This window comes from Peromyscus leucopus, chromosome 22 (assembly GCF_004664715.2).
Source record: "Peromyscus leucopus breed LL Stock chromosome 22, UCI_PerLeu_2.1, whole genome shotgun sequence".
Classification (NCBI taxonomy): domain Eukaryota; kingdom Metazoa; phylum Chordata; class Mammalia; order Rodentia; family Cricetidae; genus Peromyscus; species Peromyscus leucopus.
Genome location: NC_051081.1, coordinates 25,174,962 through 25,751,677, shown reverse-complemented (window position 1 = coordinate 25,751,677; position 576,716 = coordinate 25,174,962). Strand labels below are relative to the sequence as shown.

General features: G+C 44.4%; 9 protein-coding genes and 2 pseudogenes across 20 annotated transcripts; 5 read left to right on the top strand and 6 right to left on the bottom strand.

Annotated features, from left to right (window-relative positions):
* Positions 1–117,944: 117,944 nt before the first annotated feature.
* Positions 117,945–152,280, bottom strand: Hnrnpll (heterogeneous nuclear ribonucleoprotein L like). The gene is made up of 13 exons (XM_028855204.2): positions 151,458–152,280; positions 143,200–143,318; positions 139,419–139,656; positions 138,448–138,533; positions 137,331–137,427; positions 137,169–137,241; positions 132,205–132,276; positions 127,679–127,896; positions 124,291–124,412; positions 123,125–123,326; positions 121,967–122,024; positions 121,782–121,880; positions 117,945–118,977 (listed from the first exon to the last, which is right to left on the bottom strand). The coding sequence occupies exons 1-13, from the start codon at positions 151,848–151,850 to the stop codon at positions 118,922–118,924; spliced, it is 1,833 nt and encodes a 610-aa protein (XP_028711037.1). The 5' UTR covers positions 151,851–152,280; the 3' UTR covers positions 117,945–118,921.
* Positions 152,281–208,855: 56,575 nt separating this feature from the next.
* On the top strand, positions 208,856–266,619 carry Galm (galactose mutarotase). Its single transcript, XM_028855221.2, has 7 exons — positions 208,856–209,301; positions 217,944–218,098; positions 225,430–225,636; positions 230,851–230,932; positions 262,634–262,775; positions 264,517–264,691; positions 265,389–266,619. Exons 1-7 carry the CDS (start codon positions 209,112–209,114, stop codon positions 265,464–265,466), a joined length of 1,029 nt encoding a protein of 342 aa, XP_028711054.1. The 5' UTR covers positions 208,856–209,111; the 3' UTR covers positions 265,467–266,619.
* An 8,789-nt stretch (positions 266,620–275,408) lies between these two features.
* Srsf7 (serine and arginine rich splicing factor 7) lies at positions 275,409–283,192 on the bottom strand. Of its 6 annotated transcripts, none has more exons than XM_028855210.2 (8): positions 283,014–283,192; positions 281,554–281,734; positions 280,893–281,069; positions 279,940–280,014; positions 279,587–279,697; positions 278,361–278,414; positions 277,820–277,855; positions 275,409–276,916 (listed from the first exon to the last, which is right to left on the bottom strand). In XM_028855210.2, exons 1-8 carry the CDS (start codon positions 283,039–283,041, stop codon positions 276,862–276,864), a joined length of 717 nt encoding a protein of 238 aa, XP_028711043.1. In that variant the 5' UTR covers positions 283,042–283,192; the 3' UTR covers positions 275,409–276,861. The 6 variants fall into 6 exon arrangements, with proteins under 6 accessions (XP_028711043.1, XP_028711044.1, XP_037053915.1 ...); XM_028855211.2 differs by having other exon boundaries at positions 279,596–279,697; XM_037198020.1 differs by lacking the exon at positions 283,014–283,192 and adding an exon at positions 282,463–282,916.
* Positions 283,193–283,354: 162 nt separating this feature from the next.
* Gemin6 (gem nuclear organelle associated protein 6) lies at positions 283,355–302,061 on the top strand. 3 transcript variants are annotated; one of them, XM_037198022.1, is made up of 3 exons: positions 283,355–283,676; positions 298,467–298,613; positions 301,344–302,061. In XM_037198022.1, the coding sequence occupies exons 2-3, from the start codon at positions 298,486–298,488 to the stop codon at positions 301,717–301,719; spliced, it is 504 nt and encodes a 167-aa protein (XP_037053917.1). In that variant the 5' UTR covers positions 283,355–283,676; positions 298,467–298,485; the 3' UTR covers positions 301,720–302,061. The 3 variants fall into 3 exon arrangements, with proteins under 3 accessions (XP_037053917.1, XP_028711031.1, XP_028711033.2); XM_028855198.2 differs by lacking the exon at positions 283,355–283,676 and adding an exon at positions 297,504–297,664; XM_028855200.2 differs by lacking the exon at positions 283,355–283,676 and adding an exon at positions 297,507–297,545.
* LOC114681627 (tetratricopeptide repeat protein 39B-like) lies at positions 289,405–291,552 on the top strand. The gene is given in 2 exon segments (XM_028855225.1): positions 289,405–289,718; positions 289,721–291,552. Coding segments are annotated over 2 exon segments (1,815 nt in total). The 5' UTR covers positions 289,405–289,513; the 3' UTR covers positions 291,331–291,552.
* A 13,315-nt stretch (positions 302,062–315,376) lies between the features above and the next one.
* Positions 315,377–316,113, bottom strand: LOC114681611 (annotated as a pseudogene).
* A 315-nt stretch (positions 316,114–316,428) lies between these two features.
* Positions 316,429–374,409, bottom strand: Dhx57 (DExH-box helicase 57). Of its 3 annotated transcripts, none has more exons than XM_028855196.2 (26): positions 374,391–374,409; positions 372,644–372,697; positions 369,160–369,449; positions 363,535–363,746; positions 358,078–358,236; positions 356,174–356,362; positions 354,874–355,712; positions 352,927–353,105; positions 350,463–350,584; positions 348,988–349,183; positions 347,706–347,830; positions 345,596–345,729; positions 344,260–344,314; positions 341,123–341,331; positions 339,049–339,165; positions 334,737–334,833; positions 333,884–334,057; positions 332,995–333,195; positions 330,427–330,703; positions 328,810–328,905; positions 328,642–328,725; positions 327,011–327,145; positions 326,045–326,119; positions 323,849–323,983; positions 319,377–319,577; positions 316,429–317,097 (listed from the first exon to the last, which is right to left on the bottom strand). In XM_028855196.2, the coding sequence occupies exons 4-26, from the start codon at positions 363,738–363,740 to the stop codon at positions 316,954–316,956; spliced, it is 4,149 nt and encodes a 1,382-aa protein (XP_028711029.1). In that variant the 5' UTR covers positions 363,741–363,746; positions 369,160–369,449; positions 372,644–372,697; positions 374,391–374,409; the 3' UTR covers positions 316,429–316,953. The 3 variants fall into 3 exon arrangements, with proteins under 3 accessions (XP_028711029.1, XP_037053913.1, XP_028711030.1); XM_037198018.1 differs by lacking the exon at positions 374,391–374,409 and adding an exon at positions 373,063–373,086; XM_028855197.2 differs by lacking the exons at positions 369,160–369,449; positions 372,644–372,697; positions 374,391–374,409 and having other exon boundaries at positions 358,097–358,236; positions 363,535–363,623.
* Morn2 (MORN repeat containing 2) lies at positions 369,327–376,671 on the top strand. Of its 3 annotated transcripts, none has more exons than XM_028855203.1 (5): positions 369,327–369,449; positions 372,644–372,697; positions 373,063–373,169; positions 374,391–374,527; positions 376,449–376,671. In XM_028855203.1, exons 4-5 carry the CDS (start codon positions 374,391–374,393, stop codon positions 376,549–376,551), a joined length of 240 nt encoding a protein of 79 aa, XP_028711036.1. In that variant the 5' UTR covers positions 369,327–369,449; positions 372,644–372,697; positions 373,063–373,169; the 3' UTR covers positions 376,552–376,671. The 3 variants fall into 3 exon arrangements, with proteins under 3 accessions (XP_028711036.1, XP_028711034.1, XP_037053914.1); XM_037198019.1 differs by lacking the exon at positions 373,063–373,169 and adding an exon at positions 370,197–370,292 and having other exon boundaries at positions 369,360–369,449; XM_028855201.1 differs by lacking the exon at positions 373,063–373,169 and having other exon boundaries at positions 369,348–369,449.
* A 6,117-nt stretch (positions 376,672–382,788) lies between these two features.
* Arhgef33 (Rho guanine nucleotide exchange factor 33) lies at positions 382,789–467,569 on the top strand. Its single transcript, XM_037198017.1, has 18 exons — positions 382,789–382,924; positions 388,873–388,944; positions 418,959–419,068; positions 420,999–421,048; positions 429,794–429,958; positions 430,644–430,765; positions 431,910–432,064; positions 437,537–437,596; positions 439,260–439,484; positions 443,554–443,683; positions 445,497–445,629; positions 447,910–447,993; positions 449,004–449,087; positions 451,051–451,199; positions 452,015–452,179; positions 453,707–454,550; positions 460,267–460,403; positions 467,146–467,569. The coding sequence occupies exons 3-18, from the start codon at positions 419,044–419,046 to the stop codon at positions 467,273–467,275; spliced, it is 2,658 nt and encodes an 885-aa protein (XP_037053912.1). The 5' UTR covers positions 382,789–382,924; positions 388,873–388,944; positions 418,959–419,043; the 3' UTR covers positions 467,276–467,569.
* On the bottom strand, positions 415,812–416,970 carry LOC114681615 (annotated as a pseudogene).
* A 6,897-nt stretch (positions 467,570–474,466) lies between the features above and the next one.
* Sos1 (SOS Ras/Rac guanine nucleotide exchange factor 1) lies at positions 474,467–567,100 on the bottom strand. Its single transcript, XM_028855215.2, has 22 exons — positions 566,960–567,100; positions 539,713–539,838; positions 534,082–534,213; positions 532,330–532,494; positions 530,668–530,877; positions 527,800–527,943; positions 524,284–524,394; positions 524,105–524,203; positions 514,585–514,712; positions 513,178–513,833; positions 504,084–504,165; positions 503,087–503,209; positions 502,741–502,844; positions 501,096–501,318; positions 499,618–499,737; positions 495,372–495,534; positions 493,899–494,016; positions 488,751–488,923; positions 488,422–488,538; positions 486,782–487,049; positions 480,135–480,253; positions 474,467–479,128 (listed from the first exon to the last, which is right to left on the bottom strand). The coding sequence occupies exons 1-22, from the start codon at positions 567,044–567,046 to the stop codon at positions 478,637–478,639; spliced, it is 3,960 nt and encodes a 1,319-aa protein (XP_028711048.1). The 5' UTR covers positions 567,047–567,100; the 3' UTR covers positions 474,467–478,636.
* Positions 567,101–576,716: the final 9,616 nt, after the last annotated feature.

Genomic DNA, 576,716 nt, shown 5'->3' with positions numbered 1-576,716 from the left:
TCCAAGCCTTCTAACTCACACCCAGTATTGTTTGGTTGTTTTGAAAAAAAAGGAGAAAAATCTATTTTTCCCTCTGTTCTTCTCGGTAATGTTAACAGTGTCACACGCCAGAAGCAAAAGTGTAAACAACACACGTGCTATAATCTCGGGATTCCTTGCAAGCAGCTTTGGGGTTAGGCTTTAAGGGTCTTAGCTGGACGCTTTGCCAAGGCCAATGTCTAAATGTTTGTCAACCACAGGCCTTGAACTAGAATTCTACAAAGTGGAGGAACAAGAGGAGGAGGGTTAGAAAGGAAAAGACAGGAAGGTTGAGAAAGTCTCAAAGAGCTGGTTCCCTCTTTAATTCACATCTTGGCCTCCAAGGGGAGGGGGGAACATTTTTTGTGTTAAAGGATTGATCTTAAATGTAAAACATGGGCAATAAATGATATTCTAAATCAATAAAATCCCCCAGATCCCCTGATCTTGAACCCCTCACCCTCTCCAACTTCTATACTTCTTAACATTAGCCCATGTGTAAACCTGCTTCTCCAGTCATCCCCATGCTTTATGGCCCTGAAAGCTTTCTCCACAGCAGAGCAGAAATCAGTTCTGTAAACAAACTGGTAAGCGATAGGGATGCCTATATGTGGTACAGCTCTGAAGGGAAAGGTATCCTGGTCTTCGGGAGCCAAGGAATACACAAAGTCACACCACACAACAAACCTCACACGAGAGATTTACTGGAACGAAAAATCCCAAGAGGGTGGTCACCTCTGCTCAGGCAAGAAGCGGCAGAGAACTGAGCAGAAGACCGGGGTTTGTATAGGGTTTCATGGGGGTGCAGGGGCAGAGATTTCCAGGGTGGGCATTGGCGGGATTTCAAGACCCGAGCTTGAGGTGAGTTTAGGGATTAGTGGGATTTCAAGCTCAGGGATTGGTGGGTTTTCAAGTCCTGAGTCTGGACTGTTTACTCTGTAGGGTGGAGTTTGGCAGCCTGTGTCTGCAGAGACTGGGTTTTGGCCATTAGACTGTTTTGTGGGCAGAGCCTGGTGGTTGGAGGTCCTCAGGGGTGGGGCCTGCTTACAATACCCACACAGCCTAAGCCCTCAGGAGTTGAAAGATCCTTGAAGAAATGATCTTTACTGTGTGAAGAGTGAGGGCTAGCGTATTATGAAGAAACAACATGTCGATTATAATTTCTACGCACGCAAAGTGATAAAACCAGCGAGTGGTATACGTAGGACAAGAGAATTCCCAAGCCACCATACTCTTTCCCTCCATTACCCTTATAGGCTGAGGGATCTGAACACGGCGTGCCCTCTGATATCAAGCAGATCAACCAGGAGCTAGCTTCTCTCAGCTGACTGAACTCAACTGCCTTGGAGTCCAGAACTTTTCAAGCCAAAACTGTCTCGCTGCCATCTGAACCTTGGAGACATCCCTTCTAGTCAACATGCTGGAAAGCAACAGTCAGGGTGCCAATTTGAGGTCCCTCTGGAAGCACTTAGCAGCGCTCTCTGAGCATAGACTTGAGCCTAAGTGTTCACATATAAAGGGCGAGGAGGAAAGCAGTTCCAGGAAACACGCCTCGACATTTTCTAATTGTGGACCATTTCTGCTCTTCCAAGAGCTCTGATGTTGGTCCGAGCTGTGTGCTGTGCCTTGCCTTCCAGGCTTCTAGAATTATATTAGATGGTTTGATGAATGATTCCGTAACTCATAGGAACAGCAAAAGCTACAGAATGTGTAGTAGCTTGTATTTTATCACTGTTTCATGAATTAACCCAGGCTTGCCTTATCTAGACCGATTATATTATAATGAATCCTAGGAAGTCTCAAAGAATATTATCATATTGTCTCAAGTGATCTTATAATTGATATATATATATATATATATATTATATATATATATATATATATATATATATTAATTTCTATGTAGCAGGTTTTCTTTTGGGCCACTAACCAGCTCTCAAATCAAGACACAGAGACTTATTATTAGTTATGAATGCTCGGCCTTACCTTATGCTTGTCCCACTAGCTCTTATAATTTAATTTAACCTGTTTCTGTTCATCTACATTTTGCCTCAGGGCTTTTTACCTTTCTTTCATTCTGTATGTCCTACTCTGTGTCTAGCTGGCTGGCATCTCTCTCTTTCCCCCTCATTCTCTCTCTCTCTCTCTCTCTCTCTCTCTCTCTCTCTCTCTCTCTTTCTCTTTCTCTCTCTCTCTCCTAGATTTCTCCTCCTATTTATTCTCTCTCCCCACCAGCTCCACCTATCCCTCTCCTGCCTAGCTATTGGCTGTTCAGCTTTTTATTAGACCAATCAGGTACCTTAGGCAGGCAAAGCAACACATCTTTACATCGTTAAACAAATGAAGCATAAACGAATGTAACAAATCTTCACTAGTTAAAGTACTATTCCACAACATTTCTAGTCATTTCTGTTTTATGAATATGAGTGTTTCGTCTTCATACACTTCTGTGTACCACATGCATGCCTGATGCTCACGGAAGCCAGAGGAGGGCATGGAATCCACTTGGAATGAAGTTATGGATAGTTGTGAGCTGCCATGGAGGTGCTGGGAATCAAACCCAGGTCCTCTGGAAGAGTAGCCATCTCTCTAGTCCCTTAAACATTGATTTGTGAACACAGAATACATTTTGATTATTTTTCATATCCAAAGCCCTGAGAGACACTATATTCAGCAAATTTATCATGTTGTCTAACTGTGAGTCTGGCATCTATCTAAATGACTCCCCATATCACCCCAATCAGCTACCATGAAGAATAATCATAGTTGGCACGTATCCTCTACTATGTATGGAGAGGAAACATGTCAGGAACTTTACCCCTCTTGTTTCATTTCGTATTCATAAAAACTTTTGGGGTTGGGGATTTAGCTCAGTGGTAGAGCATTTGCCTAGCAAGCTAAAGGCCCTGGGTTCAGTCCTCAGCTCTGGAAAAAAGAAAAAAGAAAAACTTTTATAACTACACCCAGTTAAAAGATACCAAATCAGGTGCTGGAGCGATGGCTCAGCAGTTAAGATCACTTTCTGTTCTTCCAGAGGACCTGAGTTCGGTTCCTGGTACCCATGCCAGGTGGTTCACAACCATCTATAACCCTAGCTCCAGGGAACCTGACAGCTCTGGCCTCCACAGTTCCACACTCACATGTGCACACCCACATTCAGATGTGCACACACACACACACACACACACACACACACACACACACACACACACACCTACACATAATTAAAAATAATAAAAAGAAATTTTTTGAAAAAGAGATGCTGAATCAAAAATGCAGAAAAGATAAGTAATTTCCCTAAGAGTATGACTGCAAGTAGTGGAGTCCCAGGGTGAATCCAAGTATATCTGACTCCAATCCAGTGTGGTGGCATACTCCTTTGCCCAAGGAGGGACAGGTAAGGGAATAAAACTCGTGGCACCTCACTTTTTCCATGAAAATACTAAGAATGTGTTTCATTCATTCACTCCCTCCCTCATCCAGCAAACACTTCTCTCACATCAATTATGCATGATGCACTGAGCTAAGTGTTGGAGAAGTAGGTCAGATGTGCTTGTTCGATGTAGCAACGTAGCCAGAGGAAGGTGAAACACAAATCTTTGCAACTGCAATGCTCTGCTCGGTAGAGAAGAGACTCAAGAAGTCATCGAGTCTTTGTAGGGAGAGATTATCAGTGGGTGGGAGTGATGGGGAGGCTGGGTGCAGATCATAGAGCAGAGAGAAAAAGCTGTCCTGAGCTCGAGACAGTGGGGTAGGTGTTGGAAAGTAGGTCCTTGTTGCTGAAGTCTGACAGGAGGCTTGCTGGTGACCCGCCAGACACATTCTCCATGAGATCCCCACCTAGCTTGAGCGCACTCTCTACTAGTCCCAGCTTCTGACATCCCAAAGTCTCAGACCTTACCCTCAACAGAGTGAACAAAGCTTTCTGAAAGAAGGGCTTTTGTTTCGTTTTGGTTTTGTTTGTTTGCTTTTCTGAGATAGGTTTTCTCTGTGTAGCCCGGCTGGCCTTGAACTCAGAGCTCCACCTGCCTCAGCTTCCCGAGTGATGGGATTAAAAGTGTACAGCATCGCAGGCCGGCTAAGAACGGCTTTTCCAACAAAGCTATTCGCCTCTTTCAATAGGTAACTGGCCCACAGTTCTACAGAGATGTTCAGTCTGCAACGAGGAAGGCAAAGAGGTCAATAAAATCCTAACTAACAACCCATTTCAAGGAATGCTTCCAATGCATGGCTGACGAGTGTAGATAAGGAAACCGAGTTGGGAACCACCTGCAGCATCCAGGGCTGCAGCCTCAACTGGCAACAGTCTTTAAACATAGACGTTCCAGAAACCAGCTCTGTCATTGCTCTGCACCATAAAACCAGGAGACACGCCCCCCCTTCCTTTCCTTATCTCCTCAGCCTGGCCTCTGAAGAACTGCTTAGTGTACATCACGGATACACTCTGGTGGAGTGATAATGCACAGACTCTTTGTTCAGTGATAACCAGCCCCCTCCATTCTCTGTTCTCATGCTCAAGCAAATAGCCACCAACCTGGGAGGTTTCTCAACTTATTCCTCGTGCCAGTTTTGGGAAACTTGCAAGTTTGAGTCAAATCAGAAGGACTGGGGAATTTTAAAAAGCACTGTACAAGCCTGAGTGGAAAAAACCCAGGAGAGGAAAAAAATATATTTATGTATGTATGTATACATATGTGTGTGAGAATATATATATATAATATATATATATATATATATATATATATATATATTCTTTTTGACCAACTCAACTAAGTTACCAACAGACATTTCACCTCATGATCAATTGCCCATTTAATAACAATGCCTTACAGACACGGTGCATCTTCATTATCTACTGACCCTCTCCATGCACTAGAGTGTATGCGTCCAGCATGATCAAAGAGCAGGCATTAAGCTATAAGCCAGAAGCAGACTGATGTAGCTCCAGCCACTTCCTTCATGGACGTCCTTGGGCCATTTCACTTAAACTCTACAGACGATTTTCTCTTCTCCATGAGGTTGCTGAGGTGCCAGAGACGGGAGAAGGTAACAAAGCTTAAGCTTCCAGATCTACTAAGTACACAAGCATGTGCACTGAGTTTGAATTCAGATTTGATGTCCTGTGTCTTAAAGCGGAAGCCCCCAGATTTAATAAGCTTCAAGGCCCAGAAAAAATGGCTCTCACTCCTACTAATGCCAGTTCTACTTCATTCTGGGAAACCAGCCTCTGATGACATCAACTTTGCTCTGTAGCCCATGTTGATCCCATATAGTAGCTGAACCTTATTGGTGTCCCACTTGGGTGACTGTAAAGGGCTCACATTTGGTTTCTTCTCTAGAGAATTGACCTTGACTGTTGTTAGTTTTTGCTCTTTTAGGGGGCCCACCACCCAGCTCCCAAATAAACCTCACATAGAGGCTTATTCTTAATTATAAATGCCCAGCCTTAGCTTGGCTTGTTTCTTGCCAGCTTTTCTTAACTTAAATTATCCCATCTACCATTTGCCTCTGGGCTTTTCCCATTCTCTTACTTCTGTAAATCTCACTCTTACTTCATGGCTTACTATGTAGTTGGGTGGCTGACCCCTGGCTACTTCCTTCCTCCCAAATTTCTTCTATATATTCTCTCAGCCTGCCAGCCCCGCCTATCCTTTCTCCTGCCTCTCTATTGGCCATTCAACTCTTTATTAGACCATCAGGTATTTTAGACAGGCAAAGTAACATGGCTTCACAGAGCTAAACAAATGCAACATAAACAAAAGTAACACACCTTAAAATAATATTCTACAACACTTGACTGCACAAGAGCCCCTCATCTTGATGTTCACCCCCATCCAAGACAACTATCCAGTACCTGGTTGGTGGGAAGTAGCCCCTTGTAAAAAATGCTGCAGGAGAGACCGACTCAGTGGTCCTCTTCATACTCCTTCAGGATTAGACCCGAGTAGAGTTACTTGACCTCCTTTCCTCATCTGTACTAGTTTCCCCCTACTCGGTTTTTCTACACTGCCACCAGATTTGTGATGGCCGATCAGAACATGATGGTGTCGATCAGAAAGTATCAACAGTAAATGTAAGACAGCAGTAGCTCGTGGAGTCACGGCCATGGGCAGGAAAGCTCTTCAGAATGGGAAGAGAACATCCCCAAGCCCTGATGGCTTGTTCTGCCCAGTCCTCGAGGCAGTGAAAGGCCAAACTAGGGTTGTACAGGGAGCCTCCCCTAGAGCTGAGAGGTAACTGAAGAGTTCGTGCCCAGGGTCAGGTGTTCCTGGTGAAAATGAATCTGCCTATAGAGAGACCCTACCTATCTTAAAGAATACAATAAAAAAAATATTATTGATGCTGCTGAGAAAGTGTTTTAAGAAAAGTTTAACATTTAATTGGTGGGCAGAGTAAAGCAGAAGCCCTGGCTGCTCCTCCATCCAATCAGATGAAAGACCGAAGAGAAGGTGAACCTTCCTGGAGTATAAGGGAGAGAGAATTCCTCCTGTCCAGGGGCCTTCCAATGAAGACATTAAATGTTTTTTTTTTCTATATTTTATATCTCATTCTCTCAAATGAAGCTTTTAATTAACTCTTGTTTGCACAAATTTGCTATGCAATGGTAAGTGGTACTTATCATGATGAGCCCGAGGCATTTGCTCAAATGCCTTTTGAATCGTCAAAGGAAGCCATGGTTTTTTCCTTGTAACCTCCCCCAAAATGGGTTTTGTTGGGTCTCAAACCCACAGAGCTTCAGGCTGGAACTACAGCCTCAGTAGACGCAGTTCTCAGAACCTCGAATTTGAACTGAAACTACACCCTCAATTCTCCTGGTTGCCATCTGGCTGAAACACCTTGCAGATCTCGGCATTCACCACCTCTATAATCATATGAGCTGATTCCTTTCATGTTTTTGCACACACACACACACACACACACACACCCTGATGGTTCGGTTCATCCAAAGAACCTAACTAATCTACTACATTATCCTCAAATAAGCACAAAGCAGGTATTAAGCCAAACAATTGTTCTGTTACTCATTTAACAGCTTGCAAACACCTGCTTCCCTTCGTGGTCAGGCAGAAGAAGACTGAGTGAGTGATAGCTGAGTTCCCCTTAGCCTGTGAGTCATGACCCCTTTGGGTCAAATGACCTCTTCACAGGGGTTACCTAGGACCACCGGAAAACACAGATATTTACATTACGATTCATCACAGTAGCAAAATTACCCTTATGAAGCAGCAATGAAAATAATTTTATGATTGCGAGGGGTCACCACAACACGAGGAACTGTATTGAGGGATCGCAGCATTAGAAAGGTTGAGATCCACTGTGTTAAAGTCATCAACACATAGTCATCAATACCTCAAATTTGAGGTTTCAAATCACACTATCTATAGGGTGGGACCATGTGTAGACCTTGACCACAGGGGCTCCAAGGGGCTTTGCTGAAGCTGGCTGATCAGTAACCTAAAGAGCAAAAAGATGTCTTTTCAGAGAACAAGGATAGCCAGCGCGAGAAGAGGGTCCACCAAAGGCTGGAACTGCCGAGTACTATGCTCTCAGTTACTCTCCTACTTAAAATTCTTCTTGGGCTTCACTTTCTTAATGGGCAAGCACCGATGGCCACTGCTCATTGTCATGGTAACTGGGCTTGATTTGACCCTGTCTCTTAACACGACCTCTGCACGATCAGCCTGTTGGACCCCTTCTCAGAGTCCTTTGCTCTGAAATGATCCCTCCTCTTCATACGCCTGGGAAATCACCTTTTTATCCTGGACTTTCAACTACAGACTGTAAAGTTTTCTCGTTTAAAATTGTAGGTGAATTGGAACGTAACCCAGCAATGTGAGGCATAGTAGGCATAGAAAACCCAACTTCCCGAGAATAAAGTTGAAATATATTTAACACGAAAGAGTACAAGGAAAAACCATGGCTTCCTTTGACGATTCAAAAGGCATTTGAGCAAATGCCTCGGGCTCATCATGATAAGTACCACTTACCATTGCATAGCAAATTTGTGCAAACAAGAGTTAATTAAAAGCTTCATTTGAGAGAATGAGATATAAGCTAGTTGTTTTTTTTTTTTTTAATTAGTGTTTTATCTTTTTCTTTCCTAGTGCTGGAGAACCAAGCCCGGGTTCCTGCACATGTTAGGCCACTACTCTACTACTGATTTGTATCAATTTTGAGTGGAATAACTTAATGATGTCATTGTCAACCAATTTAAGCACTCATGAGTCAAGTGAGCTCCAAGAGCTGGGAAAGTCCACTGTAACTCCCTTGACTTAATCACTATTTACGGATCCTCAATGAGTTTGGGGGATGGTGCTAGGCATTCCAGTGTGTGGTCAGTGATTCACACCCAAATCACTGTTTTTAGGCCAGCGAAGTAAACATTTGGATGTGTGTGAATCTGGAAGATCCTCAGTTGCAGCTGCTGGACAGCCTTAAGAACTGGTCTCATCCAGAAAGAACTTCACAAGCTTTCCGAGACTGCTGGTCTGAAAATGCCCATTTAGCACGGCACCACAGACGCTGTACTGGAGGAAGAAGGCCAGGGGTCCTGCAGACTGTCTGGAGGCATTACTTGTGGGTGACAATACCCCATAGAGCGAAGTGCTGGACGGAAGTGTTTGTAAAGCCAGCGTACCTGAAAGCGTCCACCTCTGGGGGAATCCCATTTGTGGTTTTGCTCCTGGATAGAAAGAACCAGAAGAAAAGCTGGAGGTCTGTTTCTCCTGTAGAGGCTGCCTTGTAGTTTGGGGAGAGAGAGGAGGTGAGAACTGATTGAAGACGTGACGGAAGCTAAGGAAAGGCTGGAATTCATGAGATGAAGACGCCATAAAACCAGGGCTGTAGAGGTGGCTCAACAGTAAAGAGCACTTGTCGCTCTTGGAGAGGACCCAGCTTTGGTTCCTAGCACCCACAGGTTGGCTCACAGTCATCTGTCGCTCCAGGAGATCTGACACCCTTTTATAACCTCCATGGGCATCAGACATACACTCAGGCGAGACATTTACGCACATAAAGTAAATAAGTCTAAAATAAAATAATGTTTAAAGAAATAAAAAAAATCACGATAAAAGGGGAGGAGAAAGCGCTGGGAGGGGCAGGAGAGGAAAGACGGGCTCTACACAACGCTGTGAGAGGCGCCGGGAAGCTGTCTTCATTTCACGCACAAAGCAGAAACCGTCTTTAATCCAAGAGGGAATGGGAGAGGACGGAGCATGGAATGTGCCTTTGCACTATTGCTACAAAGCTGCGGCCCAGGGTAGGGCCCTGCTTCTCACACGAGGTCCCAGAGCAGCACCATATCTGAACCAAGACTTCTTGGAAATGCAGAACCTCAGATCCTCCCTAGAGCTACCGAAGCCAAACTCCTGTTTTAACCTGCCCCTTGGGACTGGGTTTCGGGGCCCTCGTGACTTCTCTTTCCATTTGCTCTCCTCTCCTCTTTCACTTTTACCATCCTCCTCCTCAAGTTTGCCAAAGGGGACATGTGTGAAAACCAGTAGTGTGTGTGTGTGTGTGTGTGTGTGTGTGTGTGTGTGTGTGTGTGTGTGTGTGTGTGTTTCATGTATTTTAAAGCCCAAACCAGCCTCACTTGTTAAACATCAGAGCAAAACTGTTACTGGGCCCCAGAAAAGCAGCAACCAAGAGCCCTCCCCCACAACATCTATATTTATAGTATTTATTTATGCAGAGCCTTGAGTATACACAGTGGAGAGGTAGGAACATGCCAAAGAAATGCATGCAATTCCTGGTCCACAATTTTTTTTTTCCTTTTTCTTATAACCCAAGGGAAAAGCCAGGGTGGGGATGGAATTATGAAATCTTTAGACCAAAACAAACGAAATGAATAGAAGGAAGCTGTAGGCATTTGTTCGTCTCCAGGCCTTTTCTAAGAAAACAAGTGAGACTTTCCCAAACAGTATGTGTGGGTGGGTTTTTGCTTTGCATGAAATAAAGTCCTCAGTTATCTGAAGAACACACACACACACACACACACACACATACACTCATGCACACATGCATGCACTCACGCACTACAGGAAGCAAATTTTGAAAGCATTTGGTCAAAGGCATGTTTATTAAATTTCCAAAGAAAAACATTTCATGATACAAAGAAACAGTAACATAAAGTATAGAATAAGCATATGGTAAAATGCCATGTAACCATTCGAATCAGGACTTCACATTATTTAATGCAAAACTCACAGTAAGTGCTAACACTGGACACAAAACTTCATATTCACCATCACCCCATTTCCAGGTAAATAAACTATTCCAAGATTTAGTAATCTACCTTATCTCAAAAACTGACATGAGTGATTTAAAAATGGTCCTTCCTCCTTCTCTATATTTTCAAAATGTTTACAACTAACACATGTTTGTCAACTGGTTTTGGTGTCAACTTTCCTTTTTTCTTTTTTTGGCAGGTCTCAGTATCAGAGGCTGGCCTCTGCCTGTTGGACTATGTATCAAAGATGATCCTGAACCTCTGACTCTCCTGCCTTAGCCTGTCCAGTGCTGGGTTACGAGCACGGGACACCATGACCAGGCTGTACACATTCCTTTCTGATGTCCCTTTCTCTCCTTTCTCTCTTCAGCTCTCTCTCTGCATAATTACCTCTCCCGATGCAGAAGAGATGGCTCCACAGCCTGGCGATTCTGGTCATTTGACAATTCATGGGTGGAAAGTGGTCAAGCATTTCCTTTGCAAGCATGAGGACCTGAGTTTGATCCCCAATACCCACATAAAAATGTGGGGTGTGGCAGCCCACAGTTGACTCACACTTACAATCTCAATGTGGGGACTAGGGTAGAAGACAAGTGGATTCCTGGGACTCAGTAGGCAGTCAAGCCTAATGGTTGAGAGCTGTGTCATTGAGAGGCATTGTCTCAAGAAGACGGACAGACTTCCTGAGTCTGACTGTGAATATTGTCCTCCAGCCTTTACACACGCAGGTGTCCAGACACATACATGAACACACCATACACACACACACATACACACACACACACACACACACACACACACACACACACACACACACACAAACACATTTAAAAAATTTTATGTGACCCCATACTATATTTAACTTGGATCAGTTCTCGATTTAGGTCTTCAACTAAGATGGAGCCCAACACCCTTCCCTTTTCATGCCTCGGAGCCAGTGAGGCAGGTGAGGAACCGGAACATAGCATCTAAGGATGAGGCCCTCCTGAACCTTACCACTTAGGTCTTTTGCGTACTCTAATCCTGGCCTAGTGTTCTTCCTCATCCACCGCCCTGCCCCATCTCACCACAGTGACCTAGGGTAGGAGCCAAGAAAACACCCAAACGTCACCTTCCTCGCCGTCACACTTGCTACAGGGCCCGATCCCAACTTCTAGTTTCAAAACAGGGCTGAATAAGTACTGTCCTCCTGGCCAACCCTGGTGAAGCTGGCTGCTAAGGAGGACCAAAAATGGAACCCCAGGCACAGCCACTTGCCAGATGGCTCAGAACGGGACATCCTCTTCTCTAGATCATATATGGGATGAGTAAAAATAGGACTTGGGGGAATCAGAGAAAAATCTAGACCCTCTGGAGCGTTTTTCCTTCAGAGTGTAAAAAATAGAATCAGAAGGTAAGACAATGGATAAGTGGTCGGGAGAGTTCTTCTGGAATGAAAAATGCCCAGACATTTCTGGCCAGGCTTTAATGTTCTGGCTCCTCAGACATCCTGGACATCAAAGCAAAGTTAATAGCTCAGAATTACTCCCAAGCACCTCAGTCCCAACTGTACCACATAAAAGTGAAGGAATGTTAACTAACGAATGGTTTGCAACCTTGGCTACACATTAGCTCATGAGGGGACAGGGCCCGAGTCTTGCCTCTGGAAATGGGATGGAAATGAGTCCACCTAGGCACTGGTTCGTTTTAAAAACTCGGCAAGTGGTTCTAATAGCTGGCTGGGCCTGAGGAGCTATCTGATCCATGATGCCTGTGTCTCTCCACGTTCAATCATGAAACTGCTGAAGAATAACAAGAAATTGCTTTTTCGTCTCCATTTCTTTTGGCAGAACTGGATCCAAGCAGTCCCATTAAAATGACCAAAAACCTAAGGTTAAGAATTTTTAAAGTAATCTCTGGCCTCCTACCAGAGGTCGTTGGAGAAAGCTAGCCCATAAGGACAGGGCTAATGTGTAAATTTTCAAGTAGACATTGCTACATTCTTACAGCCACGGCAGCCATGGAAAAGTCAAAGTTGAATTACTCTCTGTCCTCAGAAGGCAGTGGGCCCAGCCCCAGGGCATGGTTGCCTTGCCCTCGTCATGATGCGATTATCCAGCTGACCTCTGAAGTGAGCGCAGGTCTGTGGACAATCAGCTCACAATCGCAGCTTGGCCTCCTGGGAAGATACCAATGCCAATTAACTAGAGATCACCTGAGTTTTGACAAGGGTAGAGGCTAATCTGGGCCCGGTAGAGTACCAAGTCCGAAGTAGACTGCTATGAACTTGCTGGTTGTGAGTTGGAACACAGTAACCAACAGGCCCGGGGCAGATTAGGCAACCACTGATTACAAGACCGAAGTCCCAAGGCAGAGAGGTACATCTGATACTCCCTGGAGGTATTTCCAATACAGTGACTGCCCAGGCCAGGCCAGCAGACCAAGTTCTTATCTAAAACATGAAAATTTGTGTTGACTACCTTCTTGCTTTTTATTACTCTCCTGAGGACTTTGCATGTCTATTGTGGATTCTAAGAGCTGTAAATAGCAAGTGATGTTGTTGGAAAGTCTATTACTTCTGAGATATGGAGGTGTTTGTGCCCTGGGATGAAAGTTAGCCTTTGCTCAGCTACACACAAGTCCACTTGGTCTGGAGTGAGGTATAGACATTAGCATGCTTCTACGACTTCTAAAGTGATTCTAATGGTCAGCCCAGGGTGCCTAAGCCGTTCCTGACCTTCAGAAGGAGGAATTAGGATGGACTAGGGAGCACCATGGCATGGATTCTTAGGGGAACCAATGAAGAGTTGAAAAGAGAGACAAGACACAGAGATCTGGCACACTTTCAAAAATATCTCTCTCTCTCTCTCTCTCTCTCTCTCTCTCTCTCTCTCTCTCTCCTCTCTCTCTTCTCTCTCTCTCTCCTCTCTCTCTCTCTCTCTCTCTCTCTCTCCCCCCCCCTCTTTAAGACAAGGTTTCACAAATGCTGAAATTATAGGTGTATGCCATGTCATCCACCTATTGATGATGCCTTTCGGAACTAATGCTATTTCTGAGTCTCACTCATCCACGCACTCACTCACTAATTATTAATACTGCTGTGCTTTAGAGATACAAGAATGAATTAAGACCCAGCTTCTGCCCTAAGGGAGCACATACTATAGGTAAGGCAGGCTCAGAGATAATGGTGTAATAGAAGATGAGATCATAAGAGTGTCCCCAACCATGACTGAATTGGGGGCTCCATAGAAAGAGAAAAGAAGACCCATGTGATGCCCTATGATACCTCAGAATCCCATAGAGAGTCCCCAACAGTAAGAAGTGGTGCCTCGACCTTGGACATTCTAAGACATTAAAATTGTGAGCCGAATGAACCTTTATTCTTTATAAATGATCCAGTCTGTAGTATTAAGTTATAGCAACAGAAATAAACTAAAACAAGTATGAAGGCCCTCGATAAGTGGAATGGGACAAGGAACAACATGTATACAGGTTGCTGAGCAAGAGCCCTCGGCAGACAGGACCTGAGTTTGAGGCCGGAGGGGAAGAAGGCATGATATTAAAGAAAGCTGAAAACAAAGCTTGTATGTGTAAACCTTGTAGCAGATGAGGAGCCCTAAAGAATAGTAAAAAGGGTGCTGAGGGGAGGGGTGGGAAGATCTGCATATCGGCTGTGTGGCACTGTTGTCAGGTAGGGTTGTGACCTTCAGAAGACTGAGTCATTCCTGGCCACTTGGGTCACAGTCTGCTTTTAGACAAAAGGAGAAGAGAGGTGGATCAAAGGTCTCAGATGCAGGTTCAAGAAGGACCCCGGGGACTGGGAGTTGGGAGGAAAGGGTGTATTAGAAGAGTTATTGACACCATGGACAGACTCTTGAGGAGCGCTCAGGGCTCCCGCACCAGAGACAGCCGATAAGGGAAAGACTCTGAAGAAAAGAATCATGGCCCACTTGGCAGAAGTTCAGAGGCGGGGAGGGGGGAACTCCTTTTCATTTAGCACTCTGGGGAGGGGTGGTTTCACAGCATGAGGCTGCAGCCAAGCTCTCTGGTTCCCAGGCAGGGGACAGGAAGGGAGTCTGGAACGAGATGTGTGGCTACCAATATCTGCTTTGATGCCAGCTCATCCCTAAATCCCAGACCCTGGAAGTCAGCTCACTGAGATCCACAGACAGGGCTCTCAGCTGGGGAATGGTCCATATCTGTGAGAGCGGAAGGGCCAGTGCAGGTACTGTAGCCTGAGCAGCTGTTAGCAACCCATCCTCCTTAGAGTGAGTCTCTGCTACCTCCAGCCTGGCGGTATTTCTCCGGAGCTGAGGAGAAAAGCCGGCCATTGTCTCTACTACATTCTCCACTGCTCACACCCACAAAAACAAAACATCATCTCACAATTTCCAGGCAATGCAAAAACCTGGCCTTGCAGAAAGGGTCCAGTCTTCTCTCTGATTCAACTTACACACAGCCAGGAGCAAAACAAAAAGGAGCTGGGATGTGAACCACAAGCGTCTGCTCTCCAGGGGAAGCAGGTGCTCTCTGGGCAAGCTCTTCCTCTCTGCTGGCCCACTCTGACCTTCTTTTGATGGTCACTTCTCCCAGAGGCCAGCATGGTTCCCCCATGTTTGAATTCAACCTCCGGTTTTCGTCTTCCCACCTCAGTACTCTACAGAAGAGAACCCAGAGCCCCCGGGTTTGTTGATTCAACATCTATTTCCAGAGGGCTGGGGCTGTCACTCAGCGGGAGAACACTTGTGCTTAGCATGTGGAGGCCCTCGGTTTAATCTCCCCAGTGCCAGAAAGGAAAAAAGAATTCTATACTTAGATGAGGAACTTTTTTTTTTTTTTTTTGAATCTATGAGGAAGTCAGACATTCAGATACTATGCTTGTTAGTGAGTGCCAGAGAGAAGGCCTATTTATTCAACCAGCATCGTTAGTGAGTTCCAGACAGCGAGTAGAATGCAAACCATGCTTTGGGGCAACCATGTCTATTTTTGTCATGGTGAGCCTCCACGGAGAGCCCAGATAAATACTTGTTATCTTTATCCACACTCGCCAAATGTTTGGATAAATGAAGATGATGTATGAAATCCTCTATCTGTCACCTCAACAGAAATGGACATGGAATAGAACAGTAGTGGGTCACGTTCCATTCCAGGGCAGTGTGGCTTCCACAGACAAGACAAGAAGGAGGGGAGTTCCTGGAACTAGAGATTTGTGTAAGAATCTACCTGATCTAACATGGCGTCCTCCTCATTGGTTCAGTGTGTGTGAAGATCAGGTCTATGCTCGAGTCCGTGGTTCATCAGAGGCCAGGAAAGCAAATCACTGAGTAGAGGCCGAAGTTGCAAGGTTGATCTCAAATGAGTTCCATACAGGCCCAGGTCAGAGACAAATACGAGCGAATGTTGTGTATGCCAATCCCACACGGAGCCACTGGCTTACAATGTCCGGCCTTTGGTTTCCCTGGCTCTGACTTTACACCATTTGAGTGTTTGGTCTACTTGAAATCCTCTGGGCTTTGTGTCTTATTCTTAGACCCCGGGAGAATACTGTTCAGTTCTGTTTCTTTACTTTTGGCAGTCAACACACTGGGCTTGTGCTGGGCCTAGAACTCCCTTGAGGACATGCCTCAACATAAGGATGCCAGTCTATCAGTCCATCTCTCTCTCTCTCTCTCTCTCTCTCTCTCTCTCTCTCTCTCTCTCTCTCTCTCTCACACACACACACACACACACACACACACACACACACACACACAAAAAAAAAAAAAAAAACATGTTCTAGTTTCCACCTAGAGAGCTGGACAAGTATGGTAGATAATTCAATGGAGCTTTCTGAGTAAATTAAAGAGTAGCTTTCTGAGCTTTTGGCTAATGACGAATTAATTCCACTTCCCTTCAAATGCCCACTTACAGTGCGGGGAACCAGGAATGTCCAATCCATTGTGCCAATCAGGCTGCAAAGACCGCTGGGTGAGGTAGACACGCCTTTTGAAGAATAGCTTCCCACAGACCATGCACAAACATCTGCTCCTGGTGACAGAGTTCCCTTTCAGCCTGAGCCTGAGCCTCTGAGATTTCAGCCCATGTAGAGGTGGATTTAACACCTAGTGGGCACCTCTTACCTCTCACAGGTCGCTCTTCTTTTGAAACTAGGATCCAATTCCTCTTCAAAGGACTTGTGATGGAGCTGATGAATCAGGACCCAACGAAAGCAAGCTTCAGCAGAGATGATGTCATATGGACGTCAGAGGCACAGACAAAGTCGGAGGAAGATGAAGACTCCAATCTTGAGGAAGGCTGAATACAGCTGTCCTTCAAACACAACTGAACCAGGAGCCTTGTCTCTGCCAGCCCCTGCTTCTCCCCACGAGGGTCGAGTTCCTGCTCTCTGAAGTCTTAACCTTCTCCTATGGTGGGAGCTTGGTCGCCAACAACTCCTACCTCCTTTAGAGAAAGGACCCCCACATCACTGTCTGCTTGTCTGTGATGCTCAGTCCTCAGAAGGGATCTCTCATGATGGCCTTCTCCTACATCCCTTTGATGGAGGTGGAGATGTAGCCTCTGACGTCCATAGGGCATGTCAGCCCCGCCAAAGGGAACTGCTATATAATTGATGAGAACAAGCGAGGGTCCGTGTCTTGTTCCTGAGTTCTAGCTATCAGCCCCATCTAGGAAAATGAGAATTCCTCTGTCGGGTCTCAGGATGTCAAAAGATGGAGGCTGCTGTCTGTTTTTAGATGAGTCACTTATGGAATCTTTTCCAACTACTGACTTAAAATAAGGATCCCTTTTCTATCAGTATGTAAGTGATGAAAATGAAGAGTTGAGCCCCCAGATCCTCTCTGTATTCTGGATGAGGTCACTCCTTAAGGAAAGGCAATAAATGTGACAAAGCTCATAGGCTCTGGAGTTAGTACAGGGCTGAGTCCCAATCCTGATTGTGGTGATATTTTGCTTGTGATCTGATAAATAAAGCTTGCCTGAAGATCAGAGTGTGGAGCTAAGCCACTAGTTAGCACAGAGACCAAGCAGTAGTATCACACACCTTTAATCCCAGCACTTTAATCCCGGATCTCTGTGAGTTCAAGGCCACCTTGGGCTACACAAGATTGATCCAGTCTAAAGGAGAAACAGAGCCAGGCAGTGGTGGCACACACCTTTGATCCCAGCACTTGGGAGAAGGAAACAGGAAGTGATATGGCTGGGGGGAGAAAGGAAGTGATAAGGCTTGCAGTCTGAGGATTCCTAGAGGTAAGAAATCTAATGGCTAGCTGCTCTGCTTCTCTGGTCGTTCAGCTTTTACCCCAATATCTAGCTCCAGGTTTGTGTTATTAAGACCTATTAGAATTCATACAACACCTTACTCTAACATATAGCTATGCGGCATGAACTTAATTTGCCCATCTGTAGATAAGGATAGTATCTGCTTCCTGGTATTGGTGTGAGGAGGATCTGAAGAGGCACGTGAAGGACACTTATCTTAGTACCCAGCACTTCGAAGACTTCACCAGACCCTGGACAGACTCAGTCTTTACTGACGTTCTTTGTCTCCTGAGGTCTCCACCGTTACCCTGCTCGGCGCCTCCGTGGTGTCCAGGATGTAGCCACCAGGCTTGCTTTCCACCTGTTCCTCTTCCTTATGCATTGCCAATTTACGAGAAAGCTTGGTTCTGCCCAGTGCCACAAGGGACTGAGCGAGACAAGGAGACCTATCTACATGCAGGCCTGGGGCAGTCCACCCGGGCTCCGAGGAGAAAGCATTGCTAATTTGAAAACCTCCATTGCTCGTTAAAACCACCAAGACAAAGTTGAACTCTCTAGTGTGAGGGCCCACAGTCACTCTGCCTACCTCTCGCCTCTCAGTGATTCCTTTCAGATCTCATCACTCTGGGGCACATGCTCATTCACGCCAATGCAGAGCCACACATGATATCCCTTCTCCCCTAGCTACCCTCCCACAAGCCAAGCTAACTAGCTTTCAAGATCTGGGTGACCGAGAGATTTCTGGGAATTCTGCTGACCCCGATCCCCGTTCCGAGTTAGAGATGGCTCCGTTAGTGACCGTGTGTGCCTCTGTCCAAGTCCTGCCGCACTGTTTTTATGTTTGTTTGGCAATTGTATTCTGAGTTTGTTGACACCAATACTGTATTCTTACCACCAGGTACAGAGCCTGGCATAAAGGAGATGCTCAATTAGGCACACCTGACTAAATCACCAATGACATCCATTTGTGAAATTGCATATTTAACAATATATAGGGATGGATACAAAACATGAAATCCTTTTCTCCCTACATGAACCAACTGTGCATACAAACCATGACCTTGGCCATTACAATCTAACAAGCACTTCTGCCTGCTCCACAGGTAATAGAATCCAGTGTTGGAAATGAAATGCTAGATCTTATGTCTGGGCGGCTACATACAAATCATCATCTCTATCGAAATGCTCAGTCTCGTTTTCTTTGCCTATGAACAGGGTTTTTAATAGTGCCCATAAAACACAGAAAGTGCCATCGAAATTCAGTCTGCGTGGCATTGTCATGGTTACTGCTGAGAAATGATAAGCACCTCAGTCTCTAAGCCATGGTAAGTCTTTGCTCCTGAACAGCCAATCATTGTCTGCTACAGCCTAAGTCTGGTCACAGCTTCTGTTTTTTCTCATGTCTGGAAATTGTATCTTAGACCGGGACCTGGCTAGGTCTCTTATATGTATTCCCCTCCTCTCTCCTCATGACCTTGTGCATTGACTAGAACTCACTTGTAGCTCTGTACTGCCCTCAGAGGCCACGCTGTGGGACCAGGTCACAGAAAAATTTCTCTAATGAGTTCCTCAGGCACAGGTAGAAAAGAAAACCCTTGGGTAAGATAACCTAGCCTTCTACAAGTCACCTGGTAGGGAGAAAAGTCAGAAAGAAAAGTCAAAACTAACTGTGAGAATAAGGGTCACATTCTTGTCTGTAAGGATCAGTTCTTTGATCTGAAGGATGCATAATGGTGCATATATTAAAATGCTTCCTCCTGTTTGTAGTTATTCATAAGTTGCCAAGGGATTCATGGTAATTATCATCTGGGGATACTACTCGGAGGGCACAACTAATTGCTAGGGTCAGGAGATATTGTCCAGAAATGTCAAAGTGAGCAGCATATAAAATAACCAGAGGATCACGATCCACAGGCTATGAACACACCCAAGAGGCCTTGTGGCATGGCACAGAGAGAAAGAACCACGCCTTAATGGGGCTCACATATTTCTAAAGTCTCTCCTGTTACTAATGGCGCTGTTTGCAGCTGGTATCACCTGGGGTAACCAGCATTTAGAAGCCAGGATGTAAACCTGAGACCAAGTGGATGTCAGAGATCCTTTGTTTGTTGCACAGACATTTAGGAAGCACCCACATCCGGCCCAGCCACAGGTCTATTAAGATAAGTCCTTGACCCCAGGGGAGGAGGGATGGGCAAGCCAATAATGTGATGAGGGCAGCTTCCCAGGAGTGCACAGAGTACCAGGAAGGCCCAGAGAAAGGCGTGGCTAATTCTTCCTGGGGACACTGGAAAGCATCTCTTTGACAGCCTGGCTTTTAAGCTGTGTCTTGAGAACCTCTCTTGGCTGAGCAGTACAAAAGGGCATGCTAGGTGAAAAGAGAAACCAAGAGCTGTGGAATCCCTGCTCACTAGGGAGCAGAGGGGGCTCCTCCAAGACCTGTGCCAGACTAGCCGAGCATGGATCTTAAGTCCAAGCAAAATACTGAGTAAAGAGGATCAGAGAAGAGCCAGCTAGTCCTTTACAGAGCTGGGGGGGGGGGTGTCAATGGGGACAAAGTCCAGGTCCGATGGCAACGGTCAACAGGTCATAAGCTAACAGAATGGCCACAAAGCTTCTTGTTTACTAGCGGCAGCCACTTGTAATCAGACCAGTCAAGTTTCAAAGCATGACTGCCTGAGTTCAACCCACATCATAGAAAGAAAGAACCGACTCCAGCATATGGCACTTGGTACCCCAATAACGTTGATACCACTACTGCATCCATTAGCATATCTTGCCATTTGGGCAATACTATAGCTCAGTGGGTCCACAGGTGGGTAAAATTATTAATGAATTTTTCCCTCAACACCCTGCACAACACCCCCTTCCAAGACTGTGAAAACTAGCCAACAGGAAGGATGCTTCTTGGTCAGTACCAACGTGATTTCTCCTCGTCCTGTGACCAAAGCAATAAGCAGTAAGATCTGACCATCAAGTTCTGGTGGTCAGCCAAGGGCAATGTCAATAGCTTGTATTGGTTTGTGGGTCTCTTAACCAAAAACTTAAGGCAAGGTATCCCATGCCTGGCACTGAGCTTTGTATTTGGTGACCTATGACTTCCGGGAGATGCATTCGCCCCTGTGCAGGGTAACTCAAATTAAACTCATTTATGTATTTATAGCTGCAGAAAAAAAAAAAAAAAACCTTATACACATATGTTTGTAGGAAGCCTATGGACTAGGTTTTCATACAGATTTTTCAAACATCCTTAGTGCTAATTATCCCTCCCCAGCCCCCTCTCTCACCCTATCCTCCCATTTCTCTCCCACACTTAAACCTCCCTTCCATGGCTTCCCCTTAGTATCAACCTGTGAAGTACAGTCTTCAAACACACATAACTGATGTGTCTACAGCCTCACATAAAATGTCAAGTTTTACTATTTAAAAAGAGAACTTGAGCCGGGCGTTGGTGGCGCACGCCTTTAATCCCAGCACTCGGGAAGCAGAGCCAGGCGGATCTCTGTGAGTTCGAGGCCAGCCTGGGCTACCAAGTGAGCTCCAGGAAAGGCGCAAAGCTACACAGAGAAACCCTGTCTCGAAAAACCAAAAAAAAAAAAAAGAGAACTTGAAGGAATGGAGTATTTTCACCCTCAAGATGAGCCCCCCCACCCCACCCCACCCCAACCTGCCTGCCCTCCTCTCCACCCTGAAGACCTTCTGTGCTGAAATCCCACAGCAGTCCTTCCTCACATCTCAGGACAGCCTGTGATCACACATCAGCACTTCGGGGAGATGGGTGAGCCACCTCCAATCTAGCAAGAACAATGTTGTGGTTCAGAGAGAGAGAGAGAGAGAGAGAGAGAGAGAGAGACCTGCTCTCCCTGACTGAACTACATCAACCGTGTCTAATTTGACTCTCCCTGGAAAATTCTCTTGAGTCCTAAAATTGGCCAGCCTTCAAGAGTCATCCAGGATCTCCTTTTATAGCTTTCTTCCTCAGGCAAAGCAAAGCTGTAAAATTACCTGTTGGTCCCTTGGTCCAGAGACTGTCAACGCTGGCATGCTTCCCGGTCAAGGGCTTTCTTTTCCCTCTATAAGGTCCTAAGATCTCTTTTAGTTCAAAACATGGTCATGCTGTACATATTGCTTTATGATCTGATTCTTTTCTACTTACAGTGTTTTGTGAACGCTTCTCCACATCTATTTAAAAACCAACTGCACTGTATTTTTAAATCATGCGTAGTGTTCTAAGAGACGCTTGTGTTAGCATTTTATTAGTTTCCAGCCTTTCCACGGGAAACGCAATGTTCTGGTGGTTGTATTTTAAAAACGGCGGGAAGGAGTCACACCATACAACAGGGCCCATGTAGGAGGTTTATTGAGGGGAGGAGAGAGAGAAGGGGCAGAGGAGGGGGCAGGGACCTGTCCCTGGGGACAAGGAAGAGAATGAGAAAGGAGACGGGGAGGTGGGCCAGGCCTGCCATTCATAAGGTAACAGTAGCGCATGCACACAGGAGGTGCTCTGCTCTTAGTGACTGCAGCTGAGGTATAGCCTGTCAGGACCCTAAGGGCAGGCCAGTCCGGACGCCTAAATGCTAACACTGGTGGCATCCTCCGTGTGCACACTGTTGTCTTCAGGATAAATTCCCATAGTGGAGTTTCTGGAGCACAGTCATGGCTCTCCATCACCATGACAAATGCCTGAGGCAGCCAACTTAGGAAGGAAAAGACTCATTTTGGATCACAGTGTTGGGGGTTCTGGTCCACAGGGAGATGGACCTACTGAGGAGAGGCCTTGAGGAGAGGCAGCACATTACAGAAGGGCTTTGTAATAGAGCAAACCTATCACCTCGTGGCCAGGAAGGGAAGGAGATAAACGGGTCGGGCTCCCAATTTCGAGGTCAAGGATGAGTCCCAGTGATGTGAAGAGCTCGCCCACGGGGCCCACCTCTCTCCACCATCCCCCCCAAAGTGCCAAGGAGGGACTGAGCTTTGAACACATGTGCCTTTTGGGGAAATTTTAAGATACAAACTGTACTAACTATTAAAGCAATTTCACCAAACAGCTATGGGGAGGGGGGGTAATTTGATTGAAGCAGGATATTGCTGTTGTTTAGGAATTTGGTTGTTTTTTGAGAACAAAATCCAATACTAGTTTTAAATAACTAATTAAACTAAATCTGTGTGTGGTAATAAATGACTATGTAATATATACATACATATATACACACACACACACACACACATATATATATATATATACATATATATATATATATACGTATATATACATATACATATATATAATCCCAGCACTTGGGAGGTTGAAGCAGGAAGAATAAGAGTGCAAGGCTGCCGGGTGGTGGTGATGCACACCTTTAAATCCCAGCACTCGGGAGGCAGAGACAGGAGGATCTCTTGAGTTCAAGGCCAGCCTGGTCTACAGAGCTAATTCTAGGACGCCAGGGCTACACAGAGAAACCCTGTCTCAAAAAACCACACACACACAAACACACACACACACACACACACACACACACACACACACACACACACGAGCTCAGGGCTATGCTGAGTTCCATAGTGACGGTCTATCACAAAACCAAAAAGGATACTATCATTTCTAGATGAAAAAGATTTGGACATGTGCAATCTTGGCACCATATAACGTGACCCACAACAGTGCGATAAATGCGGGGTTTGAAAAACCAGACTTACTGAGGGAAAATCGAGTCTCTGCGGATGATTTTCATCAAATAAGGACAGAGTAAGCTGCACAGGGCTTCGCCCGCTGGCTCACGGTCCTGACAACACAGTAGGATCACCCAGGGAGCTTGGCAAGGTTCTCAAAGCTTGTGCCCACTCTAGACCAACTCAATGGGAGTCTCGGAAGGAGGAGCCATTCCTGGCATCCCCAGGGCTCTACCATGCAACAGGAGGAGGAAGTAAGAAAAAAAATCTCCCGACACGGCGGATAACCGAGGGAGAAAAGAGGACCATGCTGGCTTCCCCTGATTGCCATGCAGCATCCAACACAGTGGGAAATAGAAACCTCAGCAACTGGGGACCCATAAGGATTTAGGTCTGGATTTCACGGCGTTTAAACCGAGAGAGCCAATTTAATGCCTCTCAAAGCAGGGTGCTCTCGTCTGTGCCCGAAGCGCCAGGCTTTCAGGAAAACCGCAGCATTTCGCCATCCCTATATGGAAACCAGGACAACAGATGGCAGGATAATGGATTGTATCTGCCCAAGTCGGAGCTGCTTTCATCTGCAAGGCACCAAATTCATACCGAGTGCCGAGACAGGCCGGTATGATTATTTCACATGGAAATGGAGATGTTGTGTGCCCCGTCTACACCCTTTCCCATAGGACAGGGGCTCACCTGTGACTGAACCGTATTACATGGCCTTCGACAAAAACTGCTTTCAGGGTCTGCAAGAGGCTCACATCTTCGATGAGTCAGCACTAAGGAATCTCCCCACACCCAACAGGGAAGCCTGAAATCACAGCAGTAAAGGTTCCCACGAGCATCCCACTCCAGCAGATCAGCCAACAAATTACATGAGAAGCACTATCTGTTTACATTTGGGTTTTTTGTTTTTTAACGAGTTTTAACACTTCAATGATATAGCCCTACATGTGCTCTCAAATGGGCAACATGATATTTGGAAAAGTAAATGCAATATGGACAAGCCATTCATTCCTGGATGAAATCATCTCCAGGACCTGAAACAGGTCCAACCCCAGGCACTGGACACAATATCGCCAGCTCTGCAGTATGAAGTTGTGAGTCCCTCATCTCAGAGGCTGCTGGCTACTAGCTCTGCCTCTGGCAAGGTTGGCTTGCAGAAAGTCCCCAGCCTTTGGAAAAGGAAGGAAGGGAGGAGAAAGAGCCCCAGGGAAGAGACAAGAGCCTGAGCAACCCGCACTCCATTTCCCCCACCTGCGAAGAGGTAGCCTGGTATAACTCCCCTTATCCAAAGATGGAATGCACAGTGGCATTCTTGGAGGAGAGTCAACCATCTGAAATGGACCTCAGACGTCTTCTAGTTCAGAACTGACAATACACAGATGGGAAGAATGAGGCCAGAGGAAGAAGAGGTTTACTAAACACAGGGAAATGAAACAGGGAACCCATTAGCATTGCAAGTCCAACCCGATGCTTCTCTGGGAACTCTCAGAAGAAACCACGCCCCACGCCACCCTCAGAGAGGCTAGGCAAACTTGTCTGGGGAGTTTTGCACCCTGCCAAACTTGACTCTATTTCAACCCATGATCCTTCCCGCCCTATGCTGGGGAGCTGGAGCTGTGAAAATGAATCAGCGTGATTCTCACTCTGAAGCTGTTGGTATCTGTCCGAGGAGCATACTTCCAAGAGCTGGCGACAACAGGCAGAGTGTCAGAGGAACAAAATAAACATGAATGCGTAAGAGCGGTGGATGGCTCTGAATGGGAAGGCAGAAGGAGGCATACTAGAGCCCGCATTTAAAGGATGAAAGGGGATTTGCTGAAAAGACAGGGTGCTGTAGGATTGGGAAGGAAATGAAACAGAGTGTGCAAAGGCCTAAGGACATGAAGCCACGTGACATGCTCATGGTGTGGTTTCTCTAAAGCAGAGTGCAAGGATACTCAAGTGTTAGACAAGGCCGGGCCACAAAAAGCCGATTCTAAATGCCTTTCAAAGGGTGGAGGGGTACCTGGAAATGATGGTTGTTTCTTACTTCTGACCCCAATACCTGAATGAAACAACGTGAAGGAGCCACGAGTTATTTGCGCTCACAGTTTCTGAGTCTCAGTCCATCGTGGTGGGGACACACAGCAGAGGTGGGGGCAGGACGATGCAACAACGGCTGTTAGCCTGCAGGCATCTGCACTGGCCTGCTCAGGGTCCTCAGCTGCAGCCACTGAGAGCAACCCCTGTGCGCATGCTCTACACCCCTTTAAAAATGCAAGCTCCGCCCTCTCCCTTTTCTCCCCGCCCCCTTTTCTTCTATGCCCTTCCTCTTCCCTTCCCCCAATAAACCTTCCACGTGAGTTGTGGTATGCTGTGTCTCTCTACCTTCTCCCTCTGCCTTTAACTACAATGGCTGCTCATATCAAGAAATAGAGAGTGTCAGGAACCAGGGGCCGGATACCACCTTCAAGACCCCAACCCTAGGGCCAGTTAAAACCCACCTCCTAAGGGCTCCACTGCCTCCCAGAATAGTGCCACTAGCTGAGGGCCAAGCACTCAAAACATGACCTTTCAGATTCAAACCATCCACTACTGAGGAACGCTATGAGGAAAATGCCTAAGCAAAGCCCGTAGTTTAGGAAAATAGCCCTAATGGTGTATGAATAATGAACAGGAAGGGAAGAGGCTGCGGGGAGGGAAAGTACTTGATGAGGGGAAGTAAAAAGATGAGACGCTGGGCCAGAGGGAGCCCAGTGAGAGAGGACTCACAGATGATGAGCAGAGGCCTTGGCCAAATTCTCATCTTTCCCATGACGTCATTGCATTTGGCAGGTGGATTGAATAGGACCGTGTGGTTGATTGGCCAAGGGGTGGGAAAGTCTGATATCAACCTCGCTTCTCTCTAGTCCCTTTCATATATTCAGGACTGAACAACGCCCACTTCTTTCCAAACTCAGGCTGCATGTGCGACACACACACACACACACACACACACACACACAAACACACGCACATATAAGTGAGTGTATGCAGAGGCCCAAAGGACATTGATGTCCTCCTCTGTCACTCTCCATTTTTTTTTTTTCCTTGGAGACAGGGTCTCTCATAAACCTGAAGCCAAGCTGGCAATCAGCCAGCTTCAACAACCTTCCTGTCTCAGCTTCCCTCAGTGATGGAGTTACACACACACACACACACACACACACACACACACACACACACACACGATGCCCAGTTTTTTACAGGGGTGCTGGGATCCAAACTCTGGTCCATATGCCTGAGCACAAGCACTCTTACCCGCTCGGCCACCTCCGCTGCCTACAACTCAGGTTTTTTAATGAAGGATGGAGCGACGTACAGCATGTTTAGCCCTTTGTGTTCTCATCTCACCCCCCTGAGAATGATAACCTTCCTTCTCCTCTTCAGGGACAGCAATATCCCCTCACAAACCTCTTCTGAAAGTCAGCTGGCCTGGGAAGATGACCCGAGTCACCTGGAGGCCCGGGTTGTCCCGCCACAGCTCTTCTGTATTCCTCTGTCGATATTTGGGGAAGTGTTCTATGTGATCAGTATTTCTTCCTTTACACATGTGATCCCACCCCGCCCAAGGAAGTTCTGCCAAAATTTCCATCCATCTTCCAGGCTGACCTTGAACTCCCAGATTTCAAAAGGCAGAGGCATTGCCTTTGTCTGTGTCCCATGTTAACAATGCCCAGGAGAACTATTTAAGAAGAGTTGTTCCGTGAATTGGGGCTGATGCCTGAACTCATGAATGCCTGAACTCAGAAATGTTTGCTGTATGATGACAATGTTTACGGATGCTGCAGCCCTGCCCCTACAACGGGGCCGTCAGAATCAACCAACCAGCATCACCTGGAGCGCTGAGGAACCACGTCCAAGCCATTTGAACCCATCTGTGGGACCACGTGGAAGACCTGCTGAGACCACCACAAGGCTGGACCCTCTTTAAGAATTGTACATGAAGCATTCTCGCAGAGCAGCTTTCAACACCTGGGGGTGGAAAGTAGAAATGAGCTTGCCCTGTCAAGGATACAGGAGGCTTATCGTGCTGTCTGGACTGTTCTCCCCAGGACTGGGCTCTCTCCTTGGCCTGCCTCTCAAGTGACAAATACCTTCCAACACCCTCTCTTCCTGTGAGAACATTGGATGGCATCTGGGTGTTAGGAAGAAGGCTCTGATCAGTTCCTAAGCTTTAAGTTAGAGCTGGTAGTTACCATCTTAATTGTCCCAGGAGACCACCTTCCTTGTGAGTGTGTGCATACATGTGTGTGTCTGATACAAATGTGTGTATGCAGGCATGCGCACCTGCACATGAAAATGTGCAGACCAGAGAAGGATGCCAGGTGATGTCCTACTCCATCATGTTCCACCCTACTCCCTTAAGTCAGGGTCTTCCATTGAGTCTGGATCCAGGCTGGTAGCCAGTAAGTTCAGGCATGGCCGAACATGGCTTTTGACATGGGTGCTGGGGATTTGAACTCAGGTCTGCGGGCTTGTACAACAGTATTCTGACACAGTGAACATCTCTCCACTCCTGGGATTTCCATTTTTTTTATTATATATATATATATTTTTTTAGAAAAGTGCTGCAGGATTAATGGGAATTTCAGAAGGGCAAAACCTCAGACCTCAGCAATGCCCACTGGCTCCCTTGCCATGAAAGAGATGGATTTGGGCATCCTTCTTGCTCCCTGTGAGCCATGCAAGAGAGGATAAACCTTGAGAGTGAAATTCAACTCAAAGCAGAGAGATGGCCCTGCAGTCAGAGCCTGCTTGAGGGCAACGTTGCTAAGGCCAGAAGGAGAAACAATATCTAGAGCAATCTGTCTACAAATTCTTCCTCCCCTGGGGCAAGCAAGATGTCCCTGCTAAGGTTATGAATAGCTGAGACGCGGGAGGCAGGTGAAGAGAAGAGGAAGTGATGCGGGCGGGAAGAGCCCTTGAACACGGGTTCTCTGCTCCACGGAGAAAAGGCAGTGATGTTTTCCAAACAGGCTGCCTTCATCCCCTGAACCCAAAGAGCACACCCTTGGAACGAGATTTCTCCTGAGACTTTGGCCAGGCTCCAGAGGCATCTGCCGGAGGAAAAGGAACACAGAGCGGGACATGGAAGTGCATGCAGTGGTGACCCAGCCCTTCTCCCCCAAGCAAGTCCAGACACTTCAGGACCATCCTGCTTCTTGGCAATGGGGTCTGGTGGGACTCTCCAGGCAGGAAAGTGCTTCCTATGAGACCCACACACACACACACAGCCCTCGGAGCTTTAAATTACCTAGAGGGATTCTGGGGTAGATGGACAGGTTGCTCCTTTACAGTAGCTGCAAATACGAAAAGCAAGCAATTTTTAAGAAGAGTTTAAAGAAGTCAGTCCAATGGAAACACAGCTCCTGCCTGCCTCCTCTGCATCTCTAAGCTCAGATGGGTAGACATGTCTGTTGTTGGTTGTTTTTATTCTTTGGAGAGGCCCACCACCCAGCTCCCAAATAAGCCACACACAGAGGCGTATTATTACTTATAAATTCCAGGTCTTAGCTTGGCTTGTTTCTTGCCAGCTTTTCTTAACGTTAAATTATCCATGTCTACCTTTTGCCTCTGGATGTTTCCCTTTTCTTACTCCTGTAACCTTACTTTGACTCTTACTCCATGGCTGGCTCTGTAGCTCGGTGGCTGGCCCTTGAAATCCTCCTCCTTCCTCTCTCATTCCTTCTACCTTATCTGGCTACTTCTTTGTACCTCTTCTCCCAATTTCTCCTTCTATTAACTCTCTCTGCTTGCAAGCCCTGCCTATCCTTTCTCCTGCCTCGCTATTGGCCATTCAGCTCTTTATTAGACCATCAGGTGTTTTACACAGGCACAGTAACACAGCTTCACAGAGTTAAACAAATGCAACATAAACAAAAGTAACACACCTTAAAATAATATCCCCCCAACACATGTCCTCTTCAAGATGATACTGAGAAGCCTCCAAATCATTTTCTCCATCCAGCTGCCCAATCTCAGTCTCTTCTTAGAATCCATATTCTTTTACCTGAGACCTTGCATTTGGTGGCATTGCTAGACAGGGGCTTCAATACCATTTGAGTTTTCAGTGAAAAACAATGCTGGTCTCCAGACTGCATTTCCTCTTCTTGGATTTGAGAAAAAGGGTTCTTACCTCTGTCTCTCCAGCTGTAGACTTTTCCTACATCAGCACAAAGACCTTAGAGACTCCGGCCCTGGACCATTCCATGTCCACTGTAAGCCCTCCCCGGAACTCATCCAGAGCAGCCTTTGCTCTCTGTTCTAGGCACCACCCACGTTGTGCTCTGAAGCTGAGATGCCCCCACATAGGCTCATGTATTCAATACTTGGTCCCCAACTGATGGTACTGTTTTTGGGGGGGTAGAAACTTTAAGGGGTATGGCTTAGCTGGAGAAAGTGAGTCACTGGGTGCTTGCCTTTTGAGGTTCTACCTGGTCCCAGCCCCCACCCCCTTCCTCTCCACCATGGATGGGTAGCCTCTGCCACATGCTTCCACCACAAGGATGTTCTATCTCGTATAGGTCCAGAATCTATGAAACCAAGGACTACGGACCGAAGCCTCTGAAACTGTGATCTAAAACATGTCTGCCAGCTTCCATCAGGTTTTTCGTCGTCAAGGATGACCAACTACAACATCTAACTCGATCCATCAAACATCAAACAAAAGGCCATTTTCCAAATGGACTTGAAGTCTCTCGAGTATCTTTTTTTTTTCCTCCTGGATGGACTTGGCAAACATTAACCAAGCCTCATCACTTTGTTTGGCACTAGAAACACAAAAGAAGTAAGACTAAAAGAGAAGAAATAGCAAGCCCCAGGTCCCTTACTCTTTTTGGGAATACAGGCCTGACCATATAGTGTGGCACTGTTCCTTAGAGATAGCGTTAACGAAAAGCTCACAGATTCTTTGCATCCTCATCCTCAGATTTTCCTGGGCCTCACTCCCCACTCCCACTGCAGCTGGCCTTCTGGGTGTTGCCCCAAGACAGCAGAGGTGGATTCTTTCACAGCTGTCCTGGCACAAATACACATCACCGAGCTGGGGGAGGAGCCTACGTACAGGAAGACCCAGACAGCCACCTCACCCCATACATTCTGTTCGCAATTTGCCAAGTGCCACCATCTGTTGGCTCGCTCCCGTGTCCAGAGCCTGCACCTGCAGTCTCCGTGACCCGCCCCCTCCCCGCAGAACCGGGTCAGAAATAACAACCGTGCTAATGACGAGCCTGACAATCTTGACCCACATTTCAAGGTCTCTAAGCCGATGCAGCTGAAGCTCGCCCGCAGCTGTGCCTTGAAATGAACAACTCGGGCAGCTGAGCTCATCTTCAGAGGAGCACAAGGCAGGGAAGCGGTGGTCCCTGGGAGACTTGGAGGAGTTATTACAAAACAGCGCACTTTCTCTCTGTACCTGGGAGCCCAGGAAGGCTGGAGCAAATACTGACATCTCAAAGAGTCATTCCACTGAGAGCAGGAATGCTAACTGGGCATGGCCATTCCCTTACTTTAGAGCTGATACCAATGATCAGGTCCTCTGACCCTGGGTCCCTGGTGTGGGGCACTGCTCTGGGCAGTTCCAGAGATCAACAAGAAATAGCCAGTGGGCAGTACTGTCTGAACCAGTTTGCTCTCCTCTACAGCTGGGTTTGCCGTAGTGGTGAATTAGGCCACCAACTATTAATCCTAAGAGTATGGCCTTGGATTTGGTTATAAATCTCACTTCTGGGGCCGAGGAGCTGGCTGGCTTAGTCAGGGAAGTGCTTGTCATGCAAACATAAGAGCATGAGTTCAGGTCCCCAGTTCAGGTGGCAGGAACCTGTCGTCCCCACCAGGGAGGCAGAGACAAGGGAACTCCCCGGGGTGGGCTGATCATTCAGCCAGTCCAGCTTAGTCGGTTCCAGATTCAGTGAGAGACAACATCTCCATATAAATATGGTAACTGGAGAGGTGGCTCAGTGGTTAAGAGCACTCATTGCTCTTACAGAGGACCTGAGTTTGGTTTCCAGTACCCACACTATGGTTCACAATGAACCATTGGTTCACCAGAGTTCCAGGGGATTCATGCTGCTTGTAAGCTCTGAGGGCACCAGGCACGTATGTGCTGCTCATATAAACCTGGAGGCAAAACACTCGTAGAGTTAAAATAAATAAATCTAAAAATATTTTTATTTTTAAGCCAGGTGGTGGTGGTGCACGCCTTTAATCTTAGCATTCCAGAGGCAGAGGCAAGCAAATCTCTGTGAGTTCGGGGCCAGCCTGGTCTACAGAGTGAGTTCCAGGAGAGCCAGGACTACACAGAGAAACCCTGTCTTGAAAAACCAAAAAGAAGGAAAGAATCTGACACTTATCTCTGGCCTCCACATGCTGCACGCACACACACACACACACACACACACACACACACATGCACATACACAGACACACACACACACACACATACACACACACAGAGAGACACAGATATAGAAACACACAGAGATACACACACACAGGCACACACACATACACACACACAAAGACACACACATATATACACACACAGAGAGAGACACAGATACAGAAACATACACAGAGATACACACACACAGGCACACACACACATACACACACACATACACACACACACATACACACACACACATATACACACACACATACACACACACATACACACACACACACACACAGACCCAGAGACATACACACACACATACACACACACACACACACACACACATACACACACAGACACACACACAGGCACATACACACACACACACACACACACACACATAAACACATACTCCTCACTTCTGTACTTACTAGCAACGTGATTCTGGTGAAGTAACTTGGTTTTTCTGAATCACAGCTAATAATATGTTCTTACACAATTTATGTGGTGATTAAATTATAGATCAAATGCAGTGGGTAGCACAATGTATGGACCACAGTCCTTTGACAGACACTGTCTTTGGCCACGGAGGCCTGGAAGGCAGCCATTTTCCCGGTTGCAATCCCCCATCTAGCCCGGAGCCAGGCCACCCTGACTGGACACACCCAGCCTCTTCTGGTACCCTCTACCTCTTCGCCCTGTACTTGGCACTTTATTCTTTCTCAATTGTCACCCTGCTGTTCCCACCAAAGTGTAAAGCTCATTGAGGCCATGAGTCATGATACAGAGGTCAGCAGATGCCGTCTATACAACGAATAATCAATAAATATCTGTGCAACCGATTGCGCAACCGATCCCTCCCCGACACCACCCCTCCTCTCTCTATGACTCTGTCTTGGTCTCACTATGTAGCCCAGGCTTGTCTCAACATTGTAATTCCTCGGCCTCTGTCTTCCGAGGGCTGGGATTACAAACGCACACCACCATTCTGGTGCCTGAACATTTTTGCTACTGACTATTTGGAAATGAGTTCTGATATCAGAGTCGTGATATGAGTTATGAGTATCAGAAGGCAGGAAATATATAGTCCACGGCTGGGGAGGCATACGTTTAATATTTACTAACATTTTCCCCATAACCTGCCATCAGGTTCTCTGGGGGGGTATTAAACGCAAAATCTGAGCTCATGCTATATTATCTGACTCGGTTGGATGGCATCTAAAAAATCCGAAAGACATTAGGGAAAAAAAATACATCACACCAACTTGCTTCTCCCATGCTCCCATTTCTGTTCCTCTCAAAAGGCTTTCAAGTCACAAAGGCCCCAGCAATTACCAAGCTCAAGGCAAAGAAATGAAGAACTTCAGCTGGGAAGATATGAAATGAGTCTCTGGGATGTAGTAAAAGACAGATCCAATCAGGAGTACCTCCCTCTCCTGGATTTCTTCCTGACTTCCTGCCAAGGAAGGCCACGTTGGACCAGCCCTGATAGGAGACGTTCCTCGAGGATAATGAGATAGTGATACGTTAAAAGCTGGTTACCAGTCACTGCTGGGTACCTTAAATGTAAGATGCAGGGGTTCAGACCATGTCCCCAGGTGTAGAGCAGCACTAGGTAGAGAGGTATCCCTCCTGAAAACATCAAAGGCTTATAATATAAAGCTTCTGAGACATAAAGTCCATCGCTAATAAAATCTGCAAATAACCCAGGGGTTATCTGTACAGCCTTTAATGGGTGCTCTAGGGGACATCCCTTCTCCTGCCTGAACTCTTACATCATAGTATAAGGATAGCATGGAGGAGGAGGAGGAATAGGTGATTATAATCAGGGTGGTTTTATGAGCCTGGCTCATGGTGACTCTAAGGGAATCCAGACCCTCCCAGACAGAATACAGACTGGGAATTTGTCTGTTTAACGGAGCAGAGAGTGCAGAGGCTTTTCCCAATGTCACCAGCAGACTTGCTGCTGGGCAAAATCTCTACCGCAGCGAGGGTTAGACTTTCCTGCCCCCAGCAAAGTCCCCGAGACTGAAAACACGGCTTCGCCCGCCCAGCGAGCATGCTGGCTGGTTGGCCCTGCCATCTTAGAAAGTCAGTTTCTCCAGGAAGCCCTGCCCAGCTGATCCTAGCCAGCTAGGAGGTCCGCGTCACCTTAGGAACATCTTAACTCCCAATCATCAGAACAGGAAGCTTCGCACGCCCCAGATCTTCCCTCCAAATATTTTACCCATAGTCCCCACAGTTAGGCTTGTGTCTGACCAGACAGTCATGTAAGGATGGTTACAATCCCTTTTACCTAGACCGTAACCTGCTCCTTCTCACCCTCTTAGTGTGGCCTTCTGGAGAAACACATCCTATCCCCAAAGCCCTCTGCCCAGGACTCCCTATCTCTTTCTCCACAGAAGTCACCTCTGACGTAATGTATTTTAGACTTCAGTGTTTACCGTCTCTTCTTTCTAACGGACTGGAGGATTTTCAAAGGCAGGAATCTGGGGGGTTCTAGAGGATAGCTCAGTCAGTTAGGTGTTTGCCCAGGCACCTAAATTCAGTCCCGAAAACCCACATAGAAAAGCCAGGCATGATGGCACTTGTAACCCCAGGCATGGTGGGGGAGGCAGAGAGAGGTAGATCCCTGGAGCCAGCCAGTTTAACCTGGAATTGGCAAGTTCTAGGCCAAGTTAGAAAACTCGTCTTAAAAAAAAAAAAGTCTTCCCCAGGGAAGAACACATTGACACACTGATTGGTTACCTAATACCAAACGGTCAGCCCTGAAAACATACATACAAATAACATTATTCAGACTCACCAGGTTGTATTTATGTATTTAGAAATACATACGGATAGACATAGATATGTGTGAAACCACAACTAATAAAAATGATAATAAAAGAGGTCATGAATTTGAAAGAGAACAGTGAGGAGTATGTAGCAGGGTTTAGGGGGAGGAATGGGAAGGAGAAATAATTATAATCTCCAAAAATAAATAATTTAAAAAGCAGCACCAGGGGAATGGCGTGGGGGGAGGGAGAGGAGGAGAAGGGAGGGGAGGGGAGGGAGAGAGGAGAGAAGAGATAAAAAGAGGTCGGTGAGATGATTCAGCAAGCAAAGGCTCTTGTCACCAAGCCTGAAAAAAAAAATGAGTTGAGTCCTTGGGACCCACTTGGTAGACAGAGACAACTGACTCCTGCAAGTTGTGCTTTGACGTCCACATGTGCACACATATGCACACACACACACATGCACACACACATCATCATCATCATCATCATCAGTCAAGGGCACGGATTCTCGTCTGTCTCAGCCTCGCACCTGAAACAGGGGTGTACTCAGGACCATGTTTTTGAAAGTGGAGGCTCAACTCTGAGGGAGCTCAGTGTCCTCCACAGGGAGAGGGGGGCGCTACTCCTACATTAGGAAGAGCTGTGGTCTCTCAGGGCAGGCTAAAGTCATGCTGTCTGCTGGAAGACTCGGACTTCGTGCTGTGTTTTCTTTCCTTCTGTGGCTTCCACAAATCCAGGTTTATCGCTCTCCCAGGGAGGAGCGGCTCAAGGTGGAAAGACCCATTAAATGAGCCGTGACACTTCAAGAGAAATCCAATCTGCTTCCTTTAAGTACGGGAGACGGTTATCGAAGACTGCTGAACAGTTCACAAAATCCCTGGGCGAGCCCCAGGAACAGGCCTCCAGCCGAGGCAATTAGAGTAATGGCCCAAACCACATCACGGAAGAGGGGTCCTGGAGGGCCAGCGCTTTCACCGCTCCCGAGTTCAGACACCACGGCTCACCCCAGCTACACTCTTGGAACCTCCCTCCTCCAGGCTGTCGGAGAAAGTGGCTGTCCCGCTGCCACGCCCTCCTGCATGGATCCACACACTGCCTTTTTCTCCTATAGCCAACTGTGTTGTCTGGAAGCTGTGTCCGACTGAGTCTGGCTCTGCTAGCGGCTTCCTGGCAGCAAGGGAGTCTGGGAAAGAAGGTATCCACCTTCTCTCCGGAGAAATGAGTCCTCGGAGTTTGAATGGGGCGTTCCCCAAATGCTGAGCCATGGTAAGGCATGGCAATGTCGCCCTCACAGATAGATTTAGGTGTCCGGGACAAATAACCTCTGTGTAGCCCTTTGACTCAAATTTCTCTACATCCTTCCCTTTTTTTTTCCTTCCTTCCTATTTCTTTTTTTTTCTAAAAGCTTTACTATACATATACCATACAATTTATTTATTTAAAATGTATAATTCAGTGATTTTTTTTCACTATATTCATACTTGCACAATCACACCATGATCAAGTTTAGGATTTTTTTTTTAAACCACTGCAAAAAGAAATACCAGACCCTTCTCTCGCCGCACTAATCACTAATCTATTTTCTGGCTCTATAGATTGGTCTGTTCTGGACAGTCTTCATATATGGGATCAAACACTGTGTGTCCCTATGCGTTTGAACTCTTAGTATTGTGTTCACAGGGGTTGCAGTGTATAACGTAGCTGTTCCGTTTCTTTTTACTACCAATGTGTTCTGTAGTGTAGACACACTACACTTCGTTTACCCATTCGCCCACTGACGGACATTTGGGTTGTTTCCACTTTGGGAACGTTAGAAAAGCTGCTTTGAGCATTTGTGGACGAGTTTTTGTGCAGACGTATGTTTTCATTTCTCTCGGGTAGATTCCTGGGGGTGGAATTCTTGGATTATACATTAACTCTACATCGCTGGAATTTATGTATATACCTATTATATTTTAACTCTGTGTGATAGAACTGCTGGGATGTTTACTCCACCAACTGTAAAAAGGGAAATTCCTTTTGGGGGGTTGGTTTTGTTGTTTTTGTTTTTGTTTTTGTTTTTTTTTTTTTTTGAGACAGGGTTTCTCTGTGTAGCCCTGGCTGTCCTGGAACTCACTCTGTCGACCAGGCTGGCCTCGAACTCACAGAGATCCGCCTGCCTCTGCCTCCTTAGTGCTGGGATTAGAGGCATGCGCCACCACCGCCCAGCTAAAAGGAAAGTCTAACAGTTTCCATTTCACAGGAGACAGACTTAGAGATTAACAAACTTGGCCAAGGTCACACAGCTAAGGGCACTTCAAAGAGGTGTCCACATATCCAGCCCACACTTACTCGACTTCTCTTCTTTGCCTGTTCCTGCTCTGTGTCGTCTATATCCTTGAGTGTACACCCTTGCTGGTGGCATCCCCTTGTTAGACCGTTAACTCCTGAAAGTGCTGTGTGGTCCCCTTACTCTGATTTCTCCATGTTCTTCCTTCTGTCGCTCCTCCACCCACCAAGTCAAGCAAAGGGGTGGGGGGGGGGGGCGCCAGCATTCTGTGACAGACACTGGCAGTGTCCCAAACACCACACAGCCATCCACCTCTTCCACCTCGCTTGCTAACAGAACCAGTTTTGCTTATGTGACAAAAAATGGCTCTTGGGATTGGGTGGTGACTGGTCTGAACCAGTCGTGACAATTCCACTCTCCTCTGAGTCGCTGGTGTGGCAGTAGACATATAACCCAACTTCTGATGGTGAGACTCAAGAAAGACTTTCTCCAGTTAAGAAAGAGGTCTGGCACTGGGGAAACGGCTTAGCAGGTGAGAGTGCTCTGTGCAAGCGTGAGGACCTGAGTTCAAATCCCCAGAACGCAAGTAAGAAAGCTGGGAAATAGCTGTGCCCACCTGTAACCCCAGAACAACATTTATATATATATCAACGTTTTAAAATATTAAAAGAGCAAAGAGTGGACATGAGGTAAACATCTCCTTTCCCGCCAGCTAGGGACCCGGAAGTAGGACCTGTCATCTGGGTCCCGAGGACTGCGGACACTCAGAGAATCTGGCCCTCCTCCCCCACCTGCCCACGAGTTCCAGCCGCTGTACTTCTCCACTTCACTTCCCCTCACTCTCTGATACGGATACGGATACGGATAGCACCTCCTGCTGCCTCACATCCACCCTGACACCCTCACTATCTCATGCCCACTTTTAACATCCCCCCCCAGCCTCATACCCTCATGCCCACCCTAACTCTTCTCCTGTCTCATGCCCACCCTGACCCTGACACCCCCAACTGTCTCATGACCACCCTGACTGATCCCCCCCCCACCGCCTCACACTCATCTGAGTGTCTCCTGTATCTCACACACTCCCTGTCTCCTCCCACCCTCTCTTCCCCCAGCCTCACACTTCGTCACGACCTTCCTTCTTCTCAAGGAACCTTGTCTCCAGGTAGGCAGAATCTGCATCTCTGAGCTACCTAATGTATAATTAAGGAGGGAATAAACAAAGACTTATTTATATTTATGAAGAGCAAATCACATGAGAAACGTAAGTAGCTAAAAGAACACACAGAAGGAAGCATTGAGCCTCCTGAGCTTTCAAATATGTTTTAACCAATCAAATTCAAAGTCATTAGATATCTAATAATATGCTGACAAGGGTCCTGGGGAGCAGGGACTTTTTGCCCTATTGATAGAAACAAAATTGGATCATCTTTAGAAGGCAATCTGACCTTTAAAAATGTGCAAAGCCTTTGACCTAATTAATTCCATCTCTAAAACTGTGTCCTGAAGAGGCAGCAAGATGTGCATTTGACAAGGATGCTCATCTCAGCGGGGACCCAGAAACAAGCCTGATGTCCAGCACTCGGTGCTTATTAAGTAGACTGTATCCACGACCGTCAAATCTAGGATAGCCATTTTAAAAAAGCCACATTACAAAAGTGTCTTTATGATGTGAACATGTGTGCATGGCATACTATGTAAAATCAAAACAGATGACGGAATAAGACTGACATACGATGGGCTGTATTTTCAGAAAACCATGGGTCTAAAGTGGCTTCAGGATGCTTTCTGAAATGTTTGCTGGTGTTTAGCTTCTGGACGGAATGACCACGGGAGATTTTCACTTTCACTGTGCTCACTGATTGTTTTAAACTTTCCACTCTGTGTATGATATTTTTTTTAAAGTCAATAGAGCAATGTGTTGATAATGAATTGTGCTTCCTGGATCAGAATAATCAAGACCCATTGACTAATAGGCCTTCTGAAGAATTCCCTCAAGGAGCCTTGTCAACTGCCCACCCCACCGCATTCCACACTCCTTGGGCTGGGCAAGCGGGAAGTGTGGGGGTGAAAGCTGCCCCTTGCATTCCTGCGGCTGTATTGCTGCTGCTTGTCGGGACAGCACCCAAAGGCCGAAGGGGAAACTCAAGCAGTGCTGGCCCAGCGCCAAGGCCTCAGCTGGAGCCTCAAGAAAACCTTTGGCATGCAATTTGACACATGCTCAGGACTTCTGAGCAACCCATAGGCTGATCCCCGGAGGAAGAGCCCACGTTCACTCGCTGGTATGTGGGGTGGTTTGTGGTTAACCACGGAGCCTGAAGAACAGGGCAAGCCGGAGGCCAGGTGAGAACAGAGTGTGGGAATGAGTCACAAGAGGTGGGGAAGGTACAGCGATCAGCACAGAGCCTTGAGCTGATACCAAGGGCAGGTGTTGGCGGAGGTGGAGTTAAGATACACCAACACTGGCTGTTTGTGAAGGAGAACCAGGATTTTTTATTTATCTATTGTTGTTTTAAAAGAAATGGTCTTAGGTGTCAGGTTCCATGGAGCATCTTTTGTGGAACTAATTTGGATTGCAAGAAAATACCCATGGTGGTACTTACCTGGGACGCCTAGTATTTGGGAGCTTAAGGCAAAAGGATCATGAGTTTAATCTGTCCATATAAAACCAGACCAAAAGAAAAGAAAAGAAAGCATCCAATCTGAAGAATATCCACATGATTCATCCCTCTGGGGGATTTTAATATCCAAAAATCCCCTAACTCTGTTCTTCACATATTACCAAGGCAGACGGGGCATGTCACGGTCCCCGTTTGGCAAATTAAGAAAATACCTGAGGAATTAAAGTGATATCTCTACAGCTTAGTCATGTTGACAGATCACCATACAAAATCTACCCCCTTAGTTTACAGCTCAAGTGAAGTCCCCGCTTCCAAAATCTGTGAGCTTCCCTATGGCAGCAGGGGACGATATCTGGGGATGCTGAAGCCTCGATTTGATAAAAGAAGCATGGAAAACCCACAGCTACCCAGCTCTCCAGTGGCCCCAAAGCCACATCAGTGAGTTCTCAGTCCTCACCTGAGAGAACCAGCTCACTGCATTGTGGCTTTGAAGAAAGTGAATTCCATTCCTCCAGCTAACATGGATTGAGTCCCTTCCTAGTAAACATGTCAGGTGTGTTATATGCACTAGGGATACAGTGGGGCACCATGCCCATTCTCCGGGAATTATGGTCCACAGACCACTTTTGCACCCTGCAAGTTTAAAAATGTTCCTTTAGAGACTGGAGAAGTGTCAGGAGATAAGCACGCACACTGCTCTTCCAGAGGACCAGGTTGAATTCCTAGTACCCAGCTAGGCAGCTCTCAACTTCTGTAACTCCAGCTCAAGAGACCTGACCCCTCTTCTGGCCTCCACAGACACCACACACGCATGCACAGTACACACACACACACACACACACACACACACACAATTTTTAAAATATTTTAAATGTTCATTTTCTAGTTCATGAAAAAAAAATCAAAAAGAAGAAAACCTTTATAACCTGTGAAAAACTACGTAGAGTTCTGATTTTGATGTCCACATCGAATCCAGTCACATTCGTTAATTTCAAGCTTGCCTGTGGCTGCTTCTGCATTGTGATGGCCAGGTTGTACAGTTCTATCAGAGACCTGTATGGCCCCCAAAGCCAAAAATATTTAACGTCTGGCTCTGTAACCGATCTAAAGGAAGGAGCTGGTTACAGACCGAGACCATTTCTGTGAAACTAAAGGCGTGGAGGTGAATTTATCAAGGCCATTACAAAGCTGACCTGAGCAGCTAAGTCTGCCATGACCTGAAGGAGCCTCCTGCAAGGTTCTGATCCTTGAAGATCACACTTGGTTAACTCCCATGACTGAAGTGTCTCTAGTTCTCACTGGGCTGTAGGTACTAGTTAGGGGAAATAACAGCATCCCTGGCTCCTGCCGACCAGTCCCCACCAATCAAGCTCCCCGGGTGTTCCAGGCCTGGGACGGACTCTCAAGTCTCCCTGGAGGCCCTCTGAGAAAGGACCTGTGTGCTTGCCGAGGGTGGAGGGTTCAGCGTGTAGTCATGGCCCTGTTGCGTTCACACTCTGAGAGAGACGCTTCACTGGGTGTCAAGCTCTCCTCTGACCCCTGTCCCTGCAAGTTAATTCGGAACCAAAGCAAACCACTGTGGTCTGGCCCCCTGTCGCCCTGTAAAAATAGCTCTCTCTCTCTCTCACTCCCTGTCACCACCTCCCACTGCACAGGGGGACAGGATCAGAGACTGCCTCCTCTCTGTGCAAAACTCTCAACTCTCTTCCGGTCTCCCCCAACTCCTTTCCCTGGGCTAAGGGCTCCTCGGACAAAGTGTGCCTGTATGGAACCAGAGTGGAGTGACGTATTTTGCTGTATAATCTGTGATACAGTCTTCTTTGGTTTTGGGTGTGTGTGAGATAGGGTCTTAAGACTGACCTCAGACTTAAGGTAATCCCCCTGCCTCTGCCTCCAAGCTGAGAGTACAGGCATGCATCACCAAGGCATGCATCACCATATCTGACCTGCAATTTTCTCACCTACTTGCCGGTTGTTACAACTCCATCCCACATAAATACACAGTCAAGTATTCCAGCCCCCCTTCAGCCCTCCTAGACCCTAGACAAGACCCAGGCAGGTCTGCATAGGGCATCAGCCCCATCTCAGTCTCTGACACTTAGTATACCAGAGAGAGTATACTAAGTATGGTGCTTCATGATCAGGTTCTTTTTCTGGCTGGCTGTGGGTCACAAAAGCAAACCCTGAGCATTAGGTTGCGGCCCTAATGTCCTGTCTAGATCCAGACTGTCCCAGATCCCCTTGCATTGACTCCGACCAGGGCACGTTGCTGTCACCGGGCTCTGCCCCCATGCCAGATCCCATCATAGCTATTATTAAGCCTGGCCTGAGCGTCACACGCCCATCGGACTTCACACACTTTCATTATCCCGCTTCTCCGGGGCTTTATCTTGACTGTCGATTTTCTGGTGTTGAGAATCTATTTAAGAGACACGTCTCTGGGCTTGTCTGTAGAAGAATTGCCAAAGAGATGCAGCTGAGGTGGAAGGACCCACCCTGAATGTGGGTACACCATTCCTGGTAGAGTCTGACTCGGGAAAATAAAGGTAATGCCTTCCCTCAAACTAGGAGACAACCTAGTTTGAAGTAAAGAAGTAAACCTCGTTCATTAAGTTGTGTTCATTGGTGTTTAGTCACAGCTACAAGGAAACTAATACATCCTCGCTGCCCTAATCTCAGAAAAAAATCTTTCACTCTCTTTCCCTACACAAAAATCTGCCCCCATCCTACACAAGAGAGAGACTAGGCATGGAACAGCCTGGACGCACCAATGAGCTTTCCCATCGGCCATTGCCCTCCCCTTGAATAATACTTGCCACCAAGATGTTTAGTTTGGCTCAAATCCTAACCCACTGAACTACCACAGTACCTGGGGTTCTATGGTTGGCCTCCAGGCCCTGAGCCCAGGCTCTCTACCCCATCCACTTCTACATCCACCCATGTGGGTGGATCCAGTTCCTCTGCTGTCTCTCTGCCCCTCCTAAGCCAGGAAACGATTATATTCAAATGGCTTTGAGTGTGTGAGGCCTTCTGTTCTCCAGAACGAGTTTGGCAAGAGTCTCTGGTCACTTTTAATCCCATCGGTGGATGCAAAGCTAAGTTACTCACACTGGTTTCTAATTCTCCAAGACAAAGTGAAAATTTATGCAAAATAGATGAGGAAATTGTAAAGTACAGTACGCGTTATCCCTCCAGCAATTCCCTTTTAAAAAGGGAATTCTCAGAGGTTAGGGGACCAGGCACGCTTCCTCACCTAATCTTTCATTGCGATGGGAAGTCAGATGCATGACTTAACAGGCAAGAAAAACCACCTAACACAAGGGATAGAAAAAAGCCTTGACAGTGTGTTGACCCAAAGCAAAGCGAGCCCAAGCATTTCCAGCCACAGCTGTCAAAGAAGAATGTGTTTGCAAACCAGTTGAAATTTAAAGTAAACCTCAGCAGGCCAATGAGAGGCCTTGCCTAAAATGGTAATCGGACTCCAGGGCGACCACGCTTTGGAAGCTCCATTAGAAATCTATGCTGTCCAAAATGCTTTCATATTTTTAACTCCCAATGGGCAGGTGCACATGGAGGGAGTCAGAAACGTGGAAAGTTAGGGTGATTCGACCCTACACTGAATGCCAGAAAATATGGGAAAGCTTGAAGAAACGTTGGCAACTCAGAAAAACTAGTCATTGGCATGGTTGTGCACAGTATAAAAGAGGCCTAGAGTGGACACGCTCTGGTTCCAGCAGGTCCCCACACAGCAGTCCAGTTGCTGGTGCCCGGGAGAGGGAGAGGATGTTCAGGAGAGTAACGGTCTCTTCTCCTGCACTACACACACACACCATTCAAGACTTAGGAAGGCACCTTGTTTGCCAAAGTCGAAGTCTCCAGGCACCACACTAGACTCTCCCTTCTGTTGGGGTCTCAGCAAGCACTAGCTTTTGCTGAGATTATTTTGAACACTTCTCAGTGTGAAAGAAATCATACAAAGGACTGTAACACTGCATAGACACACATGTTAAAGAAAAATCAAAACTGAGCCTGCAAAGCCCAGCATGGTGGCACACGCCTGTTACCCTTGCATTTGAGAGGCAGAGGCAAGGCGGACCTCTGTGAGTTTGAGGCCAGCCTGGTCCACATAGTGAGTTCCAGGAGAGCCAGGGCTGTTACCCAGAGAGAACCTTTTTCAACAATTCCAAAAAGGAAAAGAAGAGAGAGAGAGAGAGAGAGAGAAAGAGAGAGAGAGACAGAGAGAGAGAGAGAGAGAGAGAGAGAGAGAGAGAGAGAGAGAGAGAGAGAGAGAAGAAAAACTGAACATAGACCACCTAGCTTAGCTGAGACTGGACACGGCCTGTGCATTGGGACCTCAATTGTCCCATCTCCCTTCCCAACAGGACAGGCCACTGACCTGACCTGGGGTCACTCACACCTTGGCCTTCCTTTACAGTTTTAATCCATTTGTTAGGGACCCCTGTCTGGCGGTACCTGCTTTTGAACAGCACGTGATGAGCCCATAAGCACTGTGGTCTCTTCAATTTACTCTCTTCACTCAGTGATTTGTTTGTTATGCTTTCTCAAGACTCTCGCTGTGTAGCCCAGGCTGCCCTCAAACTTAGGACCCTCTTGGCCTCAACTCGGGGCTGCTCAATGGCATTTTGAAATGTGTTCGTGTGGATGTGTGTAGCTATCTATGATTTACGTACTTTCTCCACTTCGTAGGGTCCCACCCTATGAGTACACCACCGTCGGTTACATGCTGTTATTTATGGACTTTTTCAGTTACTATAAACAAACTAAAAATAACACTTTTACACTTGTCTCTTGCACAGAGCAGGGCAAAATTTCTCCAAGTATGCTCTATGTACCCAAGCCATGACCACTTTAGGACAAGATAAGGGAGTTGAGCCAGACTACGAAGCAATCGCGTCTTTAGCTAGCTGCTAGTTCAGCTGGTATTTTCCCCAGCAGGCTTCCTTCCCTTTGGAGGGAGCAGTTGGTTTCACTTTCTGGCACTGGCTCCTCAACCCTTCACACCCAGATGCTTTGCTGAGCACTTCTTGCTCAGTCTTTCACTTTGACCCAGCAACCTCTGGGTCATCTCTCCCCGGGTCAGTAAAGGCTTTGGCTCTTTTGTCTAGTTGGTTTGGGTTGATAGAGGGCACTCCCCTATTTTCCTCCAAGATAGGGTCTTGTATGTAGCTCAAACTGGCTTCAAACTCACAATTCTCCTGCTTCCACCTCTTCTCTAGGATTTCAGTCATGCCCTACTATGCCTGGTGCAAAGCTAGTTCCTAATGGCTCTTGGAAGAATGAGTGTCCATTCTTCACATTTGCGTTGGGCAATTCCACTTTCCCCCAGAACAAGAGTTGCTGAAAGTAACAGCAATTTCAGCCCTGTGTGTCAGGTCCCCTGGCAAGAAATTGAGGATGGGAAGTAACCAGCTCTGGTCCCTTGGCTCTCGCCCGTTGAATTTTGACTCAGTACTGAGGACTCTCAAAATTAAATGGCATCGTGGAACTGAGGAAAAACCAGAATGCATAAGTAAGTTTGACATCATTGTTCTCTCCAATGTCTCTCTACATGAAGTCTATGCCCGAAAGTGGAGCCAGGGTGCGAATTGTGAAGCATCCAGTTCTGACCCCAAAAGCAGGCAAAACACAAGTCCTAATGCTCACAGAGAGTAGGGCACGCCTTCCATTTTTCCTCTTCTTCCTTTTCCTCTCCTGCATTTCCTCATATCCTAATCCCTTACCAATCCCGTGGCTACCTTGGTGTGTGTGATGGGTGCCAGTCATTCATTTCATCAATGACTATTTCCTGAGGACCAGGCTCAGGACCTCATCTTAGATGGCTGACGAGAAAGCCGGAGGAAGGCATTTGGAAGAGAAAGTTGGATTTTTATTTTATTTTATTTTTTGAGAGTTTTAATTCCCAACTCCCACTTGACCATATTATAGTCCTACCGTCTCCTCCCTCCCTTTCCCCTCCCCCTTCTTTCACCACGTGAGTTCTGGGGACTCAAACTCAGGTCATCAGGCTTGGCGGCAAGCACCTTTCTCCTCTGAGCCATCCCACTGGCCCTGGGCTTCCATTCCCTTCCTTTCTTCCTTTCTTTCTTTCTTTTTCTTTTCTTCCTTTCTTCTTCCTTCCTTCCTTCCTTCCTTCCTTCCTTCCTTCTTTCTTTCTTTTTTTTTTTTTCGAGGCAGGGTTTCTTTCTGTAACTTTGGAGCCTGTCCTGGATCTTGCTCTGCAGACCAGGCTGTCCTTGAACTCACAGAGATCCTCCTGCCTCTGCCTCCTGAATGCTGGGACTAAAGGCGTGTGCCACCACCGCCCAGCTTGGGCTTCCATTTTCTACTCTCAAAAATGGAAGGTCAGAGAAACTCAAGCTCAGCGTCTATTTCTAGTATTTTTTAGCTCCTATCAGTTATTACTGTATCAAGACCTAAAGGATAAAAAACAATGCCACGTCCCATAATATCTACCCCTGTCACATGCCAGGTATTTTCACAGAGGTCAATGTATGAACCTACAAGAAGGTATCGCTACCCCTTATTTAACAAACAACTGGAGTGTTCACCTTCCAAATTTCGTGGAGTATGAAATACCTGTTCACAGTTATTCAGTTGAGAGACATAACTGTACTTCTTACTAATTTATATATTTATTTTGGTTTTGGTTTTATATTTCTTTGTTAATTAAGTCATTTGACATTGACAATAACTTTAAAATTTATCAGGTACAATTTTTTTTTTTAATTTTAATAGGTATGTTCTGTGGAGTGGTTTTTTTTTTTTTTTTTTTTTTTTTTTTTTTTTTTTTTTCTGGATTTTTGAGACAAGGTTTCTCTGTGTAGCTCTGTCTGTCCTGGATCTCCCTCCATAACCAGGCTGGCCTCAAACTCAGAGATCCACCTGCCTCTGCCTCCAAAGTGCTAATATTAAAGGCACACACCTCTATGCCCCACTGGTTCAATTTAATTTAATTAGCATGTGAATTACCTTCACATACTTTTGTGTGAATGGCGTACTTAAAATCTACTAGCAGTTTCAACAGTATCCTACAAAGCCAGACCTGGTTGACTCTGAAATCCTAGCTCAGATGTGGAACCAACAAAAGCGTTGGTCTGAAACAGTGCTCATGGAAAGCTGTCAATCAAAACCCACAGCTGAGTTCAAGTAACACACGAACAGATAGGCAAATTCCAAGTCCAGATTTCTGGGAGTCTGAAGTGGGAGGGTCCCAAGTCAGAAGCAAATTTTGACCATTCGTCAAGACTAAGTCTAAAGATAAATCAATAACAATTGATTTTGATTTGCCAAATTCACAATTTAACGATTGTTATTGATTTATCTTCAGAGCAACTGCTATTACCTTCAGGATATTATCTACAGAACTTAGTCTGAAGATAAATCAATCGTTATTAACTACAGTCATCAGGTTGTACAATCCAGCCTTGAACTTCTTCCTCCCATCTAATGGAAATTTTGATCGATGTCTCCCTAACAACCCCCCACCTCAGCCCCTGGTCACCCATCTATTCTCTATGAGATCAACTTCTTTAGATTCCATTATGAGAGTAATTGAGGTATTTGTCATTGTGTGTCTGATTTACTTAATGCAATAGCTTTCCAATTCACCCCTGCTGCTACAAATGACAAGATTTCCTTTTTACATTTATTTATTTATTTATTTATTTATTTATTCATTTATTTATTTATTTAGTGTGTGTGTGTGTGTGTGTGTGTGTGTGTGTGTGTGTGTGTAGGACAAGCTTGGGTGTCATCCTCAGGAATACCATCTACCTTATTTTTGAGACAGGGTCTCTCCTTGACCTGGAGTTTGTGCACTGGGTCAGGCTGGATGGCCAGTGAATCCTAGGGATCTTCAGATCTTTATCTCTCTAGCACTGAGATTACAGATGTGTGGTACCATGCCCATACCATAATTTTTATCATAGCTTTTTGTTTGTTTGTTTTGGGGTTTTGTTGTTGTTGTTTGAGACAGGGTTTCTCTGTGAAGTTTTGGTGCCTGTCCTGGATCTCAATCTGTAGACCAGGCTGGCCTCGAACTCACAGAGATCTGCCTGGCTCTGCTTCCCAAGTGCTGGGATTAAAGGCGTGCGCCACCACCGTCCAGTTTACCATAGTTTTTTTTACCATAATTCTCCATGCTCTTAGCCTTGCTCTTGCTCTTGCAAAGCAAGCACTCCCTACCTGAGCCCTCTCTCCAGCCCACAAAAGTTTACTTTTGAAAACTCTGAGTCACTGTTTAAAATATTTTGGAAACTCTGCTTAAGTAAGTCCTTCTAGCTAAACAAAGCTGTTACAGTGACATGCTTTTACTTTCTTTTGCAGTTATAAATAAATAAATAAATAAATAAATAAATAAATAAATAAACAAACAAACACATAAACACCAAAAAAAGAAAGAAAAAAGTTTTTATTTTTCAATGTAGTTTAAAAAAAAAAAAAAAAAAAACCTGGAGGCCATTTGAGCAAAGATCTAATTATCCAGGACACTCAAGGCATCTAATGTCCTGTTTAATTGAATCTGATTGTTAATCAGGACAAATTGAAAGTCTCTGTCAAAATACATAGTCACTGAACATTGTGAGTGGAAAGACTTAGGAGATCAACCTCAACGGCTCCCTCCCTGCCCTGCCAGTCAGAGCCAGGCCCAGAGGGGAGAAGTGCCTCGATCCCGCCCTGGGTCTAGCTGGGAGTCCCACTGGAGACCCAGGCCCCCAGGCGCAGGCGGGACTCTCTTGGGAGCCTGGGCTGAAGCTCTGTGAACTGGTGCGGAACCCTTAGGGTTGTTCCTTAAAATGCAACTCTAGCTTGCAGCCCGCCTGCTCCCACCTCCCTTCCCTTCCATGCAGTTGGTTTGAAAGAATTCAGCGCATTGAAGATCTGCTGGCAGCAGCAAAAGACTATAGTGGGGTGGGGGGTGGGGAGAGATGATTTATTCGATTTCATTCTTCTTCGTTATCTGCTTTCGTATTGCAGGCGCAGCGTGGAAATCTTTATGAAAATACATTTTTTTTTCCACACTGCTGGAGGCTGAGAAGGGCTGTGTTCATGCTAGGGAACTCTCTAAACGACCCTTGCTTTTAATATTTTCATTCAATTTCTCTCTCTCTCTCTCTCTCTCTCTCTCTCTCTCTCTCTCTCCCTCTCCTCTCTCTCTCTCTCTCTCTCTCTCTCTGTGTGTGTGTGTGTGTAAGTCTGTGCACTTGAATGTTCCACGGTGTACATGTGGGGGGTCAGAGGTCAACCTGGAGGCATCACCTCTCTCCTTGTGATTTCTGGGGTAACAAACTCAAACTCAAATCAGGCTCGGTGTAAAGGGCCTTGACCCACTGAGCGACCACCTCACCAGCTCTTTAAAACACCCTTCTTGACCCTGGGAGCTGTGCTCCCCGACTGCATGCTTTTTTTTTTTTTTTTTTTTTTTGAAACAGAGTACCATACAGCCTAGGATGACCTCAAACTTGCTGCCTAGCCTAGGACAAGAGAGAGAGAGAGAGACTGTGACTATCTGGGAGCAGAGATGAAAAGCAACAAGTGAACATCTCTGTGTCAGGATGCAAATGCCGCCCGTGGACTTCCAGTGACTCCAAGTCGCTAAGTCTCCTTGAAACAGTGCAGTCATAGTATTTATTACGTGCTGGTTAAGGGACAAGGCAAGTTGCATCGGTTCATGACATCAGCATCATCTCCGTTAAGTACCAAGGATTGAATGAGTAACAAAAGGAGAATCCAAGCCGGGCGGTGGTGGCACATGCCTTTAATCCCAGCACTCGGGAGGCAGAGGCAGGCGGATCTCTGTGAGTTCGAGGCCAGCCTGGTCTCCAAGTGAGTTCCAGGAAAGGTGCAAAGCTACACAGAGAAACCGTGTCTCGAAAAACCAAAAAAAAAAAAAAAAAAAGAGAATCCCATACTGCCATTTTCCTAAGCCAGTATAATTTCTAACTGTATTCTAAATACTTACTCTTATACCAACAGATAAGTCTAGCTTTCCTCATCAAAGAAGTTTGTTTGTTTGTTTGTTTGTTTTGGGGTGTTTTGTTTTGTTTTACAGCAGATGGAGACAATGAACAGAGATCCACCACTGGTCGGAATGCAGAGAATCAATGGCCATGGGTACCCAACCCCAATTGGTACATCTACAAAGCAACCCCTTCATCTAAGGCGAAGGGAACTTGCAAGAGAGAGCTCAGAAGGACAACAAGAAGCAGAGTACCAGGACACCAGCTGTGGGATACATTCTCCTCCACGTCACTGGGACGCTGCAGCCACCAGACCTCAGTAATACAGCTGCCTAAACAAGACCTGCGAAACAGCACCAGTTGACATGGCACCATGGATGGGGGGAATTTCACAAGGCCTCACCCTGAATGAAGTGCTGTAGAGAATAGGTTCTCCAGGTGGGACACCTCTCCCACCCCTTAGGTTATCCAGTCCCAAGAAGTCAGCCCTAAACACATATACATACTAAATGGACTCAGTAGGTGGTGTGTGTGTGTGTGTGTGTGTGTGTGTGTGTGTGTGTGTGTGTGTGTGTGTAAAGAATACTGTAAAGGAGGGAGTGATGGCCCCACAGTAAGAGAAGAGATTCAAAGGACAGGATAGAGCAGTTTTACAGATAATGGTGAGGAGGAAGATGTGTTCACGATCCTCAGGCTCTTGGTCAGATTTGCAGATGAGTTTTGAAAAACAGAGTCAGAATTAGGTGAAACTGCAGGGGTTACCACTAAAATTTTTCCTTTGGATGCAGCGCCCCCACGCCCAACCAAAAAAAAAAAAAACGATGAGTGAGGTGAGGGGCAATGTTGGGAGAGGTCCTGCAGAGGCAGAGGGGAGCACAGCATGAAGTCGCAGATGTTTGATATCTACGGTGGAGGAACGCTATGATTGGACTCGGCTTCCGTAAGCCGGTGGGCTCTGGTTTTCCACAGCTACAACGCTGTGTCTGCCTTCCTTGGCTCATCCAGGTGAATCATTGAGGAAGCATGAGTGGCATTGCTTACTCTGGCTGAGGTTTGGTTTTCAGAGCTCCAGGACCAACCTCATACAGCTGGAATTCCACAAAAGCCTCTTCGCCTCCCTCACCCCCCATTATTTTCTCTGGCTAGTCTGCCAACGTCTCTAAATGGTCATCGAATCCTTTCTCCCTTCCTTGTGAGTCAAACCTGCCGTTTTCCCAGAATCCCATTTGAAAATAGCACCTTCTGTTTTTGTAGGGCAATGTGGGTAGTGTGCCAGAAAGGAGAGCCTGGGTGCCCAAGGGCCAAGGCTACAATGGAGTAAAGAAAGTACTGGAAAGGGAGACAGTGTGCCACCAAAGGCCTAAGTTACAGCTTCTTCTCCATTTTCTCATTCATTTATTCACTAAAAAAAAAAAGCATTTACAGGAACTGGTAGGATGGCTCAGTGGTTAAGATTGCATACTGCTCTTGCAGAAGATCTTAGCTCAATGCCCAGCACCCATATCAGGTGGCTCACAACCAGCTCTAACTCCAGCTCCATAATTTTATTTTATTTATTTTTTTTAACTTTTAAAGCATTTGTGGAACACCAGTATACCCATCTTGATCTTACTTTGGGAGTAGCATACAGCATAGATAGATGTAGGTATATCGTCCAGAAAGGTGGACAGAGTTGAACAGCAAGCTAAAATTCTAACAAATTCACCTGCAAGGGAGTTGGCCTGTGGCCAGAAACTGGTCACACAAAAACTCCCAAGGCACTGCATCACACACATCTACCTGAAGGTGTGTGTCCACATCACACCTTCAGCAGAAGCCTGGAAGGAAATGAAACAGAATATTGACAAATGGAACCTCCGGGGAAGCATTTAAAAAAAAAAAAAAAAAAAAAAAAAAAAAAAAGAACTCAAAGCAGGTGGGGACAATATTAAAAATAGTCATCTAAATAGTTCATCTAAAAATAGTCTAATTCCACCCAGGGGCCAAACCCTATTAGATTTCACGGTCATTTGGGTTCACAGTGTGTTTGTGGACTCCTTCGACTCAGTGGGGGGAAAGGGGGGAAAGGAGGGCTCCCCCAGCACGCACACACGCACGCACGCACAGCTCCTACCATGCCCTGGCCCTTTATCTGAGGTTTTCCAGAATCAGTAAGAAAATGCAGCCCTGGGGAGCTGAAAATAGTCTGGGCATGATTTAGCGGCTACTGGTTATGGTTTGAATCAGAAATGTCCCCAGCGGCTCCTGTTTGGAATGCTTGTTCCCTAGACGGTGGTGTTATTGGGGGAGGCTGTAGAACCTTTGAGGGGGGGAAGCTGGCTAGGGGAAATAGTTCACTGGGGGATGGGCTCCAGAAAGTTCTTCTTCTGGGCCCCTGATTCCTGTCACTCTCTCTCTGCTTCCTAGTCAGCTATGATGTGAACAGCCCCCAGCACACGATTCCACCGCCAGGAACCCGACAGCTCTGCCATGCATTCTCTGCCTTGGTCGACTAAAATTACAAGCCGGAACATCTTTTCTCACTCACTTTGTTTCTGTCAGGTATGGTGTTCACAGTGACACCGAAGTCACTAATACGGACTGGACATTGTTAAGTCTTTTAAATCCCACTTTGGATGTCTCTTTCTTTAAAATAATAATGCGTTAGATTCATAGTGGGTCATGCATAAAACTCCCTACATTTACATAGCCTCTCTTGTGTGCCAGGTTCTCATACAGCCCAGCCTCTAATTTGTTTCCCGTTGCTATGATGAATACCATGGCCAAAAGCAAAGTGAGTTTATCCGGCTTACGCTTTCTGGGTAAGGGCAGCAACTCAAGCAGAGAAGGAACTTGAAGCAGAAACCATGGAGAAAGATTGCTGGTTTGCTCTCCACTTTGCGCTCGGCCTGCCTCTCTTGTGCAGCCTGCCTGCCTAGGGATGGTTCCGCCCAAAGTAGGCTGGCCCCTCCACATCAATCATCAATCAGGGCCACCTGATCTGAGCAGTTCTTCAGTCACAGTCCCTCCTCGGGTGACTCTTGATGGTGTCAAGCTGACAATAAAAATTAACCGAGAGACTGGAGAGATGATTCAGCGGTTAAGAGCACTGGTTGTTCTTCCAGGGGACCGGGGTTCAATTCCCAGCAACCACACAGCAGCTTACAACTGTCTGTAACTCCAGTTCCAGGGGATACAACACCTTCACACAGACATAGATACAGGAAAAATACAGTGCACGTAAAATAAAAATAAATAAATTATTAAAAACTAACCAGGACAACTGATGTTGAGGAGAAGAAACTAAGGTGTGGCAAAGTTCCCATCACACTCAGCTAACCCAGGGCACCGGTCGTGAGGAGTGAATCCACCCTTAAAGCTCATCCCCGTGGGTGATAGATGGAGAACCTCTGGGCAGAGGGAGTTGGAATTAGATCACAGGCAGGGGGCTGCCTCTTCCCTTTCCACAAGAACTGGCCCCAGTAGATGGAGGAATGGGTCAAACATCCTGGGGTTTGGTCTATCTGATATCCTACTATCTCATTCTCATCCTGTTCCCACCATGGAGGAGCGGGGTCTAGCCCCACCTAAGCCAGTGGCCCAGGCCCTAAGGCCCTATGTATGAAGGGACTGGGTCACACACCGCTCTCCCACAGCAAGGGGAACCGTTGGTAAAACCACGCATTCAGTGGGATATTGCAGCCACATGGTATCTCCTGCCGCCCATGGCTTCTCTGCTCCCTCTGTTGACTGTCCTTTTCCTGGTGATTTGATAGAAGCTAACCAAAGGCAAAAGGAAGCATGTGCTGGGCGGTGGTGGTGCTCACCTTTAATCCCAGCACTTGGGAGGCAGAGCCAGGCAGATCTCTGTGAGTTCGAGGCCAGCCTGGTCTACAGAGCAAGATCCAGGACGGCTCCAGAGCTGCAGAGAGAAACTTTGTCTTGAAAAAAAAAAAAAAAAAAGGAAGCATGTAGAGGAAGTATTGCCTGCAGGATAGGAAGCATGGACTGTAACTACAGCCAGGGAGGAGCCTGAAAGGTCTCAGGGACTCCAGAGCCCCCAGGCCTCTTCCTTTGTGAGGCTAGGTCCCATGCAAGCTCCTGTCTTCCGTGTGAGACGTCCCAAAAGGCTGCACAGGGAGCATTTCCAGACTTTACCAAAAGCCTCCTCACTTGATTTACTTCGGGGTTTCTCTTCTACCAACCAGTGAGCCCAAGGGCGGCTTCCTCCAGAGGCCCCTTCATCTACTGAACACAGAAGGTGACAGACATCCACGAGGTCTCCCTGGGAGGGACTCAAGGGCAGGTGTTTTTGCACCCTTTGATCCTCTCAGCGTGAGCAGAGTGAACCCCTAACTCTGGGTTTTGTTTTGTTTTTTTTTTAACAGATCAGTTGGCCGGCATTTCCAGTCAGCAAAGTAGCACGGAAGAAATTAAACTGGAGCAGGGTCACACAACCCGAACCTCCTTAATTAGCTGTGAGATTTGCCAAGTAATTTAAGCCCACGTCCTAGTTTTCCTCATCAAAAATACAGAGTGAACGGTCTTCGCTCCGCTGGCCTTAAAGATGGCAGGCGGAAGATTATGTGGGAAAATTGACAGGAGGAATCTCGAAAGTTCATGTGTAAAAGCCACAGAGTTCCGTCAAGTGGGAAAACTCGATGCCCTCAACACGACAGGACTCGGGTCTGAATCTCCCCCAAACACCTGCGGATGCCTGACTGCGGTAAAGTTGCTGAGTTCTGCAAACGACATTAAGCAGAATTGCAACCTATGTTTCACCTTTTTCTCCTCCATCCCCGTCTTCTGCAGCTGATTCAGGCAACAGGACACAAGCAGAGAGCCACGCAAACCCACCGGAAGTACCTGAGACAAAGAGAACTCAAGGGCAAGCTCCAGATGCAAAAACTTGCTAAGTCAGTGTGCCGAGAGCCTCAGAGCTTCCCACGCCCTTCTGCCTTGGTTCTTGGGGGCCCCCCACAACAATCAACATACCTCACTCTACTGGCCACAGCCACCAACTCAGGCACGTGACTGAGGACCGTTCAAGCTTATCAGACCTCCAGAGATCCATGCTTAAGCTTCTAGAAAAGAGCTTTGCTCTCTCCATCTGATCAGGAACCTGAAAAATCTGGAGCTGCCACATCTACCGACAGAGAAGAGCAAGCCTGAGAATAAATAGAGCCGAGATGAGCCAGGCCAAGAGACAGACTTGGGATCTGGTGACGACCCGAGGTCCCTGCATTCAGCCATTCCCAAAGCCTGCCTTGGATTCTTGGGTTCACAGACTAACATCTTTTCTCTCTGTGTAAGCCCATTGGAATTGGCACCTGCAAGAAAAATGGATACAGGAATATAATCAAAGGCTCGCCTTGATCATTTCTCTGGACATACAGGAGGCTGGTCCTGGACCATTGATCAGCACCTCCAGTTCCTTAAGTGTCCATTAGTAATCATGCTGTGATGAAATCCCAAGACTGTGGAGAGACTTGAACAGCTGGTGTGAGGACTATGGTTCTGACGTCTTCATTGGTGGAAGGCTCAACACTGTCTTTGGATTGCTGTGGATGTGTTCAGCCTGCACTAGAGTGTCTTTCCTTTATCATCCCTTTGAAAAAGAACATCCCAGTGAATTATTTTTCAGATGTATCTTTCTATGTATATTTATACTTTCATCTGGGGGATAAATAAACATATTCTTCTGGTGTTCTCTAGAGTGAACCTAGGGTCTTATATGTGCTAGATGATGCTCTACCATCGAGCTGTATAATCCCAATCCAAATGTATTCTTCTATTTTATTTTATTTTATTTTACTTTACTTTATATATGTGGGTGTTTTGCCTGCATGTATGTTCAGTACACTGCATATGTGCCGAGTGCCCACAGAAACCAGAAAAGGGCGTCAGATCCCCTGAAACTGGAGTTACAGACAGTTGTGAGCTATCTGTGGATACTGGGGATTGAACTTGGGTCCTCTGAAAGAGCAGCCAGAGCTCTTAATTGCTGAGCCATCTCTCCAGGCCTAAATCTAGTGTTTTGAATCAATGAAGTAAAGTAACTCATGAGAACAGATATATTTGTTTTGTCTAGTGGAAGATGTTACGAATACTAACTCGTCAACAGTTGGAGCTGGTTTTTCTTAAGCCACGCCTGGGTGAAGGGGACAGGAGGCTGTAGATGTCTGACCATTGTCAGCCTTGAAGGGGTCCCTGCCTAGCCTGTGCTCAGAGGGTCCTAGGATGTGTTGCCGTTGAGGACTCGGAAGCTGACTGCCCCAGATGCTTGTGGGAGGTGGGGATGTCAGGCTGAGAAGATTATTGCGATGGCAGAAGAACCCACTCACTCCTTCCAGGTCAGCCTGTAGCCAAGGACTGAGCAAGGCATGGAGAAAGGTCAGGCTCCATCATGCTCACAGGGATGAGGGGAAGTACCCACACAGTTCCAAAATCGCCGTTGGATGCCCCTGGCCTTTGTGGGTCATAAAGCACAGGAATCACCAGACTTAAGGCTTACACAGGTTTAACAGAAAAGGATTCCAAACCAGCTCACAAGGGCTCACGATGCCTGCCCACCATCCCTCTCCTTCTCAAACCTTCTCAAAGAAATAAAATTAACCTTTATGGCCTAGTCCCATAGCCCTTTGACCACAAAAACTCTCCTCAACCCCCAAAAGTGTAGCTTATCTCCCTACCCTGAATGCCCACAGCACCTCATGTGCCCCCTTTTCAGGATGTAGCACCTGCTGGCATTTGCTAATATTTGCATGTTCAGCTCCAGCTGCAGAGTCCTGGAGTCAGTGAGGTACCCATTCAGGGCCAGCTCCCCAACGCGACAGGGAATGATGATATTCCTGACCACCAAAGAAACAGGTGCAGCACCTGGCCCCCCAAGCCAAGCTCAAACACTGTTTCCTCTCTCCTGGCTCCCCAAGAACCCCTCCCCCCAGGAGCAAGGGTGTTTGCCTTTCTCTGCCCTTCCCAGGAGGAGTCCCTGAAGACATCCCATCTTCCTACACTGCCCTCTGGGGCCTGGCTATGTGCAAGCTAAGAGACAGCCGTATCTAGAGCTTTGAAAAAGTGAAGGACTCATGGGCACTCAAAGAGGGCCAGCTGTGGTGACCTTGCCCTAGAATATCCTCACCGCTGCCTATGTTCAGGACCAGAGTTTGTTTTCTGGCTCCATATGAGCAGCCAGGGCGGGGGAGATAGTTAAAAACAGATGGCATTTCACTCTGACTGTAAACCCAAGAGACCTGAGAACAGGGCCAACAGAGACGCTTTCGTACCCCAGTCCATTGCCCACCACGCACCCACAGTCAAAAGGCAGAGGCCACTCAGGTGTCACCAGCAGGTGAATGGGTAACCAGGAGTTAGCGTGTATGTGCCACAGATGCAGCCTTGAAAGGAAACAAAGTAGGAATTTTTTTTTTTTTGGCTTCTTTGGTTGGTTTCATGTGGTGTGTGTGTGTGTGTGTGTGTGACGATCTGTGTTTGGGTATGTGGTGCATGCACTACAGTTTAGGTGTAGGTGTGTGATGTATGCCATGTATGTGCCTGTGTGTTTCTGAGTAGGGGTCAAAGGAAGACTTGAGGCCTTTTGCTCTGTCGCTCTCTGCTTTATGCCTTTGAGACAGGACCCCTCACTGGACCTGGAGCAAGGCTAGTGTCCAACATCACTCCGTCTCTGCCTCCCACATTGCGGGGGTTGGGGGCATGCACACCTGTGGTGGTATTGTGTTCCCCAAAATATTGTGTACCTTAATAAACTTATCTGGGGTCAGAGAACAGAAGAGCCACTAGTTAGGCAGTGATAGCACAACGCCTTTAATCCTATCATTCCAAAGGCAGAAATCCATCTGGGATCTCTGTGAGTTCAAGGCCACATTGGAAACAGCCAGGCTTGGTGACTCATGCCTTTAATCCCAGGAAGCAAGCCTTTAATCCTAGGGAGTAATGGTAGAAAGCAGAAAGGTATATAAGGCGTGAGGATCAGAAACTAGAAGCTTTTGACTGGTTAAGCATGTGGCTGGTTAAGCTTTCAGGCTTTGAAGCAGCACAGTTCAGCTGGGATTCATTCTGGATGAGGACTCAGAGGCTTCCAGTCTGAGGAAACAGGACCAGCTGAGGAACTGGTGAGGTGAGATAGCTGTGGCTTGTTCTGTCTCTCTGATCTTCCAGCATTTCACCCCAATAACCGGTCTCGGGTTTGATTTTATCAATAAGAACTTTGAAGATTCCTTCTACACACACACCCCCAACCATATCCTACTTTTCATGTCGGTGCAAGGGGTCCAAATCCGGATCCTTCTGCTTCTGTAGCAAGTGCCGGATCAACTGAGCCATCTTCCCAGACTAAGAAATGGACTTTTGATACGCCAGACACAGTGGACAAACCTTGTGTGATTCTAGGTTGTCAACTGGACTACATCTAATGCAGATCTTTGAGGTAGGTGGACACACCTTTAATCCAGATCTACCCTGGGCCATGCCTTCTGCTGGAAGCCTATATAAAATTGGAAGAAGGGAGCTTTGTTCTTTGCCTGCTTGCTCTCCCCTAACTAATGAGTCCATTCCTTCACTGCCATGAGAGACTACTTCTTCAGGATTCCAGTGTATACTGAAGACCAGGTGAGACATCCAACCTTGTGAACTGAGTGACTAATGGATTCTTGAACTTTCTGTTCCCAGCCAGCCATCGCTAGATTGATTAGCTGTAAGTCATTCTAATATATCCCCCTTTCTATACAGAGAGAAATTCTTTTTTTCTCCAGTTTTTCTAGACAGTCTAGAGATTCTAGAGATTCTCTGTGTATCCACCTTGGCTGCTCTGGAACTCACTCTGTAGCCCAGGCTGGCCTCAAACTCACAGAGATCCACCTACCTCTGCCTCCTGAGTGCTGGGATTAAAGGAGTGTGCCACTATACCCAGCTAATATTCTGTAAATTTTGTTACTCTAGAGCAGTGGTTCCCAACCTGCAGGTCATGACCCCTTTAGGGGTTGAACGACCCATTCACGGGGGTCACCTAAGACTATTGGAAATATCAAATATTTACATTATGATTTATAAGAGTAACAAAACTACAGTTATGAAGTAGCAATGAAAATAATGTTATGGTTGGGAGTCACCACAACATGAAGGGGGTTGGGGATTTAGCTCAGTGGTAGAGCACTTGCCTAGCAAATACAAGGCCCTGGGTTGGGTCCTCAGCTCAAAAAACAAAAAACAAAAAACAAAAAACAAAAACAAACAAACAAAAAAAAAACATAACATGAGGAACTTTATTAAGGGTCACAGTATCACTGCTTTAGAGAACCCTGACTAAAACATAGTTTGCTACCAGAAGTGGGGTGTGGACTCCTGGCTTGCACCATGCTGTTTTGGGGAGGATTATGGAAGGACTTTGGAACTTCATGCAAGAAAAGTCATTGAGAGTTCAATGCTTGGTGGGCCTTTCTAGAGGATAAGAATGGAGGATAAGAATGTTAAGGACGAGGCAGATGATGGAAGTCAGGCTTGTGAAGTTTCAGAGGGAAGTTTAAAAACTCTATCAGAGACATTTATTATTTGAATTAAGATTCTGTGGTTCGCGGGGTGGTGGTGTTACCTGCCTTTTATCCCAGCACTTGGGTGTAGCTAGAGTTTTCCTGCCTTGCCCACAGTCAGGACAAATCTTTGTCACCCGCCAGTTCTACAGCTGCTCAGACCCAACCAAGTAAACACAGAGACTTATATTGCTTACAAACTGTATGGCCATGGCAGGCTTCTTACTAACTGTACTTATATCTTAAATTAATCCATTTCCATACATCTATACCTTGCCACGTGGCTGGTGGCTTACCGGCATCTTCACATGCTGCTGGTCATGGCGGCCGCTGGCAGTGTCTCTCTGCCTCAGCCTTCTGCCTCTCCGAATTCTCCTCTCTCCTTGTCCCACCTACTTCCTGCCTGGCCACTGGCCAATCAGTGTTTTATTTTTTATTTTATTATTATTTTTTTTTTTTTTTTGGTTTTTTGAGACAGGGTTTCTCTGCGTAGCTTTGCGCCTTTCCTGGAACTCACTTGGTAGCCCAGGCTGGCCTCGAACTCACAGAGATCCGCCTGGCTCTGCCTCCCGAGTGCTGGGATTAAAGGCGTGCGCCACCACCGCCCGGCCAGTGTTTTATTTATTGACCAATAAATATTTGGAATGCCAGCATGAGGTACAACTTTGGCCACTTCTGGCACACAGAAGTGGTAGAGCACTTGCCTAGCAAACGCAAGGCCCTGGGTTGGGTCCTCAGCTCATTTATTTATTTATTGACCAATCAGAGCAATTTGACATACAGACCATCCCACAGCACTCGGGAGGCAGAGGCAGGTGGATTTCTGTGAGTTCAAGGCCAGCCTGATCTACTAAGTGAGTTCCAGAACAGAGCCCACCCCCAAAAAAAATTAAATAAATAAGCTACAAAGAGAAACCCTGTCTCAAAAAAACAAACTTTAAAAAAAAAAAAAGCATTCTGTGGTTCTGATTAGCTAGAGCTAAAGAATCAGCTGTAGTTAACAAGATACCAGAACCACTGAAGTGAAACCTTCGCTTCAAAGGGATACTAGGTTGCAATTGTCTGGAGCTGAGAAATTAGCACTGATTAAGAAAAGACCAGCAACACTGAGGTGAAATCTTCTAGGAAGTGTTTCCTGAGAGTCAGCACACAGAAGCTGTGTGCCAGAGGTAGCCAAGGTTGTACCTCATGCTAGCATCCCAACTTAGTAGCGTACGGTCACCCAAGTACCAGGTTTTGAAGGTCTAAATGTGCCATGGAAAGCTGAGGAGCCAGAGCCAGCTGACCCATGACCCATGAAGCCGTCACCCCGACAACATCTCAGATCCATCAAAACAAGTCTAACCAACAACAGGACCTGAAGAGTGTCTCCCTCATGGCACCAGCCAGGGGGACACACACATTCTCAGAAGCCAGGCTCAAAGGTTTCTGGAGAGGGGAAAGGTCAGATTTGTGGCCAAATGGGATAACAAGACACTGTCTAGGATTGGGCAGTCCTAGGAAAGGTGTGAGATAAGAATACATCTCCGGGGCTGAGGAGGTGGCTCAGTGACCTGAGTTCGATTCTCCAGAACCCATGTGAAAAAGCCGGGTGTACTACACACCCGTGTACATGCTTGTGTGGCACACACCTATAATGCCAGCACTGGGGAGGTGGAGACAGGAGGATCTCCAGGGCTTGCTGGCCAGCCAGATTAGCTGAATTGGCAAGCTCAGGTTCAGTGAGAGACTGTCTCCAACAAAGGTGGGGAATGATTGGGGAGGATACTTGATGTCAATCATGTTGACATGTTGGTCCCCCACATGTATGTGCATGCCCCATCCCCCACAACAACAACACCACTAAAGACAGATTTAACTCCATCTCATGATGTGTATGTATTTTTGAGATTCCCCTATACTAAATTGTCCAATTCTTTCAAAATGCACTAATTATAGGGCACACAAGTTACAGTCATTGGAGGGTGTACATTGCTCTGCGATCTGTCTGCCTTGTACTTAAGGTCTACAGTGGATGAACTTCTTTAACTTCAGTGTGTTGGTCCAATAACCAAACTGCAAAGAATCCTGGGAAAGGTTAGGTAGGACATCATTTATCTTCCTCACCAGGCTCTCCATCCTGAATGGCACACAGTGATCCTCTCTCCACTCTCATCCAGATGTTCTGTTATCCGTGCAGCAGGTGTTTCCGCTTGAAGGTGGGTGCTGGTCACAGGCCCAACTCAGTCTTGTTTTCCTCTTGAACTATTCTCTCTTGAAGTTATCTTGGATTCCAGGAATAGCAGGGCTGGCCAATAAATAACCTTTGTGACCGGGGCTTAAATGACCTCCCTTGGCAAGATGATCCCCACAAAGGAGGGTAATCACCTGCGATGCAGGGGCCGAACCCTGGGGCAGAAGCAATCCTCTCATGGGAACTGGAACATTCCTTTGAAGTGATGACAGGGCCAGACAACTTCTTGGGACCGTCTTGCAGAACCAGAACTAAGATAGTGATCAACCAGCTTACCCCTGACAAGGAGAGCTTAACTAAGCCTGTTTCTCACACTGCTTTGCTCCATTCTTTCTCTGTTTCAACCTCAAGATGAGCCTGGGGTCACTGCATTCTTTTGTTTCTTCTTTTCACCACCGTGTATTAATCAGATCTCCCTTTTCTGCGGTCCACCATTACTCGTCACTGTATCTCAGTGGCCGACTTACCCACTCTTGGAGCCTGAGCTTTTGACCTAAAACTCTCGAAAAGGCAGATAAAATGATCAAGTACCTGGACCAACTTTAATAGTATAGAGTTGCTTCTAGGGTTTGCCGCCAGTGTTAGAGACAAGAAGTCAAAATGACTCTGCCACCTAGAATTCATCGGTGACAAGACCGCACAGGGCCGACTTGACGGGTCTCGAGGTTTCTCATGATGGGCAGCCATTCTCCAGTTCACCCTGGACCCCTGAAAACCATTCCTGGTGGGCAGTGTGAAGGTGGGCTGGCGTGTGGTGAGGGGCAGTTGTCAACAAGTGAAGGAGAGGCAGGCCCAGATGGGGCCATGGAAGTAAAAAATGGAAGAAAGCTGGACCGAAAGGACCCTGTGACCGCTGCGTGCCAGGAGAGCGGCATCGGAGCCAGCAGGGGGACGGAAAAGCTAAAGCCGATGATGTTCGACAGACCTTAGGTCTTCCCTCTTCTTCCCTCTCGGCAACGGGGCTCCTGTGGCCCAGAGAGGTCTCCGCGGGAAATGACTGACCAGCCACTTTAAAGAAGACAGGCTGTGGGTCTTGCTTTCTGGATGCTAGCTTTCCGTGAGCCCCTCTAGCTTGGGTACCCATCCCCACACATCTGCCCACATCTGCCCCTCTAGTGCCCCACCTGTATTTCGCTCACCTCGTCGAGACACAAAGAACGCCAGCATCCATTATTATTTTGTAATCCTAACATTTACTTAAAAGGACATGTTCTCAAGAAGATAGGCGTGTACTGTTGAACACGGAGCCAAGATTTGGCTTGTGCTTCGAGTACAGCTCTCATCAAGATCATCCCCACCCCCCAAGCTGGAGCTACTTAGTGTGTGTTCAGCATAGTGATGTGCAGGGCAGGAAGGACCAGGCCTGGCATTTTCTGGGAGGAGACGTGATGGTTTACACTCTTGCAGAAACATCTCTAACTTGCAAGGCTACTTATGCTATTAAGTATTGGAGTTCTCATTTCACAGTCCAGAAAATGATCACTGAGGTTAAACAGGTGACCATCTTTTTTTTTATTTTTTTTTTTATTTATTTATTTTTTTTCCTAAACAGGGTTTCTCTATGTAGCCCTAGCTGTCCTGGAACTCACTCTGTAGACCAGGCTGGCCTAGAACTCACAGAGATCCACCTGCCTCTGCCTCCCGAGTGCTGGGATTAAAGACGTGCACCACCATGTCCGGCTCACAAGTGACCATTCTGGAGGCCTTCGCCTGACACCAGGATGCATTCCTGGGATGGACAGAGGGTGAGTAGTCCTGGGTGTGATTCCCGGGGGACCCACGCTCTACGGTGAGTAATTAGATGCTGCTTTCGGGAAGATGTGCTCTTGAACACAAATCAGTGTTTTGGGAACCCTTATTGAAGTCACTGTTAGGGTAGTTAATATGAGGTCGCAACCAGATGGTTAAAAGGGCCTGTCAAGTCAGTATAAATGGCTGTGTAATTTCTATCTAGCAGTAGTAATTCACACAGGTATACTATGATTGTGTTTTCACAGTTGTAACAACCCAGCCAGTCGCGGGCAGTGTCCAGTCTAGGGCATGTGTTGTATTGTTAGGCCTGGAAGGTGGCTTCAATAGTCTTTTTTTTTTCTTTAAGAAACAGTTGAGATCGTCGCAACAATGAACTAAGTATTTAGAGATTTTTACCTAAGCAAGCTCCTGCCGGCATCTCTGATAACGGGAAGCCATATTTCCTTACGTCAGCAGCCAACCGCTAAGCTGTCCCTGGCTAGCTAATGCTTCCATCCAGGTTTCCCACTGGCTCCTGACAGCCGTTTGTGATCCTGACTCCTTCATGGCGCAATCTGGGTTTCTAATGAAGGGCTCGTGCTGAACTGAGCTCACGCTATGGGCTTTTGTGTCCTGGGAGAAGTGCTCAGTGTAGGACCGGCCCCAAGGCAACAGGGGCAGTAATAAAGAGGGCTATGGCTTAAAAAATGAGGACTGGCGATGGTCATGAAGAACACACAGGCCCTTGCACCGGTGTGTGCTGCAGCCATCCAGGAGGTTCAGGATCCCATGGGGACAGAGCACTTCATGGCTCCCTGAGGCCTCTGCTCCCATCTGCTAGATCCCCAGAACCAGCCTTTCTGAGAATCAGTCTTTCATGTTCCAAAGACACCCATGCAAGGCTCATCTCATCTGGGAGTCTGCTACATGAAATGGCTACTGTTGTGCCTACGTCATAAGACCCCCAAGCAAGACTGCCACAGAGCTGATATCCGATGCAAAACACATAGGGGTTTACCAACAACAAGCAAGCTTTGGCTTGGTCTGCGTCCAACACTCCACACAGCGGGTGGAGGAGGATGACCCTGAGCTCTCGGGGTGAGGGGTTTTTAAAGGTAAAAACCGCAAACAGGGTGGCACAAGCCTTGGCTTCATATGATTGGGTGAGGGTGTGTAACCTTTGAATTTACTGGTTGGGGGTTACAGTTATCATTTTTTGGGCAGGCCTGGACAAGTCCCAGGCTTTGTCCTTGAGCTGCCATGGGGACTGGCTGGCCTCACATGTTCACATTGACCCATGCACGTAGCTCTAAGTTGGTGAGGGGTCCCAGACAGTAAACAACTGGCTGAACCTTGAGCAGTCAGAGTATGTGCAGAAAGGGAGCTACTGCAAGGACTAAGTCATAGCCCTCCCAGAAACTGCTTGCTTAAGTCTCAGGAAACTGACCTCGAGATCTGATCTCTGAGAGAAGACTGAGTAGCCTGTTACGGTATCTGCTTGGTCCTTTCACTACAACTTGGGAGACTCCAACCAACCAGGGCTTTCCCTGGAAACCGAGCAATGAACTTTTCAGCCCCGACAACTGATCAGGAAGTCCTAGAGTAGAAAATCTGGAAGGAATCATGGCCTTCCTTCCAGATGCTATATAATTATATGTGTGTTTTTGAGTATGTTTTCAAATGTAGACAGCATTTTGAATTTGACCCAGCACAAGTAATTATAGTAACATCTATTTTTTCTTCCTTTTTGAGGGGGCAGGGGAAGAATTGTTTTTGTTTTTTGACACAGGGTTTCTCTGTGTAGCCCAGGCTGTCCTAGATCTCACTCTGTAGACCACGCTAGCCTTGAACTCACAGAGATTCACCTGCCTCTGCTTCCTGAGTGCTGGGATTAAAGGTGTGCATCACCACTGCTGGGCATAATGTCTAATTTTCCAAAAGAGCTTTGTGGCCTGGTGAGAAAGCTCAGTGGTAAAGGCACTTTCCTCCAAGCTGACAACCTGAGTTCAATCCCTGGGACCCACATGGTGGAAGAAGATGATGAACTCCCGAAAGTGTCCTCTGATTTGTTCTCCACACAAACTACACACACACACACACACACACACACACACACACACACACACACAACGAAATGCAATGAAACATTTAAAGAGAGCTTTGTGAAACGTTAATTCATCTATCATAGAATTCGCTCACACAATCACATATAAAAAAGTAGAGTTTAATAGTTTTTGATCTACAATATTAATTTTAAGCAGAGTAAAATATATGTAACATAAAATTTGCCATGGTAGTCATTTTAAGAGCATGTTTAAAATGTCACTAACTATATTTACATTATGACTGTCTCAAACCCCCACTCTCCATTACCCCCAAAGAAACTTTGTAACCTGTAGTAACTTCTCCCTCTCCTCCAGCCCCTGGCAGCATCCAGCCCTCTTCTCTCCATGAACTTGACAGATACTGTAGGTGAGTGAAATCATACCACATTAACATTTGAGTCTGACTTATTTCATTTCTCACAACCCTTTCAAGGTGTCTGAGGGTTTCTATTGCTGTGATGACACACCATGACGGTAAAACCAAGTTGGGGAAGAAAGGGTTCATTTGGCTTACACTTCCACATCACAGTTCGTCATTCAAGGAAGTCAAGACAGGAACTCAAGCAGGGCAGGAACCTAGAGGCAGGAGCTGATGCAGAGGCCATGGAGGGGTGCTGCTTACAGGCTTGCTCCCCACGGCTTGCACAACCTGCTTTCTTTTTTCTTTTTCTTTTTCTTTTTTTTTGATTGATTGATTTATTTATGTATGTATGTATTTTATGTGTATGTGCTTTACTTGCATGTATGCCTCTGCATGACAGAAGAGGGCACATCAGAACTCACTATAGATGGTTGTGAGCCACCATGTGGTTGCTGGGAATTGAACTCAGGACCTCTGGAAGAGCAGCCAGTACTCTTAACCACTGAGTCATCTCTCCAGCCTCAGACTGCTTTCTTATAAATCCCAGGACTACCAGCCCAGGGATGACACCTCCCATAATGGACTGGGCCCTCATCCATCAATCACTAATAAGAAATTGTCTTACAGGCTTGCATACAATCTGATCTCATGGAGGCATTTTTTTAACTGAGGTTCCCTCCTTTCAGATAACGTTACCTTGTATCAAATAACATAAAACTATCTAGCACTACTGACCCCTTGTCAGTTTGATACAGAAACACATCACTGTTAAGCCATAACCTTTCCTTTCTCATTCATCCCCAAGAGCTCACATTAAAAATATAAATAACTAAAAATCCCACAGTCTTTACAAATAACTCACTAAAAGTTCGGTCTCTTTAGAACAGCCAGTCTCTTTTGAAATCCAGTCTTTTAAAATTCAAAGTCCCTTAACTGTGGGCTCCTGTAAAATAAAAAATAAATTAAATACTTTCCTACTTCAAGAGGGAGAACCAGGGTACAGACACAATCAAATCAAAGCAAAACCAAACTCTAACTGTATAAATAACTCAGTGTCTAATTATCTGGGATTCACTATCTTCTGGGCTCCTCTAAGGGGCTTAGGTCGCTTCTCCAGCTCTGCCCTCTGCAGCACACACAGCTCGTGTTTTAGGCTCAGCTGGCTCCACTCCACTGCTGCTGCTGTTCTTGGTGGTCATGCTATGGTACTGGCATCTCCAAAACTCTGGGGTCTTCTGCTGCAACTGGGCTGCACTTTCACCAATAGCCTCCCATAGGCTCTCTTCATGGTGCCAAGTCTCAACTTCTCTGCATGACCTCTTCAGTCCTGGACCTTTAACTGCCACTGAGGCTGCACCTTCACCAATGGCCTCTCCTGGACTTTCATAGTCCAAGTCTCAGCTGCTTTCCATGGCCCATTTAGACCTTCAAAACCTGGTACTTGGGTGACTTCGAACACTACCAAGCTGGAATGAGGTACAACCTTGGCCACCTCTGGCACACAGCTTCTGTGTGCTGACTCTCAGGAAATACTTCCTAAAAGATTTCATCTCAGTGGTGCTGGTCTTTTCTTAATCAGTGCTAATTTCTTAGCTCCAGACAATTGCAATCTAGTATCCCTTCAAAGCGAAAGTTTCACTTTAGTGGTTCTGGTATCTTGTTAACCACAGCTGATTCTTCAGCTCCAGCTAACCAGAACCACAGACTCTTGTTTTGGGGGGAGCCTGTCCTGGAACTCACTTTGTAGACCAGCCTGGCCTCAAACTCACAGAAATCCACCTGCCTCTGCTTCCCGAGTGCTGGGATTAAAGACAGGCAACACCACTACCTAGGGAACCACAGAATCTTAATTCAAAATAATAAATGTCTCTGATAGAGTTTTTAAACTTCCCTCTGAAACTTCACAAACCTGGCTTCCATCATCTGCCTCGTCCTTAACATTCTTATCCTCCAGTCTTATCCTCTAGAAAGGACCACCAAGCATTGAATTCTCAATGACTTTTCTTGCATGAAGTTCCAAAGTCCTTCCATAATCCTCCCCAAAACAACATGGTGCAGGCCAGGAGTCCACACCCAACTCCTGGTAGCAAACTATTGTATTAGTCAGGGTTCTCTAAAGCAGTGATACTGTGACCCTTAATACAGTTTCTCATGTTGTGGTGACTCCCAACCATAACATTATTTTCATTGCTACTTCATAACTGTAGTTTTGCTACTCTTATGAATCATAATGTAAATATTTGATATTTCCAATAGTCTTAGGTGACCATGAAAGGGTCATTCAACCCCTAAAGGGGTCATGACCTGCAGGTTGAGAACCACTGCTCTAGAATTTACAGAATATTAGCTGGGTATAGTGGCACACATCTTTAATCCCAGCACTCAGGAGGCAGAGGTAGGTAGATCTCTGTGAGTTTTAGGCTAGCCTGGGCTACAGAGTGAGTTCCAGAGCAGCCAAGGTGGTTACACAGAGAATCTCTGTCTAGAAAAACTGGAGAAAAAAAGAATCTCTCTCCATATAGAAAGGGGATATATTAGAATGACTTACAGCTAATCAATCTAGCGATGGCTGGCTAGGAACAAAAAGTTCAAGAATCCATTAGTCAGTTCACAAGGTTGGATGTCTCACCTGGTCTTCAGTATACACTGGAATCCTGAAGAAGTAGTCTCTCATGGCAGTGAAGGAATGGACTCATTAGCAAGGGGAGAGCAAGCAGGCAAAGAACAAAGCTCCCTTCTTCCAATTTCATATAGGCTTCCAGCAGAAGGCATGGCCCAGGGTAGATCTGGATTAAAGGTGTGCCCACCTACCTCAAAGATCTGCATTAGATGTAGTCCAGTTGACAACCTAGAATCACACAAGGTTTGTCCACAGTGTCTGGAGTATTAAAAGTCCATTTCTTTGGCTGGGAAGATGGCTCAGTTGATCGGGTACTTGCTACAGAAGCAGAAGGATCCAGATTTGGACCCCTTGCACCGACGTGAAGAGTAGGATATGGTTGGGGGCATGCATGCCCCCAACCCCCGCACTGTGGGAGGTATAGACAGGAGTGATGCTGGGCACTAGCCTTGCTCCAGGTCCAGTGAGAGGTCCTGTCTCAAAGGCATAAAGCAGAGAGCGACAGAGCAAAAGGCCTCAAGTCTTCCTTTGACCCCTACTCAGAAACACACAGGCACACACATGGTATACATCACACACCTACACCTAAACTGTAGTGCATACACCTCATACCCAAACACACAACATCACACACACACACACACACACACACACACACACACACACACACACATGAAACCAACCAAACAATCCAAAAAAAAAAAAAATCCCTACTTTGTTCCTTTCAAGACTGCATCTGTGGCACATACACGCTAACTCCTGGTTATCCATTCACCTGCTGGTGGCACCTGAGTGGCCTCTGCCTTTTGACTGTGGGTGCGTGGTGGGCAATGGACAGGGGTACGAAAACATCTCTGTCGGTCCTGTTCTCAGGTCTCTCGGGTTTACAGTCAGAGTGAAATGCCATCTGTTTTTATGTATCTCCCCTACCCTGGCTGCTCATACTGAGCCAGAAAACAAACTCTGGTCCTGAACATAGGCAGAGGTGCGGCCGGCCCTCTTGTCCTTGAGTCCTTCACTTTTTCAAAGCTCTATCTCAGTATACACTGGAATCCTGAAGAAGTAGTCTCTCATGGCAGTGAAGGAATGGACTCTCTCTTAGCTTGCACATAGCCAGGCCCCAGAGGGCAGTGTAGGAAGATGGGATGTCTTCAGGGACTCCTCCTGGGAAGGGCAGAGAAAGGCAACCACCCTTGCTCCTGGGGGAAGGGGTTCTCTGGGAGCCAGGAGAGAGGAAACAGTGTTTGAGCTTGGCTTGGGGGCCAGGTGCTGCACCTGTTTCTTTGGTGGTCAGGAATATCATCATTCCCTGTCGTGTTGGGGAGCTGGCCCTGAATGGGTACCTCACTGACTTATCAGGGGTAGCTGGTTGATCACTATCTTAGTTCTGGTTCTGCAAGATGGTCCCAAGAAGTTGTCTGGCCCTGTCATCACTTCAAAGGAATGTTCCAGTTCCCATGAGAGGGTTGCTTCTGCCCCAGGGTTCGGCCTCTGCATCGCAGATGATTACCCTCCTTTGTGGGGATCATCTTGCCAAGGGAGGTCGTTTAAGCCCCGGTCACAAAGGTATTTATTGGCCAGCCCTGCTATTCCTGGAATCCAAGATAACTTCAAGAGAGAATAGTTCAAGAGGAAACCAAGACAGAGTTGGGCCTGTGACCAGCACCCCCCTTCAAGTGGAAACACCTGCCTCACAGATAACAGAACATCTGGATGAAGGTGGAGAGAGGATCACTGTGTGCCATTCAGGATGGAGAGCCTGGTGAGGAAGATAAATGGTGTCCTACCTAACCTTCCCAGGATTCTTTGCAGTTTGGTTATTGGACCAACACAGTGAAGTCAAAGAAGTTCATCCACTGTAGACCTCAAGTACAAGGCAGACAGATCACAGAGCAATGTACACCCTCCAATGACTGTAACTTGTGTGCCCTATAATTAGTGCATTTTGAAAGAATTGGATAATTTAATATAGGGGAATCTCAAAAATACATACACATCATGAGATGGAGTTAAATCTGTCTTTTGTGGTGTTATTCAGGACATTTCAAGATGTGCCTACCTACCTGCCTGCCTGCCTGCCTGTGGGGGGTGGGGCATGCACATACATGTGGGGGACCAATGATTGACATCAAGTGTCCTCCTCAATCATTCCCCACCTTTGTTGGAGACAGTCTCTCACTGAACCTGAGCTTACCAATTCAGCTAATCTGGCTGGCCAGCAAGCCCTGGAGATCCTCCTGTCTCCACCTCCCCAGTGCTGGCATTACAGGCATGTGCCACACAGGCATGTACACGGGTGTGTACTACACCCGGCTTTTTCACATGGGTTCTGGAGAATCGAACTCAGGTCACTGAGCCACCTCCTCAGCCCCAGAGATGTATTCTTATCTCACACCTTTCCTTCTGCCCAGTCCTAGACAGTGTCTTATTATCCCATTTGGCCACAAATCTGACCTTTCCCCTCTCCAGAAACCTTTGAGCCTGGCTTCTGAGAATGTGTGTCCCCCTGGCTGGTGCCATGAGGGAGACACTCTCCAGGTCCTGTTGTTGGTTAGACTTGTTTTGATGGATCTGAGATGTTGTCGGGGTGACGGCTTCATGGCTGGCTCTGGCTCCCTTGTACAGCCGGGGTGATGGGGAGTTCCTAAGGTAAATACAGCAAACGCCCTGACAGACACTTGGAGACAAGAATCGGCGAGGTGTGGATGATATTCCAAATAGTACAGGAGCATTTGGAGACCCAGCCTGGGAGGCTTTAGAGGAACTCAAGATTGTCACCAGCCCATGGCCGGAGAAAGGCGGGTGGCTTAGGAATAAAGTCTAGGCATTTCACTGCCCCACCCAGTATACTGTTCCCCCAAGAAGGACCCAATAATGGCCAATGGCTCTCAACTTTTCTTTCCTTAAGGATGGGTGGAAGATACTCAAAATGTGTCTAAAGACAATTCTTTCTCTATGGCTCTTGACTGACTCATTTTGTAAGTTCGGGAGCAGGGCCCAGCTTGCTGCCTGGAACGGCGGCGCTAGGATTCCTTTCTCTAATCACCCTTATTTTTAGTTGTGGGGACAAGAGAGTTGAATTACTATGCTATCATTCCCTGGGCTGAAATCCATCCACTCCTAAGAATCTTAATGGAAAAGTTAGGCCTGTTTTTACTTTCCAGAGCTTCTGTTCTTGGGGAAATAGGTTTGCTCCAGAAATCTACCATCTTTTAATAGTCTTGTTATTCCCCCCCCTCCCTTTGGCTTCATCTTCTCCGTCGTCATCATCACTCCCAGATCAGTTCAGTCCCCCCCCCACCTGCACACCTACTACCTAGGGAATGCTGCTTTTAAAAGTCATCTTTCCTTTAATAGCTTAAGTGTATAGCAGAACAGTGAGGAGGCGCCGGGGGAGGTGGTGGGGTATGACGCCCGTCATGGAATTTGGAGAGCGAGCTGGCATTCTGGAATTCAGAAGTCAGCAAAGGTGTCGGTCCTCTGTTTTCGGAGACCTGTCAGTCCTCCACTGACTGTCCGAGGACACCCCTGATCTGCCGGCCGCCTTACGGTCTTCCCGTGGCAGTTCTGACCTTTCCAGCGGGGCGTGTTACCGTGGCAAGCTTCCCATTGGCTCAAGGAGCCTCGTGTGGCATCAGATGAGTAACTGCGTCTTTCCTGCCTTCCCACGGCATTCTGATTAGCCTACTTGCCTAACCGGGGCCAGCAGGAACTACCTTAGACTCTCCACATCCCTTGCTATCCGCTCGAAGAAGCTCATTGGACTGCCCAGTGATGTTAATTGTTGGAGCAGTTCTCGGGGTGTTTGTGGTCTTAGAATTCCTCCTCGCCCACCCCATCTTGCTTTTTCCTTGTCAGCGTGTGTGATAATCATTCCTTGATTTTATTTTTGAGACACAATCTCATGTTGGCCTCAAACTTACTATGTAGCTGAGGATGACCTTGAACCTCTGCTCCTCCCGCCTCCAGCTCATGGGCGGTGGGATGCACACTGCCTGTCTACGCAATGCTGGGGCTGGGGATGGGATTCGTGGCTCTGTGCATGCTGGGTAAGCATCCACCGACTGAGACGCATCTCCAGCCCTCATACCTTGAGTTTGAATCATCCCCATCATCTGAATGGCCGGTGCCGCACTTTTGAACTCATCTTAAAGAGGACGTTAGGGCTAGGTGGTAGGTAGGATGAGGCTGGAAGGGAGCAAGCTGTAGCGCTGTCCTGAGAGCCATGTACATGCGAACCTTCCCAAGGCAAAGTGAGCTCCACACATAGTGTGGCTCTGACCCCTTTCCCATGAGAGAACAGAAGACAGAGCCCTAGAGAAGCTTCAGGATGGTAGAATAAAGGAGGCCTGGCTCTTGGGATGAGCCACCTTAACGAAGTGTTCCTGCAGAAGCTGGCAAGCCTGCTCACTCCCACTCTGTGTCTCCTCTTTAGATCAGCACTTCCCAAAAAAAAAGTTTTAATCACAGAATCTTCCCTTGAAGGCAAAGGTAGGCAGAATTCCACAGTTTAGAGCTGAGTAGTTGGAGACGAGGGCCTACGGAGGTATGGAGAATGGTTTTTCTCCTCCATCTCCTCTTTCCTCATTCCATGTCCCTGCAGGCTCCCCGTCAATATCCCTATAACAACTGCCCCCTGGACTGGACCACTTCCTTTGATCGGAAGGACCCTGTCCTTCCCTACCCCCCATCCCCTTTCCCAGCCACAGAGTAGGACAGATGTTCCCAAGCAGAGAGCTGAAATTTGATCGGAGACATTCCACCGGCTGTTTACTTGGTGTCTCATGCATGCCTCACAGGTTCCAGGGTGCCCTCTGGCTGAATCCTGCCTCTGTCAGGCCAGCAGGCAGTACCAGGAAGCAGGGTTTTGGCATTGGGTGGGAGCAGACACATGGGCTCTGAATCCTGCTTGATGATTCCCAAGTGGCTCCCTCTTGCAGACAGATTCCTGGCTCTGTGGCTTGGGGTTTCCTCATGCTTCTCACACTTTCTGCACTAAGAATGCATTGGAGAAGCATCTCTGAGTTCATAATGGGGATTTGGGGCGATGAAGGGAGATATGGAAATATTAATGGCCAAAAAAAAAGAAAAAAGAAAAATTCTGTCCAAGTCCTGGGCAGCACTTAGCAAGCATACAGTAGAGTTGCTAATGGTGCTGTGTTGCTGGATATTTGTACACTGTATGAAGATGTATTTACTGTGTTTAATGTAATAAAAAGCTGAACAGCCAATAGCTAGGCAGGAGGTATAGGCAGAACTTCCAGAGACAGAGAGGACTCTGGGAAAAAGAAAGGAGGAGATGCCAGGAGACACCAAGAGGATACAGGAGGTGCAAGATGAAGAAGAGGTAATACCATCGTGACAGAACGTAGATTAATATAGATGGGTTACTTGAAGTTATAAGAACTAGTTGAGACAAGCATAAGCTAAAGGCCAAGCCTTCATAATTAATAAGAAGTTTCCGTGTCTTATTTGAGAGCTGGCTGGTAGGAAAGAAAAAGATTTGTTACATATGCCATCTAATGTGGAGTCTCAAATATCCACATAGGAGTCTCTTGGGTAGGCTCAGCATACAGGCTTTTTGTTTGTTTGTTTACTTGCTTGCTTGCTTGCTTGCTTGCTTTTTGAGACCAGGGTTTCTCTGTGTAACAGCCTTGGCTGTCTTGGAATTCGCTCTGTAGACCAGGCTGGCCTTGAACTCACAGAGATGAGGTACAGCTCTTTTCAGAGGCCCTGATGTAGAGCAAAGCATTTGAGCAGCGGGCATGCTAGGTAAAAATGCCTGCTGCATCGCGGACACGGTAGCCTCCCAGAGCTGCTGTGGTAAATGCACCAGCTACAGGCTAGGCTCTCCGGGAACCGAGCGGGGCAGAGCCATGCAGCGGCTGTTGTGGTCAGAAAAGGCTGTAGGCATGCAGTAACGTGATCCAGACAGAAAAACACCTTTAGACAGATACAGTAAAAGTGGATATAAACAGTCATAGAAAAAAATAAGTAGTTTAAAATAATGAAGTCTTTAAAGAGAGAGTGAAGTAATATAAAAAAAAAAGTCATGTGAAGATGGGATATACACAGGATGTCAGAATCCAGTATGGTGCTTTGTTGACTTTGAATTTTTTAAACGCTAATGTAAAAAAAAAGAAAAGAAAAGAAGAGAAACAAACAAAAAAAAAAAACAAAAATCGCTGCTGAATTAAACCAGCCTATATGCTTCAGAAATGTCTTGGCAGGCCGGGCAGTGGTGGCGCACCCCTTTAATCCCAGCATTCAGGAGGCAGAGGCAGGTGGATCTCTGTGAGTTTGAGGTCAGCCTGGTCTACAGAGCTAGTCCAGGACAGGCTCCAAAGCTACAGAGAAACCCTGTCTCGAAAAAAACAAAAAAAAAGAAAAAAGAAAATAAAAAGGAATGTCTTGGCTTCAAAATGGAAGTCAGGAACTGCCTTGTGTTGTTTCCACGATAAACAAAAAGTTATGATTCTCTTCAAAATTCATAAAGATCAGACTTGGTCAAGGGAGACCTCCTGAGGAATCTGGCTGCAGACATGAGAGAAAAGCCACGAAAGACTGCAGGATGGGTGATGTACATGCTGATCCTTCAACATGGGAACATCTCTGAGACTGGATGAGACATGATAAATCTTGTTGGCTACAAAGTCCTCGTGACTTATGATTACACGCCATCCTTTCATATAACATGAATGGAGATTTATGTTATGGTTTGGTTATATAGTTCAAATGGACTTATGAAGTTGACAGGTGCCTTTTACCTGCTCAAGCATGGAACAAAAAAATCATCTTTACCTGACTTGTGCACACCACAGCACATTCCACATTTGTGTCAATGTATATATATATATATAATATATATATATATAATATATAAAGAGAGAAGAGAGAGAGAGAGAGAGATAAATATATAGATATATATGTTACCTTTAAAAGTTTGTGTGTTTTCAGAAAAAAAAAAAAAAAGAACCAAACATCAATGAAGACAAGTAGCTCAGGCGATTCATCCTCTCAGAATGCCTCTGTTGCAGTTTCCTCAAAATTCTGCATCCAAAACAACTTCAAAGCTGCTGGCTGAGATGACCCAGCCTCCGAGACTATTCCAGCCAGGATTCTAAATAAGCTCTGTACTTTCCCATCACACAGAGACTGGACAACAAGTGGTAAAGTTAGCTCTCCCAAGACTTGATCCAATTTTCTCAGGGTCTCCTAAAGATGCCAGTGTCCCCCCACCCCACCCCCACCCCCCCCCCCGACAACAGGAAGCAGTTTAAAGAACAAGATGCCCACATTCCCAAAAGGTAGGGTGGGTAGTTTTGGTCATTCAGTAGGTTATAAATGTTTGTCATCATTTAGGGAGGTTGGTTGCAAGTTGTTACTGGTCATGATCAGAGAAAAAAACAAACAAATCAGGTTGTATTCAAGGATCTCTTTCTGAAAAGAAAAAAATATAGAAATGATAGGATAAAAGGGTAGATTGTTGAATCTGCCTTTAAACTAAAAAGCAACTATTAATCTCAAGTATTTTACATTGGTATGGATTTTTGCATATTGATACAAAATTAAGGTTATTTTTGTTATAACATACTGTATATACGTTTCTATTCTTGTTTAAGGTATTGTACCAATATAGCTCATTTAAAAATGCAATGTATAATTAAGAAATGCAGGCTAGTAGTTAGTCATCTATAATAATAAAATTTGTAGTCATGTTAGGTATCTTTTCAAGGTCATACAGAGACATATATATATATTTTAGCTAGATAGATGGTCTTCAAGAATTTCAGAAACATACAAAAAAAAAAAAAAAAAAAAAAAAAAAAAAAAAAAAAAAAAAAAAAAAAAAAATTCAGATACCTACAGAATGTGGCATTTAAGATGTTTCAATAACCTAAGACTTTTCATGACAGTGAGACATGTCAGAATGTAGATTAATATAAATCGGTTAAGTTATAAGATCTAATTAAGACAAGCCTAAGCTAATGGCCTAGTGATAATTAATAAGTCTCCATGTTGTTATTTGGGAGCTGGCTGGTGGGACAGAAAAAGTCTCCTTACAATGCTGCAATCTTTTCTCTTAACCTAAGAAGCATGTTTGAAGCCGGGCTGGTGGTGGCTCATGCCTTTAATCCCAGCACTCGGGAGGCAGAGCCAGGCGGATCTCTGTGAGTTTGAGGCCAGCCTGGGCTACAGAGTGAGATCCAGGAAAGGCTCCAAAGTTACACAGAGAAACCCTGTCTCAAAACAACAACAACAACAAACAACAACAAAAAAAATGTTTGACTATGGAGATGGTACCATGGCATCTGGATGGACATCTTGGCATCTCCTGGGACAGTGGGCGTATCCCAGTGCTACAGTCTGGAGCCAGACTCTGAGCTCTTCCAGAGTGATGTCGCAGGCCGAGCAGTGTCTTTGCACTCTAAACGTGGCCAGCATTTTCAACAGAATAAAAAAGTAGTCTCTGTGGCAGTGGTTCCCAACCTTCCCAATGCCGCAACCCTTTAATACAGCTCCTCATGTTGAGGTGACTCCCCCACCAACCATGAAATTATTTCCGTTGCTACTTCATAACTGTAATTTTGCTTCTTTTATAAATCATAGCGCAAATGTGTCTTCCGATGGTCTTAGGTGACCCCTGCAAAAAGGCCTTTTGCCCCCCAAAAGGGTCGCAACCCACAGGTTGAGAACTGGTGCTCTATGGTCTCCTCTAGCTCTCCTGTAATAAAAGGGCTATGGAGAATTATTACCTGGAAGACCCTTGGCCTCTCTCTGAGCCAAGGGACCATGATGGTTAATAGTCAATGACAAGTTAACTGGATTTGAAATCACTTGGAAGACACACCTCTGGGAATATCTGTGAAGCTGCTTCTAGAGACTTTCAAGCGAGGAGAAAGGTCCTTCTTGAATATTAGACAGTACCATCCACGCATTCAGTTCCCATACTCAGTAAAAAGGGGGAAATGAGCTGAGTACCAGCATTCATCGTTCTCTCCTTCCCGACCCCAGAAGTAATGTGACCAAGCCCCCTCATGTTCCCACTGCCGTACCTTCTCCACCGTGATGGACTATGTTCCCTCAACACCCCCTCCTTCTCCAATTGCTTTTATCAGATATTTTCTCACAGCAATGAGAAAAGTAACCGGCAGACTGGGAGACTCTGAGCCAAGTCGCATTGGCTAATGTCCTCTTTTTGAATGCCCATGACCCTGCCCAGGACCTTCCAAAGTGGAAAAGACCCCTGGTACCCAACACTCCATATGCCAGACCAAGGGAAGCTAGCCACCAGGAAGAAAGGATACACCTGCTATCTATAGAGGGTTCCCCTTATTGATGGCTTCTAGGCTTTGACATCCTTTTGTTCGTGAAAGAAAGATAGAAGGTTCTTATAAAAAGCACACCAGAGCAACCCAGGAAGATGGAGCGTCCTCAGGAAGGACTACCACTGTCCCATTTCTTCAGGGCACTCCCACAGGCCAACTTTAGGAGCACTGGGATCAAGCACTGGGTGACTCTTGCCCTTCTTCGCCCATGTGCCCTTATAGTTAATACCTCTCAGGTGTGGAGACCCAGGTCTGTTTTGTCCTTGCAACCCCAAAGCGCCAAGACGTGATTGCTCCATTGTGTTTTGTAAGCAGTTCACAATGAGTTAATCCTGGCTCTTGAGTCTCCTGGACTGCAATTTGAGGGTTGCGTATCACTACTCGTTCATACTCCAACGCACAGGATTGAATCCACGTGGCTCAATGAAATGAACATTTATTCCACATCAGGAATAATATATCCTGAATATATATATATATATATATGAATATAATATATATATATATATATATGAATATAACATATATCAGGAACCCTGAGTACTTTATTACTAACTAGCCATGTGGCCTTGAAAAAGATCTGTCCTGGAGTCAGTGATATACAATTTACCTAACTTCCTAGGACCATTTTAGAAAGAAATCCTATGAACTCTGTATGTGGATGTAAGAGTATACAGTGTACTAGGTAAACGGTTGACCTTAGAACCCAGACACACTGTGAAGAGTCTGAAGGCAAGAGAATGCAAAAACTAACAGTCCTGCCTCTAGAACTGATTCAGATCCTGCCAGGGTGACTTTGTACAAACTCCTTAGCCTGGCTAGGCCTCTGTTTTCTCAGCTGTAAAATGGGGATATTAATACCACCCACTTTAGGATGACTAAGTTAATATCTACCCAGTGTTAGAACAGTTCCTAGCATATGGTATGCTATATGCTATAACTCACGAGCTATAAATGCTCAATAGATGCCAGTATTATAGAGAGCACACCACTCTGGCCACGTCATATTTCATGGCCTCCCAGAGCCCTCCCTTGCACTTGAATATGAAGCACATGCTGTGATGTGCTTAGCATTCTTGAAAGGAAGTTTGGTGGGTCCAAAATATCCTTTTCCAACAGGAGTGCTAGACCTCCCGTTCAGCCACAGTTGACTGAGAACTCAAGCATGCCCGCCCTTTCCACAAGCCTCAGATCTCTCCTCTACCCTCACTGCTGAAAAGGACCATCCCAGTATTCTGTCCCACAATCATCTGGTTGTCATATCCCAGAAGCACCGCCTACTCCCAATACACCTCACCCACTTGGAAGCATGAGCACTCAACACACAGAACAGGGAGGAAAAGTCCAGAGAGCAGCATTGGGCCTAACAGCTCCCGTTGGAAACCCTGAAGGATTAGCATTTGCTCTAAACATCTTCAAAGGCTTTGCCTTCAATTTTCCTGGTTGGAAACATAGAAATATATTCTCTGGAATGAAGTGGGTACTTTTAAATCTATATATGTATATTTTTATACACATGTATTTTATTTTATTTTATTTTATTTATTTTTTGGTTCTTCGAGACAAGGTTTCTCTGTGTAGCTTTGTGCCTTTCCTGGAACTTGCTCTATAGACCAGGATGGCCTCAAACTCACAGAGATCCGCCTGGCTCTGCCTCCTGAGTGCTGGGATTAAAGGCGTGCGCCACCACCAGCCGGCTACATGTATGTTTTTAATTGAATTAGATTTGCATCACTTTCCAACCTCCCTTCTTCCCTCCAACCCTCCCATCTCCCCTCCCATGTACCCCCATTCTCAAGTTGATAGCCTCTTTTTCTTTATTATGGTTATGTACATATATAGGAGAATGTGTGTATCCACACAAATATATACAAATACAACCTTCCGAGTCCATTTTTGTTGATGGTGTCAATATGGTTTTGAGGCTGACCACTCTACCTTGGACAACCATTAAGGAGGCTCATGTCCTAGCAGTCATCAGTTGCCTGTAGTCTAGGGGTACTCAAAAAAAAACCCTTTTCCCCTTTCTACATTAATATGTCTCTTGACGTTGCTGTTATTTCTGTCTTGATTATGCCCCATTTCTAGGAGAGACTGTTTCTCTGCAGACTTTCTGGTGTCCTGTCAGTCTTCTGGCTCCTCTTCTGTGATATTCCTGGAGCCATAGATACAGGAGCTGTGATGTAGCTGTATCCACTGGGGTGGGCTCCCAGGATCTGTTGGTCTCTGCATGTGTCCAGTTGTGGTTTTATGTGATGGGCTCTATTTGCTGTAAGGCAGGTGAAGTGAGTACTTTTAAAAAGAGTCTTATGGCCGGGTGGTGGTGGCACACACCTTTAATCCCAGCACTCTGGGAGGCAGAGGCAGGTAGGTCTCTGAATTCAAGGCCAGCCTGGTCTACATCATGAGTAGTCCAGGACAGCCAGGGCTACACAGAGAAACCCTGTCTTGAAAACCAAAACAAAATAGAGTTTTATGTCCACACTATGAGTCTACTCTTGTTTACTGGGATAGTTGCTATTAAACTCACTGGTGGGCCCTGGAGAGACGGGCACTGTCCCCAAGCTCGCCTTCAGTGGCCTCTCTCTGCCATTGGAGAAGAGCCATGTGAACAAGTGAGCTCCAGCCCCAAAGGACCCAGCCTGCTCTGCCCAGCCTGCTCGGCAAAACACTGGGCCAAGAAGCTGCTCGCTGCCCTCTCCCTGCTCAGTTGCTCCTGCCATGTCTTTAATTCACCCTGACCTGAGATGACCCCGCAGCTGGCCCCTTGGAGGGTCCCCTCTAGGACGAGAGATTTGGATTGGGTGTCCACCCGTCCTTTGCTGTCTCTCCCCTGGGCTGTCAGCTGCTGGCTGGAGTTCCATACTTTCACACAACATCTTGTCAATGACATCTTCGTGTCCAGCCAGGATGCCATCCTTGGCTTGGAGTGCAGATTTCTTAACACCAGATGTGAACTGTGAATGTCACGCAACTGGCTCCCAGTATTTGCTCAGATGGCACAGAGGCCTTTGTCCTTGAATCGGTTTCCAAGCCAAACCTTGGGCTCTGTTCCCCACACCGGACTCTACAGTTGCTCCATGAGTAAGTCTTAGGTAAGAATTGACATCGTCCATCCTGAGTCTAACCCAGATGCCAGCAGACAGCCCCAGAAAGCCTCTGAGTCAGAAAAAGGCTGACAGAGCATCTGCACCACACAAAGTTACCTGGGTTCCATAGGCCCCATCTCGTGGCTTGACTCATACTATTCTCTTTATACACACTTTGGTGGAATAGGCATTGTAGTTTTTCTCTATAGTGGTCAAAACTATTTTTGCAGGCTTTATCTTGTCTAACCTCAGAATTATAAGTTTGGTGGTGGTGATGGTAGTGGTGGTGATGATGGTGTTTTGTTTTGTTTTGGTTTTTTTTTTTGTTTTGTTTTGTTTTTTTTAAGACAGGATCTCCTATAGCCCAGGATGGCCTCAAACTCCTGACCTCCCTGCTTCTACCTCCCAAGTGTGGGTGGCCATTACAGGTATAGGCCACTCTGCCCAACATCAGAAACTCTTTTTTTTTTTTTTTATTTTTAATTTAAGATGTTCTGTGAAATAAGATACTGGTATTGTGAACCCCATCATGCAGTTCATTCAAGGTCCTTGACATCACAGGAACTGAACTCGCTCTGTTCTTCAGCCAATATTTAAACAGTATCAAAACTAACAAAGCTGGCTAAGCAATGGACAAGATTCTGTCACGGAAACAGCCGTTCTTGATCTTTGGCTGTTATATTGTTTGTAACTAATATAAGAAAAACTATATACGAAAGTACAATATATACCATATATACAAGTAATAAATAACTAAACACTGTCTAGTCCATTTGTATTTGACAAATTCAGAGAAAATAATTACATTATCTATCCTATTTTGGTAAGTCCAAAATGTACCTAATTCACTTTCTATCCTAACTAATCTTCAACTATAACTAACTAATCTTCAACTATAACTAACTAATCTTCAATTCCATCAGAGACCCAAGAAGGAAATAATATTACCTAACAAAAATAAAAACATTATAGTACAATTAAGACCTTCAAAGACAAACTGGAGTGGAGGCTCACATGTATAATGCCAGGACTCAAGAGCCAGAGGCAGGAGGATTGCTGTGAGTTCAAGATCAGCTTGGGCTACAGCTCGAGACCTTGTCTCAAAAAAATAAACAACAACAACAAAAATCAGAATAAAACAAAAGAATAAACCATCAGCAGGCGTAGTGGCGCACGACTTCGATCCTAACACTCGGGAGGCTGAGGCAGGTGGATCTCTGAGTTCCAAGACAAGCCAGGTCTACAGAGTGAGTTTCAGGACAGCCAAAGCTGCATAATGAGAACCTGTTTTAAACACACACACACACACACACACACACACACACACACACATACACACACACATTGAAGTCCATGAATACTATAGACCTTCACCCCAGATTGCAAAACAAAACAAAACACGCCAGGCGGTGGTGGTGGCGGCGGCGGCGGCGGCGGCGGCGGCGGCGGCGGCGGCGCACGCCTTTAAACCCAGCACTCGGGAGGCAGAAGGCAGGCGGATCTTTGTGAGTTTGAGGCCAGCCTGGTCTACTGGTCAAAAATCCTAGGGACCAGTGGGGACAGGCAGGCTGTGAATCCCTGGACAGTTCCTTTGGAAAGGCCATTTCTCCAGAACCCTGGATGGTTCTGGAGGAAGGTGACCTAAGGTCTTAAATAGCTGACACTCTTCTGCTGTTTAATGGCCTATTTGTGGCTTCTAGATGCAACATCCTTTGCAGAAATAGAGCTTTTATGTCATCTAGCTCAGTGCTTCCGGGGTTTGTCGCGCACATTATCAAATCAACTACTTTAACCTTGGAGGGAGGAAAGGCACAGCCGGGCCAGCGTGTAATTTGATCAACTAAATCTGTCTTCTCTGTCTAAACTGAGGAAGAGCAAAGGAAAAAAGTCGTGTTTGTTGTGTTATTGTTGTTTAATAATGACATGTCCTCGCAGAGTCCCAGTTACACTGGGCTCCCTCTGAGCCAGCTAAATTAGCCGGCACCTGAGAAATGTTCCCTAGACCTGTGGCAGCTGGGTCTTGCCTTGGGAAGAGCTGGGAAGGAAGCACGTGACAGGTAAACCGTCACTAAGACCACTCACGTGATCCCCGGTCTTCTGATTCCATTATCCCAGCATTTCTCAGAACTACGTCTTTTCTCAACCTGTAAGGAGTTCAAGGACGGGACTTCACAGCGCTTTACCAGTCAGCCAGTCTGATCCTCTGTCCCGAAGTTAACTGGCTCTCCCTGCCTGGATCCAGACCTGCTAAGACATTCCAGGACAGAGGCAATTCCTTCCTGCTCCAGTTGTTAAACAAGAGAGATGAGGCCAGGGGCAGATGTCTGTTAGGGAGGCCAGGAAATGTGTGACGCCCGCGGATTCACCCTGAGCGGATGGTTGGGAGATGGCGGGAGAAGGTTGGGTTCCATAACCCGAGAGCACGTGGGTTTGCTCACTGCTATTCACCTGTTACCAATGAATGCGCTGCCTGTCACGACCCCAACGGGGAAACAGTTTTCCTGCTGAGGCAAGCTCACCTCACTGAAGGGGTAAAGACATGTTGGCACAATCATCAGCCCAACAATAACATACACTGGACCAATGACTGTGTTAGGAAAGCCAGGCATGGAGGCGCACACCTTTAATCCCAGCACTCGGGAGGCAGAGGCAGGTGGATCTCGGTGAGTTCGAGGCCAGCCTGGTCTACAGAGCGAGTCCCAGGACAGTCAGGGCTACATGAGAAACCTTATCTTGGGGTGGGAGGGGTGGGGGGACAGATCTGCAGGGCTTTGAGTGTTGAGTCAGACAGACCCAGTGGTTCCTTCCAGAAGGGCATCCTTCCAGACAGCTAGAACAGTGTGTGCAGTGGGACGGAGCCAGGGTTCTCCAGTCCCGACCTGGTAAAACTAAGCTCAGATTCCAATGGCAAAAGCAGAGCCTTCCCGCCCATGGGGCCAGCCACAAAGCTTGAAATCCGAGGAGGGAGGAAGAGGTCAGGCCAGTGGACAGGGCAAGAAGGGGAGAGAGAGAGAGAGAGAGAGAGAGAGAGAGAGAGAGAGAGAGAGAGAGAGAGAGAGAGAGAGAGAGAGAGAGAGAGAGAGGGAGAGAGGGAGAATGTGAGTGTGAACTCGAGGCCACAGACACTGGAAAGCCCCTGTAGATGGCCTTCTGGAGGAAATGAGAACTCTGAGAGAGAAGCCGGGGTCCTGGAGTGGAGAACTGAGCTCGTCTGGGCACAAGAGGGAACACAGAATGTTTGCAAGGGCAGCAAGGGTTACAGAGCAGGCGTCCTTTCTGCGTCTGAACCACCCGAGTGACAGCCCCCCAAATATCAGACTCCACTCAGCACCGGTCTTCCCGGCTCCGTCGCTCAGAACGTCGTCTTCTCCCGGAAGCCCCACGAACACCTCAAACGTAGCGCATCCTAAACGGAGCATCTCATCATCCCTCTTCCGGGCCCTCTCCAAGGCACAGGGGAGGAGTCCGCGCCTCACCCCGGTACTTGACCCAGAATTCCAGGGAGAGTTTTTCACCCACCTCCGTCCTCTAATACGGCGCTTCTCAAGCTGCCTAACGCTGTGGCCCTTGAACACAGTTCCCCACATCGTGGTGAACCCCCCCAATGATAAAATTATTTTCATTGCTACTTCATAACTGTAATTTGCTACTACTGTGGTGAATCATAACGTAAATATCTGATACTTCCTACGGTCTTAGGCGACTCCTGTGAAAGGAGCGTTCGACTCCCCAGAGGGTCGCGACCCACGGGTTGAGAACCACTGCGCTACTAAGTCACCTCCTGGGTCACTCTGAAATCTACTGTCCTGGTGTTCAGTGACTATTCTTGTTTTAACAAGTTGCTACACACGAAGTTGATTGAAATGCAACCCCAACTTATTGCTTCATACATAGTTCTGAAGGTCAGAAGTCCTAAAATCCAAGGTGTCCACAGAGCTGCGTGCTTTTTTGGGGGGGGGGGGACGGACAACGACTCCTAAAAGGAGAATCTTTTTCCTGTCGTCTGGAGCTTCTCCAAGCCACCTCTGAGTTCTCCAGGCGGTGGCCTCTTCCTCCGTCTTCAAAGCCAGCAGCAGCATGGCAACTTCAAATCTCCCTTTGAACCTGACTGTCTTCCTGAGCTCACCGACAGAAGGAAAGACGACTTCCCCATCTCTAATCCCTGCCTTTGCCAAACGAGAGTCTCTTCTGCTTTGCAAGGGGACTGATTCCTGGGTTCCAGGGCTTAGAAATGGTCCCCTACAGGGGTCCGTTGTCTTGCCCACCAAATACCTCACTCCAGCCTCATTGCCACCCCCCACCCCACCCCTGTATCCCACCCAGAGTCACGGGCGCATTCCCAGTTGCACAGGAAATATTCGATGGGGGTTATAAAGACAGAGGGGGGATGCTCTTCCTGTAGGCTTCCTGAGGAACAGGATGCCGTTCTTTCTGTCTCCTACCCAGTTGGTCCCCTCTCCAAAGCATTCTTAGCCTTTCTATTTGCTGATTCCTCCGAAATATTATCTACTTTTTTTTTTTTCTTGGAAGGAAGGTGGAGTTAAGTTGGTCTCATTCTAAAGACCAGGATGACCGGAAGTTCACTATGTAGCCCAACCTTGCCTTGAACTCATGGTGGTCCTCCTGCCTCAGCCTGCCAGGTGCTGAGGTGATAAGTAAACACCACCATACCCAGCCGGTTACCTCCTCTCCTCCATGACCCCCTCCCCCAGCACTTTTAACTTCACATCTCAGTGAAGGCGACACCTCCCCCAGGAAGCCTTCCAGGTTAGAGTTTTTTGTTTTTTTTTTTCCAGGTCTTTAGTGTCCCGGTGGGCTTCCATCATGAGCTGCTCTCATCCGAGCCTTTACCTCCTGTTTGTCTAATTGCCTGTTCACTGTTCCCTGCTCTGAGCTGTAAGGACCTTCCAGCAAAGTCAGGTCATGTCCTTGTTCTCTAAGTACCTAGTGTCCGAGGGTAATTCCTCAGCTCACTCTCTTCCTGCCTCAATCAAGCTGGTGCTGGGTTCACCGGGGTAATCCCGCCACACCTGACAACGGAACCTGTTTTGGTTGAAAAAAAACGTTAACGTCAAACCTGCTCGGGCTGGCTTTTTACAGTCTTGGCCCAGGGTTCTACCTTCCCGTATTTGCTTCTTACTTTATGACTGGCTTGATTGGAGGGAGGTGCCAAGTCAGTGGCCATTTTTCTTGGGGAAGGGAGGGGACAAACACAGTACTTGTCACCTGGCCTCAGTTCTGGAAGGCGGCTGAGGACAAGGCCCTGGCAGAGAGAGAGCTGGGAGGCTGTCCAAAGCGGAGATCTAGAGAGAGGTTTCCCTGCCTGGGTCCCACGGGCCAGGCTGCACCTGCCATGTCCTCACTGGCCAGAGCCAGACTCCAGAGATGTCATAAGAATTCCAAGACAGACACACGAGGTAGCAGCTGGCCATCCGTCATCCTAATGTGTGAGGAGGCGAGGCCAGTGTGCCGGGTTCTAGCAGGCATGCCTAACTGGGGGCCACATTCCTTCCCACCCACCCCCAGTCTCCTGTTCCCTCCCTCTACCCTCCCCTTTGTCCTTCCAAATGCCAGATCCACTCAAGGCAGGCAGTGCCACCAAACATCTAGCCCCAAAGAAGAGCAAAAGTTCAAGGCTAGTTGGGCCAGCAAATGCCCCAGGGGATAAATGAACTTGCTGTCAATACTAAAGATCTGAATTCGATCCCCAGGGCCCACGGAGTGGAAGAAAAAAAACCCAACTCCTACAAATTGTCCTCTGGCCTTCATGTGGGAGCTATGGCCTACACACACACACATACACACACACTATAAATAAATAATATAAAACAATGATCAAGGCTGGTCTGGGCAACTTAGTGAGATCCTGTTTCAGAATGAAAACGAGCTGAGGATGTTGCTCAGTAACAGAGCACATACCTAGATGTCTGAGGTCCTAGGTTCAGTCACAGATACTGGGGGGATGGGTGGATTAAGGGGTATCTAGTTTTTGTTGTTGAGTCGATGTGGGTTCACAAGGGTCCATGGAAAGAAGACACAGCACACTTTTAAGGACGTCTTAGCCTTTCCAGCTGCAGGGGGACCCAGCCTCTCACAGGACTGAGATGCCTTCCCTTAGCCAAGGGCATTTTCATTGTTCTCCAGTTTACACTTTCAGCAAGTTGATTTCCATATCCCCAAAACATCGTGAGGAAGCTTCCAAGGGACTAATGCCAAATGCAAATTATTAAGGAATATCACCGTGTGCCGGATTTTTCCCAACCATGTTTTGCATAGGCTTTGTACCCTTGGGAAAGTCTCAGGCAAGATTCACATAGAGGACCTAAGAGAAACAAAGGTAACCGAGAAACGAAAGTTAAGGCTGGGTGCTCGCACTCTGGAGTCAGACCAGGTGTAGCTCGGCGGGAATGCCCATCAAGTTTTAATGATGGAGTTACAAAATAATAATCCATCACCAGGAGTTGACATGACCCAAACCAGTTGTTAAGTATTGGGTCCCGGGTTGCTGGGTTCCTCCGCCGCCGCTGATGCAATAAAAACCAAATCAACCCAACTTAATAAATCCAGACTTAATAAGAAGGGCAATGCAAAAGCAGAGCAGTCCCTGGTGGCCCTCAGGAAGGCAGGGGACAGAACCCGAGGGTACACGCGGCAGAGCTCTGGGCCAGGTCCGGCAGGCGTGGTCCTGGGCATCTGCAAGGGAGGAGCAGCAGACGGCTGGCTGTCTGGAATGGGGCAGGGTCTCGGGAGAAAGAGGTGGAGGAGGGGATTGAGATGGAGTTTCCACCAAAACACACGTCTTTTTTTTTTTTTTTTTTTTTTTTTTTTTTTTTTTTTTTTTTTTTTCGAGACAGGGTTTCTCTGTGTAGTTTTGCGCCTTTCCTGGAACTCACTCTGTAAACCAGGCTGGCATCGAACTCACAGAGCTCCACCTGCCTCTGCCTCCCGAGTGCTGGGATTAAAGGCGTGCACCACCACCGCCCGGCTGAGCCACCAAGGCCCGGCCACATGTCATATTAAAAATACCAACTCGGGCCGGGCGGTGGTGGTAGCACATGCCTTTAATCCCAGCACTCGGGAGACAGAAGCAGGCGGATCTCTGTGAGTTCGAGGCCAGCCTGGGCTACAGAGCGAGTTCCAGGAAAGGTGCAAAGCAACACAGAGAAACCTTGTCTCGAAGAAAAAAAAAAAAAAAAAAAAACAACTCGGGGCTGGAGAGATGGCTCAGAGGTTAAGAGCACTGCTTGCCCTTCCAAAGGTCCTGAGTTCAATTCCCAGCAATCATATGGTGGCTCACAACCACCTGTAATGAGATCTGGTGCTCTCTTCTGGCCTGCAGGGATACGTGCACTCTATACATAATAAATTAAAAAAAAATACCAATTCAATTTTTGTAGACTAATAGTTAAGTAAGTGTCTCTTTCTCTTTCTTATTCTTTGAAACTTAGAGTGAGAGGCTAGAGAAACGGCTCAGTAGTTTAAAAACACTGGCTGTTCTTCCAGAGGACCTGGGTTCAAGTCCCAGCACTCCCATGGACATTCACAACTGTCTGTCTGGTTCTTCAAGATCTGATGCCTTCTTCTTGCCTCCCTGGACACTGAGTGCGCATATACATATATGCAGTCAAAACACTCTAAAATAAAAATAAATCTTTATTAAGTGACTATTAATGGACCTCTTACAGGCTTTTTTTGTGAGGGAGGGTTTGCTTTTTCCCCCAACTTAATGATATCCTGCTGTTTAGCTGATTTCTTTTTCTTGGTGGCCATCTAGGTTGTCTTAGGGTTTGTTTGATTTTTGCTTTTGTTTTTGCTTTCTTTCAAACACCTCTACAGTACAGTCCTCTCACTAGCCTTGTGAGTCTCTAAGAGAGACTCTTATAGACCAGGCTGGCCTCAAACTCACAGAGATCGGCCTGCCTCTGCCTCTGCTGGCATTAGAGGCATTGCGCCACCACACCCAGGGTAAGAGAGTCCCTTAAGCGGAATTCACATCTTGGGGAGCAAGTGCATTATTATCCATTATTATTAATAAGCAACCCATTATCCACAAACACCTTGTGTTTCCACCCCCTCCATATCGTCCCCAATTCTTTTGGCAAATCTTTTGGTTTTCATTCTTCAGGGTTTATAATGAAATCTCACTTTTTTTTTTTCCATTTAACTTCCCTGATCACGGTAAGATCACACTTTTATGTACTTAAAAGTCTTCTAGACTGGTGTTATAATTGTCCACATCTTCTGCCTGATTTTCTTTGTTGTATTTTTTTTCTTGTTAATCTTTAGTGTCTCTTAACATGTTTCGTTCATTTTGTTGTTGTTGTTTTGGTTTGTTGTTGGGTTTTTTTTTGGTTTTGGCACATTAAAGGTTTTATTTCCCTTATGAATCTTAGCTGTAAGCTTTTTTGTTTGTTTGTTTCTAACTATGGTTAGTAAACAAAAGTACAAATTATTTTTGAATAATTATCTAATAGCCTCACTGCATTCACCAATTCATTTTATGGAGCTCTTCACAACAACAACTCTAGAAACTTTTTACACTTCTTTACAAAAAAAAAAAAATCCATCAGCAAAGGCTTACTCGTGGTTTAATAAGATGATGGCATTTTCTAGGTAATGGGACATGCTTGTTTTGAAACCTGGGACTATCCAAACCTCCGTCAAATCCAAACAGATAGGTCAGCAACGCCCCCTCCTGGAGGGCTGCCAGCAAAACAGAGCTCTCCGGAGATCAAAGAGCCAGGCTTCCCGGCCCGGCTTGAGGTCAACCTGGCTGCTACAAAACAAAATGATACCCATGCAGAGGACTCGGCCACCTGGATTAAACCAAATGACCTGATTAGAAGACGGCCTTTCTCCATTGGCCAAATCCACTGTACACTTCCCCTCCCAGAGTCCCGGGAACATCAACAAACAAACAGGCCTCAGGGAGGAAAACGCTCTACACAGAGAGAGCTGAACCACAGGCCCCGCCCTGCTCCCAAGCTGTATCCCAACTAGACTTCCATCTGAAGTGGCTTCCTGGACTGACAGCCTTGAAGAAGTTGGGCAGCAAGACTAGAAAAATGTATTCGGTGAGCTGTGAACTCGGGCCATCCTAAGTGACGTTGGAGGATGAAGAGTAGATGCCCATATATTGGACACTGGCCACTCTCAGACCCCAGGCACCTCCACAGAAGGGTACTTAGGTAATTTTCCCAGAGACCTCCATTACTTCTCTCATTTCTCCAGGGCATATAGGGATCTGACGGCCCAATGTGTAACACCTGGCTTTATTTCTACCATCAAAGCTAAACAATGCCATACCATGAAAACTGAACATGCCCTGAAAGTCAGACAGATTCAAGTTCAAATCTCCATGTGAACTCAAGCATGACTTAGTCAACTCATCCAAGCTGTTGGTTTCTTCCTCTGTCTAAAGAAGAAGAAAAAATAACTTCCTTGTGAGACTGCGGAAAGGATTGGGTTAGGTTTAAATAAAGGATATCACACCAGAGCGGCTGCTTGAAAACATGTTTGGGGTCCTTGGGAGGACGTGTGGTGTTTGGAGTCCTTGAAAGATTGCACAAGGAAATCAATGATTCCGTTCTCCAGTTTAATCGGGTGTTGGACACTTGCCAATCTTGCTTTTTTTCCCCCAGTAAACCAAGAAATGAGCTCCCCTGGAAGGAGGAACGGCCCCTAAGCACTATATGTGTTCAGGATAGAATTTATTTAGAAACATTAACTCATTTTATGTTTAGGACAGCCCTGTGAGCTGGATAAAACAGGTACAGAGCTGTGCTCCAGGTGAAGAAAAAGAAGTTCCAAGAAGCCCCTTGACTTCCTAAAGTCACATGTTGGGTACAAAAGAGCATTGGCAGGAAGCTGGGTGTGTCCTTCCCAGGATCCTGAGTGACTTGGGTCCTGGCTAATTATCTTTCTCCTGTCCTGACAATGAGTCTCAGGCCTGCGATTATTGCACAGCATTCAACCTGGTTCCTAGACAGACCCGACCCTTTTTTTAGAGGATGAATTGATCATTTCATTCCCATCAGCAACAGCTGCCTGACCCACGTGACCCTTGCAGTCTCCAGGGTTTTCCTGCTAACGAGAATTGACTGGAGAGCTTTTGTTTTTTATTGTTCTTGTGTTTCACAGGAACGGCGGTTCTGTGCACGGTCCTGGGCTGGAACGTGCGATCAGATAATGGTAGAGAGGAAGCTAAACAAAGGTTAACAGATAGACGAGAGGGCCAAAGAAGCGTTTTTTTAGAGGGATCAGCAAACCGTCATTTAAATGTACAGTGCTAGCTCTTCTCTGCCGTGGTCACGATAGTGACCTTACATTCGTACACTAGTGGTCTTTGTGACCAAGCCTGGGTCTGTTCCATCCTCCACACACCTGGCCTGGCCTCTGGCATAGAAACAACTGGCCCATCCTCTCAGAAACGCCTCCTACCTGACACGTCTTCAGTCATGTTTGGCATGTCAGTCTCCACCTCTCGAAGCTGTCACTTTGAATGAGGTTTACCAAGTCCGACTCCTTGTCCCAGAGAAATACAGTACCCCACAGGAAGAGCCTTTGAAGAAGAGAATCAAGGATAAAGCTGGCGCATAGGACATGATCCGTCCTGTGAGGGTCCTAAAAGGGAATATACTCCTGGGACTTGAAACATGGTCTTTCCTGTGCAAAGGAAGAAAAATCAGTATCTCTAGGATTGTAAAGTGTGCACAGTAACGTTCTGACTACTTATTTTGTTTGTTTGTTGAGACAGGGTCTCACTGTGTAGCCCTGGTCATCCTGGAACTCGCTCTGTAGACCAGGCTGGCCTCAAACTCAGAAATCTGCCTGCCTCTGCCTCCTGAGTGCTGGGATTAGAGGAAAGGCATGTGCCACCACCACTGCTGCCGGGCTGTCAAACTACTTTAATTCATGCCTGGTCTGAGAAGCAGAGCGACACACACACGGCATTCACTCACACAGGCACACATACCCATAAGCAAAAACTGTTAGGTCTCAAACCGGCGGGTGACAAGCGGCTTAGGTGCTTATTACCGAATCAAAGCTAACAGTGGCCACCAGGTTCTTCCAGCATCCCTCAGTCCCAACCTGTCACAGGGTCCTTCTGCCTGGCATTCCCTCCCCAAACCCTGAACTCTCCAGTCCAGTTATTGGGCTGGGCTTCTTTCCCCACGCTCCTCTGGCCCCTGTACGTAACTCAGCCATTTTGGCTACTCCAGTCTCTTGGCCAGTCTTTTGGTCAATGCTTCTCCCTTGCTCTCTCTCACTCTCTCCTCTCATGGCCCGGCTCAGTCTGGCCATGTTCACTTTAGACTCTCCCAGGTGTCTCTGTCTCTCTGACTGTATATTCCCTTTTATCTACAATAAACTTTCTCCCCCATCATACCTAGGAAGAGTCATGTCCTGGTTTTTTTTAAATTAATTCATTTATTTATTTATTTTGGTTTTTTGAGACAGGGTTTCTCTGTGTAGCTTTGGTGCCTGTCCTGGATCTTGCTCTGTAGACCAGGCTGGCCTCGAACTCACAGACATCCACCTGCCTCTGCCTCCCGAGTACTGGGATTAAAGGCGTGTGCCACCACCACCTGGCTCATTTTTTTTTTTTTTTTTTTTTTTTTTCCGAGACAGGGTTTCTCTGTGTAGCTTTGCGCCTTTCCTGGAACTCACTCTGTAGACCAGGCTGGCCTCGAACTCACAGAGCTCCACCTGCCTCTGCCTCCCGAGTGCTGGGATTAAAGGCGTGCGCCACCACCGCCCAGCTCATTTTATTTTTTTTTAACTCAAAAATAATAAATATCAATCTTTATAAAATAATAATAGCAATGGTAGGAACTTGGAGCAGTTTTTTCTTTTATACAGTCCACATGTCTGCTGTGCCAAATGGAAGGCCTGTACAGAAGACTACTAGTCTCTTCTTCAAGGGGATTAGTGGCTTGTATGGAAGACCCACTCCCACTTTTTCCCCTCAGGGTACTCTTGAGGGTGAAGTGAGAAATATTTAGATAGAAGGATAGAGGGGAGCGGGGCAGTGGTGGCGCACGCCTCTAGTCCCAGCACTCGGGAGGCAGAGGCAGGCAGATTTCTGTGAGTTCGAGGCCAGCCTGGTCTACAGAGTGAGTTCCAGGAAAGGCGCAAAGCTACACAGAGAAACCCTGTCTCGAAAAAAAAAAAAAAAAAGAAGAAGAAGAAGAAGAAGGATAGAGGGGAGAGAAACAGATAGAAACACAGGATAGCCTCGGGAAAAGGCCTGGATCAATATCCACCAGCCCCTTCTGTCTCTTCTAAAGGTCTATTTATAGGAATGCCAAGGGATGGAGCAAAAGACCTCCCCCTAGCTCAGCCACGTGTAGACTCTCCCAACCACCTAGTAACCATGCACATGGTCAAGCAATCTTCTAATGCAGCCTTGCTGGGTAAAGCAAGCTCAGATCTCACTAGGAAACCTTTGTGGGCCTCCACAGGCTTGGGGTTTTTGTTTTTGATTTCCCCCAAGTAAAAACTGACAAGCAGGCTAGTTGGGAAGCTGTTGTACCTTTTCTCCAGTATCAGATGGGATTTTGAAAGGCTCCCCTCTTCTCTTCTCAGGGAAGGCTCCTCCGCAGGTGGCCTGGGGTTTTGCTTGTTTGTTTGTTTGCATTTGGCCGAATTTGGTATTCTGTGACTCTTACGCCTTTTTCTCCCCACTTGCCACAAGCTTCTGTTACCATCTGAAGAATAGAACCAGAACTAGAATTTAAGAATGAAGCCGGACCCCCCCCCCGGGGGGGGGGGGGGACACGGGCAGAGGTCAGGGTAGAAATCCCTGACCTTCTAGTTGCCAGTGACATTTGAGACCATCCAGGCCAGTCTCTGCATTTAGCAGATAAAGAAATGGAGGCCTGATCATAGGCTCCATGTCACCTCTCACCTTAGTGACAACCCTGACCACAGCCCTGGTCTTCCGGAAAGGCTGTCACGCTAGGCAAATGAGATCCGTCTTCGGAGAAAGGGAGTGACCTCCCTGTGGTTGTCTACAAACACAGTTAGTGTCTGAACTGTAAACATAAACCTAGGCCCTGAGTTTCCCAGCACCTCCTTCTAACAGGAAGCAGAACACTTACTAGACTTTGCAAAATGCCAGCAGTCATGAAGGAAGTTGATGCTTTGCCAGGCATTAGTGTTATGCACCATGGAGCTTCAAGTGAAGAAAGGAAGGCTAAGAGCCAACCTGATCTCCTGATCTTGGCTAAGAGCCACCCTCTAATACAACAGAATGATCTAGCGTAATAGGTCTTAAGCTATGCATCAACTCATCTGAGGTCAGGGGCGGCGGGAGCACATACCTGTAGTCCCAGCTGAGGCTGAGGCGGGAGGACCGTAAATTGGAGGCTAGCCTGTACTACAGAGCAAGTTCGGGGCCATAATGAATTGCAGAGAGACTCCTCTGTCTTTAAAAGCAAAAGAAAATCCTAGAAACAAAACATGTTATCCCTCAATGGCTAATGTAATGGGGGCTAAAATGAAAAAAATCACCGGGCGGCGGTGGCGCACGCCTTTAATCCCAGCACTCGGGAGGCAGAGCCAAGCGGAGCTCTGTGAGTTCGAGGCCAGCCTGGGCTACAGAGTGAGATCCAGGAAAGGCGCAAAGCTACGCAGAGAAACCCTGTCTCAAAAAACCAAAAAAAGAAAGAAAGAAAGAGAGAGAGAGAGAGAGAGAGAAGGAAGAAAGAAAGGAAAGAAGGAAGGAAGGAAGGAAGGAAGGAAGGAAGGAAGAAAGAAAGAAAGAAAGAAAGAAAGAAAGAAAGAAAGAAAGAAAGAAAGAAAGAAAGAAGAAGAAGTCACTAAACAGGCCTTGGGTATCCATGACGTCATCCTTGAGCATAGCACTGGTCCCAGTTACTGCTGTACGGTATTAAGCTTATGCTTGTGAGCATGATAGCATCGAATTCTGTTTTTAATTGATGGAGAACTTTGGTCCAGGGTAATACAAGGTACTTCATGACTCATTATCCCCCAACCATCTCCCTTTTTATGAGAAGTCTCCAATATCGGAATCCACAGTTAGGGTGGACATCCAGAGAACTCAACGGGGAATAGGGAGTATCTCCTTGAGCTCAGAAATGACCAATGAGTCCATTTACCACACTGGGTAGGGAGATGTACAGAAGACGCGCTGGAAGTAGAAGCCTAACTGAAATCAGCTCGAGGGGGATAAGAGAGAGAGAGAGAGAGAGAGAGAGAGAGAGAGAGAGAGAGAGAGAGAGAGAGAGAGAGAGAGAGAGAGACGCAACGTGCCGCATCAAGTTTGTGGGTGGCTGCCCCGGACAAAGGGAGGCAGAGAGATCCCATAAAAAGATCATGGGAGGTGTCAGGATACCCGGTTATCCTGCGTGGCGCCATCTTGACTATCAAAGAAACCGCAAGATGCACAGGGAAGACTAGGGGTGAGGGGGAAAAAAAAAGAGTTCTAAAGGGAACTCAGCAGAGACACTAGGCACTTGGCTCCTGACCAGCCATGCGCCCTGTTCAGTTCACAGGAGTGTCACCTTCCCGGTGCATCCCCAGGAAACCGTGTTTTCCATGTAGGTCATTCCATCACGAGGCTGAGTCACTTATTTGTGGTAGGATGTGGTACAGGTCCTTGGAGAGAGAAGATAGCTCGACCTCAGACAGAAATATGTCCTCTGAAATTTGAGTCGCCTTCTGCTAATTCCCCCTGGAGACGGGTGTGGGGTAACCGAGGACAAGATCATAAACACAGTCCCTTCCGTCGTCCCATCCACCGCGCGCGCGGCAGTGTCTGAGTGATCTCTCTCCTGGGGCCGTGATGTCAAACCTTTGTATGGGAGCCCTTGATGGAAAGGAATATTTCCACTGTGTGGTCCCCAAAGCGGCTCCTGCACCCCGGGTGGGCTTAGTGCTTCAGTGGACAAGGACACATTCACAGACGGGACCAATCAACAGAATGGGTATGGCGAGGGGGCTCAGACCACAGGAGGAGGAAGCCAGCACCCACAGAGGCCCTCACCGATCCGGGAGTTCTGCCCACAAAGCCAGCCCTTAACCTGTGTTGACTCGTCCTCACCACAGCTAGGTGAAGATGTGGAAGCAGGCTCAGAACTAAACCAAATACTCCAGTAACATGACTGTAGTAGCAGATCCAGCTGAATCAGGAGCCACACTCTCTCTGTCCATCCCCCGACATGTGTAGTGCACTAAGGGCGGCAGGAAGATCTGTAAGACAGGCAGACAGGGGTGGGAAACCGGGTGTGGCCGTAGGTTCTCACGGTCCGTGGAATCAACAGACAGAGGCACCGCGAGGATGACTCCTCAGCCTTTCCCAGCTGCTGCAGGGGGATTCGTCCCTACGACTGGTTCCGTTGTAGCTTAGTAAAGGTCCTTTTATTGCTCTCCACTTTACACCTTTTAGCAAGTTAATCTTTGTCCCCAAACACCTCTCATCTAAGCTTCCCGAAGGGACAATGCCAAACGCAAATTCTCAGTTATGGAATATCACAGTTTACGGGATTGTTCCTCAACCAAGTCTTAGAAACTCTCAGGCAAGATTCACACAGAGGAAGAAAAGGTGGGTTAAGGCTAGATGCTAGCGCTCCGGAGCCAGGCCGGGTGTAGCTCTGTGGGAATTGTTCGCACAGAAAGGTGTTCTCCATTCCTGCAGCAAAAATTAGATGCCCACAGGCATTGCTAAAAATGCAAATGATTGTGTAAAAGAAAGTTGAGGAAATCCCTGTGCGGGGACAATCCACAGACTCCCCCAGTCCTGAGGTGGGAGACCTTGAAGGGAAAGGGATTCATTAAAATCCAAGAGCAGTCAAAAAGGACAGGCATGGATATTAGGTTCACAGTGGCTCTAGACAGTCACAGAAGAGGGAGACTTACCAGGCTGCCAATCCCCACAACACACACACCACACACACACACACACAAACATGTGCACCCACGCGTGCGCACGTATGCACAATTAACTGAGAGCTGGGGTTGTAGGGGTAAAGCGGTTACCTAGCGTGCATGCGTGTGTGTGTGTGTGTGTGTGTGTGTGTGTGTGTGTGTGTGTGTGTGTGTCCAGACCTTGAACCCCAAGCTTTGTGTACGCCAGGCATTCTGCCACCAAGCTACATCCCCAACCCCCAATACCACACGAAATAAAAATTTAAAAATAACCGCAAGTTGAAGGCTTTTTTGTTTTGATCTGCTTTTTCACTCTCCACACGGGTGTACAAGTGTGCTAGGCTCCCGTGTGCAGCAGAATCCAGTAGCTGTTAGGGAAGGCTAGAGTTGCCCATCCCTTCCCTAGGACACGCCTTCGTAGCCGATATCAACGCCATGACTTCTTCCATCCGGGAGCCCGGAGATTGAGAACAGGAAGCGGAAGTTGTCAGGGAGTTTATGGCAAGCGCCTCCACAGTAGCAGTGGGACTTCGTGTCCTTGGCCAGAGGAATGCCAAAGGACTCTGGTTTCTGCCTTAAACGTCAGAAGAATTGGTGGGAGGTGGGGGGCTGTAGTTTCTGGTCAGGTTTCTTGTTATCTTTCTTCTTTTACACAGCTACCCAGACGCTGTTCACAAAGATGTGACCAAAACTCCAGCCCAGGCACCATCCCTTTAATCAACAGCTTTGGGGTGGATCTTGGGGCTTTCGTGGTGCAAATGGGTTATATCTATTATAATCTTAGTAGGGAGACAATTCATCTCTGGGCCTGTGCAGTCAACGGCTGTCTTAACTTTGTCTCCTCTCATTTACAGTTGATCTGCGCTCAGATGGCCACCTATAATCTAACGCCTCCTAGCTGGTTCCCCTTATGCTCCAAGGCCGAAAGTCAAAAAGGATAAATACCCTAAACCCCAAACTTCAGCCCACACCCTAAATGGTTTTGGGATCTCAGCTCTTGGTAGGGGTGTTGAGTTTTAGGTTTCTAGACTGGGATTAGTAATAGTCTTGGAGGCCATTGTGACTCGACCTCTACTCCATGGTTGGCTTTGGACTCCACCTCCCATTCCCCTGGTAACCCTGGGACTATGGCAGCTGTCCTTCCTCAGGGTTTAAAACATCACAGGAAGGGAAAGCTGCTTCTTCCTGGTCAAAAGAGTGGAATTTGCGGCTGGAGAGATGGCTCAGAGGTTCAGAGCACTGGCTGCTCTTCCAGAGGTCCTAAATTCAATTCCCAGCAACCACATGGTGGCTCACAACCAGCTATGAGATCTGGTGCCCTCTTCAGGTGTGCAGGTATCCATGCAGGCATGTATACATAATAAATAAATCTTCTTTTTAAAAAAAAGTGGAATTTGAGTAGAGACACTGCATTCTAATCTGTTCCAAAGATTAGAGCATTGTATGCTGTTGTGAAGTTCGGCCTGTCAATCACCTGGTCAAGAGATCAGCCCAAGGTGGTGGTGGTAGCGCACGCCTTTAGTCCCAGCACTTGGGAGGACAGAGGCAGGCGGATCTCTGTGAGTTCGAGGCCAGCCTGGGCTACCAAGTGAGTTCCAGGAAAGGCTCCAAAGCTATAGAGAAACTCTGTCTCAAATAAATAAATAAATAAATAAATAAATAAATAAATAAATAAATATAAGGGGCTGGAGAGATGGCTCAGGAGTTAAGAGCACTGGCTGCTCTTCCAGCAGACAGGGGTTCAATTCCCAGCACCCACATGGCAGCTCACAACTGTCTATAAATCCAGTTCCAGGGGACCTGGCACCCTCACATAGACATACGTGAAGACAAAATACCAATGCACATAAAATTTAAAAATTAATTAATTAAAAAATTAAAACATAAAAACCAAAGCGGGCAGGAGAGGGAGACTTGGTTCAGTGGCTAAGAGCCCTGGGTGTTCTTCCAGAAGAACAAGGTTTGATTCCCAGCACCCACATGGCAGCTCACAACTACCTGTAACCAGACCCAAGGATCCGGTGCCCTCTTCTGGGTCCTCAGGCACCAGGCATGTACATAGTGCACAGATATACATGCAGGCAAAACATCCATCCACATAAAGTGAAATAAAATAAAAATAATTCTTTCAGAATTAGTTTTTGAAAATGAAGAAAATAGCCCGGCAGTGGTGGCGCACGCCTTTAGTCCCTGCACTCGGGAGGCAAAAGCAGGTGGATCTCTGTGAGTTCGAGGCCAGACTGGGCTACAGAGTGAGATCCAGGAAAGGTGCAAAGCTACACAGAGAAACCCTGTCTCGAAAAGCAAAAAAAGAGAGAAGAGAGAGAGAGAGAAGAAAATATTCATAAAATGCTTCATAATGTAAGGGAAGCCAACTCACTCTTAATTATACCTCATAAAACTCATAACTAATAAAAGGTAATAAAATATTAGCAAACATACCTCCTTAGCAAATATAAAAACCTCCTAAGTGAAAGAAATGGTAGATAAAAGCAGGGTGAAGTCATCTCAAACTGCATCAAATACAAAGAAGCTATGCTAAAAGAATTTCTAGGGGGGAAAAAATCCCAGTAATCTCAAAAGCTGAGGGGGGGGGCAATTCATGTAAAAAGAAAAGCAAATAAAAATACACTCACCATTGCTCATAAGAGAATTGCACATTTAAAGTCTGCTGAGAAACCATCTATGTTTCTGAAAGGCAGAAATCCAAATGTTTGATAACTCTAGAGCTGAGGCTGGGGAGGGGACTGCTCTTAAAGAAAAAAAAAAAAAAAAGACAGGGGCTATGATTGACACACTGTGAGAAAAAGACCTTTGCAGCCATCAGAGAGCCCTGAGCTCTAGTGTTTTTCAGTACGATTTTATTGAATCATATGGTTTGCTGCAATTCATCTTATATCGTGGCTGTCTTCTGTTATTACAGTATATTCTATTGAGTGTTATAGTTTTTATTTGTTTGCATATTTTCTTGCTTAGAGGCGGGTTTCTCCCACTAGGGCCATTGTACTTTTATTGACTGATTTTATGTTTTATCTTGCTGGGGTGTTTTTGTTTGTTTGGGTCTTTTGAGACAGGGTCTCACTATGTAGCTCTGGCTGTCCTGGAACTCATTATGTAGAGCTCTGCCTACCTCTTCCTCCCAAGTGCTGGGATTAAAGGCAGGAGCTACCACAACTGGTTTATCTTGCATCTGCATGCACAAGTGAGAGCCAGGACAGGCAAGGCACCAAAGCAAAACCCTGTCTTGAAAAAAAAAAGGATTTTTTTATGTATATACTTATATATATGGGTGCTTTGATTACATGAATGTCTGCACACCAATAAGGAGCACTGGATCCCGTGGAACTCCAGTTATCTGGAAGAGAAGTTGGTGTTTTCGTGTGTTTGTTTGTTTGTTTTTGTTTTTCCAGACAGGGTTTCTCTGTATAGTCCTGACTGTCCTGAAACTCGCTCTGAAGCCCAGGCTGGCCTCGAACTCACAGAGATCCGCCTGGCTCTGCCTCTTTCCGCCTGGCTCTGCCTCCCGAGTGCTGGGATTAAAGGCAGGCGCCACCACCACCACCTGTTGCAGCTAGTGCTCTTAACACTAAGCCATCTCTCCAGCGCCCTCTTCCCACCCTCTAACCCCGCTCAGCTCAGCGTCTCTGAGCAGGTCAACAAGTTCAGGGACCAAGCAAACAAGCAGCTCGGTGCCTCTTCTCGCAAACACCTCTGACTTTTTTCTCCTGAAAACCGATCATTTGTCAATCTTCGGTATACTGGCTGATGGAGTGGGAGGTTTCTGGACTGGTGGTCCAATTCTGGTTCCTTCCATCAGGAAAAGTGGGCTTGGCTGACTCCAACTCCTAGGGGTTCTGGATCTTGGAGGAGCGAGCAACATTTGATCTGATCCTCCAAGGATAGGTCGGCTTTGGTAAAAATAGAGATTAGTGCTCAGGTGAGAGGGACAGGGACGTAGAGGTCAGATGGGAAGTTGCCAAAGCTGTAGAGGTGCCTTTTAGCCACATCAGACACGCAGGAAGGAGCACCGCATGAACCAGATCGGAACACGCCCATAAACCCCCAGGGGTCGGCTTCACGTTGCATCTGGCTCAGTCTGCGGCTCAGTCCACTCCAGCTACTTTGAGTAGCGTGAAGACAGCTAGCTGAACAGCCGTTCTCAGGGCCGGTGTTTTGGGTTGGCACGGGCAGGCTGGGCTTGAGCTCTGCAGTTCACTGGTGCCAGGGAGGAGCTGTTTAGGAGAGCCGTCAATCCAGAAAGAGGCGTTCCTCTGTGGCCTGTGTTAGCAAATTAGCGAAAAAACAGACCCTGTGTTTCCCATGGGCTGCATGCAGATGTGCCAGCGGCTTCTCCGAGCCCGCGGATCACTCTGCAAAGCTCATGCCTGTCTGAGGCACAATGCCTCACTCAGATGCACTGGGTATCTCTGGAGCCATCTGTCCTGGGATTCTCTTGATCCCACAGCCTAGTCGCGGCTCCGGGAAGAACCAGGACTCAGCAGCTTATCTCTGCCCGTCCGATTGCAGTGTGACTTAGGACAAGAGGAAGTCTATCAGAAAAGCCAGGGTGAATACTTTCTGTCTCACATAGATAATTACGGGGAGATGATGTGTCTCCCAGAACACTCCTGCAAGTTGTAGGTCTGTAGGCATCACCTGTCTTCCTCTCCACACCCAAAGAGCACGTGTGTGTACACAAGGAAGTAGAGAGCATTTATGCAGTCCAAGGAAGGCGACAGAGCGGGCAGGGTGGGATAAACAGTCCTGTCGGCTTAAAGCAAACATCATTGTCGCCAAAACCCTGTTGCCAGCCTGCAGACGTTTTGGACGTGCCCTTTCTCTGTCCTACCTTCCGGCTCTTTATTTCTAAGGCACTTATCACCATGGTACCTAAGGATTCAGATCAGCTCATTAAGTTCAAAAGCAAACGGTCAGTGGGAAGACTGTTCCTCCCCTGAAGCCAGATCCAGGGTCCCCGAAGCTGAGCTTGGAGGAGGAGCCACAAAAGGAAACACTCCAGAAGAGGGGTCAGCACCGATTATCCATCAAATGCCCACAGGGTGAAAAATCTTATTAGCTGCCTGGAATTTTAGAGTCATGAGTCCTTACTGCCCTCAAGGACTTAGAGCCTCTAAGGCAACCAAAGGCTCTCCACTGTATCAGTAACGTTTGGACAGCCCATTATTCCAGGGCTAGTCCTTGCCAAAGGGATTACTCATCTCAAAAACACCAGCTCAGCCCAGGAACAAATGGACTCTCCTCTCGCTGTCCTCAGGGCAAACCACTTGGGTTAAGTCAGCGCTACAGAGACCGTTGAGGGGAAGGATTCATGGGAGAGCCAGAACTAAACCAAGAGATGGGTTTAGGGTCTCATAGTGAAAAGCTGACTCCACGAAAGGCAAGATTCACAAACTCTTTTTTTTTTTCTCGCCACACTGCATGACCTCTTTATTGGCTTTAAGTAATAGAACCAACTCTAAACAAAAAGAGGAACTTGTGCAAAGAATCTTTTTTTTTTTTTCTATTATCAGCTTGGTACAGTACAAATTCTTATCCTAATAGTGAAATGTTTCACTGAGGCTTGCCCAGTGATTGAGTAAAACCAAAACTTATTCTAAGCCACAGTCATCCTAGGGTCCCCTCTGCTATGTAGCCTCCCTGGTTCTATGGGTTGTGGTCTGATTGTTCTTTGCTTTATATCTAGAATCCACCTATGAGTGAGTACATACCACGCTTGTCCTTCTGAGTCTGGGTTACCTCACTCAGGATGATATTTTCTAGTTCCATCCATTTGCCCACAAACCTCATGATGTCATTGTTTTTCTCTGCTGAGTAGTACTCCATTGTGTATATGTACCACATTTTCTCAATCCATTCTTCAGTTGACGGGCATCTAGGTTGTTTCCAGGTTCTGGCTATTACAAATAATGCTGCTATGAACATAGTTGAGCATGTATCTTTGAAGATTCACAAACTCTTATTCAAATGATATCCAGAGAGGTCAGATCCTTGGTTCTAGCGCCCATTTTCCCACCACCTCCACAAATACTCTAAAAATACACCTTAATCTTGGCGCTTGGAGAGATGGCTCAGCAGTCAAGAGCTGCTCTTACAAAGGACCAGAATTTAGATCCCAGCACCTACATTGAGTGGATCAAGGAGAATCAACACCCTCTTCTGGCCTTCAAGGGTGAGCGTGAGAAAACACACACACACACAGCAGGAGGATGTCTTTTTTTTTTTTTTTTTTTTTTTTTTTTTTTTTTGAGACAAGGTTCACTACTTAGCTCTGATTATTGTGGAACTCACTGTGTAGACCAGACTGGTCTTGAACTCAGAGAGATCTGCCTGCCTCTGCCTTCTGAGTGCTGGGATTAAAGGTTTGTACTACAATGCCCACTTATAAGTCTTTTTTTTTTTTTTAAAATAAATCGTTAATCTTTTTTTCATCTGATAAATGAGGATCTAATGTTATCTATGTAAGTCACAAATGAGAATATGATTTGACAAACTATTCTGTTGCTGTTTCTGAAAGCAACAGACCTTTAATGGGGTGTTCGGCAAGTGTGAGCACATTGGAGTCTATGCAGCTTGTAACTCTTTAGACCCCATCACTGATGGAGTACAGAACCTGGGACTCTCCCAGAAGGCCTTGGTGAAGGGATTGCAGAACCCAGAAGCCTTCTACCCAGAATTCTCCCTCCATGCCATTCCCACATGATCAACAATACTTTATCTCCAGGGATCCAGTTTTAATCTCCAAATGCTTTCCAGGAACTCATTCCCTTGTCTCAGTTCTGACTCTAAATCTCACACAGAATATCATCCCTTCCACAAAAATCCAGTGTTTTTAAAAAGGAAGTTGTCCTTGAACATTTTATTTCCTCTAAAGAAAACACCCCATTTCCCTCTGCTGTCCTGGGCTTCTGGCCCTGTGGTTCAGGACGCCCTTTTCCCAGCTGTGCGGTCGCATCTGCCCTTCTTCCTAGAGAGGACTTGATCAGAGTCATGGCACACTTCAGCCACTAGGGGACGCTCGAGGTTCCCTTAATCGCTCTAGATAAGCAGCTGGCACAGTCTAGAACACAAGAGTTGAGCCAATGTGGTGTAGAAACTTTTCTTATCGGATTATCTTTGGATCACCAGTCACCAAATAATGACACGGAGACTTATTATTAATTAGGAAAGTTTGGTCTTAGCATAGGCTTTTCCCCCAACTAGCTCTTATAACTTAAATTAACCTGTTTCTATTCATCTGCATTCTGCCTCGTGGCTTGGTTACCTCTCCTCCACACCGTATATCTGACTTCTTTTTTTTTTTTTTTTTTTTTTTTTTTTTTTTTTATATCTGACTTCTTTAGTGTCTGACTTCTTTAGTGTCTGGTTGGAGTCTCTGCCTCTCTTCTTCCCAGTCCTCTCTTTTCTCGAACTATTCTCTCCTGCCTAGCTATTGGCCATTCAGCTCTTTATTAAGCCAATCAGAAGGCGCCTTAGGCAGAGACACATCTTTACAGTGTATACAAAATTTTCTGAAACAATGTGGTTTCCACTCTCCTAGTCTCTCTACTGGAAGTTCCTGCCTCTGGTCTTGTCAGAAAGATGGAATGGGGATAGGGCAGCAGTGGTGGTGCACGCCTCTAATCCCAACACTCAGGAGGCAGAGGCAGGCGGACCTCTGAGTTGGAGGCCAGCCTGGTCAGGTTAAAAGCGTGGACTACCACACCCAGCTGCATTATCTTCCTGATCAGGCTTTGTTTTTTTCTTTTGGTTCACATTGAAACTATGGATTACAATGAAAAGCTACTCCCTACAAAAAACCTAAATCTAGATTCCGCATGGCTTACTGTCATGTGATGGTCAGTCTCCGTGGTCATCATGACCGGCTGGGATCTAGACAAACCTCTGGGCATTTCTGGGAGGTGTTTCCACAGAGGTGTGACTGGGGTCGGGGGAGCCGGAACAGAGCATCCGCATTCACGGCTCTCTACTTCCTTTCTGTGAGTGCAAAGTGGCCAGCCACCTCACTCTGCACCTACCCCAGATCCAAATAAACCTTTCCTTCCCGGAAGTTGTTCTTGGGTAGTTTCTCACAGCAATGAGGGAAGTAACTAACACATATCAGAAGGAGAGGTCAGAAGGGACGGACGGGATTTCTTGGACCTCCCCCCCCACTGTGATCCCTACCTAGACTTTGGGTCCCTGCCAATGCAGTTCCTTCACCAGACCCCAGAGGCTAGAGCCATTACCCTGCTGTAGCCCTATAATTTAGCGTTAATCCCAGCACTCGGGAGGCAAAGCCAGGTGGATCTCTGCGAGTTTGAGGCCAGCCTGGTACAGAGTGAGATCCAGAACAGGCACCAAAACTACCCAGAGAAACCCTGTCTTGAAAAACCAAAAACCAAAAACAAAACAAAACAAAACAAAACAAAACAAAACAAAAAACCTTAGCCTGTTCATGTTTAGATGACTAAGATACCATACCTTGAGTAGCTCACCACTCACTTTATGGCTGCACAAATATTCCTGCTCAGACGCAAATTTGCCAACAGTTTTTCCTTAATAGACTGACACCAGGATTTTACCCCTCAGACAGAACCTGGATTTTTTTCATAGTGAGGTGTGTCCATTTGCTCAGTGACCCGGGGTTTATTCACAAAGTAAGCCCATCTAGCCCTTGGTTAGAAAAGCCTCCAGGGACTAGGGCTTTATCTGGTTTTCTCCAGACAGATCTCAGTGAAGGATCTTGTCTTGCCCTGGATGGGGCTACCCTTCCTCTAGGGCGTCCGTCCATACCTGCCAGGGGGTACTGTGCAGCATGTACCTCTGGCCTGCGTGCTGAAGAGTTCCCAGCAAAGCGCTTCCTTCCGAATCTGCTTAGCCCTGAAGCAAGACAGAACATAGGCGCGGGATATATCTCGCACAGAGCGGCCTTTGCTTCAGGGAGCCACTGAAGTTCTGTGGGCTCACCCCAGCATAGCAGAAATGTCTCCCGACCTTGCCAATCTCCTTGGCATGTTGTGGGAAAGGGAGTGAATCCCTAGCCTCGGGTGGGGCTGCCTCTCCTAGAGCACCATGGACGCAACACCCCTGCCGCCGCCCCAGATAGTCTCTGTCTCTACATTTAGGCCAGGGAGCAGGGTTTATCTGCCAGCTTCAGAGTGTCTCAGGCTAGTGACAGGGTGCGAAAGACCCTGATTTAAAAAAACGCCTTCTCACAGATTCTGATCTGCTAACGTGGCCGGACTAAGATCTGAGGCTATCAACCTGTAAAGGGGGAGGGGCGTATGAAGTGATTCCAATTTTAAAAGCCTTTCTGGTAAGAAAGGAGGTTACAAAGGAATACACAGAGGCCCACACATTGATTTCAAGTACTTGGAGATGTTAAGGAGCTCCGGGAAGGCAAAAGGCAAGCACGCCCTTCTCAACTGAGTTTGCCCTGGTGAGCTAGACGGCTTGGCTCAGGGGGTGCCTCCATCTGCGTCCTGCACCCCACTGCATCCTGCTCCCACTGCGCCCTGCTCCCACTGCGCCCAGCACCCCACTGTGCCCTGCAGCCCTGCCCGGCGCCCTGAAGCCAGCTCCGGAAAGCCCTTCCCCAGAACCTGAACTCGGGCTTGTAACTGACAGCTTCATCCCCAAAGGACTTCAGACAGAAGACCTGAGCGTCATCTCAGGGGCCAGCAGCAGCGCCCGGGATCCAGCCAAAGGCACGGACCTGTCACCGTCCTAAACAGCCATTGACGACTGCGCACACTCTAGTGCCGTGCTCGCTGCCACCAGGTGGCGCCACACGGCCACCAGCAGAGCGCCAAGACGCGCTCTCCTGAGTCCATCCTCCACCCTCCCTTCCCACTCGACACTCCCAGATCGATTAAAAAATTAAAAAGAGGGAACTGGAGAGATGGCTCAGAGAGTAAGAGCACTTGCTGCTCTTGCAGAGAGCTCAGGTTCGATTCCCAGCACTCATACATGGTGGCTCGCAACCGTCTGTAATTCCTGTCCCCGAGGATGGCACTTTCTGATGTCCGCGGGCACCGGGCACACAGCATGTGCTCAGACACACATGCAGGCAAAACATTCGGACACATAAAATGACGTATTTTCTTATCCTCTTTTTTTTTTTTTTAATAAAAATTTAAAAGCAACTGACAGGGGAAGTTGTCGGCATCGACGGCACTGAACATACAGGGTAGCAACAGAGATTGCTGTTTAAGAAGACAGAATGGACGTCCTGACACACACTTGCAGCCTGTGATCCCAGGCCGAGGTTTAGGCAGAACACCCACGCTCCAAATTCCAGAGCAGCGGCAGCCTGGGATACAAAGGAGACCCTGTCTCAAACAGTGCGAGGATGCAACAGGGCCCTAGCCCTTAGGATGCCCAGAGACCTTAGCACAACTGACTCCCTCGAGGAAGTACCATTCAGGCTGTAAAACTTGGCACACAGACAGCACCACCTGTCAAAAGTAAAACAAACGCCCAGTCCATCGAAGTCCATAGTTCCCGAGGTGATGGCGCAGGCCTTTAATCCCAGCATTCAGGAGGCACAGGCAGGCAGATCTGAGTTCAAGGCCAGCCTGGTCTGCAGAGTGAGTTCCAGGACAGCCTCTACAGAAAAACCCTGTCTCGAAAAACCAAAATAACAACAACAACAATAATAATAATAATGAATAAAGTCCATAGTTCTGGGAAAGTCTCTAAAAGTCCTAACCTTGCTTTTTGGCTTCTGTAGTTCTGCTTCTGGCTAACTGTTCTTGTTAACTGAAGTCTGTCAATCCAGGACATGGCTTTTGTGCTTCAAAGCTCACCCTGAGGAAGGCTTGGGGCTCCGCTGGGATCCTGGACACCCAGTGTGGTCGATGGCCAGCTAATAAAGACTTTCTATTGGCTTAAGCCTATGTCCCAGCCATCTTCTCTGTGGATACCTCACAACAGAGAGGGGAGAAGGAAGTGTGTGTGTGTGTGTGTGTGTGTGTGTGTGTGTGTGTGTGTGTGTTTTAAACACACATTTAATATATGTATATCTTATATGTATGCGTGTGTTATATTATACTAAATTTAAGTATACAACTAAATAAATGTTCTAGTACATAGTAAGTAGCAATTAGATGTATGGTAGAGATGGATGGATAGATAGATGGAAGGATGGAAAGATGGATGGTTCTTTTTTGAAGCAGGATCTCATGTAGCCCAGGCTGACCCAAAATCCTAGGTTGGGATTATTATTCCTATGATGAAACACCATGACCACAAGCAAGTTGGGGAGGAAAGGGTTTATTTGGCTTACGCTTCCACATCATAGTCCATCATTGAAGGAAGTCAGGGCAGGAACTCAAACAGGGCAGGCACCTGGAGGCCAGTAAGCCAGTAAGCAGCCCTCTTCTATGGCCTTTGTATCTGCTCCTGCCTCCACCTCTCAGTGCTGAGGGATTGCATGTGCACCATGTCTGGCATGTATTTTATATTTAATGTATATGCAATTTCTGTGAATTTTTACATTTTAAATTATTTTTTAGATTTTCATATTTTATTTAATGTGTGTGAGTATTTTGCCTGCATGTACGTATGTGTACCACCACAGGTGTGCTAAGTACCCTGAGAAATCAGAAGAGGGTGTCAGATGCCCTGGAACTGGAGTTCCAACTGATGGCTGCGCCCTCATGTGGGCCCTGGGAACCGAACTCAGGTCCTCTGCAAGAGCAACAAGTGCTCTTGGCTGCTGAGCCATCTCTCCAGGTCCAACCATGAATTATCAGATTTTAAGAACATATGGAAAGGGACTGGGGAGATTGCTCAGTGGTCAAGAGCAATCTGTTCCAGGGAACCTGAGCTGGGATCCCAGCCCCTCACCAGGTCCCTCCAGCTCCAGAGACTCTTACACCCTCTTCCGGCCTCCCTGAGTCCACAAGGGGTGTAGGTAGGGCCAGGGGTGAAAGGGGATCACTTAGAAAGAATATATTATAGCCAGGCGTGGTGGAGCACGCCTGTAATCCCAGCACCCGGGAGGCAGAGGCAGGCGGATCTCTGAGTTGCAGGACAGCCAGGGCTACATAGAGAAACCCTGTGTCAAAAAACAGAAAAGAAAGAAAGAAAGAAAGAAAGAAAGAAAGAAAGAAAGAAAGAAAGAAAGAAAGAAAGAAAGAAAGAAAGAAAGAAAGAAAGAAAGAAAGAAAGAAAAGAACATATTTCACTCCTACACAAGAAAGTCAGTCTGTTGGGATTCGGAGGGTTAATTTTTATGTGGAAATTTGAGACATTTACAAAAGTTGAGGAAATTGTATAGTGAGTCCCCTGCTCCTTCACTCAGAGTTACTAAATATCAACACCTGGCCAGCTCCATCCCAGCTGTACCCCAGACTCCCCTCCACCCATCAGCTGGATTACTTTAAAGTAAATCCCGAGCTTGCAGAGTTACACTCAGGAATACTTTCTTAATTTACGGTATTTTTAAGCTCGGTGTGTATTTCATAGGGCCTAAGTGCACAATCCGTCCATTCTGGAGGTTTCCCATGACATTGAAAATCCTCCCCACAGCGGCATTTGACTCCCCAGATTGTACCTGAACACTGAACCAGCTTTGGGAACTTGGAGCAACAATTTCTGTAGCTGGAAAAGTATTTCCTCATCTTGAGGGCTGTGTTCTAAGGAAAGTGTGATGTGATGTTCGGTGGCTGGTTTCCTCCCAGTGAGAATCGAGGGACATTCTTTTATCCATAGTGACAGCCTAGGCTGAATTACCGAATGCAGGGGAGGGAATGTCTATTAGTTAAATTCCTTTGCTCAGGGCAGGATGTGATCTATTCATCTAGACACAGGAAGGTTTTAGGATATGCATATTAAGTATTGCAGGGATAACCCATTGTCTGCCTAAAGCGTTCATACTCAGGTGCAATGTTATTTTCACATGGAATTATTTTTCTTCAAGGAAATTCTGGAACACACGCACGTGCCTAATAGTAAGAGTCCTTTGAAAAAGAGAAAAATGGACAATAGACAAATAAGGTTTATTCTCCATTCAACCCTGTTTTTAAAACCGGCACACCTGCCGTGCGTGACTTGCTTCCCGATGGATGGACAGTACCAACAGGATGGGAGGGGGGCCAGAGTCCTGATATTGGCAAGGTGCCTCTTTGCTAGTATTATAATAGTACCAAATACTTACATTTCTGTAAGTAGTACATGTTCACAAAAATGACGTTCTATGCTTAATCCTCCTAACTCTAGGAATTTACATTTTACCCAGTTTACAAAAGAGAACAAAAAAACGAAAATGCAGGGGATCCAGAAATACACCCAACCACATTTCACTCTTTTAGATTACTAGAAGGTGGATTCTCTCACTGGTATAGAAATCTAGGTGTCCTTGGCTCTCTTATTATACTTACAGACGCCTGTCTTCCACTTCCTTTCCAAACAGGAAACAGTGTGATCATGTGACTTCAGAGAGTCTGGACCTGCCACGGGAATCTCTGTTTCCTCCATTCCCTCTCAGCAACATGAGTTCTCTTGCTCAGGTGTCCTCTTCTCTCTAGTGGCCCTGTTTTCTGATCATTCTTCCCAGGGCATGAGTGAGGATTGGTGCCTGCTTCTACTGAGCCATGAGCAAACAGACAAGACGCGAAGGTCCAGGACAAAGTCCAGGACCCTCAAAGACTTCCAGGAGAGGGCCAAGGATGTGACCATTATGTCCGTGGTCACCGGCCAGTGAGCTGAGATTCAGATCAACGACTCCTCAAAATCCATTTTTTCTTTGGAAACCTTGGTCCTTCCAGGAAGGTGTAAGTGTCCCTTGTTCACGTTGCCAAGAGGATTTGGGCACATTTCAATTGTCCTTGCAATGGAACTGCTGATGCTCCCAACAGCCTCCTACTTGAAGACAGAGGTCGGTCAGCTGATCTTCAAGTCCCTCAGTGCTCAGCCTCAGAAAGGGTAGGTTCCCCCATATACATTAATTTAAAGCTAGTGCAGTGGCACACACCTATAATGCCAGTGCTCAGTAGGTAGAGCCAGGAAGATCCGTGTTGGAGATCTCCATCCCAGGGCCCCCATTCCAAACCATAATGTTTTTTTTTTTCTTTTAATTTTTTTGAGGCAGGATTTTTTTTTTTCTTTTTTCGAGACAGGGTTTCTCTGTGTAGCTTTGGAGCCTGTCCTGGATCTCACTTTGTAGACCAGGCTGGACTCACAAATATTCCCCTGGCTCTGCCTCCCAAGTGCTAGGATTAAAGGCGCCACCACCACCCGGCTAATTGAGGCAGGATTTCTGTTTAGTCCTGGCTGTCCTGGAACTCACTCTGTAGACCAGGCTGGCCTCGAACTCAGAAATCCTCCTACCTCTGCTTCCTGAGTGCTGGGATTAAAAGGCATAAGCCACCACCACCCAACCAGAATTTATCTTTAATATAAATTTCCTTCCTAGAACCCAGCACTTTACTGCCTACTCATACCACATATTTGACACATGAATATTCTTCTAACTTCGGGAGTGTTTATACTGCTTTCTCATTTGCTAAAAGGGAGATAGTTCTTGGGATGAGAGGCTCGTATTGGACACATTCACTGAGCAGGAGATAATTTCTTAAATTTCCTTAATCCCATATGGCCCAGTTCTTTGTCATATGTTGATCTTCCTCCCAACAATGGATCTTCTTCCCCCAGAATATCCTTGTATCACTACCAAAGTCATTTAAATTCTACCTCTGTGCCATTTAATTATTTCAGTTTCAAAGCAAGGCTGACTAACCCAATATTCTTGCTTAAAATTTTCATTACGTTTATTCATTTTGTCTGGGGCAGGAGCACATGCAGAGTGCTTGTGGAAGTGAAAAGATGGCACATGGGAGTTGATACTCTTCCACCGTGGGGACCCCTGCATCCTGGGGACCAAACTCAGGTTGGCAGGCGTGACTTTGAACTGCTGAGTCATCTCACCACCTCCAACCATTTCATTCTAAAGATGACCCGAGCGAGCGAGGTTTGGAAGTCAGTAATGTGGCCAAAGTACATGGCTATGGGGCAGAGTAGCTGGAGCTGGGACCAGGCCAGGGTGCGCTCCTCTGCAAGACACAGCTCTTGGGACATTGGAAGAGGTTGGGGCACAGAATGTAAGCAAGATCAAGTCTTCTCCAAGACACTGAACTGAGTAACCGGTTGTTGCTACTTGCTTCTCAGCTCCCTGAGAGAGAACTTTCGGTTGTGCTGGGTTATGGCTCGTTTTCCTCCAAGCTCTGCTCTTGCCCCAGCTTGCAGTTTTTTCTCCATCCAGCTGCTGTGCAGAGCTCCTCTTTCCTTGTGTTCCTACACAGTTCTTGGCACTGGTGTTTGCCTTGGCATGGAATCCAGGCTGCTGACTAACGGTTATATAAGGTGAAGAAATCTATCAGGCATGGCCTCGCTGCAGGTTTGCAGGACCTAAAGGCCATAAAAACCTGGAGATACGGAACAGAAAAGCCTGCTTTTGCCATTTATGTGAAATTGTCTAAATGCATTGCCCTTGCTAGGTCTTAAGAAGAGCTAGGTCTAAGAAGAGCTTGGCTCTGACAAGCGAGGGGCCCAGAAGTCTAATTTCTCCCACTTCCAAGTTAAATTGCAAGAAGTTGAGCTTGCTCAACAGAGCTGCTTGAGCCCCCGTGTGTCAGTGAAGTCCTCGAGTTTTCAGGACAGTCTTTCTTTGGATCATGTATGAAATGATACATCTTGATTGCTCATCAAAAGACTGAAAGTAAAAGGGAAGAGAGGAAGAGAGAGAGGGAGGGAGGGAGGGAGGGAGGGAGGGAGGGAGGGAGGGAGGGAGGGAGGGGAGGGATTAAATCAACCTTGCTGTTCTTACAAAGGACCCAAATTCGATTCTCAGTACCCACATCAAGCAGACCGAGACTGTCTGTATCTCCTGCTCCAGGGCATCCAAACCCTCTTCCAGCCTCTGCAAACACACATGTGCACATGCACACGCACTTTAAAGACAGTTCTGAAACTAGGGATGGAAGTACCAGTTGTCTTGCTCTCTCAGAATAAGAGTAACAGCATCCAACAGCTTCAAAGCATGGAGGGAAGCGGAAGGGATCTTGAGAAGGAAAATATTTTCCCTTACTGGGTAGCAATAATTATGCTGCCAAGCAATTCTCACAGTCTAGGGCTTAACATTGGACAGGAAAGAACATTTGACAATTCTTCAGATTTTGAAATGTGGTATTTTGACAGAAACTTCAGTTCAAGGACTAGCAGGAGCCTGTAACGGATGTTTGAAATGCCATATGCAAAAACCCATCAGCATGGTTGACTGAATCAGTCACTGGCCCATCTGGCAATGGGATGCTCTATAACAACGGACAATCGTAGTGAAGAAACAGTAACTTCCCTTGTGTTTGTGCTTTCTGCCATGCTAGGGATTGAACTCAGAACCCTGCACATGCTAAGTGCTCTACCACTGGGACACCTGCTCCCACCCCCGCCTCGGTCCTTCTTTTATAATAACTTAATTGTAATAATTGTCTGTGACCCCAGGATTTTGTCCCACTGATGACAAGGAATGAAGCCCTCTAGAGGCAGAGGGTTCGACCAGCATATTTTTAGAAAAAAAAAAATACACCCAAAGGGAGAAGGTTCCAATAAAGGTACCATCCAAGCAGCAAGGGCTGTATGCTTTTATATGGCTGGAGAACAAGGAAAACATTAGTTCTTCAGGTACACAGATGGATGACTTTTTCTCCTGGGGCCAGACCTCTGCCATCAACCGATATAGTATCTAAAGGTCATCAAGCAGGACCGGCTTTGTCTGTGAAGCATCAGCAATCCAGACAACCAGGTCACTCACTAGACACGCGGGGCCTTGCTGGGGCCAATCCCTAACTGCTTGGATTCCCTGTCTCCTGCCTTAAGACAGTTTGCTACATTTCTCAGGATTACTCTGAACTTACACTGAATTTTCCAGTCTCCTACCTCAGCCTTCCAAACAGCTGGGAGTAAGAGGCCCAGCTTGTTTACAGCTTTCTGTTTTGACTGCACTGTCTGGCCTTCTGTTTCTGCTTTATGTTCATCTTTATTTATTGGGAGGGCCTCATATGTACGCTAGGCAGTGTTCTACCTGAGCCAAACCCACTTGCCAACTTCACCATTTGGAGTAAACATGTCTTACTTTTATAATGGGGAAAATCCAATAAACCATTTTCACATTATTCATTTAAAAGCATTTAGAGAGGTAATTGAGAGCATAACTTGAGAAACCAAACTGCCAGGTTCAAGTCCCAATAACATCCATTTGTCCTACCTTCAGCTACATGCTTGAGGTTTCTATCCATTGAAAGTATGTAGCTGATGTGGTGATGCACACCTTTAATCCTAGCACCCGGGAGGTAGAGGCAGGCAGATCTTTGTGAGTTCGAGGCCAGCCTGGGCTACAAAATCAAGTTCCAGGACAGCCAAGGCTGTTACACAGAGAAACCTCATCTCAAACCACCACCACACCCTATAAAAGGAAAAATGCACTCTCCTATAAAAGGTGTCCTGTCACCTGTCTGCTAACACAAAAGGAATGTTCTTCCAAGAAACTTTGGAGTTTGGCAAAACATACACACGTACAGTCGAATTTTTGGTTTAGATTGCTGTGTTATTCTATTCCAGATTACTTCAACACTTTAGTACCATCTCTCTTATGTAACCAAGTCAATGTTCTCATTTTTTTTATATTGAGTTTGATGTTTTAATGTTCCCTCTTGCTCTGGACCAACCCCACTTACCACTTATGGCCAATGTCTGTGAGATTTCATTGGGGCCACCAATCTTCAGCTTAGACTTTTCTCAAAGCACATGACTTGAGGATCAAGTGCATCCCAATACATTCCTGTGATTCCCGCCACCAGCCCAAGTTAGACCCTGGTAGACCTCTAGCTTCTAAGTGGGGGTGCTAGGGATTCAATCTAGTGTCCCATCTACATTGGGCATGTATTCTGTCCCCAGCCCTGCTCCAGGTACCCTTGCATGTTTTTAAATTCTGAGACGTGGTGTCACTAAGTTAACCAGGCTGGCCTTGAACTCACTTGTCTTGTTTCAGCCTCCTAAATAGGTGGAATACACTGTGCCTCCCAATAAAATTTGCCCGGAGATCGGAGGAAAAAGCCAGCCACTATAAGGAAGTCAGACAATAGCAGCACATACCTTTAATCCTATCACTTAGGAGGCAGGGATGTGTCTAGATCTATGTGAGTTCAAGGCTGGTAACACAGGTAACAGCCAACACTAGCTAACCATGGAGGTCTGTACAGACAGACAGAAAGTGACAGAGCTGGGCAGGAAGAGAAAGTGATGTAGCTGGACAAAAGAGAGCAAATCAGATGGCAGAACAGCAAGGCATATAGGCGTGAGGAGACTGAAGTCTCTTGCCTTTTGGAAGCTGTAGAGTTGGTGAGGTGAGGTTAGCATGTGCTTGTTCCTATTTCTCTGATCTGTCAGGTTTTCTATTAATCAGACCGTCTAAAAATTCATCTACGATACAGGCCCGTGCTACCAGGTGTGGCTAACGCTGACTTTTCCTCACGCTCAGAAAGGCTAGTCCTCAACGAACTCAGCTTCCAGACAAGCAAATGCAATGCCTATGTGCGCCTGAGCCACCACCACCACCACCACCACTCCCCTCCCTTTGCCACAATCCCTTCACGCCCTGTCCCCATCTACCACACCCACAACCTGAATAAAAGGCAGCCACTGCCATCAGCCAGGACGGTATCACTGCTCGGCCACCGCCTCAGCTGGCTCCCTACACACTGGCACAGAACTTTCCACTCCAAGCTGCTCCTGAGTCGCACTAGCTTTAAGGATCCTCTGAAGCACTTCTCATGCTATGGGGTCCTGGCAAGCACTCTGATCCTGTTGTTCACTAAAATGGCTTTGCAAAAGTGAAACTTGTGCAGAAAACAATACATTGATCCATTTTAAAAACCAATCTAATTAACCTAATTAACTCAGAAAGCAAAACACATGAGAACCGTACCTCTTTTATCCATGTCATTTCAAGACCTTTCCGTATGTGTAATTGCAGGGCCACAAAGTAATAGCTGAGTGTACCTGGGCAGTAGGGGAGATGCCAAGTATGCATGAGGCCCTGGGAGCAGGGCCCCTGTAAGAGCGGGTAAGATGCAGGGACCCCGCTGCCAAGCCTGACAATATGCATCCAATCCTTGGGAAAGAGAAGATGGACTCTCTCACAAGTAGTTCTCTGACACACACATGCACACCATGGCACACAAGTCAAAAGTGGTAAAAATTGCTCACAAAAAACAAAACAGAGCTGAGCAGTGGTAGCACACCCCTTTAATCCCAGCACTTGGAAGGCAGGCAGATCTGAGTTTGAGGCCAGCCTGGTCTACACAGTAAGTTCCAGGACAGCCAGAACTACATAGTGAGACCGTCTAAAAAACCAATAAAGAAAAACAAAAAACAGCACTGAATTCTTGAACCAATCGAACTCTCTCTCTCTCTCATATATATATGTTTTATATATATATAATATATATATTATATATATATATATATATAATCTCAACAGGAAATTAGGAATGAGTTGGCCATAATCCAATGGAGTTAATGACCGGTTTTAACACAAGTCATGTTTTCTTCCACACGGCTTCTTGCTCACTCCCCTACAGTCAAGGTTCTTCACTGGCGGAGCAATGTGGGCTATCACACACATCTGGACTACTGCTCCATTCAATGTGTCACAGCTGGTAGAGAGGAGGAGGACATTCCAGGATGGTTTCCTGATGATCTTACTGTCTGGCTTTACAACTTATGTACCATTCACACACAAAGGCAAAACATTCCCAAGCCAGCTCTGCTTTCCTTGAACACATAAATAAAAATAATGGGTTCTATTCATCCTGAGACTATTATTTGGAGCAGGATCTGTATAAAGACAGGGTTATTACACAGTAGGAGCCGGAGAGGTTTTTTGTTTTGTTTGGTTTTTTCGAGACAGGGTTTCTCTGTGTAGCTTTGCACCTTTCCTGGAACAACTTGGTAGCCCAGGCTGGCCTCGAACTCAGAGATCCGCCTGGCTCTGCCTCCCAAGTGCTGGGATAAAGGTGTGAGCCATCACCGCCCGGCGCCAGAGAGGTTTTAAAAGGCAGTTGTACCCCTATTTGGCAGATTATAAATATGTAATTCAAATTGAAGAGATGTAAATTCAGTATTTAAAATCACTTAAAAATAGATGTAAAGTCAGTATCTACCTGTCCACTCGGGTACCCACCCTTCTCCCTACCTTGCATTTTAGCAAATCTAAAGTGCTCTCTTGTGCGTCCTCTATGAGGCTTCAAGGCTAGGAAAGGCAGCATTCTCAGAACTCCGTTCAGACAGCAGGGCAAGGATGCTCAAGCGCGTCAGTGACAGGAGCAGTCCATGGCATCACACAGCCAAGCATCTGTTAGATACTAGCTCACCCAGGAAGAATCCACTTGTCATTTTGTGGGAAGAAATCTTTAACGACAAGGGATCAGTCAATTCCACCTCATGAAACTCTAAACTCTGCCTTTAGCCATGTGTTTATTTCCTGAAATCCTAGCACACACACAAAAAATCTCTAACACTGAAAACACACATTAAGTTTTCAAAGGCAGGGGGAAAAAAGGTCATTACATACATCTACAAATTACCTCTTAAAATTGAGGCTGATAGTAAGTTAAAATTTTCTGCTTATGGTCGGGCTGTAGTGGCCACGCCTTTAATCCCAGCACTTGGAAGCCAGAGGCAGGTGGATCTCTATGAACCGAGGCCAGAATTAGAGTTCCAAAAACTCAAAATAAATTTATTTATGGTGCCATTTGGTATAATTAGGTATTAAAGAGACAATAATTGAAAAAAAATAGACAGGGCTGGAGAGGTGGCTCAGAGGTTAAGAGCACTGGCTGTTCTTCCAGAGGTCCCGAGTTCAATCCCCAGCAACCACATGGTGGCTCACAACCATCTATGGTGAGATCTGGTGCCCTCTTCTGGCATGTAGACAGAACACTGTATGTGTACTAAATACATCTTTAAAAAAAAAAAAAAAAAAATGGCCGGGAGGTGCTGGCGCACGCCTTTAATCCCAGCACTCGGGAGGCAGAGGCAGGCAGATCTCTGTGAGTTCGAGGCCAGCCTGGGCTACCAAGTGAGTTCCAGGAAAGGTGCAAAGCTACATAGAGAAACCCTGTCTCGAAAAACCAAAAAAAAAAAAAAAAAAAAAAAAAGACAACCTAGTTAGTATCCTGCACTTTCTAGCTCCCACACTGGATGGCCCATGGCTGCCTATTATCCATGTTTCAGGAGATCCAATGCCTTCATCTGGCTTGTTGGTACTATTGTGCACATTATACACTCTTGCTACATACACACACACACACACACACACACACCTTAAACAAACAAAACAGATTTTCAACTTTAAGCCTTTGACTCAATTCTAAAAGAACTCAGAATTTTTGTTGTTAAAATTAGAAATGAAGAGCCAGGTGTGGTGACACACACCATTAATCCCAGCACCCAGGAGGCAGAGGCAGCCAGATCTCTGTGAGTTCAATGCCAGCCTGGTCTACACATCAAGCTCTAAGAAAAGTTTCAGAATAGCCAGAGATACATAGAGAACACCCTGTCTCAAAAGAATGTCTTTAAGATTTAAATGGAACTTGAAATTTTTATTTAATAATCTAAAGGTTACAAAACTGCTTCTGCTAACTATGGACTACTCAGATGAAAACTTCTTTTAAGATGAAAACAAATAGGCTATATCCATTTTCTAATTATTAAAAAGGTATAAACTTCATAACAGCCTTAGTATAAGATTACTTTAAAAGAGAAAGAAACCAATCCAGAGGGAGAATGTTTAATAAATGGTGTTGAGACAAATAGCTGTTTGATCAAAAATAAAATTCTTAAATCTTACACCATATAGAAAAATACATATATTATGATGGATCAAAGATTAAGAAATAAAAATGCAAATATCCCAAATTCTACACACAATTTTGGGAGGGCTAACAAGTTCTCTGAAACCCATCTATGGGACCCAAATTATTATATAGAAGAGGAATTATTATTAATTTTAACTTCTATAGTATTAAAATATCAATGTCAAATACTACATGTACTTTTAAGACTGGGTCACATGCAAAATAATGAAGATGAACACATTAACTTATTATTATAACTTTATAAAACCTCCAAAATGGAACTAAAACAGAAACATGTCAATACAAATGGATGATGACTTTTGAAAAGAAACACACCAATTTGAGTTTGAATGCATACCGTACAAGTGTGCTCATGTCTATGAAGCCTTTAGAAATTGAAATCAGCTAAATCTGTACTTCTGGAAAGTCAACAAATGCAATATCATTCCCAAATTTGTTTAAAATAATAAATACAAATTATGTTTAATGAGTAACTATAACATTCAATCTTCTATTGTAGGAATTCTGTATTAAAACGCAATACTTTCACCTGCATTAATCTCAAACACAATGGGAAAACATTTGCAACAAATTAGCACTAAGAATGCAAATATATTTTACCACGGAACAAATTTTGTAATAATGTTAGAAATCATACCTTTGTAAAAATCTACAATGAACCTGTAGACAGTCTACATTATGGTATTCTATCTTAAGATGAAAACAATATTTAAGTTAACAACAAATTTACTTGAGGCAAAATATGTTTATTACAGAACAGGATCTTATAGTAAGCAAGGCAACATTAGATCAACCATTTTAGAATATTTTTAATGAAGTATAGCTTTAAAACTGTAATAAAGATGAACGTAAATTTAACATGCTCTTCTCTTCTTATAAATGGGATGATGTAGAAAAGCAAAGCTTCAATGTATAGGGGTTGGAACCATCTGTAAAATTGAAAAAAGGGAAGTTAATATTCCATCAAAATGTTGAGAGGTCAGACTAAATTAATAAATTATTCTATAGGTATAGTACTGGAAACAGGAATATAAAGAAGGCAATTTGTAAAACTTTGTTTATGTGTATGAGTGTTTCATCTGTAAATATACCATGTGCATCTCTGGTGCCTGACCCTGCACTGGAGTTCCAGTGAGCTAATGTGGGTGCCATCTCTCCAGTTCCAAGAAGGTAAAGATTAACCACCTGACCTGACAGTAAGCTCTAGAAAACAGTCTCTTACTACATTCCTACTGTTCTATGCTTAAGAACATACTAATTTCTCAAGTGAATTAATTCATCACTACAGATTAATAATGTCAGGGTTAAACAGCTGTCACAGCAGAGTTCACCTACATAGAGTATATTGCCAAGAGTACATATCTTAATTTTTTGTTTGTTTTTGCTTTTCGAGACAGGGTTTCTCTATATAACAGTCCTGGCTGTTCTGGAACTTGCTCTGTAGACCAGGCTGCCCTCAAACTCACAGAGATCTGCCTGCTTCTGCCTCCCAAGTGCTGGAAGTATTATTTTCTGCCTGTCCCTTCACAAAAACTTGGGTGTTAAAATATTTAAAGTATGTTTTCACAAATGATTTTTTAAATTTTACCCTTCCTTTTAACTGGAATGAGGTCATGCAATTTGGTGCCCAGGGTGTCCCTGGAACTGCAGGGTGTTGTCTTGTTTCTTTTCCCCCTATAACCATACTAAGTAATATTCATTTTTGCCATACTTTTCTTTATTATTTAATTTTTGGAATAAGACCTTATATATAACCTAGCCTGGCCTCACATTCTTGATCCTCCTGAATGCTAAAATTACAAATGTACTATACCTAGCTAGTGCTTTTCAAAGATGAAACTGTATACCCTCAAGGTCCAGGATCAAAGTAAATTATCCAACATAAAACTTCAAAACTTAGTTCTTCATAACATATGAAGAAAACCAAAACACAGAAACAAAGAAATTTACCTTTCTGGAAACAAATTAAGACAATGGCATATCATTTGTCAGCTATGGTACTGGTAAAACCTCAAGGTGTGACTCCATATTCGAATGCTGGGGCAAGGGCATTTATGTCAATGTATCACAGGTAGTTATGTAATCACAACCTTCCTAAAGGACAATCATTTTGCCAAAATACACACCTCAGTGTCTTGTAGTAAGGGAACTGACCTATAAATACACAGTAAAAATGCACAGTTCTCCATAATTATGGGCTTCTGGCAGTACAGGTGGAGAAGAACTTTTTTTTAAGGGGCTGGTTACTGAGAGTTTGACCATGCTCCAGTGAGAATATGTGCAACACAAATTGGATTTCTATATTTTTGTTTTGTTTCTTTTTTTGGTGGGGGTGGGGGAAGGTTGGGGGAATTAGGGATCACAAGGCTGAGGGGGTGACCTGGGAGGGCAGGGAATGAGTGTTATCTGGGTGCATCACATAAAATTCCCAAATAATTAATAAAAATATGCTGAAAATTTTTTAAAATGCCAGCTACTAGCCAGGTGGTAGTAGCACAAGCCTTTAGTCCCAGCACTCAGGAGGGGACTCAGGTAGGTGGCTCTCTCTGAGTTCAAGGCCAGCTTGGTCTACAGAGTGAGTTCCAGGACAGTTTCACAGAGAAACATGTTTATTGCAGTTAAGATAAACAGAACTAATCAAAGGGCTCATTAGGGAAGAGATTGGCCTCAAACGCCTCAGTGCTGGGATTAAGGTGTGCAACTCCAAATCTGCTAAAATACATTTTTTTAGTGCCACACATGGCATATACTTTTAATTCCAGCATTCCAGACACAAAGGAAGATGACTCAACTGCACCATGGTATGTATATGACAAAACAGATTAATAAGCAATTAGACCACTCCCAATATTAAATTATGAAAAACAATGATGTTCTTAATCAATCTTGAATCACTCATTCTGAAGGGAGGCCAGCTACCATATAAAGACCCACATGGCTTCAACTGGCTTGTAATTAATGAGTAAGATGAGAAGTGAGTTTTTCAGGCAATCAAACTTTGAGATGATAGTAAAACCACACATTTTGATTACAACTTTATGAGACAATGATTCAGCTGAACTGCACTCAAATTGCTGACCTTGAGAAAGTTAACAAAAGTTTCTGTTTGAGACGGGATTTCTCTGTATAGCCCTGGCTGACCTGGTACTCTGTAGACTGGGCTGGCCTCAAACTGGGATTAAAGGCATGTACCATTACAGTCCAGCAAATGTTTACTATTTTAATCTGCTTCATCTTATGGTAATTTGCATACAGCAGCAGACATACACGGATTGTATTGTGGGATTCTATGCCCATTTTTCTGTGTTATAAAAATTTAAAAACACACAACTTGACATAAGAGATAAAGTTTCTTTCAATTCCCAGCATCCAAATCCACAAAGATCCCTACTGAGATCACAATCACTGTCAGTACGATGGTACAAGACTATCGGAATACTCCCTCTAGAGAGGTCTCTATCCTTAGCTTTTGTTATCTGACTTTCCCTTCGCATTTCTCTTCCTTCTTTTCACCCATGCCCAGTCTACATTAAAATGTCTTTATTAAGCCCCAACACAATTCCATGAGTTCTGAATTGTTTTTAGAGGTTTATTTTCTTTAACCCTTTGGAGATGAACTGCAGCGCAGCTCTCTCTCCCCTGAGCACCCCTTCTCTCCCTAACGCTCTGGCACTCCACACTAAACCCGCCGCCGTCTCACATCTGAAGGTGGGCACGGCCCACTGACGCTTACTTGGGACTCGGATCTGGTAGTGGTTGAGTGCAGTGAGGGCTTCCACGGCGTCAGTCTTGCATTTCCACTCCAACAACCCTGACAGGGTTTTAGCAGAAGCTGGAACAGAACAAATGCAAACCCAGCCGTTACTTCTTTCCTGTCAGCAAGCTTCCTGCAAAGTCTTTCCAGAGATGCTCACTCACCTTTGGCGTCGAACACTTTGTATTTGATGAACGGAAGGACCTCGTGGTCGTTACACAACTGCAGGGAAAGGAAAACCCAGTCAGAAATCGAGCTACCCAGAAGTCTCTTTGAAACCCTTGCTGAAGAGCAGCAGTCAGGCCTCTACTGTTACAGGAATTAATGTACATTCAGGTCACTATAAAGTTCTAAAAGGAAAAACTGAAAAAACGAAATTCTAAACTATGGAAATCATTTCATATATAGTAACAGTTTTTTAAAGCTATAATACATTTTCTCGGATTTTATGAAGAGGAACTAAATACTGAAGAACAGAAGTACCACTCCAGAAAGCACACTGTTCCTGAAATGCTCCTACAGTTAAACAAGGTGTAGGGAAGGGAATACAACGTTTTATTGTAGGTCAGACTTACAGTAAAGCAACTTCTGTTGCTTTTTATTCTTTTGTTTTCTTAGTCGTTCTTGTTTCTGAGCCAGACTCCTACTATGTAACCCAAGAAAGCCTTGAACTCATGGCAATCCCCCTGCCTTAGCCTTCCAAGTGCTAGGACTATACACCATGCTCTGCAGACAAGAAGATCCTAGAAGCTTCTGGTTAACCAGTCCAGCCAACTAGCAGGGTCTAGGTTCAGTAAGAGACCCTGTCTTTAAAACACAGTGTATGTAATGCTCACTTTGTCAATGCATATACTAAAGTTGGATAAAAAGAATAGGAACATGGACCTTCCCCAAAGATGACAGATTTATGAATTGTTCATGAATTTTAAAAGCAAGTTTAATTTTTTTGTGAGGGGAAGGTTTTTATGTTTTTTTGTTTTGTTTTGGGTTTTTTTTTTTTGGTCTTTTCGAGACAGGGTTTCTCTGTATAGTTTTTGGTGCCTGTCCTGGATGTCACTTTGTAGACCAGGCTGGCCTCAAACTCACAGAGATCCCGCCTGGCTCTGCCTCCCGAGTGTTGGGATTAAATTTTAAAAGCAAATTTCATTAATATAAACAAGGTGGAAATCAACAGAAGAAAACACCTACCACCACTGACCTCTAGCCTGACAACAAAAAAAGCAGGATTTTAGAAAAGTTTTAAAATGAGATTGAACTATGAAATATCACAGAAACTTAAAACACAAAGAGCAACATTCTATACACTTTTCCTCAGTGCCTACCTTTGTGAAGGTCTCCTCTGTGACACACAGTGGAACATTATAATAATGCAGCACACAGGAGGGTGGCTGGATTATATTCTTAGATGCTTGGCCAGCACTTGTAAAGCGATTATTTTTACTCATTGCAAAATCTTTGTAGCTACTTGTACCATCCTCCAGCTCAAATATTTGACTTGGAACAACTGAATGTTGTTTAGATACACTGAAGATTAGAAAAGAAAAATGTAATATATCTTGTTAGATAAGTAGCAGCAGGTAGTCACAAAAATACTTTTGTGAATAAAAAGGTGTACACAGTATTTAAGCACAGTACAAAAGTATCCATTGGTATCCAAAGGATTGGTCCAGGAACCCCACCCCCCACTCCCTCGTTCCCCAAGCGAAAAAACAAAACAGATGCTTAAGTCTATCAAATACTATAGTATTTACATATAACCCACGCAGAACCTTCTACATTATTTACTCTTTTGTATTTTTTTGAGACAGGGTCTCAAAAACTCCAGGCCAGCCTCCTGCCTCGACCTCCCAAGTGAAGGAATTAGGTCTATGCCACTATGCTTGACTTTATTGCCTTCTGTATAATGTAAATCACCTCTAGAATAGTTCTAATATCTAACACAGTATAAACGCTAATATATAGTTACATTAAGGAATAGTATGCTTATGTTCTGCACAGATAATTTTTTCTCAAATATTTTCTTAAAATACAGTTGGTTGAAAAAAAGTAAGTACAGAATACACCAACTTGTATTCACTTTGGGTTATAATCAATCATTCTTACTTGTTACAATATTTAAGAACTTATCTGTTTTAACTTTCTATGGTACTAACACTAAAAACTAGGAGAGATCTGGATTAAGAGATGGCTCATAGAGTTCTTATTGCTACTGCAGACGACCCCTTCTCAGCACCAAGTCTGGATGGCTCACACCACCTATCTCCAGCTCCAGGGGATATGATGCCCTCTTCTGGACTCTGGGTACTTGCATTCATGTACACATACAAACAGAACTTTAGAAAAGTAGAATAATAATATAACTACTACAACTTGTCAACATTAATAATACTGACCTTGCTACCTTCAGATGTATGCTCAGTTACTACAAAATACTCTTTAAGTTAACAAGAATTTCAAAACATTGTTAACAATTATGACAAGTAATTACCAAACATTAAGTCTTTTCCCAAAGAGTTTGACATTATTAAGGTGTGTGACAGCTCTTTCTACAGCATACTCGTCACCCATTTCTACAAGTGCTGTGCCAGGAATGGTCTTCATAAATTTTACCTGCAAACACAAAAAACCCCCCAAAATCATTTCTTAGAATCCTTTTTTTTTTTTTTTTTGGGGGGGGTTCCGAGACAGGGTTTCTCTGTGTAGCTTTGCGCCTTTCCTGGAACTCACTCTGTAGCCCAGACTCAAACTCACAGAGATCCTACTGGCTCTGCCTCCCGAGTGCTAGGATTAAAGGCATGTGCCGCTGCTGCTGCTGCTGCTGCTGCTGCTGCTGCTGCTGCTGCTGCCGCTGCCGCCCAGCTCATTTCTTAGAATCTTAACCTTATTCTGTCATTTTTATAGGATAGCCTTAACTCTTACCAAAATTGAGTGAAGTTAAAGGGGAAGACTGTAATTGTACTCTACAGCCCATGGAGCACAGGTTTGTCCCAAGGCTGAGATCTACAGGTAAGCTACTTAATTCCTCTACACCAGACTGTCCCGATAGAGTGAAGATAATAATGATTACATCCCTAGATACTCAGCCTAATCAATATTTAAACAAATATCTGAATATCTAGTATGTTTTGATAAGCATTGTGCAAGGTGCTACACATTGAATGGTAAACATAACCATCTTCATCCTTATATGGCAATAAACAATTCAGAAATGTTAAGGCAATAAATAATATAAGACATGCCAGGCAGTGGTGGCACTTGCCTTTAATCCCAATACTCGGGAGGCAGAGGCAGGAGGATCTGTGAGTTCGAGGCCCGCCTGGTCTACAGAGTGAGTTCCAAAACAGGCTCCAAAGTTACACAGAGAAACCCTGTCTTGGAAGAAAAAAAAACAGCCTAGAGACAGCATGACAGCAGGAAGTGCAGTGCTGGTCACTTAGAACTACGAAACCACACAGTAAGCACGACAACTTGAATACACTTCCCTTCTTACCTGTTAACCTCAAGGGAACAGAGAGAATATGTGTAAATCACATGTTCACCATTTATAACCTCTAGCACTTTCAGTTTTAAAAGGATATACTAGCACTGTATACCATACCTGTACAAACTGGTAATACCAGAAATTTTCAGCTTTACTTGAAATCAGTTGTTTTGCTATAGGCAATACTTTATTCTTTCATTTAATTCAGTAATATCCCAAAAATTATCTAGTAATTATTATAATTATATAGTATGCATATGTATATAAGTATAAATGTGGTTCTAGGCCTCCTCCCCGCAAATAATTAAATCTATTAGAAAAGTACCAGAGAAAGCTCACTGGTTAAGAGCATTTGTCGCGCTTGAAAAAGACCCGGGTTTGATTCCTAGCACCTCTGCAGTGGCTTACAACCTTCATAACTACAATTCTGAGGATCCAGTGCCCTCTTCTGACTGCCACAGGCACCAGGCACACACATGTCATACATACATACATGCAGACAAAACATTCATACACATTTATGAATCCTTAAAAAATTAAACCACTGGAAAAGTTTAAAAGAATATCGTTAAACTTAAAGGATTAGAAAGGTTTAAGTTTTTTGTACTGCAATCCATCATTTAACATTACTAAAAACTTAGTGCTGAAGACATGGCTCAGCAGTTAAGAGCACTCACTCACTGGCTGCTCTTCCAGAGGATCCAGGTTTAATTCCCAGCACCCACACGGTGGCACACAACTTTCTGTAACTCCAGCTCCAGCAGATCTAAAGCCCTCTTCTGGCCCTTCAGGACCAGACATGCAAGTGGTGCATAAACATACAGAGGCGAAACACCCACACACACAAAATACAACAGACAAAAGTTTAAAAAGTATTAAAAGATTGAGGTAACATGAAATGAAACAGAAGAATTAGTCAAACATACCAAAAACTAAGTCATGAGACAATTCTTAACACAAAGGATATGGATTAAACTTCTTGAATTTAGTTGTCTACCTACCCTCAGATAAGATACGAAATATTTTTCCCCCTTTTCTTAATATAATGAAATAATGGAGATAACTCAGAACTCTCAAGAGCTGCTTATCAGGGTTTTAGAATTAATGAACTAAGAACTAGGAGTATCAAGTTTTTAGGCCATTCTCCTACTCCCAGACCATGGACTCACATTCTTATATTTTCTTATCACTATGGAAAGAGTATTAAAATCACAAGAGGAAAATAACATTATTACACTATTGGCACGTTCTGTCAAAGTGGGTCAGTTCCAAGTAGTAACTGAGCTCACATAAAAATACATTGTTCCTCCTAGGATAACTAAGGCTGGCTCAGCCATGAAAAGCACTTGTACTCTTGCAAAAGACCTGAATTCAGTTCTAGAACCCACACGGTGGCTGACACCACTCCTAAGTCTACTTTCAGGGACCCCAAACCTCTTCTGACTTTCATGGGCCCAGGTAAACATGTGGTGCAGACATACATGCAGGCAAAACAGTCATACACATAAAATAAAAAATAAAAAAACAAGTACATAACAAGCCCCCCACCCCCAAAGCAAGTCAAGCTCTGAGACTCACTTATAAATATCTAGCTCCATGAGTATAAATGCTCTTGGAAATTCTATAGTTTAACATGTTAAATGCTAAAACCAAATATAGGTTTTCTTCCACCATTAAAGTAAAAACATTATAAATTGAAAATGCACTTAAATGTATCTGGTCTATCCAACATTATAACTTGGCTGACAGTATACTGTAGAATATCTGTATCAATTTCTTACTCATGTGATAACTAGAAAGAAAGTCTGGCCTGTTACTGCTTCTCGGGATTATAGAACAAATGTCACACATATTGCTAGTATGGCAAATTTTAAACTCAGTATAATTTTTATGAAATGTATCATGTTTACAACATCATAAAGTAGAAAACCTAGGAGTCAAACGACTGCTAACATAGCACTTATCTATACAGGCTTCGTGCCTTAGGTACACTAGGAAGTGACTGGACTTCTGGTGCTTTCGACCCTGCTCATTACTGGTCATTTAAAATTTTTTTTGTTTTGTTTCTCTGTGTACTCCTGGCGCCTTTCCTGGAACTCACTCTGTAGCCCAGGCCGGCCTTGAACTCACAGAGATCCGACTGCCTCTGCCTCCAGAGTGCTAGGATTAAAGGCGTGCGCCACCACCGACCGGCTTAAAACATATTTTTATTACTATCAATCTATATTGATCACATGTCAGAAAAAAAAATCATTTCTGTAAGTTCATATACAGTGGATTTTAAGATTATGTGAGTTCATGACTGAAAGAACTTAGATGTCCTGACAGAAGTGTGTAGCATTTTCTGAATTACTACTAGATTCTCCACTCAATAAACCAGCAAAAAGAAATTCACCTTTTCGATATTTCCATACAGGCAGAACAGGTTGAAGACTCTTGAACAATTCATTTTGAGCTGGTGTAATCCACTAACCATTACAACGGAGCCAGAGGGACTTCCTCCATGCATGTAAGAGGAAGAAGCTTGTGGTAATGGATAAGCAACAAGTTCAGGTGTATCTCTAGAGCCCATTCTGTAACGACTTGGTAAAGGCAACAATGGACCATGAGATCCTGTAAAAATGACCAAAATAACAAATAAGTAACACACACATTTCCATTTATAAAAATTAGTAGAAGCACTTCACCATATAAACCCAGGACCTTGTGTATTCCAAGCAAGCACTCTGCCACTAAGCTAAAACCTCATTCCCCCAATTAAACTCTCAAAATTTGCTTCATGTACATCGAGAAAACCTCAAGTATATGAATATTTAAATATAAACCCAGGAAACAAAATCAAATCAGCCTTTATATGTACCATACCCAACAGACAGCTATATCTACACATACAAAATTTACATTTTCAAAAGGCTTAAGACTAGGCTAGACTAGAATTGCGGGAGCCAGTGTAAAACGCTGGGATATGTATGTATGTATGTACATATGTATGATGCTGTAATTCAGCTAGGCATGGTGACACACACCTACAATCCAGTACTTGGATAAGGCAAGAGGATCCAGAACTGAAGGTCATCCTCAGTTCTAGAGGACAGCCTAGGTTATGAGATCCTTAAGGAGAGAAAAAAGGAACAGAACAACAGAAAACCCACCATATAGACACGATTTATTCTACTGTATATAAATTATACCTGTTTAAAAAAAACTGCCAATGTCTTTTAGAGAAGTAAAATATAATAAAAAGAAACTACCTCTATAATTAATATAAGAAAAAAAATATTTTCAAGCCAGTGTGATGGTGCACGCTTTTAATCCCAGTACTATGGAGGCAGAGCCAAATGGATCTCTGTAAGTTTGAGGCCAGCCAAAGTTACAAAGTGAAACCCTGCTTCCTGCTTCAAACAACTCCTCCACAAAAGGAAAACCATTTTCAGTTCTACAAACCGTTGTCTCCTCAAATATACCGGACTATAATGTACTTTCAGAAAATAAATACTAGCATTCATTAGTTAGTACCACATCTGTATATAGGTCCTCTATCATCCTCCATTAAGAGAGTGTGTGTGGGGGGGGGCGTGGTTGTTTGCCATGGTAAAAGGACAGCTTGTAGGTGTCTGTTCTCTCCTTCTACCACTGTGGGTTCCAAGAATCAAACTCAGGTCGTCAGGCTTGGCAGCAAGTGCCCTTACCCACCACGCTCTCAGGCTTGAAACTTCTGTTTTCCCCCACTTTCTTTAAACAAAACACCCCCCACCAAAAAAAAAAAAAAAAAAAAAAAAACCACAAGACCCACCAGAAAGTATCTAAAATTCTAACGAAAAATCTCTCTACTTGCTACATCTCTTAAACCAAAAATCTTTATTTCAGAATCAACTTGCTAAATTTAAACCTTATGGTTTTTTTGCATCTACTTTACTTTCAAGCTTTCTGAGTGTGTAACAAAATGGAACAACTGTGAAGAAACTGAGGTACTAAAAGCAGGCAGAGAGAGCTTGGCAGTGGTGGTGTACGCCTTTAATCCCAGTACTCAGGAGGCAAAAGTAGGCTGATCTGAGTTCAAGGCCAGCCTGGTCTAAGAGTTCCAGGACAGCCAGGACCACACAGAGAAACCCTATCTCAAAAACCAAGTAGACAGAGAGTACATAACAGCAATTAAGAAGAACCCAGAAGCCACAACTGAGATGGAGATCTGTAACTCAAAAACATAAACCCAGGGGGCTAAAGAGAGACCTCAGCAGTCAAGAGCTTACTGCTCTTCCAGGAGACCTGGGTTCGGTTCCCTGTACTCATGTAAGGCACTGCACAATTCCAAGCGATCTGATACCTTTCAGTCTCCTTGGGAATTAGCATACATGTAAGCACACACACATACACGTTAAAAAACAAAAACCACCAATAAAAATTCCTCCAGTGTAATAAATGAATAAAAATAAGTAAATAAATAAAAACATAAGCCCTAAACATTTAGGGTGCTCCTGAGTTAGTGGTTACAGGAGCATAATCTAGAATGTACACAATGTACTCCATTCCTTGTATACAATAAATACCAAATCTCGAGCTGAGTTCCTCATTGTAAAAAGAAACTGTAGTTTTTGTTTGTTTGTTTTTTGTAGGACTCAAGGACTTTGATCATCATATTGCAGAGTTGTTGTTTCATTATACTGCCTCCCCACCACTACCATTTGCTTATGCCACAACAGTTCCCTAAAATCACTATTCCTTTCCCCATGGGAAGTAAAAAGACCTGCAGCAGATGAGAAGTACAAACTTCCACTTAGCTCGAGTTGGACAAAATTCATGTTAATGAGATACAGGTTAAGCAACAGCCAAAGCCAGTACCAGAATATAAAAAATGCTGTGTTTTTTAAACTACGACCATGAGTCAAGAGAATTAAATTATCTACATGATTTAGACTGTTCTGTATAGCCAGCCCTAAAGAGCAGATGCAAATCTTGATGCTTTAAAAAAGAAAACTAGCTGGGCAGTGGTGGTACACGCCTTTAATCCCAGCACTCAGGAGGCAGAGGCAGGTGGATCTCTGTGAGTTCGAGGCCATCCTGGTCTCCAAAGCGAGTTCCAGGAAAGGCGCAAAGCTACACAGAGAAACCCTGTCTCGAAAAACCAAAAACAAACAAACAAACAAAAAACAAAACAACTGTTTCGCATATTTTTTAAAAGTCCATTTATAATGGGAAAATGTTGACATCATTAACATTTTGAAGTCATGCCCTATCTTTCAAAATAGACAATCTTTGATTCAGAAACTATATCCAAAATGCTAGCCATCAACTTATGCTTAAAGCTCACTGTTTAAGGATGGCAATTTCAAAACCATCCTGGTTTACACCTTGAGTTCCAGGCCAGCAGGGAATACACAATGAGACCATATCTTTTAAACAAAAAACTGTAACAGTTAGTATAAAATTTATCCTATGATAAAGCAACAAATTTATTTAATCTAATTGAGACTATGCACCTGACTCATAATTATTTCCTTTTATTTTCTCTTTCAGATCATTACCTAGGAACATTCATGATGTAACACAAAATGCACTAAAGCTGTTCTGCTTAACAGCTGCTCTGAAAGTACACAGCTGTGACCTGCACATTGTAAACTATTTCCGCACCCCCAGGAAACACTGCTAGCTTCTTCCCACTTCGTCTTCTTTCACTTCTCTTGTTATTTAGTCTCTGTCCTTTGAAGTGCGTCTGCTTAACTTCTCTTAGGAAGCAGAACAGACTAATCTCCAAGTTCATTATCTTAATGATATAACGAGAATAGATGTCCCCAATCAACCCTGAGACAACTACCCCCTGAAAGCAAGACTCTATCAAATCAAAGGTCCCTGCTGTTGAGCACCGACCCACTCCAAATGGTGCATTTCACTTTACATAAGCTACATTATTTGTCCACCCAGTTCTTTCAGTAAAATATACCTGTTAACAGAACACTATTCCTCAAAACCTGTGCAAAGGAAACAGTTTCAATGCTACTTACTACAGGAGAGCTCCTTGTTTCTCATTTATTCTTTCATAGTTTCTAGTTCGTGTGGCAAATAGTTAACCAGGTTTTAGCTTTTGAGTGATTGCCACTGAGACACTGAACTCCAAAATAACGACCAACTTTCCTCCTATGACCTGAATTCAATTCCTGGGACCACGTGGAGGAAGAGAAGAACTAAGTCCTCTGACCTCCACTGGCACACACAAAATGAAAATGTAATAAAAACAAAACACAGTTGAGTGGGGTTGGCTAAGCCTTTAATCCCAGCACTCGGGAGGCCGAGGCAGGTGGATCTCTGTGAGTGAGATCCAGAATAGAATAGCTACATAGTAGACACTGGGGGGGGGGGGGGGGGGAGAACGGACACGGACACAGACAACAAAATCAAAAAAAAAAAAAAAAAAAACTTTACAACACTTACTGTTTTAACAAGAAAATGTTTCAACTTCCTCTGTCATATAAATTATTAGAAAATCTTGAACAAATTTTACCACAGACAAAAAAATAAATTTTTCAAGTTTAAAAAAGATGGAAAGATAACTCAATGTTTAAGAGCATCGGCTGCTGTTCCAGGGGACCTGGGCTCAATTCCTAGCAACCACATGGAGGCATCCATAACACATAAACATAAATAAATAAAGTTTTAAAAACCAAACCACAGGAACAGAAAAAAAAAAGTATGTTCAATTCCCCAACCAATTTATTTCAAGGACAATTTAATGTATCAATATCCTAAGAAAAAAAGTTTTGGACAATTTCTTGAAATTACATTGTAATGGGCTGATCTCATATAAACTACATCAGGTGATTAGGAGCTCAGGAAAAGACACAGACAAGAAATCGGGCATTTGTCATCAGAAAGGCAAATATTCTAGTAGTTCATCCACACTACCTTCCTTCTGCCTTGACAACTTACCATAGCCATCATGTCTAAACGAAGAAGGATGATCTCCCAAAATGGCTTGTCTCTGGCGACCCTTTCCTCTATCTGACACAAAAGTAGAAACATGGTTTTAACAATTTTGATCCAAGTACTTAACAGACTTTTCACATGGGAAACACCCATTCAAAACATCCATATTTCATAAAAGAAATATTACTCCTGGTTAATTTTAAACATCCATTCATATCCAATGAAAATACAAACACCAAAAGTTTAAGAAAGTAATTCTATCTAACAAATTCCACTGGAAATTATGTTTTTGATAAATGCCAAATACAATCACACTTTCAAATTTAAAAGATTAGATGCTTTGCAGGAAGTGAATGTACACAATGCTAGAGTTTGACACTGTACACAAGGTTTTACCAATACATGTCTTTAAAACAAGCTTGTAAGTGCAGTACTTTTGAAAGACAGTACCTGAATTCATACTATTAGCTTCAACAGCAACACATTTTCAAAGTGGGCTTCTTTCAAGAAGTTTCAGCATAAGCCAACAACAACCTGTATTACATGGTTTCACAATCAGTAAACACAGAGTATTTTATATGTACATACACATATTTACAAACACCTACTGACTTGAGAGCTGAAAATCTGCACATCACTGGCTTATGTTGTATCATAGATAGGTCATTTTCTATCGACCATAACATCAAGCAGAAGTATGAGCAACCTTCAGAGTTTAAATATGCCAAGATAAACCTAACCAAGGGGGCTACATTATTGGCTGAGACTACAATACTCTTAAATTTTTATTTTAGCTATATTTTCAAAAAAGGCATGCCAATTTCCTCAAATCTTATTTGTAAGTTTTATTTATTTATTTTTTTTTTTTTTAAGAATTACTTCCAGGTTTCCAAAATAGGACTTCTACTGCCAGTTCACAAATTTCAAATTCATGTAATACTTTTAGAAATTTGCTGATCCAATTACAGTGCCCAAAATATCCTTAGTCACCTGAACAAACAAGGTTTGTGGAGGATGAGAAATACTAACTTTCATTTCAGTCTAGAGAAGTTTATAAGTAATTACCTCTTCTAACCACACTATCATATCACTGGAAGGGATTGAATAGGATCATCTAGTTAAACTTTTATTCCATATTAAAACACAACCAAACAACAAAAACACTCTTAATAATCCCTTTTGGCCACTGCTTACCCAATACCAGTAATAAGGTATTCACTAACACTCTTTACATTTATAGAAAACCTAAATTTCAAGAAAATTACTTTCTATAGAGAATAGAAACTGACCCTCCACAGTCTAATGTATTTAAAACCTTACACTTAGTACTTAAAACCCTGACCTCACCTCCTCAACCACTGCTTCTCCTGACTAAAAGAATTTCTTTTTTCTTACATGGTTTCTAACATTTCCCAGTATTGTGTCTATTCTCTTAAATTAATCCAGTCTGCTGGTCCCTCAGGTATTGTGTCCTCAAGTAGATACCACCAAAGACTAAATTCAATTCCTTATCTCTTCTCAGAACCATGTTTTCATGGCTTAAGTTTTACTGACAGTTAAAAATTGCTACAAAGAAAGAGTCCAATTGACCACTAATTTGTTGTATAGTTATAGAAACCCACAATCTTCAAACATAAAATAAAGAGAAGATGGGTGTGTGTGGTAGGTAGCACATGCCTTTACTCCCAGCACTCAGGATACAGAGGCAGATAGTGAAACCTCATCTCAAAAAGAAAGTATTTCCAAGATATCTTTCAGCCATATATTTTTATTTAAAACATCCACTATCAAATAAAACAAAAGGAACAGTAAAGTCAAACATTAAGCCTATCAATCTATAGTGTTTTCTTAAACTCTGTATTCAAGTAAAATCTGATAAATGCTATGCACTTTCTTCTCAAAAAGGTACACATATACAATATGTATACAATATGTAAATTTTGTGTAATATTTATGTAAGGGTTCCCTGGAGTTCAGGCTAAGGATTCTTTGTAATAAAATATAATCAGGGTCTTTTTGTTTTGTTTTTCTGAGTCAGGGTCTCTCTATGTAGCCTTGGCAATTCTAGAACTCTCTCTGCAGATCAGGCTGGACTCCAAATCACAGAGATCCGCCTGCCTCTGCCTACCAAGGGCTGGGAATAAAGCCATGTACCACCACAGCCCAGCTTGTAATCAGGTATTTTTAAATGAAACTTTATAAGAAAATTTCTTCAGTAAAGATATATAAAGATTCTTTTGTCTTCTTATTTATTGTTTTGTTTGTTTTTGAGACAGGGTCTCATATAGCTCAGGTTAACTTTAAACTCCTGGTTCTTTGCCTCTACTTTCCAAGTGCTAGGATTATAAGCACACACACCGTACCTGGCTCTCCATGAAGGTCTTTGGGAAAAGCAGGTAAATAATTTTAATGATCTGTCAATTCAACTCAAGCTTAAATCACTACAGAAACTATGTTTATAAACTGCAAGTCTAGCCAGAAAGCTCTGTCAATAAAAATTAGGAAAACAAGAGTATTTTTCCTTAAAAGTATAAATATAAATTTTACTTCCTTTAATTATATCTCTATTAAATATCTACTGTACATATTTCATTATCTAATTAGGAATTGCATGAAAAAAACTAAGCTGGCTTTGTGTCAAGTTCAGGCCTTTTAAAAGAATACAATAGGCACTGTAGAGATGGCTCAGTGGTTAAGAGCACTGGCTGCTCTTCCAGAGGACCAGGGTTCAATTCCAGCACCCACATGGCAGTTCACAACTGTCTGTAACTCCAGTTCCAAGGGATCAGACAACCTCACACAGACATACATGTGGGCAAAACATCAATGCACATTCGATAAATAAATAATTAAAAAATTATACATATAAACAATGTTAAAATGTATAAATGCTTCACTGGGCATGATGGCACACACCTTTAATGCCAGCACTAGAAAGGCAGAGGCTGGCAGATCTCTAAAGTTCAAGGCTACCCTGCTCTACAATGCAAGTTCCAAGATAGTCAGGGCTACACTGAAAAACCCTGTCTTGAAAACAAAAAACAAAAAAAAGGAAAAAAAAAAATCTATAAATGTTTCAATATATAGTAACATAAATGCAGCCCAAGCTGTTTCAAATGAGTAAAAACCAAACTTAAGGCTTCAATACTGTCAGTGCGCAGAAACAACAGATTTCTCATCAACCATTTGTCTTGTTATTTGAGTTCCTAAGGATTTGTTTTCCAGTACTGGATTCAACTGCACCAAACAGAGATCAAGCAAATTTCCCTAAGTATCAAAACTGGGGATCTAACAAAGCCACATTTTACAAAACAAACCTATTTACAATTCCATGCACAGGATGAAATGATTCCCTGGAAATTGAGAGCTAAAGAAGCCAATCACCCAAAAACTTCGAAGGATCTGAACATGCAAAGGATCACATTGTTTTATTCTTTCTTTCCCTTGGCTGAAGTATACATGCACTAGAGTAATCACTGCTCAAGATATTTTGGATGTTATAAAGTTTTTCAAGCTGACTTGTACAGACACATTCATCTTGAGTTTTTCTAACATGTAGTTCAAACATTAATATTGTAGTTGAGATGTAGCCAATACTGAAGCCCCCTTGTTTTTACAAGATCGACATTTTAATTTGTATATTCCAGAATTACCACAGTTAGTTGAACAATTTATCAGTGAAATCTATGCTCATAAAATTTAGCATTTATAGGCTATTGGTGAAAAGGCATTTCAAATGAAATGCTCTTGATTTTCAGATTTATCAAGTTTAAATATATTCTACCTTGAAAATGACATGTTACTTTCAACTGTATTTGAAATGTTCAATTTTCTGGTTACACAAATTAACATAAGTGAAAAACCTTAAATTGTTACAAAATATGACAACTTATAAACAGCCACTTTACAAAAATCAAACCACACAGAAAAACATCTTTTACATATAATGCACCTTTTCATTTGTTAGAATCTCTGTTCAGTGTTCAGAATTGGGAAAAAACAAAAAAACCAAAGCAAACTTAAATGCAGCAAATGTGCACTTCTTTTGTGCTGAGGATCAAAGACAGGGGCTTATGCATGCTAAGTACATGCTCTACCACTGACCTGTTTATCCCCAGCCAAATAACACCTTTCTAATCCACATTAAATGTTTAATGTTTGTGTGGATTGGTTGAGCATATCAATTCCCAAGATCTGTAGATAAACTGATCCCTTGTTAAAAGCATATTAACAATCTAAGTCTAAGCTGAAAACAGTTACATCAACGGTCAGTGAACTTTACAACATTGCAAAATGTCTAGTTTTCATAAATGAAAAGTCTTAAATTCTACAACTGAAACCTTAAGGGAAAGCAAATCAGTATACATACAACTTGAATAAATGGGCACAGTCTATCATGGTGTTCATTCCATGCAAGTCTGAAGTACTGTTAAATGTCGTCCTTTAAAAACTTGGGGTGATGGTGCATGTAGTATGCAGTCAAGGTGAGTTGCGAGTCTGAGTTTTTCAGAGGGCTTTTTGCTGATGCCGATGTTGTGCATGATGAGGTGTAGAGTCAGCCTGCCGGAGTCCTCTATCCTTCTTAATGCCTCGTCCAGCTTGGGGGAAAAGTCCTTTCCATAGAGAAGCAGTGTGCAAGTTTGCAGTTTGTAAGGAATATTCTGAATCAGTTTCCTCTCCTCCAAAGAGAGAGAGCTGCTTGGAGAAATGCAAGTCCTTGAACTGCGGGCGTGCCTGTATGTGAGGGCTCCTTGTTGAACTAAATATAAATAAGCTCAGCACATACCAGTAGGGGGCACTAACGTCCAAGGTGAATTTCCAGCATTACACGGACTTTTGCAACAAAAGCATTCAGCAACAAGATTTTCATTATAATTAACTAGCTCATCTCAGAAAAAAAGAATGTAACTGCTTGTAAAAAGTTCTCAGCAGATCCAAGTACATTCTAAACTTCATGAGATACCTACCTCGTCTTCCCAAATAAGGCTTAGTGTAGTCCCAACTGTCATTGTCATTCCTAATCACATTTAGACGAGTTGGCTGTTGAGAGTGAAGAAGATGAGTAAGTCTAAATTGAATACCCAAAGTATCAGTATTTCTTCGGTAGAGTGTTGAAAAGGAATGCTTACCCTTGCATATTCAATTTTTAGTGTGCAACATCCGGCATATATATCAGCTCCATTGAGTGCTGCTTTAGCTTTTTGGGCACAAAGGACTGACTCAAACATAAAGCTCTATTAAGGAAACATGGCTGAAGGCTTCCTCAATTTAGTTGTTCTTCATTCCCAAGGAACTAAAAAGATAACCAAAACTAACAGTGTTTCTGGAAACATTTTCCCAAATAAAACTCTAAATAAATCTTTACTCATAAAGATTTATTTTAAAGACAGAAAATAGAACACCATCAACGTTACCCACATTAATCCTTCCAAATCATTAGAAGTACTATAAAGTAGAGCATGGAGCAGGTTCTATCCTCTACAATCAATCTACAACCTGCAAGAAAAATTATTTTGTTCTCAAAGTAAGAATAGGGCCAAATGCTGTGGATATCACTCTATATAAATAAAACACTGATGGCCAGTGACCAGGCAGGAAATATAGGCGGGACAAAGAGAGAGGAGAATTGGGGGAACAGGAAGAAGGAGGAGAGACACTGCAGCCACCGCCAGGACAAGCAGCATGTAAAGACGTCGGTAAGCCACCAGCCATGTGGCAAGGTATGGATTTATAGAAATGGGTTAATTTAAGATATAAGAACAGTTAGCAAGAAGCCTGCCACGTCCATACAGTTTATAAGTATTATAAGCATCTGAGTGATTATTTTATACGTGAATTGTGGGACTACAGGGTTTGTTGGAACCTGGAGAGAAGCCCTCCAGCAACAGTCAAATGTTAGAGTACTTGGCCTCGCATGTAGAGAGCCCCTGGGTTCAATCCCCAGTACCTTAATGGACTACTCTATGGTACGAAAATAGTAAAATTCCCTAGAGTACTGCAGTTTCATTTTTTAAATATAAGTAAGCAAGGTATGGTGGTGCACACCTTTCTCAGCAGCACTCAGAAAGTGGGCAGATCTCTGAGTTGACTACTATCTCAATATAAAGGAAAACAAAGTAACAAATTTAAGTCAAGAAGATTGCTCTAGCAGGAAAAATGCCACTTGCCTAGAAATACTCAAGCAGAAAAAAATATGAATTACAAACACTTCTATATATCAGTAACACATTTACAAATAAAGGATATTCAACCATTGCTTGTATCCCATTTCTCTTGAATATAACAATACGTTGTACTTTTCCAACAGGGTTGCATACTGTATATAGAACATCCTATGAAGAGAAAAAAAAAGAATATTTTTTCATCTTTTTATATTTAGAAAGACATTAAAACTATATTCTATTTGTTTTATCTAAAAAGTAAAATTTACAGGTATCATTCCTCTTAATTACTAAACATTTTTTTGAGGATCTAACTGTGTAATCCTAACTGGCCACACAGACCAGGAGAGTCTCAAAATAAGAGATCTATCCACTTTTGCCTCCCAAGTGCTGGAATCATAGGCATGTTCCACCATACCCAGCTAATAACCACATTGTTTAAAAGGGTAAAATGGGCTAGCCCAGTAGTTCTCAACCTTTCTAATGCCGCAATCCTTTAATACAGTTCCTCATGTTGTGGTGAATCCCCAATCATAACATTATTTTTGCTGCTACTTCATCTGTAATTGTTACTATTATGAATCATAATGTGAACATCTGCTACATGAGCCCTGTGAAAGGGATCGTGACCTACCAGTTGAGAACCACTGGGCTAGAGACGGCTCAGACCCTAGGTTAGGTTTGCAGCAGCAGAGCAGCTAACCACCATCTACAACTCCAGTTCCAGATGATGCTCTCTTCTGGCCTCCAAGGGTACTGCACACATGTGTTGAACAGACACACAGGCAAAACACCCATGCACATACAAACATACAATAAAAATAAATCTTTAAAACAAAAAACAAACAGCTAAACATGTTGTTGCACATTTTAAACCCAAGCACTTGGGAGGCAGAGGCAGGCTCTCTTAAGTTTCAGGCCAAGAAGGTCTAGGCCTGGTATAGCAAGTTCCAGGCCAGCCAGGGCTACATAACGAAACCATGTTTCAAAACAAACAAAACTAGTTGACAGGTAAGAAAACTACACCCAGGTTAGTTGTTCTACTCCAATACATACCACTGTGATTGGATAAAGAGGATTCTGAATGGAGAGCAGGAGAACTTTGTTGCCCCCTGAGGGATCATCAGTGTTTCCTGGCCGAGTGATTCTTTTACTTGTAGAATAGTTGAAGAAAGCCTGTTGGCCAGCAATGTACACAGGCTCATCTGCAGCAAATGTCACACACTCTTTGGCACTATCTACATTTTCAAACTCCACTAGAGCCTGTCGTTTAAACGGCATCATCATCACGTAGCTGAAAGGAAGAAATACCAATACATCATCACTTAGTCTGTCAAGTAAAAGCAGACCACAATCGCCTGGTGGAAGGCGTATTCATCTCATGCCCTACTCAAGCCCAATCATCAGTCACTTATACCCCCATCCCATGCAGTATTAGAAAACATCAAGACACAGAAATTAAAACTCCACACAAGATCACCAAGCAAAACCGTAAACAGCAGAAACGATCTGAGCATGGTGGGAAAAGCTGTAATCTCAGCACTTGGGAAGTGAAGGCAAAAGGGGACTGCAAGTTCAAAGCCAGCCCATCCCAAACGGAAAAGAAATAGCAGAAATACCCACACAACAATAACTAAGAATTAACTGTTTCTATATTTATCTTATTAAAACCAAATAGAAGCAACTATAAATTGACCCAAGTTCATCTGAATAATTTACTCCAAAATATTTTAAGTCTGTGAAAAGACAACCACTAGAAAAACAATCATGGTTAACGATGAGCAGGAGGATGAAACATTCACTTTTGAAAATATATTCCTGGGGCTGGAGAGATGGCTCAGCAGTTAAGAGCACTGGCTGCTCTTCCAGAGGACCTGAGTTCAATTCCCAGCACCCACATGGTGGCTCACAACCATCCATAATGAGATCTGGTGCCCTCTTCTGGCCTGCAAGCATGCATGTAGGCAGAATACTGTATACAAAATAAATAAATCTTTTTAAAAAAAAATTCCTTTAAAGGTTCTTTTTTTTTTTTGGTTTTTCGAGACAAGGTTTCTCTGTGCAGCTTTGGAGGCTGTCGTGGATCTCGCTCTGTAGACCAGGCTGGCCTCGAACTCACAGAGATCTGCCTGGCTCTGCCTCCCGAGTGCTGGGATTAAAGGCGTGCGCTGAGGCCACCACCGCTGCCACCACCATCCAGCTGAAGGTTCTATATTTTAATACACAAAACGAATGATAGATGGAGCAATCCCAGCATTCAAAAGACAGAGTCAGGAAAATCTCTGTGGATTTGAGGCCAGCCTGGCCTACACAGTTGAGTTCCTGGCCAATCAGGACTGCTACACTGTGAGGAGGAAGAGAGGAAGAGAGGGGAAGGAGAGGGGGGGGGGGGGGGAGAGAGAGAGAGAGAGAGAGAGAGAGAGAGATCGATCAATCGATCGATCACAGTGTATGTTTTACAACAGGAGAAACAGCATATTCCTAATGGACAGAAATAAGAACTTTCAACTGTCTTGATATATAACCAACATGGTTTAATCATGTCAAAAAAAAAAAAAAAAAAAAAAAAACACCAAAAACAAAAAACACCAGGCATGATGGCACTCAACTTTAATCCCAGCACTCTGGGATTAAACTAAGCCTGTGGCTCTCTAGTTCAAAGCCAGCCTGGTCTACAGAATGAGTTCCAGGACAGCCAAGGCTGTTACAGAGAAACCCTGTCTTAAAAAACAAACAAAACAAAAAATATTCAAACCATTCTGTATAACAGGCATCCAGGGCCCACAGCTTCACAATAGAAACTGACAAAAGAACATTATTAGTAAAAATAAATGAAACAAAAACCCCGCATCACTTTATAGTTCAGTAATTTATCACTTTGCTCATTTATAAAACTGGAGAGTTCTATAGTCAAGATTAGTTACTGCATACAAACTGCCTAGCAAACAGCCTGGCATACTATAGGATCTCCAAGGTAACTATAACTTTATATTCTCAGAAGATAGAAACAGAGGCTGGCACACAGCAGGTAATAAGTATATGTTGACCTTAGAGGCTGGTTAGCTATCCCCACCCACATCACTAAAAAGCAAACAGTGAAACAGTAAGGTCCTGGATTTAAAGCTACAGCAACTGTTTAAATCCCAGGAAAGAACACATTTCCTCTAGAAATAAATTCTTCAATAAAGTTCTAAAATCTTTAATATGTAAAATAGTAAACCCCGGAATCAGGTCTGTTATTTAAAAAATAAATAAGGTGGGAGGGCAAGATGGCTCAACAATTAAGAGCACTTGCTACTCTTACAGAGAGAGGACCAGAGTTCAGTTCCCATCACCCATATGGTAATTCACAACTCTAACTCCAATTCCTGGGGATCCAACACCCTCTTTTAATATCTCTCTAGGAACCATACATACATGAAGACAAAATACATGTAAACAAACCTAAAAAAAATAAATAATTAAGAATAAATGTCTCTCATACAATACATAAATTTTGTCACCAAGTCAAAAAGGGCCCCTGGAAACAAAGCAATTAAAAACAAAGGTAACTGGCCTGTTAGAGATCTGGTCATAATCAAATTGCTTTCTAGCTGGGCAAAATGATCAAAGAACACACCTTTGATCCCAGCACTCAGGAGGCAGCAGAGGCAGGTGGATCTCTGTGCGTTCAAGGCCAGCCTGGTCGGTCTACAGTGAGTTCCAGGACAGCCCCCTCTCTCTCTGTCTCTTCTTGTTTGTTCGAGAAAGTTTCTCTGTGTAGCCCTAGCTGTCCTAGAACTTGCTAGACCAGGCTGGCCTCGAATTCACAGATCTGCCTGCTTCTGCCTCCCAGAGTGCTGGGATTAAAGGCATACGCCATTACTGAGACACTCTCTTGAAAAAAACAAAAACAACAACAACAACAAAAAAAAAACATATACCCAAAATAAGACATTAAAACTAGAAGCAAACTCAAAAGTTCCCAGGACAGTGACTTTGTATGAAGACAAAGAAAAGGAGAATTTAAATGTCACAGACATTTCGGCATGTGCTTAAACAGCCCAGTGAACAAATTCTTTAAAAAGAATAGAGAAAAAAGGCCAAACAGCAAAAAGAGAAATGCAAGGGCCAACTCAATAGCATGAAATTTTTACCTACAAACCTGTTGGATGGCAGGTGATATGTCAACATGAGCACCTACTAATCACCCCAGGAAGGTTAAAACTTAATTAAGCATAATTAAGGGTCAGTGGCAGAGTGTCTGTCTGCCTGGCATGTGTAGTGGGCCCAGCCCTCGGGAGGCAGAGCCAGGTGGATCTCTGTGAGTTCGAGGCCAGCCTGGGCTACAGAGTGAGTTCCAGGAAAGGCGCAAAGCTACACAGTGAAACCCCATCTCGAAAAACCAAAAAAAAAGTTAAAACCACCAGGTGGTGGTGGCACACACCTTGACCCCCAACACTCAGGAGGCTGAAGCAGGAAGAGTTCCTTGAGTTTGAGGACAGCCTGGACTATGTAATCAAGTTCTAAGACAGCTAGGACTACACAGGAAAACCCTGTCTTGAACCGCCCCCGCAAGTTAGAAAACAAAAAAAGGTTCCAAAGATGGCAGACACTTACAATCCTAGCACTCAGACAGGCTGAGACAGGATGAATTCAAGTTCCAGGCCAGCCTGCCCTGCACAGGGAGGAGCCCCGCACTCAAAAACTGGGGGGTTGGGAGGTGGGCGGGGTGTTTCCATAGAAAAGCACACATAGGCAAACAATCTATACAGTGCTGAATACCAACTGGAAGGAATCCAGTAAGGCTTGTTCTCCCACACTCTTTCCGATGTCGATGAGTCCCTGCAGTCCTTACCATATTGTCCCAAATTTCTCCAGCGCCTCCACAAGGTCAGCTTCCACCACCGACTCACAGAGCCCTCGGACATGCACAACAGGGGAGACAGAAACTTTATGATGACTTCCACCTCCTTCCTAGAGAGGAGAGACAATCTCCAGTTAACTTCACCAGGCTAAACTGCATCTTTCAGTAAATTCAACTCTGCATTATAAAGCGCGCGCACACACACACACACACACACACACACACACACACACACACATGAGCACACACACACATGAGCACACACACATGAGCACGCACACACACACAAAATGACAAACCAAATTACAATTCACAAGTCAGCAAAGGACCTGAAAAATAAGACAAATTGAATGTTTGGTTTGAAAATTTTATTTCTAGTAAATTTCCAATCCCCCCTCCCCAGCTTTGGTTTTTTTCAAGACAGGGTTTCTTTGTGTAGACCAGACTGGCCACAAATTCAGAGGTTCACCTGTCTCTGAAATTTTTATTTCTAAAAAAGAGTTATCGAGAACAGCACATCAACTCAGTAAGTAAAAGGCACAAGCACCCTGACACCAAGTCCAATCCCCAGAACCCACACTCATGCACAAAATAAATTTCTTTAAAATGTATTCAAGCCAGTAAGGGAGATGCAGTGATAGGCAATGTTCGATTTACTAAATTATGTAGGTGGTGGGCTCGAGTGCTTTTAGTGTATACCTTTATGTTTGTCTTACGTATTAAATAAAGTAGTAATTTTACAGCTTTTTATTTCATAAAATACTCAACATTGTTTGTAGTCTCACCGCTTTTTCGAACCTTGAGGCTTTGGCTTTCCTGGAGCTTTTAGCCAGGCTGGCTCAACTCACAGAGATCCCTCTGCTGATCTATTAGTGGCACAATAGATATCTGGATAGACACTTTTCTCCTTAAACTACAAGAAACAGGGTTGTGGGCATCATATCATTTCATCACTAAGTAGCTCAACATTCTAACAATAATGATATTCTTTTACTTAACCTTTATCATTTTCATTAAAAAAATAATTTGATTAGACAAATCTAACTGTTTTCATATTTCTGCAAATGTCCATCATCTGGCTTCTAACTTCATTTTTTAGTCTATTATAAAATTTACCTTCTATACTCAAGAGGTAGATCAATACTAATCCAATTAAAAATCTTGGATATAAAAAAATTTGCCTTCTGAATTCAGCTTTGTGTCTCTAGAGTCTCCCTCTTACTGAATCTTGGCAGTAACTTTTGAATAGGCCTTTACCTTTGCCAGTTTTTCTCTAAGAATTGCCCATCATGAATAATGACTATGATGACTACAGTGCAAAAAATGGCTAGTTTTCAAATTGGTCTTTCTCACAAAAATGGATTACAGACCAATTTTTTTAAAATCCCTCAAAAGAATTCACTATCTACACTGAAGTCATTCCCAAAAGCTGAGGGACATGAAAATGTTATTGCTCTGCTTTGGTCAATGTATTACATACAAATTATAACTGTACCCCATAAATATGTAATATTGTGTCAAGGAAAAAAAAATTTTTTTTCAAGACAGGGTTTCTCTATGTAGCCCTGGCTGTCCTGGAACTCACTCTGTAGACCAGGCTGGCCTCAAACTCACAGAGCTCCACCTATCTCTGCCTCCCAAGTACTAGGATTAAAGGAGTGCACCAGCCACTAAGGCCTAGCAAAATTGTTTAAAAGGACTTATAAAAGAAAAGCTAGAAGATGCTAACTATAATACAGTATTTGGGGGAAAGGCAATTTTTCCTCAATCTCAAGGTAAAAAAGCACCTCATACTCCTTGTACCCTCCTTATTCCCAATCAATCTACCATTCTTAAATTATCTTGGTATTTCTCTAACTTTAATATATTTCCCATGCATACTTCTGTTTGAGATAGGATCTCACTATGCAGCCCTGGCTAGCCCAGAACTCACTAACCTCCTTATTGCTAGGGAGTATGCTGCCCTGCCATATCTGATTCCCATCTCTAACACTAACACACACACACACACACACACACACACACACACACACACACACACACACAAAAAAAAAAAAAAAAACCTTTTCTTTCCTTCTTTTTTTTTTTTTTTTTTTTTTTTTCGAGACAGGGTTTCTCTGTGTAGTTTTGGTGCCTGTCCTGGATCTCGCTCTGTAGACCAGGCTGGCCTCAAACTCACAGAGATCTGCCTGGATCTGCCTCCTGAGTGCTGGGACTAAAGGTGTGCACCACCACAACCCGGCACAAAAACTTTTCTATCATTCATTTTAAAAACTTAAAATTCCAGCTATTCCCAAATGAAAAGGTGACAATCTTTTCAAACTATATTTCTGCCACTCCCTCCAAGGCTTAGTTTTGTCTTCCCTTCTACCCAAAAATATTCTTTTTCTTTAAAGACAAGCTCTCATACATCCAAGGCCAGCTTCAAACCTGCTATGTAGCAGAAAACAACCTTGAACTTCTGATCTTCCTGCTAAGATTATAGATATGCACTAGAATACCCTGTTCATGTGTCACAGGAAATCAAACCCAGTTTCATGCACACAGGACAAGCACAAATTTAGCCATATCCCAACCATTAACACTATTCTTAAATCACTATTTTTTTCAATTTGATATATATCTGTGACAAGAAATCTGAAACTTTCTGCAGCACAGAGCCTTTTACCTACCTTAAGATCATGTATGTATTATACATGTAATTGTGGCATCAAGGGATACACTTTTCTCATGCTAGGCAAGCATTCTACCACTGAGTCTTACAGCATTATCCTATTACCTGATTTCTAAACTAGTGGGTAAATCAGTATTGCTAATCCCTACCTATATATACACACGAACTAAAGACCCACAATTCCATCCTCACATCACCATCATTCATGGTTCAAGGCCAGACTACACACCTACTAATACTTTCAGCATGTCTTCTCAGACTTAAGGAACCTTTTTTTTTTTTTTCAAGACAGGGTTTCTCTGTGTAGCTTTGTGCCTTTCCTGGAACTCACTTGGTAGCCCAGGCTGGCCTTGAACTCACAAAGATCCGCCTGCCTCTGCCTCCCAGTGCTGGGATTAAAGGCGTGCGCCACCACCGCCCAGCCAGGGAAGCGTTTTTAATTCTTCTCTCCTATATAAGTCTTTTCATTTCAAATTCTTCGATAGCGAGGCTCTCTCCTGTTCTATTGTAGCTATCATTTCGCAGCTTGAAGTAATATTCCAGGTGTATATACCCAGGCAAATGCAACCACCTTTCAATATACATATGCTCTTTTATAATTTGTCAATCCCTTCTGTAAATAAATTGGGTCAAACTATAATGAAGGCTCAATGGGTCCCCACTAACAGGCTCGAGGTTATGTCTGGTCATAACCATGCTAAACAGCCATTCAAGGGCAGTCTAGAGGACAAATTCTCACAAGCCAACAAATTGCTTTTTTCTACATTGCTATAATCTTTCATTTGGAAATCTTAGGGGCAACCATTTCATCTAACTGTCTTACTATCTTTCTTGTCTACTCTGTTAAAATTTGAAAACCCTAAATAGTTACCTCACTAGCAAACAGATTACCTATGATTTTTGGCTATTTGGGCATTTTTCTTTCCTTTTGGAGCTTTCTGTTTGGGCAATTTTGTTGTTACTGCTCTTCTGACAGTGTCTCGGAGCCCAAGCTAACCTCAAACTCACTGTGCAGCTAAGGCTAACCTTTAACTACTGATTATCTTGCCTCTTCCCCCCAACTGCTTGCTACCCCATCCCTGACTTTTCTTGGCTTTCTGAGACAGTCTGTTGCCTAGGCTAACCTCCAACTCATCATTCTCCTGTCTCTGTCCACTTAGGAGTATTAGAATTGCTGGTATTAGACATGTGCCACTGTACCTGGATTTGTTTTGTTTTGTTTAAGATTTATTTATTTATTTCATATATATGAGTGCTCTATTTGCACGTATGACTTTATGACGGAAGGCATCAGATCCCACTCTATATGGTTGTGAGCCACCATGTGGTTGCTGGGAATTGAACTCAGGACCTCTAGAGAAGTAGCCAATGCTCTTAACCGCTGAGCCATCTCTCCAGCCTCCCTGAATTTGTTTTTAAGATACAGTTTCACCATACTGCCCAGCCTGGTATTGATCTCCTAGGCTCCGGTAATCCTCCAGACTTTTAACCTCCTGAGTAGCTGGGACTACAACTGCTGGCTATCACTCAATCCTTGATCTGCCCGTTTACTCATTAATGGAACACAACATTTGAAAAACCTGATCTTTAAAATAAATTGGAACTCCATCGCAATTTATTTGGGTGAAGCCCTAATATTTGAAGGTCTAGTTTCTTTAAATTAAAAAGATATAGAAACTAAAGAGCCTGAAGATTCCGCCTGCTAAATTTAAGAATGCTACTTATGGGAGCTGGAGAAATGGCTTAGCACTTGCTGCTTTTGAAGAGGACCCAGGCTCAGTTTCCAGTACCACACAGCGACTCACAACCATCTTTAACACCAGTTCCAGGGGATCTGAGGCCTCTTTTGACCTCCATGGGCAGTAGGCATGCACACAGTGGCATACAAACACACAATAAAAAGTAAATTGGTCAGGCATAGACACACATCTTTAATCTCAGCACACAGGAGGCAGAAGGAAAGTGGATCTCTATTGAGTTCCAGGCTAGTTAAGGGTATATACAGTGAGACCCTGTCTGAAAAATAAATTTTAAAAATCATCAGCTAGCCGGGCGGTGGTGGCTCATGCCTTTATCTCAGCACTCCCGAGGCAGAGCCAGGCGGATCTCTGTGAGTTAGGCCAGCCTGGTCTACAGAACAAGATCCAGGACAGACACCAAAACTATACAGAGAAACCCTGTCTTGACACACCACCCCCCACCCCAGTCACCAGCTATTTATTCTCAAAGAATAAGTTAACTATAATACATAGCATGAACCCCTTTAACTACGCTTTGTTCAAGAGTGTAACCCAGTGAATCAAAAACCCCAGGAATTTTTGCTCTATGAAAAGTACCAGTAGACACTGAGAGGTATCTTATTTGTCCAATTCAAATCAATCAATCTTAATGCCACCCCCTCTCATTCTCCTCCTCTTTCTCCTTTCATAGTGTTGTTATGGAATTCACTAGATAGTGAAGTGGCAGCAATGCTCCTTCCCCCATCCCCACCTTTGTACTGGAATTACAGGCATGCACCACACCCAGCCTTCATATTTCTCTACCTTCAAACAGTGAGACCATTTTAACTATTCTTTTTTTTTTTTTAAAGATTTATTTATTTATTATGTATACAGTGTTCTGTCTGCACACCCCTGCAGGCCAGAAGAGGGCACCAGATCTCACTACAGACGTTTGTGAGCCACCATGTGGTTGCTGGGAATTGAACTCAGGACCTTTGGAAGAACAAGCAGTGCTCTTAACCTCTGAGCCATCTCTCCAGCTCCCCATTTTAACTCTTCTTATTCACATTCTTTTCAAACTTAGTTATTAAATCATGAAAAGTCAAACAGTAGTAATCCTTTATATCTTACTTTTCACTTCACCAATTTCCAACTAGAGTTGAAAAGACAGTTATCACTGTACCTAATCTGCATTTACTCTAAACAGTCTGACCACAGATGTACTTCTTCTATAGGCTAAGGACCACTGAAGTTGAGCTAAACATATTTCAACATGGCAGAGCACTAGAATCCACCTTGGTAATAGTAATTTTATTATGTACATGTTTCATAAATAGACTTCAAAATAGTACTGAAAATTACAAGGAAAAAACTGAAAAGGGAAAAATGATCTTCATTAAACTTCACATTAGCCCATCAATTCTAGTTTTAAATTTACAAATTAATTTATTGGAGAGGAGTGTTGTTAGGGTCAAAAACAGTTACACATGCTAGTCAAGTGCACCACCAAGGCCAGCAAGCTACAGCCCTAGCTCCAGTTATTAAGTTAAATGAAAGCACCTTGCCCTAAGCACTAACAGATGACCAGCAACTTGAATTTATAACTACATACATTAGTTCCTGCTTTGGTCATTTAAAAGCTGTATTAACTAGTTAACTACAGTTTCAAGTAAGGAAAGCATGTACAGTTCAATGTTCGTATTTTATAGACTAAGAAAACTAGAGCAGCAGTTAACTGACTTTCTCAAGGTCACATATATTGTATGCTAAGTAAGACTAGACTCCTGATCTACCTCAAGCCTTTGCCCAATGCCATCTCCACTGTGACTTATGTTAATTACCTATTTCCCCTAGCATTCAAAAATAACCTATTTTTGAAACAAAAAAATTGCATCGTGTATGTGTGTATGCACATGTACAAGTGTGCACATCAAAGCATGCATACTCAAGTCAGAGGACACCATCCGCCATGTGGGCTCTGGCAACTGAACTCTGTTTTCAGGCAGAGTTTTCAGGCAAGCACTCTTACCCATCTCTTGTGCCAACTGCTTTAAGTATCTTTCCAAGACATTTAAAAGTACTTCACAAACAACCAAGGCTTTTGGCAAAAGAACCAAAACATCACTTATAATAACCCTATTTTCAACTCTTACAATAGTTGACTGTGATCTTAAGAGTCTCTAAGAAAACCATCATCTTCTTTATTCACATTTCCATGGTACGTTTTGAGTATTTCAAAAAGCTTGACAGAAAAAATCCAAAAATAACAACGAACTGCAAGGAAACTATGCCTGATCTTGGCCAAAATACCTTCAAGAATCAGTTTGAGTAAAGTTATAGCAAGAATGATAAATTCCTTTAAAAAAGTGGTCAAAGTTACCCATCACATTTCTCGTATCTAAAAACACTCACAGCAGAATTTTTACACAAAAATTCTAAACTGGGTCAGTGACAAGGCTCAGGTGGTGACGGTGCTGCCAGTGACCAAAGTTCAATCCTCAGGACTCACATGATGTAAGCAACACACACACACACACACACACACACACACACACACACACACACACACACACGAATGTAATTTTAAAAACTCAAACGGGCTGAAGAAAGGGCTCATCGGAAAAACACACAGTGCTCTTGCACAGCGGACCACAGTTTGATTCCCAGCACCCAGGTCAGGTGACTCACAACTTCTAACTCTATCCCCAAGGGATCCAACTTATGAAGCTGCCATGGGTGCTTTGTTTACCCACATATGTAACTCTTTTAAAAAATTTAAGCTAGACAAATAAAAATTCAAAAACTTTTGAAAGACAAATAGCCACCGATTAAAAAGGGTTGGAACACCTTAACGGTGAAAGACGTGTCTACCTTCCTGAAATGCCGCTAAGATTTGCTCTCAAATGTAGTCAATGTTCAAAGAGAAGTCATCAGGGCAGTTTAAATGCTCCAACACCGGACAAAAACCGTTTGGACGGCTTTGTTTCCTTAAACTCTCCAGGGAACTGAAGCTGTGGGTTACGCTGTCTCCAGCCAACATTTCTGATAAGGAGGATTCGAGGAATGTGTTTAAACACAGCTCTGAATTCATTTCCTTCTCCCGTGGGGACAAACTCGGGGGACAAACTCGGAGTACGTACACCACCAATGATGAACGCAAGTCATCGGCGAACGTTTTACTTGAAAGCAGGGGCACACTATTGCCCGCACATTTTTTGGTCACATTTTGTAAGGGAAAAACTGTCTTGAGCCACCGCCCAAAAAGTGGGTAGCCCAACATGGACTCCAGGACCGCAAACACTTCTCAAAAGCAAGCCAAGGAAAAGAAAAAGGAAAACACACACACACACTAGCACGGGAACTAGAGTTCAGGGTACCGGGGCGTCCTTGGACCTTTAGGCGCGGCTTTCTCGGGGGGGGGGATGAGGCCAGGAAGAAAGCCTTGCTGTGATGGAGCCCGGGGCGAGGATGCTGCGGGCCGGGGTGGGGGGTGGGGGGGGGGGGGCCTGCATCCCAGCGGGGTCCCGGCCCAGCCTCCGAGCCAGAGTTGGCTCAACTAACAAAGAGCCGAGTCCCGCCGAGGGCTCCCGGGGCGGAAGCGACCCCCGCCGCCGCCGCCCCCCCCCGCCCCCGCGCGTGCGACCCTCCCCAAGTTCAGGGCCCCGGCTCGGTCGGCTCCGTGGGGCAACCTTCAGCCATCGAGACCTAGGACACCCGAGCTCACCCCACCCCACCCCCGCCCCGCCACGCTCGGGGCATCCACGCCGCGGCAACCAGGCCGAGCCCCGCCGCCCGCCCGCCACCCCCCCACCCCCGGCCCTGCGAGAAGCGGACGCGGCGCCGCGCTTTGTTACCATGGACTGGGGCACGCTCCGGGGGCCGCCGCCGCCGCCGCCGCCGCTGCCGCCTTCGTCGCCGCCGCTCCCTCCTTCATCGCCGTCGTCGCCTTCGTCGCCGTCACCTTCTTCTTCTCCGCCGTCGCCTTCGTCGCCCTCGTCTTCTTCGTCGCCGCCGCCGCCGCCGCTGCCTCCTTCGCCGCCGTCGCCGCCTCCACCGCCGCCGCCGCCGCCGTCGCTGTCGCTCCCGGCCTGAGGCGTCGCTTCCTGGCGAGTAGTCTCGCTCTCCTCCGCCGAGTAGCCGATCTCTCCTTCCTCGGTCTTGAGGCGCTTGGCCTGGCTCTCGAACTCCCGGTCCTCCTCCTCGTACGTCTCCTCCTTCGGGGAGGACGAGGAGGTGGAGGAGGACATGGCGGCGGCCGAGGTGGTGGCGGCGGCGTGGGAGCCGGGCCTCAGATGTCGCCGATCCGTCCCCGCCGCCTCAGCGCGCCTCGGAGCGGCCCCGGCGTCGTCGTCCCCTGCCGCCGCCGCCGCCTCCGCTGCCGCCGCCGCCGCCGCGCGCTCCAGGAGCCCGTGGCTGAGGAGGGAGCGCGGGCTGAGCGGACGCTTCCCTTTATCTCCCAGCCGGCCTCCAGCTTCTTCTCCCTCCGCCAGCTTCGCAAGCTCTCTCCCAGCCCCGGGGCGAGGAGGGAGGAGGAGGAGGAGGAGGGAAACGACGCGAAAGTAAGGATGGGGGAGCCCGGGCCGTGGCTTCCGGTCTTCCCTCCTCCCTAATCCGCTTCCCCGCCTTGACTGCCGCCAGGCGGGATCGAATCCCTCAGCCCAGAGCTCCCGCCCTCCCTCGCCCCGCCCCTCGCCGAGGCGCCGCTTCCCACTGGCCAGGGCAAAGGCCATCTGGCTTCCCATTGGCTGGAGGGGCTGTCCGTCAACATCCCCCGCCTGGATTTCTCCCCCCCCCTTCGCCCGGGCTTTGAGTCCCGACCGCGCAACGCCCGCTGCGCGTGGCTCCGCAGCGGTTGCGGCTCCCGCTCCCCCCCCTGCCCCCGCCCCCGCCACCCGCCACCCCCGCCGCCGCGGCGGTTGGCGCTGTTAGAGGCCCGAGCCCCAGGCGACGTGCCCGTGCCCCCCGGGGAATCTGGGCCAGCGGCGCGACGACGTTCGGTAGCGCCGGCGCTGCGGGTGTTAACCGCCTTCCCGCTCATTTGAATGCTTTTCTTCTCCTTTTTAAAAAAGATGAGGGGAAACCCTCGAGGTTCCCCCCCCCCCCGCGCGCACACCTACCCCTACCCGGCCCCCAAAAGTGCGTGTGCAAGAATTTCATCCAGTAGTTGACATGTTCGAGGGCAGCTGTTGGCAATGTTACGGAATGCGGCGAGTCCACGGGACGATCCCCACGGGCCCCGCGTGGGCTGCGTGGGTTCTTTGCAAACCCGACCCTCTGCGGGCAGACACGGCCGAGTCCCGCCGGCCACAGTTAACATGCTCTTCTCAGCCTCCATCAACAACCCCTTCCTTAGCCTTTTTCTTCCTGTTCTGGATGATCCATTTCACTATCAGTCATTTTCCAAAATAGGAAACGGTAGCGCAGCTCTGTTGGTTCCCAACCCACAACTCAACGTCCTCTGTGAAACCTAAGGACTGCTGTTAAGGGCTCAGTTGCTTCTTTCTGCACAAGGTCTTTTTAACACCTATCTCAGGGAGTCTTTAGAAACGAGGTGTGCTTGTGTTCTTTTTATCTTGGTAATCTAGTTCCACTACAGTACACCCCACCCCACCCGGCACGATTTCAATGACTAATTGAATGACTGGCCCTTGGTAAATGAAGGGACAGCATTTCTTTCCAGGGAGAAGCCTATCATTCCCTAAGTGTCCCATTACTTTAAACCGTGGGGACTTGCCTCAGATCAGTTGTCTGTGCCCTGCAGTCCTAAATGCGCCTGCCTCTTCATTTTCCAGCTGTGGGTTGTTCCCTGCTCTAGTCTGGTTTTTTCCCCCAGTCATTTCTTCCCCAAGAAAGATACGTGTATTTTCCACAGATCGTGCTTTTAACATATGCTATTTTCTCCTTTTTACTTTGCATCGCTTAGCATTTTAGAATCCCAATTCCAAGTGTTTCTGCACACCATGCAGCCAGCCGTGTGTGAGGCCACCGGCGTACAAAAGTGAAAGTGAGAGATGTGTTTCTTAAATTTGTTTGTTTTTCGAGACAGGGTTTCTCTGTGTAGTTTTGGTGCCTGTCCTGGAGCTTGCTCTGTAGATCAGGCTGGCCTCGAACTCACAGAGATTCTGCCTGTCTCTGCCTCCCAAGTGCTAGGATTAAAAGCATGCGCCCCTGACACCCGGCAGAAATCTGTTTTTAAATTTAAGATGTATCGAAGGAGTTTCAGAGCTGGGGGACAGATAAGGAAATGTCACAGGTGAAAAGTAGTACATTGAGAAAATAAATAGCAGTAAGAGAAACTGTCCCCCTGTTCTGCTTAAAATCTTTTACGTTTGATTCAGATACCCCTACCCCCAAAATTAAAGATGCAAAAAGTTGTCCTGTTGGAAAGTTCAGGTACAGGGGTTAAAAACCTGAAGTCTAAAAAGCCTAGATTTGGGGCTGGAGAGATAGCTCAGCAGTTAAGAGCACTGGCTGCTCTTACAGAGGATCCAGGTTGGATTCCCAGCACCCGTGGGGTGGTTCACCACCATTCTTGACTCCAGTACCAGGGGATCTGATGCTCCATTCTGGCATCTCTGTAGGCAACACACACCCACGTGGTACACAAACATACATTCAGGCAAAACACACATAAAATAAAATGACTAAATCTAAAATATATGTAAGTTTAAAAGCCTGGGTTATTTTTAGCATTCTCTCTCCCTATTTAAATATGCATATATAAATATGTAAATATTTATTCATTTATTTTGGAGAATGGATGTGACGGTGTGAATGAAAATGGCCCCCATAGGCTTAGAGGGAGTGGTATTCTTTGAAGGATTAGGACATGTGGCCCTGTTGGAAGAGGTGGGAGGGGGAAGGCTTTGAAGTTTCAGGAGCTCAAGCCAGGCCCAGTGGCTCACTCTCTCTTCCTGCTGCCTGCAGATCCAGATGTGAGACTGGAAGCTCCTTCTCCAGCACAATGTCTGCCTGCATGCCGCCATGCTTCCTGCCATGATGACAATGGACAAAACCTCTGAACACCTGTAAGCCAAGCCCAGTTAGATGCTTTCCTTTATAAGAGTTGCCGTGGTCATGGTGTCTCTTCACAGCAGTAGAACACTGATGAAGACACCAGGTCTCACTATCGAGCCCTAGGTGGCCTGGAACTTTCTATGTAGGCCAGCCTCAAACTCACAGGGCTCTGACTGTCCCTGGCTCCCTACTCATGGGGTTAAAAGCAATCTCCACTACTCCTGGCTATTTGTTCTTTTTTTATAGTAGTTTTAGCATCAAAGACTGAGAAAGAAGGATGAATTAATTGTAGCTTGCTTGCCAGAGAAAATTTCTTCAGTGAAGTGACAGTTCCCACCGTATTTTTATTTTCCTCCAAACAACAGAGAACAGGAACTATAGCTCATTGCAAGTGTGCCGACTCCTTGGGTTGAATGTCCAGCGCCAAAATATTTTTTTATTTAAATTAAAGATGGTCTACATAAAACCAGGACAGCCAGAGCTACACAGAGAGACTCTGTCTCAGATAAAGGAACAAATAAAACAAGATAGTATTTCGTTTGTTCCAGAGAGAGCCTGGCTCCTTAAATACACCATGCTGACCTCAAACTCTTGTTTTTCCTTATTTTGCCTGTACTATCATGCCTGGCTGTTGTATCTATATTTTCACATAAAAAGTGAATTTTAAAAATTATATTCATGTCCAACTATAGGCTTATTGGAACTGCTACAAACTACCCAAATACTTATTAAAACATTTTCAAATTTCAAAGCCCAAAATTTCAAACTATGGATTATAGACCAAATTAAAATGCAGTTCTCACACTAAATACAAGTTACCTATAAAAGTTATACTAGGCCAGGTAGTGGTGGTGGCGGCGGTGGCGGCGGCAGTCTCTGTGAGTTTGAGGCCAGCCTGGTCTACAGGACAGGCACCAAAACTACACAGAGAAACCCTGTCTCAAAAAACAAAAAAAAAAAAAAAAAAAAAAAAAAAAAAAAGCTATACTAAACCAGAGTATTCTGATTGCATTTTACTGTGGAGGTGAATTAAATTCCCTTATACAAATTAAAGTGGTAAATCTATAATGTACTCACCACTTCCCAGAATTACTGGGTTGGTAGAAATTAGAGAATGAATTACTATCATGATAAGTGACTATAAACTAGATCTACACGTCCATTGTAGTAGCAAACACAGTCACGAAATCATTTTCATTCATAAATAACCCTGGCTCTGGTATCAGGGTTGGGTTCTAGACCTAGAGAGAGTGAGTCAGGTTTGTTTGTTTGTTTGTTTGTTTGTTTGTTTGTTTGTTTGTTTGTTTTTCAAGACAGTTTCTCTGTGTAGCCCTGGCCACCCTGGAACTCACTTTGTAGACCGGGCTGGCCTCGAACTCAGAGATTCTTCTGCCTCTGCCTCTGGCAAGAGCCAGGGTCTTAACTGCATCTCTAGAGCAGTTTTTTTCTTTGTTTGTTTTGTTTTAAACTTCCCTGAAACTGACTAATGTAGAATGGACAGAGTAATAATAAATGCCTCTGGTAGAGAGCTTGTATCAGAATGTATCAATATGACCCTTTCAGTGATTAGCACATGAAATGACACATAAATGATGGTCATTATTATTGCATATGAACTATTACATATATGCATATATATATGCATGCTTATATCTCTCAGCTATGTACTGTATCAACTTGATTGTAAGATCTGAAAAGCAGGTACCAAAATTCAGACACTGAGGTGTACTCCTATAATCCCCCATTTGGGAGGACAGAGTCTGAAGATCTCAAGTTTGAGTCCAACCCTTAGCTACATGCACAGTGAGTCCCTGTCACAAAATGAAAACAAGACAAGGGGGAAGGCAGGGGCAAGCTCCTAGCTCTCCACTACCCATATCACCTGGATGTCTTATTGTTCACACAGGTCAGCAATGAGATTTAAAATTGTAAGCAACATTCGGGGCTCTGCTATAAAGGCCTTTGACTTTCAGTTCCCTAGGCTCGCCCTATAGTATTGCCTGCCACTCCATCCCCAGTGAGTTATGGCAATGGAAATTCTTGGTTGCTGCCTGCCCTCCTCAACAAGAGTCAGTCTAATTAGAGGCTTGGAAAAGTGGCCAAATCTTGTGGGCCACAGGAAGATATGATAGAGATTCAACTGTGTGTTGAAGCTGAACTTTGACTGACCAAGGGTCTGTCAAAAGGCAGAGCCATTTATTATGAATATTTGGTGTTACCCAGCCTTTAGTATTCCAGCTGTCTTCTGCTGTGAAATCTTTGTGTGCCCCGACCAATTGGTAAACAGTTCAGCTCCCCAGACCTACTGAACCTAAGTTACTAACTGCCCTGCTGAGCCTAGGAGACAAGCTGGCAGGAGACACCTAGCTTTGTTTCCTGTGCTAATGAAGCTCAGACCACCCCCTCACCTTGAGGAGGCCTAGAGGTTCTCCAGAGCATTTTGACTGAGAACAAAAGAGGTTTTTACTTATCAAGGTGAGAGATAAAACAACATTCCTGAGGAGGCAGGGAGCCACGTGACCAGGGAAAGAAAGGGCAGGCAATTTCTGTAGAAACAGAATGGTTTGGCGAGAAGGAAGAGAAGAGCACAGAGGTTCCATAGATGGCAAGCGGATCTCAGGTAGAGTTTTCTGAGTGCCAGGAGTAGAGAGTAGCAGAGATGGAGAAAGAGGATACAGAGGACAAAGATAAGGCTGGAAGCATAGGAGTTAGTCCTGAGCAGGACTATGAGCTAGGGAGCTGGACGGAACTGCAGTTATGGAGACAGGATTTCATTCCAGAGAAACAGAGTAGATGGATATAGAGCTTGGTATGTCTAGAGTTGTTCCTGTCTTGAATGCCTGGTGAAGCTATAGCTGAATTGATGTAATTTTGTCTTAGAGGAATAAAGTTAACAGACATAAGAACATTGTGGCCGGGTGGTGGTGGCGCACACCTTTAATCCCAGCACTCGGGAGGCAGAGCCAGGTGAATCTCTGTGAGTTCGAGGCCAGCCTGGGCTACCAAGTAAGCTCCAGGAAAGGCACAAAGCTACACAGAGAAACCCTGTCTGGAAAAAAAAAAAAAAAAAAGAAGAAGAAGGAGAAGAAGAAGAAGAAGAAGGAAGAGGAAGAAGAAGAAGAACATAGTATATATACGTAGGTCTTTTTTCCCCCATGATATCCCACGCCGAACATAGCAAAGCCCCCTTGGACCCTGGGGAATCGATAGCCAAAAGTCTAAGTCTATAATGCATAAGAGTTTCCAGACAGTGATGGCCTTCAGGAGGGAGTTACTCCTGACTTTCTTGGCATTTCTGGCCACCAAGCACTGTGTAATTATCTCTTGTCGTTCAAATATGATTTATTATTAGGATTTATCATCTTTTTCTCGAATCTTTTCAGGACATAGTGATGAGCTATCTAGCACCTTCCTTTCTTTTTAAAAACTGTTTTAGATAGGATTCTCTCCACATATCCCTCGCTGGCCTAAAACTCTCTATGTAGACCTTGCCTGCCTGTGCCTCCCCAGCGCCAGTATGAATGGTATGCTTTTACCACCATGCTTTCATCAGAGAACCTACCGTTGCTGTCTGAATGACTTATGAATGACAAGCTGAAACAGTGCTCATAGATCAAACAACTGTCTGACACCGGATCACATTTTGTTGGAAAGTATCACCATTTTCTGACCCCTACATCATTTGAAGTGGAGCTACAAGTTGTGGGATTTTCATACCCAAACTCAGTTTTCAACAGTGTTGCTATTTATTGAATATACCGCACTTTGGTTTTATGCCTGAACTCCTGTAAAAATTTAATCAGCCCTGGGGGGGGGGGTGGTAAAAAAAATTTAATCAGCCCTCATGCACACTTTACTGTGAGTCCCATTTCCAGAAGATTGGGTGGAGGAGCTGTAAAGATGTTTTATGTCAAGACCCATTTTTTTTCTTTTTATGAAATCCAGCTATTTGCAAACAAGCCACTATTTCTACAAAATTTTGTTGAACCCAAAACATCCTATTTCTAGGACCCTTTCTGTTAGTTTGACAGAAATCACCTAGAACAAGTATTGTAACTTGTTCCTTTTACTCAACTAGACTTTGGTTAGTAATGATGGAAAGTCACTGTTCAGGAAGATTGCACCATACAGGAAGTGTCTGAGGCAATATTAACTCCAAGAGTAGTCAAGTGTAACCACAGCGGTGTATGCTTTCGAGAGTTGTGCACATCGGTTTGGGAGCCCCAGCTGCCTCCACAGTGTTTGGACTCTGTTTTTTAAAAAGTCTGGGGCTGGAGATGGTGGTGCCCCCCTTTAATCCCAGGAGTTAGGAAGCCAAGGCAGAGTGATCAAGGTCAGCCTGGTTGGTCTACATGGTGAGTTTAAGCCATCCATGGCTGCGTAGTGAAACCCCCCTAAAGAAAAGAAAGAAAAGGAAATCTGATCATGCTGGAGATGTAACTCAATTGTAGAGTGTTTGCCTGGAGTTTGTGGGACCTTGAATATGATCCCAAGTACCACAAAAATAAAATAAAAAATAAAAAGCTGGTCAATGGTGGTGAGTGCCTATAATGCCAATAAAAGGACCCAGAGTTTAAGGTCAGCCTCTACTAATAATGAATCTGTCTCATCAGAGGGGAAAATCTGTGAGAAATCTGAAAAAAAAAAAATGCAATAGACCTTAGAACTACTCACTCATATGCCAGATGATAAAATTCAGCTTCTAGGTATACATTATAGACACTTCCCATCAACTTTAGGAATGCTTAAATTACCTTGGCTGGGTGATGGTGCCACATGCATGTGATCCCAGCACTGGGGAGGCAGAGGCAGGTGGATCTCTGAGTTCAAGGCCAGCCTGGATGACAGAGCAAGTCTAGGATAGCCAAGGATACACAGAGAATCCCTATCTTGAAAAAAACTAAATAAATAAGTAAAATTATCTTTACTTTTCTCTCAGACATGTCAATTGAGAGTATTTTAGATGTTAAAAAGATAATTTTATAGCCAATAATGGTGGCAGATGCCTTGAACCCAAGCACTTGGGTAGTAAGGCAGAAGCAGGGGGATCAAGAACCAAGGCCATCCTAGGCTACATAGCAAGACCCTGTCTCAAAAAAAAAAAAAGTTAACCTAAGGTTTTTATATCTCCCTTTTTTGATTTTGCTATCTTTGGATTTCCTGGCTCGGCAATGTCTTTTTTTTTTTTTTTTTTGGTTTTTTTTTTTTTTTTGGTTTTTCGAGACAGGGTTTCTCTGTGTAGCTTTGAGCCTTTTCCTGGAACTCACTTGGTAGCCCAGGCTGGCCTCGAACTCACAGAGATCCGCCTGACTCTGCCTCCCGAGTGCTGGGATTAAAGGCGTGCGCCGCCGCCGCCGCCCGCCGCCGCCGCCGCCGCCGCCGCCGCCGCCGCCGCCCAGCAGGCAATGTCTTTATATTCTGAATATGTTAAGAAACACTTTAAGCCCAGTGGTGGTGGTGGTGGCGGCGGCGGCGGCGGCGGCGGCGGCGGCGGATGCCTTTAATCCCAGCACTCAGGAGGCAGAGCCAAGCGGATCTCTGTGAGTTCGAGGCCAGCCTGGTCTACAGAGCGAGATTCAGGACAGGCACCAAAAGTACACAGAGAAACCCAGTCTAGAAAAAAACCAAAAAAATAAAAGAAGCACTTTAATCAGACAGGACAGATACATATATACATAAATACATATATAAATTTATTTTTTATTTTGTGTTCATTGGTGTTTTGCCTGCATGTATATCTGTGTGAGGGTGTCAGAAGCCTTGGAACTGGAGTTACAGACAGGTGTGAGCTGAGAATTGAACCTGGGTCCTTTGGAAGGCAGCCAGTGCTCTTAATTACTGACCATCATCGCTCCAACCCTAATAGGACAAATTTTAATCAGAATTATGTAATTGTTTCTTTTATTGTAATTTTCTTCCCCCAACTGCTGCAATACTTTTATCATCCTCATCCACAAACCAAAATATTAATAGGCCATCTTTACTTTAAAATAGAAATGTTTTAGTAGCACCAGTGAGCTGTTGGGTTTGGCCAACTTGTGGTCATATTTGCTGTTTAAATTAATGGAAACAAAACTTGAGAGTCAATGTCTGAATCATAGTAGCCACACTTGAAATGACCAAGAGCCACAAATACAGGTGGATATTAGCTGGACAGCGCTAATAGAACTGGATCGTAGCATAAGAAATAACTGATGTTCATTTATCACCTACAACACCACCTGGTACATAGTGTAGACCATGACCAGATGCTTATCGGTCTAAATTAAGCTCTTTATCTGGGTCAGGAAGAAGTATATGAGGGCTGAGGATGTGGCTTAGTTGACAGAGTGCTAGTCTAGCATGCTGGAAAACCTGGGTTAAATTCCCCTGCCCTACTGAGGCCAGGCAAAGGGGTACTAATCCCAGCATGCAGGAGGTAGGGAAAAGAGGGGAAGGAATCTGAGGTAATCCTTTGTTATAGAGTTTTTGACTCCAAACAATCTTTGGGTATCTGCATTACAGAAGCAAATACAAATCAGTCATATCTTTTATTTTATTTGTTTACTTTTTTATTATCAGTTTGATACAGTACAAATTCTTATCCTAATAGTGAAATGTTTCACTGAAGCTTGCCCAGTGATTGAGTAAAACCAAAACTTAATATAAGCCACAGTCATCCTAGGGTGCCCCCTGCTATGTAGCCTCCCTGGCTCTGTAGGTTGCAGTTAAAAATCAGTCATATCGCCGAGCGGTGGTGGCGCACACCTTTAATCCCAGCACTTGGGAGGCAGAGGCAGGCGGATCTCTGTGAGTTCGAGGCCAACCTGGGCTACCAAGTGAGTCCCAGGAAAGGCGCAAAGCTACACAGAGAAACCCTGTCTCAAAAAAAAAAAAAAAAATATAATATATATATATATATTTATTTTTTTATATATATATATTTATATATATATATATATCAGTCATATTTTACAGCTGTATTTTTTGGGTGGAGGAGTCACTGAGTCAGGGTTACTTAGAATTTATCTTCTGGGGACTGGAGTTCAGAGACAAACCACTGGTGGGAATCAAGGTGAATGCCTAGCATAAAATTGAGTTTCTTTAGTCATCACACTTTGGCTATACAGAGACTTAGGGGCCAGCCTGGACTATGCAAGTAAGACCTTGCCCCCCAACACCCTAAATTACATGAAACAGTGAATGCAAATTATGTGTGCTTGAGTATCTCAAAGACGGAGCTATAGTTTACTCTGTAATCATATTTAAAATGAGGTCACATAAAAGTATTCTATTTATTTAAATAACTAAACAGATATGGTTCCTTTGTGCATGAGACATATCAAAATGTGTATGGTTTAAGTTGGTAAAACAATTGAAATAAGCATGTGAGAGGGTTTTTTATTTTTTTAAATTTTATTTTTATGTGTGTGTTTTGCCTGCATATATGTCTATGCACTGTGTGTATGCCTGGGACCGACACAGGTCAGAAGAAACAGTATCAGCACCCAAATGCTCTGATACTGGAGTTACAGTTCTAAGTTGTCATGTGGGTGCTGGAAATCGAACCTGAGTCCTCTGAAAGTGCTCTTAACCACTAAGGCATCTTCCCTGCCCCAGCCCCATAAGAAGTGTTCTAACAAAATAAAATGCCTGTCATGAATGTTTTCAAAAGTAAAAAGTCCCTCAGGGCCAATGAAAGGACTTAATGGGTAATGGCCCTGACGGCCAGGCCTGACGACCTGGGTTCAAGCCCCAGGACTGCAGGGTAGAAGGAGAGAACCGGCTGCAAAGCTCTCCTCTGACATCCACACATGCATGTTTGTGCACCGAGGAGAACTTCACTGTATACAAACCTGGTCCCATCTGACTGTCACAACAGCCTTTTATAAAGCAGGCCATGCAGATCCCTAGTCTCCATCTGGCAGATGAAGTTTAGAAAGGCTTATTATTTTATTTATTTATTTATTTTGCTAAATTCTCATCTGCTTTTCACTATATAAATAATTACATATGAATTATTACATGGATAATCTATGCTGATTATACCAGAATTTAAACCCTTCATTTTTCCTCTCTTTCTGGGCAGAACTACTTTCCCAGGAATATAATTTTTAAGCAACCTATAATTTTTGTAACCTATTGTCTTTTTATCTCTAGATAAAAATTTTATCTCAATACCTTTTAGTAAAAGGACTTCAATCAATAAACATTTGTTAAAGTATTGATAAATATATTCATGGTCTTTTTTGAAGTTTTATTTAGTTATTATTGGGTTTTTTGTTTGTTTTGGCTTAGTTTGGTTTTTTGTTTTTTTTTGAGGCAGGGTTTCTCTGTGTAGCCCTGGCTGTCTTGGAACTCAATCTGTAGACCAGGCTGGCCTTGAACTGAGATCCACCTGTCTCTGCCTCCAGAGTGCTAGGATTCAAGGTGTTCGCCACCACTGCCCAGTTATTATTATTGTTATTTGAGAACAGGGTCTTACTCTGCAACCCATGCTGTCTTGGAGCTCACTCTGTAGCCCAGGCTAGCCTTCATCTTATGGCACTCTTCCTGAGTGCTAAGGTTACAGATGGGAGTTACCACACTGGGCAGGGGCAGTTTTGATAGCATATAAAGTCAACAGTATCAGTCAAAGTTCAACTGACAGAATTCATTTCAGTTGTTTTAAATTAGAAGTAGTGAAGCATTAAAGAATGGAGAATACAGGCTGGAGAGATGGCTCAGCAGTTCAGAGCACTGGCTGCTCTTCCAGAGGTCCTGAGTTCAATTCCCAGCAACCACATGGTGGCTCACAATCATCTGTAATGGAATCTGATGCCCTCTTCTGGTGTGGTGAAGACAGAGTACTCATGTACATAAAAATATAAACATAAGCTGGGCAGTGGTGGCACATGCCTTTAATTCTAGCACTCGGGAGGCAGATGCGGATAGATCTCTGTGAGTTTGAGGTCAGCCTGGCCTACAGAGAAAGTTCCAGGACAGCCAGGGCTACACAGAGAAACCCTGTGACGTAAGCAAACAAACAAACAAATAAACATAAATAAATCTTGAGAAATAAAGAATACTTCCTGGAGACTAGGCATGGTGGTACATGACTTTAATCCCAGCATTCAAGACGCAGAAGCAGGCAGATCCCTTTGAGTTCAAGGTCAGACTGGTCTACTTAGTGAGTTCCAGAACAGGGTTATGCAGAGAGACACTGTCTAAAAAAAAAAAAAAAACCATAAATAAAATAGATTAGAGTACTGCCGAGTATGCTGGCTCAGTGCCTTTACTCCCAGCACTCAGGAGGCAGAGGCAGGTAGATCTCTATGAGTTCAAGGTGGGTTTTGTCTATATAGTGAGTTCCAGGACAGCCAGAGCTACACAGTGAGACCTGTCTCAAAACAACAACAAAAGGATTAAGCATACTGATGGGGTGACTCTCAGAACCACAGCTCTGAACTAGAGAAACAGGAGTGCAGAAACCACAGCTACAGGACCTAAAACACTGGCTGCAGTCGTGGAAGGCTCCACGATCGAGCACTGCAGAATCATACCATGCCGTTCAACAGACACGATGGGCACACCGTGAATGCTTTTGATAGTCACAAAGCAGAGACCACAGGAAAAAAAAGAAAAAAATGTTCTGCAACCACATCCATCAGCAGAAACACAGAAGCACCGATGGTTCCATGAAGAAAGCAGAAGTCACCAAACACAAGTTTTACCTACTTATCAGCTTTCGGTTACTTCAGCCCTGTGTGGTAGCAAAACAGAGAGATTGCCTAGTGACCTCCAGATTTCCAACCTCAGTCTTAAAAATTCAACTTTAAAAGACATATATATTCAAGAAATATCTAGAAAATAAATGGACTGACTCCACATTTCCACTAACTGCTGTTTACTTACTTTCTGACATTTTGGAGGTGCCAGGAATAACAGTTTGCTACTGAGACAGATTTAATGATTCATTATCCAACTGCCTTATGAAAGAATTAGTTATTTTATTTTATTTTATTTTGAGACAGGGTCCCATGTAGCCAATACTGTCCTCAAAGTCACTGTACACATTGTCTTGAATTTCTAATCCTCCTGCCTCCCAAATTGTTGGATTATAGGCATGTGCCACTATGCCTCACTATGAATCGATTCTTATTCTTTTTTTTTTTTAAAGATTTATTTATTTATTATGTATACAGAACAGGGCACCAGATCTCATTACAGATGGTTGTGAGCCACACCATGTGGTTGCTGGGAAGTGAACTCAGGACCTCTGGAAGAGCAGTTGGTACTCTTAACCTCAGAGCCATCTCTCCAGCCCTCGATCTTAGATTCTTATTCTTAGATGACCCCATGCCTCAACTGTGAATTCATGTCTCCCATCCTGTTGTGGTGCAAGATTCTTCTAGGGATATGACTCCCTATCTACAGACTCCATTTGCCAGCCTCCCTTGCAGCTAGATATGGCACATGACAAAGTTCTGGCCAATGGAATATCTGTATCATTTGTTTGTCCTTCATGTCCTCCATTTCTTCTGTCTTCTAGAATATATATCTGCTGGAGTTAGTTTTTACCATACACAGCACTGTAAGAGATGACTGAGTAGAAGGACTGAAAGTGTCAGGGACATGGATGATTTTTGTGAATAGCTTTATGCTTCACTTAGACCTCACATTTCTAGATTGTTACAAGGGAGCAACAGACAAACTTCTATTTTGCCTATGTAGCATATTTTGAGACCTCTTAGTTATAATTTGGTTGGAGCCCAACTTTTAGCAGCTGAGCCATCTCTCCAGACTAGTTATGGTAATTTTTTTCTTGTTGTAGACCAAGCTGGCCTTGAACTCACAAAGATCTGCCTGCCTCTGCCTCCCGAGTGCTGAGATAAAAGGTGTGTGCCACCACTGCCCGGCGGTAATTTTTTTTCAGTTGTAACCATTTTTAAGTTCATAATTCAGTGGCATGAATTACATTCAATCTGTGGGCTGCAAGAATATATTATAGAGATTCAACTGTGTATTAAAGCTGAACTTTGACCAGCCAAAGGTCTGTCAAAAGGCAAAGCCATTTATTATGAATATTTGGTGTTACCCAGCCTTTAATATTCCAGCTGTCTTCTGCTGTGAAATCCTTGTGTGCCCAAACCAATTGGCAAACAGTTCAGCTCCCCAGAACTGCTGAACCGAGGTTACTAACTGCCCTGCTGAGCCTAGGAGACAAGCTGGCAGGAGACACCTAGCTTTGTTTCCTGTGCTAATGAAGCTCAGACCACCCCCTCACCTTGAGGAGGCCTAGAGGTTCTCCAGAGCATTTTGACTGAGAACAAAAGAGGTTTTTACATATCAAGGTGAGAGATAAAACAACATTCCTGAGGAGGCAGGGAGCCACGTGACCAGGGAAAGAAAGGACAGGCATTTCTGTAGAGAGACAGAACAGCATGGCGAGAGGAAAGGGAAGACCACAGAGGTTCCCTAAAGGGTAAGCAGATCTCGGCTAGAGTTTTCTGAGTGCCAGGAGTAGAGAGCAGCAGAGATGGAGAAAGAGGATAACAGAGGACGAAGATGAAGCTGGAAGCATAGGAGTTAGTCCTGAGCAGGACTGTAAGCTAGGGAGCTGGACGGAACTGCAGTTATGGAGACAGGATTTCATCCCAGAGAAACAGAGTAGATGGATAGATATAGAGCTTGGTATGTCTAGAGTTGTTCCTGCCTTGAATGCTTGGTGGAGCTATAGCGGAATTGATGTAATTTTGTCTTAGAGAAATAAAGTTAACAGACATAAGAACATCGTGTACGGAGATTTTTTTTCCCTCAGATATCCCACGGCAGACGTAGCTAAGTCCCTGGACCCTGGGTACTCCATAATTCAAAATATTAATTACACTCATGATATTCATTAATCACATTCATGATATTAATTACATTTGTGGTATTCATTGATTACATTCGCAGTATTACATTAATTGTATTGATTTATTACATTCATGATCTTATGTCCTGATACTACTGTCCATTTGTGGGACTTTTCCATCACAGAAATTCTGTACTTAGGAAATCATTGCTCTATATTCCTTTCTTCTCCATCTTGAGATTAGTTATGGTAATTTTTTTTTTTCCAGACAGGGTTTCTCTGTGTAGCTTTGTGCCTTTACCTGGAACTCGCTTTGGAGACCAGGCTGGCTTCGAACTTACAGAGATCCGCCTGGCTCTACCTCCCGAGTGCTGGATTAAAGGCGTGTGCCACCGCCACTGAGCCTAAAATAATCTTTTAAGGGAAATGGTTGAAAGTGGCTGAAAGCACTTGTTTCTCTTATACAGGACCTGGCCTCCACATGGTAATTTAACAACTATACATAAATCAGTTCCAGGGATCCAATGCCCTCTTCTGATCTCTGTGAGCACCATGCATATGAGTGGTATACATAGATACATGCAGGCAAAACATTAAAAATAAAATTAAATAAATAAATCTTGCTGGTGGCGGCGCATGCCTTTAATTCCAGCACTCCAGAGGCAGAGACAGGCAGATACCTGAGTTCGAGGCCAGCCTGATCTACAGAGCAAGTTCCAGGACAGCCAGGGCTACACAGAGCAACCCTGTATGGAAAAATAAACAAACAAAACAAAACACCAAAAATAAATATTTAAAAATGTCCCCTAAGTAAAATTACTTTGACAAAGACTATTACTTTTATGTCTCTTGCACTTTATACAGCAGAGCCCTAATAAGCACTAACTTTAACAAAATATGCATTGGCTAGAGGGAGTTTCTAAAACCTAGTGTGCCTTTGACTACAGTTTCCAATGCTATGATTTTGTAAGTGGGAAATAATAGTGTGTTGGGGGTGGGGTGGAGATTGTAGCTGAGGCATTTGAGCTTTTTGAGTAGACAGTGTGATTTTGGGGAGATATCTTCACCCTCCTCTCTGTCACCCACTATGAACTATCACATAAGTAGTGATAGGAGCACAAGCACATATCCATTGTCTAAGCTTCTTTAAGATACAAACAAGTCAGCATGGAGACAGAGCCTGTGTCTTCCCCATCTTTACAGCGGTGTTCACCCCAGGCTGCTGCTGAAAATGGGTAACTTAAGCCGGGTACAGTGGCTCGTGCCCATAACCCCTGCACATGGGAGGTGCAAGAGGACTCCATGAATTCAAGGACAAACTGGGCTATTATCACTTTGGAATACAGAGAAAGAGAGAGAGAGATGTTTAGTCAACAGACAGAGGGGAGTGAGTTCAAGCAGAAGCACACAGAAGAACTAAAATGAATGTACTTGACTTTACGAGGGCAGATGAGGACATAGATTTATGTTGTCATAAAGTTATTATGCTATAATTAGGTCTTGTTTTACATAGCTGTTCAAAGGCTTTTCTTTTTGCTCTCAGACTGGGCTAGAAATATCCTAAAGGTGGTAAAATATCAAATGTCTGAGGACTCTCAGCTAGAATGAAAAGCACTCTCTAGGAAGATAAATTTTCTTTTAGATTTATTTATTTTATGTATGTGAGAGTTTGCCTGTGTGTATGTATCTTCACTGTTTACATGCCTGGTGCCACAGAGATCAGAGGAGAGAGTAGGGTCCCCTGAAACTCGAGTTGTGGACGATTGTGAGTCACCATGTGTGTGTGCTGGGAATCGAACCTGGGTCCTCTGCAAGACCAACAAGCGTTCCCAACCTCTGAGCCATCTCTCTAGCCCCTACTTAGAAGAGCTGAAATTTAATCTAAACTATTAGAAGAACCATAAACATAGGGGTATTCATATCATTATTGGCAACATTTAAATGTGTAGAAGCCATTAGATCGATTGTCCATTTATACAAAAAGAGACGTGTAAGAGCCTTGTGACAAAAAATATTATTATTATTATTATTATTTTTTTTTTTTTTTTGGTTTTTCGAGACAGGGTTTCTCTGTGTAGCTTTGCGCCTTTCCTGGGACTCACTTGGTAGCCCAGGCTGGCCTCGAACTCACAGAGATCCGCCTGGCTCTGCCTCCCGAGTGCTGGGATTAAAGGCATGCGCCACCACCGCCCGGCTTGACAAAAAATATTATTTAATGGAGAAAATTAAAGAATAATTGAATAATTTAAAACTCTCTCTCTCTCTCTCTCTCTCTCTCTCTCTCTCTCTCTCTCTCTCTCTCTCGTGTGTGTGTGTGTGTGTGTGTGTGTGTGTGTGTGTGTGTGTGTGTATGTGTGTATGTGTGTGTGTGTGTGTGTAGGCAGTGTGTGCCTGGGTTTCTCAACCTGGGCACACTGACATTGGGAATGAGTTTATTCTTTGCTGCTATGGAGCTGAAATTATAGAATATTTAGTGGTGTACTTTGCCTTTCCTTCCAACACGCCACTTGCTTTCACTACTTCAGAAATGTCTTCGGATATCTCCAATTGTCTCAGGGAACAAAGTCAATTATAGTTGAAAACTACAAGTGTACATTCCATGATCAAAGCTATATAAAATGTATGCATAAACTGATAAAGTTGGAAGTGATGAGGCAAGAGACAGAACTTGGTCAGGTTGGCCGGGGACGCTGTGCTGGCTGGTTGTGGCCACCTGACACAAACATGGATCTACCTTGGAGGAGGGGATCCTAATTGAGAAACGTCTCTATAGGATTGGTCTGTAGACAAGTCTGTGGGGCATTTTCTTGACTGATGACTTATGTGGGAGGACCCAGCCCACTGGGGACAGTGCCACCCTTGGACAGATAGTCCTGGGTGATAGAAGAAAATAAACTGAGCAAGCCAGCAAGAGCGAGCCAATAATCAGCATTCCTCATGGTCTCTGTTCCGTTCCAGCCTCCAAGATGCCGCTTTGAATTCCTGCCCTGACTTTCCTGGATGATACACTACAAGCTATAAAATGAAATCATCCCTTTCCTCCCCAAGTTGCTTTTGGTCACGGTGTTTATTACAGCAATAGAAACCCCAAGACCCACTCCAGAGCAGTGGTTCCAAGAGGCCAGGACAACAGAATAGTTCTGGTTCTTGGTTCCTTGTTATCTCTCAGCCTTGTCCAGAAGCTGTATGTGAGAATATGATTGAAACTGAGAGTCAGCAACTGGGTAACTCATGGTTGGGCCAAGTGGATGATCAGCTCATCCCCCTTCCCGGGCCTCACCCCAGTTTCCACCATAAATCCTACAAAAAGTCCCCAGGGTAGCAGTTCACTGGCATCTGACTACTGCAGAGAAGGAAGTATCTCTTCTCTCCCACCTGTGAATTCATAACAAACTCTTTCTAAAACTCACTGTGGTCCAGGAACAGCATCCCAAATCGCCAGACAAGAAGCCACTGACTCAATGGATATTGTGTGTGACCATGAACGTCTGACAGTCTGACTCCCGAGTTTAAGCCCACCTGAGGTATGAGGAAAGGCCTGCTTCAAACTCAATGACACCTCAAATTTCCCTGCAATCAGGACAAAATTCACAAAAATTAAAAAAAAAAATAGTAAAATGAAGAAGTTAAAGCTTTAGAACATTATCTTTAATATTTTTAAATGAAAATATTAGAAAGGGTTAAAACAAAATTCAAGTACTGCTATGATCATATTTCCAAGGAGTTTAAGAGTATTATATATTTTTACTGCCATAAGAAATTTTGCCGGGCAGTGGTTGCACACGCCTTTAATCCCAGTACTTGGGAGGCAGAGCCAGGAGGATCTTTGCGAGTTCGAGGCCAGCCTGGTCTACAGTGTGAGATCCAGGACAGGCTCCAAAGTTACACAGAGAAACCCTGTCTTGGAAAAAAAAAAAAAAAAAAAAAAAGAAGAGAAATTTTGATCTTTCCACCATGATATCAACAAAAGAAACTTGATTTAGAGGATTGCAAAATCATTTTTAAGAAAACCCATGTGTGGGCGGTGGTGGCGCACGCCTTTAATCCCAGCACTTGGGAGGCAGAGGCAGGCGGATCTTTGTGAGTTCGAGGCAGCCTGGACTACAAATTCCAAAAGCGAAAGTACAAGAAAATCTGAAAAAAAAAAAAAAAAAAAAGAGAAAAAAAAAAAAAAGAAAAACCCATGTGGTGTGTGACTCAGCTGGAGAAGGGCAAACTGACTCATTTGGACTGAATTCCTCTTTCTGAGCAATACTTCTTGGAGCATCCCCAAATTCAGAATTGCCACAGATTTCTAAGGAAATTCTGTATAAGAAAAAAAAATGAATTCTGGATTTTTAATCACTGATACCCAACACTGGATTTGAGTAAGTACATAACATATGTTTGGCATCAACTGGAAAGTTACTTAAAACATATTGACAATTCTAATTTTATTTTTTAAAAAGCATTAAGGATTACAGCCTGTAACATTTGCAGAACACAGTGTTCATTTTCTCATTTAATGGATGTGAGCACAAGAAACAAAAACTTCTATTATGACTGAACAGAAGCTGAGTAGTATAAAACACAGAAATAAAGAATGTAGGCTTGGCCCAGCAGTGGTGGCACACGCCTTTGATCCCAACACTTGGGAGGCAGAGGCTGGAAGATCTCTGTAAGTTCCAGGACAGCCTGGTCTACAGAGTGAGATCCAGGACAGCCAAGGCTACATAGAGAAACCCTGTCTTGAAAAATAAAAGCAGACAAACAAAAAAGAATGTAGGCTCTAATACTGTAGGAATAAGAACGTACAAACCCACTGTATAAACTGTAAGAAGTACAAACTCATATAACCATTATGTTCCTTGTTCCATTCAAACACATGATCAACCATTTTCAAAATCTCCATAATGTTATTCTGAGAAGTAGGTACTTAGCCTAAATCTTTTTGTTTTGTTTTGGTTTGTTTTTTTGTTTGTTTGTTTTTTGGTTTTTCGAGACAGGACAGGGTTTCTCTGTGTAGCTTTGGAGCCTGTCCTGGAACTCACTCTGTAGACCAGGCTGGCCTTGAACTCACAGAGATCCACCTGGCTCTGCCTCCCGAGTGCGGAGATCAAAGGTGTGTGCCACCACTACCCAGCTTTAGCCTAAATCTTGAGAAGTAAGCTGAATTGTTGGCACACCCACTCCATTCCAGGGCATATATTTCAATCAATGAACAAGCACATGGGTGTGTGATGCTTGTTATGCCTTGAGGCTTAGGAATTTGGCAGCTGAGAAGGAAGCGGAAAAAGAAGTTATAAGCAATCTGGGGCTGGGTAGAGCACTTCCTTAACAAACATAAGGTTGTAGCTTCAATCCTCGGCATTAATCAAATAAATCTGAAGAGGCCTGGGTATACAGTTTGTCTAGCATCAATGAAGCCCTCCCTGGGTTCAGTTCTCGAATTACACAAACTGGATGTGATGGTACACATCCATCATCCCAGTAAGAGGAATATCAGAAGTCCAAGGTCATGCTTGGCTGCTCAGTGAGTTTGAGGCCAGCCTGGAGTTACAGTCTTTCCTTGGTGTGGTGTGTCTGGTAAGTTTTTAGGCCTGGTTCTTCTGATACGCCCATATGCCCCTACAGTCACAATTGACCCCATTAAACCTAAAGGATGGCTCCCTTCCTATACCCAGGAATAAGTCATGTGTCAGTCTGTGCCTGGTAGATGGTTCCGTTTAAAATGGAGCCTTCCAGAGCAATGAACAGTTTGAAAAGAAAACAAACAGAAACCAGCTTTACACAATGTAGAGTAACAGCATAGCCTGATCTCAATAGAGGTTCTGGGGAAGATCCAGTGGGGTGGGGGTGGGGTCTGTTGTCTCAGGACTGTGATAGGCAAAGTGATGCACACAGTGTCTCTGGCCTATCTTCAGGAGACTGATAAAGCTCAGGGACATGAGCAGACTTGTGTGTCCCCCCCCCACCCCCACCCCGCAGAGCATGCAAGAAGCCATCTCCCTGGTTACCCAGTAGAGATCCAGGGAAGGGACATTCCTGAAGGCTTTTAGGTAGGCATTTCTCTTCTGTGGGACTTTTTAGGTTCTTATGTGTTGACTAAGTGTGGGAACGGGCAGATCACATCTGCTTCACCAAAAAAATATCTCACTAGTCCCCAGCTCTAGATTCCATATGGTTTTGTAGTTGGGGTTTTTTGTTTTGTTTTGTTTTTTTGTTTCTGTTTTGTTTTGTTTTTAATTCCTTTGCTCTTTTGGGGGACCCAGCTCCTAAATAAATACATGGAGACTGATTGTTTCTTATGAATGCCCGCCCGGCCTTAGCTTGGCTTATTTCTAGCCAGTTTTTCCTAAATTATCCCATCTACCTTTTGCCTCAGGGATTTTATCTTTCTCTAGTCTATATATTTTTCTTTCCTTCTTATTCCATGGCTGGCTGGCTGGCCCCTGAAGTCCTCCTATCCTTCTCCTTTTCTCTCTCCCCTCTTTTTATTCTCTCTGACCACCAGCCCTGCCTATTTCTCTCTCTCCTGCCTAGCTGTCAGCCATTTAGCTCTTTATTAGACCAATCAGGTGTTTTAGACAGATCACAGTAACACAGCTTTGTAGAGTTAAACAAATGCAACAACAAAAAAAAATGCAGCACATCTTTGCATCATTAAACAAATATTCCATAGCATGAACGAATGTAATACATCTTTAACTAATATTCCACAGCTTGGTTTGCATACCTCGAAAAGAATTTTCAGAAAAGTTGGCTATAAATGCAATGTTATTGTAAGTAAACTATAAATCAACCCCCTATTTCTTTTTCTTTCTTTTCTTTTTTTTTTTTCTTAGGTTTTTCGAGACAGGGTTTCTCTGTGTAGCTTTGCGCCTTTCCTGGAGCTCACTTGGTAGCCAGGCTGCCTCGAACTCACAGAATCCGCCTGGCTCTGCCTCCCGAGTGCTGGGATTAAAGGCGTGCGCCACCATCGCTCGGCTTAAACCCCCTATTTCTTTACATAAGCAGACATCATTAAATTATTTTCTCATGGACAAAATATTTCCATAAATTGGGTTAAACTCATGCCTTTAATCCCGGCACTCGGGAGGCAGAGCCAGGTGGATCTCTGTGAGTTCAAGGCCAGCCTGGTCTACAAAGCGAGTTCCAGGACAGGCACCAAAACTACACAGAGAAACCCTGTCTCGAAAAACAAAAGCAAAAACAAAAGAAAATTTTTTTGATAATGAAGTGGCCAGTAGTGTTGTATACCTTTAATCCCAGCACTTGGGAGGCAGAAGCAGGCAGATCTCTGTGAGTTTGAGGCCCACCTGGTCTACAGATCGAGTTCCAATAAGGCACAAAGCTACACAGAGAAACCCTGTCTTCAAAAACCAAAAACAAAAACAAAAAAACACACACAAAAAAAGATTTTGATAATGAAGGGCATTCAGATGAAGGCTGGCTATTGCAAGCCAACAGCAACAAATTTCCTATTTCCACATTATCTGTCCACTAGCCACTGCCATCTCCGAGCTCCCAGAAGGTTCCTTCTTTGTCAGTTCTGGGCTTTGAACCAGGGTCTCGCACTTGCCAGGCCTGTGTTCTACCACTGAGCTACATCCTCAGCCCTACAGCTATTGTATTTTTAAGCTCATATTTATAAAGCATGAAGAGCAAACCTACATTGGCACCACTTCTCCAGGAACTATGATCATCACTCCAAATTAAAATTTGCATCAAACTACATAGAAGAAATTCATACGTTCTTTCTGAAAGTTCAGAATGTCTTGTATTGAATGATGCAACCTGTTAGGGACTATGCTAGCCAGTGTCGGGATGAGATTCTAGTTCATCCTTGGTAATGAATTTATAATAGGTAACTCTTTTTTTTTTTTTCCCTTTCTTTCTTTCATTTTTTTTAAAAAAAAACAATCTGCTCCCCTTCCCCCTTTCCTATGAGGAACACAAGTCACGCATCCCAGTTGGGGCTGAACTCCCCGCCACCCCCAAACCATAAGACAATCTTTATAAGAGTGGGCAAGTGGCCCCGTCAATCCAACGGCCCCCACTTTCCTAGCTACATTGATTTCTTCAGAGACACATGTGTGAGCCAGCAGAGCAGATCTGCACCCACCCCAGATGCTCCCTGTCAGTCAGTGAGAAGACTGTAATCTCAGGGCCTGCTCAGCTGCAGAGGTAAACCCCTGAGGGAGCTGGGAGAGGCTCTCAGAGTTGGGAGATAAGAAGAGCTCTGATGCTGTCTTGAGCCTCTGGGACCCCTTAAGTCTGAAACCTGATCCCTATTGATCCCTCTCTCATTTATTTTCTTACCATCATCCGCCCAAAAACAGTGGGCTCGACTGCTCCAGCCTGTACCAGTTTCCACAGCTCAGCAGCCCAAACAAAGCAAAACACTTGCTTTTTCCCCATTTGGCGTTTCTACCAGGCCAGTAGTGGTGTCATTGAAATAACTAGTAAGACAATAAGAGAGCAAATGACTTATTATTTTTGTCCATTTTGATCAGAGTTAGGGAGAAAGACAGCAGCTTAAAGGTACTGGCAATCACTCTCACACCTATAGCATTTAAAACTAGCCGGGCGGTGGTGGCGCACGCCTTTAATTCCAGCAGGTGGATCTCTGTGAGTTCGAGGCCAGCCTGGGCTATAGAGTGAGATTCAGGACAGGCACCAAAGAAACCCTGTCTCGAAAAACAAAAACAAAAAACAAAAACAAAAACAAAAACAACCCAAACAAATAAACAAAACAAAAAAAATAAATAAAAATTATATATATTTGTTTTTTTTTGAGACAGGGTTTCTCTGTATAGCCCTGGCTGTCATGGAACTCATTCTGTAGACCAGGCTAGCCTGGAACTCATAGAGATCTGCCTGCCTCTGCCTCCAGAATGCTGGGATAGAAGGCGTGCGCCACCGTGCCTGGCAATATTTTTATTTATTCTTTGAAATGTTGATACTTGTGTACAATGTATTTTGTACTTATCCACCCCTCCCTACTATTTATCGCTAACTCCCTCCAGGACCCACTGACACATCTCACGCTAGTCTTCATGTTCTTTTTATTGTCATCATCATTATGACTATCATTATTAATAGTACCCTGAGTCTAATTTGTACTGAATGTACTAATGCGTGTGAGTAACATCCACAGGGTTATGGGTAACCTTCCCACAGCTCCATCCCCAAAGAAAAGTGACTTACACTCTCGCAGCAGCCATCGACTGCCAATCAATTCTTCCCTAGGAACGGAGCTTCAGAAGCCCCTCCCCATCCACGCTGGGATTTTCAATGGCTTGATCTCGGACAGGTCTTGTGCAGACAACCCCAGCTGCTGTGTATTAATGCGTACATTATCCAGGTCAGAACCAGTAAATAGCTTTCCATAGCTCTCTTCCCCATTGCTCCCTTTCATAGTTTTCCGTCTACACTTCTGCTGTGTCCCCTGAGCCTTGGATGGGGAGAAGTGAACATAGATGCCCGACCTATGGCTGAGCACACAGTCTTGTACTGTCTGGACCGTGACCGGTTATGTGTCTCTACACATCGCAAAAAGAAGCTTCTCCGACAAGGTTGAGAACATCACCATCAATGGGTATACACGGAAATATTAAGGAGGTAATCTGAGACAAGACTGACCTAAAGAGTATTTTCCTCATGATATTACATCTACAGATAACTCTGTACAACTGTAGGCTGACGTGAGTGTTCTGAGCGTATATAACAGAGGAGAGGCTACACTGGGATGCTCAGCAGGTTGTTTATTCAATACAGTTGTGTTGTGTGCGTGCGTGCGTGCGTGTGTGTGTATGGAGGCCAGAAGAGGGCATCAAATCCCCTGGAGCTGGAGTTAACAGGCGGTTGTGAATCACTTGATTATGCGGTCACGCCATCAGCGCATGCATGTCTAGCTTCTAAGCCCACCTGTGCATATGCATGGGAATCCTTAAAAAGCTGGACACAGATTCCTCCTCTCTCTTCTCTATTCTTTCCTCCCTCCACTCTCTCTCTCTCCCTCTCTCTCTCCTCTCCTCTCTGCTCTCTGCATGTGCTTCTTCCCCAGGCCTGGTCCTTTAGTCATCGTCCCCCTCCCTTCCTCCTAATAAAGCTTTTTTTTTTTTTTTTTTTTTCCGACAGTTTCTCTGTGTAGCTTTGCCCTTCCTGAACTCGCTTTGAACCAGCTGCCTCGAACTCACAGAGATCCGCCTGCTCTGCCTCCGAGTGCTGATTAAGTGTGCGCCGCCGCCCGCCCCCCCGCCCCCCGCCGCCCCACCACCCCCCTAAAAAGTCTTATACCGGTTTTGTAGTGCATCTAACTTTCCTCGCACAGTAACCAGCCCCACTTATTATTTTCCAACAACTCAACCTCCAGAAGGTGGTCTCCTGGCCAGGCGACTGAGAGACCCAGATGGAACCATAGTATGTAATGTTGTAACCTTTGTGATATATCAGAATGTTGTGTCTACTCAGGGCCACAGGAGTAACTCAGAACTCACAGAGATCCGCCTGACTCTGCCTCCTGAGCGCTGAGATTAAAAGCGTGCGCCACCATCGTTGCTTTTTTTTTTTTTTTTTTTTGTGAGACAGGGTTTCTCTGTGTAGTCCTGGCTATCCTGGAGCTTACTCTGTAGACCAGGCTAGCCTCAAACTCAAAGAGATCCACCTGCCTTTGCCTCTACCTCCTGAGTACTGGGATTGAAGGTGTGCACCACACATAGCCAATTTAAAAAAACAAAGTAAAGTTCTCCCATAATAGGCTTCAGCAAAGCCCTGTTATCTCCACATTTTCCTATGGTGGAAAGGAAAAGCTGATGTTTACCTTGCTAGTGTGGTCAGGGTAACAGGAAGCAGGGCCCATGAGAAAGGAGTCCATTTTCAGCAGCCTCCAAAGTTACCAATTCCTATCTAGATACCGAGAAATAACTTCCTGTGAAACCGATCAGCAGAGTCAGTCCTGCGACAACCCACGACGTCGTATCAGCCAAGATCATGCTTAACTACAGATGACAAAAATCTAGACTACTGTGGTTTAAATACCTAGCGGTTTATTTTTGCTGCACAAGAAGAGCCTGGCAAAAGCAGCTGCAGGATTTGGTTGAATGTTCTAATTACGGCAGCGTGGCATTCCTGAGTGTTTCTCACTCTCCCCCTCAGGGTGCAAGATGACTCCTGCGTGTTCAGGGAGTCACATCCTGTTGGCAGCAGCTACAGAGGGAAAGAGGAAGCCAGATTGAGTACTATCTATATCTGTCCCCACAGTGTCACCTTAGAGCTGCAGACATGTTACCCGGACTGCCATTTGTCTGGGAATCTATGCCAGGGAAAGCTGCTCTTACAGTCACAGGACAGACGCTCAAGGACATCGTCAAGATGGCCCTGAGGCAGTAGGAACGGATCCAGGCCGTGTTCAAGGTTCTTGGCTGCTGTCTTCTGAGAAGGATGCCGTCTAAGAGCGCCCATTCCCTCCTCCCTGGGTCCCGGGGTCCTGTACCACCACTGATAGACGTGCTAGATTTGTCCATTCACTCTGACTCATGGGGTTTCTGTACACAATGCTGGGTCCCAGTGTAAGTGCCTGACTGCCCTTTCCAAATCACTGTCAAGCCAGTCTCTCCAGAGCTTCCCTGAGGCCTGCCTGCCTGCCTGTCACTCTGACTGTGGCCCCCATGAGCCTTCCTGAGCCTCTGAGCATGCACCAGGCTAAGCACTCAGTTAAAGACTTCACAAGTATGCACCTCATGTAATCTTAGGGCAACTTTTTTTTTTTTTTTTTTTTTTTTTCTGTGCTAAAACACCATGACCAAGGCAACTTATAAAAGGAAGAGTTTATTTTGGGTTTCGGGTTCTAGAGAGTTGGCACCCATGATGGCAGGGCAGAGGTGGAAGGCTGCAGGCAGTAGGCGCAGGAGCTGAGCGCACACGGCTCAAACCCTCAGCAGGAAACAGAGAGCACACGTGGAATGACACGAATCTTTCGAAACCTCAGAGCCTGCCCGGAGTGACCCATCTCCTCCAACAAAGCCACACCTCCTAATCCTTCCCAAACAGTTCCACCAACTGGGGACCAAATACTCAAACATGTGAGCCAATGGGGGCCATTCTCATTCAAACCACCACAGCAGCCCTAGCAAGTAGACAGCAGAGGAAAGCAAGGACTTCTCAGAGATCTGCTTTCCTGTTCTCTAGGTAGAGCTGAGAGGCTGGGACGACCAGAAGTGGACAGAGACTCCATCAGCTTGTACTAAAATGAGCCTCCTTTTCATACAAGACTGTCACTGGCCACACTAGGGAGAAGCTGAGGGACCAGCAGCCCGGCTTTCGCTTGCTTGCCCTGGTCCCTAGCAGCACACACAGTCCTTTAAAATTGGTTCCATTCATTTGTGTTTGTTTTTAACAATTACTCATCATTAATTGTCCCTAACCTACAAGCTACAGAGTAGGTGTTTCAAGGAATGCAATAGTGTGTGTGTGTGTGTGTGTGTGTGTTGGAGCCTGGAGACATTAGATCTTGGAGCTGGAGTTAAAGGCGGTTGTGAGCTCTCCGATGTGGGTGTTGGGAATCAAACTCGGCTCCTCTGTAAGAGCAGTACATGCTTTTAACCACTGAGCTATCTCTTTAGCCCCTCGAAGCGGTTTTGAAAACAATAAGCCTCTTTTGTGGCTCTATCCCCAAAAACTTATGTAAATATCTTTTTTTTTTGTTGTTGTTTTGTTTTTCGAGACAGGGTTTCTCTGTGTAGCTTTGCGCCTTTCCTGGAACTCACTTGGTAGCCCAGGCTGGCCTCGAACTCACAGAGATCCGCCTGGCTCTGCCTCCCGAGTGCTGGGATTAAAGGCGTGCGCCACCACCGCCCGGCGTAAATATCTCTTAAAGCTAAGGATAATTTGCATTTGGATTAACAGTTTGTTATTTAAAAGAATGTCAGTCATGACCAAAGACATAGAGAGTAAATATGGAAAAATGAAGAGGGTTCACTTGTTAGGGTGATAGAATTATGGGTGAATTCTGCCTAGATGATGTTGATTTTGAATTGGTGATTGGTGTCTGGTCTTTGGTTTGGTTTGGTTTGGGTTTTTGTTTGTATGTTTCCTTGCCTAAGGAAAAAGGTTACAGGCAGATATGGTAGTGCAATTTTTTTTTTTTTTTTGGTTTTTTGAGACAGGGTTTCTCTGTGTAGCTTTGCAGGTAGCCCAGGCTGGCCTCGAACTCACAGAGATCCACCTGCCTCTGCCTCCCCAATTAGAGGCGTGTGCCACCACCGCCGCCGCCTGGCTGGTAGTGCACACTTTTAATCTTGACATGCAGAAAGTAGAGAAAGGCAGATCTCTGTGAGTTCAAGGCAGCCTGGTCTACATAGAGAGTTCCAGGCCAACCAGGGTTACACAATGAGTCCTTGTCTGAAAGAAAGAAAAGAACAGTGGTAGTTAGAACCAGATATTCTTATAATACAAGCAACAGGAATCTATTTGAGCTAACTCAAGCTCCACCTCCATGCAGAAAGGGAATTTCAGAACACAAGGGGATAAAAATACAAAAATGTCACAGGGGACAAGGAAAAGATGTAACTCTTGGCATCAAGGAGGACCGGAATTTCCAGGTATGGTTGGCGTATGCCTTGAATCCCCGCACTCAGGAGACAAAAGACAGGCGGATCTCTGTGAATTGCAGGCCAGCCTGGTCTACAATGAGTTCCAGCCAGCCTGGATTCCATAGGAATGGACATCCATGGGAAGCAGTGTTAAGTGCCCAGAATTCACATGGACTAGGTAGCACCTTTGTAAGTAAGAGCTCACGGCCCCTCTTTGTCTCCCTCTGCTCCCTCTGTCCCTGGTTCTCTCCCTCAAGGCCTCTCACCTCTTCTTCACATGGTCTTCCTCGTGTTCGACTCCTCCCTATTCCAAGTCTACACTCTGCTTCTCTGTATGCAGACGGCCTGGTGGCTGCCCCGAGCTTGCACATCTATTTGTTCCAAGTGGGTCCCAATCTAACCCAAATATCCAGTCGGGCAGTCCCGTAGCATCAACAGGACTGCAGGATATACTCCGGGAGGCAGTCCTCAGCTAAGGAAGCCTGGTGTCTCGGCAGATTCCTAAGTGTGCACACAGTGCTTCAGATTCGATTAGAACCTAGATCTTTGCGCCTGAAAGCCAGTGTTCTAAACTCCCTGTTGTTGGAGGGTGGGGGGAAGGAAACTCTACACCCCCTAATTTCTTCATTTAAACGTCATCGCTAACAGTGTGTTTGTGATACTTCATTTATTAAACTGGATAGTGAGTCGTAACAGTCTATAGTTTGGGTATATTTCTCTGTCTCTGTCTCTCTGTCTCTCTCTCTGGGCCTGGAGATGGAATCTAGGGCCCTGTACTAGTTAGGTTAAACCCTCTACCACTCAGCTATATCTCTAGTTCTTCGTATCTTAATTATTTCTTAATTTAAAAATGAAAGTATCACAGAACTTTGAAATTTTAGAAGAAACTTTAAATAGTGATGAAAACTTTTTGTCAGTAGTGCTTGCCCTTGATGATGCTTGCCCTCCACACACAGGAGGCCCTGGATTCTACCCCTAGCACCACAAAACAAGATACCACTAAATGGATTATTATGGTCTGGATTTGAAATGTTCCCCATGGGTGCATGTGTTGAAGGTTTGGTGCCAAGGTCGCTGAAGACTCTGAGAAGATATCCTTGTCCTTATCCTTAATTCCTGTGTCCTCTTCCTCCCCCTTTGCACCCCCCCTCTCCTCCCCACTCTCTCTTTCCTGGGCATGATCAGATGATCAATTCTGCCCCACACCACATGATTCAACATAGTCACACTACCTACAGGGCCTGAAACCCCTCAATCTAACAATTTAGCCTAAGTGGTCCTAGACTAGCCACTTCCAACATGTGGCAAATACAAGTTCTTTTGATGGCTACACTTTAAATCCAGGCTTAAAAATTCCCACGATGGGCCAGGAGTCACAGCCCAGGCTTTTGACTCTCAGCTACTTGGGGAACTGAAGCACGAGGATCGCAAGTTCAAGGCCAGCCTGTGCTACAGGGTGAGTTCACGGCCAGCCTAGGCAACTTTGTGAACCCTGCTCTCAAAATACAAGTGAAAAAGAAGACTGGGGATCTAGCTCGAAGGTGGAACCCTGGCCTCATATGCACAAAGCCCTAGGTGCCATCCCAAGCATGAAAAGAAAAAACAAAACAAAACAAAAAAGAAAGGGTGAAAGAAAACTGACCACAGTGTTCCAAGGAACATCGCCACATAATCAAAACACACAAGACACATGAGGGAAGAAAACTCCACATGACAGTTATTACAAGCAACCAACAGTAAAACCAGCCTCTTAAAAAGATTGGAATAACCCTGTCTCGAAAAGCCAAAAATTAAAAAAAAAAGTTTGGAATTTAGCCAGCTGGGGATGATGCACAGCTTTAATTGCAGCAGTCTGGAAGCAGAGGCAAGTAGATCTCTGTGAGTTCGAGGCCAGCCTGGTCTGCAGAGCGAGATCCAGGACAGGCACCAAAACTACACAGAGAAACCCTGTCTCAAAAACAAACAAACAAAAAACAACCAAACAACAACAAAAAAGTTTGTAACTTATTGATTCATAAGTATATAAAAATGCTTACCATTGAAAATATGAACAAAAGAACATAAAAACTGACAGTGTAGATTAGAACAAATTCAATGAAGATGAAAACATTTTATTATACAGTAGGGATCTAAGGGGCCTGTTAGCAAGCTAAAAGATAGATGAAAGAGAAACACGAAACCAGAAGAGATGGAGCTATTGTTCAAAGCACAGGACAAAGAGAAAAAGGAATATTTCAAAATCATCTCCCATGCTGGGTGGTGGTGGTACACACCTTTGATCCCAGCACTCAGGAGGCAGAGGCAGATGGGTCTCTGTGAGCTCGAGGTCAGCCTGGTCTACAGAGTGAGTTCCAGGACAGCCAGGACTGTTAACACAAAGAAACCCTGCCTTGAAACTTCCTCCCACAAAATCATCAGGAGAGGAAAAACAAAATAAAATTGTTACCTGCCCCCCAACATTCAAGCTATTGGACGTTGCACTAGCAGGCATACCCAGCCCAATCAGACAACAAAGAAGGATCCCAATACTAGAGTAAAAGTGTTGCTATTGGCAAACAGTAGATGATAGACTGATCTACAGGTCGGTTATTGGAATAATTTGGTTAGGCTGCTGCATATAAGAATCCATTCTCGCCGGGCGGTGGTGGAGCACGCCTTTAATCCCAGCACTCGGGAGGCAGAGGCAGGCGGATCTCTATTAGTTCGAGGCCAGCCTGGGCTACAGAGTGAGTTCCAGGAAAGGTGCAAAGCTACCCAGAGAAACCCTGTCTAAAAAAACCAAAAAAAAAAAAAAAAAAAAAAAAAAAGAATAAATTCTCAAAGAGCTCAATGTTTCTGTAAAGTGTAAGAAATAAAATTGATGGTTAAAATACCACTTAGAACAACAATGAGAAGAACAGAGTGTCTAGAAACCAATCCAGGGAACATTCAGTGCCAGCCGGAAGCAGAATAGATAAAGTATGATATTGTACTGTAATTATCACAAACTTGGCATTTCCAAGCAGCACAAGCTTAACTGCCATCGTGGATGTCAGAGTCTGAAGGGTTTTTTTGGGCTAAAATCAAACTGATATAGATACAGTCCTTCTCAAAACTCAAGGGAAATGTCCTCCCTCCTTCCCCTCCCTCCTCCCTCCCTCCCACCTTCCTTCCCGTTTCCTTCCTTTTATGTTTTTCATCATTTACTTGTTTTTTGTTTTTCAATCAGTAGTGTTTGTCTGTGGGTGTTATGGGACACGATTGAGTCAGAGGTCAGCTTCCTTAGCAGCCTACCTGCAGCTGAACACCCTGGTGCCCAAATAGGTGATGTCCTTGCCCCTGGTGAGTCCCACAGCTAGGTCTACAGGCCCATGCTTTGCTTCCCCACCCCCACCCCCCAAGGCTGAGGACTGAACCCAGGGCCTTGTGCTTGCTAAGCACTCTACCACTGAGCTAAATCCCCAACCCCACTTGTTTGTTTTTGAGACAAGGTCTTGATCCACAGCCCTGGTTGGTCTGGAACTCACTGTATAACCAGGTTGATGTTGAATATGTAGCAAACTTCCTGCCTCTACCTGTATAAATGGCTGAATTTGCACCAATTAGGGATTCTCAGAGACAAAATTTCTGGTCTTGGCTCAAGGTTTTCTGAGTATCCAGTTTACAGTGACAACAAATATGCAGTCAACTTCCTGTGCAAGACATTGCCATGTTTTAAGGCATTCCTCATCTTATACAAATTGTAATAAACAGGAAGCAATGTTTAAGGAAAACCAAACGTAGTACCCAGTTGTCATCAAGGTGTTCTTCAGCTTGGAGAATCTCCTTGAGCACAAAAATGATCCCACCAGACAGGAGATAGTGTCTTTTGTGGATGATGAACTTTTGTGGCCTAAGAGCAGTTGCAGCTCCATTGAGAGGACTCTGTGTTACTGAGACGTTTGACTGTCTCCTTGAAGTCAGCAGGGTTTTTACAGTCCTGGGCTGGGAACCATCATATTTCTAGCTGGTGAGCTTCTATTTTGTGACCTGCTAAGCGTGCAAGTGTAGGTGATCTCGTTTCCATAGCGCCTTCTGAAGGGATGCTAATTGAGAAAGCTATGTGAAGCATTGATATAATTAATATTTATCAACAAAAGTCAGGAGTCAAATATTGGGGTAAGAACCTGAAAGAGCAGAGAACAAGGAGCAGCCACAGTTGCTTCCTACCTCTTCTGTTCCTCCTTCCAAAGGGGCCAAGATCCTCTCTAGTCCCGCCTTACCACTTCCTGTCTCCTCTTTCTACAATCCTCCAAACCTCTATGGTCAGCTAGTGGCTAGCTCTGCCTTCTGACTCCAAGCAAGCTTTATTTGTCAGAACTCAATCAAAATATCGCACAACAGCTGGTACTTCTCACCCCTTAAGAATCTAGGAAAACACTCTGGGTTGTGACCTGAAGGAATCTAAGTTGACATACCAGAGATACTTATACAACCATGTTTATTGCAGCATTATTCACAATGGCCAAGATATGAGAGCTACCTAGGTGCTCATCAACAGATAAATGGATAAAAGAAGAAGAAATATATATATAGAGAGAGAGGATAGGGTTCTGTTCAACAATGGAGAAAAATTAAATTATGTCATTTGTAGGAAAATGGATGGGACTGGAGACCATCATGTTAAGTGGAATAAACCAGACTCAGATAAATATCGTGTTTTCTCTCATACAAGTAACCTTAGATTTAAATACATAACATACATATAAATATATAGCATGTATATCAGAGTACAAAGGGTTATGTAAGGGGGAAAATGAGCTCAAAATGTCAAGTGAGGACAAGAGGATAATGGAGTATAATAAAAACATTACATATTTTCTCTCATATGTGGCTCTAGATTTAAATACATATTCATATGGTACACACACACACACACACACACACACACAGAGAGAGGTTTAAATTAAAATGACCCCCATAGGCATCAGGGAATGGCACTACTTGAGAAGGATTAGGAGGTGTGGCCTTGTTGGAGGAATGTGTCACTGGGGTTTCAAAATTTTGAGGTTTCAAAATCCCAAGCCAGGTCCAGTGGCTCTCTCTCTGTCTTCCTACTGCCTGCAGATCTGGATGTAGAACTCTCAGCCACTTCATCTTGCTCCCTGCCATGAGGATAATGACCTAAACCTTTGAAACTGTAATCAAGCCCCAATTAAATGCTTTCTTTTATACACGTTGACATGGTCATGGTGTCTCTTCACAGCAATAGAACAATGACTAAGAATATACATATATTCCTGTTGTTGTTGTTAGAACATGGACACCCCACCTGCCTTTCTCTCTCTCTCTCTCTCTCTCTCTCTCTCTCTCTCTCTCCTCTCTCTCTCTCTCTCTCCCATTGGTCAATCCATGCCCCACCCCTTCAGCTGACAGGCTCCTGCTGTGAAAGAGCATACAGATCTGGTGAGGAGGACCATGCTAGTGTTATAAATATGCTTAGAGTCTCAAAGAGAGAGCCCCACTACAATTTAAGTGTCTGGATCAAACTTTACTCTGGGTCTAGAGGGTGTGCTAGGAAGAGCAAAGGCACAGACAGGAAGTGCACTGTTTTTATTCTTTTTTAAAAAACATTATTTTGATATTATAGTATAATTACATCATTCCCCCCTTTCCTTTCCTCCCTCCAAACCCTCCCATATTCCCTTCCCTTGTTTCTTTCAGATTCATGGCCTTTTTTCATTAGTTGTTGTTACATACATAGATGTGTATGTAACACATCTATGTATATGTATGTATATTCCTAAATCCATAAATACAAACTGCTCAGTCCGTGTATGTTATGTGTATGTATTAGAAAATCAATTGGTGTGCTGGTCCCTGGGTAAAAGACTGTTTCTCCTGTTCTCAGCTGCCTGTAGTTCTTGGCGTAGGATTGAGACCTCCTGGGCTTTCCTTGGTCCACTTTGGCACATCTCTGGTTGTTGTCCTTGCTCAGCTCCCATTTAGTCATTCTTGTGGGTGAGACTAGGGGTGCAGCTTTGGCATTACTAAGAGACACAGTCTTGTGTAGGCAGGGTTTTCTGTCAGTTCTCAAATAACCACACAGAGTTATTATTAAACATAAATGTTTGGCCAATCATTTAGGCTTGTTACTAACTAGCTCTTACAACTTTAATTAACCCATATTTCCATCTATGTTCTACCACATGGCTTGGTACCTTATCCCAGTGTGGCAAGCTTATCTCCTGCTTCCTCTGCATCTCCTGGAGACTCCTGAGACTCCACCTCCTCTTCTTCGCACTCTCTTTTTGTCTGCTAGTTCTGCCTAGCCTCTACCTGTCCAGCTATTGGCCAGTCAGCATCTTTATTAACCCAATCACAGTGACATATATTGTAGCTTTAGTTTTCCTGCCTTGCCCACAGTCAGGACAATCTTTGTCACCCGCCAGTCCCACAGCTGCTCAGACCCAATCAAGTAAACAAAGAGATTTATATTGCTTACAGGCTTCTTGCTAACTGTTCTTATATCTTAAATGAATCCATTTCCATAAATCTATACCTTGCCATGTGTCTCATGGCTTACTGGTGTCTTCACATGCTGCTTGTCATGGTGGCAGTGCTGACATGCTGTCATGGCTGGCAGTGTCTCCTTCCGCCTTCCTGTTCTTTCTTTTCTCCTCTCTGTTAGTCCCGCCTATACTTCCTGCCTAGCCACTGGCCAATCAGTGTTTTATTTATTGACCAATCAGAGCATTTGGCATACAGACCATCCCACAGCAATATATCCACACAGTGTACAGGAATATTCCATAGTCTCACTGCTAACTCCAGGATCCTCTGGCTCTTATAATCTTTCTGCCTACTCTTCCAAAAATGACCCTTGAGCCTTAGGTCTAGGAGCTGTATTGTAGATGCAGCTCTTGGGACTGGGTTGGTTTTTATCCTAAATCAGGTGGTAACTCTGTCTTTCCAGCATTGGCTGGGGTCTGATCTCACAGTCTTATTCACTTGGCTAGTATTAAAAGAATTGGTACATAGGATATGAAGGAAGAAAGGGGAAAAGGCGTAAAGATCAGTATTCAAGGCCATCAAATGCCTAGAGTGCAAATTCCTTTGTGTGAACAAAAGTTACCAGGTGTGGGATGACTACAATATTTGCATAAAAGTCTTACAAGGTGGGGAAAAGAAAAAGGTATGAATTCTTTGTCATAAACACAGTTTTATAGTATTTGTCTTAGTTAGGGTTTCTATTGCTATGACAAAACACCATGACTAAAAAGCAAGTTGGGGAGGAAAGGGTTCATTTGGCTTACACTTCCATTGAAGGAAGTCAGGACAGGAACACACACAGGGTGGGATCCTGGAGGCAGGAGCTGATGCCGAGGCCATGGAGATGAGCTGCTTACTGGCTTGCTTCCCCTGGCTTGCTCAGCCTGCTTTCTTATAGAACCCAGGACCACCAGCCCAAGGATGGCACCACCCATAATGAACTGGGCCCTCCCGCACTGATCACTAATTAAGAAAATGCCTTACTGCTGGATCTCATGGAGGCATTTCCTCAACTGAGGCTCCTTCCTCTCTGATGACTCTAGCTTGTGTCAAGTTGCCACAAAACCAGCCAGTATAGTATTTGATGAAAAGTCTCCTATTTAACAGTTCTTGCAGTAGTGAAGCTCGGGTTATCTCTCCCAACAAAGCTAGTTGGTCTCACCTTCATTTCCTGTGAATCTGCCGGTCTCTCTCCATCTGTTTGTTACACTTATTTAGGTTTTTTTTTTTTTTTTTTTCTCTTGGTTTTTTTTTTTTTTGTTTTTTTTTTTTTTTTTTTTTTTTTTTTTTTTTTTTTTTTTTTTTTTTTTTTTTTTTTTTTTTTTTTTTTTTTTGAGACAGGGTTTCTCTGTGTATCCCTGGCTGTCCTGGAACTCACAAATCCGCCTGCCTCTGCCTCCTAAATGCTGACACTAGAGGTGTGCACCCCCAACGCCTAGCTTTGGGTAACTTTTAAAATGAGGCCATCACATATCAATGATCATGTCTCTAGAAAGCCTGGAACATTGCCAGGCTTGTCCTGACTAAACTGAACACAGATGGAGTTTGTTAGCATTCAGACCCGCCCCTTGGGGACCTGGCCAATACGCAGCCAACACCTTGGCCTGCTCAGGGTCCTGACAACGTGAGAGCTGTCTGCATAGCGTGAGTGACTTTCTGCCGCCCCTGCACAATTTTAAAAATACAACAGAGTTTGCTATGTAGACCACACTGACCTCGAACTCACAGAGATCCGCCTGCCTCTGACTCCCAGGTGCTGGGATTAAAGGCGTGCACCACCACCACCACCACCACCACCACCACCACACCACCCACCACCACCCACCACCACCCACCCACCACCACCACCACCACCACACCACCACCACCCACCACCACCACCACCACACCACCACACCAACCACCACCACCAGCGGCCAAGTGGCACCACATACTAGCATATCTTCACTGCCGGTGTTCGGAACTGATGTCTAACCTGTATAAGGAAAAACCGTGTTCTTAAGGCTTGTGTTGGCAAACTGTCCCAATCATGTAACCAAAACTCTAAAGCAATGAGTACAACAGAAATTGTCCAAGATAGAAAAGGCAAGTCTAGTAGAAGACAGAGAACAAGACGAGCAGATGCGTGGGCTTCTGGAAGCCTGCAAGGAAGCACAGAACTGTAAATTTTACAAAGAAAATTTAATTTCAGAACAATCAATATCTTTTCAAAGCCATAAGATTGAGCATTAACTTTTCATTAATAAAGCAGCATAAATATAGGAAAGATTGGCCCAGAGGATTAGACACTTTGAGATAAAATTGTAGCGTCCAGAGATTGCAAATGACCCCTTTGACTTGCACGCTGCATCAGATGACAGCCTCATGAAAGACACCGAAGACGCTGTGTCCTTGTCTGGAGTTTGACCTTTCTCCAAGCAGAGCGTGGTTTGGCTAAAATAAGAAAAGGCTCTACCAAGGTCTCACTGTAGCTGACAGCTTACGGAATCTGGAAGAGATTTTGCCCTGAGCCTCTCCGCAATGCTGACAAATCCTTGGAAGAATTAATCTATGGTAGTACCACTGATGAGGAACAATCTCATTGTCTGGGGTGGAAACACAGTTTAGAAACACGTAATTTAGTTCTTATAACACAATTTATTTCTGAAGGGGAAAAATCCAATATAGCGATTCACTAAATGAAATTTTTATTGAAAAAGAAAATTCTGTTAGGGGAAATTTTTTTTTCCAATTTATAAAATAAATTTTATATGCATTGGTGTTTTGCCTGCATGTATGCCTGTGTGAGGGTGTCAGAAGCTCTGGGACTAGAGTTACAGACAGATGTGAGCTGCCATGTGGGTCCTGGGAATTGAACCCAGGTCCTCTGAAAGAGCAGCCAGTGCTCTTAACCACTGAGCCATCTCTCCAGCCCCATGTTAGGGGAAATTTCTTATGTAGCATAAATTATTTCTTCCCTTATTAGCCAACCCCCTGCCCCCTTTTTTTAAAACAAGGTCTCACTACATAGTCCTGGCTGTCCTAGAACTCTATCTGTATTCAATAGTGCCTTCACCACCAAAGTGCTGGCATTAAAGGTGTGTGTCAGCCGGGCGGTAGTGGTGCATGCCTTTAATCCTAGCACTCGGGAGGCAGAGCCAGGCAGATCTCTGTGAGTTCGAGGCCAGCCTGGCAGCCTGGTCTCCAGAGCGAGTTTCAGGAAAGGCACAAAGCTACACAGAGAAACCCTGTCTCGAAAAACCAAAAAAAAAAAAAAAAAAAAAAAAGGTGTGTGTCACCATACCTGGCTTTGCCAATTCCAATAGTAATTCTTTACCACGAACCAAGAACATTTTGACTTTATTTGGGGAAGAGAGAAATAAAGTTCTTAAAATTTGAGAGTGGGTGACCAACAAAGAAGCTTCTTTTTCTTCTATGACTGTTGGTTACGCAGCGGCGCTCATGGCTGGCTGCCTGCTGCCACCCAAGGCGGCCATGCCGGGGGAGGAGAGTGCTGATCGGAAAAATCACAAGCCATGGTTACCTTTTTAGAGCTTTATTGGGAGAGGGAAGGAGAGAGGGAGAGAGAGAGAGAGAGAGAGAGAGAGAGAGAGAGAGAGAGAGAGAGGAGAGAGAAACAGAGACCATGGAGGGAAGAGAATGGAAGGAGAGTACGGAAAAAGAATGCACAGAGGGCACACCCGCTTTTTAGGCTGGGACACCGTCGCAGGCTGGTGACGTAATTAAGGATATAATCCTTACAATGACACCGTGCATTATCCTTTCCAACTTTTCTGTTTCATATTTTTAAAAAACTCTTGTTCCTGGCAAGATGTTAAACATGAAATCTTATGTAATAAGTGAGTCTTTGTTAAAACGATGACCTTCTCAGGTTTCTAGTTGCCAAAGTGAACATGGCTGTGGTCCAGGTACTTCAGAGAATATGAAAGGCTGGCGGGCTCTTATGAGCATCCTTGACTCACAACACTGAGGTTGACTGCATATACCACCTGCTTCAAGTTAGTTCCAAATCTTCACACAACCCTGGGAAAAGAACTCTGATCATTTCTACCTCCAGCGATTTCCTTGGAATGGTGTAGATAGGATTAAGAGGGGAAGGAGGAGATGTGAGGACAACAAGATGGCTCAGCCAGTAAAAAAGCTGCCTGCCACCAAGCCTGGCGGGCTGAATTCAATCTCTTGAATCCACACGTCTTTGGGTTCCAATTGCTAAGATGGAACACCAGGACCAAAAGCAAGTTGAAAAGGAAGGGGTGTATGGGTCTTTCACTTCCACATCACAGTTCATCATCAAAGGAAGCCAGGACAGGATCTTAGAGCAGTAACCTGGAGGCAGGAGCTGATACAGAAGTCATGGAGGAATGCTGCTTGCTGGCTTGCTCACCATGGCTTGCTCAGCTTGCTTTCTTATAGAACCCAGGACCACCAGCCTACATGAGTCACTAATTAAGAAAATGCTCTACAGGCTTGCTTGTAGCGGTAATGCCCTCGGTAACACCCACGCTACCACTACTCATTCACCATGTCCCAGTGAGGGGCTGTGGATCAAAAAACAGAGACAAGAGATAGCAGGTCATTTTCCTCAGCAGAATGCCAAATACCATATATTGAAGGAGGGAGGTGGCCTTAAATACAGGCTTACAGCACAATGGGAGAACCCTGGAGGGCAGAAGTTCCCTACAGATGTTCTACATTCATGCATCTAAGCTGTTAACGCCCAATATGCAGGATACACAAACAAAGAACTTCCCATAAGCATTCAGGAGGGAGGAAACCAGCAGGGGATTAGCATAGGGAGGACATCGAGATCAAGGTCAGCAAGCAAGGCAACAGCTACCCAAAACAGGGGGCCAGGACCCTACACTTGCCCACAGCCCAATCTTAGGAACACACTTTCCCAACTGAGGCTCACTCCTCTCAGATGACTATAGCGTGTGTCAAGTTGATGTACAACTAGCCAGCACCCCACACAAAGATGGAGAGAGTAAATCAGGTCCACAAAGCTGTCATCTGACCTCCACAAATGTGCACGTCACACTTATGCTTCTGCCTCTCTCCCTCCCTCTCCCTCTCTCTCCCCCATCTCTCTCTCTCTCTCTCTCTCTCTCTCTCTCTCTCTCTCTCACACACACACACACACACACACACACACACACACACACACGTGCATGAAATAATAATAAAATAAACAATTTTTTTTTAAAAAAAAAAAGAAGGAAGGAAGGTGCTAGAAGAAGAAAGAGAAAGAATGGGAAGGAGGGCTGGAGAGATGGCTCAGTGGTTAAGAGCACTGGCTGTTCTTACAGAGGTCCTGAGTTCAATTCCCAGCACCAATACGGCAGTTCACAACTCTCTATAACTGTAGTCCCATAGGATCCAATACCTTCTTCTGGTTGTTCAAATGTATATGCATACAAATCACCCATATACATAAATAAATAAATCTTTGGGGGGAAAAAGAACAGGAAAGAAAAGAGAAAGATGTATGTGAAGGGAGTGGGGAAGACCTTGGTAACAGGTACAATCACGCATTCTAGAAAAGAAAGAAAAAGCACCCATGACCACCTTGGAAAATGAGAGCTGTCTGTTTTTGAAGAATGAAAGTAGTGAGGGTCTCCCTAGAAGAACACGTGTCTAGTCTCTGGCTGAGATTCGTCAGTACCTGGACAGCTCTGGCTCGGTTGGGCTGGGTATTTTATGAGGTTGTGGCTTGAGCACAGTCAAGTTTCTCGGTGCCGAGTGTATCCACTTACTACACTCAATGTCAGTTTTATGTCAGAGTCTCTTTTCCTTTTAATGGTACTGTGGTGTCTTGAAAAAATGTGGCCTCTAAAGGGAATGGCACCATTAGGAGGTGTGTCTTGTTAGAGGAAGTGAGTCACTGTGGAGGTGGGCTTTGAGGTCTCAGATATGCTGAAAATTCTGCCCAATGAGACAGTTCATTTCCTGTGGCCTCCGAGATGTAAAAGTTAGCCAGACAGTAGCGGTGCACGCCTTTAATCCCAGCACTTGGGAGGCCGAGGCAGGTGGATCTCTGTGAGTTGGAGGCCAGCCTGGTCTACAGAGTAAGTTCTGGGACACAGGACTGTTACACAGAGAAACCCTGTCACAAAAACCCAACCAAAAAAAAAAAAAAAAAAAAAAAAGAGTTGTCATGGCCATGGTGTCTCTTCACAGCAATAGAAACCCTAAGACAGACGCTTAACCATCCTGGGACTTATAGGTACCACAATTCCAATGAAGCACAAAGCCACAGCAGCAGGACCTTAGATGGATGCTTTGGAACAGCTGTAGAACTCTTTGCTGTACAAACACATTCAACATTTGTCCTTTATCCAAGAAAGACAGTGCACATCTATGATCCCAGCACTTGGGAGGAGGGGGCAGGAGGATCAGAACTTTCAGACTAGACTAACTCCATTTCAAAAGCAAAACAACAATGATAACGATAAATCAATTTTGTCTTTTTGCATTTGCATGACTGATGGTTCTAATAAAATATTACTGACTGTAGATGTAACGTGACCGTTCACTAACACTCCCTGCCTACCATGCCTCCACCCCCCTTTTTCCCTGAACTCCGAAGACTAAGGTCTGTCGCCTGGTTTAAAAACAGCCTTCGATGTGAGATCACAGTCGGCTGCTTTTAGGATGTGCAGGCTCAAATATAAAATTACAGTAACTATTTATAAAATTACAGTACCGATTTCCTTTGGGAAGAAAAACCCACACAATTCCACCATCACTGCTGAAACCCATTCTGCAGTGAGGCACATTTCTTCCCAGAGAAGATTAAAAAGCTAAAAAATGCGAACTCTGAAGCAGATAAAAATGGAAGAAGGAAGTAAAAGCATTTATGTCACTCTAAAATGAAACAATAGTAAATATAACAGCTCTCAATAGTTATCTAGTTCTTAGGAAGAAGATTTGCCATGGCAACCACGGCATCGCATTGTTCTCAAACAGCTTCCAAGCCACCACACACCCTCACCCCACACACACACACACATACACGGTGAAGGTAGTAAGGGGGAGGGAGAAAAGTGTGTTCTAGATCTGTATTTGTTCAGTCTGGAGTCAGAAAGCTAGCTAGTGGCAGTGTGGTGACAGAAATACAGGTATCACGATGTGCTGCATGCTACTCTACTTCCTTTAAACAAAGACAGATAAACCTTTGTTTTTGATTTTATGTGTATGTGTGTTTGGCATTCACACATGTATGTGTGCATATATATATATCACACATATGTGTACAGTGCCTGCAGAATCAAACTCCTTGGACTGGAGTTAGAGATGGTTGTGAGCCACCCTGTGGGTGCTGGGAATTGAACCCCAGTGCTCTGAAAGAGTATCCAGTGCTCCTCTTAATCACTGAGCCATCTCTCCAGCTCCTTTTTTTGTTTTGTTTTGTTTGGTTTTGTTTGTTTGTTTGTTTGTTTTTTGAAGACAGGTTTCTCTGTGTAGTTTTGGTGCCTGTCCTGGATCTCACTCTGTAGACCAGGCTGACCTCAAACTCAGAGATCCTCCTGCCTCTGCCTCCCGAGTGCTGGGACTAAAGTTGTGCACCATCACCACTGCCTGGCTGACTTTTACAACTTGGAGGCCACAGGAAATGAACTGTCTCATTGGGCAGGATTTTGAGCATATCTGAACCTCAAAGTCCTCCCCCACAGTGACACACTCCCTCCAACAAGACCACACCTGCTCCAACAAGGCCACACCTCCTAATGGTGCCACTCCCTTTGGAGGCCACTCTCTTTCAAGCCACCGCTTGGACTCCTGAACCTCCTTCCTCCACTCCAGAATAGGGGAATTACAGGGGTACACCACCACCACACTTGGTTTCTGTGATGCTGAGGATTGAACCCACAGCTTCATGCATGCTAGGCGCGCAGTCTATCAGCTGAGCTATGTGCACCCTCAGCCCCCAGATCTCTTCTTGTAGTGGTATATAACTCCAGATGAAGCGACAGCTTCACATTCTCCCACATCGTCTACGTGTGCTTTTTTTTAAAACACCTGCATGAATTTTCTGGTTTTCCCTGTGGTTTTCAAACCTCTCTGATCAGAAAGCCTTGGCAGGGTCATAGTTGTTTGCCTGTAGCAAATAGCTGCCTCATTTCCTGTTTTCTACCTTTTTGAGTTAGAGGTACCAAGCAGAGCAGGATATATGGCCACGGGAGAGACTGTAGCTCCGGGGAGTAGAGTTTCTGAGGCGAAGCCTGTCTGTTCCTTTCCATTTCAGGAGATTCTCGCTTGAAAAAAAAAACGACACGGTGGGCTCTCAATCCTCACTCTCCCACGGCCCCTTTCTCTACAGCAGCAACGTCTTCCTGGTTCTGGGTTTGCTATCTTCTCAGGATAGACTCAAGCAGCATTCCTCTCAGCCGACTTCTGAAACGTCTTCAGCTTTGCTTCAGCCTGTATAACATGTATTCATTCTGGAAACTACATGTATCCATAAATACACTTACCGTGTGCTCTGAGATTAATAGTACTAATTGAGATTAGCATAAAAGGGAATGTCCATAAGCCTTGGCCAGATTACCAAAGTAGGCCTGATGGACTGACAGACTGATGCCATTGAAACTGCTGCACCTTGTGAATTTCTTGTTGTTCCATAGATTATAACCTTGGAGGAAGACAAAACATGTTCATCTGTTTATACTATAGAGAGATCGTGACATCCCTTGTCTTTTTTTTTTTCTATAGAAGTCAGTATAAAGTTTATCCTGTAAAATAACAAGAAGTTCTTAAAGGGAGTTTATATGTGGGGAGCATGTGTGTTATTATTATTGTTTTGGAGACAGGGTCAAATTCACTATGCAGCGGGCCGGTGGTCGTGCATGCCTTTAACTCCAGTACTCGGGAGGCAGAGGCAGGTGAGTATCTGTGAGTTCGAGGCCAGCCTGGGCTACAGAGTGAGTTCCAGGAAAGGTGCAAAGCTGCACAGAGAAACCGTGTCTCGAAAAACAAAAACAAACAAACAAACAAAAAATCACTATGCAGCAGAAGATGGCCTTGAATTTCCGATCCTCCACCCATACTTCCCCAGGGCTGAAATTACTCCAGTGCTTCATTATTCCTGGTTTGTAGAGTGCTGTGCTCAAACCCAGGTCTTCATACACCCTAGACAAGCACTTTACCAACTGAGCTACACGTCCTCTTAAAGGGCTTTATTGAAGCAAGTCACATGCTTATGTTAGTATTTTAGGAAGACGCTCTGTGGCCATGAGACTATCGGGAAGCCACTACAGCATGTACCACTAATGAAAACGGATAAGGGTCTCAACAGAAGGGCCCACGGGTCAGTCTGTAAGTGACGGGAATCAATGTCCCAAGGGAACGTGAGAAATGCTGAAGGCTGTATATTAGCTGCTGCAGCTGCTACACTCTGAGTCAGCACAGAATACAGGAAATAGGTGGGAATATTAGTCTCGGTTCTCTAGAGAAACAGAACTGATAGAATACATATATGTGAATGGGATTTATTAAAGTGGATTACAAATAATAGTCTCACTATTCCGATGCTGTTTCCCATTGGAAAGTCCAAGAATCCCGTACTTGTTCAGTCCACAATGCTGAATGTCTCAGCTCATCTTTAGTGTATGCTGGAATTCGGAAGAAGCCTCCGATACCAGTGAAAGGATGAACTTGCCAGCAAGAGGAAGGGCCAGCAGGCAAAGAGCAAACTTTGCTATAATAGGCCACCACCAGAAGGTGTGGCCCAGATTAAAGATGGATCTTCCCACCTCAAAACAACTGAATTTAGGGTGAATTTTCATGCTTCAAATGATTTAATTAATTAAAAGAAATCCTTTGAAGGTGACCCCGGCCACTTGGGTTTTAGTTAATTCCAGATGTGATCAAGTTGACAGGCAAGAACAGTCATGGGAGCAGGGGGAACCTTTGATTTTCTTTCATTCATTTCCCCAGATGGTTGTGAGCCTCCGTGTGGGTGCTGGGAACTGGACCCAGGTCTTCTGCAAGGGAAGCAAGTGTTCTTAACCACCAATGAGCCACCTCTCCAATCCCTGGCGACTATTTTTTTTTTTTCTTTTTTTTAATTGCAACCTGTCTTGCCGCTCCAGCCATGAACAGAAAGGCTGCTCTATCGGGATCGAGCAGCCAGAGTCCACGTGAGACATAAAGATGTGTTTGCTGAGCTCCCCCTCAGGAGCCAAAGATACTGAGCAGGACCGTTGATTTCCTGGGGGAGGTTCTGGGGAAGCCACTGCGTGGCGAAGTGGTCTCTGGGAGAAGGTCCTCTTCTGCTTAGGAGCACACAGTGGCCCTGTCAGCACGCCCCACTTCTGTCCCAGAGATCCTGGAAGGACTCAGACTGCACTGGCGTCTGCAGACATAGCTCACAATCAACACCAGCCATGCCTCCTTGATCCAGTCTTCTCTCTGTGTTTCCGTTTTCTCGGCTGCGAAGTAGCAACATTGCTTTCACAGAAAAGTCACATCAAAATGTAAATTCTGGAGTCCTGAGACAGAACCTCCAGGGTCTAAAAGTGGGCTTCTCCTAGCAACTTCAGTTTTCTGCCGTGATCCTTCCCACTCCTTAAAAAGGAAATGATCAGAACCAGCAGAGGGACTTAGGGCGACCCTGCGGAATATGACTGGGAAGGTTCCAGAAAGAGGTGATGCTTTGGGGTGAGGGAAGGGTGGGGGACTCCAAGCTGTGCTCCCTCCTCTGTCCTCAGACTTCAGTGACCATGGCACGCACTTAGCAAGGTTATTAAAGATGAATGCTGTGGCCCATCCCAGCCTCACTGCTAAGAATCACTGAGTTACATCCAATAATCTACAATTTTAATAAGCTTCCTGGAAGATTCTCAATGCACCAAAGTTTGGGAATCACTGCCTTTCCTGGAAGTCCCTCCCTCTTCCCCTGTGACCCGGTTGGTTACCTCTGGAAGGAGCCACGGCTCTCAGTTTAGCTGGGGGCTGCAGTACAATAACATGTATTTGGTCTTTGTCCCTGGTTCCAAGCACAGAACCTAAAGCCTTTGGGATCTCCTGAGCGATGAGTCTTTTATTTGATAAAGATAAAGATGGGGGTGTGCTCAAAAGATTCAGGATGGGGCCTGATTACCAGAAAAATAAGCCAAGAGTTAAGGGACTAGAAATCTCAGTCCCTGTCTTAATCAGTGTTCTATTGCTGTGAAAAGGCACCATGACCATGGGATCTCTTATAAAAGAAAGCATTTAATTGGGGATGACTTACAGTTCAGAGGTTTAGTTCATTTTTGTCATGGCAGGAAGCATGGCGGCATGCAGGCAGACATGGTGCTGGAGAGGTAGCTGAGAGTTCTACATCTGGATCCACAGGCAGCAGAAAAACAGAGTGACACTAGACCTGGTTTGAACATTTGAAACTCCAAAGCCTACCCCAATGACACACTTCCTCCAACAAGGCCACACCTTCTAATCCTTCTCAAGTAGTGCCACTCCTTAATGATGAAGCATTCAAATATATGAGCCTATGGGGGCCCATTCTTATTCAAAGTGCCACAGCCCCATCCCCAGCCTATGGGGAAAGAAAGGGGGCTGGAGGTTGAGTCCAGTCATCAGTGGCCAATGATTTAATGAATCATACCTAATGATATTTGTCAAACCCTTGAAGAAGTGGAGCTTTGGTGTGTTTTAATACCGGTGAGCACACTGATATTCTCAGAAAGTAGCTGTGGTGGTTGATGTTCATTATCAACTTGGCAGGACTAAGAATCACTTAGAGGACACACCCCTGGCCATATCTGTTGAGGACATGTTTCCAGGAAGGTTTAATTGAGAAAGAAAGATCCATCCCAAATGTGGGCAGCACCATCCCACTGGCTGGGGCCCTGGGTTGGTTGAAAAAGAAAAAAGGAAAAGAGGAGCTGAACACCAGCACATATCTCCTGCTGCTTTTTGACTATTGCCTTAGTCGAGGGTTTCTACTGCTGCGATGAAACACCAAGACCAAAGAAACCTGGAGAGGAACAGGTTGATTTGTTTACACTTCCACACCGCTGTCCATCTTTGAAGGAAGTCAGGGCAGGAACCTGGAGGCAGGAGCTGATGCAGAGGCCGTGGAGGGGTGCTGCTTACTGTCTTGCTCCACACGGCTTGCTTAGCCTGCTTTCTAACAGAACCCAGGACCACCAACCCAGGGATGGCACCATCAAACAAAGGGCTGAGCCCTCCCCCATCAATCATTAATTAAGAAAAATGCCCCGTGGGCTTGCCTTTATCCAGATCTTATCTGGAGGCAAGTTCTCAACTGAGGCTCCCGATCTTATCTGGAGGCATTTTCTCAGTAGAGGCTCCCTTCTCTATGACAGCTCCAGCTTGGGTCAAGATGACATAAAACTAGACAGGACAACTGTGTATCTCAGCCATTGCTTTTTGCATCCTCTCTGTTTGGCCGCTCCTTAATAATATACCAGTGAACATAAAGTATGGGTTTCCCCCCCTAATTTCTACGTGTCATTTTAGTGAATTATCAAGCATAAGGAGAGCCTGTTGACAAATTGCTAAAGGTCTTATTAAAAAACAAAACAAAACAAAACAAAACTCAGCCGGGCAGTGGTGGCCTTTAATCCCAGCACTCAGGAGGCAGAGACAGGCGGATCTCTGTGAGTTTGAGGCCAGCTTAGGCTACCAAGTGAGTTCCAGGAAAGGCGCAAAGCTACACCCTGTCTTGAACCCCCCCCCAAAAAAAAAAAAAAACAAAACAAAAAAAAAAACCTCGGAGCCAGATACAGGGCTAAAGACCTGAGAGATCAGAGGACTAGGAAAAGCCCCAAGCTAACCTCACCTCACCGACCCCTCAGTCTCCAAAGAGACCTACTTCCTGTCTACTCATGCCTATATGCCTTTCTGTTCTGCTATCTCATTTGCTCTCTGTCCAGCTACATCATTTCCTCTTCCTGCCCAGATCTGTCACTTCCTGTCTGTCTGTACAGACTTCCAGACCTTTACGGTTAGTACTGGGATTAAAGGTATGTGTTACCACACTTGGCTCTGTTCCCAGTGTGGCTTTGAACTCACAGAGATACAGACAGAATATCCCTGCCTCCCGAATGATAGGATTAGAGGCCTGTGCTACCATTGCCTGACTTCTATGTTTACTATAGTGGCTGACTTTTTCCTCTGATCCTCACATAATTTTTATTGGGGGAAACAATATATCACCATAGGAGCCCATGGAAACCCCAGATTTGTAGTCATTTTGGAAGAAGTACACCCAGTTTGTGGTGAACATCTGATATGAGGGGAGTCTTGGGAGACTGAATCCTTTAACTTGTAGAACCTGACCCAAACTCTAGGTAAATGGGGTCAGAATTTAACTGCATTCACAGGGGAGGGTAAGAGTGGTATCCCTTCAAGCTGGAAAGAGGGCTCATCAGTTAAGAGCACTTGTTGCTCTTGCAGAGGATCAAGGCTCAGCTGGTCCCTAGAGCCCACGTGGTGGACCACAATCTCCTGTAACTCTAGCTCCAGGGAATCCGACACCCTCTTCTGACCTCCATGGGCAGACATACACGCAAGCAAGACACTCATGCACATAAAATAAAATCAATAAATCTATAAAAGAGGGAAATGATCCTCACTGGCCATAGGGTCATAGCCTGTGGTGGTCTGAAATGAGAATGTCCCCCATATATTTGAACACTTGATCCCCACTTGGTGGTGCCATTTGGGGAGGCTTACAAGGTGTGGCTTGCTGGAGGTAATATGCCACTTGGGGCAGGCTTTTTGAGTTTAAGGCCTCACCCTACCTATAGTTTGTTCTCTCTGCTTCATGCTGGTGGCTGAAATGCCAGTTCTCAGCTTCCCACTCTGTTTATTGTTCTCCCTGTTACCACACCTCCCTGCCATGATGGACTCTTATCCTTCTGGAACCATAAGCCCAAATAAACCATTTCTTCTATAAATTGCCTTGGTCAGGGTATTTTATCAATATAAAAGAAAAATAATTAAAGCATGGCCCATCTCTAACAAAAGACAGATTAGCAAGAGAAAAGACTACAACATTATTTAATACAGGTTTATGTATAGCCAGATATAGTGCACACACTGGTATTCCCAGTCCTCAGAAGGTGGAGGCAGGAGGATCAGGAGTTCCAGGTCAACCTTGACTACATATCAAGTTTGAGTGGCTAGGCTGGGTCCCGCGAGACCTTTAGAATCAAGTTCCAATTACACAGAGAAGGTTCCCAATTTTTACAGTTAGACTCGGGGAAGTATGACTGTGTTGGGACAGAGAAGGTGTGGTGGTTTAAATGTAATTGGCCCCCATAATCTCACAGGGAGTGGCACTATTGTTGGAGTGGGTGTGGCCTTGTTGGAGGAAGTGTGTCACTGTGGGGGCGGGCTTCGAGGTTTCCTATGCTCAGAATACTGCCCAGTGTCTCAGTTGACTTCCTGTTGCCTACAAGATGTAGCATTCTCAGCTACGACAGCACCACATCTGCCTGTAGGTCGCCATGCTCCCTGCCATTGTGATAATGGACTGAACCTTTGAAACTGTAATGTCAGGGACCAAACATGAACCATGGTAAAGTACTAGCTAGGCCAGAGAACAAGCCACAGGCCCTAAACCAGATGCTCCCAAAGATAAAGAACAGGTTAGGCAGGTCAGGTAGCATAGCAACAGAACAATGGACCTTGACCAGTGACCTTACCACCTAGCACAACACCCTCCAGCCTCACGACTTGCATGTCTCCCTTCACCTGCACGAACGGCACATCGTGCATCCCTTCCTCCTTCCTGCCCCCTCCCCCTCCCATGCTATATGAGCCTTGCTGAGGAGAATAAAATTTGCAGCTTGATCAGAACCCTGTCTTGCCGTCTTCCTTCGTGTCTCCCCGTCCCTTTCATTCTCTCCCGCAGGTGCGTCGCCCCCATTGACACCCCGCTGGCCGGGGCACTGTAAGCGAGCCACCCCAATTAAATGTTTCCTTATAAGAGTTGCCGTGGTCATAGTGTCTTTTCAGCAGAAACCCTAAGACAGAAGGTGTGATCTGAATGGAACCCAGCAAAACATGTCTCTTGGCTTTTCGGTATAGCATTCCTTCTTCACAGACATAGGGCAGAACCCGTTGTGAAATAGGATCTTAGGACCTGGTATCAGACAAGGGAGATGAGAGATTTTCTTCTTTCTGGCCAGCTCTAAGACAAAGGAACCAGGGGAAATTCAGGCAATATTCTCAGGTCTTATGGTTTACTTTGAGAAAAAAGGGATGTGGTTTCTATGAACCTCCTTCATAAAAAGTAGCTCTGCTGTTTATGTACCTATGTTTATGTAAGTGTATTCCACACATGGGCCAGCACCCAAGGGGGACACAAGAGAGCATCGGATCCCCTGTAGCTGTGAGCAGACTGGCGTAGCTACTGGGAACAGAACTCAGGTCCTCTGGCAGAGCAAGGAGTCCTCCCAACCACTGAGCCATCTCTCCAGCCCCATCTATGACCCTCCTTAGTAGAAGAAACCGTCATTTCTGGTTCTAGCTTCAGACGGAAAAAGGAGAGTAAGACACAAGAGGACAGGAGGAAGTGAGAGAGAGAGAGTTTGCTTTCTGAAGCCTTGCTTCTGAGACCCACAGTGTCTCACTCTGGGTTATCGTCTTCTGAGACCCAATGATCATTGGGCGCATAGCTAGTGTCACAGAATTGGTTGGTATGTGGAGAAAGGATATGTAGCTGGTGTCAAAAACAAAAATCCACTGCACGGGGACTCTCTGGTTTTTTTCTCCTCCTGACCTCAGCTGACCCTTGTGTCGCGTCAGAAGTGGCAGCCGCTCTGATGCAATTCTCTGACCTACATTCAGAGGAATAGAAGTGGGACTTACACGGCTCCAGTAAGGCCTGCACCAGGGAGGGCCGGGTTTCCCTGCGGGCCTCTGAGCCAGGCTTCTGATTAATCTACACCACACTCTGTGGGCATTTCAACAGGCCAGGAGCACTGGAATTAGGTCTGGCCCTACCCGTCGGTATCAATCATCTAAGAGACGGAATGCCCTGCCTATCACTGGACTTGGAGCTGCTGGTTGACCTTTGAGTCTATGGCGATGTTAGGTCTACCAGACTCCTCCTACTTACTCAGCTAGACCTTTCACACTAGGTGTGCTTGGCTGTTCTTCGACAGTCAAGCTTTTCCTAGGACCCTAGAGTTGCCACAAGCTCACTCAGCTGCTTCCTCTTCAGTTTGACTCAGGAACCGAGACAAAGGCCCTGCTGACAGCTTCCCATTCTCACCCTGAGCCTGATGCCCAGATGTGCGGCTGTCCCAGTGTTTGCATTTAAATTCTAGTTTCTCCGTCTTCTCCTTCCCTCTCTCTCCTTCTAAAGAAGATTCGCAGTGTCGTCAACCAATGCCATCCGTTTTTGTCCATTAGGGATGCTACAACAAAACTACTTAAGACATTTAAAACAGCAACAACAAAAACATACCCAGGAGTGATGATGCATGCCCGTAAGCCTGGTGCACAGGAGGCAGAGGCAGGCTGATCTCTGTGAGTTCAAGTCTAGCCTTTGCTTTGGAATAATCCTTCTGTACACTGTGAAGATGTTTGGGTCTCATTGGGCTAATAAAGAGTCAATTAGCACCGGGCAGTGGTGGCGTATGCCTTTAATCCCAGCACTCGGGAGGCAGAGGCAGGCAGATCTCTGTGAGTTCGAGGCCAGCCTGGGCTACAGAGTGAGTTCCAGGAAAGGCTCTAAAGCTACACAGAGAAACCCTGTCTCAAAAAACAAAAAAAAAAAAAAAAAAAAAAAAAAAAAAAAAAAAAAGCCCATTGGCTGATAGCTAGGCAGAAAGAGGTTAGGTGGGAGAGCCAGACTGAAAGAATGCTGGGAAGAATGAGGTAGAACTCACCAACCAACTGCAGAGGAAGCAGAAGACGAACATGCTGTGCTGAAAAAAGGTACCACCACATGGTAGAGTGGAGATAAGAAATATGGGTGAACTTAAGCTGTCAGAGCTAGTTAGTAACAAGCCTAAGCTATCAGCTGAACATTTATAATCAATAAGTCTCTGTATAGTTATTTGGGAGCAGTCTGGCACAACAAAAACCCTGTCTATAAGCCTGGTCTACAGAGCAAGTTCCAGGCCAGCCAGGGTTACATAATAACATCTTGTTTCAAAAAACTTTTGGGATTTTTTTTTTTTTTTTTTTTTTTTTTTTGTTTTTTTAAGACAGGATTTTTCTGTGTAGCCCTGGCTGTCCTGGAACTCACTTTATAGGCCAGACTGGCCTCATCTGGCTAGACTCGGAGATCCACCTGACTCTGCCCCCTGAGTGCTGGGATTAAAGGAAGGTGCCACCGTGCCCGAGTCTCAAAAATTTGTTAAAAAAAAAAGACATTTATTTTTCACACTTTTAGGAACTAGAGAATCCAAGATCAAGCTATCCATAGGTGTAATGTCTGGTGAGAACCTGGTCTCTGCAAGCAGCAGACTATTGTGCTAACTGACTCTACTGACTGGCGGGAACACCCTAGGGACTGTAGATAAAACTTGAGACAGTATCTCAGGTAACTTCCGGTCCATAAGTCCATTGGTCAAAGAGCGTCTCTCTCGCAGCTGTGCTGACACCTGGGAATCTCTCCTTGGATTCTTCCCTAGTCACCACTTCCAGGTTATGAACATCCCCAAAGCCTCAAGGCCAGTTTCGGTGTGTGGAGCGTTGCTTCATCTGACATTGGTAGATAATGAATTCCGACATTTTTACTGGAGTTTTTTAGAAGGTAGAAAAGAGGATTGTATCACATTCAACGGTAAAGCTCTTTGAAAGCAAAGACCACGTCTTATCAGCGTGTAACTATTACTTAGTACAGTGCCTGGGATATTCTCATCAATACTCGACAAATTAATGGCATGCTTACTTGGCCAAATTTAGTTGTCTTCCTAAATAACTCTCCTGTGCCTTCCATCCATGTTTCCCCTGTAGCCAATCCAAAATGGTTGATGAAATTAGGTTGTATTGAACCACAAATAATTCTACCTCTTCCGGACTTGACGGTATTCTCCCAGGTATTCCTGGCTTTTAGATACAGGTAGTTTCCCTCTGAATCCAAATATAATGAAAAATGAGCTTGAGTTAAAAAGCAAAATGAAAAGATGTGTGTGTGTGTGTGTGTGTGTGTGTGTGTGTGTGTGTGTGTGTGTGTGTGAAAATATGGAGTCTGGCATCTTCTGCAAGGCAGTTTCTTCTAGACATGACAGAGAAGTTGGACCCATGAAATCTCAACAATATGGCTACGGTCTCCCAAACAAAACTTACATAATGACAACACCAGTTGACATGCAAAAGCGGATGAGGGAAATTTCACAAGGCCTCACCCCGACATGAGGAGCAGCTGGCAATCCCCTGCTGAGGGGATTATGCACTTGCTGAGTTCTTATATAATACTAGAGGGACCAGCTTAACATTACACATCCCAGGGCTCAGGAGACAGAACTACTAATGGCGAGGACTATTTTTGGGAAATAGAATCTCAGCACACCAAGCTCTATGGTCCACTTGCTTTAATTCCTCTGGCATAACATCCTATGTACACAGCTTCAGTTCTGTTCTCATGCCTAGCTCCTTTCTTGCCTGATTTCTCTGTTTTATCTACTGCTCCCTCTTAAGTTCTGTCTTAATTCTCTCGTCTTAATTCTGCCTCATCTAGGTCCTTTTCACTTTGTTCTTACCCAGCTAGGACTTCCCCATCTGGCTCTTCCTCGTCTTCCATCTCATTCCTCTAGTCCTCTCTTCTAGCCCTTCAATCTAGTTCTTCCCCATCTCAGTTTGTTTCTCTCAGGTTCTTACCCATCTAGTTTTTCCATTCTCTTTTCTCTTCTCTGTGCTGTTCTCTCCGTCTACAGAAAATACCTGCCTTTTCTTTCCCTGGGCACGGGGTTCCCTGCCTCCTCAGGAATGTTGTTTTATCTCTCACCTTGATATGTAAAAACCTCTTTTGTTCTCAAAGTGCTCTGGAGAACCACTAGGCCTCCTCAAGGCCAGGGGATGGTCTGAGCTTCATTAGCACAGGAAACCAAGCTATGGTGTCCCTCCAGCTTGTCTCCTAGGCTCAGCAGGGCAGTTAGTAACTTAGTAGGTTCAGCAGGTCCGGGGAGCTGAACTGTTTACCAATTGGTCTGGGCACACAAGGATTTCATAGCAGAAGACAGCTGGCATATTAAAGGCTGGGTAACACCAAATATTCATAATAAACGGCTTTGCCTTTTGACAGACCCTTGGCCGGTCAAAGTTCAGCTTTAACACACAGCTGAATCTCTATGATATATTCCTGTGGCCCGCAAGATCAAGTTCTAGCCTGGCACCTCTGCCTCTGGTTGAGGGAGAAGATAAGTAATTTTTCTTACAAAAATGTCGTCACAATCTCTACTCCTTTACCATGTAACTTAACCTCCAGGCTTTGTCCGAAAAGTAAAATTAAACGCCTCGTAGAACTTAACAACAGTTCAACAGTACCTTCAGTACTGCTTTGAGGCTGACCTCCCTCTGGACAGTGACCACTGCTGTAAACGTGGCTTTCAAAGCAGCGCAGTGCTGCAAGATTAAGAAAATGGGTTATAGCCGGGTGGTGGTGGTGGCGGCGGCGGCGGCGGCGGCGGCGGCGGTGCCGCACGCCTTTAATCCCAGCACTCGGGAGGCAGAGCCAGGCGGATCTCTGTGAGTTCGAGGTCAGCCTGGGCTACCAAGTGAGTTCCAGGAAAGGCGCAAAGCTACACAGAGAAACCCTGTCTCAAAAAACAAAAAAACAAAAAAAAAAAAAAAAAAAAAAAAAAGGAAAAAGAAAATGGGTTATGTGAGTAAAGAAAGCAAGGTTTCTAGCTCACACAAGGTTTAATATGCTGAACACTTCAAAGCCACAGGAAAAGGACATGTTCTCTTCACATCTTAGAGCAATACACTATGTTTCATACCAAGCCAAGCAATAAGAACTTCCCTGGTGATGCTCCGTGCTAGCCACCCAAGATGCCTCTCTTTCATTCTGTGGCAGCATGAACTTGGCAGAACATTGAGAACTGGAGTCTGAGAGTCTTAAAATGCGGTCTTCCTGCTCACAGAGGAGGTTCTCAGGCATCTTTGCTAGTGCAGTGTTGCTGAAAGGGCTTGTGTATGAGTCAGCCACACGTGTTGGCGGGCTGATGAGACTTGCAGAATCTGTAAGGATTTCTGATGAAGCAGCATACAAGCGTGCCTTGGGGTGATTGTGTGAGTGTGGCACCATCTACAATCTGACTCGTTTGGATCCTTTTGTTATTTTGTGTTGTACTTCACCGGAGCCTGCTGCAGACTCTTCCTTCCTCCTTGGCTTTCAGGATTGCCCTTAATGTCTGCATGAAATCGAGGCTCTGTGGCAAGAATGCTAACTATTCCTTCAAATTTCATAGACAGAAAAGAGCAGAGCGAGACGGTTATCATGTTTATTAGCATTTGGTTACAGGAACATGAGCTCGATTTGCCTAATTTCCTAATCACAGATGCGTCTCTGCGCTCACCGAGGCTAAGTAAAGACCGGAATACAGATGGAGTGAGTTATATGCTTTCTTTTGTTTTTCGAGACAGGGTTTCTCTGTGTAGCTTTGTGCCTTTCTTGGAACTCACTTGGTAGCCCAGGCTGGCCTCGAACTCACAGAGATCCGCCTGGCTCTGCCTCCCGAGTGCTGGGATTAAAGGTGTGTGCCACCGCCGCCGCCGCCCAGCGAGTTATATGCTTCGCTGGGCTCCCAGATCTCTCCTTCCTAGAGCCAGCAGCACCCTTCTAGAGCTGGAGATTCAGTAATGGAAGACAGAGGAGCCTGTATTTTCTCTCATGGTTCTACTGAGGCTCCCAATAGCTTGCTCTTAATTCTAGGCCATTAAAGCCTAATTTGGGAAAAGTCAGTTAGTCGTCAAGCCTTCCCACAGTATTTCTTTCAATCTAGTCCCAGATAATCAAAATCAGGATGGCCCGAGAGATGAGGAAGAGTGATGATTCCAGGGCTCTTAGACACTGAGCCATCTCTCCAGCCCTGACTTTTCCCAGGCTCCTCTGTCTTCCATTAAACTCCCCGACTCTGCAAGAGTTTGATATCCCAACTCTTGTCAAGTAGATCACAACTGTCCACCATGGCAGTTCCAAGGGACCCGACGCCCTCTTCTGGCCTCCATGGGCACTTCACGCACACGCATATGTATACACATAATAAAAAATAGATAAAATTACATTTTTTTTTTTTTACAGGGCTAGAGAGATGGTCCAGCAAATAAGAGCATTTCATACTCTTGCAGAGCACCAGGGTTCAGTTCCCAGCAACCACAGGGTGGCTCACAACCATCTACAACTCCCATTCCAAGGTATTCAACGCCCGCTCCTGATTTCTCTGGGCTGGGTGCGTGAATGAGGTGCACATACATACGTGCAGGCAAAACACTCAACACATAAAATAAATACATCTGAAAAATGAAGATTTTGATTATCACCTTAGGTTCCCAGAGTCAGAAATTGCGGGCAACTAATTATGAGGCACAGTAAAGCAAGATAATAATTTAAGGACCTCAGAGTCTTCTCCAAACTATACATGCTGAGGTATGTCTTCTTACTTGCAAAGGATACGAAAAGAACCAGTACCTGTCATTTACCTGGTACTTGGACTGCAATAAATACGTGCTCTCTTAAATCCTTTTTTTTAAAAAAAAGTTCTTCTGAATCAAGCATCATTAATCCCTTCTTAAAGGAGCTTTGGACATCGGGAGCAAAAGGGAGTAGATGTCTACACAAGTCTGAGGCTCTCTCTGATTACACGTGTAGGAAGGGTCTGCCTAAGTTGGAGACTGAAAGTCAGAGGGCCCAATCTAGTGAGGGCTTAATCCTTTGAGACAAAGAAAGACAAAAGAAAACCCAAACGGATCATCAGTCAGCTGAGGAGTCTGCAACGACTTTCTCCATTTCTAAACCACCACTGGACCACATCACTTCGTTCACCCCGAACAAAGAGTTAACCAGAAGTCCCTTAGGATCTGTCACATTGTCCCAATATTAATAACCAGCATTAAACGGCCAGCCAGCTCCGCTCGGAGCATCTTGTGAAGATGTGCAGAGGAACGGGGATATCGGAGTTTAGTACAGCGGATGGGCAGCAGGGCTTAGTGAGGAAAAGAGCAGCCCCAAGCCTGCCCACCTAGGGTGATTCCTCCGAGCCTACTAAGGAGAGAACCGAGATTTGTCTTTTGACCGCGCGCGCCTGCGCAAAGTAAAATAGTTGCTTTGGTTTAAACTACATGCCCCAAGATGCAAGTGCCATTTTCTTCAAGACTACGTTTCCCGACATGCACTGCAGCCAGGATGCGCGAAGGAAAAGACCTGCAAACTTGGCTGGAAAGTTTACCTCTCCGGTACCTCAGGCAAAGGAAAGTTTTTAAAAAGCCTCAGGCGTTCCCCCTCCCAACCCCCCCAAGGGGTGCTTAACTATTTAATCCCAGGCAATGAAGGGGAGGAGTTAAACCGAGTCCCTCCCCTTCTCCCGGGAACTTTTACCATTCCCAACGCGACCCAGGCTAGAGTTTGAACGGCAGGGAGTAGCTGCACGCCCCGAACTTTCCCCATGGTTTCGGTGACCAGAACCGCGTTTGGAGAGCTGCCCTCGGGGGGAGGGACGGTGGAGAAGTTCCAGCTTCGGTCAGACCAGCTGAGTGTGGACATCATCTCCTGGGGCTGTACCATCACTGCTCTGCATGTCCAAGACAGGCAGGGGAAAGCCTCAGACGTGGTGCTCGGCTTTGCCGAGCTGGAAGGTGGGTTGCGTCCTGCCCTGGGCTGCCAGACGGTCCCAGGCCCCCACTTACTCCCAATCCTGTGTGCCCCCGGGTCCTTCCGGCCACTCACGGGGCTTGATCGAGGTCCCCAAGCTTGGGGCAGTCTAACTTGCAAGCGCGTGAATGGGCTAATGGTCGCGGCTAACAGGATTGTGTGGTTGGAAAAACCAGGATCGAATGCAAATCGCTGTAGGACGTGGCCTCCCTTAGGCAGTCGGGCTAGTCACGGTTCACGAGGAAGTCAGCTGAGAGAGACCAAACTCCCTAGAACGATCTTTGAACTGTGGGCCACTGGGTGTGTGGAGCCTACTCCTCCCTTGTGTTTTTCTGAGGAAGGAAAGCAAAGACGGGCGCCTGTCACTACTCTCCTCGCCCCCCAATCGGGTTTTCTTGGAGGCCTCCTTGAGCAGAAATGCCTCAGAATGTAGGCCTGCCTGGTGTAAACTCATCAGAGCGCTCGGCTATTGTGGTCAGCGTAGGGCACAGTGCGTCCATTTGCTCGGGAACATATTCTTTGTTCTTCTTTTTTGGTTTTTCGAGACAGGGTTTCTCCGTGTAGCTTTGCGCCTTTCCTGGATCTCACTCTGTAGCCCAGGCTGGCCTCGAACTCACAGAGATCCCCCTGGCTCTGCCTCCTGAGTGCTGGGATTAAAGGCTTGCGCCACCACCGCCCAGCTCTCAGGAACATATTCCTAATGAAAGGGGTAAAGCCAAGAGTCTGGAAATAAGGCCTCCTAAGACATGGACATAATCATCAGGATCTGTTGAGCAATTTGGATCATGTCTTTTTGTGTATTGGACAGCCATCTCATGAAGCCCAAGCTGGCCCGCAACTCACTATGTAGCCAAGGCTAGCCTGGAATTCCTGATCATCCTGCTTCCACTTCTCAAGTTTTTTGGGACTGCAGGCAAGTGCCAGCAGTTTTATCTTAATCCACAGACCAGTTTTGTCTTAGCTCCTGCAGTTAAAATTCTGTTGATGTGGTGCACTCACTCAAGATAGACAAGGGTCACCCTCAACTTGCAGTTTAGTTGGGGAGACAGATTTTAGCCCAACAATCATAAAATTAAGTCATTGGGTTGCAGTTTGATTTGCAGCAGGAGAAAAATGTACATCTTGCCAATTCCTAGCACCGCACATAACCAGGCAGGAAACAAAGTCTGAAGTTAAAATTGGCAAATGCAAACAGAATTAATCTGCTCTGCTAGGTGGTAGGGTGTAGACGGATTTTTGTACCACAAGGGGAGGTTTGAGTTTTTCCTTTTGGGGCCTCTTTCTACCTATTTGGTTCTTCAGATGTTTAAACTTGGCCCTTGATTTGGGGTCAACAGGAAAACCCGGTTTTATTTATTCATTTTTATTTGTCCCTTAAACAAAAATTGATGTGTTCCCCATCTTTTTGTTAAAATGCACTGTAAGGGTGTTGCTGAGGCTCCGGTTCGCTCACCTCTGGCTGTCTTTACGTCTGTATTGCCCGGGAGCCTCCCCAGCAGAATTTCTTCGGTGACTTTAATGGAGGCCGTTGCAAGGGACAGACTGGTGGGAAGGTGTGGAGACGTGGAGAAGGTGAGCGCCGAGTCCTCCTTCCGTGGCTAGAACGTCTTCAAAGTTGGGAGGCACGAGGGCAGGCCTGTGATGGAGGAGGAGGCTTTAGAACCAGTCTGCTGAGTCACTCACTCCTATCTGCTGGTAGCATAGCCCTTTTCTGGGCTGAGGTAAAAACACAAAGAGATGACGGTGGAGTAGAGGGCGAATCTGATACGGAGAATTCCAGAGCCAGAGAATTAGAGGTGGCGGGTGTGTGTGTGTGTGTGTGTGTGTGTGTGTGTGTGTGTGCCTGCTCATATATCTGTCTCTTATCACCATGCCGAGGGGCTCTACCCACCACCCGACAGAGACAAACCACCGCCCTGGCTCCTGGCCGCCTTTAGTTTCCAGGTGAAAGTCCAGTGGACCTGAAATAAGATCACATGATGTCTTTAAAATCCATATGAAATGTGAGTGGAGGCGACATCCCACCCAGGTGGCACCAGTTTCTTTACCAATTGTGAGGCTTAATCATCTTAGTTTGCGGTGCCTATTGGAGGCTCCGTGAAAGAATTATCCTCACCTATTCATAAAAGCTCTAGACAAAAGGCATTAGCTCTCCCGAGATTAGAGTAACCCAGCAGGTCTCCTGTTGGGCTCCCCAGAGCTTGAGAAGACTCTAAAGCCATGATTCTCAACGTGTGGGTCCCGACCCCATAACAGTAGCAAAACTACAGTTCTGAAATAGCAACCAACGAAATAATTTCATGGTTGGGGGAACTGTATTAAGGAGATGCATCATTAGGAAGGTTGAGAGCCACTGATCTATAGCATTTTCTTACCAAGATGCATCACAGCTTCACCAAATCAAAACTTTTAAAATATTCTTAGTGCTGTTATCAAGAGGGACGTTTTCATTCCTGTGCTATAATTTGAATACTGAATTATCTTAAAAGGAGAGAAAAGCTATTTATGAAAGAAGTTGAAAGGAAAATACTTGTAGATTATTAAATTGTAATGATTTCTGAGATGTTCCCTATCTTCGAGAGTACAGCAGAGTGCAGAGACTTACAGCCCTTGTAAAGTCCTGTTTTTCAGGTTTTCATAGACTCTTCTCATGTTGTCAAAGATAGGCATTAGTACATGTCACACAGGAAGTATATTGTCTCAATTGTAGAAGTGTAAAATGGCTCTCTGCTACTACTACCTTGCTTGATTTTAGTGTATTAAAGTCCATTTTAGATGCCAGCCTTAGTGGCCCACACCTTTCATCCCGGCACTCAAGAGGCAGAGGCAGGTGGATCTCTGTGAGTTTGAGGTCAGCCTGGTCTACAGATCAAGTTCCAGGACTGCTATGGCTGTTACATAGAGAAACTGTGTCTCAATTTAAAAAAAAAAAAAAAAAACATTTTAGAGTGGGTTTGGTGGTACCTGATCTACATAGCAAGTTCTGGGATAGCCAGGGCTGCATAGTAAGACCCTGATAACAGAGCCATCAAAACGGGTCATCAGGTAAAGGTGCTTGCTGCCGAGCGTGACCATCTGAGATTGATTCCCAGGACTCACATGGTAGAGGGAGAGAACTGACTCCTGCAAGCTGCCCTCTGACCTTCACACGTGCACACGCGGCACCTGAACACACACACACACACACACACACACACACACACACACACACAAATAAATAACTGTAATTTGGTAAATAAATAATTGTAATTTCATTTTTTTTAAGTTGGTTTGTGTACGTCTACGTAAGCAAACTGAGCAGACAATCTGAAGTCAAAGACCTTGCCTTGTCTCAGAACTGTTTTGAGCTGTGAGGAAGCGCTAAGCGTTGGTAATGAAGTCAAATGCGTCCCTTTTGTAACAGCCAGCCTCCCAGACAGATTTTTACATACACTGCTTGGTTGGCAGCCATGACCAGAGGTCAGAATGGTTCAATTTCTCTCTGGGAAAATGAGATCTTTCTTCTGTAGAATTCTAAAGAGGGAAATTATATATGGTCTTTTAGTTGTAGACTGAAAAAAAAAAATCAGTAATGTCTCCTGTGGGTTTTTCCTACCCTTTCTTCTCAGCTTGTGTGACCCACCAACAGTCATTATGATTTCTTTCAAAGCCTGTGATAAGAATATTTGCTTATAAGCAACAGGTATAAACAGCCTACCCATACATACAATCAATGAGACTCCTGTCTTTCATTTTCCCCCCAGTTACCACCAAATAACCAGCTATTACTGTTGTGAGAGCCATTATGGAAAGAATAAAAAAATAGCCTTGCTGCTTTGAAGTCCTGGGATGTAGTTCAGTGGCTGAGCCTGTGACTGGCGATAAACAGTGCTGAGGGTCCAAGGTCTGGGAATGGAGCCCGTTTGGTAGAGTGCTTGCCTAACACACATGTAGCCTTCAAGACTTTAATCGCAGGCCTTTGAGAGGCAGAAGCAGGCAGATCACTGTGAGTTTGAGGCCAGCCTGGTCTACAGAGTGAGTTCAGGACAGCCAGGGCTACACAGAGAAACCCTGTCTCGAAAAAACAACAAAAAAACATCTCTAATTCCATTCCTAGCGCTGCCTAGGAACAAGGCTTGGTGGTGTTTGCATATAATTCCAGCACTTGGGGGATGGAGGCAGAGGCAGGATCAGAAGTTCAAGGTCATCCTCATCGAGGTTAGTTTGGGATACCTGAGACCCTGATTCAAGACAAAACTGCAAAAACCTGGGTTTTGAACAGGGCGTGGAGACAAAGGACTTCTAGTTAAAGACTGAAGGTTGGTACTTTAAGTGCCCAAGGATGTCCTGTGGGAACGTTGAGAACTCCTGATTTAAATCAGGGTCTTGTTAAAGCTGTGTGATCTTCCACGTCCAAGCACGGGAGCAAAGTCTCTAACTAGAGAACGGTCCTTGTCATCTCTTCCTCCTTTTGTCCCTAAACAGCTTCTTTCACGCTGCTAGACTTTTTATTCATTTAATTTTGCTTATCCCGATAATAATACGTCATAGAGGTAGTATCTGGCATAATTAAAGTGATTGTCAATTCAAGTTGTTTTCTTACTGCCTAAGGGCAGTAGTTCAGTGGGTGGAGCTTCTGGGGGAAATAGGGAGTCATTTTCCTTTAGACTTTAGGGCTCTCTGGTCAAGTCTTGGGCTGTCTGATCTGGGTGGCATGGGAATGGAAAGGCTGTATTGCACTGTTAAGCACGTCCCGATTTATTCTAGCACAGAGACCAGGACAAACTTAGCCTCTGCTCTTTAATGCTGGCAGTTGCGTTCACTAAGTTAGCATTCATAGCTCGACCTAGGAACTTGGACCTTTCCACGATAACCAATATTTTCTGCAATTCAAAAACCTTTCAGCCATGCCCTCTTCAGGATCAGAGCTCGTCACTTTCCACAGTCCTGACTTCCTGGGAAGACTTCGAGACACTTGATGTGTTTGCTCTGTGAAAGGGTTTCCAGAGACAATAATGTTTTCTTGGTCCTTGTGGTTTAGTCCTTAGAAACTATTCATGCAAACTAAGGAACTGGCAAGTGCATCTCTTTTCCAGGGGCTGAGTCACTGTTGCCAGAAGCGGACCCCAGTGAAGGGATTCTTGCACTCTTGATTAGGAGCCTTGCTCTCTCTAACACCTGGCACAACTTGGAGAGTGGGGGCATTTGTTACACACATCAAGGTATCTCAGAAAGAAAACAGATAGAGCCAAACAGTTTTCAGATTAAAAAAAAGAAGCTGGGCAGTAGTGGCGAACGCCTTTAATCCCAGCACTCGGGAGGCAGAGCCAGGTGGATCTCTGTGAGTTCGAGGTCAGCCTGGGCTACCAAGTGAGCTCCAGGAAAGGTGCAAAGCTACACAGGAAAACCCTGTCTCAAAAAACAAAAACAAAAACAAAAGGGAGTTTTAGTTTTATTGTTGTTATTGCTTCTTTTCTTTCTTTGGTTTTTCGAGACAGGGTTTCTCTGTGTAGCTTTGCACCTTTCCTAGAACTCACTTAGTAGTCCAGGCTGGCCTCCAACTCACAGACATCCACCTGCCTCTGCCTCCCAAGTGCTGGGATTAAAGGCGTGTGCCACCACTGCCCGGCTATTGTTTCTTCTTCTCCTCCTCCTTTTTCTCCTTCTTCTTCCTGTTCTTCTTTGAGACAGGGCAAAAATGGTTTTTCTTTATGTTTTTGAGCCTAACTGGGACTCAGAAACTGATTCCCCAAAGCGAAGCCCTTAGGCGCAGCTTCTGGCCGGCTCCTGTCCCTCTTTCCTCATCCTCCACCAAAGTGTGCCACCGAAACCAGACTTCTTTTTCCTGTAAGTCAGACACCAGAAGCCTCTTCCCCAAACCAGCCACAGTACATAGAAGAGTGATTCTTTCCCCCCATCTTTCTAAGTTGGCTATAAAGAAATTCTCCGACCCTCCTTGACTGACTAGGGGTCGTAAGACCCCTAAGTGAGAAAGGGTCTTACCCCAAGCCTGGGAGAGGGACTCTTTCCCAAAGAGGCCAGCAAGAATCTAACAGACAGGCCCTGGTGGGTTTCTTCTTCAGTTCCTCACTATTGCATTATATCTATTTTATCAAACTATGTTTTTACATAGCTGACCACCTTTTATCAGACCTGAAGGTCTTTTAGTCTTAGACCTGAAGTCTCTTTTGTCACATATGTATTTGGTATATCTGTCTCCTGTTAACTCATTGATCTTTTGTTATATGGGGTCCGCCATGACCCTTTACGATGAGTGCGAAAGGAATCCTTCCCTTCCGGCCGAAATGCACAGAAGCAAGACCAGAAAGAGGTTGTTTGAGTCGTTGGGACTTTTTCTGGTTAACCACTATAAGGGGTTTTAAAGCCACAGCTTCTGAAATGAAGGCAGGTGGGAGACAGAATGGGGTGGGCAGAGAGATTGCCACCGACAGCGAGGTGGTAAGGCCACTCGACCAGAATGACGTGTGACTTCCAAATATAGTCTTCCCTCGGTCCCTGCGGATTCCACCAACCGTGTGGTGAAAACATCTGGGAGAAGGAGTGCCAGTGCTGCGTGCCCATCATGCCAGCCCTGGGGAGCCTGGTGCCGAAGAGTACCTTAGGCCTGGGTTACAGAGTGAGGTCCTGCCCAGGAAGGAAGGAAAGAAGGAAGGAAGGAAGGAAGGAAGGAAGGAAGGAAGGAAGGAAGGAAGGAAGGAAGGAAGGAAGGAAAGATGGCTCAGCAGCTGGGAACACCTGTTTTTCTTCCAGAGGACCCAAGTTCAGTTTCCAGAACCACATTGGATGGCTCACAATTGCCTTTGACTAGCTCCAGGCAATTGTAAGGTCCTCTTTTGGCCACACTCTCTCTCTCTCTCTCTCTCTCTCTCTCTCTCTCTCTCTCTCTCTATCTCTCTCAAAAAAGTAATAAGTAATAATAATAAAAGACAACAAAAAGAATATTTGTGGGAGGGGATTGCATTTGTACTAAAGGTATTTAGCCTTTTCCTAGTGGTTGCCTAACAATTATTTATGTGATATTTACAAGTGTTAAGTCTTATATGTAACCTGTGACCTAAGTATGTGGGAGAGGAGCTGGAGAGATGATTCAGTGGTTAAGAGCACCGGCTGCTCTCCTAGAGAACCTGGTTCAACACCCGCCCCCCCCCCAAAAAAAAAAGTATGAGGGAGAATATGCGTAGATTATATGTAAATGCCTCACTATTCTCTATGGGAACATGAACATCTGCAGATTTTGATGCCTTACAAGGGCGGGTCCTGAGTGGAACAACCTCCCCTGGGATACTGAGAAAGAACTGGTAGGTGATGTTAGGCTTAAGAGCATGGATGCAGGGTAGGGAGGGTGTGGTGACCCATACCAATAACCCCAGCAATTGAGAGGCAGAAAAAGAACAAGGCCCAACTAGGCTGTATAACATGACCCTGCCTAGAGAGAGAGAGAGAGAGAGAGAGAGAGAGAGAATAAGAGACACATAAACTCTGGAGCCAGACTTTCAAGATTCAAGTCTGGGTTTTACCGCTCAGTGGTGTTTGGGGGCAAATTTAACTTCTCTGTAAAATGGGGGTAATAAGAGTATGATTGCTGCCAAGTTCTAAGAATGAAATAGTGAAATTTGGAGCACTCAGGAAGTGTCTGGGACCTAGAAATCGCTCAGTGGTTGTTAGTAGTTATAATCTGCGGCGGGCAGGAGGACTCCGAAGCGTCACGGTTTACCAAGGAAGGAAATAGGACAGTGAGTTTGCAAAACGGTTAATGTTTAGCTTGTCCCGGGCAAGTTTAGCTTGTACCTAATTAGTTCAGGGGCTGTATGTACCCCGAGCGTCTCCTACAACTGTGGGAAAAGTTTACATGCTTGCATCCCATTCTCATTGATCAGAAGTGAGAATAGGATTCTTAGTGTTAAAAAAAAAAAAAAAAAAGCTGTCAGCAAAAAACTCCTTAATAAACCAAACACAGGAACATAAAGAAGTGGGGGAATAGCCGGGCGGTGGTGGCACATGCCTTTAATCCCAGCACTCGGGAGGTAGAGCCAGGCGGATCTCTGTGAGTTCGAGGCCAGCTTGGTCTCCAAAGTGAGTTCTAGGAAAGGCGCAAAGCTACACAGAGAAACCCTGTCTCGAAAAATAAACAAACAAAAAAAGTGGGAAAAGGCCGGGCTGTGGTGGCGCACACCTTTAATCCCAGCACTCGGGAGGCAGAGCCAGGCAGATCACTGTGAGTTCAAAGCCAGCCTGGGCTACAGAGTTCCAGGAAAGGCTCCAAAGCTACACAGAGAAACCCTGGTTAAAGTCACAACTGCAAAAATGCAACTTTGCTTTCTACAGCACCTGCCCCCAAAGCCAATAATAGTTTATGCTCATTAGGATACCCTATAGCCATCAAGAGAAATATGGTAGCTAGCTATGTTAGGGATGGGCAGATTTTAAGACTTGGGATAAGCCAGGGGGTGGCGGTGTCTGCCTTTAATCCCAGTTCCTGGATGGTAGAGGCAGGCAGATCTCTGAGTTTGAGGCCAACCTGGTCTACAGAGTGAGTTCCAGGACAGCCAGAGCTACACAGAGAAACCCTGTCTTGAAAAACAAACAACAACAAAATGATGCAATTGTGTCCTGTCTGTCTATGCAGGTTACCTCCAGAAGCAGCCCTACTTTGGAGCAGTGGTCGGGAGGGTAGCCAACCGCATTGCCAAAGGCAGATTCGCAGTGGATGGGAAGGAGTACCACCTGCCCATCAACAGGGAGCCCAACAGTCTCCATGGAGGATTCCGAGGGTTTGATAAGGTGAGTGGAGCGTGTGACGGGGCCCCTCTTGGCACACTTCAAAGTCCCCTCAAGCCGGTGTTTGCCTGTCGTAATCCCAGGCCCTGGCACACTCGTGTGGCGGAGGGATCCAGGAAAGAAGTTGATGATTCCACACTGACAGCCTCGGACTCAGGAAGACGGGGCACAGCTTACACAGTGTGAGCCTCAGGGAGCTGGGTTTCAGAAACGTGGGTTAATGATGATTCCTATGACTTACTTACTGCACGGGCATTTGGCTCCGTTTTCTCTAGTCCTTGTTAAAACCACGCATGCTCACCAAATGTGACTCCAAAAGGCTCCTATCTCCTAGTAGCGTAGCCAGGCCCGCCCGACCCCAAGCCCTCCTTCCTGCACGGAAGTACTTGTGTCCTCCAAGGCCGTCCCAAGTGTATGAAATCCAGCACACCTCCTTGTGTCCGTCCCCCGTCCCCTCCCCCACGCACAGTGTGCACCATACCCAGGTCTACCCTTCCACGGAAGTGCTTCGTTCCCCAAAGTTAGCCCAGGTTGTCTCCAGGTTCCCCTTTCTAAACAAGCGCTCGGGAATCCCTGGGAAACGAGGTCAGGAGAGCAAGTGGGTCAAGCTGCGGATCCCTGCCTTGTGTGCCCCACGGCCGCTGTGGCTCAGCTCAGCGACTCGGACCTGTCTTGTTCTGGGCGGTGAGGGAGAAAATCCCTGGAGGTAATTTTCCTTTGGGTCATGCAGCTTAGGTTGCTTCCGAGACTCTGGCGGGAGAGGATGAGAACGTGGGTGACAGTTAAAAGGTGCGTCTCTTCTCCACCCAAGGAAGCTGGTTGCTCCCACTTCTGTTAGCAGCTTCCTGTCTACGGCCCAGAACCAGACTGCTACCCTCTTGGTTCCCTTTCCTCGGCGGCGAGGTGCTTCTCACACTAGGAAGAGCAGACGGTAGAGTGAAGTGTCAGTTCCGCCAGGGTTATGGCTGCGGATCTCTAGAAGGTGCCAGGCCCGTGTGCAGACCTCAACCCAGAGGAAGCTGGACCCAGCCTTGTTCCTCCTTCTAGTCTTTGTATTTTCTGTGGTATTCATTAACGCATATTTCCTTTATGAACACAAATAGTAACTGTGTATCTGTCTGCCTCCCTACATTTTCCTTCTTTTCTCTTCTTTTTTTCTTTTTTTCCTGACAGGATCTCATGCGTCCTATGCTGGTCTTGAACTGACTGTGTGGCTGAGAATACTCTTGAATTTATGATCCTCCTTTCTCTAGCTCCCCATTGCTGGGATTGCTAATTGGTTTTTATAAACATTTATTTTATTATTTATTTGTGTGTGTGCATGTGTGTGAGTGCGCATGTGTGTGAGTGTGCATGTGTGTGTGCACGCATACGTGTGTGTGCAGATGCCTCAGGGAGGCTGGAGAGGGTGTTGGGTTCCTGGAACTACAATGACCGGCAGTTGTGAGCTGCAAGATGTGGGTACAGAAACCAAACTTGGGTACTGTGCAAGAGCGCCCAGCACTCTGAGCTGCTGAGCCATCTCTCCAGTCCGGGAGTCACCAGTTTTATGTGGTGATGGGGACTGAACCCAGAGCTTCATGCGTGCTAGGGAGTCGCTCTGCCAGCTGAAGTGCACCCCCTTAACCCTGCCTCTGAACGTTTTATATTGGTGTAACCGAGTACACAAACCAGTTAAGACAGAGGTCTGAATTAGCTCACGTTTCTGGCAGCTGGATGTTCAAGCGCATGGGCCAGCCTTTGGTTTTGTTTCAGATGCTGGCTCTCTCTCCCTTTGCTTCATCCTAACAGGGAGGAGGCCTCTTAGGCTAATTGTGACAGATCAGGTCTTTCTTCCTCTTGTTATAAAACCACTAAAACCATCGTAGGGGCGGGGGCTGTGCTCACAGTCATGACCTCATCTAATCCCAACCACCCACCAGTCAGGTGCTCTGCCTCAAAGACCTCTACCATGAATTTGAGAACCAAGTTTCCAACAGACAAAACTTTTGAGCAACACATTCCGATGATAGCCATGTCTTTTAGTGGAGGGCATTCCTTCTGTGTGCCAGGGAACCTAACAGGTTGAAATTCCTCAGGTTCCGAGGATGGCCCCTTCCATCTTGGGGGCACTGCAGCCACACAGATGTGAACAGTGTGCTGCAGGAAGTGAGTGTTAATGGGGGTGGTGGGATTTGAACTGCCCCCGACGAGCAGATAGCATCCAGCCGTCTGTGGCTGTTCTAGAGCATGGCTGTGAAGGGAAAGGCTTGGCTCTTTTGGAGCCACTGAAGTTCGTGGCAGGAAGTTTTAATACAGGAACATGACAGCATCGTTGAACTTGGTGCTTTATTCTTTATTCGATCTCGACAATAAATGAATAATTTAGCTTGGAGATGATGTGCTTTTTCTATTTATATCAACACTTTTTTTTTTTTTTTTTTTTTTTTTTAATGAAAGCTGAGTCCTGACAGGACTAGAAATAGTACAAAGACTAAGATGTGAGATTTCTGGAAATTTGGAAACTCAGGGTCAGGAAACCTTTTCCGTGGATAGGAAATGCACTTAGCTGAGGATAATAAAAAATATTTCCATTGTGTCCTTTCTCTAAAGGTCAAAAACCTAAGGGGCAAGGCAAAAACATTTTATTTCAAACATTTAATTCCTAAAATTTTCCATTTGGGTTTTTTCCCCTTAAAGTTACACATGTAACAAGCTTCCTTAATTTTTTAAAAATTCCATTTGTGTTGTGTGCATATGTGTGTGTATCCCTGTGTATATATCTTTGTATGTGTATATATGTACGTACGTACGTACGTGTTTATGTGTGTGTCTGTGTCCGTGTGTGTGCTTGTGTGTATGTGCATGTGTTTGTCTGTGTGTGTGTGTGTGTGTGTGTGTGTGTGTGTGTGTGTGTGTTTAGCTATTTTTACTCTTTGCTCTTTGGGGGTCCTCCACCCAGCTCCCAAATAAATACACTTATAAATAAGGCTTATTCTTATTTATGAATATCCGGCCTTAGCTTGGCTTGTTTCTAGCCAGCTTTTCTTAAATTATCCTGTCTACCTTTTGCCTCTAGGCTTTTACCTTTCTCTATTCTGTATACCTTTCTTTACTTCTTACTCTGTGGCTGGCTGTGTGGCTGGGTGGCTGGCCCCTGGCATCCTCTTCTCCTCCTTTTTTTGCTCCTATTTATTCTCTCTGCCTGGCAGCCCTGCCTATCCTTTCTCCTGCCTCACTATTGGCCATTCAGCTCTTTGTTAAACCAATCAGGTGTTATAGACAGGCACAGTAGCACAGTTTCACAGTTAAACAAATGCAACATAAAAAATGCAACACATCTTTGCATCTTTAAACAAATGTTCCACAGCATAAAAGAATGTAACACAGCCAGTGGCGGTGGCCCACGCCTTTAATCCCAGCACTCGGGAGGCAGAGGCAGATGGATCTCTGTGAGTTCGAGGCCAGCCTGGGCTACAGAGTGAGTTCCAGGAAAGGCGCAAAACTACACAGAGAAACCCTCTCTCGAAAAACCAAAAAAAAAAAAAAAAAAAAAAAAGAATGTAACACATCTAACTAATATTCTGCAACATGTATGTCTGTGTTTGCTGTGCATGTGGAGGTTATAGGACAACTTTTAGAAATCCATTCTCCCTTTTCACTGTGGGTTCTAGAAGTGGAACTCAGGTTGTGGGGCTTGCATGCAAATGCTGTTGCCCACAGAGACATCTTGCCATGCAAATGCTGTTGCCCACAGAGACATCTTGCCATGCAAATGCTGTTGCCTACAGAACCATCTTGCCATGCAAATGCTGTTGCCCACAGAGACATCTTGCCATGCAAATGCTATTGCTCATACGCCTGTCTTGCCACCCCTAGGCTTCCTTTTTGTTTTGTTTTTAGATTTACTTATTTTATTATATGTCTATGAGTGTTTAGCCTACATGTATGCCTGTGCCCTGCATGCCTGGAAAAGGACATCAGATCCTCTGGGACTGGAATTACGGATGGTTGTGAGCCATGATGTGGGTGCTGGGAATGAACTTGGATTCTCTGCAAAAGCAACAAGTGTCCTTAACCACTGAGCCAGCTCTCCAACTTTCTATTTTGAATGCCTTGAAAGTTCACTGTTTATGGGAGTGTCATCCGACCTCAGTGAATTTGTTCTCAATACAGCTGCTTTCACTGGAGTGGGGGGAGATGAGGGGGTGGAAGGGTGGGGGGGGATATGCAGAGACCTTCATCCCTGCTGGGCTCCCCTTCCTGACAAATGTACACTGTGTAAGAGCAGACCCTGCTGGGAGTTGAGTAACAAGTTATTAACTTTTAACTGTGTTTGGAATGACATGGTTTATTTAGCTTAACTGTTCTGTTAAACATGGAGATTTGACCAGTTATGCTTGCCAGGAAGAAATGCTGAAGAGGCAAGAGATCACAAGTTCGAGGCCAGTCTAAACCTAAACCTATAGCCTACACCTGTAGGCTATGTGGGCTGCTGAGATGGTTCAGTGGCTAAGAGTACTTTGCTGTAGCTGGGAAGGGGGCATAGTGGTGCATGCCTTTAATCCAAACACTAGGGAGGCAGAGGCAGGTGGATCTCTGTGTGTTTGAGGCCAGCCTGAGTTCCAGGACAACCAGGACTGCATTGAGAGACCCTGTTTAAAAGAAGAAAAAAAGAGAATACTTGCTGCTTCCAAGATGATCCAAGTTCAGTTCACAACATTGCATCAGGTGGCTCATTAACTCCAGCTCCATGAGATCTGACACTGTCTTCTGGGCTCCACAGGCACATTTATATACCCAACACAAACACACATACATTTTTAAAACTTAATTTTTTTGTTTGCTTGCTTTTTGTTTTTGTTTTGTTTTTTTTTTTTTGAGACAGGGTTTCTCTGTGTAACCCTGTCCATCCTGGAACTTACTTTGTAGACCAGGCTGGCCTTGAACTCAAGAGAGTCGCCTGGCCTGCCTCTGCCTCCCGAGTGCTGGGATTAAAGGCATGCACCACCATAGCCTGAAAATAGATATTGTTTTAAATGTAAATTTAAACAGCACATTTACTGAAACCAAAATGTGGAATAGCATAGGCAGCTAGACTTGAGTTTGTATCCTAGCTCTGGCACTCATTACATGTTTGATTTTAAACAAGATTCCATGCTCACCTCCCTTTAAATCATGAAATATTCTAGGGTTCTCTTCTGTCCTCACGTGGGAGGTAGAAGCAGGCAACCTGACTCCACTGAACTCATACTGGGGTAACAAAATACTGAGATAACAAAATTAGTTGGCGCTATAAGAAATGATCAGGGCTCAACTGTTGACCTACTCCTGGTTGAACCAAATCCTTCACTTAAGGTGGCTTATGCAGAATAGATGAGCAACCAAGGAACATTCAGCAAATTGAAGTTCTTTTACTTCAGCCCTTTACCAGTGATCCCAAACTCCATAGGAAGGAGACTCTGGCCAGTTCATTCTGATATTTGTAGGACAAGGGGGCGGGCACATGCTCTGGCTCGAGTTCACTCTTGCTGTCCGGGTAACCTTCAGTGAACAGTTTATCCGTTTGAGGAGTCTCTTTTTCTTTTAAAAAAAAGAAAATGACACATGTAACAGGCTTCCTTTCTTTCCCTGAACTTCAGTTCTCCCGTTCTTGGATCACGGTGACTCCTATAAGTCTCCTCTGAATCGATGAGACGGCCCCTGTGACGTTGCTAGCCAGGTGTAGCTCTTAATGGGCACTTGGTAAATGTTGGTCTTCCCTGTTCTAGATACAAGAGCTTAGGACTCCTGAGCAAAGCTGAGAGGCTCCACTGTGAATCCAGGATTCCCGTCTCTGTTTGCAAAAGCGCTTTTGGAGAACTTCTCCGTAGTTCTTACTGTTCTTAGAATCATGTTCGCTAGAATAAGAAAGCCTTCAAGATAACTTTTTCAGTATCTTTATTTTAGGGAAGATTGGTGCCCAAAGCCACACCCTGAGCTAGGGACAGCCTAGTCCTTAAACCGGGACTCCTAACTTTTGGGATGCAACTCTTGCAAATGGAATAAGCACAATAGCTATTTGCTTTAAACCCTGCCCAGGGAGCATGGCCAATCTCGGAGGATTTATAATAAATACTTATAGAGACACTGGGGAAGTAGCTCAGTGGGAGAGCACTTGCCTAGCATGTACAAGGCCCTGGGTTCCAATACCAACACCAAAATGATGATGATGATGATGATGATGATAAAGTGTCTATATATAGTACCCCAGTAGAAAGGAGTTGATTAAGTTTTTGGTTTTGAAGATAGTATCTCATGCAGCCCAGGCTGGTCTTGAACTCCCTAAGAGCTGAGGATGACCTTGAACTCTTGATCCTCTTGCCTCTGCCTACCACATGTTGAGGTTATAGTCATACATTACTGTAGCCAGTGTTTCTGTGTCCCTCCTGGTCCTCAGCAGCTTAGCAGCTTATAAAATAATCACTCAGAGGCTTAATATCAATTATAAACTATTTGTCCTCTGGTTCAGGTTTCTTGCTAGCTAGCTCTTTCATCTTAAATTAACCCATTTCTAGTCATCTGTGTTTTGCCACGTTGCCATGGCATTACCTGTCTGTTGACATGTTGCTCCTTGGGCAGTGGGCTGGCATTCCCTGACTCCGCCCTTCTTCTCTCTGTCTCTTTGCTTGGATTTCCCACCTGGCCATAACCTTACTTGCCATAGGCCAAAGCAGCTTCTTTATTAATCAATATGTGAATATTAACGCATATTCACAGCATGCAGAAAGACCATCCCAGGGCATATCACCATGCCAGGATTTGTGTGGTTCTAGAAACTGGACCCAGGATTTTATGCATGTTGGGCAAGCACTCTGCCAGCTGAGCTACATGCCTGGCCCCAAGGTCTTATACTTGTCAGACTGGAACTCTAAGATTGAAATAAACGTCAAAGCCAGGCATGGTAGCACACGCCTTTAGCCCCAGCACTCGGGAGGCAGGGGCAGGCTTGTCTCTGAGTTTGAGGCCGGCCTTGTCTATAGAGCAAGTTCCAGGATATCCAGGACTGGGGGCAGGGGTGGACCAAAAGAAAAACAAACAAAGAAACAAAGAAAAACAGACACATAAATACATAAATATAAAGTTAGGAGAAGAATGTGTAGGAAATATAAGTAGATAAAGAGGAAAATGTTTTTCCCCAAAAGCCATCTTCCTGTATAAAACAGTTTTAGGTGAGTAAAGTTCCAGGCTATTATTCAGAAGCCTTTATTTCTGCATAACCGGCTCCCTTTCTAGACTCTGTGCTCTTTAAATATTGAAATGTGGCATTTCGTGGGGACTGGAGTGACTAAGCAACTCTGAACACTTCTTCCTAGGTCCTCTGGACCCCTCAGGTGTTGTCCAACGGCGTCCAGTTCTCTCGAGTCAGCCCGGATGGTGAGGAAGGCTACCCTGGAGAGTTGAAAGTCTGGGTGACATACACCCTGGATGGTGGGGAGCTTGTAATCAACTACAGAGCACAGGCCAGCCAGACCACACCGGTTAATCTGACCAACCATTCTTATTTCAACCTAGCAGGCCAGGTAAGCGAACTGATTTCTCTCCTGCTGTAACCGGAATCCGGGAAGGATGACCAAGGGATGTGGCTGGAGAGACCAGCCCATCATGGAGATGAGCTCATGCCCTTCGTGATGAAAATGATCCTATCGGAGTGTCTGGCTTTAAAGAGATGCTCAGTAGGATGGGAGTCGTAGAGGAAGAGCAAATATGTCATCTTGCCAAGGGAAGTAGCTATTTCCCTGTGATGCAGACAAGTGGCTGGTTATTTCAGGAATTCCCTTTCATCTCCTTGCATGGATGTACATCGACTCCCCTCATACTTCTGCTTTCCCCCCAGACTACTCCCATCTGAGGTGACTTCCTTAAACATTGGAAATGAGCCTGTTCGCCCCGGCCCCTTTAAATGTACCACAGGTACTGTGTGGTCCTACAGCTTCTCCCAGGGCTGCTTGGTGGTCATTCTTGCCCTGCACAGTGCAGTGGACAGGGCCCTGGACTTGAATTTAGAAGACCTGGAGTTTTAGATTACTCGACGTGTTCTCCGTTTCATAATAGAAGCTACCTGTGTTCTATCAGCCACGTCCAAAGCACTTTGTGAAGTTGTTGGTGGAAACATTGAAACCAACCTAATAGCAGGACCCTTTATAACATCTGAGAAGGCAGGCAGATCTCTGTGAGTTCCAGGCCAGCCTAGTCTACAAAGCAAGTTCCAGGACAGCCAGAGCAACACAGAGAAACCCTGTCTTGTAAAACCAAAATAAAAGTAAAATAAATAACTAAATAGAATGACATCTGAGAGTTGTATAGAATCACTAACAGCTCCTTCCCTCATTAGCAATCCTCTGTAAGCCAAGCCATCCATCCCCTGCTAACAGTTTTAGCCTGTTGAAGAGGCTGTTCCACGATTCATTGTGGAACCAGACTGTAGATTCTCTCTATGACTTCCTCATCGGAAGAACTCAGCTTATCTAATCACTAGAATCACTTTGGCGTGATGTTCTGCAAACTGGTGGCCGTGACCAACTGGCGATAGCATGCATTTCTGCCCTTTTTGTTTTTCGAGACAGGGTTTCTCTGTGTAGCTTTGCGCCTTTCCTGGAACTCACTCTGTAGCCCAGGCTGACCTCGAACTCACAGAGATCCACTTGGCTCTGCCTCCCAAGTGCTGGGATTGCGCCACCACCGCCCGGCTTCTGCCCTTTGTTTGGACGCTGATTTGCTGTTGGTGCTGATTTGCAATAGCAGCTAGCTGGTTCTTACAGAAACTCCAAAGTTCATAACAGTGAAGATGATTCTTCCTCACTTGTTTTTGTTTTGTTTTCAAGGAGGGTTTCATTTTGTAGCACAGGCTGGCCTGGAACTCACAGCAATCCTCCTGCCTCGGGTCTCTCCAGTGCTGGGGCTGCGGTGTGAGCTACCACACCCCTCTTCTAAATTTAGTCAACAGAATTTTCTAGTTGGAGGCTGAGCTTCAGGTTACCACCTTTCAGTTTCAATGTTGGGGTCCTCAGGTGGGAGTGGGGGATCATATTTTTCAAAGAATGGGAAGGTAATGTAGGTTGCAGGTGTTTTTTTTGCCTTTTATCTTTCTGTCCTACTATGCCTACTGCAAAACTCAAGGAACGTTTTGTTGTTGTTGTTGTTTGGTTTGGTTGGTTGGTTTGGTTTGGTATGGTTTTTTGAGACACTCTTTCTCTGTGTAGCTCTGGCTGTCCTGGAACTTGCTCTGTAGACCAGGCTGGTCTTAAACTCACAGAGATCCGCCTGTCTCTGCCTCCTGAGTGCTGGGATTAAAGGCGTTCGCCACCACCGCCCGGCCGGGAACATGTTTTGTTATTGAAACTCTAGCTGTAGAGCTATGAAAGCACACCATAGAGGTCTGAGATGGGAAGTAAGCAGTGTGGTTCTGCTACGGCTAGATCGATGTGCCCGCAAGGATCCATCTTCTTCCGTTTGTCCGTTTTCCTTCTGTCTTAGTTACGTTTTATCACTGTAATGAGACACCATGACCAAGGCAACTTATAGAAGAAAGAGTGGATTTGGGGGGCCAGTTTCAGAAGGTGAGTCCGTGACCATCATGACTGGGAGCATGGCAACAGGCAAGCAGGCATGGCACTAACCCAGAAGCGTGAAGCTCAGAGAGAGAGAGAGAGAAAGAGAGAGAGCTACCTGGGGATAGCATGGGCTTTTGACACCTCAAAGGCCACCCCCAGTGACGTGCCTCCTCCAGCAAGGCCACACCTCCTAATCCTTCTCAAACAGTTCCACCAACTGGGGACCAGGTACTGAAATACATGAGCCTATGGGGACCATCCTCGTTCAAACCGTCACACCTTCCTTGGTCTCTGGACTTTTGTCTTCATACTTGTCCCTCTCATAGCCACAAAATGGCTGCTGTAGCTCCAGGAGTCTCATCCTCATATATCCATCTCCAGAGGTAACACGACACTTCTCCCTGTTCCAAGAACAAACAGGACATTGTTCAGAAACACTCCCCGCCTTGGCTTTGTCTCATATTTCATCAGCTAAACGCGTGACCCACACTCTTACCTAACCCAGTCGCCGGAAAGGAGATTAAAACAACAATTGCCTTCGGAGGCTGCGGAGGCCTCCCCTCCCCTGGACACGTTAGTCGGCAAGTCTGACTCCTTTAAGAGAAAGGGAGCTAGCGGATGGCAGAGGAGTCGCTGGAGCTTTCGGGTGGAAGTCTCTCGTCTGTCCCCTCCGGAAGACAGTAGTCATGGCAATGCATAAGCAGGTCGTTAGGGCCTGTGCCAATCATAACAGACCATGTGTGTGTCAACGGTGTGGTTACAGCAAGCAACAGTCAAGGGGAAATTACCAGAATAAGAAGCACTAGGCTCCGAGAGGGGCCTCGAGGTCTGTGTGGGACCCAGTGTTCCGTGCCAGGTTTTCACCGGCCTGGAGAGGAAGTGTGTCTTGACAGCAATCTTCCACCGACGCAGACCACTACACTTTCCAGACCAGAAGACACAGAAACTGCGTGTGCGTCTTCAGTGCGGAAATGCCTGGGCTGTTCAGAGAGCGGGCTCCCCATGATACACATCGGCTCTCCTCGCGTCCTAATATCTCATACGTACCTGTGTGTTTGGTGTTTGGTTTTCATGTTGGTTTATTTTCTCGATGTCTTAGTGCTTGAAACATTTTTTTCCTTTGAAAGAAGAAACAGTCAAGGAAATTCCTCCGCAGCTTTGTTCTATTGTGAAAGCCCCGCAGATAAGCCTCGTGTGTATCTACGGGAGAGTTGTATAACGCCCAACAATACCAGAGCTGCAGTACAAAGGACCAGATCACTGGTCCAATGACTTGGACACACTCAGGAGCCTTGTGTTGTGAAGTAGAGGGGAGGAACCGGAGAATATCTTCTGTGGGCTGCCATGTATGTGAAATTCCAGAGCAGAAGAGATCAGTCTGTAGCCATAGGAACCAGAACCGCATTCTGGTTATAAGTGGGTATTTATCTCTCACCAAGGAATGGCAGCAAGCAGACAGACTCCCGGAGAAGGAGAGTGAAGACCCAGACGCAGGTTGGGCTGGGAGACTAGAGAGTGGTCATCTCCACCAGGTTTCCCTCACTTGGATGATGTTGGCAGGGTTGTGTCTTTGAAGACTCACGTGCGGGGGAAGATGGAGGAGGCATGGGCCTGGCTCTTGTACTTTAGGAAGGACTCTGCTCCCTAGATGGGCTTTTGCTCCTAACGAGTGTCACCAAGGTGTCTACCCAACCTTCCATGCTAACTCGGCAGCAGAGCCTCCAGATAGTATAATGAAACCTGTTTCTGCTGTTTAGACACAGCCTCCCATGTCTCTGAACTTTGGCCTCTCGTCTCAGGATGACTCATCTGAGCAGCCCGAGTCTTTCTGACTCTAAGATCAATGTCCACATAGCCCCTGCTTGCCTACCTAGACCCTGGCTTCTGCAGAGCTTCGCTCAGGGTTTCTCAGAATTGCCCCTGACATCTGCGGTGAGACAGTTCTTTGCGGCAGTGGGGGCTTCTGTGCAGTTAGGATGTTTGGCAGCATCCTGGACCTCTTCTGGTTTAGAAGGCAGCAGCCCTACGTGTCCAGACATTGCAGATGTCCCTCTGAGGGCAAACATCACACATAGCTAAGAAACCTCAGTTTACTGATTCTTAAACAATCATGGAGTGAAAGCTCCCACATGGCTGCTCTTCCCTGCTTCCTGTAGTGTGGCTTTAAGATATTGAAAATAAGAAATCATGCTTGTATGTTTCATATGTAAAAGTAATTTCCAATTTACAAACAGCATACCTCTTAACTAAACTGTACTTCAGAAGGACCCTGGGAAAAGTGAGGTGTCTCCCAGTTTTCTATGAAAACAAGTGATGTTCCAGAAGACTTTGTGACTTCCCTGGGGATACCCAGAGAGAGCCAGAATTGGATCAACCCTGGGCCTTCTGACCACTGACCTGGGCTTCCTAGACCAGGCTTTGGTTCTCTCCTGAAAAAAAAGTTCTCAGAAGCAGGGGCTGCAGTTCTGACGTCTGTTGCATGGCAGGGAATATGAGTCCTGTGGGTGGGAGCTAACAGGTGACCTTGAACTTGTCAGTGGCTATATGGAGGTGCCACCTACCTACGGTTAAGTGATCTTATTAATCATGGTGACCAGTCAACTGTCAATGCTTTTTTAAATAATGTGTTTATTTGTATTTTATGTACATTGGTGTTCTGCCTACATGTATGTCTGTGTGAGGGTGTCGGATCCCCTGGAACAGGAGTTACAGGCAGTTGTGAGCTGCCATGCGGGTGCTGGGCATTGAACCTGGGTCCTTCAGAAGAGCAGTTAGTGCTCTTAACCACTGAGCCATCTCTCCAGCCCCACTTGTAGACATTTTTGCAAAAGTTATAACATGAATATGTAAAATAAAACCCAGTAGCCAGATGTGGTGGTTTTTCGAGACAGGGTTTCTTTCTGTAGCTTTGGAGTCTGTCCTGGAACTTGCTCTATAGACCAGGCTAGCTCTGCCTCCCAAGTGCTAGGATTAAAGGCGTTTGCTACCACTGCCCAGCATGGCTAACACTTAATCCCAGCACTCAGAAAGCAGAGGCAGCTGGATTTCTATGAGTTTGAGGCCACCCTAGTCTGCATAGTGAGTTCCAGGACAGCAGGACTACATAGAGAGATCCTGTCTCAACCCCCATCCCCACAAAAGACCCAAGCAGTACATTTTTTTTCTTTCTCTTTTCCTTCCCAGGGCTCCCCAAATATATATGACCACGAAGTCACCATTGCAGCCGACGCGTATTTGCCTGTGGATGACACCCTGATTCCTACAGGTCAGTGAATTTAAACTGTTCTGTCATGTAGAACTGTGGTTCACAGCCAAAGGAAGGTCGTTAGTTACTGCAAACCATTACCGTGTTCATCTTTACTAGGTGAGCCCTAGTAAAAGTGGTAGTTTAGTTAACTAGCATACTGATGTCGATCTTTCCAGTTTGGATTTTTGCATCCTGTTTATAGAGATGTCAATAATAAGGGAAGTAGCTGAGAGATACAACACAGAGGTACTATTTTACCACATTTCTGTAAATCTGAAATTATTTCAAAAATTCAAAGTGAAAAAATTATATGAGAAATGACTTCACTTTTACAGGATACCTGTCTTATACTAGGAAAGGGTTTTCGTTTAGTGTTTGGTCTTTTTAACACAGTGGGTTTGTGTTTACTGTCGCAAAGGTAAAGTTTTGACAGGGTACGGGGTGTGGTGGCTCTCTGTTACTTTTCTGTTGCTGTCAGGAGACACCCTGGCCAAGGCAACTTATTATATTATTTTATTTTTGTTTGTTTGTTCATTTATTTTTGAGTAAAACCAAAACTTATTCTAAGCCACAGTCATCCAAAGGTCCCCCCTGCCATGTAGCCTCCCTGGTTCTGTGGGTTGCAGTCTGGTTGTTCGTTGCTTTATATCTAGAATCCTCTTATGAGTGAGTACATACCACTGGTTCTGTGGGTTGGAGTCTGGTTGTTCGTTGCTTTATATCTAGAATCCTCTTATGAGTGAGTACATACCATGCTTGTCCTTCTGGGTTTGGGTTACCTCACTAAGGATGATATTTTCTAGTTCCATCCATTTGCCTGCAAATTTCATGCTGCCATTGTTTTTCTCTGCTGAGTAGTACTCCACTGTGTATATGTACCACATTTTCTTCAGTTGACGGGCATCTAGGTTGTTTCCAGGTCCTGGCTATTACAAATAGTGCTGCTATGAACATAGTCGAGCATGTTTCTTTGTGGTATGATTGAGCATTCCTTGGATACAGTGATCAAAAACACTAATGACAGTCAATGTTGGAGAGGGTGCAGAGCAAAGGGAACACTCCTCCACTGTTGGTGGGAATGCAAACTTGTACAACCACTGTGGAAATCAGTATGGAGTTTTCTCAGAAAATTGGAAATCGATCTACCTCAAGACCCAGCCATACAGCACTTGGGCATATACCCAAGGCAACTTATAAGAGAAGCGTTTAATTGAAGCTTGCTTACAATTTCAGAGAGTTAGTCTGTGACCATCATGATAGGGTGATGGGAGTGTATCAGCAGGTAGGCATGGTGCTGGAACAGGGAGAGAGGGAGGGAGAGACAGACAGACAGACAGACAGACAGAGATTGGGCCTGGCATGGGCTTTTGAAACCTCAAAGCTCACCCCCAGTGACACACCTTCTCCAACAAGACCAGACCTCCTAATCCTTCCTAACCAGTCCCACTGACTAGGGACCAAGCCTTCAAAGCTATGAGTCTTTGGGGGTCATTTTCATTCAGCCCAGTAAAGGGAGGGGAGCGGCCAGTGAGCTGGCTTAGTGAGTAAAGGTTCTTACTGTGCACGCCTGAGTTTGATCTCTGGAACCCATATAAACATAAAAGGAGAGCTCTGACTCCACAAAGTGGTCCTCTGACCTTCACACACAGGCCATGGTGCGTGCTCATCTGTACACGTCACACACACACATACCTAAACAATAATAGTTAATTTTTTTTTTTTTCTGAGACAGGGTTTCTTGTGTTGTTTTGGTGCCTGTCCTGGATCTCACTCTGTAGACCAGGCTGGCCTCAGACTCACAGAGATCCACCTGCCTCTGCCTCCCAAGTGCTGGGATTAAAGGCCTGTGCCACCACCACCCGGCTAAAATTTTTTACAAAGGAAAAAAGGTAAGTATATGGGCCTACATACTGAACAGCCTTAACAGCAGGAATTAGAAACTTTTATAAATATAGTGGCTGGAAAAATTAATTGGAGGTGGTACATGGGGCATGCACATTTGATCTCAGAGCTCAGAAGGCAGGGGCAGGTAGATCTCTGTGTGTTGCAGGCCAGCCAGGCCAATGGAGTGAGACTCCCTCTCTCACTCAAAAACAAGCAAACAACCCAAAACCTAACTCAGGGAAAATGCTCGCAGAATATCCACCATGTAGCCTTGTGGATGGGGTCCACCCTTTTCTTTTTCTGAACTTTGAAAAATGCAGCTTTTCATTTGCCTCCCTTGTCTCTGTCTGTCTGTCTGTCTGTCTCTCTGTCTGCCTGACTGTCTCTGTCTCCCCCAGAAACTGGTCAAAGCCTAAACATGGTTTCTCTGGCACTCTGGGCATTTTTCCCCTTTCTCTAAAACACCTTGCTTCTGCCAAGCGGCTGTGTGCCAGCCTCCATGGAGAAGGACATGGCTTTCTCGAATCCTCTTCCCCTCCTCTCTCCTCCTGGCAGCTGCTGAGAGTTACAGCTTGCCTGCCCTATTTTTCTCTCAAACTTGAATAAAACAGTCCCTAAATTTTTTTTTAATGGAATAATAATAAGAAGTTAAAATAAATGGACTAAAATTTTTGGCATCTCAGCTTTGAATATTTTCCCGGTTGCTGAGCCAGATTTAAAGGCTTTAATGTCTGTCTCACTCATATGTGTCGTCTCCTGATATTTATGTGACTCAATAGAGGAGCAGGAATAAGCTGGCCCCTCTTGTCCTAGATGCAGAATTATTGCATTAAATCCTAGTACTGGCTTCTGTTTGTGACTGATAAGGGAGAAGGTAAGCTTATAAATGCTGCGCATGAAATAGATGTGTCTACCTGTGTGCATTTATGAATCATCTTATACCATCCTGGTGGGTTTTAATCTAATGAGAATCGCGGGAGTCCACATCTGGCATCTGAAATGTGTCGTGATTGTTGTGAGGGGGCAGGACACAGTGCATCCTACCTTGGAGTATATCGAAATGCAAAAAGTTTCCTTTGCCACAATTCCGCCCCGCAAATGCCATTACGGTGAGATTCTCCATCTTGTACTAATATTGAAAACTTGTTAGGTGAGAGCTAAGAGTTTCAGACTCTGGTAGCAGGAGACCTGGCCCAATCTTCACTTGGTTCTGTTTGCTTCGTTGTGAAACCTGGACTGGCCTGGGACTGTGTAGAAAGCTGCCTCTGTCCCCGCCTCCCCCCGCCCCCATCCCACCCCGGCATCCTGGGATTGGATCGCAGGCATGCACACCACCACGCCCAACTCTCATCTGGTTCTTGCCCAGGATAGAGGCCTTCCATGGTTGAGTAATGCTTTAACAGTTCACCGCACAGATTCCCATTTCCTCTTTTACAAATAGGCAGCTTAAGATAAGCTTCCTCTACTTCAAGACAGTGTCACAAAAAAGGGGCGGAGGTGGGGAGGCGGGCTGGAGAGGTGGTTCAGCTGTTAAGAGTGCATACCGTTATTCCAGAGGACTGGAGTTCAGTTCCCAGCACCCACAGTGGGTGACTCACAACTGCTGAACCCCAGCTCCAGAGAATCCAAAGCCCCTAGCCTCCACTGGCCCCCACACTCATGTGCACTTACCCTATAGCTAACAATAAGATAAAAATACTTTTAAGAAAATTAGAATACCTAAATAAAGTATCCATATTTTTATTTTTCTAAGTTAGAAGACCTGTAAAGCACAGTTTTGAATAAAAAGACAAATCTCTTTTTATTTTTATTTTTTTTTTATTTTGGATTTTCGAGACAGGGTTTCTCTGTGTAGCTTTGGAGCCTATCCTGGAACTCACTCTGTAGACTAGACTAGGCTGGTCTAGAACTCACAGAGATCCACCTGCCTCTATCTCCTGAGTACAGGGATTAAAGGTGTGCGCCCCCAGGTCCGGCCTACCAGATCTCTTTTGAAAAACAAATTGGGGATGTCTGTGTTAAGCAGTTGTCCCTGTGTGACCGTGGGGCTCCATCCCAGGACCCTGTATGGATACCGAGATCCTCATTGCTTAAGTCCTCTATATAAAATGGCATAGTGTTGATAAGTACCCTACCTACATCCTCCCTTATATCTTGTTCTTATTTGTTTGGTTTGAGATGGAAGATCACACTGTAGTCCTTGCCGGGCTGGAACCCACAACGGCCTTGAATTCACGATCCTCCTGCATCGGCTTCCTGGGTGCTGGGACCAGGTGTTTATCACCATGCCCAGACTCCCTCTCTGGTGTTGATATCATCTCTAGATTACGTGACATATACCGCACATATTTTAGATGTGAACAGCTGTTGTGCTGTGCTGTTTAAGAAGAATTAAAAGGGGCTGGAGAGATGGCTCAGAGGTTAAGAGCACTGGCTGTTCTTCCAAAGGTCATGAGTTCAATTCCCAGCAACCACATGGTGGCTCACAACCATCCATAATGAGATCTGGTGCCCTCTTCTGACATGCAGGTGTATATGCAGACAGAACACTGTCTACATAATAAATAAATAAATCTTAAAAAAAAAAGTAACAAAAACAATTTAAAAAAGAAAAAAAGAATTAAAAGAGAAGTCTGCACATGTCAGTACAGAAGTATATTTTTTTTTCTAAATAGTTTAGCTCTTCGAGGGGTTGAATCCAAAACTGTGGTATTTATAGATGTAAGGACCAACTGTATCTTAATGAAAACTGCTTTTAAAAAACCTAATTGGCGGCGTGGTGCGCACGCTTTAATCCCAGCACTTGGAGCAGAGCAGGCGGATCTCTGTGAGTTTGAGACCAGCCTGGGCTACCAAGTGAGCTCCAGAAAGCGCAAAGCTACACAGAGAAACCCTGTCCGAAAAGCAAAAAAAAAAAAAAAAAAAAAAAAAAAAAAAAAAACCTAATTTGAGGGCTGGAGAGATGGCTCAGAGGTTAAGAGCACCGACTGCTCTTCCAGAGGTCCTGGGTTCAATTCCCAGCACCCACATGGTGGCTCACAACATCTGTAATGAGATATGGCGCCCTCTTCTGTGTACATAATAAATAAATAAATGTTTAAAAAAACCTAATTTGAATAATAATGAACAGAGATAAATACATTTTTCGAAACAAGAAGAGGGGGTGGGTGGTGGGGGTGCGCACACCTTTAGTTCCATCACTCGGGAGGCAGAACCAGGCGGATCTCTGTGAGTTCGAGGCCAGCCTGGTCTACAGAGGGAGATCCAGGACAGGCACCAAAACTACCTGGAGAAACCCTGTCTCTAAACAAAACAAAAACCAAAGCAAACCAAAAACAAAACAAGAAAATACCTAGCTATTATTTATAATCACTATTCTTTCATATAAGATTGTGTGTGTGTGTTTGTATGTGTGTGTGTCTGTGTGTCTGTGTGTGTGTGTGTATTCTGAGAATTGAACCCAAAGACCTCATACAAGCTTGGCCAGCATAATCATACTGAGCTACATCCCCAAACCAAGAAGAAAAAAAAAAAAAAAACTTCAATACCACAGAAGTGGGAAATCTTGAATTTCAAAACAAAGAACATTTAGCTTTAAATTTTTTGTTATGCTTTATTGATTTATTGTGGGGTGTGTGTGCCATGGTGGGGGTGAGGAGGTCAGAGGGTAATTTTCAGGTTTGTCCTTCCACCCTCTGAGTCCTGGGGACTGAACTCAGGTTGTCAGGCATGGCGGGAGGTACTTTTACCAGCCAGCTAACTCACTAGCCCAAGACTTCACGTTTTAAAGGACTATGATAGCAGATTCTCCCAGCGAACCTCAGTTTTCCGTGTACCGATGAGACCGTTATTGGAAGCTAATAGCAGGATGTCGGTAATCGGGCTAGAAGGCCACTTGTGGCCCTTCCTTTCTGTGGCTCTGGGAAGGTGCAAGCGGGCAACCACTGTTCCACCTCTCCTCCAGTCCATCAGGACGCCAGCAGAGCTCATGAAAGATTCACGGTTCTCTCCCTCCCATCTTTCCATTCGCTCATCAGCCCTGGATGCTGCCACTGTTCACGGAAGCCTTTCCAAAAGGGGGTGCTAACCGCTCCTCTGTATCTCAGTGTTGGAAGAACCCATTTGCCTGGCCCCGTTTCTATCAAGAACAAATCTTTGGGAGCCCAAGACTTCCTCTGACTTTTATAGATTTACTTCTGTGCACCAGTTTTTGCCTATTTCTATGTGGTTTCTTATTTATCAGATGTAGAAACTGGACAAGAGTTTAAGTGACTTGTTTGGATGTGATTTGTGTCCCCTGAAGACTCATATGCTGGAAGCTTGGTCACCGGGTGGCAGGGTTTATGAGGTGGGGCCTAGTACAAGGCCATGGTGCACTATACTTAGAAGGAATTTATGCCCAGCTCAGAGTAAGGAAGTTCTCATGGAAACGGGTTGTTATAAAGGGGGACCACCTCATGCATGTGGCCTCTTTAAGATGACCATTTCCCTACTTCGTTGTGATGTAGCTGAGGTTCGCTCACCAGAGGCCAAACAAATGTGGTCCTGTCATCTTGGACTTTGTTTTTCCAGTTTCTAGATTGTATGCGCATGGGTGTGTTGCCTGTGTGTTTGTGCACTATTTGCATGCACTGCCATGGAGGCCAGAAGAAGGTATCAGATCCCCAGGAAGTGGAGTTATAAATGGTTGTAGTTCACCATCTGAGTGCTAGAAATCAAATCCTGATCCTCTGGAAGAGCAGCCAGTGCTCTGATGGCTGAGTCATGTCTCCAGCCCCAGAAACATTTGAATGTGTGTGTCTTAGTAGAGTTTCTATTGCTGTGAAGAGACACCAAGACCACAGCAATTCTTATAAAGGGAAAACATTTAATTGGGGTGGTTTACAGTTCAAAGGTTAGTTCGTTATCATCATGGTGGAAAACGGCGGCATACAGGCAGACATGGTGCTGGAGAAGGAGCTGAGAGTTCTACATCTTGATTCTCCAGCAACAGGAAGTGAACTGAGACACTGGGTGTGGCTTGAGCCTATATGATACCTCAAAGCCCCACTCCACGGTGACACCAACAAGATCACTCCTACTCCAAGGCCACACCTCCTAATAGTGCCACTCCCTTTGGGGGCCATGTTCTTTCAAACCACCACGTTTAGGGAGATCTCTGTTTTCATCATTGTAAAGGAAATAGGCCAAGCACCAAGAACTCTTTAGCTGATAACCAAGCATGTCTGAAAAGGTTGTTCGTGCAGAAGAACATGTAAGTGGGCTGGGGGCTGGGGGGATGTAAGGCAGTATTTAACCAGGAAGTTTTTATCTGGTCATGCATTCCTTGAATTTTGTGGATTTGTCCTAGGTGTTTGATTATAATTTTTTATCCCAAAGATTTTTAAGTGTGTGTGTGTGTGTGTGTGTGTGTGTGTGTGCACACGCACGCGCGCGCGCGTTCTCAGAGGCCAGAAGAGGGTGTTAGATCTCCTGGAACTAGAGTCACAGGTGGTTGTGAGCTGCCCGATGTTGGTGGTGGGAAATGACTGAGGGTCTTCTGGAAGGGCAAGCAAGTGCTCTCAACCTGGGGCCATCTCTGTCGCCTTTAATTACGTCTACAGTTTCAGCTGCTCAGCCTCAGGTTGTCTCTCAGTGGGTTCTGTAGGGCCCTGGCCAACATGCAGTATTTCTGAGACAGTTTCCACCACAGCCCTTCCCTTTCTGTGGCTAGTAGTTTATACTTACATTTATGTTTTTAACTCCTTATGTTTGACCTGTCACCTAAACTGTTTTGAGGGGGATGCTTGATGGTGATGCAGATCTAAACTTTGGGGGTGTTTTTCACTCCGGTTGCACATAGTAAACAGTTTTTTCTGGTGATGGGAAAACTTACGTCTGAGACAGTAGCGCTTTTTATTTTACTGTAACTTTAACACTATGACTAGGCTACGACCTTTCCCTTTCCCTGTGTGTTCCAGAAGAAGTCAAGTCCTGGTCTCTGTTTATATGTTTCCTGCTTCCTCGGTGATTGCTGTTGGATAGAAAGGGACTATGGTGTCCAGGGAGCTAGAGAAATGAGCAGAGGCTGGGCGGTGATGGTGCACGCCTTTAATCCCAGCACTCGGGAGGCAGAGCCAGGCGGATCTCTGTGAGTTCGAGGCCAGCCTGGTCTACAGAGCGAGTTCCAGGAAAGGCGCAAAGCTACACAGAGAAACCCTGTCTCGAAAAACCAAAACAAACAAACAAACAAAAAAGAAATGAACAGAATAAAATGACTCCCTGTTACACTTCAAGCTCCCATGTAAACCTTTACCTCAGGCACCCTTGGGCCCCCATTTTACTCCCTCTGGCAATTATAGGAAACATAAAAAAGTGTCTTCAGCCCTTTGGGCCAATAAAGGATAGAAGACAACAGACTTTGGGTCTGGTTTCTCCATTCTCTCCTTTGTCCCGTCTCCTACATGAAGAGGCTGTCCTTCTTCCCGAGTCTCTGCACACTAGGGACATGCGCAGCCTTCACTGGGGCCTGACAAAATGGGCACGTCACCCTTGCTTTCTTGTAGGAGATTCCCACCAGCCCTGGAGGTTTCTTTTTCTCTGTGTAGCCCTGGTTGTCCCAGATTAAAGGCATGTGCCACCACTGCCCCATGCCCTGGCGGTTTCTATCACAAACAAACATTATCCCCTCTGTGTTCACTGGTCAGCTAGAAGACTCTGGCATCTTTGTCCTTCCACTTGAAAACAAACAAACAAAAAGCCAGGTAGGCCGGGCAGTGGGGCAGGCGGATCTCTGAGTTTGAGGCCAGCCTGGTCTACAGAGTGAGTTCCAGGAAAGGTACAAAGCTTCACAGAGAAACACTGTCTTAAAAAAAAAAAAAAAAAAAAAAAAAAAAAGCCAGGTGGAGTAGTGTGCTCTGGAATTCCAACTTCTTGGGAGGCTGAGGCAGGAGGATCACTTGAACCCAAGAGTTCGGAGATCAGCCTGGGCAAACACAGACCCCGTGTCAAAAGAAAACAAGAAAAAAAGGAAGAAAAGCACGTACAATAAATGAGACAAAAGTTTTGCATAAAACCCATTGCCTAGCTGCCAAAGCCACTGGGATGACATCCTCGGCACTTCTGAGCTCACTGGGCGGGACCTCTCTTGCTGCACCTTGGCAGGCTGCCCTTGCGGGAGGCCTCTGTGAGGCGGAGAGCTCCATCTTAACCCACAGCTCAGGTTTGCAGCGGAGCTCTCAGCCACGATCAATCGATTGCCTGTCCTGTCGGCCGTTAGCTTTTGTTTCCCCAGAGCAACTGTGTTTAGCCACTTAAAGCAAGCCAACCCCATGAAACATTGACTCTTAGTCAGATGTTGCGAACCTGCTTGCGTCGGCGCATCCTGGGTCCTCTTGAGCGTGTTTGCTTCGTGTATTGTAGTCAGATCTAGCCCTGAAATGAAACTCCTAGAGGCCATTTACAAGAAAGGACAGATCATATAACAATGGCAAAAATAGAGAAAACTCTAGTGTCAGATCGATCTCTTTTTCTTTTTTCATGTTTATGTGTGTGTGTGTGTGTGTGTGTGTGTGTGTGTGTGTGTGTGTACATGCACACAGCATGCATGTGGAAGCCTTAAATTGTCACCTGGAATCTTCCTCCACCTCTCTTCCACCTTATTCTTTGAGGCACAGTCGCTCAGACAGACCCAGAGTTCACAGATTCGGCCAGTCTCACCCCAGCCAGCTTCCTCAGAGGCTCCTCTGTCCCCTCCATCCAAGACTGGGATTACGGGGAAGCCACCTCCTCTGCCCAGCCTTTCTGTGTGTCTCAGGGTCCAAACTTGGGTTCTCAGGCTGTGTAGCAAGCCCTTTGATGACTGAGCCATGTCCCTGGCTCCAGTACCTGAATCTTGCTAGGTGGTCGGCTTCAGGGCCTGATTCTAGTGCCCTGTCCCCCAGCAGCAAGAGAAAGCTGGGGCCCTCCCTACTCAGGAAGCAAGCCAGTGAGCTGTTAACACAAGAGAGTCCAACCCAGCGAGGAATTGACTCCCAGACTCGTAAATCCTGCTTTCCATCCTTGCGAGGCATGTGGGGGGGACAAGAGGCAAGCTGTCCGGCAAAGACATCACCGTGTACAACGGTGTCTGGTTTTGCCGTGATGTATATCAGGAATTGGAAAGCAGAAGCAAATGCGTTAGCTGACTCGTCTGCTTCTTACAGTCACAATTACACAAATCCCTTTCCCTGAGAAAATATCTTAATTTTTAAAAACCTCTTAATTTTTAAAAACTTTTTACCCAGTCTGCTCTGTCCCCGCCCCGTCTGCGTTCACCTGCTCTTCTTACCACCACGTGTTTTTGAAAGCTCTTTGTAAAATCACATGAAGGCAGCCCTATTTTGATCAAATTAGACTTCTGGTCGGAAAGACTTACCACCACAAGGCTGTCCAGGGAGGTCCAGCAAGACGTGTCAACCTCTCTCCGTTCAACCTACAGTCCCGTCGATGATCTAATTTACTTCTCGAGGGTGGGTCTGTGTTTCCTCCGAAGAGATCACAAATTCCAAGGTTGCCTCTTGTTTCCAAGATGCTGCAGGTGAAGACTGGATATCCAGTGCTGGCACGAGGGTTTTAGTCTTTCTGGAGTTCTCACAGAAAATTCCTCAGGTCTTTACATAATCCTAAAATAATGCCGGAGGTATTTATTTCAATCCACGGAGACATTTCTCTTGCCTCCCCCCTGTCCCTAGTCACTGGTCCTGCTGGTTTTTAGCTGCTGGTATTCCTCAAGACTGTCCCTTTAGTCTTTCACATCGGTTACACAACTCTATCTTCGTCAGTACTCTCCTGGTTTAGGTGACCTTTTTTTTTTTTTTTTTTTTTTCTTATTTACGTTTTTGACAATAATGAATGCAAGTGAGTCCTGATTACTTCACTGAGAACATTAAATTTATTTCGCTGTGTGCACACGCTTAATCCAGACTGGAGCAGAGCCAGGTGAATCTAGATGATTCATGTCTCTCAGCTAGAAACAAAGTACAAGAAACCTTTCGACAAAGGTTTATTCTCCAGCTGACTTGTAAATGCACCTAAAATGCAAATCTTACTTCCATAGTTACTCTTTTGAAATATCCTTGTAGGGTCTGGGCACGTGGCTCGGTCAGGAGATTGCTTGCTTGCATGTGAGAGTTCAGAGTCCGTCCCAACACTGCATAAACTGGGCATCGTGGTACACACCTCTACTCCTAGCACTCAGGAGGTGTAGGCAGGGCAATTATAAGTTCTAGGTCACGCCTGACTACCTAGGAAGTTTGAGGTTAGCCTGAGCTATTTGACACTTCATTTCAAAACAGACAACGCCCCTGCACCCTACACATACCCCTTTTTTGCACTGCTACCCAGCCAGACACTAGCTGCTTCCCAGGGACCCTCTTGCCATGCCTTGCTCACACTCCAACAGTCTCTGAACGTCCCCCCAATCCCATCCTACGGGGACTGTAAATACCCACCTTGTCTCATAAACCCCCTCTCACCCTTCAAGACTCATACTTCCTTTTTGCCTGTCCTTCCCGACCTTCTCCAAAGCAGCTTTGTTTCCTGTGCGTGGTTTTGGTCATGTCTGGCGCCACGAAGACCCCTCTCTCTGTTCGTCCACAGCTGAAGGTGTTCCACGGACCTCCATCTATCAGGATGGTTGTACAGCCAGAGAAGGGCTTGATGTCTGGTTTACAGCTAGAAAAACTAACCTAGGGCTGGGGAGATGGTGCCACAGGTAAAAGACACCCGCCACCAGGGTTCCACCTGGATTCCACGTGGCGAAAGGAGAAACCAGCTCTGACGGTTGTCCTCTGATGGCCACGTGTAGGCTGTGGCACATGTGTGCACTCACAGGCGTGCACACATACACAAAGGCACACACAAAATATAATGTTAAAATCAATATAATAAATTGAATATATACATTTAAGACTAGGCAGCCCTCACTATATATATATCAAACTGGCTTCAAACTTACAGAAATTTTCCTGCTCCTGCCTCCTGAGTACTGGGATCAAAGGTGTGTGCCTCCATACCTGGCTTTAAAAAAAAAAAAAAAAAAAACCTAAAAGAAGAAAATCTATTCAATGCTAAATACAAAAATGAAACCAACTAAGAAATGATCTGTATGTCCTAGGAACAGCTGCTTTTTTCCCCCCAAGGCTCTCCACGCTAGCTCCCTTGCAGCTGGTGTTGGTTTGTTTGTTTTGAGCCAGGCTGTCCTGAAAGTCACTCTGTAGCCCAGGCTGGCCTTGAATATAGAGAGCCACCTGCCTCTGCCTCCCCAAGTGCCGGGATCAGCTTTTGCCACCACACCCGGCTCCTTGCCGTGTTATAAACAATGGGTTAACACGATGTGGTCTAAGGACTGGGATTCAGAAAAGCAGGTTCTGTCCCCACTGGCCACGCCCTAGAGAACACCGGTCCTTCTCAACCAAATATGGAAAGTCTGAAGAGTTGAACTCTGGCATCCTGTCCCAGTTCTAAAACTCTGACTCAAAGACCACGTGGAATGTTAGTGAAGATGTCCTTGACTCGTGGCCTTGGGTCTAGAAATCTGATGAAAGAACTTAAGGGGGATCCAGCAGCTCCCGAGAGCCTGTGGCAGATGCTGTGTGAGACCAAGCCATTTGGGTCTGCACAGGGGTTTTCTTGTCCCGTCCTGCCCCACCCCTTTCTCTCTCAGTAGTAACAGTCCATGGCTGCCTTTCTGGACGGTTGTGCGCATAAAGGTAACCATCGCATCTGAGAAAAGCAATAGTGTTTTCCTGTTGAGGAATCTCAGGCTGGGTCGGGTGTTTTGTTCCATTTTGCCCAGATCATCACAGCTGCACTTCCTAAAGGGAACTAGAAGGTGAGCGAGGGGAGGAAGGGGGCACACCAAGGAAAAGCCATGTCCCCAAATTCCACCAGAGAAGCAATCGCAGTGCAGGGCCTGGAGTAGCTGGCTACCGTTTCTGCCTGATCTGATGCACGAAATGGCCTTCCCAGGTCCCAAGTCAGCTCGTGTCTGGATTCAGGCCTGGGCCCTCAGACACAGAGGATGAGCCGGCAAGCACACTGGTCCACTCTGCAAGTAGACACAGAGTGTGTCAGCTGCTGCCCTCAGCCCTGCAGGTCTAGAGACAAGCCCCTCCAGCCCCAGGTCCGTCTCCCCGTTCCTTTTCCCAGTTTCCATCTGCAGGTGATATCGAGTATCTACTGTGTGCCAGGTACTGTGTCTGTCCCGGGGGAGTAATACTAAACCAGCTGGGTAAGTTCTGCCTACATTGGGAGCATAGAGCAGTGACCATAGCACAGGCTCTGTTCTCAGTTAAGGGAGGCTACAGAGTATAGTTGAGGCTGGGGAGATGTTCTTCCAGAGGACTCAGGTTCGATCCCCGGCACCCAGCAGCTTACAACCAGCTGTAACTCTAGTTCCAGGAGATCTGTTTATTGCCCCTCTCTGGCTCTGCAGGCACGGTACCAGCATAAGGTTCACAGACATAAAGGCAGGCAGGGGAAAAACAACACACACACACACACACACACACACACACACAAAGCAAAACTGAAGTGGCCCTAAAGCCTGGGCTTGGTGGTACACATCTGTAACCCCAGCCCTCTGGAGGCTGAGGCAGGAGGATTGCGGCAAGTTTGATTCATAGTGAGTTCAAGGGTAGCTCCAGATACATAGCAAAAGCCTGTATCTAAATTAAATAAGAAGGCTAGCCAGAATAGGTAAAGGCACTTATCACCAAGCCTGATGATCTGGGTTCGAGCCCTGGAACCCACATGGTGGAAGGAGAGGCGTGACTCTGGAAAGTTATCCACATGCTCACTGTGGCACACATGTGTCCACACTCATACACATGGCAGGCGCACACACACACACACACATACACACACACACACAACACACACACACACACACACACACACTAAAAAGGAAGGAAGGAAGACAGGGAGGAGGACGGGAGGACACTCAAAGATTAGGCCCATGGCATTAGAGCTGCTTGTCCTAGGACAGGTCCTGCCCAAACAGCATGCAAGGAGGTCACTGCAGGTTCCCCAGGGACTCTCCTGATGGCACTGACGCTTCCCAAGGGACCCATTTCTGAGGACCTCCCCACAAAGCGATCCCAAGAACAGCTTTGTGAGCCTGCAGAATAAACTCCCCAGCTACTTGTGTTCCCTGCTAGGAAACACATCACCCACTGCTCCAAGATTGGCAGACACGAGCCAGCCTGCTGGAAATTTGGCAGGAAGATCGCTCAGACGTGAGCACGCGGCCAGGCTCCGTGGCATTCCTGTGAAACTTGCAGGCTCCCATCAAGTCCGTGTGTCACAGTGGGAGTTATCTGCCAGAGTTCTGAGCCCTACCCTTGGAGATCTGACTTGTCACTCATGGCTCCGCCTCCCCCCGGGGTCCAACAAGGGTCTGCAGAGCTTCCTAGGGTCTTTCTATTCCAAAGAGGCTGAGGACAACGGGGCTTTGAATAATACATCAGCGGCTGCCGCCAGTGAGTTCCCAGAGCAATCTTGAGTTCAGCTCACGTCCATACAGTGCTCACTGACTTCCACGCTACCTGAGGCTTGACCATACCTAGAGAGAGAATGGAACACTGGAGAAGCCGTGGAGAAGCTCCCGGGGAGGGGGGAATCTAATGTGGCCTTGAGTAGTGATGGAGATACTTAGGAGATAAAATCAGGAGGCTGGGGTTGGGGAACATAGCTCAGTTGAATGCTTGCGGACTTGAGTTCCATCCCAGAACCCATATTAAAAAAAAAACAAACTAGGTGCCTTAGAGCATGCCTGCACTGAAGAGGTAGAGACATAGGATCCCTGGAGCACTCTGGCCAGCCAGCCTAGCCAAATCTGCAGGCCAGTGAGAGACCTCGTCTCAAAAACCAAGATGGATGGCGCCCGAGGAGCAACACCTGAGATTGTTTCTTGAGCGGCCCCTGGGCAGTAGAGATGAAGATATTAAATTGTGATTGAGTGGTGGGGGGGGGAGGGAGTTTCAAGGACAGAGGACAGCCTTAGCGAGGAGCTAAGAGTGTGATGGATTAGCCTTGGAAACCTGTGCCATGAAGGCACCTGCAGGGCATCCCGGGCAGGTCAGGTACCAGCAGTTGAGCAGATGAGAATGATGTTGGGAAAGAAGGGAGGGTCGGAGGTACAGGATGTGCACATGCACTCACCTCGTGGGTTCCCAGGAGGAAACCGACTGAGGAGAGCAGCCGTGGGAGATCCACACTCAAGGGGGCCCAAGGAAACCACCACTGGTGTGTTAGGTATGAGAAAGACCCGTGCAAAGGGTGCCAGGAAGACGGCCAGGTGGAGAGCAGAGAAAAAAAGGGCGTCGTTGCTGGCCCCACGGAACAGCGTGAGCAGGGCAGAAGTCGGTTTGTGAGCGTGGAGGAATGACAGGAAGTGAAGAGAGTGTGGGCCTGGGAGTGGTTCTCTGCTACGAGCGACTTGAAAGCAGAATCCCGGGCCTCATCCCCGAGATTCTGGTTCGTTTGTTCTGCCGCAAGCTGGTCTGTCTTCAACAGGCTGGGTGAGAACTGGAAGATGGAGGGATGAGGAGAGAGGGCGTCAGTGAAGTTCGGTTTTAATCAAGAGAGAATGAGAAGTAAAATGGTTCTGAGAGAACTCAGGGAATCCAGCTGATGGAGACTGAGACCCTGAATTCGCGCAGCCTCAGCCGGGGCTTCGGTGAATTTTCTCCTGGTTCTCTCGGAAGTCAGGACAAAGGGGATGGGGTTGACCCACAGTTAGGGTTTTGTCAGATGAAAGGGGCAGGAGGTCAGAGTGCAAGATAGGTCAATGAAGGTCACTCCGCGGTTAGCTCAGACCACAAAGTCTTTCCTAAGTACTGAAGAGTGTGAAGGACTGGAAGAATGCACAGTAAGAAAATATGGTTAACACCAGGGACCTGGCAGCCTCTCTCTGGAGAAGATCAGACCCATCAGGGACCTCAAGCCTGCGGCAGAGCCGGAAGGTCTGGAGGCCACAGCTGGGCAGAGGGCAACTTCAGGGTGAACTTTTTCCTTCGCGGCAAATCCCCGTATGCAGTGCCGGCCCGATGGGGATCTAAGATGGAAAAACACAGTCATGGAAATGCCTTCTGTGGGGTTAACCGTGAAAAACTGCCTGCACTCACCGGAAAGTGACCTGCAGCTCAGCTTAGCTTTCCCTGCCCTGGACGGCACCGCACGTCCGATCTGGAAGCCATGCCCTCCCCCACTGCAAGGCATAGTTAAGATTCAGAAAGTACTCAGTGGCACGGAAAGGGGTGGGGGCGGCTGGACCCCACCCACACAGCTAGACGCCCAGGAAAAGTGCCGGCCAGCTTTGAGGTTCCGCGATCTGTGGGGGGAAAAAAAAACAAAAACGTACCCAAAACGCCGCCCTTACAGAAAAATCCCAAGGTGCTTTACTTGGCCAACGCTGGAATGAAGTAAAAACTCACACCCCGGGGTGGTACTTTCCATTATCATTCTCTTTATGGTGTTCCCTAAAATAATAGCTGCCATTCTGGAGATGATTCGCCGAGATAGCTTAATTAGGTAACAGACGAGGACCTCGGTGCCCACGAGCCCCGTTCCTGCAGGCCTCTCCTCACGCAAATCTCTCTGACTGTTCCCAACGCGACTAGCTAAAGACGTAGGCATAATTGGAGCAGCTGGGCTTCGGAGCACAGCTGGGCCGTCCCCATGGAGACCAGACTCCAGCACCGAGTGCGGCTTCCTGTGGCTCCAGCTTGCTTTCTTCCTTTTTTTTTTTTTTCCCCCAACGATTGTGCAGCAGCCCATCTGAGCCCAGGTCTGTGCTTTTCAGCTTCCGTGTGCATACCCAGCACTTGGGGAGCTTATTAAAATACAGATTCTGCCTCCGTGTTCTCCAGTCGGGCTACGGGGTCCCTGACTCTCACAAGCCCCTAGGTGAGGCATGGACTGGTGGTGGTCCTTGGGTCTCGCTCGCTTCAAGCAGCGATCTGCCAGGGCCTCTGCAAAGCTCCAGCTAGCCTGCAGAAGCCTGTGTTGCCTTTTTCATTGGGGCGCTATTTTTCCCCTCTTGTTGCCCCCCGCATCTCCTCTATGGTCTCCAGTGGCCCCTTGTCCCTGTATCCCCTCCCTCCTCCAGCGTTCCGTTCCTGGGCTCTGGGCTTTCTGTTGTCAAACTTGGGTTTTCCAGATCACTCTCCAGCAAGTTGCATTCAGCCTGTGGTCTCCTTGGATAAGCCAAGCTGAAAATTCTGTTAAAAACCAATGGCTGAGAGGCAGGCGAATCTCTGTGAGTTCGAGGCCAGCCTGGTCTGTAGAGTGAGTTCCAGGACTCACACAGCCTGTCTTGAACTCAAACTTATCAACCTCCTGCCTCAGATTCCTGAGTTCAGGGCTTATAAATATATATCTTCTCAAGGTGGTGGTGGTGCATACCTTTAATCCCAGCAGACAGGCGATTGTTTTGTCTCAAAGTACCAAAATAAATAAACAGACAAATAATTTCAAGGTGGTGAGCTGGCTCAGTGATTAAGATCACTTGTTGCTCTAGCAGAAGACACAGGTTTGGTTTCCAATACCCACATGATGGCTTATAGCCATCTGTAACTCCAGTTCCAGGGGCTCTGACGCCTCTTTTTACCTCCACTGGTACCAGACACACGTGTGGTACACACATATTTGTACAAGGAAAGCACTTACAAAGTAAATAAAAATCTCTAAAAAAATTTTTTAAATGATAGTACAGACATATATGCAGGCAGACATGCCGACAGAACACTGTATACATAATAAATAAATCAATCTTTTAAAAAAATGATGGTTCAGTCCAGACCAATCATTCTATGGAGTCCAATTACCAAACAGGTGAACAGGATGCTCCAGGGAGGTGATGTCCCCGTTATTGGTGATCAGCGACTTCTGATACCCACCAAAATCTAGGGGTGGACACTTGGCCTCTGCAGCTGCATTTTGGAGGTTGTCGTTAGGAGGGAGCCCTGCTTTTTTCCACGCTTCCTTCCCTTACTATTTTCTGATTTGCTTCCCACTGAGTCAAGCATCTCTGCCTTCGTGGGTTTGTTGTATGTGCTACCAGAAAGCGGAGGGATTGTAACTGCTGCAGAAGGAGGCCCCGGTGTGGCGCCTGGATCCTTCTGCTGCACTGCTGTGAGTGGAAATCAGCCAGTATACTCCTGGTGCCTGGTGATGTAACTGCAGCATGCCACCCGTGAATTTTGGCGTGCAGTCGGGGGAAGGCGGCATGCTCTGTGATGCTTCGAAGTATAAGGTGTGGCTGGACTTAGGAAGTTCTAGAACCTTCTATGTGTGCATATGCACATTTACTGAGAGAAAGAGAAAGTGTATAGCTCTCAGGATTCTCCAGGGAACTCATGACTCCACACATAGTTTTCAACCCATTGTTCTAAACCTTTAAATAATTAACAGTGGAAAGTGAAAAACAAAACAGAAATAGCCTCTTCTTAAAGGAAACTGGCAGTGCTCCAGCACTTTCCTCTTACCAAATACGCGTGTGCATGCATGTGCGTAACAATCAAAATAAGCTAATTGTGTGCCAAGCAGATGCTGGTATTAGGGAAATTAAATCCTGCAAAGACACAGAACTTAGCCTAGGTCGCTCAGTATCTGAGTTCATCTGGATCCGAAGATATTTTACATAGGTTTACAAAGCAAAATACAAGGAAAACAGAAGCCTTGTTTTTAAACTGGGGCTGATGGTGGAGGCCTGTAATCCCAGCTGCTTGAGAGGCTGAGGAAGGAGAATTTCAAGTTCAAGGTCGGCTTGGGCAACTTTGTGAAACCCTACCTTAGAATAAAAAGCAAAAGGAAACCTTGGTGTATGAGTCAGTGGTAATGTGCTTGCCTAAGGCTCCAGGATTAATCCCTGGGAACACACACACACACACACACACACACACACACACACACACAGGACCTCGTGTATTCCAGACTGGGAACACACACACACACACACACACACACACACACACACACACACACACACACACACACACACACGGGACCTCGTGTATTCCAGACTGGCCTGAATCTGAATCTGTAGTCAGAGTAACCTCTCATTCCTGGCTCTCCTCCTTCTACTGCCCATGTGCTGGAGTTATAGACAGGCAGCATCCAGTTTATGCAGGACTGGTGATAAAAACCCGGTGTTTCGTGTATCCTAGACCAGCACTCTACCAACTGAACTACATCCCCAACCCAAAAAAACGAGTTTCAGAAGACACAGTGTTTTTTAAACTTTCTGTGTATGTGCATGGTGCTGGGGATTGAACAGAATGCCTTACATGTGCTGGGAAAGTACCTTCCACTGTGGTACATCCCTGGCAGACCAGGATGGTCTCGAACTCGCAGAGATCCTCCTGCCTCTGCCTCCTGATCCTTTTTTCAAAAATGTATTATTACATTAAAATGTCTGCATGTATGCCTGCAGGCCAGAAGAGGACACCAGATCTCATTACAGATGGTTGTGAGCTACCATGTGGTTGCCGAGAATTGAACTCAGGGCCTCTGGAAGAGCAGCCAGTGCTCGTAACCACTGAGCCATCTCTCCAGCCTCCCACCCCCTTATTTTTTAAAGAAAGAAAAAACATTATTGGAGAAAACATTTTCCTACCTATCTCACCAAAGTTTTCTAGAGCGCCTCTACCAGATTTAAAGTTTTTAAATTATATTTTTTTCATGTATGTATGCACACACACAAGCCATGGTGTGTGTGTGGAGGTCAGAGGGTAACTTGTGGGAGTTGGTTCTCTCTCTCCTTCTCCAGTGTGGGTCCCAAGGACCAAACTTAGATCACAGGCTTTCTGACAAGTGCCATCTTGCTGGCCCTATGTTTTTCTCCTTCTCCTCCTCCTTTTAAAGACTATTATTTAGTATTATTTGTGTGTGGGGGTGTGTGTGTGTGTGTATGTGAGGAGTGTCTGTATGTGGGGTTGGGTGTATCTGTATGTGGGTATGTGTGTATCTGCATGTGGTGGTGTGTATCTGTGTGTGGGGAGTGTCTGTATATGGGGGTATATCTGCATGTGGGAGTATGTGTATCTGTATGTGGGGGTGCGTGTATCTGTATGTGGGGGTGTGGATCTGCATGTGGGGGTGTGGATCTGCATGTGGGGTGTGTTGGGGAGCTTGCAAGCCACAGCACATGTGTAGAGGACATTGCTTTTTTTTTTTTTTTAAAGCAATGAACATTCAGAAAAAGCACACAACTGTTTCACTATTTTTGATCAAGGGTTCATAAGCAGCAGCTCACCGTCTACCCTGTTTGTTACATCTTTTAACCCCCACACCCGAAATGTCACAGCTCAGAACCCCTTAGGGTTTGTGTAATGTCATAAACGTGTCTAGCTTGTGTCCCAAACAGAAGTCTGTCATGACCTGCCCCTCATGGCATGAGCCAATCCTGACTCATCCTGTCACACCTCTGGAAAACCGATGCTGGCCCACCTGAGCCCCCCAATCATGGAGTTGTGAGTCCGTGTCTGCCATGCTGTTTCCAGCTTCCTGGGGTCAGTTTAACCATTGACATAGATGATACTTTAAAGAAAAACTGAACTCATAAACTCCTGTTTGTGTGTGTGTGCACATGCACGCAGAAGCCATAGGACAGCCTCGGCTGCCCTTCCTTGGGCACCATTCACCCTGTCCTTGGAGATTTCTCACAGACCTGGAACTTAACAATTAGGCTTGGCCAGTGAGCCCCAAGCAGCTGCCTGTCTGCGTTTTCCTTGAGCGGGTCATTCCTGTGCTGCATTTTTCTTTTTTTTTTTCTGTTTTTTTTTTTGCTTCACTGGGCATCAGTATGTTGTTTTCTCCCATCCAAAGGAAAATCAAGGATCCAGGCTCTTATGTAGCCTCCCTTGAAGGCACTTAAAAACAATAGGAGAGAAGGATGGAGAGAGAGGAACCTCCCCTAGGGCCTATCAGTTAAGTTCGGAGAGGCAAAAACATCCTGGAGCTGTTGCTGCATAACCAATCCCTCCAACCCAGTTGTTTACAATCTCATTGTTTTTCTTAGTCAGGGCGGGTCAGCCCTAGGGCCTCCAGCAAAGATCAGAGCAGGTGCTGCTGAGACATCTGCAGACTCCTCTTCCGTGCTGGGCTGTCACCCTGCCTGCACACGCTCCTCCTTGTGACTTCTTAAGCTTCCTGATGATATGGTGGCGGCGGCGGCGGCGGCGGCGGCGGGGCTTCCAGAGCACGTGTCCTGACAGAGCAGCCCAGGCTGAAGCCGCTGTGTAGTTCATAACTTCAGCTCAGGAGTCACACCCAGCACCTCTGTTGTTTGAGGCAGTTCTTGAGGTGCGTGTAAGTTCCAGGAGGGGGAAAGAAATCTATCAGCCGTCAGTGAGGGAGTGTCAGCACCACGTCAGAAAGGGGACCTGGGGGACAGGATGTAGACGGGGACTCAGTCTGCCACAGACATGAAGAAAGGCCACACTCCTGGTGATAAAATGTGACGGTGAGGCCCTCGGTGAGATAAGAGAAATCAAGGCAGCTGGGTTGCAGAAGGGCTGAGTTTTCACTTTCAGAAGACACTTCACACTGTCAAGGGTGTGACTAGTACGAGGCCGACTAACCCCTGGTGACAGATCTAGCGTCGTCTTCAACGATCAGGTCCGCTTCATCTTGCAAGACCTGACGCAGCTATTACGGCTAGAGCGCCGTGCTCATGAGCTCTTTGGGGACCCTGTCCATACGGCCTCCTCCTGTCCCTTCCCCTCACTTCTGGGTCACTGTCACTCCAACACAGTGCTGCCGTCTTAGGTTTGACTGTGTCGTCCCCGTCCCGTCCCGTGTCCATCGATGCTGTCGTCGTTCGTCGTACGTCTTAGGTGACTGTGTCGTCCCTCCCCCCCGCCGTTCTCGTCATCGTCGCCTGATCCTCTCTTCAGGATGTCTCTCCTTGAGATCCCATCATTCTTCAGTACCACAAGGACCCGTAGTCCTTTGATCCAGAATTCTACCCTTTCCCTCGGCTCTCACCCACCCACTCATGACCTCCCATCCACCCCGACCCGACCCCGGTTCAGGTCAGGAGCCCGTCGCTGAAAAACACCCCCCTGCGAATGTTCTCAGCTCACGTGCCTGTCTCCCAAGCGAGCCCCGGGCTGTTAAATCCAGCCCACCCTCACCACAGCTGCTTCTCTGCAACTTTAGGTCTTGTGGCCTGCGTGAACAGCACGTGAGGGGTCCTTACCACTGTTAGGACTCAGGCTCTGCTGGGATGAGGATGCAGGTTCAGTCAACTCACTCCTGAGCCCTTGAGCTGTACCCCCACGTCTTTGGGTCAGAGGTTACCAGCTGCCAGGCTTTAGGTTTTGTGGCACACTGAGAGATGGATGGATGGATGGATGGATGGACGGACAGGGAGGGGGTGGGGAGGAAGGGATCTGGTGGCTTCTAAACCAGAACCATGATGTGACATCCTCTCTGTGGCACATTTTCCATTTCCTTTTCATTTTCTGTGCACTCAGCTTTGTTCAAAGCATGATTGACGTCTCTTTTCTATTCTTAGCACGAAACAGAAGCTCACATATGCAGATCAGCCGAAATGAAAAGAGCTGGTTCATTTTCCAGAGTCTTAGAAAAACCAAGAGGACTTGGGGGCTCAGGGTGGAAGGTTGCTGTCACCAAGGCCCCCTCACCTCGGAGAGCCTCAGAGAGGGCCTTCAAGGACATTTGGAGACTGGGGCTCTGGAGATGTAGCACTTGGGGCAAGTTCCCATGCACGTGGGTCAGTGTTTCTCTCTCTCTCTGCAAAGTAAGGGGTCTGGATGAGGCAGTTCACACGGGCCTTCCCGGACTCCCCATAATGGCTCCTGTTTTCCAGCGTTGGTTCAGGCAGCCTCAGCTTTCCCATCAAGCAAAGGCTCTAGCTCACGCTGGTGGCTATGGTGCTCAGATCACTGTGTTATTCATTAAGCGGCGCTGTTTACCATGCAAGAAAAGCCAGGAGGTACGACAAAGCCCACTATAAGAGCTTGTTAAGGGAAGGGAACAGAAGGGATGTACTCAGGCCTGTGGGAAAGATCGTGCAGGAAAGAGGGCAGAGGGACAAGTGGAATATGCTTTTATAGTTTCCGCCCGCACATGCGCATATGGGTTTACGTAGCTACTCCACACATGCCCGTAGATTACGTGATCACGCTGCATACAAATTACATGGTCACGCAGCACATGGATTACATAGGACCTAAAGCCCTAGGATGACTGCGCCTGTGCAGTCACGTAGCTGGGGGAGTGGCCAGGAATTCTCACACGCGGCTCCTGCCCTTGGGGAACTCATCTTTGTAAGAGGCCGAAAGCTTGCTATCGCGCAATAGTTCGACCAGCGTATGGTGAATGGTTCCGAAAGTCTGTTCCATGTCTGATGAGAACAAAGTAGAAAAGGGATTCGTCTGACTGTGAATGTTAGAGTCCTTTCCCAGGAAAAAATGCTAATCGACAGGTTAGAGGGTACTCTGACTTTTTTGTTTTTGGGTTTTGATTTTGGTGTTTGGTTTTTTTTGAGATAGATTCTCTCTGTTATGGAGCTCTGGCTGTCCTAGAACTCACTCTGTAGACCAATGGACCAGGCTGGCCTCGAACTCACAAAGATCCACTGCACAGCTTTTCATTTTTTAGACTGGGTCTCACTGTGTCACTCAGGCTGATCTCAAACTTGAGATACTCCTGCCCAGTCCCCAGGGGCGGGATTACATGCAGCACCATACCTGGTTGTAGATGACTGCTGGAGATGCCGTGAATGTTTTGCTCTGATTGATTGATAAATAAAACGCTGATTGGCCAGTAGCCAGGCAGGAAGTATAGTGTAGGCGGGATAAAGAGAGAGGAGAAGTCTGGGAAGGAAAGACTGAGTCAGGAGATGCTGCCAGCCACCTCCATGAGGAGCAGGATGTAAAGTACTGGTAAGCCAGGAGCCACATGGCAAGGTATAGTGTAGATGTAACCAATCGTTAGCTACAGTATAGATTTACAGAAATGGGTTAATTTAACATATAAAAACTAGATAACAAGAAGCCTGAGCCATACAGTTTATAAGCAATATAAGTCTCTGTGTGTTTACTTGGGTTCAAGCAACTGGTTGCAGGGCCACAGGAGCTAAACAAAACCAGGAAACATTTAGCTACAGATGACATTCCCCCCACACCGTTGTTGTTACTGTTGTGTTGAGATAGAGTCTTACTCTGTACCTCAGATGTGGTGCTCAGGGTGATTCTCCTGCCTCATCCTTGTGATGCTGAGATCACAAATCTGTATCACCATGCATGATTTAGAGAGAGTGCTTTTTTTTATTTCATGTGTATGGATATTTATTTTTCCTGCATGTATTCTGTGCATCATATGCATGCCTTCTACCCACAGAGGCCGGAAGAGGACATTAGGTCCCCTGGAATTCACGTTAGCAGGCATTTTGTGAGCTGCCGTGTGGGTGCCAGGAATTGAACCTGGGCCCTCTAGAAAAGAAGCCAGTTTGCTCTTAACTGCAGAGCCGTCTCTTCAGCCCTTAGAAAATACCCTTAAGTGATCGGTTGGACTTAACCGGAGTGTTTTGGGAATTACAGAAAAGGACATTCCACTTATTAAGAAAAAACCCAGGCATGGTAAATCTAGGGGACAAATTTCATAATTTCCACATATCTGCACATGAAACACATGAGGGCATATGAATTTTTAAAAAAGAAAAGAAAGGAAGGAAGAAAATGTTAATTTGGAACTATTCCAAATTCCTTTGTTTGTTTGTTTGTTTGTTTGTTTGTGACAGGGTCTCTCTATGTAATCCTGGCTTTCCTGGAATTTGCTATGTTAACTAGACCCCTAACATGTCCTGACTCCTCGGTGCTGAAATTAAAGGCATGTGTCACCACTTCCAGCTCTATTCCAAATTTCTAATTTTATGTCATGTCACAGTTTTTAAGAATGAATCCTCAGCCGAGCGATGGTGGCAAATGCCTTTAATCCTAGCACTCGGAAGGCAGAGGCAGGCGGATCTCTGTGAGTTCGAGGCCAGCCTGGTTTACAAAGCGAGTTCCAGGCAAGGTGCAAAGCTACACAGAGAAACCCTGTCTTGAAAAACAAAAACAAAAAGAATGAACCCTCTCCAACCTCTGCTCAGTGCTGCATGCGTTACCCTGAAATAATTGATTTGTTCCTGTGTGCTCTGCCTCTGATACATATCATCTATCAAATATGTCCATGGGATGTGTAAAGCAGCCCATGACAGACAGCAGCTTCATTAAGGAAGAAGTAAGCAAGCCCTGACTTGCAGTTTGTTTACCCCGTATAAGCGAGACAGGCCTGTGGTGTGCCCTGTACCATTGTCACGAAATTCCATGGCTTCTTTTATTTCGTATAGTCTTCTACGTATGCCTTATGGGGAAGTATTCATAATCATTAGGCCTGTCACAAAGTTTAGACTGTCAGTTGAGTCAAGTATGGCTTTAAGAAAGAGTTAAGTGGCCAGGTAGTGGAGGCACACGCCTTTAGTCCCAGCACTCGGCAGGCAGAGGCAGGTGGATCTCTGAGTTCGAGGCCAGCCTGGTCTACGGAGTGAGATCCAGGACAGCAGGGCAACAGAAAGAAACCCTGACTCAAAACAAACAAACAAAAACAAAAAATCAAATATGAGTGTGTGTACATATATACATTTACAATAAAGGACTTCCAAAACCAAAATTACACGTGAAAAACTGTATAGTAAACAACTTTGATAAATATTTTGCAAGAAGAATGAAATAGAAACATTAGATGGCTACATGTATCTCCTACTTTATGTACCTTGGGCAGCTTCTCCACAAGCTGACTTGATTATGGTTATATGATTATACTTACTAAAGTCTACATAAATGTTTAAAAAAAAAACACATACCCGGGAGATCCCCACCATCTAGGATTTGCCTCTGAGATCCAAAATTAGCTCCTGATTCTCCCCGATAATCAGGGATATTGACTGCTCTAGGTGGTTGTGACTGTTCTTGCTCTCGTGTTTGTAGCGCCACCTCCTGGCAAGCAGTGTCTCTACTACCTTCCTTTCAAAGTGATAAGGGCGGGGGTGGGGGGGGGAATAACCCAGTCTTTGTAAAGGGCACCTGCCTTGCAAGCAAAAGGCCCTGAGTTCAACCCCCACGACATACAGAAAAAAGCCAGGCGTGGTGGCACAGACAGGGGAGACAGGGACTGGTAGAACCTTGGGGCTCACTGGGCCAGCCAGCCTAGACTGAGCAAGTGAGAGCCACTGCTTCAGAGAATAATGTGGCGGGGCATGGTGGTGCACGCCTTTAGTCCCAGCGCGAGAGGCAGAGGCTAGCTTGGTGTAGTGAGACCCTGTCTCAAAAACAAAACAAAAGGAGCCAAACATTTTTACCGTGACTCAGACCATAAAAAGGCCTCGGAAGTTTCCTAAGATAGAAGAAACAGCCAACATGAATCAGAAAGTGTCTTCCGCTCTCTCAGGACCTCTAATGTCTATCAAATTGCTATGTATTATAATCACATATGACAAAAACTTACAGTACATTAGAACATAAAATATTGTAAATATATTAGTTTTTTTTTTTTTTTATAATGAAAATTCTTTGTTGCTGGAGGGCTTCTCTCCAGGTTCCACCAAGCCCCGCAGTCCCACAATCCACATATAAAATAATCACTCAGACGCTTATATTACTTATAAACTGTATGGCCGTGGCAGGCTTCTTGCTAACTGTTCTTATATCTTAAATTAACTCATTTCTATAAATCTATACCTTGCCACGTGGCTGGTGGCTTACCAGAGTCTCTACATGCTGCTTGTCCTGGCAGTGGCTGGCAGCGTCTCTCCCTCCTTCTTCCTGTTCCCTCAATTCTCCTCTCTCCTTGTCCCGCCTATACTTCCTGCCTGGTCACTGGCCAGTGTTTTATTTATATAGAGCGATGTCCACAGCAATTCTTTACATCTGAGATAGCTGAAGTTCCGCTCAGAAGAAAAATCTGCCCTACTTTTATTAACGAAGGAAGTGTAAAAGAGAAGGGAAGGGATTGGGGATTTAGCTCAGTGGTAGAGCGCTTGCCTAGCAAGTGCAAGGCCCTGGGTTTCGGTCCTCAGCTCTGGGAAAAAAAAGAGAGAGAAGGGAACTAGGCGACTAGTGCAAGGAGCGTGAACAAGAATAATAGCAAGGGCTGTAGAGATGGCTCCGTGGTTGAGAGTGCACACTGCTTGTGCAGAGGACGTGAGTTTGCTTCCAACACCCTTGGTCAGATGTTTGTAACCACGTATAACTCTGGCCCCAGGGAATCTGCCTTCTTCTCGTCTCCTAGGGTACCTGCACTTATGTGAATGTACACCAACACAGACACAGACACAGACACACACACACACACACACACACACACACACTAAATTTTTTAAATAAGAATAACAAAATAAGTATAAAAAAGAAAAAAAATGAATAAAGAACCAGACATCTGGAGATGTCTGGTTGATGGAGAGATCGTTCAGTGGTTAAGAGCATTGGCTGTTCTTCCAAAGGACCTGGGTTCAATTCCCAGCACCCACATGGCAGCTCACACCTGTTTGTAACTCCAGTTCCAGGGGATCTGGCATCCTCACGTGTAGGCAAAACACCAATGCACATAAAATAAAAATAAATAAAATAAATAACCAGACATACATCTGTAATCACAACACTCATTAAGCGGAGGCAGGAAGATTGTGATTTGAGACCAACATTGGCTACATAGTCAGGTCCAGGCGCTCTGGGGCTACACAGAAAGACTATCTCGGGGTTGGGGATTCAGCTCAGTGGTAGAGCACTTGCCTAGCAAGCGCAAGGCCCTGGGTTCGGTCCTCAGCTCCAGAAAATAAAATAATTAAAAAAAAAAAAAGAAAGAAAGAACGAAAGACTATCTCTAAACAACAACAGCAACAATGGCAACCGACATTATCATTTTAAAAAGAGGAGCTGCTTCATTGGAGGGAGGGAAAAAATAATAGATAAAACAGGGCTAGGAATGTAGCTGGCTGTTAGAATGCTTGACCAGTATTTGTAAGGTTCTGGCTTCAGGTCTCCAGCACGGGGTGGGGGGAGGGGAGACAAAGCATTAACAACAACTCCCATTTAATCTTGTTCAATACATAAAGCGAGAAACCAATACTGAGAAATTATCACAGAAAGATCAAATCAAAAGGATCACAGCGGTCTCTTTGAACTCTGTGTGTGCGCACACCCATGTGCACATTCGGAAGCCAGAGGAGGATGTCAGGATGTCAGGGTCTGCGTTCTTCCCTTGGAATGGTCCGTCTCCGAGCCTGGAGCTAGGGTGGTGGCCAGCAAGGCCCAGCATCCCTCCTGATGCTACCTCCACCGAGCCATAGGCGCTTGTGTGCACAGCCGCACCTGGCTTTTTGTGTGGCTGCTGAGGATTTGAACTCAGGTCTCCACTCTTGCTCAGCAAGTCTTCCTTACCCATCTTACCTAGCCCAAGAAATCTTTTTGCGTTTGTTTGTTTTTTGTATTTGTCGAGACAGGGTTTCTCTGTGTAGCTTTAGAGCCTATCCTTGAACTTGCTCTGTAGACCAGGATGGCCTCGAACTGACAGAAATCTGCTTGCCTCTGCCCTGTACTGGGATTAAAGGAGTGAGCCACCACTGCCCAGCTTAGCCCAAGAAATCTTAAATAGACAAATTACCATAGATGAAAAAATGTCATCACAGAGAGAGAGAGTTATCTATTAAAATGCCTAGGGATAAATTTAGAAACAACCGATCAGATGCATTGTGTGAAAAGATGGTACGGAAGACTACCAGATTTGAGCAGGGTGCCGGAGGAACAAGCAACAGTGACTGCCGTGGAAGGAAACGGCCGTGTGAGGAATCCTGAAATTCCTTCATCAGGCGGTGTTTGGTACCGTCTACATCCATCAGCACTGAAGTGCATCACAGGGGCAATTACCTTGTCAGGATTCTGTTTTAGAAAAAGAAGATTCAGAGCCAAATTCCCAAACCACTGCCTTCCGTGTGTCTCCTAAGGCTGCCTGTGGTAGCTCTTTGGTGCTTCCCAGACTCCCAGGCAGAGAGCCCAGATACCAGGATGGTCTTGCCTGGGTGACAGTGTCTTGCTCAGGTGTTTGGACTCCAGACCCCCATCGCCCTGGCTGGATTTAAGGAACCCAGGCCTCCTGCGTCAGGAACAGTTCTGGAATGTAAAAAGGGATGTTCTCTTTTGTCCAAAGGTCCTGTTTCCTCACAGCATGTAGGAAGCCACAGAAGCAGAACTTAGGAGTCCAGTGGCCAAGCAGGTTCTCTTTTCACTTACATAATTATCTCAGTGGTTTTTTTTTTTAATTTGTCTTGATTTTAAGAGGAGATCACGGAGCCCTGGCTGGCCTGCATCTTGCCATGGAGACCAGGATGGCCTTGAACTCACAGAAATCCTCCTGCTTCTGAGTTTGGAATTAAAGATGTACACCACCAGCTGGGAGGTGGTGGCGCATGCCTTTTGTCCCAGCACTCGGGAGGCGGAGGCAGGCGGATCTCTGAGAGTTTGAGGCCAGCCTGGGCTACAGAGTGAGTTCTAGGGCAGGCTCCAAAGCTACACAGAGAAACCTGTCTTGGAAAACAAAACAAAACAAAACAAAACAAACAAAAAGATGTACACCACCTGGCCAGCCTTGATCTTTTTTTTTTTTTTTTTTTTTTTTTTTTTTTTTTTTAATGCCGAATGCTGTTTATTGAAGGGGGAGGAGGTCTTAAATATAGGTTTACAGCACAATGGGAGAACCCCAGAGGGCAGAAGTTCGCTACTGATGTTTTACAATCTTGCATCTAAGCTGTTAACACCCATTATTCAGGATACACAGACAAGGAACTTCCCTTTAAGCATTCAGGAGGGTGGAACCTGGCAGGGAATTAGCATAGGGAGGATATCAAGGTCAAGGTCAGCAAGCAAGGCAACAGTTACCCAAAATGGGGGGCGGAGGCAGGGCCCTACAGGTCCCCCTTTTACTAAAAAATGAGCTTCTGACTTAGGTTGCCTGGGAAGTCCCTTTAGTTAATACCAGCCCACAATGGTTTAAGAATCTCAGCCAGGGGGCTGGAGAGATGGCTCAGAGGTTAAGAGCACTGACTGCTCTTCCAGAGGTCCTGAGTTCAATTCCTAGCAAACACATGGTGGCTCACAGCCATCTGTAATGGGATCTGGTGCCCTCTTCATACATAAAGGCATACATGCAGGCAGAACATTGCATACATAATAATAAATAAATCTTAAAAAAAAACCCAAAAAAGCAAAAAACAAAACTCAGTCAGGAGGTGGTGGCCCACATCTTTAATGCCCAGCCTTCAGGAGGCAGAGGCAGCAGGAGGATTTCTGTGAGTGTGAGGCCAGCCTGGTCTACAGAGTGAGTTCCAGGATAGCCAGGGCTGCACAGAGTAACCATGTTTGGGGTAAGAGGGGTGGGGTACAGGAACAGACAACACGAACATGACTCACTGTGAATCTCAGAACTTATTAGTGTCTGGTCATTCATTGAGTCCTAGGCTAGAATAACCATTACCCTTTATCCAGCTTAACCTTTACAGTCATTCTTTTTCTCATCACTGTAACAAGTACCTGGCCAAAGCAGCCCTCAGGGAAGAGGCTTTCTTTCGCTCACGGTTTGAGAGGGCGTGGTCAATCACTGTGGGGAAGTGTGGCTTAGCCTCGCGGCTGCAGGAGCCTGAGGCAGCGCGTGCCTCACATCAGGACGATTACAGCGCTCAGCCGCCTGCCTCCCTTTTCCCTTTTTATTCATTGACTGTTATTTTTATCTGAGACTCTGGCCAGTGAGATGGGCACCCATATCCAGGGGCTTTCCTCTTTGAACTCTCAGAAACAGCTTGACAGACATGCCAGGGATGTCTCCTAGAGGGTTCTAAATCCTGCGGTGTAGACAGCAATGACCAATCATCGCAATTCTTAATGAAAAGTATGTGTTCCTTTGATTTTTTTTCTATTTTTTTAAAAAGATTTATTTATTTATTATGTACACAGAAGAGGGTGTGAGATCTCATTCAGATGTGTGAGCATGTGGTGCTAGGAATTGAACTCAGTCTCTGGAAAAGCAGTCAGTGCTCTTAACTCTGAGCATCTCTCCAGCCCCAATTCTTTTTTTTTTTTTTTTTTTTCTGAGACAGGTTTCTCTGTGTAGTTTTGGTGTCTGTCCTGGAGCTCGCTCTTTAGACCAGGCTGGCCTCGAACTCACAAAGATCCGCCCAAGTGCTGGGATGAAAAGGCTGCGCCGCTTGCCACCACCACTCGGCATGTGCATGTATACTTTTTATTTGGGGGTTTCATTTGCTTTTGAGATAAGATGCCATCTTTTTGGAGGGGGGGCAGCAATGAGATAGGGTCTCTTTACATAGCCCCGGCTGTCCTGGAACTCACTATGTAGACCAGGCTACCTTGAGCTCAGTGAGAACTGCCTGCCTCTACCTCTGCATGCTGGGGTTACAGATGTGGACCATCACATCTGGGTTTTTGTGGTTCTGGGGACTGAATGCAGGGTTTCTTGTATGCTCTGGAAGCACTCTTCCAGCAGAGCCGCGTCCCACCCCTTTGGTCCATTTTAAATATAATATGCAGTTTTAGATGCTGCACTTGGCAATCAGTTGCATATTCTGATCCAGGGAAGCCAGCAACTCATTCTCCTCGGGATCCAGGTTCCCATCTCCTCTACACATCGAAATGAAGGCTGAGAGACTAGAACCAGTAAGCCTTCGGGACAGTGTGTAGAAAGAAAAGCTTTGGTCTTGGTAATAAACAGCCACCTCTGTTGTCTCCGATCTCTTCCCAGGAGTCATTGCTCCAGTCGAAGGAACTGCATTCGATCTGAGAAAGCCGGTGGAGCTGGGGAGACACCTGCAGGATCATCACATCCATGGTTTCGACCACAATTTCTGTCTGCAGGGATCGAAGGAAAAGCATTTTTGTGCAAGGTTGGGAACTTGGTCCTTATTGTCTCTGCAGGGGAGAAGAAAGTTCTTGTGAGGAGCCTTCCCTAGGACAGTTTCAGCAGCTCCTGATAAGGAGCAAGGGTCAAATACCACAGCCTGAAGTCCTAAGTGAATCCATCCTCCCCAACCTCACATATGCCTGACCCTCTACCCAGCATCCTCTCTGCCTGTCCTGTACGCCCCTTTTCTGTCGGAGGCCCTAATTCTCCTGTTCTGGTCACCCTGCCTTGGTGCGTTCCTAGTCTGTGGGACGGAGCTGGAGGCTGCGCTTCTCTTGCAGCTCTGGCCACTCCCACCTCCAGTTTGATAGACAAGCGAGTGCAAACACTCTTCTCAGCAAATCCAGTTCCCATGGGGCATTTTGTTGGGGAGTCCCGATCTCTACCCGAATACCTAATAACATGCTTGGCACGAACAGCTAGCTAGTCAGTTCATGATTGTAGACTCAAAGGCTTCTGGGGGGGGGGGAGGTGACTCAGACCCCTGACAGACATAAAAAGGATCTCCCAAATCTCCGAGCTCTAGGAATCAGGGCCTCTGGGGTTCCACCTGCTCAGATACTTTACTATAGCTATGACTCATGTTCCTCTCCTCAACGCCCCTACCCAAGGAGCCCTTCTTGCCTTCTCCCCATCGATTCAAATCCTGGCCCCTTCTTCCCAACACTTTTTTCTCCAGCCTCTTGGTTGACAATGTGTGTGTATTTTGCATTTAGAATTTTTAAAAATAATATTATTGGTGTACATTGTGGGGAAGAAGAGGGAGAGGATGGAGTGGGGTGGGGCGGGATATCTTTCAGAAGTTGATTCTCAGGGTCAGGCTTGTACAACAAGCACGTGCACTGATGAGCCATCTCACTGGCACAACAACACACTTTGAACGGTTTCTTGTATGATTTGCCTTTCTTTATATCAGTACCCCCTTAGCAAGAAGTACAGACCCAGGCCAGGTGGTGGGAGGCAGAGGCAGGCAGATCTCTGTGAGTTCAAGGCCAGCCTGGTCTGCAGAGTGAGATCCAGGACAGCCAGGACTACACAGAGAAACCCTGTCTTGAAAACCAAAACTAGGAGAAATGGCTCAGAGGTTAAGAGCACTGGCTGCTCTTCCAGAGGTCCTGAGTTCAAGTCCCAGCAACCATATGGTGGCTCACAACCATCTGTAATGAGATCTGGTGTTCTAGCTCCAGATCTTCTAGCCTGAAGGCAGAACACTGCATACACAATAAATAAATAAAACATTTTTAAAAAAAAACTAAATAAATAAATAAATAAATAAATAAATAAATAAACTACTCTATCAGAGCCCCATGGCCAGACAAGGGGACACACGCCTTTAATCCCAACACTCCAGAAGGAGAGGCAGGTAGAGCTTTGTGAGTTCCGAGTGCAGCCTGGGCCACACCCTTGGGGGAACATATCTCAGCAGCAATGGCAGAGTGATCACGGGCCAAGGACCAGGCCCTGGGTCCCATCTCCAGCATCACAACAGAAGAATGTCAGGACCCTAGAATTACCTCTCTCCAGCCTGACTCCCATGACCGACTGCGGTCCGTCGTCTGTGTTACCGTGCCCCAGAGAGGCCAAGATCATCCGAGAAGTTGTTTCTGAGGGTCCTCAAAGCCAACACGCCTCCTCTGTGAAGCTTCCAGAATCTTTGTCCAGATGTGCGTGCGGCCAGGTCCGATTCCCTCCCCCACTCAGACGCGGCTTGTCTTTGTCCCCAGGGTGCGCCATGCCGGAAGTGGGCGGGTCCTGGAAGTATACACCACCCAACCCGGCGTCCAGTTCTACACCGGCAACTTCCTGGATGGCACTCTGAGGGGCAAGGGTGGAGCGGTCTATCCCAAGCACTCCGGCTTCTGCCTGGAGACCCAGAACTGGCCGGATGCAGTCAACCAGGTAAAGCCACCGGCTGGCTGGTCGATCCGGTGTCACACAGGTCCCGACCCTCATGGTTCAAGTCCGCGTTTGTGCTTTGCAAATCATCCAACCCCAGCCAAGGAACTGTTGTTAAAAGCTCAACTCTTGTACCATCAACAGCTGTCTACAGCGTTACTCCTTGTCCCTTCCCATTGATTTTCTGCACTTTCTGGGTTTGGGGGGCGGGGGTATGGGCAGGGACGTGCCGTGGGGGTCCGAGGACAACTTTCAGGGGTCAGTTCTCTTCCCCCATGCGGGTTCCAGTGGTAAACCTCAGGCGTTATCAGCCTGAGCCTCAAGCACCTTTACCCACCGAACCATCTTGCCCGCCCACACCAGTCTATCTACGAGGCCTTCCGAATCTTGTCTTCTGGTTTGTTCTCTCGTGGCCTCCCTGCTTGCCACTCAGAGCACTGCTGCTCAAACGGTCAGCCGTGGGGAGAAGCTCGCCCCCAACTTCAGAATATAAGTCGGGGCCTTGCTTCCTGGAGCCACTTCTCGCCTTGACGAAGGAGGCCTGGCGCTGTGGTAGATTTTTCGCTCATTTCCCTGCAAACCAGTACCACCCTGTCCTCGCTGGCACCGGTCCCCCCCACACACACGTGGCTTCTGAGACTGGTGCAGAGGCACACCCCAAGGTGCCTGGCAAGGTCTAACTGCTCCTTTCCCTCCACAGCCCCGGTTCCCGCCTGCGCTGCTGAGACCTGGAGAGGAGTACAACCACACCACCTGGTTCAAGTTCTCTGTCGCTTAAGGAAGACAGGGGAGATGCGGCCTGGTCCGGGCCAGGCTGGGTCCCCGCTAGGCCGCAGCCTCCTATCCCGGTGAAGACTTAGAAGCTTTAGAAGTGACCCTGCGTGTTGTCATGCAAACGGTAGCTGCTGGAATACAATCACCCTGCATACTGATTTCCTTTCCCAACACATGGCTTCAGGCCACGTCTAATGACCAGCTCTGTTCTCCGTCCAGGTCAGAGGACACATTAACTCTGCTAACCAGTGCCATCATCTAAGACCTGACCTGAGTGGAGAAGTGGTCCTCGGGACTCTGATGCTATTATAGGCTCCATCTCTCCACCCTGGCTCCATCTCGTCTCTTCTCTTTAAGCCTTTCTTTCTTTGATGGAACTCTGTTTTTCTATCTCCTTCTCTACCTCAGACTACCCTCCAGAAGTTAGTATAACTTGAGTTCAAGCTATGAGAATTCATCTCCTCTGTACCTCTCTCTACCTCAGTCTGCCTAAACATTCCTAGGGTCACTGAAGGACAGCTGGGGTTTGGACCTTGTTCCGTCAGAGACTTTCTTCTCAGATTTACGTGAGGAGCATCAGAGATGACCCCGTACTGAAGAGCACACACTGCTCTTGCAGAGGGCCACTTTAGTTCCCAGCACCTGTACCAGGCTCACAACTGCCTGTAACTCGAGCTCTAGGGGATTGAGTGCCCTCTTCTGGCCTGCATGAGTACCCACACTCATGTGCCCATACACACACCATATACACACAATTAAAAGTAAATCTTAAAGTTAAAAAAATTCACTTTAGAAGCATTAGAGTGAGTTGAACTATCTTTTTAGGGTGTGACTTAAACCATGAGAGCCAAATATGCAGAAGAATTTAGATTTTTTCCTGCCTTTGAGGTTCACTAGAAGCCAAGCTAAGGTGTAAGAAGCTGCATAGGCATGGAAGACAGATGAGTGAGAACACCTGACACCAACAGTGCCTGGAGGGATTAACTTGGCATTAGAAGCAGATGCTACGGCAGAGAGGAAGTGTCTGGAGGCACCTCTTTTCCTCAATGATTACATTGTCGTCGGTGATGGGCTTAGGCTGTGATTTTTGAAAAAATATATAGTTTATGTTATTATCTGCTATAGTCAGTTAAAATAAAACCAAAATTTCGCCTTCAGGAGACTTGTTCATTCATGTATGTGCATGTGCACACATGCGTGTGTGTGTGTGTGTGTGTGTGTGTGCGAGAGAGAGAGAGAGAGAGAGAGAGAAGAGAGAGAGAGAGAGAGAGAGAGGTAACGAGCCACATAGCAAAATGTAGATTAATATAAATGGGTTAATTTTAAGTTTTCAGAGCTAGTTGGGAACAAGCCTACGCTAAGGCCAAGCTTTTATAATTAATAAAGTCTCTGTGTTATTTTTTGGGAGCTGGCAGTACAAAGAAAGACCCGGTACACCATAGAGTATTGCTGCTGCTGGCCTTGTTCAGGGAGGTTCTGTTTGCTGGGGTAAGGGTGACGGTGGCAGTTTCTACGGCTGCATGACCGTTCAAGGTGCTGAGGAGTGACTGTTGAATGTCCATAAGTGGGCTATCTCTCCTCCGTCCATCCACATCTCAGAAGAGGAGGCCAGAGATTGTAAGGAAGGGATAGAATGTGGTGGAATACTGTCCTCCAGCCAGGACATCGAGGCGCAAGACTGGATGGGAGGGAGTGGACGAGGTCCCACTCTTCTTCAGAATACAAAACTGAGTGCCAGGCAGTAGTGGCGCACGCCTTTAATCCCAGCACTCAGGAGGCAGAGCCAGGCGGATCTCTGTGAGTTCGAGGCCAGCCTGGACTACCAAGTGAGTTCCAGGAAAGGCGCAAAGCTACACAGAGAAATCCTGTCTCGAAAAACCAAAAAAAAAAAAAAAAAAAAAAAAAAAAAAAACAGAATACAAAACTGAGTGCCAGGCAGTGGTGGCTCACACCTTTAATCCTAGCACTCAGGAGCGGGAACAGAGCCAGGCAGATCTCTGTGAGTTGGAGGCCAGCCTGGTCTACAGAGTGAGTTCCAGGACAGCCAGGCTATGCACAGAAACCCTGTATTGAACCCCATCCTCCACCACCCCATACAAAAATAGTTAACAGTTGCTGGGGGTGGGGAGAACACATTTTCTTTGGTGATGTAATCACCCATAAATTGCCCGTGATCTATCTAGGTAACCCTTCATCCATGCTCCTGTAAGTAACTCTGACTCAATTCTCTGGCTCTCCAAGTTACTTAGATGTAATCATTTCTTGAATCTGTCACTGATGTCCAATCTGGGGTCAATAACAGGAAAGCTCATATAACACACGCCATTTTCCAAAGGGTCTGTTTCACTTCATGCTGTAAACAGTAAGTGACCTAATGCTGGCTATGGGGACCCAATGCCTATGATCTCAGCAACTTGAGCAGATCGTGGATCGTCAGCCAGCCTGGTCTACGGTAGCACAGCCTTGTCTACAAGGCCAACAAGAGCCAATAGATGTCGTTTATGGAGTTTCTCTTTAGATCCTAGAACAAAAATAAATTGAAAAGTAAATGGATGGAAAAGATATACCGTGCAAACAGTACTCCTAAGAGAGTTTGAGCAGCTATCTAAATAGCAAACCAAATACTTTAAGAAAATAGATATGCTGCTATGGTGGAGGGTACCTGTAATCTCATCATTCAGGTGATAGAAGCCAGAAGATTGTTTTTTTTTTTTTTTTTTGTTTTTTTTTTAAAGATTTATTTATTTTTTATATATACAGTATTCTGACTGCATGCCAGAAGAAGGCACCAGATCAAATTATAGATGGTTGGGAGACACCATGTGGTTGCTGGGAATTGAACTCAGGACCTCTGAGCCATCTCTCCAGCCCCAGAAGATTGTTTTGAGGCCTGCCTGGCACACACAGAAAATTCTAGGCTAGCATGTTTAAATAAAAGCAAAGTCGGGAAGAAGGCAAGTATTACTAGAGACAGAGGTGGTTTATAATAAAAGGGTCAGGCAGGGTGCTGGTTCAGTGGGTAAAGAGCTGGCCTATTAAGTGTGAGGACCTGAGTTTGAATCTCTAGAATTTCCAGAAAGCCAGGTGCAATAGAAGGCCCCTGTAATCCCAGTACAGAACCCCCCCCAGAAGCTTGTGGGTTAGCTAGTCGGGTGTATGCAGTGGTAAAGGGGCTGCCTCAGACAAGGTTGTAGGAGGGGACCTACTCATGAAGCTGTCCTGTGACCCCCACGTCTGTACACACACACACACACACACACACACACATTAGCATAACAATCATAAATATATGTATGCACATAACAACAAAGCCTTTGGATGCTTTGATGTAATAATCATGGCTAGAGGTGTGAGGTGTTTTGGCACTGGTCAACTAAACATTTCTTCTGGGATACACTGCTTCAAAGTTCTGAAAGAGAGCAAGTTGTCGAGTTTTCCAGCACTTCCAAGGCAGAGCAGGCGGATTCTGTGAGTTGAGGCAGGGGGCTACAGAGGAGTTCAAAAGAAAAAAAAAAAAACTGTTAAAAAAAAAAAAAAAGTTCTGAAAGAGAAGTTGAGTTTTTTCCTAGCTTATTATTTCTTTTAACACAGTGACCTCTACTGGTACAGATGTAAGTTAAAGCACAGTTTCTGCTGTTTCAGAGTGGTGCTTTGACTAGAGAAACCTAAAGGATACCCAAAGTCGGCCCCTGAGCTTCTCTGTGTGCAGCCAGGCGAATGTTAGTTCCCAGTTAGGAAACAGAGGCCCAAAGCAGTGATTTTATTGCTGTTATTAGGAGCACCAAGAGGCTTTTGCACTTCTAACATGACTAATCCATTTGTTCTTAAGGTAGAATCTGTTGTTGTTGTTTTTTTCAACACAGGGTTTCTCTGTGTAGCTTTGCACCTTTCCTGGAACTCACTGTGTAGCCCAGGCTGGCCTCGAACTCACAGAGATCTGCCTGCCTCTGCCTCCGGAGTAAGGCAGAATCTTTTTAAGGTCCCTAAATGATCCTATTACAAACAGGGATGAGGGCAATTACCCTACCGGTTTTCCCTAAGTGTCTCACTATGATCGCCAATATTGTATATACCAAGTACCACAAATGTGTTTATTCCCTAATTCACAGCACTTTCTTCATTAGTAAGCCACAGAGAATAGTCTTCAAGACCAGAAGCTGTATCTTGGGTTACTATTGCTGCGATGAAACACCATGACCAAAAGCAACTCCAAGAGGAAAGAGTTTATTTGGCTCAGGCTTCATCATCACTGCCATCACAGAAGTCAGGACAGGGACTCCAGCAGGCAGGCATCCTGGGGAGAGCTGGCGTAGAGGCCATGGAGGAGTGCCGCTTACAGCTTGCTCTCCATAGTTAGTTCGTGGTTTTTTCTTTCTTTCTGACCGAAGTTTCCCCTTCCCTCTCTTCCATTCCCTTCCCCCCACCTTGTACAATCTTCCTCCCTCTCCTCAACACAATTCCATGGGCTCAGCCAGTGCTTGGTTGTGCCGCCATCACAGGATGATAGCCAACATGGAACGCAATTTACCTTTCTCTCAGCTGTATTATCCCTGAAGACTGATTGATTGATACAGGGTCTCACTGTGTAGCCCTGGCTGGCCTGGAATTTTCTATGTAGATCAAGCTGGCCTTGAACTCAGAGACCTGCCTGCTTTTGCCTCCCAAGTGCTAGGATGTGCAGATTTTATTTTTTTAATGTCTTGAAACCTTACTGTTGTCTAGGATGGATTTCTCTTCTTTCTTTCTTTTTTTTTTTTTTAATATTTATTATGTACACAGTGTTCTCTCTGCATGTATGCCTGCATGCCTGAAGAGGGCACCAGATCTCTCCAGCCCCCTAGGACAGATTTCTTAAAAGATAGGTTATTGGGGCAGGAGAGATGGCTCAGAGGTTAAGAGCACTGGCTGCCCTTCCAGAGGTCCTGAGTTCAATTCTCAGCAACCACATGGAGGCTACAACCATCTGTAATGATAAGATCTGGTGCCTCTTTGTGGCGTGCAGGCATATGTGCAGACAGAACACTGCATACATAATAAATACATAATAAATCTTTTTTTTTTTTTTTTTTTTTTTTTTTTTTTTTTTTTTTTTAAAGATACCTTGTTAACAGAGTCCTTGAATAGTACTTGACCCAGACACTTTTAAACCTTAGTTATTGTGAAGCACACCCAAGGGCCTCCTGTGGGATATGAGGCAGCTGACAGCTCGTGACACTTAACCAGGCTCTGCCTGGCTCACCAGCTCTGTAGACTTCCTGCACATACCTTTTGCATAACAATTTCCCAGACCCTTTCTGAGCAGTGCTTTCAAGACCAGAATTCAGGGCTGGTCCAGATGAGAATCTTTTGTGTGGGGGTGTTTTGTCTGCGTGCATGTATGTCCTATGTGCACGTGGTGCCCACAGAGACCATCAGATCCCCTGAGACTGGAGTTACAGATGGTTATGAGGTACTGTGTGAGTGCTGGGAGTCAATCCTAGGCCCAGTGAAGAGCATTGTTCTCAACTGCTGAGCCATCTCTCCCAGCACCCTGGAGGAGAAGTATCTTGTGCTAGAGTTACAAAATAGAGACAAAGTCAGTCTCATAGGCACCTAAAACAAAACAAATGCTTTTAATTGATACAGTGATTAAGTTTCAATTTCATATGCTTAGCTTCTAAAAATTAATTAGAATTCAAGTAATTAAATTTATGCATTTAACCATTAACGTTTTCACTCAGGTATCTAAGTGTTAATCAGTATATACACAATGAAATAAAATATAAGCAGTGAACACTGGGGAGGCAGGCAGGCAGATCTCTGAGTTCGAGGCCAGCCTGGTCTACAGAGTGAGTTCTAGGAAAGCCAGGGCCACACAGAGAAACCCTGTCTTGAAAAACAACAACAACAACAACAAATATATATGTTTGTATATGTATATATATGTATATGTGTACACACACACACACACACACACACACACACACACACACACACACCAAAATGCTGCCTGTTGTTACAATGTGTCTTGTGGTGACTTATATGCAAATAAACTGATAATACTTAACATAAGAGTCCCACTGGCAAAGTTCAATTATATTGAAACTAAGCTAATTAAAGCACTTGGTTAAATGTATGAAAATGTCCTAAGCCTATTATTTTGTATAACTAAAATGTGATAATTTAAAAGAAAAAAACTACATTGTGATACCAGTTTAAGACGAAATTTGTAAAAAATCTTAAGTTTGGAAGCCCACCAGAGTCAATATGGAGACTCAGGCATGCCTACACATTGCCAACAGGAAATAACATCCACCAAAAATAACAATGTACACATATCCTTTGATCCAGAAACTGGAGATTATTCTGGATATACATGCTCATCCAAGCAAAGCTGGGTAACTACATTCACTTAAACATATAACAATAGTAATTAGAAATAATAATTGAAAATTCATCAGTAGGGAACCGATTCCCATTACGACTCTCCTCAAAAAACCTCTAGGAATGCCAGGTGTGGTGCACAAACCTTTAATCCCAGACAGGAAGCAGAGGCAGGCAGATCTCTGAACTTGAGGCCAGCCTAGATTACAGAGTGAGTTTCAGGACAGGGCTGTGTAGGGAGACAAACAAACAACATAAAAACCAATTCCATTAAAAAAAAAAAAAATTGGCCACCACAGCCAGGCTTGGTGGTACACACCTTTAATCCCAGCAGAGGCAGGTGGATCAATCTAAATTTAAGGCCAGCCTGGTCTACTAACAAATTCCAGGCCAGTGAAGGTTATATTGTGAGACTCTTGTTTCAATCACAAACAAAAAAGGGGTGCTGGAGAGATGGCTTACTGGTTAAGAGCACAGTTTACTCTTACTGTGGACACCTACATTGTGGCTTACCAACATCTGCAACTCCAGTTCACCAATGCCCTCTTCTGACCTTGCTATGGGCATTAGGCACACATGGTACATACATACATACATGCAGGCATTCATACACATTAGAAAAAAAAAAAAAAAAAAAAAGGCTAAAGCCCCTTAATATATCTTTCACCAAAGAAAATGTTGAAGCTACAAGATGCTCCACAGCACATGCTGGTCAGAGAAATGAAAGCTCTAACAAGCTACCACTACACATACTGGCCGAAATCCAGAACCTGACAAAGAATGAGCAGCAACAGCAGCAACTATGACCGTTTACTGCTGGGGATGTCTCTTGAAAGGCTGGCAGTTTCTCTAACATATTGAGCGCTGTAGTTAAGATCTAGGAAGGGAGCATGTCTACTTGTATTCTCTTGACTGAAAATTGTCTTCCTCTACTGGGGAAAGGCATCCTCTGACAGAGCACGCAGCTTTGAAGAGACATACAGGGTGAGGAGGAAGAGGTCATCCATTCAGCCAGATGAGATCAGCCATATTAACGCTGAAGTTCAACTGGGTGACATTTCACCTTCACATCCAAAAGTAAACACAATCATGCTCCTTGCTATTTACCCAAGGGGGTTAAATGTCTACACAAAGACACCACTTTCATGGTGGAGTAGCTTTACCCTCAATTACCTAAACTAGGAAGTAACAAGACATCCTCCAGCAGGCACATGGGACTGGTGGAATATCCAACTATTACTCAGCACTAAGAAGGAATGAGCTATCAAGCCAAAAAAAAAAAAAAAAAAAAAAAAAACATATGGAGGTTAGCCGGGTGGTGGCGCACGCCTTTTATTCCAGGGAGGCAGCGCCAGGCGGATCTCTGTGAGTTCGAGGCCAGCCTGGTCTACAGAGCGAGATCCAGGACAGGCACAAAAACAACAAACACAGAGAAACCCTGTCTCGAAAAAAAACCAAACAATGGGGACATTAAAGGTAAAAATGCCTGATACTAGGTTACAAGGAGAAAAAAAAAATATTGCTAGGATTTGGTGCATCTGCAGTCCCAGCTACTCAAGTCGTAGGCAGCAGCAGGGTCAGTGGAGCCCAGTCTGCAACTTAACAGAGGGTTCAAAACCACACAGTTAACATGCTCCTTATCTCAATAAACCAGAATAAAGTACTAATTTCTGAACCCAGAGAGATGGAGGTAATAGCAATTTTGTAGTGGAGACCAATTTCCTTCAATAATTTCCTTACAGTAAACTGACCAAGTATAAAAACCTCCCATTTGCTGAGTTAAGGTAACTCTAAGTGTTCAACCTGCCTAATGCTGCTTCTTTCCTCCATTTTAGAATTAAAAGCTCTTGCCAGGCCTGGTGGCCCCAAATCTTTAATCCCAGCACGCAGGAGGCAGAGCCGGGCTGATCTCTGAGTTCGAGGCCAGCCTGGTCTACAGAGTAAGATCAAGGATAGGCACCAAAACTACATGGAGAAACCCTGTCTCGAGAAGAAAAAAATAAAATAAAAATTCCAGGACAGCCAAGGCTGTTACAGGGAAACTGTTTCCAAAAACCAATAAATAAAAAATTGACACTCGGGAGGCAGAGGCAGGCGGATCTCGTTGAGTACGAGGCCAGCCTGGGCTACCAATTGAGTTCCAGGAAAGGCGCAAAGCTACGCAGAGAAACCCTGTCTCGAAAAACCAAAAAAAAAAAAAAAAGAAAAGAAAAAGAAAAACCAAAATAAATAAATAAAATAAAAAAATTGAAAGCTCTGAAGCCAACCAGGAATGGCTTGTAATCCCAGCACTGTGTGTTCAAAGTCAGCCTGTTACAAAAGAGTTGAGAACAGTTGAGATTATAAGACTGTCTCAAAAAAGTAAAATGGGGAAAAGCAGTGAGAGTTCCAGGTCCGTCTGGGCTACACCTTGAGACTGATGGGTATGGTGGCACACACCTTTAATTCTGGTACTCAGGCAGGTGGGTCTAAATCAGCCTGGGTTACACAATGAAGACTTTATCTCAAGCCCTCTCAACCCAATACAGACTAACTAGAGTGAGATCCTACCCTCAAAACAGTTCTAGTCATTAGCCATTTTATCTTTGGATTTTCCCATCTTCACCCTCCAAATACTCTACAGCCAAGTCTAATATTTAACTTAATCAACTGTGCCAACTGCCAATTTGATACTTTTTGGGCCTTCTCAACTGAAAAATCAAAGGGGCTCATTGTTGCTCAGAGGACTCAGGTTGGGTTCCCAGCATTATCAGGTGGCTCACAATCACCTGTTAGGTTTCAAGGAATCCAGTAAGATTGCCTTCTCCAAGCATCTGTACTCTATCTTAAAAAATTAATCCTTAAGGAAAAGAAAAACTTAGTCACTTGATAGTCTGTTCAAAGCCTGATGGGGGAGCTCTATGCACCCCTTTTTCTATATCCAATGTAGTAGTGACACACCCTTAACCCCAACAGTCAGGAGACAGAGGCCAGCCTGGTCGGCAGACTTCCAGTCAGGGATACACAGAAAAAAACCTGTCTGCTGTTGGTGGTGTGGTGTGTATGTGGGGGAAGGGGAGGGGACTTTCAGGTAGTCCAGGTTAGACTCCATCTCAAGATCAGCCTCAGCCTCCAGAATGCCAATACACATGTCACTATGTCTGAACTCAAACATACTATATATCCTATGACGACCTTGGGGCTCCTGATCTTGGCTCCATTATTCCCCAAAGGCTAACATTATAGTTACCACAAATTTTCAAAACAGGGCCTGAGCTACTAAACTATGGTCAGTGCTAACCTGAAAAGTGAATGAAATAGGATCAGCACTTTTCTTGTCTAGTAGTGGTGGTTACAACCTAAAAACTAAATAAAATTAACTGCATTGAGCAGCAGATTGGAACAAGATTGGCCTACATAACCAATGCTCTTGTAAAGGCAGAACTGTTTCCTGGGATAAGACTTTTATCCCATCTCATCCCATCCATCCCTTCAGGCGGATCATACCTAGAATGCTGCTCTGTTTATCTTAAAAGCTACAGGGTTGATTGGAACTTTTGGCTCAGATACCATTCGTCCAAAAACCGAGTATCAGGATTATTTGTTCAATCTCTGCAGATTTATTGAACAAACTTAATTTTCATCGAATACAGAATTAAAGCTAACCAAGTGCAACAGATAAGTCTGCCCGTTACACATATAGCTTCATACCAACCATGTATTCAACCAACCAAATTCTAACAAAGAACCCAAAGGACTTCCAACACACGAGTGACCACTCAACCAAATTAATTTGAGGCAGACCAGCATTCAAGTCGCAACACCATCAGACAACTTTGTTGAAAAAGCCTAAAATGGACAAGTACAGAACTCTGTGCTACTTGTTCTTACACCAAGGCTAAGAAATACAGTAAAAAGTTTGTTCAAAAACTCAAAACGACTGTTCTGTTACTGCCCTTGGGTTTAGTATACTTCAAAGTTTTGAGTAAGAATCTACTGGCTATACCATTCTAAGGTCTACCAGATACTATTAAAACAAAACAAAAAAAGAACAAAAGCTACATGAAATGCTGCTAAATATGTAAGGTTTACAAAACTGCTTTGTTTCATTAACATTTTTTTTTTTTCTTAACATCTCTTTATACCAGCTTGGCAAAATAGAACAATGTTTGTTGTCAGGAACTGCAAAATCTAGCTCAGGTATTACCAGGTTTTTGCACAGGATAAGGCAATCCATTCAAAGGAAGAGTATTGGGGCTTAATAATTTTGCAAAGCTGGTTTACAAGGTTTTGTTCCAAATTCAGACAATTCTTCAAACATGCATTTTTGGTATTAAATTGGCTGTTTGAAAGAGAAAAAAAAAGTACATTGAGCAGAAATCACCTCAACTTAATAGTCTGAAAACACAGCTACTAAAATCTCAGCCTCTAGAGATCCGTTTCTTTCTACTTGACATTTACGATAAATTCCTGTCATGCACCCATTTATAGGCTAAATCAGTGGTCCCTCTAGCTTGACATTTTGAGATTGTTAGTTTGACTTCTAGTTAACACCAATTCTCAGTAAGGGATCTGCCATGATGCATTCACGCTATTAATAGGACTCAATATCATTTAACCCAAAGGTATAAGGGTAAAATGGAATTTTCAAAGTCCTTTAAGATCCTGGCCAGTGTCATGTACAGAACAGTTAATGATGTTTCATACTTAACCAACATCATTAAACTTTGAGTATAAGCCAATACACATAATAACAATTGTCTTGACACCTGATGTTACCAAATTGTAAAGTATTAATATTGAACACAAATCAAAAATCTAGTTAGAAACATTTTATTTAAATGTGCCAAATAAAAACCCACATTTTCAGACCATAAGATGTTAATACATTCAACAAAAACAATATTTAACTGCTGTGAATTATACAGAGCAATAACCCAGATCCATTTGGATTAGATGGTTGATGATCCTTCCCAGGTTACATTTTACAGACATAACAAATCCCTTATAATAATGTAAACAAAATAACTTTTCCCTAAAGGGTGAACTTGAGAACTTCAGTCCATTCTTTCAGGACTTGCACTTCTTCGTGGACTTCCTGATGGGGAACGACTAAAAAGAAAATGAAGGTTGGAACCAATTAGTGTAACGAAGCTTCATCTTCTTGTGTACAAGTCAGCAATTCAGTATTTCAATACACTTATAGGGATCAAATTCCTATGGCCAAAGCCCTAACACAAATTTATACATTTCCTTTTACCTTGCTTGGTATAATTCTTAAAGATCCTTATTTTTATTTCCTGTGTGGGTTCTGTACACACAAATGCAAGTGCCTGGGAAGGCCAGAGGTATGAGATCTCCACCTGACATGGGTGTCAGGAATTGTGTCTAGAGGTGTTCTGGAAACAACAGTAGGTGCTCTCAACCACTGGGCCATCTCTCCAGTCCCAGTATTAGGCTTTTAACAACCAGTCAACAGAGCCAGGTGGATCTCTGTGAGTTCGAGGCCAGCCTGGTCTACAGAGCGAGATCCAGGACAGGCACCAAAAACACCAGAGAAACCCTGTCTCAAAAAAACCAAAAGAACCAGTCAAAACTGCAAAGTTATATTAAATAGGACAACTATTTGAAGTTTAAGGGGTGGGTCATTAAGGGATATCAGACAGGAATAATTTAGTTGCAAGATTTCAATTTGCAACTATTTAGGATTTGTTTTTCATTATGTGGACATTTCCTTTTTAGCTATTATACACACAGGAGAAAAAAAACATGTTTCTTAAGCATAACAATTCCTACAACTAAGGACAAAAAACTAAAACACCTTAAATTTCTCCAACATTTATGGTTATTTCCAACTAAAGTTAACTAATGCAAAATAAAAAGCCATTACTTAAAATGTTAATAATACCCAATCTATACAGCACCAATTCTTCAAAGAGTTCAAAGACTACTACGTTAAGTTCTCCCAAGAGGCCACAATTTTGATAAGATTTGGCAACAAAACATTTTGCTTACCTTCTCTTAGGAGATGGAGATCTGGATTTTGATCGGCTGTCAAAACATGAAAAATTCTAGTAAGAAAAGGCACTAACGAATCTTTTCTCTATAATCCTACTACAAAACAAACCCTAAAATTATCTTAACATTAAAATGTCATATTGCAGCTAAAATTTCAGTGCCTATGACATTTCCTTTAAAAAGGAAATCTTAAAATGGTCTACATTTTCACAAAATGAGTGAACTGCTATATTATTACAGTTCTTTTACATTAAGCTACAAAGTACATACCTCAGACTACTATGTACCTACAATTTTTAAGGCCTCTTAACCTCCAAAGTCATGTGAAATCACATAATATTAACTTCTCCTTGAATTCAGCCAAATAATAGGCCATGTATAAATGAAGTTCTCATTTGGGTTACAATAAGGTAGTTATTTCTACCTAACATTTCGAGCTTTGGCCTAACACCCAATTTTTAATAATTTACAACACTTTGAACTCTTTGGATATTGGTGCTATATAATTAAGAGCACTAAATCAGATTGTTTACCCTACCTGCTTCTTGGTCGTGAAATAGACCTAGATCTTGATCTGGATCTTGAACGGGATCTTAATAAAAAGAAAAGAACATAATTATACAAGCATTCTTCTAGAAGGGAGCACCTTTCCAGGCAGTATAGACAGGGACAGGGGAGCTAAGAAAACTGCTGCATGACTTGACACCTTACACCCACCCTATGCAGTACAAAAGATCAAAGGGACATTTCAAATACAAAGAGAACCACTATTTCAAACACCTGCTTCTGGCATACACCATCGGGCACTACTCCTGTGCAATAGTCCCATTTTCAAACACTAATAACCAAAATTTACACAGGGTTCCTTCCATCTGAGAAAATTGCTGACAACTGCAATAATTTTCTTAAATTGGTAACTCAATTATTGTACCTAAAGGTTTTGATATTCAACAGCAGTAAGGCCAGTGACTTTTATATACAACTGCCTCTGCATCTGTAGTACAAATTCCTTATTTATGAAATGTATCCAAATGTAAGGTTTTCTCTTATCCAGCTGGTGTGGCGGCATACAATTTTAATCGCAGCACTCAAGAGGCAGCAGACAGATCCAGTCTCAAATGTACTCATTCCGAAAATGTTTTAAATTTTACACTTCATTTACTGACTGTATGTTTGTGTACGTGAATGCCATTAACCTTCCAGAATTCAGAAAGCAACTTGTGGGAACTGTTTCTCTCCTCCTCCAATCCGGGGGTAGGGTGAGGGGTGTTGTTCTAGGTTCAAGATGGCAACCTCTATAGCCTAACATTTTCCCTTTTTTAAAAAAATAGTATATTATTTATTTAACTATGTGCATTGGCATCAGAGCCCCTGGAACTGGAGTTACAGACAGATATGAGCTGCCATGTTGGTGCTAGGAATTGAACACCCAGGTCCTCTGAAAGAGCAACCAGTGCTCTTAACTGTTCCAGCCCCGCCAAATATTATCTTTTAGCCAGCTAGCATCAGGCCTACCCAAATTATTCATTGGAATTATTTATTTACTTTTTTTTAAATTCTGTTCTGAGGTGGGGTGTGAACCTCATTATGCTCCCCTTCTGTCTTCAAATCCCCAGTGCTAGGACTATACAGTAGTGCATTACCACATTTAGTAAATAACCTTATAATAATCTGAAGTATCTCGTTTAATTAAGATACTTCACTGTGTCATTAAGACATGACAAGCCACCATCGACAAGTAAGCAGGAAAAATGTGTTACATACTGGAAATACCTCGATCCTTTTATGGAACCAGACCTAGATCTTCTGAGTGAAGCTGATCTTGATCTACGAAGAGACACAGACCTTGATCTTCGAGGAGATGCTGATCTTGACCTAAAAATTAAAAGAAATTCTAAGCCCATCTCTTCCTTTTTTGTTTTACTTGCTAAAACTTGAATTTTAGCTGTGTGGTGTTGGCACATAATTGTTATCCCAGTAATTGAGAGGCAAAGGCGGGTGGATCTCTGTAAGTTCGAGGCCAGCCTGGTCTACAGAACAGTTCCATGACAGAGCTCTTAGAGAAACCCTGTCTCAAAAAAACAAAACAAACCCTTGAATTTTACAAGATTTCTCACCTCCTTCCCCGGCTCCTGCTGCGTGAGCGTGAGTATCGCCTTCCCCTGGATCGGGAATGTGATCTAGATCTTGACCTATTTTTCAAGTTAGAAAATTACAAAATATTAGACCATAACTCGGTTTTAGTGTTTGTTTACCTCTGCTGAAATCAAATCTCAAACTATTTAAAATTTAGTATCTCATTAGGAAAAACTCTGGGCCTATAATTTTTTTTTTTTTTTTTACTACCTAAAAAAAGATTTGTTAAAAGCTGAATTACAACTTAGAATTACAAAATATAAAGCACCATAATGTGTATTTAAAATAAACCTTGCAAGTTTGCAGGTCGACCCTCTTTGGCCCATGGTCTAGTAGTAGGTCTAGTAGATCTAGACGATCTAGAAGTATCTATAGCCGATCGCTGCATCTAGATGTTTTCTTCAATCTAACGACGATCAAACTGACAGCCAAAAGAGCCAGGTGAGGCTTGATTGACGCAAGAAGATTTTTCTAGTTGGGAATGTGGTCAATCTGGTGTTCCTCTTTCTAAAGCGGAGGGGGGCCCCAATTGTAAGCCAAATTTACTGTTACGGCGATCACCGACTCAAATTTTCTGCCCTTTAAAGAATAAGGTGAAGCTAGGTGTAGATGACTCGAGGGGATCTGGCCTCTTATGCTGATCACCTCAAGGTCTAGGAGGATCTTAATTGTCGGATTTGCAAGGCGCCTCAGCATGATATCATAAGGCTCGTGACATTCTGAATCAAGGCGACTGACTCAAACGAAGAAACCTGAAAGGTTTTGACCAGGTTGATTATTAATATATTAACATTTTTAATTAAACAAAAAAATTGTAAAATACACCTGTACAATTAACATTCAAGTTTATAGAAAAACACTAGTTTCTGCCTTGCTAATAAAAGAATTACTTTGATTAACTAGAATACCAACCATTCCTTTATTAATTAAATACCTGCTTCTCCTTCGACGGCTATAGCGATGACAGTCATAAGCATAATGTCCCTTTTCACCACACTCATAGCATCTATCATTAGGATCAAAGGGACGTCGGGCAGGTGGCCTATCAAAACGAGATCTCCGAGGCATGCCTGTCGATAATTCAACCCTCACTCGAGAACCACAAATCACCCTACAAAAGAATGAGAAAACACTCAAGTTAAAACATTCATGTGATTCTTCTAAATTCAAAAGAACCGTCAACAAACTATACTTTCCCCCTTACAAGCTTTGTCTTTGTTTGCAAAGCTCTTCCAATTGCACTTTTGGTCTTAAATCTTTTTTTTTTTTTTTTGGTTTTTCGAGACAGGGTTTCTCTGTGTAGCTTTGCGCCTTTCCTGGATCTCGCTTTGTAGCCCAGGCTGGCCTTGAACTCACAGAGATCCGCCTGGCTCTGCCTGGTCTTAAATCTTAAAATTATCAGGCACCTGTAATGCCAGCACTAGAGGCTGGCTCCAACCACTACCTGAGCTTTATGGTGAGCTCCAGGCCAGCATAGGTTGGAGAGACAGCCAAAAATACAAACCCCCCTCCACCCAGAAATCTAAGATTAGCACCAAGATTTATGATCTAGCCCACAGGAATATTTTAATGAAGTTCTAGAACAACCCACTTACTTCCCATCCAATCCTCGAACTGCATCTTCTGCATCTCTAGGATCTTCAAATTCCACAAAGGCAAATCCTGGAGGATTTCTGGCGATCCACACAGTTCTTAAGGGCCCATAGTAACTGAATGCCCTTTCTAACTCTCCTTTCCCAGCACCAGTTCCCAGGTTACCGACATACACCTTGGTTTCTGTTTAAAAAATGCAAACAGAACAAACGTTTTTTCCAAGTGTATCTTAAGTTTGATTCATTTCCTTACAACAGACTATCCTTAAAGCTGTGCAAGGTACAATGTTTTTGTTTCGGGGGTGTTCAAGGAGACTGAGCCAGTAAGCGATCTACAACGGAGCCACACTCCCAAATATTTATCTATCCATCGCTCAAGTGACTTGCAGGCCTCCAGCCTCCCTGAGGCAGTTGGGACTAAAAAGGCATGCGCCACCAAGCCCTGGCTCCTTTTATTTGGCGCTCCCCACCAACGGTTAAATGGTAGCCTTAATAACCCCGTGAAATGATGAAAGCCCGACTCGTGACCGAGTTCTGGCGTTCTTCAAGGGTGGAAACCTTGGTGGAAACGCTGCAAAAAGGAGCGTGGTGGGGAAGAGGCGTGGGGTGGGCCCCGCCTTCCCCCCACCCCTCGGTCCCGGCACAGCCCCGGGGCGAGCTCGAGCGCGCGGGCTCCCGTGGCCCGGCCGGGGGGAGGTGGGGGGGAGAGGTCTCCCGCTTAGCAGGGCCGCCCCGGGGTCCCTTGTCCTACCCCAGCAGGCGCAGGCTCACCCCAATCCCCGCCCCAGAGCCCAGAAGCCACGCTTGGAAAAGCTTTAAAAAAAAAAGAAGGCGGAAAAAGAAAAAAAAAAGCAGCCATCGCCGGTCGCAACAACCATCTTTCCCCCCTCCCGCTCCATTCCTCCACTCAACCCGTTGCTGGGGCGACGCCGCGCCGCCCGCCCGTTTCGCCCCGGCCTCCCAAATCCTCCAAGCCGGCTCTCGACGCCCAGCTTCTCCTTCTCCCCCTCCCCGGCTCCAGTGGCGGGAAAAGCGCTGAGGAAATGCGCCACCACGCTCGTCCAATGTGCTCAAAATGGCAGCCGCGGCCGCCGAGGGCGGGGGGTGAGGGGGGAAGGAGGAGGCGGCGGCGGCGGGCGGACAAGCGGGCGGGCGGCCGTGCCGCGAAGGGCAGCCCCGCAGCGGCCAGCGTCCCACCAGCTGCCCGCCTGGGGCCCCCCGCCGCTGGGGCCCGCCCGGCCCCCCAGCGCCCGAGGCCTCCGGCGCACACATGGCCGCTTCCCGCTCTCCGCTCTCCTCCACCCCGCCCCCGCGGCCTCCGGCTCCGGCCGGCGTGCGCCCGAGCCGCCATTACGCACGCGGGATATAACCGTCTCCAACCGCCGCCGCCGCCTGCGCCGCGGCCCACAGCCCCGTCCTAACCCCCGGGACCGGGGGCTTAGGGGGGTCCCCCAGCCGCTCACCTCCTCCATACCGCCCGTAACGTGACATGATGGCCGGCCCCGCGTCCTCGGCTCACACACGCAGACTCACACACACGCACACGCAGAGCCCCGAGGAGCGCGGAAGCGGCCGCACGACCTTCCCCCGGCGACACTCCCGGCGGCACTAACGAGGAAGAGGCCGGAGCCGCGCTTATATAGGCGGCGGGCGGGGGATTCTTTTTTTTTTTTTTTCTCCTGGCGCATGCGTCGTGCCAACGTTCTGCGCGGCACAAAGGAGCTGGGCGGACACAGCCCGGAGGCGGAGCGGAGCGGGGCTGGGAGGAGGTGGGGGACGGGACTGAGAGGCCGAACTCGAGTCGCACGGGCGGAGGGATACGTTTCCATGGGAACGGCAAGATCTCGCCCGTAAACCTTGTGGCCTGCGGGGTGGCGTCCTGCTCCCCTCCCCTCCCCTTCCCCTTTTTTTCCTGAACCCTTCCGGCTCCTCCTTCCCTTCTCCCAACCCTTCTGCCTCTCCCGTTTTAATCTAGGAACCCACAGCGCAAGTAACCGTAGTAGACAGGTGCATTAGACCGTTCTGCGGGAAGGCTCACATTTAACCGCTGATGTCGCTGTCGCCACCTGTCGGTGTGGGGTACCTGGCCTAGGCTTCCACTAAGTGATCTCTGAGGCTCATCAGAGGTAATTAGACTGACCAAAGTGAATGAAAACGCCCCTTACCCACGCCATTCTGCTAATGGTCCATTGCATCACAGGCCTCCAAAGGGGTGACTCCCCCCCCCCCCCGGGACTCTAGTTAATACCTCTCCTGTTTGTACCGACTGACAGTCCCTTAACCAGTCAGTCACTAATCTGTCACCAAGTTTGTCCTGAATCCTTGGGAGTTTTGCCCAAACAAAGGGATAGAGTTGGGGGGCGGGGGTGGGGGGTTCTGGCAATGTTAAAATTATGGCAAAACTGAAAGCTGGCAAGCATGCTGAGCCGCGACAATTCTTAAATTTCTTGCATCTGAGGCACAAAGTGTTTATTTTTCCCTTCTAGTGCTTTGGAGTTTTTAAAGTTGTCTTTGAGTTTTTTTTTTTTTATTTAAAACCTTGCAGCTCAGCCACTCAATATACATCAAAAAAAGTGGAACTCTTATCTCTATATTGCTTAAATCTGCCTTTGATTTTACACAATGTGTTTGCCAGAAGCCAGCTCTAAAAATTGAGTTAAGTTCTTTTTATCAACCACCACAAAATACAGACATTCCGTCATAAATACTTGGAATACTCTAGAGTGGGAAACATTACACATAAAAGAGGAAATCCTTAGGTATGTGTCTTTCTCTCTTTCCTGTCCTCATTCGGTGTGTATAGGATGCAAGTGCAGAGTACAGAGGAAAACCTACTTGGTCAAAAAGCACGAGACTCTTAAATGCTACCAATTTCTATATGTGTTGATTTTCAAATATTTCAAATCCTAGTGTCTCAACAAAGTGTCTGGTGAGGAAACAGAAACTCTGTGCAGTATATTTGTTCTGCCTCTGCTTGCTTGCCACAGGGTCTCCTGCAGTCCAGGCTGGCCTCAGATTCACTATGTATGCAACCCAGAGCCTTTATACATGCCAGAGAAACACTCCTCTAACCTGAACTACATCCCCGGCCCTGTTTTTTTTGGTTTTATCTGCTTCTCTTCTGAAAAGCATTAAACAACTATGAAGATTTTTATACTCTCCAAAGGAAAGCAATTCTATAAAGCCTTATTAATTTCACTTTTTTGTTTTTTCTAGGGGAGGTTTCTCTGAGTAGCCCTGGCTGTCCTGGAACTGGATCTTCGGACTGGGCTAGCCTGGAACTCAGAGATCCCCTCTGCCTTTGCCTCCCGTGTGCTGGCATTAAATGTGTTTCGGGCCTCCAGCTTCAGTATACTTAAGTCGACAAATATTCTATCTAACATTTACTAATATAAGTTATAGCCGGGCGGTGGTGGCGCACGCCTTTAATCCCAGCACTTGGGAGGCAGAGCCAGGTGGATCTCTGTGAGTTCGAGGCCAGCCTGGACTACCAAGTGAGTCCCAGGAAAGGTGCAAAGCTACACAGAGAAACCCTGTCTTGAAAAACCAAAAAAAAAAAAAAAAAAAAAAAGTTATTGGAGTGCCGGGATTAAAGGCATGCTCGGCAGGAGTAATTTTTTAATATGTTGTGGTTGTTAAATCTTGACAATGTTACCACTTTAAAGTTGAATGTTCTGACACACATCTGTAATCTCAGGGTTAAGGAGGCTGAGACAGGAAAATCAGAGGCCAGTTAAGATTTGCATAGGAAGACCCTGTCTTTGAATTAAAAAAACAAAAACAAAAACAGAGTGTGTGTGTGTGTAATATTCAAAACCTCTTTACGTCAAAATTTCAAAATGTATCTTCATATACTAAATTTAACATTTCCAGAAAAAAAGTAAATAGTCGGTTTTGGTAGTGGGGTTTGTTTATTGAAACAGGATCTTTCTGTAAGATCTTCATCTTCCAGAGTGCTGAGGAAAAAACTCACTTTTTTTTTTTCAGTAGGGAGATTGTACCTAGTGCCTAAGGGAGACTGGAGGCCAGGGGAAAGTCCACTTTGAAATCTTGCTTCCTTCACTGTTTTAGTTTCATTTTTAAATTATTGTTACCATCAGGTCAGAAGAGGAAAATCGTAAAACGAGAAAAGACAAGCAATTTAAGTCTTTTGTACAGCTATGTCTCTTTTTAACATAACAAATAATCTAGCAGGGCGATCTTGGCGCACGCCTTTGATCCCAGCACTCAGGCTGCAAAGACAGGCGGATCTCTGAGGCCAACCTGGTCTACATAGATCCAGGACAGCCAAGGCTGCACAGAGAAACCCTGTCTCAAAAAAAACAAAAAGAAATAATCTATAAGAATTGTCTTTTAGTATGTATTAATTGTATTTATGTCTGATTTACATACACTTTTTTGTTGTTTTGTTTTTCGAGATGGGGTTTTTCTGTGTACTTTTGGTGCCTGTCCTGGATCTTGCTCTGTAGATCAGGCCAGCCTGGAACTCACAGAGATCCACCTGGCTCTGCCTCCCGAGTGCTGGGATTAAAGGCGTGTGCCACCACCACCCGGCTTACATAGCATTTACATATGCACTGCATGTAAATTACATATCCATGCTCAGCCACATCCTCTTATTCTTTATATGTCACGATCGTCTGATCCTCCAGAATGCTTTTAGAAATTCTGGGAAGAAAAAGTTTACAGAATGTATAATTCTTTCGTATTATAAAAAATGAACTTCTCATTAGCTGCATACTACATACACTTGGAACAGTATGAAGGTAGAGAGAGCAGTCAGGAGTGCTGAGTGATTTGGCCATCTTCCAAGACCCAGGGCGTGGTAGCTCATGCCTGTAATTCCAGCCCTGAGCCGGCAGAGTTAGGAGAATGCTGGGTTTGAGGATAGCCCTGGCTAACATAGAAGACTAGGGGTGGGGTGAGGCAGTGGGAGTATGATAATAAAACTAAAAAGAGAACGAATGCAAAACGTGGTTAGGAGTTTTAAACAATTCAGGAACTGTCATGTTTTCCGAGGAACACCTTGTTGTATTAAAAAATGTGAAAGTACGAAATCTTGATGCCCTTAACAAATCAATCATGTTCTTCCTTCTCTGAAGAAAGCATACTGATAGTGGGACTGGATCAGATAAATGTCTTAACTACAGAGCTAGATTTTTTTTTTTTTTGAGCTGAGGATCGAACCCAGGGCCTTGCACTTGCTAGGCAAGTGCTCTACCACTGAGCTAAATCCCCAACCCTAGATTTTTAATTATTTATTTATTTATTTTGAGGCAGAATTTCTCTGTGTAACAGCTCTGGCTGTCCTGAAGCTCACTCTATAGACCAGGCTGGCCTCACAGAGATCTGCCCGCCTCTGCCTCCTGAGTGCTAGGAACACAGGTGTGTGTCACCACCGCCCAGCTCTGAGCTAGATTATTTTAGGGTTTAGGATTCAATAGTTTATTCTTCACCATTTAGGAAGGAGAGAACCGTGTAGCTAGAGATAGTCCAAGAGTGAACGTGTGTAGTTTAAAATAGGACAATTCTTGGAGCCTTTCAAGTGAAACTCCTTAACACTATTTTACATAATAACTTAATGTTTACAGAATTGCTTAGGATACTGTGAATTCCTTAAAACTGTTTTACATAATAACTTAATGTTTACAGAATTGCTTGGGATGCTGTGAACAATGTAAATTTCAGTTTCTCCATGAGAAATACTGATCCACAGACATAGGATTCACCTATGGAACCTTCATTTGTAACTGGCTGTTGGCTGTACTTAGAGAGAACACTGCTTAAGGCCATTGACTTTCCTTTGATCCTGATCTAAAGGAAAGTCTCTAAAATTTTAGTCTCTAAAAATGATTGGATTCTACCATAAATAGCCAAGTGTGGCAGCATGTGCATATATTCCAGCATATGGTAGGTAAATGCACAAACAGAGAGAATAAATGAGTGTATTTTAAAATTTTAAATGTATTTTAGCTAAAAAAGAAATAATAATTTTTCTAAGGGAAACGCCAGCACTCGGGAGGCAGAGGCAGGCAGATCTCTATTAGTTTAGGGCCAGCCTGGTCTCCATTGAAAATTCAAGGCCAGCCAGGGCTACATAATGATAGTGACCCTTGTTGGGGGGAGGGCAGGGAATAGTGGGCCTGGTGTGATGGCACATAGCTCTAATCCCAGAACCTGGGAGATAGAGGCAGGAGGGTCAGAAATTCAAGGTTATCCTTCACTATATAATTAATTCACATTAACAAACACTTACTAATGCCTACTCGGAGTGTGCTAGAACAGAGATATAAAGTTGAATAAAACAGATCATGCCTTGAAGTTCCCAGGTCGGAGATAAAAGCAGATATATGAATAATTAAAAAATAACACAGTCGGAGAAGTATTGGTCCCCAAACAATGTTGTGAGTGGTTATGCTAATAGAATGGGTAAGGTTTCAGAAGAAGCAAAATTTGAGCTTCGGAGAATGAGATTCTATGGCATATAATTTGAAAGTAGTTTTGTTAAGGTCAGAATGGTGGCATCTTTGTCCTTAGGCTGAATCTGGCTATCACCTTGGTGCCTCTGGGTAACCTTGATGGAGCCGCCATCCTCAGTTCCATTTTTTGCTTTTGCAACCTTGGGGATGGAACGCAGGGCCTTGTTCGTGTTAGGTAAGAACTCCACCACTGCACTGCATTTTCAGCACTCCGTACCTGCTGCTATTGCCACCCAAGATTATTCTTTCTCAATGCACCGAATGGCTTTCCCATGAACAGCAATGTTTTCCAGGGATGTGTGTGTGTGTGTGTGTGTGTGTGTGTGTGTGTGTGACTAACTTGGCTTTTCAAAGATTAGTATTATATCTGCTAATTCCTTGAAACAGAAGTTGTAAAAACAAACATTTCTCTAAAATAACACCTCTGAGTCCGTTCTCCTCAACAGTCTTTAAAATGTAACATTTTCCCATTTTCTCTCCTTATTAAAAGCTGCATTTCTTGGCTGGGCATGGGGGCCCATTCCTTTAATCCCAGCACTTGGGAGGCAGAGACAGGTGGATTTCTGTGAGTGCAGGCCAGCCTGGTCTACTAAGTAAGTGCTAGGACAGCCAGGGCTAAAGTAGAGAGATCCTGTCTCAACACCCTTCACAAACAAAAAACAATAAAAAAAAAAAAACCAAAAAAATAAAAAAAAACTAGTGCCCGTGAAGTGACAATATACACACAGTACTAAGAATGGTTATGGAGGAGTTTTCATTATCATAATCTTTGTCCTATGGACTGGACAATACACAACTTCCTTAGTCCGAACTAGACAAATACATAGATAAGATTTCTAACCAGATTCTTGTCTCCTATTGAGAGCTTTTGGAGATACCACAGTAGAGTTCTTCCCCCAAATACACAGAAACATGAGCTTATGAAATTTGTGCAGCGGCTAACTGGGAACAGAAGAACTCTGCTGCTTACCAAGGGTTTACTTTGTTGTGTTTGGTTGGTTTTGATTTTTTTGTTTTTTGTTTTTTGAGACAGGGTTTTTCTGTGTAGCTTTGTGCCTTTCTTGGAACTCACTCTGTAGCCCAGGCTGGCCTCGAACTCACAGAGATCCACCTTTCTTTTGCCTCCTGAGTGCTGGGATTAAAGGTATGAGCTACCACTGCCCGGCTGGTTTTGATTTTTAGAGACAGGGCTTCTCTGTAAAGTATTGACTGTCTAGTGTTTAGTTTCCTTTAGTACATTCTAGATGAACTTTTCAGAAATGCATCTTCTGGGTACCTAAAACGATGCTCTCCCTTGTCTGACGTAGATCATAGAGAATACCCTAATGCTGCATCTCACAGCTAGTCTTGCATTTGCCTCCATTTTAACAGCAACACTTGAAACTGAGCTTTGTGGGAAAGAAGAGCCCCTGGTCAGGAGTGCAGCAGCTACTCTGATTGCAAGTCCACTTCAGATACCCCTGCCTCTAATCCAGAAAGCAGCTATGGCCCGCTTCCTAAGAAACGAGGACAATGAGGAGAACATGCTAAGTATGTCCCTTAGTCTAAGCGAAGGGGAGAGAGAGAGGATGGCCAGAGTTACTAAGGCCCTCAGTCTAAGAGAAAACGAAGCAGAGGACAAGTTTGAGGATGCCCATGAGATTATCCCCGTGGCAACAACGATGACTCTCCTATCGTCCTTGGAAGAATGTACACTGGATTGTATTTGTTTCTAAATAACAGATTCTCCGATGCAATCAATCTTGTTCACCCGTGGTCAAAAAACAGCCCGTACCACGCCCTGATATACAGCATGCTCATGATTGTCAAGGCCATCCTGACTTTTGAGCCACAGGATATTCAGATCGGAATGAACGCGGCAAAGGAAGCTTTGAAAACCTGCAACAATTTCCGGAAAAGACCCAGAATAATGACTTTATCTCGCTTAGTGAGTAGGCAGGGAATAAAGTCTGTCAAAGAGGAAGAATTACACGCAGAAGTCTGTTATGCTGAGTGTCTGATCTTGAAGTCTGCCATAACATTCATACAGGATGACAGTTTGCTGAGTTTCCTTAAAAGCGGCATCAACTTTGGGTCAAGCTATCAAATATACAAAGACTGCCAACAGGTCTTAGAACTTATGCCTGATAACCAAAGTAAGACGCACAGACACCTGGATGGAGGGGTCAAGTTTGGCCTTGGCGTATTCAACCTGATGTTCTCCCTTGTGCCGCCAAGGTCGCTTAAACTTCTCAATATTGTCGGCTACTCTGGAGATAGAGAAGTAGGCCTGGCCTTGCTCCACGACAGTGCGTCCGAACCTCATATCAACAACATCCTAAGTGTCTTCACTCTTCTCTTCTATTACAATTACGTGCGTGTAGTTTTCGGTGTTGAGAAGGTGTCCACTTCTGCCACGGAGAATCTCTTCCTGATCTACCTGGCGAAATTCCCCAACTGTGTCGTCCTTAAATTTTTTCGTGCCCGTTTTAGCATGCTAAATGGAAATTTTGAAACCGCACAGTTAAAATTACAAGAGTGCATTATCACGCAGAGCGAATGGAAGCAGGTTCATCACCTCTGCTACTGGGAACTCATGTGGTGCCATATTTTTCTGCAGAACTGGAAGCAGGCCTACAGCTATGCTAGTCTACTGTTTCAGCACAGCAGGTGGTCTAAGGCAATATACGCCTACAGCAAAGCCATAATACTGGCCTTGCTTCCTCCTAACTCTGTGCACTCAGAAAACGAGACCATGAATTCGGTCTTCCTACACGTGGATAGCCTGAGAATCAAAATTTTAGGCTCCTCTGTGCCAATAGAAAAATTTATTGCTGAGAAAAGCCAGCGCTATGGTACGACGACAGGCTGGTTTACAGCACAGCCCCTTCTGGAATTCATTTATGCGTGGAGTGGCTTCCGAGTCATGAGCAAGAAAATCGAGCTTATTTCCAGTTGGCTGTCGATAATCGACAAAGGAAAAGACCTGTTGAACGAAAATCCAAATGAGGAGTACGGCATAGACGACATGAGTTTGTTAAATTTGCTGAAAGGTCTCTGCCTGAAACATCTGGGCAAACATTTGAAGGCTGAGCACTACTTTATCCGTGTCATCAAGAAGGAGAAACTGTTAAAATACGACCGCTACCTGGTGCCATATAGTTACTATGAACTGGGGATGCTGCATTATCTGAAGGGAGATTATGCCAACGCAACCAGAAACCTAGACTACATAAAGAACTACAAAGACTACTCCATGGAAGCCCGGCTACAGTTTCGGGCTCATATTGCCCTCGAACAAATAGCTAAGTTAGAAAAGTGATTGTGAGCCTGGTGTGCTTCTGTGGAGTGTGAGTGGAATATTAAGAATGGAATAGCCACACTCGGTCAAGTCGTCAATGGTTAGGAAAGTGATTCCCTTGTGAAAACCAAAATCCAGGAGGCAGCTGCTAAGAATCTGACCAGTAAATAAGAAAGGAATAGGCCATTTCTTTGCCCTCTCTCCTTCTCCTTCTCCATAAAATGCAATGCTTAGACTGAAAACCGGAGTGTTGCACATTCTTGAAAAAGAAAAGGCAAAGGCTGTACATCGCAAAAGTATTTATGAGTTTATTACATTAACAGTTTTAAAACCTCCATAGGCTTAGTCTCCCACTAGATAATGATTATGTCCTGCCCATAACACAGGGAATGCTTCATTGGTAAAGAAATGACCTCAGTATCTTCCTGTTTCAAAAATACCAGCACACTGAGGAGTATAAACTCTGACAGGTTGTCCCTTACAAATAATCACTTTCATTGGCTTTTACATCAAAGATGATGATTTTCCCTTGTGTGATAAGGGATATCTTTTCCACTTTTACATGAGGAATAATGAAGTTCTAATGTGAATTTATAATTTGCCAGAGGATAGAGAAGAAGAAGTCTCCATCCACACATAAACCCTATGGTGATAATTGGAGGAGATCAAGAGGATGATGTCCACTGGGTTAAAAAAAAAAAAAAAAAAAAAAAAAAGAAGAAGGAAGGAGGGAAGGGCTGGAGAGATGGCTCAGTGGTCAAGAGCACTGGCTGCTCTTCCAGAGGTCCTGAGTTCAATTCCCAGCAACCACATGGTGGCTCACAAACCATCTGTAATGAGATATGGTGCCCTCTTCTGGCATTCAGGCATACATGCAGGTAGAACGCTGTATATATAAAATAAATAAATCTTTAAAAAAAAGAAAAAGGAGGACTGGGGACATGGCTTAGCAAATAAAGTGTTTGGTTCCCCAGAACCCAGGTCAGTTCTTCTGGATGGCAGCCCACCTGGAGGAGATGGGGTCCCAGGAACGAACAGGCTGGCTAGTTAGGTGAGCCAGTGTCTGGGAGCTCCAGGCTCAGCTGAGAGACTCTGCCTCAATAAGGAGAAAAGTAATCAAAGACTGCTACTACCCAACTCAGGCCACCACACACATAGGCACAGACACACACTCCCACACGCGTGTTCACACACACGTGAACAAGCGAACACAGGCACACCACACACACAACAATTACAAATTAATGAACATTTTTAAGGGAAGAAAAGGGAAGGCTGTCGGAGGTACAATTAGCGACTGACTAACCCTTGTTGTCGCTGTCCCTAAGGTGTCATTCCTATTTTAAGACCAGCCAGCTTTTCAACATCATTAGTCCACTTGATAGGCCAGTCTGAGAGCAAGTGGTAGTTATAGATTTGGGACTCAGTATTGCTTTACCTGCCTTAGGGATAAAAACTAGTCCCCAATTTCCAGACTGTTAAGTTGGGCTGAATCCATCCTCCATCCTTATAGTTATTCCTTGAAACAGATGTTGGGAAAGAGCCAGGCAAGGTGGTCCAGGCTTATAACCCTTGTAAGAACAGGCTGAGGCAGGAGGATTCAAGTTCTAAACAAGCCTAGGCTACATAGAGAGACCCCAGGTAAATAAAACAAAGCAAAAATGAAGTTGATACTGGGAATGTTGTTTGGTCATAAAAGTCTTGCCTAACACATGCAAGGCCCTGAGTGATCTAAAATAAATATGTATTTTTTTAGTTTCCTAAGTTTTCATGGCTTAAAACACATTATCTTAATGCTTACTGGGCATTGTGTCCAAAGCACAATGAGTTATCAAGTTACTTCAGATTTAGAAATGCTTGTTTGTTTTTTTTTTAGATTTATTTCATTTTTAATTAGTTTATGAGGTGGAGGGTGGAGGCAAGAGAGAGGAATTACAGACAGTTGTGAGCTGCCTAATGTGGGTGTCAGGAACCCAACTCCAGTCCTTCTGGAAAAGGAGTACACACTTTTTTTTTTCCCTTTGAGACAAGGTTTCTCTGTGTAGCCTTGGCTGTCCTGGAACTCCCTCTGTAGACCAGTCTGGTTTCAAACTCAAAGATTCCCTTGCCTCTGCCTCCCAAGTGCTGGCTGGGATTAAAGGCGCGTGCCACCGCCTTGCTCTTCGCGCTGATTTAATTATATTAGTCAAAAGTAAACAATTATCTGCAACCCTACTTATTCATGCATTAAAAAGAAATGGAGTTGGAGCGATGGCTCAGGGGTTAAGAGCACTGGCTGCTCTTCCCGAGGACCCGGGTTCAATTCCCAGCACCCACATAACACCTCAACTGTCTGTAACTCCTGTTCCGGGGGATCCGACACCCTCACACAGACATACCTGCAGGCAAAACACTAATGTACATAAAATAAAAATAAATAATTAAGAAAAAAGACACGAACATACAATACCCACTTCTCAAGGGGCTAAAGCTAGAGGGTTGCTAAAACAAAAAAAGAAAGGAAAAAAACTCAGTTTTTAATGCATGCTCTAATGGATGCTTGTAATCCCACTATTTGGGAAATGGACGCTGGAGGATTAAGAGTTCCAGGCCAGCCTCAGCTGCACAGCAAGTTAAAGGCCAGACTAAATGAGACTCCACCTAAAAAATAATTCTACTTCTTAGCAGAAAACATAGCAACAACACTATAGCACTATTTCATTTTTTAAAAACATATTTTATGTGCATTGGTGTTTTCCCTGCATGTATGTCTGTGTGAGGGTGTCAGATCCCCTGGAACTGGAGTTCTAGACAGGTTGTAAGCTGTCATGTGGATACTAGGAATTGAACCCCAGGTCTTCTTGAGGAGCAGCCAGTGCTCTTAACCGCTGAGCCATCTCTCCAGCACCTATAGCAGTATTTCCTGTGCGTGTTTACGGTGTGGGGACATGTATGTGGGTGTGCAGTGTGGGGACACACATGAAGAGACCAGGGGTCAATACGAGATCCCTGTGTGTTATATGCAAGTATGCACACATGCTGGCCAGGCACATATATCAGACAGAGGTTGACATTAAAATGTCTTCCTCAATCACTTCTTTATATCATTATCATCATCATCTGAGATATCTCTGACTGTCCGGGAACTCACTCTGTAGACCAGACTGGCTTCGAACTCACAGAGACCCACCTGCTTCTGCCTCTCAAGTGCTAGGATTAAAGACGTGCCATATTACACCCAGCTTCCACCTTTTTTTTTTGAGACAGAACTCACAGACCTAGGAACTTGCTGCTGCTCTGGCTAAACCCGCTGGCTAGCAGGCCTGGAATCTGCCAGTCAAGGCCCCCAAGCCCTGAGGATATAGAAGCACACTGCCATGCCAGGCTTTTATGTGGGTGCAGAGGATCCAGAATCGGGGCCTCATGCTTTCGCAGCAAGGACTTCACACACTGAACCACCTCACGAACCCTCTGCCTTGGTTTTCTTTGCTTTGGCTTTTGAGACAGGATCTCACTATGGAGCCTTGGCTGGCCTGGAACTCACTATGCAGACCAGGCTGGCCTCTACTTCCCGACTGCTGAGATTAAAGGTGTGCACCACCACGCTCAACCTAAAACACTTTTGTGTGTGTGTGTGTGTGTGTGTGTGTGTGTGTGTGTGTGTGTGTAAGTGCAGGGAAGTCACAGAACTTGTAGGAGTTAGCTCTTTCCCTCCACAAATGTCCCAGACATCAAACAGGTCATCAGGGATAGTGTGGCAAGTCCCTTTGACCACTGAGCGATGTCACTGAGCTGTAGGGGCTCATCTGGCTTGTAGAGAGCACTTTACTAACAGCCGTCATCCCCGTCCACTGTATCTTTTCTTTTCTTTCTTCTTTTTTTTTTTCAAGACAGGGTTTCTCTGTGTACTTTTGGTGCCTGTCCTGGATCTCGCTCTGTAGACCAGGCTGGCCTTGAACTCACAGATATCTGCCTCCCTCTGCTTCCCGAGTGCTGGGATTAAAGGCTTGCCATTGTATCCTCTCTAAAAGTAAAAATTTTATGTGTTTGGGTGTTTTGCTTGTATGTATGTCTGAGCACCACACATGTGCCTGGTGCCCCTGGTGGCTAGAAGTGTCAGCTCTTGGGAGTTACACACAATTGTGAGCCACCATGTAGGTGCTTGGGATTGAACTCAAGATCTCAGGAAGAGCAGCCAGTGCTCTTAATGTCTGAGCATCTCTCCAGCCCCACCCACCTCCTTTGTGACAGGATCTCATTGGTCCAGAATTTGACAATTAGACTAGTGAGCCCCAGGTATCCTTCTGTTTCCGCTTTCCAGCCCTGGGATTACAAATGAACACTACTATGCTGTGCTTATTTTTATGCAAAGGCTTTATCAATGTAGTCATTCCTAGCCCCTCATCAACGTATTCTTGATGACTCAGCATCAAGAAGGGCTCTACCAGGCCGGAGCATGGCAAACATGGCACCCAACAGGTTTTACCTTTTACCCTTCTCCCCCTAATACAAACCATTAGGTTACAGCCCTAAAGCTAGCCTCCAAGGTCCATACCCTTATTTGGCCACTAACTCATTCCTGAGACAAAGCATCAAGGTCCAGCAACCAAAATTCATTATTTAGCTAATATGTCCAATCAGAACTTAGCAACTCACCCTAGCAGACTCCCCCTTTTCACCTTAAAAACCCACTCCTGCAAAACAAAACAAAAAAAAACAAAAACACCTGCTTGCTGGGTGCTTTTTGCTGCTACTGCTGCCTTTGCAGCCTCTTCTGCCCCCCTGCACCTCCGGGGTAATAAATCTCTTGTGTTGAGAATTTGATGTCTGGGTATGTCCTGTATCGATTGTCCTGTGGGGGTGGGGTGGGGTCCTCCCCTACAGAGACACTTCTATTGGCTGGTACTAACAGAACGAACAGAAAAGCTAGAATACTTTATAGTTGCTACACAACACTTGTAACTGAATTTTTGTTTTGTTGTTTGAGACAGGGTTTCTCTGTGCAGTTTTGGTGCCTGTCCTGGATCTCGCTCTGTAGATCTGGCTGGCCTCGACCTCGCAGAGATCCACCTGGCTCTGTCTCCCTAGTGCTGGGATAAAAGGTGTGCGCCACCATTGCCCGGCAATTTTTTTTTTTTTTTTAAGGCCAATTGGTCTTGAATTCTCAAAGATCCACCTACCTCTGCTTCCCAAATGCTAGGACTAAAAGGCCTGTGCACCATGTGTGACCCAAATGTAACTTCAGTTTCTGATAGTTTGGAAAGGGTAGGGGAGTGACTTGTCTCAAAAGAACAAAACAAGTCTCAAAAGAACACACAGGTCAAACCTTTTATTTAGCTGTAAAGAATGGAGCTTAAAATGCAAGTGAACAGTTGTCACGAACCAGTTTTATTCTGCGTTTTTAAAGGTCAAACAGTTCCTCTCACACTCTAATAACTTGGAATTTATATTAGCTCTCTGTAGATTTACAGAGGTGTTAACTGGCAAAGTCTAACTTAATCCATGAAAGCTGCATTAATATAAGCAGTCAGTCATTCAATCAGTGAAGGTTTTGAGAAGGATTGTTTGATATGGAATTCCAAATAGTAATAAACAGCTGATTCATTTTTAATGTTTCTGCTCCTTGGCTTGGTAGTCTAGCTCAATTTTTTTAAATCACCTTTTTTTTTAAGTGTCGGCAGGACCGACACATTTACTATCTTGCACCACTTTTCAGTATCATAGTGTCGAAAAAAGATTCTGCAGTAGTCAGAGTCCAACTGACTACGTGCCCAGAAATGTAAGCAGAAGCAAGGGCTGTATCCCTTTCCACCAAAGAGGTTTATAATGAGTGACGGCATTCAGCTCAAACCAACGATGAGCTTCCGAGCTTCCGCACCAACCTCGAAACTCACTGCGAGCACGTCCCAAAGGCGCCCGCATTTTAACTGCCCCCAACGAGAATCCGCGCCGTTCACTGCAGCCTCTAGACCTTGATGATTTACCCAGAGGGCTTTGGGTTGCATCCGTGGCTAAAGCGCATTTTCGTACCCACTTGCATTGAGAACGTGGTACGAACATTTCTCTCTAACAACGATAACTTGAGCTGTTCACGGTGGCAGCGCGAACCCAGATTTCCTAGCACGCGAACTGCGGCTCCGCTGACTCCGCTCCGTAGCGAGGACGCAGGCAAAGGACTACAGAACGGAGGATTCTGGGGGGAGGAAGTGACGCCAGACGCAAAGCATGCTGGGCTCGGGCGGGCCGACTCAAGGCAGGTCGGTGGCGTGGGAGCCAAGTGGGGATGGAGCGATGCGTTCCTGGGGCGGTTTCCTCGGTTGTCGCGAATAAGCAGCTGGCCCCAAACCCCGCGGAGACTCTGGTCTACAGAGCGTAGGTGGGAATCGGAGAACTCCGCATCAGTTATGCCTACAAGGGGTTTGGGACGAAATCTTCTATCTAAGGAAAGCTGAGGGTTTGAGTATCATCTGTGGACCAGGGTTCAAAGCCAGGTTGGAGTCGTATCCGGAATTGGGACAAGAGCGTGGGATGGACATGCTAGAGGAGTTTCAGAATTGCTCTGGAGGCCATTCGCTATTACCGGAGCTCAGGCTGAATTTTAAGTAACTTTTCTTTTTCCGGATATGGTGAAAAAACATTCTCAAGAATTCTCCACAGTATCAGTTTCTTATACTGAAAATGGGCATTTTGGGCCGGGCGGTGGTGGCGCACGGTTTTAATCCCAGCACTCGGGAGGCAGAGGCAGGTGGATCTCTGTGAGTTCGAGGCCAGCCTGGACTACAGAGTGAGTTCCAGGACAGGCACCAAAAGTACACAGAGAAACCCTGTCTCGAAAAACAAAACAAAGAGCTTTTTGTTTGTTGTTCCCTTTGAGGCTGGAGGCATACACTATGCTAACCAGGCTGATCTCAAACTGGTGGTCTCAGTGTTAGTAGTAGGCCGGACTGTAAGTATGAGTACCAAGACCACAGAGAAACCCTGTCTCAAAATACTAAAAAAAAAAAAAAAAAAAAAAAAGAAAGAAAAAGAAAAAGAAAAGAAAGAAAGAAAGAAAAGCAACTTGCCAAGAATTTGAGGCTAATTACAGATGTCGCTGCCTTCAGAATGGAGATTAGGGGTTAAGACATGGCTTGTCTGGAATATGCATAGTGATTAACCCAAACTGGTAATGGTTTTAGTTCTAGCCAGCTGGTAACCATGAGTGAATGGACGAAGAAAAGCCCCTTAGAATGGGAAGACTACGTCTATAAAGAAGTCAGAGTGATAGCCAGTGAGAAGAAGGAGTATAAAGGATGGCTTTTAACTACAGACCCAGTCTCTGCCAAGTGAGTATGCATCTTACTTTCTGGAAGTGACAAGCCGTACGTACTGCCTGGATATCCCAGATGAGAAGGCCGGTCAGTGGAAGGCTGGTTATTCACACCTAACAACTGCTTTTGAGCCTAAGTGCTGTTTTAACTGTGGGTTACGACAGCAAATTGGACACAGTTACAGGAATAGAACATAGAAATTCTCTCCTTCCCTTCCCCCTTTCACAGGGTCTCACGTAGCCCAGGTTGGCCCTGAGCATGCTGCGTAGCTGAAGATGACCTTTGACTTCATCGGCTGCTACTTCCTGAGTGCTTGGATTAAAGGTGTGAGACATGGCAGCCAACCTTTTTTAGAGGCTCACGTCACTCAGGCTGGCCTTAAATTCATTGTGTAGCTGAGGATAAACGTGAACTCCCAATTCTCCTTTCTCCGCCTCCCAAGTGCTGAGATGAGTGTGAGCCACCGTATCCAGCTGTTAAGAACTTGTCTCAAAAAGAAAAAAGGGCTGAGGATACATAGAGGGTGGTGTGGGGGGGATGCCCACACCGTTTGCTGGCAAATTCTGTACTTTCTTGAAGTACCAAATATTTATTTGTTTATTTTTTGAGACAAGGTCCCCCCCCCTTTTTTTTCTTTTTCTTTTCTTTTTTTTTTTTTTTTTTTTTTGGTTTTTTCGAGACAGGGTTTCTCTGTGTAGCTTCGCGCCTTTCCTGGAGCTCACTTGGTAGCCTAGGCTGGCCTCGAACTCAGAGATCCACCTGGCTCTGCCTCCCGAGTGCTGGGATTAAAGGCGTGCGCCACCATCGCCCGGCCCCTTTTTTTTTTTCAAGACAGGGTTTCTCTGTGTAGCTCTGGAACGTGCTCTGTGACCAGGCTAGCCTTGAACTCACAGAGATCTGCCTGCCTCTGCCTCCTGATTAAAGGCATGAACTATCACACCAGGCTGAAGCTAATGTGATCTTGCTATCAGAAGTAGAGAACAGGTTTAAAAAAAAGAAAACTATTAATTCCACTTAGGAATTCAAACACGAGAATCTTCACTAAAATACATAGTCTACCATATGTTATAATGTAACAAAAGAATTTTACTTCTGCAGCCAGGTGCAGTGGTGGACAACTTGAATCCCAGCACTCCCAGGCAGAGCCAAGCAGATCTCTGATTTTGAGACCAGCCTAGTCTACATAATGAATTCCAGGACAGCCAGGGCTACAAAGAGACCTTGTTAAAATAAAACAACAACAACAACAACAAACAAAAAAAAACTTCACTTCTGTGCTACTCTCCTAAAAGCCTAGTAATTCCTTTTTTTTTTCCCCTTCGGTTTTTCGAGACAGGGTTTCTCCGTGTAGTTTTGGTGCCTGTTCTGGATCTCGCTCTGTAGACCAGGCTGGCCTCGAACTCCCGAGTGCTGGGATTAGAGGCGTGTGCCACCGCTGCCCGGCAAGCCTAGTAATTCGTAGTGTAATTATGAGAAAGCTCCACACAACCAAGAATTGAGACATTGTATAAAACACTTCACAATACTTTTCAGACCTCTCAAGACCATAGGAAGCATGTAAAGACCGGAAAACAGATCAGAAGAGAATAAGGAAACATGAGAACTAAATGTAACATAGGATCTCAAATTGGAAATGTAACCTAAGATCTTGGACTAGATCCTGGAACAGAAAAAGGCCCCCAGTGGAAAACTCAGCACTAAACAACACCTGTGCTTTAGTTAATATAAATTCTTATTTTTGACAGAGGTACCATCAATGTGTACGATGTTAACTCAGGGAAGCTTAGTGAAGAGAGTATGGATACTCTGTAATGTCTTTACTACCTCCATTAGTCACAAAAAAATGCACGTTTAAGACAAATGGCCCAATTCCTAAAATTTAAGTGCTATGGCAGGAATGGCCGCCAATCCTTTAATCCCAGCACTCGAGAGGCAGAGGCAGGACCATCTCTGTCCTTTGGGACTATCCTGATCTACGTAGCAAATTCCTAGCCAGGCAGAGCTACAGAGTGAGACCCTGTTTCAAAAGAAGAAAAGAAAGAAAACTGAAAAGGGTCTCAGCAAGTTGACCAGGCAGGCCTCAAGTTTGTGATCCTCCTGCCTCAGCCTTAAGAATAGCTGGGGTTATAGGCCTTTGCCACTAAGGTCTGTCCTGGGAGTTTCCTGATTTCAGAGTTATTGTCATAAATTTGTTCATAGTATGTTGAGCAGGGCTGCCTTATTCCTAGTATTGTGTCCTTCTGTCTGTCTTACTCTAGTGGGGTGTGGGTGTGTGGGTGTGTTCTGCTAGGGATTGAACCTAGGATCTCATACATGACAGACATGTGTTTTACCACTTAGTTCTGATCCACTTTCAGCTTTTGGGTTTGATGATCTTCTGAATTTGGTTTTATTTTTGTTTTGTTTTTTCAAGACAGTTTCTCTGTGTAGTTTTGGAGCCTGTCCTGGAACTCACTCTGTAGACCGGGCTGGCCTCGAACTCACAGAGATAAGCCTGGCTCTCAGGAAATTTAGTTTTTTTTTTCCGAAAGAACCAAAAAAAGAAAGAAAAAACAAAAACCGTTTAGATGTTTAGGATCTCAGTGAGGGCTGAGGAGTAAGTAAAAGCATTTGGTGGCGAGATGGTTAATCATCCTGGGGGTCAGGTGACCTGTTTGGGTTGATGATGCCCTCATTCCATTGCTTCTTCACAGTCTGGAGGTTTTCCTTTTTCAAATCTGCTCTGAACTTACTTTTTCTTTAAAGCATTGTCCTTGTGAACTTCCTTGAAGATGGTAGCTTGTCTGTGACTGGGATTATGGGACACTCTGTGCAGACGGTGGAAACGGTGAGTGAAGCAGACCCCAGAGTAAGGGAGCAGCTGGCACATCTGTTCACATCTGCAGATTGTAAAGGGTACAGCCCCGAGGATCTGGAAAAGAGAAAGAACAGCCTAAAGAAGTGGCTGGAGAAGAACCACATCCCGGTCACCGAACAGGGAGATGCACAAAGGACTCTCTGTGTGGCTGGGGTCCTGACGATTGACCCACCATATGCTCCGGAAAACTGCAGCAGCTCCAATGAGATCATTCTGTCCCGCATTCAGGATCTTATTCAAGGCCATCTTTCAGCTTCCCAGTGAGAGGCCGGGCACTGTGAACACACTGATCCAAATGACTTGACTGTTCGGTTTTGTGTTAAATGCTTCGAATGTAAGTTGATCGTATTATAGGAGTTCAAAAGCACACGTGGGATGCATGTGAGTGTGTGTGATATATGTTAAGTTTTTGTGCTGACTTTCCTGGGAAGGGAAGGGTACATGAGTAGCGTCCCATGCTCTGAAATTAACACAGGAAGTAATACTTGTAAGGAGCTTGTCTGTGATGAGGATAAGCCGTTCTTTTTGTGAAGCAAGAATACATTTTGAATAGGTGTAGCAATGTGAAATGATTTATAAATTTCAATATAAGATATTACGGTAAAATCAGTCTTGGGTTCCTTGGACTAACCAAATCTCTGTGTTCTTAAAATGTTGGTCTTTGAGGTTGATAACAGTAGCAATAACTCTTTGAATTAGAGTAAGCCGTGGTTTGGCTGTGGCTTGCGCCTCCCTACAGTTCTTGTGATAGGAATTTCTAACTTTATGAGATGAGACATGGGGCTGGAAAGATGGCTCAGCATTTAGGGGTACTGGTTGTTCTTCCAAAGGACCTGGGTTCAATTCCCAGCACTCATATGGCAGCTCACAACTGTCTGTAACTCCAGTTCCAGAGCATTTGACATTATCACACAGACATACATGCAGGCAAACACTGCACATAACATAAAAGGGAATAAACTTAAAAAAAAAAAAGAGAGAGAGAGAGAGAGAGAGAGAATGGGAAATCTTTAGGTCATTAAAGGTACGCCCTAAGCCGGGCGGTGGTGGCGCACGCCTTTAATCCCAGCACTCAGGAGGCAGAGCCAGGCGGATCTCTGTGAGTTCGAGGCCAGTCTGGGCTACCAAGTGAGTTCCAGGAAAGGCGCAAAGCTACACAGAGAAACCCTGTCTCGAAAAACCAAAAAAAAAAAAAAAAAAAAAAAAGGTACGCCCTAAAGAAGGATTGTGGGACCTGGCTTCAGACTTTGGTGATATAAGCTCTCCTGCTATGGTGGCTTTAGTGCATCTGAGATCTAGAAAATAGAAAGCTTTTAAGTTAACATGCTTCATTGCTAACCAAAATGGAGCTGATGCCCTGTTACTGTCCTGGACTCCCACCTTTGAGCTAAATTTCTCTTCATAAATACCCTGTTGCAGGCATTTAGTTCACTTTAGTGACCCAAAGCTAAAATGTAGAGAGTACATTTTTTTTATGGTTGAAAGTTTTGGCTGTTGGTTAACCCCCCCCCCCTTTTTTTTTTTTTTTTTAGAGACAGGGTCTCACTATGTAGCTTTGGTTATCCTGGAACTTACTATGTAGTCCAGGCTGGCCTCAATCTCACAAAGATCCACCTGCCTCTGCCCCCTGAGTGCTGGGATTAAGTGTGGGCCACCACACCTGGCTTTTCCTCACAGCTTAATTCACTGACCGAGACTCTTTAGAAATTTAATAGAGGAAAGGGAATAGGAAATAACCAGCTCAATCATGGAAATGAGTCTGACCAGGGGACACCCTTGGAAAGGGAGAAGCTATATAGGAAATGAACCACAGCATCACTCGGGCTTGGCCTTGGCTCAGGGACGGATTCTGGTGCATTAGTGTTGGTAGATAAATGGGCTGTCAAACTAGTCTATTGGGGACATGCTGTTTCTTGGCAACTGAATCCTTAGTTTAAACAATCTGCCTCCAAATAAAAGTGCTGGAGAGGGCAAATGATCCTCTCTGCCTTGGAAACTGCCGCTCCCAGTGCCTCGGCTGAGATGTTCCAGAGAGGTTCGCTCACCTGCTTCTAACCTTTCTTCAGGGCCGTCGGTTGGAGTTCCAGGACCTGCAGAGGCAGTCTCCCAAAGCTGGCTCGGTTTCCTGCCGGGTCTGGAGGGCAGCCAAGGCTGTCTTTGAACATGATATCAACAATACTTTAAAAAAAAACAAAAGACTTGGGCTGGAGAGATGGCTCAGTGGTTAAGAGCACTGACTGCTCTTCCAGAGGATCTGGGTTTGATTCCTAACACCCACATGAGTTGACTCACAACCAACTCTTAACTCCAGTTCCAGGGATATCTAACACTGGCCTGTGTGGGCACCTGCACTCACAGGCACACGCTTACCCACATATACATCATTTAAAGTAAGAAAAATAAATTATTAAGGCTTTGGGGGCATTCATTCAGCTTTTATAACTTTATTATTTTTTTAATTTAAATTTTTTGTTGTTGTTGTTTTGAGACAGGGTCTCACTATGTAGTTCTGGCTGTCCTGGAATTCACTATGTAGACCAGGCTGTCCTTGAATTCACAGAGATGAGCTTGCCTCTGTCTCCCAAGTGCTGAGATTAAAGGCCTGGCTTGAGCTTTTTAAAAAATTGTCTTAGAAGCAAAGTTTTTAGTAATTCCTTCCTATGCAGTTTGTCTGATTTCCTAAATATTCCCACTGTTTCCTAGAGACATTTTGGCTGAAATAGATTTTTCACAAAATTAAATTTTTTTAATTATTGGAGCTGATCAGGTGTCTCAGCAGGTAAGGACACATGCCACCAAGCCTGATGACTTGAGTTCCACAGGGTTGAAGCAGAGAATTGACTCCTGTAAGCACCCTACTCTCCCAAAATAAATCTAAAAATAAAATGGTTGAAAAATTAGAAGCCTTCACAGTCAACTGTTAATTTCTAGAGTATTGATGGAAATGTGTGATGCTTTGAAACAGATTGTGGGATGCTAGTATGGGCTAAGGATTACTATCTAATTCCTGCCAAGAACTTGGGAGAAATCAGCATATTGGGGGGCTAAGTGATACATACTTAATTGTTCCTACTTCCAAATACAGTTGATTTTTATAAAATATTATTAAGAGATTTTGTTTGCTTGTTTGTTTTATGAAAAATCTCCCAGCTCAGTGAGTAATATGCCTGTTGCAGAAGCATTAGGAGCTGATGTTGAGACTCCAGCATTCATGTCTGATGTGGAGACACGAACCTGGAACCCCAGTCCTGGGTGCTGAGTCAGGCAGAACCTAGGGCTTGCTGGTAGCCAGTCTAGCTGAAATGCCAAGTTCTAGGTTTAGTGGGAGGTCCTGTCTTGAACATTAATGAAGATGGGGGCTGGAGAGAGAGCTCAGCAGTTAAGAGCACTTGCTGTTCTTGCAGAGAACCCACGTCAGTGGCTTCCAACTGCTGGTAACTCTCAGAAGAAGGGTTCTGATGACCTTCTCTGGCCTCCATGGGCACCTGCACAGTGTGGTGCACATGCAGATATTCAGGTACATACATAAATGTTTAAAAAAATCTAAGATGAGAAGTGATTGAGGAAGACATTCTCGATCAACCTCTGAGCTCAGTCTGCATCTCCCTCATGCACACAAACATGTCGGATGAGAAACCATTTCCTGGTGGTTTCATCACCCTGCTTTATCTATTTCTTTGTTCCTCTTTCTTTTCTCCCACTCCCCCCCCCCTCTCTCTCTATTTTTTTTTTTTTTTTTTTTTTTTTTTTTTTTTGAGAGAAGGTCTCATATAGCCTAGGCTAGTCTCAAACTGTGAATGTAGCTGTGGATAGCCTGGAATGCCTGATCCTCCAGACAGCCTCTCAAGGGCTGGCATCACAGGTGTGTGTTAGTCTGCCTGACAAAAAGTTAGTTTTTAAGAATCTGTTGTGATGGCCCAGCTGGTAAAGGCACGCATTGCCAAACCTGAGTTTCATCCCTGGTGGAAGGAGAGGACCAACTCCTGAAAGTTGTCCTTTGACCTCCACATGTGTGTGTGCATGCACACACACACACACACACACACACACACACACACACAGAATATTTATAGAAAGAGGAAGGATTAAACTTTTCCAGTTTGTGGAAACATTTATGGAGGATTCCAGTAAAGCGCCCAGTTTTACATTCCGTCAGCATTGTATGAGCCTCTAATGTTTCCACATCCTTCCCAGATTTGTTGTTTTTTGTTTTTCAAGACCGGATTTCTCTGTGTAGCCCTGGCTGTCCTGGAATTCACTCTGTAGACCAGGCTGGCTTTGAACTCAGATCTGCCTGCCTCTGCCTCCATTAAAGGTGTGTGCCTGGTCATCCAGCGGTTGTTAATGTATGTCCACAGGTGGAGGGCAGAGGACTACAGTACTTTGTAGCTGTCTGTGTACAAGTCTTATGCTGCATCTCCCTCTCCCCCTCCCCCCCCCTTTTGAGCTAGGGCCTTGGTCTTTCTAGGTTTCCCAGGCTGGCTTCAAACTTGCAGCAATCCTCCAGCCTCAGCCTCTCAAGTATACCATCACTCCATTAAACAGGCATACCTTATTTCTGATGGACAGAGGCTTGGGAATCCAACCCAAAGCCTCTTGCATGCCAGGCAAGCACCCTGCCACTGAGCTCCATCCCTAGACCCGAGAGTGGAAAAGCAGAGTTAGGAAACCTGGTGCCTTTAGTTCCTTTCCTTTTAGTTTCAATAAATAGGTGTCCAGATTCTTCAGCTGCCTTAGAGGCTCTTACGTGGCTAAGTTATGTTCCAGATGGAGTGCATTCGAGTGAGCCTCATATCTGCTCTGTGTCCTTGTTCATCTGTGTTCAGAGTTTCTAGCGTGTTGACTGATCTACAGCATCTGATTAAATACGCTGCTGTAAGTGAAATTCCAAACAGACGTGGGAGGCATTTGTGCAGCCCCACCGTGGAGGTCAGGATAGCCCTGCAGTGTACTCCAGTTATAAACTGGCTTTTCTGTTGACTAACGAGATTGCATGCTTCAATTAATCTAGTCTCAGCTCTGCTCACTGTAGGAAAAGGTGGCGTAAAGATTATGTAGAAATAACGGGGGCAGCTGCAGTGTAAGCGCAGAGCTGTGCGGGCGACTGTCAGAAAAGAGGGCACAGAAACATCTCTGATTACCACTTGCTTTGTCCCGGATCTGTAATCAGCTAGTTTCCTTATTATATGTGATAGTCCCTTAGTGCTCATCATGTAGCATGGCCCCCGAATGGTTATGCCATCTGTCTGCCAGAGAGCACACCACACCTTGGCAGTCTTACGGATAAACAACCCTGAAATCAATGGATTTTTCCAGCAGATTTTGAGAGGGAAGAGTTAATGTGCCCAGACATTAAGGTTTCTGTTAGGTTTTTTTTTTTTTAGTTTACCAACCATCTTCACAACCTCTGGTTTAATAGTGACATACATCATATTATTCCACAAATACTGGAAAAGACTATGACCATACAACACCTACTCCTGAGGGAAATAGAAAATGCCATACAAGACTAAAAACAAAGGGTTCAATGTAGTTTGTGAGCATCATTAATGAAAATCCCAAGTCATATCACTACATTTTTATCTCAATTCAGCAATTGGATATATTATAAATAAAGTCCACTACATGAGACTTGAAAAAAAGATTTTTACTTATATAGTGATCAAAATGGCCTCAACAATCCTGACAGCTTGATTAAATCTTTGTCTTTCCTGTTAGGTTTTTACATATTAGCCAAAGTCTGCTAGATTGGACTTTGTGCAATTAGCATGAAGATAAGGTAAGGGTGTGTGTGTATTAGAACCGTCATAATGTAGGCCTAAGTATGATAACGTGCCAGTTGTTAGTATCAGCAGTCAGTATCACATACAAATCATATCTTCACATTTTTAAAATAAGTGATTTTTTAAAAAAGTTCAGAACTGGTAGATCATGTTTTTTAATCCCTTTCCCTCTGTACATAGCTTTTTCCTATGTGTACATATCATTTTCTTGGCCTTTACACTTCAAGTTCCAGAACTGCAATATAAGGTCTTACTCATATAGCATGTTTATTTTATTTATTTATGTGAGTGTGTGCGCACGTGCCCTCGTGTCCACAAGTGGGCCGCAGCACCTATGTGGAGGTCAGAGGACAACTTGAGTAGGTATGTTCTCCCTCTCTCTGGTGGGTCTGGGGATCCAGCTCAGGTCAGGTTTAGCAGCAAGTTCCCTTACACACTCTGTGTGTAAGGATCTCTGTGAGTTTTGAGAGATCAACTGTTCTAAAACGTGAGATCTAGGACAGGCTCCAAAGCTACATAGAGAAACCTTGTCTTGAAAACAAACAAACAAACAAACAAACAAAAAAAACAACTTGATCTTTGCTGGGCGGTGGTAGCACATGCTTTTTTTTTTTTCAGAGCTGAGGACCAAACCCAGGGCCTTGCCCTAGGCAAGCGCTCTACCACTGAGCTAAATCCCCAGCCCCGTGGCACATGCCTTTAATCCTACTTTAAACCCAGCACTTGGAGGCAGAGGCAGGTAGATCTCAGTTTTTGAGCCAGCCTGGTCCACAGAGTGAGTTCTGGGACAGCCAGGGTTATACAGAGAAACCCTGTCTGGCGGGGGTGGTGGGGTGGGCATGGGGTAGCTAATAATCTTTACAAAAATGATGTTCCATTTTGGAAGGTTACATGGTCACAGCCTCCCTCTTACCTTCCCCAACCACTAAAATAACAGCCTTTTGTGGAGATCAAATACGCCACAAAGATTATTTAGTGCCGGGACGGTGGTGGCGCACGCCTTTAATCCCAGCACTCGGGAGGCAGAGGCAGGCGGATCTCTGAGTTCGAGGCCAGCCTGGTCTACAGAGTGAGTTCCAGGAAAGGCACCAAAACTACACGGAGAAACCCTGTCTCGAAAAACAACAACAAAAAAGAACAAAACAGAAGCAAACGTCATGGTTTGCTGTATTCGTAATGAAAATGCTCGTTATTTTATAGATTTATATCATATTTAACCATATTACCTTGGTTGTATGTGGGTGTCACTTTTACCCCTTCCTTATCCCTCATTGTAGCTGTAAGATTGAACCGGTGGGCTGGGCTCCCCTCCCCGTACCCTCCCCTCTTTTCAAACGTTCTACTTCCTGTTGACAAAGCATTGGAATATACAAGCCTGTGTGGGGGGACGTGGCGTGAATAAGAATGGCCCCATAATCGCATATTTTGGATGCTTAGTTATGGGGAGTACTCGGGAGGGACTGGGAGATGCCCTTGTTGGAAGAGGTGTGGCGCCCGTGGTGGGTTTTGAGGTTCAGTGTTCCAGGCCCAGTGTCTCTCTCTTCCGGCTGCCTGCGGATATTCCGGATGTAGAATCCAGCACCGTGTCCACCTGCATGCGCCCTCACTCACAGGAAACCAAGATGACCTACAAGTCACATGGATTCAGTTATTTATTTATGCTAATTACCATTATGCTTATTGAGACAGTTTCTCTGTGTAGTCCTGGCTGTCCTGGAACTTGCTTTGTAGCCCAGGCTGGCCTCAAACTCACAGAGATCCGCCTGCCTCTGCTTCCTGAGTGCTGGGTTAAGGCGGTGCACCGCCGCCGCCGCCGCACCCACTGCCCAGCTACAGTTTGACATTTATGATCCTCAAAGAGGACCCGGAGAGACAGCTCAGTTGGTAAAGGGCTTTGCCACACAGCATGGGGACTCAAGTTCGAACGCCCAGCTCCCCTGTAAAAAGCCAAGCTTGTGAACCTGTCACCTCAGTGCTGGGTGGAGCAGAGATCAGTAGATTCCCTAGAGATTGATGGCCAGCCAATCCAGATACATTAGTGCCTTCGGGGTTCAGTGACAGACCCTGTCTTCAAAACCAGGGTAGAGGAGCTGGAGAGATGGCATAGCGGTTAAGGGCACTGGCTATTTTCACAGAGGACCTGGGTTCAAATCCCAGCACCCACATGGCAGCTCCACTGTCTGTGACTCCAGTTCCAGAGGATCTGATACCTTTATGCACGTAAAATAAAGTTAAATAAAGCTTTATATATATATATATATATATTATATTTATATATATATAAATAGGGTAGAAAGCAATAGAGAATCTTGATGTTGATCTCTGCCCCTCACACCCCTCCCGCGCCACCAAGTCCCATACCTGTCTGGGCCACACCATGAGACCCTGTCTGAAAAACAGAATAGCAAGAGCTAGGGATACAGCTCAGTGGTAGAGTACTTGCCTAGGACGTACAAGGATCTGGATTCAGATTCCCAGCTCTGCAAAAAACAACAACACAAAAAAACCTACCAACTTCCCCACCCCAAATGGGGGAGGAGACCAAAAGCAGTGGAAGAAGCCTCCCACCCTGGAACAGTCTGAAACTGTTACTGTGACAGGAAAGCTCTTATCTGTTTCCATCTGGGGCACTCTGTCCTCTGAGCGTTCAAATATGCACTGACAGAGACTCATGATCCAGATGCCAGTATGTGAGTGCTAGAGGTTTTATCCCAAGCACGGGGGTGGAGGAGGTTGAGTGAGATCTAACTTCTGAAAACAATAGCTACTTTTGTATTTTATTAACTGGCTAAATTTCTTAAGCACTTTCTCCCTTGAATGTGGAGAGAAATAAGCCCTGGGGATTTATGATTAATTTCAGCATACTTTAAGAGGGAAAAGCAGCGTCTGCCTGTGGGTGTGGGGTGAGAGGGTGGGTGGAGGGTGGGGTGTGTGTGTGTGTGTGTTCAAGTAACAGGGGTATGAGCAGAGCCATTATTCATGGGGCAACTGGGTCCACCCACAAGACCCCTCCAGAGTGCGCTCCCCTTGCAATCAGAGGTATCACAGCAGAGTCCACACAGGTCCAGTCTGAGGAGCATTTGAAGTTCATACCCCTGATCCCAGTGCGACACACTGTGTGTGTGTGTGTGTGTGTGTGTGTGTGTGTGTGTGTGTGTGTGTGTTTGCATGCATGCATGCTTTGTGTGCGTTGCCAGGAATAGACCTTAGTGTCTTCCTTAATTGCTCTTCACCTTAAAAACATTTTTGTAATTACACTTACTTAGTGTCTGTGCCCCACAGACACTTTCCCATGAGTCCTGGAGCTCAAACTCAGGTCCTCAGCCGTAGTAGTAAGCTCCTTTACCCACTGACCATCTTGCTAGCCTCCACCTTATTTCCTGAGACACACTAAACCTGGAGCTCACCAGCTTGGCTAAGCTGGCTTGCGAGCAGGCTCCAGCAGTCCACCTGTCCACCAGCAAGCCTTCACCACCCAGCACTGGGATAGGCACACACGACCATGCCACTGTGCCTGCTTTCTTACCTGGTGCTGGGGATCGGAAACCCAGGGCCTCATGCAGCAAGCTCTTACCCACAGCCCTCTCCAGCCTCTGAACACTGGAGTTTTGTGTTTTAATTTTACAAAGTCCTTTTTCAAAATCTTATTTCATGACATTTGGGAACATGTTTAAACTGAGCTGACATTTACTATAATGACTCAGATTTACATGCTGTACTTACATGTATTATTCAAATTAAACTACTCAAATATAAAAGAGAGGAAAAAGATTAAAATTTGTTACTTGCCAGGGAGCAAGTTATAAAGAGATAAGGAACTCAAGGAGGAAAGCAAATGTGTTAAATTTCTGCAGTGTGAGATTTGTTGCCTCCCTTCTGATACTTCTCTTCAATAAAAGAACCACCTAACATTTACACAATGGAGTATTACTCACTGGTAGAAAACAATGACATCATGAAATTTGCAGGCAAATGGATGGAACTAGAAAAAAATCATCCTGAGTGAGGTAACCCAGACCCAGAAAGCCAAACACGGTATGGACTCACTCACAAGTGGATATTAGATGTAAAGCAAAGGATAACCAGACTACAATCCACAGCGCCAGAGAAGCTGGGTAACAAGGAGGACCCTAAGAGGGATACATGGATCCCCCCTGGGAAGGGGAAATAGAAGAGATCTCCTGGGGGCGGGGGCGGGGGAATAGAGGGAATAGGGGATTATGGAGAAACCTGGTGCTGGGGAAATTCCCAGGAATCCACAAGGATGACCCCAGCTTAGGCTACCATCAATAGTGGAGAGGGTGCCTGAGCTGGCCTTCTCCTGTAATGAGGGTGGTGAATGCCCTAACTGTCATCGAAGAACCTACATCCAGTAACCGATGGGAGCAGATGCAGAGACCCACAGCCAAGCACTGGGCCGAGCTCTGGGAGTCCAGTTGAAGAGAGGGAGATTGGATTATATGAGCAAGGGGGGTCAAGATCGTGACGGGGAAACCCACAGAGACAGCTGACCCAAGCTTGTGGGAGCTCAGGGACTCTAGACCGACAGCTAGGGAGCCTGCATGGGACCGGCCTAGGCCCTCTGCATGTGGGTGACAGTTGTGTGGTTTGGCCTGTTTGTGGCCCCTAGCAGTGGGACCAGGGTCTGTCCCTGTTTGGAACCTATTCCCTATGGTGGGATGCCTCGCTCAGCCTTGATGCACGGGGAGGAGCTGGGTCCTGCCTCAACTTGATATGCCATGCTTTGTTGACTCCATGGGAGGCCTTACCCTCTCTGAGGAGTGGATGGGGGGGGTTAAAAAAGGAGGTGGGGGGAGGGAACAGGAGGAGAGGAGGGAGGGGAAACCGGTTGGTATATAAAATAAATAAAAAAATTTAATAAAAAAGAAAAAGAAACACCTAATTAACCTGTATTTATATGGCATTTATGTATGGAAGTGGGAAATGGGGCTGGAGAGATGGCTCAGAGGTTAAGAGCACCGACTGCTCTTCCAGAGGTCCTGAGTTCAAGTCCCAGCAACCACAGGGTGGCTCACAACCGTCTGTAATGAGATCTGGCGCCCTCTTCTGGCCTGCAGGCTACACTGTCTACATAATAAAATTTTTTTTTTTTTAAAGGGAGAAGTGTTGTGCTATGCTATGACTCTATCTATCAGAACGGTAACGGTAAGCAGTTCTTGATTACTAAGACTATCTCAGACCAAATACAAAACATTCGTGCAGACTGATTATGGAATAAGTACTCTATTTTTCTAGCTAGATTGCAGGAAAACAAAGGAACCATTTACCAATCTCCCCATAAATTTACTTAGGTGTTGGCCATCTAGCTTAGAAATCCAATTTTATCTCACAATACAATACTACATTCTGATTTTTAATTGCAAAGTATTCATTTCATAATTCCATTGTAAATTTTTATTTTTGTTGTTTTGTTTCAAGATGGAGTTTCTCTGTGTATCCCTGGCCATCCTAGAACTTGCTCTGTAGACCAGGCTGGCCTCAAACTCCACCTGCCTCTACCTCCTGAACACTGGGATTAAAGGTGTGCCTTACCACTGCCCAGCCTTTTACTTTTTACTTCCTAATTCGATGAGTTTTAAAGAACTTAGTTCTAGAGGTAGGGTTTGTTTTTTTTTTTTAAAGCTATATTTATTTATGTGTGTATGAGCACATGTGCCACCTGTGGAGGTCAGAAGACAACCTGTAGGGGTCAATTCCAACCTTCCCCCATGTGGGTCTTGGGAACTGAACTCATTGTCAGGCTTGGCCCACTGAGCTTTCTTGCCAGCGTGGGGTGGGTTTTCTTCTCTTTAAAAAACAAGGCATTTATTGATTTTGGTGTTTTGTGTGCCTGTGTGTCTGTGTACCATCTGCATACGGTGCCCTCAGAGGCCAGAGAGAGCATCCGTCCCCTGGAATGGCTATACAGGTGCTAGGAGCCGAGCCTGGGTCTTCTGGAAGAGCAGCCAGTGCTTTAACCATGGAGCCAGAAGCCGCTCCAGCCCAGGGTTTTTTTTTTTCTTTTTTGGGGGGAGGGGAGTGGTTTTCGAGACAGGGTTTCTCTGTGTTGTCCTGGCTGTCCTGGAACTTGGCCCTGAACTCAAGCAATCCTCCTACCTCTACCTCCCAAGCTCTGGGGTCAAAGGGGTGCGCTACCACTGCTGCTGGGTTCTTTTCTTTTCTTTCTTTTCTTTCTTTCTTTCTTTCTTTCTTTCTTTCTTTCTTTCTTTCTTTCTTTCTTTCTTTCTTTCTTTCTTTCTTTCTGTCTCTCTCTCTCTCTCTCTCTCTCTTTCCTTCCTTTCTTCCTTCCTCTTCCTCTCTCTCTCTCTCTCTTTTTTTTTTTTCGAGACAGGGTTTCTCTGTGTAGCTTTGCGCCTTTCCTGGAACTCACTTGGTAACCCAGGCTGGCCTCGAACTCACAGAGATCCGCCTGGCTCTGCCTCCCGAGTGCTGGGATTAAAGGCATGCGCCGCCGCCGCCCTGCATCTCTCTCTCTTTTAAAAACAATTTATTTTTTTTTTATTTTATGTGCATTGGTGTATGCATGTATGTCTGTGTGAGAGTGGAGAGTGTCAGATCTTAGAGTTACAGACAGTTGTTAGCTGCCATGTGGGTGCTGGGAATTGAACCCAGGTCCTCTGGTAGAGCAGTTGTGCTCTTAACCACTGAGCCATCTCTCCAGCCCCAGGTTTTTTCTTATTTAATGCTTTAAGTCAAGGTTTCCTGACTGTTTTCACATTCAGACACAGCTACAGAATGATAGTATTTATGGATTTGTGTGCCTGGAAGTGACCAGCCTTCTGGAGGGCAGAAATTCTCTGGGTGTTTTGTTGTGGCCACCTCCAGTTGTACCCGATGCCGCAAACCTGTGTTAAAAATGCAGGTCTACTTTGGTAGAGAGAGTTCTCACCCGGGTAGCAGGAGCTTTGCTATAGCACCAAGAGTCAAAATTTGTTAAAAACAAAGTCAAGAGGCCGGGCAGTGGTGGCGCGCACCTTTAATCCCAACACTGGGAAGGCAGAGCCAGGCGATTCTCTGTGAGTTCAAGGCTAGCTTGGTCTACAGAACGAGCTCCAGGACAGGCACCAAAACTACACAGAGAAACCTGTCTCGGAAAAAAAAAAAAAAAAATCAAACAAACAAAAAGCCCTCTTCCTTGGGCTGGAGAGATGGCTCAATTAAGCATCCATACTGCAGGCGAGGTGGTGATGGTGCACTGATTTAATCCCAACACTCGGGAGGCAGAGGCAAGTGGATCTCTGAGTTGGAGGCCAGCCTGGGCTACAGGTCGAGCTCAGTGACAGCCACAGCTACACAGAGACACCTTGTGCCAAAAAAAACCAACAGCGTGCACAGTGCTCCGGCCGAGGACGCAGGTTCAGTTCCAGCACCCGTGTTGGGCGACTCAGAACCACTGGTAACTCCAGCTCCAGGGCTCCAGTGCTTTTGGCCTCTGAGGGCATCTGCACTCTCGTGTATATACCTCCTCCGGTACACCTAATTCAAAATACATCTTTTTGTTTGTTTGTTTTTCGAGACAGGGTTTCTCTGTGTAGCTTTGCGCCTTTCCTGGGACTCATTTGGTAGCCCAGGCTGGCCTCGAACTCACAGAGATCCGCCTGGCTCTGCCTCCCGAGTGCTGGGATTAAAGGCGTGCGCCACCACCGCCCAGCAAAAATACATCTTTAAAAAAGTCATTTGGAGAAATAATAGTTCCCTAGTTCTTCTGAAGAGTTTAGCTTCATTCATTCTGTAACGAGAGCTTTGTTGCAGTAGCAAATCAGAACTTAATACTGCGGGTGCTTTGCATATGTATGTTTTTTTATGCAAGGCAAATTAGAGACTAAAAAATATTGTTTAGTTCAAGCTCTTCAAATGTATTGAAACTAAAACACACTTAGTAATTTTGGGCAGCCTAGTGTTACTAAAAACAACTAAAATAATACGTTGTTCATGGCGGTGTCTGTTGTGTGAGAGGCTGGAGGTATAGATGGTTGTGAACCACCTGGACATCGGTTTTGGGAATTGAACCCAGGTCCTCTGGAAGAGCAGCAAGTGCTCTTAACTGCTGAGCCATCTTCCACCCAGAGTAGGGTCTTTTTTTTTTATTCAAGTCTTTTATTGCCCCTGAAGACCCCCCAAACTGTACTTACATTCAGGATCTTGTTTCTGGAGCTGGATAACTCAGGTGTCACTCATCAGCCTGCTGCACTGTTCCCTTTTCAGACACACAGATACCATCCAAAAACTTTCTCATATCCTTGTCTTTAGCTGTTGTGGCTTGCTGAATCAGAGCCGCTGAATTTGAAACAAGTTCAATATCATTTCCTTCAAGGATTAATTCATCCTTCTGGGCTGGAGAGACAGAACAAGCAATACCTGTCCTCATCCGAACCCTGCAGATCTATTTTTCACCCAAGAAATTTCGGATTCCAACCAAAGACCCATTCTCCCGAATAACGACGTTGATGGGAAGTGGGCGCACACAGACCTCCTCTTGTAGGGGAAACCCAGTGTAACACCCCTGATCATGTTCTGAACGTGACTGCAGATGGTGCGGACAGTGGCCACTTCCTTTCTTCTTCTTCCCGAGGAGACTCAGCTCTCCATTGCTGTGATGGAAGTCCCTCCGGAGGGTTCCTCTGGGGCCCTTCACAATGACTGTGCCCCACTTCGGAGTGATGTCCACATTTCCTGGAATGTCGACAGTCTGATTGCTGAGGATGGTCTTCATTCTCACCATAGATGGGGTAAAAAGAGCAAGTCAAGAGTCTTAACTATAGAAGTTAGGCAATGAAAACACGAGGGTCGTCCTGCTTTTAATGGGTCTTGTGGAAGAGGCCAGCTTGCATTTTAGTACCCTCGCAGAATTAACTTGCTTTTATAATTTTTCTCCCTTTTTAAAGAAATTATTTTATTTTTATGTGCATTGGTGTTTTGTCTGCATGTGTGTCTGTGTGAGGGTGTCAGATCCCTTGGAACTGGAGTTACAGACAGTTATGAGCTGCCATGTGGGTGCTGGGAATTGAACCCCAGTCCTCTGGAAGAGCAGCCAGTGCTCATAACTACTGAACCATTTCTCCAGCCCTATTTTTCTCTCTGAAGACAGGATTTTACTTCTTCTTAAAAAGCTGATCTTTTAGGAACAAAAATAAAAACCCCTTACAAATAAGTTTACTCCACAAACAGGTCTAAAATGAAATTTTTATTTTTCTTACATGATTTCTTTCTCATTTGAGTTCTCTCAGGTAAGTCTTTATTATGATGGGAAAATCAAACGAAACATTTCTCCTCATGCCCAATTAAAAAAAAAAAAAACAGGAGAAAAGAAGTATCAATCATGTATAGACAATGCGTAATAAAAAGTAGGAGAAGAAGAATACATAGGTTAAGACAGAACTTTGTCTTAAACATTCACGTTTGAGTTATGAGGTGAATTTCATTCAGTTTGGTACAGTCACAAAGAGGCCAGCTGGGTTTTAGACTGTCCTACACCGACGCTCCAAATTGTGCCGGGAGTGTCCCCACGGTCTCAGAAACAGCACGCGTGGAAAATGTCTCCGCTTGTGGAGCCTCGGCTGGCTCAGCACTCAGGCTCTGGGCCCCCGCCTCCCCAGGGCCAGCCCCAGGCCAGGTCCCGTCCGAGGTAGAAGTGCTCCTGTGACTAGCAGGGGAACAAGGTGGTGAAGGGCGGGCACCCCAGGCCCAGCAGTTTCTACTGTGTGGTGACAAGCTTCACAATCATGCTGATAATCCGAGAACCCCGAGGACACGTGCTCAGGTCCATGCTTGGGTTCTTGATTTTATCCTGCAGGAGCTGGTCAAGTTCACAGCGAAGTTCCTTTACCAGTTCAGCTATCTACAACGAAAGCTGTCGGTATTAGCCGTGCTGGGAGCAGAGAGGAAGGTTTTCATAGAGAAATACCCAGTTATGATTGCCGTGACTTAAGATTTCTGACATTATTTCAGAATACATTATCACTCTGCAACATACTAAGGAGGCCTATTATAAACATAGCTATTTGTTCTTATTTTGTCTCTGTCACATCATTTCTTATTTGTTTAGAGAGAAGCTCTTGCTATGTAGTCGGCTGGCCTGGGACTTTGGTGCTCTCACCCCGGCCTGTGAGTGCTGGGGCCACAGTGTGTTGCCATAGTCCAGCTTGTTGACCTTGTGTCTGTGTATCCATGTGCACGCACACGCGGGTGTGCACGTGGCAATCTGAATTCAGGTCCTCACGCTCACACAGAAAGGGCTTCACTGGTGTGCCACTTCTCCAGCCTTGCTGGGCTTTTGAGAGAGTCTCACACTGTAGCTCAGGCTGTGGCCTCGGACTCACAAATCTTTCCAGCTCCTCCTCCTAAATGCTGGGATTCCAGGTGTGACTCTATGTTCAGGGAGAGCTTTTTTTTTTAAGTTTATTTTTATTTTATGTGCATTGGTGTTTTGTCTGCATGTATGTCTGTGTGAAGGTGTTGGATCCCCTGGAAGTGGATCTATAGACAGGTGTGAGCTGCCACGTGGGTGCTGCGAATTGAACCCTGGTTCTCTGGAAGAGAAGCCAGTGCGCTTAAGCACCCAGCCATCTTTCCAGTCCCAGTGGGAGCTTCTTAAAAACCATGTGTGTAGTTTTTTATTTGGTGTGTTTGTGTGTGCATGCACATGAAGGTCAGAACAACCTGAAGAAGTCCGTTTTCTCCTCCTCCTAAGTGGGTTCTGAGGATTAACTCCAGTTGTTAGGTTCGGCTGCAAGCATCCTTACTGCTAAGCTACCAGTCTCTCTTTGCTTTTTGCTTTTGAACAAGATCTTATATAGCTCAGGCTAGCCTCATACTTATAAAGCTGAGGTTGGTCAAGAGCTCCTGATACCTCTTATTTTGGGACTATAGGTGTAACTATGATACGAGGGCTTTTGTTTTGTTTTAACTAGGGTCTCACTATGTGACCTTGAACTCACTATGTATCCTAGGATGGCCACACACTCAAAATGAATCACTCACCTCGGCATACAAGTGCTGGGATTATGAACACATGCCGCCACCCCCCACTTAGGAGGGAAGCTTTAATGGTGGCATGGAGATTCGTGTCCTCTTTGGGATGGCAGGTTGTGCAGATGTGAAGTCAGGATCTGCGGGAGCCATCTCGCTCACACAAGCAGAGGGGGCCTTTACTGTCCCTGGGCTGCTGCTGCTGCACCAAACCAGCCTTGCCGGCCCCTTGCTTTAGGATAGCCACTAGTCACATGTGGTCACATGTGGTCATTTAATAAGCACATAAACTTATTAAATGCACACCTGTCTTTAAACACTTCATATGAAAAGAGAGTATAAAATAACCCAGTATTTTTTTTTTATTTTGATTACATGTTGAAATTAAAACATGCTGGGTATATTAGGTTAATAAAATACATAAAGATTAATTTCACCTATTTTCTTTCACTTTTTGGGTAGTACTGAGGTATTATATATAAAGCCTTATACATGCTGACTGCATGCTTTACCACTGAGGTATATTCTCAGGCTTTTTTCTTTTTTTTAAAGATAAGGTCTTACTATGTTGCCTAGGCTAGTCTTAAGTACCTGGCTCAACTGATACTCTTGCCTCAGGTTCCTCGGTGACTGGGACTATGGCTCTACATAGTTCCTTTCATTGTATTTAATTAATTAGTTTATTATTTATTGCTTTATTTTTGCGGTTCTGGAGGTTAAACCCAGGGCCTACCAATGAGCTATACAGCCTGACCATTTTTTTTTTCATGGTAATGGAAAGATCAGGGTGATTTTTATCTGACTTTTGCTTATTGTGTAACATTAAGAAGGTTCCAACACCCTTTATAGATTCTGCTTTTGTTGGTTTTGTTTTGGAAGCAAGGCTTTGCTATATAATTCTAGTTATTCCCAAACTCACAAATACTTGAGACTCTGACCTTAAACCTTTACATCAATTCTAACCCATCCCGGGTGTCCCTGCCCTGGGCGTTCCTGGCACAATTATTAGGGTCCTTCTCTGCTTCAGGTTGGCTCCATTCTTGCCGTCCACCAGTTCAGTTGTTCTTGGTCCTGAAAGAATGTCCTTCATTTCACATCACCAAGGCTCTTCCTGACCTAAGCCTTCACACAGATTAGCTATTCCTTTACCTGATGGGAAGCAGCTACAAACCGGATCCAGCCATCATCCAGGGAGACGACGAACGCTCCCCGCTGAAGCTGCACGTTCACCTGGCCTCCCCCAAACAGGACCAGAGGGTACACAGACACCATGCTGCAGTCTCGGATGAACACCCGGCTGGTTTTGATTTTCTCATGGTACAACAGGTAGGGGCTGTCGAAGTGTCTGACCTGTAACAGAAAAACCTCAGGTGACAATGTTCCCACCAGTCCTGTGGATCTCAGTGCTGCCAATAAGGACTCCCAAGTACTTTTCCTCTGGGCTTCATGTTTTCATGTGTGACTACCTACCAGACTATCCATTTAGACATCGAATAAGCACCTAACACTTTGCAAACACCTCACTGTTAGGGCAGGGATGCAGCTCAGTGATAGGGCATTTGCCTAGCATGCACAAGGCCTTGGGTTCAATCCCTAGTACCCCAGAAAACAAAGAAACAACTTCTCTTGGTGTCCAGAAGATGTTTTCAAAAAGAAATTTTTAAACTATTTTTATTTATTTGTCTGTGTGGACACGTGTGTTCATGCATGTACCACAGCACACATGTAAGGGTCAGACAACTTGCAGGACTCAGTTCTCTTCTCCTGTCAGGGACCCAGGGACAGAACTCAGGTTGTCAGGTTTGGCATCAAACACCTTTACCTGCTGGTCTATCTCACCAGCACCCAGATTTTTAACTGAACCCGAAAGTAAAATTGTATGTATTTATGGGGCCTTTTGTGATGTTATGATACGTGTATACATGATAGAATGTTTAAATTCTTTTAGATTTATTCATTTTATTTTTATGTGTGAGTGTTTTGCTTGTATGTATGTGTGTCTAGGGAAGTCAGAAGAGGGCATCTGGTCCCTTGGAACTAGAGCTATGGACAGTTGTGAACCATCATGTGGGTGTTGGGAATTGAACCTGGGTCCTCTGCAAGCTAACACCTAAAAGAATCCTTGATTCTTTCTCTCCACAGCTCCTCACCTCCACTTGCCCCTGTGTGTAAGGGTCAGTTCTCCCCAGTTGCATCTGGATCACCGTCAAGTCCTGCCAGCTGTGTGTTTAAAGTACAGAGGAGCCACGACCTCACAGTGAACCATGACCTTCACTGGACCACTGCAGGGCTTCTTTCGACCTCACCTTTCCACATCTGTATAGCCTCTTTCCACAGCAGCCTCAGTGATCTTTCAGTTACAGCCAGAACACTCCACTAGTTCGCCAAAGGATGCAAATCTAGATTCCCTGCCATGGCCTACAGGGTGTGACGACCCACCCTGCCCATCTGTCCCTGCACACCTCCTGTCCCTGCAACCTTGACCAGACATCCCACTGAACTCGAGGATCTGGTGCCTTCCTGCAGATCCTGCAGCATCCCAAACCTACTCTGACCTCCGGGTCTCAGCACTTATTTCCTGTACTGGAACGTTCTCTCCTTAGAGATCTATATGGCTCGCTTTTCATTCACGACCTGATTGTTTTCGACTCAGGGTTCTTCCCAGACTGCCCTGTAGAAAAGGGCCCCTCTCTGTCTTGCTACCTGCCTTGCTGATCTTCTTCTCTAGGGCACTTGCCACTGACCAGTATTGGCTTATTTCCCATCTTCTCCCCAGCTAAACCAAACCGCTTGAGGGAGGACCCTGCTCACTTACTGTCCTTCATGCCTACAACAGCGCCCAGCACAGAGCTGGGACTAGCAGGTACTACATGGAGGCGTGAGTGACTGTCTGCCGTGGGGCTGACTGAAAAGAGGCTGAGGCTAACTCAGGCATCTGCTGTCTAAAGTCAGAGACAGGAAGAGCGGGTGACCCCCTGTCCCTCTGGCTCCTCTGAATTCGAGGAGAACCTTCTCATGGTTTACTTTCCTCAATAGCAGCATGAGGCTGACCTCACTCCACCTCCTCCTTTTGTTGTGTTTTGTGTTGAGACAGGGTCTCACTGTGCAGCTCTGGCTGTCCTAGAACTCGCTCTGTAGCCCAGGCTGGCCTCGAACTCAGAGATCCGCCTGCCTCTGCCTCCCGAGTGCTGGGATTAAGGCGTGCGCCATGCCCGGCTCTCTCTTCCTCTGTTCTTTCCTCTTTTCCTCCATCTCTCCTGAAAGCTTCATTGGGCATCTACTTTCATCCATGCAGCACGCTAGACTCTGGGAATGTAAAGAGGCATCAATTCCCATCTTCAGGGACTTGACAATTCCAGGACAGAGCAATGGTGTAAGAAGTGTGCACAAATTCATACTCAACGGCAGTGGAACAGTGGAGGGAGAGGAATTTAGAGGGAAAGAGACACTAAGGAGGGGCTGGAGGGATGGCTCAGGGGTTAAGAGCACTGGCTGTTTTTCCTAAGGTCCTGAGTTCAGTACCCAGCAACCACACGGTGGCTCACAACCACCTAGAATGAGATCTGGTGCCCTCTTCTGGCGGTAGGCAATACTGTAGACATAATAAATAAACAAATCCCTTTTTAAGGACACACTAAGGAAATTCTGTTCATTTTAAGAAGTGCAGAAGGTTGAACACAGGGCCTTGCCATACCAGGCAGGCGCTCTATCACTGAGCTACACCCCCAGCCAGGAAGTGATTCTTAGTGGAGACGTTAGGGCAATTAGGGGCTTCCTGGGGGATGAGACTGTCACTCTGGGGACAGGAGCAGCATGTCTTCTCACACGACACCAGGCAGTTGGTGTGGGAGGAACACTGTTTCACTGTATGCACTGCTGCAGCACACAGGATGGCAGAGGAAGTTGAAAGGGTATATAGGGCTGGTTTGGTCAGCAACGGAAGAGTCACGAGCGGGAGAGTCACGAGCCATGGTTACCAGAGTTAGAATGGGCTTTATTAGAGAGAAGGGGGGATAGAACAGGAGAAGCCAGAGGAGACAGAAAGTGAGGGGTGCAGAGAGAGGCGCAGAGAGAGAGAGACCGAGAGCAGAGAGAGAGAGCGTGGGGGTGCACGTCTGGCTTTTAGGCTGGGACGCAGTTGCCCACTGATGATGTAATAAGGCGCCAGAGAAGACCCAGCTATGAATATACAGAATCCTTACAGAAGTGTTTTTTTTTTTTTTCCATAAAGATTTATTTATTTATTATGTATGCCTGCCTGCCAGGAAGAGGGCACCAGATCTCATTACATTTTTTTTTTTTTTTTTTTTTTGGTTTTTCGAGACAGGGTTTCTCTGTGTAGCTTTGCGCCTTTCCTGGAACTCACTCTGTAGCCCAGGCTGGCCTCGAACTCACAGAGATCCGCCTGGCTCTGCCTCCCGAGTGCTGGGATTAAAGGCGTGCGCCACCACCGCCCCAGATCTCATTACAGATGGTTGTGAGCTACCATGTGGTTGCTGGGAATTGATCGCAGGTCCTCTGGAAGAACAGCCAGTGCTCTTAACCATTGAGCCATCTCTCCAGCCCAGAAGTGGGTTTTGAGGGGCCAGGGACCACATGTGAAGGGTCAAGTGCCAGTCTACAGTAGACTCATTGTATGAATATTTAAGAAAAGATGGAAATATTCCAAAGAGTAATGAGGAAGGCTGGAGAGAGTTCCAGAGACTATTACAGCACTCTGGGCATGAGACAGAGTTTGGGATTGGCACTGAGGAAGTGGCAGTGGTGGTGAGAAGAGGCAAATGTGGCACCGCCTGGACTTGGTGACCAACTGAATCAGTATGAAGGAAAGCGCAGAAGTCTTCACGACACCAGGTTCTGATTCAGATGGTGGCATTTACCAGGACAGGTACGCACAGAGAGAATGGTGGACAGGGAGACGATGGGTTTGATCTTCGGTGACTTACGTTAGCTGCTGTTTTCTAGAAGCAAAGCTCAGAAAATGCTGAGCTCTGGATAGACTTAGGGTCAGTATACAGGGGACAGCTGAGACCATGATGGCATGCCCTGGGAGGGTCAAGGAGCAGATACACTATTCTGAGAAAAGTAGAGGAAGGCACACCCCTGCCTCAGAGCAGAGGAAGGGGACTGGTAAAGGACGGTGACGGGGACAGGAGGGGTATTTCAGGAGCAAAGGGAGCACTGTTTCAAGAGGACGGAAGTTAGCAATGTCACATGGGAAGCAAGTGCACTAGACCGACACCCAGACCACTGCGGCACGGATGGGCTGAGCCCATGGGGAGAGACCGCGGTCTCCCAGCAGCACCTGAAGGAAGGATGGAGCTAACGGGCTGAAAAAACACGCTGAGGATGTAATTAGCTCATGACTTCTTAAACCAATCCAAAGAGACACTTTTCACGTGAGAGCGGGAACGGGCACTTTTTGTGTACAGTAGACCGCTCTCAACATGGACCGCCTTTCCAGAAACAACTTGTCAGTCTATTTATACAGCTCCAACCTTCTCTAAATCCACGTGCTGCTGGGGACACCACAAGTCACGGAATAGGGCTCGTGTGCTTTGGAACCCGCGTTTCTCATCCGAGGGTGTGCGTAGGAAAGATTCTAGACACCGCATTCTGACCTGATAGTTCACCGAGGAAGGGTGAATGTGCACGTAGCCGTCATTCTTCGTAACGAACTTCAACTCGGCTGACTTCGGCTGCAGTCTAACAACTCCAGAACTGGTCTTCTGGAACTTTCCTTCTGGGGTCTTGACCTATACAACAAGTATTTATAAAAGTAGATAGGCTTATTTTCTTTCTTTCTTTCTTTCTTTCTTTCTTTCTTTTTTTTTAAAAGATTTATTTGTTTATTATGTATACAGTGTTCTGTCTGCATGTGTCCCTGCACACCAGAAGAGGGCGTCAGATCTCATTACAGATGGTTGTGAGCCACCATGTGGTTGCTGGGAATTGAACTCAGGACCTCTGGAAGCACAGTCAGTGTTCTTAACCTCTGAGCCATCTCTCCAGCCCCAGATAGGCTTATTTTCACTGTAGGTCTTGTCCTTTGGCACAATCAAGTCTTATCTGAATAGTTTTTATTTCTTTTACTGTTTCATTTTTTTTTTCAAGGCAGGGTCTCACAGTACAGCCCAGGTTAGCCTGGAACTTACTATGTAGCCTTGGTTGGCCTCCAACTGTGATCCTCCTGTCTCATCTCTCCAGTGCTGGTGTGTGTGTGTGTAGGCACGCACACCAATGTGGAGGTTAGAGAACAGCTTGCATGAGCTGGTTCTCTCCTCCCACATGTAGGCCCCTGGGATCAAAGGTGGGCAGTAGACTCCCACGGCAGCTCCTTTCCCCACTGACCCTGAGCCATCTCTGGCCCAGGGCTGTTGCATGGCTTGCTTTTTTTTTTTTTTTTTCTTTCTCTGAGACAAGGTTTCTTTGACTGTCCTAAAACTCACTTTGTACATCAGGCTGTCCTTGAACTCATAGAGATCCACCTGCCTCTGCCTCCCCACTGCTGGGGGTTAAAGGTGTGAGCCACCACCGTCCAGCTGTATAGCTTACTTTTAAAACTCTGTATATTGAACACATTTTTATATTTGTTCAAGATTTTCCTAAAGAATTGTTATCAAGAGTTATGTAATACCTCATTGTAAGTATCTATAATTTCACCATTAAACTGTCTTTAACTTTTTTGTTTGTTTGTTTTTTGTTTTTCAAGACAGGGTTTCTCTGTGTAGCCCTGACTGTCCTGGAACTCACTATGTAGATCAGGCAGGTCGTGAACTCACAGAGATCTGCCTGCCTCGGCCTCCCGAGTGCTGGGATTAAAGGCGTGTACCACTACTGCCCATTTTTTTTTTTTAAAGAGAGGTCTCCTATAGTCCATGTGACCTTGAACTGTGTAGCTGAGGCTGCCTTTGAACTCCCAGCCTCTCGCCTCCATCTCTCACGTGCAGTGATTACAGGTGTGCACCACCACACCTGGCACACACTACTGTACTTTTAGATAGTCTTCTGAGCCTGTACCCTCTGGCTGTATCTTTGCGCATATGTGCAAAATTTCTCTACTAGTCCTAGAAATAGAGCACGGTTAAGATGATATGTAAGTTTTATTCTTACCCACAGTTGCTGTGGGATGTTCTGTATGTTAAATGTGTGGCTCTGGTTGGTTAATAAATAAAACACTGATTGGCCAGTGGCCAGGCAGGAAGTATAGGCAGGACAAGGAGAGAGGAGAATTCTGGGAAGTGGAAGTCTGAGTCAGAGACACTGCCAGCCGCCACCATGACAAGGGAGATGTAAGGTACCGGTAAGCCACGTGACAAAGTATAGATTAATAGAAATGGGTTAATTTAAGATAGAAGAATTAGACAGCAAGAAGCCTGCTGTGGCCATACAGTTTGTATGCAATATAAGTCTCTGTGTGTTTACTTGGTTGGGTCTGAACAGCTGTGGTCCTGGCGGGTGAGAGAGATTTGTCCTGACCGTGGGCCAGGCAGGACTGGGGAAAACTCTAGCAACACACAGTGTTTAAGGACTCACTCAGCATCAGTACCAGTCATTGAATTCTTGTGTGTGCCAGTTTTAAAAGAAAACCAGTCTGTTTCTTTGTGTAAATTTGTATTTCTTTGCACTACTAAACTTGGGCACTCTTTTTTGTGTGCATGGTAGGTTCGCTTACATCCTCAGCTGGGAATGAATGAATTGGGAAACCCTGTGGTCTCTGTGTATCTCTTGAAGATGACTAATGAGCATATTTTAAGTTTATCCTTTTATACTCATAAAACAAGACATAGGAAGGGTCAGGAAGAGTGCTCTGTTACCTGCACTACATTTGGATACAGAGCAGCACACAGCACTGCTGATATCAGCTTGGGGTTTTCGGCATTGGTGTTTGCCTAGGAGAGAAACACAGCGTTATCCACACGAGATATTTGAGCAGGTAATGTGTTTGCCACCATAGTTCTTTCTTTTTGCTTTGTGACCAAGGGTCTCACTATGTAGCCCTGGCTGGCCTGAAACTCACTATGTAGACCAGGCTGGCCCTGAACTCAGAGATCCATTTGCACCACCATGGCTAGCCATCATATTTCATTTGATGTCTATCTTAAAACAAAAAAGTATCTTCCTATCAATTATAAAATTTCTTTCTAAGCAGAAAATAAGTCTCCCAGACCACAGCCATACAGGACGTATCTTAAAGAGCTCACAATGATTCTAGATGCATGCAGAGCAGTTATGAAGCCTGTGTTCTTGCTGTGATGTGGTTAGGGGCCCTCCATAGGGCCAAGGTGAAACAACGCCAAGCCCCGAGGCTCCCGGCATGATCTAAATGATCTTCCCGTACAGGTTTAAACAGACAAACGCAGGCACTGTTGACAGCATCACGGAGGGAAGGGTCTGGTATGTGCGACAGTCAGACTCTTGCAAATACTAATTGCTTTTAGAACAAAGGACCTTAAGTTCATCTGGAAGAAGTATCTCTTTCTGTAATTACACCCAAGAGGTTGTTGGAAAAGGCTGGCCTGCTCTGAAGAAGCCTTACCAGACTCCACCGTTAACTACAGAATCATCCAGAGAAGTGTGAAATTTAAAGACAAAACAATGTTGACAACCAACAGAAAGACTCCCGATCTCATTCATATTAGCTGACACAGTTGTGGGCAGGGGAAAACCAAGAGCGCCAGTAGCCCCTGCCCACTGGGCTGAAGTGAAGAGCGGCCATATTTCAGTCACATGCTAGTGGAATTGAAGGGGAACAAGAAAGACAATGTCTACTCATTCTTTACCTCTTCTCCTGTGGCATCCAGGACACCATCTCCTCCTTGGGCCCTTTTTTCAATGTCCCTTGCTCTGAGTCCCTCTTTCACAAACCCGATGTCGGACAACAGTTCAGTGAACTGCCGTTTGAGGCTGGCCATTTCCTGAGAGGAGGGACAGACTTTTCAAAGACGCATCAAGGGTGACTGGTTCAAAACGCGTCACATCAGGGGTGCGCAATGAGTGCAGACGGACATCTAACAAGACAGGGTTAATCTGTCTGTCAGTTTTAAGAGGTGGCTTCCGCTTACTACAAATTGGCAGACAGAGTGAGACCATCACAGGAAATCCAAAGCCTTTGAAAACCCCGATGATCATTTCCTGAACACCATATTACACTTTACACATTTTAACTGGGGTGTGGTAGGTCTGATCTGCACATTCTTGGGATGGTCCAAACAAAGGTAATTTATTTTGCTTGTGGTACCGTTGGCCGCTTTAGTTTTGGGTCTTCTTCTGTTTGCATTTCTCCCCAGGTCCCGTCAGTCCCTTACCTTACCTGGAATGGGTACCGTTTCTCTCAGTGGGACTCATGCAGCACCTCCCCTCCTATTCTACTCTGGGTCTCACTGGATCACCGGTGATGCCGGGGACGGGGACGTTAGTGAGCGCTTTAGATTTAGACTCTACAAAATGTAAACGTCTCGGTCTCTACAGGCTGAGGACCAATGCCGTGGCTTCAGGTTTGCGGTCTCTTTACTTGGAAGGCAGAGAGAGGCAAGAGGGCTGCTGGAGTCCAGGTGTTCGGGGTCAGCCTCAGCCACACCGGAAGAGCCCATCCATCGCCTTACAAGCGGGACAAATATACAGGGCAGGGGGTTTGCCTAGCATGCTGGGACCAGTCCGAACCAAACAGGTGAGGTCTTTACTCTGGCACAACTTATCTGACAGAGGGAGAGGAGTAGACGCAGCGAGCCCAAGTACCCAGAACATTGACTTTATGTCCCATTGGTCCCCCGCTTCTGCAGCCTCCAGATCTTTAATAAAACAAAGCTTGTAGAGATCTACTCCATCACTGCTTTATCCCTTCTATGCTCACCACTGACAAACAGCATGTCCTGGTGGACACAGGAAAAAATGAACCAAGAAAGTCTTATACAGTATTAGTTCTTGGGTATTGCCCAAGGAGTTAGGAGGTTAGGGATGGTCACAGACCCCACTGAGAGCGTGGTTAATCTCTTGAGAACAATGTACACACACACACACAGGCACGCACGCACGCACGCACGCACGCACGCACATGTGCATGCACATAATTTGGCACACAATTCAGAGGTTTAAGGATCCAGATTAATATCCACTCCAACACTGGGAAGATGGACTTCTAATGGGCAGCCATCCTTATCATGCTGATAGTCTACTCTGTTCCTCACATTAAGGAAGCAATGTGGAAAACCAGGCCCGATCAAAGTTGCCTCACTGAAAAGCCTCACGTCATCGAGTCCAGGAACCCATTCTGCACAGCCAAGAAAACCAACCATGCTCAGAAATAACATTTCCACCGTGCAGACAGGACAAGCGAGGTAAAGCTGCCACCCCTCTGCGGAACTGCGAGCCACCACAGTGGACACGAATGAGGGACGGCATAGAGGCAGCTCACCTGCAGAGTTCTTCCTGACAGGAAATTCTGTCTGCAGTAATTGTAACCGGCTCTCGCGCTTTCTTTTGTACTCAGCTGCCAGCCCTAAATGGTGGAGAGAATCAAGCTGAACTTCCTCTGATGTCGGTGCCCACTGTGGCCACAAACCAAGCTCTGAGGTTCCCTTACCTTATATGCACAGAGAAGGGCCAGGTAGTCACTGTTCGCAAATGCAAATTCCAGCTTTTTCTGATTGGCCTCTTCTTTTTTATCCCAGGGAGACACCTGAATGAGGGACATGGATTTGCAGGACAGGTTTATCTGAGGTTTCAAATGGCACTTTCCTACTGCTGAAACCCACTACCTGGGAAAGCATCAGCACGGTACAAAGTGTACTACTCCACGTAGAGGCTTATTCAAGGCAAGCAGGATAGTGAAGCTAGCGAATGGCCTTTTTGTTCTGTGAGTTCAAAATGAGCCCAAGATAAGCAATTCTTTTAGTACCAAATGGCAAAAGACAGTCATCAAAGACCTACCCATTTTATTTATTTATTTTTATTTGTTTGGCTGTTTCTTTTTTTTTGTAATGATTTATTTTTATTTTATGTGCATTGGAGTTTTGCCTACATGTGTCTGTGTGAGGGTGTCAAAGCCCTTAGAATTGGAGTTACAGATAGCTGTGAGCTGTCATGTGAGTGCTGGGAATTGAACCTGGGTCCTCTGGAAGAGCAGCCAGTGCTCTTAACCCCTGAGCCATCTCTCCAGCCTCCCTTCCCCTGCCCCCCCCCCCCCTTTTAAGATTTATTTATTTATTATGTATACAGTGTTCTGCCTGCATGTATGCCTGCAGGCCAGAAGAGGGCACCAGATCTCATTCTAGGTGGTTGTGAACCCCTGTGTGGTTGCTGGGTACTGAACTCAGGACCTTAGGAAAAACAGCCAGTGCTCTTAACCTGTGAGTCATCTCTCCAGCCCCCCTGTTTTTTGTTTTTAAGACAGTTTCACTGAAGCTCTGGCTGGCCTGGAACTTGCTGTGTAGACTAAACTGGCTTCAAATCTGCGGTGATCATCCTTCCTCTGCCTCCAGAATACACAGCTTCATACCCAACCTATTTTTCTTTTAGATTTCTGAGACAGGGATTCTATTCATAGCCTAGACTGGCTTGGAACTCACCATATTGCTCAGGCTGGCCTTGAAAACTGGTCCTAGGGGTTGGGGATTTAGCTCAGTGGTAGAGCACTTGCCTAGCAAGGCCCTGGGTTCGGTCCTCAGCTCCGGAAAAAAGAAAGAAAAGAAACGAGAAGAAAACTGGTCCTAGTGGGATGGCTATACAAGACCCAAAAGTCACAGTGGGATGGTTGGTTATACATCTCCCCGTCTTGGTGCTGGAGATGGGGCCCAGGGCCTCACACATGCCAGCAAGCATTACACTTGAAGTCTTAAAGGCTGTTGACTGAAATACTTGTAAATGGGTGGACTGTATGTGCACATTAGATTTCAAAAGTTACTTTTTAAAGTTGATAAATGTGTTCATTAACTTTTGAAGTTATATAGGAGTATCCTGCTGGCTTACTGTTTTTGATTTTTCTATAATAAGCAATAGCAAACAAAAAATACATTATTTTAATAGCTATACCTCTAATTCCCAAGGGTTTTTTTGGGGGGTGGATATAAACTCTCTAAGGAAAAATCTCACACCACACATGTAAGCAAATCTTTAGAGGGCTCACATACCTCTGACGCCTAAAGATTCCTTCCAGACAGACCTGTGACATAAACTCCAATGTAGACAAACGTTCACTTACGAAAGGGGACTTAAAGGCCAAGCTGGCAGCGATGGTGAGGGCAGGGTCCAGACAGCGGAAGATGGCGCCAAACAGCATCAGTTTGCCGATCCTCACGTCCACGGGCAGCGAGGCCAAGTGATAGCCCAGCGGGGTCAGCTTTTCATCTGAAGTCAAGGCTCCCAAGTCTCGCAACCGCACTTTGGAGGCACGAAGAGAATCGATATGCGGCGGTTCAATGAACCGAGAGAACACAGATTGGAGACTATGAGAGTTAAACATTTCTAAAATTTTAATTCTGAAAAAGAAGAGAAAAATCATAACTTGTAAACTTGATATCTGATAGAATGAAGCAGAGGGATAACTTTTGTTTCTTGAGTGAGAAGATAAAAGGATTGGCTGCTTTAATAATTTCTTATTATGTGTAGGTGTGTTCGTGTGGGTATGTGCACATGAATGCAGGTGCCATCAGAGCCCAGAGGTGTAAGATCCCCTAGAGCTGCCTTGAGTGGCTGGACTAGGGTTTTCTGGAAGAGTAGCCAGCGCCCTTAATGACTAGGCCATCTCTCTCCAACACCTGAGAAGTGCTTTTTTTTTTTTTTTTTGGTTTTTCGAGACAGGGTTTCCCTGTGTAGCTTTGCACCTTTCCTGAGAACTCACTTGGTAGCCCAGGCTGGCCTCGAACTCACAGAGATCCGCCTGCCTCTGCCTCCCGAGTGCTGGGATTAAAGGCGGGGACCACCACCGCCCGGCTGAGAAGTGCTTTTTAAGTCACTCAGAACTTCTTGGTTTAGAGACAAGTAGAGGCAGTCTCGCCAGTCCCAGGATGGCACTCGGGGTCACCACACCCAGCATCACTGCTGCTTTAAAAAAACACTGAAAAACTCTTGTCCCCCAGTTTTCTTAGCGATGAACTACAGAAACACCCCAAGTTCTAAACTCACCCATATTCAAAAGTTTGTTTGTTTTTTTTTCAATTTTTATTTGCACTGGTGTTTTGCCTGCATGTATGTCTGTGTGAGGACGTCAGATCTTGGAATTACAGACAGGTGTGAGCTGCCATATGGGTGCTAGGACCTGAACCCAGGTCCTCTGGAAGAGCAGTCAGTGCTCTTAACCCCTGGGCCATCTCTCCAACCCCTCAAAAATCCTTTTTATAAACTTTCAAAACTGCTTTTTTTCTTAACAGCGGGTTCAAATCATGAAAGAGAATTCTAAAGGTAAAGAAGTGTTAGCTAGGCCATGGAAATCTTGTCCACTACGATGGGAATGTAAACCGGCCCAGCAGGAGAACTCCTCAATAGACTCAAATTACAACTACCACCGGACCCAGGAATTGTACACACTCCTCCCGTTATTTCGAGACAGGGTCTCTCTGTGCGGCTCTGGCTGTCCTGGAACTCACTCCGTAGACCAGGCTGGCCTCGAACTCACAGAGATCCTCCTGCCTCTGCCTCCCGAGTACTGGGATTAAAGGTGTGTGCCACCGTGCTCGGCCTTATAATTTAGATACTACAACTCAGATGCTGCAGATGCTTTTCATTAGTGTACATATTTGGTACTCAGCCTTTTCCCATGAGATATTTCACTAACGTGATGCAGGGATAAATGTACTGGAATTTCAAGTAGGGGGAGAAATGGTGAACTATGCTGGCATATAGGATCTCCCCATCTTTTTACTGCTGAGTATTTCAATAGAATCTTTTCTGCTACACTTTCCTTCTCTCATCCTTCACAAGTCAGCTCCTCCTGCCTGCCTCTCTCAAGTGCTGGGATTATAGGTGTGTGCCAGTCTACCTGGCTTCTTCCCCCATTTTTAACTTTAAGACTATGGACCGTGGTCCTGTGTCCTATAGTATACCTCCTATGTGGAGGAAGAGCTATAGGGCTGGATTATAGCTCAGTGGCAGAGTACTTGACTAGCATGCACAACACCCTGGGTTCAATCCCAGCACAAACAGTATAGACAATTTTCATTTCTCATATACCACCAAGCAATTTTTCATGAACATTGAATCAAAACTTCTTCTTCTTCTTTTTTTTTTTTTTTTCCAGACAGGGTTTCTTTGTGTAGCTCTGGCTGTCCTGGATCTTGCTCTGTAGACCAGGCTGGCCTCAAATTCAGAGATTCCCTTGTCTCTGCCTCCCAAGTGCTGGGATTAAAGGTGTGCACATTGAATCTCTTCAAATCCTATTTTATGACATTTGTTATTAGTTAATACTGGTGTTGTAGGTTTTGTTTACTTTTCTCTAACTGATAACGAGGCTGTAGATTTTCCCCTGGAAAAATGTGATATTAATGTGTCCCCTGGCAGAAATCCCCTGGCAAGTCAAGTTACTTTCCTAACTCACAAGTGCATTTTTGAGCGTTATTGTGGGGCCATGCTTTGCAAATGTGAGACTCTCTATGTGCAGGAAGTTAAAGGAGAGGAAAGGGCCACTTGTGACATGCTTCCTTTGCAATGAATGAGCTCATCCACTCTATTCTTAGCAAAACGTCTTCTACTAGGAAAGAGAGAACGTGAAACTGAAATGGCACGAGAAACGTTTGGACTGGTTGGGAGCAGAGCATTCAGGTCAAGAGGTCACCTTAGGCACAGTTGTTCCAGTGGCACTCTCTGTATTTCCGGTAGCTGCTGCTTTAAAATCAGGTGGCTGTAGTGGTGGCTTGTGAACAAGTGGAAGCAGACTCCAGACGCGACACGGCCGGCCCGACCTTTTCTCTGCAGAGCGTTGGCCTGAGACACAAACGTGTCCTCTAGACTTTCCATGCCTTTGCTGGCATCGTATCTGCCAAGGAAAAGGGAATACACGACTGAGTTATTTTGTGTGTGGATGTAGCCGGAGAGGAACCCTGGCCGTAATTCTCCAGGCACTGTTTTCTCTCTCACCAAGTAGGGTGGCCCGGGCGGCCAGTGAGTTCCAGGGATCTGTCTGTTTCCTTCCCCAGAGCTGCTACCACATCTAGCCTTTTCTCTTTTCCTTTCCTTTCCCTCTCTTTTTCTCCCCGCTCCCCTTCCTAAGTGTGGTTCTGGGGATGGAATATAGTTTCTGCAAGTACTTTACTGTGTTACTTTGGAGAATGCTGTCAAGACTACTGGGTGTGGACCAATAGTCTTCCTTATTACTGAAGACAACCATCTACCTGCTACAGAGGTACACAGTGCTCTGTGTATTCTAGGTCTGTGGTGTAACAAGTGCTGATTTCAGTGCTATCACATACCACCACACACGTTTCTTTAATCATTTCCTTCTCATCCGAGCACATTAAAAAAAAAATCACATGGGAAAATGAATTTATTACTTCTGAGGTAAAGCTTTAAATTTTGCATCCTTGTTGGCCTTGAACATTCATGCTGCTGGCCACTGAAGACATACGGTACTCCTTTAAAGAGTACCTTAGCATTAACCCTTAACGGCTCTGCTATCCTCACTGAGGTGTTTGTGGTGCCTCTGTTACGTCCCCAGAAGAGAGTACCTCTTTTCCTTCATCTTCCCAGAGTCAATGACATAAACGACATCATCGATGGTTATGGACGACTCAGCAATGTTGGTGGAGATGATAATCTTGGTTACGCCCACTGGGGGTTTTACAAACACTGCCTGCTGCTCTTCACTGGACAAGGATGAGTGCAGTGGATGGATAACACATCTACGAAGAAGGAAAACCACAGTAAGGGGCTGGTACAAAGCATTTAAATTGAACCAGAGTGGGTGAACTTCTACTGAGATTAATGAAGTGACTTCAGATGTCAGCAACTTCTCTGCAGACCTCAAGGCTCGGCTCTTCTCAGTGGGAGGCTCCTTCCCATCTTATAAAAATCTGGTGCCAACTTGGGAAAAGCTGGGGGTTATTTCAGCAGTAAACCACCAAGAGGAATAAATGATTGGTATAAGTAACCAGCCTAAGTCCAGAGAGAGAAGGAGCAAGGCTGACCCAAGTTAGGCTATTCATTGCTAAATTTCTAGGGAGCATCTGTTAGCTAGCTTTGCCCTTGTATGTGGAGGCACACCCTGGGATTGTGAAAAACTACTTTCCCTCAAGATGACAGCATTTCTTTGTTCCTATCAATGCTGGCTTTCTCCACCTTCCCCTCCTCTTCAGGAATCTAGCAACTGAAATTACACGCAAATTTGCTGAGTCACTGTGATAAGTAAAGAGAAATGTCTGTCCTGGATGGAACGGCGTGACATTTCCTGGAGCACCGAGCCTGCCCATTTCCAGCTGGCACAAACCAACACGTTTGAGAGGCGAGGACTCTAGGGACCCCTGTGCTCTTGTCTTTGTGGATGGCCGCGGTGGGAGACTGGCTAGACAGCCAGCAGCTTACCGATGACTGCGTCTGTTGTTGAAAAGACAGTTAGACTGCAGCTGCTCATAAAGCATCTTGATTTCTGCTAGCCCCGGCAGGAACACGAGTACGGCACCTGGTTAGGAAACAGCAGACTCCGATAAGCGGATGGGAAACAGCACAGGTCACAGACTGGTTTTAAACCAACAACCTGGACCATTTCCACTATCAGTTTTTCTTTGTATCGCCTCAGAATTTAAACCAATATGAAATCATATTTCTGTATAAACTCTGATTTAATAAAGACAGAGTAGTACTCTTTTCCATTGGAAAACTGAGGTATAGAAAAGCATGCCTTAGGTTAGAAGACGCACTATCCAAGCCCTGTGTTCGTGCAAGTGTGTGAGTGTGTGTGTGTGTACTATCTGAGGACTAAACCAACACCTTGCATGTATCCTCATAAGCTCTTCAACGTACTTCCTTGGTACCCTGCCGCCGACATTCTATTTCTACAGTATGAAGATTCTTTTGCTAATGAAATCCAGATATTTTACTGGATATGATAAAAAGAAACTCTGATCTGGTTATCTAAATTCAGACACATTTGAAAGAGACAGTATATTAATAAGCCATGTCTTATTAACCATTGATGGCCTTTAAACTTGCCCATTAAAGAAAATAAGCAGTAACAGATGACAGTGTATTTCTGTCCCAACAGCACCCACTCCTCAATAGTCACTTTATTTTGTCATTTTTTTGAGACAGAGTCTCACTTGGTAGTTCAAGTGGTCTTGGAACCCACTCTGTAGTTCAGGCTGGTCTTGAACCCATGTTGATTCTCCAGTCTCAGTCTCCCAAGTGCTGGGTCCAGGCATGACCCTCCATGCCTGGCTTTCTCTTGGGCTTCATTCATGGAAGCAGCTGGTAACCTCCTCACTAAAGCCTCCCTCCATCTCACATATGGAAGCAGGATGCCTAGGTCAGCTGTACAGCGTGGATGTGAAACAGAGCCTCCAGAACGCATCACCTACAGCCATGCTTGCTGTCCCCATGAACAAGGAAGGATCTAAATCATCACAAAAACAGAGGAGGGCCAAACAGAAGTCCTGCAGGGATGTTTTGTCACACACATTACCTCATGTGGCCTTCACAGCCACCCTTAAGAAAGAAGGGCATCAGTACGAAACACTACTCAGTCCTTTGGCTAGGCCGGAGTTGATAAGCTGAGTGCCTCATTACAAAGGTTCGGTCTCTGGCCCCAGATCCATGCTTTTTCCATTACACATCCCATGCTTCTCTATACTAAAAGGACACAAGATTTAGAGTGGTGAAATACTCTATGTAGAGACAGGGAACTTGTCTATATGTTTACCTACTTCATTATGATCTAGGGAGAATCAGGGAGACCTCTGATATTCACAGATACATCACTGATTCTCTGTTGTTGTTTTTTGAGACAGGATCTCACTATGCTTTGGAACTGCTTTGTTGCTCTGTAGACTAGGCTGGTCTTGGACTCACAGAGCTCTGCCTCCCAAGGGCTGGGATTAAAAGCGTGTGTCACCACGCCTGGTGAATTTTGGTAATTTTCTAAAAATTTCTTCTTGGCTGGCATGTTTGTTCACAGTAAATCTTTTCCTTTGGAATGAAACCAGACCACCAGTCCATTAGTAATGCATTAGCAACACCTGACCACTTGCCGAGAGACAAGAAATAAGGAACTTAATAATTTACGTGGCTTTCAAGTCTCCTCAGACAGTATCACACGATGATAAAGTCTAAACTGAGCGCAGTCATCATCAATTCTCTTAAGTACCTGTAACACGCATATCAAGTCTTCTATTGATCTTTACTGAATTTTATTACTCCACTCAATCAGCACCCAATCCTTCAACAAAAATTTGTTTTAGCTAGGCATGGTGGTACACACCTTTAATCCCAGCATTTGGAAGGCAGAGATAGGTAGCTCTCGGTGAGTTCAAGGCCAGCCTGGACTACATAATTAGTTCCAGGCCAATGAGGGCTACATAGTGAGACCCCGTCTTAAATTTTTTTTCTATATTTAAATGTTCCAAGCACTTTCCAGGAGAAATACAGGGTGAACAAGAAGCCCTTGTCCCCTCGACACTCTCAAGACAGGATTTAGCCTGGCTGTGGAGCTCTGGCTGTCCTGGAACTCACTCTGTAGACCCGGCTGGCCTCAGACTGAAAGATCTTCCTGCCTCTGCCTCCCGAGTGCTGGAACTAAAGGTGTGTGCCACCAGGCCTGGCAAAATCCCTGCTCTTAAGTCTACATCTACTGAAGGAGACGGATCAGTAAGCAACATACTTTTAGACAGGGTCAAATAGGAGTCACTTTGGATGTTAGGACAGAGTGAGAGCGAGGACAAGGTCACAGATAGGATGGCCTACGATGGGGACATGTATGCAGAAACCCAAACAACATGAAGGGTTCAGTCAAGAGACCATCTGGACTAGACTGAGGACAAGAGACGGAAGTGAAGATGGCTAGCATGATGAGGACTGTTGTAGAACAGCATTTTAGGGTGTGTTACTTTTATGTTGCATTTGTTTAACTCTGTGAAGCTGTGTTACTTTGCCTGATGGTCTAATAAACAGCTGAGTGGCCAATAGCGAGGCAGGTTTAAGGATAGGAGGGGCTGGCAGGCAGAGAGAGTTAATAGAAGGAGAATTGGGAGAAGAGGTACAAAGAAGTAGCCAGAGAAGGAAGAAGGAATGATAGAGGAAGGAGGAGGACTTCAGGGGCTAGCCACCCAGCTACACAGCCAACCACGGAGTAAGAGTGAAAGTAAGATTACAGAAGTAAGAAAAGGAAAAAACCTGGGCTGGAGAGATGGCTCAGAGGTTAAGAGCATTGACTGCTCTTCCAGAGGTCCTGAGTTCAATTCCCAGCAACCACATGGTGGCTCACAACCATCTATAGTGAGATCTGGTGCCCTCTTCTGGCCTGCAGTCATACATGCTGTATACATAATAAATAAATAAAAATCTTAAAAAAAAAAAAAGAAAGAAAGAAAGAAAAGGAAAGGAAAAAACCCAGAGGCAAACGGTAGAAGGGGTAATTTAAAGTTAAGAAAAGCTGGCTAGAAACAAGCCAAGCTAAGGCCGGACATTTATAATTAAGAATAAGCCATTGGGTGGTGGTGACGCACGCCTTTAATCCCAGCACTCAGGAGGCAGAGCCAGGCGGATGTTTGTGAGTTTGAGGCCAACCTGGTCTACAAAGCAAGATCCAGGACAGGCACCAAAAACTACACAGAGAAACCCTGTCTCAAAAAAACGGAAAAAAAAAAAAAAAAAGAATAAGCCTCTGTGTGTGATTTATTTGGGAGCTGGGTGGTGGGTACCCCCATGAGAAAAAACACCAACAACATAGGACACTAAGTAAAGGAAAAGTATTCCTGTCTCTACCTCCCAAGTGATGGGATTTCATGAACCACCTTTCTGGCTTATGAGATACTAGAGCCTTTCTGCATGCTAGGCAAGCACTCTACCAGCTCAGCTACATACACAACCTTACTTTTACTTATATATTTTAAAAGATTTACTTTTTATTCACATATACATATAAATTATGTATTTGTGTGTAGATGTGTACATGTCAGTATAGGTGCCCTTGGAGGTCAGAGGCATTGGATTTCCTTGGAGCTGGAGTTACAGGTTATGAGCTGCCGGACATGGGTGCTGGGAATTGAACTCAGATCCTTCTGAAATCCTGGCAAATGAGCAACAAGTGCTGTTATTAATTACTGTGCTCTCACCCTCTATTTTTTTTTGAGACCAAGTTTCTCTGTGTAGCCCTGGCTGTCCTGGAACTTGCTCTGTAGACTGGGCTGGCCTCAAACTAGAGCCGGCCTGCCTCTGCCTCCCAAGTGCTGGGATTAAAGGTGTGTGCCACAACTGCCTGACCATGCTCTATTTTTAAATGTTTTTAATCCTAACTTGTATGTCATGATGCTGGGGATCAAAGCCTTTCTCTGTCCATGCTGGCATCCCTGGCTCACTTGGTTTCTCTATAGAAGATTTACTGCTGACTTCATTTTACAGACAAAGAAACTAAAATTAAGAAAAGATAAGGATTTAGTCAAGTGTATAAGATCCCTGAAGAGTGAAGCTGGGAAATCTATCAGACTCCAAAGCTTGGGGTCTTACCCAGTGCCCTGTGGCCTTGTGTGCAGTTTGCACAGGCCTCACTCAGGACCGGACTTGCAGTTTGCCAAGGATTAAGTGTTTAACATTGGGTCACTGGGGCCCAGGGAGGAGGAGGGGACACCTGGAGGGTAGGTGTTTAACATTGGGTCACTAGGGCCCAGGGAGGAGGAGGGGTCACCTGGAGGGTAGGAATGCTCGCCATCCACAATCCACTCTAGTAAGGCCTCTATTAAGTCGAAGTTGACCCTATCAAAGTCCATGATAGACATCGTCTTGATGACTGACTTGCTCACCCCTGAAAGAAAGGTAAAAATCGAATCATTACACCTCTGTTTGCAAGGTAGGTGAAGGTAGGTTGGTTTAACTGCAAAGGAGTTCACATTTAACTTACCTACTTAGTGAATGTTTTCTTTTGGTTCCTCAGAAAACACTGCTTTACAGAAGTAGCTCCTTCCTTCCTTCCTTTATTTTTTTTAAAGATTTATTTATTTATGGGCTTGAGAGATGGCTCAGGGGTTAAGAGCACTGATTGCTCTTCCGGAGGACCCAGGTTTAATTCCCAGCACCCACATGGCAGCTCACAACTCTCTCTAACGCCAGGGTCTGACATCATCACACAAGATATACATTCAGGCAAAACACTGATGCAATAAAATAAAAATAAATAAATTATTTAAAAAAAGATTTATTTATTTATTTATTATGCACACAGTGTTCTGCCTGCATGCCAGAAGAGGGCACCAGATCTCATTACAGGTGTTTGTGAGCCACCATGCGGTTGCTGGGAATTGAACTCAGTACCTCTGGAAGAGCAGCCAGTGAGTGCTCTTAACCTGTGAGCCATCTCTCCAGCAGCTTTTTTTTTTTTAAAGGCTAGCCTTGAACTCAAGAGAAGGATGACTTTGAACTTTTAATTCTCCTGCCTCCATCTCCAGTGCTGGGATTGTATGCACACACCACCACATCTGGTTTCCCTGTTGCTGGTGCTCCATGCCAGGTACATAAACACTGCATCAACCGAGTCACATCCTAGCCCCGAAGTCCGTTGTTTTTCTGGAGCACTGACCCAAAGAGAAAGCGCGCGCCTGATCAGAACTCATAACTCTCCTTCCTTTTGTCCTTCCCACCGTCACATGTTTACCGCATGTTTAAGGTCTAGGACAAAGTTCAGTCAGACACACTGTAGAGACCGCTTCCAGACTCTCTCAAACCTGGAGTCAGAGCCTCAGGAAGCCCAGGGCACAGGTACCGCAGGAAGACAGGAACGGCGGCACACGGCCATGTCCCCAGCACTTTACAACAGCACTAAACTTTTGGGTCCCTTCGAGACGGCGACAGGAGTGACGGCCCTTCCTTGAAGGATGCATGTGAGCTGAAGACCTTCCTCAATGCTGGGCATGGTGGACTTTTATTTACATATGTATATGTATATAATTTGGGTTTCTCTGTGTTGCCCTGGCTGTCCTAGAACTTGCTCTGTAGACCAGGCTGGCCTCAAACTCATCTGCCTCCTTTGCCTCCCTAGTGCTGGGATGGAAGGCGTGTGCCACCACCTCCCTGCTATACATGGACTTTTAAAATAACATATTTTAGCTGGGTATAATAGCCTATGCCTATGGACCTAGCTACATGAGAGGTAAAGCAGGAGTTCAAGGCTAGCCTGTACAACATACTAAAACCTCTGTCTCAAAAAAATCAAAATAAATAAAATGATGGCTTTAAAAACTCCTTTAAATGCATTTTAACTGTGTTGTAGGAGATCCCCTCCTCCAGCTGCGTACTACACCTGGTTACTGTTTCTTCCTATGTGGCCTGCTGTACCTGTACCCAGAGATGAACACACAGGAAGTCCGAGATTACTACCTTGTCTTTGTCCTTAAAGCCGAGACTAGTGCCCTTCCTGCTCTTTCCCCTATCTCCTTCTATCCCTCCTTTATCTTTTGTAAATCAAAGCCTCTAACCTCTGTTACACCTTCTGCATGGTTTTCCTGTCTCTCCTAGCAAAGACTTTTAAAAATTAATGATAATGATAATAATAATAATAATAATAATAATAATAATAATAAAAAAGAAAAACCCCACCGGCAGGTATGGTAGCTGTAATCTATGCCCAAGAACTGCTGATTTTGAAAGTTTAAGGCAATGTTACTATAAAATCAAAGTCCTGTTTTTCTTTTTCTGGATCATGGTGGGAAGGAAATGACGAGCGGCTATGGGCCTCTTTAATACCGTTCCCCGAGCAAGCACGTTACCTTTGTAGCGGATCAAGAGCTGCTTGAAATCTAGCTGTTGATCTGGGACTGTGTCTTTGACGGACTCCTCCTCCTCCTGAAGCTCGAGCGCCAGGCGCAGGTCCTCCTCCACTTCCTCCAGGGCGGTTCTGTTGTGCCTGGCTTTCAGCTTTTCCTTGGCCAGCTGCTTCATGGAGCGCATATATGGGCTCCCGTCCTGTAACACATATCTGAGGGAGAAGGCAAAGGAATGTATCTTGGGGTGTGTGTTCCTGCTGAAGAAGAATGAACTCATTCCCCACTTCATTCACCCTCCGCAGAATGCGGCTCTGTTTCTGTCCAGCTCACGTGCTACCTCCCAGCAGTCCAGGATTCTGCTGCCTGTGCCCTGCTTCTGGTTGGGATGAATGCCATTGGTTCTGTCTATAGATCAGAGAAGACCATGGAGGAAATGCTACCCAGGAGGAAAGGCAGGGGCAGTCGGAGGACATTTGAGCTATGTTCTCAGTTGCAGTACCCTTAATTTTAATTCCTTCTTTGAGAATCTTATCCACCCCCGAAAAGCTCCAACTATAATTCTAAAGCAGCTAATTCCACCCTGTGCAACCAAATGTAGACCTGAATTATCAGTTCTCTTCTGAACGTTGCTACAAGACCATCTTCAAACACACGCAAGACTCTCATTAGACAGTTTGGTATTTGTTAGAGATAAACCTCTTATGGTGAAATGGAAAAGGTATACATTTGATATGAAAAGCCACTAGATCACCATGCTACAGGACTTCTGAGAGTCACTTTCAGAGGTCTTACTTTCTCATCGTTTGGGAGAAAGGATGGACATAACTACTGGAAACTACTGGAGCACTAATGGTTTCTCAGAGGCCCCGTGAAAGGTAAGGGCTGGGGGATAACGACCAAGTAGACTCTGTTCTTTCCTCCTGCCTTGCTCCTTCAGACAATTCCCATTTTAGTTCTCTTCTTTATGATTCTCTACAAGACTTTACTTGCAGAAAGGGTTCTAGGGCCTTTTAAGAAGTCTAAAATGTCATGATTCTATCATCTTTGACTTCCTCCAGCTCCTCCCCACCATCAAATGTCGTACTCTCCTTTTACAGTCAATCTTTATTCGGTTAGCATTTACCAAATGCCAGTTCTATGTAGGGGCCATGGTGGTGTGGTGTGGTGCAGTGTGTGAAGCAAAGAGCCTTTCAAGAAACTTGCAAACCAATGAGAAAAGACCAAGACAGTCACTATTCTGCAAAGCAGATTGGAAAAAGTACCATTAGAGGTGTAATAAAAATACCAAAGGCCTGTGAGCAACAAGTAGATAGAACTTTCATCAAGGTAGTACTCCAGCTGAGGGGTAAAGAATGAGCTGGGGAAAAGGGAGGGAGGAAGAGAGAGGTGACGGTCTGCTGTCCGAGATCCAGCAGTCTGCTGTCAAGGTTCATACAGCGAGTTCGTGGACATCAGGGCTGTTTTCACCTGAGTTTAGTAGTTAGTGAGAAAGACCTGATCTGCAAGTTTCTGTCACAGAAATGACAGCTAAAATCCTTTGAATCTGGAAGCCAGCAAGGATGGGTTTAATAGTAAGAAAAACAGCAAGGATCAAAGCTTGGAGGATTCTCAAGGCCAAAAAGCCATAGAGAAGTCTGTTTGTATACAATGGAAATTACCATTCCTACTCAATTTTGACACTATATAGGAACTGCTTCCTTTTGTTGTTGTTTTGTGTATGTGTGTGAGTGTGAGTGTGTGTGAGTGTGTGTGCTCGAGCCTGCCTGAGTGGGGTCAGAGGACCACTTGTGTAAGTCAGTTCTCTCCTTCCACCATGTGGGTTTCAGGATCAAACTCGGCCTGTCAGCTTGGTGGCAAGTACTTTACCCTCTAAGCCATCTAGCTTCCTCCTTCACATACATCCTTTTAAAAAAAGTTTTTTAAGATTTATTTTTAATCGGTTTAAGTGTGTGTGTCTACATGTGTATGTGTGGTGCCTGTGTGCTATAGAATAATCCTCTTGCACACTATAAAGATTTGTCATTCAAATTGGTTTAATAAAATGCTGACTGGCTGGTAACCAGGCAGGACAACCAAACTAGGAGAATGATGAGAAGAAAGGCAGAATCAGAAGAGACATCAGCCAGCTGAGGAAGTAGGATGTGTAGAAAATGAGGTAACAAGTCATGAGCCATGTGGCAAAGCACAGATGAGAAATATGGGTTAATTTAAATGTAAGAGTTAGCTAGTAACAAGCCTGAGCTATTAACCGAGCATTTATAATTTATGTTAAGTCTCCAAGTCAGTTATTTGGGAAGTGGCTGCCAGTTATTTGAAAGCAGGTGGTCAGGACAGGAAAAATCTGCCTACACCCATGGAGGCCAGGGGTGTCAGATCCCCCAAGACTGGAGTTACAGATAGCCATGAGCCACTATGTAGATACTGGGAATGGAGCCTATGTCCTCTAGTAGAGCAGCCAGTACTCTTAACCGCTGAGCCATCTTTCCAGTTCTCTGCAGACATCCTAACATTCAGCCTATATTATAAGTTTCCTGAGAGCATGATGATGATGAAATAGCTAACATTTATGAAGTGTGTATTGCGTGTCACAATTCTAAGCACTTTTCTTTCTTTCTTTCTTTCTTTCTTTCTTTCTTCTTTTCTTTCTTTCTTTTTTTTTTTTTTTTTTTTTTTTTCAGTTTTAATCTTTAGCCAAGTAGGTACTTATAAAAGCCAAAAGAGAGAATCAGATCTTTGGAGCTGGAGTTACAGGCAACTGTGAGCCACCCAATCTGGTTGCTGGGAATTGAACTCAGGTCCTCTAGAAGAGCAGCAAGTGTTAATTCGTTACTCTATTAGTTCCTCACTTGGTCCTCATGAACCAGGGAGGTGCTAATATTAACGGGCCCATTTGACACATGATGAAATTGAGTTCGAAGATACTCAACTACCTGTCAGAGTTAGTTAATAAGGAGCAGGACCTAAATACAAAAAGTCTGTTTGCCGACAGAAAGAAGAAAACAAAATACTCAATGGAAAAGTTAACTAAAAGTCTAAAGATAATTAAAAAGGAAGGTTAGTATCCTGGTATGCTGAAGATAAACAAGAACTGTGTTTTCAAAGATTTTTTTTTGATGAATTTCAATTAATATCTTCCTTACCTTGTCATAGCAATTGCATCCTCCAGAAAAAACTGATCAACAGGAAATGCACGGCCTAGAAAAACAAGAAAATAAACTAGAAAGGCATCAGAATACCCAGAGCTGGAAACTGTGTCTGTGTGTGTGTGTGTGTGTGTGTGTGTGTGTGTGTGTGTGTGTATGTGTGTTCACTATCTACATATTAAAACAATACCTGGAATAATAAAGTATTGTCAGTTCTGTGTTCTTGGAAGTACTTCGTTTGTTTTTGTTTTGTTTTTTTTCAGAGCTGAGGCCTGAACCCAGGGCCTTGTGTTACCACTGAGCTAAATCCCCAACCCCTTGTTTGTTTGTTTTTTGAGACATGGTCTCTCTACATAGCCCTAGCTGTCCTGGAACTCACTACATAGACTAGGCTGGCCTTGAACTCACAGAGATCCTCTGCCTCTGTCTCCTGAGTGCTGGGATGAAAGGTGTGCGCCACCACACCCAGCATAAAAGTATTCTTAAAAAGGTTTTGATGACAGAAATTGGTAGGCGTAGGTTCTAATTAGTAGAGAGAACAGAAGTGGATAGGAAAGAAATGATCATTTCCTAATGGGACTTTTAAAACCCATTACACCATTTCTTTCTTCCAGCTCCTCCACACAGAGACTTGAAGCATTCAATGCTGTATTTTAGACACAGCGTATACTTCCTTCTTTTCTACTACTTCCACCACTTGCAAAACAAGCTCCCATGATGCTATTACTTCAGTCAGGGTTCCAAATTGTCCCTGTGGACAGGGATAGCCCCGGCTCAGAAGGGTAATCACCCCACAGAGGCTGTGGAAACACCAAAAGAAAACAGACTACCCAACCTCATGTTCTCACAGAATGGACCAGTATCTGGAAATTTAGCATAATCCGTAAGTGAACAAATATGGTATAAATAGACATATCTTCCCTTTCTACAACATATTATCCCTAAAAACACACATTTGGATGTTAAACACAATGGGATGCTAGAAATCCTAAGAATTATGACTTTAAAAGGTCACACACAGGGCGGGGGCGAGCTAATAGATCAGCAGAGCAGCAATTCTGAGTTCATCCAGGACAGCTAAAAACACAAAAACCGTCTCAAAAAAAAAAAAAAAAAAAAAAAAAAAAAGGTCACACACAAAATTACAATCTGGCTATGGATAATAACCTCTTCCTCTGCTGCTTTACATTGGGATGTTTTGTCGTAAATGAATTGCTTCTCTAGAGACAGGCAGAAATTCCTCTGTTTTGAAGGAACTTTGAAGTATGGCCGTTGCTTACTCAGAGCGACACACAGCAACAGAAGCAGGCTGCTGAGCAGTGTGCTTGCTTACCTGGAATAGTGATCACTGGGCAATAGCTGAAATACTTGGAGAAGAGCCCGGCATCCAGAGTTGCGCTCATGAGAATGACCTGGAGGGTCCGTCTCTGTGACAAAATGTCCTTTAAAACGAGCAGTAGGAAGTCACTAGAGACAAGAAAAGACACCTGTGGGTCAGACACATGCAACATATGGAAACTAATGACTTTTGTGTATTTGAGTATTTAAGACTTAGAGGAAAAATGTAAAACTTAGAGGTACTGAAGTCCTGACTGTGAACAGTTCAGAATTTAAAAATACAAAATACCAGTTCTCTTCAACTAAATTCAGTGCAATGCCAATCAAAATACAAATAGGATTTATCGCTGAAGTTAACCATTCTAATTCTTTATAGGTATACAAAATACGCACGTGAAGATTTTCGCTATAGCACGTCTGGAAGAGCACAGAATCAGAAATAGCCAACTGCAGCAGAATCTAGTTATGGAATGGCAGGAGCTGATACAGGCTAAGCTAGAGGTCTAGATAATGACACTCCTAAGCCTGTTGTTAGTGAAAAGCAAACCACAAAACCTCCCATAAGCTGTGGAGCGATACACGCTGCAGAAGAGCAGAACTCCAGACAACTACCTTAACAGGCCTAGGCTACCCCCCACTTCCTGCACTCTATGATCAGCAGAGCGACTGCTGCTTCTGCTTCAACGTCGACCCCTGTGTGCTGTTCTTCTCGAAGTCCTCCAGTGAGTCCTCAGTGGTGCTTACTAACACGGCTATCTATCTATCGGATACAGTCTGTACCCCATCCTCATTTCCTGCTGCTCCACCCCCTAGTGAGCTGCAGGACTCCATTCCTGATGTCCCTGAGGAATGCAGCTGAGGTCTGCCTGGCTGTAACTTCCCGAGTGAGTCTCTGCCAGCCGCTCACACGGACGGCCCCTCACTTCTTCAAGCCTTTACTCAAAACACATGTTCAGCAAGGCTTTCCTTGGCTTACCTATTAAAACGAACCCCACATCCCGCCACGCATTTCGTTTCTCCTTAGAACTTAATACTTCGTATTTTACTTACTTACCATACTATTGGGCTCCCCTAAGAACAGAGTGCAAACTCTCAAGGACAAGGACTTGGGGTGTTTGGTGCAGTCGCTCACTACTCCACTGCTCACGACAACACCGACTGACCAATGAATATTTATTAACTTACAAAATAAACACATTTCTATAAGGCACCACCTGAAAACAAAAGATTTCTAATCAAGTGACAGGTAGTCTTTTGTTCATGTGTTTTCTGTTTGGTTTTTCAAGACAGTGTTTCCTCTGTGTACTCCTGGCTGTCCTGGATCTCGCTCTGTAGACCAGGCTGGCCTCGAACCCACAGAGATCCGCCTGCCTCTGCCTCCTGAGTGCTGGGATTAAAGGCATGTACCACCACCACCCGGCTCTAAAACTGTTTTTAATGACTTCTAATTCATTACACTAAATTCTAAGGGCCTTACTCTGGTTTGTAAGGCCTTCGGAGGTCTGGCTCCTGTTCCTTCTCTCCCGCTGTCTCCCCTGTCATCTGCTGCCCCTCAGCCACCTGGCTCTCCTCCACTGTGGCCTCCTCACGCCCTTCCCACTGCAGAATTCTCATCTGTGCTGTCCTTGTTCCCAAGTGTTAGGTGGGATTCCCTGTCAGACTTCCGTTTATGACGGAGCTGTCCCCTCTCAGAAACCTGCTCTCTGACCATCCTGTGGTGTCCCTGTCCATGGTTCCTCATTTCTCCTTCCTCTCAGACTGTGACGATGAGGAGGAACCTCTGATGCTTGCACCCCAGCAAGGACTGCACCTCTGGGCTCTAATGGTGGCGTTATAAACTGATGAATGAAGGCTTACAAATGATCAGAGGAGCAGAGGCGGCGCATGTGGACCGGTCCTCAGGGACACAGCACGAGGCCCAGGAGGCTCTCCCAACCACGGTGCTGCAGACCCTGGAGAGCAAGAAAGGAGCTCCTCCCCTCTGATTTAGACTCTTGTGGCTTTCTCACTACTACATCTATGAGACTCAGCTGGAAGCAGGGAAGGATTTCCAGCCGTGTCTCCATTTCACAGGAGCGGGTGTCCACTGGGAAACCTTCCTTCACCTTTCTTCTGTGCGCTCGTGAACTTCATCGACAATGATGTGGGTGACTCCCTGCAGAGTTGCGTCTCCTTCGAGTCTCCTCAGCAGCACGCCTGTGGTGCAGTACAACAGTCTGGTGGTCGACGACTTACAGAGAAGAGAAGAACGCCACACATTAATGCGACTTCGAAAAAGCAACTATTGGCAAGCCAAACTGAACATTAGGCAGGAAGGAACATTAGAGTCACTAGCAATCTAGCTAAGGTCAACAACACATCCTCTTCTGCTTCATATTAAAACTTTAAGACTACCACACACACACAAAAAAAAAAACAACAACAAAAAAAAAAAAAAAAAAAAAAAAAAAAAAAAACAAAACAACACCCAAGTACTAGTATAAAACTGTTTCATTTGTTTTTTGAGACAGGGTGAATGTAGTCTCAGGTATCCTGGAGCTTGCTATATAGACCAGGATGGTCTAGAACACAGAGAGATCCTTCTGCTTCTGCCTCTCAAGTGCTGGGAGTAAAGGAGTGTACCACTAGGCCTGGTACAAAACATTTCTTTAAAGTGGGTGTTTAAGTCAAGTCTACATTTGCTTCCGGTTTACTAGCAAGATCACTTTTGCTAATTAAGAATAGAAAGCCAGGGCTGAGCCGGGCGTTGGTGGCGCAAGCCTTTAATCCCAGCACTCGGGAGGCAGAGCCAGGCGGATCTCTGTGAGTTCGAGGCAGCCTGGCTACCAAGTGAGCTCCAGAAAGGCGCAAAGCTACACAGAGAAACCTGTCTCAAAAAACCAAAAAAAAAAAAAAAAAAAAAAAAAAAAAAAAAGAAAGCCAGGGCTGGAGAGATGGCTCAGCAGTTAGGAGCACTTGCTGTTCCTGTAGAGGGCCCAGTACCTACATGGCAGCCTACAGTCATCCATAACTTCAGATCCAGGGATCCCATGCCTGGCCTCTGCAAACACCAGGCATGCACATGGTGCACACACATACATGCAGGCAAACACACACATACACATGTATACATATGATGTGTATATATTATGTATATATGTATATAACACATAAACACACACACATATACTAAAATAAATCTAAAAAAGGTTTACAAGAAGATAGAAAGCTCATATAAAGCGTATTTGGTGCAATCAGATAAGAGTTCCTCCATCAGAATGTTTCTCCAGGGATTCCAACCCACTGAAGGTGATTATTAATAAACTGCCTGTCAGTCTCCAGATCCCCCAAATTCTTTATGTCTGAACACTGAATCCTGTTACCAGCAAGTAGGCAGAGCATACACACCTTGACACTTTCCAGCCGGATCTGGTATCCCACGGTCACACCCACCCTTTCTGCTCGTTCTTTAGCGACACGTTCAGCCACAGAGATCGCAGAGATTCGTCGGGGTTGGGTGCAGATGATGTTCGCCACCCTCGCCGGTGGCCCATTCAGGGAATTATCCAGAATAAACTGTGGAATCTGTGTGGTTTTCCCACACCTGTATGTCAAAACAAAGGAGTCCTAAAATGAAGTTTTCAAGGGCTAGTTAACAAAGTAATCACAGGCCACACTACTAAAGCTAGCTAGAGCCACGCTCCTCACTTGTGCCTAGCACTACCGCCACTTGGTGCCCAGACCTAACAACTCCTAGGAGCAGGACACTCAAACGATAGTCTAATGCCACTTGGAAAATGAGGGCCATGGGAAAGACATACTTTAGATCTAAACGCCTCTAGGGATGTGAACTCTGGATATGGATCCCAAAGAAAATGAGTGTTAGCTTACGATTTAAGTATTCTAGGGGTTTGGAGAGAGGGCTCAGTGGGTAAGAGGGCTTGCTGTGCAACATGAGGACCTGAGTTCAAATCCTGAGTACTCAGGTAAGAAGCTGGACACGATCGTGCACGCCCCTGTAACCCAGTGCTGGGGTACGGCGGGGACAATGGAGGATCGACGGACAATGGAGCTTGCTGGCCTCAGACTAGTTCCAGGTTCAGTGAGACCTTGTCAAGGGATTAAGGCAGACTGATAGAGCCAGCCACCTGACATCTTCCTATGGCCTCTCTACACATGAGCTTGTACACCTGTACACACAACCCCGACACACACACACACACACATGCACGCACGCACGTAGCACACAAATGTTTTATAGTCTTATCTTTGATGTAGATTGATTTGGCAATAAATGGACTGAAATAGAGAAACTAGAAGATATAAAATTATGACTATCTTAGTTGAGTCTCAGCACAAATATAATAATTCTTTGTACAATCCTGCACAGAAAACGAAATTAAGACTAAGAGTTCCCCTGGATAAGCAGGTTTGCTTTCCATTGAGAGTATGGAACAGGAAAAAAAACAAACCTATGTTACTTAAGTTGTGGCTCAAAAGAAGAAAACTAAACAACAAGCTTTAAAGAAAGTGGGATAAACGCAGGAGACACGCAGCAGAACTCTATTTCTGATTTCACACTGGTCTTGTGAACAGCTGTACCTAGACTTCTGCATCAGAGGAGTCCACAGACAGAGGCCCACACCTACAAGAGGAATTTCTGAGCTCTGTCTGGATGCTGTAGTTTGGTCCAGAGACTACGGAAGTGGCACAAAAACCATCTCTGTGGACTATCATTTAATATTTGACATTGTGAACAAAATGTGCAAATAACGTCAGCTACAGTTTTGTTTTTTTTTTTTAAAGTTGACCTGCTTAAGGTAGCCAGTGTTCCCGCCCTATGTGTACACTAGAGCTGCATTTGAAGTAAACCACTTTCTTACCCAGTCATACCACTTATGACAACCACTTGGTGCTTGCTCAACATTTTAAGAATCGTTTCTCTTTCTTCCCAGGCAGGCAGTAATTGTCTTTCTTGTAGAATTGTGTAGAACTGTCTGGAAGTCTAAGAAAAGTCAAGGAGAAGGCAGCAGATGAGTTACTGTTAGTTACCTTTCACAAAACTCAGCTTCGGATCCCACAGTGAGACACACCCTTCCTGCTTTTTCTTTAGGGATTTGCTCTCATAGCTCAGACACAGCAGGCCTGAACGCAGGGGACTTCAGTTAGAAGGCCGGCTGCTGAGTCCAGAGCAGCAGTGGAATCAGAACAAATGTCCATAGCTAAATAAACTGAAGGTATAAGCCTCTCCTGCTTAGCACTTACCTGATCCTTCCCAAAGGGAATATTCCTACCAACACCACCATAAAACCTTTCACAATAAAACAATTCACACGTGCACTGTCCAGTGCAGTTAATTCTGGCCACATGGAGCGACCGAGCCCTTGACATATACAAAGTTCTTCTGAGGAACTGAACCTATTTTAATAGTAAATTCAATGAGTAATTTAAAGGTAAATGGCCAAAGCTGGTTAGGAGCTGCTGGAGCAGACAGCACAGCTCTATCCCACATCAGATGGTCCCTGGATCAACAGTAAGAGGGACTGCCAAAGCTTTCTGTTCGGCCATTCACCATAACCACGTAAATCAGTGTCACCACTAAAGGTCACTCCCCCGAACACTGCATTGTATGCTAATGCTATGGGGGAGAGAAGATGGACTGTGGACAGTTGGCTGGTGCAGGGTTGGAGATGTGTGGGAGGGAAAACCGCTAACGGTCTATAGCACAGCCCAGGCCGAAGCAGGAAGAACAGAAGTTCAAAGTCATTCTGTGGTTAAGTTCTGGCCAGCGTGGGCTAGAGACCCTGTCTTATTCATATATCAAAATAAAGGATTTGTTTGTTTTTTGTTTTTGGTTTTTCGAGACAGGGTTTCTCTGTGTAGTTTTGGTGCCTGTCCTGGATCTTGCTCTGTAGACCAGGCTGGCCTTGAACTCACAGAGATCCACCTGACCAGCACTAATCATATCATACACATGTATGGGAATGTCATACTAACAAGTATATACATGTCAACTAAACATAAAATTTTAGCATTGGAGAGACAGCTCAGTGGTTAGGAGCTGTACTGTACTGCTCTTTCAGAGGACTAGAGTTCAAGTCCCAGCACCTACATCAGGTGGCTTATAACCATCAGTCTAGTTCCAGGGATCCAATGTCCTCTTCTGATCTAGGAAGCTACCTGACCTGCACACATGTGGGGCACATAAACTCATGTAGATACAACACAAATGAATACATAACAATACTCTTTAAAAGTAAAATAAAAATTTAAAAATAAAGAATTATTTGCTATACTTTGGAGTAATATAGAGATCCACCTGCCTCTGCCTTCCAAGTGCTGGGATTAAAGGCGTGCGCCACCAATGCCCGGCCAACGATTTCTTTTAAAACATTTTTCATGTCAATGTAAAAACAGTGCGGACTTTTGAGACAGCTGGCTTGAATCTGTCACCACTTACTATCCATGAGACCTCAGGTACATTGTTTATCCTGGGAGTCTGAAATGGCATATAAGTCTTTTTCCCTTCTCTTAGACATGGATTTGCTAATGCAAATCACAGTATTAATATTCCCTTCAAATATTAAATTAGCTATTATTACACCAAAGATTCTGAGAACATTTGGTATACACATGGCATTTGATATTTGCCAGCTGAGGAGAGTCCCCAAAGCACCTAGGACATGTACCTAAATTTGCAGCGGCATGTAGAAAAGTCTATCCACTCAGGGAGTGGTGACTCATACCTGTAGCTAGATAGCAAGATCTTGTTCCAAAAGGCCAGAAAAGAAAACAAAACACCAAAACCAAACAAACAACCCAGGTGGTGGTGCTCACCTTTAATCCCAGCTCTCAGGAGACAGAGGCAGGCTGATCTCTGTGAGTTTGAGGCCAGCCTGGACTACAGAGTGAGTTCCAGGACAGCCAGGACTGTTACACAGAGCAACCCAGTCCTGGGGAGGAAAAGAGAAAAGGAAACGGAAAAGAAAGGATGGTGGAAGGGGCAGGAGAAGAAGGAGTTGTGTTTTTTTTTTTTTTGTTTTTTTTTTTTGGTTTTTCGAGACAGGTTTCTCTGTGTAGCTTTGCGCCTTTCCTGGAACTCACTTTGGAGACCAGGCTGGCCTCAAACTCACAGAGATTCGCCTGCCTCTGCCTCCCGAGTGCTGGGATTAAAGGCGTGCACCACCACCACCACCACCACCACCACCACCACCACCACCACCCAGCAGAGAAGGAGTTTTAACCATGCAGAGTGAACGAGAGACAAGGAGGAAGGGTGGCCAAAGCCTCCCATTCCAGCCACTGCACCCGGACCTCAGGGAGGTGATGCTGGAGCTCCTGCAGTACCTGTTTCAGCCGGAACTGCTTGCACATCTTCATATTCTCAGCATAGACTGACTTTGCAGGCCACTCGTACTTCTTGTAACTCTTTTTCTTCAGGTTCACGTAGCTTTCATTCTCCACTATGACTTCGGCCGGACCCTCATCCTCATCTGCATCCTCCTCCGGTTCTGAGAATCTTTCCGCTTGAATGAAGTAGAAGGAAACATTTTCAGTTTGTCCTTTCTTTAGGAAAGGGAAAAACTCAATAATAACAAAGTCACAACTGCAACAACACGAGACAAAGGAAACAGTGAAGCGTGAATGAAACCGGTTCATTCACTTCGATACTACTTCTACGAAAGGACTTAAAATGCTAACACCAGCTTCCCTCAAGAATAAACCATGCTAATAAATCAAAGTAATGATGAAGTTTTTTTTTTTGTTTGTTTGTTTTTGTTTTTTGTTTTTTTTGAGACAGGGTTTCTTCATGTAGCCCTGGAACTTGCTCTGTAGACCAGGCTGGCCTCGAACTCAGAGATCTGCCCACCTCTGCCTCCCGAGTGCTGGAATTAAAGGTGTGTCAAAGCTTCCAATTCAAGGAATTAACATAGAGTGTCTCAGTTACTTGCAAGTGTCCCCCAGATTCAATGGTATAAAATGACCCCAATGTCTATGAAATGATCTACTGATCCATAAAACGTGGCAGATCCATGTAATGAAATATCCCTCAACAACAACAAGGAATGAATACACACTCTGGCACTCATGAGCTTTGAAAACATTATGCTAAGTGAAAGAATCCAGCTTCCAAAAGCTTCCTACCATATGATTCCATTTTTATGAAATGCATAGAGTAGCAAACTTGTGAACATGGACTATGGAATAATAGGACTAATAACAAGGGACTATGTACAGGTTTATTTCAGGGTAATCAGTAGTGATCATAATTATGAAACTCTAAAACATAAAAAAAATCCTATTGAATGACATCCTTCAAATAGGTAAATTTTATGGCATATAAATTATATTCAGTAATGTTACTGAAAAGTCAGACTAAGGATGTCGCTCAGTATAGAGTACTTGCCTGGCATGAGAAAGGTCAGAGGTTCAATCCCTAGTACCATCCAAACCAAACAAACACACACACACCAAAACAAAGAACCTTCCATGACATCTAATTTGCCATTTCCCAGGGGACACGTGTGAATGCCATGTCCTAGAGGTGAGTCAGGGGCGGGGAAGTCCTAGCTCACTACCCAGCATCCCAGCTCACTGCGCTCTACTTGACATTTACCAGGAAACTCGGCGTTCCCCTGGCAGTGCTGTGGTTTAAACCTAGGACCTCACGCACGCCAGGCAGAGCCTTGCTGCTGAGCTATATCTCTAGCCCTTAGCCAGGAAACTCTTAGGAAAGACGGAACATTGCATTTTTCCTGAAAGACAGACAATAAGAAGTGAAAGCAAATTCTTTGATGAAGAGGAGTGTGTGGTGTAAGAATCTTTACCACAAAGCCGGACAAAGCCAGTGGCTTACATACACGTTTGTGTTTAAGGATTCATAAAAACAGCATTATTTTGATCAATTTTTTTTTTTTACTAGCCTAGAATACTAAAAACAGGAGGGAATGGATATCATATATAAAAAGTAAGCATGAGACCAAATTAAATGAGAGCATCTGAGAAAGTATCTTGAGGCCTGTCTGACCTCAGTCTACACAGTCAGGACCCTGATCCAGCTGGCCAGCTCTGCTTGTCACTCAGGCTCGGCATTCTTTACATAGTTAGAGTATACTTATACATCACCCAGACTTTCTATCTGGGGGCTCAAACCACGTGACACAGCTGGGATTCATAGTTAAGGGCAGGCACAGTGCCAGCCAGGGAATCCTCATCAGCCTCATAATGTTGTACTTTTAAACTCATTATTCTGATGTTGATCTGTCCTGTCCCTAAGATCACCATTTTACATACCTTCTGGAACTTGATTTGAAAGAAAAGAATGACTTGGGATCACTGGTCTGTGGTAGGCAGGTTTACTTGTCCTGGTGTCGGAAGGCTCCGGAGGGGACTTCGCAGGAGGAACGCTGTACTTGTGATAAGTGCTTGTGAGTAACTTGACTATCTCAGACTCCTCCTCCAAGAGGGTCATCAAGGAATACACAGCGGGTTCGGAGGTCTTTGCAAACTCCAAGGCCTTGCCATAAAGGAACTCAGAAATATGTAAACGACAAGCCAGAGGTAGGTTCTCATTGGTGGAATAGAATGCCACAAGGGGAGCTTGGTAGGGGTATTTATGGTCTTTAGAAAAGCGAATCTCAAGCTCATACAGAAAAGCTGAATCGTCCTCAATGTTAAGATGAGATTCATTTACGTTTCTCTCTGTTCTCCCAATGATTTGACTTGGGGGCACTTCATGTTTGAATTTACATTTTGATCCAAACTTACAGTTTCCTTTGAGGTAAAATCTACAGGTCTCAGGCGAAGCGTCCCGTACACTGTTGGCATTTCCCTTCTGCTTGGACTTGCAGAATTTATTTGTCAAATACTCTAGTTCCAGTCCAATGGTCCAGACTCTGTTCTGAATTCGTTCTATAAATTTTTCTCCACAGATCGACCTGAGAGCGAGCGCCTCTTCCTGCCTCTGCTCCACACACTCCTGCAAGCTTATACAGACGGCTGCCTCGGAGAGCCTCATCCTCTCTCCAAATGTCTCCGAAAGACACTGCTCGAGCAGATACTCCAGCGCTGCCCCCAGATCTCCGTCACAAATCCTCAGGGCCAATTGACAGTGCTCAGTGTTGAAACCATACCTGGGGAGGGCACACGTGACAACATGCCATGTCAACAGTCTTACCACATCACTGAAGTGGAATTCACCCAGATACACACAGATGGAGTTGTAAATGTGGCCAGGTACAGTCTGTACCCTGAAAAAGCAGCTCTCATAACACTGACCCCTCCATCTTAAAAGATGCTTTTAGGCTTAAAAGATGCTTTTTAGCATCTTAAAAGATGCTCTAGCCGGGTGGTGGTGGCGGCGGCGCACGCCTTTAACCCCAGCACTTGGGAGGCAGAGCAGGCGGATCTCTGTGAGTTCGAGGCCAGCCTGGGCTACCAAGTGAGTCCCAGGAAAGGCACAAAGCTACACAGAGAAACCCTGTCTCTGTTGGCACCACCATGACAGGATGTCACAGAGAAGGCACTTGGATTTATAACGTGACACAGTTGCCTTGACTTCTCCCCAGCTTCCGTAAGTGATAAAAGCGGTCACCTGGAAAGTTTAAGCACGGCAAACGGTGAGACGGGGATTTCTGGAATAGGAGGCTCTGCTTCTTCTGGGCCGATATATTCCCAAGAAATGGGGTCGGGGATAAAGGCAGGCCCTTGTCCAGCTGGCCAGGACTGCTCTTCATCACACTCCGGCTCGTCATCCTCCTCCTCCTCTCCAGAGATCTCTCTTCTGGAGAATGGGGCATTTTCACAAAATAGATGTTAATGTCTACTTAGTTCAGAGAAAAACTCAGCAAGAGTCTAAGAATTTAATTCAAGGAGCCAAGGACATGGGACTCGGACTGCTCGTCAGCTGCTAACTTAATCTTTTAGCGAACCACTCATTTCTATCTTGGGAAATAATATTCCTTACGTACATATATGCCATCAGGTCCTATGGAAAGTCGTTTATAGAAACAAACTCTTTTTAGCTTCGCAATAACCCTGCTATTACTGAAGTCCCCATTTTTCAAATGATCAGTTAAACCTCGGAGAGGATTAGTAACTAAGGTTACATAGAGAGGAGCAATAAGATTTTTACCCTAGGGTTGGGTTAGCTCAGTGGTAGAGTGCTTGCCTAGCAAACGCAAGGCCCTGGGTTTGGTCCTCAGCTCTGAGAAAAAAAAGAATTAAAAAAAAAGAAAAGATTTTTTACCCTAGAGCCTGTACTCTTACCACAGAAGCCATCTCTTCCTCTACTTATTCATAGATACGATCCCTATCTCTCTTCTTTAATGTATAACCCTTTTCTAAGTCAGAGACAAACACAAATCTTGTAGAGGACAGAACATCTTCTATCCTGCCTGGCCGCTCACTAATTCTATCAAAGGATTTACTTAGTTATGGAATTGCTGAGGAAAGAGAAAGGCGAACCACTCAGGATTTCTAGCAAATAGGAAATGAACAAATCTCTTCAACTAATGACGGAACACAGAGAAGTTCAGATGCAATGCGGAGGTAGACAGGAGGCAACTAAGATTTCAGAAAGAAAGCTCTTTCGCTTGGGTGGATAGGCACAAAATTCAAGTTCATCTAGGGGCTGGAAAGATGGCTCAGTGGCTAAGAGCACTGGCTGTGCTTTCAGAGGACCTGAGTTCAATCCCCAGCACCCACACGGTGGCTCACAATTGTCTGTGACTCCAGTTCCACAGAATCTGATACCGTCTTCTGGCCCCTTCCGGTACCAGGCATGCAAATGGCGGCCAGGCAGCCGGCAATACAGCCATACGTTTAAGAAAAAAAGAACAACAAAAACTTATCTTGCTGGGGGGGTTGGGTCGGTGGGTGGGTGGGGAAAGCTGAGGCAGGAGGACTGCAGGGAGTCTGAGGCCAGCCTTGGCTGTATCAGCAAGAACGTGCTAACATTTGCTCTTAGGACAAGTCTCCTGCTTGTTCATACAAGTTTGCAGTTGGAATCTTTGCAATAAAACACTACCAACCCATATTAACAAGGGCCTGGAGAAAAAGAGGAACGAGGCAATCTGTGTTGCTGCTCAGAGTGGTGCAGACACACTCACCCCGAAACTGTGGCTGGGTAAACAGCTCTTGTGTTTCTCCTGCCTCACCTTCAGCTAACTGTACAGTCGTTACAGGCGCTACACCAGCAGTTCTCAACCTGTGGGCCACAGCCCCCCCCCCCCCCCCGGATGTATATCAGACATCCTGCATATCAAATGTTTACACTAGGATTCCTAGTAGTAGCAAAATCACAGTTATGCAGAGACAATGAAAATGATTCTATGGGGGGGGGGTCGGCACAACCCGAGGAACCGAATGAAAAGGGTCGCAGCCTTAGGAAGGCTGAGAACCCCTGCTCTACACTGATTCAGTACCCAACGCCGACAGGCGTCTGCGCTGTCGTCAATGTGTTCTCAATATGAAATGTACTCAAATAAGATACTTTACTCGGATCCCGCGTCCGCACCCTGTTCCTGCAGGTCTCTCAGAAGGGCTTTCACTTTCTCCTGGTTCTCGGACGTCATGTGCAGCGTCTGAAGGGGCACTTTGGTTCTGGGCTTCCATTTGGGCCGTGTCTCTTCTTTGTTTTTGTTACTGTCGCTGGGCCTGAATTAAAAGGCACATGCTCATGCGCAAAACTTTGATACCCTCATCAGAGTTCCCACACACAACACACACGGACAGCAGGAGGCATCAAATGCGCAGAGAACGCATTTTCTACAGTATCTACTGGATCTCCCTAGCCACCAGCTGACATTTTCCCCAAACTCCTTTAATTTGAAAAATTCCCAGCCTATTCTCTGACAGTGACATTTTTGAAGAGTGTAGTCCACTATCTTACAGAAATTCTCACAATCTCAAATTTATCTCATCATTTCTTCAAACTTTGTTTGGGGGAGGGATCTCACATGCTCCTATCTGACAGACCTCTTATCTATATACCCCATACTTTACTTTTCTTCCTGTTTTTAAGACAGGTCTCATGGCACAGGCTGGGGTCAACTAGTTATGTAGCCATGGATCACCTGAGTCGATCCTCTGGCCTGCCTCCACCTCCCAAGTGTGGTCCACCATGTTCTCTCTCCATTCTTGATCTTAAAGTCCACCCCTCTCTTTGGACACAATGTCCCAACCTCTTATTTCCTCTCGTGAGTCATTCGGCAGTTACCCTCATTCAGTCCTCGTTTATCTTACCTTACCTGACGTGGGGCTAAAACGGCCCAAAGAAAAAGGTCCACTCTCCCTACATTCAAGAGTAATGACCCGGCATTGGTGGTGCACGCCTTTAATCTCAGCACTCAGGAGGCAGAGGCAGGTGGATCTCTGTGAATTTAAGGCCAGCTTGGGCTACAGAGTGAGTTCCAGGAAAGGCGCAAAGCTACAGAGAAACCCTGTCTCGAAAAACTGAAAAAAGAAAAAAAGAAAAAGAAAAAATGCATTACATTCATTTATGCCGTGGAATGTTTGTTTCATGATGCAAAAATGGGGCTGGGCATGGTGGTGCACGCCTTTAATCCCAGCACTTGGGAGGCAGAGCCAGGTGGATCTCTGTGAGTTCGAGGCCAGCCTGAGCTACCAAGTGAGTTCCAGGAAAGGCGCAAAGCTACACTGAGAAACCCTGTCTTGAAAAAAAAATGATGCAAAAATGTGTTGCATTCTTTTATGTTGCATTTGTTTAACTCTGTGAAGCTGTGTTACTGTGCCTGTTAAAACACCTAATTGGTCTAATAAAGAACTGAATGGCCAATAGCTAGGCAGGAGAAAGGATAGGCGGGGTTGACAGGCAGAGAGAATAAATAGGAGGAGAAATCTAGACTCCAGAAGAGAACAAAAGAGAAGAGCTAAGAGCGACAAAAGGAGAAAGAGAGGAGGATGCCAGGGGCCAGCCACCCAGCCACCCAGCCACCCAGCCACACAGCCACACAGCAGCCAGCCACCCAGCCACACAGCCACCAGCCACCCAGCCACCCAGCCACCCAGCCACACAGCCACACAGCCACCCAGCCACCCAGCCACCCAGCCACCCAGCCACACAGCCACCCAGCCACCCAGCCACCCAGCCAGCCACGGAGTAAGGAGGAAAGAAAGGTATATAGACTAAAGAAAGGTAAAAAGCACAGAGGCAAAATGTAGTTAAAGAGAAATGGGATAATTTAAGTGAGAAAAGCTGGCTAGAAACAAGCCAAGCTAATGCCGGGCATTCATAAGTAAGACTAAGTCTCTGTGTATCTATTTGGGAGCTGGGTGGCGGGACCCATAGAGTAGAAAAACCAACTACATTACTCCACACATTACACTCCTTCCTTCATTTTTCTTCATCGCACTTACTGCCTCTATGATAGATACACTTATGGTCCTTCTATCTCAAAATTCTTTTTTTTTTTTTTTTTTAAGATTTATTTATTTATTATGTACACAGTGTTCGGCCTGCGTGCCAGATCTCATTACAGATGATTGTGAGCCACCATGTGGTTGCTGAGAATTGAACTCAGGTCCTCTGGAAGAGCTGCCAGTGATCTTTTTTTTTTTTTTGAGATCGAAAAGTAAACTTTAATTAACATCAACTTTTAATACGTGATTCTGTCACTAAAAACCAGAGTAAAGAAAATCAGTTAACAAATGGAGACAGGGATGAAATGCAGGACTGTAATGTGGACTCATGGCTGCACTTTCTTTGGCTAACTCATTAAAAAGTGCCAATTAAGTATTTTCACTCAATTTTTATTTTTTTTTAAAAAGCAGCAAATCAACATCACAACTCAAGCCTAATCTAAATGTGCACCTGACAGTGAAGCCCAGCTATGTGTGGAGTGAAAAGGGTTTTCAAAAAAGCCCATCAGATACACGACCTCCAAATCCTCAAACCAACCGCCTCTCTCTGTAGCCTGTGTCAAGTACTCACAGGGACCTGGGAGTTATTGCTGTGAAAACAACCTGGAGGACAGGGGCAGGGGTCTCAGGTACTAAGCGTAATCTGTTGAATCAAGTTAAAAAGTTGAAAACGTGGTAAGAAACCGTGTGTGGAGGGGGGACAGGGTAAGAAGGGGAGTCTGTACGCTAGTTGACCCAAAAGCAACTGAGATAGCTCTAACTTTTCAATTGGGACCAGGCATGTTAAATCTCCTTTTTTTTTTTTTTTTTTTTAAAGAAGGCAATTAAAACTTACAATTCCAACAGCCCACAAATCAAATAAAAATATTATGAAAAGAAATCAAAAGTATGTTCAGAGCTCCACCGTCCCCCCAATCTCATTTTCAGCACCCCAAGGAAAATAAAAGCATCCATGATTATCACAGATGAAAACAAAATGAATGTCACTGGAATCAATTTTTCCCCCCTGAGGTATAAAATCTATATTGAAATCTGATACTATAACAAATTGTACTTCTCATAATTCTGTTTTAATTTCCTTTAAACCCTGTTTTGATATAATTTTTATTGTTGTAAAAATGTTTTCATGATTCTGAACCTGGTTCCAGTTCTTTTCCACTTACTTTTCTATCAATATTTAATATTCCAGCTACTGGTTCTAGTTAGGAGAGCTCTTCTTCACGAGGCACATTCAGCAGAAAGGCTGACGTGCAGGAAGGAAAGCTGTGGAAGGAGCATCTATCCAGAGAGCACGTGCTGCGCCTGTTCTGGGATCTGAAGGCTGTTGGCCACTGTTCTCGATGAAGACCCTTCCAGTCTTGTAAACATCAGTGTGCGCAGTCCCACTACTTTGCAGTCTCATGTCCTGGGACAGGAAGGCTGGTTCACAGCAAGTGAAAAGCTAGAGGAGTCTGAGTTTTAATGGCTGATAAACCTTACATCCCACAGAAGAGGAAAACACATTTCCTTTTTTTGCTACTTAAGAATGTGCTGCCAGTGATCTTAACCACTGAGCCATCTTAGTGCAGTCCTCAAAATTCTTTTATGGAGATAACTACAATGTTTTACTTATTGCTACAATTCTAGTCTGTACAACACTACCCAGGTATTATAGAAAGCACTCAGCAAATAGCTAGTGAACAGTTGAACATTTAATATTCTAGGACCTATCGTGCATGTACTTTGAAAAAAAAAAAAAGATCTGCATTTAACTCAGATGTTAGGTTTTAAGCTAGGAGGTAGGGTGAAAACACACTTTGAAATTATTCTGAAAAAGCTGAGTGTGGTGCATGCTGGGATTAAAGGCGTGCACCACCACTCCATTACCTGGTTCTTTTTTTTTTTTTTTTTTTTTGAGAATGGAAAAACTTGTAGATTCTTTGGTGGGACACGTGACAACTGGGCAATTCTAATGATCATATATGAAGAACATATGTTTAAATCCTACAATCACAGACTCATTACAGCAATTAATTTGGTAGCTAGTTTAAGAAACTTATCTTCAGGACTGGAGAGATGGCTCAGCAGTTAAGAGCACTGGCTGTTCTTCCAGAGGTCCTGAGTTCAATTCCCAGCATCTACATGGAGACTCACAACTGTCTACAATGGGATCTGATGCCATCTTCTGGTGTGCAGATGTACATGTAGACAAAACTCTCATAATAAATAAATAAATCTTAAAAACAAAAAGAAACTTATCTTCTATTTGTTTCTCTTTTTCTTCTTTCTGAATACATACAGTTGAATTCACTTAGGCTAAAAGTATGTATGATCTATGATATCATCAAACCTTGAATCTACTTATATTCCTTTCTTACTAATATTCAGATGAGTAATTCCCATGAATACATTTATGTATGTGATGGTTCTAATGAAGTCTGTCCATCTTGAAGAATCCCATATACAACTTAGTACAGTTTAGGAGTCAATGGGAATTTTATATTTATACTGTATAACATGTACTAGGTATACTTAATTTTGTTTCTTTATTTTCTTAGACACAGTTTCTCTGTGTAGCCCTGGCTTTCCTGGAACTCACTTTGTAGACCAGGCTAATCTTGAACTAACAGAGATCTGCCTGCCTCAACCTCCCGAGTGCTGGGATTAAAGGTGTGCACCACCACAGCCTGGCTATATTTACTTTTTATCACCCATTAGACTTAGTAGAATTCTGTCTCTTCATTAATTAAAAGCTAGATATGAGAGAAGATTGGCTGTCATCTGTTACCAGCCACCATATGAAATACTATCAGATAATGACTGATCTAGTTGGGGAGTATGAAACTCATTAACTAGAAACACACAGATTGCATTTTGGGCTGTTTAACACCGACCTACAAAGTCTACAGAATACTTAAGATTTTTGTTTTGTTTTGTTTTTTGTGTTTTGTTTTTGAGACAGGGTTTCTCTGTGTAGCTTTGTGCCTTTCCTGGAACTCACTTGGTAACCCAGGCTGGCCTCGAACTCACAGAGATCCACCTGGCTCTGCCTCCCGAGTGCTGGAATTAAAGGCATGCGCCACCACCGCCCAGCAATACTTAAGATTTTAAACTTTGTTGTACTTTATCTCTTCAAGTATTGACTCTCCTATAAACATTTAACTCAATAGTAACATTATATTCAGTTCAGTGTTACAACGTAATTAAGGTCAGAGTTCAACCTACTTAAAAAAAAAGTTGTCATTTGCCATCATGCTTTAAAAAGGTTATAAAGAGAGAGACTGCCAGAAATTTAGAAGAGAACAATTAACTGGAAAAGAATTATTCATTCGCACCCACTTCTTGGTCATACCACGTATTAGGGACTGAAACTGTTTCCATATCCAAAACATTCAAAAAACAAAGGTCTGGTAACAAGGCCCTCTGGGTAAAGGTGCCTGCGACCAAGCCTGATGAGCTGAGTTTGGTCCCTGGGACCTACATGGTAGAAGAGAAATCCGACTCCCACACACTGTCTTTTGAGCTCCACACGCACCCCACAGCACCCACATACAAACACACACACAAATAAGACGTAGGGAAATGCATAATGACCTGGGTGTGCGCTTTGATGCAGTGAAGACACAAAAGTCATCGCCATCATCCCAAATTCTATTCGATGCCTTTCTACCGCCGCCGCCGCCGCCGCCGCCGCCACAGCCGCCCCCGTGAGATTTATTCGTGTGACCCCTGCCTCCTCTAGAAGACCCCTTTCCGTCCCCTTTGCCTGGCTTGCCCTTCCTTCTTACAGAAGAACTCATTTTCACCTGAAAGACAAAAAATTAATATAGAAACCGTAAACCACATAAAAATAGCAGTCCTTTTTTGATCATAGAAGTGGATAAAGCCTGCTTTAAATAAATAAAGAAAAATACACATTTTAAATGGGTGAGGTTGGGGGCAGATTGGCTAAATTGCTTCACATACTTTTTTTTGTTGTTGTTGTTACAAATACATGTACCTTAGGACTAACATTTAGTAAATTTCTCTGACATAGCTTTCCTAACCTAGAATGTACATGAGAGATACATGGAGGAAGTTAAACACACACACGTCTTTAATCCCAGCATTTGAGAGGCAGAGGTAGGTGGATCTCTGAGTTTGAGAGCAGCCTGGTCTACATAGTGAGTTCCAGGACAGCTGGGGCTACACAGAGAAATCCTGTCTCAATAAACAAAACAAAATAAAAAGAAATCATTAAAAATACACTAGAAATATTTAATGACTAATTCAAATAGAAAGCAGGACAGAGTAAACTAGAAACAAAGGAACAGACACAAGATATAGTTAACAACAACTAGAATGTTATGATAGACATAACTCCCACCATATTAATTATAACAATAAATGTGAATGGAATAAATAATCCAATCAAAAAGATTTTCAGGCTCATCCTTTTTTTTTTTAAGGAAGGAACTATAAATTCAAATATACAAACAAAAGGATGGAAAAAATGAATTAAATATCTGATAATTTATGTTTCAGATATTATGTGCCAATAAGAAATTACAGGAAAGGTAGAACAGCTATGTGAATATCAGACAGAATAGACTATATAGAACAAAAAAATGTTACTTGAGATAAAAATGGTACATTGTAATTATAAAAGGGTCAACTAAGAAGAAAGATACAAGTATAAGCATATATGTACCTGACAATAAAGCAGCCAAATTCACAAAGAAACAGACATGTGGTAACAGTAGCACCCACTTCCATATGGTAGAACTAGTGGATGAGCAACAAGGAATGTCCTGGATCTCACTCTGCAGACGAGACTGGCCTCAAACTCACACTCAGAGATCCGCCTGCCTCTGCCCCCTGAGAGCAGGGATTAAAGGAAGGCGCCACCATGCCCAGCTACCTCAATAAACTTTTAGAAGACAGAAATAATACAAAACATGCTCTGCCACGAAAATAAAATGAAATTTGAAATTAAAAGCAGGCACAAATTGATCAACTCACAAATACAGATATTAAAACTAGATCTGTTGGTCTTTTTTTTTTTTTCTCAAGATCCTTCCTGATTTTATGTATGTATGTATGTACGTACTGAGTGTTTATTTTGTCTTCTTCTCCTACACCTAGAAAGCTCTTTGGAGGCAGTAACTATGTCGATTTTGGTCGCGAGTGTACCTCTAGGATATGTAACATCTGGCAGAAAGCAGGAATTAAACATGTGCTGGGGTGTGAATGACTGATGGTTAATGAATAATTTCTGAGAGAATGAAGATTCATTCGTGAATTTGTCTATTCTACAAATATGTATTGAACATTTATGTGGGGGATCTTGGGGATTTAACAGCTAAGACTAAAGTCATGCTTTGTGAGGCTTCCTTTCTAGAGGGTTTGGTGGATTATAAACACAGGGACTATCCATCAAGACTTAGCCTGTTTTCCTCTGCTCTACCAGAATACGTAAGATTGGGTAATTTACAAAGACCGAAGGTTTATTCGGGCTCACAGTTCTGAGCATTAGGAAGTTCAAAGCACACTGCATCTGAGCAGATGACAGCCAGAGCCTTGCACTAGGTAGGTCTTGGCAGGACAGAAGGGAAGAGGGACAAGAGGGCTTAAGGAAGAGGCAAAGCACAAGGGATGACCTTGCTTTAGAGTGACTATCTACTCTCCCTTGAGGTATTAATCTCTTTTAATTACCTAATCACCCTTAAAGAATCCAACTCCTAATACTGGTTAATCAATATCAAAATAAATTTTTTTTTGTTTGCTTTGCTTTTTTTTTTTTTTTTTTTTTTTTTGAGACAGGGTTTCTCTGTGTAACTTCTGGCTGGCCTTGAACTCACAGAGATCCACCAGCCTCTGCCTCCTGAGACATGTACCACCACTGGCTCAATACAAGTTTTTGAGGGGACAGATAATATCTGAACTACGGTAACAGAGAACTGGTTGCTCCCTAGAGGTGGAAGGTGTTCCTTTGCTGAAGACACCATACACTTCAGACATAGTGCCCAAAGGAGCTGAGCTGGATCTGACCTGAAAGCCTCCTCCCTGAGGAGTAGCTTTCATGGTACCAGAAAGCACCATGCAAGCTTCCGTGAGAGAGAAGCAAATCGTCTTGCCCAGCTTCAATATCTATGAAACACAACAACCAGCCAGGCACAATAACCCTAAGGGGGTAATAGTGGCACGCACACCTTGGTAGCAACCAACGGCTGGTAACTCTCTGCCTTCTTTCTCTTTACTCTGAGCTCTGAAATCTGACAGTTCTCACCCCTCATCAAAGAAACCTCTTTTTGCCACAGACAAAACCATTACAGAAAATTACAATCGATCCAAAAGCAGAGAACGAGAGATCACGGTGTGATGTCCAGTCCCAACTGATACACCAATAACAACTCCTGCACCTTAGGTTCAGGTTCACTGCTGAAGGGACAGAAGGATTGTAAGAGCAAGAGGAACAGGAACTCTGTTGTGAGATTGCGTCTCCTAGAAGTGCCAGAAAGGCTACACCCATGAAGTTTCCTTAACATGGCTGCCTGGATAAGACCTGAACAAGGGCACCAATGGAAATGCTAACACAGAAGTGGGGAAAATGGTTCTCCTCAGGAAAGAGCCCCCCAATGGGTTATTCAAAACCAAGTGGTCAGCTCTGAGGTCATAAACATGCAAGTAACATTATATGGACTGAGTAGGCTGTATTTATTCAGATATGTGTGTGTGTGTCTACATATACATATGTAACAACAATAAAAGAAACAGAAGCCATGAATTTAAGGGAAAGCAAGGGAGGTATGAGGGAGGGGTTAGAAGGAGGAAAAGGATGCAAGGGTGGGTGATGAAATTATAATTTCAAAAACCATAAAAATTATTAGAGCCATGCGGTGGTGGCGCATACCTTTACTCCCAGCACTCGAGAGGCAGAGGCAGAGGCAGGCGGATCTCTGTGAGTTCAAGGCCAGCCTGGTCTACAGAGCAAGTTCCAGGACAGCCAGGGCTGTTACACAGAGAAACCTTGTCTTGAAAAACAAACAAACAAACAAACAAAAAACCAAACCAAAACAACAACAAAAACTTACTAGAAAAACAACAACAACAACAAAACCAAAAAAGCCAACTGAGGCTATTACAGGGTCGTTGATGAATGCCTCTCCAGATAACCTCTTGGCAGATACATGAACAAATGGAGAGTGTGAGCCATGAAACATTAGTGAAAAGAATACTTTGAGTAGCAACAATGGCAGATGCAAAGGTTTCAAGTCCAGAACATCAACTGGAGGCCCCGGGACTGGATGTCGGGATAAGACCAGAGTGGGTATGAAGAGAAACCAGTACCTCAATTAGGAAACTAGTATACTTGTTCAGGTTAGAGAAAAACAAAACAAAACAAAAACAAACCCCCACAATGGCTTAAAAAACTTGGGGGCGGAGACACAAGTTGTTTACACTGAAACTCCATTGGCTGTAGACAGGAGGGGCGGGATGATGCAAAAGTATCTGAGGCAGGGAGACTTTGTAGCAGGACAGGATGCTAACTCCTAAGAAGTAAGTGTTGTTTCTGGTTTGGGTTAATAGTGCAGAAAATATATACGTATCAGGGCAATCTGGCCTCGGTGGAATGCTCTGTGTGTGTGTGTGTGTGTGTGTGTGTGTGTGTGTGTGTGTATGACAATCTTGATAACTGATTAGTTTAGCTCCCCTACTACATCCTCTCACCTTAGCTGTGTTACCTGACTTCAGGTTGACTTAGGTTAGCGACAGTGATTAGCTGGAGTGTAAAAGTTAGATAAAAGTAGTGGTTTGGGATTTGAACCCAAGATTGGTTAGTTTTTTTATATGACCAGCACCTTCACTGGTTGTTCATTAGCTAGCTCTGAAAGGACAGTTTCTCCATGGTGGGTAAGACCCCCCAAATGCCCAAACACCATAAATACAGAAACAAAACACAAATGATGTCCTCTTTCAATTTAAAATTTAAAACTCGCTGGGCAGTGGTGGCGCACGCCTTTAGTCCCAGCACTCCAGAGGCAGAGGCAGATGGATCTTTGAGTTCCAGGCCCGCACATGGTCTACAGAATGAGTTCTAGGACAGCTAGGGCTACAAAGAGAAACATTGTTGGGAGGGGAGTGGTGGTTTAAAATTCAAGCATTTTAATTTCCCTCTAATTCCAGATCCCCCCCTTGGTAAGAACATCATAAGTCCAAGTTACAAGTTTTCTAAGACAGCAGTAGATTCATATACACTCAAAAAAAAAAAAAAGGGGGGGGGCGTTAAATGCTTAACAGGTGAGTAAAGGAATGACATAAATTGAATTCTCTAGTGCTGTACATCAATGATGGCATATCTTTTGTTTTTAATTTAGGAAGAAAGGAAAACATACACACATCAAACATCTCATCACTCAAACCACCCAGTTCGGGTTAATTCATACACTAAGAAAGGGTCAGAAAAAGGCAAAAGGATTCCGGACCGATTTAAAACAAGTTGGCCTCACACCAACACACAAAAGGTTACATTTCCAACTTGCGCTGTGATTTCTTTCACACAAAAACCTGAACCAAGATTTAATGGTTATAGTGGCATCCAATACGACTGACTACATTAACAGATGTTTCCTATAGAATACAAACCAGGTTGCATAATTCACTATCTATCGGGTCTGGCAAGCTTTCATCTTTCTTTACCATAGACACCGAATCTAAGTTTGGCTCTAAAAGGATCCTTTGTTTCACACCCGAGTTTGGCTCCCACGTTACAGCATCCCCAAGCTGGGGTGATGGAAACCGAACCCACTCCACTCGCCTCCCAGGCAAAGCTCTGATTACTATGCATCGCCGAGCTCCATTCCGACCCGGGGCCATGCAAGCTTCCTTTCTTCAACACACATCTTCTCCAACCCTTTCCCCCCCCAATCGTCCCTCGGGTCGCCACGGAGCCACAGACAGGAAATGGGGCTGGAGCCCCTCCAATCCAACCCTGTTCGGAGCCTCGTGCGTGGACAACCTCGGCTGCAGGTCCCCCCCTGGGGTCTGCAGGTCCCGGGGGGTGTCTCGGGGATCCTGCAGGTCCTGGGTTCACTGGCCGGGGGCTGACAGGTAGGGACACACTGGGGCAGGATGGTCCTGGGATGTGATCACTGGAGAGGGGAGGCGGGGAGGCGAGCCTGGCCACCCCGACCCCAGCACGGCCCCGCACGGCCCCGCACACGCCACGTCAGGCCGTACCTGGCTTGCAGCGTCGCCGGCCGTGGCACTCAGGAGGCGGCACCCAGGGTCGGGGTCCGATCCGAGCTGGGCTCGGCCTCCCTCTCGGACCTCACCCGCAGCCGCCGCCCCGCCCAAGCGTCTTCCGATTGGTTCCTGGCGTGTTCGCTTCCGGGGGGAGAGGTCGCCCGGTCGCCCCAGCAACCGAGCCCCGCTCCGTCCTAGCGCCCAGCTCCCTTGCAAGGCCGCAGAGCTGGCGAGCCAGGGGGAATCGCAGAGTCGCGACAGTCTGTCCAACCCGTCTCCGTCAAGTGAGTGCGGCTTCCTCCCAGGCCGCGGCGGGAAGGGCGCCTTTCCCTGGAGCGGATGGACCCGGAGCCCCTGGGGTGGAGGGGCTCGACGCACCCCCCCCCCCCCCCCGGTCTCCGGGAGTCCGGAGAGATGGCGTGGGCCTCCCGAGTCTGTCGTTGGTTCGCTGTCTCTCCAGATTTGTTTCCTTTACGGTGCCCGATCTGTAGCAATCACAGAGGTTCCTGCTAGCTCACCTCATCCAGCGTCTTGAATGTGGAAACGTCATCCCTGTAATTTAGAGAATATTTTATTAGTTTCTGCCATCCAGCACACATAGATAAAGCCTTACATATTTAATACACTGAAGTTACCCCAGTACAAGTGGAGAAGAAATTGAGCTCAATGTTTCTAGACTAATATGGCTGCTGATTTCTGCTCATTGCCCACGCAACACGGTAAAAACGGGGTACTTTTCCCCTCCCCCAAAATTGGTAGCACAGCTAAAGTTTTCAAAAATTCAAATTATACCTGTATATATCTTTATATAAATCTATTTATAAATTATATATATAGAGACCAATAATAGCAGAATGTTATGCATCGATAATAACAACAGCTTTTCCAGTCCCCGCAGCCATCTGAACAAAATTGTAGACGTCCAGCATCACCTTAAAAACAGAACAAAACAAACAAAACACCACCAAACAACCAGAAAACAGATTTGTGACGGTGAGGGTACCGGCACCCTATTTTTATTCTTTTATTAGCTTCCCAATCATCATCTGGAGAGAAAACATTCTAAGTAAGATTATCAAAACCACCTTGGACAAAGCTACAGTTGCATATCATAAAGAAGGAATAAGGTATTTCACATTCACAAAGTGTGACACCTTGGCACTAGAGGACATAAAAGGCGTGGGAGACTTGATTCCGCTTTTCCAGCAGAGGGCCTAAAAGCAATGTGCTCTCTTAGATGGGATTCCCTTTCAGTGGTGGCCTGGTACAAAGCATTGCTTCTAGAGAATATCAGCCAAAAACCATCATTAAAAGCAAACAAACAAACAAAAAAGGAAAATTTCCCCCAAAATAAAACCGCACAAGACGCGGAAATTTGAAGAGCGGCTGAGGACTGCTTGTCCAGTTTCCCGTGGGACTGATTGTGTTTAATAGTGTCCTTCTTAATAGGTGCTTGATGGTTGTGTCTCAAAGGCCATGCATCCCCTAAATAGGCATTTTCTGTTAGTACTCGATACGGAGCGAGGTGGCGGGATGAGAAAAGAGATTTAACTGATCCGTGATCACTGTTTTAGTTGAGATGAGTGTGATAGGGTCCAGGCACAAAGGTGTTGTTTTAGTAGGACCCTGAGTTCTGAGACTAGAGGGGTTTAGGGGTGAAAAGAAAGAAGAAAGACTTTGGGGAGAGGCCTTATCTGAGCCAGGGCTACAGAATAACGATAGATAGTGTCTCCAGAATTAGACACGAGCCGTCATGGCTTGTATAGGTTCATCCATTTAGTTAACGTGAGGATGACGAAATTGAGCCATTTGCCTTAGGCCAGAGAAAATGATGGCGTCTAGGTAGCCTGAGGCCAGAGCGTGGAATACTGTATTCTGTTTCCAGCTCCAGAATGAGAGGTAGTTTCTCAGCCAAAGAAGACAGGCGTGTTTCAGGGAGAATACAGCATGAGTCCCATGGGTGCTGCAAGCAGATTTGGTAATCTGATAAGCATTGTGAAACACTTATAAAGCAGTTTTGTGTCTCTGTCCCTTCACAACCTCATATTTTGAAAGTATCTCTGTTTCCAATTGGGAGCTGGGCTGACCCAAGGCTCTCCCTGAGGCCCTGATGTATATAGACAGAGCACAGCTCTTCTAAAACCAGGAATATGCTTGGAAGAGCCTGTAATAGCCTGGGGTCAGGGCCTCAGGGGAGCTGTGGCTTTGGAGCAAGAACCCAGCTCTTTCCATCCTAAGGGGCTATGGTTATCAGTCCCAAGGCCATGTTCCTAACAATACAAAAATAATAGTATTTGGGGCTGGAGAGATGGCTCAGTAGTTAAGAGCACTTGTTGCTCTTGCAGAGGACCTGGGTTCAATTCCCAGCACCTACATGGTGCCTCACAACCATCTGTAACTCCAGTTCCAGGAGATTTTATGCCCTTTTCTGAGTTTTGAGGAACCAGGCATGCATGTGGCACATATACATGCATGCAAACAATATACCCATACACATGAAATAAATAAATCTTTAAGCTGGGCTGTGGTGGCGCACACCTTTAATCCAGCACTTGGGAGGCAGAAGCACTTGTGAGTTTGAGGCCAGCCTGGCCTACTAAGCGAGTTCTAGGACAGGCTCCAAAGCTACACAGAGAATCCCTGTCTCGGAAAATAAATAAATAAATAAATAAATAAATAAATAAATAAATAAATAAAAGAAAATAAATCTTTAAAAATAATAGCTGGCTGGGCAGTGGTGGCACTTGCAAGGCAGAACTCTGTGATCTCAGCCTGGTCTACAGAGAGAGTTCTAGGACAGCCAAGGCTGTTTGTTACATAGAGAAACCCTGTCTTGAAAAAGAAAGAAAGAAAGAAAGAAAGAAAGAAAGAAAGAAAGAAAGAAAGAAAGAAAGAAGAAAGAAAGAGACAGAAAGAAAGAAAGAAAGAAAGAAAGAAAGGAAGAAAGAAAGGAAGAAAGAAAGAAAGAGAATGTCTGTACTGCTTTTGCAGAGGATGTGGGTTCAATTCCCAGCACCCACATGGCGACTTCACAACCATCTGTAATCCCAGTTCTAGGAGATCTTTTGCTCTCTTCTGACTTCTGGGGGTGCCAGGCGTAGATGTGATACACACACATACATTCTGGCAAAACACCCATACACACAAAACAAAAACAAATTTTTTCTTTTTTTTTTTTTTCAAGACAGGGTCTACTTAATGAGTTCCAAGCCAGTTAGGGCTACATTAGGGAGATCCTGTCCCCACCAAAAAGTGAATGTTATACTAATAAAATTTTAAGAAGTAAATAAAAATAGATCATCTAGGCGAAATTACTTATTTTCTCCAGACCCTACACCAGACAATGGAAATGCCAGTCAGGAGGTGTTTGCGCCTCTGTGAAGAGAATTTACCTGAATAGTGCTGAAAACACATTTATTGTAGGTTTTGTGATATTAAAATATTCAGACTTACCTTTATTTTCTTCACTCTCTTAAAGCATCTTCAGAAGTGTATAAGATAAAGTTTATATTTCCAAATGGCGACAAGTACGGTAAGCATGCATTTTAATTACCTCTCCATACAGAAAACTCAATAGTTTAGAATTTTAAAAACAAGACTAACTCATTTTATAAAACCGTTATTGGCATATTATCTCACTCAAACGAAATAACAGACAACCTAATAGATGCATAGACCTTTCAATCAAAGCCATTACATCTAGACAGGATGTCTTAGAGACCCGAGGAATCTGTCTTCCATTCCGGCCCTTAGTTAGTCCCAGGGAGCGGAAAACAAAAGACCAAGCAACACCCACACACGGGGTGGGGGGCGGTTGTGAATAGGCTTCTACATAACTGTTCCGTCGACCTAGTCCACACTGCCTGTGTCAAAGCTCCAGGCCCCCTTCCTCACTAGATGGTGACTGTACCAGAACAGCTTCTGGGATCTATGAGAGGAATGGGACGGGCATCCACACCACTCCTAACGGAATTGTCTACACGGGAAGCTGGAAAGATGACAAGGTATTGTTATCGTCGTTCATTCTGCTAGTGGATAAATAATCCTGTGGGTCAAATGAGTAAGCATGTCAGTATTAGTCAAAACTACACTTACTAAGGCTAGTTTAGCAACTCACAGCTGTAATGGTGTTACGTAGGAGGCCAAGGTGTGAGGATCTCGAGTTCCTGGGCTATGTAGTGAGACCTGTGTTTAAACTAGCCTCTATAATGAAGATAAATGGTTTTACTTAGCGTCTGTTTTCTATACATAATATTAAACTCATGATGAGAGCTAATATTATTAATATTTTTCTCAGTTCCCATTAAAGCCAAACACATTAATTTTTTTCCTATTTAATCTTGATGACCTCATGAGATGGATCCCATTAATACTCTTTTTTTTAGAGATGAGACAAATTAGACTCGGGTTTCTTATACAGATGGGAAGTGATAAAGTAGGAATGTGTACCCAGCTCTACTTGAATTCACATTTAAAAAATCATTACATCTATTTATCTACGTGTGAGTGCCGGGGTATGTGAGATGGCTCTCTCTGTCCACCATGCGAGGGCCTGGGATCAATCTGGGTTGTCAGGCTTGAGCACCCACATTAACTCACTGAGCCTTCTCGTCAGCCTCATGCCCAACTTCCCACTCTAAACTCAGGTCCCCATGTTATGTGATAGGCACCTTTTCCAGTGAGCCATAACTCTACCCCAAATTCATATTATTATTATTATTATTATTATTATTATTATTATTATTTTCTGAGACAGGATTTCTTTTTGTGTAGTCTTGACTTTCCTGGAACTCGCTCTGTAGACCAGGCTGGCTTCGAACTCACAGAGATCCGCTTACCTCTGCTTCTCTAGTGCTGGGATTAAAGGCGTGCATAATCACCACCACCACCACCACCACCACCACCCAGCCAAATTCACATTCTTAACCACTGCTGTGTACTGTTTTCTGAATTGACGACATCAGGTGCTCTTTAAGACTTCTGATGTACTTAGGTATCTTGAGGATTCTGTTTATCATCACCTTGGTCCCCCATAGGTTCAGATATCCCAGACCCAGAACATTTGAGTTAGCAGGCTTCACAGAAAGACACAGGGGAAGAAAATGGTAAAAAGGTCTACTTTTGTAGAAACAAGGGGTGATAAAAAGATGACGAAGATAATGTTACTGATAGGCTTGTGTGTATAGTGAAGGCTGGTTCCTGAGCATTTCCTTTCTTACGCACAGATGAATGGATTTGGAAGACTTGAGCATTTTTCAGGAGCCGTGTATGAAGGACAATTTAAGAACAATATGTTTCATGGACTGGGGACTTACACATTCCCAACTGGGGCAAAGTACACTGGAAATTTCAATGAAAATAGGTAACCTTAAATTTTAAGAACAATTATAATTCTAAAAGATTCTCTTTAGTTGTGCTTGTTAAATAGTGTATTTAATTAATGCTAGGTAATCTTTTTTGTTTGTTTTTTTCGAGACAGGGTTTCTCTGTGTAGTTTTGGTGCCTGTTCTGGAACTCACTCTGTAAACCAGGCTGGCCTCGAACTCACAGAGATCCGCCTGCCTCTGCCTCCCGAGTGCTGTGATTAAAGGCGTGCGCCTACCGCCGCCCGGTACTAAATAATCTTTGTGGCGTATTTGATCTCCACAAAAGGCTGTTATTTTAGTGGTTGCGGAAGGTAAGAGGAAGGCTGTGACCATGTAACCTTCCAAAACGGAACATCATTTTTGTAAAGATTATTAGCCACCCCATGCCCACCCCACCACCCCTGCCAGACAGGGTTTCTCTGAATAGACCTGGCTGTCCCAGAACTCACTCTGTAGGACCAGGGTGGCCTCAAACTCACAGACATTTTTCTGCCTCTGCCTCCCCAGTGCTGGGATTAAAGGCATGAGTCACTGCCATCCAGTTTTGATTATTAGACTTTTAACGCAGCCTCTGTGGTCTCTGTTAGTGCAGAGCGAGTGGACAATGTGTGATTCTTGAGCTAATTTAGCCCAAGAATAATTTTCACTTAAAGTATCTCAATTTGCATTTGTGAAAAAGCAGGCCTGTGGTTAATTTCATGATGATTTATTTCATTCTAACCTGATGTGTGTGAGCATTTTTATTATGCTCATTTATATTGTAAGAAAAATTAGACAATGTTAAAACTAGAAATGCACCTACTCTTGTCATTTCTGAGCATATGATTGCAGGGGAAAAAAGTGAAATAAAGCAGGAGTATAGCTTTATAAGCATAATCTCACTTAATACCATGCCACCAGAAAGTTCATTATTGGGTGGGGATGGAGCCTAGTGATAGAGTGCTTGTCCAGCGCATATGAAGCTTTAGGTTCAAACCATAGCACCCCATAAAATCAGGCATAGCAGCCCATGCTGGTAATCCTAGCACCCGAGGGCAGAGGGTGGAAACTTCAAAGTTCAGTGAGGCCAACCTGGGCTACATGAGATCCTGTCTCAAAAGCAAATAAAGTTCATTTATAAATATCTCTTTCATATATCTAGAAATGGAAATGCTACCTAGTCATTATGAAGTCAGTGTGCATCCATTTCTAAAAGGACAGAACAGTATTCACCTCTTTTGACTCCAGGTTTATAACAAGGACATAAACTGCTTCCATTGATATTAATAAAGGGAGAAAAAGCCAGTGTGTGGGATAAAGCCTGTTTGCATATATAGGTGCATATATAGGTGGCCAAAAGAACGCCACCCATGTACAGCACTTCAAACAGAGCTGACAATGCAGAAATTTTGTTTAGGCCAGGAGGCAGTGGTGGCGCACGCCTTTAATCCCAGCACTCAGGCGGCAGAGCCAGGCGGATCTTTGTGAGTTCGAGGCCAGCCTGGGCTGCAGAGTGAGTTCCAGGAAAGGTACAAAGCTACACAGAGAAACCCTTGTCTCGAAAAAACCAAAAAAAAAAAAAAAAAAAAAAAAAAAAAGAAAAAAAAAAGAAATATTTGTTAGATAAATGAATATTTGGGTTATTGAGCCAAATAACCAATTCACAGTTTTCAAGTTTGAGTCGACTGTTTGGTTTTGTGTAAAGTTAGTTTATCTGACCCTGAAACCACGAGCACCGAAGTGTGCACACAGACAGTGTTTGTTTGAAGTAGTGTGTTTTCCTAGTGTATGGACACAGGGTGCTGGTTCTTAATAGAAATCGGAAGCAGAGAGGTAAAGTGCCTTAACAGGTGTGTAGTATGGGAGGCCAGATAGCGTGCGTCTGGACTGTAAATGTCCCGTCCTAGTTAATGAGCGAGCTCACTTGTCACTTTGCAGGGTGGAAGGTGAGGGGGAGTACACTGATATCCAGGGCCTGCAGTGGAGCGGCAACTTCCACTTCACGGCGGCTCCCGGCCTCAGACTAAAGCTCTACATGTAGACCTGCTGCCTAATGCCGCCATGCGGCCACCGCAACGCCCCTGCAGGCAAAGCGACGAAACCTTCAGCTGGCATGCCCTGCACCCTCTGTAAGTTTGCCAATAAAACTGTCCTTCACTTATGCTTTTCTGAATTTGTGTTTGCATGTGTGTGTGCTCATGTGTGTGTTCCTGTGCATGTGTGTGAATATGTGCATGAGCGCATGTGTGTGTGTATGTGTGTGTATGTGTGTATGTGTGCATGTGTGTGTGTGTGTGTGTGTGTGTATATGTGTGTTCCATGCAATTGCATGTGGAAGCCAGAAGTTGATGTCAAAATGTACTTTTCAATCACTTTTCACCTAAGAAAAAAAATTATTTTGGAGACAGATTCTCACTATATAACCCTGGCTGGTCTAGAACTCACTATGTAGACCAGGCTGGCCTCAAACTCACAGAGATCCGCCGCATTCTTCTTCCTTGAGCTCTGGGATTAAAGGTGTTTGCCACTACGCTCAATGTTTTTCACCTCATTTTTGAGACAGTGTCTCTCACTGAACCTGGAACTCACAGTTTCTGCTGGATTGGCTGGCTACTGAGCCCCAGGATCCTCCTGTACACACCCCCAATTGAGCACTGGTGTTACAGGCGCATGCCACCGTGCCTGGACAGTGAATTCGGGGTCCTCAGGTTTGCAAGGACGCCCTTTGCCCACTGAGCCATCTACCCAAATCTTGAATTTTGTTTTTCTTAGCAAATAACTTTAAATAAGTTGTGTGAATCAGTTCAAAGTTTATGCATTTTTAAAAACTAGAGCAGTACTGTTCAGATCGTGGCTAAGTCGATTTCTAACTCTGTACCTCAATTTTTGTCAACCCCTCCCTCAGTTTGAGCTTTCGGGGTTTCTTTTGGAAGAAAAACATTTTTCACGAGTTATGCAACCAGTTGGTCCCCACCAAATTGATTTACTGTTGTGGCAAAGCTTAACATGAAATCTGTCTTTTTTTTATTTAAAATTTTAAAAATTAATTTTACATACCAACCACAGACCCCCCTCTCATCCCTCCTCCTGCTCCCTCCCAGAAATCTGTCTTTTAAACAAGAACCTAGCACAGTTGCTGACGATAGCTGCCATGTTGTCCAGCATGTCCCCGTAGATGGTCACTCCTGTTTCCTCTTCCCCAGCCCCCAGCAGCCTCATTCTATTCTTTTTTTTTTTTTTTTTTTTTTTTGTTTTCGAGACAGGTTTCTCTGTGTACTTTGCGCCTTTCCTGGACTCACTTGGTAGCCCAGCTGCCTCGAACTCACAGAGATCCGCCTGGCTCTGCCTCCCGAGTGCTGGGATTAAAGGCGTGCGCCACCACCGCCCGGCTCATTCTATTCTTTAGTTCTGTGGACTTGAATATCTTACATACCTTATACGAATGGAGTCATGCAACATTTGAGTGGCCGTTATGCTACCCTGAGGAGTCAGCTGTGTTATCACATAATACAAAATCCTCTTCCTCATGAAAATCTGAGCAGTAGTCCGTTCTCTGTACAGACAGTTCCTTCATCTCTTCCAGGACATTCAAGGTGTTTCTAAGCTTGGCTGTTGTGAATAGTGCTGCAGTGAACGCAGGCGTGGTACCTCCTCTTTGAGAGGCTGATTTCAGCTCTTGTGATGAGCACCGGCAGGATTGCTGGATCACACAGTAGTTCCCATTTCTGTCTTTGAGGGACTTCCATGCTGTTTTCTACAGTGGTCACACCATCTTGTGTTCCTACTCACAGTATGTGAGGGTTCAACTTCTTCCACACCCTTAACCGCATTGACTTTCCTGGTGGTGGTGGTGGTGGTAGTTGGTTGCATTTTTTAAGAGAGGATTTTGTTCTATTGTCTAAAATGGCTTGGCACTCACTTACATAGCCCAGGCTATCCTCAACTCACGATTGTCCTGCCGCTACCTCCTGCATGCCAGCTTTACAGGCAGCCCTGCATGTTAGGTTTAGTGGGTTTGGTGTCAGCCATCCTGACATGAACAAGGTGGTGCCACATTGTGGTTGTGGTCTCAGTCCCCATTGATCTGTGAACTGAGCATTTTGCATGCTCACAGGACTGTTTGTGTCGTTTTTTTTTTTTTTTTTTTTTTTTTTGAAAAACATCTACTTCAGTTTCCTAGTCCAAGTTTTCATTTTTTCTTGTTTATTTCCTTCCCTTACTTTCTCTGCCTTCCTTCTTTATTTTTCTTTTCTTTTTGAGACCAGATATCACCAGATGTAGCCCTGGCTGAACTGGAACTTTCTTCTTTTTCTAAAATTTTTATTATTTTATGTGTATGGGTGTCTTACCTGTATGTACCTCTGTGCCCTATGTGCATGCAGTGCCTGTGGAGGCCAGAAGAGGGCGCTGGATTTCCTGGGACTGGAGTTACAGTTGGTGAACCTGAGTCTTCCAGAAGAGCAACCTGTGCTTTTAATCTCTGAAACATCTTTCCATCTACATATATCATGTAGTCCAGGCTGGCCTCCAGCTCACAGAAATCCACTGCCTGAAGACATATGCCTAGACCCTTGTTTTCTCTTTTACATCTATTTACTTACGTGTGTGTGTGTGCATAAATGTGTGTACTCAAGGTGTGTCTGTCCGTCCGTCTGTCCGTCCCAGGTCAGCTTGTGGACAATGCCCTGGTTTCTGCTGGGTCATCTCCTTCCCCTTCTTTCCTTCTGTTTTGTCTTTCTGAGACAGATACTTACTCTGCGGCTTAGGCTGGACTGGAATTTATATAGCCCAGGCTAGTTTCAAACTCACAATCCTTCTGCCTCTGTCTCCTGAGTTCTGGGTTTACAGGTAGGCACTGTCTCATACAGCTTGGTTTTCTTTTTTAGTTGTCAAATTATTAAGAGTTTCCTATATATTTTTCAGGTTAACTTTTGTTTGTTTTGAGACAGGGTTTCTCTGTGTAACAGCCCTACTGCTCTGTAGACCAGGCTGGCCTTGAACTCACAGAGATTGCACCTGCCTCTGCCTCCTGAGTGCTGAGATTAAAGGCATGCGCCACCATTGACTGGCTTCAGATGAGCTATTTTTAAGAAAAGACATTTCCATTTATAGCACTCTCTGTGTTCGACCTGTCTATACGCTACACAGAGCTGTCTCAACCATACCATTATTTTCTATCTATCTATCTATCTGTCTGTCTGTCTGTCTGTCTGTCTGTCTATCTGTCTATCTGTCTAGTGTGTGTGTGTGTGTGTGTGTGTGCACACACGCGCACAGTCACACACACACACAGAGGCCAGAAGAGGAGTCAGATGCGTGGAGTTAGAGTCACAGGCTTTTGTGAGTCCACTGATGTCGGTACTCTGGTCTGAACTTGGTCCTCATGACTGAGTGCCAAGTGCTCTTTGTTGATGAGCCGTCCCTCCAGCCCCAGATTGCCTTTTTGAAATATGACCAGTCTGTTGTTTGCTTTGCTGTTCAGAGATTCTGGGTTAGTTTATGCTTCTTGTCTAGTTTTATATTGGTTGTCTGTGACTTTTGGTGTTGTACATAGGAGATCATCACCAAGACCAAGGTCATCTCATATCCCACGTGGGATATACCCCTGAGGTGCAAAGATGTTTCAACATATGAAATTCAGCAGTGTGATAGAACATATGAATGGAATAAAGGATTAAAAAACACAGGCTCGTCGGGCTGGAGAGATGGCTCAGCAGTTAAGAGCACTGGCTGCTCTTTGAGAGGACCCAGGTTCAACTCCCAGCACCCACATGGCAGTTCACAGCAGTCTGATTCCTGCATACATACTTGCAGGCAAACCACCAATGTGTATAAAACAAAACAAAACAAACAATAACAACAAAAAACAAACCCAAAAAACCCCACATGCTCGGGGCTGGGGAGATGGCCTGGCCTTCAGTGATTCCTGGTCTTGCCGAAGACCCAATTTTGGTTCCCAGCACCCACACTGAGCAGCTCAAAACTGCCTGAAACTCCAGCACCAGAGCTAATGCCTTCTTCTGGCCTCCATGGGAATCTCTCCACACAAACTCCCATAAGATTAAATGTATATATTTTAAAATCACATAATTGGCCAGGTGGTGGTGGCGACACACTCCTTTAATCCCCAGCACTTGGGAGGTAGAGGCAGGTGGGTCTCTGTGTGTTCGAGGCCAGCCTGGGCTACATAGAAAGTTTCAGGCCATCCAGGGCGGGGATGTAGCCCGTTGGTAAAGTGCCACACAAGAATGAGAATTAAGCTGCATTCTCAGAAATCACATTTTTAAAAAAGCCACACGCAGCACTGACGGGACTCAGTAGTTCGGTAGGGTTTTTGTTTTTAAAGACATTAAGCTGAGAGGGCTTTTGTTGGGGTGGGGGACGATGGGGGAGGGAAACGGGCATGGGCTGGGGCTGGATATGCTCAAAATACAGTGTACATGCATATGGAATTCTTAAGCAATACATTTTAAAGTATTAACACACACACAAAAACAAAAAAAAAAAAAAAGAGCCAGGCATGATGGCGTGCTCCAGCACTAGGTGTTGGTTATGCTTACACCGTCTGGTAAGGCAGATGTCTTTAATTCCAACAGTTTGGGGGTAGAGGTAGGAGAACCAGGAGGTCAAAGTCATTTTTGGCCAGACTTGGCTACATAAATACCTGTCAAAAATAAAAACAGTAAAAAATCCCAGCGTGGGTTGCGGAGGGGTTCCTGAAGCCCCACCCCTAACTGTGGAGCTATTAGCAGTTGGTGGCTCTGTGGACTCTGCTCGCTGCTCCTCAGGGACGCAGCCCCCTCTGCCCCCCCAAGAGGCCCATTCTCCAGTAGATGTTCGACACAGGCATATCCATGGATTTGGTCGGCTTGAAATAAAAGCACATGAGGGAAAAGTTACGGTGGGAGTCAGTAGGGGAGGAATCGGAGGGGAGGGAATGAGGGGTGAATCTGAGCAAAACACATATGCATGCATGAAAGTCTTAAACAATAAAATAATCAGGCCGGGCGGTGGTGGCGCACGCCTTTAATCCCAGCACTGGGGAGGCAGAGCAGGCAGATCTCTGTGAGTTCGAGGCCAGCCTGGTCTACAGAGCGAGTTCCAGGAAAGGAGCAAAGCTACACAGAGAAACCCTGTCTCGAAAAACCAAACAACAACAACAACAAAAAAAACCCCAATAAAATAATCTTGTCAATATACTAAGATACACTGAATTATTCACTTCCCAGGGACAATTTTATGTACAGTATATGAATTATACCTCAATTTCTTTTTTTTTTTTTTTTTTTTGGTTTTTCGAGACAGGTTTCTCTGTGTAGCTTTGCGCCTTTCCTGGAACCTCAATTTCTAAAATGTAAATCTGTAGTTATATAGCCTATGCCCAAAAATCTTAACTAAGCTACATCTCCAGGACACCAGAAAGCTACTTTTTCCAGATTAAATATGTTTAAAAGCATAAACATTACTGAATTATTTTCACTGTACCTATAAATATGTACAATTAAAAAATCAAATAATTTGAATGGAAAAATTACCAAAATAGTATGAATCATTCTATAGTTTTAAAATTACATTAAAGACTCGATTTATTTATTTATTTTTGCTGAAACTGTTCCAAAACTAACCCAAAAGAAAAAAAAGTGTTGAAATGAGTAACTTCTGTGTCATATTTCCTTTAAAGTATTGTAAATGTGTTTCTCAATGTCACTGACATAAAAATATTTTTTTTATTTTTTGTGTACTAATATAAATTTGAGTTAAAATATCTTTTAAAGTGTTAAAATGATATTTTTATTTTCTCATAATAGCTTTGTTATTCATCGTAGAAGACTTTAGTGTTCAACATAGAGTAAAAAAACAGAGACATTTTTGCATGTGTTGCTTAGCATTAGCCAGGATTGCTTTCAATTAAATACTGTTACTATTGTACTGTGGTTTGTATGGAGCTAAATGCTGGACAGTTAAGGGGGGTGAGAGGAAGGTGTCGGGGCCAGAGCATACAATGCCGGTTCAGAACATCTGGGAATACTCTGTAGAAAAGCACGTGCTTTGCAGTGAGCTAAATTTCTCCTTATCCTTTTCTTCAATGTATTTAAAGTATCAAACTATCTTACTTTTCAAATATCTAACTTTGTTTTGCGAGCCTTGGGTTTCTAAGACGCCGAGGTCGTCCCCTCAAGCAATGTTCTCCCTCTCACCGCTGGAAAGCAGACTCGGGTTCACTTATTTGATTAGCTGACCTGGAGCTTATGTAATTAGAAGAGACACCCGGTCCCCTCATTTAAAAGCCTGTTAGCATATGACAGTCTCCTTTGAAGGGAAGGCGATCCTCGCCACAGCTTCTTTCTGTAATCTTTAAGTTCTCTCAGACTCCAGATAAGCCTTGATCTGAGGAGGAGCTGAAGCACCATGGGGTAAGTGCGAGCCTCCAGAGCTGTGGACAAGGAAACTATTTTTTATAAGAGAACAAAAGCCATCTGTCTTTATCTATGGTGTACTAATTCAAATTCAAAATATAGTAACATTTATTTAAAGCAGACATTCAAATAAGTAGCTTTTACTTCAGGAGTTACAATTTGTAAAGCAGTCGTTCATTTCTTGATTAGTGTTTATATTATGTCTTAATCTACTTTTGCAGCCTGTCGGCTCATGAAATGTCTGGGGACTGAAGTGGTTCTGCACATTTACATATTTAGTTGAAGCCGGATTAAATTTTAAGAACAGTTTTAAAGAAAGGATGGTAGAATTCTAGATTTACAAGGCAACTTTAAGCCAACACATGCATGCCTCTTTGGGATTAAGAATAATTACAGCATGAGAAAGATCAGGGGATGGTGGATGGTTACTTTACGCCTCTCTGACAAAGAAGGGCAGAGGAGTTTTTGGCCAGAGCTCAGTATTGTACATATAGTAACAGATTGAGCATTTATACAGATGAGTCCATTACACAGTGGCAGTTATCTGTGACACATTTCCAAACAGTTCATGGGGGTTTGGGTATGATAAAAAACAAAAACAAAAACAAAAACAGAAAAAAACAAACAAACTAGATTTCACTCAAAAGCTTACTAGTTTTGAAAGCTTGTGAATTTTATTTTGATTCCATAATTAGATTAGTACTGTGGTTCCATGCATTTTAGATGATGAGGGAGCATCTGGATGCACCTGACTCGTCTTTGTGTCCTGTCTTCCTCGAGTAGCTCCTTTCAATACAGAAGAAGCATGGTATGCAGAATACTGATATCTCAGTGACGGTTGCTTTGGAAGGGTTCAACATAAATGAACAGAAATTTCTATTAGAGAGAAAGGGTTTTGAGACCTTTATCCCAAAACAGTTTCCACTAACTCTAATTAGGGTTTGTATTGTGTTGGTACCATGACTCTGAAAATGCTAACCCTGTTTGAAAACTCAGGCTTTTGAAGGGAAGATCATCCTGTTGTTAATTTGTTTTCAATGCTGGGCATTAAGTTTAGGACGTTATACATGCTGGTCAAACACTCTACCACTGAACTAGATCCCAGCCCATCATCAGCTTTGTTAAAACATTACTTACTTATTTTTATTTTATGTGCATTGGTGTTCTGCCTGCATATATATCTGTGTGAGGGTGTCGGATCCTGGAGTTACAGACAGCTGTGAGCTGCCATGTGGGTGCTGGGAATTGAACCCAGGTTCCCTGGAAGAGCTGTCAGTGCTCTTAACTGCTGAGCTCTTAACTCTCAAGCCCTGCTATTAACTTTTAAATACAAATAGAAATGAATTATTTTCAAGCTAAGCATTAACAGAGAAGTTCCAAACCAAGACTTCACATTTTTGTGAAGCATTACTTGATTTCTCTGGAGCAGAAGTGAGTGCTACGACTCCTGTGTTCTCGTTCTTCTCTCCTCCTCCTCCTCCTCTCCGCTCTCCAGAGTCCTGCACCTCACTGAGCGCCCCCCCCCCCCAGGAAATCCTAGACAAAGTCAGGGTCCTCCCTTGCTCACCTCCTTCTGCTGCTCCCTCTAACAACCCCTCACACTTCCCTTAATAACAGTAATTCTTAGCTTTTAAGGGAGCAAAGGGTTTTTTTTTTTTTAAGGATCTTTGAAAGTAGTCTTCCTACCTTTAAAAAAATAACAAGGAAAAATAAAACATTTTTTGTGTGCAATTTCGTATTTGTAGGTAGTTTGAAATCCAATTGATAACACACACACACACACACACACACACACACACACACACACACACACACACAGACGTACATGCGTATACAAACAGCAAGACGAAGAACATTTGGAATTTCATTTGTTTTTGAGACAGGGTCTCATGTGTTCCAGGCTGGAATACCTCAAGTTGTATAGGTAGCCAGGATGATCTTGAACTTGTGCGCCTCCTGCACACACCACCTCCCCAGTGCTGGGATACAGGTGGAGGATACCTTGTTCCTTTAAAAAGAACATTTGACTTTGATTTTAGGACAGGTGTATGATTTGCCTAATGTCTTTCTTAGTTTCTGGATTTCTATAAAATGTAAAAATTATTAAGGTAACGATTCTTTCTAGTCTTCTCCCAGGGACAGGGTCAAATTGGGGCTTCTGTCCTCGTTCAGCCCCTCCCCCAGCCACCCAGTTTCCTTAAGCATCTGGTGCCTTCCTGTGGTCAGGCACCTAGGACTTGATTAATCACTTATGGCTCTCAGGAAAGCACCAGACTCCACTTTACTGTCACTGAAGAAAAAGAAAACCTTCCTTTTATTTGTAAGGTATGTTCAGTGCCCCAAATAAGATCCGCTAAACAGGGCACGCGCTGCTCAGTAGCAGAGGGGACTTTCCTCTGCTCGGTAGCTTGGGGAGTTCAGTCTTGCTGGTTCCTGCCTTGTTGATGACGAGGTGATCTTTCTAGAATAATCAGGCAGTAGAGCAGAAAGTGGCTGCTGGGCGGTGCTGGAGTCTGTCCATCTGGAGACATCCATGGCATTTCTCCTAAGATGAGGGAGTGCCCGTCTTGAACTTGTCTTCGGGACCTACTTAACCTGAAGCTACTGAAGGGTTCATGCCAGGTCCTTTCCATGGTGCCCCAGGCTCTGCCGGCACGGTTGGAGTGAGCAATACAGAAGCAGCTATTACAAACTGTCCGTGCTCTTTAAAAAGTCCCCTCCCCTGGAATTTCTTATAGAGTGTGAGGTGATTAGTGATGGTCCATAAAGATGGATAACGTGTGAGATGGAGGAGGAACTAAAGCAGCATGGTGGTGCATGCTTGTAGTCCCAGAACTGAGGGAACCGCTGAGGCAGGATTATCATATGCTAAGGCCAGCCTAGGCTACACGGTGACTTCTGTTCAGGCCAGCTTGGACTACATAGTAAGACTCTGTTGGGGCGGGGGGGGGGGGGGGAGAATCCTGGTGTGTAAAGTGTCCTGCCACTATTAAGCTGATGGCCATATTTCTTGGGAATCCTCCCCCGCCCCAACACATTTTCCAGTGCTCAAGAAGAAACCCAGGGCCCTGCACACACTAGGTCAACATTTCATCACTGAGCTATGTCTCCAGCCCTGCTGTATTTCTTTCTTTTGTTCGGGGAAGGTAAGAAAGGCTTTTCCTATGTAGCCCGGGCTGGCTCTGAACCCACTGTGTAGCCCAGGCTAGCCTCTAACTTGTGTAGATCCTCTTGCCTCAGCCTCTTGAGGGCCAGGATGATAGGCGTGCCCCAGCCCACCCGGCAGTGTTTGTCTTTCTGAAGGTTGTTTGAGGTCACCTTTCCTAAATCCCAGCACGGGCAGTGCATTTCCAAGTGACATTAGGTAACAGTAAAGTTACGGCTCTATTAAGAGTGTGCACACAAGAAGTTCATGATTGCAGTGTGTCCAACCAGCTTTAGTTCCTCAGTTCCAGTCAGTTTAATTTTGTAAAAATCTGTCACTGTTATTATGTTTTCTACTTCTGAGTCTGTGCTGGAGTCCAGCTCAGTTTCTTAAGCAAGGCAGCCATTCGACAGTCGCTTCCACGCGTGCCCTCCTTTTTTAACAGTAGCTTTCAAAATTCAGGCCATCGGTGTCTTTTCCCTGTGTAATTATCAAAGGGGCCTCCTCGCTGGCCTCTTTGCTGCTGGCTTCCCCGGGTAGAACTCCCGTCCCCCGCCTGCCCAAAGCCCGACCTGTTGCTCCTCTGCTTAGAAACCTCAGCGACTCTTTCTTGTCTTCCGCTGCATGCCAGCCTCCAAACAGACATTCCAGGCCCTCCATCAGCCCCCAGTCTGCTGGTCCACACTTACCTCCCACGCTACTTCCTGCTCCCCAGGGTTTCCACAGTCACCCCGTGCTCTGCACTGTGGTCTCTTGTGATCCTGTTTTTTTTTTTTTTTTTTTTTTTTTTTTTTTACCGTTTCCTGCCAAGCTCCGCTCAAAGCCTGTCTTCCTGAAGGTGGAAAGCTGCTCCTTTGTCCTCTGAATTTACTCCGTTTTCCACACTGCATTGTGGGTCCTAGTTATTTGCGTGGCTCATCTTTCCCATTAGACCGCAAGGTCCTTGGAGCGGAGGGTCATTTTAAAAACTTCTCTCACCACCAAGAACACACCTTCTATACTGTAAGTGCTTAATAAATACTGTTGAATTCAAGGAACTCTGTTTTTCTACAACCCACAAAGAAACAAAGAATTTATTTGTTTGTTTAATGGTTTTTCGAGACGAGGTTTCTCTGTGTTGCCCTAGCTGTCCTGGAACTCGCTTTGTAGACCGGGGTGGCCTTGAACTCACAGAGATCCACCTGCCTCTGCACCACCTGCCTGGTAGAGGTGGAAATCTTAATTTTGGTCAAGCTGGCTTTCTTTTCCTCAGAGTGGCCGAAGTTCCTGGCTGAAGAGCTCAAATGAATGAGTGGTAAACCATGAGCAATGAACAGGGAAGGGATAAAATGAGAGCTGGAGGGACGCACTAGAGTACTGCGGAGTAGATCGCTATTGTCAGTGAGTAGAAATCACAATCTCAGAGGAAGGTGAAAGAATGTTCCAGAATTAAAAACAGTTCTTCTTCCTAGATAGTTTCCTAGGGGGCTAGCATATCAGTGAGGATTGGGTTCATCTGCATATGAAGGGAAAAGCCACGAGAACAGGGCTTTAAACAAGATATTTCTTTATCGTGTTACTAGAAAAATAAGCAGGCAAAATGGAGACGTAGCCAGTCCAGAGCTGTTGGATCAGTTAGTCCAATGAGGGACTCGGGTCCTTTGTGTCGATCATGCTTGGCACACCGCTTCTCAGTCCAAAAGATCACCTGGGCTCCACTCAGCCCATTGATACTCAACCAGGGGAAGGAGACACGGGAAGAAAAGCGTGTTTTCTCTCCTAAGAGGAAGCCACACTGGTTTCTTCTTCTCCCCGTGGATAAAATCTGGACTGGAGGTTAAAGCTAACGATGAGGGAGCGAGGGGAATATAACCACTTAATGGGGTTGTTGACCGGGAACTGGGGCTTGGAGGAAGATGTATCCGTCCTGGGATGGCTGCAGTATCAGGCTTGGCACGGCCACTTTCAAGCCTTTAGAATGAAGGACAGCACCCTGTATGAAGCAACATTGTAAGAGAGATTTATAGTGAGGTTAAAGGAAGAATTAAAACAGAGCCAGCCGAGCTGGCAGTCAACACAGGTTCACTCAGAGTGAAGGATGCGGCTCTTGACCAAATGATGACGGTGACTTGTCAGTCACGGGGTCCCTGTCCCCATTTTTCTCCCTCCCTCCAGCCTCTGTGAAGAGGTGAGTGTGGCTGCTCTCCTGCCAACTAATCCCATGGGGGTGGAACAAGCAGGTAAATTGTCCCTGAGCTTCAGAGAATAAAATCTTTAAAAATCTGTTGACTTGGAATCTGCCACACCGCTAACAAAAACATACAAATCACAGAGTATTTTCCAACTTAATTTGAACTTCATTTTTATGGCAGATCACCTCAATTAGTCCTCTATGGAAAAACTACTTACATTTCGCTGGCCACTATAAGTAGCTTTTTGAGACTTTGGTATGGGATACTTCCTTCAGTGTTGGATACTGAGGAAGCAACTCTGGATTTGTGACTTTCAGTGTTTTAGGGTCAGATCAACTGCTCTGAACTCTCGATGGAGCAAAGCCCCTAATTCATTCCGTGGTAGTCTAACTAGAGTCATAAGTGCATGGGAACTTATTTGCTTTGCTTATTTACTCCAAAGGGATTAAACTCTGAAGGGAAGGGACACGAGGACTTGATTTTTTTTAACTTGACGTGAGTTTGAACAATTAGAGAATTTTAACAGTGAAATACAAGTAGGGTAAGATTTCATTACATGGTGATCTGGGGCAAGGATGGCATAGAATATAAGGAAGCTGTCATTGTCAACGGCATTTTGTCTCTTATAGACCTTCTAGAGTAATCAGGAAGACGACTTCCAAAACCTGATGTGATGTCTCCTCCTGGAGACGACGCACAAGGTGAGTGAAAACCGCCAAGACCTTGTTTCTAGTGGGAGCACAGATAAATAGACAGTGTGGTCCTGGGCAGTGATCCTTCTGGAAATAAAAGCATGCTATAAAAAAAATGGAGTGGGAGAAGTTTGTAAGCCTCTGTTTGAAAACCGTCAGCTAAACAAGAATTTCCTTAGGTGGCAGCCAGAAATATTAGCCACCCTATAAACCAGCCACGTTACTCCAGACTCTTAGTGTATATGTGAATGCTTGTCTATAATGTTGACAAGGAATGAACTGTTTTAATAGAGTTCTGTTTGGGGTGTCATTGGGGACTGCAGAAACCCCCTGGAGAGATGACACTGAGCTAATATGTTCTGAGCCCCTACTTTATTCTGACTTTGCCACATAATAACCATATGGACTAGACAACTCATATAATGCCCATTTATAGTTGAGGAAGCAGGCTTACCGAAATTAGGGAACTTTGGTTTTGAGTTTTTATTTTGTGTGTGGGGTGTGTGGGTGCACGTGTGTGAGCACGTGAATATGCAGGAACATTTGCTTATGTGAAGGCAAGAGGTCGACCTTGGACATTTTCCCTGTTGCTCTCCACCTTATTTTATTTTATTTGGTTTTTCGAGACAGGGTTTCTCTGTGTAGCTTTGTGCCTTTCCTGGAACTCGCTTTGGAGACCAGGCTGGCCTTGAACTCACAGAGATCCGCCTGCCTCTGCCTCCCGAGTGCTGGGATTAAAGGCGTGTGCCACCACCGCCTGGCAACTCCACCTTATTTTTTAAGACAGGGTCTCTCACTGAACCCGGCACTCATGGTTTCAGTTAGGTTGACTGGCCAGCAAGCTCTCAGAATCTGCCTGTCTCCATCCCTTTCTAGCACTTGGTGATAGATGGCTTGCAGGGAGGCAGTCCTGGGCATTTGATGGGCATCATCAGGTTCTCATGCTTGCCTAGCAAGTACTGACCTATCTGCCCAGTCCAAAGACTTCTTACCTTTCCCAGGATCACAAACCTAAATAAATAGAAGAGCTAAGATTTGAAGCTAAATGTTGACATACTTAGAAGAAAAGTCCTGCACGGGTGTAAGCCCAGCAGCACTAAGGAGACTGAGGCAGGAGGATTGCTAAGAGTTCAAGGCTAGACTGTACTACATAGTGAATTCTAGGTCAGCCTGAGCAATAGAGTAAGGACTTGTCTTAAAAAGTAAGTGGACATAGAGCTGGAGAGATTGTTGGCTCAGCAGTTAAGAGCACTAGCTGCTTTTCCAGAGGACCCAGGTTTGAGTTCCCAGAACCCACACGCCAGCTCACAACCATCCGTAACTCTAGTTCCTGGAGATCCGACACCCTTTTCTGACTTCTGTGGGCCCTGCACACACATGGTGGACAACACATGCAGACAAAACACACCTGCACATAAAATAATAAAGTAATTTAAGATAAATAAATAGTTGAAAAAAAAGCCAGTTTAAAAGCTCATTTTAAAAATTCAAAACTACCAGTTGTCTATTATAAGATAAACAGACTTGTGTCTGTGAGATGCTCGCTGGGTGGAGGCACTTGCCACGAAGTCTGATGACCTGAGTTCAGTCTCCGTGACCACACATGGGGGAAGGAGAAAGCCAATGCTCACAAGCTGTCCCCTGACCTCCACATGTGTACAGTGGTGTGTTTGCACCGCCCATAAATTAAAAAACGTAGAAGTGAAAATGTTTTGAAAGGCAAATAAACAGACTTAATGAGGAAGAGGAGTAAATAAGGCTTGAGGGTCCATCCCACCTCTCACCCCATCTTCTCACACTGTCAGTATTTCCCATAAATCCTTGCCTGTCTTTGCTTTCGGCCAGTGTGGTAGAAACACATGTTGTAATCACAGCGATGGGAATCGAAGGCAGGGGGATTACCATGAGATTGGGGAAAAAGAAAGCCATGAGTAGAGGAAGTTGATTTACTATGTTTTTTTACTAGAGGAAATGATAAACATTAAACATTTCTCACTCAGCAAACCTGGAGCATCTCCAGACAGAAACTCTGGGAATGGAACTTACTGGTTTCCAGGGACCATAATCCACTGCAGGGGAATTTTGAAGGAGTAATTATGGACTCCTTTGGGAGACAGGTATGAGCTCTAAATCCTTTCCCCAGAAGAAATGAATCTACTTAAAATTTTACCTATAATTCAGAAGATTTATGGGCACCCTGATTTATATGACGTCCTGATCTCCAATAAGTGAGGCATTTCAATTAATTATTTGATATAAGTGCCATCCTAAGAATGTGGGCAAATGCTATAACAACCAGAAAAGCAGAACCTCCAGGTGTGATGTTGCCCACCCGTCATCCTAGCATCTGGGAAACGGAAGCAGGAGGCCCGGGAGTTCAAGGCTAGCCTGAGCTACGTAAGAGCCCGTCTCAACAACACAAAACAAACAATAAGAGCAGCTGTAAAGTAGGGCTCAGCTCCATGGGGACAGGTCATGAAAACCAAGGAAGAGTGACACCCAGAATCTTGAAGGACTCCAGAAGCGGGAGAGCTAGCCCAGTCTCGGGTCGGGGGAGATATCCAGTGTGGAGGAGGGCGAGAGGGGTGTAGCATCAACAAAGCCCAGAGACCAGAGAGGACAGGGAGCCCAGACACCTGTGCTTTTTAAGAATTACATTTTTGGTGTGTGCACCAACGTGTATGTGAGGTCAGAGGACAACCTAGTGGAAGACAGTTCTCTCCATCTACCATATGAGTCCCACGTCAGACTTGATGGCAAACATCTCTATCTGCTGAGCCACCTCACTGGCCCTGGCTTTGGGCTTTTGAGATAAGGTCTTAGATATCCCAAACCAGCCTCAAATTTGTGTAGCCAGGAGTGGCTTTGATCTTCCAATCCTCCTGCCTCCATCTCCAAAGGGCTGGGGTCATAGACACGAGTCACCATGCCTGGCTCTGACTGTCTTTGTCGTAGGGTCCCAGCAGGAGACTTGTTGGACTGAGGCTGTAACTCAGCGGTAGAGTGCTTATCTAGTATGCACAAGGCCCTGGGTTCAATCTCCAGCATGATAAAAGATGAAAATAATAAAAGTTAAAAGAAGATAAATTACCTTGACTCAGGCTGGGATTACTGGCTAAATAATCTGCTCCTTAAAAGACATCACCTAAATCACATAAGACTAGTTGAAAGGCAGATACTTTACAAGGGAAACCGAGGTAAGTTCAGAAACCACCTGTAAACGACTTAAATTTCAGATGACACATTTTTCTGCGGACTGTAGGGAGTCTGCGCATAATCAGATTGGAGTCAGCCCTTTAGGGTGGGTGGCTCACTCCCAAGTCTGCTCCTTCCCTCCTTCTGCATCCATTAGCTCCAGTTGAGTCATTTGCAACCAGCAGGAAAGAGGGTACAGTGGATCAGGGCCTCAACACTTCAGCGTGAGCTGTGGTCCTTGGGTAATTCTTTCTGTAATTTACTGTGCAGAGCAAGGTTTACGTATAATGGCCTACCTGGTTCGTTTCTGTCTGCCTGTACTTAACTTTACATACCTAACTAAAATCCTAAATGTTGGTTTCAACCTCTACTTCTTACTGGTGGCTTCATAAGGTCTCAAGGACATTTCACTGGATAAATATTAAAATATTATTATTAAGTTAAATTTTTCTTAGGTGCCATAAAGTCTTCAAAGAGTAAACTTGTATATATTGCATGTTAATATGTATATATCATGTCTTCCTGCTCTTTTGTTGGGTTTTGTTTGTTTAAGACAGCTTTCATGTTGCCTAGGCTGACCTAGAACCCCTGATCCTCTTGCTTCGGCCTCCTGAGGACTAGGATTACAGATGTGTGCCCTCACACCTGGCTCTACATAATGTGTTTATATTTGTTTTAACAAAGAAGCATTTGGTCTCTAGCAAACCATAGTTCTATGCAAGACTCCCAGTCTACATATTTGGATAGTGAACATTTTTTTTTCAAAAACAAAATTTACAATTTAGGTAAAAAGCCATTGATTCCCCCCCCCCCCCCCCCCAGTTTTCTCTTTTCCAACTCATTAATTACGAAATAAAAAGAACAGGTCTCCTTGCTATTAATATGAACAAATGAAACTCTGTGTGGCTTTCTTTAGGGAATTAACCACAAGGGTGATATCCATTGAGAGGCGTGCCCAGTGACAGAGGAATGTGAATAAAGGACATGAAGGCATTTATCTTCCACACACAAGGGAATTTTGTTTCTATAGAATGTCTGAACATCCCAGGGTAGGGAGACGGCTCGGTAGGTAGGTAAGGTGCTTGCTGAACAAGCATGGGAGTATGAATTCGGATTCCCAGAAGCCATGGAAAAAGCCAGGCACAGTAGTATTCACCTGTAATACCGGATCTGGAGAGTGAAGACGGGAAGATCCCCGGGGCTCACCGGCCAGACACCCTCAGCAATCAGTGAGCTCCCGGGTCAGTGATTCCCAAAGTAAAGTGGAAAGCAGCTGAAGAAGACACTCGATGTCAGCTTTTGCTCTCCAGAGGCATAGGCGTATACGTATGCACACATCCATGTACACATACTCATGTATAACTATGTGCACGCACACAGGCACACACACACCCCAAATACCAAAGCACCCAAAGTATGCGATGATTTAAAACTTTTCTTGAAATTGAGTAAATTGTCTTGAAGGAGATGATTTTTCCTCAGGCTTCAAATCCAGCACACTAGGATAGTAAGGTGTTGAGTTTTGTGAAATGTGCAAGATTCAGAAAGGGATTACTGTATGATCTCTTAGGATTGGGATCTAAAAAGTCACCAGAGCCTAGGGATGGGTGGTGCGGAGGGAGAATGGGGAGGTGTTGGCGATGTGTACAGGATTCTGAGAGGAGGACCAGATGGTTTGTGTGTTGTTGTTGTTGTTTGGCTGATTATTTTGTTTTTTAGAAAGATCTATTTCACAGCAAAGTGACCACAGTAAATAATATACTGTGTGTACTATAATTGTTAAGGATTCATTTCAAACATTCCCACCACAAACAATGATAGATATAGGAGATGATGAACATGTTAGCTAGCTTGATTTAATCAACCCACATTGTATGCAAATATAACATTACATTGAACCTAAAGGCATAGGCAATTATAATACAATTGTAACTGGCCAAATTAAACATTTTTGAAGGGTAAGAGAGAGTAATGAGGTGAAATAATAAAAAAAATTATAGACATGTATGAGATTGTCAAGGAATAAATAAAAATATTTTAAAAATAAATAAAAGAAAACATTAAAAGTTTAAGTTCTGTGGTAGCAGGTACCTATAACGAAGAGGCTGAGGAAGGAGCATGTGAGTTCATGGCCACTAATGGTCACAGCCAGACCTAGTTTCAAAACCAAAACCAAAAGAACCAAGTACCTGATAGGTACAATGGGTGCGTCAAGATTGGTCCTGCCAGCAAGACTGACTTACTGCACCTGTTCTCAGCCTTTCCAACACCGCCACCCTTCAATACAGCTCCTCGTGTTGTGGGGACTCGAACCACAGAATTATCTCCCTGTTACTTCACAACTGTAATTTTGCTAGTGTTATGAATCATATGTACATAATGTACATATCTAATATGTGACCCCTTTCAAAGAGTCCTTCGACTCCCAAAATGGGTCTCTGTGACTCACAGGTTGAGAAATGCCCACTCACAGTATGGTGACGATTCCCAGCAGGAAGAGACACTAACACCGGGGCATGAGAACACAGTGGGACCCAGCTTGACTGATTCTGCCTTGGAGGACCAGGCAGGCTTCCCTGAGAAAGAAAGGGGTATCCGAGTTGAGCTGGCAAGGATAAGAAGCATCCTTCTGAAGCTGGGCAGTGGTGGCACACACCTTTAATCCCAGCACTCAAGAGGCAGTTCTCTGTGAGTTCGAGGCCAGCCTGGTATACAGAGTGAGATCCAGGACAGCCAAGGCTACACAGAGAAACCCTGTCTTGAAAAACAAAAACAAAAACAAAAACAACTCCTTTTGTAAGAAAATAATTTGGGCTGGAGAGATGGCAGTTAAGAGCACTTGCCATACTTGCCGAGGGCCCAGGTTCAGTTCCCAGCACCCACATGGTGGCTCACCCTCTGTGATTCCGGTTCCTGGTAAGCAGACACCCTCTTCTGGCCTCCACAGCAGGTGTGCACATGGTGCACGTACATGTGTAGGGAAAACACTCATACACATAAAATAAAAATAGTAACAGTAACAAAATAAATAAGAACACACTTGGGGGGAGACGATGGGAGGAGCATCGGTGCCGAGACGTGAATATGTGTGGTGAAACGCATGAAGTATGATCATTTACACATCTCTATCACATATACCAATGACTATAAAGTTCAGTTTGGATTTCTGTGAACCAGGGAAGTGAAGACATTCAGCTAGTCCCATTAACATCAGAAGCAGTAAGATTGGCTGGCAGCAGTGACAACATGGAGCCTTCCCAGAAGCCTTTTAGGCGCTCTGACTAGGAAGAGGGAGTCGCCCCAGAGGGCATAGGGGGCTGCTACAGGTCATAGGAGCTGATGAGCTGGTAGAAGAGTCATGGCTGGTGAAATGGGGCTCCAGAGACATCCGGATCACACCACCCAAGGACAAGGAAGGAGTTTCCACCATCACAGCCATTGGCAGAGCTCAGCTGCCTCCCTAGGAGCATCTTTCGTTCAGCCCTGGCTTCCTGCTGCCTGTACCACAGCACATAACCAAAGTCCTTAGGAAACCAGACTCAGCCTTAGAAGCCTTTTGGCATCCACCTGTTTCTTTTCAAGCCTATATCTAGTACATCCCTCCAGATCATATTAAACCCTGTCAATCATCCATCTCTCTCATTCCCCAGCCTCCTTCAAGGGATGTTTCAGTACCCCTGAGGGGTTGGTACCCAGGCAGCCCCAAGCCAGCCCGATCTCTTGTGTAGGCCAGTGGTTGCCAAGTACCTGGGTGCTGGTGGCTTCCTGTCCAGTGACCACTAAACCTTCCCATTCTTGCTTTTGCTGTGGTGCCCAGCACCTGAGCGAGACTCATTGCTAAGCTAGGTGCTTTGGACCACAGAAGTATAGGGTATGGTCTCTAACCTTGAAGGCATCTGTATCTAGCGCCTCAGGAGAATCCAACCTTCACTGTCTCCTTTACCTCTGTGGCCTGGGGCTGACATTCAACCTTGCTCTAGGCAAAATTGCAAAGTCCACTGATCACCACTGCTGGAGATGTGCACCAAAGCCTGAGCCCATCAGGCCCTTAGAGAGGGTAAACAATTGCCTCAAGGTTGGCCAGCTTTTTAAATCATGGACCTCTGATTTGAAATGATGGAGGACCTGGGATTTTAATCCAGATCTTCTGTACTTGAATCCTCAGATTCCCCAACCTCACCAAAACTAAAGCAAGGGCATTCTAATAGATCCTGTAATTGATATATTTGTAGAAGAAATTGGCGCTCTGCAATCTTTTTTCTTTCTTTCTTTCTTTCTTCCTTTCTTTCTTTCTTTCTTTCTTTCTTTCTTTCTTTCTTTCTTTCTTTCTTTCTTTCTTTCTTTTTAACAGGACTATAGGATTTGGTGAAGTCATTTGAGCCCTATTTTTTTTATTTGGGTTGATCTTTCTGAGTTCATTCATTACCAATTAATTCAGAGTATGTGTAGTAGAATATTATTATTTTTAAATTAATTAATTTATTTCTATTTTATGTGCATTGTTATGGAACTGGAGTCACAGACAGCTGTGAACTGCCATGTGGGTGCTGGGAATTGAATTCAGGTCCTCTAGGAATAGCAGTCAGTGCTCTTAACCACTGAGCTATCTCCCCAGCCCCGTAGAATATTATTTTAAGCTGTGTTACTTTTGCTTATGTTGCATTTGTTTAACTCTGTGAAGCTGTGTTTCTGTGCCTGTCTAAAACACCTGATGGGCTAATAAAGAATTGAACAGCCAATAGCAAGGCAGGAGAAAGGATAGGTGGGGCTGCCAGGCAGAGAGAATATATAGAGGGAGAAATCTGGGAGGAGAGAACGATCAGCCAGAGGAGGAGGAGGACATCAGGGACCAGCCACCCAGCTACACAACCAGCAATTGAGTAAGAGTAAGATTTACAGAGAAGAGCCGGGCGGCGGCGGCGGCGGCGGCGGCGGCGGCGCACGCCTTTAATCCCAGCACTCGGGAGGCAGAGCCAGGAGGATCTCTGTGAGTTCTAGGCCAGCCTGGTCTACAGAGTGAGTTCTAGGAAAGGTGCCAAAGCTACACAGAGAAACACTGTCTGGAAAAACAAAAACAAAAACAAAAAAGATTTACAGAGTAAGAGAATGGGAAAAGGCCAGAGGCAAAAGGTAGACATGATAAGTTAAGGAAAACCAGCAAGAAACTAAGCCAAGCTAAGGCCAGGCATTCATGATTAACTATAAGCCTCCGTGTGTGATTTACTAGAGAGCTGGGTGGCGCCCGCCCCCCCCCCAAAGAGAGTAAAAATAACCAACAACAACTGTGTGCTAGACCCTGATTGAAATCTTGCAGAATGCAGAGGAAACAAAATGCTGAAGCCCTCCTGAGGTGGAGCTGGGGGCCAGGGGCCAAGGCGGTCAGGGAGTAGAGGCCATAGGGAAAAGGTTAGTACCGAATAGGAGCTATTTCAAATAAAGCGACTTTTAAGCAGAAACCGTAGGTCTTTTTTTTTTTTTTTTAATCTTTAATATGTAATAGTTTGGGAACATCCTCATCCTTCATGCTCCTGAATTGGAAAAGAACACGCTCCTTGTTTCTACAAATCCAAATACTCTTTTTTGTTTGTTTTTGTTTTTTGAGACAGGGTTTCTCTGTGTAGCTCTGGCTGTCTTGGAACTCGCTTTGTAGACCAGGCTGGCCTCGAACTCACAGAGATCCGCCTGCCTCTGCCTTCCGAGGGCTGAGATTAAAAGCGTGCGCCACTACCGACCACTCAGCTAAATCCAAATACTCTTTAGCACGGCATGTGTTGCACCTATGTGTTTCTTTCTTTTTTTCTTTTTTTTTTTTTTTTTTCTTTTTTTAATTTAGGGGCTTGGGAGAGGTTGCAGAGGTCCACGCTGTCTGCTGTTCTCCGCAGGGCAGATCTTGGAGATCTACCCGTTGCTAAGAGTGTGTTTATGAATAGGAATTGTCACACACTTCATAGGTTTCAAAGAGGCAGGTGTGGTGGGCCATACCTGCAATCCCAGGACCGGGTGGTGGGAAAAGGAAGGGCAGGAGTCAAGGGCATCCTGGGCTACCCAGAGAGTTCAGGGCCAGCCTGATCCACAGGAGACCGTGCCTCAAAAAAATAGCATTAAAAACCATGATAACCAAATTCACAAGATTTTAGCAAGTAGGAATCTTTTTCATGTGACTATCACATCCAAGTTAACAAATAATTCCATCTCTACATAGCAGGGCAGGGGATGGTCCTAAGCCAAACTATATGCAGAAGGATTGGAGGATGAAGAGCCAGCTTTTAAATAGCTGGAGTGATTTGCTTTTGTGTGTTTGGTTTACCATGAGACTTTTGGCTTATTCACTGCTTAGAATAGACTTTATTTTGGAGATCAGGAATGGGCCAGAAGCATGGATCCCCCAAGCAGATGGTGAGGAGACACTAGGGGATCAAAAATAAGTTATCCAGCTAGTAAGAGGAAAGAAATGAGCAAGCACAGTGAGATTTCTAGAGTGCATTCCAAAGAGGTTGAAGGAAGGAAAAGACTGATTGACTTGAAACACTGGACGTTTCTGTATGTACCTAAGAGCTGAGTCTTTGCACGTCACCATCACCCTGTTTTATGACTCCGTAACTCTGGAAATGGTCTTTGAGGCCAGACAGAATATTACAGCCTTTGTTCTACTGAGCTAATCTGGCCATTGTTTTTCCTTTAGTTTCTACACCCATGATTGTTGATTACCAGATCTTTAGAGAAAGGGTCACTGAATTAATTGTTAGCAATGAATTAACTTGAAGCGATTGAGTGATAAATACTGTTGACAGTGTTTGGGCAGATTCATTGTCAATACACTTTTATTGAGCTTCTAGTCTGTGTAAGAGCATAGAATGGGGGCTGTGGGAAGTAGGGGAGGGAAAACAGCCTCTCTATCCAAGAAGTTTATGAGCAACTTAGAAAGTGAAATCGTTCCATCAGACAAGGGCAGAAAATCATGCTCTCGATTACAATTGAGTCCCACATCGCTTAAAAAAAGGAAGGATCGGATCCTATTGGATTGAAGGAGAAAGTTCTAGAGTTTATGAATGTGGCTTTGGGGAGAGAGTACAGAAATGAGAACTGGAGATAGGTGAGGAGGAGAGAGCAGGTAATAGGAGAAGGGAGAGAGAAAATCAGAAGGCTGGTGGTAAACAGACTGAGGAGGCCTGTGACTAGGTGGAGGTGGCCAGGGGTCTCGTCCACACTAGAACTGAGATTGGAGATTAGGGGCTGTCTCCGCTACTGTTCTATTTCTGTGAAGAGACACCACGACTGAAGCAACTTATGAGAGACAGCACTTAATTTGAGGCTCCTGATTCCAGAGGGTAGTTGAGACCATGACCATCATGGCAGGGAACGTGGCAGCAGGCCAGCAGGTGTGGTGATTAGGTAGTAACTGAGAGCTTACATGTTGAGACAGCAGCCACGAGGCTGAGGGAGGGCCAACTGGAGTGGTGTGGGCTTTTGAAAACTCAAAGCCCACCCCAAGAGACACATTCCCTCCAACAAGGCCACACCTCCTAAACTTCCCAAACAGTTCCAGCAACCGGGGACCAAGCATTCAAACATAATGAGCCTAGACGGGACATTCTCATTTAAACCACTACAGGGGCGTTTGTGTGGGAACTTGGAAGCTTGTGTTTTATAAGTAAGAAAAGACAGAGTGAAATGTTTAAGCAGGTGTAAGGGATGATCAAAAGATATTTACACAATGCTAGTAGCAGTAAAGAGAGTGACAGATTCATTAGGATGCTCCAGTAGATGCTGGACAGATCCATTAGGATGCTCCAATAGTGGACAGGTCCATTAGGATGCTCCAGTAGATGCTGGACAGATCCATTAGGATGCTCCAACAATACTTGGGGTCAGGGAAGTCAGGGCTGGATCCAAAAGGAACAACAAATGCGATTGGAGAAAAAATTTTTTTTTTAAAAAAAGTCACCAAGGAAGACTTAGAAAGATTTCATAACTGGTGGATGGTAAGGTGAGAGGAAGATCATTTCAAGGCACTGAGCCTGGATTTGGTGGCAGTGTTAGTGTCAGAGCTGGAAAGTCCAAAGGTGAAGAGGCTAAAGATGATCAGTCTAATGTCAAGAGGCTGAGTGCGAGGTGACCACAGAAGAGTAAAAACATTCACTGCAAAGAAGTCTAGATATACCTAGGCTATTCAATTGTGGGGGGCAGGGGGAAGGGGGGAGAGAAGAAAACGGGTTCTCCTTCTTTTATTTGAATGCTAAAAATGAAACAAAGCAGAAACAGCACCAACTAAAAGCAAAACAAAAGAGCAGGAAAAGAGGAACTGTGACCTGCTTGGCCTCCCCAGGAGAGAGAAGAGCCATGGGAGACATGGGCTGGATGTCACTGACGGTGCATCACAGAGCGCCATGCCGCTGAGGAATGGTTGGAGGTGGCCTGCTCCCTGAGGCTCACCTCAGGGTTTTAGAGTCACTGAGGCTGTGAACATGTCCTCATGCCACAGATGTGGAGGTGGAAGACCAGAGAAGGCACTCGGCCTCTCACTGTGCCTCAGGGAGTCAGAAGTCAGGGTCCCACTTCAATCTAGTGTCCCCCTCCCCGTCCCTAACATCGGGAGTGGGGCATCCATACAACTTTCTGTCGCTCTATTTTGTGAGACAAGGTCTCCCTGTGTAGCCCTGGCTCACCAGGAACTTTCTGTGTAGACCAGGCTGGCCTCATACTTGCAGCAATCTCTGCCTCTTGAAGTGTTGGGATTACAGGTATGATGCCCACGTCTGTCCCTCTGGGTAACATTTTTCGAAGGCTTCTCAAAAGCAAAGCATACCCAGCATGAAAGGCAGGAAGTGACGTGGGCAGCCCTGTTAGATTGCGTGCTTTCAGACAAAGGGATCTCTTCCAGCGAGGTTAAGAACAGGATGAATGAGTATAGTCTCTGAAGGGAGTGATTTCCCTGAGGCATGTTTGGGCAGCCCTGAGGACACATTCCAAGTGCGGGTGTTCTGCATTTTTTCAACATTCTGAAAAGTTATGAAGAATAGGATTTCTACCCAACTATCCGAGAGGCAAGAAATACGTAATTCGGTGTGGAGGAACAGGATGGAACACTTTATTTCGAGTCAGGGTCTCACTATGTTCCCCAGTCTGGCCTTGAATTCCTGGACTTCGGTAATCCAACAGGTGTGTGCCATCGTGCCCAGCTATCCTATTGTTTTGTTAATTTATTTGTGTTCCAAATAAGGAAATCAAAACGAGAGGTTTAGGAATGTGAACATATAGACACAATGTATTATGGCTTTATTTGAGAAAAAGTCTCACTACATAACCTAGGGTAGCCTTGAACTTTCACTTAGCCTCAGCCTCCCAATGTTGGGCTTACAGGCGAGCACTATCACACCTGGTTTAGTGTAGTTCTGGATCGCTTTCAGATTTCTTCAGTACGTTGATTACTTACTTCTATGGGGCAAGGAGTGCACGGGGCACACACGTGGAGGTCAGAGGACAATCTGTCAGAGTTTTTCTCCTGGTTCTGGACTCTTGATAGAAGGTCCGTCCCTTTCTCTTTGTTCCAAAACCAACCAACTATAAGATACATACATATTAGTTATAGTTTGGTGTGGAGTGCATGCCTATATTCTCAGTACTCAGGAGGCTCAGGCACTATTCCTGACAGATCAAGACCACCCTGGACTACGGAGTAAGACCTATTCTCTATAAAGGAAAAGGGTGGATCTAGTATGCCTTAGTCTGGGGAGGTCATATGTGAAATACGCTGATAATATAAAGAAACTAATGAAGAGTGTACACACTGGTCATTGATGAAGAGAAGTTTGTAATCTGCATGTGGTGGTGCACACATATAATCTCAGCACTCAGGAAGTGGAGGCAGGAAAACCGGAAACTCATGGGCATTCTTGGTTATATAATAAGTTCGCGGTTAGACTAGGTTAGCTGAGGCTGTCCAAGACAGTGGTTCTCAACCTTCCTAACGCTGTGACCCTTTAATATAGTTCCTCATGTTGTGGTGACCCCTCAACCATAAAATTATTCTTGTTGCTACTTCATAACTGTAATTTTGCTACTGTTATGAATCATAATGTAAATATATGTTTTATTTCTTTTTTGTTTTTGTTTTTTGAGACAGAGTTTCTCTGTGTAACAGTCCAGGCTGGCCTGAAACTCACAGAGATCCACCTGCCTCTGCCTCCCAAGTGCTGGGATTAAAGGTGTGCGCCACCAGCCATATCTGTGTTTTCTGATGGTCTTAGGTGACTCCTATGAAAGTCTTTTGATTCCCAAAGAGGTCTCTATCCACAGGTTGAGAACCATGGTTCTAAGATAATAAATAGGACATTTTTCATATTGAAGTTTGTTGGGTTCTACTGGATTCTAATTATGAGTTAGAAGATGGTCCTTGACTTAGTGAGGAGAGGAAACAGTTAAAAACTACAAGACAGGGTTAGGGTAGAGTTAATGGCACTAAACCCTGGATCTGATGCCCAGCACAGACTAAAAAGAGAGGTGGTACTGTGTGCCTGTAATCCCAGCATTTAGAAATCAGAGGCAGGAGGATCCGGAGTTCAAGGTCATCTGTAACTGCACAGAGATCTTGGGCTACTGGAGACCCTGTTTCAAAAAAACAAACAAACAAACAAACAGAAATCAGCAAAGTACACTTCCTGGAGACTATGAGGCATAACTGTCCTTTGAAGGTGAAGAGGACTTGAGTTGGCAGAGGCCGGAGGTTTCAGGGAGGGACCCGTAAGGACTGAGATCCTCAGGTTGGCCTGCACATGGCTTGTAGATTTTGAAGGAGGAGGAGGAGGTTGTAGTATAAGTGACCCCTCAGGGCACACTGACTGTGTGTGTGTGTGTGGCCCACGTTTCCAAAGTCATAGATCTTCAAAACTTTGTCTGTGACTTCCAACTTCTGGAACCTGCTCACTGTGCAGTGGTGGGAAATGACGATCATGCCGAAGACTGGATTTTACTCTGTTCTTCCTAGCCGTCCTAAAAGTGCCAAAGGCAGATCCAAATTGGATGTCATTTTATCTGAATGATGACAATCATTCTCCCGGGAGAGGCGGCAGTAACCTGGTTTTCCCTCTCACCTAAAATAGGCCCTGGTGACTGGCGATCTATTTTACGAGGTGCACTGACTCGGCCACCTCATTTGGGACCTGTGAGTCATGCAGCTCCTCCGCTCCAGCAGACGGAGTATTTCCCCAGGACCACTAAGTCTCTTCCAAATCGATTCCCACCCGATGGAGGGAACTTTCACTGGAGGCCAGGACTCTCCTTCTGCATATCTCCAGGGGACCTCAGCCATCCCTCTTCCCCTCCGGGTGGCCTCGTCAAGGTGCGATGAAGTCATTTTTGTTTTCTGTTTAAGTTGATGTTTACCGTCTCACTTCCACTTTGACGAATCCACCTGGACAGCGTGTTTGAAAGACAGAGGCTGAGGAAAGTCAAGCCAGGGCAGGAAGAGACAGAGAACACCTTCCTTGGGAAACATTCAGGCTCCCAAAAGCCACTTTGAAGATGGCAGGGAGCATAGGCCTTTAATCCCAGCACTCAGGGGTGGGATGGGGTGGGGATGGGGAGTTGGGGGTGAGTTCAAGGCCATCCTGGTCTACAGTGTGAGTTCCAGGACAGCCAGGGCTACACAGAGAAACTTGTCTTGAACCCCACCCCACCCCCCAAAAAAAGCCACATTGACACATTCAAGTCTAGCCATAAACAATAAGAAGCAGAGGAGGCCTTGGAAGTCGAATGTCCTGAATTTTGATAAGTTACAGTATCTCACATGAGGCTTAAACAGGTACTTAAACTCAGTTGCTTCAAGTCTGCATGAGAGAGCAGACCACCATGCTTTTTTTCCTGCCCGATTTTGACATGCATCGACTCAACCAAATTACTCCATCTCAACTAAACAAAATAATAATGTATCGGCGGGCGGCGGTGGCGCACACCTTTAATCCCAGCACTCGGGAGGCAGAGCCAGGTGGATCTCTGTGAGTTCAAGGCCAGCCTGGGCTACAGAGTGAGTTTCAGGACAGGCTCCAAAACTATACAGAGAAACCCTGTCTCGAAATGCAACCCCTCCCCCCACAAAAAAAGTATCAATGGAGTAGGGTTGGAGGATCAGTGACCCTCCACCTCCCGATGTAAGAACGTTCTCTGAGCTTCAGAGCGAAGGAGCTGTCTGCTCTGTGCGCTTGTCTTTTTCCCACTCTCCCCGGACACACCCGGGCTGTGGGCAATGGCAGAGTGTCAAAGATGGTTTGAAACAGAGTATTGCTTAGGAGTCCTGCCAGCTCTTGGTTCTTCAAGGCTGCTGCTGGGCACAGGCTTTCTGTTAGGGGAGCTTTGCCCTGCTGGATGGAATAAAATAGTTTGGTTTTTCTCATCAATTGACCTGCTAATTTGTTTCCCCTTTCTGGTATTGGAAAATGAACCCAGGATCTTCACTTGACTGCTGAGGGACTCTTTTTTTTTTTTTATTTTCTGAGACAGAGTTTCTCTGGGTACCTTTGGAGCCTGTCCTGGAACTTGGTGTGTAGACCAGGCTGGCCTGGAACTCACAGAGATCCACCTGTCTCTGCCTCCTGAGTGCTGGAATTAAAGGTGTGCCCCCCCTTCCCCGGCATGCTAAAGGAACTCAACTTCTAATTATCAATTTGAGTCGAGTTTGTGGTAAATACCATGTTTCTCATAGTCTGCTGGGTAAGAATTCAAAGCACTTTCTCAGATCTTATTTGAGAATACCCGAGGACCTTTGTTGGGAATGTGCTGTTGGAGTTGGGGATGAAGGATGAATACTCATCCCTGTTCTTCAGTTTCCTACAGCCTAGGGAGGCAGCCAGCATTCACTCTCTCCTGACTCAGAGGCAGGACCACCTTTTTTTTTTTCTTAACAGGACCCATAGTTAAGAAAACATCAAATCAGAAGCTGACTTGAAGACACAGACATTTTTTTTCTATAGTCTAAATTTTATTATCTCCAAGTCACAATGCTGATCACAAATATGCACCTTTAAAACAGTAACAAAAAGAACACACAGGGTGAAATCTTTGCAACTAAACACAGTGGACCAACAGACAACTGTCGCAGTGTTGGGAATCTGGGCATGCGCCCACAGGCTTGAGGAAACACCTTCAGGTTTAAGGCAAAGGGAAGCCCATAAAAGGCACAGCCACCAGCTACCCCTGGAAGAACCTCTTAGTGATTTCCTCCTTGGGGGTTACCCCCCACCCTGACTCAAGAGTGATTAGGCCAGCTGTAGGAGGGAAGAATAAAAACAGTGACCTTACGGGGGAGAGACAGCCGCCACCTTTCCCTCAGGTTCTGTAGGAACCCGGCAGGCACAGTGCTGCAGTAACAGACTTCCTCAGAGGCACAGGGAGGTGGTTTGGTGCCATGGAGAGGAATGACGGGACGGGGCGCCTTTGCCCAGGAGGTGACTTGCTTCCTTAGGAGTTGAGGTACAGTTACCTTCTGTTTCCAAGTACAGGAGCAGAATTTGGGGAAAGTAAGGTAGTAACATCTAAAAACACTTGTAGCAGGGAGGGCATGGGGAAGAACTGCAAAGACAAGGCAGACAGACTGCTGGACAGTATCTGTCTCTAGAGATACACAGGTCCACAGCAACTGGGAGGGGATGTAGTAGGAGGGATGTAGAGAAAAGAAGCAGAGCCCACTAGTTCCACTTACCTCAAAGACAGCCCTGAGGACTCAGCCATGCATTCCCCTCATCGTGCAGAGGATCTCACGCCACCCTCCCTTCTCACAAAAGCATTCAGTTTGTTTTCTCCCTCCACAGCAGAGATTCCTCCTCCGTGGAGGACTGAAGCCCATCAGAATAGAGGTCCTGAAGGAGGCTCAGACTTGTAAGACCTACGCCCCAAACAAGGGCTCCTACTCGCCCACTGAGCTCTCCTCTGCAGTGGGATACTGCGTGCAGAGAGCTTCCCCAGGGTTAGGAGTTAGAGACTACTAAAGACCAATCACAAGGAAAAGGCCAGCTAGTTTTACACTTGGTTGATACAGTCTCAACTATGTGGGAGTCCGGGAGGAGTCAAAAGGGACTCCAGAAAAGGTAGTAAACTAGACTGAACTTGTTTCATGTAAAGTCAGGGGACAGATCAGGGAAAAGGAGAAAAAAAAAAAAAGAATATTAATTTAAGAAGGGTAAGTCAGGCTTTAAAAATGAACATTCAAACAAGTAAGCCGGAAGGAACTTCCCTGGGAGCAGAAGACACTTGAATTTCTGGGGGGAAAGTAAACAACAGTGAGATGCAGGCTTTGACTGCAGGAATCTAGACTCTGAAGCCTGGGCTGTCCAGTCTCTGCTTCTCTGAGGCCAGGAAGCTCAAGGACACAGACATTTTTTTTTTTGGGGGGGGGTGTTTCGAGACAGGGTTTCTCTGTGTAGCTTTGTGCCTTTCCTGGATCTTGCTCTGTAGACCAGGCTGGCCTTGAACTCACAGAGATCCACCTGCCTCTGCCTCCCAATGCTGGGATTAAAGGCGTGCGCCGCCGCCGCCGCCGCCGCCGCCGCCGCCGCCGCCGCCGCCGCCGCCGCCGCCGCCGCCGCCGCCACCGCCACCACCCGGTGGACACAGACATTTTTAAGATGAGGAGGCTATCGTTTGAACTTCGTGGTGGCAGAGTCCTATTTTAATTAATAACTTAGTCTCACACTGTAGCCCAGGCTGGCCTGGAACTCACTATGTATCCAAAGCTGGTTTTGAACTCTTGATCCTCCTACCCCCACCTCCCAGAGGCTGCGATTGTGAGCATGGCCTACCACACTTGGCTTGTATTTCTTTAATTGATTCCATTTGCAGCTTGAAATCGCTATATATTTGATGATACATTTTTGGAAGTAGGCATAAAATAGCTACATTGCTATGCCAGGCGGTGGTGGTGGTGGCGGCGGCGGCGGCGGCGGCGGCGGCGGCGGCGGCGGCGGCGCATGCCTTTAATCCCAGCATTGGGAGGCAGAGGCAGGCGGATCTCTGTGAGTTTGAGGCCAGACTGGTCTACAGAGTGAGTTCTAGGAAAGCCAGGGCCATACAGAGAAACCCAGTCTCAAAAAAACCCAAAACAAAAACCAAAAAAGGCTATGTTATCTTTGAAATGTCCTCATTAAAATTTTTTATTTAATTTTAAAAAATTTCATGTGTGTGAGTTTTTTGCCTGCATGTATGGCTATTTAACATGTTTGTGCCTGATGTCCACAGAAGCCAGTAAAGGGTGTCAGATCCCCTGGGTCTGGAGTTACAGATGGTTGTCAGCCACCATGTGGGTGCTGGGAATTGAACCTGGGTCCTCTGGAAGAGCAGCCAGCATGGACCCATCTTTCCAGGCCTGACGATACCAGTGTTGTAAACACTGTGTGCCTACATATTGTGCCTTCTCTTTTTATTATATGACGTCTAGGTGGCACGCTACACCTTTTGTTTCCTTTTATTATGTTGACTGCTGAATTATGTGAGCAGATTTATAGATATATTCTAGAACAAATTATATTTATTACAATATTAGAGTTTTGTTTATGATGTGTTTTCCCCCCCTGAGACAGAGTTTCTCTATGTAGCCCTGACTGTCCTGGAACTCACTCTGTAGACCAAGCTGGCCTCCAACTCACAGAGATCTGCCTCCCGAGGTTTATGGTGTTTTATTTAGAATATGTGAGAATTCATATAATTTAGAGTTGATTTAATACCAGATTCCTAAATGTGCTTTAGTGATATATATATACATATACACACACACACATATATATATATACACACACACACACACACATATATATCTTATTTGCAATAGATTAAGTAACAATTGTTATTTCTAAAATATCATCTTCTGGTGATATTATTTGGACTCATATTTTATCTGAGAGGGTAGACAACTGACTGCCCCTCCCCTCCCGTCCCTTGTCCTCTCCTTTTCTCTCCTCAGGGTCTTGCTATATTGCCTGGGCTGACCTTGAACTCAAAAACCCTCTGTCTCAGCCTCCAGAGAGTTGAGATTACAGGCATGCGATCCTAAATGTGGCTTGACCCTCTTTTTCAACTCCCCTCCACAGATAGTTGTTCCGCTTAACTTTTCTTCAGCTTTTGAAAGAACCAATTCATGAATGCTTAGACAATAGCCCATCTCAGCTAGCTTTTAAAAATGTGTTGATAGTGTCAGGTGTGGGGGTGTACCCTCGTGATCTCAGCACTTGGCAGGCAGAGGCCAAGTTTGGGCTACTTAATGAGGCTCTGTCTGAGAATATACAAACAAGGAAATTATTGATAAAATTATATTTTACCAGCACTATTCCATATTGTTTGTTTGTTTGTTTGTTTTGTTTTTCGAGTCAGGGTTTCTCTGTGTGGCCCTGGCTGTCCTGGAACTAGCTCTGTAGACCAGGCTGGCCTCAAACTCACAGAAATCCCCCTGCCTCTGCCTCCAGAGTAACTGGGATGAAAGGCGTGCGCCACCACTGCCTGGCTGTGTTCTATATTCTTTGAGCTGGTGGTCACATTCCACTTTAGCATGTGTGGGTGCAGGCACCATGGTACAGTATGCGAAAGTCAGAGGACAGATTGCTATACTTAGTCCTCTACTCTCACTGTGTGGATTTTGTAAATCAAACTCATCGTCAGACTTGGTAGCAAGCACCATTACCAGCTGACCCCAGTGCCTCCCAAGTCCTCTTCCCTGTTCCTCCTTTTTCCCTCACTATCTTTCCCTCATCACCCTTGCCAGACTCTTTTTTTTTTTTTTTAAATCATCCTATTCAATCTGCTTATTCAAAGAGCTAAAAAGTATTTAGGAGGATTGCTTGGACAAAAACATGGGCTACATGTTGAATTCCAGGCCAGCCAAAGCTACACCTCAAGATCAAAACCCAACAACAACAAAAATCAAGGAGCTACAGAGTCCACAAAGGAATCAATGCTGCTGCTGCTTCTTTTTTTTAGATAGAATTCTAGGCAAGCATTCTATCACTGAGCTAAATCCCCAACCCTGTATCTTTTTTTTTTTTTTTTAAAGCTTATTTATTTTGCAGTGCTAGGGCTACATTTTTTTTTAAATGGCAATCTGGGTGGTCTCCTGTATTCTTGTGCTTCAAAGTGTTGTGACATGCAGCACTTAAACACACAGAAGACTAGAAAACTAACTCTCGTGCTTGGCACTACTTCCTGTGCGGTGAGGGCAAGCATTCAGTGCTCCGAGGTTGCGTCTCAGTCCGTATAAAGTGTGGGGGCATACACTGTGCCCACTGGTGATCAAGGGCAATGTCCCTGACTCTGCTTTGAAAATTATGATGCACACACAAGATGGTTATTGTCATCAATCGATGTTGCTTTGAGATGATACAGGAAAACACACACACACACACACACACACACACACACACACACAAAAAAAACCAGTCACAAGCAGATTCTGCAATTTTTTAGGCAGTTCAGTTGTTGGAGATCACAAAAGTTCTATAGACTTTGCTTCTTGATCATGTGTGCAGGCTTTGTCCTGATGAATTACTTTGGTTTCAGGGGAAATATTTCCTTGGTACCCTTCCCCCCAACACAAAAATTCTCACTCTATTAAATTAGAAATATGCACTAAAGACCCATTCAATAAAGGACACTGGAATGGAAATTAACTGAAGCCTGCTTTCAATTAATTTCAATTCCCTGAAGTGCCCAAATTTCCATTTTGGTCCCAGCAGTAATTGGAAAGTAATAGGCAAGCCCGGGTTTCTGAAATCTTCTGTGTTTGTGGGGGAGGAGGGTGTGTATTCTGGGTCACTCTGGGGGAGGCCCTGGAGACTCAAGTCTTCCTCCGTTCCCTGTCAATTTTACTATGCATTTTTCCAGTTAGTTTCCTAACAGTATGGCTGTCCATTTGTAGATGCAAGCTTCCATGTTTCTGTTTCTCTATATTTATAATTTTAGAACCTTTGCTTTTTTTTTTTTTCCTTCCAGACAGGGTTTCTCTGTGTAGCCTCGGAACTCACTTTGCAGACCAGGCTGGCCTCGAACTCAGAGATCCGCCTGCCTCTGCCTCCCGAGGGCTGAGATTAAAGGTGTGCGCCACCACCGCCCGGCTCGAACCTTTGCTTTTGCACAGCAGAAACAGAATTAAAAAGAAAATGCTTTCCCCAAATTACCATGTCTGAATCAAACACACACGGAGGTGGGGGTGGGGAGGCAGAGCCCTACAGCTTCCGCTCAGCCCACACAGCACTCAAGAAAACCCGGCGGATCTGGGCCGGCAGCTAAGCTGGTGCAGTGCCTTGCTTGCAGAAAGGACCGGACTTTAGTGCTCAGCACTACATAAACTGGACGTGGTGGCGCATGCCTATAATCCCAGCATTTGAGAGCTAAAGGCTGGGGGATCAGAAGTTCAAGGCCACCTCCAGCTACATAGGAGTTTGAGGTCATCCTAGAGAGAAGAGTCAGTTGTAAGGACCGAGTTCCGATCCCAGCCTTCTTGTAATGAGCTGGGTGTCATCTCCCAAACCTGCAACCCAGTATTGTGTAGGATGGAGAGAGATCTCTGAGGCTTCCTGGCTGTCAGCCTAGAGTAAAAACAGGAGCTCCAGCCAGGTTCAAGGACCGTGATAGAGGAGGACGACACCTAATGCTTTCCTCCTGCCTCTGTCTTGGCGCTTACACACTCACACATAGACACGGACATCCATACACAGACATGTACATCACACACACACACACACACACAGAGAGGGGAGGGAGAGAGAGAAGTACAGAGACACATAGATAGGGACATAGAGAGAAATGGACATAGATCAGTACTGGAGATTTCAGAGTGCAAAGTAGAAGCCATTGCTTTCTATGGAGATCAACATGACCAAGGGATCAACAGATGCTTCCTAAAACCTTAGTAGAATTTCTTCACAGTCCTTCCAAGACCTAGATGTGTGTTTTAAAGGTTAGCACTGCAACTGTGGAGACGCAAGGAAAAGAAGTTAAAGGGATGTGTGGGCCATGCAGACTGGCGAGAGGCATTTATTTATTTCATGGTAGACAGTGATTCAAAGGCTATCAAAGACAGAGTAAAGAGTTCCAGGGGACTGGGGACATAGCTCAGTGGTAGAGTACTTGCCTCAGCCTGAACCCACATTGAATTCAATCCCTAACATCACATTAATTAATTAGCCGGGCAGCAGTGGTGCACGCCTTTAATCCCAGCACTTGGGAGGCAGAGCCAGGCGGATCTCTGTGAGTTCGAGGCCAGCCTGGTCTACAGAGCAAGATCCAGGACAGGTACCAAAACTACATGGAGAAACCCTGTCTCGAGAAAACAACAACAACAACAAAAACTAATTAATTCCTGGGTTCAGAGAGTAAGGGATTCTAAGTACAGAATGGACAGCTTACTACAAGAGAGATCTCAAGGGGAGCTACATAATCCCCACAAGAAAAGTCATGCTACTTTCCCAAGTAATCTTGCTGTTATTCAAAATGTGCTTTTCAATCTATAGTCTTCATTAGTAGGAGCATACACTGTAGCATGAATCTTAAAAGGTCTTTTTAATAAAAACAAACCTGAAGCCAGTTATTGGGGTGAATGATGGAGGATCAGAGAAGCAGAACAAGCCACAGCTTCCTCACCTCACCAATTCCTCAGCTGATCCTGTTTCCTCAGACTGGAAGCTTCTGAGTCCTCATCCAGAATGAATCTCAGCTGAACTGTGCTGCTTGAAAGCCTGAAAGCTTAACCAGGCCAAATGCTTCTAGTTCCTGGTCTTCACGCCTTATATACCTTTCTGCTTTCTGCCATCACTCCCTGGGATTAAAGGCTCACTTCTTGGGATTAAAGGCTTGAGTCACCATGCCTGGCTATTTCCAGTGTGGCCTTGAACTCACAGAGATTCAGATGGATTTCTGCCTCTGGAATGCTAGGATTAAAGGTGTGAGTGCCACCATTTTCTAGCCTCTGTATCTAGTGGCTGTTCTGTTCTCTGACCCCAGATAAGTTTATTAGGGTGCACAATATTTTGGGGAACACAATATGACCACAATACACTTCAGTGTAGAAATTCCCCCCCGGAGAGTTGGGTGTGATGGTGCATGCCTGTAATATCAGAAAGATGGGTTGAGGCAGGGGAATTATAAGTTAGAGATCAGGATACATTTATTTCCCATCCATGATGGCAGTGATAATCAGGTACCTACTGTAAGAATAATGGGAAGGGCAGCAATGTTACAGCTCTTCTTCCTCTCCCTCTCCTCCTCTTCTTCCTCTTTCTCCTTCCTCTGTCTTCTTCCTTCTTCTTCCTCTTCTTCTTCTTCTTCTTCTTCTTCTTCTTCTTCTTCTTCTTCTTCTTCTTCTTCTTCTTCTTCTTCTTCTTCTTCTTCTTCTTCTTCTTCTATTTTCAAGATAGGTTTTCTTTCTGTGTCCTTGGTTGTCCTGGAACTCACTCTATAGACCAGGCTGGCCTCGAACTCACAGAGATCCACCTGTCTCTGCTTCCCAAGTGCTGGGATTAAAGACACGTGCCAGCATCAGTAGGCAATAAGTAAATGTTTTACATTTCCATAGTTAACAAAGGAATTTAGTATGATATGTGAATGTAAAAATAAATACATACAAAAATAGAGATTATACCACCAGCTATAGATAAAAATGGGGAAAATGCCATTCAAAATACTGATAGCAATGCAAATGTAGAAAGTACTTAATAGATTTTATTTGGAAGTACAGAATCTTTGGGAGTGGAGAGATGGCTCAGTAAACTTAAGAGCACTTGTTCTTCCAGAGGATCAGGGTTCAGTTCCCAGCCCCCATAGGGCAGCTCAGAACCAGCTGAAACACTCTTTCCGGGGCATCTGACACCCTCTTCTAACCTCTTTGAGCACCAGGCACGGATATAATATACATGTATACATGCAAGAAAAACACACATCTACATAAAATTAAAATAAAGAAACCTTCAAAACATTACACGATCTTGGCCAGGTGTGGCGGCTCATACTTGTAATCTCAGCACTTGGGAGGCTGAGGCGGGAGGAGGGGATGAGGGCTGAATAGGCTACACACTAAGTTCCAGGCCATCCTGGGCTACATTGTGAAGTCCCATCTTAAGAAGCCAAAAACCTTTTAGAAAAACCAAAATGTACAGACTTTCAAACAAGGAAGTTATGGAATATTATTGGAAAACCTGAAACATAATCTGTGCAAATGGAATGAACAGCAATGCTCTTGGATAGGATTTTCTTTGTTTGTGACAGGGTCTCACTATGTAGCCTCAGCTGGCCTGCAACTTGCTATGTACACCAGGCTGGCCTTGAACTCATAGAGATCTGCCTGTCTCTGGCTCCTGAGTGCTGGGACTAAAGATGTGCTACCACATTCACCTTGGATAAAATTTGGTAAAAGAGTATTCCAATTCTCCCAAATAACTTAAAAATCTGATATAACCCAATAAAACTTCCTTTTTTTTTTTTTTTTTTTTTTTTTTTTTTTTTTTTTTTGGTCATGGGTAAATTTTTTTTTTTTTTGTTGTTGTTTTTGTTTTTCAAGACAGAGTTTCCCTGTATAGTTTTGGTGCCTGTCCTGGATCTCGCTCTGTACACCAGGCTGACCTCGAACTCACAGAGATCCACCTGGCTCTGCTGCCTGAGTCCTGGAATTAAAGACGTGCGCCATTGCTACTGCCACCCGACTGGGTGAAATGTTTTTGGACTTTACTTGCTTATATGATAAAAGAAAGACCAGGAAAAGTGAGATAAAAAAGAATAATAGCTTATCTCACCAAGTAATTTTTAATTTTTAATTATGCATAGCAGTTATAGGTATGTGTGTGTGTGTGTGTGTGTGTGTGTGTGTGTTTGTGTGTGTGTGTGTGTAAGTGTGTGTGTGCTCAGGTGAATGCTGGTGACAGCAGAGGTCAAAGACACCAAATTTCCTGGAACTGAAATTACAGATGGTTGTGAGCCACCATGTGGGTGCTGGGAACTGAACTCAGGTCCTCTGGAAGAGCAGCCAGTGCTTTTAACCTCTGAGCCATCTCTCTGGCCTCTCACCAAATATTTTTAACACACTAAGGAATATCTACAACCTGTTGTTTGGAAGCAGGGAAACATATGTGTATATATATATATATATATATATATATATATATATATATAGAGAGAGAGAGAGAGAGAGAGAGAGAGAGAGAGAGAGAGATAGGCAGTAGGCAGACAGGCAGGCAGACAGACAGACAGATAATAGATACCCGCATACACGCATACATATATACATACACAGAAGAAAGAGACCACAATAGATTCCACTGTATGTGGACATTCAATATGTTACAAAAATCGGGATTCCAGTTCCATGAAGGGACAGGATGGCTCCCTTCACCTGTACAAGTACAAACTTTACATCTGGAGGGCCCGGGTTTGATTCCCAGCACCTATATGGCTGCTTACAACTGTCTGCAGCTCCAGTTCCAGGGGATCCTACACCCCCTTCTTGCTTCCATGAGCATGCACACGTGTGGTACCCAGACACACATCAGGCAAACATACAGGTGGAATAAAATAAAAATAATTAAAAACCCATGGAAACAATTAGCATGTGATCGTCTCTTTTATATATTATTTCTTAGCAGCTTATATGTAAAAAATGACCAGAGGAATAGGTAACTGTCACCTCAGAGGAACAGATAATTTACAGAGCGACAAAGCTAACTCGCCAGTAAACACACCCAGATGGTCAGCCGTTGGCAGTCAGCAGAAATAACTATGAAATAGCACTTGTCACCCATCCGCCTGACTGACAAGAGGTAAACATTGTTACGTTTCCTCTTGGCCAGACTAATGTAAAAGAAAAGGCTCCCACGTCTTCTAAGATTGCTTGCTGCTCTTCCAGAGGACGTGAGGTGGGTCACAGCCCTCCTACCAGACAGCTCACAACTGCCTATAACGTCAGGTCCGGGGGATCCAACGCCTTCCTTTGGCCTCCACGTGCACACGTGTGGCTTCCATTCACACAGACATAGACTCACACACATCAAAATGAATCTTAAATCTGCCGCATGTAACCTCTGGGCCCCGAGGCTTTTCTTGGGGGCACTGTTTGCAGCGGCAAATTTATGGAAATAAGGGGAATGCCTAACCATGTAGGAATGATCGACAGAGTTCACTCAAACCAAGGAACAGCGAGCAGCCAACAGGCATGCTTTCTTACACATAAACTCGAAAGTCTAGAGATGTCTTGGTGATGCAGTCAGCGAGACAGGTAAAGTACGGGAAGGTGGGAAGCGAGTCTCCGGTGGCAGCCTCATCACGCACAGGAATATTCTGCACATGCGTTTGGATGTGATCTCGTGAGGACAGAGGAAGGCGTGGAGGAACAGCAGAGGTGGATGTCAGCAGGGACTAGGGACGCAAGGACCACAATAGGGCATAAATAATCCAATACCGAAATTAGATTAAAATGCCATGCTTCGGGGTAAGAGGAAACAGTAGCTAAAAACCCTAGGCTATTGATGTCATAGATTGTGAGACAATGTAAGCAAAATGATGACAGCTGTTTTAGGAGACTCATTGTACGTCTTCCCATGGCCCTTTCCAAGTTTGGTTTGGTTTTAACCACAGCACACAGTTTTACTAGCGATTCCATTAAGGTTAAATCTCTAGGAATGAGAGAGTCCTAGTTAGAGGGCACAAAACCCCGAGAAGCCCCCTCAGATCTCATAGTGAACCATCGGCTCCGTTTTTTGTTTTTTGTTTTTGTTTTTTTGTAGGATTGTCACCTCATTCCAGGCACAGATTACTATAGAGACATTGCTTCGGCCCCAAAGGCATGTAGGAGGAGAAAGTCTCCCCCACCCAGAACGTGGAAGTCACGATGGTCACAAAGCCGAAGAGCTGTTTACACGTGCATCCCATGAAACAGGTGTAGGGGACGTGTCCACACGATTCCTGATATACATGTCTGTGTCCCAGTGCGTCTGTTCCCCCCAGTTCAACTTCAGGCCTATGTGGTCTGGTTCGTGCCATGGATTCCTCTCTTGCTAGGAGCGGTCAGGGAGCTTCGGGTGGTCACCCTGCCCCATGCCAGCCCTGGGGACGGCTTGTAAGTCTTCCACAGGTATATTATACTTCTTGGCAGCTGGGGCCTGTTCTTCTGGGGTCCTAGGATACCACTCTGGCGGCAGGCCCTTGGTCAAGTAAAAGGCTGTCCGTGTCCCCAGTGGCACCGTGAGACAGGTTATCCTCTGTGGCCCCCGGACTCTCGGGGCTGCGGCCCTGGCCACTGCTATCTTCCATTTCACCTGCTCTGCCTCCAGGTTGTTTTTGTTTTTGTTTTTGTTTTGTTTTGTTTTATGTGTGTGTAGTTACTTTTGCTTTTGTAATTAACTAAAACAAGATTTCTAACTTCTATTGATCAAACACCTTTTTTTTTTTTTTTTTTTTGTATTTTTAAATCAGTGGCCACACAGATGTGTATCCTTGAGCTTTTCTGACACCGTAGCTCTGAAATACACACATTTTCCACTTACTTAGGACATGGAGTTTTTGTTTGCCTGTTTCCAAGTAGTTACAGGTCAGAAAACTAAATCCTCAGAAGTAGATAATCCATAACAATTTGGTTTTGCATATTTCAAGACTCTCCCCTGCCTCCAATAGCAACAGAATTACACCAGAATTACAATAGAATAATAACAGAATTATTGTAAAATTACAATAATTTTAAAAACTTTATGGAGGGGGTGAGGTTGTAGCTCAGTCAGTAGAGTGCTTTCTTAGCATTCGTAAAGTCCTGGGTTCAATCCCCAGCACCAATAAATAAACAAACAAACAAAACAAAAAACCCAAACAAACCTGGGTATACTGGCCCATGGCTGCCTGGAATTCAGCATTCAGGAGGTAGAGTCTAGAGGATCAGACCTTCAAGGTCACAGTTTTTGAGGCCAGTCTGAATGCATGAGACCCTGTCCACGAAGGAAAAACAAACGTAACGCTCGATGTCATGTGTCCATCACGCCTGAGATATGGGAGACTAGGAGAACCTGGCACCTTCAGCTTTTGTTGTGGGAAGTTCATGAGGTGGAGGAATTCATCAAAGACAAGAAAGGGTTAAAATACTGAAAGGGGGTGTGGCTAAGTGCAAGGTCTCTCCTCCTCTGTGTCAGACAGCATTCTGAACTTACAGCTTTTTGTCCAGGGGTCACAACAGGCAGCCTTCATTTGTGAAGCTTCTCCTGGGCACAGAGGAACCGGCCAGATGCTAAGAATGGTGACTAGAAACAGGCTGGTCTTTCTTGCTCAGCTTTTCCTTCATAACGTAATTTTCCTAAACAGCAACTTGCTAATAAAGCCAGTAAGTCTGGGGTTGGGGATTTAGCTCAGTGGTAGAACGCTTGCCTAGCTAAGCGCAAGGCCCTGGGTTCGGTCCTCAGCTCCGGAAAAAAAGAAAAAAAAACATAAAAAAAGCCAGTAAGTCTTAATTAATTGGTTGGATCCAAAGGAGAATGTAGCATATTAAAAAAAAAATACCATATTGCCAGGTGGTAGTGGCGCACACCTTTAATCCCAGCACTCAGGAGGCAGAGGCAGGTGGATCTCTGTGAGTTTGAGGCCAGCCTGGGCTACAGAGTGAGTTCCAGGACAGCCAGGGCTACACAGAGAAACTCTGTCTCAAAAACAAAACAAACAAACAAAAATCTCCCATATTTTTGAGTAATGAGTTTTATAGTCACAAAATGATGTTTGCAGGTCAGTGAGACGACTCTCATCTGGTAAGTGCCGCCACTTGCCTTAGGAGCCTGATGACTTGAGTTTGATCCCAGGACCCATACAAAGGTGAAAGGGGAGCCAACCCCACAGGTTGTCCTCTGTGTATTTCATGGTATGTGCCCTTCCCCAATAATAATACATTAAAATATCTGACTTTAAGGTTTTTTTTTTTTTTTTTTTTTTTTTTGTGTGTGTGTGTGTGTGTGTGTGTGTGTGTGTGTGTGTGTGTGTGTTTTTGAGACAAGGTTTCTCTGTGTAGCCCTGGCTGCTTTGGAACTCACTTGTAGACTAAGCTGGCCTCGAACTCACAGAGATCTGTAGGCAGTTTTTCTGTCCCACCAGCCTCTCCCCAAATAACCACACAGAGACTTAATATTAATTATAAATTCTCAGCTGATAGCTTAGGCTTTTTTTTATCTAGCTCATATAACTTAAATTAACACATATTTCTTATCTACCCTCTGCCACGTGGCAATATTTTCTTTCAACACGACATGTTCATCCCCTGCTTCATCTATGTTTCCTGGCTTCTCCTCAGGCTCCACCCATCTTCTCTCCAGTATTCTCTCTGTCCCCAAAATCCTGCCTAGCCATTGGCCAATCAGCTTTTTATTAACCAATGAGAATAATACATATTTACAATGTACAAAGATTGTTCCACAGCAGAGATCCACCTGCCTCTGCCCCCTGAGTGCTGAGATTAAAGGTGTGTGTGTGCCACCATACCCAGCTAAGTTTTTCTTTTTTAAATAATTTATTTATTTTTATTTTATGTGCATTGGTGTTTTGCCTGCATGTATGTCTGTGTGAGGATTTTTGATTCCCCCAGAACTGGAGTTACAGACAGTTGTGAGCTACCATGTGGGTGCTGAGAATTGAGCCTGGGTCCACTGGAAGAGCAGCCAGTGCTCTTAACTGCTGAACCATCTCTCCAGCCCCTGACTTTAAAAGTTAAGGTTTACTCAATTTAGTAACTTATTCTCCTGAAATTGCTCAGCTTTAAGCTGTGCTTGGTATTTAAAAGCTAACCCATAAAACTAGTCCAGTATCTTCATGAGTTTACCAGATGTCCTTTATTCTTTGATCGGCAGGTGCAGGGAAGGGGAGGTGGCCTGACCCAGGACGATGATGACGCAATGCTGAAGAGTGAGCTGGAGGAGAGGAGCAACAGGCACCATGGAAAAAACCAAAACAAAGCAAGGTCAGATCTCCAGCTCGCCTTGGAGCTTGGGATTCCAGAAACGCGGGAGTTACTCTGTCTCGCCACCTTTTCCAAATACCCTTTTCCCATTATCCCCTTGGAGACCCAGTTAGGCCACAACTATAAAGTGTCAGATTTAGACCTGAGGTCCTGGTCCGTGTGGCTCAGTCTTAGTTCTTGCCATTTATTTGGACAGAGTATGAGATGGGCTAAGTTGTCCTTACCCAAGCTTGTATGAGGAGGTTTTGGTAATCCCCAACCACTGGGATTTTACAGGGACAGCCTGTACCGAGTGCAAGTCCTAGGCTGAGGTGATGCATTAGTTAAGACTTACCGTATGGAGGCTGGCTCCTCTAAGACTCGTATGTCTAAGAAGAAGAATACGCATACTCGCGCAGCCAAAGGCTTGCAGGTGGGGAGTTTCACGAGGGTTGTTTGCTTCTTGCAATGTGACCTTTGTGCGATGTGACCCTCCATGAGAGTAGCAGCAATGTGGTTGAGCAAACACCCTGCATCAGTGGCCTCATCCCATGGCCAACCCTTGTGGTTCTGAAGGGTAGTTTCTAAACCAACCTGGTTTTCTCCCTAAGTTGTAAGTGATTTTTTTATAGCCTGCCCCATCAACCTCGTGTTTCCCCCATGTCTCCAGACTCCAGTGCTGGTGATACGGTTTTCTTCCTGCCTATAATCTTCCGGAAACTTTCCACTGACAATTCTTTCCCATCAGCCCACCTGCCTCGTTGGACATGAGTCCCCCCACTGACTGTGGCACTGAGATGAGGGCAGAGAGCAGAACTTTGGCAATATGATCATAGAGACATAGGAATAGGAGGAACATTTCATGTTTCTTCCTGAGATCAGCCCGAGACAGCCAAGCGACCACGTGGCCGACTTACTTCCTTTTCCTGTTGCTATTCTATAATACTCTGACCAAAGCAACTTGAGGGAGATGGGTCTCATTTGCTCACAATTCCAGGTGACAGTTAATCATGGCAGGGAAGTCACAGCAGGAGGTGCCTGAGAGACCAGGTCACCTTCCAGCCACACAGAAGAGCAGAGAGCAACACATTAGTACGTCCCTCGGCTTGCCCTCTCCATTTTCCTAAAAAATGTTTATTATTTTTTTTTAATGTGTCTGAGTGTTTTGCCTGCTTGTGTGTCTGTGCACCACATGTCTGCTTGGTGCCCGCAGAGGCCAGAAGAGAGTGTCATATCCCCCCCGGGACTGGAGTCACAGATAGTTGTGAGCAATAATGTGGGTGCCGGGGACCGAACCTGTGTCCTCTGCAAGAGCAGCAAGGACTCTTAATCACCGTATGATCCCTCCAGCCCCTTGCGCTCTCCATTTCATACAGTCCAGGATGTCCACTCTGCTCAGGGGATGGTCCTGCCCCAACGTAACAGGAGTCTTTCCCCATGAATTAATTTAACCAAGACGATCCCTCAAGGATATTCTCCCGGGCCAACCCTCATCTAGACAGTCCCTCATAAGTGTGCCCAGAGGTTTGCCTACAAGGTGAAGAGTTGACAATTCATACCAACCATAACCCTGGCAAAGAGCAGATGTCAGCTCAGACAAACTTTAGTCAGCCCTAAGGATATGGGGAGACACCCCCAGGGCATCCCTGTCCAGCCAGTTAATGACCGACAATCACTGAGTTTGGTAGAGAAACTTCACTTTTGTGGCAAGAAAGGGTTTTCGGCTATGATAATTTTGTCAGGTAGGTGTAGTTCAGCCGTTAGGGTATAAATATGAGTAGCACCGGCACTAGTTTATTTATTTATTTTTTGTTCCGGAATCATCTGGTTCTTGCCATTCAGGCACAGTTAGAGGGTCCCCTCGTGTGTCTATTTCCTCCACATATCCAGTGAAAGTAGGAGAGGCACAGAGCGAGTTGTGTTGATTGAATAAAGCTCTTTCTTCCTGCAGGAGAGAATGAACATATGCCGGTGAATAGCCCTTCCACACAGATCTACCAGGTAACAACGACAAACGCCTTATTGTGAAGACTGTCATGAATAGTGGTGACTGTCCTTTACACACAGTGATTTCTAACACTTAGATGCCTCCACGTGTATCCTGACATTTGTTCTCTTAACAAGGCCAAGGGACAGGTAGGGCAGAGGCCACTCACTCTGTACCTTTGAGAGAGCTGGTTGGCAGAGGAAAACGTATTCCGTTTGTAAAACACATTACCTATACCCCACCTCGGCTCTGCTTTTCTTGCCTACGCCATGGTCACTGTGGTCATCACACCATACAACAGCATTGTCTTCAGAGAGGACACAGGAAGAGCTACCTTTTCTCAGCCAGGTGTGGTGGTGCACACCATAACCCCTAACACTGGGGAACCTAAGACACGAGTTTAACAAGTTCAAGGCTAGCCTAGATTACAGAATGAGACCTTGTGTGAAAACATTTTTTAAAATATGTTTTTCTTAATTTTTTTTCCAGGGAGAACTGAGAATTAAGAGTGTTAGCATTACAAACATTCAAGTATGGTGACTGGGAAAAAAAATTAAAACATTTTAAACAATGGCAATAATTAGATTTTTTGCAAAGCCAATTCTAGCAGGCTGCCCCAACTCTGCAAATAGAATTTATTTGGCTTCTGTCTTCCAACCAGAAATGGAATTAAAGTTCTGTCCTTAGCAATCACGGATATTTACACTGCCATATTTTGTCTTGTAAAGTCGGTTTGAGCTTTGTGCTTCTCTCTAGACTTAACACTATTATCTGTTATCAGGGCCTGGGGGGGAGGCTCTTTTTAAAAATTATTATTAATTTAATTATGGTTATTAATGTATGTCTATGTATGTGTGTGTGGCGTGTGCAGCAATCAGTTCTCTCTTTCTACCATATGGGTCTCTGATATTGAACTCAAGTTGTTGGGTATCAGAGGCAAACACCTCTACCTACTGAGCCTTCCCACCAGTTCCTTAAGTTGGGTTTTTAGGCCCTCTCATGCAGGAAGACAGGAGCCCAGGAGAGCAGACAGCTGGGGAAATATTATTTATATTAGCTAAGTTTAAATGCTGGTAAAGTCAGCGAAACAGTTAGCTCCCGGAAGTATCCTGCAAGAGTTCACTGCTGTGGGCCGAACTAGAGCGCGCCCACAACAGGAGAGCAGGGCATTGTTAACTGTGTAGAAGAAACAGCCTCGTTTCAAGTTCATTTATATTTGGCGGATAGTTATCTGCAAATCTGCTGCTTAGCCTGATGGGAAGTCAAACAGATGAAACAGACTCTGTTTGTTTGAATGTCCATACCTTGAAAATACATCGATGGAGTGGCTTGTATGAGGCAGACTTTTGGAAAGGCTACGGTGAAGACACTGATACAATTCAGTAGGGTTGTTGACTTGATTTGAGCGAAGTACCAAGGACAAGCCGATCACTGGACAGCGGACTATTAAGAAAGACTATTCCGACAGAGTGGGCAGCTTGAGCAGAGCCTAGGGCGGGGGCAGGTCTCCTCCCTGCCGATGTGATGCCTCACTGGTCCAAGGCCTCCAGATGCTCTCCATGCTCACCCGTGTTCTCCTCTGACCCGCCTCTGCCATTGCACGCGTGTAAACGCCTCTTTAAAGCCAGGTAGGATTTGAAATCTATTATGGATATGTGGGTCACTCCCTTGATGTTGGCTAAATTTAGCTGCGGAGGGGATGGCCTCATTATCTCACTGTGTCACGAATCCAAGTGCATCCTTTCACACTGGAGTGCTTGGCGCCAGGAAAGAGCGTTTGGTCTCTATGGTCTCTGCTGCGCCTTGATGACCCCATCTTTGTTTTAAAAGAACACTTCCCAAGTCTGTTAATTCCAAGCAACTTTTAACCAAACGAAGGAGGGCCCAAGGAAGAGGACTGAGGGCAGGGAGGGTAGGGAACTATCCAAAATTCGATCTGCATTAGAAGGGACAATAAACTGAAGGAAAATGTGAAATTTCGATCATTTTCTCCATTTTTTTTTTCAGATTCCATCCTTTCAAGATGTTACTATATTAACTTGATTTTTAAAAAAATTCAGGCTGGGTGGTAGTGGTGCAGGTGGATCTCTGAGTTTGAGGCCAGCCTGATCTACAGAGTGAGTTCCAGAACAGCCAGGACTATGCAGAGAAACCCTGTCTTGGGAAAAAAAAAAAAGAAAGAAAGAAAGAAAGAAAAAAATTTGCAGGACAAGACATTGAGGCACAAGCCTCTAACCCAGGACAGAGTCAGGCAGATCTCTGTTAAGTTCAAGGCCAGCTTGGTAAGCAGAGTGAGTTACAGGCTAGCCAGGGTTGCATAGTGAGACCCTGTCTCAAAATCTTTTTCCTGTCTCCTAATCCAGAATGGAAACTGCAAAGCAAGGATTTAGTGTGCTTTGCTCTTGGTAGCTCGTATATGACAGTGCTTGTCATATACTGCATAGTCAATAAGTAGTAGTTGGACAAATGAGTGATGATCTGGAAGATGTACATGTTGCTTTAAGCTAAAGGATCTGATTCAGTCATTCAGTCTGATGGGAGACAGTGTTGGGAAAAAGAAAAAGACATTGTTTGTTCTAATCAAAACAAACCCCAAAGTGTTTCTTAAAAGGTGAAGTAGAAAAAAAAATCAAGCTGGCTATGGTAGGTGATGGCACACAGGCTTTTAAATGCCAGCATGTAATGAGCTGGGGAAGGCAAAGGCAGGAGGACCAAGTTCAAGGCCAGCCTGGGTCACATGAGACCTTGTCTCAACCCAACGGACAATCTAGGAAGGAGTGTAGGCAGCAGACCCGAGACTCTGTCTCAAAACCAAAACCCAACCCAAACAGACAGGACTCTAGGACAGACAAAAGACAGGGGGACAGAAAAGAAAACCTCTGCAGTGTGGTCTTGGCTTACAAATATCTTCGCCAATGTACTGTGACACAGGCGGAAATATGGATGTTGATGGCGTGTGGAAGCAACGAGAGTTAGGGTAATTCTCATCTTTCAAATCTGCCTGTTTTTCTCTGCAATGGAAATGTCAGCGGCAGTGGGACAGAGGCACAGCTCCAGCCATCTCCCTCAGACCCCTGAAAAGTTCTTTTTGGGGGCCGCTTCAAAAACTGGATCCTTGGTCGCACCATGGAAAAGAATTTCGGGAAGAGCCAGTGTGGAGCAGAGCTGGAGTTCAGTGAAAGAGACCGTGATACAGCTTTTAAGCCCAAGTCCGAGCAGACGTGTGCTCAGGAAGAAAGTATGACAAACCCCAAAGTATGTGTTTTAGTTAAGGTTTCTATGGCTGTGAAGAGACACCATGACCAAGGCAACTCATATAAAGGAAGACATTTAATTGGGCTAGTTTACAGTTCAGAGGTTTGGTCCATTATCTTCACGGTGGGTAGCATGCCGGCAGATATGGTGCTGGAGAAGGAACTGAGCGTTCTACATCCAGATCCTCAGGCAACAGGAAGTAAACTGAGACACACTTCCTCCAACAGTGCCACATCTACTCCAACAAAGCCACACCTCCTAATAGTGCCACTCTCCTAGTGGCCACCACAGAATGACTGTGGGCTCCTCAGACAGCTACTCTTCCTTGTTTTTGCAGTGGTTATCTATGTAACCACCAAAATCATGGAATAGGATTTTGGTGACTTTTGAAGTCATTCTCTTCAGAGGGGTATTAAGGAATTCAAGTGAGATCACGGGGTGTTTCCCAAGGTGCATCTGATAGGGTGGCAATTGATAAGGAAGGGCTCTAGACCACAGGAACCTAGGAGATGGCTCAGTGGATAAGTCACCTGTCACAAAAGCCTGACAACCTGCCTTTGGGTCCCCAGAAGCCATGCAATTACAGTGCTCCTGTGGGGAGCTGGGAGGAGCGGGTGGGAGAATCTCAACCTGAGGCTCAGGTTGGTGATGCTGGCTTTTCCAGGGTGAGAACAATAAGAAAGACTGTCTCAAACACAATAGTGAGGATGGCACCCAAGGTTGTCCCTGTGACATGTATCATGACACACACACCCCTGTACACCCCGACCCCACAAACATACATGTACACATGCATGCCTGTAAAAAAAGAAAGCTAATAGCTTTGTTGGTGAGATTCCCAGGAGTGAGGCTCCACCCAAGGTCATACACATCCAGGCCTCTTTTATTTATTTATGTTTATTTTAATTTTTTAAACTTTAAAAAATAAACATAATTTTAAATGTTTTATTTACATATATTGTAAAAAAAAATTATTCTTCTCTCATACACTACATCCTGACAGCAGATTTCCCTCCCTCCACCCTACTGAGTCCCCCCATTATTTCCCCCAGATCTATCTACTCTTCCTCCATTTCCCTCCAGAAAAGAGCAGGCCTCTCAGGGATGTCAACCAAACACAGTTTAACACGTTACAATAAGACTAGGCACAAACCTTCATATCAAGGCTGGATGAGGCAACCCTGTAGGAGGAAAAGGGTCCCAAGTGCAGGCAAAAGAGTCAGTGACACCCCTACTCCTACTGTTAGGAATCCCACAAAACCACCAGGTTATACAGCCACAGCATGTATGCAGAGGACCTAGCTCAGACCCGAACAAGCCCTGTGAGCCCCCATGAGTCCTGCTTAGTTGATTCTGTGGGCCATGTCCTTTTGGCATCTCTGACTCCTCTGGCTCCTATCCTCTCTCCCCCTCTTCTGTTGGGTTCCCCAAGCCCTGCCTTATGTTTTGGCTGTGGTTTTCTGCATCTGCTCCCACCAGTTGCTGGATGAAGTCTCTCTGATGACAATTGGGCTAGGCACCAATCTATGAGTACAGCAGAGTATCATTAGGAATCATTTCATCGACTTTTTTTTTTTTTTTTTTTAAACCAGTTGTATTTGGTTCTATCCGGGTCTCTGGGCTATCTGGCCTCAGGCCTCTTTCATTGTTATGAGTATCATCTCTGTGTCAACAACCTTACAGCAAACAGTAATGATGTTGGAGTGCTTGCTTCTCAGTTGACCACAGACTTCTGACAGACTCGGCAATGGGGGCTCCCTCTCCTTTCCACGTCCCTATGGTTTCCTGTCTTCCTATCTTGCCTCAAAGGAAGTTTAAAGAAATAAGGTGTCTGTCCAAAAGACCTTTAATTGAATAACTACGGGCCAGGTTCATGGTGTTATCCTAGCATGTCTGTTATCCCAGCACCTAAGAAACAGAGACAGGAGGATTGCAGTAATTTTAAGACCAACCTGACCTACACAGTGAGTTTCAGGCTAGCCAGAGCTACCATATAAGGCCATATCTCAAGCAAACTATGGGGATTAGTCTTGTATGCAGAACTATGTTTCATTATCAAAACTGCCATTGGAAGTCATCTGGGATCTGTAGAGCCTTGTTACAACAGATTTACAACATCAGTAACTCTCTGCCATTGAGGAAGGTCCCGACATCAGAACAGTTAATTCTTCCAGGCCAGCAGCGTCTACAGGGGTCAGTTAGAGAAATTTCTACATAACACGTTCACTTCACTTTTAGCAGGCCTTGTAAGAAGGACTTTTCGGTGGCTTCTATGGGGATAGCAGACAAGGGTTAATAAGGACATTTTTCCCCCCTCAGAATTAAACTATTGGCTGCTTAGTTTGTGTTTTAAACACGGCATTCTTTTCTTTTCTTTTTTAAGACAGAGTTTCTCTGTGTAGCCCTGGGTGTCCTGGAACTCACTTTGTAGACCAGGCTGGCCTCGAACTCAGAGATCTGCTTGCCTCTGTATGCTGGGATTAAAGGTGTGTGCCACCACACCTGTCTAAACACAGCATCTTTGAAGATCAATAAAGAGAACTAAAATTAGAAGATAGAGGTTGACAGAAAAAACAAAAAACAGGTTTCCTTGGTAGTTTGGTTAAAGGGAAAAACCAAAACATTTACCTTGGCGTCTTTGGCATCATGTGGGACCCCAAAACATTTGGGATCTTGCTCATAATCATCAGGGATTTTAGGAATTTCACAGGACTGGCAGAAGTTCCCCAAATCTTGACATTTATGAGTTGATAAAGTACCTAAGGCACGGCAAAGGCCCTTGAGTCTGCCTCAGAGTAGCTCCCGACCTTGGTAATGTGTTGGGGAGAAATGCGGAAGGCTGTGTAAAACACAAGTTGGAATTCCTGAAAATGTAGTTCGAGGGCCGAGAGATGTTTGGTGGGAAAGAGGAAGACAACTACTGGAATCATCTTGCAAAGAGTTAAGAAGCCAAGAAAGAAAGAAGGAAACTGGGAAATGGAAATTAAAAGCAGGAACTGGGAAGAATTTGGACTTTTCTCCCATTTCTAAGCCTAAGGTGTCCTCCGTGGAACCCTAGGCTTTGAAGTTCAAGCCTCCCCTGAGCCCGCCTCCAGCAGCAGGATGGAGGGGCTGCCGTCTCTCTAGGTCAGCTTCATGAAAAAATCATCGAGATGTGGAACATGATGAACTGGAGAACAAGGTAGATTCGGTTCTAATCCTCGGGGTGGGGCAAGGGCTGTCAGGTAAGAGAGCTGAAGAGAGCGCCCTGCTAAGATCTCCCAAGTTGTTTTTTTTATTCACAAGGTTGGGTTGGTATGCAAGGCCAGTCTGCCCACAGCTGAAGATGGCTTGAAGAGCCCAGGCATCTCAGGAGTGACTCCTCACCTCCGGCACCTGGCTGTGCTCACAGGGCTTCCCCTCCCTGGCTGCTCTGGGTTGAGAGGCTGCTTGTGGGCTGTAAGGAGCATGTCGGGAGAAAGTGCTGGAGTCCAAAACAGTTACGGATTTCCCAGAACCCCTAGTGCTCATTAGAGAATGTGTTTGATTTTTAACTTTTAACTGAGAGTGGAGGGTCTACAGTTGAGGAAAAGTCCTTTCAACTTTTCTATTGACTCTGTTATCATTTGGCTTGTGGGAAAAACCACCTGTCCACCTGGGGCAGCAGTGACCAGGGTACCTGTGTCCCCTGGAGAGCACTTCCTTTCTTTTTTTTTTTTTTTTTTTTTTTTTTTTTTTTTTTTTTTTTTTTTTTTTTTTTTTTTTTTATCACTGTGCCCCCTCCCCCCCCCCTCCCCTGCGAGCCCACCGCACTTCCCTTTCCATACACTTCTTTCCCCCAAAGACAGGAACAGGACCATCTCTGGGCACGGTAATGGACCCCAGGTTGCCTCCTTCCAGTTTGAAAATCTGCACAGTTTTTGCTTTGACATCACAAAGATGACTTCTAATTAAAACTGTTTGGAATGCAGGGCTGGTCAGGTGGCTCAGTGGGTAGAGGCACTTGCTGCCCCAGCCTGGAGACCTGAGTTTGAGATCTCCAACCCATGTAAAGGTGGAAGGAGAGAATCAGTTTTACTGTGTCGTTGTCTGGCTTCCACATGTGTGTATACACTCCCTCCCACACCATGTGTGCACGCACACGTAATCATAACTAGTGAAAATGATTGGAATGGAAAGCAGATCAATGGTGGTATTCCCCTGCCTCCAAGCTCCGGCTGCTTCATAGGCTCTACCTTTTCTCCTCAGAACAATTGCTTTTGGCTCCTCCTATTGCTCCTTATTCCCAGTTCTGGAAGAAACCATTTGGGAAAGCAATAGAACCCAAACATCTGTATTTAAGAGATGTGGAACAGGACACTAAGCCGTAGTGGGGGGCAGCAGGGCAGGTTGGAATCATTTGGATGAACTGGTTTTGGGAATGTCTAGAAGTATGTACATGTAGAGATGTGTGGATTGTCAAGGTGTCTACACTTTGCCTTTAGCTCCTTACTTGGTAGATACTTAAAAATATTCTTATTTTTAAATTGTGTGTATATGTGTATGTCTGTGTGTGGGCTTGTGTGCATCAGCACAGTGCCGGAGCAGGCCAGAAGAGGGCTTCGATCTCCTGGAGTTGGAGTTACAGGTGGTTGTGAGCCTCCTGATGTGGCTGCTGGGAACCGAACCTGGGTCCTCTAGAAGAACGTCAAGTGCTCTTAACCACTGAGCCAGCTCTTCAACCCCATCTTCTTTTTTTTCATTTCTTTAGGGAAAAAGAGCTGAATTTCTTTATATTCTGGTGATAATTAGAGAGAGACTGTGGCACATCGTTTCTCTCACAGAATTTAGGTGCTGGATCAGGACTGTCTTTTCACATACATATGTTATTTTCCAAGCAAGCCTCATTTTTTAATCTTATTGAGGCAGGCTTTCTCTGTGCAGCCCTGTGTGTCCTAGAACTCTGTAGACCAGGCTAGCCTTGAACTCGGAGATCCCCCTGTCTCTGCCTCCCTGGGATTAATGTTGTGTGCCACCACCACCTGGTTTTAGTAAGCCTCATTCTTTTTTTTTTTTTTTTTTTTTTTTTTTTTTTTTTTTTTTTTGGTTTTTCAAGACAGGGTTTCTCTGTGTAGCTTTGCGCCTTTCCTGGAACTCACTTGGTAGCCCAGGCTGGCCTCGAACTCACAGAGATCCGCCTGGCTCTGCCTCCCGAGTGCTGGAATTAAAGGCGTGCACCACCACCACCCGGTAAAGCCTCATTCTTATATCACGGTCTTTTAAATAATGGCAGTGTTCGTGAGTACCTGTGAACCAGAGGCTCCTTTTGCTGTTACTTGTCAAGCTTCAATGCACACTGCATAGATGACCTTTTCCCTAGTCAAACAGGGGCAGAGTCACCTAGAAGATTCCAGAGCTGAGTAGACGAGACATCTGAGGTTTTTCAAGAGCTTTGTTTTCTCAAAGAAAGGAAAAGGTCAAGGGGTCAATGGTATCATTTATAATAACTTACAGTGAGTCAGGTTCACTCATCCTGAATTATTCAGTTGCAGGCCCTGGCCTCGGAACTGAAAACCGGCTTCACAGAAGCAATGCAGGAGCTGACGAGGATCCAGCATGGAGAATATGCTTTGGAAGAGAAGGTTAAGAGCTGCCGATGTTCCATGGAAGAGAAAGTCACCGAGATGAAGAATTCCTTAAACTACTTTAAGGTGGGAGCCTCCTTGATATCCTGTGGAAAGAGTATGTCGGTCCCAGCAACGGAGCAGGGAGCTTGCCTTTTCTTATAGCAGGCCAGGGTATGAACTTTCCCTCTGAGCCATCTGTTAGCCATCATGGAACAGCATCTATCTCATAGGTTTCAGTTTCTGAGCTCTGTGTTAAAATTAGAGGCCACAGTGAAAGTAAACTTCATCTCTTACTCCCCATTCACTCAAAAGTATGCACCAGGTAAAGGCTGATGGGATACTGACGTATGTTCTCTTAGCCCATTGTCTTAGGATTTCTATTGCTGTGAAGAGACACCATAACCATAGCAACTCTTATAATGGAAAACACTTAACTGGGCTAGCTTAAAGTTCAGAGGTTTAGTGTTTAGTCCATTATCATCATGTTAGGACATGGCAGCATGCAGGCAGACATGGTCCTGGAGAAGGAATTGAGAGTGGAGAAGCAGCTACATCTTGATCCTGCAGCAACAGGAAGTGGTCTTGGAAGCATATCTGAGACCTCCAAGCCTGCCTCCACAGTGACACACTTCCTCCAACAAGACCACACCTACTCCAACAAAGCCACACCTCCTAATAGTACCACTCCCTATGAACTTTTGGAGACCAATTACATTCAAATCACCACACCAATGTACCAGTCTAAAATGTAGCAATTCTTACATTGCAGGAAGAGCTGAGCAATGCGATGTCGATGATTCAGGCCATCACTTCCAAACAAGAAGAAATGCAGCAGAAAATTGAGCAGCTTCAACAGGAGAAGCGAAGAGAATCTCGAAAGGTTAAAGCCAAGTGAGTAGCTTGAAAGTATTTACCCCAGGCAAGCCCATAAGCAACGGCTCTTGCACAGAGGCCCTGAGAAAACTTCCGCCTATTAGCACAGCTGTTAGGAGTGGGCTCCTGAGCAGCATAGATCATCAGCCCGCGCCGGAAGAGATGAAGCCATATAAGCTGGTTAATACTGGGGCTGGAGAGATGGCCCAGTGGTCAAGAGTACTGGCTGCTCTTGCAGAAGACTGAGTTTCTGTTCCCAGAATCCACATGGTGACTCACAACTGCTTGTAACTTCAACTCTGGGGGATCTGACACCTTTTTCTGGCCTCTGCAGGCAAACAGGCGTGTACACAACACACACACACACACACACACACACACACACACACACACACACACCTGTGTACCCTTGCACACAAATGGGAAAAAGACTATATATTAAAAAAAAAAAAAAAAAAAAAAAAAAAAAAAAAAAAAAAAAAAAAAAAAAAAAAAAAAAAAAAACAAAAAAAAAGGCTTGTTTTCTGGTACTTGGGGTTGAATTGTTAAGTGAGTCCATCATCCTAAGCAAGTACCCAACACTTCAAAGACCCCACTAGGAGCTAGGCATGGTGACCATGCCTTTAATCCTAGCAGTCAGCAGAGACAGGAGGATCTGTATAGCATGGGTCCACATAGCAAGCCCCAGACTAGCCAGGGCTGCATAGTGAGACCTGGTGTCAAAAACAAACATCAAAATGAAATCAAAAGGAGGTTGGGGATTTAGCTCAGTGGTAGAGTGCTTGCCTAGCAAGTGCAAGGCCCTGGGTTTGGTCCTCAGCTCTGGGAAAAAAAAAAAAAAAACAAAAAACAACAACAACAAAAAAAAACACCAAAATCAAAGATCCTGGTGATAGGGAAGCCGGTAATAGAAAAATAAGAATGAAAGCATTACAGTTAGAAGTGATTTATAGATGGTTGAAGTTGGTGAATTAAGTTGAACCACATGAACTGTTTGGCTTCAACCATTTATAATTTATAAAAAATATTGATATGGTTCAACCTGTGTGTGTGCCTTGGCAACACATTAAAAAACAATTCTCCAGCATTATTCTGAACTGAGCCTCCCCCAATCTACCATGCCCTGAGAACCAAAGCATCCTTCTCCTGTCTCTTCTGCTAGGAAAGCTCAAAAGGAAGAGCATGGCGCACAGGCCGGACCTGCATCTGCGCCTGCGCAAGCGCAAGGAAGTCCCTTCCGCTCCATCAATGTCCCCGAGTCTGGTCACCCCAGTGACGACTTCACCAACATTATGCCTTCTCAAACCTATGAAAAAGGTACCGCTCATAAACCATAGGAAATGGCATGAGTTAACCACGCCTCTTTCTCCTTGATTCCTAGGGCTTGAGTGAGGCGAGGCGGGGGGATGGGGATGGACTCACATCCTCCATCCTCATCAGAGAGAAAACAAAATACGGCCATATTGCCCAGAACTTTCCTGGTATCTAGACTTTGGAAGGCACCAGATGACCTCTGCTTCCTGAGAGAGTGCCATTTTTTAAATTTTGTTTTGTGGAAAATACTAATTTGGCTTCTTCTAAGTGTCACTTAGATTAAAAATAATTTAGTGCAATCAATACTATACCAACCATGAGAGAACTAGATTTAAAAAAAAAAAAGTCGCTCTAAAAAGTTATTTATTGGTGATGTATCTCAGTACCCATGTTTCCTGGAAAAACCAGGCTGGTTCTGTGTGTAGGCCAAAGCAGTCACCAACCACTTCCTGACTGTAAAGACATGAGAAATATATCGTTACAAGATGGCATGCTGGCAGCACCAAAGGAGTTGGCTTTTCAAGGGTTGTGATTCTGGACCTGTGTTCAAATCAGGAAAAAAAAGAAAACAAGACAAAATTTGCTACATCATTATATTCTCAAGAGTGTCCAACAAAGCACCTACATACAGAAACATGAATATAGAATGTAGTCAAATCACAGAATGACACCCCCTCTTCTTGCTTTAGTCTTATGTAGAAAGTCCTTAAAGGGTAGGTTCAATAACTTTTCAATCAAGTGTAAACACCTCAATAGTAGGGTGGATGACTGTCTATCCTCACAGCCCAGGAAGAACTTGCTTTACCAATTCATAGACAGTAAGTGTCTTAGGAATAACTGAACCTAAACTCCTAAGGCAAGTAAGTAGCTTTTACTCTGTGAGCTTCTGAGTACAGAGTTGCTCAGTTATTGGCCTTTTACTTGCACATGTCAGTACTTGTTTTAGCAGCCAGTGAGTGCAGCCTGGGACAGTTGCTCCATCCGTCTGGGAGGGGATTCCACAGGTGATCCTGTTTTCTTGGCTCTATAACGTACAGAGCAAGACACATCAAGTTGACCATGCAGGTGAAGAGCACAAGATGGGCTCAGAGGAGAGGTCAGATCCGTACCAGGTCTGGGGCAGCTGTGTGCATTCCCAAGATAGAATCTTAAAAAAATAGATTTGCGAAGCAAATCCTTACTTAAAACTCAGGATGAAAGGATTAAACCCCCAGAAAATGTTGGCTTCTCCACTTTTAATGACACGATGGTATGATTGTTGCTTGTTACTCCCAAACTCAGTAGCTTCAAGCTCAGTGGACTTGGGTGCACAGGTGACCTGGGTACCACTCACGTGAGGTCTGTCATGAGGTAGGTTGCCATCGAGGTGCTGGCCGCAGCCATTGTCCTATGAGGGCTGTACTCAGAGGACATCTTCTTCCAGATGTACGCACAGATGTGGTAGTCCCTGTGATATGGGCCTCTCCAACATGGCACCTGCCCCCTCCCCCCCCCTCCCCCCCCCCCCCCTCCGGTATTGGTCTAACAGAAAGCTCAAGACAAAAGCTGTAGCTTTTTATAATCTACTCTTGGAAGAAGCAGCTCAGCCTTTCTGCCCTATTCTATTCACCAGAAGAAAATCACTAAATCCAGCATCACTCACAGGAAGGAATCACAGAATGGGAACGCCAAGGGTAAGGAAAACCGGGGAACCATCTTAAGACGCTGTTTACCACAAACGGCTAACCCTTCTTCTTCTCCTTCTTTTTAAAAAGATATTTATTTTTAATTATGTCTATGTGTCTGTGTGTGGGGGGATGTGTATGTAAGTGCAGCAGAGACATCAGATCCCCCTGGATCTGGAGTTACAGGCAGTTATAAAGCACCCAGTGTGGGTGCTGAGAAATGAACACAGGTCTTCTGCAAAAGTAGTATGTGCACTTAACCCCAGACCCATCTCTCCAGCCCTGCCCTTCATTTTAAAAGATACCCTCCTTATGTGTGTCCTCTGATGCGGAGCTTCATTCATATACCTTAGAATTAAAAAGTTTGAAATGTCACTGGGCGGTGGTGGCGCACGCCTTTAATCCCAGCATTCAGGAGGCAGAGGCAGGCTGATCTGTGTGAGTTCTAGGCCAGCCTGGTCTACAGAGTGATTTCCAGGACAGGCTCCAAAGCTATAGAGAAACCCTGTCTTGAAAATCCAGAAAAAAAAAAAAAGTTTGAAATGTCATGTAAAAATGAGATAACACTTTTTCAGGCTTATTTATTTTATTTTATGTATATGAATGTTTGCTGACACGTGTATGAATGTTTACAGGTGTGTGTACCATGTGTGTGCACACGGCGGTCCGAAGCAGGAGATGGATACCCTGGAAATGGAGTTTTGGGGGATTGTGCACCACTGTGTGGGTGCTGGGAACTGAACCTTTGCCCCCGCAAAGCAACAGGACTCTTAACTCCCGAGCCATCTCTCCAGCCCCTGGAAATATCATCTTACAGGAGCGTTGTGGACTCTTCTAGCCTAAGAATTCTTGCTTTCAAGAAGATTTTTTTTCATTAACTACACTAATTGTATTGATTTATTACATTCATGATATTATGTCCTGATACTACTGTCTGTTTGTGGGCCAAGAAGATTTTTAAAAACCCAATTATCCTCTCCAGCCCCTACTTCTTCAGACATCTGAAAGCAAACCCCTTTTCTATGCTGGATCAAACCAGGGCCCTGCGCATTTCAGGCACTGTCCCTACCTCCCAGTTTCATTCCCAGGCCTAGAAGTTAACTTTTTTGAATGATGTGGCTCCGCCATCCATTTCTTCTTTCTTATGTCCCATTTATTCAACATTCCCAATATTTGCACCTACCCTTACAGCCACTAAAGCTGTCTCCTTACCTGGTCTTGCTCCATAGAATTTTTTTTAAAAAAAACTAAGAACCCATTTATTTATTTATTTGGGTGAGTATGAGGGAGGCAGATGGCAGCTTTGTGAGAATCGATTCCCTCTTTCCTGGGACTAGAACTCGGGTCATCAGGCTTGGCGACAAGTGTCTTTACCCGCTGAGCCATCCCTCTGGCCCTCCTTCCCCTTCTCCTAGGCTTCTGATACCTTCGATGCCGGCTGTCTCAACATGTTTTCTTCTGTTGGCCGACACTGTACTTCTTTGTTTTCTTCCACTTTCTGCCTACCCATAATTTTCCCTTTTTTGTTTCTTACTGCTATCACAGAGTCTAAGCTTCTCTACACGTTTCCAAGGCCATGTATTAACTATATCCATAAAACTCTGATTTTCCCCTTCTCTTTGGTGGTCTCTATTTCTACCTGTATAGTCAAGCTGCCCCGATCGTCTTTAGGCCTTGCTGTCCCAGTGTATTCTGGACCTTTTACATAAAATCATCCCTCTACTTGTCTCGCCCTGTCTCTTCTTTACTAGTTCATCCACATCAGGTTACTTCCCTCAGTGGTCCAATCGGAGATACAAACAGTGATGAAATAGGAAAGGGTCTTATTTCAGTGTGGCCCCGAAGATGGGTCATCATCCAAAGCTTTGCTTTCTTAGAACTGACACTAGGTCTAGGACAATATAAAGGGAGAACACAAGAAGAAGGGTGGGGAGCACCATGGGTAGCCAAGCAGTCTTGGGTCAAATTGTATTCTCGCTCCGAGGGTCTTGCTAAAAAGTTGATGGTCGGGGCTGGAGCGATGGCTCAGAGGTTAAGAGCACTGGCTGTTCTTCCAAAGGTCCTGAGTTCAATTCCCAGCAACCACATGGTGGCTTACAACCATCTGTAATGAGATCTGGTGCCCTCTTCTGGCCTGCAGGCATACATGCAGGCAGAACACTCTATACATAATAAATAAATCTTAAAAAAGAAAAAGGAAAAAAAAAAAAAAAAGATGATGGTCTGCGTGGCTTCTTGTTTCTGGTACTTTCGATAAGCTAGGAAGGCAAAGTTGACTTTGAGAAAGAAAGCCTAGAGGAGAAAAATAGTTAGTTGGGGTACTCACTAGATACCCCCTTCAGGTTTATGGCAATGATGGGGGACTTTTAGGGGCCACTCCAATGGTCTGGAATGGGATGTTATAAAAGCTGGTGTTTGATTGTCTGTTGATGTTGATGTCCCTATAAGTCTAGAAAATGCCTGACTCTTAGCTTGATGCCCCCTGCCTTGAAGGGGGACAAGCAGAACTAGGTAGCTAATTTTGGACTAAAAAATGAGCCATGTATTGTGAGTCCGCCTGGCTCTGCCTCCCGAGTGCTGGGATTAAAGGCGTGAGCCACCACCACCACCACCCGGCAGTATTGTGAGTTTTAAACAGGCATTCTGTAAATGATCAACGTGTCTATGTGCAGAGTTGAACAGGAATCTGACTGGAGTAAGGCAGGAAAGCAGACAGGTGTAACGTGAAGGCAGGGACCCCAGGCTTCCATTATGTTTTCATTCACCCATCCGACACCTGTGGACCCGAGTGAAGAGTCAGCGCTCTTAGCAGAGGCAGCCTCTACAACCCTATGGTGATATTTTATTTGTACTGAAATATGATTTTAATTGTATGTTAATAAATAAATTTGCCCTAGGGTCAAAGCTATTAGAGCCATAGCAAGAGCGTGGTGGTTAGAAGAGCTAGGTAGATTTCTGTGTGTTCAGGGATACAGCCAGTATTGGAGACATACGCCTTTAAGACCTGGAGGGCGGTACTTACAGGCAGTGATGAGGCAGTCATGTGGTTGGGTGTACAACCAATGAGAAGGCAGAACAGAAAGACTATTTAAAGACAGACAAACAGGAAGAAGCTCTCTCTCGGGGAAACTAGGAGCACTGCAGGAGGTAAGATTTTAGCTCTGAGCTCTGACCTCTCGGCTTTCTCTTTTACATTGGCTCTGTGTTTCTTATTTTAATAAGATGATTGGTTACATCTACATAACCATGTTGTCATCCTGGTGGGAACATGGCTAACATACTCAGAAGAGTAAGGAGAAGACCAATGGTCTCAAGCAGAGTGGATGGGGTGGTGTTAGGAGAGGCAATTCAGAAGGAAGGGGCAAGTGTGGGGACAGAGAAATGCTCTAGGACTATGTGCTCATTGAATGATTGGGGCTTTTAGCCTGAAATGGAAGCCGTTGGAAAGGTAAGCAGAGGACAGAGCCATCGAGCATCATTCTGCCGTTTTCACTGTCCTCGTCAACACCACTGCCGTCCCTATCATGGTTAGACAGCAAATTGGCTCTTACAGTGTGCTGGGTACCACTCGAAGAACTTTGTGGATTAACCTATTGGATGCTTACGGTAGCGGCTTGAAGTTGGCATCACTTGTGGGCATCTTTAGCAGTTGGGTAACTAGTGTTGCCTCACTGTACTCCATCACCCCTGCTCTGTCTCTCTCATCTCTCATGGAACTATAAAATCTGTGAGTCTGTCTTTTTCCTGAGCTGTAGGTGCCTAATTCATGTTGGTAGAACGGATGCTGAGTAAAACTTTCCTTTCTCTGCAGCCCAGGAGTCCAGATCTGTTCATGTAGGAGATGGCAATGTGAAGGGAATGATGGGTCCTGGTAAGTGGTTCTTCATGGCTTAAGTTTTTATTATTGTATTCCTATATAACACGTATTCCTGTATAATTCCATGTGTGTGTGTGTGTGTGTGTGTGTGTGTACACATGCTACTGCACAGGTATGGAGGTCAGAGGACAACTGTGTGGAGTCATTCTCTCATTTATGGTTTCTAGGAATTGAACTCAGGTTGTTGGGCTTGCAAGGCGAGCCTTTTACCTGCCGAGTCAATTAACCGGTCCAGGCACCTTTCCTGTCCAGGCACCTTTCCTGCTCTACTGAACTGTCCTGAGCCAAGGAGGAAAGGACTCTGACAAATGCCTGAGAAAAACCACTTAAGGGAGATAAGGTTTATTTTAGTTCCCGTTTTCCAAGGTTTCAATCCGAGGTCAGCTCACCGTGTTGCTACGGACATTAGATGAACAGAAAAAAAAAAAAACAGCATGATGGGAAGCCTGTGACTTAAGACATTGCTCACTTCATGGCACCCAGGAAGCAGAGGGAATAATAGGAAGGAACTGGGGACAAGGTACACATTACAAGGGCATGTTCCCAGTGATCAGTTTCTCCCAGATACACCCTGCCTTTCATGGTTTTATCACCTCGAATACTCTAGAAATGGAATCCATTGTTGGGTCAGTCTACTAGGGAGGTAGAGCCCTCCTCACCCAGTCACTTCCCTGAAGTCCCCACCCTGGCCACTGCTTGCATCAAGAACCACACCTTTAACCCATGACCTTCTCTGTGGACACATCACATCCAAATCATAGTATAGCATTGTCTTCATGTACATTCCTATACATGTGGTGGAGTAGTAGTAACTCTTTTAAGCCATAGGCAGAGGAGAGCTGGTAAGGTTTAAGAACAAATCAGTATTCCTAATTCTTTCCTGTTCCACTTACTAATGAGCTAACGTTTGCTCAAGCGTCACGGGGGGAATACCCCACGACACCAATTTTTCTTGCATCACATACTTTGTACTTTAATCCAACATTTGCTTCGTTGATAATTCACCAGAACTTATGCATTATTTAAGCTTCCCTCCATTAGTTCCTTTTCCCATTTCTTCCAGCTTAGCATCCGTAGGACAAAGGGACTAAATAGCAAACAGGACATCCTCTGCCCCCCAGATGTCTTTGGTACCTGTCCCCCTCTTCTGTCTGTACTTCCGCCTAACAGTGCTGCAGACACCTCCTGTGTTTACCTGAAAGCAAGTAGCTACAGGGAGTCAAACATGGTGCTTTAACTCATACTGTATTATACAGTTTCCAGTCTAGCTGTCTGGTCTATTGAGTCTCATGTATGGAGCCTGACTGGCCCTGAACTTTCTACAAAGCTAAGGATACCACTGAGTTCCTGATCCTCCTGCCTCTATCTCCCAAATTATTACAGGCATGTGCTACCATGGTGGGATTTAAAAAACTTCCTTATTTTGTGGTGTCTGTGTACAAAACAAACACAAAAACAAAACAGAAGACATATGGACCAGAAAAAGAGAGGGGTGACTGCTTGCAGTTTGGGAAAATTTTAACCCTTCATTGATATATTTACTCTCTTAGGGACGAGGTACCCATCCATCTAGCAGTATATTAGTTAAGAGTTAGTAACAAGCACTGTTTTCTTTTTCAAAAAAAGAAAGTTCTTTCTAGCAGGCATTGTTTTTCAGGAGTGAACCCCGCAAATCCAGAAGCAGACGAAAGCCTTAAGCCCTCTGTCTCAGCTGAGATCCAGTCCAAGGGCCATCACACACCGGGCCTGTGGAGACAGCCCAAGGATGGCAAAGAGTGGGGCGACGAGTATGTCACAAAAGACCACCCAGATAAACTCAAGGAGGCTGGCCAGGGCAGGCACAGCTCCTTGGAAAATGTCTTATGTGAAACCTCTTTAGCTGGTAAGTTCTGAGGGGGGATGTGGGTGGAAATACGGAAGGATGAGGCGTGCGAGGGTTTGGAACAGAAGGTAGACCCCCATCAGGCAGTGTGGATGGAGTCAACACAGGACACCACCTTGTATCTTTTCGGGGTGAAGCCCCTAATGCCTACAGCGGTGAAGGGACTCAACAGAGATCACATACCCTGGCGGGACCACCACCTTGATTCTGGGTATTTGTGACGTTCTGTATTGTGGTGCTTCAGCAAAATAGAAAAAAAAAAAAAAAGCTAAGGTTCTTGGAATATCAATTTAGTCAGAGATATAGAATTTGTCATATGCCAATCATTTATTAATGATCTGCCACCAAGATATCACACACTGAGACAAGCTCATCTTCCTTCCTTCTTTTTTTCTCTATCCTTCCTTTTCTTCATATAGTAAGTGAGCACCAACAATAGCATTCTCCACATCTGGGGCGAGGTCATTTTTCTTAATATTATTTCCAATCACATACATGAAAATTAAATGGAACTAAAAGCTTTTAAATTATTATTAACAAGGAACAGGAGTCACCACTTGGAATTCTTTCTGAGAGTTTTTCTTGGTACTTGTGTCCTTAATTCCTTAAATCGCTGTATAGAACACCGCAACCAAGGCAACTTATAGAAGAAATCATTTAATTTGGCTTCCAGGCTCAGGGGGTTACAGGTCACGATGGTGGAGCAACGTCAAGGCTGAGAGCTCACATTCTGACCCACAACCACGAGTCACAGAGAGAGGGAGCACTGGGAATCCTTTGAAACATCAAAGCCCGCCCCCAGTAACACACCTCCTCCAACAAGGCCACACCCTCAATCCTTCCCAAACAGTTCCACCAACTGGGGGCCGAGTATTCCAACACATGAGCCTATGGGGGCCATTCTCATTCAAACCACCACAACTTGCTTTATATTTTATGCTGTTTTGTAAATAATACTTTGTTGAAAGATAATTTACATAGAGTAAAATTCATGGAGCTACATTTAAACTTAAAAAATTTTTAATGTGTATATGTATAGAGTGTGTGTGTGTGTGTGTGTGTGCAGTTGTGCGTGCTTACAGTGATACATGCTATGGTGTGAGTGTGGAGATTGTGTGGTAAGTGCTCTAACCACTGAGCAATCTTGTGGGCCTCCGCTTAAGAATTTAAAGAAATATCTTATTAATTCTTTGAGAGTTTATTTTGATCATATTTACCCCCGTCCCACCCTTTAACTCCCCCTTCACAGCTCCATTCCCTGACACTTTCGTGTCCTCATTTTGTTTTGTTTTTATAAAAATATTCAGTTTGTGCTGCCCGAAAGCTCCAGGCTATGGGGGCCTGTCACCGGAGCATTGTTGACCCACTGGGGGCCATACCTTTAAGGAGAACTGACTCACCCTCTCAGTTTGACTTTTGACATAGGAATATTGACTGTGATCACTATCAAGATCACCATACATATTTCTGTTATGCTAGGAATTTCTCCCATGCTTCATGTTAGTTAACATCTGTGTAAACTGTGTAAACTGTAACTACTGTGTAGTTCCATCTGTTCATATAAATGGAATAGTACTTTGTATTCTTTTTTTGCCTGGCATCTTTCTCTTAGTACGTGTTTTTGAGATTCATCTACATTGTTGCATGTAATTAATTTAGTAGTTCATTCTTTTTTATTGTTGTTTTTCGAGACAAGGTTTCTCTGTGTACCTTTGTGCCTTTCCCGAAGCTTACTCTGTAGCACAGGCTGGCCTCGAACTAGTTTGTTCTTTTTTATTAACCACACTGCATGCCATTATCACATTTAAAAAAAAAATCCATAATCCAGAGCTGGAGAGATGGCTCAGTGGTTAAGAGCACTGGCTGCTCTTCCAGAGGATCCGAGTTTGATTCCAGCACCCACATGGAGGCTCAGAACCAGTCCCGCGGTTTTTGTTTTTCTTAATGTAACAGAACCTCTCTTGTTTCTATCTTTTTATCTTGAAGGCATTTTGCTGAGAGACCTCAGGCACCTCACCCCACCTGTGGGCCATCACACTGCTGTCACCCTGGCTTAGTGGGAAACCATTTTCTCTCATCAGCGTGAAGCAATTCTTCCGCTGTCTTTCAGCTCCTAATGTTGCCATCAGAGAGCCCGACATTGCCCTGGTCCTCAGTCTTTGAATGTTACCCAGTGTTTCTGTCTGGTAACACTTTTTAAAACCAGGAATTGAATCTATTATATAATATATATTAATATCATTATATTATATATTATAATATATTATATCTCATATAATATATTAATATATAATATATAATATATTCTAATTATATATGTATATATACTACACTATATATACATGTTCATATATGTATACATATACACACACATGTGCACACACCTATTTCTTTGAGCAGGTACACAAATACCATGGGGCATGGGTTGGGGTCCAGAGATAGCTTTTGAGAGGCATTTCTGTCTTTCTACATTGTAGGCCCTGGGGAAGGAACTCAGGTCGTCAGGCTTAGCAGCAAGTGCCTTTACTCTCTGAACTATCTTGCTGGCCCTTCCATTAACTTTTGGGGTCTTCTCTTTATACCCAGAGGGCTACAGCTTCACACGCTGTGGTGGTCCTTGTGATGATGTGGGGATCTTTTTCGTTATTTATGCAGAGGATAATGGGCCTCTCCTCTGGTAACACATGTCCTGGGATGGCCCCCTCCCCATTAATTCATTATTTATGCAGAGGATAACAGGCCTCTCCTCTGCTAACACATGTCCTGATAACACATGTCCCCTCCCCCCATTAATTTTGTAATATCATCTCAGCCATGGTTTTCCTTTTCTTTGAAGCTTCTAACTTAATGTTAGATTCCCTGACTTCATTTTTTCATGGGCCAGATTTTTCTTCAATCTGCCTTTTCTCTTCTGTGGTTGGCTTCCTTTGGGAGAGTGTGAGGGGACATGCCTTTGATTTCATCCACCCTTAAGTTTGTCTATGTTTAAAAAAAATGTCAAGATGTTTCTTTTCTTAAAATAGCATCCAGTAATTGTTAAATGGCTAGACATTTTGCATATCTTTTTGAGAATATTAATTGTAAGATTTAATTTTCACATACATGTGTATTCGTCTTCCTCTCCTGTGGTATATATCCTTATGCAAATGTCTCAGTATCCTTAATTATTGATGTGTTCAAGAAAGAGTATCCCCCAAAAGAAAAAAAGAAAGAAAGAACACCCTACCCCCCAAAATAACCTGGAATTTTCTATTATCCAAGTTTGTCAATAGTGAGCTTCATTATAAATATGCTTATTAGGAGGCAAATTTACATATTGGTAAGTGATCTCTTTATGTCCATGTCTTAGGGTCTCCCTGTCCTACTTGGGAAGTTCAATGTATCAAGTGGCAGGCTGCCCAGTCTTCTGCCAAGAGTGTTTAAGCCTGGCTGCTGGCACTCTGGGACCTGAATGTGGTCAAGGGGTGTCTCTTTCTCTTTAGCCTCCCACTCTGTCTTCATCTTTAGCTCAGGCTAGGGCTTCCCTATGATGCTGCTTCTCCCATTTCTCGTGGGATTCTGCAAGTTCAATCTGGAGGCTCCTGCAGTTTATGTAGATTTAGCTCACTTGCTTCCGGCCACTTGTGTCTCCGGTCCCTTGGTCTCTACTGCTTCTTAGCAGGTTCTGTGTCTTCAGACACATGATTCTGTGTCCTTTGCTTTGCTGGATAAATCTCATGTCTCCATTCTGCTTTTCATCTTGCCCAAATATGCTGATGCCTCTCTCTCTCTCTCCTTCCATCCACCTCCGTCCCTTCACTTCCTTTTTTCTATTTTGTCTCAAGGGGCCCAGGCTGGTTACATATCTGAAGATGACCTTGGATTTCTGATCCTCCTGCCTTCCACTCCTGGATAACAAGTGTGCACCACCAAGCCTGGTTTATGTGGTGCTGGGACCGAAGCCCAGGGCTAGGGCACACTGCCAACTGAGTTTTCCATGTGTTTTTATCTATTTCTTGCCTGGCTTAGTGTTTGGGAGGGAGTTGACTAACAACAACAACAAAAATCCCCTTGGATTTTTGTTTTAAAGCAAAAAGGCAGACTGTGGCTCTCGAGCTGCTTGAGTCTGAGCGGAAATACGTCATCAACATCTCTCTGATCCTGAAAATCAAGGCGACGTTCCAGGGCTCCAACGGAAAGAGGAATTCCAAGGAGAGAAGGTACCCGTGTGCTCATTGCCTTTGCTTTTCAGATTGACTGGGATTTAAGGTAAGTCATTCACCAATTGGACCTTGGGCATTCTGGGCCCTAGAGAGTCCCGGAAACAGCCTTCGGAAAGAGAATAGGCAGTGACCGCAAGTCTCAAACTTAAGGTTCTCAGCAGGTAGAAAGTGAGTACAGTCCGTGGGGCCTTCAGTCTGTGGCAAGGTCTGTTCAGAAATAAAGAGAGGTGAATGTGTCCTCAGGGATGATAGACCTCATCGAAGACCCAGGAAATGGACGTGGCGGAGTTCTGAGTACTAGACAATGGTACGGGCTGATGGAAAGAACTCCCGTTCAGGTGATCCCATAGCACCGGGCACTGTGCTGCATCTAGGGGTGTGAGTGTGTTGTGGGGGGGGTGGGGAGCAGTGCTTCCAGCACACTGGCCCTAGTTTTACACTGTGTACCTGCTTCTACTCTTTACTCTCTCTGTTGGGAGAGAGCAGGAAAGAGGAAAAAGCAAGGCTTGGAGGAAAGGACTAATGTAATAAAGATGAGCTAACGCAGGGTGAAGCGAAGAAAAGAACGATCCTGTGAACGGGAAGTCTGGATCATGGGGCATTGTTACCTTAAGCATTCTTTCCATAAGGTGGTAAACAGTTCTTCGGTTATGAATCTACCTAAGGACCTTCCCATTGTCCTGCTCCTTACGGTTCTTCCCATTTACTTGACTTCACCGCCATGCCACATCCCCTCCGACCCAAGCCCAAACACCCAAACGCCCACTCCAACTAAATCACTGAGGTGAGGAACTGTTCCCCAACTCACAAGGGTCTTGACTGATTCCGAGGATTATTTCACCACAAAATATAAAATAAGAGCTGTTGTGCAGCTAATTCCATAGTCTTCTGCTTCTTCTTAACTTGTTCCGGAGACACTGTTTATATTATCCTTCTCTAGTCTCAGCTCTCCTTTCTCTTAGAATCTAAGGCTTAGATGATTCTCTTTGTCTCTCTTTTCTCCACCCCAGCCTTTGACTTCTCACTTCTTCATTTCCTCTGGGTTTAAAAATGAGACACACAGCTGGGCGTGGTGGTGCATGCCTTTGATCCCAGCACTTGAGAGGCAGAGACAGGCCTCTCAAGTCTGTGAGTTGGAGGCCAGTCTGGACTACAAAGTGAGGTTCAAGACAGCCAGGCTGTTACACAGAGAAACCCTGTCTGGAAAAATCAAAATCAATCAATCATCAATCAATCAATCAATCAATGTCAATCAATCAGGTGCACAAGCTGGTAGAGGAAAGAGATTTGAAGTAGGAAAGAGGCTCTATAAAACATGAGGAAGCGGCTGACTAGCCTGTAGTCTGCAGAATACAGACAGCAGAGCATCCTTGCCCAGTGTGCCTCTTTGGAGCTGAAAGAAAAATATATGCAAGTTCCCTTCTGCCTCAACTCCCTGAACTTCTAGCTGCCAATGTTAACCAAACCTTACCACTGACTCGAGTGGCATTCTTCTAGTCAGTAGCTAAGAATAGATTGTTTGGGTATCAATGTTTTGGAATCGAAAACACTGAAAAGGATTCCTTTAGGATTTCTATAGAGTGTGGCATACATGAAACTGTCCCAGGATAGTTTTTAGCAGGTCATTTGTTTGGTTAATTCACGTTTGCATAAGGGGCCTTATCTATTGTCTGAGGATAGATGCTTTGCTGAAAAGAAATGTAAAATCTAAATACAGATCTTGAGGGTGTTTTGGGTGATTGAAAATGGCGCCTGCTGTGTTTATTCTTATGGGGTCATCTGTGTAATTCTTCCTTTGTTCTGTCTCAAGCCTCTTCCCTGGCTCCTTGCGCTACCTTGTCCAGCAGCACTTGGATTTGCTTCATGCCCTGCAGGAGAGGGTCCTGAAATGGCCACGCCAAGGAGTCCTTGGAGATTTATTCCTGAAGTTGACAAACGATGAGGTAAGGTGTCTCCCCCGCTGTACTTAAATGGATTTGTGTCTCACTCATCTGCTTCTCCTAGTGGAGAACCAAGAATTAGCACATTTCAGAGTTAGAAGCCCTGATACCAAGTCTAACCTGCCCATCCTACAGTTAATGGGGTAGGTTCCTGGAGATTCAAAGGCTTTGCTGAAATCACCCGGCTTGCAAGGTAGTTGGTTATCTATGACTGGAACCCTGTTACATCTCCTACCTTCTGATTCATAACTTTGTAGTATACTATTGTGGCCTCTATTGACTATGCATATGTATGTGTATATGGATTTATACATGTGATTTTTATATACATGTGCATATATATCATATATGCAAGTATATACATGCTTGATAATATATATCATATATACTTATGTATATCATATAAACATGAGATAGAGTATATATATTTTCATACTTTATAGATTTTTAAATAAGATAGGTGGCTGTTTGTCTTAAATGTCTCTTGTTTCAATTCCTTAAAAAAGTGCTGAATTTTGAACTCTCTTTAATGTTATACCAAGAACATATTCAGACCAGAAGTTGAAAACCCAAATGTCCCCAGGACCAGACATTTGGTGTATATAATACAATGAGTTGAGTTAAAACAATGTGGATTGATGGGAATTTGATGGAGTAGACGGAGATTGTTTTGACACAAAGAATAGCTACTCAGATCTGTCCAATTATTATTTAAGAAAGACTAGAGTTATTAGATTGTTGTTTTAAAAGAAATATGATTGAGAATTTCATGTAAAATGTTCTTATTTTTAAATAGTGTGTGAGGCAATTAAAGTTAGCCCGTGAATCAGTGTTTGCCTGCGTCTTTATCAACATTTCTTGACAGCAGAAAACAATACAAATTTGCACCTTATTTACTTATATAGAAGACAGTAGAGGTAACGCCACTTCTCTAATATCACCTTTGCTTGCATTCAGCATGCTTTTTGGAGCTAGGAGTTATACATATGGGGAAATAACTTTGGAAGCTATGAACTGTTTTCTTGAGGGGAAACTGTGTTGGTGAATATGCATTAGTTAAAATAGGCAATTAGCTGATACCATTGAGAACTGCTGATCCAGATAATAAGAAGTGGGTTGGGTGAAGTTTCTCATATGGATTATAGATGAATACTGTGAAAAGCAAGTGTACGTACAAAATATGTATTTTTCTCATTTAACAATTTAAGTGTACTTTAACCTACACAACCCTAACTACTTCACTACTCTCTCTCTCTCTTTTATTTTATTTTATTTTTTTTTAGTTTTTCGAGACAGGGTTTCTCTGTGTAGCTTTGGAGCCTGTCCTGGAACTCACTCTGTAGCCCAGGCTGGTCTCGAACTCACAGAGATCCTCCTGGCTCTGCCTCCCGAGTGCTGGGATTAAAGGCGTGCGCCACCACCGCCAGACTTCACTACTCTCTTGTTACGAAGGTAGAACTGTTGAATTTTGGCTCCCACATTGTAGTAATGTTTATCTTAATACCAAAACTATTTTTTTATAGACACAGCCTCATGAATCACTGGCTGTCGAACTCGCTATGTAGTTGAGGATGACCCTGAACTCCTGGTTCTCTTGCCTCTTCTTTTCAAGTGCTAAGAATATACATGTATGCGTTCCATCACACACATCTAAACATCAAGGAAACAAAAGACTCTTTCAAAAGATTAACAAGGGGCTGGGGAGATGGTTCAGAGGTTAAGAGCAGTACCTGCTGCTCTTGCTGAGGATCGGGGTTGGTTATGATAATCTACACGGTCCCTCACAACCATCTGTAACCCCAATTCCAGGCTATTTGATACCTTTTGGCCTCTGAGGGCACCAGGCACTTACATGGGGTACATATATACATGCAGACAAACACTCAACACACATAAAATAAATCTTTATAAAGAAGATGAAGAGAACCTCCAAGAGCAAATAAAGAACATAGTTGATAAATTATTAAAATATTCTCTGAGCCGGGCGGTGGTGGTGGTGCACGCCTTTAATCCCAGCACTCGGGAGGCAGAGTCAGGCAGATCTCTGTGAATTGGAGGCCAGCCTGGTCTACAGAGCAAGATCCAGGACAGGTGCCAAAACAACACAGAGAAACCCTGTCTCGAAAAAACAATAAATAAATAAATAAATAAATAAATAAATAAATAAATAAATAAATAAAACATTCACTGAATTCTACTCCCTTTTTATGTTTGTGCTGCTATAAAAATGTTGTCATTCCTGTTTTCGGGTTCTTACCATACATTTTTGTGTTTGTTTTAAAGAATAATTTCTTGGATTATTATGTTGCCTACCTGAGGGATTTACCCGAATGCATCTCCTTGGTTCATGTTGTGGTTCTGAAGGAGGTAAGTTGACTCTAGGCACATGCTGTCCTTTGTTTACTCATCATCTCTATCACGTTGCCAATCCACTCCACAGTACAGCATGTGCCCTGAGAGCTTGTTTCCAGGCTGAGGAGTGCCTTGAACATGTGACGGATGCCCCTCTTCTGGGTTAAAGGAGTCTGATCAAGGATCAGAGCCAGTGATCTGCTCTGTGCAATGCTTTAATGACCCATTGAATGACAGACAAAGCAAACAGGTAGTCCAGAGTTCTTCAGCACGCGTGTGTGCTGCTTTCAGGCTCAGAAAATGTGAGTCTCAGTACTGGATTCCAACCATCCTTTGTCACGTGGCTCCATCACGCTCCTTTAAGCACGGCCGCTTCAATGATATATTAGACTTTGATATGCATATCTACATGTACATCGTGGTTTTTTTTTAAGTCATCAAGAAAATAGTGTATCGGAGCCCTAAAGCTGAGAGTAATTGCATCTCACAGGAGATGAGAATCCATGTCTTACTTTCTGATTCACCTCCCAACCAAAGCATGCTAGCATTCAGTGAATGTCTGGCAAAAGGAAGAGAAAGGAAGCTACAGATGGGAAGAACATTCTATTTTCTGCTTGTAGGCTTACTGACCAATATCTGAGCACTTTCCTGTCTCCACTCATGAGAGGCTCTGGTACACTTTTAGCATCTGTTAGTAGGTGACTTGCTGGAAAACCTTCATGCATTCATTAATTCAAGTACAGCTTACTGAGCACCTTTTGCTATCTAGCACTGACCTTAGAAGGGTTGGGAAAGGAAGGAAACTTGGATCGATTTAAAAGAAGTATGTGTTATGTTCCCTGTAGGAGAAGAGTTGTCTCTTTGGGCATGACTGTGAACATGCGGCCTCTCCAGGGGGAGACCAATGTTTCATGACAATCTGGAAAGAAAATGCTTTGGAAATAAGCATTTCCTGCCTGGTGGGAGGGATCTCAGGTGTTGTATTTGCAGTGCTGAAGAGTAACTCCAACCTTTTTTTCATTCAGGGTGATGAGGAGATTAAATCCGACATCTACACCCTGTTTTTTCACATAGTGCAGCGCATCCCGGAATATCTGATACATCTCCAGGTGAGCCTGGCTGCAACAAGCCAACAGACTTTTACATTGAGCTATTGTTTTTGGCTTCCAAATTAGCAAAATATTATAAAGGCTCAAGGACTCATTAGTATTTCTAAGAAGTAGTCACATGGCTTAGGTTGTTATGGTTACACCACACCACACCATACTGTGGAATGAGCTAAAATCTGTTCTTGAATTTTTTGATTTATAATACCTGTCTTTGAAGTTCTATCTTTATATACCAGCAATCTTCACTTCTGGGGGTCCAGGATCTTTTATTCTTCATAACATCTAAGTACCTTATTCAGTCCCTTCCTCTTTGGTTCTACAACCATCTAAATGTCACCTCTGACTTCTTAATTTCTGCTTAACATACCCACTAAACTACTATCCTGATGGCTTCTACTTGACTCGGGTCACAGTTCTAGCATACATTGTTCATGCTTTATGTCACCAAAGAGCCATGAGGAGCCGATGAACGAATTCTTATTATAATTTTCCTATGGAGCCTGTAGCCCTGTAGAGGATGTGGAGTTGAGTTTAACAACCTTTAACTAGTAACACCTCTTCCTCCTGATACCCATCTGCTCTGTTTTAAGGGTTGACTGATCTTAAATAGTTCAGTGACAACATCTTAGAAATGCTTGTAATTAACCTCAGCGAGAAGCAGCGGAGAATCAGTATTGAGCTTTTCACCCGGATATGGCTTTCTGTCCTAAAAACATTTTCTCACAGTAATTATCTTACGGATCCTTTCAACAGTTTCACCAAACAGGTATTATTACCATTTTTCATAAGGACATGGAAGACCAAAGAAGTCCCAGTACTGTGTTCACGATAACACACCTAGTAGGCAAAAACCTCGGCCTGAAGCTCGGGTCTTGCAAACACTAGGTAAAGAGGCCTGGGGCTGCTCTCTAGTTTGCATTGAAATCCTTCTTCTATCATTTATTAGATGTGTGACCTAAAGAAGATCACCAAATTCGGTATCTCAGTTTCCTTACTTATTATGTAGAGGGAATTACTGTTCCTATCTAACTGGGTTGTGGTAAACACTAAAGAAGATAATGAATATAAAATCACTTAGCTCCTGGCAATTGGAATATTCAACAAATAATATAGTCACTGAATGTTAGCTTTCTCAATCCCACTGTAGTACAGACGGTCTTTTGTTCCATGTTGTGCTACTATAACAAAATATTTGAGGCGGAGTATTTTTCAAAGGGAAGAGGTTTATTTTGGCCCACAGTTTTGGAGACCCAAAAGCATGGTGCTGGCATTGGTGTCTGGTGATCCCCCTCCTGGTAAACACAGTGGTAGCATAGGGAACAATGACAGGTCACACAGTGTGAAATAAGGGGGTGGTGCCCGGGCTGACTTTCCTGTAACTGTTTTTCCCCCATAAGAACCCACTCTTTAAAACCAGCATTAATCCCTTCATGAGCATGGTCAGCACCCGATCACATTTCACTAGGTCCCACCTCTTAAAGGTCCCGCCACCTTTAGAAAAAATAATCATTACACTGTAGATTAAGCTTCCAGCACTTGACCCTTTGGGAAATAAACCATAGCCAAACCATAACATCAGGCAATGTAATGGGAGGGGCCACCATCTACCCTTACCCATCCCATAAGCTCACCGGATGCCTATCATTCTCAGCATTTGGTCTGACTCCTTTAAGTACTACTTATAGATAGTAGTTGTTAGAATGTCTTTATTACTTCATATATCGAATTATTGGGTCTTGCCAACTTTTCAACTCACACAGAACAGAATGCCTTATATTATTTTGATGTGATGGACAGAGCAGCAAGTTTGAGCTTGCAGCCGATTGGATAGATGGACCATGTGTTTGGGTTGTTTCTATTGATTTGGTTTGGACTCACAGCAGCTCAAAGTGAGGTGCGGAAGAGATGGAGCAACTTTCTCAGCTTAACTGTGTGCCACTGATTCCTTTTCCCCTCCATCCAGAATGTTCTGAAGTTCACAGAGCAGGAACACCCCGACTATTATCTACTGCTCGTGTGTGTTCAGCGCCTCCGCGTGTTCATCTCTCATTATACACTGCTGTTTCAGTGCAATGAAGAGTTGCTTATTCAGAAACGGAAGAAGCTCAAAAAGTAAGGTTGTGACGGTGCCGCGCCTGACAAAGGTTTCTGAGAAGAGGGGACAGACCAGGCACTTGAGTGGCTGGAATGGGATGAAGTGAGGCAGAAGGAAAGAGGGGAGGGGGTGGTTAGACTGGCCACGGGAGGGAGACACCCGTGGCCTGGTGGAAGTAACTGGAAGAAAAGCACCTTGGCTCTCTTGTTCCCTCCTATATTGCTTCCCTTAACTTTCCAGGTTCAAAGTTGCAGTTTAAAGGTCTGAAAATGTTCATTGAACACCTGCTGTGTGTTAGGTACTGTTGTGCCCAGTGAATATACCGCAGTGAACAAAACAGCCACAAACCTGTCATGTGGGGCTTAGTCTTAGAGCCGGACAAGGAAGAATAAGTTAGGTGTTAATGAGTGGAGGGGATAAAAGTGTTGGGGTGTATGTGTCTGAGTAGATGTCACAGTTGGAGTAGGCATCCTCTGGGCCTCAGGGAATAGAAGCCACCCATAGCAGAGCTTCTAGATTCCCTTAAACACCCCGTCCATCTGGGGAACATTATCATTTCTCTAGGGGTTTCCAGCTAGAAAGCCAGCATCCCCTGACCCAGTGTCCTCCCGACAGGTGTGTCTCAGTGCCATCCTGTATCCCCAAGCTCTTTTCAGCCACCTGCCAGCTGTTATGTAAGCAACCTGGCTTATAGAGGGCTCCGGGGATAGAGAGCCCACCACAGACAGCTTCATCTGAGAGGCCAATCTATTTTTCGTCACATCATCTCTGTGTTCAGAGAGCCAGTCTCCTAGAATGTGCAACCTGAGCTTTATTATTTCCGTTCCCTTAGGTCGTCTATGGCAAAGCTGTACAAAGGGCTGGCTTCCCAGTGTGCCAATGCTGGCCAAGATGCTTCCCCCACCGGGGGCCCGGAGGCTGTCCGTGACAGTGGGATGCACTCAGAAGAAATGCTCCAACCCTACCCTCCCGCGCCCAGCTCGGCCCCTGCTGTCACGTGAGCATCCGTTGCTATATCAACAGCCGAGCCGCTGATCTGATGCTTGGATCCCAGAGAACGCTAAGAGGCAGAGTTAGGAAGTGCTAACGGGTGGAAAGTAGAAATTCACTTTGTGAGTTCCTTCAGCTCTTGAAGCAGTGTACAGTAAACAGAGGAGGAAAGGTCTGCATCACACCCAGGCCAAACTATGGCTGTTATTACACTCTGTGTAGGGAAAATAAAAGTATCAATATTCCAAAATAAGAGTATTGGTGTAAGGTCAGTTTTCACTTTTTTTTTTTTCAGATTTGTAAATGTGAGTCCTAAATTTCATTGTAAGATTGATGTTTTGCAATCCTTTAAGATACTCAGTGTTAGAGGCTGGAGAGATGGCTCAGAGGTTAAGAGCACTGGCTAGTCTTCCAGGTCCTGAGTTCAATTCCCAGCAACCACCATGGTGCTTCACAACCATCCACAATGAGATCTAGTGCCCTCTTCTGGTATGCAGGCATATATGCAGGCAGAACACTGCATACATAATAAATAAAAAAATCTTAAAAAAAAAGATACTCAGGTTAGTATCACATAAGCGTCCATATACATTTCTGGCAAAGAATTAAAATTATAAATAAATAGAATAAAAATTTTGGTCAGTGTACAGTAGTTCATTTATGTCTGTCTGGTAAATAAGCAGAACAACAAAAATCCTATTTGATGGGTGTGCTATACTTGTTAAACTGTAAACATTGCTGTGTGCTCCCAGACAACAAAACTCTAGAGACCCTAGGTAAATTCAGATAGCTTTTACATTGTATTAATGTTTTGTGGGTGTGCATTTGAGATCACAATCAAGATGCTTTACAGCCACGAAACTTTTAAAAAGTTTATTATAGAAATGCAAATTTTACACATTTGAGTTTATCCTCAACAACAACAACAACAAAAAAAACCAAACCAAAACAAAAAATATATAGTGCTTTTGCAGAGGTCCCAAATTTAGCCAGGCGGTGGTGGCGCACGCCTTTAATCAGGCCAGCCTGGGGTACAGAGTGAGTTCCAGGACAGCCAGGACTACTCTTAATGATCCTGTTATCCTGTGTTATCCCCGTCCAGAGTTCAACAGTTTATTTCGGAACACACTTGTCCATGTGGGAAGATCTAGAGGCAGTACCGAGTTTACTTTCCAGTATTCTGTATGTGACGCTGCCACAGCAAAGGGAGAGAAATTGAAAAGGATGTCTCGGGAGTTGCCTGGTGGCAGGGAGGCTCGGAGCTTCCACCGGGCCAGTGATAACGTCAGCCTTTGTCTGTCGGCCATGTGATGCCTAAGTGACTTTAGCTTGGAAGTCGAGACAGATGCCTTTCCTGGCCGCTGTTTCCACTCTTCCAGGCGGATCTAGGGATTCCTGAGAGATCTCCCTAGTTAGTTAGTGGAGCTTGGTAGGCATTTGGGAGGGGAAGAGAGGAGCTGGCCTCGGGCTGCTTGGCTTGGAGCGAGCTCAGCACTGTTTGATCATCTGTCTTGTGTTGTTTCCCTCTTTAAAGACATCTGATGCCCACGGCGAAGAAAGGCCAACAGCAGCAGAGCCTCATGGAGAGCATGCAGCCCGGGAAGCCGGGGGACTGGGAGATGGAGGGCAGAAAGCACGAGCGGCCCGAGAGCCTGCTGGCCCCGGCGCAGTTCTGCGCGGCCGAGCAGGACGTGAAGGCGCTCGCCGGGCCGTTGCAATCCATCCCGGAGATGGACTTCGAGCCGTCCCCGGCCGAGCCGCTGGGCAACGTGGAGCGCTCGCTGCGCGGGCCGCCCGAGCTCCTGCCGGACGCGCGCGGCTTCGTCCCCGCCGGCTACGAGGAGTTCGAGTACGGGGGCGAGATCTTTGCGCTGCCCGCGCCCTACGACGAGGAGCCCTTCCAGGCGCCGGCGCTCTTCGACAACTGCTCGCCCGCCTCGTCCGAGTCCAGCCTGGACATCTGCTTCCTGCGGCCCGTCAGCTTCGCCATGGAGGCCGAGCGGCCCGAGCACGCGCTGCAGCCGCTGCCCAAGAGCGCCACGTCGCCGGCCAGCAGCAGCAGCGCCTACAAGCTGGAGGCGGCGGCGGCGGCCCAGGCGCAGGCGCAGGCGCACGGCAAGGCCAAGCCGCTGAGCCGCTCGCTCAAGGAGTTCCCGCGCACGCCGCCCGCCGAGGGCGTGGCCCCGCGCCTCTACAGCACGCGCAGCAGCAGCGGCGGCCGCGCGCCGCTCAAGGTCGAGCGCGCCGCCGCCGCCGCCGCCCACGGCCCCACCGCCTCCGCCGCCGCCGCCGCCGCCTCCCGCGGGGCGCCGCGGACCTTCTTCCCCCAACAGAGGTCCCAAAGCGAAAAACAACCTATTTTGGAAGTAAGGAGGAAAGTAAAACGAGCCGAAGCCCCGCCTCGGCGCCCTCCCTCCCTCCCCCGGGGGGAGCCTAGAATTTCAGGGCCAGCCCCCACCCCCATCCTCACCCCCCCCCTTCCCCGGTTCCCTGGGCGGGGAGGGAGGAGGCGGAGCCCGTGCACGCCCGCGGTGACTTGACGGGGCTCCGGCCTGGGTGGCATTGGAAGGCGAGTGGCCGGGCGGGTAGCACACCCAGAGCACGAAGGCAAGGAGAGAGAGAGGAGACACACCAAGAGGAAGGGAGAGACGCACACCTAGACAGTGAAAAAGAAAAAATGAGTGAACTGATTTCTTTAGGATGCACGGCCTGCTCGGTGCACCTCCTGGTCCAGATGTGCAAAATACGGAGCGTCGTGTGCTAGCCGCTCCCACTTGTCTTTCTTTGTATCTGGGGAGGACGCACGTTGCCCCGTCTCAGTGTCGGCTTCGAAGTTGGTTGCAAGGAGAATTCATTTTCGCTTGCTTTCTCTTAGCAAAGGCTGTATTGACTCCAATGCACCTTTAGCTTCGATGAATGTTGAGGCATGTTGGTGGCTGTCCTTGGTGTCTCCAAGCCTTGGAGTACGTAAAAGTGTGTTCCAACCCACAACCACAAAGAGGCAGGCGGTTCCTGGGCGGACACACAGGTTTTCAATGTGGCAGAAACCATTGATTAAGCTCATTAACATGATGGCACTCACCAGTGCCGGCCACCTTTCACTCCTTACCAAGAGAGTGGGTCAAGTTGATGGTTACAGACTCATCTAATTTCCCAGCCAGCACAGTGCCTGCTGTGTACCAGCTCTGTGTGCTAATTACTGAAGCTTCAGAAATAAACAGTCCAGAATGCCCCACAGGCTTAGCACCTGGAATTACGATGAACTGGGGGCATATAGGAGGGAGATCTAAAACCTCTTGGGGTGATCATGTTAGAGAATGCATTCTAGGTACATTGAATATCTGAATTAATTTTAAAAGCTCCTTAGAAGCTATGAGGGAAGAGCCAGGTAATGAAGCTTAAAAAAATAAAAAAATAAATAAATAAATAAATAAATAAATAAATAAAAAGACTCGGGCATAGAACAACTGAGTATGCTTTTCCTTTGGCATGCTGGGAAAAATGGAAAGAAGGCCCCAGAAACAGGAGGGGAATGGATCATGACAAGCCCTGGAGTTTGCTGCCCACCTGGGTTCCAGGAATCAAACTGCAGAGGAGAAGGACACCCAGTACTGTAGTCTAGCAAAACCGCTTACGTTGTTCAGGAGTCTGAGATTTTTCTTCTGTCTCTGGTTTCTTGACTCTAAACCTTAAAAAAATTTCTTGGGTAAAATTCTGAGACAAATCAATCTTAGGTAATATGGAGAGTTCATTAAAAGGGGAAATAATAGTACCAGATTAAACAGGGATGCAGACAGAACCTTACATCAAGCTTAGAAGACTTGTAGTCCATGCTTTAAGAATGCCTTTATGCCTGGCGGTGGTGGCACATGCCTTTAATCCCAGCACTCAGGAGGCAGAGCCAGGTGGACCTCTGTGAGTTTGAAGTCAACCTGGTCTGCAGAGCAAGATCCAGGACAGGCACCAAAAGGACACAGAGAAACCCTGTCTCAAAACAAACAAACAAACAAACAAACAAAAAAGAATGCTTTTATTTACATGTTTATAAAAATGTGAGTTTTTTGCCCTAATTCATGTGTGAACACATAGCAATAACAATATGCCAGCATTCCCTAACATGTGAAGACCCAAATCAGGTCAAGAGAAACCAAGGAAGAATCACGCAGAGTTCATGCGAGAAGGGGCTGTGTGTATGTGTGTAGATATACATGTTTCTGCATGTGTCTGTAACACATGCATGTTTGTGTACGTGTATTTATGTGTGTGTATCTGTATTTAAGGTAGGGAGAGGACTGGGACATGAGCTGCACAGGAAGGATAACCCTGTGAAATTATATCCTTAAAGGGGTCCGTACTCAGCTGTTGGGGTGAGCAAAACCATTTGGCTTCAGTCTGCTGTACCCCACCTGTGACCAGAAGACCTAAAGCCGGTTTTAGTGTCTTCACTGACAGGCAGGAAGAAAGACAGTGTGCTTCAATGCGGAACGCACCTGACTGGATAGTAGGAACTCTAGGTTCTAACCCAGGCTCCCTACCAAGTAGTCGCCTGCTTTGGACAATTCACATGGCTCCCCTGTGCCTCCAGTTTTCTTATCTACGAAAATAAGATATTTAGGGAGCTGGAGAGATGGCTTAACAGTTAAGAGCACTGGCTGCTCTTCCAGAGGACCCAGGTTCAATTCCCAGGACCCTCACTCATGGCATCTCGAATCAGTCTGGAACTCCAGCTCCACGGGATCTGATATCTATATCTTGTCTCCTCGGGCGTCAGGCATGCACATGGTGGCAGACATAGATGACAGGACACCAATATAGATAACAATAAGTTGATATAAAAAAGAAGACATTGAGTGGACAACAAGATGGCTCAGCAGGCAGAGCTGCTAACCTGAAGGCTTGACTTTGGCTCGGATCCTTCAAGATGGCAGGGGAGAACCAACTCCTCAGGAGTTGCCTCTGACTTCCACAAAGGCTCCCTGGCACCTGCATACCTGAACTCACACACAGGCAAAGAAAAACCACTGAAGTTTTGGCTGGTGAGACTGTTCGTTAGGCAGAGGCGTTTGTCCCCATGCCTGATGACTTGCATCCCCCCCCCCCCAGAACCTACACGGTGGAAGGCCAGCTGATTCCTGCATCGTTCTCTGACCTCCACATGTGCCATGGCATGTGGACCCATCTTTCATCCCAAATAATCAATGTGCTCATGATTTCTAAGAAGCAGGTTACCTCACAGCGTCATAAAGATCGGACCCGACGAGGCAGTTTGAGAGAACGCTTTGTAAAGTATGAAATACTGTACCAACTGAAGACAGTAGTAAGACCATGGTTCCACAGACAGATTTTCCTTGAACAATTTATGAACAATAATGAACGGAGAATTTGGTGTGGGTCCCAGTTAAAGACTACTTTAATGGAGGCCCACATGACAGGAGGCAAAACCAAGCTCCTTCCTTCTATGGTCTCCTAAATTCTAAGTTGGGATGTTCTGTCATTGAGCAGATGTTTTGGCTAGCAGTATAGCATTGCATTAGTCCCCACAGACACCTCCCAAAATGTGGTCTTGGAGGTAGTGGTGGATGCAATATAAAATATATATATATGTTTTTCAAGACAGGGTTTCCACCTGGCTCTGCCTCCCAACTGCTGGGATTAAATGCGTGCACCAACCATCACCCAGCCTAATTTTATATTTTATAAATTTTATCAATCCAGAGACTAGAGCCAGACCTACTGAGTCAGAAACTACTATTTAGGACTCACAGTTAGGTGTTTGCCATAAACAGTAAGTGCATTGGGCAGAAGCTTGCCTGAAACTGGTTTTCATATCTAAGTATGTACAGCAATTATGTATACGCTAGAGATTCTGACTCAGAGACTCCAGGCTTAAGAATCTGTTTTTTTAAGGAAAAAGCAAGTGTAGATGGTCCTAGGGTGCCAGGAGCATGCTTTGAGAAACATTGCACTAAGCTGCCAGGATGCTGGTCTCCGTGTTTTAGTTATGAAGTTTCGAATCTTAGCAGCATCTCAGACTTTGCAGGTCGGCTGCTACAACCCCAAGTGAAGGTCTCAAAGTCAGATCTAGATGTTTCCTAGGCAAACCTCTTGCTCGTGCTTTGCTCCTCTGTGAGCAGGCAGCCAGCTGTCCAGCTGGACTTGCAGGGCGCCCTCGGTGTGCTTTCTGCTTTGACTTCTTAGAGTCACTCAAGTTGAGCAGCTGCTTCTAGCTTGCTTTGAACTCACCGTCACCCCACGGAAAATAGTCTGTTCATGTAGGGTGTAAGTTTGTATGCATATCCAACACATACTTACATATGCACTTACGTATGTGTGCACATGGCCTGGAGAGATGGCTCAGCAGTGAAGAGCATTGGCTGCTCTTCCAGGGGACCTAGATTCCACATGACAGCTCACAATTGCCTATAACTCAGGTTCCAGTTGATCCAACTCCCTCACACAGACCCAACACAGGTCAAACACCAAGTACACAGTAAAAAAAAAAAAAAAAATCAGTATGTGTGCACATGGTAACACATCTCACATTTAAAAATAAGCACATACAAGAAGTGTCTTTATTTTTAATTGTACTCTAAATATGCACTGAGTTACTTAAGTAGGATGAAAGCAAAGTTTAGACACACCAGTTAGACATTTTTCAACAGGTCTGACCTCTTAAAAACTACTCTCCACTAAAATACAGAATTAGGAACAGGACTTTAAAATTATGGTTACATTGTTGATAGCATCCTGTTGATCTCTGTGTTCCTCAAAAGTAAATTAAACAACAACAGTAGCAAAACCCTCTTAATATTAAGTTTTCTTAATTTGTAGAAGGAGAAGCATACCGAGAGATACCAGGGGTCAAGTATTGGATTATTCAGCAAGACACAAGTGATGCCAGTGCAGAGTTTATTTCCTTTATTTAGACATGAAAACCAGTTTCAGGCAAGCTTCTGCCCAATGCACTTACTGTTTATGGCAAACACCTAACTGTGAGTCCTAAATAGTAGTTTCTGACTCAGTGGTTAAGAGAACCGGCTGCACTTCCAGAGGACCCAGGTTCAATTCCCAGCACCCACATGGTGGCTCACAACTGTTTGTGACTCCAGTTCTGGAAGTTCCAATGCCCTCTTCGGGCCTCCCTAGGTACCAGGCATACACACATGGTACACAGACATACACACAGGCAAAACACGTGTACACATAGAAGAAAAATATATTCTCTATTACTGTGTGTGCCATGGCAAGTGTATCAAGGTCAGAAATGTCCTGGACAGGTTTTTTTGTCAGCTTGACAGAAACAGGAGTCATTTGGGACGAGAATCGCCAGCTGGGAAATGCCTTTTTCAGATGGCTGGAGCCAGGTCCGTAGGGCATTTTCATGGAATAGTGACAGAGGAGGGTCCAGTCCTCTGTGGCGGCGGTGGGGGGCGGGAGGGGTCCTGCACCCAGGCAGGTGTTCTGAATCAGCCTGAGCAAACCATGGAGAGTAAGCCAGTACGTAAGGTCTGTCCGTGGTTTGGGCTTCGGTTCTCGTCTCTAGGCCACTGCCCTCCTTGAGATGCTGCCCTGACTTCCCTCAGTGCTGGACTGTTATCTGCAGTGTGAGAGGAAATAAACCCTTTCTTTCCAAAGCTGCTTTTGGATCATGGTTTTATTTATCCCAGCAATAGAAGGCGGAGGAGGACAGAGGGCATTTGAGGGGTCCACTTTCTCCTTCCACCTTTAGGCAGGTTCCAGGGATTGAACCCGGTCCTCAGGCCTGTGTAGCAAGTGCTTCTGCATGCTGAGCTATCCCATCAGCCATACGGTCTGTGCCTTTCGTTGTTAGTCAACTTCCTTGATTTACTATCTTCATCGGTGTATTCTGCTGTGGACGGTTTGCCTTGATTTGTAGAGAGAATTACACTCGGACAGTATTCCTCTTCCCACCTGCTCACCCCGTCACCCTAGGTGTGCTTTGGCTGGGACTGGAACCCACAGGTAGTCATGGGGGGGTAGGAGAGGCAGGCGGCAGAGCTAACTGTCCCACAGCCAGGGTAGCTCCTTTTTGGAAAAGAGTAAAAACACATGCCTCTTTTGTGTTTTCAGGAGATGCACTTAGAGGATGCCACCCGATTCTGTCCAAAGGAAGAAAGAGAGAGTGAGCAGACTTCTTTCAGCGATCAAAACCCCAGGCAAGACCAGAAAGGGGGCTTCCGCAGCTCTTTCCGCAAGCTCTTTAAAAAGAAGTGAGTAGCCCTCAGATAAAACAGTGTTGTAACTCTCTGCCCTTTGGCAGAAGGTGGAGGTCTTTACAGTATTAATTACTAAGTAGCCCGGTCTCACACAACTGGTTCAAGTTCAGTGTTTGTACCCAGTTTCTGAACAGAAGCAAACTCAGCTTCCCTGCCACTTGTTAAAATCCTCCCTGCTCATTCCCAGAGCGGTGTCCTGAGAGGAGCGAGCAGAGGGTGCCCCCTGGCCAATGGGCTGACACAGAGGGATCCTCTATGGGAGCTGGGTGTTCAGTTAGACCTTCCACACGTGGAGAGTGACGAAGGCATGCCAGCATTTCTGCCCTCATGGGCCTCAGCATCCCGGCTCTGAGAAATCTGTGTTGGAACTTGTAAAGGTTTTCCCTGAGTGAATGGATTGGCCTCAGGTCCTAGTGAAAACTTTCAGAGTGTCCATATTAGATGGGAAACAAAAGATGGTTCCTTCCTTGGTCTTTCTAAGTCTTATTACTTTGTGAAGCATTACCTCCCAGACCTTTTGGCCAGTGCTGTGTTGCAGTTTGGGAGGGGGGGGCAGGCTCCAGTGTAGATGTAAGGAAGAGAGAGATGACCCTTCACATTCGAGCAGCCTGCGACTCAGCAGTCTAGCCCCTGCCTGCCGAGGTGGCTGCTGTTTCTACCTCCACAGGTCCTCAGGCCTGCCTTCCTCCCCCTGAGGGTCAGCTCCTCGTTATTTACTTCTTCTTTTTAGAGATCGTTGTAAGTCATTTTCAATCTCGAGTCTCTATTTTAATTACTAGAAAAATTAAATGAAGATGTTATTGTTGCCCTTGGAGACTTACTGGGAAACCACTTTCTCCTGGAAGGTTGTTACTGGTCTTGATGATAGAGGAAGTGGGGAAAAGCCTACAGTTGGCTTTCTTTCCTTTTTTTTTTTTAATGATTTGTCTAATCCTCCAATGGGAGGGTGATGCTGAGATTAGTGGGTATCTGATTGTTGGTCCTTGCCTGTTGTTACTAGAAGGAGGAGGAAGAGGAAAGAAGAACAGCGGTTCTACAGTTAACCACAGCCCTACAGTCTGTCTTCTTCCCTGCAGTTAACCACAGCCCTACAGTCTCCTTCCAGTTTTGCTAGGCAACCCAGTGCATGCATGACTGTTGCTGGACCCTCAAGTCACTTTACTTAGGGACTGGGCTTAAGAACTGTTTATTCCTCTCCTGGATTACGGATTTAGGTTTTTCTCGATCTATAGCTGCTAATGACATGAGTTGGAAGAAGTAGACAATTTCCCAGTCTAAACTGGGGATTTAGGCTCTAGATCTTCGGAAGAACTCCAAACTCCTAAGGATGCACATGGCTTGAGTCTGTTGGATATTTTTTAAAGTCATAAGATTCCCCAAAAGAAATAATGCTTTGTTCCTCACTACCATTTATAATGACTGAGCAGTATTTGTTGGAAAACAATCAGCAATAGATCCGCCATTGGTTCCTTTACAAGTTCCTGTTTATCAAAGAGATGTAACAAAATGGCCTATTAGTTACATGACACATAGGGGACAGATCTGCCCCTTTGTATTGAGAGGGCAGAACTAGCAGCAGTGAGGAGGAGGAGGAGGAGCACTGTAGAAATGCACCTGTCTGGACCTGGCAGACTCACGAGAGAGTGAGTTCTCTGAAATAGGAGCTAGATGACCCTGCCTGGGTTCTCTGCAAAGTTTTCCTACACTGGGCGGAGATTGCTGGGGAAATCATCAGTCCTTTCCAGTATGTAGATTTGCTTTATCTGTACTCTGGCTTTATTGTAGCTCAGTCTGAAAAGTCACCCCAAACTAGATGAATGTGGTATTGGGCCTGTAGTTTTAAAGGTCCCCCAAAGAGAAGGCCATACAAATTGGCTGGATCTCCCTGCCCGCACAGACCCTGCGGACAACTTAAACTGGGGGCCCTCCAGACTCACACTGGCTATCTGCCTTCCGTCATCCTGCAACTTGGGGCATTTTTCTTAGAGAAAAGGCCAGTAGATTCTCATAGACCAGTCTGCGTCCGTCATAGTACTATCAACAATAATGGTACTGTCCTCTCTATTTAACATGTCAAGTGTTACCTGAGTGGAGGTGAAGGTGGAGCCACTTAGCTGACTCTTCCTCTGGCAGGCTTTCCTGCCTTGGAAGGTCTGGTCTGGGACAATCCACACCACGCAGGCAGTTCCCACTACAGCTTTGTACTTAGGGAGCTCTTCAGAGTCTTGGCAAGGGTTAAAGAGGCAACTTAACTAGCTTCTGGGCTTTTCATCTAAAGACCCTGGAAGGTCTGTTAAGGACCACACTCCTGCATGGTGTTACAGAAAGGGCAGGGAGGCCCCAGGGTATCACGGAAGGGCCTATGCCTTTAACTCAAATGTAAATCCACCATTCTTGTATCTGTGCATAATTCCAGGCATGCACAGAGGACCATGAGTGACATGGTCCCAGCCATTGCATAGGAACTTGTACTCTGAACTCAGGAATGTGTAGGATGAAAGATAAACCATCTCTTCTAGAAAAATCTATATGGAGATCGTTAAAGACTTAAACCTAGATATTTGTGAAAGATGAGGCGCAGGTAGAAACAAAGTCAGCCCTTTTGTGGGTCAGGAAGTCAGTCGGCAGCAAGCCCAGGGACCTTTCAGTAGCTAACCCTGGGTACCGGCCACCCCAGAGCCTGGCCGCCCAGGTCCACATGGCAGGCCCAGGAGAGCCAGCTGGGTTCCATCCGGGGCTTACCACCTTCCTCCCCTGTAGCCCCCCGGAGGTTCAGTCCTGTCTACACTGACACACTTTTTGTTCCATAGGGGCTTGTTTGGCTGGTGGCCCCACACACCCAGAATGCTGCTTCGGGATGAAGCTAGGCATGGAGCCAGATGCAACAGAAAACCCGAGAAAGGGTTCTCTTCCCTCTGAGGCTGGGAGGGCCGAAGGATTCCAAAGGCAGAGTCAAGTTGACATCATAAAAAAAAAATTCTGAAAAAAGTGCCCACGATATTTGAGGAAAAGGGTAACCCGTCTATTGTCTCCCATTTGCCCTGGGTAGATACCAGGTCATAGATCCCCGAAAGCGGTACAGAATCGGTCAGAACGAGGTCTGCTAGTTCAAAACTGAGCATGTTAAGTGACTACACATTTTAAATGGATTGATTCTCCGAAGCTGGGGAAGAGACCTGCTCTGAAAGGCCAATGTTTGACTGACTAGGATGGAAGGGAACTGTGCCCTCTAGAATACACATGGACACTGTCAGACCCTCACCCAGACTGTTGTTAGAGCGGAGGCCAATGCTTTTCATGCCTGTGTACAACTCTTACACTTGGGTAAGTGAGGATTCTTGGCTGGGGCGTAGCAGTCGGGAAGAGAGCATGTAAGACAGGGTAAGCGTAAGGCCTGTAGATGGTGCTTCCAGCCTTCATCATCAGTTCGGTGGGTAGTAGATGACAAAGAATACACCATCTAACGTCACCCTCTCTCTTCCTTTTAGTACTTCATCATTTAGATGATTATTTCTATTCCAGCCATCCTAGCCCCTCCACCAATTGCCTCAAAATTGATTTTCCTCATCACACGGTCAGGAATACTTCTGCAGGCCCACAGATTTGGATGTCAGGGAGTCCTCTTTGTTTGGTATCTTCTCAGCGGTTTGTGTATATGCCTCCTTTGCGGAACAGTCCATATAACAGAAGGCAGGACTCGAAGAATCAGTTGCTCATTTTATACTCATTTTCTCTTTAGAACCCACCCCAAGCCCCAGCCTCCCTCTTAACCACTTTGCAGTTCCATCCTATCCCATTTAATTTCCCATGTGATTTGCAAATTCAAGAGGGGATGCTTGAAAGGATAAGTAATTGAGGTCACCTAACTCTGGTTGGGAATGTTCCCCAGCAGGTCATCTGAAATCAGTTATTTTTAAGTGTCTTCAGTGTATTTGATTGTTTCCAGCACACACACACACACACACACACACACACACACACACACACACACACACACACACAGTAGACGAAATAGCTCCTACCCATTTGGAGCTTGTAGTTCAGAGTAAGGGTAGCTTAGCTCCAAGTTCTAGTGCATAGCATATAATTGGAGTGCTCAGTCACCACCCTGTGATTGCCACGGTTGACATGTCTGGCTAACAAAACAGGTGCCCCTCCACCTCCTCCGGCCTCTTCATGTGAATGCCCCAACACTTTCGAGGAGGACAGTCTTTCACATCAGAGAACCAACTCTTTTATGTCAGAGACGTCTGTGGTCCTGATTTCCACCTCCCTTCCTCATCTCCAGCTTTTCAGGCTGATCTGTAGCTCAGCTGTTCTTACTGACCTACCCACCTTGGATGTTTCTTCTTCTCTGTCACCTGAAGGGTCGTGAACAGGAAGTTCTGTGAGATGTGGATGACTGTGTGTCACGACACATTGACAGCCACCGTACTCTTCACTGTGGGTTCTTGACTGCTCCCCTAGTATCTGCTCAGATATGCCCAGCAGCTTGCCCTGCAGATGGCGTAGGGCATTCAAAAGCCATTCCTGTGGTTTACAAAGAAAGGGGATGAAAAGAAAACACACTATCTCCGTCTAGATTCTGCAGGTTTTCCCCCTACTTACGTACCCCGACCCCCTTGGAATAGTCCAGGTATACCTGTAGAGTGTTGAGCATTATAGAGCCAGCTCAGATTGTCTTGAAACAGGTGAAAATGAGCTTGGCTGCAGTAGAGTTCTGGATCTGAAAAAACGATTAGCAAGTTAGCCACTAGCTACTTAGTAGTTAATATTCAGAAACCCAGACTTTTGTACTGGAAGCAAAGAGGAGGTGCAGTTTGTAAGAAGAGCGGTTCAAAAAGAACAACCATCCGAGCTGAGTTTTGGAAACCAGACAGGGCGATTTTGGCATTTGTTTCAGAAATGGGAACGCAACTGGTGAAGATTTCTGTGGTCCTTGGGGCTGGTGGTGACATCAGAGCTTTCCCCTTTCCAGGTAACTCCAGTTGCATGTGGGAACCTCCAAGTGTGACGTGTTGGGTCTGGAGAGATAAGGTGTAGGGAAGAGGGAAACCGTGAGCTGCCGTCTCACAGTAGGTTAACGGGGAGGACAACTGAGAAGACACTGGTGCAGTTAACCCCTGCTTCCTGCCCCCGAACGCAAGGGCTTCTAGGCGTCCAGCTACTGGCAGACAGGGAGACAGTGAATAGCTGAGGTGCATCTCACTGATGTCGGGGGCACAGCTGTGCCCCCCAGGGATGGTCTGAGCTGGAGGGGGAAGCAGGGGTTCTGAGAGCTGAAAGCAAGCCTGGAGTTTTAGGGAGAATGTGAGTCTGTTTGCAGGAAGCTGAGGCTGGTCCTTGAAAAGAGAAGTTCACCCTACCTAGATACCTCTTCTTATCTCACAAGTATCCAGATGTACTGGAGCTGAGAGAGAGTAATTCTCCTCCATTTACTGGGATACAGTGGGAAAGTCCTCCTTCTAATCAAGTAAAAGCATGCTGGGTAGCTATGGCTTCTTTCCTGATATTAAATTGAGAAGTAAAAACTATCTAGTCCATTCATCAACTTTCCAGACATCTTTAGTCTTTCTGTAGGTCCAGTATTTTTACTTTATACTAGAAAAGGATGTTTGAATTCTTCCCAATAAGCTCAGTAGATATAGATTCATAATTAGTAAGAATAATTATTAGTAGCAAGGACTTGGGCTGGGTATAGATACAGAGCAATAGAGCACTTGCCTTGTGTGTGAAGGGCACTGGGGCCAATCCCCAGTACCACCAAAACAGAACAAAGTAAAGCAGCCATCCCAAAAAATAACCAACAAAAACCTCCCGAGCAAACAAAGACTCAAACCATGACAGTGAGAGAGCTGGGCGGCCAGTGATCCTACGTAACGTGTTCAGGGAGAGCGTTTCGGATGCAGGGTATGGAGACGTGGGTCACTTGAACAGGAGCTCCGGAGCATCTCTTTCAGACATCCCACACCAGGACTTCTGACACGGGGTCTTGGTTAGTGGGCTAGTTTTACCCATTCTAGCTAGAAGTTTAAGTAGTGAGAGGGCCCCAGGCTAGCTGTATGAGAGGTTATTTCTAGAAAGACTCCTCCCTCTAGGGACTTCTGACATGAACAGACTGGAGAAGGTACAGAGCTGGAATGGATTGCCCAACTGGTTTAACCAAGAGAAAGGAAGAACGCACCCTCCACTAGGGGCTCAAATGGACTGAGTTGACTCCTGACTAGTCGTGGGCTCCTGTGTGGTGCTTGAGATAACTGTATTGACTTCTGCGTTCTACCAAATGTAGCAATATGTGTGGTTGGTTTCAATAAATCTTTCCTTTAAAAATGAAAACAAGCACAAGCAAGAGTTTGTAATGTCATGTCTAGATGAAGCAAGGGCCCGTGATAACGGTTTTCATTTCAGGGCCTTGGTAATCTGCCAAGTAGTTATTGTCTTGAGTCAAAGATAGATGTTTTTGAGCCTTTATTCCTGTTACAACGCTTTCACATGGTAACTTACACCGACATACACAGTTGTCACAATTGTCCCCATGAAGCATTAGAGAGAGTCTGTATGTTCACTGCAGATTGGAGAGACACAGATCTTAAGTTTTGAAATTCAGGGGCGTGAAAATGATTCCAGATCTAGCAGGCAACTGTTTTACAAATGCAAAACAATTTGGATAGATAAACTATTTGAAAACAATTAAAACCAAATCAACCTGTACTTTATCTGTGTGCTGAGATTTTAGGTCCAGTGGATCAGAATACAGGGAAAAAAGTAATGAGAACCCCTCAATGGATCCTTCACCCACCAAACAAGATTTCTTCAGAAACCGACTTGCTCTTGCAAATGACCTTGACCAAGGAACAGCTGTGTAAACACACTTACAGTTGTATTGTCAAGTGGTAAGAGGAGGGGAAAGCTTGTCTATATCTCTGCAGGAATATATATATACATATATATATATATATATCAATGTATAAATCCCCGAGGAGAACTAATATAAATATTTACATACGAAACTAAATCAACATACAAGCAATTGAAGAGATGAAGATTAGTCTATGGCTAAGACTTGACTTAATGAACCTCAACACTTGGGAAAAGGGGAACGAAGACTTTTCACATCATTTCAGAAAAACATAAACTTGGAGGAAAATAAATGTTTGTAAGAACAAAACCTTGCACCTTGAAGTCATTCCCCAAGTATAATAATAAGCATGTTCATTTTTAGCATGGATGTGAATTTTGTGCTTCTTAGGAATTTGAATTCATAGCTTATGAATTCATCCCACGGTGCTTAGACTAATAAGCCCTATGTGAGGGTCCAGTTGTGTCTTGCTTCGTATCTTTCCAAACCCCAAAACAAAATATAATACCCTTTAAGGCAAAGGATTAACAGACCTGTATTTTACTTGTGCAGATCAGAGCTCTAGGTAATTTGTCCTTATACTCTAATTCAGAAGCTTCAAAACTTAAAGATACGTTGCTCTCGAGCTTGTACTATGGTTATGGAAATCAGTAAAGGGAATGGGTGGGAGCAAAACCAAACATTCTCCTTGTGTGGGCTGTGTTGAGGATGGCGGCGGTTGTAGATCCAGTAGATAATGTGTCAGACTCACTCGTGCCCAGAGAGACCAGGGAAGAATCACTGACTTAGCTACATTTTTCTTTCAGAGACTTTGAACCCAGAGTCTTGGGCATTCAGGCAATTGCTCAACCACCGAGTTCCATCTCCAGCCCACAAACCTTTTCTTTGGTCTGGACTGAAGCTGGCCTCAGCACAGTAATGGCCACATTACACAGTGGTTACTACATACCAGAATGAAAACTTAGGGATGTACCGCTCAGCTCTCTTAGGAGGATGTAAAGAAGAGATGCTTTCATAGCCTAAGTAGAGAACTCACTCTACTGAGGTGAGGCCTGCCTGGTCCTGGGGGAATAAAATGTGCTGTCTCCATCTGGACATGCCCCACAGGGCCAGCATCCTTCTCCTCCGTAGGCCCCAAACATCAGATTTGTAACAGAAAGAAACAAAACAAAAGAGGTTTCCGCTGTTTGACTCCATTGTTAGGCAGTTGGCTGAACAGTGTTGATATTCACACTGACCTCTGCAGACATCTGTAGAACACACCGTGAGATAGAAGTCTCATTTTTAAGTATTGCAGCCTTTCTCCTTGTCTAATAATTGAGTAGGAACACATCAATTAGCATACAAATAAGTAAACGTAAGCTGAGATTTTCATCTCCCTGATCTCTGAAATCAGATTGTTATCAGGCTAAAATCGCTCTAGGGCAGTACTTAAAGGAGTGCCAGATCAACTGGCCGTGGGAAGTGAATAGAGATAACTGAACTATGAATAAAAATAAGACTTCTTTTTCCTTCCATAACCTGTCATCAAAACAGTAGGTTACTAGAAAGTTTTAAACATTACACACCTCTCAGGTTTTATTTTGATAGCATAGTCCATCTACATCTGCAAACCATTGTTGTATATTATTAAACTAATAATGTTGCCACTCTGGCCCCTATTTCCTGTTAATCAGACCCTGGGTGGGTGCCTTTCTAACCACCCCTAAGCATTCTTGTCTCCCATATATCTGGTTCATTCACATTCCCAAACACAGTTTAGTGAACTTAACTCTTGTCTATGAGATGCCCAGATCCTCAGCATGACAGTCTAAGTTTCCTCTGTAGCAGAGCTTCTGTCTTCCGGCTGCCCCTCATACTTCCAAGTTCTGCATGAACTAGCATCACCTCCACTGGGCTCTGCTTTTGCCGGTGAGCCATGCACTTTCCAGCTCACCCCGCCCCCTCTCCGCTTCACACCCTTGCTCTCGCTGCTCTTCCGGCTGAGCTGGTTGTAAAGATCCGGGTTGAGCCCTCATTGTTCTGAGATCCCTGAAGGTGTGACTAGTTCATCTTTCGTTGTATTTGTCTCCCCATTAAGAAGGCAAAGTCCTCCAGAGGCAAGACTGTGCTTTTTGTTTTAGGTGTTCCACAAATCATTTCCGCTCTTCATCTGATAGACTTTGAGCATTGTCATTTCCGACTCTGACCTTTCTAAAGGAAAAAATGCCAATCAAAAGGAAGTAAGGTAGTCATCTTCAGAATCAGTTAAAGGCACCGCCACTCTCACCAGATTCTAAAAAACCTCTCCAGGTAAAAGAGAAGGGGTCGCTCTCTTTTCTTTCTTCTGGCTCGTTTCATAGTGTCATTTCTAGACAGCAGTGTAAGTTGACGGGGGAGGCAGGGCCTTTCTTTAGTGACTCGTGATATTTGATGTAAGGATGGACTAGGGACAAAGTCAGGGTGGGACAGAATTGGACAGCTGCTCCAGCTCTGGGCTGCAGCCCTCTGAAGTGGACTGTAGACACAGATCACTGGTGTCTGCAGGACATGCCTGGGTGATAGGCAGAAAGAAACTCTTCCTCAGCAGGGACAGCTTTCTGCACAGGCTAGGAGGTCCCAGTGGTGTCTATTGCAGCCCTGGAGGATTTACATCCAAGCCCAAGCAAGGAGTGTCTTATTTCTCCGACTTCAGAATTGCACCCTCTGAGAGCCAGAGATTTGTGGGTCACAATGCTAGCCTTCTTCTGGTGGGCCATTTCCTCATGTAACAGTTTAAGCTAATCCGAGATTTGAAACTAGATTGGTAGAGAAGTTCCTGGAATGCAGTTTTTGTGGTGTCTCATGATTTATTGCTTACCTCCGTCAAGTCTAATGTCATCTCAGTGATGACACTAAGAATGCAGATTCCCAGGCACTGCTTCAGCCCCGTTATAGTGGAATATTTGGGGATTGAGTCCACAAATCTGCATTTTAAGTGTACCTAGGCTGTGGTTTTGTTTGCTGAGATTGTGTATTCCTGGATTTATCACCTATGATTTCACAGTAATAAACAATATAGATAGTAATATTATTAAATATGTATACATCTGATAAGCACTCCTTATAAACTGGCAAGTTGATTGCATATTCGAGAAAACCGATGGCAAGCCCTCAAGAATGACTGCACTGAACAATAAAGCTATCAAGTGTGCAGACTAAACTTTTCCACAAAGCATTGCCTTTAGTACGTTTCCTCAAGAGCCCACAACAGCACGGCTTCCAGTACACTTAGAATTCCCTGTCCTAAATGATGATCTGAAGACGTAAGTGTAGGACTCGTGGCTGCTGAGCGTTCTTGGATTTGTAAGACTCACATGATGGGAGGATTTGGAAAAAGGGGAGACAGGGACATGAGTTAAATAAGGCTGAAAAATTTGATGGAAATATAGACATATATACATACATAGATATGTGTGCATATATATTCTATCTAAATACCATGTATCTCATCCCAAATTCCTGATCCTCCAGCCTCTGCCTCCCTCCCATGAGATAGGACTTCAGGCATGCACCATCGTACCTGGTTTAGGTGGTGTCGGGGACGAAGCCAGGGCTTCATGTATGCTAGATCAGCACTCTGCTCACTGAGCTACATCCTGGCCTGAGAGTTATAGAGTTTAAGGGGAAAGAGTAGAAAGCGGTATGTAACATTTAAACATTGATTATATAAGAACAGAGAGATATGAATTTAGGCAATGCTATGCATGCCTTGTTCAAAATAGTCAAGATCTTTAAACAAAAGAACCTGTTTTTCAATATCTGTTATTTCCTGAGAGCTCAGCAGAGTCTTTTTTTTTTTTTTAAGATTTATTTATTTTTATTTTGTGTGCATTGGTGTTTTGCCTGCATGTGTGTCTGTGTGAGGGTGTCGGATCCCCTGGAACCGCAGTCACAGACAGTGTGAGCTGCCCTGTGGGTGATGGGAACTGAACCCCGTCCTCTGGAGGAGCAGGCAGTGCTCTCAGCTGCCGAGCTCTCTCTTCTCCAGCCCCTCAGCAAACAGTCTCTAAGCTTGTTCCCCACTATCTCTATAAAACAGGAAACAACCATCTTCCTTTCAGATACAGTAACGTGGAATACTCCTTATTCTTGGCCGAAAACTTAATTGTTCCTTTCTTGTGTGTTTCAAGTTCTTATTCTGAAGACAGTAGTTTTATTATAAAGGACTGTGAGCAGATAACATCTGTGCTTGAGTTAACACAGTGCTCGCTCGCTCGCTCGCTCGCTCTTCCCCTTGTTATCACAGTTTCTTTTCTTACCAGGGGCAAACCTTTTAGCACCATACAAACATGCTCTTACTTTTCCCCACCCATAAACAAAAATAAATCTTTCTTGGCCACTTCTGTTCTCCAGTTTTCTGCTTCCTTCGACGGTAAAACGTACAAGAGAAAGCCACTCGAGCCTTTTCTGGCACTATTTTTTATTAAACTCATTAGACCCACCCAGGCCTTTGCCTAATCACTCCCAGAAACTTCTTGTGTGCAGATCCCTGATGCTGGAGGTAATGGCTCACATTGTTTATTCCAGCAGTTGAGAGGTGGAGGCAGGAGAATCACCATATTGAGGCAGATTAGAATATATGGCAAGACACCCCTCCCACAAACAAACAAAAACAACAACAAAAAAATCAGTAATGATGTCCTCATTGCTAAACATATGGTCCACCTTACTCTATCAAGTAGCAAGGTCACTTCCTCTTTTACTAGGCCTTAAGGACTCAACACAATCCTGCTTTTTAACTTTCTTCCTTGGCATTTCCTTCACGGCTGTATCAGTCTGCTGATGTTAAAATGCAATCTTCCTGGGCCAGAGAAGTAGCTCAGTGATAGAACACTTGCCTAGAACACACAAGGGTAAAGGTTCTATCCTCAGCAACACAGAGATCTTTATGAAAATGGCTGCCAGTTTTATGTCTTTACTCTGGATCTTTCTCAAACTCCAGACTAGTATCTCTCTTTGTTTCTCGTTGACTTAAGATGTCGTATCTACTTTTTGAATGTTCAAAGGCTTATATCTAAGCCTTCTTCCACAGTATCTTTCCCACCTCAGGTAATGGTAGTCTTGATTCTTGTTGCTTTGGCCCCAAACCTTGACAGTTCTGTCAGCAAACTGGCTGTTTTCCCTCACTTCCACCGCCCTTGTCCAAACCATTCCGATTGGACTGGCCTCCCAGTTCCTCTCGTAAGTGTTCTCCATACACAACAAATGGATCCCATTACTCTTCTCCTCAAACCTCTGAGGGCTCGCAGGAGTTCGAATGGCTTTTAAAGCTGTAAATGATCTACAGTGGTTAAACCCCTGATGGGACCTCCTTCTAGTCTATCCATATTCACTTCTCTCTCCACACTAGCTACCTCTGTATTCTGTATACCAAGTATGCCCTGCCTTCAGACTCTCCAACCAGCTCTTCTCTTAGTCACTTGGATGTCTCATTCTTCTCCTCTTTCAAGTTTTTATTTATCTCTATAAGGCCGATTGATCATCACATTTAAATTTCACACTTCCGGTCAACGACCCTTTTTCTCCTCATAGCAGTTACATTTTTAAATGTATAATATTCTACTTATAGATATTGTATCTTCTCACTAGCTTATAAATCTCATGAAATGGATTTCTCTTCAGTACTGTTTCTAACATCAGTTCTGTAAAAAGACCAATATTTGTTAATGGCTGAATAGTCAAATGAGCTCTTATCAGATGCTTATAATTTAAGGTCATTCAAAACCAATCTGAGTAGCGACAAATAGCCCAGGAAGCCACAATGAATCCAATCATAGGATGTCAGGATAGAGGACCTCTTAAGGGTTCTCTAAAGCAGGCAAACTGCAAACATGTCCTTTACACTCTGTGTGTCATATTTAGTGCTTTGTGAAAGGGCCTGTGCCGTAGCCGCGTCACCTTTGGAGTTCCTACAAGCCCGTGGGGTAGGGAGTCATTCATTCATGGACTCAGTGGTGGAAGCAGGGTGAACAGGCCTGCCCTCAGCGCCTGCTTGCCTGTCACAGTGAATCCTCCATCTCGAGTTACTAAGGTAGTGAAACCAGCTACTAAACAGTTGGTAGTTTTTCTTGCCTCCACTAATTCTCAAAGGTCCCAGAAGATTGGCATGGCCATAAACTGCTTTTCTGAAATCGTATTCTGTCCAAGGTGGAAAAAGGCAGGCTCAGGTGAGGACCTAACCGCCCTCCTCTGTGGTGACCTAGCATTTACCTTTTTTGATGATAAAGTAAAAAGGTGAATGAATCTCTTGGTTCACGTTCAGAATTAACATTTGAAGAGCAAAATCAAAATCTCTAATTTCAGTGTTAGTATTACAGTTAGTAAACCTGATTACCTAGAGTACATTCAATAATGCATGCTGGGAATCAGCATTTCCAGCATCCCTGATGGCATTCCTCCAAAGGAACGGAGTCTTAGTCCCAGTCACATACGGACATTTTGCCTAATCCTCACTTGGCTTGTTTCTTTCTTTTCTTTTTCTTGTGGTTCGGGGGATGAAACTGGGGCCTCACACATGCTAGGCGAGCCCCTACCACTGAGCTACACCCACCTCCTTTCATATTCTGAGATAGGTGCTAGGATGGCCTTGAACTCACTGTGGCCCAAGTATTCCATGAACTCTTAATCATCCTGACTCGGTCTCTTGAGTAGCTGGTATCAAAGACCAGTACCGCCAGGTCTGGCTTACCTCTATTTAAAAATAACTGGACTGAATCTAATAATCTTTAAATATTTTTGTTTTATATTATACCTTGAGTGAGCCTATGTCTGCACAGTTCTTTAGTTACCTTAAGCTCTTTTTGTACCAAACTGAAGAGGACTTGTAAAGTTGATCTTCCTGACACTAGCTGGTCCCAGCAGGAGCCACCTGACAGGGACCTGCAACACCCAAGCACATTCTTTTAGGAATACCATTGCCCTCTGAAACTTCATCCTGTGAATCCTCAAAGGCCACATTACTAATGTCTAGCCCAAGCCTCCCTGTTACAATAATAAGATCTGACACTAAACTTACTGTATCCTTTGTAACTTGTTACAGGACATAGTGTCCTCAGAGGAAGACTATGATAAGATGTAAAGTACTCCTCTGTGAAGGTATACGCTAAATTAGAATCACTAACACCTTCAAAATACTGCTCTCTAAAGTAAATGCATGCAAAAACAATACACTCTGGGCTATGTAAGGCATTTTTCTTTATTATTTTTCAATTTATCTTAGTAATGCCAGAAAAATAACAGCCATTATTTTCACTTTTAACACAGACCAAATACTGCTGCACGTAGAGTACAAAGATTGCCTACAAACATGGTTAGGTACAAAGGCCATTAGATGGATGTATAGAGCACACTTCGTTCTTAACATCAAAGTAAGACTGACAGCATTTTTGACAATTATTTTAGCAAATAACCGTGCTACTAAACAAAGGAAAATACACATATCTACACAGACACATCTCAACTAAAATTATACATGTCACTTTGACAAATTCTCTGGTGGTTTCACCAGATATTTGCGCCCCCAAGTCCCCTGCCCTATTCCGCCCCCAAATGCTGACTTGATCTGAAAAAAAAAAATTAGAGATGTTCTTAATTAAAGGCACATTTGGCAGCTACTGAAAGTGGCATGCATCAGCCATGGGTGCACTCTAAGCCACACCACACAGAACTTGAATCTTTTGTACGTCTTGGTTTATTGAGTGGTAATCCAATGTGACCCACATTTAGCTCACTTGCTTTATACTTTTTCAGCAACTGGCTACTTAATGCACTATTTTTATTAAAGGCAAAAGGGAAATTTGCTCACAGTTGACAGAAAATGCACTTTATGGTGTCAAAAATGGAAAATAAGGCATGAAACTTACAAGTTTTTGTTTAGATTTATCATGTAGACTTCATGCTTTTTTTTTTTTCTTAATTAGAACACAGAATACCTCACTGGCTCATGTATAAGGGACTATGAAATCATTTTAAAAGTGAGTACTGTTTCAAAAGAAAAAAAATTGAATAAAGTCATCCCTTTCCTTTGCATTTTACTGCCTAATTCTCTCAGCCAAACTGACAGGAACCTCATGATGTGTATTGACTGGTAAAGATGAACGTGCAATACACAGAGCCTGCACCTGCACACGGGTGACATGGTAGAGATGGTTAGAGCATGCCAGCCTGCCGAGCAGAGAATACCAGGAAATAAGTGCGCGTCTTGGTTTTGAACCCGAAGAGAGGATAAGAAAGGTTTTCCTCTGTATGTACTCCAGCTGGGACAGCATCCCCATTTATATATCTGAGCCACTAAATACCCCTAATTTAGGCCATTATATTAAGATAAGGAAATAACATGTGAGCAAAACTTAATTACATGATCATTATGATAAATACCACTTTGGGTTTGCATTAAGGAAGAATTTGGAATCATAGTATAGCCTCCAACTTAAATAGTACTTTAGTAGAATGTTCCACTGATTATGTTTATTTGGCGTACTCTTGGCTCAACTCAGATCCATTCAAACATCCTTGAGTCAGAGAATAGTAACCTACTAAACTCACAGTTTGATGCCTAACAGCCTTTATTTAAGCAAGAAATTTTAATTGGCAGACTTTGATTATTTGTCATTAGTAATCTTCAACACATTTGAAAGTGTAGAAAGAATAGACAGCCCGTCTTTTAATAAATTTAGAACATGCACTTGTCTGTTCTGTTTCTAAAGTGCTTAGCTGTGAAAACCATCTCTGTTATTGGTGATGAGCCCATCAAGAGAAACTCCCTTTGCTGACATGTTGTTTTCTGGAGGAAATGTCCTATATTTGCGGATGGAGTGAAGCAAGTTTTGCCGCCCTGGCTGCCTCCTTATGTCCTGGATTCAGATGCAGTTCTGTGATGGGGCATTTGTCTTCGGCCACTTCTTGTCCCCAAAAATGGACATTTGAGTTATGACTAAGGATAAAGCTTTCTCACCTTCACCTTAGGGCAGCCAATGAGAACTTTTAAACTCACTTCCTGTTACAGAAAATATTTTTGCCCAAATGTCATATTTGAGAATAAAAATATCCTTTATCTGTGATGCATGTAAAATGGCTGCATGGTGAAATGGTCCACTAGAACAGTTGGGTAGAGAATAGTTCCCGTTGGGAGAAATAGAATTAACTCCAAATCTGAGAGTTCCCTCCCTCCCTTGTGTTGGCTCAAGCGGGGTGAAAGGGGTCATCACCCTGTTGAAGGCAATACTTGCCAGAGAAACACTGAACGGGTTCTAATGTTGCTTTTCTGAGGTTCTCATTTGAAGTAGGGACGGGGTAATCAATAAGCCATGGGAAATTCTAGGGACAGTTAGGCTGGTCTAATGAGTCATGGGAGATTTGGGGGTGTCATTATAGTCCTTTGGAGCAGCATTAGTAAGCAGGCCTAGCTAGCTACTTTTGTTGAATGAATGGTCATTTGTTCAATGAACGGTCTTCTGGACACTTGGCATCCAAGAAGGGATTTGAAATGAACTTTGAGGACACTTTTAAGAGAGAAGACATTTCACAAAGAGAAATGGCCACCATAATAGGAATGTTACAGACACTAAGTGACAAGAGTCAACTCTAACAAGTAAACAAGACACTAAGACTGCTGAATGATGACACAACTAATGTCCATCCTTCTTAGGAAACTACGCCCTGGACTATTGAGATGTCCATTTAATGTTCTAATAAATATCACAAGGAATTATTAATGTACTACGTTTCCACCAGGATGCAGCATAGTTAACACAATTACTGAACTGCTGCTTCATTATTTTGAGGACACATGCACATACTGATGAATTGATGACTGTAAGAATGGAATACTACACAGTTCACAGACATAGTGGAGATAATACAACTTTTTCTATTCAAGTTGCATGCATTTCAGTCACAGTATTTGTTAGACTCAGAAGAGCAGTACAAGGCTTAATGGATAAAACACGTGACACTAATGATGCAGGTAGATATTCTCTAAGGAGTAGCTCTGAAAGAACCAAAGACCCTAAGCAAAGTAGAATGATAAACGTTAACAAATATGGTTGCTCAAGAAATTAAAAATCTGCAAGGTTCTGCTTAAAAGATGCCCATCCCATTTTAAGCTAGTATTTCCCTATTTTCCAAACTCCAACTTGAGATTTTTCTGTAAGAACTAGACACCCAGGCGTACCGCATGTGCTTTTATGCTTAGTGTTTGTATATTGTTCAACCCAAAGAAATAAGAATCAATCATTTTCTCCATATAATAATTTAATATATGCCAGCCAAACAAAGTAGTTTATCTTTATTTAATTAAATAAAAACAGACCTGTCAGGTATATTATATAACATTCACTATACACACATGATTTAGGCAGTGCAAGGTAATTCTAAGTATGCTGACTACTCAACTATTAGTAAAACATGAATGGTATCAGTGAGGCCCAGAGAATGCTCCTTTTCACATTGGTTGCCTGTATTTCTGTAGTATGGTTAGAGGGACAGCCACGAGCCAGGGCATATGTTACCAGTAAACTCCTGTGGGACAAGGGGGGTGGGGGGGAAGGCCAGTCTAGCATAGAGGAACAGTCTCCTAAGTGTAAATAGTATACTTGACAGTTACGTTTTTAAGAAGTTCTTCTTCCGTCATGTTAATGACATGAAATTTCCTGTTTAAAGGCAACACCACCACATTTTGTTTGTGAGTGGGGTAGGTAGGGAATGTTCTTACAATTGGTATAATTATTCTTAAAATAACAACAATAACTAAAGTACCTCTTTGGTGAAGCCTCGGTACCCATTCAATTCACTGTAATAATGTGTAAACAGGACTGTAGCACAGTGCTGGCCTTGATCCCAACAAGGTCAGGTACCACAGCCTTTTCTCACAGTCCTCTGAATGACTTTTACGAAAATATTCTAAAGTAGAAGAGTAAAGCAAAGGAAAACAAAGGAGGAGAAGATCCCTGTTGAAGATTTTTTTAAAAGTGCATAATATTTTGAATTACAAAAACTGTCAACATATGGGCCTATTGGACATTAGACTGTTTTCCATCCCTTTAATGATAAAGATTACTTCACAAAGTGAGGACTCTTGCCTATTGGCCAGAAGAGTCCCTTCACGTGATTTCCAGGTGCAATCAGTTGTCCAGTTCCTCTGGATCAGTCTCCACATTCTAAGCTGGACTACTGTCTTATTTTGTAATTACGTATAGGTTAAAATTCATTGTCTTACACTACAACTTGAAGTAGAGTCATTAGTGTTTGGAGTTCTCATGTGAACTCCTCAGTGCTGGCATGTTCAGTGCATCCATTGCCAGCAATGGATTTGGGGCTAGGAAACTACATCCCAGTACAGAGGAAGTACTCAGGAAGAATGGGCGTTCTCCAACAGTGGTGGTCCATCTCTGTGCATGGATGGGTGTGTGTGCTCCCTCTTGTAAGTTTTTGGAGGAAGTTTGGGGATCAGTTGAGAAGTGCTTTGTCGTGGAGGAATAGGAGGCCCAGCAATGGGATGGAGGTCCACTTCCTGTGTCAGCGGTGGTGATGGCAGATGCCGTCTCGTGCCATGAGGAGAAGGGGTTTGAGGAGGTGGCGGTGTAAAGGGGGAAGGGCTGTTTGGGAAGAAGGCATTGCCATGATCACTCTTTTTGCCCAAAGGGGGAGGCTGGAGATGTAATGGTGAGCTTGAGAAAACGTCAGGTGTCCTCACAGGTTCTCGTGGTGGTAACAAAGGAGGGCTCTCAGGAGGGTCTGATAAAGAGGTCCGATCTGATAGTGAGTATCTTGGTGAATAGGCTTTTGATGTGGGTTGCCTAGGAGGAATAGCTGGGGGGCTGTCCAAGTGCTTAGACATAATCTAACAAATGAAAAAGAATAGAACACGTGTTAATAACTTAATCTGAAAAATACTATAAATGTATTAAGAATTAACTTGGAATTTTCAGACATGTTAGTGGCAGAACACTGTGTACAGAGCAGGGAGTTTTATCGTATGTATTGAGATGTTCTACTCATTCTTAGTGGAAAAAAACCCCAACAATCCAATTTTGTCAAGATTAAGTAAAAAGTTTGTTGTTTACTACTGGCTGCCAATCATACAGTGCACTGTGATTTCTGATTTAGCATAAATTACCTATTCGTTTTTTGGCAGTGTACACATTAGGCAAATGAACTACCATAGCCCTAAGTTTTAAATGTACTGTATTAATGTTTCATGAAATCTACAAGGCCTTGACTTATCCTGGTACTTCTGTTCGCTGGGTAGCTTAAGACCAAATAAATTGATAACTGTCAAAATAAAACAAATGATAAGGGGGGCGGCATGGGATTTAAACCAGTAGGAAATTTAGTTAGCATGAGTCTTTAAGATCTCTTCTAACATAGAATTTAAGTTCCTTCTTATTTGGCTCAGAGAATGACTTTCAGCAGATACCCAGTATGGTTTCATTTATCACATACCTGCACACAAATTCCATGCTGCACCCCACCCCCACCCCACCCCCGGTCCTAAGTTTTAAAACAAGTGCATGAGGGCTAGAGAGATGTTTTAGCTGTTGAAGACTAGGCTCACAAGCAAAATATAGAAGAACTGCATGAGATCAAGTTACTATTGCCTTGTTGATTAAGATTTGTTTTTTCCTTATGCTCACAGCTATAAACGTACAGGAGTTTGGTGTGCACACTCAAAAGCTAGCTTTATAAGAAGAAACAAACATCTTGCATGCTAAATTTACATGTAATCTTTAAACTATTAAACCCAGATACTCTGAGATGTGAGCTTATCCCAGTAAGATAGACCTGACCTAAACAACTGACCGCAGCTAGTGATTCCAATTTCTAGATAACAAGGTGTTCCACTTTACCTTAGATGGGGAGGCCTCTGCTGGAGCAGACTCCTGCCGTCTTCGAGGGGGAACAGGAGGGGGGACAGGCATTTCATCAGTGCCCTTGGCTAAACTTATAGATGAGACTGAAGAGGATCCTGCAGGGTGTTATTTTAAAAACAAACAAACAAAACAGGATTATAGGACTTTTATTTCACTTGTTACTCCTGAAAACTTAGATGGAAACTGCTTGTACTGACTAAAAAAAAAATTTGTTGAAGTATCAAAAGCAGTTTAATAAACAAATACCCAATACTATTCCATTTATTAAAATAAACTGCTATAAAAGCATGCAGCAGTTTCCTATCAATTTTTTTAAAAAGAAAAAGCCACCTAAAATAATTATTTTCTTCTTAAAATAACATTACCATTGTTAGTCTATAACTGGAATTTTTTATTAGGTCTAATTTTCAGATTTCTGTTGGAAAGGTAATCTGAAAACCTTTGGAATGGTCATTTTTGTCAAACTGGTAGGTTCATCTTTTTCTCTAGTTTTATTGCTCTCAAGGGGCTACGCTGGACTGAACAGTTTCTGCTCGTGACAGCTCTATTGAAGCATCTTGTACAGGATGTACAGGAGAGAATCTGGTGCCCTCAAGGTCTATTCACATTTTGCTTGGGTCCAGACTCTCCTTAGCATGTAAACAAAATTAGAATCATCACATCTAATCCAAAAAAAACTTTAATCATGATGAAACTATTCAAGATGCCAGGGGAATGAAAACAGGACTGTACTAAGTAAGATACAGTAAACCTGATTGAAGAAGAAGTTGATGAAATGACACAAGAGGCAAATAAAACTAGAACCCATTCATGAACACTAAGTGAATAAGTATGCTATGAAAGACACTGTATCTACTGTTGGTCTATAAACACTGGAAAAAGACAGGAACCTATTTAAACATTCAAACTGTACTTGGCGGCTCGTCTTACTCCTTTAAGCATCATGTTTGCTCCTGCCATCAACTATTATAACACTACAGAAGGTAGAGAGGATTTTGTGCACTTATATTCAAATGGTCGACACTGTATATATCTGCTGTGTGTGCGCGCGCGCGCGCGTGCGTGCGTGTTTGCAGGCCAGAAGTCAGTGTTGGGTACCTTCCTCTACTACTATCTTCTTTATTTTTTGAGACAGGGTCTCTCACTCAACCTGGAGCTCATTGATTGGCTTTGCTGGCTGGCCAGAGAGCTCCTGGGATTGGTCTACCTTTGACCCTCACCCCAACTTTCCAGCACTGGGGTTTTAAGCATGTGACACTGTGCCAAGCTTTTGTGTGGATTTAGGGATCCAGGTCAGGTCCTCATGGCTGCATAGCAAACACTGCCCACTGAGCCATCTCCCCAGACCACGACCAAAATCTGGTCACCTACTTTCTTAAGAAAATATATTTAGCTCATAACTGGTATTTTTTATTGTATATATTTTGAAATCATTTGTACAAAGAGTAAAGCCATTGATTTGTTGGTTTAAAACAACTAAAAACAGTAGAATTTATGGTGAATTGTTAGTTTAGTTTAGAACTGAAAGCAATTATCTACAATAGTACTTGATTTTACCTTAATATATTGAACTTGCAACTAGTAACAAAAGGTCGTCCTTACAAAGTTACATGCAGTTATTTGCCTGCACTCTATGCTGTCAGCAGGCTAAGTGTACTCTGTGACTGGACAGTGCATGGAGCTGCCAGCTTCCTTCCCCACTGCACATACAGACTCTTGCTTCTTTGTTAAAGCTGAGAACTATCTTCAGGATTGTACAGTTGGAAAAGAGAAATGGTTAAATGTGGAAGCTGCTCACTTGATAGGTTCTTTTAAGAACAAAAGGTTTTGTAAAAAGTACGAAAAGTCTATAAATTTAAGCCAAGTGTTTATAATCACAAGACAGCAGCAGTGAAGCCTCACTTCTAGGATGGGGCAGGCAGGGAGTCGGCAGGGAGGAACCCTCGGCCTGCTTTTCAAGCCAGAGCAGGAGTTAGGTATCAAATCAGATGTACTGACTTGGGCCATGGGGCAGTGTAACCTGGGTAAGGACAGTATCGCTGCCTGTAAAAAAGAAACAGGAAAAAGTTGTTTTCTCCCATGAATATTCTCATCTCTAAAAATGTATGTATGATGATAATGCTGTTCTTGTGTGTTAGTTTGAAAGAACATCAAATATTTTTAGGAAAAACTCATTAATACTTTTGAGAAGAAAAAAAGGAGTTACTATCATACTGAGAATTTTGATGAGTTTCTTACTACTTAATGTCATAATATAAATGAAAACCATTCATTAGGAAACAAACTGATGCTCTACTATTAGAAGACTTTTTCACTTGAAGAGGACAGGATACAGCTAGCAGGAGTCAGTTTCCTCTTCCACCGTGAGGACTCCAGGGTCTGAATGGAGCGTGGCAGGTTTGGTGGCAAGCATCTTAACCTGCTGAGCTAGCTCACCTGCCCCCTCCCCCCCAGCCCCCCGAAGTGCTGTAAACTGGAAAACTCAACCAAGTGGTGAAGACTCAAATCATTTACTAAAGATTAAAGGGAGAGTCAGACAAATATTATCATATACCTTTGAAAATATGTTTTTGGAACATATATTGTCATTATAAAATATTCAGAGTTTTGAATATTAAAACAAGCTTTTATATTCATAAACACTGAAAAAATTCAGTATATGTTTGGTTTTTACATACTTTTTAATTTAGGAAATCCCTTGATAAATTCAGAATACCTAATTTCAAAAATATTAATTCTTTTAAGAAAAATTAATGCCTCAATTAATTTACTTAACAATAATGTTATTAATAATTAAAGTCTTAAATTTTTCTTAAAACATAAAAACCAAACAAACATTGTAACAGTGGTTCTCACCTTTCCCTTTACACAGCTCCTCCTGTTGTGCTGACCCCAACCATACAATTTTGTTGCTACTTCAGAACTGTAATTTTGCTACTATTATGAATTTTAATGTAAATAATTATTTTGGAGACGGAGGTTTGTGAAAGGGGTCTTTGATCCACAAGCTGAGAAGCACTGCATTAAAATGTAGGAAAATAGGGCTAGAATACTGAGGCTAGTTCTAAATCATCGCTGCTACACTACTTCATTACCAACACATGGAAGAGGAAATAATCCAGTGGCTAAAATAATACTTACAGTACTACACTGACCTGATTATTAAAAAAAATTCAGATTTCCCCTTCTTTATTTTTAATTCCGTAGTTTCTTTTATTATTATTGTTACTGTTCATGGGTGTTTTGCCTGCATGTATGTCTGTGTGAGGGTGTAGGATCCCCTGGAACTGGGGTTACAGACAGGTGTGAGCTGTCATGTGGGTGCTGGGAATTGAACCCTGGTCCTCTGGAGGAGCAGCCAGTGCTCTTAACCACTGACCATCTCTGCAGCCCCACCTTTTACTTATTTTTATACAATATGCAGTAACTCAGCTGATCTGGGCGACTGTTCCAGTGTTTGGAGTGTCAGGAGGAGGGTAACTGCACACTCCAGCTAGCCTGATGACGACTCTTGCTAACTTGATTGCCTTCCTAAGCCAGTGTCATTTCACATTATCTCCTTGTTATGTGTGTAAGTACGGAGCATTTAGCATCTTCTAGTAAGCAGATGAAAATGCTGCTGTTCTGATTTTCTTTAAGTACTTCTGAGGAACTAGAGGAGAGGTCAAGGGAAGTATGTAGCTTTAGTGTCAACCTACTTTCATACTTCTCACTTTTATTTTCTTTGAAATACTTATTTTAATTGTGTATGTGTGTGCACACCATGTATGTGCATGTTGGAGCCTGTAGAGGCCAGAAGAGGGCATTAGGTTCCTTGGGACTAGAGTTTCAGGATTATGAGCTGCCTTTTGGGTACTGGGAACTGAATGCAGGTTCTCTAGCCAGAGTAGTAAGTGCTCTTAACCCATGAGCCAGGTCTGCAGCCTCTTAATTTTCTTAAAAAAGACATAGCATACTTCTTTAGAGATAAGCCTCAAGAAGATTACAGTCGATAAATTCTGGTCCGCTTTTGCCTTTTGGAGTGTCAGTAATGGGGCTGACTTACGGGGAGTGGACTGTCTCCGACAGACGACAGCGGCTGCAGGCACACAGCCCTTCCCTCTGGGACCCCAGTGGGGAGCAACTCAAGGTTCTACAAGCCCGCAGCTTTAGCTTTAGATGCGTTTGTCCAAAGCAGGTAGGTGCCTCTAAACAAATAGGCTACAGGTGAAATGGACGGTTTAGCTGAACAGGAGAACAGTTCTATAGTAACCTAAGTTATTTTATTTCAAAATGAGTTCTTTTCAGTTCTTACCAAGGGAAAAGGGAAGAGTAACATTTCTTTTTGATAAGAAATTGAGATCCTGAAGTTTAGGATTACAAAGCTTTATCATTCCTTGAACAGGCTTCCCACTTTGTCTAGAACCTTGAGATTCTGATCCATGCCACTGAACAGAATACAGCATGCCAGAATGATGACTTTTCCTTTGACTAATCACTTAGATTGAACACTACTAGAGAAAATGTGTTTATCTGTTTTCTCGCCTCTTCCAGTGTTAGTGACTTAAATTAAGAAAAACAGAATTCACAACTGATAGTTTTCATGTGCCTTCAATAATTCAATTATTTGGGGATCCTCATAATATGGAGATAAAGGTATCTCCTCTAGGGAGAAAAACCATGCAAATAGCTAAGTTTTTAATAATGAATTTTAGTCATTTATTAGTAATTTAATAATGAATTTTAGTCATACAGACAGGAAAATGGTGGGTTTTATTTTAGTAGTTAAGAGCAGAGTCCAGTTGGGTAAATTTTTTTTTTTTTACTCCGTGTCTATTTGATCTTATCTGACAGCTTCCTATGTGTACAATGTAACTTCATGGTCCTGTGTGTGTGTAATGTAACTTCATGGTCCTGTGTGTGTAATGTAACTTCATGGTCCTGTGTGTGTAATGTAACTTCATGGTCCTGTGTGTGTAATGTAACTTCATGGTCCTGTGAGTACAATGTAACTTCATGGTCCTGTGTGTGTAATGTAACTTCATGGTCCTGTGTGTGTACAATGTAACTTCATGGTCCTGTATGTACAATGTAACTTCATGGTCCTGTGTATACAATGTAACTTCATGATCCTGTGTGTGTTTGTGTGTGTAATGTAACTTCATGGCCTCTGTATGTACAATGTAACTTCATGGTCCTGTGTGTACAATGTAACTTCATGGTCCTCAGTCTCTAAATAAAGCCAAGTAAACTCTCAATAAACACATTTTATGTGGTATAAAGACAAGATCCGCCACTGGCCGGCTACAGATGCATGCATACTAGGAATCATTACACAGGATTCTGGGACAAATCTCAAAATAATATACCTGCAAAGATTTATAGATTTTTAGTTAGTTTCTCTGGGTTAAAAGAAACCTAAAGTTCCACAAGGCATGCAAAAAGTATTTTATCAAGGACCAGGAAGGTTATAAGACTTGGGATGATAAACCAGGATTCCTAAAGCCAAAGTTGGTGCTTTGCAGTTCTGCCTCAGTTGTGATGTGATGCTGGCCCCGGGAATGCCAAGGGGAAGAACAGGTGCAAACACTCATCAGAGGATTAAAGTTGAATTGATTCAAAGACTGATCTAGCAATAAACAGATGTAAAAAGGTGACATGTTGTTAGGGGAGCTGCCAAGTTCTTGATGAAATACCTAAGAGAATGTTACTTTATAGAGGTTCAGTTGGATAAGCCCATGACTACTGAGCATCCTTGGGCTTGTTTGAATTGAGATGTGCTACAAATAGGAAATGCACACTGGATTTTAAATATTCTGAACAAGACTATAAGATGTCTTGAAATAAGTATAAGATGTCTTGAAATAAGTTTTTATATGATTTCATGCTGAAGTCATTTTTTACAAACTAGGTTAAATAAAACATTCTTTAAGTTATGTTTGCTTTTTCTAGTGTGGCACTAGACGTTTACAGTCATACATATGGCTCATATTTCTGTAGGACACAGACGACACAGCAGTAACTATGTGATCTATGTGGTTCTGCTTTTCATAGTAACAACAAGATCTAAATATTGTCAGGATACTACAGGAAGTTTGTGGAAGGGTCTTCTAGGAATTTGAATTTTATATACTGTAAAATCAGAAGCTAATGCAGAATTTGGTGGGGAGGGGATTAATCATTTTGTGGGCTGGAGATATGGCTCAATGGCTAAGTGTACTTGCTGTTCTTCTGTAGAACTGGGGTTCACTTCCTAGCATCGACATGACAGCTCACAACCATCTTCAACTCCTGCTTCAGGGGACCTAATGCTCTTTTCTGGTTCCTGTAGGCACACACACAGTGTATAGACATTCACACAGGCAAAACACACATTCACACAGGCAAAACACACATAAAACAATACAATTAAAAAGCAAACCACAGAGTTGATAGTCTTGATAGGAGAGGTGCATTTGGGTAAATTTAGAGTGTTGTTTCAGCAGCTTTGAAAAACCCCAAGTGGCTGGAGTTTAGATTTAAAGAATTATAATATCTTTTGAAACGGTATCGGGGTGTGTATACTTTCACAAGCATACGAACATACACACGTTCACAGAGATGATTTTTCACTGCTCTGAAGCTCTTCCAGTTTGAGCACTTACTTGAGTGGAAGGGGCTTACTGAGTGTTCGGAATCGAACACACTGCACACATCTGTGGTACTGGACGCGCAGGACGAAGGAGGGGGTGTCAGCGGCGTCCTTGGAGAATTGGGTGCAGACGATGTACTTTCAGTCTCACTCTCCGGGATCCTACTGTAGCTAATTTTCCTTGGCTCCTGCTGCAGAGGTGTGGGGTGCCTCATGGTTCCTGGTCTTGGGTTTGAGGGACGAACACCGGGGGATTTGAGGGGATAGCTGTATTTTTTTGGCTATAGACATCAAAAACAAAAACAAGCCACAATACTTAAAACATCATGGGTAAAAGGAAGGTGTTTCTCTGTTCAACTAAAAGTTAGAAAAACTATAAATTATCAATATGAAAATTTCCCAATGATTCAGATCAGAGTATCCCAGGTTCCAGCACTATCACTTGATTCTGCTGAATGTTTGGCTATGTGAATCATTAGAAACTGATGTATTTAACTGAGTTTAGTATAAATACCAGAATGTTTGTTAATGTAGCATCTTGGGGGATGGAAATTTTTCTGAAATACATTGTATAATTCCCTGGCTTTTTGTTGTTTTTTTTTTTTTTTGTTTGTTTGTTTGTTTTTTTTTTTTTTTTTTTTTTTGAGACAGGGTTTCTCTGTGAAACAGTCCTGGCTGTCCTAGAACTCACTTTGTAGACCAGGCTAGCCTCAGCCTTCCAAGAGCTGAGATTAAAGGTGTGCACCGCAGCCCCCTTCCCCACAAATTGCATTTTTTAAAACATACTATTTAGGGCAATTAAATCTTGTTGGAAAAGCCAGGATACTCATCATGAATTGTGTTGTAATACAGGGATGCTTTAGCCCATTAAGACATGGGCTGCTTACAGATGGACTGAGTTGCCTGCATTTTCTTTAACCTCTGTATATTTTAACTTTAGGGCTCTTTCCCTGCAAAATGACCACTTCGCAGTGATGTCAGAATGTCTCACTAGAGTTGGCATACCTATTAGGTTTATGTTTAGAAGCTGTTTAAAAAATCTGGCTGTGAGTCACAAACATTATACAGTTTATTATGACCACTTAGAAATGATTTATATTTACTTTTTGACTCTATGAGTGAGTGAACATATTCAAATCAGTAAGAAGTGATACCAAGCATAAACTTGGCCAGGCACTAGCAAATTACTACAAAATAAAAGAACCATTAAAAGTATCAATGTACAAATTTTGCATTACTAAGGCTAATGGCTCATGGTTAAAATTTTTAATAAATAATTGCTTTAAAAAATTCCAAGTAAATGTATTTGTTAAATAAGTTAGTATAATTTCTTAAATTCCATGCCTTTGAAATAAATTACAACTTTTGTTAAAACTAAAAGTAGCAAACTATAAATTTGCTTACACTTATTACATCACATGAAAATTTATTGAAATTAATATTAATGTTCATTTTTTGAAACCCAGTGGGGTATTCCTGATTATCCTTATTACTTACCTTTAACACATCACATTTATACCTCATCCTTAAATGCTTTCACAAAAAGCTGATCTACACAACACATGGTATGGACCCACAATGGTATTGAAGATACCCCCAGATGTGGACAACAACTGTAAAAAGGTATAAAGCTGAGAATATATGAATGCTTACAAATCTTGGGAGAGGCTTAGGGTTCCGTGGTTCTATTTCAAGGGATTTGTTGAAAAGATAGTCTGTGAATTCTTTCTCCATGCTATTTCCCATTGGATTCAAGTTTTCAAAGAACCTCTAAAATAAATACAAAAAAATAATTATTAGTATTAAATATTCTTAATCAGATTTTTCAAATTCATGAAAATAACTTAGTCAATAATTCAAAATTTCTTATATCCTAAGTTTTATATTCCCTATAAAATATTTCTCTACAAAACAAACCTGGCCTTTCTGAGGCATTGTGTAAAGTTGATTAGAGATCGGGACCCTCACACGCTCCAACTTACTTTGATATCTGCCTCGACCCGTAAACAATAAGGCTGGTTTTGGTACTGCTGGATCTCCCCTGTTATCTCCGCTACTTTCCTCCTTTTGCTGAAGTTGATGAGCTCTTTCCCGTGTCTTTTCAGAACTTCAGGGTTGCCTTCTTCTGTTTTCAAGATATTAGTGAGATAAATTCCTACAAGAGACCATGAAATTACTTCACGAGTAAAGAAGGAAGAAGTTTTTTTTTTTTCTTTCTCATTAACTGCAGGGATTTATGCAGTCATAATAACCAAAGAACCAAGGCCTAGATTTCTAGTCTATGAAAAACAACGTGCTCAGTGACTGTTTTAAATCCTTCTGTAAAAAACTTATATTTTATAAACATTCAAGGAAAAGGAGATAAGTTTCAGAAATAGATTTCCTGTTTTAAGAAAGAATGACCAGTCTTCCATACTCTTCAAACCACCATTACGTGAATTGTAAAAGGACACTTTTAGTGAAGAAACTTAACAATGTTGTCATTGATGCATAGTATTGCCAAAGGGGGGAAACACTCAACTCAGAAGATTGCATTTTCCGCCTATTCAGTTCTTAGTCTCACTATTTGGAGGTGATCACGTTTGGACAGGCTTTCAATGGAAATGGCAAAAGGGCTTCAAGTTTCTCAAGCACAGGGTGACAAATAATAATTTGTGCGTATTTCAGATTTAGAGCACCAGGTGATGGCTGGCCTCAATCTTGTTAGGTAGCTGACGGAGGGCGACTCTGAACTTACCCTTCTGGCTTCAACTCTTGAGCCCTGGGATTGCAGGCACACATCACCATACTTGGTTTATGCAGTGCCGGGGACTGAACCCAACTGAGCTACACCCAGTCCCACTGAGCTCTTTGCCAGCCCTCTGTTCTGTTTCTTCCTGACACCAAGGGTCGAGAGCCAGATCTGCTACTTTCTCCCTGTGTTGTCCTCCATCACTGCCTTAGTCTCTCTGCACCTGCTCTTCATCTCCAAATGGAGACGCAGAGGAGTGTATATGTCAATTTAGACTAGGCTTGACCAAAAAGGAAGTGTCCGTTAGTGACATCTGAATAACTTCCTCCCTCCCAGATTCCACACTGATCTTCTGAGGGGAGGGGCAGAGCACAATGTGTGGGACCCTGATCATTCACTGAGTATCAGTGTACAGCCTTTCTGCTGTATGTTAGTTACTACATAGGTACTGCAGATAAAAATACACACAGGGAGTGGGCTGATCTCAGAGACTCAGAGCTTTGGAGACGGGGCACTCTGGTACAGTTTTGCAGGTACTATATATATGAGGAAATGCTGTGCTAGTAGTAATGTTTACCATGCTGTGAGAGCACAACGGAGGTGCCTTATCCTGTCTTGAGTTGTTGGAATTAGAAAAAAGATCATTAAATGAACTCTCAGAAGTGAGTTAAGAGTTAATGGGTAGAACTAAAGGAGGATAGCAACGTGACACTTGTGTGATGAAGCGTGGAAGGCATCCTCAGAGCTGGTGGGTTGTTCATGGTTAGAGCCTAAGGGTGTATGTACTGATTGTGTGGAGTTAAAGAAGACTGGAAGGATGTTAGACAAGATCACTAGTTCTAATGCAGAGGAGGACTTCTAAATAATGTCAGTATGTGCGGAGATGGTTCTCTTCTATGTGAGTCCCAGGATTGAACTCAGGTTGTCAGGATTAGCATCAGGAACCACAGCCAGCTCTCCAGCCCTAAATACTGCAAGTTTTTTGGGTCACATTCTTTGAAAGATGAAATGACTCAAGCCAGTAATTAAAAAGTCAACAATAATAGGGTAAGACTGACATCAATATCTGTTCAGTTTGGGCAGATGATTTATTTGTCTGTTCTCGGCACCAAGGCCACTCTTCTAGGTATGTTCATAAAATAGTTACTATGTATTTTAGTAAGCATAAGTTCTTGTTCTTTCTAACAAACGTGCCCTTAAGAGTGTGCATATTCAATGACAGCCAAAAATCAATTCTCCAGATAGTCTCCAGTTGAAATGTTAGTACTCAGATTGTGAATGTCTTCTGTTAAGTTTAACTTTCATTCTGGGCATGTGATGCAGGGATATCAGGCCATCTTAGATGACACAAGGAGTCTGTCTTAAAGAAGAAAAAAAGGCTAACTTTCATCTAGGGTTAATGAGTAGAAACATCTTTGCATTCTAGGATTGCTAGCTGCACTGAATGCCAAAGAAGAGCAATATACAGGCTATAATACTTTGTGTGGTTGGAGATAGTAGAGGGCATACTCTCTAAGAATTATACTCTCTAAGAATTTAGTATACTGGGACTGGAGAGATGGCTCAGTGGTTATGTGGTCTTGCTTTTCTTTGACAAGACTCAAGTCTGGTTCCCAGTACCCATGTCAGATGACTCCTGACCACCTTTAACTACAGTCTCAAGGAATCTGACACCCTCTCTTGGCCTCTGAGAATACCCCCCCCCACACACACACACACACACGTCCCCCGATTTCGACAGGGGCAGGGCACAGCAGGAAGGCTCTGAGCTCAGGTGACTAAAGAAGTGGTACAGGGACCAAATGGGAAAACAGGATGTTCACAGGTGTTATAAACAAACAAACAAAACACTTGAATGAAGCTATAACAATACAAGTAGCACTTTGGAAAATCTCAGGATAAAAGTTGGAGAAGTATTTTATGCCTGATAATGCCAAATGAATATAGTCATGGTAGTAGTGTCCAAACTTTGTATCTATACACGTTTAAGCATGTGACTTTTTAATTATAAGGAACATTTGTATATGTGCACATACGATAGAGACCTCAATATTTTTTTTTATTTTATTTTATTTAATGTGTATTTTGCCTGCATGTATGTCTGTGCACCATGTGCATGCCTGGTACCTGTTGCTGCCAGAAGAGGGAGTTACAGACAGTTAGAACCATCATGTGAGTACTGGGACTTGAACCTGTATCCTTTGGAAGAACAGTCAGTGCTTTTAACTGTTCAACCTCTCTCCAGCCCCAGTTTGATTCTTTAAGAAAGAAACCTATGTTTGTGTATGTGTTTATGCATGTGTAGATCTAAATGTGACTGCATGCCTACCAAATAGTGGTCTAAGTGGCCAAGTGATCTTTTCTTCTGAATAACGTGGTTCTTTCATTCACTCGAAAAACATCTGTTGAATGCCTCCATGTATCAGGCCCATGGTTAGGTGCTAAGAATAGACAAGATACTCTCCCGGAGTTTTGCTCATTTGACAGAGCAAAAAACTAAGTTACTATGCTGTAAGCAGAACATTTTATTGCAGAGGTATGTGCATCGAAGTATGAGCAAACTGCCAGGGGACACAGATCCTGAGTCCCCTTTTACTGCTAGGAAGGTAAGGAAAGGCAGTGGCCGAAAGGGAAGCCCACCCTCCTTTGTCATTATGTCACAGCGTTGTTTTCCGTATCCCTACATCACTCCAGAGTATGTGAAGGGATCTGTTGACTTCACTAGAGATAATACATTGAGTCACAGGGTAATGATGAAATAGTCACATTAACTTTATGGACAGCCTGCAGCCACTGTAAATGATTATGTGAGAAGATTATTTAAAGTATAAAATATACTTTAGATGGATATGGCAAAAAAGTAACATATATAGCATGCAATTACATACAATCTACACATCAAAAAGACCACAAGCAGGCTAGGCATGGTGGCACACACCTTTAATCTCAGCACTCAGGAGGCAGAGAACAGCAGATCTCTATGAGTTTCGAGGCCAGCCTGGTCTACAGAGTGAGTTCCAGGGCAGCCAAGACTATAGAGAGAAACTTTTGTTTCGAAAAACCAAACATACAAAAACAACAACGAAAACCAAGCAAATATAAAAATATTTAGTTTTAAAGCTGCAACAATAAAATATGAGAAAATAGATACATTGAAGAAAATATCAGGATTACCATTGTTCTATGTACTACAACTTAAAACTCCATAGGAAAAAAAACCATAGATAAAGATAACGTTAGGAGAAAATTTGCCAAATAGTGAAGAAGTCAAACATAAGAGAGATCAATTTCTACTAACCTTCAGAAGAAGGCTTACCAGAGCATGTATGTGGGCAGGGGAGAGGCTGATTCAAGAGCTGGGGTGTAAATAGCCCCAGCAGAAAGAGCATTTGCTTGAGTACAAGTTCTGAGGTCCATCCCTAGCACTGAAGTGGGGAAGTACAGGGGTGAGGGTGGGGCATGAAAAAATACTGAAAACATATAATGTGGGGATAAGTAACTGTGGAAGAAAAAGGAATCCCCAAGAAGGCAACAGACTGAAGATCCAGTCTGCAGTCTCTACCCAAGAGAAGCAATAAATTCAGATGGGAGAGTCAGTCTTGAAGGAAGAAAGGCATTCATCCTCCAGTGCGACGGAGGGAGATCAGGGGCTGGTAAAAATAAAATCCCAACGTGCAGAGTTACCATCTCAAAGGCACATACAGTGACCATCTAGACGTGTGTTTTGTTAAATGATTAAATACAAATGAATGATACGGTCATGTTTCTTCTACTCTATCAAGATTGACTACAAGGCGCCTCCCGGTGGTGCACATCTGTTACCCTAACCACGGGATGCAAGCAGGGCTGCAACAGTAACAGTAACTAACAGCACAGGGTCCACGACTGCAAGGACGGTGCGTAACAGCAGCACCCGCCCGCCTGTCCTGTCGGAGGGTCGGCCTTGCTCTCCGTCTGGATGCGAGTTCCAGGTCTAAGGAGAAAATTCATCGACCGACTTGCCTTACATCTATGTAAGGCCTCATGTTGGATGTACTTTGTTTTCAGATAGGGACTTGCTTGGTAGCCCAGGCTGGACTCCCTCACACTCGTGTGCTACCAGGCCTGTCAGCTGAAGGTTATTGGACAGGGTTTGTAGTGAACTGATGTTCTGGCTGTGACCCCTGAAACAAGGTCAGATACAGGATTTGCCACTTGTGGTATTACTGAAACAAGTTTCCATTTGTTTGAACATTGTAGACTTTTACATTTAGGATACTCAATCTATAATAGATTTGATTTTTTTTAAAAGTCCTAACAGAAAAATTCTGAAGGGATTCAGGTGTTATTTTCTATACTCATTTAATAAAATGCCATGTTTTATCCAGAAGCACAATAAAAATTAGGAAGAAATACTTACCAAAGAAAGGCACACATGGTGGATTAATAGACCTGAGTTTTGCCAAATATTTCTTATAATGATCTTCACTCAACTCATGAGCTTCCTCTAAAATTTTCTTTTGTCTACTTGGTATTTGCTATAATAAAAAAAAAAAATTAGGAGGCCTCAGTTGTACAATGGATTGCAAATCTTGCCAAAAAAATACCCAACTAACCATTGTGGCCCAGTCATATCAGTTTGACTCCAAGAATGCTAGTACTGTTTTTATTTTTTAAGTTCTATTTTTTTTAGACAAGCTCTCACTGTGTGTGTATTCCTGGCCAGGTTGGAACTCACTATGTGGGTCAGGCTGGCCTCAAACTCATGGAGATCCACCTGCCTCTCCCTCTCAAGTGGTGGGATTAAAGGCCTGGTTAATGCTGTTTTTCTTTTTTCTTCTTTTAAAGCCTTTTTCATACACTTTAGCACACACTTAGAAGTGTGCATGAGACAGTGTGTCTTGCCACACCTCATACAATACATGTGACTGTTAGCTGAGTGTGATGACTGAGTGTAGCTCAGCAAGCTCGCTCAGCAGATAAAGACACTTGCTGCACAGGCCTGCTGATCCGAGTCCGATCCCAGAACACCATCAAGACGGTAGGAGGGAGTCTACTCCACAAAATCCTTTTGACTGCCACATGTGTACATGGTAGACACTTGAATGTGTGCACACACAAAATTAAGAAAATAAATGGTGAATGTTTTTTTCTTCTAACAAGTTGGAACCTATGACTGAATGGGAACACTTAATTTTAAAAGAGAAACCATTCATTATGAAATTTAAGTAAGTCCATATTTTAACCTAATATTGGAAAAACAAATGAGGCATTTAATATTAAGTATCATAATTGTTGGCCGGGCAGTGGTGGCGCAAGCCTTTAATCCCAGCACTCGGGAGGCAGAGGCAGGTGGATCATTGTGAGTTCGAGGCCAGCCTGGTCTACAGAGCGAGATCCAGGAAAGGAGCAAAGCTACACAGAGAAACCCTGTCTCAAAAAACCAAAAACAAACAAACAAAAAGTATCATAATTATACACAATGGCAGACTTAATTATGGTATTTTCATACATGTCTACCCTGCATTTTGATCCCATTCACCCACAGCCCTTCTGGCCGGCCCTCCTCCCCTGGAGCCCTTCTGCTTCCCAACCTGTCTGTCCCTCAGGGACCCGCTGAGGTCACCAGGGGAGCTTACAGGAGCATGGGCAAGACTGTTGTTTATGGAACACGGACCTCACCACCTCTCAGCACCCACTAACTAGTTATACCCTGTGGAAGAGATGGGGCCTTAGAATCCCCTCCTCAGCTTCCGGGACACCACGCTGGTGGCCCACTTTACAAGTCTTACACTGATCATCACAGATGCTCAGAATACAGCGGCCATGCCACGCAGAGTCCTACTGGTACACTAAACAGTGCAAGTTCATTTGAAACACAGGTACAACCTACCTCAAATGTGTGGTCTAGCCTGTAGACAGGCGACGAGTTCATGGCGCTCACAACTTCAAGGACACCATTGAAATTGTTTAGCTCTTGAAAGACTTGTAGAATCTCAATTATTCGACTCACTACAGCTACTCTTTCTTCTAAATTTTCTGTTTCTACAATACATCTAGAAATTGAAAAGAATTAAAAATTTGAATTTTCCCAAAAAAGCTCTGATTCAGAAAGTTTTAATGAAAACAGTCATCTAGAGAGTGCCTGTGGCTTCCGTGTGACTACAGAAAAGACATTTACAGGGATGCACTGGACTGATGGGAGACTGCAGAGAAAGGCAGCCTTCCGGTGGAGCATGGTCCTCTTTTTTCTGACATCCAGACTGCTATAGTCAGACACCATCCCCAATATTTTAACACATCCTCTATTTATCAGTATTAGAATAACTAAGATCTTACTGAATGTGTGTGAATCTTCGTCATTTAGGTGTGCTCTAGCAATGTGTGTTCTAGAACTTTGCTTCCTTTGTGTGTTGGTGTGTGTGTGTGTACGCAGTCCTATTTCAGTGATTCATTCCTGTGTTTGCCTGAACAAAGCCTTGTTATGTAGCCCAAGTTGGCCTGGAACTGGTAATATTTCTGCCTCAGCCTTCTGGGTGATGGCTGGCTGAATGATAGCTTATAAGTGTACATCACCATATCCAGCTTAATTTTGATGTCTAATATATAGAAATAATTGGCAATGTTTGTATAAATAGCTCTTAAGATAACCATTGGTATATTGCAAAGTCAGTTGAAATATTTTACTAAAATGAAAAAAAAAAATGGCAAGAGAGGTAGCTCAGTGGTATAGTGTATGCTATGCATTAGGCTCTGGGTTCAATTCCCCAGAACAAGAAGCAAACAAAACGTACTACTAAGAAACAATTTTTTAAAAGAAGCATTTTGTTTTTAACATATTGAGAATCTATATATTATTTATTATACAGAGTAAGATTATAATATATGTTATATTGTTATTTTCCCATCAAATAGTTAAAACCCAGCTAAGTATGGTTGATCAACACTGCAGACCCTAGCACTAGGGTGACTAAGGCAGACCTGCTGTCACATCAGCCTGCAGGACACAGGGACTTCCAGGGCTGCCTGGGCTACAAAGTGAGACCTCGTCTGTCTGTCTGTCTGTCTCTCTCTCTCTCTCTCACACACACACACACACACACACACACACACACCCATAAAAAACTGTTTGATCAGCATTTACTCTGTTTCTGTTTGAGAGAACTTATTAATAATTTGTCATTTTAAAAATTAAATCTAGTTTTCAGTGATATTAACAGTTTATAATCTAAGAAAAATTAAGTACAAAGCTAAATTATCTTACTAAATTTTTAAAATGTAAAGCCACAGATTGTATTATTTCTTTATGAGGCTAACATAATACTAAGAATAAAACCATTATACTTGAAACCATCAAAATAAGCAGCTTATTATCAAATTAAACATTAAATGTATATATTTAAAGAATTCTATACAAGTATACTCTGGCTAGTTGATTAGGGAAAGCCCAGGGACAGTGCGTTTCATCTCATTAGTTATATTTCTTTTTCCCAGTGTGGCATGTCACAGTTACTATGGTAAAAAAGAGCTTCTGTAAATGAAAACATGTCAACTTTAAAATCAAATCAAATCAAATCAGAGAGCAACATTTTAGGAGAAAATTCTAGTTCTACTTCTTAGAGGTATACTGTCTCTGACAATATAAACGAACTCTCCTTTCATGTGACTTGGACTACTTCAGGCTTTCATCCAGGCTGTTTTTTTATATGCTGCCTGTTCTTCTACTCCCAGTACTGTGGAAATCACATCTTTACAAAATACATTGCCTTTACTCAGAAAAATAATAGCCAATATACGAAGCTAAGGTCTCTCTCTTGTCCCTAGTTATAAAAATATAAATATATATATAATTATAATATTTATATAAATATAAATATAAAAACCACTTCTTGGTTCTATAATACTCCAGTGAAAATGATTAAAACAAACCACACCTACCCACCCCAACTCATAGTACTCCAACGTCTCTGGAGATGGCCCTAAGAACAAGCTGCTAATAAGAGATTGTCTCTTTGGGAAAATCTATAAAATAATTCCGTGAAGAAGAGAGTGGGCTATTTCAACTAAGACTGTTCCTCCTCACCTCCCTTTCTCTGGAGAATCCATTCCAGATGTTGTAGTTAAGAGCATCTAGTTTACAGCTCAGGATTTTTAGGGAGAGGTAGTTGTTAGGTTCCTACCCTGAGGAGCAGGGTCATTATCTGAGTGCAGTTTAGTGGGTTTTTTCGAGACAAGATTTCTCTGTGTAGTTTTGGTGCCTGTCCTGGATCTCGCTCTGTAAACCAGGCTGGCCTCGAACTCACAGAGATCCGCCTGGCTCTGCCTCCCGAGTACTGAGATTAAAGGCGTGTGCCACGACAGCCTGGAGCAGTTTAGTATTTATTTTACTTTATAATATTTAATATTTCAGCTGTGAAGACCCCTTCCTTTTGCCAACTTATGGGCTGAAGCTGTAGGTAATTAGAACTTTGAGAAAATAGCTCTTTGTCTGGCTCCTGATAAAGTGGTTCCATGCCAAAAGTTGGTTAAGAGGACCTGAAGCCACAGTACGATTCCTGCCTCTTCACCTTAAGCTCTTACATTAGAAAGAGCTTGTACTGCTCTCCTCTCCAGAACTATTTCACACAGATAGCTCCTCATCTCTTACCATTTACAACAAAGGGTGGATGCTTTAAACCTAAAGATGTGTTCAGGAGCAATGGCGTTGTCATGAAAGGCACCTGAGAAGAAATCTGGAGAAACCAGGACGATATATCGCCTCAACTGTGCATTACCTAGTTTGCTCAAGAGAGCCAGGAAGACAGTTGAAGAGGGAACCTCCTGGGGTTAGAGCAAGTATCAGCTGATTAAGGACCTTAGAAACCTGACCTTCCAGGAAGCCAGAATTTCAGTGGCTTATTCTGCACAGCAGTTTGTGTTACCAGGGAGCTGTTCACAACAAAAGAGTGAACATGGCAATTAGTAGTTCAACCTTTAACAGCTTGGGGTGCGCAGTCTGGGAGGAGTGGACGTGAGCCGTCCCGGAACCTGCCTTCCCCAAGTGACTATGGCATCCCCAGCTCTGCCCTGCTTAGTTCACTTTACATTCAAGTAGCGATGAAACAAGCGGTCGAGGGGAGAGGGCAGAACTGAACACTGCTGTATCCGCCATGAAGTATGTAAAGAAACTGCGAGTATTTATTACCTACACACCGGAACGAAAGCAGGGAGCGGACACTGCCTGTGGGCATGACCAGATGTCAGATTAACAGAAGGATTCCAAAGTTACATCAGAGAACATGTTCACAGAACTACAGGACAGCAGTCAAGATGACAGGGAAGGTGTCAAGACAACATGTATCTAGAAAGAGGATCATGAACGCAGTAAAATGACAGAGAGAACCAAATGGAATCTTGGAAATGGAAAACTGGAGAGCTCAATAGTAGATATGAACCGACAGAATGAAAATGAGCTCATTTGAAGATAGAGCTAGTGTTCAAAACTAGGGCAGAGTATTTCAACCCTGCACATCTGATGCTACTGGCCCACTGCATAAGAACACTAAAGGAAGTTCTCTTCAGGCTCAAAACCAGTGGTCCCAGAGGGTAAGGTGAATCTACACCAAGAACACCAGGAAAGGTAATTATAGAATAAAACCACTCCAAATGCCCATTTTTTTCTCTTATCTGGTTTAAAAAGCAACTGATTTAATAGGTATGGATGTACTCTTGGGTCTATAGTACAAAAACGTAATACCCTGCCCACAGCAGAACAAAAAGATGATGGAAGCGCCATTCAAGGTTAAGTGGTGATAGCAGACGGCAAAGTAGTTATTGGAAGGATGCACTGCTGAACCTGCACCGTTATAAGGTGTATCCAACTGCAGAAAGGGGGAGCCAGACACACGGGGAAGGCATCTGTCTGCTGGGAGGAAGCTGCGCCAATCTGCAGCCCTCTGCTCAAGGAGACGCATGTGGTTAGCTGCAGGCAACCATTAGAAACTCAAGTATTAACGAGACTAAGATGCACATCAGGAAAAGATTCAGTGCACTTTAAGAAAAGGAATGAAAGAACCAGAGACATGTGACCGAGAGAAACAAACCAGCCCCGGAATTCATACCTAACCATTGCTACAAACAAAAATGTCAACAGCACTTACTTTTCAAACCACAGAGTGAGGTTGGTAGTGTGCCGAATCATCTTCAGAAGGTTGGGAGAATTAATTTCTTTATCTTCTTTTGTCCACACACTTCCAACTAATTCTGATGGCTGCACAGCTCTAAAATTATCAACATAAAATGCCACATCACATCTCCCTTCAGTGTATTTACTATGTAAGAAAAAAACCAAACTACTTTTATGAGCCTTCCTCTTCCACCAACAGAAAGCTGGCGAAAACATATTTACAATTTTTTTCTTTTATGTTTTCGGATTTAAACTATCTTGGTAGATACTCTTGCATAATGCATTTATTGCTTGCTCATTTACTAATTTTTAAAGACAGTGTCTTCCTATGTAGCCCTGGCTAGGTTCTTACTATCTAGCCCAGCTGGTCTGGAACCCATGGCAATCCTCTGCCTCCTGAGTGTCGGCATTATAGCATATATCACCACGGTGGTTCTCTATTTACTGCATACTTTCACATAATGTCTTTCTTAGCACTTATAAATATTGTTTATGGGGGGCTGGAGAGATGGCTCAGAGGTTAAAAAGCACTGGCTGTTTTTCCCAGAGGTCCTGGTACTGTCTTCTGGCTTGCAGGGATACATGCAGACAGAACACTGTATGCATAATAAGTACATCTTTAAAAAAATATAGTATTTACTAACTTAGGATGGCAGGTGGTTATTTAAATAGTATCTAATAAGTAACCAATGAGGGTATAGCAAGTACTAAAATTCATTTCTGGTTTGTTTGTTGGTGTTTTTTGTTTTTGCTCTTAAGATGGGTAGAAAAGAAAAAACATCCTGCAGAATAGTCTCTGAAAATGAAATTTAAAATTCTAATCAACATTTGGAGACCATGACAAACTTAGGTGGAAGAATTTATAAATTTAGCTCCTTTTCTCATTTAGTGATAATACTTTTGAGATTTTAAGTCGAATTTAAAACCAGAATCATATTTTTCAGATAGTTTCACTGATGAACAGCATTCAACTCTAAAGGGCTGTCACTGGCCGTGACTTAACTCTAACACAGCAGTAGCTGTGTGTGGTGCTATGACGTCACTACAGCAGTAGTTCCTATGTTCCTGCGCTGTGCTCAGCCCGCGCTGTGCCTCGGGCACACACTGAACCTCACAGTCCGACAAGTCAGTACAGTCTCTGGCCTCACTGTCCTTGCAGGAACCCAGCAGAAGATCAAAGTTACACAAAGAAACTTAGGCCAACAATTGGTACTGCCCGGATTTGAACCGAGCTTACCAAGCAGGGGTAACTGCAGAAAGAGCACAAAGTTCAGTAGGTCAAGGGTGACCAAGGTGACAAAAAGGCCGGAGCTGTCTGCTGTGCCCTCACGCTACAAATCTATCATACACCGTCTCACTGACATCTCAAGACACCCTTAAAAGGCAGGCAATGTATTCCATTTTTCCAATGAACTTGACATAACTTCTCCGCTGGAATGTTGAACAACATACCGGTAAAGATCTGATTCAAGTAAAGTGAGTTGTCGAGCAATTTCTATTGGGTGTAAGGTGAGCAAGTCAAAGGTCTCCGTATGCCCAGGCCTGCTTATGTGCCACTCGACTGTGGGAGGTGAACTCTGAAACGTAATGTTATGACCTGGCCCATTGTCTCGTGCAATTTTTTTCCTTTGGATTATCTTAGTGATGGATTCGACCCATTTTTTCATTGCTTTACCTGAAATACATTTTAACAAACATTTATAAATAATCTTTAATACTTTATTTTAAAAAATGTTTAAAGTAATACAGGTGATACATGAATAAATCATTGCTATAAAGTTCAAATGTGCCAAGTAAATATGAAGAGTTCCCCTCCCCCATCTTCCTCTCCTCCTTCTCCAGACAGGTAATCATTGTTAATAGTTTGGCATATATCTAGACCTTTACTAAATAAATGTAAAAAGTAATTTGATTTTTCACCTCCAACATTTTGAACCTTAGTTTAAATACTATTTTTATAATCCTTCCAGCCAAGGTATATTCCATGCAAACTAAAAGATAATAAAAGCAAATTACACACATTCATATGTCATTAACATTGTATTTTATAACCCAATTATATGAGGACTGATTGATCGTATTAGTCTCCTGTTTGATATGGCTGTCTTTTGTACTGTACAGGAAAGTAATCTATTTAACCCTTTATTTTCTGATTTTCATTTAGACTGAACAATGGATATAAAACCAAGTTTGTCTAGGGCACTTTTAATGTCACACAATCACACATTTTTAAAGTAAAGGAGACTCTGAGATAATCAACCCTAGTTTCTCCTGAGTAAACTGAAGTCTAAAGAACCAAACTTACACAGCTGGCTAGTGGTGACGTTAAAAAGTAGTTGTCAGTGTAATGTGCTGTTTCTTATCTCTCTGATTTGCTCTATTTACCTATGCACCTTTATCAACGGTGTTACAGTGGTTAAAAAAATTCCAGCGTGTACAGCAGGTGCACATAGTTTCCATTAAGTGCGTGTACAGCAGGTGCACATAGTTTCCATTAAGTGCGTGTACAGTAGGTGCACATAGTTTCCATTAAGTGCGTGTACAGCAGGTGCACATAGTTTCCATTAAGTGCGTGTACAGCAGGTGCACATAGTTTCCATTAAGTGCGTGTACAGCAGGTGCACATAGTTTCCATTAAGTGCGTGTACAGCAGGTGCACATAGTTTCCATTAAGTGCGTTACGGTGCACATAGTTTCCATTAAGTGCGTGTACAGCAGGTGCACATAGTTTCCATTAAGTGCGTGTACAGCAGGTGCACATAGTTTCCATTAAGCGGTCTAGCAGGTCTAAAGCAGACAAAGTGTGCTGAGCCAGCAGATGACTGTTGAGCAATTTACAAGTCAATCCTGTGTTTTGTTATTGTTCTGGTTTTTGAGACAGTCTCACTACTGTAACCCTGGCTATCCTGGAACTCACAGAGATCCACCTGCCTCTGCTCTTGAGTGCTGGGATTAAAGGTGTGCACCACCACACCCAGCCGAAATGATGTTTGATGAGAAAGTTTAACATTTTCAAAGCAGCTATAATGGTATCAATTGAGGGTCATCACATTGGTAATTTTATCACATATACAAGTAGGAAATTAAAAAAACATACCTCTTACTGTTCCAATAAATTCCTCCAATCTTTGTAAAAGGTCTGCATCTCTTTCAAAGTCATAAAAGTGGTGCTCCACCCAGTGCCGACACACATTTAACACTCTGTGGCATTAACACAACCGGATTACATGAGATCTCACACTGAGTACACATATGAAGCAAGAGCAGCTCTCACCAAGTAAACAGTCTCCTGAAGCTTCTAAGAACTCAGAGAGACTCTGAATCAATCCACTCCGTTTGCTCCCCTCACCTTGCTTGGGAACAGTTCTTGAACATGTCCACTTTGAAACACACATCCGAGAAGCTGCGGTTTTACTGCCGCCACAGCTGCCCCTACTACTTACCGCAGCTGGACAGGCTGGATATACTCCTTCCTGAACCTCTTCAGCTCTGCACTCAGAGGCTGGGCTCCATTCTCTATAGCTATGCGGTCAGCTTCTGTGGGCTCGGGCTCTGGAATCTCAAATCTAACAGTGAAAACATTATATCAAATCCAGATTCATAAACTTTATTGATACTTATCAGTACAGTCAAGAGAATGTTATAAAAATTACTACAGATATACACATCAGTGAAAACCCGTAAGGCTTTTTATAATGTAAAGGCTAATATTTTTATAAAAAGAAGTTAATATTGCCAACAGAACTAAAACTAACTAGAAGTAAAATAAAACACAAGTAAAATCTAAAACAAATGGGTCTAATGTTCATTTTTAGTCAGTAGACTAAAATCAGTAGCCATAATTTTAAGGCTGACTAATGTTTGAAATTTGATAGCTCTTTGGGTAGATGAAAACCATTTTCCTTGATAAAAGCCTTTGCTCACTAATAAGATCCATTTTATTCACTATGTAGTCTATTTGAAAATTTGTTTAGAACGTGTGAAGCATCGTGTCTTGTTACTTTCAAGACATGACTTCATATAGTTCAGGGCAGCTTTAAACCTCCTACATCTAGTCAGATGACCTTGAACTGATCCTCCTGCCTTTACCTCCCAAATTCTTAGATTATAGGCATATGTCCAGCCTAGAGTCTACGTCATACTTATTTATAGAGTTCTTTAACTTAATTAGTTTGGGCTGGGAATACTGCTTAGACTGAACCAAAGGCCCATGGTTCAATCCCCAGTGCAGCCTAAACCCTGAAAAATTAGAGTTTTAAATACTAAATCAATGAAAAAAAAGAGAAATTACTTAAATAATCAAAGTTAGCATGTTTTTTTAAAGCCAGTAGTTTTATCTTAAGAGTTCAATCAACTACAATAAGCTTTTTGACACATTTATGAGAAACACGAATCTTAGTCCTTTCAGAATCAGACTTTAAACATTTAAAATCGACAGACCGTTCTATTATGAGACTCAGCAGTTCTTGAGGTTTGCAAAAGGATCTGTATGTTGTAAGAAACGTCCGAACAAAATTGGGATCTAAGAAGAAAAGGAAAAGTATTAAAGTCTCAGATAAACAATGATTAAAACTATTATTTTCAGTTTCAAAAGTGGTCAAAGACTCAGTCTTAAAAGTTGCCAAGTATGCCAGGCGTTGGTGGCGCACGCCTTTAATCCCAGCACTCGGAGCAGAGCAGCGGATCTCTGTGAGTTCGAGGCAGCCTGGCTACCAAGTGAGTTCCAGGAAAGGCGCAAAGCTACACAGAGAAACCCTGTCAAAAAACCAAAAAAAAAAAAAAAGTTCCCAAGTATTTTAACCATATAGATGGCTTTGCACTTTGTAATGTATTTCTAGCTTCAGTTCTTCCTAAAGCAGTGGCTTTAGAAAAACAAAAACAAAACAATGATTGTAAAATATAATCAACTGATTTCTTCTCCTGTTTCAAACTTCTCACTGGCAAAGGAGTGTGCAACAGGAAAAGCAAGGGCAGGACTTGAACCAGGTTCCCGTTTGCTACCAGGATGGCAGTGTCACCTGCTAGTTCATCTACCTTGTAGATATGGCAGTAGCAGTGACCTACGCACTTCCTGACATCAGTTTAATGACTTCCTATGGGCCATGGTAACAGAGCAAAGAACTAGAAACTCAATCTTACAGAATAGTAGGGGAGCTCTGTAGTTTTTAGATGGTGTCAATTGCTTGAGGCCTTACTTATAACTGCTAAAAAAAAAAGTTTCAAACCCCTCTAAGCTACTGAAAAGATGATGAGATGGCTCAGCAGGGAAAAGTCCTTCACTACACAAGCTCTGAGAGAGAGAAAGAGAGAGAGAGAGACAGACAGACAGACAGACACACACACACACACACACACACACACACTGCTTGTTTGTACCATACTTCATGAACATGTGTGAACGTAGAGGCAACAAAAAAAAAATCGTTGTAAAACCTCTTGTTTTTATCTCTTTGCAACCCCCTCATTTGAAGCTGTTACAGTGATGTTCAGTCAGTCCTAAGAGCAGGAGGTTCTGACCCTTCTTCCAGGCCTACTTTGCATGCGCATCTCCACGGAATGAAATGGAGGCCCACTGAGTCAGACCACTTGTTCAGGCTGGCCTCCTCAATCTTTCCTTGACAGTATTCTCCCGGCACAAAAGACTCAGGCTTGTCTTGTGCATAAAGAAGGGAATGTCCCTTTCTCAACACTCACTCTCTGGGTGTGATGGCATGGGCTTTTAATTTCAGGCAGAGGCAGAGACAGGCAGATCGCTGCAAGTTCAAGGCCAGCCAGAGATACATAGTAAGACAGTTTCAAAAAACCCACTCACTTCTACAACTCAGATTTCATTAAGGTCCACCCACTTTTAGTCCTAAATTTTTAAATGAAGGGAGACCATCAGTTAACTTGAGTCTTTTGTGGGAACATTTCCCTGTTTACATTACAGACATGGGAAATTCTGATGGCAGTAAACGCCTAGACATTATTGACCAAAGTTTTATAAGAAGTTTTTTATTAGGACAAGGTTTAGTGGAATTAGTGTATATTTAGAAAATTTTTACCTAAGTTGATTCTAAGAAGCACCCTAAATTTAGCCTTAAAAGATCACATAGTAACTTTTTACCTCAGAGGCACTCATGGGTTTATGACAAGCTAGAACTCTGATCCAATCTGTTGGTATACGTTATCATTAAAATAATGATCTGATTTCACTATCAACAGCCCTGAGTTGAAAATATTTATATATTTAATATTTTTTTCAATTTGAAGAAAAATTTATAGAACAAAAGGATATTATTGTTGGAGTTTTTTGCTTTGAGGCAGGCCCTAGCTAGATATCCAGACTGGCCTTGAACACACAATCTTCTTGTTTTAGTCTCCCAAGTGCTGGGATTACAGGCATGTGTGACCATGCCTCCAGCTAAAGAAATTTTTGGTTTTATTTTAATGTTCCATCCTTTAGTTTAAGCGGTTACTGATAAAAGTATTTTAAATACATAAAATCTTTTAATAATTTCCTTTCTGTTGGTATTTTATTGTTTGTCTTCAGTTACAGAGATCCTCAGTTAAAGACTAATGTCTCATCCAGAAGAAAAGATTTAAAAACAGAAGGCTGTACGAGATTTTAAAACAGAGATATTTATCGGTTCCATCACAACCCTCCCTTCCAAGAACCTTCTTCCTGTTCTGCAAATCTATTTGTAAGGTGAGGCTTCTCAAAATAGCATGTGTTCAGGAAGCCACAGGGCAGCCACAGTTGGGATGCTCGGCTGTCCCTGCTGGAGAAAGCTGTGTATCCTAGATGAGGTCTCTGAGCATCTCTGGGCTGTGGTCCACATTGAGAGTGTGGACCCAATCCTCCTCAAAACATACAAAGTTTATTTCAGGCTGATGATCTAACATCCACATTCAGAACGACTTTTTTTTTCAAATGCCACCCAACATCAGGCTAAAAACCATGGGTTTCAGACAGAAGAGAAGCAAGTGCAAAGTGAATTAAAGATGTTTTAAGAAAAGTACGACTACTTCTTAAAGTGGGGTCTTCATCATCTTAAGCCAAGTCTATTTTAAAACACTTTGCTTTTCCCTGAGCCATTTCTTTACTTCAGTAACATGCTTATACTGGGAAAGGCATGCTGTGCCTCCGGGCCACCTCCGTCAGATGGGACCACATCAGTTCCTACACGTCATCACCTAACATCCTACATTATGTCGCACAGTTTCTGGGAGGAGAGTAGGTCAGGACAACTACATAAGAGAACATGGCTGTGTCATTCCAGCTCTGGTGCTGTTTTCCCCCAGATCAAAGGATTCCCATAGCCTTAGCTAGCTGTGAGATCTAAGAACAGAATCATCATACAAGTTCATATAAATGATCACATCAGCATGCTGCTCAGAGGCAGCAGAAGTCACTGGAGATGAGCAGTCTGCTTAGGAAGCAGCAGCTGTCCTTCCTAAGACACTGCCAGAGCGGCTTTTACCCCACAGTAGCCACCGCGGTGGCGTGGCACTGGCAAATGGAATAAATGCCCTACAGTAACCATGGCTCTAGTGTGGTCTAACGTGACTGAAACTTAATTTGTTCTTGTCTTGGCTGGAAGCTGAAAGCAGCCTTGCCAAAAAGGGAGGGTGGGGTATATGTGGAAGAATTAAAATACTCTAAGAAAACTGGCAAAAGCTTAAGCACTTAAAAAAAAAAAAGAATTAAAAGCTATCCATATTCCCATGCTGGTTTTAATATGCATGCACACTCGTGCACACACAAACACACACACAGAATTATTTCTAATCTAAAGCAATGAAAAATTCCTAATGAATAACAAACTTATTTTGAGAGGATTTAGCTGTTTTTTGAAATTTTTTTGAAATTTTATATAGGAAAGCTATCCATGCATATTCCAGAAGCTATTTTTGTTTCTGTTGCATTGATTTCTCCATCTCAGTGACTCAGACACATGCTATGTCACATCAGTCACAGGAGACCTTTATTTTTATGACAGACAATGCAAAGAACTAAGTGACTCTGATATTTTTTAAAAAAGCCTCAGCAACAGGACAGATTATATAACTCCCAAAGACAACAAAGTACCGTCTCTTCCATTTACCAGGCAGTGATGGGAACTCGTGGCACAGTTATGGACCTACTCATATTCTGGCATTAAGGTATAAGTACTGGTATAAGTATAACAAATATTCATTAATAAAAAACAGCTCGATTTGAAATTCTCCTCCGTGTATAAGCAAAGGCTACTCTAGAGACTTATTACTCAGACATAATCCCACATTTTCTAACCCACCAGAGGTAACATTCTTCTTACTTTTTCCTGCCATGGTTGTAGCTTCTCTGTCTCCTCCTGGCCACACCTTCTTTAGACAAATACCTACAGAGTCTATCTCAAGTTCTTAGCATAGGTCCATGTTTCTTCAACAATAATCTGTAGTTATTTTTGCATTTTTTTGTTTTGTTTTCTGAGATGCGGTCTCACATATCTCAGATTGACCCAGGATTTACTATGTAGCTGAGGATGACTTTGAACATCTGATCCTCCTGCCTCGCCCTCCTGAGTGCTAGAGTGCAGAGATGACAGACGTGGGCCAGCACCAGTTTATGAGGTGCACGCTGGGGATTGAACCCAGAGCTCCATGAGTTCCAGGCAAGCATTCAACCAACTGAGCTACATTCCCAGGCCAGGGCTACTATTTTTTGCTGGCCTTCTGGCTGACCCCACCCCTGGATAATTCTTTGTCATTTGGTGCACAATTTTTCAAAATCCTCTGAACTTCAACTATATCTACAGTATATCCAGTGTTCAGAATATAGCATATTAGATTTTAGGTCACCAATTTCTCCTTCTTCTGTCCCTAACACTTGGCATTAATATGGCAAGGTCATAAGATTTATGAAATATTTATTACATTACAAATCTATTTATGAAGAACACCCATCCCCCATCCCCCATAGTGGAACACTGTTAATCAGGATGTCTGCTCATGTGATAATACTCCCTTTTAATACAGCCATTTAAAACCTCAAGAAACAATAAGCTCCTCAGCAAGGACTTATAAACAATCACTTTTGAATTCCTTAAAAAAGGAAACAGACGCTATGCTGACGCACAAACACTTGAAAAAAATCAGGGTTTAAAAATAGCAGAGCACCGCCCTATAGATCAAAACTTGTCCAGTCTTTAAAAGGTAAGCGCCTAAACTGAACTCACGGAGACACAGACTCAAACCTAACAGAGAATTCTGAACATTTGATGTATGTGTGCCGAGACAGCAGTAAGTACATCAAAGAAAAAGATCTGAAGTTTTCTCAGTTTCCTTCTTCCACAGAAGAAGTTGACCATGTAGAGGAAACAGTTCTCCGCACTGATGTGTGTTCGCCATTGTCGTTACCCGTGCCTCAGTGGTACCCACTTTCTACCACTCACGACCAGACGAATGCACTGCCACCAACCATTTTCCCACCAGCGCTGCTTTGGCTCCTAACTAGCTGCATTTCATTGTCTCCAGCAGCTCTAAGAAATGAACTTCCTGGCCCCCCTTCCCCCTACTTGGTGGTTGCTCACTCTAGGGTAAGGAAACTGTCTCTCTGTAGCACTGCCAAACTTAAAATAACCCAACCAACGAGTAGCTTCCTTCCAGAATTCGGGAGGAAAGACAAGCTGTAAGTTAGACTACATCAGTCAGTCATTATTCATGGATGTTCCCCATAACCTAACTCACCTCGAGAGAAGTGCGTTTTTTCAGAAAGCTTTCCAGTTACAGAATGAGCTATTCTGACAGCCCAGTGACGGGGCTTTGTCAGGAAAACACCTGGTAGCAAACACCTGTAACCCCAACACTCGGGGGCTGATGAACTTAACACCAGCCTGGCTACCTGTCTTCCCTCAATAACACAGAAAAGTAAATAAAACGACGGGGCTAAGGGTAAAGGCCAGTGATGGAATAGTTTTCATGCTCAGGGATAAGAGACGGATAGGATCTAACTGCACGCAAATCTGTACATCACAATACTCAGAACGTATTACCTATTTCAATGAAAAAGAAAACTATATCTCTTCATAATATACCTTTGTCCCAAATGAATAACCACCATGAATAATTAAAACTCCATTTGTTTCTATTACTAATCATGTATAACTTTTTTAAAGTGTAATCATATTAAAATAACTTTTTAAAACTCAGTTTGCAAGTGTCAGTGGGAAATGGACATATATTCTGCTGAGTAAAGCAGTTAATTTCTAGGCTTCATTCCAGAATTAACTGATAGGCTTTCTAGCAAATCAAACAACTCTTGGGGGTCTCGGGCTTTTGTTTATGAACTGAGGGTGTGCACAGCTGCTGGCACTAACCGTGTGCTGCCCTCGTTGTAATTGACTGTGTGACATTTGAGAGATCAAGTCAGCGGAAGCCAAGTTAAACCTGAGCTAATCATATGTAAGCCAGTTTTCTCCTCTGTTTTCAGTATGTCTGAGCAACTCCTAGTAATCTAGATGATTGATATCTAAGTGCTGTCTGTGTTACATCGTTAATTAAATTTCCTCGTGTATTATATACAGTGCCTTTCACTATATAATAAAAAGAGTGAGTTACTAAGTTTAGCTTGTTTTGGTGTAAGCCACAACCTGTACTACATGTTCTCCAACAAAAACACCTAATAACCAACTAACCAAATCCAAAATCCCCTTTTGATTTGGGGAGACTGAATAAAAGGTAACAACAGACTAATGTTTCTATCAAGACAAGTGATAACTATCTGTTGTCGGTGGAGGAGGCTGACACTACTGCTTGTGTGTTTAAATCCATGAATGTCTACTGAAAGCACACTCAATACTGCCGGTACTAATCAAGAATGGACTCTACAGAGTAGTTGGGCTATTAAAAAGTTCTACAGTGCAAGTGAAGACTTCAGGAAGCGACATCAGAGTATGGCTAGTAACACTAAGTTCATGGACGTCAGGCTCAGAACTTATCAAAGTTGCTGGTGGATCCAGTTATACCTGTCACATAATATAAAACAGTCAATCAAATTCAAAACAGGACCAAAGATGTCAAAAACTTAGTTATAACATACTTTTTTTTTTTTAATACTAGAAGGATTAAAAAAATTTTTTTAAGCTTTAAAAAGTAAAACAGGGGCTGTAGAGATAACTCAGAAGTTAAGAGCACTGGCTGCTCTTGCAGAGGACCTGGGTTTGAATCCTAACAAAGTCCTATCTATAACTCTAGTCCCAGGGAATCTGACACTTCTGGACTCCACCAGCACTGTACACACATGACACATAGAGGTACACATAAAAATTAAGACATCTTAAAAAAAAAGTAGAGTCATGTCATTAAGTTAAATTCCAGTAAACTTAACTTCATCAGAATTGTACTAAGTTAGAAATTTAAGTGTTACATTAAGAAAGACCATAGAAAATATTACTTTATGCAAAAGCTATAAGTTGATAAGTCATCAAATGTATGTGATACTATCATGACAAAAATGGACTTTAGTAGCATTGAACACATAAGGAATGAAAGCTGCCGGACCACGTAAAACCTCTTAGCTTACTAAAGTATACTCATTAAAAAAAAAAAGATTTGCCAAAATAAATCAAAGGCATAGTTCCCCAGAAAACGCTTAGTTGTACTGCTAGTCATCAATTAACTCTGTTAAACACATCAGTTACAAATGTACAGGAGTGTTGTAACAACGACTCTTCTAGAAAACAGAAGCGCCTGCTCCACTGAGCTTCCTCACCAACTGTGCTGTAGGGAAAATTAAGTATTGCTTAACTTTTTGTTGTGACTTCTATGGTTTTTGTTTTGTCCCTTTCTTAAAAAACAAACAAACAGTATTGAGGATAAGATGAACAGATTTTAAATTTGCAAGGATTTAAAAACAAAGACAATGTGGCAAGGTAAACAACTTGAACTTTTATTGTCAAAAAATTGAGTATTTTAAATCCACAAATTTTGGGTTAACAGTATTTTTATAATTTTATAATTATTGGTTTTCTTTCTTTCTTTCTTTCTCTCTCTTTTTTTGTTTTTTCGAGACAGGGTTTTCTCTTGTGTAGCTTTGGAGCCTTTCCTGGAACTCACTCTGTAGCCCAGGCCAGCCTATTTATCTTTTATATAACTATAGAGTAGCTTAAATTTTCTTTTTAATATATATTTTTTTAATTTTGAGTAATGAACACACCGAGTATAGACATTTCTAGGTGACAATTTACAGTAAAACTAGAACCCCAAGTGAGGCTTCTCTTATTATTCAACATGTCTCAGCTACTATGCACCTACCACTGAATAACACGTGTGTGGAGACATAATGTGGATAATGGCATATAGTACATTATAAAGTGGTTTGAGAATACTAATAAAAATATTACTCAAATTTCACTTCTCTCCCTTCGGTAGTTCCCAGCCATATAGAGCTCTGCTTGTATATTAACTAAATTGAGCAGAAGAGCCTTGTTAAATGCCCTTCGGTTCACTGAAGTGAGTCAAGGAACGGCTGTGTAAAAGACTAATCTCACTGGCACCAGGACACCTTCCAAAGAAACAGGGAACCCGCTTATAGGACTTTTAAAAAACTGGGAAAATACTTTTCCCCAGAAACATACATTTCCTAAAAATAGGAATATATTTAAATGAGAAGTATGGGGATAGATTTTAATTTTCACATTCAGGTATTTAAGAATACCATATTATGACTTATACTGATTTTAAATCATACATGTCTTTTAAAGAAAAGACATCCTTTGAAAATATGCATTTAAATTTAAATAGCTTTCACATTCAGTATTTCATTTATGCTTTTCAACAACACACTAAAGGTAGCTATTTTGATGTTAATTTTTGAGATGAAAAACTATGGTTCTGAGACATGAAGGGAAAGAGTGCGAGTTCAATTCTGTCTACTCCACCACTGCACTAAGATGTGACAATGACCAGGCATCCCACTGTGTGTCGGGAGCATATGAAATGACTCACAATATGCCCTTTCCCTCTTAACCGCTGTATCGAATCCTGCCTAGCATCCGTCTAGGTTGTTCAGACTGGTCTGTCTTCTGTTTGTATAAATAACAAGTAAGAACAAAAACTGAAAATGGTTTCCAGATTTCCTAAATACGTGTAGGAATGGAGACGAAGAAAAGGCAATACTGTATATATTTCTGCCAGCAGCACAATTCTGATGATGGGTGACTATTTAAAATCCCACTTAGTTTGGAACCCAGTGATAGAATAAGAAAAGCAGTAACACAGGGCAGGCACTTTTAGACGCTCACGTTGATGCTTCATCCTGTCCTACTGCTTTTTACTGGATAACTTCAGACTAGTGACCTTCCTCTTCTAACTATGAGTCTAGGTTTAAAATAATGGTTGTCAATGAGGTAGAGAAGTAAAGACTTCGAGAAATAGAGTGATGGTTTCAGCCAAAGCTTCTCTGTCACAAGTCTTTGCCGGCTGTTAGTTTTCTATTTCAGGCATCATAACGCACCCATCAAATCAATCAGCTTGAACAGAGAAAGACAATCAAAGGTTTCCTGTCTCTTACCTGCATACATATGGTATGTGAGTCTCTCGATCAGCTTAATCACAGTCCCTGCTTTGATAATTGGAATCCCAGCCTTGGGCAGCATGTTCTCCTCAAACAGAATATTCTCCTCAGAGTCTGGTTCTGCAAACCTGTACACATCAGCACTAGGCAGCCTCATCTGCTCCTCCTTCTCTTCCTGCAGCATGGTCACATCGAGCATTCGCTCCAGGGTACTCCGGTACTGCAAAGATATCAGGGCTGCCATCCAGTTGTTTTTCTCTTCAGCCGACTTGGCAGAAAATATAACACTATTTCCATCTTTCAGAATTATTTCAAAAGCATGTTTATATTCACTGGTGTCATCTTTATCATTAATTTGTACCTTTCGCATAAAAAACTTTTCTTTAAGACGATATTCTGCATTGCTAGCACCAGGAAGTCTTGGCTGCCCGTGATTTGATTTACAGCAAATCATTAAGCCATCGAAGAGAAATATGTGTCTCTCATGTTTGGCTCCTACACGTGTAAGAGTTCCTTCCATTATGAACTCATTGCAACACTGTCCAATGTCTTTCCCCTCCCAACCATCGATATTCTTCTGAATCTCGTTCATTTTCTTGATTGCTAGTTGCTTTCCCTTCATTTGCTGGCTATAAAATCGACATGCAGACTCACTGGGTGAAGGAAGAGACACTATTAGTACACAGAGACAGAATCTACAGTTCACGCAGGTAGGGTGGCAGGGTAAAACAACTTAAAACATCGCTGACACGGGGCTTGCTAACCCCTAAATATAACATATGTAATCACACCACTCGGGAATCACAACAGCACAGAAACTTTTCTCACAGTTATAAAAATAACAGTGATATCCAACTATATAAATACAGGTACAAAAATGATTATTTCTGCCTGAGTACTAAATATTTAAAAAGACAGATATCAAAAAGTAGCCCAATACAGTTAAAAAAAAATAGATGAAAGTAAATTGTAAGTATTTTTAAAGGAACAAGACAGAAAGGTAAGAGCATACAGCACATTATAAATAAGAAAGCAGAAGACCTGCTACCTGAATTAATGTCCCGAGTTATACAGTCCCTAACTAAACTAGCCAACACCTTCTAGGCTGACGGACCTAACAGTGACGCTGGGGTGCATCTACCGTCAACTTTGCTCTTCTCCTTCAGCTCACCAGCTGCTCCTCAGGAGCTCTTGTCTGGGAGTATGTGGGGAAAATGCACAAATATGAAAGGTTTTTCAAACAATAACAAATTCTCCTGGCTTTGATGTCACTTCCTGTGAAAGAGCAAGCCTGTCACTCATACCGTTTTCTCCATTGTTTACTTGAGGAGGGAGCTAAGGCCCTGATTTATACCACAGCCTCCTCAGGACAGAAAGGAAGAGGGTTAAAGGGGAAATACTCACCTCAGTCTTCGCTTGGCCAGACTCTTGGAGCATATTTTTTCCAAGCCACTCTGGACGTTCAGCAGAGCTGTGATAGCTTGTTTCACACATTCCTTATCATCTTCGTCCTCACTCTTTTCTTCCAACTGCTGCCAAGTTCAAAGGCAAAACAATGACCTCGCTTTATTTAAGGGTAAAATTCACATTTGTTCAGCTTTCTCTACGCCAGTATTGAAATGTTCTATAAACACATCTTTTTAGATTTTATGTGCATGAATGTTTTGCCTGCATTTATGAACATGTACTACATGCGTGCTTCATGCCCATGAAGGTCAGAAGAAAATGTCAGATGCCTAGTACTGAAGTGGCAGGTGGTAGTAGCCCACTATGTGGGTGCTGGGAGCTGAGAGCTGAACCTGCATCCTCTGCAAGAGCAACAAGTAGGTGTTCCTAACAATGGAGCCGTCTCTCCAGCCTCTAACTTCATTCCTGAAGTATTTTCTGGGCTGCGGATATAGCTGGCAATGTGTTTACCTAGCACACATAAAGTCCCAAGTTCTATTCTCTGACATCACATAAAGCAGAGATGGTAGCAGATGTCTGTAAGCCCAGTACTTAGCAGGCACAGGCGGCCTCAGATACCCAAGACTGTCCCTGAAGAAAAAAGCAGTTCTCGCTGTTTCTACAAGGTTTGGTAGCACATGCATGTAATTCTCGCACTTGGGAGTCTGAGGTCAGTCTGAGCTCCAGACCCAGAATGTGTCTCATTACTATCTGTTACCAGGTTCTTGGTTCTCGGTGTGAAAGAACACGTATGCACTCGGCACGCATAGTCCTGAAAAGAAACAGCACAGAACTGCTTCTGAGTCCATAGGACTTAGCATGGCACCAAGCACAGAGATATCTACACCCTCCACCTCCAGACAGGGTTTCTCTGCGTAACAGCTCCGGCTGTCCTGGAACTCACTCTGTAGACCAGGCTGGCCTAGAACTCACAGAGATCTGCCTGGCTCTGCCTCCTGAGTTCTGGGATTAAAGGCATGCGCCATCACTACCTGGCTCACAGAGATAGTCTTAAGTGTAGAATAAAAAAAAAAAAGTTCAAGGCTGGCAAGATCACTTAGCAAGTCAAGCTGCTGCCAAGCCTGATGACCTCAGTTCAATCCCAAGGACCCACACAGTAGGAGGAGAAGACTGACTCCCTTAGGTTGTTCTCTGATCTCCGAAAACATGTGCCCCTATCCCTCTGCTCATCCCCCTACAGAAATAAATGAATACATGTACAAAAATAGTCCTTAACATTGTAAAGAGACATTCAAGTCAGTAGCATATAGAGCAAGATTTGACAACTAGACAGAATACTGTTTCCTCTGTATTTTGTCCCAAGTACAGATTTTGTGTGTGTGTGTGCGCGCAGTGCCCTCATAGGTCAGATGGGGGTGCTGGTGTTACAGGTGTTTCTGAACCACCCAACATGGATGTTGGGAACTAAACTCCTGTCTTCTGGAAGAGCAGCAAGTAGTCTAACCTACTGCGCCATCAATCCAGCTCCTGTCCTTAGTATTTTACATACCTAATGTACAAAATTCTAATATAAAGCATATACAAGAAAAAACTGTTTAGAGATCATTTGATTTTCTATTCAAAAAATGTTTCATGTTTCAGTCTTTTATGTATCATTTAACTTGCACTTTGCATAAGGAATATATTGGCATATGAAAAATACTGCTTGTGTTTTTATTTTATGTGTGTGGGTGTTTTGCCTGCATGTATGTCTGTGCACCATGTGCCTTGGAGACCAGAAAAGGATGTCATATCCCCCTGAAACTAGAGTACAGACATTTACCACCTGGCATGTGGGTACTGGGAACTGAACCTGTGTCCTCTGGAAGAGCAGTGGCTCTTAACCATTAAGCCATTTCTCCACTACTAGTATTTTTTAAAACCACAACCCAACATTATTTTTCCCCTTTTTCTTCCTTTTTCTGGGACAGGGTCTTGTGTGCCTTCAGCTGGCTTTTAATTCTCGATCCTCCTGCCTCCCCTTAGGGTTTGGGACCCCATGCCTGGCTCCCACAGTGCTGGGGCTGGAACCTAGTGCTAGCAGAGCACTGTTAGCAGAGCTCCATCTCCATAAAGTTTCCTGATGGAATATGTCCATCAGGAAACATATTCCTGCCTTCATAGTTAACAGGCAAGCATCCAACATTTCAGCATAATAAAGACCTTTTTTTTTTTTTTTTTTGAGAAGTCTCATTATGTCAATTAGGGTGGCCTCAAACTCACAGAGAATCTACCAGCCTGTCTCCCAAATGCTGGGATTAAAGGTGTATGGTCAAAACACCCAACTAATAAAGACCTTTCTGTATGTGCATTCTTTTCTTTTTTATTTACATTGATTTAAACGATGCAAAATAATTGAAGCTAATTATCCTTAAGGAGATGGCTTACTGTTGCCACAGAAACAAAGCAGTAATAGTTCATATATAAGTGACAGCAGAAGCACCTCTTGCTACTGTCCATGGGTGCCTGGTACCAACCCTGGAAACTTACCTATCAAGTGCACTCTCTCCACTAAGATTATATCGCATAGACACTGAATGTCATCTAAGGAACCATATTCTAAAGCACAATGGAAATGTGCATGTCCTACACAGATGATAAAATGTATCTTTTCACAGGAAAGGAGCCACTCATCCCTTGTTTACTTTTTGGTTCCTCAGAAAGAAGCAGTGGGGAAGCCAGGTGTGGTAGCTCAACTAATACAGCACTCGGAGTCTGAGGCAGAAGGATCACCACGGCTCTAAGGCTCGCTGGGCTCCAGAGTAAGCTTTATGCCAGCCTGGGCTAAAGAGTAAGGCTTGTTCACGTCTCCTCCTGGCCCCCTGACTAACAGAAAGAAGCAAAGTAGTGATTGAGGTATAATGCATGTACAACGGAGCTCCCAGGAAATCCTATGAGACAGATGGTATAAAAGAGCTGTCAAAGGAAAAGGATAAGCCGGGCGGTGGTGGCGCACGCCTTTAGTCCCAGCACTCAGGAGGAGAGCCAGGCAGATCTCTGTGAGTTCGAGGCCAGCCTGGGCTACAGAGTGAGTTCCAGGACAGCAGGGCCACAAAGAGAAACCCTATGTCAAAAAACCAATAACAAAAACAATATTCACAGAAATATTCTGAAGAATAAAAATTCATTATTTTAAACCAAAATAAATTGTACATGGTATTTAATTTTGAGGTTCTTGGTTTTTGTGGTACTGGGGACTGAACCCAGGCCCTCAAGCATAATAGGCAAGCATTCTACCACTGAGTTACATCCCTTTCCCCACCTCCACAGTGTATAATTTGATGAGTTCAGTTTATTAGTAAACACAGAATCGCTAGAATGGCGTCCCTTTTCAAAAGGAACAGATGAATTAATGATTTTATTTCTAGAAACCACTTTTCTCCAACATAATGTAAAATGAATAAATACCATTTACTTAAGTGACTAGGCAGGTTCATGACTGCTCATGACTGTCAGACCAAAGATTTTTCACTAATGTACCCAATGAACTGAAATGACATGAAAAGTTACAGATTTAGAACTAAGGTCTTTGCAGGTTTAATCCAATGAGGTCATGCTAGATCACAACTGAACCCTACATCCACTAATCTGGAGACTCTGTATTAAGGAAAGGGAGGCCTGGACACTGACACAAAGAATGGGAAGTGATGGACATGAGGCAGGGAGAGTTGGCAAAGCCTCGAGTGAGGTTACTTGTGAAGCCAAGGAGAACCCTGCATGGCTGCCTCCTCAGAGCCGAGAGGACTCTTCCCTAGACCCTTCCAGGATGCAAGCCTTGTCAGCTCCTGAGTTCAGCCTCCAGAACAGAAGAATAAAGTACTGTTGTTTTCAGCCACTAAGTTTATATTTTGCTATGTCAGCCTTAGAAAATATTAGTGTGTACATATTACACATAACAGACTTTAACCTGATTTTTAAAATAAAAGAAACTTACTTTCCCTTAAGTTACATGGACCCAGCATATTGCAAAGAGAATGGAGGTAATTCTCCAGGATTAATTAAAGTTGTTTATTTTGTTGAACCACTTTGTTAATATTCAGAATCTTGGTCATTATAATTAATCCTAACAATCCAGTCTAATTTTGTTTAATAAAGCAAACAAAGCTTCATATAGAAGAATCACATTATGAGAGCAGATGGTTTCACAAGTGCAGAAGGAAGTCTTTAATGTCTCGAGCTTGTCAACATGTCTAAGGAACATGACTGTCTAGTTTGGTGGAAATAATGTTTTGAATTTGAGTAGTATTAAATTAGTAAAACTTTAGGTCAGAAAGACAGCTCAGTGATTAAGTGTACACATTGTTCTTCCAGAGGACCCAAGTTTGATTCCTGACATCCACTCCAGGAGGTTCGCAACTCTCTGTGACTGCAGATCCAGGGAGTTTAAAATGCTAGCCTCTGAGGGCATCTGCACTCACAGCACACACACACAGACACACTCACACATACACATATGCATGATCAAAAATAAAAGCTTAATGAAAAAATTTTAATTGAAAAAATTTACTTTTTAATTGACAAGTAAAAATTGTATATATTTATGGTATACACCAAGGTGCTTGATAAAAATAAGATGTTTAACAACATGTACTTCCAAATATTTTTCTCAGGTGTAAATTCTTAGAATCTACTCACAGAAATTCTCAAAACTGACAACATTATTATTTGCTGTATTCACCATAATGTACACACACCCTCTCATATGTATGTATGTATGTATGTATGTATGTATGTATGTATGTATTTTTCATTCTGAGATAAGATCTTACTTTGTAGCCGAGGCTAGCCTCACATCTTTGTTCCAGGCCCTGGATCCTGAAGCATGTGCTACACTAGACTAAAATAGATCTCTTGAATTTATTCCTCCTGTCATGAGAAAAGACTCAATCCAGTGAGGAACTCACCCAAGCCCTCAGAGACAGGAGGACTATGTTAATGTGGGACTAGCCCTAGCTAACCCTTAAGGGGATCTGGTCCCAATCAGTTTCCCTCAGCTTTTAGAGTGGGCTATAATGTTGTTTTACTATGCGTTCATCTAGAGGTGAAGCCACATTTTCTGAGTTCACAGAGGAATTGCAGTCGCAGTCACAATAAGCAAACAGGCCCTAAGCAGCTGGCCACCAAGGTCATTTTACTGGAGGAATGTGACAAAACTCTTCTGGTGAGAGAAGGGCTTAAAAGAGCGAGTTTATACAAGAGCAAAGCTCCAGCAAATTTCAATTCTAATGAGATCAGAAGTCTATTTCAAAGTCCATTTCATTTTCTTTATCTTCCTCCATCATCCAGGCAGCGCGTGTTAGTGAACTAACTAGAAGTTAGGCAAAGCCCCTTAGCTTAATCTCTCACATCTGTGTGCTTTAATATTTCCTGAGTGAGCTTATTAAATTCATTTTAATCATATTTCAATTAATCCTAATTCTTTCTTCATTTCTAACTGAAATTTTATATCTATTGACAAGTATCTTCCCAATGTCCCCAACCTCTAGGAACTATCAAATTACTCTGTTTCTTAGTCTGACAGTATTATGCTAATACCAGCACAATTTTACCCTATGAATTTGTAAAGTTTAAGGCATTCTAAGCTCCCCAAATAAACATGTACACATAAAATTTATAATTAAATTTCTTTTAAAATACAGCACAACACATTGATAGGAATTCTAAGAAAATACTTACTTTTGCTACTCATTTAACAAGCATTTAATGAATGATTTAAATGTCAAGTACTGTGCTAGGCATGAGAATTCAAAGGCTTTGTTCTATTTCTCAAGGACCACACTGTCTGAAGATGAGGCAGACTCACTCTAGAACGAGGTCTGAAGATAGTCAGGTTGGTGGACAGAGAAGCCCAGGGAACGAAGGGACGTTCTTAGGGAGCCGATTAAAAGTTAGAGAAGGAGGAATTCCACCAGGCCAGTGGGACAAACAGGAAACCAATGCGGCCCTGCACTGAACTGGCAGAGCCGGGGTGTGTGGCCCTGCACTGAATCGGGGCGGCTGAAGCTATGGGCAGGACTAACTCCTGAGATGAAATTAAGAGCTAGCAAGCAGCGAAGCTCAAGAATTCAGACTTCCTGTTGCAAGTGCCAGGGAACCAATTGTACCTTTCGATCTGAGAGTTCAAGGAAGTACAAAGACCATATAAAGAAGGGGCTATTGTGTCTATTCAAGTGATATGAAGGTGATAACACTGTGAATGGACACATGTTGCTGAACACAGATTCAATTCTGATGTTAAATCATGAGGTGCGGCCAGTAAGGGAGAGAAAAGAATCAAAGTTGGTGTCATGGATGGGATCCTAGCTGGCCAATAAAGACTGTGAATATAGAAGAAAATCAGAGATCTGGACAGGCAGGAAAGTGGGAAAAGTGGGGGAAACGTGTTAAGGACAATAAGAAACATCTCTAGTGATGAAAACACTTAAGTGTTTCTATGAAGTGTTAAAATTCAGTGTTTTAAGCTGATGGTGCTACCCAGGGAAATAAGCATTCTATAAAAAGGAAACCAGGACTCAAGAAAGTAAAGTGACTTTTCTCTAGCCACACAGTTTGCTGGCAGAAAGACTTCAATGTCTACAAGATCCCAAAACCCACCCAATATACTGATAAATTATGGTTAGTGTCCAACTGCTCCTCAAATCTTAGCATTTGGTACCTCCATCTGCCCTGATCTCATGCAATCAGTTCTGCCTCCAGAATTACCAAGTATAGATGGACATTTGGGAGTAACAACAATTCCCCAAAGAGAAAAAAATTAGAATACCAAGAATCTCCTGTGTATGGGGGTGGGGGTGGGGGGTATCTTTTGGTTGACTGAACCTCAGAACCTCTCCTGTAGCTTCCCTAGGTGAACTACAAACATACTCCTGCATTACACAATCTTGCAAGGCTGCTGATAAGCTAGTGTGTACTGCTCGTTACTCCACTGACTTAGATTGTTTCCTGGCGCCAGCATCTCCAAACAGAACGGGAGCAGCTGGGAGGACGGCTCAGTTGCTAAAGGGCTTGTTATGCAAGTGAGGACCTGAGGTCAGGTCTCCAGTGCCCACTGACAGTCAGTCACTACACACCCGCCTTCAAGCCCAGAACTTGGGAGGCGGAGGCAGAGGCTTTGTGACCAGCCTGGTGTATGTATTAAGTTCCAGGACAGCCAGAACTACAAAGAGACTCTGTCTCAAAAAAAACAAACAAACAAACAAACAAAAACCCATGGGTGGAGACAGGCGGACCTCTAAAAATGGCTGGACAGCACTACTCGCTGGATTGGCATATTCTAGGTTCAATAATAGACATTGTCAGACACCTCCAAACACGGTGGTGGCTGAAGAAGACACCCAATGATGACTTCTGTCACACACACAAATAGGTACCACCTACTCACACGATATACAATAATACACCTTGAAAATTCTGCTCAGTGAAAATAAGCTGAACAGCACACCAACAAATCCAAACTGAAGTACAAGCGAGGCTGGCAAGAGGCTTGACGGGGAGTCATTTGAAGTTGCATCCCCAGGCCCCACGTGGTGGAAGGAGGGAACCAACTCTGCAAGTTGTCCCCTGGCCTCACACACACTGCGCACATGTGTGTGCGTTTACGCATGTATACACACGCAAAATAAATAAATAAGAATACAAGCAGTGCATTCATGCTGAAAGAGTCAGAGTGGAACAAAAGACAAGTCTGTGGGCCAGTCAGTTTCCTCCCTTCTGTGGACTGCCCGCATACTGTCCACTTTGCAATGGCATGTAAGTCAGAATATGATTCAGGGCTACACGTCTAAATCAGTAGAAAAATGTTAAATCCTAAAGTCCTAAAGGATATTCTTAAAATTCCATTACCACAGCTATAATTTTTGGAAATCTTAGTTATCTGTATAATGAAAATCATCCTTCTACCCCCCAAGACAGCAGGGTCTCACAGTGTAGCCCAGTTTGGCCTAGAATTCTCTATAGAGCCTTGCCTGGCCTCAAATTCACAGTAACCCACTTGCCTCAGTCTCTCAAATGCAGGCACTGGAGGTTTGATTTACTATACCGATTCTTTTAAATAGCATTCTTTAAAAAAAAAGTCCTTTCTTTGTGTGTGTGTGTGTGTGTGTGTGTGTGTGTGTGTGTGTGTGTACACACTTGCGTGTGTGGAGCTAGGTCAGAGGACAGCTTGCAGAAGTCAGGTCTCTCCTTCCGCCATGTGGGTCCCAGGAGTCAACTCAAGTCATTAGGCTTGGTGGCAAGCCCAATCTCACTGGCCTTTCTGAGTGTTTTGAGATAAAGTTGAACTCTGCTACCCACAGCTGCCTGAATTCACAACAGCCTCAAGTGCTGGACTTACAGGTAAGAGCAACTATAACCAACTAACTCTTTTCATTAAAAAGCTACTTTGAATTATGTGTGTGTGTTTGCGTGCCTGTGAGTATACGCTATGTGTATGCATGTACCCAGAGAGGCCAGCGAAGGCACTGGCTCTCCCTGAAGCTGTAGTTACAGGTGGCTTGTTAGCTGCCCAGTGTGGGTGCTAGAAACTAAAGCCAGGTCCTCTAGAAGAGACAAATGCTAAGGTACCTCTCTGTCCCTTAAGTCTGTGCTCGCATGCATGCCTGTGTGGACATGTGCACATGCGTGCCTGTGTGGATATGTGTGCCTGTGTGGACGTGTGCACATGCGTGCCTGTGTGGATATGTATGCCTGTGTGGACGTGTGCACATGCGTGCCTGTGTGGACGTGTGCACATGCACAGGCACTCATGTAAATGGAGGTCAGGGACCACTTGGTGGCCCTGGTTCTCTCTTCCCACCTTTCTGGGAGCTCCTGGGATTGAACTCAACTTGCCAGGCTGTGTGGCAAGTGCCAGCCACGGTTTCATCTTGCTAGCCCTTCATTTTTCTTATTAAGCTGCTCAGATTTTATAGCCTTTCAAAATCTTATCAAAGCCTCTTGCTTTTATTTATAAAGTAATAAACTTTACAGTTTTATGTGGCTACTTAATCCTTTAGAATTGCACTAGTTCTTAATATTGTAACTATGATCAATTGGAGAATTTTTGCTAGTGTACAAACTCACTGCTTCTAAAATAACAACAGTGAGTTTAACAGATATAACTGCAAAGCGAATTGTGAAAATCCACTGAACTAAGCCCTACGTTAGCCTTATTTTCATATGGGTCTCTGATGAGAGTCCTGCAACTACTGAGGTCCTCAAATGGAGACCTGGATGCAGACACACATGATTGTTTTCAAAGAATCACCCATCTAAGCAAAACGGCCACGTGATTAAAAATAAAATGACAGCTGCTTTACAGTTCAGCAGCAAAGTCAGAAAAAACGTGCAATTCTTCTGCAGATTTACTAAAAATTGCTTCTCAGCTGGACAAAGAAAATGAATATACACTAGTGTATGTGGATGCTCAGATAATAATAAATGAAGTGGCAAAAAAAAAAAAAGACCCGGGTGCTTCGTAAACGCCGTGAGGACTTCTTACCTTCAGAAGTTCAAAGTAGTGCAGGCAGTGGTACACGGGGGCCAGCAGCAGCCGCGGCAGGACATACTGGACAGCCTCCTTGAAGCCTTCGCCTATGGACTGCAAGAGAAGTGATTTCACTTTGTTTCAAAGAGCTTCCTTTTCTGACACTGTGAAATCTGATTTGATAATCACTCTACCTGCAGATAAAGTGCTGCCCCAGGCTTTGACAGCTGACTCAGGAAACGGTCGTGGAATCCAGGCCGTAAAATATCCCGAGCATATGATTCATACGGGTCAAATGCTAGTTCCTTAAAAAATCAGGACAGTAAAAAGGATAATCAGAAATAATCTTTCTCCAAGGTAAAATATGACTCACCACCCAAAATATAAAAGATTAAATTAGGAACATAGCTACACAAACATTTCTTTTAAAGATTCCAAATGAAAATTGAATGGTTAGCATAATTTTAATAGAATAAATCTAATATTCTCAAGTAAAAGAATACATTAGTTCTTTCTTCTAAGTAACAGGATCAGTGTACACTAAGATACTTCTCTGTCTGTCAAGGTTTCCAGGAGAACTCAAAAGTGGTCCTAAGAGAGGGCAGACCTGGTTCTAGAACACAGCATGACTTCACATGAACAACAAACAATAGATGTGTCTGACTAAGTAAGACATGGATATTTAGAATACTGATGCCAGGTATTATTGCTCAGATTTAAAGGTGGTGGGCTGGAGAAACGGCTCGGCAGCTAAGACCACCTGTGGCTCTTGCAGAGGACCAGGCACCCTCACAGCGGCTCACAACCACCCATTACTCCAGTTCCAGGAGATCCGGTGCCTTCTCCTGGCTTCTGGGGGCCCCAGGGACACATACACACATACATGTCGGCAAAATACATAAAATCAATAAATCTAAAAAAAACTTTTTGGTGTTGGATGTTTACTTTCCTTTTTTTGTAAATCAGAAGTAACAGTTTTTATCATTTAAAATTCTGTTGCTATTTTCATAAAACTAACAATCCAAACTGGGAAAAAAATGTCATCAGTATTAACATGACCAGTCATCAATAAGTGAAGGTCTCCTAGCTAGGTCTAAAAGAGCACTGATGAGTGCTGAGGAAACAGTAGGTATAATGATTTTAGCAAGAGGAACGGGACGATCCCCATCTTCAATCCAGTGCTTTAGGAGGGACAGAGACAGCTCCGTGTGTAAAGATGCCTGTCAGCAAGCCTGGTGACCTTAGTTCAGTCCCTGGGACCCACAGTGTGGAGGGCACAACCAACTTACACAGACTGTCCTCTGACCTCTACTACACGTGAAACACAGAGCTTCAGATCCTAACAGGTGTTCGTTTCTACAAAAGCTAAGTCCACAAGACACAAGTGGAAGGATACAGTAGGCAAGAAAGAATAAGACAAGTGGTTTTTATGCATTAATTAATTACCCTTAGTGTTGTTTTTCAACTACTTCTTAAGACTTAACAGAACACCAGGTCTGAGAACACTTCAGACTGGAGCTCTGGTCACCGTGAGGTGCGATGGAGCAGGTAACGCGTCAAGAAGCCCTTGTGCTTCCTGACATCTTCGTTCAACTCCTCATTTTTTAATTATGAATTTGCTGTCTCTACTGATTAATGCCAAGACTCTGCAATTCCATTCTGTTCCACTGTGTGTCTACACTGGTAGCAACACTATACTCTGATATTACTATTTAATAAATCTTAATTGTGATGGAGCGAGTCTCCTCAGTCTGCTGCTCCTCTAAATTGGTCTTGTCTCTTTTCTTCTGGCATGGGGGTGGGTGAGAGATTCGAGACAGGATCTCCCTGTGTAGCCAGCACAGACTACCCTAGAACTTACAGCACAACCCAGGTTCATTCTCAGACATTAAAGATCAACTTGCTGTACACTAGCTACTAACATGAATGTAATAGTGACTCTTTTCCATCCACAAACACAGCACACTATATATTCCTGTCTACTCATACATCCGGGATGAACCTAAATATGTCACGACCTTTAGTTCGGCTTTTATAATAATAAGTTATTATTATCATTATCATTGTGTACATGTATGCATGTACAGGTGTGTGCAGATCAGAGGACTCTAGGGGTCAGTTCTCTTTGTACCACAGTTCTAGGGACTGAGCTCTAGGACTGAAACTTACCCAGACCAAGCTCAGGCTGTGAAGCCTGCAGCATGTTTTATAGGCAGAGTTGTTCTCTTTCTTCTGAGATCTTCTAACACATGGCGGCGGCTTTGCCTTTGATGCTCTACGTCCAACGGGTGGGACAGCACGGAAGTGATATCTATCGTTCCTAAGCCACCACAGGGAACCTACCTAGTTTTTAGTACAGTTTTCTGTATTTGCTAAATATTGACTACAAATAAGGACAACCCTTTTTTGTTATTGTTGTTGTTTTTTGAGACAGGGTTTCTCTGTATAGCCCTCCCTGGCTGTCCAGGAACTCACTCTGTAGACCAGGCTGGCCTTGAACTCAGAGATTGGCCTGCTTCTGCCTCCCAGGTGCTTCCACCACTGCCGGGCAGACAATGCTCTTATTCTGTTCCTCTTCTGTCATTTTGTACTAGGCAGGTCTCTAGCATTCTTTTCCAGTTTCTGAATTTTCCTGGAGGTTCCTACCCACCTCATTGTTTTTGTCTGTCTCTTTTCTGAAACAGAATTCTGAGTTGGTTAGTTTTCTGTCAGCTTGACCCAAGACTGAGTCATATAAGAAGAGGGAACCTCAAGTGAGAAAAATACCCACAACCGATTGGCCTGGACTGATGATTGATGTGGAAGGGCTGGGTCCACTGTGGGTGGTGCCATCCCTGTCATATGGTCCTGGGTTCTATAAAAGCAAGTTGAGCAGGCCAGTAAGCAGCTGCTCTCTGGAGTCTTCTAGTGCCTGCCTCCACTTCCCCTGATGATACACTGTAACCTGTAAGCCAAACAAACCTTTTTCTCAAGTAGCTTTTGGTCATGGTGTTTTATCACAGCAATAGGAAACAAACTAAGACGTCTCATACAGCGTTAGCCTGGCACCCAACCTGCTGTAGCTGAGAATGACATGGACCTTCCAATACTCCTGCATCCACCTCCCATTGCTGAGACTAAAGGGTTGCAAGGTGCGCACCACCATACCCAGTTGATATGGCCCTGAGGACTGAAGAGGTCTCCGTGTGTGCTAGGGAGACCTTACCAAAGCTACATCCCCAGCTCCTCTCCCTCCTGTCTCTCTCACAAGCTCAGTACTGTTGTTGTTTACTATGTAAGGAAAATAGCCAAATATTGAAGGGAGGTTATGTTAATTTTCACGAAAAATCTTGAGTCCTGTTGTTGTTATTATCCTTATTTACAAATGTAAAGAGAGAAGGAAAATGTTAGGAGCTTGCCTGGGGCCACACAAGCAGTAACTAGCAGTGCCCAAGCAGGAAACCATGAGTAGTGAGACAGACCCTCAGCCAAGCTTTGAGCACAGTGAGACATGGGGATCGGCTGCAGTGTTACTCATGTGTGAACCTGGGAAAGACAACTTTTCCTGTGTTTGATAACAATCAATGTTGACAATGACTCTATGAGAAAGGAGCAATAATGCAAAAATAAGTAAGTGACCTGTGACCTGAGCTGGAATTGGAATTATGAGCCCATGTTAATGTAAATGTGGACTTAGAAACAGACTTCTTTTGCTCTATCGTATTACTTACCTCTGCTAAGTCTTCAAAACAGCTTCCTACTAACGGGTGGGGACTGCCTTCGTCTGTCATTTCTACTGTATCTTCTATATAGCCCAGTAACTTCACACTAAGTTCATGTATATCTACTATACGACTAAATATGTTTTCTACATCCTGTGGAGAAAAGGGGAAGAAATACTCAGTCATGTTGTATAATAAGATATCTTTTTAGTAAATAAAATCATTTTATAATCAAAGTTTAATATATTGAGGAATTTTAATGACTGACAATAAAAAACACTTCAAAATTCCTTTTTTCATGATATACAATTAAGAAATGCATGCCTCTGTTAATCCTTTTATTTTAGAACATCTTCATATTCTACAAGTCCTCAACACAGTTTACCAGAGAACAGCAGGGTCTTATTGTCTGTGTCTGCATTAAATCTGTTGTGATATTTTGGTTGAAGTACATGAAGAAAACTATACTTTATCCAGACACAGAATTTTATCCAGACATGTAATGGAAAAAATGAAAGAATATTTTAATAATCTACTCAACAAAACTGTGATACTCTTTTTGTCTTCTGTGTAATTTTTCTATTAAGAGTTGATTAACATATCAGGGATAACTGGTATTCTCAGAGTGAGGATGCTGAGGGTAACGTGGATGGGACCTCAAGACATTGTCTAAGGCAAGAAGGTATCTTATATCTTGACAATGACAGGGTTAAATTTCGGAGAAATAAATGTGCAAGATCTCACCAAAAAGAATATTTTAAGTATGTATAAAATTCCTATGTGTGGACCATTTAAGTACACTATAAAATGTACTTACAGAATGTACACTCAGTGGTTTCAGAATACTAAGTCGTCACCACAAAAGACAAACTCCTTACCAAGAAGAGCCCCGCTGTTTTATTTACAGTCTCTGCAAGCACAGCTCTCCTTTCTGCCTGTGCTCAGCTGCCTGCTCTAGACATTCCATGTAAGCAGACCGGTCATTTCATACAGGTTGGTTGTAATGTATATGATTTTATACTGTTCTGTTAACATCTATTGATTACTATCTTACAGTGATTTTTATTTCTGTCAAATTAATTTTGAGAAATGGTTTGTATGCGGTAAGAGACGCCTACTTTAAATGTATTTTTTGCTGAGATTGTATGTGGCTATTCCTCTTTGTGATCTCATCATTGTCACTGTCCACATTTTTTTGTCTTAAAAAGTTTCCTCATGGGGCTAGAGATGGCTCAGCAGTTAAGAGCACTGGCTGCTCTTTCAGAGGGTTCGATTCCCAGAACCCACAGGGCAGCTCATAATCATCTACAACCCCAGTCCCAGGAGATCTAATGCCCTCTTCTGGCCATCACAGAAAAACAATCACATATAAAATAAAACCAAAACATATTTTTAAACAGTTCTCTTATGTCTTATCTGCATTAAATCCCACCATCCTCATTGCCAGAAAATGAGTGTTCTCTTTCCTGTTACAAGACAGTTATCTTTTCCAGAACATTTGGTAAGTGGAAATCTGTCTTGTGTGTCCAGCTTCTCTGCCTGTCCTCGAGATTCAGCTACTCGGGTGTATGTACAAGTACTTCATTCTTTACTCTAAGTGAGTAGCTGTCCACTCTATGGCGAAATCACAATCTCCCCATGTCTTCACTTTTGATACGCACTGAGTTATTTACAGTTTTGAGCTATTACAAATAAAGCTGCTATTCTGTATGGACTTGTTTTTGGGTCTTCTAAGCAAAAAACTAATAGAATTGTCAGAAAATGTAGCAGTGGGTTACAGAAAGCCAATTCTAAAACATTACCAATTTATATCTCACAAGTAACATGGAAATTTTACAAACCCATAATCAGTCACTCCACATTCTTCTCAGTATCTGATACCTTTTCTAAGTCTTTTTAATAAGTGTGTGGAAATATCTCACTATGCTTTGATTTGTATTTCTCTGATAATTAATGATACTGAACACCATTCAGCAAGTTTTAGTTGTTGATTTTGTCTAAGATATCCTTGTCTCTCCTTTACTCTTTTTTTAAAAGTAAATTTAATGAAACAATTTAAATGCCATGCATTTCCTACATTTACACTAACTCAATAAACAGTGCTTAGCATATTTATAAACTTATAGCATCTAATTCTTTATTTAATTTTTGTAGTAGTGGAACTGAACCCAGAGCCTAAACACACATTAGACAAGAGCTTGGCCACTGGGCTGTCCCCTCAGCTCCTGCTCCTTTACTGACAGTCACTCACTGCTGTAACTGGAGCTCCAGAACCCTCCTGTGGAGGGAGCACTGTTCCCATCAGTCACCAGGCTCTGTGGCCACGGTTTAGAAATCACTGAACATTTCTCGGTTAGTGAGATTAGTGTGGATAGCATCAAAACAGTCTCTCATCCAAATTCCAGTTCCTTCATGTTCCCAATAATACCACTGCACTGTTACAGTTCTATTACGATGCTCATCACACTTGAATGCACTTTACGTTTACAGCTTTGCCCTCACTAATTAGAGGACTGTTTCTTACTCATCTAAATATGGTGTCCAACAATACAGCTGCTGTTGATAAGTATCAGTTAAATGACTCCAATGAGTCAATTGAATCAAAAGTATCTTCCACCTAAACAAGAGGCTTTCTTCCTTGAAATAAATGGATTATTATGTGATTTCTTTTCACTTACATAATTAGTCTATTTTAGATTTCATCTTTCAATTTCTGATGTTTTAGACTCTTGAAACTGCTGTAGCACTTTATTGTGATCATCAATTTAAGTCCCACAACTTTAAAAAAACTGTCAAATTAGAAGTCATGAATTATGTAAGTTCAAATTTGAAGTGAAACTTAACAACACATGCAAAAACAGCATAAAATATACTTACATAAGATGAAAACAATTTGGAATTAGAGACAAAGGGTTCTCGAAAAACTTTTATAATTAGATTTAATTCTCTTATATACTGTCGAATTTCTGCCATGAATGCTTTTACCAAATCATAGTAAGTTTGTTCTCCTGAGGTGGAAGGCTCTTCATCAGTTAAAGATAAGATATTTATGTCTTCTACATCTTGATGAAACATATCCATTAATACCTATGTAGTCAGAGATATAAAACAAAAGTGTAAAATAATAATCTAGTCTAATTTGAAGGTAAATGCCCTAGAAATTCTTTCTTTCATGAAGAGGGCATACACATACCAAAATGTGTGTGTGTGGAAATCAGAGGACAAACTGTCCCTAAGAATCTTTGAATTGGGCTGGAGAGAAGAGATGGCTCAGTGGTTAAGAACAGTTGGTGCTCTTCCAGAGGACCTGGGCTCCATTCCCAGCTCCCATGGTGGCTCACAATCTTTAACTCCAGTGCCAGGGGATCTGATGCCCTCTTCTGGCCTCCATGGAGACCAGGCATGAGCATGATGACAGACATTCACTCAGGTAAAGCACCCACATACGTTAAAGAAGTTCACAGTCATTGCTGTTGTAACTCATCCTTCCCGTTCCTGTGGACTTCTGAAGTGTAACTACAATATACTTCACCTTAGGCTACAATGTAAGTCACCTTTCAACAACACTGGCACCTTGTCGGGATTTTTAATGTTTTTAAACTTTAGAGGCATGGTCTCATATGACCGAAGCTAGCCACAAGCTCACTATGCAGCCACGGTTAGCATCAGTGTCTGATCCTTCTGCCTCTACATACGAGTGCTGAGATGATGAGCTTGCACACCACGTGCAGTTCATTCAGTACTGGAATCAAACCCAGGGCCTTACACATTCTAGGCAAGCACTCTTCAAATTAAACTACCTCTCAGCCCCTTTTAACATGTTTTTCTGTATCTCATTTCTGGGAGAGTAAATAATAAATACACATCAATATTTTACTTATATGGTTCATAACAGTGGCAAGCAAGAGGGCTGGAGAGATGGCTCAGTGGTTAAGAAGAACACAGACTTCACTTTCAGTTCCCAGCTGCCATGTCAGGCATTTCTGAACTGCCTGTGGCTTCAGGTCCAGGGGATCTGACGCCGTCTGGCTCCTCAAGGCCCTGCACGTGCACTGTATACATCACCTCATGTAAGCATGCATGTGTGCGTGCGTGCATGCGTGCATGCACATACACACACATATTTAAAACCAAGTAGCAAACATTTTATATTCCAGTTTCAAATTTGTAATCATAAAAACCAAGTACTTATCCATTTAAAATATCAAAACACTTGTAATTCTACAGACCAGGTCATTCATTTCACTCTAGATCATTCTAGAAGAACAAACACTAAAACATAAGTGGACTCGGTAATAAGAATGTACGAGTGTGAAGTAAGTGCAATAGAGTGCCATCAGAAAATACCTTCTTTCCTGGGAAGGCACCTGGGGTGTCGACTTTCCTACCTTATCCTATACAACCTGGATGCATGCTCTTAGATCACTAGAAATACTCCCCCAACACAAAGTGCAGTACACACTCTATTCCTTCCGAAGAGCGTGCTAGCATCTAATAAACCATACATAAAGTTGAAGGATAAAGCACCGAGGCACCTACCTTATCAGCACACATTGCCACTTTAATGTCCTGTTTGGTGATTTCATAATGCCGTATATTTCTTACGTAATTCCCCACAAGCTTTAAAATATCTGCAGAAATATATTCTAATACTGCTACTATGTAAACAGAAACCTGGTGGTCAATTTTATAACCTAGAACCTCCTGAAAAACAAAAAGGAAAGCATGTTTAAGCATCATATACAGTAAACTTAACATACTGATTAAAAAATAAAAAAAATATACAACTTGGCTTAACTTTCACTGAAGCTTGTCATTACCTACATTTAACAATGTAAGTTTCACTGGTGTAGTCATTAGAAATGTAGATGCATGCCTATCTATACACACAGAGAACTGAAAAAAAGCAAGCTAAGAAAAGGAAGAGCTGACCCTGTCATGTACACGAGCAATCCATGTCACTGAGCAGGAAAGTCTTAAGACTGGAGTCAGGAGCACATGGTCTCTGTCACCAAGCAGGAATGAATGGGAAAACTACACAAAACCTTTCTTACCAAACAAGTGTCTGTAATATTGGCATTCAGGAATAGCTATTAGTCTTATATCTCAATACTTTCCCAAGAAACCTAGGCTCCCCAAGGAGCCTTATGGCACATTCTTGGCTTTCTATGAAAAAAAAAATCATGCAAGGTGCTACTGAGCATATTAAATAGTCCTATTATTAGACTTCATAGAGAGTATGTTCTTTTTGTGGGACTAAAAGTTCCTAAAGGAAGAAGAATTCTAAACGAGAGGAGAAAATAAAAGTCAGCCAGGCAGAACAATGCAGGTCTTTAATCCCAGCACTTGTGAGGCAGAGGTTGTGGTGATATATTGTGTACCCTAATAAACTTGCCTGAGGATCAGAGGACAGAGCCAGCCACTAGATTAGACATAGAGGTCAGGCAGTGGTAGCACACACCTTTAATCCCAGCACTTGAGATCTCATGCCTTTGCTTGGGAAGCACACATGCCTTTAATCCAGGAAGTAATATGGCAGGGCAGAGAAAGGTAAGTAAGGTGTGAGGAAACAGGAACATACTCTCTTTAGGCTAAGGATCTCATAGAGGTAAGAACTAGTGGCTGGCTGCTCTGCTTCTCTGGTCTTTCATCTTTCACCCCAATATCTGGTTCTGGGTTTTTTATTAAAGACCATCTAAGATTCGAAACAAGAGGCAGGAAGATCACAAATCTCAGGCTAAGGCCATCGTGGGCAATAAAGGCGCTGGGGTGGGGGTGGGGGGCAGTGATGACAGAAAAACTTTTACTAAGGTTTTAAATATTTTAATGAGGTAGTATGTGTTAATTTGTCACAGTAAGAAACAAAACTGGCACTATGAGGATTCTTGGCATTTTCTGTTAGTTCTGGGGAGATTAAAGCTATTGACTTAAATGTAGGTAGTAATCTTGGGGAAACTTGTGTTCCCCAACAACACAGACCCCGCTGTGGTCTCACTGCAGTTCCTACACAAAATGCTAACAGATTTTAAAAGCTTTACGGGAGACAAGGCCTGACTAGCAAGACAGAAACTTTATAACCTCTGGGGTAAATAAAATCCACAATACAACTTTTCCAAATGTCTTCAATTTGTTTATTACTATTGGTATGAAGTTACATTAAACCATGTTGCCCTACCTATATTTATTATCACAGTACCCCTTCCCACAACATGAATTCCTGGAAAACTTATAAGGGTTTTACTGTTCAGTTATTTTGCCATTCAAAAGCAAGACAGCAGGATTTCAGCTTACCCTTAACAAATGATGAATTCTTTCTGCTGGCAGAGATAAAGGGTTTCTCCTCTTCCTCTTTTCAATAGCTGATTGGGCATCGGCTATTGCCCACTTATCAATTGGATGAGGGAAACTTTTTTGAACACGTTCCTTAGAAAATAAGAAAATAACAACTAAATAACAAACAAATGAAAGAGTTCATCACATAATTTACACTGTAAACATAATTTTAAAAATCCTGTGGTTCAAAAAAAAAAAATCCTAAAGTTGGGCAGTGGTGGCACACGCCTTTAATCCCAGCACTCGGGAGGCTGAGCCAGGCGGATCTCTGTGAGTTTGAGGCCAGCCTGGTCTACAGTGTGAGTTCCAGGACAGGCACAAAGCTACACAGAGAAACCCTGCCTTGAAAAACCAAAATAAATAAATAAAAGATCCTGTGGTTGTCAATGTATTTGTTTAATTAGGTGACTGAGGGATTAGATACACTTTAATTACCTGGGAAATTACACCCTGAATTCCACCTTCACTAATGCTGATAGCAAGACTGATACGTCACTTTAAACATCACTCTCACAGTTTCAAGGAAGGAGATCTACACTTATTTAGCAAATACAACTCCAATAATTTTTTTAGGGGGAGGGGTGTTGCAAGACAGTGTTTCTCTGTGTATCCCTGGCTGTCCTGGAATTCGCTTGCTCTGTAGACCAGGCTGACCTCAAAACACTCAGAAAACGCCTACCTCCGAGTGCTGGAATTAAAGGCATGTACCATCACTACTGCCTCAATAAATTCTTATTTATTTGCATCCTTATTTTAATCCCAATTATAAATTCCAGTAGCATTTTCTTTTCGTTTTTCTTTTTCTTTTTCTTTTTTGGTTTTTCGAGACAGCGTTTCTCTGTGTAGCTTTGCGCATTTTCAATTAAAACCCAGAGATTTTTTTTTATCTTCAACCATCACGTGAGATGATTTTCTCTCAAAACTGTCTACAAGTCATGAAACTCAGTGGTCTGCACCGGTAACAGCAAAGCATGGTTCCATTTTTTAGGAAATTACTTCAAATCTAACATCTAGAAGGTCTATGGTTAAAATATGGTTGAAACTTAGAGAATGGCCTGCTATAATAGCTAAATCCCCTATTTTAAGGTAGTTTACTATTAGCAAAAAGGGCTTCCTTCAGGTATTGAAAACCCATTTGTAGTACACCTCAATTAGAGCCAGTAGGGGTCAGTATTACAAAACCTTTAACAAATTCTCAGTATTCAACTAGCATTCAACGGAAAACGAGATGAAACTGAACACTGCCCCTGAAAACAAACCTGAATGGAAGTTTGAGCAGTAAATACAGAGCCACAGACAACCTAGAGCTAGGTGTGGGGAGGCACACAATGCATTTAGGGCACCCTAGGAACAGATGTGGTCATCTAACCTCTCTTCATCCTATGGTCAAGGCTGTTCAGGAGCCGGTCTTTAAAACTGCATGTTTTAATTACATTAGAAGTAGAGTTCAGCCGGGTGGTGGTGGCGCACGCCTTTAATCCCAGCACTCAGGAGGCAGAGCCAGGCGGATCTCTGTGAGTTCGAGGCCAGCCTGGACTACTGAGTGAGATCCAGGAAAGGCGCAAAGCTACACAGAGAAACCCTGTCTTGGAAAAAAAGAAAGAAAGAAAAAAGAAAAGAAAAGTAGAGTTTAATCAGAAGTCAAAGAATTCTTGTAGTTAAAAAGTAAAAGCAGCAAATCTCTTCAACTGCCTGCCTGGAACCGTCCTGCCGGGATGCAGATATCTTGTGTGATAAAGGTGATACAAAGTCCAAACCAGTGGCTGAGCAGGAGGCTGGGCGGGGTGCGGGAAAGGGAGGGGGGAAGCTAACGAAGGAACATCCAAACACAAAGCACCCCTTCCTCCCTCTTCCTCCCTCTGCTCTCCAGTCACTCAGGCACTGTGCTGTGGATGCCCCAGGGCCTCCTGCCTCCTAGGTGAGTGGGTTACCGTAGGCGGCAGCGCTTCTCCAGTCACGTGACTCCTAACACTTGTGAGACACAAGACATGACAGTCAGAAGGAGGATGTTTGGGGGAGGGAGTCATCAAAAAGAGGACAGGAGGGGTGGGGGAGAGGGTGAGTGACAACAAAGTATAAATGACACACACAGGAAAATGCATGCAAAGCCCTTACATGCCGGCGAAAGGCACTTGCTGCACAAGCCTGAGGACATGAAGTCAGTCCCCAGAGCTCAGAAACCTCCGTGGAAGAAGGGACTCCAGAAGCTGTCCTCTGACTTTATACAAACCACATGCACGTCTGCACTAACATACCCTCTTCTCGCCCTACCCTGACCACACACGCACACACACGCACACACCAATGAATTTAAAAATATTTTTTTTCACCCGCTACATTGTATGTAAACTTAAAAGCAATAACAAGAAATAAAAACAATACAGTAAAAACTACTCAATCTCCGCACTGGTGAAACGGCTCCACAGGTTAGGGTACTTGCAGCCTGATGAGCTGAGCTTGATCCCCAGAACCCACATGGTGGAAGAGAAACTCCTGCAAGCTGTTCCCTTCATGCAAATGCGTCACATTTACATACACATACAATAAATAAATAAAGTGATACACTTTCAATCGTTTCTACATTTCTATACCCTTATACAGAAACTTGACCCAAACAGGGCTCCCTTGTTTCATGAAGCACACTGGTCTTTTCTCTACCTCTTTTTGGATGATCGATGCACTAAGCGATTTGACAGCCCAGAGAGCCATCTCTCCAGCTCCTCCAGAAAACTGATTTTTTTTTTTTTGTCTTAAATCTTCATTTATGTCTATTTTCTTCTGATGGTCAATTTTCAAATACATAAGCAAAGAAAAGGGTACCCCATAGGATTACTGTAAGGATACAGAACTTTATAAACTAGCACTTTGAAATTATAAAATTTCAGTGGTTAAGAGCAAGTAATGCTCTTCCAGGAAACAGGACTGTGATTCCCAGCTCTGCCATCACATAGCTCACAAGAGCCTGTCACCCCAGGTCAGAGGGTTGTGCTGGATAGTCTCATGTCAACTTGACACAAACTAGAGTCATCAGAGAGGAGAGAACCCCAAGTGAGAAATGCCTCCATAAGATCGAGTTCTAGGCAAGCCTGTAGGGCATTTTCTTAATTAGTGATTGATGGAGGAGGCCCAGCCCATTATAGGTGGAGCCATTCCTGGGCTGGTGGTCCTGGGTTTTGTAAGAAAGCGGGCTGAGCCAGCCAGTAAGCAGCACCCCTCCATGGCCATTGCATTAGTTCCTGCCTCTAAGTTTCTGCTCTGTTTGAGTTCCTGTCCTAGCTTCCTTCCATGATAGACAGAAGTATAAGCCAAATAAACCCTTTCCTCCCCAACTTGCTTTTTGGTCATGGTGTTTCACTGCATCAACAGAAACCCTAACAAAGACAGGGATCCAATTCCTTTGGCCTCTGTGGGTACCTGCACTTGTGTACATACCTACACACAGATGTGTACACCTACATAATTAAATATAATAAAAATAAATGCTTGAAAAGAAATGATAAGGGTTACTACATAAGGGACTGGCAGTTCTGTTATTGTCATATTCTTACATAGTCTTGCAAAACACTATCTCCAGTCCCAAAGCCTGCACATTAGAATCTAGTATGACTTTCTGTTCCTGGTTTATATATTAAAGATGAAAGGAGACGAGCATAGTTTTGCAGACATACATGGAAAGATCTGATTTGTGTTTGCAGTGTCAGCAGATTAGCAAAGTCCTAGACTGTACCAACATCAGAATGATAAGCAAGGTGAGATTTGTTTTTGTTGTTGTTGTTGTTGGGGTTGTTGTTGTTTTTTGTTTTTGAGACAGGGTTTCTCTGCGTAGTTTTGTGCCTTTCCTGGAGCTCCCTTGGTAGCCCAGGCTGGCCTCGAACTCACAAAGATCTGCCTGCCTCTGCCTCCCGAGTGCTGGGATTAAAGGCGTGCGCCACCGCTGCCCGGCGCAAGGTGAGATTTGTAAGCCCTTTCTAATAAACTAGACAGAAGTCTGGATTCTGCCCAACCATGAAGAACATAGAAAGGATCAAAAAGAAAACACAACTGAAATTGTTGATGTGATATAGTCAGGCAAGCAGTGCTACTCAAGATCCCAGTGAGACAACGTAAGTAGGTAGTTAAGCGAAATTGTGAAAGAAATCCGACTTTAACAATTAAATGGGACTGGGAAGACACTAGCCAGGCCTGGCAGGGAACTCCTGAAGTCCCAGCAGATGCGAGGTGGAGGCAGAAGGATTAAGAGTCACTCTTGATTATACAGCATTTGAGTTCATGGCCAAACTGGGCTACATGTGATTCTATATCAAAGAAACAACAACAAAAGAAAACAAAACCACCACAGAGAACCTACTGGAAATGAGTTAAGAAATGAGAATTGCACTGTACACAATCGTTTCCACATTCCAAACCTGTTATTTGATGTTCTGTTTTTTTCCTTTCTTTTCCTTGGGGCGGGAAGTGAAGGGTGGGGTAGGGTCGACCCTGGAGATGGAACCTGAGGCTTGATGTGAGCTACACCCCGACCCTCAATGTTCCTAGACACTTAACTGCCTCAGCTGAACTCCAGACCTCCCTCATGACTTATCCCGTAACTCAGAGGCCAGGTTCCATTAGCTGCTTCTTTGAAACAGCAATCTTCCACAGCTACCTTAAGTCCTGTGACTTGTAGGAGTTAAGGATAAGAATAAACAGAACACTCTCCTGAACTCTTGGTTTTGCTTTTTGAGACAGGGTCTCACATAGCCCAGGCTGGCCTTGAACTCCTTATACAGTCAAAGTTGATCTGGAAACCTCCTTGCCTTTACCTCCCCAGTGCTGGTAGTAGAGGTGTGTGCAATACCAGCGTTTGGCATCTTAATTCCTTTTTTTTTTTTTCCGAGACAGGGTTTCTCTGTGTAGTTTTGCGCCTTTTCCTGGAACTCACTTGGTAGTCCAGGCTGGCCTCGAACTCACAGAGATCCGCCTGGCTCTGCCTCCCGAGTGCTGAGATTAAAGGCGTGTGCCACCATCGCCCGGCTGGCATCTTAATTCTTTAAGTGCCATCCCTTGGGAATCTTCAGCTCTACTGTCAGTACCACCAACCTCATCCACATCTGCTCTGTATGCATTGTAACTGTTACCAGTGAAGTGGTAAGTTCATCTTTCTCGGATCCCAACCTTTTCTACTTTTCTCCCTCAGACATATTCAGATATTTTATTATTAATCCTTTAACTTTGTGAAATTTAAAGGATATGCTTTTGGAATGAAACCTTTGTGCATGTTCTACTCTTAAAAGCATGAGCAGAATTCTCTGGGTGTTCAAGGCCATTCTGGTTTACACAGCGAATTCCTGGGTAGTCAGGACTATATAGAGAGGCTTTGTTTCAAAAAAGAAAGAAAAGATCATTCTAGCAGCAACATGAAGTTGTTCATTTAAACTGACAAGTCAACTATGAAAGTTACACAGCTAAGACATAAGCTATCACATACCCAGTACAAAGATCTCCTGATGAACTGAAGAGCAGACACTTCTCTCCTTCACTGCCCTTCAACAGACACACAGGCTAGAAATACACATAGTCAATAAGGACAAAAGTGGTCATTTGTCATACCTCCACATCCGAAGCACTCCGGGGCTGGGCTTGGCACAGCATATTTAATAATTGCAAAATTAATTCTTCAACATACTGAAGAGCATCATCATTAGATTCGAGAGTAGGATGAACTTGCCCCTGAACCTATAAACAAAAAATGAAGTAATTAAAATGTGGGTTTGAACTAAAGAATGTGGACTAGCCTACAAATACAGATTGAATGTTGTCCAAAACCCAGGGCTTCTCTACCTTAGTTCCCAGCCTCATGCACCACACATGCTATTAATATCTCTGGAGATCCAGTTACCTAACTGGAATGTCACTCTTTGTGCATACACCATGGTTGGCAATGAGATGCAGAAATGGGAGCAGGAGCAGAGCCTACTGTGGTGATCAAACGTTCAGTTTATGTGGGATGTCTACCCAGAACCAGTTAGAATTTTCTTTAACATTCTACTGGGGTGGAATTGACCTCTGATGGGTCTCTCTGTACCTTGTTTAATTCTACAATTATTCCTTATTCAATGATAAGACCCAAGAGGATATGTCATCAGGTCCACTAATGAATATCCAGCATCTAGTACTATGCAGAGCACACACAGTCCAAACTGAATAGATATTTGTGAACACAAAGTCACCTTACATCAACATGTAGCCAGGGAGGTAGCTCAGAGGATAAAAGTACAAGCCGGGTGACCAATTTGATCCACACACAAATTACACATTTGTAATTACAGCATTTCTACAGCCAGATAGGAGTCTGAGACAGAACTGCCAGGAACCTGGCAGGCCAGCTAGCCTGGAGTACTCAGCACAGCAGGAGAAAGAGAGAGACTATGTGGAAAGTAAGAATTGACTCCCCCAAATGATGTCCTCTGACCTCCATATGTTCTCTCTCTCTCTCTCTCTCTCTCTCTCTCTCTCTCTCTCTCTCTCTCTCTCTCTACACACACACACACACACACACACACACACACACACACACACACACACACAAGATCCAAATAAGCACTTGGACACTTGCGATTTAGTCTACTATATACTGTGAGAAGATGCACAATCATTTAAAAATCCTTATTTTTCCATGACTTTTCTCAGAATTGCTTAAGGCTGTTGGTCTCTACAAAGCTTTCATTTTAATACCCAGCACAACAGTTCTCATTCCTGTATCACTCACTGTGAGTCAGAACTAATCCTCACCAAATAACTGGCAAGAAAAGTCATTCCTGATGGTAGCTGTGCTTTAAGACATGTACCCCCATCCCCCAAAAAAAGACATGGACCACTGGCTGAAGGCAATCCGTATGGAGAGGATGACAGCCTCAGTGTGGGGGAAAACTGTTAGTAAAAGTATACCCTAATTGGCTTTTTTTTTTTTTTTTTTTACTTTTTGGGGGGCCTACCACTCAGCTCCCAAATAAATACACAGAGACTTATTCTTACTTATGAATGCCGAGCATTAGCTTGGCTTGTTTCTAACCAGCTTTTCTAACTTAAATTATCACAGCTCTCTAACTATGTTTTGCCTCTGGGCTTTTTACCTCTCTTTATTCTATATATCTTTCTTTCCTTCTTACTCCATAGCTGGCTGGGTGGCTGGGTGGCTGGCCCCTGGCGACCTCCTCTCCTTTTCTCGCTCCTCCTCTTCTTGTTTATTTATTCTCTCTGCCTGGCAGCCCCACCTGTCCTTTCTCCTGCCTTGCTATTGGCTGTTCAGTTCTTTATTAGACCAATCAGGTGTTTTAGACAGGCACAGAAACACAGCTTCACAGAGTTAGACAAATGCAACATAAAAGAATGCAACACATCTTTGCATCATTAACAAATATTCCACAGCATAGACAAATGTAACACATCTTCAACTAATATTCCACAACAGTATACTAATAATGATTTTCTACAAAATATATATTTAAATGATCTTTCAAGATAAATATTTGAAGGCAAATAGTATTCTAACAACTCAGAGCTACACAAGGGACACTTAAAACCAGAGTGGTTTTACAGGTGAACAGACAGCCCTGGGGCTGACACTTTTGGTCTGCACACTTTTAACTATATTCAATATATTAACTGCCAACCTAATTACACTTTGTTTACAGTTTTTTGTGGGTTTTTTCTGTTTTGTTTTGTTTTTTGTCTTAACTTTATTAGATGACTAAAATAATAGGGAGCTGGGGAATCAGGGTTTTCAATTAGTCCTTTCTACTCACCACCAACACATTCTGACTGCCGTGTGTGGGTATTCATCCCCTTTACATTTGGCTAGTCCCTTTCTAAAACTCCAGGAATGCATTTTACTTTTGTACACTGAATTGCATGCCTTGATGGCTCAAACTTCTCTTTCAAAGATCCTATATGTCCTCTTGGGTAGTTTGCTAGCAGTGAATCCTAACATCACTTGGAGCAATGCTTCAAGTGGCTATCAGCCAAGTTCCTTTCTGAAGGTTCTTAATAAGGGGGCTCAGTCTCACAGTGTTTGTCTTGGAAACATGAAACCACATTTGGATGCCTAGTGCCCATTTAAAAATCAAAACTGCCAAGCACAGTATGTACCAGTAATACCTGTATTGAGGAGACAGTACAGATAATAGGATCACATATCTAGTCAATTAGTAGCTACAGGTTCAGGGAGACCCTGTCTTAAAAAACAAGGTGGATCCAGTTATCAAGGTGCACGCCTTTAATCTCAGCATGTGGGAGGCAGAAGCAGGCTGATCTCTTTGAGTTCAAGGCCAGCCTGGTATACACACAGAGACTTCCAGTCAGGGTGGCCTAGGGTGAAACCCCTGTCTTTGGGGGGAGGGGGGGAGGCAGAAAAGCAATTGAGGAAAGCATCTTCTGCATGTATGCGCACACATGTGCACACCAAACTACACACACATGCCTCAGCAGCAGCAGCATACAGACATAGTGACACAGTCTAATCTAGGTTCTTGAGCTTCTCGTAATTTTCTGTGTCCTTGTGTGCTGTGTCTTCTGTCACCTCTTAAATCTGTCTGTTGCCCCACGCTATTCTCCCAAGTAATAGCATAGTGACATTTTCAACGGTCACCTGGATAACTTCAAGACTCTCCCTCTCTCTCCTGATTTTAAAACCCGCGTCTCAACTTACCTGTGCAATAGTTCCATTACTCACCAAACATGTCAGATTAACACTAAAAACTTCACAACATTAAACAACAAAAACTAAAGAGAAGATATATGGTATTTCAAAGAAGTGTGTGTGTGTGTGTGTGTGTGTGAGAGAGAGAGAGAGAGAGAGAGAGACAGACAGACAGACAGACAGACAGACAGTCAATATATATGGCTCTAGATGCACTAAAATGTTATTCTGAAAAAAAAAGTATCTAAAATTATGGATTACATATTCATTCAAGGTCTCATCAAACATACTATGGCTGGAAATTTACAAAACCACCAACAATTTATGGCTGGAGAGGTGACTCAGTTGTTAAGAGAACTGACTGCTTTTCCAGAGACCCAGGTTCAATTCTCAGCACTGAAGGCAGGGCTCACAACCACCTGTGACTCCAGTTCCAGGGAATCTGATGCCCTCTTCTGGCCTCCTCAGACAATGCAAGCATTTGGTGCATACATAAATAAGCAGACAAAGCATACATACATATAAAATAAAAATATTTAAATCTAAAAAAAGTGAAAAAAAGAAAATGCACCATCTTTTAGAACTAAAGGAGGTCTTAAAGGTCATTTAAATCAGTCCCTCCATCTATTAGATGAGACAAAGAAGACTGCAACAATACCACAGCTAACAGTAATAAATACTATCACGTACTGAACCTGTGCTTCCTGGTGTCTAATACAGCTTTCAAAATATCCCTCTGTCTAACCTAGAGATATGGGGTACCGTATCCCAGAAAACCCACAAAGACAGAGTGAGTAGCATAGAAATAGTTATTATTGGCACTATAAATAAAACTTGGCTGGAAGCCTGTTGTGATTTGAAAGAAAATGGCCCCCACAGGGAGTGGCACTATTAGGTGTGGCCTTGTTGGAGGAAGTGTGTCACTGTGGGGCTGGGCTTTGAGGTTTCCTGTGCACAAACTATGCTCAGTGACACAGTTCACTTCCTGCTGCCTGTGGATCAAAATGTAGAACTCTCAGCTCCTTCTCCAGCACCATATTTGCTTGCACGCCATCATATCCTGCAATGATGATAATGGACTGAACCTCTAAAACAGTAAACCAGCCCCATTTAAATGTTCTCCGTTATAAGAGTTGCCGTGGTCATGGTGTCTCTTCATAGCAACAGAAACCCTAAGACAGAGGTTGGTACCAGGCACTGGGGTACTGCTGTGATAGGCCTGACCATGCTTTTGCTTGAAGGAATATGGACCATGGGACTGTGGATTAGAAAATAGTTGAACGCTTTAGGTACTGCTTAATGGAACGTCCTAGTAGGAGCATGGAAGACAGGCCACATGGTTCTGGCTTTAGAGCCAAGGAGTAACTAAGGAAAGCCACGGAGACCAGGCACATGTGAGGGCTGTCCCTGAATGGAGGCCCAAAGAGGCCATTGTATGAAGCTGTGAAATTGAAGCTTGAAGATGTTGGAGATGCCAGAGCTGTGGGATACCTGCTGAGGAAAGCTGCTAACAGGCAGTGGTACCAGCTCAAGAGAAAGAAGTGTGTGGCAGTCAACAAAGCTGAAAAGAGTTGGAGATCTGAAGAGAGTTTTCACATCAGATATGGAGATGCAGAGTTTGGAGTTTGCCTAGCTGGTTTTGGGGCTTTGGCTCAGTATTTCCTCACTATGCTGGCCAAAGATAACCTTCTATTTCTGATCTTCCCGCTCCCACCCCCTGAGTAGTGGGTTACAGGTATGTATGTGGTGCTGGGGATGAAACCCACAGCTTCAGGCATGCTAGCCAGGCACTCACACCAATTGAGCTACATCTCCAGTATCACACAGACACTGTTAAGGGCTGGCTATACAGGAGTGAGCCAAACACAGGAATTGCTTATATTATTGACTTTATAGTCTGCTGTGTACCAACCCTTACTCCAGGTACTACAGTTTGATAATTAAGCTCTAACAATGAGTTGTAATTGTATGTTCTTCTATCAATCTAATTGGATAATGATACTCCAATCAGGCAAGGCCTTGTTCATCTATTTATAAATTTATTTTCTCCTTTTTTTTTTTTCTCCAAGCCTTTGGCATTCAGGAAATACTTGAAGCCTCTGTTTTGAAGAGGTGAAGGCATAAAATGCTTGTGTGGCAGTAAGACTAGGGGCTTGGCTGATTCCTGGAGCATGCCTTCAAGCAGAAACTGTTCCATATACAAGATCAGTTTAAACTACGACAGACATCTACTGTTCAGAATCATATTCATTATATACAGCCACACCAGTGAAACACAAAGACTAAAAACAGTAACTGGATAACTGTAATTCTCATACATTCAAATACTGGTTAAATATGGTATTTTATGTAAACTTTTTCAAAATTCAAGTCTGATAATTTTATTTACTGATGGTTATTAAAAGCTGAATAAAACCTATTAAGTAAATAAGTCAAACAGAGAATTACTTTACTTACAGAAAATGGAGTACAACACCAAGTGTATTTCTAAGTTTCTGGACACTAATCTTTATCATCTACTCTTTCAAATTAGGTTTGCAAAATTCATTTCTACAAGAGACCAATATTGTTTTATTTCCTCAAAACAAAACAAAATAAACATTTCAAGTCCTCTAACTAAAAACTCAGTTAAAAGTCAAGCAAAGTCCCAACTGCTAGGTTTACACTAACTGATCTTTACTCAACCAAGAAAAATGTGGTTAAGATACAGAAAAGTAGCATTATATTTCACCTAATACAGAGAAAAGAAAAAATGCTGCCTTCAAGACAGTGTTAAGATCTAAAGTACTGAATCACATTCAAAACTGGGACCCAAAAGATCCAAACTGTGCAGGACTATACAAAATAGGTTGTCATGACAAATCGTACAACAGCTCCCTAAAGCCATTCAAGGCTGATACTGTGTGTGTGTGTGTGTGTGTGTGTGTGTGTGTGTGTGTGTGTGTGTATGTCTTACACACAATGGTAAAACAAATTTTAAAATTATTTAAACTAGATGTGGGTTTTCCTTTAAGTGTAGTTTTGAAAAACATTGCACTTTACACTTGTATTTACTGACACATAAACTTGATATATTTATTTAAATGTATAATTTAAAGAAATTAAATACATTAATTTAAGTTTCTTAAATGAAAACACTTCACTAGAGACTCAAGAGATGACTCAGTGGTTAAGAGTGCATACTGCTCTTCAAGAGGATCCAAGTTCAGTTCCCAGCACCTATGTTGGGCGGCTCACAACCACCTGTAACTCCAGTTCTAAGAACTCCAAACCTTTGGCCTCTATGGGCACCACTCATGTGCACATATTCATACACAGACACATAATTAAAAGTAATAAAAATACATCTTTCTAAGAAACATTTTTTAATGTGTATCAGTGTTTTGCCTATGTGCACCACATTATGTACCTAGTGCCTGTGGTAGCCAGAAGTGGGCAATAGATCCCCTGGAACTGGAGTTACAGACCACTGTGAGCTGCCATGAGTGTGCTAGCAACACAAACCAGGTCTTTTGCAAGAGCAGCAAAAGATCGTAACTGCTGAGCCATCTCTCAGCCTTAGTAATAGACTGCCCCCTTTTTAAAGAAAATACTTGCCGGGCGGTGGTGGCGCACGCCTTTATTCCCAGCACTCGGGAGGCAGAGGCAGGCGGATCTCTGTGAGTTCGAGGCCAGCCTGGGCTACCAAGTGAGTTCCAGGAAAGGCGCAAAGCTACACAGAGAAACCCTGTCTCGAAAAACCAAAAAAAGAAAAAAGAAAAAAAAAAGAAAGAAAATACTAAAGAATCAATGATAGACATGAATAGGAACTTTAATTGGCATGATAGCCATTCCTTTGGTAAGATACAATCACCATATTCAACCAAAGATGCCACCTCTTGAATTTTAAACTTCTCAGAAGGACTGATTGGCTTCTATCCTGATGGTTCAGTTGATCTGTAGTAAACCCTACCACATTATATGACAATTGTATTTGCTATTCTAACCAGTTCTGTGTGAATTTCTGTCTGACATAAGGATACTCGGGAACCCTAGGTGAAGGCCAGAGTCACGGTGTTGAGTTCTGATGACTCTTTAACAGCCCTTTCTGGCCAGTCTCTCTCTGAAGAGTTGAAAAGGCTTTAGATTGTATTCTATCACATCTTAAGCCCAGATCTTCTACTTCCTTTTTTTTTTTCTTAATTATTGGGTGTGTGTGTGTGTGTGTGTGTGTGCGCCTTTGTGGTACCATGCACGTGAGTGTGCAAGTGCACGCACATGAAGAAGCCAGATCAGGACACTGGTGTCTCACATCACAGCCTTTAGACAAGACCTCTTCTTGAACCAGAAGCTCACCATTTTGGCTAGGATGGCTGTCTATGACGCTAGAGATCCACCTGTCCCAGCTCCCCAGTGCAGGTTCCAGGTACCCACAGTCATGCCTGGGTTTGCTTTTTGTTTTAATGTATGTTCTGGGGATTTGAACCCAAGTCCTAATGGTTGCAGAGCAAGTACTCTTACCTAGTGAACCGTCTTCTCAGTCTTAAGTATAGTGAGAGAATCTGAAATGAGGCTGGTATTTTCAAAACCCTTACCATAAAAGCAAATAATAAAGATTTGATTATTCAAACCTCAGTGTTATGGTTGTTAAGTCATAGTTGATGCTTCAGGTATTTACTGCTCCTCACTCTGGGGTTAGTTTAAAAGGCAAAGCAAGAAGGGGCAGGGAGATGGTTCAGCAAGCGGAAGGGCTTACTTCACAAACCCATGCCTGAGCTTTAGTTACTGACTGGGGGTGTAATGATAAACTAAGGACATGGCATCACTGTCTTACTAGAGCAATAACACAGGAAGCCTAGGTACTGCTGCTACAGAGCCCTGGAGTACAAGACGTCCCAGTAGACAGAGATCCCAGCCTTCTGGAACTAAAAGACCATCACAGCACTGGAAACCACCATGAAGATGCTGCAGCCCAATCAGACACCAGCCAAGAACCTCATCATCTTCTTGTGAGACAGAACAGGTATCCACAGTGACAGTCACCCAGATCCCAAAGGGACAAGTGGAAGGCCATCTAAGACCTGACACATCCCTCAGTCTGGACTTATTTCCTCATGAGGCTTTGTCTAAGGCATACCACATAGACAGACAGGCCCACAAAGACCAGGCACAGCCACAGCCTTCCTCAGGAGTCAAAGCCAATGTCAAGGTCACTGAATTTGTGTGTGTGTGTGTGTGTGTGTGTGCGCAAGTGTGCGCGCGTGCACACACACACAAATGCAACATGACATAGGGCAATGAGCACACCAATGTGTGCTAATGTCTAATGTAGCACACCAAAAAAATCAAGCAGTCTGTTGAAGCAATGAGCCACCACCCTGGTGCTGGAAACGGTACTGTATGTATTCCAAGAGCCAAGAATATTAAATTAGACACATTACCCAAGGCTTCTATAACTAGTAAGGTCCCAGTGAGAGATCCTGTCTCAAAACATGAGGACAACTCCTGAGGAATGAAACCAAGGAGACCTCTGGCCTCTACAAGCACACACACACACACACACACACACACAATTTGCACATACACATATACACACACAATAGGATTCATGTACAGCAAATATTTTTCAGAGTACATACACAGACGTAACTCTTTAAATCAAAACTGTATAGTTTAAGACACTATAAAGCTAAAGACATGTAACTGTGACAGAAAGTGTACAACAGAGTATAGCAATAGAACATCTGAATATCATAAAAAGCTTTCTCGTTGCTAAAAGATGGAATGATTTTAAGACCAAATCAAGGGCTGGAGAGATGGCTCAGTAGTTAAGATCACTTGCTGCTGAGGACCCAAGTTCAATTCTCAGCATCACATTGGGTGGCTCACAACCACTTATTAACTCCAGGTTAGTCAACCCCCTCTTCTGGCTTCTGTGGGCACCCACAGATATGTGGTATATGTAAGTAAAAATAAAATTAATCTTAAAAAACAAACAAACAAACAAAAAACCTTTAAGCTGGGCGTAGTAGTGTACGCCTTTAATCCCAGCATAAGGGAGGCAGAGGCAGGGGGAATCTCTGTGAGTTCGAGGCCAGCCCGGTCTATAGAGTGAGTTCCAGGACAGCCAGAACAAAACCAAAACAAACAAAAAAACCTTTAAAACCAAATAAACTGTAACTATTCAAAATACAATAGCTTTATACAAGGCTGAGAAGGTAAATGACACTTAAAAACAAAACTATCTTGATACTGGACTTTCAAGTTTCCAAGATTGCTATTGTTCATTTAAAAAACAAAACAAAACAAAACTCACTGGATTACACTGAAAATGACTGTCATAGAATTCTTCACTCTGAAAAAAATTAAATATACATACAATGTTTTCTATCTGATCTATATATCATAATAACCAAATATCCCTAATTAAGGAGGAATTCTTCCTTATGAGAGGATTCATAATAAATGTAGAAAGCTAAAAATTGCAACCTGGAACAAATAAGTTTACTAATATTCATTAGTACATGAGACCATGACATGAAGAGCTGATCTTTATAAAGGACAGATGAGCTTCTGAATCCTTTGATCCTTTTTGACGAGTATCACGTAAATTAGGACCAGACTTACTGCAATATGAAGGACGGTGTGGTACCACCTGAGGAACAGACTTACCTGTGCTTACCTGTGGTAAGCAAAACATCTAGAAATCTATAGAGAACGCCTAAGAGGTGGCTGGGGGATGGCTCAGTGGCTAGCGACTGCCATGCAAGCAGAAGACTGGAGCTTGGACCCTCAACACCCAGGAAGTAGTGGGCAGGCATATATACAGTAGCCAGCTGTAACCTGAGCATGCACAGGGGCAGGCGGCCATTGTGGGACAAGCTGGCCCTAGACAACAGCTTCAGAGACCTGCCTCAAGAAGTCAAATGAAGCCTGATCGAGGAAGACACCTGACGAGTTCACCCCCACCAATGTAAACATACGTCACACAGTAACACAAAGTATGAAGGCTGCCTTCACAACTTGAGGCAGAAAAGAAAGTATTTAACCACATGGAAAAGGGGCTGGAGGTCCAGATGCATCCTTGCCAGTGGAACAGAGCTGGAGGATTGGGAGAAGAAGGATCCTGTTTCAGCTTCCCCGAGGAAGGACCTAGACTGTAGATGCTAGAAGCATTCCCTGTAGGCAGCAATGATACCATACAGCTCACTCGAGTTTGGGGCTGGACTGAGGTCTTTCTTGTTAACTATGGGAATCAGAGATCGCGTGAGGGCAGAGGAGGAGGGTTTCTCGTGGTAGCTCTACGATTCTGGTTTCACTTTAGGTATCGTTGAATAAATCAAAGCATCCAAGAAGGAATGGAAAGATTTTATATGAAATTACTCATCCTGCCCCCTCACCCCAGCCACATGTGGCAGGCAAGAGAGCTGATTCTGCCCCTCACCAGCTGCAGCACTCTGGGAAGGGCTCTGCACCCCGCCTGGGCAGCACAGTAGAGCTGGCTCTGGGGGTGTAGGTGTGGGTGAGCCAGCCTGAGGGTGTGAGAGCTAGAGAACCGGCCTGCCCCGGTTGAGACTGGGGTGAGGGAAGGTGCCGGGGAGCTCACCCTGGTGGTGAGAATGGGGAGAGCCAGCAGACTGACCAGCCCAGCAAACCAGCCAGGCCCAGAACCAAAGCTATAAATTGGCTCATCCCATCATCCACCCCATCCTTCATCTGCTGGAGCACAGCTGCTGGTCCAGAGCTGCAGGATCTCCATGACACAGGACAGCAGGATGTTCAGCGAGGGCTGGTGCTGATAGTATAGCAGAAACCAGAGACTTCGAACCAGACCAAGGACTCTTTGCAATAGCACTTGCAAGTAAAAATGTATGGACCAAAGGGTTTACTGTGTGACGCACTGTATCACACTACAGCTTCCATGATGAGAGTCTCGTCTTTTTTTTTCTTTTTAAATTTTATTTTTGTTTCATCTTAGGGGGTAGGTTGCAAGGGCAGAGGGTGGATGTGAAGGGCTGGGAGATGAGTGGGCTCAAGATGCATGATGTGAAATCCACAAAGATCAATAAAAAGTTAAAAAAGAAAAAAAAGAAATTACTCATCTTGATACTGAAAACAAAGAGCACCAACAACACTGAGCAAATCTGAATATACAAAACATACAAGTCAGTGAATAATATTAGGAACCAACCATAAAAGACACTGTGCACAAGAAAACTCTTAGCCAAGTAATTAAAGTATAATCTGCTTTAAAAGAGACCAGAATGAGGAGCCAATAAATAAAACAAAAATTTTTTAAATAATAAAATAAAATAGAGAAAAATTGTTTTAAGGCTGGGAGTGGTCATTCATGCCTGTAATCTCGGCACTCAGGAAGCGAAGGCAAGAAAAGCCTGCTCCAAGTTCAAACCCAGCCTGGGCTATATAATGATGTTAGGGCCAGCTTGGGCTCTGAGTAAAACCATCTTAAAAACTACATGCAGGGGCAGGAGAAACGAGTTAGCAATTGCTAAAATAGCAAAAGCACTTGCTGCTCTTGCAGCGGACCCAGGCTCAATTCCTAGCACCCACATGGCAGCTCACAACCAATGGAACTCTAGTTCCAGGGGATCTGACACCCTCTTCTGACCTCAGTGAACACCATGCACATGGTATACAGACATACATGCAGGCAAGACACCCACATACATAAAATACAGAAATAATAATAATTTTTAAATGTTATTTCAGTTGAGAATGGTGATTCGTGTTTGTAATCCCAACACTCAGGAAGCTAAGGCAGGAGCATTGCCAAGAGTTCCAGGTCAGCCTGAATTATATGAGACCTTGTCTCAAAAATAAATGACTTTTTAATCTGTGTTTGGCATACAGACATTAATTTTATTATTCTTTAAACCAAACTCATAAGTTATATATTCACTGTTTGTATGACCAACTTCAAACCTTTAAGAAATTAAGAGAGGGGCCAAAGAGATGATCTGCAGTTAGGAGCACTTGCTGCCCCTGCAGAGGACCCAGGTTCAGTTCCCAAAAGCCTTAACTCCAGTCCCAGGGGATCTGGTGCCATCTTCTGGCCTATGCAGGAAAAATGCATAAAATAAAATAAGTCCTTTTCTAAAAATTAAGAGAGTACCAGCAAGATGTGGTAGCACATGTGTATTATCCAAATATTTGGGAGCTGGAGGCTGAAGTGTCAGGTGTTAAGGGTCAACCTGGGCTACATTCTGTCTTAAAAAACAAAAACAAGGTGGTGCACACCTCTAATCCCAGCACTTGGGAGGCAGAGCCAGGCAGATCTCTGTGAGTTCGAGGCCAGAGGTATACACAGCGAGATCCAGGACAGGCACCAAAGCTACACAGAGAAACCCTATCCTGAAAAAACAAAACAAAACAAAAATGAGGCCTGTGGGATGCAACTCTTACAAAGGAAAACATTTAACTGGGGCTGGCTTACAGTTCAGAGGTTTAGTCCATTCTCATGGCAGAAAGCATGGCAGTGTACAGGCAGACATGGAGCTGGAGAGGAAGCTGAGAGTTTTACATCTGGATCCACAGGCAGCAGGAAGAGAGACACACTGGCCAGGCTGGAGCTCCTGAGACCCGAAGCCCACCCCCTAGTGACACACCTCCTCCACAAGGCCACAGCTCCTAACAGTGCCACCACTCCCTGTGGGCCTGCTGGGCCATCTGTACCGCAGGTGCAGTAGGACCTGAAGTTCAAGGCCAGTCCTCCAGCTGTCTATCCAGTGAGACCCTGTCTTTAAAATACGAATATAACAGGGAGTGGGGAGTCTGCGGCTGGAGTGGAGTGAAATCAACAGTCATCACCATCCTTTACCTCCACGGGACTTTATCAGCACTGGACTAACTTTCCAGTCCCAGCAAAGGCTCAACAGTAAGCAGGAGGTCGTAAACGACAATGAGACTGCCCTCACTCCTTTAAGGGCAGAGTTTGGAGGTGTAGGTAGGTAGATCTCGGAGTTCAAGCCCAGCCTGTCTACATAGTGAGCCCCTGTCTCAGACAAGCAAACAGTAAGGGAGAGCGCGGAGGATGGCCCTGAACTCCCGATCCTTCCACCTCCCTCCCCAGTGCTGGGCTGCAGTCTCCTGGCACTGTGTCCAGTGTAACATGCGGTCATTACATGAGGTTAATATGTAGGTATTTGCCCTATTTTATAGAGTAGGAAGGATGTCTACCATCCAGTCACATTGCTATCAAATTAAAGAAGTGGGTTTTAAGTCCTGTCTTAAAGTTCTCATGTATGTAAGAATGGCCTGCATATAGTCCTTTATTAGTTGTACAATGGGGAAAGTCGGGTCCACCTTGCAAGACTGTTTGAGAACATGCCTCCTGTTCTTCTAAGAGTTAACAAGCTTTGTCTGTGGGGTGTGCTGCCACCAGGGGCCATACTTATCAGAGTGGCCTGCACTGCCACCTGAGGGCCATGTCTGAGTCTGTGGTCCTACTGTGGCCATGGTCTGTATTAATATCCACGGCCCATGTGGATGTCTGTGGTCAGTGCTGCAGCCTGAGGCCATATTGGTGTCTGCAGGTTATTCTGCATCAGGGCCATATTGATGTGAGTGTCCTGCACTGCCACCTGAGGGCATGGTGATGTCCATGGACTGGGCTGCCTCCGAGGGCTTTGTCTGGGTCTGTGGTCCTACAGCAGCCAGGAGCTGTGTTTGTGGTCTGTGCCGTCACCAGAAACGGTGCAGAGGTCCATGATCCGTGCTCCCGCTGACTATGAAGAGCAAGGAGACGACTTTTGCTATTATACTGATGACTGTAGATGCACATTTGAGAGGGAGGGACATGGAAGCCTTCTTGACAATGACAACCCCCACCCAACCTCCCTCCCCCTAAGAAAAGTAACAGCATAGACAGGAAGCCATAGAAGAGAAGTCTTATAAATAAAGTGTGATGGGATGCTGATGTGCAGTCCCCACAGTAAGTAATGGCTTCTGGCCGAGGTGCAGGAGGAAAGGGCTCAGTTCTACTTAAGGGGCGGGGCACTGAGTTTGACCATGCTCCAGTGAGTATACGGGCAACACAAACTGGACTTTTTTTTTTGGAACAGGAGGTCACAAGGGTGGAGGGCAGACAAGGAAGGGCTGGGAAGTGAGTGTGATTGAGGTGCATGATGTGAAATTCCCAGATAATCAATAAAAATGTAATGTTGGTTTTTTCTAGTTCCATCCATTTGCCCACAAACCTCATGATGTCATTGTTTTTCTCTGCTGAGTAGTACTCCATTGTGTATATGTACCACATTTTCTTTATCCATTCTTCAGTTGAAGGGCATCTAGGTTGTTTCCAGGATCTGGCTATTACAAATAATGCTGCTATGAACATAGTTGAGCATGTGCCCTTGTGGTATTGATTGAGCTAGAAAAAAATCATCCTGAGTGAGGTAACCCAGACTCAGAAAGACAAACATGGTATGTACTCACTCATAAGTGGATACTAGATATAAAGCAAAGAACAATCAGACTACAACTCACAACTCCAGGGAGGCTACCTAGTAAAGAGGACCCTAAGAAAGACACAGGGATTGTCCAACAACAGAGAAATAGATGATGAGATCAGCATGAGCAAACTGGGGGTGGGGGTGGAGGAGTAATGGAGGGCAAGGGTCAGGGGAAAGAGAGCTTAGGGGAGCGGGAGGTCCCAGCTGGATCAGGAGCAGTGTGGGAGAATGGAGAGGGAGATACCATGATGAATGAAGACCCCAGGGGAATAGGAAGAAGCAGAGTGCTAGAGAGGTCCCCAGAATCCACAAAGATATCTCCACTGTAGACTACTGGCAATGGTCGTGAGAATGTCTGAGCTGACCTGCTCTGGTGATTGGATGGCCGAACACCCTGGCTGTCATGATAGAACTCTCATTCAATATCTGATGGAAGCTGATGCAGAGATCCATGGCCGAGCCCCAGGTGGAGCTCTGGGAGCCCAACTGGCGAGAGAGAGGAGGGATTGTATGAGTGAGAGATGTTGGGACCATGGTTGGAGGAAGCACAGGGACAAATAGTCAAACTAGTGGAAATGCATGAACTGGGGACCAATGGCTGAGGAGCCCCCATGGAACTGGACCAGGCCCTCTGGATAAGTGAGACAGTTGATTAGCTTGAACTGTTTGGGAGGCCCCCAGGCAGTGGGACCAGGACCTGTCCTTGGTGCATGGGCTGACTTTTTGGAGCCTGGGGCCTATGCTGGGACACTTTGCTCAGCCTTGGTATAAGGAGGAGGGGACTGGACCCGCCTTGGCTGAGTCTGCCAGGCTGGGCTGACTCCCCAGGGCAGACCTTGCTTTGGAGGAAGTGGGAGTAGGAGGTGGATTGGAGGGGGGGGGAGGCTGGGGGGGAGGGAGGGAGAACAGGGAATCCATGGCTGATATATGAAATTAAGTTAATTATAAAATAAAAATACTATTAAAAATGTAATGTTGGGCCGGGCGGTGGTGGCGCACGCCTTTAATCCCAGCACTCGGGAGGCAGAGCCAGGTGAATCTCTGTGAGTTCGAGGCCAGCCTGGGCTACCGAGTGAGTTCCAGGAGAGGCGCAAAGCTACACAGAGAAACCCTGTCTCGAAAAAACAAAAAACAAACAAACAAACAAAAAATGTAATGTTGGAAAAAAGTTAATAAGCCTTCAGTTAAATTATGTTTTTTTTTAATTTACTTGTTTTTATTTCATGTGCATTGGTGTTATGCCTGTGTGTGTGTCTCTATGAGAGTCTCAGATTCTCTGGAACTGGAGTTACAGATGGTTGTGAGCTGTCATGTGGTTGCTGGAAATTGAACCTGGGTCCTCTGGAAGAGCAGCCAGTGCTCTTAACTGCTGAGCCATCTCTCCAGCCCAAATTATATTCTTTTTAAAATGCATTATTTTACAATTAAGATTTAATTTTGATTTATTATTATTGTGTATGCATTCTGGGTGGTAGGGGTGTGCTACAACTTGTATGTCTAGAACACCTTAGTGGAGTCATTTCTGCCCTTCTGCCTCTGTGTGGGTTCTGGGCATTGAATTCAGGCCAGGCTTGCATATCTGTCCAGTACCTTCCCACTGCACCATTTTGCCTGTGATATGTGTATATATATATATCCCTCCCACATGTGCACACAAATAACATGTAATCCTTTTTTTGACTGATGTGACTCTAAAAAGTAATGGTATAGCTGGGTGTGGTAATACCCACATATAATAACAGTACTCTCGAACACACCCCAACCCACATCACACACACACACACACACACACACACACACACACACACACACACACTAATAAATACAATTTAAAATATACAGCTATAAACCCACTCCTGGTATTTAGACATAAGAAAAATGCAAATATTTTTATACAGCCTAGTAATAACCAAAACAGAATGTGCTACCTATCAATAAGAAGTATTAACTATTTAAAAACCTAGAAGGGGACTACTGATATAGTATCTTTTCCTGGCATGCACACGGCCCTGGGTTTTATTGTCTGCTCCACACATCAAATAAACAAACAGATAAATAGATAAATAAATTCGTGCTTGGAAAGAATTATGATAGGCTAATTGAAATACCATCTGAAACAATGATTCTGTCTAGCTACTATGTAAGTCAGTGAGTGCTTCTTAGCAAAAAGACTAATCAGTATTATAATAAACAGAACTTGCTTACGCATCAACATTTAAGACTAATGAAGTAATTCCAAAGAGTTTGGTAATGTTTTTAAAAACTCAAATACTGTTCTTAATTTCAACATCAAGCAATGAGAAACCAAGACAAACTTCAAAATAAGAAAAAGACCTCACACAAAGGCATGAACAGTAGTTTAGTATGGTTTTTCTCTTCTCGTTTCATTGAAGTGAAATCAAACCATGCTTTTAGTCAGAATTTAATTAGCCAGTTGTTTGGGAGCAATCAGTTAAAACTTTGGAAGAAAATCTGTCCTTTCATTCTGATTGGATTCTACCATATAATTACATTTAAATCCTGAAATGACCAAGATGTGTTAGACACAATGGGGAAGCCTGTTTTCTTTAGGTATAGATACTATTTGTGCTATAACACACACACACACACACACACACACACACGCGCGCGCGCGCGCATCTACACGGAATAAAGGTTCTATATCTTTATAAAATCTTTCTGATGATAACAGGAAATTCCAAATTTTTGAAATATAAGCAAATATTTAGTCAACACTATTTTATTGTGGAATTTGATTCAACAGTTTCAGAATTATTATTATTTTTGTTGTTGTTTGAGACAGGGTTTCTCTGTGTAGCTTTGGAGCCTGTACTGGAATTCACTTGGTAGCCCAGGCTGGCCTAGAACTCACAGAGATCTGCCTGCCTCTGCCTCCAGAGTGCTGGGATTAAAGGAGTGTGCCACCGCCGCCCGGCAGAACTACTTTTTATATTCAGTTATTTCTTACCTAGTGCGTTGTGCGTATATGCGTAGCCAGCCATAACATACCTAGGTGTGTGCACATCCAGGTCAGAGGGCAACTGGTAGGAGTTGGTGAACTAACTCAGATCACCAGGCTTGCTTCTCTGAGCACACACTTTTATTCCCAACGCTCAGCCGTGTCCACACAGTAAGACCATCTCAACATCAACAGAACTCCCTCATCTGACCTCCATATGAATGCTGCAGAGCAGGCACACCGACACACACACCAATACACAGACACACACCGACACATTTTCATGCCTAAGCGCACACCCGTCTGTGCGCATGCACAGATGCAAGCATACATGCACGAAGGGAACAGATGCAAACAACAAGCACGCATGCGCACACATACAAGCACGCATGCGCACACATGCAAGCACGCATGCGTGCATGAACGCAAGTACACACATACGGAAGAATGTAAGCACGCATGAACGTAAGCACGCACGTACATGCATACACATGAACGCAAGCACACACGTGCATGCACGTACACGCACGACATAAACACACATGTAAGTGCATGCAAGCACACATGTACATATGCAAGCACGCAAGCATGTGCGTGGGTGTGAAATAAAGCAGAAAAGGAACTATGTATACTTGGTTGATCTGGAGTTTGCTATGTAGACCAGGCTGGCCTCTAACACATACAGATCTGTCTGCCTCTGCCTCCAGAGTGCTGAGATTAAAATTATGTGCCAAAACTCAAGTCCAAGTGGATCAAAGATCTCAAACATAAATCCAGTTACTCTGAACTTGATAGAAGAGAAAGTAGGAAGTACTCTTGAACGCACTGGCACAGGAGACCACTTCCTAAATATAACACCAGTAGCACAGACACTGAGAACAACAATTAATAAACGGGACCTCTTGAAACGGAGAAGCTTTTGTAGGGCAAAAGACACAGTTAATAAGACAAAACTGCAGCCTACAGAATGGGAAAAGACCATCACCAACTCCACATCTGACAGAGGACTGATCTCCACAGTATATAAAGAACTCAAGAAACTAGACATCAAAACACTGAACAATCCAATTAAAAAATGGGGGGTGGGTTAGGGGGAAGGCTGGGGGGCAGGAGGAAGGAGAACAGGGGAAACTGTGGTTGGTATGTAAAATAAATAGAAAATCTCTTAATTAAAAAAATTATTTATGCCTTTAATCCCAGCACTTGGGAGGCAGAACCAGGCGGATCTCTGTGAGTTCGAGGCCAGCCTGGGCTACCAAGTGAGCTCCAGGAAAGGCGCAAAGCTACACAGAGAAACCCTGTCTCGAAAAACCAAAAAAAAAAAAATTATTTATTAAAAAAATGCAGGAAAAAACATTTTCAGGGGGACAAAAAAATTCCAACATTTGGCAGATGTAAAGGCTCAAACTACACAATGAATAACAAAAACTAGATTTTACCTGATAATCTGATTAAATATTTGGAAATAGTTATGTAAAAAACAAAAAGATTTATTTATTTGTATGTACATTGGTGTTTTGCCTGCATGCATGTCTGTGTGAGGGAGTTGGATCTCCTGGAACTGGAGTCACACACAGTTGTGAGCTGACATGTGGGTGCTGGGAATTGAACTCTTGAAGAGCAGCCACTGGGTCACAGTAATCTTAACTGCTGACCCATCTCTTGGGCCCCTAGTAGTATATTCTTAAAACAACAACAACAACAACAAAACAAACAAACAAAAAAACAAAAGAAAAAAAACAACCTTTTTTTGAGATAGGATCTCGAATAGCTCAGATTAGTCTCAAACTCCCCTGGAATTACAGATGTATGCTGCCATGCCCAGCAGAAGTGTGTTCTTGAACGGACAGAGTAAGACCCACAAGTGATTCAACAAATGGATACACAGACACATGAGAGTGACGCTAAGCACCAAAATAAATACAAGTGTGAAAGGGACTCTCCTCTGGCCTTCCCAAGGTACTGAAGTTGAGGTGTCAGGTGCTAAGGTGACGGAGGATTCATGCTACTTAGGGTGTGTAGCTGTGGGAGAAAGCCTTTGTTGGGGGTATAAACTGTGAACTGTACTTTGAAGGACATCATTACAATCATCAGGTGCAACTTGCCTGCTGCTACTGAGGAGAGTCTAACAAGAAGGCATTCTGGTTTTGGCAATTTGGCTACCCTCAAAAGTGTAAGTTTCTTCTTCCATAGTTCCATGCTGGTTCTCATCTCCAGAGGGCTGAGGGTTCTTTACTTTTTTATGATCCATCTATCTCCCTCTCTCCATCCATCTACCCCACCCACCCACCCATCCCACCCTGGTCTGTACCTAAAGAAGTCAAAGGACAACCTGTAGGGTTGGGTCTGTTCTGCCAACATGCAGGTCCAGGGATCTAACTCAGACCATCAGGCTTGGTGGCAAGCACCTTACCTTAGGAGCCATCTCGATGGTTTCTTTTTTTTTTTTTTTTTTTTTATTTAATTTTATTTTATTTTACAATACAATTCAGTTCTACATATCAGCCACGGATTCCCTTGTTCTCTCCCTTCGATGGTTTCTTATTTCCTTCCAAATGTACTTTCCTTTTATTTCCTTCCACCTTCATCACCATCACCATTTAGACCCTGAAATCATAAACCTAGGAATCTTCTTGATGCCTCTTACTGTCCTGTCCATCAATCACCAATATGCTGCTAAATCTCTAAAAATTTGTTCCACTTTCTCTATCCCCACAGCTATTGCTGTAGTCAAGGCCACCATCATCCCTTCTACAAATGACTACAAAAATCTCCTACATGGATTTACTGCCAACAGGTTAGTTCTCAATTAATTGATTAATTATGCTCCAGGGAAGTACACAGTGATTCTTCAAAATTTCTATCTAGCTGGCTTGGGTGGCTCACTTGTACAGTAGAAGCAAAAGGACTATGAGTTCAAGGTCAACCTGGGCTGTAGTGAATTTCAGGCCAACTTGGGCTACAGCGTGAGACCTCAACTGGCAAAAACAAAGAAGGCATGGTGACACAGGTCCATAATCCCAGAATTTGGGATGTGGAGGAAGGAGGATAAGGAGTTCAAAGCCAGCCTCAACTACATAATAAGTTCAAGTCCAGCCTAGGCTACTTGAGACAATGGATGGATGGGATGGAGGGAGGGAGGGAAGGAGGGAGGAAGAAAGGGAGAAAGGGGGGGAGGGAGAGAGGGAGAGAGGGAGGGAAGGAGGAGGGAAAGAGGTAGGAAGGAAGGGAGGGATGGATATTTGAAACTTACTTGTCAACAAAACACTACTAGAAAAGTAAATCTGCAAGTTATAGGCTAGAAGAAAATATCCATACCCAGCATGGTAGTGTACACCTATGATGCAGGCACTCAGGGAGTGGAGTTGTGAGGATCATGAGTTCAAGGCCAGCCAGAGCTACATGAGGCCCTGTTTCAAAAAAAAAAAATCATAAAACACATTATCAAAAGGATAGAATATATAAAGCATCTTAAAAAATAATTCAATGTTTTATGGGGAACAAAAGAGTTAAGCAGACACTGTGGAAAGGATTATACAAGAATGACTATTAAGAATATGAAAGCAGGGTCCAACAAGGTGATTCAGAGGGTATAGGTATCTGTTGCCAAACCTGATGATCTCAATCTGATCCTGGAAACCCAGAGTGGAAGGAGAGAATCAACTCCTCTAAGTTGTTCTCTGACCTACACACACACACACACACACACACACACACACACACACACACAGTTACCAAAAAAGGGTATAAACAAGTGATCAATATGATTATTTACAAGATGACACAAAGCTAAGTAAAATAAGCTAGTGCTTCAAACCACTAAAATTAAAGACTAGTAACCCCAAATACTGGCAAGAAACTACCATCTATCAATGATGATGTAAGATGGTACAACCATGTTGGAAAAAGGTCTAGCAATTCCTCATATCTATCTATCTATCTATCTATCTATCTATCTATCTATCTATCTATCTATCTATCTCTATCATCTATCTATCTATCTACCTACCTACCTATCATCTATCTACCTACCTACTCTATAAGCCATGTCTCTTGGTATTACTGTCCAAGTAATGAAAGGTGTTTATAACTAGACTTGTACAAGAACCACAGAAGCTGAATGTGAACACCTGGAACTCCTACATTTAGGAGGTGAAGGCAGGAGGATCAGTAGTTCAAGGCCAGTCTGAGTTACATTTGAACCTCTGAAATGGCTCACTTGAGTTTGATTCCAGGGATCCACATGGCAGGAGGAAAGAACAGATTCATGCAAGTTGTCCTCTGACCTCTATATTCATGCATGCATGTGCACAGATGCACAAACATATCAATGCAATTTTCAAATTTTTAAAAGAACATTTATGACAGATTTATTAATAGCTACAAATTTAAAGCATCAGATATCCATCCACTAGATAAACAAACCGTGATATAGTCACGTGATGGAAAAAAGGACTGAATTCTTAAAGCATAATCTCAAATGCCTCACTAAAAATATACACTACTTAAATCCATTTACATGATGTTCCAGAGCAGATAAGATTAACCTATGGTGGGATGATGAAAGGTTACAACAGTGGCTATCTCTGGGAGGAGGGCAGGACTTGATTAGAAGGGTATGAAGGGAACTTTAAGAGCCAAGGTAATGGTCCCTACTTTGGTAGAGACTTTGATAGTAGACACTCATTAAGTAGAACAAATAACATCTGTATATCCACTGCATAAACTTCTTATAAAAACAGAAGGAACTGTAAAAAAGCTATTGATTTCTAGTTACTGATGCAGGTTGAAGCATTTAGGAATAATGTGTGCTTATACCAGCAATTATAAAATTCATCAGAATATCAGATAAGTGCCAAGTGTGGTGGTACACCCCGATCTCTGTGAGTTTGGCACAAGCCTAGTCTACATAGTGAGTTCCAGGACAGCCAGAGCTACATAGAGAAATCCTGTCTTAAAAAAAGAAAAATCAGATAGGCTGGACAGAGCAGCTCTCACTGAGGGGGAGGAGCTGAGACAGGGCAGATGTTACAAGTCTGAGACCAGCCTGGGTTTCATAGTGAGTTCCAGACTACCTCAAAACAGAACGATAGACTGATGGGAAGTAGGTGGAAAGCATGTGATAAAGCCAGGATGGTGGGGCAGTCATAGTCTAAGAGGACAACTATAGTGGTGTCCCTTGAGAAACTAGTCAACAGTAAGCGGTGTCTGTCTAAACTGTAGAATCTGACAGGACCTAGCACACACCGACATGTAACACCATTAGCACAACTAAGGTAAGTTAACATAAAGTCTCTTTTTGGTTTTGTTACTGTTCTTTCAGCCTCAGACTCCCTATGTAGCTAAGAATGACCTTAACTCCTTACCCTCTGCCCTCTTCTCAGGTGCTGTGATTACAGGCTTCTGTCAGCACACCTAACCTAAAAGTCTGTCTTTATAATAACCAATGCTCGCCATTAGTTTGTATTTCCTAGAATTTTATCAAAGTACAGTAATGCAGAACATGCAGTTTTAGTTTAGCTTTGTCGGTTATTAAATGGGCTGGCCACATTGCCATGTATATCAGTAACCCACATTCCCTTTGATTCCATTATGCGGCTATATACAATTTGTTCATTCATTTCCTTGTTGATTACAGATAGACAAATGGACATCGAGATTGTTGTTTGGAGCTGAACAGACCTACTACAAATATCCCTACGGAGATTTGTCAGTGATGGAGACTGAACCCATACACACTAGGTTTGCCCTCCACTACTCTACCACTGAGCTACAGCCCCAGTCCTTTTATTACTTTTTATTTTGAGACGAGTTCTTGCAGAAGTTGTCCAGGCTGGCCTTGAATGTTTCATTTTCCTGCATTCATCTCCTGAGTAGCTGGGATGACAGGCTTGTCATCTACTACTACCAAACCTGACTCATACATAAGTCTTTCTGTAGACACCGACCTCATCTAGGTTACTATCTCAGACTTCCAGATCTGCTGGTCAGGTATCAAAACCAAGCTGCCAACCGGAGAAATCTGCCTGGACAATTCAAAGGCCTTTAAAACCAACATGATCCAAATCTTTTCATCATGCCACTCCCCCTCTCCACGCCAAAGTCTAGTGACTATCTACAAGCGACCCAAAAAGATTCTTCCCATCTCCTAATATTCCTGCAATCATTAGTGAGGTGCTGAGTCCTGACAGGTCTGCCTTTCCAATAGTGTTCATATAGCATCCATCCTAATCCAAATGTGCATCTCCTCTTAGATGAACTTAGTAAACCAGGCTTCAGCTTCTCTCCCTTACCTAAGTCTCATTCTTCCCTTCCCTTGACCAAAGTGAAGTTTCTAAAATTCAAATCAAGTCTTACTTCCTACTTAAAACCCCTCATTGGCCACAAGTGCTAGCCCATATTTATGACCCCAAATGAACCAGGGCAGCTAAGCTGCAGGTTCAAGACTAGTCTGGGCTACAGGATAAGACTGTCTAAAAAACAAAAATGAGTTCTTTTTCCAGACATACCCGCTACCACCTTCCACTTTGTCTTTTTTTAATTATGTAATTTATCCTTAGTGCCAAAGGCAAATACTTGTTCTGAGACAAGCATCATGTATTGGTAGGATGTGACAAATGTAGGAAAGATAACGTGGGGCCTAATAAATACACTCAGGAAAAGTAGCAGTCCTATCTAGAAAGATTTTTTTATAAGAAATCAAATAGGAAGATCAAGGCAGAGCCATCTTATAAATTCCATGCCAAAAACTACATTTTAACTCAAAGGATATCGACAATTCTGAACAAATGTTTAACACTTTCAAAAGTATATTATAACTTCTGAAATATGTAAAGGCAAGTGGGCTGGGGCAAGGGACTCAGTTGGGAGGCTATCACAGTAATCCGGGAGAGGAAACGCCAAGCAGTTAGGAGAATAGATTACAAAAGCATGTTAGAGGTTGATAAACAGAAGGCTTTTGCCTGGAGGTGGACAATAGTACACAGAGAGGAGGCAGAGATGACTTCAGAGTTTTGAGCCAAACAAATAAAATTCTAAAGCCATTAACCATGAAGTTAAAAACTGGTGGGGGGGGGCGGTTTTATTTTGAGTATCCCTTTACGCACTTGGCAACATTTCCAAATAACTCTAACCACCGGCAAACAAAAAGTAACATACAAAGGCTAAAAATTCAAACCGCCAAACCAAAAGAGGGAAGACAGTTTGAAGATTTACTAAGTCACAATGTTGCTTTAGGAGCTTTGAAAATGTAGCAACATTTCCAAATAATCTACTTTAACCTCTGACAAACTCAAAGTAACACACAAAGGCACTTGTTCAAAATGAGTCCTAACAGGTGTCAGGCACAGCCCGTATATAGGAAGTCCAATAGGGTAAGACAACATTCCTAGACTCTAGTTGGGGAGTGAGAACATGGACAAGTAAACTGGAACTTCACATTCACTGCTGAGTTAGGATAGGATGTGAGGAGGAAACAATGGAGGGCTATCCAACTCAGCCCTGAGGGTTTGAGAAAATCTCTGAGGTAGCGTAGCATTAGACCAGATAAAAGGAACAGCCGGTCCAAAAAGCCTGTGGTAAGAAAAGGCCAAGTTAGGCATTATACAAGTAGTTTAAAGTCTGAAGAAAGAGTTCAAGATAAGGACACACCCACACAAAATGTCCAAGGACACATCTACATGAAATGCCCAGAACACAGATGATAATTCAATAATTTTAAGCTACAACAGCATATTCAGATTATGAGAAATATGTCCAACCTTGTCTTAGGGGTCTTAAGAGCATTGTAGGTGAGAATTTAAATGAGGGGAGAGCATTACATCTTAGAGAGCAAATGGAAACACATCACTTCTGCAGGGTTATCTCTGCTGCAAGTGGAAAACCAACCAACTGCGAGGCTACAGAACATGAGCAATGCTGTAGCAAACTGGAAACACAAGCCTTTCTAAAGAAGGCAGCCATTTACAACTCTAGCGATTTACCATTGTGTGAAAATGTATGGCAAGACTGTCTATAACTCAAGAAAAATAGGAATTCAGACCATATGCAATATTTCTTATTTTAAGATACTGGCGACTAATCACATAAATTGAAAAACAAAAAACACCATGCCAGCCAAACAAAATGCGTCTGTGAATACATTTCAGCAAGGGCCACCCATGTGGCAGGTTAGAGAGGTCTTCCAATGTCTATAATGCTTCTTCCACCACTTCAAAGGACTCTCAAGTGTTATTTTGGAGGTCTCCTTAGAATAGGAGCTACTTGCTTTTAAGCCAAACACCCCAAATGGTAATGTCCTGTGAGGGCTTTTATACATATAAATCAACTTTTCTGTCTCATCTTGTCAAGACACCAAGCTTCTAGCATCACGAGGCATAATTCTCCCTTCTACAAGCCAAGCAGTCAAGTCTGCAGGTAAAGCCCATGTGAACAAAGTATGCAGGACAAAGCGGTCTCTTTGATTTCCTTAGAAAACACCACGGAGGTTTGCAAGCAGCGAGACATTTGAGGATTAAAAACCAGTAACCGAAATCTAAAAAATAAAAGCAAAGTCTTCCAACAAAGCAGTTTCCATCATAAGATACCAAGAGAGGAAGGGTGAATAGGGCAGAGAAGCTAAAAGTTGCTGGCCTTTGAGGACTATGAAACACCTTTCAAAACTCTCTGGTAAAATAGAAAGGCTCCACATAATGGTACAGCAAACACTCTCAATTCTCAATAGAAACAAAACTGTACTTTAGCAACATAGCATGAAAAATATTTGAGCAAGAAGAAATCGAGATTAAAACTATTGAAAGAGTAAAGCAATTTTTACAGGTAAGGCAAATGAGAGCAAAAACAATCTGGTTGCTTTAAATCCATTCAAACACCCTGTTTCAGATGTCTGTCTTAGTACAGTGTTTACAAAGTCACAGTGTTGCTTTGGAAGCCCTTAAAATGTAGCAACATTTCCCAAGAACTTTAACCACTAGCAAACTAAAAAAGTAACATACGAAGGCTTAAAAATTCAAAATGCTCGAACCAAACCATCGACGGTTCACAATGTTGCTTTAGGAGCTTTGAAAATGTAGCAACATTTCCAAATAATCTACTTTAAGCTCTGACAAACTCAAAGTAACACACGAAGTCTAAAAAAAAAAAAAAAAAAAAAAAAAAAAAAAAAATGCAAAACGCCAAACCGAACCGGGGTTCGGAGAGTCTCAGACTCCCCAGAAGAACCCATCTGAACACAGTGGCATGTGCATCACCCTTGTAATGGGGGTGGGGGAGTGTCAAGGAACAGAGAGTTATGACCGAGGGTGAGCAAAGCCAAGCAGGCCATGTTCTGGCTGGCAGGCCACCTCGCAATTACTTAGGCAAGCACTGTGGCCAGGGCACCCTCGAGCCAGTCAGAGCGCCCTGGACTCCTAAAACGGGGAGGTTGACCGCAGCTCGGTAAGACCCAGAAGGTAGGCAGTGTGGCCTTCTTTGACCTCCACGGTAAACCGAGGCTCCGCCAACCGTCGCCTCCGCGCTCGGATGATCCGGGCCAACCCTCCCCGACTGTGTGCGGCCTTCCCACGCACCCCGGGCGAGTGTCAACAGCTGGAGCAGCCGGGCGCGGGGGGCACCTCGCCTCCCGTGCCGTTCCCCCCCGGAGCCCCGCGACCGGGGAGAAAGACGGCGGTGCGCGCGCCCCGCCTCCCCGCCCTCGCCCGCCCAGCCCCGCGCGCGGACCGCGGCCGGGAAAGCGGGTTCGGGCGCCCCTACCTTTTTCAGCGCCGGCACCAGCAGCCCCCGCCACTTGGGCGCGTTCTCCTCGCTGAAGAACTCGTAGGGCAGCTGCTGCGCCTGCATGGTGCCCGCGGGGCGCCTCGGGGCGGGCGGAGGGGCGGCGGCCGCGGCGCGGAGCAGGGCCGCAGCCCGCGCACAGCCCGGCCCCCCTCGGGGCTCCGCGCGGCCCGGCTAGCGCTGGCGAGGCGGCTGGGGGGCGAGGCCCGCGGCCGGACACCCACCGGACACGCGCGCCGCCCGCCGAGAACCACCGCAGCCCGACGGTGGCGGCGGCGGCATCCCGCACCACCGCCCCGGGGCAGGTTCTCCCCCCCCACCCCCCGCTGTCGCTGCCGCCGCCGCGCGCTTCTCCGCCCCGGGCCGCCCTCCGCCGCCGCCCGCAACCCGGGCTGCGCTTCCCCCGGGCGCACGGCCTGGGCCGCCGAGAGACGGACGGCGCGTGGAGGGACCCGCTCGGGCCGGTGGCGCCCGTCCGCCTGCCTGCGGGGAAGTCGAGCGCGAGGCTCGGAGCGGGGCGGAGCCGGGACCCGGGGTCGGCCGGGGGCGGGAAGGGCCCGAGGTCGCTGCTGGGGAACCCGACCGCTCCGCCGCCGCTGCCGCCACCGCCGCCGCCGCCGCCGCCGCCGGTGTAAGCGCTGGAGCTTCCTACTAAGCCAACTGAACCTGCCCGCGACTGAGCATGCGCCGCCGGGCCGCTCCGGGTTTTCCGGCTCGCCGCGGATGAGGAGGGGCGCGCGCAAGAAGAGGCTGGGAGGGCACTGCAGGGGCGGGGCCGAGGGACCCTGCAGGCGAACCCCGGACCCGAGGGCCTGGGCGTGGGGGCGTAGCGAGCAGGCAAAGCGCCCCCTTTGTGTGGTCCGGCAGCCCGGGAGCAGCCCGTCCGCTCCGGGAGATCCTGGGCCCTGGGTCTCAGAAAAAGGGGGTGTGTGTACTTTGTTCCCAACGTGAAGATAAGGAGTGCCCTGAGCATGCACTGTCTACTAAACAGATTGCACAAAAACAAAAAAAAAACAAAAAATAGGTTCCTTCTCACAAAAACTACTGCTCAGTGTTTGCCGGGGTGAGAGGAGAGATCGCCTTGTTTCCATAACAGGAAAACGTAGACGTGGAGTATGTATTGATCATACGTCTACTCAAGCCCACGGCATTTATTTATGGGCTTAGTCCACCCTGCTTTGTATCTTTTATGGCTTCAGCTGCATAATTAGCTTCTGAAAGACCGTTTTATTGTTCGTTTGTTTGTTTTGTTTTTTCACCTGGTACACGACCCAGAATAGAGACATGAAGACCCCGGAATGCTATAGACGCAGTCTCTATGAATTGTCCTTCCATCCCTTGGATGCAGACGCTTACGAGAGTGGCATTGTGCAACTCTGTAGCACATTATGCTTTATCATCGAACGCTTTCTGGGTAAAGTGTCGTTTCAGTTCTCAGAGTTTTCATTTCATAGATGAGAAGATAGTTCGAAGAACCAGCCTGGGCTCAAACTGACATCATGTCCTGCTGTTTCGGGGTACAATAAACAAGATCTCACAGGTGAAAGATGTTTGAAACCACCGTTCTTAATCTTTAGACGACCTCCTAGAATCTGAATGAAATCTTCACATCGTCCCTTTTGTAATACACACACAGATTTACATCTTTCGTTTAATCCCCCACCCTTTGGACCTGTTCAAGATGATATTTCGAAGTCTATCCACAAACCAACCATCTTTGTAATAAGTCAGCAGAGCGGATCTGCTGGGGAGATGGCCCTGGCAATAAAGGGCACTTGTCACCAAGCCTGAGAACCTGAGTTCTGCCTCAGGGACCCAGACAGTAGAAAGAGAAAAACTGACTCCCAAAAGCTGTTTTTCGGGCCTCCATACATGTTCAGTGGCAGACACACTACACACAAAATAAAATGTTTAAAGAGAGAGGCATTGAACTATAGCCTGGGGAGGAGTTGGAAAAGGAGTTTCAGAGAAACAACGTATCAGTTATTTTCAACAACTGGTTTGTGTGGTCCAAAGTGACTGAACCGAAATCAGCCCTCGATAGAAAACTATTTCTTGGGAGGGAGGTAGAAGCAGAGGTACCAGGCCAATCTCAGCTACACAGTGAGTTCCAGGATAGTCCGGGCTACGTGAAATGCAATCTCAAAAACTAAAGAATATACACTTTAAAGTTCTGCACAAAGCTATGCACCTGACTCCTACTTAAAACACTCAACATTTTCTCACAACTGTCAATCACAGTTCCTCTCACTCTAGTCACACTTGGCCTTGTCTAGTCCCGGAAAACAACACTCCTGCTTCCATGGCTTTACCCTTTTCCCAGTCTGGAGCATTTAGCTGTTCACGTGGCTAGTTTTAACATTATTACCTCCAAGAGGCCTTTTCTGGTGAGTATAATTAACTACCAGGTGTCCTATGTAACTCCTTTCTAGCACTTACTCGGTCGTCTCTTCTCCGTGATCTCCCCTCACTAGGATGTAAATACCAAAAGATCAGTCCCTTTATGTATGCAGTTCACTATTGCACCACCGGATTTAGTATGTGTGCACAGCAGGAGGCATTGTTCCAAAGGCATCAGGGTTGCATAGAAGAAACTTCCAGTATAAATACAAGGAGTTATCGGGCTTAGCGACGCTAGTCTTTAATCCCAGCACTCAGGAGGCAGAGCTGGTGAATCACTGTGGGGTTCGAGGCCAGCCTGGTCTACATAGTGAGTTCCAGGACAGCCAGAGCTACATAGTGAGCCCCTGTCTAAAAAAATATATATTTTTTAAAGTTGTCGCAGAAAAAAAAAAAAAACCAAAAAACATGATCTTTGAGATTGTGTAAGCAGATCTACATTTACTCACTTCAAGGTGCCAGAGAGCCCTAAAGGATTGGTAACTGAGCTCCAGGATTCCCTTCCCCTAGGAATCTGATTTAAGTGCAGAACCGAACAGGCCCTAGGAACATGGGTTGTCGAGTTTAGTGGCCAGGTCAGGTTTCCACCAGTGTGAAGCTCTGGCTGCAAGACAAGAGAACAAGAGGCTCCACTGCTTCCTAGAGGAATTGCAAGAGGGGAAAGCCAGCGCCGCTGAAGTCGCGGAGCTCTCGAGCCACTGTCCACGGCCTGCCGCCTCTCTTAGGACAAAAGCAAACGCCTGGCGGCAGCCAGCAATTCCAGGCTCCAACGCGTGCGTTTTCCCGCAGAGCTCGGCCGACTGGCGGCGCAAGCGCAGAGGCTCCCCCGGGCGCCACTCCGCGGTGCTAGGCGTTTGCCTCGCTGCCAGAGCGGAGGTGACGCACCGGGGTGCGTCGGGGCTCGCTCGTCGCATCCCGAGGCAGGAGCGTCCAGGCAGAGTAGCCGAGTTCCGAGCGCATCGGACCTGGAGCGACCAGGGGCGGGGGGGGGGGGGGGGGGGGCGGGGAGGACGCTCGACTCTGACAGCGCCCCCTGCAGGTGCAAGGGTGGCCCCGCTGGCCGGGACACAGGACCACCTGGTTTCCTCCACCGCAGCCGCAGTCATCTTGGAAGCCCGCCTGGGAGCTAGCGACCACGTTTCTGTTCAAGAGTATCCACCGGTGTCCCGGGACAAAGTCCGAAGTCCTTAACCTGGGACTCATCGATTTGCATAATCGCGCCAACTCGTTGTCGCTCCAAATGCATCTGTCCCTCTTGCCTCCTGCGCACCCATCACTGATTCGTGCACGTGCTGTTTGTTCCAAGTGTTTGGAATACCTGTAACTTTTTTTCTTTCACTCCGGGCAGCACCGTCCCACCTCAGACCCCCTGGTGCTCTAGGAACTCACACCCAATCTGCGTTCCACCCCCCTTCACCCCCAGCTTAAATATCACTTCTCTCCAGCCCCCAGTCCGGATTCCTGTCCTTGAAGTTCCTGTCTCACGGGAGTTAAGTTCAGCCATTACAAAATGTATGGTCTCCCTCTGATGCATACATATCCAACCTGCATTCTTTACTTGATCCTTTTTTTTTTATCTCATCCCTTCTTCCCTTCAATTCCATTGTTTCAAATAGTGTGTCCTCTGGAAACACGCCGGAGAAAACACCGATTGAGAAGAGCACGGAATGCCTGCCGGTTAACACTCATCCTGGACTCTCACCGTTTTCCTCCCAGTTTGCAAAGGTGGTAGGAAGCAGGGTACGTTATTAATGAATAATGAATTAAATGGAATGATCACAGGATCGTCATAACATACAAGCCTGTTCTTTGCCCTTGCTATATTTGCCAGCATCACCAGAGTCCAACTTTCTGCAAAAAAATCTCCATTTGATTCAAACAGTAATAGATCCTCAAACTGATCGCATAGAACTCAATGCAACTTAATCAAACCCTCAACACGATTTTTGATTGAACACGACAACCCAATTCTGAGCTGCGAATGAAAGAAAGCAAGGTCAATTTTCTTTAAAGCGAAAAGGTGTGTGTGTGTGTGTGTCACTATGTCAGCTTAGACGGGACTCTTGTCGTATTATTTTCCGTGTGTGTAGTAGGGGTAGGGTATCTCACGAAGCCCAGGCTTACCTCAAAATCACTTTGTAGCTAAAGATGACATTGAACTTCTGATCTTCCTGCCTTCACATGCACTTCCTGGGATTACAGTTGTTATACCAGGATTGAGTTTACTTACGTAAAAGAGTAAACATTTTAAATTCAGACATTGATAAAGAGTATCAACTCGTCTGCGACTTTGTTCAGATTTCACCAAAGTGTCCCAACAATGTTCTTTTATAGAGATTGTTTTGTTTTGTCTGCAAAATAGGCTTGTGTCACCACACACAGATTGCCTTCTGAACATAGACTATCTTTCCATTTGTAAAGGTTATTTATTTATTCCTATGGTTCTGGGAATCGAGCATTACTACCTCCAAGGTGTTTCTTCTGCACCTTCTTCAGCCAAGTGCTCAACCACAAGGTTATAAACTTGACTTTCATGTCTTTCAATGATGGTTTGCAGATTCCATGGCATATCAGGAGAGCAACAACCATTGTTGATAATCGTGCTCATGAGTATTTTAGTCCACTTGAATTTCTAAGCAAGCCTTTTTACCCACTGGGACATCTTTCTGGCCCTGGAATAGGATTTGATTTTATTTTACTTCAAGTCATTTTAAATTCACCAGGAGATGGTTATTTTCAACTTTAAGCATGGAAAATTTGAGAGTAGCAAATATAAATGATATGCTTTGGGTCCTGCTATCACGAAACCATACATGCACATGTACAGATATTGTTAGGGAGTTTGACTTTCAAAAATGCAGATGTATAGTCATTATTTATGACCAAGGCACTTATGTGATTTGGCTATACAGCCTTATCATTCAAATTTACTGACAGCTAGCTAAATATGATCTCAAGAAGACTTAGAATTCATTCCACTGACTGCTAGAGAGAAAATACTAATTATTTCTTTGAATTCATGACAGAAAAACCTCTCTGCATATTTAAAATTAATAAAATGTTGTATATACTGGGATGGGATTTTAAAATTACATTTCTACCTAGTTATTGTCTGATTAAAAGGGGGAAAATTCCTTTAAAAAATAAGTGGATTAAATGTGGCCAGTTTATTTAAGTCTTTTTATTTGTTGCAGGAGTTTTGTTTAGTAGTAGTATGGATTGTACCTAGGACTTCATATATGCTTGACAAGCATGTCACCCGATGAGTTAAATCCCCAGTTTAAATAGCCTGTGGGGGTTTTGTTTGTTTGATATTTGCTTGTTTGTTTTTTTTCAAAAATGAAATATCTGATTTTCTGGAATGCAATAGTCTTCTTTATATTTATTTAGTGTGTGTGTGTGTGTGTGTGTATGTGTGTGTGTGTGTGTGTGATCAGAGAACAACTTTGTGGCATCATTTCTTCCCTCCCACCTTACTGTGGGTTCCAGGGATAAACTCAGGTACCAGACTTGTGAGGCACCTTTCTCTTCTGAATTCCTGTCACCACCCCTTGCAATGATTTTTATAGAAATGCATAGACGCTGCCAACAAACTTTGCATAAAGTCAGGGGAAATGAGATCAAGAATCCAAAATACTCCAGAATGGACCCTTTAGCCATTCTGCCTTGACCGGATTTGTAATGCGCCCATCACTGATGTGGAGAGCTGTTGAATCAAAAAAGTCATCTGAAGGGGTTGGAAAGATGGTTCATTGGTTAAGAGTACTTGTTGGGGGCTGGAGAGATGGCTCAGCACTTAAGAGCACTGTCTGATCTTTCAGAGAACCCAGTTTCTTTTCCCAGCACCCACATGGCAGCTCACAACCATCTGTAAGTCCAGTCCCAAGATAATCAATGCCTTCTTCTGGCCTCCTTGGGCATTACCTGCAGGTGATGCACAGACAGGCAATAATTTTTTTTTTTAGAAAATAAATTTAAAAAAAGCGTTGCTGCTGCTCAGAGAACCTGAGCTTTGTTCCCAGCGACCATATTGGCTAGTTCATAACCACTTGTAACTCCAGCTCCAAAAGATCCAATTTCCTCTTCTGGCCTTCATGGCCACCTACACACACAGACACACACACAGACACAGACACACACACAGACACACAGACACACACACACACACACACAAATAAGGCCAGGCATGGTGGTGCACATCTTTAATCCCAGAACTCCTGAGACAGACACAGGTAGATCTCTGAGTTCCATACCAGCCAGGGCTACATAGTAAGACTCTCTCTCTCTCTCTCTCTCTCCAAAAAGAGTAATCTTTCAAAATAATAAACTACTGTTTCTGCAGCTTGCTGTGGATATCACTCTATATAAATAAAACACTGATGGCCAGTGACCAGACAGGAAGTGTAGGCAGGACAAGGAGAGAGGAGAATTGGGGAAACAGGAAGAAGGAGGGAGAGACACTGCAGCCACCACGAGGACAAGCAGCATGTAAAGACACCGGTAAGCTACCAGCCACGTGGCAAGGTATAGATTTATAGAAATGGGTTAATTTAAGATATAAGAACAGTTAGCAAGAAGCCTGCCACGGCCACACAGTTTGTAAGTAATCTAAGCGTCTGAGTGATTATTTTATACGTGGATTGTGGGTCTGCGGGGCTTGGTGGAGCCTGGAGAGAAGCCCTCCAGCAACAGCAGCTGGCTGAAGACCATGCTACTTCTGCACAGTCCGCATTGGTGGGACAGCTGTTTTCTCATCTGCTCTCTCTTGTGATTTCCTTCCAGAGTCCCATGGGACTACTGCTGTTTGGTGAGACCCAACCAAGTCTTAAACCCTAGCCACCAGAATCTGAAAAGCGGAGGGTTTGTTGTTGTTTAGTTTTAAAGCTTAGTTGTTCTTTGTATAGCATGCCAATGTGCAATTTCTGCCATGGCAATCCTTAGCATATCAAGAAAAATATCCTTCTATTTCTGTTGTATGATATTTTGTTTGTGTTCTGACAAATAAAGCTTGCCTGGAGATCAGAGGGTGGAGCTAGCCACTAGTTAACCATAGAGGCCAGACAGTGATGGCTCACACCTTTAATCCCAGCACTTGGGAGGAAGAAGCAGGAAGATCAGGAGTTCAAGGCCACTCTGGGCTACACAAGATTGAACCAATCTGAAAGAGAAACAGAGCCAGGTGGTGGTGGTGCATGCCTTTAATCCCAGCACTAGGGAGCTGGGTAGAGACGGGATGTCCTTGCTTCAGTCTGATAGAGGTAAGAACTCTTCAGTGGCTGGCTGTTCTGCTTCTCTGATCTTTCAGTTTTCACCCTCCATATCTGATTCTGGGTGTTTATTGTTAAGACCAATTAGGATGGCGTTTCATATTCCTTTGATTTTTTTTTTGGTAAATATGAAAAATATATATTAGTGGTTTTCTATTCTTTTGCAGGGGCATTGGTTTCTTGTTTGTTTATGAGCAGGGTCTTCTGAAGCTGAGGCTACTCTTCAACTTGCTATATAGCCAAGAATGACCTAGAACTTCTGATCCTGCTGTCTCTACCTCATGAGTGCTAATATTACAGATGTGCATCGCCGTCTCCAGTGTATTCGCTGAGCATCAAACCCAGGGCTTCATGCCTGTGAGGCAAACACTGACTGAACTATACCTCAGTCTCATATTGGCCACTTTTAAGTGTACATTCCAATGGTAATGGCATTAACTATATTCCCGTTATTATACAATCAATCTGCAGAACTATATTTTAGACAGTTTCACTATGTAGCCCAGACTGACCAAGAATTCACAATCGTCCTGACTCAACCTCCTGATTGCTGGGAGTACAAGCATGTGCCACTGTGCCTAGCTAATGTACAGAACTCCATCTTGCAGGACTAAAACTCTATACCTGTTAAAAAATCCCCAATCCTCCAGCCCTTCATCCTGACAGCCACCATTCTTTCCATTTCTGTGAACTTTTCTATGAATGTTTTATTTTGGTATCGTTTGACATCATACAGCATAGTCATATGTTGCCTAACAAATGAGTATTTTAATTTAAAAAAATCTCATTTATGGATCAGGCATGGGAGTGCACATCTTTAATTCTTTAGGGAGGCAGAGCTCTTTGAATTTGAGATCAGACCGGTCTACTTTATCGAGTTCCAGGCCGGTCAGGACTACATAGTGAAATCATGTCTCAAAAAATTCCTGGTTTATTATTAGTCTGTGCGCATCTGTATGTATGCATGCACATGACACAGAGCATGAGTAGAAGTCACAGGACAACTTTGTGGAGTCAGATCTCTCCGTCCACTTTTTTCATGGGCTCCAGGAATCAAATTCAGGTTACTAGGTTTGCACAGCGTTTACCCACTGCTCAGCCCTGAGACATGAGAAGTGTATTGTTAGGCAACTTTGTCCGTGTGCAAGCATTGTGGTATACAGTTGTATGCTAAGATGGCTGCATTTCACTGGGTGTTGTGGTATTATGTACTGCTGTTCCATGTAACTAGTTTATTGCATGTAACATAATATACTTAAGTCAAACTTCATTCATTCAAGTTATAGCATAGAATAGAATTTCCTTATTTATTTTTTTTGTTGTTGGACAGGATGTCTTGTAGCCCAAGCTGATCTCCAGTTCTGTATGTAGCAGAGGCTCGTCTTGAAGTCCTGATCCTCCTGATTCCATCTTCTGAGTGGTGGAATCACAGGTGTGTAATGTTTGCTCAGCATTCTTTACTTTTCAAAGCATCAGATGTCTGCATCTCATTTTTTTGATACATTCACCTGGCGATGGATATTTGGATCACTCTATTATGCATGGCATATATATTCTTCAAAAATAGCCACATATTCTTCTTCTTTTGATCTATATGAAATTTGAGAAGAGGGCTGCTGAATTTTATTAAATGATTTTTCAGTATGCCTGAACATGGTATTTTTCTTCCAGAATGCTACAAATATTTCCCATCCCATACACTAGACACAGTTTCACTGCTTCTGGCCATGAGAGAATTATAATCCTCCTCCTTGACCTCCTGAATTTCTTAAAGTCCAGGCTTGTGTCCACAGACCCTGCCAGAGTATCCATTTGGACTCAGTCGTATGTATCATGTTATATGATAATTCCCCAGGGCAAGGGTCTCCAGAGGGCTGCATATGTTTGGAATCAGCACCCAACGTGTGGGTGGTTTCTTTCATAGCCAAATACCCATGTGTTGACTTTTAGAGTCCCTTACCCACAATCATGATATTCCTCACAGGAATTCTGACCCCAAAACTCACTTCAAAGAAATACAGCAATGAGCTCATTAAGCATTTTAAAAGTTTAAAATTTCCTGGTCCTAA

What these genes read in the sequence shown, in the direction of transcription:
- Gemin6 (XM_028855200.2), top strand. Translation starts at nt 297,514, where the DNA reads ATGCTGGGCTCGGGCGGGCCGACTCAAGGCAG. An exon ending in GGCGGGCCGACTCAAGGCAG is followed by an intron (nt 297,546 to 298,466) that starts GTCGGTGGCGTG and finishes TAATGGTTTTAG; the next exon opens with TTCTAGCCAGCTGGTAACCA. An exon ending in ACAGACCCAGTCTCTGCCAA is followed by an intron (nt 298,614 to 301,343) that starts GTGAGTATGCAT and finishes TTTTCTTTAAAG; the next exon opens with CATTGTCCTTGTGAACTTCC.
- Morn2 (XM_028855201.1), top strand. An exon ending in GGAAATTTCAATGAAAATAG is followed by an intron (nt 374,528 to 376,448) that starts GTAACCTTAAAT and finishes GTCACTTTGCAG; the next exon opens with GGTGGAAGGTGAGGGGGAGT.
- Hnrnpll (XM_028855204.2), bottom strand. Translation starts at nt 151,850, where the DNA reads ATGTCCTCCTCCACCTCCTCGTCCTCCCCGAAGGAGGAGACGTACGAG. An exon ending in GGAGCGTGCCCCAGTCCATG is followed by an intron (nt 143,319 to 151,457) that starts GTAACAAAGCGC and finishes TCTCCTCTCTAG; the next exon opens with GAAGGAGGTGGAAGTCATCA. An exon ending in CAAAGTGTTCGACGCCAAAG is followed by an intron (nt 121,881 to 121,966) that starts GTGAGTGAGCAT and finishes GTTCTGTTCCAG; the next exon opens with CTTCTGCTAAAACCCTGTCA.
- Arhgef33 (XM_037198017.1), top strand. Translation starts at nt 419,044, where the DNA reads ATGGAAAAAACCAAAACAAAGCAAG. An exon ending in TCTCGAAAGGTTAAAGCCAA is followed by an intron (nt 430,766 to 431,909) that starts GTGAGTAGCTTG and finishes CTCTTCTGCTAG; the next exon opens with GAAAGCTCAAAAGGAAGAGC. An exon ending in AGCTCGGCCCCTGCTGTCAC is followed by an intron (nt 452,180 to 453,706) that starts GTGAGCATCCGT and finishes CCCTCTTTAAAG; the next exon opens with ACATCTGATGCCCACGGCGA.
- Dhx57 (XM_028855196.2), bottom strand. Translation starts at nt 363,740, where the DNA reads ATGAGTTCTTCTGTAAGAAGGAAGGGCAAGCCAGGCAAAGGGGACGGA. An exon ending in TGGCCTTTAAGTCCCCTTTC is followed by an intron (nt 328,906 to 330,426) that starts GTAAGTGAACGT and finishes TCCCTCATTCAG; the next exon opens with GTGTCTCCCTGGGATAAAAA. An exon ending in TGTATCCAAATGTAGTGCAG is followed by an intron (nt 323,984 to 326,044) that starts GTAACAGAGCAC and finishes CTTGTTGTATAG; the next exon opens with GTCAAGACCCCAGAAGGAAA.
- Galm (XM_028855221.2), top strand. Translation starts at nt 209,112, where the DNA reads ATGGTTTCGGTGACCAGAACCGCGTTTGGAGAGCTGCCCTCGGGGGGA. An exon ending in ATTTCAACCTAGCAGGCCAG is followed by an intron (nt 225,637 to 230,850) that starts GTAAGCGAACTG and finishes TTTCCTTCCCAG; the next exon opens with GGCTCCCCAAATATATATGA. An exon ending in GGCCGGATGCAGTCAACCAG is followed by an intron (nt 264,692 to 265,388) that starts GTAAAGCCACCG and finishes TTCCCTCCACAG; the next exon opens with CCCCGGTTCCCGCCTGCGCT.
- Sos1 (XM_028855215.2), bottom strand. Translation starts at nt 567,046, where the DNA reads ATGCAGGCGCAGCAGCTGCCCTACGAGTTCTTCAGCGAGGAGAACGCG. An exon ending in GGCTAGACCACACATTTGAG is followed by an intron (nt 494,017 to 495,371) that starts GTAGGTTGTACC and finishes TTTTTATTATAG; the next exon opens with CAAATACCAAGTAGACAAAA. An exon ending in ACCATGTGTGCCTTTCTTTG is followed by an intron (nt 488,924 to 493,898) that starts GTAAGTATTTCT and finishes GGTCTCTTGTAG; the next exon opens with GAATTTATCTCACTAATATC.
- Srsf7 (XM_037198020.1), bottom strand. Translation starts at nt 282,901, where the DNA reads ATGGCGGCTCGGGCGCACGCCGGCCGGAGCCGGAGGCCGCGGGGGCGG. An exon ending in AGCCGTCGAAGGAGAAGCAG is followed by an intron (nt 280,015 to 280,892) that starts GTATTTAATTAA and finishes CTTGAAAAATAG; the next exon opens with GTCAAGATCTAGATCACATT. An exon ending in ATTTCACGACCAAGAAGCAG is followed by an intron (nt 277,856 to 278,360) that starts GTAGGGTAAACA and finishes ATGTTTTGACAG; the next exon opens with CCGATCAAAATCCAGATCTC.